The sequence below is a fragment of the Magnusiomyces paraingens genome (assembly GCF_902498895.1).
Source record: "Magnusiomyces paraingens strain CBS 517.90 genome assembly, contig: contig2, whole genome shotgun sequence".
Classification (NCBI taxonomy): Eukaryota; Fungi; Ascomycota; class Dipodascomycetes; order Dipodascales; family Dipodascaceae; genus Magnusiomyces; species Magnusiomyces paraingens.
The window spans coordinates 725808-1278894 of NW_022474068.1; the positions used below are offsets into that span (position 1 = coordinate 725808).

A 553087-nucleotide genomic window follows, 5' to 3' on the forward strand; every position below is an offset into this window, starting at 1 on the left:
AGACCTTTTTATATGTATTTGCCTTGGTGGGTGTCAACTTTTTTTTTTGACCCAAAAGAGTCACCTTGTTAAAAAACAAACAAACAAACAAACAAACTCCCTTTCAATTTAATATCCACATATCCACACATCCCTTTCAGTGCTTATCTCTTTAAACTACACCCGGGCTCTTTCTTGCCTCATTATCCTCCGATAGCCGCCATCCCCCCTGTAAGCCATCCCCCTTTCCAACCGCAATGATCCTCGGACTCGGATCCGACATTGCTCACATCCCTCGGTTTATCGCCATCGCCTCCGGGCCCCGGGCTGCTCGCATGGCTTCTCGCGTATTACACCCGTCTCATGAGGCTCCCAAGTTTCACGCGCTGCTTCAAACACCAACCGCAGCAAACGGTGCAGGCACCGGTATCGAACTCGCTGCAAAGTATCTCGCAACATGCTGGGCCGTCAAGGAAGCCCTTTATAAGACTCTTGATCCTATTGATCAAGCCCACTGTCGTTTCAACAAATGGCACCGGGAATCGGTACTCCCAGTGAATCTGAAACAAGACTCTTTACCAAACGTTGACCGGTTCCGTAAACCAACAATCATAAATAACAGGTATTCTGAAAAACACCCTAAAGAAAGATTCCATCTAACAATCAGTCATGATGGTGAGTATGTCTTTGCAACAGTCATCCGTGAACAAGTGTCTATCTGATTGTGTATTTCAACATCTAAGCTAATAATATAAAACAACAAAAAAAATTCCCAAATATGTGTAGTAGTAGTAGATATATATAAAATATAATATGTCGTAGTAGTAGTAGCATATACCCAATTTACTCCCATTCAACAGTGGCAGGAGGCTTGGAGGTGATGTCATAAGTGACACGAGCAACACCCTGGACCTCGTTGACAATTCTCTTAGAAACGTTCTTAAGGAACTTGGCGTCAAAAACGTACCAGTCAGCAGTCATAAAGTCAGTTGTCTCAATGGCTCTAAGAGCAATGACTTGCTCGTAAGTTCTCTTGTCACCCATAACACCAACAGAGCGGACAGGGAGCAGACAAGCAAAAGCCTGAGAAATCTCCTCGTAAATGCCAGCCTTACGAATCTCCTCAATGAAAATGTGGTCGGCTTTGCGGGCAATGTCAAGTTGAGACTCAGTAATCTCACCCAAAACACGAATGGCAAGACCGGGGCCAGGGAAGGGGTGGCGCCAGACAAGGTCGTGGGGGACTCCCAAAATCTCACCAAGACGACGGACTTCATCCTTAAACAGCTCACGGAGAGGCTCAATAAGCTTGAGCTTCATGTTCTCCAATAATCCACCGACATTGTGGTGAGTCTTGATAGTCTGAGAAGGACCCTTGAAAGAGATGGACTCAATAACATCAGGGTAAAGAGTACCCTGCAAAAGGAACTCAATCTCATCACCACTCTTGGGGGTGATCTTGGCAGCCTCATCTTCGAAAACTTCAATAAAGGTATTGCCAATGATCTTGCGCTTCTTCTCTGGGTCAGTGACACCCTTGAGCTTAGAAAGGAAAAGCTTGCCAGCATCAACAACAGTCAAGTTGATGCCCAGGCCAGCGTCCAAGGTCTTCTTGACACCCTCGGTCTCGTATAATCTCATCAAACCATTGTCAACGTAAATGGCATGGTATCTGTCACCAATAGCTTGCTTCATAATAGCAGAAGCAACAGTGGAGTCAACACCACCAGAAACAGCGCCAATCACCTCAGCAGTGGGTCCAACAAGAGCCTTGATACGCTCAATCTCGGTACCAATGAAGTTCTCCATGGACCACTTCTGTTCGGCCTTGCAAATGCCAACAGCAAAGTTTTTCAGCAGTTGGGTACCCTTGGAGGTGTGTGTAACTTCAGGGTGGAATTGAATGCCGTAAATCTGGTCCTTCTCGTGGGCAACAGCAGCAAAGGGAGAGTTGGTGGTGGTAGCAATGACCTTGTAGCCAGTGGGCAGAGCAGAGAGCTTGTCACCGTGAGACATCCAGACCTCAAAATTGTCAATGTCGGCAAAAAGAGGAGAAGAGGAATCCTCAACGTGGATAGTGGCATGGCCGTATTCACGGTGCTCAGAAGCATGAACACCCTTGCCATTGATCCAGGCAAGCTCTTGCATGCCGTAGCAAATGCCGAGAATAGGGACATTGAGGTTGAAAATCTCCTGGTCAACGTGAGGAGCATCCTTGTCGTACACAGAGTAGGGGCCACCAGAAAGGATGATACCCTTGGGCTTCCAGGTCAGCTCAGAAATCTTCTGAGTGCAAGGAAGCATCTCAGCGTAGACGTTGAATTCACGAAGACGACGCGTGATGAGATGCGAGTACTGGGAACCAAAGTCGAGCACCAAGATGGTATCGAAAACGGCAGAGACTTCAACAGGCTTGGTCATTTCTAAAAATTTGTAGATGAAGGGGGGAGGAGAGATGAAGAAAGGGTGGTGGTGGTGGAGATGTTGATGGCAAGAAGAAAAAAAAAAGAGAGAAAAAGTTCTTGATAAGAAGGGAAAAAAAAAAAAAAATCAACACGTTGAGGATCTGCCTCAATCAGTCATCGCAGCGGCGCACCTCCCAAAATTAAAAAAAAAAAAAAAATTAAGCAGTAAAAATTTTCGAGGGTTAGGGTGTAACGCCGCATTTACCCGAAAAAGAAATGTGTTACAATAACCGAGATCTTTGAATAATCCTTTTAAATAATGACTGATCAGTGTTGAATTCTCTGTTAATTAACAATTAGATTAAAACTAAATCTTCCAATTATTCAACTTCAACAAGATCTTCAATAGACGATGAACTATTCCGATTCATTCGTTTTGAGGTTTGGGGACTTAAAAAATCATCAACAACAATCACTGAGCCATCATCCTCAATAGACTTCATCTCATCGTCTTCATCATCGTCTTCATCATCATCATCCTCCTCCTCCTCCTCTTCATCACTTTCTGGTAACGACAGTGGCGGTGATGGTTCCTTAAGTTTTTTAATTCTTGGGCGGCCTTTTGGTTTATGCTTAATAGATTCCTTTTTAAAATTATAACCCTTTTGTAAACCGTTCTGAGAAGAAGTCTTTACAGAAATAGAGCTTGAGCTAAGCGGTTCTTTCGGAGGCGATCTGTAAATAGTTTTCTTTGCAACCTTGTTAGGAAACTGTGTGGCAGAGTGCACAACAGGCTGACCAGCAGAATTATTAATAGGCCTAGTAACAGACTTGGTGATAGCCTTGGCTACTGACTGCGTTACAGCCTTAGTGAAAGACTGGGTAACAGCCTTAGTAGCTGGTTGTGTGCCAATTTGAGTTATAGATTTCCCAGCTGATACCGTCAATCCCATCACTTTAGATTTAAAATCTTCATTAGGCTGAACTGTTTCCTCTTCAGTATCACTTATCTCATGCAAATCAACATTATCACTTTCATCTATACTGCTGTTGTTGTTGCTGCTAGAGCTTTCCTCGCTTTCTGAGTTACTCTTTTCAATAACTTCATCGACCAAAACAATATCATCTTCTTCGTCTCCATTTTTATCCTTATCTTCATCTTCTTTTGTTGTTTCTGCTTGAGCTCTACTGCTTCTCGTCACCCTGTCAACTGCTTCTACCTTTCTTCTTTTCGCCCGTTTAAGATGAGGGAAGGTTATTACTACACCATTATTGGTGGTATTATGGTTGCTCTTGACATAACAGGTTCTAATCACCTTGACGATAAAACTATTGTTTCTGTAAGTACTTTCATACAAACTTTTCGACACATGCCCTGTTAACAAGTGCTGATTATAATACATTGAATCACTTTCATTATCATTAACCCATGGCTCTAAGGGTGCTGTTTTGCCAATAGGGGGAGTCTGACAATCCAAAATAATGCTCTGGAACAATTCTTTTGGGTTCAAAACCAACTTAAATCGCATATTTTCTCGTTTATTCTTTACCGAACCCCCTGAATAATAAACCAAAACTGGGCTTTTGGGCCACTTGATGGACTTTTTGGATTGATGGTCCTCTTCTCCTTCTCCTTCATCAAGAGGTTTAGTGATGCTAATATTACGAGTGCTTTGAATATATGCCATCACCAAGGAACGTTTATATCTTCTAACGACACTTTCAAGAGTATCATAATGCATGGAATCAATAAACTCCTCAAGAGTCAATGTTGGCTCTTCTATTTGTAGCTTGAGAGGCGACAGAGCTGAATCCAGCCCAAGTCCTCGAATTATTTTTTTCAAAACCTCTCGAAAAGCATAGATCATTTCCTTACTAGGTTTGGAATATGGACTATTTGGTGAGTACAGTGTTTTTAAATCGTCATCAGATTCAAAGGTACAATACTTTTGGCAAAAATTTAACATTTCTTGCGGCAAAAATAAATTCGTCGGCCTCAAAAGTGACAATGGAGGATATTGAGTGTGTCGCTTTTCAAATTCAGGTGGAAGCTGATCATTGTAAGAGCCAATTTTGCGAGAATAAACACTGGAAAAGTACGGGACCCATAAATTTGCTTCATGATTGCTGAGCTTATTGTATTCTTCAAGTAAAGTTGGGAACCAGAAGTTTAAAAATGGTAAAAATGCATCATTCACTTTCCCATGCAGAGAAATCTCGGAATTAAAAACCTCATGTAAGAGAAAATGTACTGAAAAAATTTCATAAACCGATTGAAATTCCTCAAACAAATTCCTACTGAAATAAAACTTTTTGTCATCTTGAAACGATTGGTTATTAATAGTTCCATCTTGTCTAATTTTAAGTTTGTAGAACCTTCCATATTCCTGAGAAAACACCCTCAACATTGATACTTTCTCTGATTGCAACGCTTCTTCGTCCAACTGCTGAGTATTTTGATACTCTTCCGAAAGAAATGTCTTGACTGAACTTTGAATGTCGATATGAGAAATACAAATATCGTACATGTCTAAAATACTTGCCGTATATCGATACTCAGTGCTAGTTGGTATATATCCTGGTAAAGCCTCCCATTCACTTAGCATGTCATTCATCGCAAATAGATCCTTGACAGCCTCGCGAAGCAGTTTTGTTAAAGCACTGAAGCTCTTCACTATTTTCTCTCTTTTTTCCAATACTTCAGGAAATAGTGATGGCAAATCATGTGTTTTATTATCACCATTTTTTACCTGTATGTAGCTAGAATCTTTGCGATAAATCTTGTAAGACTGGCTAGCTGGGTCTAATAAAATCCAAATAACAGATAAATGATCGTTTTGATCGATAGGTATGAGCATAGAAAAAACGCCAGAATCAGAGCTTTTTCGTGTTGTAAGTGCACGATACCATTCTGTTTCAGATAAATTTTGTTCAAAAGCGTTGGATGAGGAGTCTTGCAATAGTGCATCAAATGGAACGTAAAGTACACAGTTGGTTTTCTGTGGGTTAATCTTCGGCAAAATCTGATTATCATATGCTGCAATCATCAGACTGTCTTCTTCAGAATTAATTCTGCTAGATAATAGATAGTACATAAAAGCACCATCGTTGTCTGGAATATTAGATGCTTTAATCAACGCGTCTTTAAATGTTCTAGTGTCGGAGATATCAGGAAGCTCTTCTACCAACAACTTCACATTTGAAGTTGATACATCGTCAAAACCAATTAGACCATTAGTAGTTCCTGAATTTTTATTATGAGCAAAAAAAGATGGAGGTGTTGTTCTTGTTTCAGTATTTTTGCGAGGTGACTCTAAGTCAGAGTTGTATCCTGCACTATCATCGTCGTTTTCATTAGTGCCAATGCTTTTTCTTTTTAAAGTAAGCAACGGAGATACAGCTTCCATTGTTGTATGAAAATCCAAATGTTTAGATATAGGAGAAGACCATTTAAAAAAATCTTTTAGTTTATTAACGAACATAGGCTATTCATTATTATCTTGTGAAATATTTAATATGTTGTTGAAGTGACGCGTAGTTAAAAATTCAATATCTGAATGGCAGAGAAGAAAAAAAAAAAAAAGACCGAAATTGAAACGAAACAGGAAACTGTGATTGATTATGTAATCACTTGATTTTTGTCTTTTTAAAACATCACCGTTTTTCCTTATAAGGATGTACAATGTACATAGCTTGCGCGCTCAACAAACAAAAATAATATTAAGTTCAACAACTAAGATTTAATTAATTTAATTAAAAGTTTTACTAAATTTTGTTCTACTTAATAAAATACTATCACAACTGTACAAAAAAAAATTTGAAATATTAAAAAAAAAAATGAAAAGAAAAAGCAAGCAAAGAAAGAAAAAACAACAAAATTATGCAAACTCAAACGAATCGCTTCCCTCAGTAATTGCTTTAAGTAAAGCCTCGCGGAGATTCTCATATGAATCGTACATTGGCAAATCAATCTGGTTAAAACATGTGTGTGATGAGGGCAAACGATCCTTTGATCCAAACGCTCGGTGAATGCTAAACTTCGAAACACCGTGCATTCCAACAAGTTCCTTAAAACCATTGAGAGGAACCTTACTGGTACCAGTAACAAATTGCAATAACTTAGCACGCTCCTCAGGATCCATGGAACGAACAGTTCTCCAAAACCACTTGATTTGAGGAGAAGAAGGAGAGTAGTTTTGATACTCAGTGTTATTTCGCCAATCATCAATGTCAATGTCAGGCAAACCTGAAATTAAAAGTTCAAGCTCTTGTTCATCAAAGATAGAAACAATATCCTTAGGAATAATATCGTGGAATCCCTCCAAAAAGTGATTAAGCTGCTCAGAAACGCTTTCAATAAGACGGTATTCACAGATCAATCGGACATATTCAGCCTTATTCTCTTCAGTGACTGGAATGTTGCGACCATCAGGCTTCAAGTCAATAATATTGGTCTCACCGTAATCATCAGCTTCAATGGAAAACGTTTCAGTGATAATATCAGTAATATCGTTTTCCAACATCCAGACAAGAGACTTGTAATAGTCCGGATCAAGGTTCTCCATGTCCTTAAGTGAAACATGCTTGCCCAAAATGCGCTTATACATGGCTCTGCTGAAATGACAGTCAAGAAGTTTGTTGTCACAGATGGCCTTGCCAATAATTCTTCCAATAAACTTGAAATAATACAAGTGATTATCGTTAATGGAAGAGGTTCTGTTAGGATGGAATGTAGTGCGGTCAGATGCCACGGGCTGAAACAAGGCATAATCAGGATTGAACATTTGTCGTGACATGACTTGATACCATTCTCTAGTCAAACCACCAGCATCAACACCTTCCTCGCCTTTAAATTTAATGACAAGCCGAGCATGTTTAATTTCTTCCGCACTTCTAAAATGAAGAGCACGGTAAGAATCTAAGAAAGTGGTGTCGCGCTGAACATTAAGATTGAGCTGTGTGGTAAAAACGCTTCCATTGTCATAAAGACGCTTGGTAAAATATCTGCGCTTATTGTCAAACTCAAGTGACTTGGGGTTCTTGACAAGAATAGAGAAAGATCCATTCATAAGTTTGGTGTTGGCTCTAACAAGCTGATTGAGGATCTTTCTATGTTGGTCAGTAAATGCAAAGAAAAGAGTTTCCAATGGTGCATTGGAAATATCAATCTTGGAAGAAGGCTTGAATTGAGTGTTTGTACCGGTTGCGTTAGACTCACGGACAGAAATCTTCTTCACAGCACTGTGCTTGCAAACAACCATCAAAGATTCGATCAATGGCAAGAGGGCAGTGGCAACGTACAAAAGAGAAGAATTCTTTTGAATTAAAGTGAGGGATTCACTAAGAGCTGCCCACAAAGGACCAAAGTTCATACTCTTGTAAACAGTATTGATGTAATCATCATCTGTAGCATCAGCGTCCTTGTTGGAACTATCTTTTTCCTTGTCTTTATCCTTGGAGTGATCCAACAAATAGTCGAGGGCTGCAAGAGCGCGGAGAAGTCGAGCCTGGTCAGAAGATCCAGAAGAAAATGGTGCAAGAATAGGGCCTGGAACTTCATCGCCAGTTTTGGTCTCCTCAACAGCTTTGTTAAGTTTTCCAAGACTCTCAATAATACGAGGGCCAAAAGAAACAGCCAGATTGACAAGCTCCTTAGCAAACAAGTCCTTGACACCATTGATGCTAGACAAATTCTTCATAACTGTAAGCATCTGCTCAAAAGTTCTGCTACTGCATTCCTTCAAAACTAAAGTGCTGGAAATAAGCCTGTAGTTCTTCTCGGGAATGTATGGGGGATTGTGAACTTTGCGAGGCTTAGTAGACTTGGTGTCTTTTGTTTCAGTAGTTTTAGTCTTCAAAGGTTCCGCAGATCCAGATTCAGGCGCTGCAGAAAGATCAGGTTCAGTACTTATAGATGGCTCAGGATTGTCGTTAGCAGTAGAAGTGGCAGCACCATCATCAGATTCCTGTTTGTCTGAATCAGTAATCTTCTTGTCTTCATCAATAGTTCTCAACAAAATCGGCACAACTTTTGTGATTTCAACAAGAACAATCGTTAGCTGTTCGAGAGTGATTGGATTTTCGTAAATAGCAGGGCGACCAAGAAGAGTAATCAAAATGTTAATTGGGTACTTATGCTCTTTCGCAAGTTCTCGGTCTTTTGATCGACCTTTTCCTTTACGATTCGGGCGCCGAGTAAGAGGAACATCATGCTCAGAAACAAAGAAGTATCGTACTGGTCCACCCTTGTGCGAAATAAACTCCAAAACTTCAAGGGCTTGTTTGGCAACTGTACTAGGTGTAATTTCTTGCGCTAAAACATTGTAGCCAATGGGAACACGTCCAGGCGTACCAGCACCAGTAGGAGTGCCTGACTTACTGGTAGTTTGAGCATAACGAGCACGGTTAGAGGTTTGTAAAAAGCCTCTATCCAGAGTAGCCTTATCAATAGATGCATCAAGCAAAATATGAAGAACGGTGTTGATGATATCGAGGCGATTAGCCTTGTTTTCAGTGCAAAGATTGTAGAGCAGCTCATTTAGTGTATCGAAAGGGTGAGTTTGAGGCAAATACAAGGTTCTCAAAAGAGCGGCAACACCTTGCTTATCAATCAAATTCTGGGAAGCAGCACTAATAGTTTTCTTTTTAGGTTTTTTGTCGTCAACAGCACTAGTTCTAGAAGAGTTAAAAATGTTAGCACCCAAAATCCGATTACTGAATGTTGAATTTTGATCATTGAATATGCGGTTGAATATGTTTTGTGTGAATGGATTTTCGGAAGGAACAAAGTTTGTCTGAAGTTCAGGGCGATTGAATCCTTGATTCCGGAACATGCGGGCTTCGGCTGCTAACTCTGGTGGCAATGAGTCAAGAGTTTCATCATCTTGTTCAAGTAAAATAGTACGACGGAACTCAGGATCAAGCGTAGCAAAAAATGTAGCTCTATCAAACGCATCACCTGTATCATTTGAAATAACAGCAGGCGGTTCGTTGACCTCTTCATTCATAAGCTCACGGCGAACATTTTGTGGAAGAGCATTAAGGAAAGTAGAAACCAACTCTCCAACACGAGTATCACCTTCACTGGCACTTTCTTGCATACTTCGCAGATGTTGAGTCAAAACTTCTTCACGCATATCAGCAGGGATGGCTTCTAAGAAAGTATGGTCAATACCCAAACCAGATATATCGATCTCGTGCCCACCAATCTCCATCATATATCTATCACCAGGTGCTTCATCAGTTTGGTTCGAAGAACCATCCGCTCTGTCTTCTTCTTCGGAGGCATCTTTCATGTCAACACTTGAAGTTTCCAATTTGTCATCAGTAGAAGACGCAAGTTGTCGTTCACGCTCTTCGCGTTCAGCTTTTTCCTGTTCTTCACGCTGAATTCTTTCGAGCTCTTGACGTTCCTCACGTTCTTTGCGCTCACGCTCCTCTCGTTCCTTAGCCTCCTTTATTTCTTGCTCTCGTTTGGCCTTTTCTCTGTAAGCAAACGTAATTTCTTCCTCTTTCTTCTTGACCTTAAAGCTGAGAGCATTTAAATCAGCATATTTCTTAATAGAAAAGTCGCCAATAGTGTTAATGAAATGGCCGAGAAATCGATAAACAACAGTGTTTTTATCAAAAACCCAAAACAAATTGGCAGCTTCTCCCCATCTGAAATTAGTTCGTTTGGCAGCAATCTCCAAAACCTTGTTGTCGTTACCAGAAAAAAAATCGGCGTCAGCTCTTAAAGGATTTCCATTTCTCATCAAAAAAGACAAGTGATTCTGCAATTCATGATGAACATTGCGAGAATTTAAAAATCCATCAGAGTTGCCTCCAAAAAGCAAGCTCATGCCATTGCGTTGACGATGCACTCCTAAAAAAATCGGTTAGGCTAGTAAAAAAAAAATAAAAAAATAAAAAAAACTTACTAAATGGGTTAGTGAATTGGCTGTCGCTATCTCCAGAAAATGGAATGATTCTGTCATTACTATCAAAAATGTCGTCAAGATCAACATCATCCATAGGGCCTTCTTCAACCCAAGACCCATCACCATCATCGAGGCCGGTAAAATCTCGTTGTTGAATAAGGGTCTCAAGTCTCTCAATTTCGTCATCACTTTCATCACCTTCTTCAAAGGACTCCCAGCCGCTGTCATTATCATAACCTGAACCGGGCGCCTCCTCAGATTCCGCTCTTCTTCCACGACCAGAATGGTTAGTTGGGTTGTTGTTTGCGGAGCTATTAGATGCAAATGGAGTGCGATCATTGCTATCAGTAGTCTGTGGGTCACTGTTTGCGTCGTTCATGGTAAGCTCATCCAAAACCAAAACGTCATCATCATCATTGTAATTTTCGTGGTTATGGTTGTGCCCAACGAGAAGTTCCACCCGGCGATCTCCATCATCAACAATGATTTCTTCGCCATCTACTTCATCATCTTCGTCAGCACTGCTTCCGATATCTACATCGCTGTCATCCATGTCTTGATCGAACATTTCGTCATCATCATGAACACCACTAGCGTCGGATCCAACATCTGATTGAGCATCATCATCGATGTAGTCCATTTCCTCCACATCCTCCTCAATTTGACTATCATGATCACTTTCATCGACAATAATCTCGTCACCATCATCAGACAAGTCATCACCTGCCTCGTACATTGAAAGAGCTGAGTTTCTGAAAATTGCAGGCATTTCGTCTTCAATTTCACTGTCAGAAGAGACTTCACAAAAGGAAGCAAACAGGTCTTCTTCTTCTGGCTTTTCTGGTGCACTTCCATCGTCAAAAACATCAATTACTAGCCTTGCCAACTTGTTAAGGCACTTTACAAGAAGCTTGAGAGGCTTTCTGCAATGAGGATAATTAAGATCAATCTCAGCAAGAGAATTAGTCATGACAGTTTGAAGATCTTTATCAAAAGCAACTTTGCAAATAGCAAGACCGTCCTCGATGGAAACAGTATGAGCAGAAAAGTTTGATGACACAAGATTACGACCCGGACCACTTGAAAACATACGGTTGCACAAATCAGCAAGAGCAAAAATCTTGCTATATCTCCAAAGCAATGTGTCGTTGGCAGACTGACTGGCATCACGGAAAGCTTTTGCTATCGTGTCAAAAGTAAATTTTCTGACAAATTGCAAAGTAGGCTCGCCTTGAGTCTCGTCAACAGATTCACTGTATTTTTCATCTGTAGCTGAAATTAGAGTCAAAATGCAAAGGTTTGCAAAAGATGAAACCGTGCTCCATTCATAGTATGGAACACTGCTACTAGACTCAAGAACTCCAATAGGAATGAGCTCATGTAAGAAAAAATTAAGAGCCGTATGGCGAGGCTTAAAAGGAACTGAACCAGGTGTGATGGTTGAACCGCTTGCAGTGCTATTCAGAGAAGTGGTAGAAGCATTCAAAGGCTTTTTCGAAAAATTAATAAACTCAAGTTTGCAAACACTGTATGAAGAAACAAGCTCTGCAATAGCTTGAAGCAAAAAGCAACCATAGTGGAAGTAAGGATTGTCACTACTCTTCTTATTTTCCTTACCCTTTTCGGGCTTGGGATGCTCTTTAATCCAGGATTGGAGTGCTTCAGGCGTTTTAACAGGAAGTGTAAAAAGATTTTCACGGCCAATAGATAAAAGTTCATGTAGTAAAATGTTGATAACACCAGAAGGATTTTCTAATGTAAGAGACTTAGACGCAGGGGTAGAGGAAATACCAGGAACATTCGAAAGAGTAGGCTTAAGAGCTTTGTCATCGCTAGCCGATTCTGGTTTTGATTTGGGAGCAGCAGAAGGCTCAACGTCTTCCATGGAAACATCAGACTCAACGTCCTTAGTCTCGCTAGATGTTTTAGTACTTGTGGTAATTCCAAGAGACTCATTTTCCGCAATAGCTTTGTCAAGAGTAACTGTAAGCTCATCATAGGATTTTTCCAGCTTAGTATAAGCTTTTTCAACAACTTCTTGAAGAGTAATAAACTGTGCCTTTTGTAAATTGTTGAGATCTGTAATTACACAATTTTCAGCAAGCGCTTCAAGGAAAATCTGTGGCGAACGAGCAGCATACATAACCTTGCTTTGGAAAAATAGTTCAAGCTGAGATTTGTGTCTCATAAGATCATTTTTAATGTTGGTGACCATAATGTTCTTAACAATCTCAGGAGTCTCAACCGCATTGCGAAGTATAGAAAGAAGAGCGGTTCTAAGTTGCTCCTTCATACTTTTGAAAAATCTGGAGTTGAAAGGAACAATAAGTTTGTTTTCAGCTTCACCTTCTTTAGGGGGTGTAGAAAATCTTTTTATTTGCTGAAGAAGCTTAGGAAGAACAGGAGATTGAACAAGCAAAGAGGCACACTCATGATCTCTTGTGAAAAATACCAAAAGTCGAGCAATAGAGATAATAGTGAACTCATCCTTGTAGGCATCAACGCTGATAAGGACATTAAAAACTCGCTTGTAAATTTCCTTAGGAAGAGTATCAGTCTTGGGAATGGCGTCAGTCATGGCAGAAAGAGAGCGTGGAACATATTTGATTTTGTCGACAGCATCAGGGATTTCTTTAACAGCAAAAATAGTTTCCAAAATCAAAAGAACATAAGGGAACCAATCACGCTTTACGGCATCAGGGGTTTCCAAAATATCAACAAAATTATCAAGCAACTCTAAAAGGTTAGGGAGGCAGGCAAAAAGAACATCTGCATCAAACAAAAGAATGCCAAGAAGATGGCAGAAGTTTGCAAGAGGCTTCTCATCTTCATCACTTGAAGGATCAATGGAAATAATCATGAGCATAAGTTCTTTGATGGCAGAGGTTTTAATTTGGGGAGGAGAAGACTTGTTAGATTTTGAGCGATTAGACGACGTTATTAATTGGTAAATAAAATCGCAAGCGGCGGAAACAGTTTTGGGATGTATGCGAATGATTCCAAGAACCTTATCAACTGCATTCTTCTGCACGGACTCACACATCTGCTTCAAGTCGGAGGGGTACATTAAAAGTGTACCATCTTCCTTTGTTGGAACGGTGAGTCTTCCATCGCCGTTGTCAAATTTGGCTTCTTTAAGTTTTGCAATGAGCTCATCAATATCTAAGTCGAACTCCATTGCAACGTCTGACACGTGGTTTAGAGTAGCCGCCATAAATTCGGAAACAGGTTCTTTATCATCTTCATCAATATGAAAGTTTTCCATAATTGTTTTGTACATGGTTTCGGAAGGCGGTGCTTCTTTCCAAGAAATATAATAAGGAGCAGTTCTTTGGCTGTCAGAAGGATAGCTTTCATTTGCAGTGTGGAAAAGATTAGAAAGAAGTAAAATGATAGGAATGGTGATGAAGTAAGGCTTTTCCTCAAGAGTGTTAGATTCCCAAATCTTGCTGATACAATCAAAAATTGTTAAAGAGACCTCCAAAAAGAAAAGCTGGGGGTCAAAGTAGTTAGGGAAATCTGAATCTGAAGTTCCCCAAGATCTTTCGCTATCCACCAGTTGACTTGGTTTCCAATTCGTCATCATGCTAAAATGCAAAATAATTTGAATAAAGGCACCAGAATAAGCCGAATTCTTTTCAGAAAGCAAAGGCTCTTTAAATAATGTTTGTGCAATATCAGACAAAAGCAAAATTCCACCGTTCTGCTTAAAGAAAATAAGGCTTCCAAGAAGAAGTTTAGATGTAGCATTAGAGCTACTGTTTATCAACAAAACATCTTTCAGACTTCTTAGAGCAAAACAGGCAAACCATGCAGAGATAGAGCCATAAGACTGTCTTTCTTTATATAAAGAAAATTGATCACAGTAAGATTTAGTGATGGTGTCAAGAAGTTTGTATGCAGACTTGTCGGATGCAGGAGAGGGAAGGATGGATGATAAAAAGAAAGAAATAGTCCCTAAACATTCATTTATCAAAGTGCTAGATGATGAAAGAACAAATCTAGATGCTTTGATGATACGATACTTCTCTGAACGAACATAGTCCTCCGGAAGTTTACTCTCAGCTTCTTTAAGCTTCTTGTATTCGCTTGAATCTTGATAACTGCGGAAATAGGAATTAAGAACAGGGTCATAAGGAAGAGACATGGTAGCATCAGAAACTTCTAAAGAAATAAAATTTCGGACACGAGCAGACTCCCATGTTATATGCTGATGAAGAGCTCCAATTCTGCTGATGAGATCTTTATAATCAAAATCTAATGTGGTATCGGGCTCCTTTTTCTTATCACTTTTTTCACAAGCAATGGCTTTGAGCACAGCACTGATACGGTAGCCAGTACCATAATTGGTAAACGCAGTGAACAAAAAGCATTGGAAAATGTTTTCCACTGGACCAATCGATTTGATGAAATCAACGAAAGCCTCTTCTTGAATTGTATCATCTGTAAGGTTTGTCAGGAGCTGGGCTTTAGCCTCAGCCTTATCGATGATAGAGGCCATTTTTGAAAGAAGAGCGTTCGTGATGTAAGAAGTATCGATATCTAAATCAAAAAGTTGCTTTACAGTTTTATTGAGAGATGTAGCCGGACCGTTAAATGCAAAATCAAATGAAAGTGCTGGGCTTTCAAAAATATCAAGGATCCGTTCCACACCACGTTGCTTGATAAACTCAACGCGAGAAAAGTGATTCTTTAGAAGGTGTTCAATGAAATAAATAGTTGAAGTCAAAAAGAAATAACGTTTTGCTAATGGGATGTCCTCTTCAAGACCTTCGCTGGTTGTGTCGAGCTCATAGAAAAACTGTAGGCGCGAGTCATGAGTATTTAGTTTAGCAATAATAATATCAATCAACTTAATCGCTTCACGAATGACGACTGGACGAAGTGTGGCATGCTCAGTACATATTTGATCTAAACAAATACCAAGATGTTTTAAGCTATCCTTTTCACCAAGATTTTTAGAAATCAGCTTAAAATACTCATTAAATATATCTCTTTCTTTAATGAGAGTTAAACCATTTTCATTGTGGGCAATTGAGCTAAGAAACTTTGCAACAGGACCATGAAGACCTGAAGAAAACTCCAATAAATTAGGAATCTCGGCCAAGATTTTGTCAATAGACTGATTTTCAACCATGATGCCAAACGTAGAAGATTCATTTTCCAATAAGCTTCCAATAATTCCAAGAGTAAGAGAAATGATGCGGAACCCAAAAGCCTTAGGGTTAGAAATAATTTTGGGAGCAAAAGTTAAAAACGGGGAATCCAAAACTTGTTGGATTCTTTCAGCGGTCCGTGCTTGAGAAGTAATGGAAACAATAAAGTGAAGAATCACCTTGAGCCACTGGATTGTGTGGTAGTTAACATTATAATCAACAGCGCATAACGTTGGAGGTGAGCCAGATTGAGAAGGATCAAGAGCAGACTCAACAGTTTCTTCAAGAATCTTCATTAAAATTTGACCTCCATTTTCTTGCTGCAAAAAGGTATTCAAGTATCCGGGAATATACTCTGAAATAATGCGCATCAACCCATCAAGAGCATTGGAACGCAAACGTGGACCAGCCTTTTCTTCTTTGACAAGTTCCCAAAATAAAGGAACCATGCCTCCTCCAGCTGTTGAAGCTGCAGCATTAGGTTGCACAGTCATCATCAGTTGTGTGGATAACGAAATCATACCATCGGTGAAAAAGTAGTACTCGTCGTCCAGCTTTTTCCCACTTCTAGTATCTTTTAGGATATTGCGCATAACATGCATCAGAGTTCCATAACTAACATTAGAAGAAAGATTGATTGTAATTTCAGGAACAGCTGCAGGTTGGCAGCAAAGAGCACAAAAAGAATCAATAGCTGCATTTCTGACATGTATGTCAAATGGGTTTTCTGGGACCAAAATTTCGGCCAACTGCTTAATGAGATTTGGATGATCGTTCATGATTTTAGATTCGTAAATGTTCTCATTGACATTAACGATAGCAGTAGAAATAACAGTGAGTGCGTTGCACTGCATTTGAATCATGAGAGAACGTAGTCTAGCACCTTCTTCAGTATTTGCGGTGGATTTTGCAATTTGGGCTTTAATGACAACGTCAAGCCAATAGTTTTTAGGAACAACCTTAAAAGCATCGGCAATGACTAAATCAAAAGGGCGTTCAACTGCATCCTTAGTTGAAATGGTATACTCAGTAAGACCTTCTTTATTTATCGACGCACGAGACTCCTGTGATTTAAATTTTAAAGATGATGAAGATGTTGCTTTACGGATCTTATGATGAGTAGGTGCGTGTGTGCGAGATGCATCATTTTGAGATGTTTGAGATGACTTAAAAATGTTAGATGGTTTGGCTGTGGTTAGCTGTGACTCAGAATTATAGTATTGTAATGAAAAGCCACTAGGAACATCAGTATTGTTGAAGTAGGAGAGAATAGTGTCATCGGCTGAGGAAGAACTATCACCTGTTCGAGAAGTAACGCAAACTGCAAATTTCAACAATCTCAAAATATCAGAATGCTGCAATATATTTCGAGAACCTTTTGAATGAACATTACGTTCTGCTAGACGACCAGAAAGTTTGAGAGCTGCGCTAGTGACTTCTGGAGAAATTGATAAAGTAAGATTGTTGACATAAGTCTCGCTGTTGTAAACACCTCTGTTGGAAGACTTATCCAAAAGAAAAGTCGAAAAGTTAAGGATCGAAGTAACAAGACGCTCATCTTCAGGTGAAAAAAGTTTTGGTGAAATTTCATCTTGATCCAAGCCATACCTTTTAACTAGCTTCTCAAGAATGGTATCCATATGATTGAGAACTGGAATCCAGTGACACAAATCACCTCGTGGACGATTCCATCCACTGCAAAATGCATCAATGTGTTCTGGAAGCTCATTTTCAGGCATTTTCAATAGCGAGTTAACCAAATTTTTCAAATCGGGTGGCTAAATAAATGTTAGAGTGAAAATCCAGAGATTCAATATAAAAAAGCATACCATTTCAGCCAACCGACGAGCAATGTTCGCTGATTTTTTAATTTGCATTGTGTGCAAAAAGAAGACAATTTAATCCGAGCGAGTAAAAATATAAAAATACTACTAAAGGTTTCGGTATTTCAAATATGTAGCAGTTTTCATGTAAAACTATAGGTAGTTCTAAGTTTTGTTGTGGTATTTTTAATTTTTGGTAGGCTTAAGAAAGGAGTGGGGGTTGTACGATTTTTTAGTGGCAAATTTTAAATGAAAGAAAAGGTATGGAAAAACCACTTTGAACCCGCAAAAGATATTTAGAAAAAAAATATGTGAATACTGTTGATCTCTAAAAAACAATTATTATTAATTTTAGTATTGATAAACTTCAAATCCAAATATTTCAAGTACTCTGGTTGATAATTAAAGACATACTTGTCGTAGCTAACTGTAAGCGAATTCTTTCCAGGTTTTTCTTGGGGGAAAAAAATTTAGTAAAACAAAAATTCAAGAAATCTGACTAGATTAATCAGAAAACAAAAGGAATTCAAGGCTTATGAAAATATTGGTGAATATAAGAAAGAAGGATTGGATGAACGATAAAGAAGATGAATGGAAAAAAAATAAAAAAATAAAAAAAGAGGCGTAAAAAAATTGGTGGTGTTGAAAGAAGTTTTCTATGTAATGCACAAAGTGTAATATTACTCGCTGGTGCCACCCAATTTAAGACTTGTGTCTAATAGCCTACGGTCGGTAATTACCATTAATTAGTTTAAACTTGTGTCTCCCCTCACACATTTATTTCACCCTTACTGATAAAGATGACTTTAAAAAAAGTAGATATTAGTTGTCTAAACCTAACAATTTTATTTTGTGAATGGTTAAAGATTGTGTAGGATTGCTAACTCCCAATGTATTTACAGCAGCAATATTTTATATTAATTATTTACAAGGAAATGTATTCCTGATCATCCATCCATTTTCTCAAGACTTCTGGGATCTTAACACGCTTGTTCTCGGGTTCATAAAAAGTTTCCAAGATAGCGACAATCACGCGAGGAACAGCCATTGCAGTTCCGTTCAGAGTTTGAACAAAAACAAGTTTTCCTTCCTCATTGCGGTATTTGGTATGCATGCGACGAGATTGGAAGTCTGTGCAATTTGAAGATGAAGTAACCTCGCCCCAGTCACGTCTACCAGGCATCCAAGCTTCAATATCGTACTTTTTGTATGCAGGAGCACCCAGTTCATCAGGAGACATATTTAACACCCGGGCTGTAATTCCAAGCTCAAATATAATTTCTTTTTGGAGTGCCAAAATATCTTCAAGAACCTTTACAGATCGTGATTTGGTATCAGTCCAAGCAAAAAGCTCAACCTTTGTAAACTCATGGACGCGATATAAACCCTTGGTGTCACGACCTCTAGCACCAGCTTCAGCTCGGTAACTTCTGCTAACGCCAACATGTTTTTTGACGCCAGCATTAGGGCCTTCCTTAGGGAATTCAATAACAGCATTGGAATATAATCCTGCAAGTGGGATTTCAGCAGTGCCTGTTAAGCAAAGATCAGAGTCCTCGAGGTTGTAAATCTGTTGCTCACCGTTCGTATCTCTAGGTCTAAATCCGCAAGCATGAGCCATCTCTTGTCGAACAATGGAGGGAGGAATAACTGGGGAGTAACCACGTCTTCGAGCTTTGGAAAGTGCGTAGTTCACCAATGCTTGTTCAAGAAGAGCACCATTTCCCGTCAAGTAGTACCAAGAAGAACCAGACACACGAGAAGCGGCATCAAGTTCAATTAAACCTAATTCCTTTCCGACTGTAACATGATCTGTATCTTTGGCCATCACTGGGCGTGCTCCGTCATTGTCGTTAAGCATGTCAACAACTTCTGGTTCTGGAATGAAAGAGTCTGGACTAATGAGATTAGGAACCATGTCGCCATTGATCATTAAGGTCGTCTCGTACTCTTGAACCTTTTCATATAACTGTTTTGCCTCTACTTTGAGCTGCTTCAGTTCCTCCAAATATTTTTGCATAGCCTCCTGTTTTTGCTTTGAGTTAAGTTTCTCAAAGTCAGCAACAGGAGCCGGTCCTTCATTTTGAGATTTCTTTTTCCCTTTCTTCTTTTTAGGAGGCATAAAGGCGGCCTCTATAGAGCTTCGTCGAGCCTGGAAATTGTTCAAATCATTCTTGGCTTTTGTATAAAGAGGATAAATTTCTTTTATGCCCTCAACATAATGAGGAGAAAAGTTTCTAAGTTTGGCAGACTCGGCATAGCTTTCGGCATTTGCAGTAATGAATTTAAAGTCAAACTGGGGTTTCTTTAATGAAGAAGAAGACCTAATTTTTGCACCAAGAGATTCATCAACTTCAAGTAATTCCTTAGGAAATGAGCTGTAACTAGATGTTAAGGAGGCTAAAAGTTTAAGAGATCTGCTTCCTGCTCTTAATGGTGTAGTTCTTGAAAGCATGTTTGATTCTCAAGATTCAATTATTTAGTGAGATATTTTAGAAATTTTTACTGGGTTTAATTTTTAAACTTGCTAAAGGGGCTTGAAAAACCTCTATAATTCATATACAATAAAATTAGCTCTCATAAGGGAAAAATGGATCGTCGATTACATGAAAGAGAAAATTTTTTCAAAAAAAAAAAATAACCCGACATTGACTTCAGGGCCAAGCAACCGTAACAAACAAGAAATTTTTATTAAAGGGCCACGGAAACAAACTTTAAAAGCAGGAAAAAAAGCATTTATGATACATTAAAGACAAAGAACGTTTTTGAAGACTTTTTTATTTTTTATATATTCTCATTCCATTCGTACTTTTGTTGGGGTTTCTGCTTAGAAGCGGAGCTGGGTGAAGAACCAGGTGTTCTTGCCAGCCTGGTGCTTCTCCTCGAAGGCCTTCTTGATGGTAGTCTTGGCCTCCTCACGTTGAGAAGCACCCTCATCAAAGGTCTCCTCGCTGATGACAGTCTTCAAGTTGTCAAGCTCAAAAGTGTAACGAGTGGGCATGATATGGTTGTAATTGACAAGCTTAATAAAAGGCTTGATCTCGTTTCTCTTGGCAGCCTGCTTCTCGTTGTGAGACTTGTTGACCTTCTGGGGGTGCTTCTCAATACCAGCAACAAGGGCATATCCAAAAGGATGAGACTTCGAGCCATCATCTTGAGACTTGATGATGACGACCTTCTTACCGGCGTATCTGCCGCGGACGATGATAGCTAAAAAAAAGTTAGTTGGATATTAAAATTAAAATACAAATCCTGTACAGTTCAAAATTTCAACAAAAGCGCCAAAAGAAAACCAGCAGTGAGGTTTAATGAGGGTTTAACAATATATCTATAGGAATCAAAAAATATTGGGTATCATTCATATCAGTTTTAACATTATGATATCTTATGTTTATTATTCTTTTTCAAGGTGAAAATTTTTTCATGAGCGATCAACAAGAACATTTTGCGCTTTGCTGGAGACTTCTGTTCAAAAAATTGAAAAATCGTTACAAGGTTAAACAAGTGAGATATCAAGACGTACCAACTTTGCCTGGCTTCAAGAACTTGGATCCCATTGTTGTCTATATTAGATGTATGATGTCGTCTTAGAGGGCGGTCGGTGGTGGTCGATGATGCCTAAGGGGTGTAAAAAAGGGAGTAGGAAAAAGGAAAAGACTAGGAAAAAAGAGAGGGTCACTCAGGAGTGTAAGCTTGGGCCACCCAAGGTACCTCTGTGGTCATCCAAATTGGTGGGAGTCCTTACTAAGAAATTTTTTTCTAGCATTTTGCTACAATATTGTGCAACAAAAATTATAAATTTTATTCTGTAACATATTATATAATCATACAAGAATGTTAAGAACACGCTAAAGTTTAAGAAAGACCCGACTCAATTTGGACTCATATTTTCACCATGCTGATATATTTAAATATTTGTGACAGATATTTCCATAAAAAGATATTATGTAATATTACGTAAACATTATTAAATATAACTAGTACCAGCCGCATCAATCTGGCATGCGGGCTTTCGCCACAATTGGAGCCATGGTCGTAATCGGGTACTGAGAAGAATCCAAATTCAAGAAACAAGATAATTATAAACGGTTTAAAAATGTGATTGCTGAAAAGGCATTTTATTAATTAAAGCATTCAAATATATATATATATATATATATATATATTAATATATCAATACAGCAGTGAACGTTTATGGATTTAGAAAATTAAAAATTAATAAGGGTAGTCAACTTTTAAATGTTCAATTCCTCAAAATGCTCAATTGACAATTTGAAAGCATCTTTCTACTGATATTTTATAAAATCCAGTCAAAGAAATGATCATTTCATGATTGATATCCAAGTTTTTTATATAAAAAAATTATGTCATTCACCGCCATTAGCTTTGTATTATCATGTTAAATCTCCAAGTTTCAATGTTTTGCGAGGGTTAAGGCATAGGGAAGAAAAGGGAGGGGTCAACACTTTGCAGGCGCTTCCTAAAGTAGGCAAAAGTAAACAAACATGAAAAACAAAACATTTGCAGTAAACATTAGCTCACAATAAAAATAACAACAACTATAGAATGTTTTTACAAGGCATTTGTCGTTTTTTTTTAATCTAATAATCTACTAATTTACAGATTTAAATCTTTTTTTTTTTATTTTCAATATACTTACTTGATTGATATTAAAATCATTACAATAAACCTATTTAACCAAGTTCCAGGAAATTAGGCCTGTCATAGTTTTACGTTTTGTTACCAATCAGTTCATCATTCCAATCGTTTGTTTACTACTATCTCCTAAGAAGAATTTCCATAGTAACATCACAATTGTTTATATTTTGTGGGCTTGTCTTTGGTTCAATTAACTGAAAAAGTAAACTTGATCATCAGCAGTGTTGTCCACGGTTATATCGTTCTTAAATAATAACAAATATAGAGACTCTCTTCCGCACCGACCTAATCGTAAGCTTGTTCCATTTTCATCAACTTTTGCTCGTACGACACCCGAAGAGAGCAATTCTTCGTTAAAAGCCCAGACAACTATTACCCAGTTTGCATTGGCTATGCGAAATTTGCCGAATCCAAACAGCAACAAAGAACCATCTATTCCCATGTGGGACTCATCTGATCCCACTAGAAACCCTCCTCCAATGCCTCTTCAGCCAGATTCTCCTAATCTTAACCCTGTCAGCCATGGGTCAGGACCTGTTTCTGGAAGCCCTTTCAAACTCAGTTCAAGTCCAATAATTCGCCAGCCGTTTCACAGTCGTAATACTTTCATGTCCATTAATGAAGAGCGTTTACAGGAGATTTTAGAAAACTCTCGCGATTTAAAGACACAGTTGGACATTATCAAGGAAGGTATTGACGACCCAGAGTCTCATAATAAAAGAAAAAGTAGCCATCACCATCATGAAAATACAAGGGCTCTTACTTCTCTTTTGGAAGATACAAAATTGGCTTCGGAACGTGCTTCGGAGTCTATTCGTGAAAGCTTGCCATTAATTTTGTCAACAATTCAGACTGAAAAGGAACGTCAACATATGTTTCCTTCAATTATGAATTCAATTTTGGAACAATCTCACGAAATTTCAAGACGCACTCAGTCTCAAGAAGCACAAATTGCTAGGCTTCTGGCTTCCTCTAAGTCTCAGGAAGCTGAATTTCGGAGAGACGGCGGCTTAGTTACCAATAACGATCTTGACCGCATTATGGCCAGAAAAAACAATACTGTACTAGATCAACTTTCTGAATTCATTGATGTTATTGGTGCACAACAAAAACAAACACTCGGATTGATTCACAGTTTGAAAGAGAGAGGGGATGTTGCTAGTGGTGATTACGAAAAAGTGTTATCAGTCATTGGGAAAGAATCTGAAGCAATTATTACGGATATCACTAAGGCTATTAAACAATCTCAAGATATTAGCCTTCAAAGTATCAACAGCATTCCGAAGCGGATATCGGAACTTGAAGACAGCTTCACCAGTGTATTAGATAAAGCCGTGCTCAGCATTTCTTCTAAGGCTACAGGAGACAACAATTATATGATACCTGAAATTTCAATAAAACTTAACGAAGTATCTACAGCGGTTGAAAAGGCGAATGAAGAAAATATACAAGCTCACTACAATACTGTTGGTGGCCTCTATGATCGTTTAGAAGAATTGATTATAAGAGAGCAGACTGAACAATTAGCCAGTACATCTGCTGTTACTGAAACACAATACAAAGATCTTCAGGGTTCCATCAACACGCGAGGTGAAACACTAGAGAAGAAGCTCACCATTGGACTTTCGGTCCTTGAAGAGAAGCTTCACACTTTACTTCAAGATTTTGAAAAATCTTCCAAGGATCAAGAATCTAGATATTTAGAACAAGGATCGTATATTCGCGAGCTTGTTGATGGAGCGCTCAAGTGCACTGCAGGAAATATTTCTACTCAGCAAAGTGAACTCTTATCAGAAATTTCCGGACTAGATGATAAACTAAGAGCTGTTTCTGAAGCTACAACCAAGGCGATTGAAAACAGTAGCAGCCAGCTTGTTGAAGTGCTTTCCAAAGGTTTGGAGGATATGACGAAGGGTGGTGGAAGTAGCCAGGAAAGCAAATTAAAGGCAGAAATTGCCGAACTGAGCAGCCAATTTGCAGCATTTTCGAAACAAGTACAGGAACATTTCAATAAAAATTCTGATATGGAAGCACGCATGTCGGAGACTGTAAACAAGGAACTGGCTACTATGACGCAGAAGATGGATGAGATGGAAGCCAAGCGGGCTTTAGAGCTTGAGAAGGTACAATTAACCAAAATTGCCAAACTAGAACAAGAGCTCAAGGCCGCGATGCAGCAGGCTGCCGCGGCCGAGGCCCGTGCACAAGCAGTTGAAGATAATATTACTCACCAAAAACAAGCACATCAGTTGGAACTTCAGAGTCTCAAGTTTATGAGCTGGGATGTGGAAAAGTATGAAGCCAAAATCAGTGATCTGGAGAAGGAGACGAGCGCTTTGCGAGAAGAGAAGGCAAGAATACAAGCGGAACTTGCTGGAGTAAATAGTACTTATGAGCTCCGAGTAGAAGAACTTGCTGGTCTGGAATTGCGAGTGGAGGCATTTGAACGTCGATTGGGTCAAGCCCTTTTAAATCGATCCAAGGCAATTTTGGGATCAGCAGCCATGACTGTGATCAATAGCAATAGTGGGCTTGCACATACCGGTTCTACAGTGGCCACAACTGCAGCAGCGGCAGCAGTGCACAACAGCGGTGGCAATGGGTACCATCACCATTCTCGACCACGGGATTCGCAGGCATCGGCGTACTTTTATACCAACAATGGGGGAAGTCGGTGCAGCAGCAGTTCCAGCAATGTTGATTCTCTGCCACAATTGCAGCAGCAGCAGCAGCAGCCAGAGATGACAGAAGGTAAGGGGCTATTTATGGATAGTGACAGTGACGATGGTGGCAAGGAAAATGAATTTGTTGCAGGTCCGCCATTGATGATGAAGAAGCAGCGGGGTAGCAATGTGGGCGTAGTACGGGGTCCTTTTGGCGTGACGCCTGTAAAACACCGGAGTATTAGCTTGTTTACACCGGGAGAGCTTTCTGATTAATTTAGCTTTAATAATTTATTAATTGTTGTTATAATATATTTTTTTTTCTGTTTAAAAAAAATGTCAATTTCAAAAGTCAGCAATGTTGAAGGTTTTATAGTTGCTCATGAAGAAAAATAGAATTTGGGGTTGATTCGGCGGCAAATTTCTCCACAAGGGGTTCTGCTAATGTGATGGTTTATGGGCGCTATTTTATGTTTATGTATTTAGAGGTAGCTTTTTCTTGCTCAGTATTTTTGTGTTATATTGCACCATAATTATGAGGTGAGAAATTCTCACGCAAATTTTTTTTCTCCCCCAACCTTTTATCTTGCTATCAGATAATTACCATACTTAATCGAACAACACTATTCCATAAAGACCATTTTTATGGCACATTGATCTAAAGTTGTTCAAAAATTGTTACTAGATTCAACTCAATAAACAAATACAAATACAATGACAGGCCGTTCATATTCATCCTATGATGCCGGCACCGACAGCTACGTATCTCCACCTTTTGATGGTTCGCGTGCCATAGCAAATTCAACCTTTTCAACTAGCGGTGGCACTGTTGGTAGCAACGGTGTCGGGATAAGTGCCGGCCCAGGCCCTATCAATGCGTCTGGATATCGTCCATACTATTCCCCGGCTACTTTTGAGTCGCCTCTTAAGGTGCGTGAGCCTTCATTTAGCAACTACACTGGCGCCACCATTGTGTCATCAGCAACTAATAGTGGTGTGGGAAATAGCACTAGTGGTGGTCTTGTTTCTGGAATCTCTGGGGGGTCTGGTTCTGGAAACAGTGGTTCGTCAGCTGCCTCAGCACTTTCATCCTTCACACGCAGCATTGCTGGATCCCGTTCAAGTCCTGGTGGCGGGCCGATTGCGACGGGCCGTATTGAGAAAGGCGATTACGATTATTTGGATATGGGCTCCGCAAATGATACTGTTACTGAACTTCTCAAGTCGATGATTCGACTGTATGGCAAAATTTTTATTTCGCAACCCTGGCGCGTGGGCCGGTTACTTTTGCAGGTCGGTGATTGGGCTGAAACCGAAGATCCGACTTTTTTTGAAGTTGACGAGAACGAAGAAGAAGAGGCTGAAGAGGGTGCTGGTAATGTTTCTGGGGATGAAGATTTATATGACAACAATAAGAAATCCCGATATGGTAGCCGTCACGGGGGCAGCTCACTTGAATTCCGTAACAGTAGCGCATCTCGACGACGGGAAAATGATGGCTACGAGTTGGATGATGCTGAAGAAGAAATTGATGATGAGATGAGTTACTTTACATCTGTTGGAGAAGACTTGTCAACTCGAAATGTACGCACACACTCACCGCGTGGTCCTGCTGGGTCCCGTTCTCGTGGTAAAGGTCCTAGTGGAATTCGTAGTCCGGATGATACTAAATCGCGTCGAAACTCGGTCAAGAGTGAGACTAAGGATGTTTCAGTTACAGCTGCACAAATTTCGCGACGCGAGCGACGACGGCAGTTTGCACGGTACGTGAACCGTGTGCAGCCTTTGAGTACAGACTTTACAGACCTTATTTCTGCAATCCATGGTCGTGACGGTCTGCGCGGAATTTGGAGAGCTGTAAATACATCATTTATCATGGACGCTCTGCAAGTGACGATTGAGGCCTGGCTTTCTGGGTTCTACGCATCATTGACTGGCGTTCCTGATCCCCACTTTTTGGATGTGGCATACTCTCCTACCCCAGGAGTGTCACTGCTGACAGTTGTTGCAGCTGCTACTACTACGGCTGTGATTCTTGCTCCTTTAAGCATCATTCGCACACGACTCGTGACAACGACACTAGGGACTGACCCACGATCTGTGCGGACATCGATTGCGCAGCTGGACTCGTGGACGTGTCCCTTGCCGGTGATTTTGCCTACAATTTTGTATGCCAGTGCCACGTCACTTGTACGCAAATCTGCTGGATACGTGATCCATGTTGTTCTTGGTGTTGACAAGATTGTATCGCCTGTACTGCATGGGGCTTTAAGCTTGACCGGGACAATGCTTGAAGTGTGTGTAAAGTTACCTTTGGAGACGATGGTGCGCCGCTCGCATATGGACTACCTGACGGAGGGCAATACTTTTGGCATTCTGACTACCGGCGGATTGACTGGATCTTCTAGCGGAACAGGAGATGGCGATAGTGGCGCGGTGAGCGATTCTAGTGTGGTAAGCAACAGATCGTCTGCTAATTCGACGCGCAAGAGAACACGGACTGTTACAGGAACTGGACTTGCTCGTCGAAGACAGCCACGGAAGCTGGCTCCCCGGGATCTGATTGTGAAACCTGTGCAGTATGAGGGTGTCCTGGGGACTTTGTGGTCAGTTGTGACTGGCCGGGTCGGAGTTGAAACGCTGTACCGGGGCTGGAGAGTGTCTGTGCTTGGTGTGATTAGTGAATGGGGTGTAGAGACGCTAGACAGCCAGGAGCTGGGTGATGGCACCAAGGAGCGCTTTTAGTTTGATTTTGGAAGTTTTTATTTTTTGTGGTTTTAATTTTTTTGTTTGTATATATGGAAATGGGGCAAAACATCGATTTTTTTTAAACCTTTTTTTCTCAATTTTTTTTTTACTTCTACGTTTACACAGTTTCCACATAAATCAGGATTCTTTTTTAATAATTCATAAAAGAAAAATGGTGTTACAAGAGCCAATGATTTTTAAAGAGTATCTACAACCGGCTTCATGGATTGAGGGGCCGCCTCCAGGGTCATCCTCAGGCTCGTCAACAGACATGGGGCCGTCATCTTCATCGTCGTCTCCGTCACCACTATCGCGAACTTGCAAGCCGCAGCCTCGGCTGTTTGGGCATGGTACTATACCTGAGCTTGAAACTTTTGAAGGTGTGAGTTATGTCAAGAACCAACAACTGGGTGGATTCCGGGCGACACAGCTACTAGCGCTGACGCATCCTGTACTCAGCGGACGGCGCAAACGACGGGCACGGAGGTTATTTCTGCAAGCAACATTTGGAAATGCACCTGTAGGAGGTATAGTGAGTGCACAGGATGTTGCGAGCGCGCACGACCGGGTAGCCCTTATGGAACAGGATCATGGACCGGTGCAAGAGTCCGAGCAGGAGAAGAAGAAGCGTATTAAGAAACCGAAACCATGCAACGACAGTGGTCGAAGGTTTGGTGTTCTTAGTGATTACAGTCAGGGTGTGGTCGATAATTTGTTATCGATAAGCAAGGGCCAAGAAACTGATAATGTCCAATCTAAGGTGGCATTAGTAGAAAAGGGCAGCACAAGAACTAACAGGAATACATCGGGAAGCAGAAAATTGGTCACATTTGCCGTTGAAAAGAACCCGAAGGAGGAGGATGAAGAGGCGATAGTGATTTTAGAGGAGTCCGGTGTGCCGGAAAATACCCTAGGCGCCTCAACTGGAGAGAGTGTTGTCAGCCAAACTCCGTCAGCAACAGCAGTGACATCACCACCACTACCACTAAGAAATTCAAATTCAAATTCAATTTCAACTTCAACTTCAACTACAACAGCATTAGCACCAAAAAGGTTTACGTTGGCCTTACAAACTGGACCCAACAATAGCACATTTTGGATTGGCAGTGTCAACGAATTCAGTCGAAAATCAAGTTTTAGTACAGGGAATGATGGTGATGATAGTGGCAGCGGGAATGGTGGTGGGGAGAATGGGTCGCCGGTACTGATCCCAGTGCCTGTGACTTCAACAGGCAGTGGAGGTGGAGGAAGCAGCAACACAACCAGCGCAAGCAACAGCCTACGAGAAAGTCTGAAGTTTTCCTACCCAAGATCGACTTCGATCTCAACAACGGACACGTCTCCAACACTGCCAATTAGTTTTTTTGGAGGGAAGAAGAATGTTGGGACTGTTAGCGGGAGTAGTACAAGCTCTGGTGGTGGTGGGACCCTTGCTAGCCTCTTTGGCAAACCCAATCGCAACCGTGGATCAACGACGGCAGCAGCCGCCGCACGCAAGGCTGGAGGTACTGAAGCTGTTAGTGGCAACGATAATGGTGGGGCTGGCAGCCGTGCCATGTCTTTGGAAGTCAACAATATGATGCTAGTCATGTCTGGCAAGGCTGGGGTCGACAAGCCATGGAAACCACTGGGAGCGTCTCTTGAGGATTTGTTTTTCCCCAAACGGTACCGGAGACGTGGGAGCAAGGACAGCATTAGTTCGGGTAGTAGTAGTCTGACTAATATAAGAGTTCCAACAAATGAAGAAGGGGGAGAGGAAGGTGGAACCAATAACGAGGGAGGAAGCAGTAGTAAGGAAGAGGATGGGTTGGCAGAAGTTGAGGAAGAGGATGAAGAAGAAGAGGCTCAAGCTGATGGCGAAGCTGATGATACTGATACCGATACAAATTTAAAACTACAGTCAATTGAGCATAAGCCATTAAAACATTTTGGGGAAAAATCAGCGGAAAGCGAGAAGAAGTCAAAGAAACTCCGTGACAATGGGTTCTATTTGTTCCCATTATCTGGAGTTTACTCTGAGATGCCATGGCTGAATGTATTGCATACCAAAGTTTCGAATGATTTGACTGAAAGGTACAAGAGCCCTGATGGTTTCCTTTTGGGGACACAGCAAGTACCTGAGCAAGAAAAGTTGGTTATGATTTTAAACGAAGAGGACTTGGATTATTTAACAAATGTTGAAACTACCACAGAGCTTTTGATACACCGTACAGATTTTTTCCAAGATACTCGGGATGTCACTCCCAACAGCTTTGGAAGTCCCCAAACATATGGACAACAGTGGTTGCGAGAATGGCAGCGAGTTCGGGGGATGCCTCAAGAGCAGGCTGAGGAGATGTTTGCACTTTATATGCGCGAGACATACTTGGAAGTAAGGGAAGATTTGATGAGGAAGGCTGAGTTAAGACAAGAAATGGAGATGAAATATGAAGCTGAGCAGAAACGATATTTGAGAACGAAGAAACAGGAGATTAGACTGAGGACTGGAGAGAGCCACAATGTTGAGATCAAGAAAAAGAAACGACCAGTGAATTACAGTGCTGCCACTGGCCATGGCCATAAGAACAGAACCAGTTATGAGACTTAAGACGTTTCTGTGATGGTGTTCTGAAAAAAAAAAAAAAATTGAGGCATCGGACAGCGAAAACGGTATGACAGGGGTGTGTGCTGTTTAAGACGGGCAAAGTGGGGGGATGACTGAAAAGCTCCGCTTAAACTATGCGGCGGTTCCTTAACGACCCGACAAAAACACACTGGTCGTGTCAAAAAATTAATCTCAGTTGAGATAAATTGATATGTCATAGTAGCTTTAGAACAACAGTTGTTTGAATAAATGTATAAATACTAGACGGAATTCCTCCTTTTTTTTATTCCCCAGATTTTGTAAAATTTTTTTTCATTAAATTTCTTTTGGATTTTTATATAAACACACAAAATTCCCATCAAAAAAATTTCAAAACAAACAATGCTCCATAGCGCCAGTTCTTCCCTCCGAATGCTCTACGACTTCACGGTGCAAGGCCGTTACACTGACCAGGACGAGCTGGGTGAAATTCTGGGGTGGTACTTGCAGGCCCGTTTTGGCGATGCGCACGCGACCTCTGCGTTAGCCATTGTCGAAAGCACCATCCATAGCAGCAGAAAGGGAAGCTTGCAGGCTCTCCATAATACACACCAATCGCAACAGCTGTTTGCCCGTCTATTGGATGCTGATCAACACATGACGGTGGCCTCGCGCAAACAGGCCGTCTACCATCATGTCCATCACGTCATGGGGCTCCCAGAGTCGGTACCCGTGCCAATTGAGGCACTCGAGTACTGGCACAAGTACCGTGGCACGTCGCGCGGTACTGCTCTTAGTTTATTCATTGCCGGAGTTCATCGCAAGGCCCATGATAGCAATGATGAGTGGTGAAAAGTGGGTAAGAAAAAAAAAGCAGCAACAAAAACAAGAAATGATGAATACGTAATGTGATAAATAATAATATTTTTCTGATTTGATCAGGTTTAAAATGAAATAATTTTTTTTCTTCTTCTTTTCATTATACCTAATCGTCAAGAATGGGTTCAATTTCAGGTGTATTGGTTATTGGAGTGTCATTAAGCTTGGTAGTTGTAGTAGTAGTTGGAATAGTAGTAGGAGCTGTAGTACTGGGAGTGATAGTACCGTTACTGCTGCCGTTACTAGTGCCATTGGCAGATTGGTATTTCTGGTCAGCTTTGTTCAGTAAATACTGACCGAGAGCACGCAAAGGATCCTGTGGTCTAGATAACCGTTAGTATTATTATTCTGATCAGATCTAGATCTCATTAATCCTAATTATTGTTAATTTTCTCACAACACTCACTTTTCACGTGCAAGGTATCGCATGCCTTCTAGTAATGCTGGTGTGACTTCCTGGTTCAGCCATCGCCGAGTGTATGCTCCATCTTTGCTGTCACCGATATCGTTATTGCCCAGTTGTGGTCGTAATAGTGCCGTGTTGAGTTGGTACGCTGATGGTTGTTGTTGTAGTAGTTGTTGTTGTTGTAGTAGTTGTTGTTGTTGTAGTAGTTGTTGTTGTTGTTGTTGCTGCTGCTGTTGCTGTTGCTGCTGTGATTCAACAGAATTAATTGAAGTGGCTTCTTGATTAGCTGATACTAAGACAGGCTTTTCAGTTTCAGGCTCTTGGTGAGATTCAGTCTGGGTGTCCATTTGTGATTTTCTTAAGAAATGGAAAAGTTTTATTTGGTTGATGTGTATTTTTTTTCAAGGGTCTTTAAAGAGAAAAGTTTTGAGCAGTGAAGAAACAAGAAAAAAAAAATAAATAAAAATAAATAAAGGTCCACACGTGAAAAATTACTCATCAGGTCTTGGATATACTTAGGACCCAAATATACACAAACACATATCAAAACGGTATGTACTTATGCGGGTCTCAGAAGTTGGGCAAATTGGTGTTTTTAAGCGTCAAAATCAAAATGTATTTTGGAAATTTAAACAAAAGGTTTTTAATGATTTCAAAAGAAAAATAAAAAAAATTACTCCAATTACTTCAATTACTCTAATTTCCATGATTTCAATCATTTTATTTATGGGCTTATGATCCTTTTCATTGGCACGTGCGTGTTTTTTGTTTATTCATAATTTTGCACCTGTACGCGTCTAACCATTTTGTCTCCCTAAAAAAAAAAAAAAAAAACAAACCAGCCAGCCAGCCAGCCAGCCAGCCTTAAAAAAAAAAAACAAACTCTGTTCCCACATCGCCTAACTAAAACAACCCCAAACACGCTTTTCGGAAACCTTTTTTTTTTTTATTACTCCAAACTCTTTCCGTTTAACTTTTTTGATAGTTTCCTTCCATCAAAGTGGATCTCTTTCAAGAATTTTTTGACTCTATTGATCTCCGATCACCCACAGAAAGGAGAATAATGGCCCCCAACTCTTTTGATATGGACGTATGTTTTTTTTTTTTTTTGAAATTTCTTGTATATCCCCTCCCTAAATTATATCAGTCAGTCTCTAACATCAACATCTATCATCACTGCTATTTCTAGCTCGACGTCCTGGATCGTCACGAACAAGAAACAATCTTACCCGCTTTTAACTCAGATGTGGCTTGGGAAATTGGCTCTATTATCCGCCGTCGAGCACAGAGTCACGCGGCACCCATTGCCATCAACATTACCTCCATTTCAGGTCACCTTTTTTTCCACGCGCTTTCCAAGCCCGGTACCAATCTTGACAACCAGGAATGGGTCGAACGTAAGCGTCGTACCGTCATTCGATTTGGCCGCTCATCTTTCTACATGGGCTGCAAGCTGCGCCGTCAAAACAAATCGCTAGAACAGGCCTTTTTTATCGATGAAAAGGACTACGCCACTCATGGCGGCGGGTTCCCCATTCGCGTCCGTGGAACTGAGGGCATTGTTGCTGTTATTTCAGTCTCGGGTCTTCGTCAAGATCTTGATCACAACCTGATTTACGAGTCACTCAAAGAGTTTCTTCAAAATTACCAACGTCAGCAACAACAGCAGCAACCTCAACCTCAACCGCAGCAGCAGCAACAAATCCCCCAGCAACAGCAACAGCAACAGCAGCCTCCAATTCAACAAGTCTCCCAGCAAATTCCTCCTCCTCAAAACAAACAGCAGATTTCTCCGCAACAACAGCAACAACCCATCCATCAGGTTCAGTCCATGCCCCAGACTTCTCATCAAGGCTATAACCACCACCAGATTCCTCAGTAGTAATATAATAACTTTATAAACACAAAAATGAAAAAAAAAGACACTAATAATAATAAACATTCCTATTTACAAACTCATACAGATTAAAGGGATATATATAAAAAAAAGAGAAAACCATTATATACAGATGCAGTCATTAAATAAAAGAAAAAGATTTTTTTTTCTTTTTTATTTGAGTTTCATTTAGTAACGACGATCAAAGTTGCGTTTGCTGTTGTTATCGCGGCGATCATTATTTTTGTAGTTGCGCGAAGCAAACCGAGAAGTGTTTTCATTATAATCGCCACTGCGGTAACCTCCACGACCACTGTTGTTGCCTCCACGGCCACGCGAATCCCAGAATCCAGCACGCTGTGAGCCACCGTTATTGAATCGCCAAGCTTCCTTAACTCTGGGACTCCACTCGTGATCCTTAATGTTAAACAGCTGAGTAAATTGATTATGGGCGTCCAAATAGTCGCGGCCATTGACACCAAAGTCCTTGCGCATGTATGCATATGAATTTAACAGACCCTCAACCAACTTAATTGTCTCTTCAGCATCGGCATCAACAAAGTCGAAAGCAGTCTTAAGACGGGACTGGTGCTCAGCAACAGGGTTGCTTCCCTCTTCTTCACCCTCCTCGGCAACAGAGTGCTTAAATACACGAACATCCTTCATCTTGATCTTGCGGTTTTCCAGCAGCTTCAAGTATTGTTTCTCATACTTGGTGATAATAAGTGAGGCATTACCGTGGTGGCCAATTCTACCAGTACGACCAATACGGTGCACGTAGGAAGCAACATCACGAGGAGATCCCATTTGAAAAACATGGCTGACGCTGGGGAAATCCATACCACGAGCAACAACATCTGTTGTGATCAAAATAGTGGGTGTTTTAAGACGTCTAAACTCATCAGCAGCACGCTGGCGGGCAGCCTGAGTCATCTGACCGTGAAGAGTGTACACACGGGGTTTGAGTTCTTTAGCAAGATCCTCGTCAAGCTTAAAAGCAGCTCTCAGAACTTGAGCAAAGTGATCCACGGAAGGAACAGTGGGCATAAAGATAATGCTCTTAAAAATCTTGTCATCCTTCATGTCGTCACCCTCGTGCTTCTCAGAATTCTCGGCAATAACACCCTTAAGAGCGTCCGAAACTTCAAGATATGTAGCAGGATAAACCTCGTTCCATGAATCACAGATAATAGCCTTTTGCTCAACAAGAGTGTGGGCTTCGGGTTCATCAGCAGAAACAGTATCAACAACCTTGGCATTGCGACCCAGCTCCATGCGAGCAAAGTCACGCACACGGCGGTCAATAGTAGCAGAGAATAAAAGAGTCTGGTACTGACCGTCCTTAGCGAAATTACTTAGCGCGCTATCAATATCTTGGAGCTGTTCAGAAAAGCCAATGTCCAAAAGACGGTCGGCTTCATCGAGAACCTTAATTTTAATGTTTTTAAAGTGATCGCCAACACCAGGCTCTTGGAGCACGTCGTAAAGTCTACCAGGAGTTGCAACAATAATGTCGGCAACCTTGGATCCACCAAAAGCGTGTCTAAGCTGAGGAGCACGGGACACACCACCAACAAGACACACTGTAAGAATATCTCTCATGGGACCGTAGGCGGTAATAGCAGAAATCTCATCAGCAATTTGCTGAGCAAGTTCTCTGGTGGGTGAAACAATAATAGCCTTGACACCCTGGTGAGTCTCTTTGTCAAAGGTACCTTCCTTCTTGGCCTTGATTGTGGTAATGATGTCGTCCAAAACAAGCTGGATCGCAGGAATAGAAAAGGCGGCAGTCTTACCAGTACCAGTCTTTGCACGCACAACCACAGAGTCACCTCTAAGGATGGGCACAATGGTTTGAGACTGGACTTCAGTCAAAGACAAATACTTGCGGTTTTCTGTCAATGAGTTGACAAGAACTTGGGACAGAATCTTGTGTTTAGACAAGAGTTCGGTCTTGACCTTGGAAAAGTCGCCAGTGTCTTCTTCCACCTCGCCACCGGCAGCAGCAGCATCCTGCTTAGCAAGTTCGATAAGGCTCACACCATCAAGCTCTCTAACACGCTCGTAGTCCTCCTTTCCGAGAAGGCCGTCTCCCTCAGGACCGCCGCGACGCGAAGTATTACGCGACGCATCAAAGTCCGATTGGCCGTTGCCACGTCTGTTAGATCCGTTTTTGCTCTGGTTGCCACCGCGGCCACCACGACCGGAGCCGCGGAAATTGTTATTGTTATTGTTTTTGTAGTTTTTATAGCCTCCATATCCGCCACGGTCACTTCTGTCAGAATAGTCAAAAGAACGGTTGCGAGAGTTACCACCACGATCATCGTACTGACACGCATTAAAGGTGGAAAAAAGTCGCTGCGCGCTGGCAATCGAGTTAAATCTGAGAAGGGGAGCTGAAGCCACCGACTGTCTCAAAGGAATGAGTCCTCTCTTGGAGGCTTGGGAAACCAATCTAAGCATTTTTTCTGATAGAAATCTTGAAAATTTTGTGTTTGGATTCTTTTCCGAAATATGGTTTTCAGGAAAATTGGGTCGGAACAAACAAAATTTTTTTTATCTGACGGAGGATTTCCTTTGAAAAATTTAGAGAAAATCAAAAAAATTTTCGGTTTAGTAGGGTCTAATTGTAATGTAACACAAATAAGACTTGAGACTCAAGACTTAAAATGTAACAAAACATAATATTAAAATTTGTAGATTTTATAATTTTTTACAACTTAAACTTAAACAAGGACATGTTTTTAAAGCACTACCAGACAGGAAACCACAAAAAAAAAAACACGGACATGCACCAAACTTTTTAAACATCACAACAACAACAATAACATCAACGTCATCATCAATAATCTACTTGTTTTCAGGGAAAAATCAGACCCAGCGATTTAATACCAATGACTTATCATTTAAAAGTGGCTGAGTCTATTATAATATAAATTTTTTTATACGATGGACTCTTTGCCGCACGACTTTCAGAGATCCGGCACGCTCATAGCGTCTCTTAACACGCGCGCTATCCAAACAGCTCAGGAGCTTGATGTAATAATCTTGCAGTTGCTCCAGGACCAAGAATACGACCCTGTGGATACATCTACCGACATTAACAATAATGTTAGATCTTTATGTGACTCAGAAGCTGGCGACTTTGATGATTCCATACATGACCCACTCCCTAAACTTTTATCGCTATACAGTGACCTTCGGTTTCTTCGCTCCAACTCTTACGCTGAGTCGGTTCGTATGAATTCTGCAATTGAAAGCTCTCAGTTACACATTGCCTCTGAGATTCATCGAATACAAACTTATCTTAAAAGCGACGCCGCCAAAGATCTTATTCGACGGATAGAATATCTACACAAAGATGACACTAGCGACATAACCAAAGACTTGGAAAAACTTAAAATATACAACAAATCACCACTCCAGGCATTCCAGATTTTAAACGAAGCTGAACAATCGTCCGAAGAAGAAGATCAAAGCGACGAAGAACTTACCAATTTAATAGATAAAAGACTACACGATATGGAATCTTCTGATGACGATGATTTTTCCGAATTCTTTAAGTTTCTTGATGACGAAGAGCCTAATACCAAAAAAGAAGAAGAGAAAAATGAGAAAGAAGAAAGATCTAAAAAAACAAGTGAAACTTTAAACATCAAAACAGAAGCTCAATCAAATAATGAGGAAAATCCAGAAAAGGAACATGGTAACTACACGCGCAGTTTTCAGCTTTTGAACCTTCCAAGAGGCAGACGACGTACTCGAGCGAGCCAAGCAGCAGCTAAGGACTTTGAAGTTGATGTCAAGTTCATTGAAAGTGAAGAAAACCAGGCCTTTTTAAAACGTCAAGTGGCTGTAATTGAGAAGCTTCTTGATTTAGGTGTTACCAAAGAGCCCGACAATCTTCTTCCTCGACTCATGGAAAAAGGAAATATCCCAGCCGAAGACGCTCTATCTCAATTAGAAAAAGTCAAAGTCATTGAGGATCTTTTTTTCCTTGGATTAATTGGATTTGATAAAGAAAAACCACCAAAACCATCAAATTTACCAGCACACTTTACCAAGGCTTTTAAAGGACGTGGGAAAACATCTAAAGCCAAAACTAAAGATACTCCAGTAGAACAAGAATTACTAAACGAGTCATCACAAGAACTACCAAGACAAAAAATGGATAAACCTTCTGACGAACAGTTACAAGAGTCATCACATGAACAAGAAAATAAAGACCACAGCCTGATTAATACTACTCAACAATTCCGAGATAAAGAATCTGATGACCTTCCGGAGGTTTCTGATTCTTCAATAAAAAATTCACCTACAACACTAAATCAAACTACAACAAATTTTGATGCTTTCAATTCTCCTATACAGTCCCAGCATAACCAAGGACTTATCGATGTTACTAACCAGCCCGAAAACATGGAATTACAACTTCATGATTTTTCTCAAGGTATTTTTTTTATTCTCACATTATATATTTTGTTCAACCACTAACATTTTAGATTCGCAATTTGATCAACAAGTTGGTGATAGTCTTAACGTTGTCGCTTCTTACCTGCCTAAAAAACATAGCCATACAGATGCAGCAGCTATAGATAAATCACCTACTCTTGTTAATTATAACAATCACTTAAAATATTTTGAAGATTCTCATCATCACCCCTATCCTCCCAAAGATTCTAATAATACAAATATTTATGGTCATGAATCTACTGAAGACCCTAATAGCTCTAATCGTCACCATTCTCACAGTCATGAGCAAACTGGATCACCAGAATCTTCTGCCATTACTCATCGGGAGGCTGATCTGTTAGCACCAAACGATTATTCACTTGGCGTTACTGAATCCGAAAGCACAACTGCAAACTATGCGGATCCCACTATCAAAGATACAGAAATGGATAACTTGTCGAAATCTATGGGTAGCCCTTTTATCGTTGTCAATAGTCCTGTTACTGGAGAATATTCACAAGTCACCTCTTACGACGCTCAATTACCTCTTTTCTCTACAGTCAACAATAAAGATCAACCATTCCAACCTTCTTTTCCCGCAAATACACCATTAGTGGATTCACATTCTTTTGAAGATGTAATTGATCCGATGCTAGAAGCTGAAGGTACTAGTTTTGTTAACAAGTCTGATAAGGATCTGAAACAAGAAATTGTTGAGCAGCCTGGAGACGGAGATACCACTGAATCTGAACATAACGAGCACCAAGGGGTTTCCCCACCCTTAGAAGATAATCACGATATGGGCCTTCTTCAGACAAGCTTTTCAGAGCATTCGCATGATAATGGAAGTCACTTGGAAACTTACGCTAAACCGTATTTTCCTTTCGAAAGTGCTGTTTTGGAATACACTGAAGAGAACGACCAAAACTATCGGCCAGTTGTGAATAAGATAGATAATTTAAAAGTTGATCGAGAGCTTCACCACACAAGTGCTCCAGATTCCAATAAATTCTCTAATGACAAAGATAATAGTGATTCCAATAAAACTGAGACTATGGTTGGCGGGGAGGATAATGATGATCAAACCATAGAATCCTCAGTGTACCCTGAAAAAGTAACAACGGAAGTCAATGATTTGCCCCAGGCTATTGATTTAAATTATTCATTAAGCAAGCCTATTTCAGATCCTATTTCAGATCCTTCTCCTGACGATTTTGGTAATGCTTCTGAAAACAAACAGATTAATTTTGAAGCTGAAACCAGACTTTTTGAGACAGGGAATCTTTCCAAAGAAACAGCTGAGCCATCCCAAGATCTTGGACTCAATGATACTCCTGCCCAAAGTTTAAGAATTGTTTCTAACAGTGAAGCTTTTGAACTGCGTAAAGATTTAGACGACTTTGACAATGCTGAAAACTTGATTCCAGTTAACCGCGAGGAATTAGAAGCAATTGCTAAAATTTCTGCCGAATCTATGGATGATGTTAAGCTAGCTGATACTGCTTCTGAAACCAAATCTGAGGTTGAAAGAATTTATAGTCCTGATCCTATTGAAGCTAATGAGCTTATTGCTTCAGAAGAACCTAAAGAAAACACTAATGTTTCGCCTGTTAATAATTCCATTATCTTGGAAAATGTAAGGGCTGATGAACCCTTCGAATCTGTGGTGGAAGTAAAAGAAAACTCTTACAGTATAATTGAAGTCTCTGAAGTTTCTGAACATGTGGAGCCTTCTGATGCAGCTAGAGACCCCGATGTTTCTACTGCTAAGCCCATTGAAGTCACTCTACCATCAACCTCTGGATTGAAAACGCCTGTTTCAAAAGCACCAATGAACTCTACGTCTTTTCCAAATTCGCCTTCTATTTATTCTGAATTATCGGAATTATCTGATATCTCTTACTCGATTGATTTCAGCCCAATAATTAACGATTCAGAATTAAAAGCAACAGCGTCTATTCTTACTAAAGTTTCTGATACCGCTAATGATGCCGAGGATTTATCAGTTGTCAATACAACAAATGCTATTCTACCTACTGATTCTTCTTCTCCTACACTTAACAGCTCCAATCGTTCTTTGATTGAGTTATCTAGACCAAACATTAGTGTAGCTGAAACTCCAGGTCCAATAAGTCGAAAATCAAAATTAAGAATATCCACACTTGCAGAAAATTTTGAAGAAGTTGAAACTAATAATAAAAAGGCAGTCCAACAGTCTACATTTATTGAAGAAACCAAAAAGCATCAAGATGGTATTGCTTCTAATGTTCCGCAAGATTCTCCTTTAAAATCCCAAGCTGCAATTTTACAGGGTAACACTTCTGATAAATTGCATCCATCTTTGACTTTAGAGGAAAATATATCTTTATCTGATTTTGAAGCATATAACGATTCCCAACCTTTAGAGGCAGCTATAACTATTTTACCTGACTTTCAATCATCTCCTAAAACTTCTACTCTTGAGAATCAGTCTAAGTCAGATGAAAACAATTTTAACTTTTCTGGCGTGGGCCAGGGCTTAAATCTAAAAGCCAATGTGCCAGTCGTTATTTCTACTAGTGTCACTGTTACCCAATCTAATAGTGACGATATTAAATTATCAACTGACCAACAAGAAACTTCTCCCATTACTGAGAAAATTCCAGAAAAAGATCTAACTGCATCATTGAAAATCTCACCCAAAAAAGTTTCACTTGAAAAGGAACCTGAGTTTTCTACATCAGCTTCTGTTCTTCCATGTTTTGAGCAAACTTTGACTGTTTCAAAAGAAAAAAATCAACATACTGAAGAAGATTCTGCTAAATCTTCTAAAGCAGTTAGTTCTATTTCTGTTAATATTTTTAGTAATTTACTCAATGGTGAAAATGATACTATTGAATCTAAAAACGAAGATTCTGAGAACGGCAAATCCTCTAACAAGGTTTTGTCTTCAGATCAAACTTTGGGTGTTAACATTGATACAGCTCCTGTAACTAAGTCTTTTGAAGCTGAAGTTAATCCACAAGATAAACTCCCAAAGCCTGAGCCTGTTGATAGAGAAAATGCTGAAACTGACAGGGAGGAAGAGGAGGAAGAGGCAACAAAAGTTGGTGTGGGGAATACTGCTGAAGGTGGTGACAACACAATTGAAAAAAGTTTTATTTTAAACAGCATTCTTGATAATCCTGGTCAACAAGCTGATCATATTGATACTTCTGCAGTGAAGACAGAAATTGCGGATACAAACAAGGTTGAATCTGTTGTTTTAAAAGAAAAACCGGAAAGCAAAGGTGATTTAGCACAAGAAGTACCAGTAGTTTTGGAAGAACAAAGAAAGTCAAAAGGGTCAGAAGTGCCAGAAGTGCCAGAAGTGCCAGAAGTGCCAGAAGTGCCAGAGGTGCCAGAGAAATCAAAAGAGTCAAATGATTTAAAGGTAAAGGACAATGAAGCACCAGAGGCATCCAGTGCACCAAAAACCCCAAAAACCCCAAAAACTCCAAAAACTCCAAAAACCTTAAAAACTCTAAAATCCTCCAAAATCCCCAAAACTCCAAAAACTCCAAAGGCACTAAAAGCTTCAGAAGGGACAGAAGCATCTGAGACACCTGAAGTTCCAGAAACTACTAAGATATTAGAGCCATTAGAGGCAATTGGGGCCTCTAAAGAGTCTGAAACACCTGGAGCACTTGAAGAACTTGAAGCATCTAAAATTTCTGTCATATTTCAAACCCATGAAGAATCGGAAGCACTTGAGCCAACCAAAGCTTTCGAAGCTTCTAAACAGTCGGAAGCAACTATAGCAACTATAGCAACAACTGAAGCACTCGAAGTTCCTGAAGTACCCGAAGTACCTGAAGCACCCGAAGCACCCGAAGCACCCGAAGCACCCGAAGCACCCGAAGCACCCGAAATATCAAAAGCATCTAAAGTACCTGAAACCCGGCTTTCTGGTAAAAAACGCAAAGCTCAAGACATTTCACAAAATTTAAATTCACCTAAAAAAGGACGACCCACTCGACAAAAAAATTCCGGTGAGTCGGAATCCTCAGAGCAATCTTTACAAAAAGAAGATACTTTATCAGGTCCAGAAAACCAAGAAGTAAAAAAGAGCACTACAGACTTAGGAGAATCACCAAGAGGTGGTCGAGGCGGTCGCGGTGGTAGAGGTGGTCGAGGCGGTCGTGGTGGTCGTGGTGGTCGAGGTGGTCGAGGAGGTCGAGGTCGAGGACGACCTCCCAAAACAGTTCCAGAAAGTCTTCCTAATGTTCAGCAAAAATCAAAAGAAACTGGGGAAACCAAAGACGATGAGCCAGTTTTTGGATTAAACGCTGAAATTGATCCAAATTTATTAAAGTCGTCACCGCCTGGAAACGACACTATTGTATCACCGGCTGCAGCACCTACCATTGCTACAAATGGTTCACTGCCAAATTTTATTCCAGTACAACCGACACCGTTTCCAGAAACTATGAATTCGTTGTCTCTGCCTTTTTTTGAAAATTCACTGAAAGTCGAGAATCCGCCTAGTTATATTTCTACATTAACCACTGGCGTTACTTCTGCAATTCCTGCTGCTGCTGCTGCTGCTGCTGCCACAGTACAGGTTCCTGTTTCAATTGAGAATTCAAAAGCTGTTTTACCAAAAAATACTGATAACTCAAAAACTGAGAAAACACAAACTTTAGAAAAAAATGCTACACAAACTATCGAACAGGAGAAAAAAGAAACGCCAGTCAAACAAACTACTGGTCGTGGTCGGGGACGTAAACGCAAGGTTTCTGAATTACCCGGTGAGGCGGGTGGTGATACCAAAACTGTTTTTAAGTCTAAAGAAGAAGGGTCGAATGCTTCTGAATCCAAAAATGAGTCAGCACATGAGGCCAATTCTGGGTCTTTTCCTGCTGTGTCTGATAAAAAGCTGGTACCTGATGAAGGAACTGGCTATAGAATCCTTCGCTCAAATACCTCACCAGCATCTGAGAACAAGACAGAGGTAAAAGCTGAGGCTAGCACTTTTCCAGCTGAGTCTAAGTCTGAGCCTGGCAAGGAATCCCAAAAGCTTTCTGAAAAGAAGCCTGTTCGGGGGAGAAAGAGGAAAAATCCTGAAGAAGCTGATACTGAAACTAATTCTACCTCTAAAAAACAAACAACTCGCAATCCACGTTCTAATGTTAAAGCCAAAGAAGGTATCAAGTCTGCTTCGGCATCTCCCCAACCTGAATCTGTCGAATTACCTGCATTTGAATCATTACCTGCCAAGTCTGCGAGAATTATTATAAAGTCTTTTGCTGATAATAATGGGAAGAGATCACCTTCTAAATTTGGACCTAAACCTGGCCCTAGATCCACTTTTAAGTCTACAATATCAACAGCTAAATCCACAGCTAAATCGAATCCTACAACTGTACCCAAACCTACATCCAAACCTCCTGCTAAACCTACTGTTAAATCTACACTCAAGATTTCAGTGAAATCTGTAAAGGCAGATGAATCCACAGTTAAGTCTAAAGCACCACCAAAACGTAAGAGGCTTTATTGTATTTGCAACAGAGACAGCTCTATTGGTGACATGGTACAATGTGATAATAAAAAAGACTGCAAGTATCAGTGGATGCACCAAGCCTGCTTGGACCCAAGTGATCGAGATTTTCAAGGTCGCTGGTACTGTCCAGCTTGTCGCAAATCGCCTTCTGAACCCCATGTTTTCAAAGATTCTCAAGCTTCTGCCTCAAATAAACCTAAGCCCCGAAAAGACACACCTCAGCCAACAGAAGCACAGGATTCCGAGAATACATTGCATTCGAATTTATTAGCTTTTGGAAAGCTACCACGCAAACAACCGACTTATAGGTCGAAAAAGAAAAAGGTTGATTAATTATTATTTTTTTGTTCTATTAGTTTTTTTTATCTGTACAATAAATTTCAAATGTTTTTTTTAAAAAAAAAAAATTAAACCTACAACCAAATTTCTTCATCAAAAAAGTAAAGCCAGGAGAAACTTGCCCATGAGCCGATAACGCCGATTGAGCAGTAAACACTAATTGACATAAGATAGGCAAATTCAAATTTACCAGAAAACACGCGTTCCAAAACAAATCCTGAGAGCATTAATGGAACAAAGCCAACCATGTAAATAAGAACTGCTCTGTCGAGTAAAAAGATGTGTCTTTGGACTTTTCGTGTTTGAACGAGATTTTTAAAGGAAAGATGAAACATGACAAACCAGACAAAAGTATATCCTGTTTTTAAAAGAGATTCGCCAGAAGTAAAAATAAGGGGGAAGAGAGAAATATAACCGGCGACCGTAAGAGGAACAAAAGTGGAAAGGATACGGGAATCCCGTAGAGCAACAAATGAGAGGGGGAAAATGACGAGCAGAATTGCCTTTTCATGGACGTGCCAGCCGAATAAGAAAGAAGCATAGCCACAGAGAGCCACCGAAGCCAAGAAGCGATGGCGAGTTGGCCAGAGGAAAAGAGGAATAAGAGTTAAAATCATGTAAAAAAGAGTGAGGTAAAATGTGAGTTTAGGGGTAATTTCTGGCAAAACACTAAAATTGACGTCACCGACAATACCACGGGTGGATCCGGCAATACTAGTGCCCTTGATAAACCCAAGAATGCGGTCTGTGAATGAGTAAACAGCCCAAATATTGGGTGCCCAGTAAGCATGGGTAAGGCCACGCGAGAAAGGGAAGAGACGTGACAGAAGAGCAGGTATTTTGCCATAGTAGACAAATGGAGCAAAAGCTAAAAAGAAAGGAGTAATTACAGCAGCACCCAGACGGACAGTGTTTGACCAATTGATTCCTTTAATAGGCCAGACGGGGGAATAAAGTGCTGATGAGCTGTTTGATATCCGAGATAGTGGTTTAGGAGAGTCGAGAACGTAAATGCGTAGCAAGTATACAAAGTATGCAGGAGCGATGTAAAGGTAAATATGTTTAAAGCATAGAAGAATAGCAAAAAGGGCTCCAGAAAGAAGTGGTTTGTTATTTAAAGCAGCGACGAGAGAAAATATTAAAATGCCATACATGAAGCCATTGTACTGGAAATGTATGTGATCGATGATGAGCAGCCCAGGTGAAAGGGCGATTGAGGCAGCTACAGAAAATGCCTGAAGCTTGCGGTATCTTTTAAGAGAGGTAGCAGCCTGGGAATCAGTGGACTCAGAGTCGCTGTTTGAATCGCTGTGTTTTGGCGAGAGAATAGCATAAGAAGTAGCTTCGTCGTCAGGTTGTTCCCCAGCAGTGTCGATATAGTATTGTAGTGCGAGGAAAAGCACAATTTCCGTGATAATGACGGTTGTGCGTTGAAATACAATTGTGGGCCAGCCGTAAGTCCCTTGTTCAACAATATCGAGAGCACCATCGTCTTTGACTACTTTGGGAACAAACCAAGTGAGGTAGTACTCAAAATACGCGAAGAAGGGAGGGTAGTCGAGTGTCCATTGGGAGGTTGCTTCTGTGTACCAATCCCGTAAAGGAAGATTTGCTGTAATGGCAAGCCAATTTCTGTGGACTTCAAAATCCGTAGAATGGTATGCGCAAAAAAGTAGGATTTTGAGAAAGGCTCCTGCGATGAAGATATTTGTGAGAGTTAGTGGTCGTTGTTGTTGCTGGGTAGCGTGGCTTGCTAATGCAGCCGCAGCGGCTTGTGCTGAAGGAGGTTTTCGAGCCCGTGCTTCTAGGCTTGGAGATAGAGACACAGGAGATTGATTTTTAGCCGAACCGCCAGCGGTTTTGCGGTTCCTCAGAGCCGGTTTAGGGTCATTGACCATGGTTTACTTATATATGGGGTGGTATTATTTGTCTTGATAGGTTTGAAAATGTTGATTTGCCAAGCCTAATAATAATTTTTGTGTTTTATTTTGGAGGTTTAAAAAAAAAAATCAAGGACACGTTTATTACAAGAGTTTGGGATGTGTAATATATATATTTTGTAACAAAATCATATTGGAATTGTTGAAAAGTGCCGATGAGACCCGAACCCTGAGGTCACGTGAAAATACCGAAAGTAGAAACTTTGTTGTTGGCTTGTTTCGTGCAAGGTCCCTGAGTCTTTTTTATTTTTTTATTTTTTTTATTTTTATTTTTATTTTTAACCTTTTTAACATTCTGAAGCGCTAAGTCTGCGGGGCTAGTCGTATAACGAAAAAAAAACAATTTCCTAAATAGGAATATTGTCAATATTTAGAAACTGTCGCTGCTGCGACAACGTAAACAAAAAAAAAGTAAACAAAACAAGCGCAAAACCCGGGACCAAAAGGTGTGCAATAACCAGAGGAAAACAGTAACAAAACATAAATAAACACTCCTGAAAGTTTTTTTTTTTTAATTGGATTCTATATACTTACCAATTTCTTTTCTTCTTAAATATTTGCACCAAAGTCGAAATATCTATTTTTTTTTTAATTGTTATTTTCATCAACCATTTTCTTATTTCTTATTAATATTAATATCTACTTCTCTTTTTTTCATATCATACTTTTGTTTATCTAAACTTATTGATCTAATTAATAAATTCTCCCCAGACCAAATATGGCACAAGCTGAAGACCAGCTGGAGCTATTTTCCTTTGCAAACAACTTCTGGGGCCCTGATGACCATGGCGTGCCAGTTCTCTTGAACCACGTCTCTGACGTCAAAATGACCTCAGAAGAATTACACACCTTTTATCGCGAGCGTGCTACGATTGAGGACGAGTACGCGCGAAAGCTTCTTGCCTTGTCCCGCAAGGCCTTAGGCACGCACGAAATCGGAACTCTCAAGCAGGCCTTGAACACGATCCGCATTGTCACTGAAAATGCCGGCAAGTCACACGCTGCTGCTGCTGCGCAGTTTCGAGCCGAACTTGATGAACCACTCATGGCTTTTGCTAGTTCTCTTCGGTCACGTACAAAAACTACAACCGCTTTGGCCGAAAAACTTACCAAGGCGAAGCAGACTCAAAATGCGACTGTTGAACGCCATAGAGAACGTTTCGAATCTGAGTGCAACAAAATTAACTCGTATTTTGCGCAACAAAACTTGCTTATGGGCAAGGAACTTGAGCGCAACAACCAAAAGCTTGATAAGGCCCATGTTAATGTTGAAATATTCAAGCGCGATTATCAAAACTCATTACGCGTTCTTGCCGAGTCAACCGACCGCTGGGCTAAGGATTGGAAAGACTGCTGTGACAAGTTCCAAGACTCTGAAGAGGAGCGTGTCAACTTCTTAAAGTCTAGTTTGTGGGCCTACACCAATATTGTATCGACTGTTTGCGTCAGCGATGACGAAGGTTGTGAAAGTATCCGCGTGGCCCTTGAAAGTACCGATGTTTTTGCCGACAATGAGCTTTTTGTGCGTAACAATGCGACAGGATCTGAGATTTTGGACCCTCCAGAGTTTATCAACTATCTTAATGGATTTAGCCAGGATTCTACGAGCAGAACTTACAAGTCGGCTCGTTTCCCTAGAATTTCTCAAGCTAACTATCCACAAGAGTTTTTCAATCCTGATGCATCGGTTTCTAATCAGCAGCAACAGTTGGGTGGATCTACAGGGTCTGCAAATGGGTCTGATTATCTAAATTCTGGGAGTGTTTCATACGGCCGTCAATCAACACTTGTAGGTCAAAATCAGCAGCAGCAGCAACAACAACAACAACAGCAACAGCAACAGCAACAGCAACAGCAACAACAGCAGCAGCAGCAGAAGCAACCTCGCAAAGAAAACTCTTTTTCATTAACTGATATCCCTCATTTGGGCCCGCCTACCAACGATGACTATATTGAGTCACAACGCAGTTCGCCTGTTCAAAGAGTTATGTCCCGCCAAGAGTCCATGTACTCAAACCCCACATCTGTTTCCGATAATGAGCACGACTTGAACGGCAAGGGCCATTACCATCATCAACCCCATCCTGATGACGTTCGAGACCAAAACTTGCAACAACCCCAGATGGCTCTTCCAAGCGATAGACGTTCACCCTCGCGTCAAAATGTGTATCAAGAAGAACCTGAAATTAAAAGAGAGAGTCCAAGCTACGGAACACCTACACGAATGCATTACCAAGATGCTGAGGAATCTACGACTCCTAGAGCTCCAGTGTTGAACGAGCCTCAAGAACAACAACAGCAACAGCAACAGCAACAGCAACAGCAACAGCAACAGCAACAGCAAAAACAGTCTGTTGAATTGCAATCGCCACCCCAGGAATCTCACCACAATTCAGAGCCTGAGGAACCCAAACCTCGCACCTGGTCATCTCCTTTCCGCAGCCGAGCCAAGAAGGAGGTCCGGAAAGGATGGAATGCTGGGGGTAGCTCGCCTACGTCTTCGGTTGCGTCAGCGCCTTCCGACACATCGCCTGTACGCAACCCATACTTGAACAATAGCAACTCAAATGTTGGGACATCTCAGCCTGCGGCACGAATTAGTCCTGCTCCTAGTAATGGGTCGCTCAGCACTGGCGGTGGTAGTGGCAATGTTTCGCCACAAAGACGCCCCCAGGAATTGTATGGGACGAATCGCAATAACTCGACTATTTCCAACGGTAATAATGGCAGCAACAATGATGGGGGCAGTGCTATTGATGCAGCTAAGCCATCGATGGTTCTTTCAATGGGTGACAATATGTTTGATCTTGGGGTAAACCCCACGCGTAATCTTGCTGAACAGAGGTCCAAGTCTGCATCACCAGTGAAGAGCTTTGCACGCGATGATCCGATGATTTTGGCACTGGAGAAACTTAAGGTGACTGGAGGTGGGCCTCCTCCTCGGTCTACTTCTGGGTCTTCTTCGGCAGCGGACGGACAAAGTGGAACTTTGCGTCATCAGCAAAGCTCTGCGCTTGGTAAGCCCCAGCCAGCATTCACGTCAAACGAGATGCAAGCTGCATCCAACAAGTACTCGAACCAAACGCGCGAGATGTTTGACGAAAGTGGGCGCACGGGACCTGGCGGGATGCCTCGGGCCAACAGCGGGAGAAACTCTGGTGGTGGTGGTAGTGGCGGTGGCGGCAGTAACTTGCGCAATGACCGTAGTGCTCCGCCGCCCATGGATCGTCGTGCAGTATCCCCAGGGCCTGGTCAAATGTCTGGGTCTGGGTCTGGGTCTGGTAGTAGAAATAGCATTGGGTACCAGCCGCAGGGCATTCACTCAATGCAGCGGCCTCACACAATGTACGAGCCTGATTTCCAGCAAGCTGCTGCGGCGGCCAATTCTGCACTTGCACATGGAGGTAACTACGAGGGCCATTATCAACAACAAGCCAATACTTACCAGCGATCGCAGTCGGCATCGCCGGTGAAGCGGATGGCAAGTAACGAGTATTACACTAGTGGAGGGTATAACAGTAGTGGCAATGGGAACAGCAATGGTGGATATAACCGAGCTCCTTCACCGAACCCAATGATGATGCAGAACAGAGCTCCTTCTCCTAATCCTATGATGATGCAAAACCGTGCTCCTTCTCCCAATCCTATGATGATGCAGAACCGTGCTTCTTCTCCCAATCCCATGATGATACAGAATAGAGCTCCTTCTCCTAATCCTATGATGATGCAAAATAGAGCTCCTTCTCCTAATCCCATGATAATGCAACAGCAACAACAGCAGCAACAGCAGCAACAGCAAAGTACCCGTGGCAACTCGCAACGATCGCACAATTCTGTGGCTTCGTCACAGGCTCCGTTATTTGATGGGAACGATTATCACAGCAAGTATCCGTCAATGGGAAACCCTAGCAAGAACCGGCCCATTTCGCCAACACCGTTCCGTCAGGCCAATGGTAGCAATGGATTTACAGGCGTTAGTGATCATCGTTATTCTCAGCAGCAACAGGATCAGTATAGACCTCGAAGCAAGTCTGCAGTGGATATGCGGATGGATTATGGTATGAACCAGGGACCTGCCAGTCAGCCACAACAACAACCACAGCAATCGCGAGGCCGGCCGCTGGGCGGGGGTCCGCGCGGGACCTGGCCAACGGTGGCACTTGATGGACGGCCTGCTATATTCTACGCGCGAGCCAAATACGATTACAGAACGACGATGGAAGAGGAAGTAAGTTTCCGGAGCGGAGATGTGTTGCTGATTGTGAAGACATTGGAAGATGGTTGGTGGGAAGCTGAAGTGCTTGGATCTGGTATGGGTCTTGCTCCTAGTAACTTTTTGACCAGAGACGTTTGAGAATAATAGTGTGTGTTGATGGCCTTTTTTTTGTTTTTTTTTCTTGTAGCCTCTTTAAGATTTTTGTTTACTTTATTATTTTTTTTTTGTGTGTGTGTGTGGTATAATTGTGAAATTTGGTTTTTTTTTTTTTTTTTTTAAATCTTTTTTTAATGCATTTTTATTACTGAAGAAAGTTATAATTTTCAAGACCAAGAAAGCCTTGTTCACGGATTTGCGTCAGGAGATTATTTTTTAATCTTCGGCCTTGTTCTTGCTGGAGATCGAAAAGAATGCAGAGGTTAGAAAGGACTGTGGGCGAAATGACTCCTGTGAGAGCCATATTATCCAAAAGTGAGATGCCTTCAAGAAGATCGCCTTGGTTAATTTTGACGACACTCAGATTATTTGTGAGAGCAACATAGAATGGTGAATATGATCCCATGAGAGATACTGGGCGTGTAGTTTTGGTGTTTTCTTTTCCTTCTTCTTTTCCTTCTTCTTTTCCTTCTTCTTTTCCTTCTTCTTTTCCTTCTACTTTTTTTTCAGTAGACTTTTCAGGTGAAGGAAATTTGCTGAGCTCTAAAGCTAAAGCCTTTTCTGCGGCATCCCAGTCTGCATCAGCAATTGAGCATATTGCAAGGCCAAGGGCTTTGGAGTGTTGAGTTTCTGGGGTATCAGAAGGCATTTTGGCAAACCATTGGCGGGCAGAGATAGAATCTCCGATTTGTAAGTAAACCATAGCGAGAGTGAAAATTAGACGGGTATTAAAACGGGTGATTTCTTGGGCATTAATTTGATTAAAAGTTTTATCTTCTTCCTTTTCTTCCTTTTCCTCTTCTTTTTGTTTTGAGACTGAGATGCCTTCATAAAGTGATTGTAATAAAGAAATAGTGGATTTGGTATCTCTCATGCCAATGAGCATTGCTGCTGAATACAACCCCAGGTTTCTAATTCTTGATTTCCATTTGAGAGATTGGATTTTTGCGTTTCTAATTATGGAATCGATTCGTTCCAGTTCCTTTTCTACGTTATCTCCACCATTGGCTGCAATTTCAGCTCGTGTTTGAGAAAGCCGTTTGATATAAAGTTGTGCACTTTGCAGAGCACTGCGAGCCTCACGCGTAAATGCGTAGAATTGAGTGACACCTTGAGGAGTATCGCCTGCACCTTGGATTCGCACGGCCAGCACACGGAGGGCCCAGGGGACAAGCGACTCACCCGAAGGCATTGAGCGGTAAGTTTTAGAGCCGAGGTCGTTAAGATGTCGAGCCTCGTCACGCGCAATGCCGCCAAGTCCGGCCATTAGTAGAGATGCAAGACGTATGGTCCATAGACGGAAGACGGTTGCAATGTATTCGCGGGCCTTTACGGCAGAGTCCGGGTCATCGTCAGTAACTGTAAGAGCAGGTGAAGGAGTTTCAGAAGCGAGGGCGAGGAGTTGGATACGGCATTGTTCTGCAGCGTGACGGTAGAAACGGTACCGGAAAAGTAAGAGGGGGGTTGTTGCAATGTCTGCAGGTGGAGAGATTGGGAAAGGATGGGGAGGGTTTTGGATAGGAAGAGTGAGGAAGCAAGTAGGTTTGAGAAGATGCGAGACGTCTGGGAGAATCTCTGAAGACGGGATGTTTTCAGTTGCGGAGGTCATGGTCGGGTCGGGTCGGGGGAGTTTTTCTATTTTTATTTTTTTTATTTGGTCGGGTCGTTAAGGCCGGTTTGTGGATGGGGTATTTGTGGAGTTAATACTGTTTCTCAATGTTTAGGGCATTAGTGTTAGGGTATGGTCATGTGAACGTGTTTAGGGTTATTTGGGGTTTGTGTGGTTAAGTTACCCTGAAATCTGAGCTGGCCTTTAACAAAAAAACAATTTTTTTTTTTTTTGTAAGGGGAGAGGGGTGAGAGAAAAAAGTATAAATAGAGGGCTTCCCCCCTTAGAATCCCCTTTTTTTTTCCCCAATCTCTTTGCCTTTTGGCTTAGATCAAGTGTAGTATCTGTTCTTTTCAGTGTAACAACTGAAACGGCACTTTTGGTGCCATTATTGTTTGTTACTTTTATTTTTGCAACTTTTTAGTCTGTGTGATTTCCTCTGGGCTTGCCTATGATTTCTCCTGGCGCTTGTGTGTCGCTGCCATTGCACTTTCCCGGCAGCTGACGCCTTTTTTTTAAGTTTGTATGCTGGTTTTCAGAATGCAATGCTTAACAATTGTTAATTTTAAATTTAATTTAAATTTATTTCATTTTAATTTAAATTTATTTTAAGTTGTGTATTACAAAAACTTTTGTAATTAATTTGTGAGGCTTTTTATTTATTTATTGAAACTTTGTGGAATTTTTCAGGGATTGAAATTTTGTAAAGAAAAAAAAAATAAAAAGTCACACCAAAAGTTTATTTTCAAGAAAAAGAAATAAAAAAGTCGCACTACCAGCCACCTTTTAAAATAAAAAAAAGGCAACAAACTGCTGCTGACACATTAAAAAGTTGTAGTGGAAAAAAAAATTAAATTTAAAATTTAAAATAAAATAAAAATAAAAATTAAATAAAAATATCAAAAAAAAAAACCCACTTCTTTCTCCATCATCATCATTATCATCAATTTTTTTTTTTTACTGAAAACTCCTCCACCAGTTTTTGTTTATTCATAAATATTTACACACAAATCAGCTACTCTAAACTATGGCTGCTTCTGACCATCGCAACCCTTCAAAGATTGCGTCGTCTCTTTCAGCTGCTGCTGCCGCCGCTGCTGCTGGACCATCATCTAATCTCAATACTAAATCAATCATCAACACTGCCACCACCAACAACCATTCATTAAACACATCCAACCAGCAACCTCACCATGTACCATATATCAAGGCCTTTTTTTCAACAGCTCTCAATCCACGGTTCCGTCCGTCAATGGAAGACACGTGCCGCATCATCAACAACTTTATGGACTCACCTGGGTCTGTCTACTGTGCTGTATTTGACGGGCATGCAGGCAACTACGCAGCGTTATATTGCTCAGAACTATTGCACAAAACCATCGAACAGTTTCTAATATTGTTTGGCTCTGGCTGGGATTTTGCAGACATTATGGCAGATGTTTTTGAACACGTTGACAAACAGCTCATGACAGCACCAGCATACGACTCCAAAAGTGGATGCACAGCAGCCGTCGCCCTCGTATCAGCAATATCACCGACCCACAACAAGCATGACGAATCTCTTGGTGGGGTCATGGCTAACTGGCCATGCTCACCACCTCCTCCATTTCTTTCGCATCTTCCACCTCCACCTTCTCCAGCATCGTCATTGTCTTTGTCGTCTTCGCCTTCGTTGTCGTCGTCATCATCATCATCATTATCATCATTATCGACATCTTCATCCCCTAGCATTTTTTCGCATCCAAATGTTTGTTCCCCGCCGTTCTGCACAGGCACGTTTTCGCCTGTATCCCCACAACCTGCATTGTCATCATCATCATCATCAGCATTATTAACACCGTCGGCCATCGCAGCCCCGCCTTTGCCAATTGCTGCTACAGTAGGAATCTCTAATAACAACAGCAACGGTCACAGCACTAGTAATCACCCGGTCCAACGTAAAACCCGACGCTCATACTCTAGCATATCGCCAGCGTCACCATCCATGCTCCACCACGCTTTAGCAGCAGCAGCAGCAGCAGCAGCAACCACTACCACTACCACTACCACTAATAACAGCCACAGTTCCTCAGCATTACAGCCACAGCCACAACCTAATGTCGCCATTGCACCGGCAATGATGGCAACAAACCTTGTGGGCGCAACCCAGACTTCTACTACTACTACCCATGCATTACAACCTTTATCTTCTGCGCGCTATTTGTACACGTGCAATGTCGGTGACAGTCGGATTGTTCTTTGTTCACGCGGAACTGCACGGGCACTAAGTTACGAGCACCGAGCCACAGACGACGCTGAGGCCAAGCGTGTGACTGCAGTTCCGAATCCTCAAGGTACGGGGAATTTCACTGTACGTCACGGGCGCGTGAATGGCAACTTGACAGTCACTCGGGCGTTGGGAGATCAACCACTAAAGCCTGCGGTGTGTGCGCGACCATATGTGACACAAACCGAGCTAGACCCTGAGGCTGACGAGTTTGCGATTCTGGCAAGCGACGGGCTGTGGGATGTGTGCTCGAGCCAACAGGCAGTAGACGAGGTGCGCTACATTGAGGATCCATTCGAGGCATCAGCGAAGCTTGTACGGTATGCATTGAATAACAACTCGCGCGATAACATTACGTGTTTGGTAGTTAGGTTCCGGCCAGCACCTGCAAAGGAGCAGCAGAAGACAAGAAGTGGTGGGACCTGGGCTGATGCTGCCACAAGTGTAGACGACGACAACGACGACAACGACGACAACGACGCCAAGGTTTCATTGGATTCACGGATTGTATGCAAAGATACAATTGGAATCAAGGTATTGCCGTCATCATCGGTCTCCAAGAACGCTCATTTAACCGGGCTGACGGCTGGACTGAATTCCGGGCTTGTTCCTCAGGGGATTGTGGCTGCTTCAGTTATTGCTGAGGCTGGTGGTGGATCACAGCAGCTGCTGCAGCAGCAGCAGCAGCAGCAGCCACAATTGAGTGGCCAGGAGGTAGTGAGTGACGAGCCGCTGGTTTTGTCTCCTCCGGAGTCGTTCCACATGCACGGCTATTTCCCTGGGGGGGCCTCAACAGTGGTTGCAAATGAGTTGTCTACTTCACGCAGCCGCCGATGTTCGAATACAGGTGCTGGCGGTGGGGAAAGCGGAGCAATTACGCCTACAATTGGTGGTGTGCATGGCATGTCGCGGACCGTGTCTCGGCAGTCACTTGCTGCAGCGCTAGGTGCGCTTGCTGGGGGTGAGCCTGTGGGGGCAATTGATGTTGCACGAGCAGGGTCATCCTGCACGTTAATGCAGATGAATGCGAGTGGAGTCATTGATGATAGTGATGGAGAAGATGAGGAGGGAGACGAAGAAGAAAATGATGATGAAGAAGATGAAGATGAAGATGTCGTTATGGATGGCGATGATGAGGATGAAGATACAGATAGTTTACCGTTTGGGGCGTTGACTGAAGAAGAAAATGATGATGAGACAGGGCATGTTAAGCCTAGTCAGCAGCGACGGCGGCGGACTCGAGCGATCCGTTTTGGGAGAGAAGAAAAGAAGAAGAAGAAGATGGATATGGAGAATGAGGAAGCTATGGTGGAAGATTATGGTGAAGATGAAGATGGAGATGGTGATAGAAATAGAGATGGAGATGAGGATTTGAGAGGATTAAGTATGGGAGCAATGCGAAGCATTCGCAGCAGCCGGAGCAGCAGTCAAAGCACGGTGACTGCGGTGAGCATTGGGTCAGTGGCTGCATCTACGGCAGCTGCAGCTGCTGCGAGAAGTGGCAGTAACAGCAGCGGAGGTGGGAGTGGGAGTGGTCGGTGCAGTCGAAGCGGTAGCAATGGAGGGTTGTCTCACCGAAGGACATCTTTTATTTCTGTAGATGCCCCGGCTATGCCGATGTTTGGTGCACGTGCAGGGTCTGACGAAAATGCAGGAGTTGGTGTTGGAACTGGAGCTGGGGGTCCTTCGCCGCGGTCGTTTTATACGCGACATGTACGGGCGGCCAGTGTTGCAGCACTTGGAGGCAGCGGCACTGGTGGTATTGGGAATGAAGGATTGGCCGGACTACAGTTTGGGACGAGTGTTGGAAGACAGCAACAACAACAACAGCAGCAGCAGCAAGGAGGAGGAGGAGGAGGAGGTTCTTTAATGATGCCCAAGAGAGTAGGAACAAATGCTGCTGGGGCTCCAATTGGATTGGGAGTACATTCTGGACATTCTGGACATTCTGGACATTCTGGACATTCTGGTCTAGGGACTGGGTTTGTGGAAGGATCAGTTGGCATACCTACAGCGCCACTTAAGTCTGGGTTTATGAAGCGATACACTCATCGGACAGAATTTTTAAAACCCGGGAGTGTTTCTGGGACTAGCATTAGTGGAAATGGAGTTCCTATGGCTAGTGGTGGAGTTAGAGTTGGAGTTGGGCTTGGGTCATCATCAGTGTCATCAGTATCGTCATCTTTATCATCGTCATCATCGTCCTCATTATCATCGTTTTCATCTGGGTTATCTGAAAGCATGGGAGCTGGAGCATCATCGTCATCATTGTCTGAGGATGGAGTTGGAGGAGTCGGAATAGGAGGAATAGGTGGAAGAGGTGGAAGAGGTGGAGGTGAAGGAAGAACTGTGGGGATGTTATCATCATCTATTTCATCTATTTCATCTATTGAAGCACATTTTTCACCTAGTAGTGCAACGGCACTTGATAGGTATGGTAGGTTTAAAAGGGCAATGGATTTAGATTTTGATTTGAGTGGTGATTCTGAGTGTGCTATTATGGAAGATGAAGAAGAAGATGATGACGATGATGAAGATGAAGATGAAGATAATGAAGATGATAAAATGGAAGATGGAGAACTTGATAGTGGACTTATGCATAGATAGAAAAAGATAGATAGATCTGGGGTAATAATAAATTTTAAAAAAAATTAAAAAAAATTAAAAAAAATTAAAAAAAATTAAAAATAAAAATAAATAAATAAAATGATAAAATAATAAAATAATAAATTTCTGTACAAGTGATATATTTTTATTTATTTTATATATAAAATCATTAAAATCATTATTCATTAATATAATAAACTAGCAAAAGACAATTAAGAATTGTTAATTTAATTATTTATTTGCCCTGGGCCTCCTTTTGAAGGAACTTGGCAATAGTCTGGAGCTGAATGTTTGTAGTACCTTCATAAATGGCACCAATCTTAGCATCTCTGTAAAACTTTTCAAGGTTTTCCTCACGGGTGAAACCAACACCACCCATCCACTCGACAGCTCTAGAAGCAACGAGTTCAGCGACTTGAGAAGCCTTAAGCTTAGCCATGGCAGCTTCCTTAACAAAGGGGAGACCATTTTCCTTCATTCTAGAGGCGTTATAAAGGAGCAGACGGGCAGCTTCAATTTCAACAGCAGCTTGAGCCATTTGGAATTGCATACCTTGGAAGTCACCAATGTATTGGCCGAATTGCTTACGGTCGTTAAAGGCATAAGAAGTGGCACGTTCAAAAGCACCCATGGCAAGACCAGTCATTTGGGCAGCAATACCGATACGGCCTTCGTTAAGACATTCAATGGCAATCTTGTAACCCTTGCCAAGTTCACCAAGAATGTTTTCCTTGGGGACAACAACGTCGTCAAAGTTAAGGACACAAGTAGAGGAAGCACGGATACCGAGCTTCTTTTCCTTCTTGGCAATGGAGAAACCAGGGAATTCCTTTTCAACAACAAAACAGGTGATACCCTTGTAGCCTTGTTCAGGGGCAACGTTAGCGAAAACAAGGTAGATACCAGCCTCCTTAGCGTTAGTGATCCACATCTTAGAGCCGTTAAGAACATAGTCACCATCAGCATTCTTAGTAGCACGGGTCTTAAGGGCAAAAGCATCAGAACCAGAAACGGGTTCAGAGAGACAGAAGGAACCAACACGTTCAGAGTTTAAGATAGGCATATACTTATCTTTAAGTTCCTTAGAACCCCAAGAACGAACACAGGTAGAGACGAGGGTATTGTGGACGTCATTGCAGACAGAGACGGAGGGGTCAACACGGGCGAGTTCTTCAACCACAAGAATAGCCGAGGTAAAAGAAGCACCAGCACCACCATATTCTTCAGGAGTTTCGACACCCATGAGACCGTTATCAAACATTCCTTGGATAACAGCGGGGTCCATATCTTCCTTTTCATCCATTTCACGGACACGAGGGGCTACAACATCGGCGGCAAATTTGGCAACGGTATCCTTGAACATGAGTTCATCTTCAGAGAATTGAAAGATGGAAGTTTGGGAAGCATTGGCGACAGCACGAGCAGCGTGGAAGTTACGGGTAGAGTTTGCGACAGTGCGGGGGGTAGCCGAGCGGGCAGCGGCTCTAAGGGCCGATCTTGCGAGGACGGAGGACATTGTGAGATTGATGAAAAGGTGGGGTGGGTTGATAGTGTGTGTGGGGAAGAAGAAAAAAAAAAAATAAAATAGAAAAAAAGATTTAAAAAAAAAAAGTAAAATAAAATAAAAAAATTCAGAATTGAGATGATTTTTGTCTGCTTTTATAGAATTCTGAGGGAAGAAATAAAAGTGAAAGTGAAAGTGAGGAGGCCATAAGCGAACTGCGGACAGCGGACTGCGGACAGTGGACGGCAAGTTTTTATTTTATTTTATTTTATTAGAAGGATTTTTTTTTTTATTTTTTGTATAGATAGACTAAAGTGGTTGGTTGGTTAGTTTGGTTTAGTTGATTTGTTGGCTGGTGTGAATTTTTTTTTTTATTTTTATTTTTTATTTTGTCTGATGGGCCGTTGTGGCGAATTTAATTTTTTTTTTAATTTAATTTAATTTAATTGAATTTATTTATTTATTTATTAAAAAAAAAAAAAAAAAAAGTCCCGGCAAAAGTCCGGTGATTTTTTATTGATGTTTAATGTTTAATGTTTGATGTTTGATGTTTGATGTTTGATGGTTTGCAGAAATATAAATAAATTTGTGTGTTTGTGTTTGTGTGGAGTAATAATAATAATAATAATAAAAATAATTAAATAAAATAAAAGTGCAATTGCAAGTTTCCCCAGGAAATTGAAAAAAAATTAAAATAAAAAATTAAAATTTAAAAAAAAAAAAAGAAAAGCCGCTCGGTTGGACCTCGGAAGTTGTTAAATTCTTGTGTATGTAAGTATTTAGTCATTATTAGTAATTTATTTTAAAATGATAAAAAAAATATAAAATTCTCAATTAACAAAATTTTAATACTTAATTTAATAATTAATTTAATAATTACAATATTTATATTCTTTTACTTTTTGAAATTAATAATAATAATAAATCAAATTTTAAATTTGATTCTCTTTAAATTCTCTTTAAAATAATAAATAAAATAATAAATAAAATAATAAATAAAATAATAAATAAAATAATAAATAAAATAATAAATAAAATAATAAATAAAATAAAATAAAATAAAAGACCGTTTGTCCGACTCCGGATTTTTTTTTTTTTTTCTTCTCCGCCTTTTTTTTTTTTTTTTTTCCCCTTCCATAAGCCGCCATTTGCCGATTTAATAAAATATTGCTAGACTAAATTGCATCTCCGTGAAACTCCCCGTATATATATAAAATACATATATAAAATACATATATAAAATACATATATAAAATACATATATAAAATACATATATATATATATATATATATACACTCAAATTAAATAAAAAAACAAAATAAATTTTACTTTTAAAGTATTTCATTTTCATTTTCTTCTTTTCCCCTCCTTTACTTTCTCTATCTATATATCTATATCTATCATTCTTTTTGACTGACTGACTTCTTCTTCTTCTTAGTAACTCTTCTGACTAAAAAAATCTCTCTTTCTCTATCTATTTCTCTCATCTATACACAAACATGCCGGGTCGCCGTATATCAAAAAAAATAAATAAATAAAAAATAATACTAGCCGCACCATGGAAAAACTCCGGCGAAACAATAATTTAATAGGGTCCTAAACATACAAAATATCATATGAAATCATAGAAAATCATTAAAACCATTTAAATTCAAATTCTTTCAATATATTCAATTCTTTCAACTCATTCAAACCTTAGACAACCGGCTTGCTACAAACTCCGCATGCCGACGTCGATGCACAGGATGAACACCTTTATACCTCTCCTTCCCATCTCCTACAACTGCCCTTTCAATTCTTCCTTTAAGCTTTTCTCCTATAAACCTAGCCACTGCCTTAGCCACCAACTCTGGCTCTTCAAATGGTACACTATGTGTAGCCTTTTCTCCTAAATCTTCATACGAAACTACCCCATATCGTCCAAACTTTAAATCACTCTCATATAATGGAAACATCTGACGTCCAATATCTGCAAGAAATAATCGTGTAGGGACTCGAGAATTTTCCCGTATTGCATCCAAACAATCTCGAGGACACATTCGTTTTAATTCCCTTTCATCGTCATCTTCTTCAGGTACATTCAAAAATGTAGCAATCTCTTGTGTCACGGGACATGTCAATGTCACCCCTCCTGAATTCTTTAACTCTGCTGAATCTATCGGATACGTCACCGTAGGAAGATCTCGAAGTCCATACTGAATATAATTATTAAATGACTCCTCACACCATGGTGCATAAAATCGGTTCCTTCTTAATGATTTCCATGCCTCTTCCCTACTTGACCATCGGTCTCTCCGCTTTAACGATGGAATAAATGGAGACCCAGCCTCAACTATAGACGGCTTACCAATCACTGCATCAATTCCAACTGCAACTTCAAACATTTGTGTATTAATTGTAGATGCCCCAAGACTATGTAAATAAGTAAGCAAGCAAGTACATAAAAGAAAAGCTCTGTTAGTAAATTTTTCTTTTTTTTCTTCTTCCCCACGTACAAATTGGAGAAAATATAATAAATAAATAAATAAATACTCACATGGTATTCCCTCCAAACGAATGTCCAACCCCAATCAACGGCATCTGTACACTCGGATGCCCTGTCACTCCAAGATAATAATGTGCAACCACAACGTCCCGCCATCCGTCCGTCCACATGATATCATTCCCCAATGTATACTCATTTGCAATTGCTGATGCTCCTTGGTTAACCGGCTCCATTGCCAAAATATATTGGATCTGGATTTTGTGTTTATTTTTAAGCTCTCCTACAAGATACTTAAACATAGGTTCATAACATTCTTTAGGGAACCCATTACCATTTACAAAAAATATAGAAGCCCTTTGGGAACCCTCTTCTAAAGGGAAAGATGTAGATGGACGATAGATTTTAAAAGCAAGTTTTAACCGGTCACTGGACTTACGTGTCGATAAAATGGTGGACCGAGGGAACATGGCCGGAATTAAAAGTTCTTCCGATAACAATTCAATGGTTTGTTTAAGTTTTGGGGTATTCATTTTGGGTTTTTTTTTATTTTTTTTTTTTTTTTTTTTAGAGAGAAAGAGAGATATTTAAAACTGTAGATCTTTGATAAATGAAATGGAGGGAGGAAAAAAAAAATAAATAAATAAATGAAAAAAAAAATAAATTTAAAAAAATTGAAATCTTTTTGGTCTCCTCGAGGGAAAAGGTCCGCTTATTTAACACTCAAAAAGTGGGGGGAGGGGGGGGTTGATTGGTAAGGGAAAAAAAAAAATATATTTAAAATTTTAAAATTTTAAAATTTTATAAAATAAAAACGTCAACAGAATTTAATCAATTTCTAACCGAGGATCCTTTAAACTTTTAATTTTTTTTTTTTTAAAATATTTATTATGCTTGCTAAATAATCCTCTTATATAATATATAAATATATATATATAAACTCATTTTCAATATAGATATACACTTATTTCTTATTTATTTTTCATTTATTTTTCATTTATTTTTCATTTATATTGCATTTTATTATATATATAAATATTATTACATACATCATAAACTCACCTTTCAATAATGAGACCGCCGCGGACTCCGATCACGATCACCACGGTACCGACTGCCCCGGTCATGTCGACCTCGGTCCCCATCTCTTTCCCTATCTCTATCTCTATCCCTATCTCTATCTCTATCTCTATCCCATTCACGTCCTCCTCCACCACTACCACTACCACTACCACCTCCACGTTCTCTCTCTAAATCTCTATCCCATTCACGTCCTCCTCCTCCTCCTCCATCTTTACCTCCACCAGACGATTGTTGCTTTGACCGGTACCCACGGTCACGATCTCTCTCCCGATCACGATCACGATCCCTATAGAAATCACCCCGACCTGACCGCCGCTCAGACCGACCGCCACCACCACCACCACCACTACCACTACCACCACCACCATTGTACTCCTCTTCAAGATCACGAAACAAAGCGTCCCGAGTATAGTGCCGACCACCAAGACCTCCACCCAACCGTCGTGGTAACCATCGCTTAACTGTTCGACCCCGTTCAACATCTACCAAAATCTTGCGACCTTTAATAACTTTGCCCTTTGATTCACTTCGAGCGACTTTTTAGTAAAAGAAAAAAAAAAAAAAAAAACCAGTTAGTTAGTTCCCAATTGAAAAAAAAAAAATCAACATCAATATCAACAACTCTTCTTACCTTTGCTATCACTCTCCCGCTCATACACAATAAATGCATACCCTCGAGACTTCCCTGTCTCAGTCTCACGAACAACTCGAATCTTCTCAATCGGACCGTACCGATTAAACTCCCGTTCAAGATCAGATTCAGTCACAGAGTAGTCCAGCCGCGCAACAAATATCGTCTTGAACGGGTCTCCACGAACCTGTGGATCTTTCTGTGGATTCCCTATAAAACAATTCCCACATTAGTCAATCTTTCTTTCTTTCACACACATCTCCTCTCCTTTTTTTTTTTTTTTTTTTTTTTTAAACTTACACTTTCGAACAGCCTGTTTTAGTTCCTTGACATGTTCAGCTTGCTTCTCTTGCTTCTCCCGCTGCTGCTTCACATACCAACTCTCCGTAGGTGTATATGTCGTAGACTCTTTCTCAGCCTTGAGAAGATCCAAGTACTGACTGACCCCAGAAATCTTTGGGTTCGATCGTTGTTGCGGTGCCACGTCCACCGGTCGCACATATGGCAGCGGTGGTCTTGGTGTAAACAAATTTGCCACGTAAGGAGGCAATCGGCTCACGTCTGTCTAGAAAGAAAGAGAAAGAAAAAAATGAAGGTTAGTTTTTTTAATGATATTTGAAAAAAAAAAAGAATAACTTTTATTTAAAAAAGCTTGAGAACTTACCATTTTAAATGCTTGAAGACTTTTAAAATAAAAAAAAAAAAATTGATGGATGGTGGCTAGCAAACAATTGTAGAAGAGAGAGAGAAAAAAAAAAGTGCTGAAAAAAAAAATTAACTTTTGGTTGAAAGAAAATTTAGTCACGTGGTTACGCGTATAAATGAAAATATAAAATAAAATAATTAAAAAAAAAAAAAAAAAAAAAAAAAAAGAAAAAAACAACTCTCAACTTTTTTCATATTGAAATACCAAAAACTATCAAATACTTAATGATGATGAAGAAGATTTATTAATTATTAAAGAAAAAAAAACAATAACCATTTATTATATAATATATACAATATAATTATGGAGTTTCTCTCACTTTCAAAAATCTCAATCATGATTGTTTTTATCTCACTAATTTTACTCTGAACATTCTTCAATTGACTGCCTTCCTTTTTGGTGTTCTCATTTATTTTAACTTTTTTTTTTTGTATTATACGTGCTCTATCTACCAATAAGACTTGAAATAAAATAAGATAAAATAAAATAAAAAAACAATTAAACATTGTATTCGAAGTATATATTATTGAAATAAAACACCATTAATAAAATTGTTATTATTATTTTTTTTTGTTTCTTTAAACTTAGTTTAATATGGACTCTTTTCTTATCAATATTACATAATTATGTTAAAACAGTGCTGAACACATAATTATGTAACCCCAAAAATAATCGCGTTTTCTTTGTTCTATTTACAACCAGTTTTCACTTAACCAAACAACTAAAAACAGCTTTAAAAGAATCCACCCCCTCCAGACTTTTAACAATATTGTTAATGGTAAGTTTGAAGTGATAATATCAAGAATTTCTGTTTTAACAAAAAGTTTACAGGCCTATCAATCTTCTCTTGGCCGCCGTTTGGGTGATAGGAATTTCACCAGAATGCACGAGCTTTCCGAGGCTGAAAAATGTGAAATATATCGTGAGACAATGCGCAATAAAAGGCTGGAAGCAGCTTTTTTATCCACAGATCCTCTTCTACTTATAGATGATGGACCTCAAAAAAAAAAAAAGCCCAGAGTCTGTTACGCTTCATCCAATGTCAGTTCTTCTACTACCAGAAAGATGAATCCAAAAAATAAAAAAACAGATCCATGTTTCCAAGTTTTTATAGGTCCAGAAGATCCGAACTTTCATAAAAATCGCCAATCATTTTCTAATTTATTAAATGATTTAAAAAAAGGTTGTTATATGGACGAGTTGGTTAATAATTCTAAAGAAAAGGATCAAGATGACTCTAAGCCCTATAAAAATCCTAAAAACAAAAATACCAATGAACGGGTTGAAAAAAGTTTTGTGTGTCAAAATCACAACAGTATAATAGGCCTGCATAAAGGCTTATCAAGGGGTGATTCATTAGAATATATCTTTGATAGTATTAATCGTGTACCATCTTTTGATGGCTTTAAAGAAAGATTCAAACATCATTTTGAAAAGCTTAGTATCAAAATTCAAAAAGCTAGTGGATATAATGGCTGTGGTCCCAATAATTATGGAACTGGGGTCACTAGATTTCTTGTGTGTCCTAAGAATTGTTCCTGTACAATTAAGGAGTCAAATACACAAGAGAAATGTCCAATTTGTGATACAACTTACAATAAAAATGTGGAAGGCATTTTATTATCAATTAGAGAGCTATTTAGGGAAAAATTTAAAAACCCCAAAACAGCTGAAATGGAATGGATTAATGTCAATCGGTTTATCAAAGACCTGTCGCAAAAGGACCAGAAAAATGTGCCTGAACATATTGCTCATATGATGAAAGCTGGATATTTTCAAAAGGAAAACAGCTCAGATAAGGAAAAGATTATTGATATACCAATGGTTGTTGTTATGAATGAAGCCCCCGTTTCGGCCAGTAATGACTTAGGATTTAATGTAATTAGTGCTTTTAATCTTGCAGAGAATGGCATGAAAATCAATTCCAAAGAGAATCTAACTCCCATTTATGTTTATCCTAAAGCAAGGCCTCATTCTACGTCCGATAATAACACCACAGGCATAGAGGAAAATCAATATTATTGTGATATCCGTGACGGTCAAAATATGAACAAAAGTTTGGATCTGGATGACGAAAATGAAACGTTTCGATCAAATGGTGTATTTAACCCATTAATTGCTGAGTTTATGTCATTGTCTAGATTTGGATTTAAAGTGTATGACGGGTATAATAAGGAAGAGATTACAGTCAGAGCACTTTGGCTTTACTCGGTTGGCGATATACTCACTATTTCTGATCTTATGGGTGGCAGGTACCCTGAAAACTTAAGATGCTGTCTTCGATGCAATGTTTTTAAATCACCTTTGACTTTTCCAGCAAATCCGTCAGTGAAAGAAGGGAGAGGAATTTTTAACTTTTCACAGCAAACACATGGAACTTTAAAATCTAGAAATGATGGAATTTTTCTAAATTACTATATGAATTTGGATGAAGCTGATGGAAAATATATTTCTAATGACTATTACCACTCAGTAATCGAGCCAAATTTTAAGTTAAATGGGGAAATTTCAAACAAAAAATATGCATCTAAAAAACAGTGTAATGATCTTTGTGAAAATGAAAACGTTACACATTCTACATTCTATGGGTTTAAAATCCGTTCACCAATGTTTGAATATAAATATTTCAGTTTGCCTTGGTCGCTTCCGCCCGATATCATGCATGTCCAGTTTATAAATATCTTAAAACTAATGCTCTCAATTATTTTGGACCCAAATAGTGAAGCAGTACATGGGTCAAAGAATATTGATTTGTCTCAATTTCGATTTAATTCTGAACAGCGCAAAGCTTACTACAAGTTTTTAAAGCATCTAAACTATAATACTCCGCAAGAATTTAAAGACAATATGTTTGATATCAATATTTTGTCTAGTAAAACTTTTGGATTGCGATCGGCCGCTCAAAGAGAAGCACTGTTAAAAGTCTTTTATGTTCTTAAAGACGTAATCCCAAAAGAGAAAGATGGAAAACTAGATCATCTTCTTGATATATATTCTCAAATGTCTGTTTTAATGTCATACAACAACTCAACAGATTTATGTGATGATGTGGATATAAACGATCTCGAACAAAGTTGGGAAATGGTTATTAATGCTTTTGAGCTGATAGTAACTAATTTCTATACTGAAAATACTTTTATAGGGACACTACCGTTACATACAATGCTTCACTCCGCTGGATATCTAAAACGCTCAGGTACACTTAGAAAGTTTAGCTCCTATGCGACAGAACGGCTTGTAAAAACAGTTAAAAGTGCTCAACAAAATAGCCGACATCCAATTTCCTCACTTTGCAACTATATGATTAAAGTGTATCTCATAAAAGTTGTCTTCGCCTCTTTTGAACTTTCAAAAACACTAATGCCTGCAACAAAACTTTCTAGCGAAATAGTGGAATACAGCACCAGGGAAAATAACAGCAATCTGCAGTTTTTAGCAAGGCAGCTAGTCTTAAATTATGGTGAATACACCTTTGGTACAGATCTGGCTGTTGTTACTAAGAAAGGGTTAACACTACTACCCGACAAAGGCCATGGTATTGAGATTGAGTTAGAAAAGCCAGAAACATATTACTATAGATGGTTTACAAGAATTAAACACAACACGTCAAATTATACTATGGATGCCAAGAAACCATTTACAGATACCGATTGGGACACAGCAAAGCCACGAAAAATCCGAAATATAGTCAGAATTGTGCCTTCAAAAACGGGAAGTTCGTCGATATCTAGCTATGCCAAGCTAATTGCTTGTTATTCGATTCGTCGACCAACCGTGAAAAAAGCCAATTACTTTGCAATAGTCGACATTATTGAAGATTTAAAGTCTGTTACGCCGACCATTGATCTATTGACGTTTGGAACTGATGTGATATTGGGAAAATATTGGATTGGTAAACCAAAGGTAAAAAGAAGAGTGGTTCCAGTTGAACAGATTAACAACCCTGTTTTCGTGCTTCCATACATTAATTTTGAAGTAGCGAAGGGTGAATTCCAGGACCGGTTTTATATTGTGGATCCCTACACATTCTGTGAGTTTACAAAAGACTCCCAAAAGAAAGTGGAGCTTAGTATTTATAGAGATCACAGAAACGTGAACAAGGAAGAGCTGAAATACTTAAGAGAACAGCTTGGAGATCGAGCTGACGAATATATATATCGATGGGTAAACGGCTCAATTTAATTTAAATTTTTATTTGAATAAATATTTGTATAGCACGATATATGGTTAATAGTAAAAAAGAAAAAAAAAATAAATAACAAGTTTCCGGTCTGAAATTGTTAAAAAGGTCTGAACTAACAAAACTTGTACTCAAATTAATTCCAAACAATACATACTATCAAACTTTTAAAATTACTAACAAAAAAAAACGAAAAAAAACTTTACCATTGCCCATGAGTTGGATTCTGAGCAAATCCAAATGCGTTTGTAGCATTAACTCTGGCTCTCATCAGCGTCATCATTCCATTATTAAAAGCTGCATTGGTCACATCAGCCTCCCCTTTTGCTGCAATTTTTTGCTTTGTTGACTCAAAATCTTTTTGTGACATTGGATGTCTGAATTTCCGAACAACATGAGTCACATTGTGATCGTTTAATGGACTTAATTCACAGGCCTCGCATAAACCAAAGTCGGTGCATACTTCACAAAGATACATGTTGCCCACAATGTGTTTATTTTTCCCTCGACAGTTAACGCCATCACAAACAAAGTTATGCTTGGGTAAAATAATCTGATCCGCTTGTAATTTAAGAGATGTAAAGTCATCAATTTTATAAAAATAATGGGTTTTGCGATGCTTTAAAACCTCTGCGGAATTCTTAAAACATGGCTCGCACACACCGTAATCCAAACACGGCTTGCACATGTAAAAGCTGGTGGTGATTGGTTTTTGACACACATCGCAGTCTGCTTGATGAGCAGGATACCGTTGTCCGGTCTGAGCATCGAGAACGTATCGTACAAAGTTGTGTTCATAAGTGTGACGGCGGGAGGCTTCAGAATCATAGCAGGGATAACAGAACGAGAGATTGGGACAGTTTTGGCATTTCAGCTGGTCTCCGGTGATAGGTAAGTGGCAAGCAACACAAGTTTCGTTTCTTGAATAAGCTGGAGGAAGAGGAGCACCGTGTAGAACCATTTTTTTTGTAAGTTAAGGATGATTATCAAAAAAGAATTATAAATGGGGAATAAAACTTTGGGATTAAAACATGTTTAAAAGCTTTTCTTTTTTAATTATGTGGAGGGGCTCAGTATCGGTGGCTGAGATTGAGGTTAGGGTCCGTCCATTATGAAGATATGGCTAAGCCAGGTTTCAAGCAGGGGAGGGGCTTAGGCTAAAAAGAATGATTGAAATGACCAGTCAACTTTTATGAAATTTTTTTTTTTTGTTTTGTTTTCTATGAATGAATTTGAACTAAATGTCTGAATATGAAATATAACTTTGAGCGATATTATATAATTCTAAAATCATGATTTTAGAATTAAAGAAACTAATCAGTTTCTTCAATCCATAATGGCTTGGCGCATTTGTAATTTGAAAAAAAAAAAAAAAAAAAGACTACATAACTTTGATAAGCAGATTATTCAGCTTATCAGAGTTTTTATTGTTATGAGAACAAAAAATTCAGTTATTAAGATTACCCATGCCCATTATTTTGTTGCAAACTCTCTAAATTCTAAGACTGTAGTTCTTATTATAATTCTACAAACGTTATTCATTTGATTCTCTTAATGACTGAAAATAAATCTTTGGATACTGAGCTTGCCATCCATAATCTGCAATGAATCATACCTATTAACTATAATCAAATTCACATTATATATTCCATTAAAATGATGAAGACTTCTTGAAAAAAATCATCATTAATTTATTTCTTAGAAAATCAATAGTTGAATTCCTTTACAATATTCTTAATTTCATGGTGTTGATGAAATATCTATATTAGGCTACGAATTACTTAAGAAGAAAGAAAAAAGTGCGAATCGTGTAGAACGAGTATATTTAGGAGTTACTACTTAAGATAAGATACTGTATCCTCTTGTCTCGAATCAAATGATTTGTAAAAGAAGAGGAAAGCTTTTATTTGGAGGGGACGCAGAGCTTCTTATCTAGGCAAATAGATACTCATAATTCAGGGAATCTATTATGACGATGGCTAGACTTTATTATAATAAAGTCATAATCATGAAACGATGAACATTTGGAATGTATGAATTGAATAAGAGCTTCTCTTAATATGTGTAATAAAACTTGATATAGTTGTATTATTGTGGAGTATTAAAACAACAGTTTAAAGTATAAAAAAAGTATAATCAAATGTGAATTACTAGCTTATTAAAAGATTCGATAGATTAAAAACAAACAAACAAACAAAAAATAGAAAAATAATTCAGGCATGCGTGAGTTTTTTTTTAAAACTGTGCTAACAAAAAGCATGCCCATTGGACCATAACATTGTTAAATGTTGAAGTTATTTAAAATTGCAACTTTTTTTCTTATCAAAAAAAAAAAAAAAAATTCAAATTCAAACCAACCTAAATGCGTTTGTCGTATTAATTTTGGATCTCATCAACGCTACCATTGCTTTTTGGGAAGCATCACTGTATACACCAAGTCCTTCTCTTGTTGCAATTTTTTGCTTTGTTGACTCAAAATCTTTTTGTGACATTGGATGTCTGAATTTCCGAACAACATGAGTCACATTGTGATCGTTTAATGGACTTAATTCACAGGCCTCGCATAAACCAAAGTCGGTGCATACTTCACAAAGATACATGTTGCCCACAATGTGTTTATTTTTCCCTCGACAGTTAACGCCATCACAAACAAAGTTATGCTTGGGTAAAATAATCTGATCCGCTTGTAATTTAAGAGATGTAAAGTCATCAATTTTATAAAAATAATGGGTTTTGCGATGCTTTAAAACCTCTGCGGAATTCTTAAAACATGGCTCGCACACACCGTAATCCAAACACGGCTTGCACATGTAAAAGCTGGTGGTGATTGGTTTTTGACACACATCGCAGTCTGCTTGATGAGCAGGATACCGTTGTCCGGTCTGAGCATCGAGAACGTATCGTACAAAGTTGTGTTCATAAGTGTGACGGCGGGAGGCTTCAGAATCATAGCAGGGATAACAGAACGAGAGATTGGGACAGTTTTGGCATTTCAGCTGGTCTCCGGTGATAGGTAAGTGGCAAGCAGCACAAGTTTCGTTTCTTGAATAAGTTGGAGGAAGAGGAGCACCGTGTAGAACCATTTTTTTTTTTTTGTAAGTTAAGGATGATTATCAAAAAAGAATTATAAATGGTGAATAAAACTTAGGGATCAAAACAGATTTAAATACTTTTGAAAAGAAAAAAGTTATTGCACATTATTGAAAAGATTATGTGGGGAGGCTCAGTATCTGCATGCATACTTTGATTGAGGTTAGGGGTGGGTCTACTCATTAAGAAGATATATATGGCTGAGTAGGGGTTTTAACCACAGCCCACAAGAGTCTGTAAGGGGGAGGAGGCTTGTGGATTATTGTTTGTTACAATCTAATTTGACACTGAATGTCTGAATATTAAACTTAACTGTTAGTTAAAGAAACTGATTTTTGAAAAATTCGTATGGCTTGGCATATGTTGCCAATTTGAAAATAAATATGAAACTCTGATAAGCTAATGAGAACCAAAAATTCGGTTCTCGCTTTGATTTATGCCCATATTTTTTTTTTTTTTTTAAGTGTAGCTTTTAAATCCTACAAAAAAAAAAAAATTCAGTTCATCCATCGTAATGACCAGAAATAAATCTTTAGATACTGCAGCTATCAAAAATAATTGAGTTATGCGTGATTTTTTTAAAAAAAACTGTTCAAACAAAACAACTAGTCGATTGAACCATATCACTGTAAAGTGATTGGAGTTTTTGAAAGCCACCTTTTCTTATCAATGAAAATTCGCATTCAAAAATCAAAAAAAAAAAACTCTTTTTTGAAAAAAATTCTGTCTATGCGAATACTTTTTTGATATAAATCTTTTGCTTTGCTAGATTCATTTAACCATAAAATAGAAGATTTTGTCAAAGAACCATGACAAAAGCGTAGCTTAATATTGATATGACAAAAATAATCTAATTTTGCTTACGTCTTTTGCTTGGAAGTCCATTACTCTCGACGTCAGGATCTGTATCCGATTCATTCTGTAAAGATTTGTTGCGAACAATGTCATAAGCATCGTCTAGAGAAACATCCTGAGGGCTTTTCAATTGCCTAATAAGATGAACATTGACTTCAAGACAAAATATATGAAAAACAACATTGGTACAAAACAATGACCACCACCATAGGTACGGCGCAGGGTCCATGAAAGATTTGTTTTCCCAAATCTGTACCAGCTTGGTTTTTTCTCTTATCAAATCACTGTACTGATATTTGGATGCCAGATAATCTTTTAAGATATTAAACCCTGTTTCTCCCAAATCTCCATAAGTTGCAAATAACTCATTGTTATCTGGCAGTAGATATAACTGGGCTTTCCTTTTTAATTGTTCATTTAGCATAACCTTTTCAGGAATAAGCTCTAGCGGGCTTTTGTTAAAAATGCTCAATACTTGGTGACTTATTTCAGCCAGAAGTTTTGATGAGGATTTAGGTGTCTGGAATATTTCATAAATGTCAATCGCGTTGACTGCATTGATTATTTTACTTTGAAGGTCTTTAGGATCCACCTGTGTAAAAACTTCAGTTCCAGAAACAATAGGAGTCGGGGGTTCAACCCCCATGATATCGCCTTCTTCCTCATCTTCGGTAAATATGTTGTCCCCCCGTGCATTGAAATCAAAACTACTTTTGGAATCCTCGGAATCATTGTCAGAATCCGTCCCTCGATCTCGCAGTGAATAGTTAAAATCAAACATTTGTTCTATGCTCATAAATTTGGGCTTTTCGTATGGCATGTTTAAGATGTTGGATCTAGTACCAGGCTTCATATTGAACTTGTGGTATCGATGGTTGGTAGACGCTCAGAGATGGTGTTTTATGATTAAGATAATGAAACTGATAGACTCGAATAATCCCGTCCAGTAACTTGCTTTTCTTAAAAATTTTCTTTTCATGAAAATGTAACCTGTGCCAACAACGTGATTTTTTTTTTGTCTTTTTAACCAATGGAAAAAGCAACATATTCACAAATGTAGACAATACGATACAATAACTTTGGTCTTTTGAAACGTTTAACAGTTAAATTGAAGTTAATTCCATGTTTTACATTAATTGACAAATATTTTACATATTTAACGGTAGAAATCCGGGCGACGAATGTTAAGACCATACTCCGAAAGAGCACTACCCAAATCCTCCATTGTCAACACCAGCTTACTTTGATTGTTTGCATTCGATGGCGCTGTAGAAGCCGTGGCAGCTTGTGCAGCCTGGGCCGCTTGTGCAGCTTGCGCAGCCGCCAATTGCGCAGCAGCAGCAGCCTGAGCGGCCGCATGTTGCTGTTGCTCCTGGCCCGATTCGGCGGCAACTGCAGCTGCGGCAGCAGCGTCGCTACCTGCCATATTGGCCATCTGAACTGCCTGAGCTGCCGCCACGGTTCCGGCCATGTTTTGCATGAGCGCGCGTGCACGCGCTTGGGGGTTGTTTGCTGCGGAAACCGAGGACGAAGACCGGATACGCGAGTACTGATACGCGTCTGCGGCAATGCCAGCAATAAATTTCTGGGTGGCCAATGCCAAAAGACGCTTGATTCTGCGATCGGCTGTTTCGAACCCTGACCGCGCAAGGTAGTAGTCTGTGACAGCATCAGGGATAATCGGTGCATAGTCGTCAAGCTCTTCAAGAAATTCAATTAAAGTTTTGTCCTTGCGGGTGATGTTTGGCAGTTCTGGCAAGATAGTTGCTGGTTTCTTTGCTGCGGACCCTTCGTCGTCGTCATCGTCATCATCATCACGACTGTGTTTGCGACTAGTGCCGGGAGCATCGGGCATTTCCAAGTCTTTGGATGAGGTGGCGGCGGCGCCGGCGTCGTCGTCTTCTTCCTTGATGCTCATGCTCATGTCGATATCATCCTCATCAATCTTGACATTTTCGAGAGAATCCGAAGCATTATCGGCGGTACTAGTCGCTGCTGAAGATGGAGCGGAAGCAGAGGTTGGAGCAGTTGTAGTGGGAGCAGGAGTAGGAGCAGTAGGAGCAGTTGTAGTAGGAGCAGTAGCACTAGCAGCAGTAGATACCGTAGCAGTAGCAGTAGCAGTAGCAGTAGCAGGAGTAGTGGTAGTTACAGTGGCTGGAGTAGTAGCAGTTGAAGCAAGAGCAGTAGCAGGAGCTGGAACAGGAGCAGTAGTAGTAGTTGCAATAGTAGTAGGAGCAGTAGTAGTAGGAGCAGTAGAAGCAGGAGAGGTAGTAGTAGGAGCAGGAGCAGTAGGAGCAGGAGCAGGAGCAGTAGTACTAGGAGCAGTAGTAGTTACCGTAGCAGGAGTAGTGGAGGTTGCAGTGGCAATAGCAGGAACAGTAGCAGTAGCAGGAGCAGTAGCAGGAGCAGTAGCAGTAGCAGTAGCAGTAGCAGGAGCAGGAGCAGTAGCAGGAGCAGGAGCAGTAGCAGGAGCAGTAGCAGTAGCAGTAGCAGTAGCAGGAGCAGGAGCAGGAGCAGGATCAGGAGCAGGAGCAGGATCAGGAGCAGGAGCAGGATCAGGAGCAGGAGCAGGAGCAGGAGCAGGAGCAGTAGCAGTAGCAATAGTAGTAGCAATAGTAGTAGCAATAGTAGTAGCAATATTAGTTGCAGGAGCAGGAGCAGGAGCGGGAGCAGTAGTAGTTGCGGGAGCAGTAGTAGTTGCAGTTGCAGTAGCAGGAGCAGGAGCAGGAGCAGTAGTTGTTTTTGGCGCTTCGGTTGAAGTTGTTTCTTGAGGTACTGACGCGTTCAAAGGCGCGGACCCAGGCTCTAACTTGACTGACGCGTTTGAGGGTTCCAACCCAGGTTCTGACTTTACTGACGCGTTTGAGTTTTCAGACCCAGACCCAGACCCAGGCTCTGACTTGATTGTAATTGCTGGTGCTGGTGCTTGTGATGTGCTTGTCACTACGGGTTTATTGTCTGTAGGATTTGGTACCGTTGATGCCTTTGATACTGTTGGAGCAGCTGGAGCAGCTGGACTGGTTGTTGCAGGAATTTTGGGGACATTTGCAGTGGTATTAGCAGCAGTAGTTGTATTAGAGGAAGTTGCTGGAGCTGTTGCTGGTGAAGTTCCCGTAGTCGATGCTGTGGTTGTGGAAGTAATAGATTGAGCTGGGATTGGAGCTGACGTCACAGCATCGGGTCCTGAGGTAGCTGGGGAAAGTGTGGTCACAGGTCCTGTAGGTTTATTAATATTTGTGGAAGTATTATTAAAAGTAGTTGTATTGGTATTGTTATTAGAACCCGATGGATTACTAACAGCCAATTGTTCTGGACTCGTTTTTATTGATGATGATGATGACACGGTGGCAGGTGCTGCGGTGCTTGGCACGGGATCGGGGCCTTTGCTGACGGAACTGGCCGGGCTTTGGGTTGTTGTTGTTGTTGTTGTTGTTGTTGTTGTTGTTGTGGATTTAGTGGAAGTGGCCGGTTGTGGAGAAGGCTGGGCTGTAGTTGTGGTGGTACTAGGAGAAGTAGCAGGGCTTGCAGCAGCAGCAGCAGTAGTAGTATTAGCAGTATTGGCAGAAGCAGTTGACGATAGCACAGTCTGGCCAGTCTGCTGCTGAGGAGGTTGTTGCTGTTCGGAGCTCATGGAAGGTATGTCGGGTTCCGAGTTTGTTTTTTGTTTTTAATTTTTTTTTTGTTTATTGATTAAGAAGCTTTTTCAGAGTCTGAAATTTTTTGTTGGTGGATGTGATGATGGTGGTGGTGCTACCACTTTTTTTTTTTTTTTTTTAGGTTGGTGATCGAGACCTGAGTCTGGTCACGTTATTTTACATAATCTATTATTACGTAATTTAAAGTCCGAAGTTCCTGAAAGCCCGTCCGTTTAACGTTGGAAGTCTCTGCCACCTCTCGCTTACAAATTCAGCCGGCCAAAAGACCTTTTTTTTTTTTTTTTTTTCGGGGTTTCTTTATTATATAGCTATATATATATATAAAATTTACCCTTTAGAAACAAGTCATAAAAGACCTACATTTTTATTGCTCTCAGCAATATTATTTCCCTTCCTCCTCCCGCCTTCCTCCTCCCTTCTTCTTTCTTCTTTCTCATTTCTATATAAATGGCCTTTTCGCCTCTCAATCTTTCGCGCTTGTCTTCAACATCCCAAGTTGCTTCCCGTCGTCTTGCGCATCTCGCATCTACAAATAATTCTCTTACAAATCACTCTCTAATTAATAGACTCTCTTCTACAATGGCCCCAGTCCAACCCGAACACTATAAATACCTTGTCATTGGAGGTGGCTCCGGTGGCGTTGCAAGCGCTAGAAGAGCCTCCAAACATGGTGCCAAAACCCTTCTCATTGAAGGCAAGGCTCTCGGTGGCACCTGCGTTAACGTCGGTTGCGTCCCGAAAAAGGTTATGTGGTCTGCCGCCACCATGGCCAAGTCGTTGGCCGAGGCTCCCAATTATGGCTTTGATGTCCCTGCCTCTGCCCCCAAGTCATTCCACTGGCCTGAATTTAAGACCAAGCGTGATGCTTACATTGAGCGCCTCAATGGCATCTATGCCCGCAACCTCGAGCGCGAAGGCGTTGATTACATTTTTGGCTGGGCAAAGTTTATCAACAAAACTACCGTCGAGGTTGCCCTCAATGAGCCAGATGCTGAAGGCAAGTCTGTAAAACAATATACTGCTGATCATATTCTCATTGCCTCTGGTGGCTCTGCAATTATCCCTCCTCATATTCCTGGCTCTGAGCTGGGTATCACATCTGATGGCTTCTTCAAGCTGGAGACCCAACCTCGTCGTGTTGCTATTGTTGGTGCCGGCTACATTGGTGTTGAACTTGCTGGTGTTTTCAAGGCTCTTGGAACTGAGACCCACCTGTTTATTCGTGGTGATAAGGTTCTACGTGCTTTTGACCCAATGATTCAAGACACAATTACAGAGATTTATGAAAAACATGGAATCCAAATCCACAAGGGCATCTCGAATCTTTCCAAAGTTGAAAAGGCTGAGGATGGTTCTCTCAATGTGTTTTACAAGGACCCAGAAACTGAAAAGGAAAATTCAGTCAATGTCGACTCTTTGATTTGGACCGTCGGCCGCAGACCTTGGAAGGATCACCTTAACCTCGAAGTTACTGGTGTCGAGGTCAATGAGAAAAATGGTACCATCAAGGTGGATGAATTCCAAAACACTTCTGTCCCCAACATTTACAGTGTGGGCGACGTGGTAGGTCCTGTTGATCTGACTCCTGTGGCAATTGCAGCTGGCCGCAAGTTGTCTAACCGGCTGTTTGGTGGTCCCGAGTTTAAGGACCAGAAGCAAGATTATGTCAATGTCCCCAGTGTTGTGTTTGCACACCCAGAGGTTGGATCCATTGGTCTCTCAGAGCCTGCAGCCCGTAAGGAGTATGGCGACGAGAATGTCAAGGTTTACAAGTCACGTTTCATCTCCATGTACTACGCACCATTGGACCAGGAACAAAAGGACCCCACAGTTTACAAAGTTGTGGTGGCTGGCCCAGAAGAAAAAGTGGTGGGCATTCACATTGTTGGTGACTCGTCGAGTGAAATTCTTCAAGGCTTTGGTGTGGCTGTCAAGATGGGAGCCACCAAAGCTGATCTTGATAGCGTTGTTGCGATCCACCCCACATCTGCCGAGGAACTTGTTACTCTTGTTTAGAATGATTTAGTTATATAAATTGAAATTGAAATTGAAATTGAAATTGAAATTAATATTAAATATAAATTGTTTTTTGATGAGTTTGAATCTGAAGAGCTATGGTGGGGTCTATAAAGAAAAGACCCTTTTCCGATTTTAATACAATTAAATGAACCATATTCTTATCAACCTCCACCAACAATTTAGGACCCAATCGTTCCTCATAGGAATATAATCCCACACCAATATTCCCACGATACTTGGTTGACTTGGGTGATGTTTCTGAAGCCATTTCCACTGCATAATCGAAAATCCCTTGGGTTGTAGGCGATAGTGGTAACAATTCTAAGTTCTCCACTTGTCGAACTACTGCAAAAACATGTCCATTTTTTAGTCCATCAACACGTTCTACAAGATTACAAATCTTGAAAATATCACCGTCAACACGCACATAGCTCTCCGAATTAATTGGTGGTAAGATCTGCGGCAGTGCTACACTCTTGAGCAACCGTAAAACTGGTGAATTATCGCCATCCATGGCATTAAATTGGGTCTTTACAAACTCTTCTAGTCCCTCATCCACATTTGTTTCTTCTTCATCTTCTTCTTGTTCTTCTTCTTGTTCTTCTCCTTCTTTATCATTTAAAAAATATTCTCGTACAATCTGGTCACGGTCAGCTGCCACTTTTGGAGGATGTGCAATGCGCTCCAAAAACTGGGCCATGCACTCCTCTTCTGCATGAACCCATTGAGAGCCTCCAGGTAAGTACATAAGCGCCATATCGTATACCAAGGCATCTTCACCCATAATTGCGGGTTCTGCATGAGAAAGATCAAACACCATGTAGTCTCTTAGGGGTCCACAGGCGTGAGCAATTTTCGGTAGATGGTGCAGGGCGTCAAGTCGGAAGTGACTAGGTTGATCTGCAGCCTCGACAAACCGGTTGTATTGTTTTTCAAGAATTGCAAGGACCGTTGAGCATACAGGAAGAAATGTAACGGGACATGAACTGAGCGCTAGACATTTGAGAAACACGGAAATGCTTGATATAACCTCGACCACGGGGTTACTATTGGGGAACCAGTAGGGAAGAATAGGAATGATATGGGAGAAAAAGGAACGCTGGTGTGGGGTGAAAGAGGCTTTTGGAGAAAAATCATTGCCTAAAATAAGATGTGAAGTTTGACTATTGATTGTCTGGCGCAGTTGTTCCAAACTGTCCTTGTCAATGGGGAACTGACCCATGTACTCTGGGTCCAAGAAGCGTAGCTCACGACATAACATTTTAAAGATTCTGCTGAGATCTGGGGGGAACGAGTCACTCAAATCCAATGGGGGAGGTGCATGCGAGCCCAGTAATGCAGAGGTCATTTTGAAGCCATAAGCACGGTTCAATTCGTCCCAGTGCTTTTTATTGGAACTAGGGAATTGTGCGATTTTTTGGAGCAAAGCTTTAATTTTGGGCTCTACCTTTTTCATGTAAAACTTGCTATCAATTGGGGTTCCTCCTGCTTCCAAGGGTAAAGTCAAATGAGAGCTAGTTGGTGAATGGCCCAAGAGGAGGTTGATATCGCTGCTGGCATGAGTCCAATGGACTTTGACCAGTTTTCTCACAGTTGAATCGACATTGTCATGGACGTAAAACCCATTTTGGGACATTTCCTGAAACACGCGGACCAGGGGGTCAAGAATACCGGCATTACTACGGGCCAGGAAGTTGTAATTTTCAAAATACTCGTCGATTGTTTCCGAGTCTTTATTGTAATCGATTGCCATAGCACATTGGTTAAGGTCCGGGATTAGCATGACTGGGATTAAAAATTTGCGCTGCAAGCGTTCTGGATAGGGGAGGTTGTTGATGACTAGATAAACAATGTTGAAGAATCCGGCAGTGGTATTTACTGGGAAAAGCCATCCTTGGTCGTCAAGGAACACAGTGACAGAAAGTTCGAGGGCTTCTGATCCAGGTAGAAACAAGCCAAGAGATTTACGGAGACGAGCCATGTGCTGAGAGTAAAAATGGGAGCAGATAGAGTCAGCAGGGAGTCGGCTATAGTCAAGATGCTTATATTCTTCACATGAATCTCTGGTGAGCTTATCGGTGAGGAGCCGCATGATGGGTAGTTGTGGGGGGAGAAGTAAGGTTTTAAGAATATCTCTTTTGCTTGGAGAATGGTATTCGAAGCGACGAATCTCTGGGCCCAGATAGGGGAGGGAATGTGAGGAGAAGCCATTGACTGTGAATGGTTCGAGGGCCTTTTTAGGAGCATGTTTGTGTAGGCTGACAGATTCGCGAAGGTTTGTGAGGTATACGCGATAGTCGTTCTGAGGTAAGGTGTGTGGGGTTAGTTTATGGAGGGGAAGGGTATTAGAAATGAATAATAATAATAAACATACGGGAGTATCTAAAGGTATTTGATCAGCCATTATATTATGGGAAAAAAGACAGAATATATGAAAGGAGAAGGTTTTTGTGAGTGTCTTTTTTTTTTAAGGTGAATCTTTGTTTGCAAGTATTTTACAAAGACGACTATGGTGATAGTGATGGTGGTGGTGGTGGGGAATTGTTGTAATCATTGTGGTACGATTTAAATAGAAGGAAAATAATTAAATAAAAATAATAAATAAAAAAAATAAAAACCACGCAAAACAATCCAAAAAAAAAAAATTACCTGGGAAACCTCTCACTTGAAATAAATAAAAAAAATTAATCAAAAATTGGAATTGACCAGATTAAAGGAATTTTTTTTTTAAAAGGATTGTAAATAGTTTGATGGGGAAATTTCAAAATTGGCAGACAAAAATAAATGAGGAGGAGGAGGAGAATTCAAAAAAAAAAAAATTATTATTATTTTTTTTTTTTTATATTTCAAGGCATAATGAGATAATAATAATATAAATAAAATAATATTATTATTAATTATATAAACATTACATAACATATTTACATGACCCAATCAAAACCCACGTTATTCTTGTTATATATATATATATATATATATGCACTTGGTTTACTCCTAACCTACACTTAAAAAAAAAAAAACCAAATCTCAGTGAATGGCTGGTCTCTCAGCAAAAGTTTTATTTCCCTTTTTCCCTTTTGTTTTTCTTCTTCCCTTTCCCTCCCCTTTTTTTTTTTTATACGTATTGTTGTTTTAATACATAATACATATAACCAACAAATCAACCAACAAATAAACAATGTCTAGTTCTATTTTCAGAGTTCTCAGAAACGTCAAGCGCGTCGGATTTAAGAATGCCCTCAAGCAGATGAACGGTATTGGTGATATCAAGTCAGGCCGTCTTGTAGGCGTTGATGCTTACGGCAACAAGTTTTTCGAAAACGATACAGAAGACGAAATTCACAGTATGTTATCAACAAACATAACTATCAAAAAAATTTTATTTATTTATTTTATTTATTTTTTTTTTTTTTTTTTTGAATTAATAAATAAATTGATAAATGAATGAATTACTAATTTTCCCAATTTAGTGCGAACACGATGGGTCGAGTACAAGGATTACTACGGCAATATGAGCACAGTCGAGGCTGGCTGGCACTTTTGGCTTGGTTACGGTGTCGACACTCCTCCTAACCAAACTTCAGAAGCTCACAAGACCATTCGTGCTTATCCAGAGCCCCCAACACTTATTCATGGCACTGGCAGTCCCGGTGCATACGTTCCTTACAACACTGTGAAGCCAAAGATTAAGAGCTGGGAGCCAGTTGTTGAGGCTAGAAAATAAAAGATATCCTGTGGATTAGGAAATTTTAGAGACTAGATGAACCGTGACGTGACGAGACAAGCATTTGAATTTTTTATTATTATTATTATTACCAGACAAATACCAATAACATAAAGACGACCTTAATGAGAATTTTTTTTAAAAAAAAAATTGAAATACCTTTGCGTAGAATTTCATCAAACTAGAATTTGGATTATTTTTTTTATTTTTTTTTTTTTTAGTATGGAGAAGAAGGATTCCCAGGGAAACAAAAAACTCACTAAGAATTTAGAAAACTACATTGACATTTAGATGATTTATTTTCTTTGAATCCTAGAATGTTAACTAATTTACTATTAAAGTAAAGAAGATTGACAAGACTTTGATTTTTATGAAAAGAGAGTTAGAGAAAAAGGTTATAAGAATGACAATTTGGGGGAGTTTAGTAATTGAGCCATTGATTTAAAATGATAAGAATGAAGATTGAATTTTAATAGAACAATGGCAATCAAGATCTTCCAAATGCTTTTTGTTAATTTTTAAAGGATTGATTCATTTTGAGAGTGGGAGGGGGGTGGGAAAGTTTGTAAATAAATTGTCAATGGAAGTATTTCTAAGAGTAGAAAAGGGGATCAATGTAGATGGTGAAATTGTAGTATACGAGACTGATATTCTTGAAAATTTTCAGGTGACAGTTTTAGAAAAAAAAAAAAAAGAACTGGAGATGGATGAGATGTAACATGCAGGGGATATATATAGTTTTACTGGGGTAAGAAGAATATTGAAGGTGCGATTTAAGATTTTGAAAGATTTTGGAATTGAGAGAATGAAGTATTTGTTGTTTGAAAAAAAAAAAACCAAATTGGAAGTTTATTTTTTGATCAATTAATTAATTAATAGATTAATTGATTGATTGATTTTAAAAGAGATGAAAATAAAAAAATATCAATTAGGGCTTTGACGGCAGACAGTTTAGAATGTTTTGTATAATAGTTATATATATTGAGGGTTATATTGTATGTATTTTATTATTATTATTATTATTTTAGGCTGTAACAGGAAGGTTAACGCCGTATGTATGTATGTGTGAGTGTAAGCGGTAAATATTGTACTAAAACATTTAATAGAAAAAAAAAAAAAAAAGCTTGATGGGTCATGAAAAATAAAAAATTAAAAAATTAAATTTTTAGCCTTAAAGAAAGGCATTTTGTCCCAACAAAAAAAATGTAGAGCAAACAACAGGGTTTTTTTCTTTTTTCTTTTGTTTTTTGTTTTTTTCTTAAAAGAATGATTTTACAGAGGGATTTTATTTTTTTTAAATATAAAAAATATAAAAGAAAATTGTAAAAGAAAGAATTTAATGAAAAAAAAAATAGATTTAAAAGAGTTAAAAGATTCTTATTATTTGATAAAGAAGGGGGAAAAAAAAATAATTCAATTCTTTTTTTTTTTTTATTATTTATTTATGGGACTCATATTTTTTCTTTAAACAAAAATGAACATTTTATTATTATTATTATTTTTTTTTTATTATTAACATTTTATCACTATTGAGTGAAAAAAAAAAAAACTTGAATCTGGGGAATTCAATTTAATGAGAAAAAAAAAAAATAAAAAAAAGTCGCATTTTTTTTATTTGTTTTTTTATTTTTATATATTCTGCATGCGGCGGGCCGATGGTTTTTCTTTAATTTTTTTTTTTTTTTTTTTTTTAAAAGCCGAGAACATCGCTTTTGCAAAAACCCCGATTACGCGATTACACGAAAGCGAGTCATAGAAGAATAGAAGAAAATTCAAACAAGGCCAATTCTAATTTGAATTATTATTATTATTATTATTATATTTAAAGAAGAAGTTAAAATAAAGAATTAAAATGTTTGTATATAGCTTTTAAAAAATCAATTGTATAAAAAAAAAAAAAGAAAGAAAGAAAGAAAGAGATTTTTTTTTTTCCAATATCAAAAAAATAAAATAAATATAAAAAATAACAATCTTGTCAAAAATCAAATCCATCTTCGATTTTGTGTTGTATAACCCACCGCTCGAATCCCCCCCCAAAAAAAAAAAAAGGTCCCGCAAAAGTCAACAAAAAAAAAATACTCTCACATTTCCTTTTAATTTATTTTATATCAAATAGTTGGGTCCCATAATATTATTATTTATTTATTTTATATAAATATATATATCTATATATCTATATATACAAAAAAAAAAAGACAAAAAGTACAAAAGTATAAATACCCTCGAGTATACCCAATCTTTTTTTTTCTTTTTCTTTTTTTCAAAAAAAAAAAATTTTTTTTTCACCAAATCATCAAACTAAACCTTTCTTCCCCCTCCCCCTCTTCTCATTCTTACCAACCCAACAATGTCAAACTCAAGCATTCCATCTAAAGGTTCGTCCTACATATCGGCACCAAACTTCGACGCCTTCAAACTCCCAGTTGGTCTTGCATTACCTCAAGGTCCTCCCCCAGGCACTCTATTTGCATCTTGGTTTTCATTTTTTATGGACATTCGTGTTCCTATCGCCATTGCCGGTATTTATGCAACTCTCGTTCACATTGCCAACCATTTCCGACGTACCAATAAGGAACCTTTAGCCTTTACTAAAACAAAGGCATTCAAATGGCTTGTCCTGGCTCATAACATGGGACTTTGCATTTATTCAGCTTGGACTTGTGCTGGTATGTCGGCTGCAATCTACCGTACTGTTTTCGAACTCTCAAAAGCTGCAATCGGCGCTTCCACAGATCCTGATACCCTCGCCCAATATGTCGCAGGTAATGCTACTCTGCTTGGCTCATCCTCAGGCCGTACCAGCGGCAGTTTCTGGCGTAGTCTGTGTGATATTAATGATGGTATTTGGGAACAAGGTCTTTCTTATTACGGCTTTTTTTTCTATCTTTCCAAATTTTATGAAGTCTTTGATACTGTTATTATTCTTGCTAAGGGCCGCCAGTCTTCACTTCTTCAAACTTATCATCATGCAGGTGCCATGTTATCAATGTGGGCCGGAATTCGTTTTGCTTCACCTCCCATTTGGATTTTTGTTGTTTTTAACTCATTGATCCACACTATTATGTACTTTTACTACACTCTTTCTGCACTTAAGGTTAGTGTTCCACGTCTGCTTAAGCGTGCCTTGACTACTGCCCAGATTTGTCAATTTGTTTTTGGTGGTTCCTTTGCCGTGCTTCACATGTTTGTGTACTACTTTAATCCTTCCACTGGCAAATATTGCCCATGTCTCGAAACACCTGGCCAACTTTTCGCTTTGGTATTCAATGTGGTTTACTTGGCTCCATTGACATATTTGTTTGTCAACTTTTGGATCGAATCTTATGTTCGTGGTTGGAAACGTGCTGATTTGGCCAAGAAGCAGAACAAGGTCATTGAAAAGAGTGTTTCTTCTTCTTCTTCAACTACTTCTTTGGACGCTTCTTCGGGTTCATCGACTTCTGTGCCACCGCCCAGTATTACCAGCCGATCCCGCAAAGATTAAGTTACTTTGTGGTAACCCGGTGGTTATCTTTTTTATTATTTGGGGGGGGAGGTAATTACCTCCCAAATATATATATATATATATATATACACTCTTAAAAGTTTTGCTTATATAATGACAACGATGTAATCTACACCTTACATACAAACACTAATGATTATGATAATATAAAATATGATAAGATTTGATCACGTTTAAGTCACGTGGGTAGTATACACGTCATAGCCCTGTCTTGTCTTTTTTCCCCCAGAATTTTTTTTTTTTTTTTTTTTTCTTTTTTCTTTTTTCTTTTTTCTTTTTTCTTTTCAAAGTCACTGAAAGTTTGCTGAAAACCCTCAAAACCGCCATTCCCAGAATTTTTTATTTTTATTTTTTATTTTTAATTTTGTCAAAGACTTTCATTCTTTTCTTCTTCTTCTTCTTATTTATTTATTTATTTATTTATTTTTTTTTAAGAAAAATTCAAATAGTCAATTGCTAAAAAAATCTTTTATTCTATTCTACTCTCGGTCCTTTTCTTAAAAGACTTAATAGTCCCATACCCTTCTTATCGCTTCTGCTGCCATTTAGGTCTGCTGCTGCTACTACTGCTGCTGCTGTTGCTGCCGTTCCTTAATTTTTTTTTTTTTTAACCGCTTGTGTATATACATATAAAATATATATATATATACACAAACACAAACTTTTTAAATACAAACCTTCAAGTACTTGGAATTATCTTCATTCCTATTCCTATTTCTATTCCTATTCCTATCCAAACCCTTATCTTTTCATCTATCCACCGCAAAAGTGTCCTTCCAACCCTCTCAGGAGCCTTCCTCTCCTCCTTCCCCATCTTTTTCTTTTTCTTTTCCTACTTCTACTTCTACTTCCTCTCCTCCACCTCTCTTTGCCCCTGCCTCTTCATCCTCCTTCCAGCCACTGGAAATTGACGACTCAAACGTCCACCCGGTCCCTCGCCAAAAATCACCTCGTCTTGACCCGGCCCGTTTCTCGTCTCCCTTCCGTCCTAAATCCCCTTCACCTCTTCACAAATCACACACTCGTTCTTTTTCTTCTTCTTCTTCATCCTCTAACTCCTCAGCTTCTTTCCCTTCACCCTCTTCTTCAATGACAAAAGTCCACGGACTCACGGGCAAACCTTTGCTCTACTTCACCACCGTATTTGTCTCGCTCGGCGTATTTCTCTTTGGCTATGACCAAGGCGTCATGTCCGGCATCATCACTTCCCCATACTTCCTAGATTATTTCAACCAACCTTCCCGTGCTGAAATTGGTACCATGGTCGCTATTCTAGAAGTCGGTGCTCTCATCTCTTCCCTTGTTGTTGGCCGTGTCGGTGACATCATTGGCCGCCGTAAGTCAATTTTCTGGGGGTCCCTCGTCTTCGTCATTGGCGGTGCAATCCAGTCTTTCACTACCGGCCTTGCCTCCATGATTGTTGGTCGTTTCATCTCTGGTATCGGCGTCGGCTTTCTCTCAACAATTGTCCCCGTATATCAGTCAGAAATCTCCCCACCACACAACCGCGGCAAGCTCGCGTGTATCGAGTTTACAGGAAATATTGTGGGTTACTCATCTTCAGTCTGGGTCGACTATGCGGCTTCCTTCATCGAAAGTGACGTTTCCTGGAGACTCCCGCTCTTTATCCAATGCATAATGGGGTCCCTTCTGCTACTCGGCTCCCTCGTCATTGTTGAGACCCCGCGCTGGTTGCTGGACCATGACCACGACGATGCTGGACTTCGTGTCATTGCCGATTTGCATGGTGGTGGAGATGTTCACCACCCACGCGCACGCCAGGAGTTTCGTGAAATCAAAGACTCCGTACTGCTTGCACGACTCGAAGGTGAGCGCTCCTACACACAAATGTGGAGGCGCTATAAAAAACGCGTTCTCATTGCAATGTCGTCTCAAATGTTTGCCCAGCTTAACGGCATCAATGTCATCTCTTACTATGCCCCACTCGTTTTTGAGCAGGCTGGCTGGGTCGGTCGTCAGGCAATTCTTATGACTGGCATTAACTCGCTTGTTTATATTCTCTCTACCATTCCTCCATGGTACGTGTCCGACCGCTGGGGCCGCCGCTTTATTCTCATGTCTGGTGCTCTTGTCATGGCCGTGGCTCTTTCTTTGATTTCTTATTTCATGTACCTGTCTCTATCATACACTCCACAGGCTGTCGTGATTCTAGTCATCATTTATAATGCATTTTTCGGCTATTCTTGGGGGCCCATTCCTTGGCTTTATCCTCCTGAAATCTTGCCTCTTAACGTACGCGCTAAGGGCGCTTCTTTGTCCACAGCATCCAACTGGGCCTTTAACTTTATTGTGGGTGAAGCCACACCGGTGCTACAAGAAGTTATTACCTGGAGACTCTACTTGATCCATGCATTTTCATGTGTCTGCTCCTTCATCTGCGTCTATTTCATGTATCCAGAAACCATGGGTGTCAATCTCGAAGATATGGGCTCTCTTTTTGGTGACAAGTCTGTATATTCCTCGGCTGCTTCCATTTCTTCCTCAATCAATTCCGGCATTAACGGATACCATCACCTGCCGTCAGCAGATCATCAACAACCATCAACAGATACCACAACTCTTTTGGGTACTCAGGCAGGTGCTAGCCCAAGTTTGGGTCCTGCCCTCTCGCGCACAGATTCACCAGTACTGCAACCCTCGGCAGCAGCCCTGGCGCGCGCAGGGGACCCTCGCTCACGCAGCAATTCTGCAGGGTATTACAGTCCTTTAGGACCAGGTGCTGGTACTGCACAACCTCCATTTTCTGGAATCAATCCGAGTGACGTGGCACAGGCTTTGGGCGGCGGGTCTGCAGTTGTAGACAATGAAGAGGAAGAAGACGAAAGACAAGGAGAAGAAGATGATGATGAAGAATCAAGACAAGGAGAAGAGAATCAAGACAATTCTAAGTCGCAAAATAAACCGGCAAGTGTTGCTGGCGTATTTGGAAGACTGTTTAAGAAACAAGGCGGAACACCTGATTTAGAAGCCTCTGGAGCGTCATCATCAAACAAACCTCTACTGAGTTCACACCAAGATTAAAAAAAAAAAAAAAAAAATAAGATAAAAAAATAAGATAAAAAAATTAAAAAAAAAACGGAAATAAAAGAAGAAAAAGAAAATCCATTGACTATGTATTCTAATTTGGGAAATAATATACTTGTAATCTGTAAATGCTTTAAATGCTGTAAATGATTTAAATACTGTAAATGATTTAAATGCTGTAAATGATGTAAATGCTTTCAATTGACTCCCCGCTTGAGCAGAGATTTGGATACTGCCGTTACAGAAGTGTTTGTTCTGTTACGGTCAATAAGCCAAGCGCACTTGGCCCCCCACTTTGACCCGCGCAATGACACCATATGTTTTTTAATTTGTGCTGCCACTTGCAATTGTTGTGTGGGAGTACCACTTTGTAAAATGTATTGAACCAAATAATTTCCATGTGCATCCGATGCAATATCAATCAATGGAATCCTTGGACGTCCATTACCTTGGGCTGTAGTCACCTTATCAAGAAACCTTTGAATCACAGTCTTGTCGCCCATTTTAAGTAGCTTCTCAACAACTTTGGATGCGTACTGGTCAGTGCTGTACATGGGTGACTTGTCAAGTACCAATGTAACCACACGCTCCCGTACAGGTTCCGCCGCACATTCCACCATATGTTGAATTACCCAGTTCCCCCATTGCCCACATATCACTGTATCTATTTTGGCCACAATCTCCTCCACACATGGTGTCTTATCTTCTTCTGTACAGTTCTCAAATATATTTTGAACCACAAGACTCCCTGTCTCTTCCAAGGCAACACGTTCCCACATTCCTTGTAGTTCCTCATTCACACGGGCCATGAACCTAGGTGCTGGACCCGCCCAACGTAGCTCAAATAGTTTCTGCCATACATGACATGCATATCGGTGTACCATTGTTTCTGCCACTTTTTCAACAAGCTCTGCAACAACGGTATGTTTCATTTCTTCACCCACACAATCCAATGCCTTTTGCACAACATGACATCCAAACGGGTCTTTGGATAGCGTACACACATTCCCTCGTATCGACAATGTTAGAGCCTCAATCTGTGGTTTGTTACTGTACTCAAGGCAACGCTGAATCAAAAAGTTACCAAACCGGTTCACCATTAGGTTGTACGATTGTTCTGAAATACATTCGATAATTAGGTTGCGTTGTTCTGTATTGGAGATTTTTAGCTTTTGCTGGAGGAAAATTGACGCCTGTTGGTCGTTATCGTGTACAATCCGATTGACAATAATCTGTAAAGTTAGTCGTTAGTCAAGAAATGATCTTTTTTTTTTTTTGGCAATTTTCATTTCAACTTACTCCCCAATCGCAAGTCGCAGATTTTTCCAAGAGCCGCCTGTAGTTAATGGGCTCGTTAATTGGAATATTGTAGTAAATCTAAAGGCGATTCCAATGTTAGTCCCTTCCATTTTTAAAAATATCTTTTTATACTCCCAAAGACAAACGTCATTAACTCCATTCTCAATTTCATAGTCTCCTCCTCCACTGGCTCCAGGAAACCCTCGGGGCCCATTCTTTTTGCCAGTAATGCTATTGTGGCAGTTAATGTTGCTGTTAATGTTGATGTTAATGTTGCTATTGCTATTGTTGTTATTACTGCTGTTACTATTGCTATTGCTACCAACACCGATATTGGCCTTGTACCCGTAATATGCTTCCATCCCGTACCCACAAGCAACTGGCGATCCTTGAGCTTGAATCCCTCCCCCACCATGGTAATGCAACTGGTTACCCATAAACCCTTCATTGCTATTTGGAATCCCAGACCCAAGGCTAGGCCAGCATCCAGAGTAACTGCTTTCCAAGTATCCCGGTAGTGCAACATTCCCATTGCCGCTTGCACTACCAGTTGCCTGCATTCCTTCATTACCATCACGTCCTCCTCCTGCAATAGGCCCTGCCAAGGTTGTTGCAACCATCGCTGAAGCAGTCCACAGATCCCCAGCCCCAGCTCCTGGCCCAATTCCTCCACCTCTTCTCGCAACAAGCCACGGCTCGCACCGGGCCTCACTTCTTAGGCTTTCCATATCCATTAGGTTGCCGCCGTTCCCAATTTCCTCAATTAGGTTGGCGCCACTGCTTAGGGCATTCCCGTTTCGCCCAGGAATATTAATGGGCGGCATCGTGGTTGTCGTCGTCGTCGTCGTCGCAACAGCTGCTGCAGCTGCTGCGGCGGCGGTTTCTTCTTCTTCCTGCGGCTGTTTTCCACCACCACATCCTTCCCCAGGTTCTAGTCCCGCAGAGCCCACCATGCCTTGATTATATCCTGCACCAATAACCACTCCTTGGGGTATCTGGTCTTTACACACCTTCATTCCAATTCCTCCAATTGCTCCCATTCCTCCCATTCCTATTCCCACTCCCATATTCATTCTCATTCCATTATTTATCCTTTGCAGCTGCTGTAAACCATTTCCATTTCCATTTCCATTACCATTACCATTTCCATTTCCATCACTAACAATCGTTACTGATGCTGCTGCAGCCGCTGCCATCTCGTGTGCCCGCGGTGCATACACGTCCGAAGCCCACATAGTCGCCGTCGCTGTCACGTTGGAAGTCGTGGTTGTGGGGTCCGCCGTCGTCACCGGGTCCGGGAACGCAGCAGCCGGTGGTGCGTGAGCCATTGGTCTTTGTTGTTGTTGCTGCTGTTGCGGAACTAGATGAGCGTGTGGTGCTTGAGTAAGCACCGGTGGGACAGATACGACAGGTGCTCGCATAGATGTAGGATGAGGAGGAGGAGGAGGAGGTAGATGATTTCCGTAAAGTAACGGCGGTGGAGGGGCTGTTGGACTAGGATAGTGCTGGAACATAGGAGCATTGAATAACCCATTGCCATTAGTACCTTGGAAAATATCATGGAACCTTCCTTGGCCACCAAAGCCAGTCATAGATGGGCCTCCATAGGGCGAGTACCCTCTAGTTGGGACTTCAAACCCCAAGTCTGTAGTATTAGTACCATAGTTAGGCATCATTCTAATTGTTGTCATCATTTCCGTGTCTCGTTTGTTTTCCATTTCATCAATCTTACTTTTTGCTTTAGCCAATTCTCTTTTCAACTCTTCAATTTGTTCTTGCGCATTCTTGACATCTTTTTTTTTATTGTCACCGTCATCATTTTCTTCTTCTGTTTCTTTTTCTTTTTCTTTTCCTTCTCCTTCTTTATTGTCCTGTCCATCATTCCCAGCCACTACAGTTTCCACAGAAAATGCGCTCGATGGTGCAACAACGCGAGACCTTTCAACGTCATTCTGTCCTCCAAGTGGTAACGAAAAAGGGAACGGGATTTCAGAAGAAGAAGCTGAAGCAAATGACGAAGACAGAGAATAGGGAAAAGATGAATTAGCCATTGGAGGAGGTGTTTGTGAGAATGCATTTATTCTAGACCCATCCATTGTCATTACTTTTGTATTAGCATTTAAATTGATATTGTCATTAGAATTGGCATTTGCCGCAGCTGTAGCAGCTGCAGCAGCTTCTGCAAACGTTTTTTTCGAGTCAGTCAATGAAACAATGGGTGCCCAAATATTTGCCCTCATGGAGGGGTTGAGCGGCAACAAAGTCTTTAGAAGAGGGGTTGTTGATGAAGATGGAATTGCATATTTTGTGGCAGAAGCAGCAGCTGCTGCAGCATAAGTAGTAGCAGTAGTAGTAGTAGTAGCAGTAGAAGTTGTTGTAGTCTTAGTAGCAGTCATTGCAGTTGCTTGATGATATGCCAACTTAGCCGAGGTGGTTGAGGTTGCTGTAGCTGCTGTAGTTGCTGCTGTTAGAGAGGGTTTCAGTAGACAAGATTTGGGCAAATTCCTCCACAATATAAGACCCCCCCTCTTAGTTGTTGGTGCAGCAAAAACATTTTCAACTTGCTGATTTTGCAATTTCATTGCATGTGCTGATGCCTGTGCTGGTGTTGGTGCTGCACATCCAGTCAGGAGCCCCAAATGCTCATCATTACCTTCAACCACTGGGAAATCTGCCGCCTTCTCTGGCTGGTGCTGCAGCAACTCCACAGAAAGCCCTTGAATTGCACCTTTTGTAACCCCAAATAGTGGTGGTAGTGGTGATGATGATGATGACAATAATGATGAAACCCTAGGCAATGCCGTGTTTGGGACTCGTGCGGTTGTCGTAGTCAACGGAAGCCCCCCTGCTGGATTAAAACTGCCATCACAATTACCACCACCACAATCACCACAATCACCACCACAACAACAACCACAACTACCAACACGGCAATTGACGCCTTTGTCCCCTTGATTCATCAAATGCGTGGCCTCTTGAGTAAGCGAACAAGGAGAGGGGGCCAGTGACATGTCAGAAAAGGCAAACATGAGATTGGATGAAGTAAAGCTGGGTAGGAGTTGGTTGTGATCTTGATTATTAATTTCTTCTTCTTTATCTTCATATTCATCTTCATCATCATCTTCAACTTCAACTTGATCTTGATTGGTTTTATCTGGATCGTCTTCTTCATAATTATTGTCAAGATCCAGTTGGTGATTGTTATTTGTGGAAAAGGCTTGGGACAATAATGAGGAAGAGGAAGAGGAAGATGATGAAGAGGGTGGTAATAGGGATGAAAGAGATGGCGGAGATAATGAATCAAGAACAAGAGACTGAGCAAGACCATCCAAAATAGAATCACTATGTGTAGATGATAAGACTTGGTTTATTTGAGCACCAGACGACTCTGCGTTGGTTGAATGGTGCTGCTGCAACAGGTCCATTTATTTGATATATTGTAGTTTGTATACAGTATTTTTTTTTCTTTTTATCGGCGAGAACCTTTTTGAATCTATTTATATTTATTGTATACGGTTAGATTAATAGATTAAGGTAAAGAGTAAGAAAAGAAAAGAAAAGAAATAAAATAGAACTAAAAAAAAAAAGAGAAAAAGTACAGAATATTTATGTCTTGAAATTATTTAAAAAAAAATCTTTCTTCCTTTCTTTCTTGTTAAATTACACGACCAAAAAGACGTTTCTCATGACGGGGGAGCTGTTGCAGACAAGAAACTTTGAGGAGTCAAGCCGCATAACCCCCAAAATAGATAATTTTTGATTTCCATGGAAATTTTTCAGTCATCATTATCACGACAACTTCCAGGGCTGTTAATATTGTTTTCATGTTTCTAATTTTTTTTTTTTTTTTCAAAAAAATCCCTTCAATATTTACATTAAACAAAAAAAAAATAAACTATAATAAAATAAAATAAAAAAAAGAAACAAGTATTATAAATCTACTAAGAATAATCATAATACTTTAACAATGTATCAAAAGTAAATCTATTTGGACCCACTAAGAACCTTGTCAAAGGCAGGAATGAGGGATTGGGCAAGGGCAAAACTAAAGACAAGCTTGGGGCCAGTGGTCAAAAGCTTGGGGACAAGACCCTTGAAGAAAGCCGAGAAGCCCTCATTCTTGGCCATGTTCTTAAGAATAGTAAATCCAGACTCTGGGTTCTCAAAGTTCTTGTTCTGGATACGGGTCTTGATAACATCGAGAGGAGCAGAAACAATGAGAGAAGCAGAAGCACCAAAGATAGAAGCAACAAAGTTTTGAGTCCAGGTAGCAGCAGAGTAATCTTGGAGCTTGAAGATGTACTCTTTGGCAAAAGCGTTACCACCAAAGAGAGCAAAACTGCCTGGGGCATTACGGGCAGCAGTCCAGCCCCAACCACGGTAGAGAGCAAAGCCTTCATCTGCAATAATTTTAAGGAAACCACGGCCCTTGAAAGCTTCAGGGTTAGTCTGACGCTTAATCTTAAGAACGTCAAGGGGGAGTAGGACAATTTCACCAATGCCAATCAAACTACCAGCGGTGGCAGACATGAGGGCCTTACCAGTTTTCTTGCCAAAGTTATCTTCAAAAAAGGGCTTAAAGTTTGCATTGAGAAACTCATTGGCAAAGGGTTGACCACCGTACTTGTAAACACGCTGCAGAATCTTGTAACCAGCGGCATAGCCGAGACCGGGGAAAAGAGACACCAGACGTTTGCCAATTGGAGCTGTAGCGGAGTCTCTGAAGACGACCTTGTTAAGTTCAGAGAGGGAAGCGACGCGAGTATTATTACTCATGAGACGCTTAGCAGTGGTGTCAACCTGGGAGAATGATGGATGGTTAGTAAGATTATTGAAACAGAGAGAAATAAAAATAATAAAAAATAAAATAAAAAGAACATACAGGATGGAAGACAGCAAGCTCGCAAATACCGGCAGTGGCTAATGAGATGAGTTAGATTGATTGATTGTGTGTATGAATGGTTGATTGATGGAGTAAATTGATCGGGGGATGGTATTTTGTAATAATATAGATTAAATAATGAATAATGATAATATAAACTACATACCTGAACCCAAAACACGGGCAATACCAGACTGCTTCTTATCACCAGAGGTTGGAGGAGACATTATTGACTAGGAGATATATAAAAGATATTGACAGAGCGGAAGCTGTTGATTGCAGACTTGAGCTGGTAGAAGGATGGTTGGGTGAGTTGTGGTGGTGGTGGTGGTGATAGTGAAAAAAAATAAAATAAAATAAAAAAAAAAAAAAAAAGAGAGGGAAGTGAATAAAATAAATAAATAAATAAATAAAAAATTTTTTCCAATGGGCTTTCTGGAAATTTAAATTTTGGTGGTTGTGTAGTGGTGGTTGGATGGTTTCTTTTTTCTTTTTTTTTTTTTTTTAAATATTAAAAATTAAAATAAATTAAAAAAAAAAAAAATTGTTAAATTTGTTGTCTACCCGCCAAACGCCGGGGCTTTTATATAATAATCGCCCATCAGAAACACCACCATTGCATGTCATCTTCATCTATCTTCTTTCTTCCTTACTGCTGCTGTTGTTGTTGTTGTTGTTGTAAAATTACAAAGTGCTTGGTTTTTTTTTTTTTGTAGTTTATTATGGCGGCTGTCCGAAACTCCCCGCCTTGTTAATATTGAAAATTTAAAAATAAAAAAGCTCCAATTTTTTTTTTTTTTGAAAAGTTGTGCGGGGGAAAAAAAAAAAATAAAAAATAATTTCATTTGAATGTGCAAAGATGAAAAAAAAATTATTTATTTATTTATTTATTTAGTATATATATATATATATATGTAGGTGTGTAGGTGTGTGTGGTAATAAGGAAGAGAGTTTCATTTGTATATATTTGAAACAATGTTTGTAGTACAGGGGGGTTTTTATTTTTTTTTTATTTGTTTAATAGAAATAGAAATAGAAATAGAAATAAAAAAAAAATATAAAATCATTGAAGTTTTATCATCACCAACAAGACTCGGAATGTCACCGATAAGAGCCCGGTCGGAGGAGTATTAAGAAAAGACCGACGCGGGGAAAAAGAAACTTCAAACCAAAAAAAAAAAAAATAAATAAATAAATAAATAAGCTTAAATGGACCAGTTTGATCATCAACTATATAGAACCACTTAAATAAAAGTAGTAATAGAGAAAGGGTCATAAATAGATAAATAGACAGACATATAGATTATCTCTAGAATAATAATAATAATAATAATAATAAAAATAAAAAAAAAAGAACCCCCGCATTAAACTGTCAAAATAAAAGTCTCTTGTAAAAGCACCGGCGATGAACCGGTGGAACCCAAACGAGTGGAGAGAAATTCTTCAATAACGATGATGCCATATATTTTAATAACAAAACACTTAATAAAAAAATAGAAAAAAATAAAAAAATATGATTTTAAATAACCGGTACTTGGAACCGAAAAGAAAAAAAAATAGGTGAGGAGAAGTAAAAAGATGACGGACGGGCTGAGACCCGGAGATGTTCAAATTAAATTAAATATATAATAAAAAAAAAAAAACCTACCAACGGTCACCCGAAAAATGTGGGGTATCATATATAACTTCCTATTTAAGAAGTATTTGGTTCATGAACCAAAAATAACGGTTTTGGTTTTTTTTGGAGGAGGAGGAGAAGGAGAAGGAGAAGGCTACACACACAAACACACACACACACACACACCATTGGAAAATTTTAAGTATCAACACATGACCAATCCAGCAAACTCACCCATAATAATATAATGACTACAAGCGTCCCTAGGAACCTCATTGCAATCATCGGCACCACAGGAGTCGGCAAATCACAGTTTAGCATTGAGCTGGCCAAGGCTCTTAATGGCGAAATCATTAACGGTGATTCCATGCAAGTATACCGGGGGTTGGACGCCATCACAAACAAGCATCCAATACCAGAACGCGAAAATATACCTCATCATCTTCTAGGCCATGTTCCATGGGCTGATGAGTATAGCGTACAACAGTTTGAACGTGAAGCTTTGCAAGTTATTGATGATGTATATGCTCGAGGCAAGTTGCCGATTCTTGTAGGAGGAACTCATTATTATAATCAAGCAGTAATTTTTAAAAATTCGACATTGACGGAAAGTCCAGGGACTGGGAATTATGATGAAAGGGAACTTACAGAGGAACAATTAAAGGTATTAGATGGACCTACTCGGGGTATTATAGATGAACTTAAGATCCATGACCCTCTGGTTGCACAAAAGTTTCATCCAAATGATGGTAGAAGATTACGTAGAGCACTTGAAGTGTTTTACACAACAGGGAAAAAGACATCTGATTTGTATTTACAACAAAAAAATGAAAACGAAGGAAATGGAAATGGAGATGGAGAAAAAGAAGTAGCTCTTGATGCTCGGTTTCGGACTCTTGTTTTTTGGATTTGGTCTGAACAAACGCAACTCAACAAGCGGCTAGACGATCGAGTAGATGCAATGCTTAACAATTCATTATATTCTGAGATTGATGAGATGTATGAAGAATATTTAAAAAGGGGTGGTGATGAAGAAACACCAGACTTGACTAAGGGTGTATGGCAGGTGATTGGATTCCGTCAATTTCTTCCTTGGCTAAGTTCTGGGAAAGTATCTAGCGGGGTGCTTTCTGAGTGTGTGGAAGAAATGAAGCGTGCTACTCGCAAGTATTCCAAACAACAGACCAAGTTTATGAAAAATACATTAATGCCCAAGATCAATACAGTGATTGAAAGGAACAAGAAAGAATATTCAAATGATCATAATCATGATCATAATTATAACAACCATAATAGTATTGTAGCTACAATACTAGATGCTACTGATTTATCACAGTGGAGTGACAAGGTGGCAGCTACAGGGATTAAAATAGCTCATGAGTTTGTGACCAATCAAGTGGATAATTGTATTTTGGTGGATGAGAGTGATAATGCTTTACGGGAATTACTAGTAACACCAAAACAGTTTGACGAGAGTCAATGGCAAACTTTTACATGCAATGTATGTGAGAATTCTGAAGGTCAAAAGTATGTGGCTGTGGGTGAGGCGCAGTGGGGACAACATTTAAAGAGCCGCAAACATAAGGGGACTCTTTCAAGAGTGGCTAAGATGAAACGGAATGCAGAGGAGATGGCTAAGCGAGGAATTGTAAAGAAAAAGCAAAAAAAGGAACTTGAAAATTAAATATTGAATAAATTATTGAAGATTGAAAAAAAAAAAAAAAAAAAGTCTCCTTCTTTATTTTTTTATTTTTTTTGTATATTGTGAAAGAAACTCTGGAAATCTTTAGAATTGTTTCTTTAAAAAAAGATTTTTTTTTTTTTTTTTTTGAGTGTGAAATGCGCCGCATGTGGCTGTGACTTGTGGGGATCCCGTGATGTTATTTAATTTAATTACATTAATTACATTTATTTATTTATGACTGCTGAGCCGCTATTTTTTTGAGCCCTAAGAAAGAGAGAGATTTTATTTTATTTTATTTTATATTTTAAAAAATAAAAAAAAATAAAAAAATAAAAGAGTGCGCAATCTATGTTTGTTAAATAAAAAAATTAAATAGAAAATGTCTTTAGAATTAAAATAAATACTATAGATATATATATTTATTTATTACTATATTAATATTAATATTTATACTATATAGAAGATTGATCATCACCAAATAAACCACCATCAGATAAAACGACTTGACTCTTTTAAAGCGCTGTTGCGGCTCATCTCAACATTACCAAAGCACTGCACAATTACGTGACTTGAAGCTTTCATCAAATAGAAAAAATAAATAAAAATAAAAATAAAAAAAAATGGCTTAGCTTTTTTTAATTTTTTTTAATTTTTTCCATGATCATCTATTTTTTTTTTTTTTTATTTTTTAATTTATTATATTTTTTTAAAAGTTGAAGTTTTTCAATTGACTGAAGCAAATTTGTAGTTGTTGCTTGTGTGAGGCTGTGCTAAATAAAAACCGTTTTTACTTTCTAATCACCCACCTTTTCAATCAACTATAAAAACCTCGCAAGATCCTCTACTTTAAAAAGACTCTTTTTTTTCTTTCTTACTTTCTTTCTTACTTCTCTCTCCTACAGCAATCAAACATTTTTTTTATATTTATATAATCCCCTACCCCAGAAAAAAAAAAACTAATCTCACAACAAACAATGTCAAGCTCAGATTATTACGGTAACAATGGCGGCGGCTACGGCGGCAACAACAATTATAATAACAACAATGGATACAACCAAGGTGGTGGTGCCTCCTACGGTGGCAATCCCGACTATAACAACAATGGATACAACCAAGGTGGTGACCCCTATGGCGGAAACAACAACCAGGACTATGGCAACCGCGGTTACGACCAAAATAACTATGACCCTAACTCAGCTCCTGGTGCTTACGGTGGCGCCACATATGGTCAAGAAGGTGTTGGTCCCGATGGTGCTCAAAACGGAGAGCGCGGGTTCATGGGTGGTGTTGCTGGTGCCGCAGCTGGTGGTTATGCCGGCCACAAACTTGGTGGTGGTGGTCTAGCGACATTTGGTGGTATGATTGCAGGTGCAATTGCAGGGTCCAAACTTCAGGATAAGGCAAAGGAACATCATAAGAAGGAGAAATTGGAAAAGAAACATAAGAATAATGCACCACCAGGTTATGCTTACGGTGCTCCACCTCCTCCTGGTGGCGGCTACGGCGGCAGAGATATTAATGATAACTCTGGATATAACGGCGGTTATGGTGGTGCACCTGATGGTGGCTATGGAGGAAACAATAATTACGGTGGCGGAGCAGGAGCAGCCTATGGTGGTAACCCGGATTACAAGAATGGCGGGTCTTACAATGACAATAGTCGGTGGTAAAAAAAAAAAAGAATGAATAAATAAATAAAAAAAAATCTTCTTTTTTTTTATTCATTTATTATGATTTGCTGAACAAAATTAATTTCTTTGTGTTTTTTTTTTTCTTAATCATGACAACTTTGGGTCCTGCAGGCACTGACTCGTTTCTTCATATTACGCTAAACTTCCTTCCTTTTTTTTGATGTATACACACCACTTTTAATATGATTATTTTTTATTTTTTTATTCAATTGAGTTTGATTTTAATATATATTTTGCCTTTTTTTTTTCTTTGGTTTGCTGAAGAGCTATTTTTTTTTTCTAATCGCAATTTTAATTTGTTTTTTTTGTTTTTTAACTTTGCAAAAGAAAGTGGTTGCAATGAGCCAGGTGATGATATCATTGATCACCATTGATCATCAGTAAAACTCAGTATTGTGATAATGTAATATTGGATACGGTTAGGGTTTCAAATGTATGAGCAATTTTTTGTTTTTTTTTTTTTTTCAAATTCAATTTTAATTTTAATTTTTAAAATTTCTGAGATCTTCAAATAGCCATAAAACTAAGTCTTTATATCAAGTTTATGAAGAACAGATCGCAACCAATTAAACTAATATCCATTTCAATGTTATTTTCTTTCTTCTTCTAGTAAAGAACATTCAACTAAAATTTCTTTAATAATAATTGTTTCTAGCACTCCACATTTACAGTTTACAGTTGTATATATATATCCCTTTTTTTTTCTTTTTAGTTCCAAAAATGTTCTTTGTTTGTTTGTTTGTTATTCAAGGGTTATAGAATTATATAACATCAGCATCTGTGCTATCCTTCTTGTCCATACTTTACATCTTTTTATTTTAATAATAATAAACTTTTTAATTTTGACTTCAACATTGCATCTCCAACAGCCCGAAAATAAGTCCTGATGCCAGCTTACGAAGAACAGGAAAGGGGGGGTTAAAAATAACCAAACCTTCCCAACTTATCTCCACTTGTCTTTATCAACGCTGTAATTGTATTTCTTAATCCCTTTAAGCAGAGATAAAGCTTACAGTCTCTGGTAAGCCAGTTAAACTGTTTAAGAGAGTCGAAATGTCCATCTCTAAAAATGTCCGTTTCAAAAATGTGCCAAAATCTTTTGATAATATATGTTTGTTTGTTTTTATTCAAGGGTTATAGAATTATATAACATCAGCATCTGCGCTATCCTTCTTGTCCATACTATATATCTTTTCATTTTCATAATAAACTTTTAATTTTGCCTTCAACATTGCATCTCCAACAGCTTTGATAATATAAAGATTTCTTCTCATTATCTTTATATAGGCATGGTCGGTCATTTTTTTTAATAATCCATTTATTTACAGTGGTCTCTTGGCCCAGTTGGTTAAGGCATCGTGCTAATAAACAAGCAACTTCCTTGTGATACGCGAGGATCGGCGGTTCGATCCCGCCAGAGACCATTATCTTTTTAGCATCTGTTTTCTATTTTCAATGTTGAATTTTTTTGTTAAATTTCAAGGACTGAAAAAAAAAATTATATGAAATTTTTTTTTCCTTTAAAGGAAGTCCCTTCCCCCCCTAACCCTGAGTTTAATATATCACGTGTATACGTAGTGTACCTTAAATTTGTTACGTAACCTAGTTTTTTTTTTTTCTTATTTTTATTTTATTTTTTACGTCAGCACTGCATCGTAAGCCCATCGTGGCGTGCTCATGTCCCTCTTTGTTTCCTTTTTCCCTCCCCCGTCTTTGTTTTTTTTTTTAAAAAAAAATATGCCGAAAAAGCCAAGTTTGTGGTTTAAAAAAACGGTCTCCACCCCATAAACTTAAACATACAAACACACATACACACGACATATCATAGCAGGCCCAGAGGCCTGTCATATCACTCTAGCCGAGGCTTAGTTATAAAGTAGTAGAGTAGCGTGGCCTTTCACTGGTGGGTGTATATATAGAAATATATACATATGAAAGGACAAAACTAATTTTTTTTTTTTTTTTGGTCTTTTTGAAATTTAAAATGTTTCAAGAAATTGTAGGTAAATTTAGAGAAGAAGTGATTAATGGAAAAGAAGAATTTTTTTTTTTTATTTTGAAATAAAACCCCAGTTGAATTTGATTTGAAATTAAAAAGTTGAAAAAAAAATAAAAAAAAAAAAAGTATTATTAATGTCCGAAGATCCGAACAACGAAAAAAAATAAATAAAAAATAAATAAAAACTCCAGTGTTACTCAGACGTTATCTTTGATTAAAAGCAGAATGAAATCGACAAGAAAAATAAAATAAAATTAAAATAAAATAAAATTAATTCAATTTAAATGAAACCCTTCTTTTTTTTTTATCTTATCACAAGAACTTATGTCTTCTATTTCCATTCAACCCCCTGAGATTATTATTTTAATTTTTTTTTTTTGCAAAATACGTGATAATGAGTTTTAAAGTAAATATTAGAGTGATTTAGCTAGTATAAAAGACTTTTTTTTTAAAAAAAAAAAAAAAAAAGACTTGTTTTATGCGTAATCTAATTTAGACTAGAATAGTAAATGCCGGATGACAGTGACTTGGGGAATGGAGACTAAATGTCTTGTTTTTTTTTATTTTATTTTTTTATTTTTTTCTCTTTTCTCTGAAATATTTAGTGTTCATTTGAAAGGTCCATATTTTACAGATAATATAAATAATCAAAAAGTTTATGATCTAAATCAATGACTTTAGTTAAGGATACGTTTGTTTTATATAAAGATCAATTAAAATAAATGTGAAAGGTACAAGCAATATATATATTTTCTTTCTTTCTTTTCTCGTGCACTCTTGAATAAACAAATAAACAAATAAACAAATAAACAAATAAACAAATAAATAAATAAATAAATAAAATCCCCACCACCAGTGTACTTGTTGGGTTATTAAGGCACAAGAGTGGAGAAAGAGGCTGGATGAATTGTCAGAATTCAGTCTTTAATATATATATATATATATGGGCTGTTTGTAGAAGAAAAAAATTAAGACTAGGAAATTTTTTTTTTTTTCATAAATAAATTATGTGTGTAAAAACGATGCGGGTATTTGTTAAAATTTATTTATTTATTTTTTTCTTTTTCATGGAGAATAAACAAAAACAAAAAAATTCTTTAGTCCTGGAATGTGTCTTTGTATTTTCTTTAAAGAACTTAGGTCTTAATGATGAAACACTATTAATTATTTAGAATATTGAAAAAAAAATATAAATAAATAAATAAATAAATAAATGAATCAATGAATCAATGAATAAATTAACTCAATTATTGGCAAGTTTTCATTTTTTTTTCACAGTGGCAGATATTTGGTTATAACATCTTTACCTGTCATGGAAGTTGGTCCAAAACTTTCATCATCATCATCATCATCATCATTATCATCATTATCATTTCCAAGGTACAATATATACAAATAACATTCTTCGTTTCTGTGGTAAATAGACCAAATATGTTTAATTAAAAGATGATGAGAGTCCAAATAAAAAAAAATAAAATTAATAAATAAATAAAATAAAGTCAGTAGAAAGAAATTGTTAAAATGTTTGATGGTTGTTTACATTCTGAAAAAAAAAAAAATTATGGGAGGATTGTAAACAAATGAATAAACAAGATTAGAAACTAGTCTACTTAGATATTAGCTTAAAAAAAATTTTTTTTTGAGATCTAGATAGTGAAATCTTTTAAAGCCCAGAGTTTTTTAAACATTAGATTTTGAAAAGAAGGACAAGAAGAATAGAAAAAGAGATTATATAAATAGGTCTACTTAAAAAAAAAAAAAATTCTGGTTATCGCCAAAAATTAAAAAAAAAAACATGATTTTTTAAGACTAACACAATATGATTTGGCTGTGCATGATACTGATAAACGAGAATGATAGTAAAAACGAATGCTTGATTTACTTTGTTTTTTGATCTTTAGTTAACTTAATGTTAAATCATAATCATTGATTTAAATTAAAAAAAAACAAAAAAGTATCTCTCTAATACTAAGCCTTCTATTCCTATGTAAGGTCGACGTAATTTTTTTTTTAATAAACGTAACTTCTATTTAAACCAACGTCGTTGTTTAGTTAAAACCCTTTTTTTTTTTTTTGACAGAATCAAAAAAAGAGCAAATTTTTTAGTTTTTTTTTATTTTTTTAAATGATAATGAATGATCTTCAACAGGAGAATAACAAAAAAAAAGAAAAAAATATGTGAAACAATCACAGGTGGTCTTAATTTTATTTTATTTTTTATAGAAGTTTGGACAAATATGTCATTCACACGATCAAAGACTTTTTCTTTACTTCATGTAGCAAAAAAATAAAAAGAAAGAAAGAAAGAAAAAAAAACAGAAACCCCTCAGTTTCTTTCTTTCTTTCTTTTTAATTTTTTTTTTTAATTTCAAATCAAAATGATAAAAAAACCGGACATTCCGTTTCAATGTTGGTCTGGTTATTATAATTTATTTTAGTATTTCGGGATAAAAGTATCTACTCAAGTACTAAACATTCCGTTATCTTATGTATTTTTTTTTTTAAATATGCACTGGAATGTATCATCATCAATAACAAATAATAAATTCAAATACATTTTCTTTAAATCTTTAGTTTCCATTCCACAATTATTATTATTATTATTATTATTATTATCATTATTATATGGTCATTAATACAAGGTCATGTACAAAAAAAAAAGTATAAAAATAAAAATAAGAATCTTCTCCAGTCCATTCTTTTAAATCGTCATCATTATTCGTAGTCGTAAAATTAATAACCAATCATCCATCTGTTTTTTTTTTTTTTTTTTTTTTTTTGATTTAATCAGTATTCTGCTTCTTCTTGCGTCCAAATAACTTGCGCTTCTTCTTAGGCTCGGCGGCATTCGGATTATAAGTCTTAAAGGGAGCATTGTTATCACCAGAAGATGCTCCATAAGATGACATTGGGTCTCCACTGTTTCCTACACCAGCAGCAGCATATGGGTTTGAATCAAAGTGTGGGTACGTAACATTACTTGAAAAGTTTGGTCTTGGGTTCCATCCAAATCTCGATGTTTCCATTTCCTCACGTAGTCTCTCATCACCTGTGCACAAGTATTCAAAGCCGCGGATTGTATCAAGAGGGCGCTCATTGCGGGGGCGTGTAGGATTAGAACGGTCTGGGGCCTCGATAGCATTACCGAAAATATCACGCATTACTAGGTCTGGAGAAACGGTGGCCATATTTCCTTGAGTATTTGCAGACATTTGGAAAGGTTCTTCATCATGAATGGCAGTCAAGACAGGATCGTGGACATCTTGGGAGCGGGTTTTGATATGGTGTTTGTTTGTTCCTGGGTCGACGGAAGGGTCCAGGCGGCCGACCTGGATGGGGTCGTCATTATTTTTGTTGCCTCGTCGGAATAAGCCCATATTTGGTTGATTAGAAGAAAAAAAAAGAAGGAAAAGTTAAGAAAAGTTTATATTTAAAAAATTTGTGAAAATTGAAATGGAAATGAAAATGAAAATGAAAAAAAAAATAGGTGTAAAAGTAATAAAAAGTGAAAATATAAATAGAAGAAGAAAAGGAAAGAGGAAAAGGGAAGGGAAAAAAAGATAAAAAAAAAATAAAAAATAAAAAGTTCGGACTTAATGGGAGTTTTATAAAGCAAATAAATAATAGATGTAACTATTTATTTATATATTTATTTACAAATAAAAAATATATATATATATATAATAAATAAATAATAAAAAGGTCCGAAATGAGTGGGAAAATAAATAAATAATTTAATTTAATTTAGTTCTATATATTATGTAATAAATTAAATTCTTTTTTTTTTTTTATTTTTTTATTTTTTTTAAAAAAAAAAGATGACGCAGACAGGCAGACACACAGACATACACACAGAGAGAAGTAAAAAAAAAGAAAGAAAAAAATTTTTTTTTTTTTTTTTGGTTGACTGGGATGGCTACTGCTGCTAATGTGCTGCGGCAGCCATAATAAAAAGAAGAAAAAGAAAAGCAGCAGTAGTAGTAGTGGTAGTAATAGTGGTAGTAATAGTGCACTCGGAAGGACAGGAAAGAGTAGGGCGGATAAAAGAATATTATTAACAAGCATTATATAATCATTAAATAATATTGGGAATATATATATACAGTTCTTATTTTTTATTTTATTTTTTAGTAAATTGTAATAGTTGTAATAGTTGTAATAGTTGTAATAGTTGTAATAGTTGTAATAATTATAATGAAGTTATTTTTAGAATAACAGTTTTATTTTATTTTATTTTATTTTATTTTTTTCAGATTTTGTTTAATAATAATTGTGTTTGTCACAGATCAATTTTTTTTTTTTAAAGTTGTTGTTGTTACAGATTTTATAAAAATTTAAAATTTGTCACATATTTAGTCACCTGATTAAATAGAAAATACATTTATACTTTTGTCACACATTCAGCCTCACCACTAAATCAACACAAATAACAATAAAGAGAGCCCTTTCATTTATTTAAAATAAAAAATAAAAAAATATAAATGACATCTTCTTCCTTTCATTTTTCTCCATCTTTTTTTTTTTTTTTTTTAAATCTACAATATCTTGAAAAAAATACAATAATAACCCTTTTTTATCATAATTTTTCACACTTATATATATATATAAACTATAATAATGTTTAAAAGAGATCACCATAACACAGATTCTCAATTTGTAATAGTCGAAAAAGACCCCCTCTCTGGTCAAATCACCGAAGACCACCGCACAAGTCATAAAATTCTTTCTGGAACATCTTCATTATCTTCTTCTCCTAGAGCACAATCACCTGTAAGAGCTCTTCTTTCAGCTCAAAAATCATCGTCATCTTTAGATAACAATAATAACAATAGTAATAATAACAATCATACTAATCAACAATACATTTCTTCTCCACAATCTTCAACATTATACTCTTTAAATTCTCCAGCTGCAACCTCTTCAGCTCACAACCTGGGTTCAAAACTTCGTGAAAAACTTACAAAAAACTTGAGACCAACATCTTATCTATTAAACAACTCTTCTTCTTCAAATATAACTTCTACAACTAACTTATCATCTCCATCAACTCCAGCGTCTCCATCACCAGCAATTAGCATTCCTATTCATTCTCCAAATATGGCCCTTACAACTACTTTTTCAGCATCTTCTCTTTCTTCATCTTCATCTTCACCTTCTTCATCTTCCAATCCGCCACTTACTCCATCATCTCCTGGCTCTTATTCTTCTTCTTCCATGTCATTACCAAAACATTCTATTCTATCGTCGAATAATCATCATAACTCAAACACAGCCACCAGTACGTCACCAAGTAAATACTCCGCCCTTTTCCATTTAGCATCATCATCATCATCATCATCATCATCAGCCGCAGCAGCAGTAGGAGCAACCTCTGCCACGTCGTCCTACTCTTTGACTTCGTCATCCTCGCCATCTTCGCCATCACCTATGATTACGATTTCATCTCCAAGATCAACTTTGGGTCCTGAATTAAACGAGCCTAATAAAGCTTTGTTGGAATTATTGGCAGTGGTGGACCCCACAAATGAACGTTTGAATCGTAAGTTATTTGTTGAAAGTTCCCAAAAAAATAAATAAAATAATTTCTTCAGCCACTCTATTGAAAAAAAAAAAAAAAGAAAGAAAGAAAAGCAGTCATTGCAGCTGCACTTTTCAATGTGATGCTGTTTCAACTAGTTTTAAGGATTTGAACCTTTTTTTTTTTCTTCTTCTTCTTCTTCCTATTAAATACTCCTTTCTTAAACACTAACAACTCTTTTTTTTTTTTCTTCTATCTCCCCCCTTAAAGGCTCATCAAACGGCTCTGGTGATTCTAAATCATCTCAAATTCCTGATAAACTCGACCCAAGGAAAACTCAACTGGCCTCTAGTATCATGTCTTCTTTCCCTTCTTCTCAGTCAAGGCGTGCAGCTCCTTCAGTCACTGCAGTTAATCTCCCTTCTGTTGCTACTACTACTACTACTACTCCATCTCAGCCGCTACAACAACAACAACAACAACATCCAGGAGTTCAACAGCAAAACCAACCAATGACATCTCTGCCAGTTTCTTTCCCTCCTGAACTGCCTCCAAGACCATTGAGCTCGCAAAATATAACTCTCTCAGCAGACTATAACTACTACTCTGACAATAATTATAATAATAATAATAACTCTTCAAATGGCAATTTTGGCAATATCAATGCCATGGACGACAACAACAACAACGACGACGACGACGACGACAACCAGTCTTATGTATCTGACGCAGACTCATTCACCATTGGAGACGAAAAGCGGCTGTCAGTTATGGTCATGAGCCCTGGAAGTAACACATCATCTTTCAATGGCTATAATAATAATAATAATCAGCCTTCAACTTACGAATATTCACCGCAGCAACAGCAACAACAACAACAACAACAACAGTTCAACGCCCCAGCCTTGACTTCTAGCCCTGTAGAGGTCCACCTTCCACAAAGCCCGACTTGGCACCACCCAGCCGGCAATAACGGACCCGATCTCATTGCTTCATCGAGAGCTCACGGCACTTTGTCTCCAACCTATAATCCTTCTTCCACGCTTACCACTAGTGGCATAAATACTGGAAATCGCTCTGTTTCGGCAGAAAGTACCGCCAGTACCGCCTCTAATTTGACTTCAGTTAGTACCGTTAGCAATATCTCACAAGGAACATATCTCATGGATTTTGGAGCTGCTGGCGACCAGCAACAATCTTTCCCAAGTACTCCCCATTTGGTTATTAACAAAAGTCGCGAAAGTGTTGTGAGTTCAACCTCTGACTCGGTTCCACATCCAATTCTTAATGTTCCCAAGACTCGCCAACAACAGCAGCAGCAAGCATCCCAAGATGGGAGTACTAATAATAACAACAACACAAGCCATCCTGATCTTCCTAAAATAGATACGTCCACCCAGACGGATAACCAGGACATGTGGAACTTGTATCCAACAGACACTCCAATCACCCCAAACCAAAACCATTACAACCATTCCAGTGTACCTCCAGGTAGTGAGTCATCGGCATCAGTCTACAGTCCAGAACTGACTCAACAACAGAACCATTACCGATCTGTGGAATCCACACAAGATGGTGCTGCTCATCAGCATTTTTACCAGCAACTGCAAAGTACGTTTCCTTCTAGTACGGCGCACATAAATGACGTTGAAAATAAAATGGCCGCCTTGACTACTGCAGAACCCACAGGTACTTATTCCCACAGTAGCAGTAGCAGTAACAGTAACAGCAACAGCATTACTTCTCAATCTGTTTCAGATACATTACAGCAACACCAACAACAACAACAACTTTATTCTAAAACAACTGTACCGCTCTCACTCATGCCCCGGTCCCCCGCACTGGATGCTACCGTCTCATCTGCAACTGTTAATACTCATACTTCTGTATCAAACACAGGCCTCCCTTCGCCTATTCGTGAAACTTCCAGACAACAGCCCTTGTATTTTGACCCGGCATCTCTCTCAGCTTCTGACTTGACTGCTCAAGGTTCCAACAATAGTTCTATATCTCTTGCATCGTCCGGGTACTCGTACGGAATGACACCTAACGCCTCCAAGTTAAATGTTCAACAGTTTCAGCCAACAAACAATATCTTTCATCCTTCTTCTCAACAACAACAACAACAACAACAACAACGTCAAATGCAAATGCCATCGGATGATCTCATTGCGCAGTACAATCAAGAACTCGAAGTTCAAGAGTATCAGCGTCTTAATGCTAAAACCCACCAACAAGCGCTGGGAAAACAGTTTGATTTGGAAATTCCTGCAATCAAGGTCAATGACATGACTCATGAGTCTCTTTCATCCCCACATGAACCACCACAATTGCAGTATTCAGATAGTCTCAGGGAAGCTGCTATTACCACTCCTTCAGGACCTTCCTCTCGGTCATCTTCATCTCCACCTCCATCTGCAGGGAAAGAAAACAGCAGCAGCGGCAAACACGGGCGACACTTGTTGGGGATTTTTAAAGGCCACAAGAAGAAAACAAGCAATACGCCACCAGCATCCAACGCTCACTCTCGAGACTCATCTGTCGAACCTCCCAAGAACCGTAAAACTAGCCCCTATGAAGGCCTCATTGTGCAACCTTCTCAAGAACAGGTCAACGAATGGGAGCGCGAAGCTGAAAACTTGGTTCTGCGACTCCCTGGCAGTGACTCGCTCCAACCGCTACCACCATTCCCAAGCAACTCCAATGGGCTGTATGGGTCCCCAGTTCACGCCGACAGCGATGGATCTTTATCTTCAGATCGAGACTTGTTAAGTCCTAATGCAGCAAATAGCCATCATCATCATCACCATGGAACAGGAGGAAATAGCGCGGCGAAAAAACTTTCACGATTCAGTGCGCTCATTACAGGAAATGCATCAGGTAATAGAAACAGATCAAGCAGTACATCGTCTGTTTTTTCAAACGTCTCGGATGTATCTGTGCATGAAGATGCAAATGTACATCTAAGCCCAAGCAAGGCTGCAGGTGCTACAGAAACAAACAACACCTTGTCTTCTAACATGATGCTTCACCACGATGCCAATGTGAGTTCGTCATCAGTAAATTTGACATTTTCCAAAGACACAGATGTCACGCTACACCGTGCCATTGACCTACATGAGGCTGGCCGGCTCACAGAGGCTGCCGAGCTTTTTCGGGAGCTAGCAGACCCGGACCATACCAACCATCCCCTTGCCCAAGTGCTCTACGGACTCTCGTTGCGGCATGGATGGGGTGTCGAGGTCAATGAAACTCTTGCGTTTCAGTACCTACGGCTTGCAGGCAAAAACTCGGCAATGCTACACCAGATTATTGCGGAAACAGGGTTGTCGTCACAAGATGGAACAACATCAGCAGTCACTGCAGTGGCTGCAGGTGCAACAGCCGATTCTCTGCCAGTTACCCCTGTTTCGGGACAATACCCAAGCGACCAAGAAAATAATAATAACAATAATAATAATCTCACATCAACAGTCATTGGATCAAGAGCCCGAAGCCGCGCATTATCTTCGGCCGCAGTGGCTGCTGCAGCACCCGCAGCTACTGCAGCCGAGCTTCAATCGCATGCGCTTAAAGCGCAACCCAATTCCACGGCTGGTCTCGATGCATTATTACCATCTGCCATAGTTCCTCCTTCTTCTTCTTTTTCTACATCTTCAAAAGGCCTAGCAGCAGGGGCTCCAGCGGCGGCAGCAGCAGCAGCAGCAACAACAACAACAACAACTGCCAATGCGACTGCGACTGCGACTACGGCAACTACAACTTCTACGGGTGGTTTTGCACGCGGAGAATTGACGTTGGCTACATACGAGTTAGCCAATTGTTTCCGCAACGGATGGGGGTGCGACAAAGACCCTGCAGCAGCATTGACATACTACGAAGCTGCAGCACATCTGGGTGATCCGGACGCAATGTATGAGGCTGCGTGGTGTTATCTGAATGGGTTTGGAACCAAGGGTAAGAAGAAGGATAAGTATAAGGCTGCACAGTATTATCGTATGGCAGAAAGTAAGGGGAAACATGAGGTGGGCAACTCGTGGATCTGGAAGGAAAAGTATGACCCAAAGTGATTTATTTGTTGTTTGTTGTTGTATTTAATGGGTGGATTATAAAAAGGAAAGTCTATATAAAAATGACGCCGCACAAGGGTCCTTTTTGGCCTTTTTTTTTTTAAAAAAAAAGAAACTTTAAATGCCATAATGTCTTTTTTTATATATTTGTATATTCATTCATGCATGCATTAATTAATTCATTTTTCATTCTATCTAAAAAAAAAAAAATAATAATAATAAAAATTAATCATAATACTTCATCCTCCTCACTTGCACACAGGCGATCGTATCCCCGATGATCCGCGTCCAAACTCCAGTTGAAGCTCTTGAGTCTCATCGCTATCATTATCGTCATCGTCATCGTCATCGTCGTCGCTATCGCTCAAGCAAAACCCAGCACCAACCCCACATACAGGACTCGCGGGCCCAGGTGTTGTATAGTTATACGCAGACCCGTCGCACTTGTATGCGTCCACCATTTGCCGGTGGTACTGGACTTCGCCCACTGCCACTGACCGGCTTCGCGCATGTGCCCCGTATCCTGGGCCGTGGCTGCGACCTGTTCGTTGACTGTCACCGCTTAAGTTCTTATTATTGCCGTTTTCCCCTTCTTCTTTTTCTCTATTACTCCCTGGTTTGCTGGTGCGGCTACTGGCTGGCGTAATGTTGGCTGACCGTCGTGGTACATTAATTACCAATGACCCGGATGACGAGTTGGCACTGCTGCTACTTCCAGCACTCACTGTACTATCGTGACTTGTGGTCATATGAAGCGAGTACCCGCTACCACTACTCGGCAATACAGATAATCCGCTATCTCCAGTAGCTGAGTATGCCAGCGGCATCATGCCTCCAGGTGTTGTGGGCACCCCACTGGGCGTAATTGGTGTTGAGATGCTAACCCCAGGAGGTTGACGGTACGTATGATGAGCCACAATATGTTCCATATCGTCATAAGCAAACCCAGGGGACATTGGCATTAGTCCACCACTACCAACACCGCCGCCAAGCATCTCCGAAGCAAGATTCGATGGCAATGGTAGCACCTCGCTCCCGCCGCTACTGGTGCTCAGCCGGCTCACAGTGCTACTAATACTATCTGCCCGGCGCGCGTTAAAGCTGGCTGGTGATGATGGGTTAAATCCTGCAGTAGCTGCAGTCTTGGATGGGTGGGGTGACAATCGTGGAGCAGTCACCGGTGCAAACTTAGAGTTAGTCGAAAACCGGGCTCCTGTAGGCGTCGAGACACCCGATCCAACCACGCTGCCAGACCCTGTTGGTGTCACCGGTCCAGGCGTAGATACAAGCCGTGAGATGGTGGCATAAGTTGGGGTGGGGATCGGCGGTAGCGAGTTTTTCTTAGAAAGCGAAGGAGCAGAACTGTTTGCAGATAATGGAACACTTGCCGGTGTGCTGCTCTTTCTGCGCTCCACCACCAATGTCAAACCGCCGCCGCCTTCATCAGAAGACGAGGAAGATACTGAGTTGATGGATGCAGCTGAAGAGCTCGTGAGGGTGGGTCGAGACCCGTTGTTGCGTAAGTGTGCTGGTGTTAAAGCGTTAATCTTCATTGGGGTGGTATTTGTAATATTTGTTATTTCAGGAACACTCGATAGCGGTTGCATATCACTAGATGTGCTTAAACGATGTTGGTAAGATGACGAGGTAGACTTCTTGCGTAAAAACAACTCCGAGTCATCTCCAAACCCTCGCTCATCATCTCCAAATAACCCGCTATCGCCATCATCCACATCCAACTGAGGCAATTGGTGACTGCTCGAGCCCTTGAGCCCGCTCAGTGTGCTATAGCTGGCTGTGCTAGCGGCGCTAACTGCGCTCTCCGTGCTGCACATGCTGCCATCATGGCCTGCAGGCACGGGGCCCAGCCCCGTTGTAGTTATTGTCGATGGGCCGGAAATACTGGCCGAGCCGGCAACCGGCGTCGCCAGCCCACTCGAGCTAAAAGTGTTACTAGGGGAATGGAACGGTATGCTTACACTGTCTCCCCTAATGCTATTGTAGGATGTGCCTAGCTTATCGTCATAGTCATATCCGTCCGAGTATCCAGTTGCTCCATAGTAATCTCCATAGTCCCCCAATGGATACGAATGCTTTGGAATTAAAGGTTTGCCACGGCTATTGGTTGGGCTACAAGCACTACTACTGTCATCCGATTCACTTCCTGTGCTGGAGGTATCCGTCAAAACACTGTGAAGCTTGAGGTTATGACGGCTGGATGGAAGTCTTGGTGGAGCAGCAGGGAACGACGACTGTGGTGACACAACAAAGTTGACTCCGTCGGTGCCGCTGCCGTCATCACAGCTGCTTGCACTTTCTTCGTCGCTGTCTCCAGAAAGAAGCTGACCTCCTCTAAATGGTGAAAAAGAAGGAATGGTGAGCCGTGGTGTGGCTGACTTCTGGCGTGTATCTATTGCGCCAATATCTGATGGTATGGCTCCCATGACTGGGGTGATTGGCGACTGCATTGTTGGCGATAAGCTTCCTGGCGATCGCAATGAATACGAAAGATGGCTCGGGTCCCCAGATGAGGCAGCGGCAGCGGCTGCTGCTGCTGCTGCTGCTGCAGAAGCTGCAGAGACTCCGGATCCAATTCCAGCAGTGTTGTTGCTATTTGTGCGACTAATTATTGCACCAGTCAGAGACTTTTCTCTGTTATGACCATGAATCTGGTATTCTCTAGGATTGGAGGTTTGCCAAGTTAAGGGTGGACCACCAGATTGCAAACTAGAAAGCGACGACAAACTGGAGAAGCTTGAGCTTGTGCTGCGGCGTGAACTCAAGATAGCCTGATCAATAAGTTGAAGAGAGTTGTCGTTAATAGTAGCAGCAGCGGGGCCTACAGCAGCCATGGCGGCTGCGGCATTGGGAGCGCTGTTCCCGGTATTTTTCCTAGAATTGAATCGGGACGATGAGGTTGTCGAGTAATCCGACTCGTGGCCACTGCTTGTTGAGGAGAGAATGGTAGATGACTCAAAGTACTTTTTATTGCGGGCTTTTACGTCGCTTCTGCTGGGGCCCTGTTTTGGGGACTTTAAGCCAATGGTGGATGCAGAGGGTGATCTATGTGTTGTGTCTCTGGAAACGGAACGCGAGGGAGCTCCGGATGGGTTTGCCGAGGAAGAAGAAGAGGACCCCTTACGTCTGAGACCGGCAAAGTGAAGCGCAGAAGAACCTAATCGCGACAAGCCACGGGATATGCCGCGCTTAATGCGACTTCCGATTCCAGATACAGCCCGTTGGACATCTTCATTGGTGACAACAATGCGCTGATCATCTGTGGTGTCTGTCAAAAAGTGTTCAAGGCGTGGAAGATCCATGCCTTCCATCATCCAAGGATGGTGCTTGATGCCATTTAAATCGATGCGTTTTGTAGGATCTTTTTCAAGAATCTTACGTAAAAGGTCCTTGACTGAAGTAAGTGCTGGGTTTGGAACAACGGGGGGTCTCTCAATATCTTCAGTGTTACCGTCACTTTGAGGAGACTGTTGTCCCTCTTGTTCATCCTCCAAGTCGTCCAAAGAATCATTTGAAAGATCGGCATTGTAAAAGATTGAATGAAAGTTGCGCTTCTTTTTAGGGACTGGGAATTCCGAGACTTCGTCTGGGAAAACCAAGGGATCATTTGCAATCACATCAAAAAGCTCAAACTCGTTTTCAGCGCTAAATGGGAGTTTGCCATAGATTAAGCAAAAAAGAGTGACACCAAAAGCCCAGATATCAATTTTAGCAGTGATAGGGGGTCGTGGGCCCCCATCAGGGGATGATGTTGCACATAGCTCGGGTGCGAAAAAAGCCGGTGTTCCCGCGGTTTTTGCCAACTCAAATTCATCGCTCGTGTTAGCATCGAGGTTGGTTGCATAGGACACACCAAAGTCAGATATTTTAACAGTATCATTTTTGTCACGCAAGAGGTTTGCAGGTTTTATGTCGCGATGAATGATGCCTTGGAAATGCAGGTATTCAAGGCCAGAAATGACGTCTCGAGCAACGTCACGGGCTTGGTCTTGGGTAAGCGCAGGATTCCCATCAGCGTCTTGCCAATGAACTTCACCTCGTTCCAAGTACTCGAGAACCAGGTAGATTTTAGAAGACGAGTCGTCAAGAACTTCCAGTAGGTTGACAATGTTTGGGTGGTGGCATTTTTTCATAATGGCAATTTCCCGGCGGACTTTATCTTCATGACTAAGACCTGGGCGAACACGACCAAGTTTTGGTTTGCCAAGCCTGTCAACAATTTTAATAGCCTATATATTATTTCAGAGTGGTTAGAAAAGGGAGAGAGAGAGAGAGGGGGGGGGGGAAGGGAAATGATTTTAAAATGATTAAAAATAAATGTTTCATACATACCACCAATTCATTTGTTTCAGTGTCGAGAGCAAGCTTGACTTTGCCATGCTGGCCACGACCTAACTCTTTAATAATTTCGTACTTGTTAAGTAGTTTTCTTCCTGAGACGGGGTTGACATCGATGACGACATAGTTTGTTTCCTTGACTGAAGAAGAAGTTGGTGAGGGGGGCATGGATGGGGAGGAGGCCGAGCTAGAAGTGGAAGAAGGTCTGCGAAGCTCGCTAAGTGGGGTTCTAGTGGAGCTTGGAGAACGAATCTGTGCAGAGAGAGCTGAGGAGGAAGATGAAGTAGAAGAGGAAGGATGTTGGAGATATTTAGGGACAGGAGATTCTAGTTTGATTGGTGGTTCTAAAAGAGATGTTGAAGATGGTGGTTGTTGATGTTGTTGTTGTTGTAAACAATGTTTTTGGAGCAACGACTCAGAAGTTTGTATTGAAGAAGATTGAGGGGATCTAAGAGAAGCGGTTGTGTATTTTGATTTATGAGATGTTGTTGAGGTGGAAGATGCAGCACTATCATGCGAAGAGGAAGAAGAAGAAGCTTGGATATTATTTGAAGAAGATGATGTTGAAGATTTTTGTAGATCGGGTTTATTAGAAGCAGGCAATGTAGGAGTATTATTGTTGTTATTATGACTGTGATGGTGTTGGTGTAAATAGGAGAGTTTATGCATGAAACTAAGAGAAGATGATGATGAAGAAGAAGCGATATCAGGCGAAAAAATGGAAGATTTGCTCGATTGAGAGTGAAGAGACTTGTGAGAAGGCTGATGGTGAGAAGAAGAAGAAGTAGAAGAAGAAGAAATGATGGAAGATGGTGTCGAAGTGCCATTTGTGTTTGGGACTCCGCCACCACCTCGAGCTGATCGATATCTTGGGATTGGAGAGGCAGTAACTGGAGATTCAGGGACAGAATCTGGAGGTGAAACTGAGTAAGTTGATGCAGAAGAGGAGCAAGAATTGGTTGAGATATGGTGACGGTGGTTATGGTTTGTAGAGGGAAGATCAACTGTGGTGATTGTAGCTGTGGATGCCAATGGTGAAGAAGTGGATGTTGATAGAGGGGAAGAAGAGAATAGCTGGCTGGTTCCGTGACGAGCGGAGACCTTGGTTAGAGGTATTCTTGGAGAGTCATGGAGGTCTGTTTTTGGTAGAGACATTTGTATAATATGTGATGTTTGTGTATAATTGTGATGAGGGTTGAGAGGATAATGAATTGGAATCAGACAGCTATAAAGAATCTCTTGTCATACTACTGCACAATGGCTGAAGTTTTTTGTTGAAAAAAAAAAGAGAAAAAAAAAAGCTTCCAATGGAAGTTTATTTGAGGGATTATTATGATTGAAAACTTGTGATTGTTGTTATATTTTAGTATATAAAGGATTTTATTGTTGTTATTTGTGATTAGTATTTGTGGTGGTGGTGATATTTTTTATATATGGTGGTGGCTTAATTTGTTTGGAGGTTTAAAAAAAAAAAAAAAAAAAAAAACAAAGGGGTCTATCAAATTTTGGAAATGACATAACTGGTGAGTCAGCTTTTTCAGTTAAAGACGTCATAAATCGATGTTGAAAAGACGGGAGGACTGCTGTTTTGGGAATTTTAAATTTTTTTTAAATTTTTATTTTAAATTTTTATTTTATTTAATATATGGAAATAGAAATTCAAAGGTCATCATCATTGCCACAAGCTAATTAGCTATAAAGAATAAAATAAAAATAAAAAAAAAAAAACTTTAAAATTAATGTGTGTATATGTGATTATGATGATGATGATGATGGAGATGCCTAGTAGTAGCAAAGGAAATAAGCAGCAACCATGTATATAAAGTTTGTATGCTAAAAAAATAAAAATTGCAAGATAACAAGTTATTTCAATAAATATTTGTGTTTTTTTTTACTACTACTCAAAGTTTATAAAAGTATCGATATAAATATTTAGAATTAGCATCATCAACAACTATTCTTTAAAATTGGCAAACTTTGATGGGGGGGTTTTGCCATTTTATGCATGCACCATTCAAGTAACAAATTGTTTCGATCTGTGCGCCTCAGGTTTGGTTCAGTTAAATAAAAAAAAAAAAATTTTTTTTTGCACTGTACAGTAAATAAATGTCATATGTCACGTGATAAATTAATAAGTTTATTAAACGTTAAGGTCAACTAAGAACAGTAGCTAAATTTTATCACGTGATGACTCCGTGGCCAAGCTGGCTAAGGCGCACGACTGTTAATCGTGAGATCGTGAGTTCAATCCTCACCGGGGTCGATTTATTTTTCTTTTTCTTTTTATTCTTTAAAGAATAAATTTGGAAAGAAAAGAATGTGTGGATGAAAACCTCTCTTTTTTTCATGTAAAAGTCAACAACTTCATTAAAAAAAAATTAATCTACAACAGTTAAATAGCTCTCATAAATAAATTACCATTAAATCACGTGATTAAAGAGTGCTTATCTGTACCTACTATTCAATCTATTTGCACGTGTCAACGGTTGGTTCAATGAGATGACCAAGTGTCTTCATTTGCTTATTTTTCAAATCAATTTTTTTCAAAAAAAAAAAAAAAAGTCTATCTTTCATTTATAAAAAAAAAGTATTAAAAGTCAATTCTAAACTTCTTGCTTAAGCAGAAGAAAGAGCCTCGGGCTGACCAGAAAGAAGAGTGAACACAGGAGCATTGAGCTTCTCACGACCCTTGAGGAAATCAAGTTCCAACAAAAACAGATACTCGGACACAACACCTCCCAACTTAGTCACCAGCTCGCCTGCAGCCTGCGCAGAGCCACCAGTAGCAATGATATCATCCACAATCACAACATTCTCGCCCTTAGACACAGCATCTGCTTGCATCTCAAACTCATCAGTAGCATACTCCTTGGTGTAGGTCACAGACACGGTCTCACCAGGAAGCTTACCACGCTTGCGGACAGGCACAAATGCAACACCAAGCTGGAGAGCCAACGCAGGACCAAAAATAAAGCCACGAGCATCCAGACCAACAACAACATCAACCTTAATGTTTTTCTGGGTAAGGTGAAGCTTAAATCCGTCAATAAGTTGCTGGAAGGCCTTGGGATCACGGAAAATGGGCATAATGTCTTCGAAAAGAACTCCAGGGCTGGGGAAATCAGGGTATTGGCGGAGCTTGCCACGAAGAGTGGTCTGGATTTCAGAAAGAGATTGAGAAGACATTTTGATTCAGTTTTGTCTATTTATTGATTGATAATTTGAGTTGGTTAGAAGAATAAAAAAATTTTTTTTTTTCAAAAAAAAAAAAAAAAAACAAGAAAAATTAAGTGGTTTGGCAAGAAGAAAGAGTGCCTATCGGTGGTTGTTGCTTTGTAAAAAATCTTTTCCAGCTGCCTTTTAAATAAAATTTTCTGAGCCGCGCATTTTTCTTTCTTTTTTTTTTTTTTTTTTTTTTTTCACACCGCCATAACAAAAGTAAACATACATCACAACCTAAACAAAACAAAGCATATCTTTCACCACCTTAATATATACCCATATCCATAAAAATGGTCCAGTACCCACAAGACCTCTCATATTTCGACAGCGAACTAAACCGACTGCTCTTGAATGGAAACATTGAAGATGCCATCTACATGCTTAAATCTTCCATCTTACATAATGCTCCAACCTCAGTCACTCTTCCAACTACCCCACAGCTTCGTTTCTTGCTCTCTTATGCTATTCTACCTGCATGTCTAGTGCCAGCTCCTGGAAGAACCTCTCAAATCTCTCAAAAATCTATGTCGCAGCAGGTCGTCAGTGTCTTGAGCACAATCATGCAACTCATCGGTATTCTTCCTTCATCAGATCCTACAAATGCACTGCTTGTTGATACCACAAAATTGGCCCCGGATCGTTTGACCCACTCATCATCTTCCATCGACCGAAGCTTCGATCCTATATTCGTGTTTTATGCCATGCTTGATCTTCACTTTGAAGGAAGTCTACCCCCCACTTGGCAAGTTGTTGACCCCACATCTGGCGAGCTTCTCGACTCACGCAAACCAGGTGTCATTCGCAAAAATATAAACGGCATCACTGGACCTGGCCGCCGCAAATCTTCACAGGCTGGAAGTTTAGGCTCAGGCCCAGGACCTTTTGAAATTGAAACAATTGGTGGACGTTTACAGACCAGATCAGCTTCACGAAGGGCCAAAAAGGATATCGATCAGTTATTTTCCCAACACGCTTCCTTGATTGCCAATGATAACAACAACATCAACAGATCAAATGGGGCAACCTCTTCTGATTTTGCATTAAGCGAACCTAGTTTTAACTCGTCCTATCCTGGTGATGATCATAATGACATGAGTGAAAATGATGAAGACGATGATGAAGATCTTGATCTTGAACTTCTTAACTTTGACTCCGACGAGGATGTCGATATGACCCTGTACAAGTATACCCCTAAATTCCCCGCCTCGGAGGTTGGTGTGGGCGAAGCACCGGGAGATTTACACTATGCAATCAATTCTCTCAAGTTTGACGATTTGCTCTTCACCTGGCCCACTCTCAAGCTCAACTGCGGGTTTTTAGGATGGATTCTCCAATACGACACACACTCGACTATTAGCCGAAACTTACGATTCACCGTTCTACGACCCATTCTTGATCTGGTGCTTTCCATTCTAGAACATAACCTTGAAACCACTGCTGCATTTGATTCTCAATCCATCTTCTATAAGTGGATCAGTGCAGAAAGCTCTCCTCGTCGTATTGCTACCCTTTTAATTGCAAACTTTCACAACGTCTCACCAGAAACATTACTGACCTTCCGGGCATATCTCCCCCATGAAGAAGTTGTCGAGTACGAGCGACGACAACGTGAACGTGCTCAAGATGAAGGGCTTGTTATTGGGGGTACTGGATCTACTGATGGAGAGGAAAATGCCAATAGTGCAGTGTGGGGTGCTGCAGTAAATAATTCAGGTCCTCCAGAAAGTACACCACCACAAAGACCTCCCAACGAAAGGCTAGTGTTCAGAAGCTCTTTCATGGCCCGCGCCCGTCTAGCAACACTTATTTCCCGCGGATATCGCAGCGACAAGGATCGAATTATATACTATGAGTTTGCGGCTCGTCGTATGATTGAACATCTGACTCCATCTACATTATATTCACAACTCACAGCCCCTGGGTTCCCGCTTGAGATTGTGCGCGAAGTAGCACGCATCATGTTTAACCGACTAGACGTTCTAGACCCTTCCACACGGATTGGGCTAGCGCATGTTTTGCGCAGTATTCCGGATGTTATGCTTGAGAAGGATATATACTTGACTGTTCAAATGTACTTGATGGTACTCAAAGCTGTCATTTTCCGGCGTACTGAAGACCCAGCTAATAGCGAGGCTTTAGTAGATGCTATTTCCACAACTCCCAAAAGACGCAAAGCCAAAGTCAAGAAATTAGACATCGAAGAGGTAGAGCCCGAATATGAGGAGCTTGTGCAAGCTGCAGCCATGGGTAAGGCTAGTCGTCGCCGATGTCTACCAGCGCCAGCTCCCCAGAAGTTTTTATCAATGCTGAATGGGCTTGAGTCGGAGATTGCGATGTTGATTGCATAGTCGGTAGAGTAATATATTATGTAAGAAATCACACGAAATGTAACAAATCACATGATACCTTATCGTCGTTATCTTGTCGATAATAAACGGCTAAGCCTGTCAGCTCTGCCAGCTCTTTCAGCTCTGTCAGCTCTGTCAGCTCTGTCAGCTCAGCTCTGTCCTACCATGCCCTGCGCTGCCAACATCTAAAAGCCCACGTTTTCTAAAGCGTCAACCTCCCGCCACCACCCATCTATCACCATCTTCATCACTATCTTCATTACAATTTTCATCACCAACTTCGTTACCATTAAACCACAAAACATCAACAACCAGTGATTAGAAGAACAAAAAACGATTCGTAAAAAACCTTTGTCTTTTCGCCCAATGTCTGTTCCCGATTCTTCGTCGCCTCCGCGACCACAGTCGGCGTCGTTGGCTCCATTTATCCCCCTGGCCCAGGACGACTCGTGTTTACGAGCTGCCCCGGCGTTAGCTCTTGATCACCACGCTCCTGCAACCAAGAAGCAAAAGCAACGCAAGTCTTATGATACACTTTCTCAGTCTATGTTTGTGACTCCCACTTATGAAGACTCTTTTTCTCTTCAACATCATCAACAACAACAACAACCTGTCATTTCTTCGGCATCCTCACTCAGTCCACAGTCCCAAGGTGGACCTCCATCGTCAAAATCTCAGCGAATCTCGTCTTATGCATCTTTGCGCAGGCTTTCTGTTGCTCTGGCGGCTGCCACTGGGCCTGGAACCGGGGCATCTGCATCGACCCAGTCGATGCTTCCGTCTGCAGACACGCCTCTGTCCCAGTCTCTCATGTTTGAATCTGATGCCACAGCATCGTCGTCTCGTAAGGTTTCACCTGTTTCTTCTTCTACGACTTCTCCTGCGACTTCTCCAGCTCTTAAGGCTGCTGCTGGAAGTAGTAGTGGTGTAGTCAATTCTACCGACAACAACAACAACAACAACAACTTATCAATGGCTGCAACATCCGATAAACCCCTCCAGCCAAACTCTAAACCTGTATCAAATATCAATAACAGTTCTATTGATCAAGAAACTTGTTCGCCATCTTTTAAGCCTCTAGACAATTCCTCTCAGGTGCCTCTCATTTTTACAGACCAACAGCAGCTACAATCCATGGGGCTGTCTGACTCAAGCCCCTCCTCTACTACCTTACAGGCTGCTGCAGATAATAACAACACTAACAACAACAACAACACTAACAATAACAATAACGCCACCACGGAACCTTCAACCACTGCGCGTTCCGCTCCCACTCGTGCTTCCTGGGCGTTTCCTTGGGGTCGTGCTTCAAGTGTTGTCACAGTCAAAGACGAGCAAGGCCAACTTGTATCTTCCTTCGAGCAGCAGCAGCAGCAGCAGCAGCCATCTTCCGATCCCGTGCCGGTTTCTTCTCTTCCGTCGTCCGTGACAGTACTGCCCGCAGCTACAGCCGCAATGGCAATTCCTCGCAGCTCATCTTCTGCCATTGCTGCTGCTGCTACTTCTTCTTCTTCTTCTTCCCCAGCTACCTCTAAATCCCTTTCAATCTCTCATCGTCAACTAAGCACCGCTGCTGCTACAGAAATGTCTGCTATATCTCGCACAGGATCACCTGCAAGCCGCCGCCGATCATCATGGTGGTTCTGGGGACACGGTACCATCGAGAACACTCCTGAGGATGGACTTACTCCGGACTCGGCTTCAGTTACATCGTCCTCAGCAACTGCAGATGGACTGCTTTCTTCATCTCTTGTCCCGGCAATTGCAATCAACCCTGCCGTGTCATCGTCTGTCACTTCTACTACTCTAACAACAACAACTATTTCAACAACCACTACAACCACTACCACAACAACAACAACGTTCCAACAGCAGCAGCAACAGCAGCAGCAACAACAACAGCATTTGATAAACACACCAAATGGCAAGCTCCGACCATTGTCTCAAACGTCGGCATTTACACTTGTTCCAGAGAACCCTCGCATACATTCTCTGGACGATGCCGTTGACCCCAATGCAGTTGCAGTTGCAGTTGCAGCAACGGCAACTGCAACTGCCGCTTCAATGACTTCTTCTAATGCAACTATTCACATCCAAGAAACCCACACTGATTCGGAATCTTTCACAGGGTCCATCTACTCGACATTTACTCGCATATGGCCTTTTAATGCCGGACAGCAGTCCCAATCCACACTGCCTGCGCTCACTGAAAAAAGTCCCGCAGAGGACCCAATTGAGCCACTTTCAGCTGCAACAACGGCTGCTCATGCGGCTACTTTATCTTCATCATCAGCTCAACATAGCCCCTTGTTGCAATCACCGCTAACCGCATCGTCTTCAGCACCTGGCAGTGTTCCGGCTTCATGTGAGACTCTTGATAAGCCTGTTTCTTTAGCTGCCGCTCAGCTTTTGTTAATCAAAAATGAAGCAGCAGCACCCTCTGCAACTGCGGGATCTTCTCCGAGTTCTTCACGACCAGTATCTTCAGCTTCTTCCGTGAGACACCTTAGCACTGCTCAATGCGCATCTAACAAACCGTCAAATAAACCTGACAATGGCTCGTCTGATACGGAATCTTCATCTGATGCTCAACCCAAATTGCCGTCTCAGCAGACCCAAAGGCGCAAATCCTCTTGGGCCTTTTGGTCTAAGCAGTTAGACGAAAGTACTCAAGAAGACGGTGTGGATCAGTCGTCGGGAGAAATTGCAATTTCGGGCACAGACTCTGCTCAACACCCAGTCAAGGTAGATTCTCCACCTGCAAATCTCGAGATTGAACAGCAACAAACTGAACCGGAGACGAAGAAATCTAAAAAGTCTAAGAAGACACCATCTTCTCAATCAGAGCGTTCTGAATCTTCTCAAAAACCCACAACTTCTTCATCTAAGCCTGCCGTCAATACCACACCGGCCCCTGCACCTCCTCCATCGAAAAAGTCGCGGTCTTCCAATAAACGCCCGAATCTTGTTCTGCCCTCTATTGAAGATTCGTTCCCACCTTACTCATCTACGCAAATCATCAAGTCATCCATTAAGCGCATGCTCTCATCCGCACTTGTCAAAAAAATTCCGGTGCCGGCGCCGGTTCAACTCCAGATGCGCGATCATCCACATCTTTACCGCACGACCCCCCAGCCAATAAAGAAAGTCGTCGTCATTGGCGTTCATGGATTCTTCCCCATGCGCATGCTACGCTCATTTATCGGCGAACCAACAGGCACATCGGTAAAGTTTACGACCATGGCTGGACAAGCTTTTGAGCGCTGGGCTGAGGATCATGGATGTGGCGACGACGTGGAGATTGAGAAAATCGCATTAGAAGGTGACGGTAAGGTGCTAGAGCGCGTTGAAAACCTCTACGACCTTATGCTCAACTGGCTTGACCATATAACTGCAGCTGATGTTGTTCTCTTTGCTGCACATTCCCAGGGCACCCCAGTCTCGGCACATTTGCTTGCCCGATTGGTAGAAGAAGGCCATATTGGCCCTAATACCAAGATTGGCTTGCTCGGTATGGCTGGAATCTCACTTGGCCCATACTATGGTCTTGACCAGAGCATTGTGGTGCGTGCCTATTCCTCCATTGAGAGCGATTCCCTGCGTGAGCTTTTCGAGTTTCAAAACCCAGCCTCGGTTCAATCGCGCAAATACGCGGCTGCGCTGCGCACTATTGTGGCCCATGGAGCTAAGATTCTCTTTATTGGCTCTATCAACGACCAGCTGGTCCCGCTGTATTCTTCCACATGCATTCATGTTGCGCACCCCCATGTGCTGCGTGCCGTGTATGTGGACGGCGGTGAAGATGTTGCACCGGAATTCATCTCCAATTTGATTGCACTTGCGCTTCGTCTCAAGAACCAGGGTGCCTCCGAGCACGGTTTGCTCAAACAAATCTCCGGGTCTCTGTCTGGATCTTTACGTGGCGGTGGTCACTCGCGCATCTACGATGAGCCCCGCGTTTATGACCTGGCCATCCAGCATCTCCTTGAAACATCAAACGCTCCGGCAAATACGCCAGTCAAAATTGATGATACCTTTGAGGTCCCCCGTTTTAATAATAACCCATATTTGCTCCCCTGGGCTCTCCACGGAATGCTTTCTGAGGCCGCATGCCGCCCAGATCTTCAGTCTGCCGTTACTGAGCTTATTTCAGAGTTCACCACGTGGAAACCAGAGTCCAAACCTCTTAAAGATATCAAGTACAGACTCAGCGCAATCCAGTCAAAGCTCTAAGTGTGCCATAGCGTGTCTGCACTTTTTTTTTTAATTTTCTTTAATTGACAACTTTACTTAAATCTCGTCATTCTCATATTCATCATTTGTCATTATTTTCATCATTGTCTTTTAAAAAACGCATTCTTCTATAAATGTAAAAAAAATGGAAAAAAAAAATTGAAATTAAAAAAAATGTCAGAGAGAAATCAATCCCCCCTTTTTCATCGCTTAGACGATGCAATTCGCGTCTTGATTGGACTTCCAAACGCTATTCGCTGTGTCGGACCCGGCCGTGCACCAGCTATCGAAGTCCCTCCAAGCCGTGCAGTTACCCGAGACGATGTTACTGCTGGTTTTGAAGCTGTAGATGTACCATGTACCGGTTCCTTGCGTGTTTCTCGCAAAGTAGTACCAGCAGAAGTAGCCACGACCGGTTTCGAAGGTTCCGGCGCTTGCTTGGCTTGGTGTGGTTTTGTAGAAGAGAGACTACTGCCAGTACCAGGTTTTTTGGACGACTGAAAAATGTTGGCAGAAGCTGCCTTGGCCAGTCCTAGCGCATACAGCCCGCCACCTGTACGTAGCCGCCCCACCACGCTGGCCGCTGCACTCCCAATCGTCCCCAAACTGGCTCCGAGTGCAGATCCGCCGGCAGATGTCGTTCCTGAGGCAGTGCCTGCGCCGGCAGTGCCAGCTGCTGTGACCCCAGACCCATAGTCAACCGACGTCATGTGTAACCCGTCTTCATCCACCTCGATTTCTGATGTTGCCCGGCTTGCTGTGCTCAGCTGAACGCCAACCGAAGGTTGTCGGCGCAACTGTACGCGTTGACGTTTTTTGGGTCGTTGAGTAACCCCACCGCCTACAGCACCAGCATCTGTCAAACTACTTTCATCTTCTATTAAATGTGGCTCGAAGCTTGTCATATGCGTTGCCAGCATCGCTGTTCTTGAATTGACACTAGCAGCACCCACACGTTTCTCACGCGCCGCATCTAAGGGCGAAGCTCCCAGGGAATCTCGGTATTCTGCAGATTCATCATTTTCTTCTGAAGTTTCTTCTGCGTTTGCTTCTGCTTCTAAAGATTTTTCCATGCTCTCGGTATCTTCGTCGCTGTTTTTGCGCTTCAAAAACGATGAAAATCGTGGTATTTTGATAGACCCGGGCGGCTCACCTCCTCGTAAATTGGAACTAGAAAAAACTAATGGCGAATCGAGAAGCCCAGCAGCAGGATTCAAAGGATTCACACGCCGCCGGTCTTGTGCCGCAGCAGCCCGCGCCTGCGCAGTCCCCAAAGACCGCTGGACCACCGGCGACGTGTAAACCCCGCGAGTTCTTGCTGGCTGGGTCAGCTCTTCGCTTTTTCCGCCACGCGTATGATCTACCTGACCTTCCAAACCTTTAATTTTCTTGCGCATTGTTTCTTGTTTCTTTTCATACACTGCCTTCAGTTTTTCCTTTTCCTGTACCAGCTTCTCGTTACTAATCTTGGATTGGGTAATTGCGATTTCTTGCCTATTGATACGCGCTCGGAGCTCGGCAATGGCAGATCGTAACGATCGCTCAGATGAGCCTGAACTTCCAGGAGCCCCCAGACTCTTTGTTGGGCTTGTGGGATGCTGTCGTGTTGGACTCATATATCTCGACTTGGAAGGCGACATGGCCCTTGCATGCTGAATTTCCATGTCCCGCACAGTTTGTTCCAGCTGCTTGATTTTCTCATAGGCCAAGTTGAGCTCCTTGCTCATCTTCTCTACCGCAAGTTGTCGCTCCTCATCTGCATCTTCTGCAATTTCTCTTTGCTTTTCGAGCTCTTCCTCAAGTTGTGTCACCAAATCTGTTACTACATGCGTTTCATGGCGACTCTTGTTGGCAACGCTTGAATAGTCGCGTCGCATATCTTCAATCTCAGCCAAGTGTACGCCGTTAAGTTGTCGCATGCTCTCCTGACTTTTCTTTTCTAATGCAATGAGCTCATTTTGGTGTGTTTCTTGCAGCTTGTCAAGTTCTTCCTTGACTTGTTGCTCCATTTCTTTTTTAGCCTGTTGCATGTACTCCTTCATCTGCTCCTCTGTGATCATTTCTTCTATTTGCGCTTTTAACTCTTCGTTTTCATCATCTCGGATTTTAATTTGGTTCTTTAATGCTTCGACCTGGTTTCTCATAGCAGTAACTTCAATGTCTTTGATTTCTTCATTCTTGACTGATCGTTCCCGTAGTTGTCGCACCTCTGCTAAAAGCTTTTCTTTTCGCACTTTGTAATCTCTCTTGGCTTCTTTAAGCTTCAACGAATTCTCTCGTCGCTCAGCCTTTAACAGTTCATGGTAATACTCTAGCGGAATGTTCGACTCTTCTGGAATATTTTCTTTATTCAGTTCCAATAATGTTTCAAAACTGGATTCCTCAATGGTACCTGAAGAAATATCTGAAGCATCTGATGGCTCTTTTTTACTAGAATCATCGGTATTCTCGTCGGGTATAACCTCCACTACATCGGAACTTTTGTTTCGCTTAGACTTGCGCAGTAGTAGCTTTTCGCTTTCATCGGACTTTCTCAGTTTCCCGCGAAGCTTGGAAGAAATATCTTGTAATGTTTCATTCTCAGCTGAAAACGAATAGTACTCTGTCTTGTCGCTTGTTGTTGATGCTGTACTGCTTCGTCGAGTCTTTTTCTAAACACAATGTTAGTGATGTTTTATTTAGAAAACAATTACCCAAACCAACCACCCCTCCTTCAAACATACTTTTGACAATTCATTCGAATCACTTTTCCGTAACGAAGACTTTTTCTTACTCTTTTTAATCTTTGAAGACATGATGATTTAAAGAAAGGGGTCTAAGAGTATTCTGGTAACCAGTTACTCTGGGTGTGGTTATATTTTTTTTTCTGTGTGTGTCTGGGTTAAAGAAAAAATAAATCGGCCCTGTTGCTCTGGTTTGTTTACTTTCACCGGTTTATGCACGGCTGAACGTATTACAATAATTTACTTGTTACAAAACATTGTTACAAACACTGGGACTTGTTTTACGTGTCACTGCCTGCGTATTTTCTTTCTCATCTACGCAGCTCCACCAATTCCTTCGTGTCTCCCTTAACCATCACATCATGAAGTTCCTATATTTGACTCAATTGATATTGGGATATCTCCTATTCCTTTTCTCTTCTCCAGCAATTGCTGGTAACTCAAAGCTGGTCCAATCGCTGATTGATAGCGAGGGTGCTGACGGGCCCATCCATCTCACCGACAGAACATTTGCAAAGATTGTTAATGGTCCTCGTGAATACGATATCCTTGTTCTTTTGACAGCATCCGGGCCCCAGTACGGATGCACTTTCTGCAGAATGTTTGAACCCCATTTTAATCATGTTGCCAAGTCCTGGTACAAGTCTCACAAGAAGCTTGGTGATGGTCTTATCTTTGCAACAGCTGATATTTCAAAGAACTCGCAAATTTTCAAAGAGGTAAGTTCCAAATAAATGTCCTCCCTAAACTCCGCTTTCTAACACTCTGTATAGCTTAAACTTACACAAGCTCCAAATGTCTGGATATATAGAAAAACTGAAGATGTCGGAAACTACAAATCCGGCTATACCGCATACGAATACCCTCACATTGAAGAGCAAGCAGATGGTCTTGCCGAATACATTCGCCACGAGCTCGGCTACCGTGTCCAACTTGAAAAGCCCTTCCGTTGGGACAAGGTCGTTATTCCTGCTGCCATTATTTCGGTTGCAATTCCTCTTATCAATATCTTTTGGAAGCAGATTCTTTTTTTCTTCAAGTCAAACAAGGTATGGATCGCTCTTACCCTGGTGTCGGTCCTTCTTTTTACTTCAGGCCATATGTTCAACACTATCCGCAAAGTCCCTTACATTGCTGGTGATGGTAAGGGTGGCGTCACTTACTTTGTTCCTGGCCATCAAAATCAAATTGGCATTGAGACCCAAATCATTGCCGGTGCTTATGCTATTATGGCCTTTTCCACAATATTGCTTGTTACAAAGGTCCCTGTTTTAAAGAATGATCAGGCTCAAAACATTGCCGTCGTTCTCTTTACTCTCATCACATTTCTTGGAATGTCTTTTGTGATTTCCAAATTTCAAATCAAGAACGGTGGATACCCTTACAGTCTTTTGAAATTATAAAGTAAATATATATTGTACACTAAATCAAAAATTACAACTGTATTTTTTTTCTTCTTCTTATTAACAAAAAAAAAATTATCTCGTATAAAAAATCAAGCACAGGTCCATTCTGCAAAAACACTCCAAGCATTACCAGAATCAGAAATGATAAGACCACGCCAAGTACCAGGCTCAGTACACTTTGCCGTGCCTTCAAATAACCCAGAACCATCAGGGAATTGTTCTGTACGTTGAAGCTTAAGAATTTTCCCGTTAGGAGCCTGAAGTGCCATTTTAACCCGTTGGGTTCCTGAAGTGCTTTGTAAGGTTTGTTGCTGAGCTAATACATTGTTAAAGCTCATGGTAGAGGCACGTTTGGAACCATGCATCGTCAAATTACTTGAGTTACTTGCTGAGCTCTGCAGACGTGTCAAATCCATACTGCGGCCTTTTCTATGACCTGATGGTGTGGAAGCTCTGCTCTTGCTTGGGCTTTGATACTCCACTCTTGAAACATGCTGCCTCATGGAGAATACATACGTGTTTCCACAAATGAGATCCCGGCACTGCGGCTCATTGATGTATATATCGTGCTTATCTGAGTGAGGCGTGGGGTGGCGGATCACAAAGTTGAAGGCGGGGTTTTCACCAGTGTGAACAATCGGGAACGAAAATGCAAGAGATAGAACATTCTTTTTGACGGATTGAAGAATTCCACGGGCACCAATGTAAATACTAAGTGCACCCTGACGATGGGTTTGTGGAAGAATGGCTTTAACACGATAATATCTCTCATCAGAACCATCTTCCCAAAAAACCTGAGCCAATGCAGGTTTTGTTTCTCGCTGTTCCATGGTATTCCCCAAAACCAATGTACCCGCTGAGCCTGCAGGGAAGTTGCCGGCAACAACCTCGGCAAGAATCTCAGCTTCGGGTGGGACTGCAAATTCAATTTCAGCAGCCTCGAGTCCTTCCAAGCGTGTAAGTGAAGTTGAAAAGTTGATTGGTTCAATGTTAAAGGTAAATGCCGAAGGACCAGCCAAGGGAAGGGCAATTGCATTTTCATGCGATAAAAGGGGAACAATATGCTCTTGGGCAAGATTGAAGGGCACATGGGTATAAATCAAATCCTTAGGTCTGGTAAGGAAATAAAAGTATTCAGGGAGCTGCTCTTCACAGCGAGTGTAAATGTGACGAGTGGGGAAAGATGGGTTAGCAATACTGGCATCAACCATGCGCCAGCAGCCATTAATGACAACGGCATTCCAATAATGATTAGGTCGAGGGATACCAGGATGAAGCCAAATTTCGCCAATGCCTTTAAGATAACCTGGAATCACCTCACAGTAGATATCAAGAGCGTCGCACATTTGTTTAAAGGTGTGAGCTATATCAATTGATGATGCACGGCGAGTTTGCATAACTCTTGATAAAGCATTCATACTAATACTTGATCCTAGATATTCCGAAGATCCTCCTTGAAATTCTCCGCGGTATCTCTCATGCCCATAGTCGCCATCATCATTATCTCCCAAGGCAGACTCCCATCTCAACTTTGCAGAACAGAAATCAAAGGCAGCTCGAGTCTGGTCTAAAGGATCGGTAAATCTAGAAGCAATGTATCCGCGAGCAAGATCTCCAGGAACAATATATGGCCAAGACCCAATACTAAAGATCTTATTGTCGACTGGACCAAAGTCTCTAGAATTAAGAATCGGTCCTAATGGACCATCACCATGGATGATGCCTCCATCAACAGTCTCGTTTCCGGTTTTTTGAAGAGCCTTAATTGGCTCGAGAGACCGACTGCCATCGCACTGAGGGCGCATTTTCCTATTTTCTCGTTCGGTTTTGGTAAGAGTGTTTGTTCGATGAACATTACGGTAAATTTCAATCCAACGAGTGGTATCATGAACACCTGCTTTGGAAGAGGTACGAGATAATGGATCCATTTCAATATTTTGTCGGCTGATACCCGCAGGATTACCACCTGAATGAAAGTCAAGAGATGAAAAGGCATTTCTGCCAGCCAACGTGGTTTTGCTGGATACTTTGCGCAAGGTATTTTTCAAAGAAAGACTTGATGCAGAGCGAGTGGATTTGATGGATTGTGCGCTGCTATTTAGTTTTTTAGGAGAAACATCAAAATAACTTCCTGCTGATTCATCACCAGTCAAGTTACTACAAGCGGATTTTCTCCCAGAAAATCCAAGAGATGAGTTTCTGCCGTTATAATTTTCCTTGTTTTCTGAACGATTTTTACCACCAAAAAACTTTTTGAGAAACCCGGTAGACTTTTTAAGCTGAGCAGTAGTGGATAGTTTGCCATTGCCCTTTTGATTAACTGGGGAAGTATTTGTAGGGAGAGCAACGGGAACTTCACTGTGATCTGCCATATTATTGGTGCTATCGAATAGTCCTGGTCCGGCTTCCATTCGATAGTAAGCTTCTTTGCGTTGCTTTAATTGACTGCCAAGGGACCCAGCAGATGATGTACTGAATGTTGTAGGGTTTGTACTGGAACTAGCGATGGAAAGAGAAGCTGTATTGACTGTTGAAACGCTTTTGTAGGTGTCATTTCTAGCAACTTGATCAGGAGAGGTTCGTCGGACAGGAGAAATTCTACTTGAAGTTTCGATGGATTTAGCAGGAGAAGAGTTGTAAGAATGAGGATCAAAAGGCGCCTCGTCTGAATCAGAGTCAACTGTATTTTCATTTTGTTTGGGCCTTAAGGTTGTTGGTGTGCGAGGATGGGGTGGATTAACTTTAGTGGGAGGAGTATTCGGCCTAGGAGAAGTACTTTTAGGTTCATCATCTGGAAGAATCATAGAACTTCGAACAGGCTTTCTTTTGGGACTTCTAGATGGAGAAGGTGAAGTTGAAGCTCTAGGTTGATTAGGCTTGGACTCAGAACGGGGTCGAGAAGGAGTAGGTGATGGTGAGGGAGATGTAGAGTGATAACTAGCCTGGTTTTTTAATGGACTAGAAGGTTGTCTAAGATTTTGTCCAACCCTTTTAGTAGGTGAAGAAGCGACAGAAGAAGCAAGCTCAAGGTTATCCAAGCTGTTTAAAACATCGTCCATTGCATTTCGCAAGGGTGAAGGAGTACGGTCATGGTATTTCCCTGATCTTTCCTGGAGGGAGTTTGCGGAAACGAGCGAATGTTCCTGTTGCATTGGTTCAGCATAATATTTGCCACCAAAGTTTTCGTTTTGGTATTCTTCGAAATAAGACTCATTGGGTTGTTGTTGCTCAACATATTGGCGAGCATGGTCATCATATTCCCCCCGAACAGTCCTGTGAGGAGGGGGCATCGGGGACTGTCCAACATAGTTGTTGGAAGCTTTGATAGTTCTGTTGAAATCATTTTGGTCGTCATAATCATAATCTTCGTCTACATAACTTTCGCTGTAAGGAGAATATTGATCTGTATGTTGGGGTTCTTCAGCATATTGACGATATACCACTTGTTCTTTTGGCTGTTGATAGTATTGTTGTTCAGGGGGTTGTTGGTAAGCCGGTTGGTAGTACTCTTGTTGAACAATCACATTATTTTGTTTGTAGATAGCCTTTTCATCTTGATATTGGTAGCGAGAAGCGCGTTGTTGAAACTGATCTTCAGGTTGAATGCTTCGTACTGACCTGTCTTCATAAACCTCATAAGTCGTTGTTGGCCTTGCTTGTTGATATCTACCATCTGAAATAGAAACAATGTCTTGTGTATTAGGGTTGTAATCGTAAGTTTGTTTGTTGTTATTGTTATTGTTATTGTACTGATACACAGGTTCATAATCATAAACTTGGTCCTCAGGGTGATAGCTTTGAGAACTATGTCTAATATATTGCGGTTGTTCGATATAATTCATGTTCATTGTAGAATGCACTGAACGTGATCCAGTTGAATGTGCTCGTAAAACTGGTGACGGTTGCTGTTCAAAAGCCCGAATACCTGATGAATCTTCAGGATTGCTAAATCAGAGGTTAGAAGTTTTGAAACGGTTGAAAAAAAGAAAGGTAAGGATATACACACATACACATATTCCACAAAGTTACAAGGGAAAGATCCAACAAGTTTGTTTCTTTTTAAGCGGCCATTCCACCAGTTACCATCTCCTGTATTGATAACTTCAATATGATCACCTTCAATAAACCCCAGATCCTCTAAATTAAAAGTGAAAAAAAAAGTTAAAACTCAAGAAAATTCAAAGTTCTGACTAAAACTTACTTTTTTCTTCGCCAGACCAAGAATATATGGCTCGGACCCAACATGGTAGTTTTATTGGTAATGGAAGAGACGTCATGCGAGCTTGACAAAACTGTTGATAAGGTTGATTTTTTGAATAATGCAAATATTTAATGATGGGAGTAAAAATAATGAAAAAGCAAGTGTTAAAAGAAGTAGTAGGGGATGGATGAAAAAAAAAAAAAAAAAAAAAGAAGGAAGAGGGAGACCCAGCGGTTGTAGTTTTTTCGGTTTCAATATTTTGTTTTTGTTTTTGTTGTTGTTTTTATTATATTTTTGTTAACCTTTACTTGCAAAGAAAAAACAAAAATAAACAAAGCAGCATTTCCTTTTTTGGAATTTTTCTAAACAAATGTCACGTGTTTAAATGATTTAAAATTTATTTATTTTTTTTTTTTTTTGACGCGATTTTGTATGAGACCAAGTAAAAGAAAATGATTAAAAAACGCGTATGTTTCAAATAAGTATTATTTGTCATATTAAAAGTATTTCATAGGATCTTCGTTATAGTTGAAGGCTGGTTAGCGTCCGATCGTTATTGAAGTTTAAAATGCTTTTGTTGATACACTTTTTTAAATTCAATTTTTTTGGCCAATGTAACAAATAAATAAATCATCATAAGCTTAATAAACAAATTAAGGATTCTGCTTGAATAAAAGTCTAAATACAAATTGGTAAAGGTTGAGTAATCACTCAAAAGCTATATAGCTAACAATATATTGTTACAAAATCAATTTTTTTTTAATAAAGAAAGTGCTGATCAGCATTATTATCTACGCATGTTGACTTTCTTCATTCAGTTTATTTCTTATTTTAAAAGAAGTTCATTTAGCCTTTAATTTCGGATAAGGAAACATTATTTACTTTTTTTCTCCGTTGCCTCTGACTTATTCTTTGGCAAATTAGGATTTTCTTCTCGGTTTCTTTGTTATTTTTTTTTTTAGATTATTTGACTTCTTTGAAAAATTAAATTTAGCAGAATCAGGGTTGTTGAATGCAAAATATAATTTTTTTTTTTTTTAAAAAAAAAAAAAGATGAATTGACCAATTCAAGGTTAAAAGTTCATCTGCTTCGCCCCGAAAGATGAACAGCCACCCAACCACATTTCTACAGACCCAACAAAAGTATTCTTTTTTACTTTTGATTTGTGGAAATGATATAAACAATATCAAGCCGCATACAGTGGCACAATCACTATTATATGTAAAAAGACTTCAATGCAAAGTTTTAAAAAAAAGAAACCCGTATGTTTTAATAATATATATATGTGAATAAAACAGTTCAAACTGCATTTCATTGATAATTGTTTTAAAGTGCGCACTCTTAAAATCAAAAGATAAAAAAAAATGTAACAGTTCTTTAAATGTTTACATATTAAAGTTGATTTGAAACTCGCTCATTTTTGTTTGAATTTTGAATTTGTTTTGCAGGCTTCATTCAAGTTAATTTAAATATATATATATATATATATATATATATATATATATATGTATTGTAAAATCTTTCAAATGAAAGAGGAAAGAAAAGCAGTTAAATTTTCATGCTTTAAGTTTTTTTTTTTTTTTCAAAAAAAAAATTTCCCTATTCTCCTTCTGTTAAACAGTTTGGGGAAAATTTTGTGACATGAATGTTCTTTTATAGAATTTAAATTTTTCTTTAGTTCAAAAAGAGAATAATCAAGTTCTTAGATGATGATTTCCTTGGATATGTCAAGTTTTTGCATTTTTATTATAATTAAAAGTAAAGTCTGTAAATACTGATTCAAAGTTTAATGTCACAATATAATAAAGCTAATAAAGCTAATAAAATCAAGGTTTGATTATTTCAATATACCTAATTAGTTGACCAAACTAACATGTTTAAAATAATCGGTTGACTTTCTATAAAAAAAAAAAAGAACACCATTTTTTTTTCTTCTTTTCATAAAAATCTCGTCATTTGAATTAAGACTTAAGAATCCGGATAATGCTCCCGGGAAAAGGCATCAAGTTCATTAGATCAAAAAAAGGGGGTAAAAGAAAAAAGCTTTGACCTTTTTAATTCTTTGTAGGAGAAACTGTTTTTGAAATCTTGCAGTAAATGTTTTGGTATTTGGTATATAAAAAATGTAAGTAGAAAAGTGATGGTTCTTTTAAAGAATAAAGGCCTTTGACTTAAAATAGAAAAAAAAGAGTATAATAAGCTTAAACTGCATTGTTAGAGAAATTTGGATGCTTAAATATTGGCGAGAATGAAAAAAAGATAAAAGATTATAACAAAAAAAATTCTATGGCATATTATTTCTTTAAGGATGTTATATTGAAAAATCATAGCGGTATTTAATATTCGACAGAAGAAGAATAACAATATGTCATATTCGATCCAAAAGAGACCCTGATAATCTTAACGATGATGGTATCTACATTTCCCTTTGTTCTTTCAAAATTAATGTTGATCATTTTTTTTCCCTGTAAAAATAAACAATGTAAAATGTAAAAAAAAAAAAAGTAGTATAATTGATAATTTTGTATCAGTGTGTATGTTTATCGAGATTGATGGATTTTTACAAATCAAGGTTTTTTTTTTTTTTGATTAAGTGATTTTTCCATTGAAAAATAATTGACAAAATAATAACCGGAATTAGTGGAGTAAAAAAGAAATTGACATATTAGTGAAAGTCAATCAGTTAATTACATCAAAGAATAACGAGCCGTCAACTTTATGTGCTTTTTATTTTCTTGGCCACTTATTAAGGAATATTATAATTGATATATTAAACATAATTATCTAGAGAAAAAAAAAAAAAAGTCCTAACCGAGCATGTCACTGTCGATTCAAAAATACGTTTTTGTTTGAATTTTTAAAAAGATTCATCGGTCTGAAATACATGGACTTTTGTATTCTGATAATAAATGGTTTAGTAAGTCATAATTTGACACAGGTATTATACTTTAGAGATTGTGTAAAAAGATTTCATCGGATATGGGTTCAGGTTCAAATTCAGGCCTTTTAGTTAAGAGATATTTTTTATCTTAGTTTTGAGTATAAACGTATGGTTATGGTTAATTTCCCTTATCCCATGTACATAGTGATCACTCTAATAAGAAATTTTATCCGTTGTCGGTTATTATGAAATCCCAACTTTATAGAACAAAGAAGTGTTTGTTGTATTGGTATTCTTGCCTGTATTTAAGGCTTATTAGATTGAAATGAGGATAACGTGAAAGCTAGTGGATTGAAAATATAAAGAGCATTTGTTTAAAAAAAATTGTACCTTTTTCAGGTGCACAATATGTTACTGGTATAATCTTGTTTTTTTTTTTTTTGTTTGTTTCCAATATTAAGGTACATCCAGAAAAAAAGCAGCTCAAAGACAAGAAAAAAAAAACATCAAACTTTCATTTCTAAGGGGTGAATATACTTAAGAAAAAAGTACAAGGTCTTAAAAGAAATTATCTTTTAAGTGCGTTGATATGTAGTATATTATCATTTATATTAATTGGTGTATTTTTTTTTCTTTAAAAGATAACTAAAAAAGAAAATTGTTAAACTTTTTTTTTTTGACCTTATTAAAATATTATTAAAATATAAATATTGTGATTTTTTCATTCAAGTTATTATTTTTGAAAAAGTTTTTGGTGGTGAATGGTATTATGTCACGTGAATTTTATAAAAATGAAATTTTGGACAAACTCCGCTAAAGGTTGACCATCAAGATAAAAAAAAAATCTATGATGACAGGGAAAACAATAAAATAAAATAAAATAAAATAAAATAAAATAAAATAAAATAAAATAAAATAAAATAAAATAAAATAAAATAAAATAAAATAAAATAAAATAAAATAAAATAAAATAAAATAAAATAAAATAAAATAAAATAAAATAAAATAAAATAAAATAAAATAAAATAAAATAAAATAAAATAAAATAAAATAAAATAAAATAAAATAAAATAAAATAAAATAAAATAAAATAAAATAAAATAAAATAAATAAAATAAAATAAAATAAAATAAAAAAAAATAAAATAAAATAAAATAAAATAAAATAAAATAAAATAAAATAAAATAAAATAAAATAAAATAAAATAAAATAAAATAAAATAAAATAAAATAAAATAAAATAAAATAAAATAAAATAAAATAAAATAAAATAAAATAAAATAAAAAAAAATAAAATAAAATAAAATAAAATAAAATAAAATAAAATAAAATAAAATAAAATAAAATAAAATAAAATAAAATAAAATAAAATAAAATAAAATAAAATAAAATAAAATAAAATAAAATAAAATAAAATAAAATAAAATAAAATAAAATAAAATAAAATAAAATAAAATAAAATAAAATAAAATAAAATAAAATAAAATAAAGAAAGAAAGGGTATCTGTATAGTTCTATTTTTGGAAACGACCACGTTGACCCAAAAGACAAAAAGAATATGGAATTCTTTTTATTGTATATTTTATATATTAGTTATTAAATATATGAATATGAATTTAAATATATGAATTAAAATAATAAAGAAATCTTTCATGTATTTTGTTAATTAATTTATTGTCAAATTGTAAATCCTTTTTCTTAGCAAAATAAAAATAAAAATAAAAAGTCAGGTCAGAAAGAGAGAAAGAGAAAGATTATTCTGGCAAGACTGATAAAAAAAAAAGCGTGATAGGGAAGATAATCCATTGTACTGGAAAAAACAACGAGTGAATGAAAAGGAAAAGAAAAAGAAATTAAAAAAAAAAAAAAAAAAAAAAAAGTAATAGTCGTTAATGTTAGAAAACCCAAACTTCCTAAAGTGATCAAAGGATTTAAATAATAAAGCTTTGAACATATGATGAAGCAGGTGGGGGAGGGGGAAATGAAAAAAAAAAAAAAAAACAAATGAAAAGGTAATTCTTGGAATATTTGAAAATTCATTGTTGTTAAAGTTAATATATTAAGGCTTTTGTGGTATTTAAGATAGTCAGAGATAACAGAGCTAAGCTTGGGAAACTTGGGAAACTTGGGAAACTTGGGAAACGCCACATAAAATATCTACTTTTAGTATTTTTGGTATCAGCATTCACTAAATAAAGACTTTTATTTTATTTTATTTTATTTTATTTTAAAAAAAAGTTGTCATTGTTAAGAATTAAAAAAAAAAAACTAAATCTAAATATACAAATAATGGAGAAATGATAACCCAAGTAAATGATCAAAGATTTGTGGCTAATTTTAAATTTTTAAAATTTTAAAATTTAAATTTTTAATCAAAATAACCCATATTGGCGGCAATTGATGGACAGGAAAATAAAAGTAAAGCAACTAATCAGTTATAACTAAGCTTTACCCAGGGGTTTGGTGATATTCTTAAGAGGTGTGTAACATGAAATTTTTTAATCAAAAAATAAAATAAAATAAAAGCATAGCAATCATTAAGTTAAAAGGTATTTATATTATATATATTATATCTTAATACTTCAATCCAAAAAATAACAGCTTCTTGAGTTGCTATATTTTTTGCAAGTTATATTTTTCATGATGTATGCTTCTAAAAGATTGCGTTGGATTTCTTTATTTCCATCTTTAATGTTAATGTTAATGTTAATATTAATATAAAATCTGGGTATTTTGTATCTCTAATAATAATAATATTCACAAGCTGATCTGTCAAGTGGATAATAGAAAATGATGCTATGTCCTATTTGGCGATAAGCTTTCTTTAATATTAAAAAAAAAAACTTGTGAATCTAAAAAAAATTACTCCGAAACTGCTCGGCCGGCAACTTTGGTGAAAATTAGTGGCGTTGGTGGGTTTTTTATATGAAATGGCAAGAACTGAAGCTCACTAAACTCCGTTTTAACTTACCACCACCAACCAACACCAGAAATACGACACAATGTTTAAGCAGCATTTCAAAGCTTCTTTCATCTTTCGCGCCAGAAAATAATCAAAAAAAATCAATTTACTAATTTACTAATTTACTAATTTTTTTTTTTTTTTTTGTATTTTCCGCTTTTTAAGCTAAAAAAGCGACAGGAATGCGTGTCTCGGGTATTTAAAAATGCTTTTATATAATATAAAAAAAAAAAAAATTCATAATGCAGATAAACCTTATCTTACGCCTAGCCAACATTTAGTTCATAAAAGCTTCTTTTTCTTTTTCTTTTTCTTTTTCTTCTTTCTCTTTTCCAATTGAATGTATCATATGCTCCTATTTAATTAACTTTATAATAAGAGCATTGGTTTCATTTTGTCCTTCAAGAGTGATATTCAAAGTCGTGATGAAAAGTAGCAATCATAGCCTCATGCATCACCTCGAAAAAAGAAGTGGGTTTTAAGGGTGCCCCACTAAAACCACTGTGAATGTCCCAAAAAACAAAAATGAAAAAAAAAAAAAAAAAAACCGCAGCTTTATTGCCATTATTGACCACAATAAAACTGGTTGTTTGAATATTATTATCAAGAATTTGATTTATAATAGTGAAAGAAATTGGTACCATGAAGCGTTTCTATTCTTTTGTCTTTCTTTATATTATTTTGTAGCATAAAAAAATAGTCTCATGTCTCAACCTTGGTTCTTTGAATAGGTAGAAATAGCTTAGACGGCTCATAAACCTAAAGTGTGTGTGACAAATTGTCAATCAGCGGACCTATAAATTTCTTGAAAAGCTAAGCTTGCCTCGACGAAGGTACATTACTATAAATTGGTGTTATAGGTGAAGCCTGCTGCCGTTCTGTTGCATAGTATAAGAGCCGCCACGCACCCGAATGTTTTAGTGGCGTCTCTCGAGAGGACCGGTGCTTTGATATAGTGCATGGTTGGGTTAGGGTCCCGAAATAGGCGTTGCAAACAGTAAAGCTTTGTCTAAAGAGAAATCTAAAGAGAAATAATACTTCAAATTCTTATTCAATTTATATATTCTGTTATATCCAACTTAAGTAACTATCTATTCATCTATCTATCTATCTTCATCAGCATCTATTGGTATAGCCTGATTCATAGGCCCTACGGCACTGATGGGTCATAATGACCCCCCAGCTTATTTTTTTTTTTTTCAGATCATATCGTTATATCTATTCTAGTCGAGGTCTGTCTCCTGTATAGCATCTATTTATAACTATAATTTAAATATATATTCATTCATGAGCTTTGAATTTTACCAACATTTTCAAAGTTTAAAATGAAGAATGACCAACCACATATATAAGATTTAATCTATGTAGACGCTTTAGGAAAGAATTTTCCGGACTAAACTGGGAATTAACCGAATAACAATTCACGCCTGCCTAGTTGACTTTTAGCAGTCTGCCTGAATAAAAGGAAAAAGAGGGGGGGTGCCAAAGATAAAATAACTTTGGAAAAAAAAAAGAAAAAAAAAATTCAAAGGCGGAGTTGATTCCAATTACTAAAGAAACAAGCTAGGTCTTGCAATCATTCATGATCATATATGGATTATAGGAGAATCGACCAGAAGTTTTAAAAAAAAAATTTTAAATAAAGCGTAAGCCTTAATAATAAGGGGGAAGGGTCAATATCTTCGAGGTTTGAAACAAGAAAATATAATTAATTGCTCTTTTTTTTTTTCTCTCTCTCTCTCTCCAATACAATGGTGATATAAAAGAACCAAGTCCAAGTTGCCATGAAAGACGATCAAGTGGTTACTAAAAAATGTTATATATCCCCCACTAATGTTTCATTCATATAACCTGTTTTTTTTTTTGGAATCCTTTCATTTGGTTGTCACCATATTCATAACTATTTATTAACCAAGTTCATTCAAGGACCTATGTTTTTTCATTGATAATCATCAAACCAGGGGTGTTTTAGTCTTCTTATTTTCCTTCTTCTTCTTCTCCTTGATTATGTGTATTTGCTAGATCAACTCTTCATTTTGCTATTTTCGAATAAGAAAAAAGAAACCTCTCAAAAACATCTTGCTGGATTCAATGGAGAAGTTCTTTTGTTTGTTTAGCCTCTTGGTAAAATAAAATCCTCAGTTGTTTATAAACAAAATATTTACTCTTTCTTTGTACACTAATTTTGATTTAAAAAAAAAAAAAAAAAAAAAAAAAAAAGGTAATCATAAAAATTAAAATACTTTAATCTAACACAACAATTTCGGTACCACGATTTACCGTAAATGACCTAACTTAATCAATTGAAATATTATATGAATTGCAATCAAATCAATCCAAATAAACACCATGTGCATCATAATGATAATCACCCCGATTTGCCTATTTCTTATGAATACCCGCTGATAATAAAAAAAAATTAAAGAAGGGCTACTTGTAAGTCTCAAGGCGGGTAAATTGTATAAGCTTAAAATAATATATGTATTGTTTTTTTTATATATATTTTTAAAAAAAAAAAAAAAAAAAAAAAACGGGCAAGCTCCCAATTAAACCACCACTTTTCAAAGCTGACATTCAATTCGGCTACACTTTGTAAGTCTTATCGTAATATAATTAGGGCTAACATGTATGTAAAAGTATGTGAAATAGTTGCATCAAAGTGCAGAAACTTTGAATGAGAGCAAATGCACATCACTCTCTTAAAATATGGAGAATAATAATTAAGGCAGCAATCTTTTCAAACTTTTTTTTTAACCCGCCCTTCGCATTATTTTGTTTTTTTTTTTTTTTATGAGCTTAAGTCGGATATTTTCCTAATCCTGTTAAATGTACATATACGATTCAAGAGTGCCGGAAAATATTTGCTATTTTCTTTTGGTTGGCCCAGTATCATAACCATTTATTTATATTAAGAACCCAAATCTTGGAAATACATAATAATAATAATAATAATAATAATAATAATAATAATAATAATAATAATAATAATAATAATCCCATCTAGCAATGTTTGCACTATTAGTTTGGGATTGTTCCTGTTTTTAAAGTTGTGCATATTGCTATATTTTTTTCGTCCCTTCAAGTTTGATTGATTCTGTACTTAAACTGTAAATTCCTAGATATGACAATGACAACAGCTGTTAGACCTTGACTCTTTTGGATGATGTTGTATTTCTAATGAATTAAATAACTATTTTATTTTTTTTTAATATAAAAATATCAGTTATACTTGCTCAATAAAAATAAAATCTTTGCTCTTTGCTAACCACCTCCATAATTTCATAATATATATATTATGTAGACGGAAAGTTTATGATAATCACTGTAGTAGCAGCCAACCTATCTAGTCGCTACAACATTCATAATAATATATTGATTTCAGTTATTAGTTATTTATAATACAAAACATAAAATCTACAAAGGTACTAAATAAAACATATTCTTAAAGTGTCATGATTTAAGACTTCTAGTGTGAAATAAAACTGCGATCGTGAATCAGAATAGAAATAAAGGGAAGCGAAAAGGTACGTAAAAACCATTTTTAATTACTGCTTTTATTTACTTGAATAATGTAAAAAAAAATGATTGAAATTACCGTTTAGACTTTAATCAGCTTTTTTTTTTCTTTTTTTTTTTAGTTTCGTAGCCCTTTCTTAATATTTATTAATAAAATGTTACTCAGATAAATATATTGGATCGCATCTCTATTTTAGCTGTTTACGTTTCTTTTTCTGAATCAAAAGGTCATTCATATTGGAAATTTGATGAAAAGATCAGCGTTTTTTTATTATTAACTTTTTATATAGTAGATTTAATTTGATTTGAAAATAAAAAAAAAAAAAAATTAATTCACGATCCTACGTACACAATCTTTTTTTTTTTTTTTTTTTTGAATTTTGAATTTTGAATTTTGAAAAAAAAAAAAAAAAAAAAAAAAAAAAAGACTCTTCTGATTTCTAACTTTTGAATGAATTACAGCGCTTGAAAGAGAATCAAAAAGAAAAAAACTGTTTTCTTTTTTCATAAACTCATGAAAAAAAAAAAAGAAAAATCTTGTGTGTTATTTAAAATAAAAATGTTGGTTAGTTTTTTTTTTTTTTTTTTTTTTTTTTTTCTCAATGTTTTATTTCTTAATAATTTCCTGTAAAATCGAATTGTAATTTAATGTTGGGCTGGACATGCCTAATGAATCTTGTCGTTGAAAAAAAAAAAAAAATTTTTTTTTCCTATGTGCTCCTAAAAGCTGTACCGGAGACCTGGCAAAAGTGTATATGAATTAGCCCTAACCTATATAGACCCTTTTTTATTTTTATTTTTTTTGTCTCTTAACAAAAGTATACTGTGTCAATAGTCAAACCTGCATAACTGTTTTTTTTTTTTTTTTTTCATAAAAAATATATTATTTCCCATAGTTAACGAGTTAAAAAACATTTTTGCAAGTATGTTTCAAATTATGCCTAGTCACTTTTATTTTTAATAGATATATTTTATATTCATGGTCTATCCGGAAACATAAGTTTTCCGGAATTCAAGTCGATTGAAATGAATGACAAAGAAGAGAAGGTAAAAGAGTTATCAGCCCCCGATTGGATATTGGATTCAAGTGTTTTTTTAAAGCTTGTGACAACAATAATCATGAACCGAGTAAAAAAAAAAAAAAAGAAAATGGTCCGTAAGAAACTTAAAAACTGTGCAGAAAGTTTAAATTTTTAGATCTCACTTGAAAATGAAAATGAAAATGAAAATGAATCCTTTAAGAGTTGGCCGGCTCATCTACTCGTCAGTTGCAGGGTATCTCCGGGGTTTTTTTTTTTTTTTTTTTTTTTTTTTTTTAAATAACTATATATTTATTTTGCAATCATTTTATTTATTTATTTTTTTTTTTTACTTTTTTTAAATGATTTTGTTTAACTGCAAAAATGTTCATTTTAAGTAATTTTATTCCATATCGTTTTACTAACTTTTACCAATCAATGTGTGCATTTCTTAAGTTAACATCATTTATTTAAGACATTTCGGTTATAACGGTTTATATAACTAGCAGAGCGAAAAGCTAAAAAAAAAGATATTAAATAATACCAATACTTAAGTTTGATTTATCCTTGATGTGCATTAAAAAAAACCTGGAGGCTTTAAGCAGATTATCGATGGGACCTTTTTTTAAGAATATGCAAGGCGGTCAGAGTGCAATTTTTACGTTTTTTTTTTTTTTTTGATAAAGATCTTTCTTTATTATTTTATATTTTAATCCTATGCTAAGGGTTACTTTGCATTGCTTGATCATCATTATAATAAATATACTTCCTAACTTGTCATTATTATTCCGGTAAACACTGTGGTGGCCTTTATTTTTTTTTTTTTTTGTGATTTCGGTAGAAAGACTTCAAATATATGGAGGCCAGAGAGGTTAGAAGGAAAAAGAGGATTGATTGTCAGACTTGGTTAAACATTGATGTAGCTGCATAACTTGGAAAATAATAAATGATGAAAAAAAAAAAAATTATGACAGATCATAATAATTGATAATTGAAAGAATGGAGTCCGTTTTGAGAAAATATCCTATTAACATTTTTTTTATCAGTACTAATTAGTTTAATTAAGCGAAAAACGGTTTTCTTGTTTTCAATCACGTAATCATTTACCATGAGCAACTGACAATTTGATAGATCTTTATGACTTATAAATATGCGCCCTGATTGAATATTTCTTTTTTTTTTTATATATATAAATATATATATTAACTTTTAATATATTTTCTTTTCAACTATTTTAATACTTTACAACTGAAGGATCTGAAGCCTTGCGCACAGGTTTGTTGGTTGGGTGCTAAAAAATTTTTTTAATTACTAAACTGGGAAAAAGTATCCCGTTCAACGGTGAACGACAACAAGCAAGTTTAACTACCTTACTAAAAAAAAAAAAAAAAAAAAACGGTTTGTTGGTTAAACGGCAGACAAAAAAAAAAAAGAAAAAGGTGGACCCCTTGATTAAAAAGTCAAGGTTCCGTTACATCCGTACCGACATTTTGCCTTATGAAAAGAGATTATTTAGAAATCCAATTTTTTGCTTATATGAAAGAAAGAAAGAAAGAAAGAAAGAAAAAAAAAAATCTCTATTTACTTTAAAAAGAGAGTGAAATCAAAGACAAGTTGCTGTTTTTTTTTTTTTTGCATCATATTTTTTTTTTTTTTGAGGGCACCTATAACCAAATCCAAGATAGGAAAAAAAAAAAAAAAAAAAGTCCCCCTCCCCTCCTTAGCTGGCTTAGTGAAAATCACAAATGCATGAGAACTTTAAAAATGTATATGAAATATACAAGGAAAATAGATGAAAGCGATCTCCTTTCCCATTCACTTGTTTTTGTTGTTTGCTGGTAAATAATATTTGTTAAAATGGAGAGAGAAATCTTGTGGTATTCAGTCAGCTTTTCTTTTTTTTTTTTTTCTTTTTATGGTTATAACTGATTATGGACATTTAATATACGCCTTGATACGCCCACAAAACCTGGCTGAGATAAAAAAAAAAAAAAAAAAAAAGGATTTTTGATGGCGAACATATGATGACGATTCATATTTTAAAAAAGTGACTCTGAAATTCACTATTATATATTATTATTTCCTAGGAACTTACAAGTTTAAGTTCACAATGATTATTCAACAGTTAGTTGGCAAATTTCGCGCTTTTTTTTTTTTTTTTTTTTTTTGGTGTGTATATTCTTCATAGGTTTATTAAGAGGATTCTTTTTTTAGCACCGTCGAAAACAAAACAAAAAAAATGAGATTAAGTTTAGAGTGACTGACGATAAAAAAAAATTATAAAAATTATCAAAATTATAAAAATTAAAAAAATTAAAAAAAAAAAAAAAAAAAAAAAAACGCTAGAAACTGAATTTTTTTTTTTTTTTTTTCGTCAAAAGTACTAAAATCGCTGATTTGGCAAAGACTCGATTTTTGTTTAAACGGTTTTTATGGGGAAGTGGATAGCGTTGTGGAATTCATTTTCCTTTTAAGAACCTCCCCCACAAGAATATATATATATTTTTGTGGGGGTTATTTAGTATTTCTATACTGAATTTACTAACTAACACTTTTTTTTTTTTTTTTTAACTGAAATTCAATGCTGCGCAATTTGGCAAGCAAAAAAAAATAATTTTTTATTTTATTTAATTGAGCATTCTGCTTGAATTTTTTTTTTTTTTTTGTAAAAAATGAACATAATATTAGTGTATTATTTTTTTAGGTACTCAAGTGAAAAATTTTTTTTTTAAAAAAAAATCAAAAAATCGATTATCTATTAAACTCAATATTAAGTTTAGTTTTTGTCTATGAATATGATCTACGTAACAAAATTTACTTTAGATTCAGAATTAAATGCAAATAAATTGGTGTTTAAAAAAAAAAAATAAAAAAATTAAGTTATTTTTTTTTTTCTATTTTAAAGCCTGAACTTGAGGTCTTATTTCAGTTAGTATTACATTTAGAAAAATACATAAAACTTATGCCTTGTGAATAAAAACTTCCGTACAAAAAAGGTACTTGTGTTTCGCATAAGGTCTAAGTTTTAAGTTGTTAAGACACCATTAGGTGCGCATACTCGAACGAGATCCCGTTGAAAAGAGTAATCTGGAGGGGGGGGGGGAAAAAAAAAAGTTAATATATTTAAGGATTTCTAACAGTCTTGGAATACTAGGGAAAAAAAAAAGTTGAATCTTATGCTGAAACTTTTATTTCATAATTTGACTAGTTTAAAATGTAAATTCTTTTGAAAAGAAAAAAAAAAATTCAGATGATAATAGTCAATAAAAAAATAAATACAAATCATAGCTAAGTAAGTTTAGATGATAATCGGAGGGGGTTTCAACAAAGCATGTATGAATCTACTCCCGAAGAAGAATAAGAATTAGAAGAAGAAGAAAAAAAAAAATAAATAAAAAACAGGTGTTTCTAATTAATTTTTCAAACTGACGCAGCTACAAAACAAACAAAAATATTGAGTTAACCATGCTTCAAGGTGATTGTTTCTATATATGCAAATTACTTATCTTGCCTTTTTCAGAATGATTCCATCAAGCATGAGCCAGGAAACATTTTTTTTTTTAAAAAAAAAAAAAAAAAGACCTGCAACTCTCAAAAAAAAAAATAAAATAAAAAATTAAAAATATTTTATCTCAAAAAAAATACGAAATGCTTGATTCTCAGGGCTTTAGCGATTTTTTTTTTTTTTTTTTGCATTGCTTAGTTTTTTTTTGGCATTATTTTTTTTTTTTACAACTATTGACGTATTAATTTGGCTACCTAGAGAGGCAATATAAGTACGGTAGTAGCATTATCCCAGCTCTTTATTTTACCATTGGACTTGCACAAAAATGGAAAAAGATCCGAAGAAGATGAAGAAGAAGAAGAAGAAGAAGAAGAAGAAGAAGAAGACGGGGCCTTATTAAAGTCGTCAAATTTTAAAGTTAAACCGGTCGTATAGAATCATTTTTGGCTCCTATATTGGAGAGAAGGAGACGTGATATGAAGGGGGATTTTTTTAAAAAAAAAAAAAAAAAAACAAGATTTAGATTTAGATTTAGGTTTTTTATTGATTTTGGGCGGTCTTTTTTTTTTGTTTTGAAATATGCAAACGTTTTTATTTTAAGTAAAAAAGCCTATTAAATTCTTTTAATTTTAATTAATATACCAAAGTCACGTTAACCTTTAGAAAAAAAAAAAGAAAGGAAAAAAAAAACAAACAAACAAACAATAGCGAGAAATATCCGATTTGACTTCTAATTTTGATGGTTTAAGACGGATTGACTAGCCGATCATGGCGGGGTAAAAGGTCATCTTTTTGTTTGTAATAATACCATGATTCAAGTTAAAATTAAAAAATTAAAAAAATAAAAAAATAAAAAAAAAAGCCCATGACGATAAGAATTCACTGAAAAAGAAAATCAAATGTCTGGGTAACCTTTGAAAAGTCATTGCCGTTGGTAACAAAAAAAAAATAAGAGGGAAATAAGTCTAATACTTGATTTTCATTATTATCATATCTTCGAATTGTATATCGCTTTGTAAGTAAAAAAAAATAAAAGAACAAGATGAAAAAGCTTTGTGAGGTGATTTTTTTTTTCAAACATAGGTTCTTCGGAGTCCCAAACGGCATGGAGGTTTGAAAAAAAAAACAGTTTTTCAAGGTTTTAGCACAGTAATTTCGTACTTGAAAATGACACAGATCTTAGAATCAAATGTAGTAATAATGATAAATATTATCCAGCATTGCATTGAGAAACGTTTGAAACAATATATATATTCAATTAACTTCTTAAACCAATTTTTTCTTCATTTTTATATTCAGATTTGAAATAGAACTGCTATACTATGCTATAATAATATGGTGATTTGTAAAACCACCAATCAATGAAAAACAACTAGTTTTTGTATGACAAGAAACCTTTCTCTTAAAACTCGAAAAAAAAGGTTCATTTTTTCCCCACCACCAGTACCACCCCCCCATCATGCTCCAATTTTTTTTTTTTTTTAAAAGAGTTTATAACCATATAATATACTTTAGTTGCAGTATATATTTATTTTGTTCTAAAAGTATGAATTTCGACTGAAAAGGACGTTTTCGTACGAAACAGTTAATTACGACATAGCAAGAAACTTTTGGTCCTAAGGCGGTTATGCTATTGATAAACATGTAATCGTACTATACCATACTTGCAATACGACTTACAGGTGCTTGGATGATAGGAGGTATACTTGCATTCACTTCTAAATTTTCTACTTTTGCTTCTGTTTCTGCTTCTATCTTCTATTTCTGCAGTGTGATGTGTTTCTCGGAACGCTATTATCGTTGTTTTTGAGAAGTTGTGTTCAATGTTTGCGTAAGGGTGGCCGGGGGGGTTTTTTTTTTCTTTCTTAATAGAGGGGGAGATTAGCTTTTAACATGAGTACAACTACAACTACAACTACAGCTACGACCACAACCACAACCACAGTTACAGCTCACTTCACAATCGTCAGCCGTCTTGTCGGGACCTGCCCCGCAGCCTTCTAAGTATATATTAAACAGTTAGAGCCTCGGTTGTATATTAGGATTAAATTTAGAATATTTGTTGGTTGAAGATTTTTCATGACCACTATTGATCACCAATATCATGATATTTTATTAATGATCCACTATACTAGGAGAGAATTATTATGGCAAATTAGGAAACTAGTGATGACAAAAAGAAGGTGTAAAAAAAGAAAAAAAAAGTAAGACTTAAAAGATAAAGCAAACCAATTAATAATGATTGGCATTGATATATTTCCAGGTCTAACTACATATTCAGCATTGAGGTTTCCCCATGTATCTTTCTCTTTCAAATTTGATTTTTTTGATTTTTTTGATTTTTATTTTCATTGGTTTGGTAATATCCTTTAAATAGCACCCCCCTTTTTTGAACGCACGAGAGGGACCTGCATTGACAATGGAAACCTCCCCCCTCTCATAAGAGAATTGTCTTGGATAGTGCAGCTAGCGGGATGTCATCATGAACCAGGGAAAATATATATATATATATATATATATGGGGAATGAGGATCGATTTTATTTATTTTTATTTTTTTTATTTTGAGGAAATTTGATCAACATGAGTAGTAGAGTACAGCATGTTCACAATTAAATATAACGTATCTTAAGAGCAATTTTTTTTTTTTTTGCCAAAATGGTGGTTTCGAGAGTGTAGACTAAAAAAAAAGAATTATATAAAAAAATTAAAAAAAAAAAAAAATTCTAAGCACATAGACATTGGATATACTAATAAGCACAGTGGTTTGAAAGAGAAATTCCAGACGATTGGGGAGTAGCATGTACTACCATATTTTGTTGTAAGCTCCGGGAAACGTTGATAACGCTGTCATTTTACATGTGGGCAAAAGAGAAATAGTGATGATGATAATTGTTTCTACTTTGCACATTGAGATCACATTGATGAACAAGAGGTTTTATATCGGATTAGTTGGAAGGAGAAGAATATGAATAAGAAAAAAAAAAAAAAAAAAGCAATTGTCCAAAGAAAGCAGTTGTAAGCATCATATTCAGTGCACCATTTTTCTTTAAAAATATGGAAAATATCACACTCGTTTCCTTTTCATTAAAAAAAAAAAAAGCTCTTTTTGACATCACATACATCACATACACTGCTATTGAGCTTTTCTTGAACCTTTTTTTTTTTTTTTTATCGCTTTCTAGAATACCCCATTCGACGGAAACGGATGAAAAAAAACAAAAAAAAAAGTCAAATTAACGCAAGTGAATTTCTAAACTTGTGCAGGTACATGCGGGGCCACCTTCAAGGAATAAAAACAACAAAAAAAATAAAAAAAAATAAAAAAAAAATAAAAAAAAAATAAAAAAATCAGCCTGCGTGGTGTTGATTTTTGAGTAGTTGCAGTGGCCACTAGTGGTGAGAAATAAGTGAAAAAAATAAAATAAAATAAATAAAAAATCATGCGGGACCGGAAATTGAAAAAAAAAGAAGAGAATTGATGGGTGGTGCGCACTGGTAATGTCTAAAAATCAAAACTACAAACACCATAAATCTCTTTCATATGTTTTTTTTTTTTTTTATAATTGTTAATCTTTGATTTTTTGATTTCTAAAAAAATGCAGAATGCATTATTTTGAAATTTTGCAATTTTGTAAATTTGTAATTAAATTAATAGTGATTTTACAGGAATAATAAATATCCGATACAGACCTTGGTATTTCGATATGTGCGCAGCATCTTCTTAAGCAATAATGCAAACTGCAAGATTGAAGGGGTCTTTATAACAAAGAACTCGAAATTATAGACACTTTTCAGGTCTTTATTTGACAAAAAAAAAAAAAAGAAAAAGACAAGTTTATAAATTTTTAGTAATTGAAATCATAGCATAGTGAAAATATTTTCTTTTTTTTTCTCCTCTTTGTTTCATCATATTCTTTGATAAATGATTACATTCACTGATTTTGAGAATATTAAAAGCCCAGAGGATTCATTCATTCATTTAAAAATAAAAAAGTAAAGCGTTCGCACCAATATCCAATAGAGTGGAAGTCTTGGTTTGATTGTCTCCACCAAGGCGCTCAATAACTATTATAGTCAGAGACTGTGAGCCGCACGGTTCATGTTCTCTTTTCTTTTCTTTCGTTAGTTTTGTTAATTATATTATAATTATATCATAACCAACGCTACCCTTCTTTTTTATTTTATTTTTTTTTTTTTTGTAATTGCCTAACATTTAAGTGACTTGTTTGTCAATTGATTGTACCATTTATAGTACGGGTTGTTTCAATCCGTGCATCCTGAATAGCCCGGAATATTGGTTCTGATGTCAATTTTCAAAGAACAGGGAAAACTAGGGTGCCGGTACTAAACCTACTCAACCCGTTTCTAGCTGTTTTCACAACCGCCCGTTTATTTCTTAAATCTCTTCCAATAGAGATATGGCCCCAAATTGTATATACAGGTTAATTAGACTAAACGGAATGGTCGGCTTTCTTGTTCGCCGGGGTATCCCGGAGATTCAGTAAAGGTGTGCACTCTTGTACTTTCTCTTTAGGAAAGAGCGGCAAGTAGGAGTCAAACTCATTGTTTTTTCGCGATCAAACGAGGGTGATTTTCTGTTACATCAAGGAGTTTTTTTTCCTAATTAATATGATAGCGTTGAAGTTGAAGTTGATGCTATATAATTTTATAATACTTTTATAATAAAAAATAAACAAAGAAACAAATAGTAGTGGAGTATCAAAAAAAAAAAAAAAAGCTTTGCATTTTAAGTCACAGGTCTCAATTGATCCAAAAAAGGGCAGTCAGATTTATCATTAGGTCTAAGTGCGTTCAAAAGGGTCGGATTTGGAAGCCTTTCCACGGCTGTTGTTACTTAATTAGGGCCGGTAATGAACGGCCATTTAAGACAAGAAACTGCGTGATAAAGCCGAAAAAAAAGTCCTCTAAATTGGAAGAGAGACATTAATGCTGAATGAAAAAAAAAAAAAAAAAATCATGCATGGCCATGGAAAAGTATGTTGGTAAAAAAAAAAAACCGTTTTTTTATTTTTATTTTTTTTGTTATTTTGATATTGGCATTATGTTGCGCCAATATCGATGAGATTTTAACAAATTGAAGAGTTTTGAGTAAGAATGCGAAATTTTATTATTAATAATATTATTATAATTTTTTGATGACAAGTTGATCAAAAATTACCACTCAATGATTTGTCCAAAAGATTTTACTCAATTATCAAAGCTTTTATTTTATTGCCACCAAAACGAAAGAGAGCGTTATTTTGAAAAATTTCCCTCATATGGCTGATGATCAATCATGATCAACATCACCACAATCAAAAAAAAAAAAATAAGTTTAGGATTTGAGTAATAAATTTTTTTTTTACCTTGTTGTTAGTAAGCATACGGCGTTTAACGACATACATAACAATACTTTATTTCATGTAAAGCCAAAGAAACAAACGCTTACAGTTAAACTAATTATTTCCTAAGAATTCCGGAATGCCTTAAAGGAAATGGCCTTTGAATAAGAAATAAATCAACTCGTTCGGTCTATGAAGAAACAAATAAAATAAAAAAAAAATATATATATATTTTTTTTTTGATTTTAGTTTTGGTTTGCAATAAAGTCATTCGTTTTGTTTTTTTAGTGCGCAAAATATTTATTATTTGAAGAATTTGACAAAAAAAAAGCTAATTGATTTACCAATATAAACGTCATCATTGATTGGCATGACAGTAATAGCCAATTTAAATAATTGGAATGTCTAAGATTTCTTATGTAATTAGTAAACTTTGAAATTTTCAATTAACTGTTAATTTATTTTCTCTTAATCAATTGCAAAAAAAAAAAAAAAAAATATCGACGACTCTTGATTATTAACATAAATATGGGGTCAAGGGGAGAAAAACAAAAAAGGGTTCGGATCTTGCAAAAAGAGAAAGAAAGAAAGTCGTGAAGATAGTTCTTGGTTAATGCAACAGACCAGTGCCAACCAGCCTTAAGAAGAAGATATTTCCTTTCATATATATATAGCATAAATATCCCTGGCTAGCATGAATCTCGCAACGTAAAGACTTGCCTGAATAACCTGGAGAAAAGAAAAAAAAAACATGATATTTAAACTTTTTTTTTTAAAAAAAGGAAAAGAATAAGTAAAAGGGGTCGAACGAAGAAAGAAATAAAGTAGAAACTAAAGCATATACTCTGATCTATACTATATTTGATCATCAAATATATTCAACGGGTGAGTTTAGTCTCATGCTAATAGTTTTTATTTTTAACCAGAAGATCTCCTTTTTCTTGACTAACACAGCAGCAGCAGCAGCAGCAGCAGCAGCAGCAGCAGCAACAGTATCGCTAACTTATCTCCATTCAATAGAGATAATCCGAAAAGTCCCCCTAAGCCCGGAAAATCATGCTCTCGAAATGCCCGGAAAATCTATTTTGCAACGACTCTTTTTCACCTACTCATTTACTTTATTTTTTTTTTTTTCGCTTGTCCTGTCAGTCTATTTTTTTTTTGATATAGTTTAAGGGGGGAGGAGGAGAAAAAGTTTGAATCAATTAAAAGTTTTTTTCCCTTTCTTTTCGCAATTAGTTTGGTTACTTTATTTGAAGCTTTTTCCAAAAGTGATTTAGCTTAGAATGTCAAATGATAGTGTAATGATGAAACTCAGTGTTTCTCTCTACTTGTGCGCGCGCCACAGCAAAAACTTGAAATGATAGATTAATTGTTATGAACTTATTATTCCATGTAAGGTTCTTCTTGTTATATTTTAGAAACAATACACAAAAAGTAGAAACAGAATTGACAAAAAAAAAAAAAAGAGATTAAGAGTATAGTGCATGTAAGAAGAAGTAAGTAAAAAAAAATTTCATATCAGTAACTCTTTTTTTTTTTTTTTTTTTATGAACAACTTTTTTTCATAGAGGTTTTCTTGCATCTTTTCTAAAGTAAAAATGATTTTTGTCAATAGTTGAAACAGAGTGGATGAACCCTAGTTGGAAAGAGAATTGATATATGAGGAGAAGTAGAAGGAAAAGAAGACATGCTGGCTGGTTGAACATGGAAGTTAAGTGTATGAAACAAGAAGTTGGGAAAGTTTAACCCTCTTTTTTCTTTTTCTTTTGCTGCTATCAAAGCTTGCTTAAAAGTATGATGAAATTAAAAAATGAAAAAAAAAAAAAAATGCTACGGAGTTTTTAAAAAGGCAAAAAAAAAAAAAAATTAGATTGATTGCTATTATTTAACAAAAAAAAAAGGAAAAAAGGAAGAGAGCAAAGTCAAAAGACGACGTTGTTTTTTCTAAATATGGGCATGAAGATACTTCGAGAAAAGAGAAAGGAGGATTAAAAGGGGAAGGGTTTTGAAATTTTCATTTAATATCTTCCTTTTTTATTAAAAAAAAAAAGGAAAGACGAGGAGTTTGGGTTCTGTAACTGGGACCACTCAATGGTCTTCAATGTCCAAATTATCATCATCATCATCATCACCTTGTCTTGACTTGTCTTGTCTTGTCTTGTTTATTCTACAATGAAAAATTGCAAGAAAAAGCAAAGCCTATTGCGTATGCTAGGTAATCAGAAAGAGCTAAATCTTAAGACTAAAGCCTGTGTGCATATTAACTAAATAAAATAAAATTCGATATAACAATGAAATTTGTTTTTAAGGCTCCTACTTTCCATTTTTAGAGTATTAATTAATATATGAAGTGTGTTTTGAAGGCTAACAGAGGCTGTGAAAAACTTAAAATTAAAAAAAATTTTAAAAAAAATTTTAAAAAAATCTAAAAAAATTTCAACTATGTCATAGTAAAATCAAATCAAACCCTAAACCTAATAACCGTTTTATTATATTTTTTTTTCCGCACAGAGACGCGCCATTCTATTCAAAAATTGAATTGCTTTATTTTTTTTTTTTTTTTCTTTTTCTTTTATCCATTTGTTCATCATCAACACCTGTTCCCATTTTTCCTAAATAATTGAAAATTTTCATGAAACTAGCCTACAATAGAATTTTATCCGACGGTTTAAAAAGAATCCCTCATTGTTCATTTAAAAATCAGGAGTTTGTAGTAGAATGCATATTCTGTTAGTTTTTATACTTATCAAGGCGCATTTTTTTTTTTCGTCTCTCTATCTTGCCTTTAGAAGAAGAAGAATTGTTTTTTTTTTTTTTAATTCTAGTTAAAGTTTTTTTTTTTACTTTTTTTCTTCCAATTCCATTCTTTGATCGTCATGAATCTTTATTTTTTCAGTCAATTAGTATTACCGACTGTTCTGCTTGTCAATAATATCATTTTTATAAAAATATTTTTTGATTCAATGAACTGTTTCTTTTTTTTTTTTTTTTCTTTTCAAAAATAAAAAGTTGAGTTAACACACATAGTAAAAGAAGTTTGTTTTTTATTTTATTTTTTAACACAAGTTTAGTTTATGCGTAATGTAATGTTGACGGACGGTGCAGACACGCGCGCTACCTGCGAGGTAAATGTTGGTATGCGCACAGATAATGGTTAAAACTTTGCTAACCGTAACCATTATTAGAAGAAATAAAATGGAAGTATTTTAAAAGTCATAGTAGACCAATTGTTTATTTTGAGTAAGTCAAGCATGGAAAAAAAAAAAAAGGCAGTCTTTTTGCAACTAAAAAAGTATAGGTTGCTACTACTGTAGCTAAAATGCGAGGGTTCTAGATCTACTACCACGATCAAGTACATGCTGCAATTTCAATGACAATTATAACGAAGACGAGGACAAAAACGCATCAACAAAATAGTGGAGAGTTGATAAAAGATTACATGATCTTTTTTTTTTTATTCTTAGATTTTTACCTTTTTTTTTATTTTTTTGAGGATGTATTAGCTCAGAGAAAGTTTTTTTTTTTTTATTTCTTCAGCGTTTATGAGTTTATCCATACGAGCAAGTCATTGTAAATTTTTTTTCACAAGCCCATTAAAAATGAAAGCTAAATAAGCATTGAAAATAAAAGAGTTTTGAAATTTAAGGTAAATGGTAGTCTCTGTTGAAAAATCTAGATTCGAGATAGGTTGATTGTTTTATCTTTTCTTTTTCAGATTATTCAAAATGAAGTAAAAAGAAAAAAAAAAAAAAAAGAGAAAGAGAAAGGTAAAAGAAAGAAAAAAAAAAGGTATTTATTTTTTTTCTCATAATATCAAAATGGTTGTCGGAAGACAGAGACTCGTTATGACTTGGGATTGTCGAGTGCAAAAGAAAAAGTTGTGATTGTGCACTTTTGTCACGTGAATAACGGTTTTTTTTTTTTGGTTGTTGTTGTTATGGGACTGGGTGCCCGACACGCAACCACTACTGGTAGCAGGCAAAAGCAGTATTAAGCAGCATAATATTGAAGCCAGGAATTGCGACAATATCACTGGTCCAATATTCCTGGATCAATGTTTCTCTTGATTTTTTTTTTTTTTTTTTTTTTTTTAAATGCAACAACAAAAAAATAGAGAGTGAAAAAAAAAACCCTGAAAGTGACCGACGACTTTTTTTTTTCTTTTGTATTATTGGAAAAAATAATCGTATATTTTGATTTCTGAACTTTTTTTTTTTTTTTTTTTTTTTTTTTTTTTGGCTGCTGATAACGAGGGAGATAAAGAAGAGTATTTTAAACTATTTATGAAGAAGATAAAAATAATGGCATAAGCCTAAAAAAAAAATATTAAAAATTCTTTAAGGTGCAATTTAAAAATCGATACAAACTATTATATAACCTTAGTATTCAAAATGGACGTAACAAAGCGAGAAAATGAAGGGGAAATGATTCAAGTACTATACTGTTTTAATTTATTTTTTTTTTCTTTCTTCATTTATTTATCCTTTTTGTATCAAGTGTTATCTTTTTATTCATTGATTATATTACGTTTCTTTTTTTTCTTTTCTTTTCTTTTCTTTTGTTTAAAGTTGATGATCTTTTCTTTTCTTACTTTCTTATATATAGGACCCCTTCTTTTTTTTTCAATTTGATAAATGATCGACATCATCTGAGCAATATATAGTTGGAAGCGGTGTCTTGAGTTTCGGAGTTTATAAAGAAAAAAAAAATTCAAATAATGTAGAGAAAAGATTTTAAGCATTTAAGGAAAATAGGAGAAACAGCATAACCCAGAATATTGAATTAAAAGTTAATGTTGGAAAAAAAAAATTAAAATATAATATAATATAATATAATGAAATGAAATGAAATGGTAAACTATCCGGTTATTGAAATTGATAAAAAAAAAAAGTCAAAGGGACCAAGTGTTTTAAGACAAAAAAAATATGAATAAATGAATACTACGATTTATTAAAAACATTTAGTTTAAAATGCTTTCATTTTTAGTTTGTTAATATTCTAATTTAAAATATAATGGCAAAAATTCCACTTCATTTTAAAGCTTGTTTTTTTTTTTAATGAAAGAAAAAAATATATATATATATGCAGCAAAAGTTGGACCTAAGTTCACATGGGTAAATGTTTTGAAGAAGCGGGTTTTCATACAGAAATGAAAGAAAGCTTTTAATCATAATCTTATTTTTTTTTAAAAAAAAAAAAAAAGAATAATCTAGGTTATTTATTTTTTTTTACTTTTTTTTTCTTGTAATCATTAAAGTATTTTATCTTCCTGTGATTTCCCCAAAAAAAAAAATTAAAGTTATTTGACTTCTGTCCTTGTTTGTTTTCTTTTTGTTTTTAGTTTTTAGTTTTTTTTTTTTTACACAGTCAATATATATACTATTCACACTGGTAAAAAATACCAGAAGAACGGGGTAAGGCAGGGCCAGCTGTGCAATGACCGATGATGATGGTGATGATATTGTAAACAGTTATGCCGGTGATTAATGTGGTGATGATGAATGCATATTACAACTTTTTTTTTTAATATTAATAAAGGCTGATTGATATTCCTAGGTGATAAAATCCGGCAATTAGCCTTAAAAGAAAGAGAAAGAAGAAAATTATTTAACAAACAAACAAACAAAATAATAATAATAATAATAATAATAATAATAATAATAATAATAATAATAATAATAATAATAATAATAATAAATAATAATAATAATCAAATGGATATATTTCCTGATTGTCTTGTTATTTACAAATACATATTTCTGTAAAAAAAAAAAAAAAAAAAAAAACTCCCCCAAAGAGAATTAGTTATTTATAGACTGATTTTGTTTGTTAGTTGAAATAACATCACGATAGGCATCTCTTTTTTATTTTATTTTTATCTTATTTTTTTTCAATAGCTAATAGACTACTACACTCAGCCTGGCATGGTGGAGAAGAACTTATTTCAATGCTTTAGCCCCATAATGATGTATCCCTCTTTTTTTTTCATCCTTGTATTTTCTTCATCATTTTTCTTTTCAATTCTATTTTTTTTTTATATATATATCATCCAATTCACCTGATTATTCTTAAAAAAAAATTAAAAATAAATAATTGAATATCATCATCGAGTGATTTTTTATTCAGATTGCTATATACAATTATATTATCTTTATTTCATTTTTGCAAGAGTTGCAAAAAAAAAAGACTTCGATCCATGATATTATGACTCTCTTTTTTACTTTTTTTTTTTAAAGAAAAACAAAGAAATAAAACAAAATGAATTGTTTTATATATATAGATATTGATTAAAAATTACATAAAGAAATTTCGACTTATAACCGATTATTATGTTTAATAGCTGAAATTCTTTTAGCGAGACAAGAGTAGTATTTGTCTTTTTTTTTTTTGTTTTTTTTCAAAATAGATAAGATACCAAATCAAATCAAATCAAATAAAAAAAATAAAATAAAATAAACCTCCTCTCTGAGTTTCTAAAACTAAGGGGGTGAAAAAAAAAAATAAAAAAAAAAGCAGAAGATCGGATTTATCGTACTAAGGATTCATGTTATCTGAATGGCGGCGGCAAATTCCAATGATTTGTTGAGTGCATGAATATCGAGTAAAGATGAAATGTAAATAATCTCATTGATGGAAATATGATAATATATATGACTTAAGAGAAAAGCATTATGAAAAGGAATAAATAAATAAATAAAAATTTTTTTTTTTTTTTGAAAAAGAGGAATGAGAGAAAGTAAAGTTTTTTTTTTTTTTTTAGAAAGGGAAGGATCATGGACAAAAGGAACAAATTTACATGTATTAAGTGCTATGTACGATAGTTGCTTTTAAAAGATCAAAGACAAAAGGTTTAAAGTAATGAATTTAAAAAAGAAATAACAGGCAATAGAGTAAATTGGGTTATTGGTAATGGATTGAAAATATTAGTTAATGTATGTGTTGTATGTATATATTTCTTTTCAATTCTTTTCTTTTTAAGAATTTAACACTATGGGAAAAGAATATAAAAAAAATAAAAAAAGAGAAATTGAGAAATATAAAGTAATTTTGATATTGTTTTTTTTTTTTTTTATTATTTTTTTTTGTTTTTTCAAAGAAATGAATTTTTTTTTCCGAGTATCATTAATGATTATTGATAAAAAATAACTTGCTATTCATTTCTTATTTGAATTCTAATCATTATTATTTTTAAATTGTATTTAGTACTAAGTATTTGAAAAGAAGAGGAATATGAGGAAAGAAGATGAAGAAAAAGAAGAAACAAAAAACTTTGATTTTTCATATAACGTACGTAGTATTGGCATGATGATGAGGAATGAATTGGGAGAGTGTTGTATGGAAACCTTCAAGAAAGTGCATAAAAATATAATGGGACTTGTGACTTTAGGTTTAATGGTTATTATATATATATATATAAGGTTGGTTGACAGTATGACTTAAGAGCTAAGCCCTTTTGTTTTTTTTTTTTATTTTTAATATATATTTTAAATACAAGCTGCATATATGATGAGTGGGCAGATTAATTAACGTTTAAGAAAGAGAGAAAAAAAAAAAAAAAAAAAAATTTTTTTTTTTTTTTTTTGTAAGAGTCATAATATTTAAATAAATATATTCACGTGATCTCATGACTTTGATTTTTTTTTTTTGTGACTGGTAAATTGATGATGTATATATTATAAGTACAATAATTTGGAAAAAAAAAAAACCTTACCGCGGCAAAACCGACCGCCTTTCTTCTTTTTTTTTCTTCTTCGCCTCTCTCCTCTAGCGAGATCCATGCGGAGTTAACGTCGACATATTTAGTTTTTTTTTTTAAAAAAAATTAAAAAAAATTGGTTTTCATATATATAGATATTAAATAAAAAAATGAAAGAAATAAAGAGGGAAAAAAAAAAAAAAAAAAAAGGCAACTGATTTTGAAGTGGAGATTTTATATTTACTGGGCTTTTCTATTTCTATTTCTATTTTTTTAGTAGTAGTATTAGTAGTATTGGATATATATTAATGATGTAAGAAAAAAAAAAAGAAATAAAGAAAGAACGAGAGAAAGGCGTTTAATTTCTTTTGTTAGATTGAATGAAGAGATGATATATATATATATATATATATATATATTAAAGCTCAGATATCAGTCAATCATCTATATCTATAGTTTTACATATCGATAGTTAATTTTTTCAAAAAAAAAAAAAAAAAAACAACTTCATATATATATATTTCAAAAATAATAATATTTTTTATGATAGATTTTCAATATATAGATAAATATATATATATATATAGTTTTATTACTGATGTTTGTAAGTTAACAATAGAACGACGCCCTTTTTTTTTTTTTTTTCCAGCTTGACTACTACTGGCGGCTCCCTAACCGCAGGCCTTTTTTTTTTTCTGTTTTAATTAACTCTAACTTGATTGTGTTAAAATAAAATAAAATAATATAAAAATAAAAATAAAGTTCAATAAATGTTAATTATTAATAACACAAAGTTATAGATTATTTACGTTGTTGTTTTTTGTTGTGTGCACTGCGAGGTATTCTAACATGCACACACACAAGCCTTTTGGTGGAAAGTACGGATGTGCGGTACACACACTGGCACAATGGAGGAGGAGGAGGAGGAGGGGAGTAAAAAAAAATAAAAAAAACAAAAATAAATAAAAATAAATAAAAAAAAAGGAGCCATTCTGTCTTTGGTGGCGACAGTTATTATTATTATTATTATTATTATTATTATTATTATTATTATTATTATTATTATTATTATTATTATTATTATTATTATTTTTATACTAATAATATATTTATATATATATATACACACATAATAATATTTATTATTATAGACTCATAGTATATATATACCCGGGAACTTCCCCTTCTTAAAAAGATTTTTTTTTTCTTTCCCTTCTATTCTATTTTTTTTTTTATTTATATATAAAAATTTCCATCTTTCATTAAAATTCTCAATTTTTTTTGTTTTTTGTTTTTGTTTTTTGTTTTTTTTCTATATTCTTCATTCATATCATATATATATATATATTGATTTATATATATATATATTCGTCATCATTATAAAACATTCTGTAGAGATATATTCTTATATATATATATATCTTCAACCAATAATCTCCAACAAAACAAACAAACAAAATCATACAAACATTCACTCCAGTCTATTCAAACAAACAAACAACGCTGGAACATCAATATCTCTTTCAATATCTTTTTTTTCCAGATTGCTATTCATTTCTTATAAATGTTATTATAAAATTCCCATTTTCTCGATTCTTCTATCAGCTCTTTTTTTTTTTCTTCTTCTTCTTCTTCTCATTCCACAATCAACCACACACAACCTCACTACCCATTAAATATCTGATTTTTTTTTCTTTCAGCAAAACCTTTATTATCTCTTAAGATATCTCTTAGATATCTCTTCTTCTATTTTATTTGCCTCGCTTCGATCTCGATTTTTTTTCACGTTGTCGTCAATATCTCAGGACTTGTTTGGCCACATCTATTATAGGCTCACAGTATCTCTTCCCCAGTACATTGTTTTTTGTTTCATCCCTTGTTTGGTCTTCCTTGTCTGGGTTTCTAATACTACTACTACTACCACCACCACCACCACCACCAATTACAAAAAGTCATTTCTATTCTCTCCTCCTTTGAACTTGATCAAAAATAAAATGTCAAATATTCCATCTTCCTCTTCTGCTCCTTCTACTTCATCCTCACAGGGTCCAGCCTCTTCTACACAGGCCCCCCCATCAGGTTCAGCCGCTGCAGGACAGCAAGCTACATCTTCAACAACAACAACAACCACAACAACTTCTTCTTCTTCTTCTTCCTCCTCTTCTTCTATAGCTTCTAATGCTACTGCTGTCTCAGACTTGGGATCTTCCTCAACGGCTTCCGTCGTTGTCATCGGAGGCCCAACAACCACCTCAGGTCCTGTTCCTACTGCTGCCACCCCACAGACTGCTGGAGATTCTAGAAGAATCAGTTTGGCTTCTCTTTCATCCGTCTACACAAATGCAAGCTCAATCTCCACAAATTCATCATCATCATCATCATCTTCTTCTTCTTCTTCTTCTTCTTCAAACTTAGCACCATCAATGGAGCGTCTTGTTTATCCACAGATGATGCCTTCCTATGCTAATCCTTCTTCCACGTCTGTGGCATCTTCAGCTACTCTGATTGAACTATCACATTCAAATTCTTCCATTTCTTCCATTCATCATCACTTCCCCACAGCTCCTTCTATATATGGTTCTCCAAAGTTTTCAGCAGATGATGAAACAACTCACTTAAACTCAAATCTTTTACAACAGCAACAAAATAGACAGGAGTCACAGCAACAGCAACAACAACAGCAAACTCCTACCTTTGAGACTCCTGTGTCTTCTCCACAACCTTTTTCAAATTTGGAATCTACTTCAGTCACTCCTACAGCTACAATGATGAGATTAACACCTCCATCATCTCTTAGACCATCTATCCCTAATCAAAAACCAAACCAATATCAATACCCTTCACCTATTTACTTTTCTCGGGCTTCCACTCCTTCTCCTATGCAGCCCTCATCTCATCATCAATCACATAAACTTAACAAAAAAACAGTAGGCCATCACAACCATTTCCGCAACAACCTTAACGCATTTAGATCACGCCGTCATATTAATAACAAAAAGAAGGGTTCTCTTATTTACTCTTCTCCTAAACCTCATTTAGACTCTCAAAGCCCTGTTGCTGTTGTTGTTACACCCCTTACTAATGACACAAACCTTAACCAGCATAATCATAATCATAATAATAATAATGATAATGATAATAATAATAATAATAATAATAATAATAATAATAATAATAATAATAATAATAATAATAATAATAATAATAATGATAACACTCGTTCTACTACAGATATTACTACTACCACCACAATTAATAATTCTAATACTAATCATGCCTCTTCAACAATTAATACCCCTGTTGCATTATTCCCTAACTTTACTGCTCCTCAAATTACTGCATCTTCCTCGTTGGCCGGGCCCATGGAAATCTCTGCTATTACTACCAATACTACTACTTCTGCTTCCTCCTCTGTCACATCCTCTCCTTCCTCCTCTAATCTTTCCATAACATCTTCTGGAACTGCCACCCCTACTGCTCCACAACAATTACTTTACGACTTGCACAATATTCCAGTAGAAATGCTTCCTCCAGTTAATATCAATTCTCTCCGTGAGATTGAGCTTCAGGAAATTATCAAAAACCCTCAACTTAGACATGACATTGTCTTTGACCCCCAGCTTCAATTTCGTCCCAATCTCGACGGTGAACGTGGAAAGCGCAAAAAGGCTTCTACGGAATATTATTGGAACTCAGTCGTTGCTGAGTGCGAGTCACTTGCCGTTGCATCATCTCCAGAAGAAGTTTCAGTTATTGTCAACAGCCCCCAGTGCAAACTGCCATATCTTTTCATTACACTTCGTGATATTCTCAACTCTCTTCTTCCAGCACATGACCACCAAACTGTCGATGAGGTTCTTGACCTCGAGCTTTTAATGCAGCAGCTCCGCAAAAGTACTCTCGACTTTTCTGCTCTCGCAAACTGGCTGGCAGGAATCTTTAAAGCACATTGCGCCCCCATGCGCGACTATTGGGTCGACCAAATGGTGGCCCGTGTCGAGCAAGGTGTTGAAAACAGATCCCCCCGTCGCATTGTCGAGGGTTTACGCATGATGTTTGCTATCCTGGAGGCCATGAAACTTGACGTTGCTAACCATCAGATTCGTACCCTTCGATCGGTTATGGTGGAAAGCGCTATTGATTTTGAGCAGGATTACTATACTCAAATGGTTGAGAAGAACAAGTTTGACTTGCAAGACTCATTACAATGGTACACTAACAATCTCAACAAGTACCTGAGCTCAAAGGCTCGCCTAGCATCACCGGCTTCTGATGGCATTCTACGACGATCACCGGAAACTTATCGCTCGGCATTTGTCTATGGCACTACGATGCTCATGTCTTGTGCCTCTGACGAAGCTGTGACTGAATTCCCCTCAACGTTTGGGTTTGATTTCGCACGACTGGCTGGATTCCGCGCAGAGGTACGTCAAATTGTGTGTCTTCATTTGAGCATATCTCTGTTTCGTGAGCTGTTAATGTTGCAGCTTAACAAAAAGCAGGGTCTTACCAATATGATGCGTCGCCGGATGTTTAATCAAGCCACTACTGTTGGCGAGGTTGACAAGATGAAGCAACAAGTCTTGGCGATTGTTACAGACTCGTACGGCAATGCCAAGTGGACTAAAAACACTTCGATTTTGGCCCTTGAGATTGCCCGTTGCGTCGAAGTGGCCTGCACTCAGTCTACTGCTGAACGGGCTGCTCTGGCCACCATGATTCCTCCTGAAGATGTCATTGATATGGCAAGCAACTGGCTGTTTAAGCATCTACAGCCCAAGTCAATGGTGTACAAGCTGGTAGAGACCAAGGTTATCAATGCACTTGTTGAGGTTTGCTCCAAGTCGATGAGTACCTTTTCGACTCTGGACCAGGTCCCATCATTGACCAATCCAGAACTGTTTATTGTTCGACCTGGTGGAGGTTCAGCTGCTTCAACTATACCTCAAGGAAACATCAATGCACCAGCATCAATGTCGCCTGAGGTTTGTGGCCGCAAGGAGATTTTGGAGATGGGCTCCAAGGCACTAGTGTTGCTGCACTTTCACTGGGGCGTTTTTTCCAAGTTTTACGTGCACTATGCATCATTGGGTGAAAATGATGATTTACGGTCGCAGTACTCGTCAAGCTCACTTTCAGAAGACAGTAGCAGTGGTGGAGACGTGCCGCGCACCAAGCACAACAATGCCAACGCGTCAGCTGTGCTGGCAAACAAAAAGTCTGCAGACAATGAAATCACGCAGTCTTTATGAATATTTTTCTCTTTTTTTTTTATTTGAAATGAATGATTTAAAATTTATTTGATATGACTTTTTTTTTATGTTTTTTTATGTTTTTTTTTTTTTTTTCTTTTTGGTATAAAAACTTATGTATGTATGTATTTTGGGTCTTAATATTTTATATTATAATTATATATAACGATATTTTAAAGAAAAAAAAATCTTGTTATTTTATTCAATTGAATCTTTATTTTTTAATATATTTTTTTTTTAATTACCAAAAATGGAGTAGATAGTTTTGTCAAGACATTAAAAAAAAAAAATGAATCTTACTCATGTATGGGCACAGTGTAAAATTTGAAAAAAAAAAATACTATAGTACCAAGTAACTAACTAAATTTTACAATATATATATTTGGGTACACATAACGTTTTTAATTTTTTTTTTTTTCAAGTAGCTACACGAGCAATTTGATCTGCGACTCAGGGGCAAGGAGTTTTACCAGCAGAGCGGAAGAAGTTTTTTTTTTTTTTTATTTTATTTTATATCAAAGTTAAGTTTGATAGTTGTATACTTTTATGATGTTAATAGATATAATTGGAAAATAAAAAGGAAAATAAAAAGGAAAATAAAAAGGAAAAGAAAAAGGGGGGAAAGGTTAAAAAGAAAGAATTGAAGATCCACTTCTACGATAGGTTTTTATTTTATTTTATTATTTTTTTTTAAGTCTAAAACTAGATCATTTTCTTCTTGACTACCCTCAATTTTTCTAGATATCCACACTTCTAATAACTGGGTTACATATACCAAGGATAACAAAAAAAAAAGGTAAAAAAAAAAAAATTTGTTCCGATTGCTTGCTTGCTTGCTTGATGCAAATTTGAAATTATTTATTTATTTTAGTAAACTTATGAATATCAGGGGCAAGAGCAAGACGAGAGGGGGGAAAAAAAAGTAGTATTGTAGTAATATTTTTTTTTTTTTTTTTTGAGACCTGTCATTTTGTAGAATTTATATATATAAGTATATATACTTATATATTATTATATATTATTATAATTTTATTAAAATGTTTATATTTTTTATACAAGTTTTTCTAAATAAAAAAAAAACAAGAGACTTTTAGATTTTCTCAGTGTTAATTTAAAAAAAAAAGTAAAAGTATAGAATATTATGAATATTCTTATATTCTATCTAAAGGGGTTTTATTTTATTTTATTTTTTATTTAAATCAATTACTGGACAGTCCATTTTAACAGAGAAAATGAAAAAAAAACAACAAAAATGGAGATAGGTTTATAATAAGTATATATACATATGGAAATATTATCTGGACTATCTAATATAAATGCTACTAACCAGTATATACAAAATAGGAATAGTAAAGTAAAAACTTATTATAATTATTATAGGTACATACTTCTCTTGTGGATGATGATGATGATGATGTTGTTGTTGTTGTCGTTGTCTATGCCACCAAATTTGTTAACAATTTTTTTTTTTTTTCGTTTTTTGATTAAAATCAGGTATTTATCACTTAAGTAGATCATGATGGATGATAGATAATATTGTGGCAAAAAAAAAAAAAAAAAAAAGCATTGACAGTAGTTATAGATCCAATCTGAAAAGCTTTTTATCAAGAAGTTGTAGGAGTAAGGAAGTAAATTAAAGGAAATAAAAAAAAAAAAAAAGAGAAAAAAGTTTCCATCCTTCTTTTCTTCTTTTGTATGACCTCCTTTTGCAAAGAAAAAAAAAAAAAAAGCCTCCATCTCCCCCCCTTTTTTTTTTTTTTTTTTCTCTCTCTCTCTCTCTCTATCTCTATCTTTCTCTTATGGCCCGCCCCCTTGGCCCTCGTTCTTCCACCCCCCCTCTCCATTGTTGTTTGTTCCTGATCTAAATTAACATAAAGATCGTCAAGACACTAAGAGAGAAACGGGGAAGGGGGGTTTTTTTTATGTCGAGGAGACATATATGATATGTGTAGAGAATACAAATGGTTATTTAGGGTAATAATGTATTATATATGTTTAGAAACAATTACAAGAGGTACATTTTTTTTTTTTTAAGAATGATTCGTTACTGTTTACAATAAAGCAGAAGAGAAAAATAAAAGACATAGAGACAAAGAAATAAAGAAAGAATAATGATTGTGAGAAATGTAAAAAAAAAAATACCTCCAGTGTTTTTTTATAGTTATAACTAAGTTAGTTAAGAAATAAAACCGTTTTAATTTAGATTTGATTTTGGGTTTATTTAGAGACAGTCATTTATTAATAACAGATTATATTATATATATATTCCAACATGACAAAACACTAAAAGTAAGAAAAAAAAAACAACTTTATGGGTTTTAAGGTGGAGTTTATACTCTACAAGTCAAATGAGAATGTAAAAAAAATTATTTTATTTCATTTTTTCTTGATGAAAGTTTACAAATATTTCAAGATGAATTTATATATATAAAATCATTGTCAATATTGAAAAAAAAAGAGAGTATTTTATTTTATTTTTTTTTTTAATTTGAGGGTTTGTTAGATGTTGCGTGATTAAAAAACAAAAAAATTTATATATATAAAAAGTAGAATATGAAACAACAAAAAAAAAAAAGAGAACATGACTTTTATTATTATTATTATTTATTTAATTTTTTTTTCTCATCAATCAAGGGTATCGTTCATATATTCTAAATAATAATATATAATTTTAATAAAAAATATAAATGAAACAATTGGTGCTTTGTTTTGTGATATTGAAAAGTTTTTATTTTAATATTGTTGAAAGAAAAAAACAAAATTACGTAATAAATTTATGGGGGAAGGAAAAATGAATTATATTTTTTTTAAAAAAAAACAAAAAAAACAAAAAAAACAAAAAAATTACTAGTTACCCAATTTAAGGCAAATGCGGCTTAAATTAAAATAAGAAATTTATCACGAGACCATAAAATCCCTAGCCCATATAAATCATGTGATTGAACCGTTTAAATATATAAATTAGAAAAAAATAAAAAAAAAAAAAAATTCTCTCGCGTGTTGGTCGTAAACAATAACAACAACAACAACAACAAAAATTAACAAAACGCGACTTTTTTTTTTTATTTACATTTTGCAATTTTTATTTACATTTTTTTTTTTTTCTAACAACAAATACATACAAACCAATCAATAAAAAAAACTCGTCACGCGGGGAGCTTCCTAAGTCTCTTTTATTTCTTTTTTTCTTCTTGCTTTACAGCCTAATTTTTTTTTTTTTTTTTGTCTAATCTATCTACAAGATATATTGAAGAAAAGAAAAAAAAAGAAAGAAAGAAGAAAGAAGAAGAAGAAGAATAAGAAGAAGACTGATCAAAAAGTGTCTTCTCTTTGATTCTTTTCAAAATAAATACCTCTCTAATTCCTTTAATTTTCTCATAGGATAGACTGCTATATACCCAATAGACATCGACTTTCAACCAAGAGTTCACCTCCAATTGATTTAAGGATCTCTTATCTATCTTGTTAAAAATTACATTGCATAATACCCTCTCTAGCTACTACTACTACTACTACTACTACTACTACTACTACTACTACTACTACTACTACTACTACTACTACCACTCCTATAACAATGGTCTACCAACATCCTTCCGGTGCAAACAACGCTCTTTTACCATTTGCTCACAATGAATCTCGCCCACCAAACGAACTAGCTCTAAGCACTGTTGTTCCTCCTGCATCAACTTCTACCGTAAACATCAACCATCCTACGACAACCGCCACTAATAATATTATTACGACTTCAGAATCTTATTTTGGCCCGCCTTACTCTGTTTCTGGCTCATATACACGCAGCGGTGCATTGGGTCTTGGACTTAGTATGGGAATTGGTGGGTACTCTTCTTTAACTTCTGATTCACTGGACGGTCCTAGTCTACCAAGCTCTAGTATTGTGGACTCAGAAGACGGTAAAGGCATTTACTTTTTTGAAGAAAAACGAATGGCTGGAGGTAATATCCCAGGATATATGGAGTTTACCAGCGGTAATTCCATGTATAAAATGGAATACCATGGAATTTCAGGCACATCAAATGATACCCCAAAGAGTTTTGCACGACACCGTGAAAGATTTAGTGATAATATGCTGGATGATAATGATGAGGAAGAAGAAGAAGAAGATGGGGACAATGAAAGTTTTTGTCAAGAAGAAAATGATCAAGAAAATAGTGAAAAGTTAGGAAACGGTGGTGGCAAAAGACGTCGCAATTTTGGTACCCCTAGCGCTAAACGATTTCACGATATGACTTGTGACTTGCCTCCTAGTTCGCCACCGCCACCTGTCGACATGGATGAAGACGATGAAGTCAATGATTTTGGAGAGTTTAACTTGACTAAAGATACAAACGCACAGCGTCATGTCTTTGAAACTGAAGCTGATTCTTCTTTAATTATGGATCCCCATATTAACAACAGTACATATACTCCACCAAGCATCTCTTCCTCTTCTTCTTCATCTTCGCGCAAACACGAAAAGAGCACACTTAAAAGCGCAGCATCATTTTTTTCTAGCAGGAGAATACCTGCTCCGATGTCGTCTAATGGCGCATACAGTGCAAATAGCATCAGCATTGTTTCGCCTATTAAAAGCAAATCCGCTTACCGTTCGGCTTTTAAAAACCCTAAGGACAAGCAATCTATTTTATCTTTGCCGTTGTTATCTTCATCATCGTCGGCAGCATCATCCTCGTTTCCCTTGCATCATGCACACTCTGTAGAACACCATTATTACCAGCATCTTCCTCATCACGGACCTGAACCATGGGGGTACGCTCAGGCCCGAGAAATTATTAAAACTGCATGTAACGACAATGACCGGTCAATCCACCTCGACGATATGGGACTCACCGATGTACCACCAGAGATTGCGGATCTCAAGCATATGGTATGGACCGATAAAAACATGCAGACCATATGCTCAGATCTTCATTTGTATTTGGCCAACAATCAACTTACACGCGTCCCGCCGCCACTGTTGGCCTTGGACAATCTCACAGTGCTCTCCCTACGGGGAAACCAATTGACCGACTTGCCACCGGCTGTGGCTCGTTTTGGTAGGCTTCAGAATTTGTCGATCGGTATTAACTGCCTCAAGTACCTGCCAAGCGAACTGTTATTGCTCAAAAACCTGACGGTCCTTGCACCACATCCTAATCCTTATCAGCAGATCCCCGCGGAACATCGTGAGCTTGCAGAATCCATCAAACAGAAAAAGACTACAGGTGGCAGTGTGTCAACAACTGATGGCGATGGTTATTATTTCATTCAAAAAGAAGATACCTCTATTTCTCGACCTAAAGAATATACCGAAGGTGCTATACGATACTGGGTTGAGCCTCATGTTGATTTAAAAAAATACGGGAACCTTATTGCCTTTGCACGACCAGTTCCTAAAGAACATCAATTCCCTGAAGCCACTGAAAAGGCTATAGCATCTCAACCAGTCCATTTACCTTCACCTTTACCCTCTCCAAGTTCATCCTTCTCCGGAACTGATGCTCTGAAAACACCTATTACAGACACATTTGCTAGTACCACAAAACAACATGCCGCCGTCATTGCGTCTACCGATATACATCTACCATCACCGGCACGCACAATCAGCGATAAATCTCAAGAGACAATATCAACTCTTAGCATTGGGGAAGAAGCTGCGCGGTGTAATGCGCTGAAAACAGGCCTACCTCCGCATGTTCTTGTGGGCCCACCACATCTTAGCGATTACTGTGCACGCGTGGTTGCAGCACATGTACGACCTGAGAGCGCAGAACTTGATACATTATGCGATGCACGCACACAACCGGTTGTGCGCGGGCTTGTAGATGAGGCTGCCATTGCAGCACAGCGAGGAGCTAGGTGTGGGCAGTGCTATGGCGAATTGGCGGCGGAGTCAGCGGGCACAATGGGGGCTGGAGTCGGACATGCGTTTGAATGGTGGGACGGCATCAAGGGTCACCATGGACTGGTATTTGTGCGCGAATTTTGTAGCACTCGATGTGTTGTGGAGTGGGCCCAGGGAGTGAATTCGCAGCTGCCCGAGTGTCTTGATCTGTGGGCATCTTCTAATGTCCGTACTTTTAACTATTAAACGAAGTTTTTGTATTTTTTTTTTTTTTTTTGCTCAAATTTGTTATTTTTCATTTTTCATTTACTACTATTATTTTTCTACTATTTTTTCCCTTTTAGTTTATTATCATTGCATTTTATATATTTAACTTATTATTCTTATATATATTAATAAATAAAATAAAAAAAAATTACTTGTTTCACAGTAAAGAGGTGATATCCGGAGTCACGACCATCTTGCGAGTCACTTGGCCAATAAGAAAAGCCTGCTCTGCCGCTTGATCAAACACAACCACATCTTGAAGAAAGTTAGCGAGTGTACCTTGCGATACCTCCATGACCACAGGACCCATGGTCATTGTTAGTCGACCCGACTTGTGCACACGCAGCTTCCCCACCATTCCTTCAGGATACTGTCGACGTAAATCCTCGACGTTAGCGGAGGAAGCCGAAGAAGAAGAAGAAGAAGAAGAAGCAGCAGCAGCGGCTGCCGCGGCAGCTGCGCGGGACGCGTCCGATACAGAAGTACCAGGAGCGGAAGATGCAGAAGAAGCTTTTGCAGAACCACTAGAAGCGGGGGCATCGGGCATCTCCGCATCTTCACCATTCTTTGAAGGCGCGGCAAACATGGGCGCCACAACAGGCATTTGGAAAAAGTAGAGCTTATGTTCAATTTCTATGCGCTTGGCTTCAGCATTTGCTTCAGCAGTTGTTGATCCTTCTTCACTTCCTTCTTCTCCTGAAGTTTCTGGAGCAGGTGTATTTGATGATTCACGAGCAGCATCAGCAGCAGCCGCCGCAGCAGCCGCCGCCGCAGAAGAGCCCATAAACTCGTTAAGAATGGCTTTGTGATCTCGCGAAACACGTTTCAGTTCTGTCATTTCTTCAGGTGAAATGTAAGAAGCAGCACGCGTCGCAGGAATAAATGGTGTAGCCGACCGTGACCGAGCCTTGACTTCTTGGAGCCTTTGTTTGCGGGCAAGCATGGCCTGTAATCCGGTAGGTTTTTTGTCTTTATCTTCCAGCTTGACAGCCCCATCTTCGCCCATAATCACATCGCCAGATTCGTCCACTTTGGGAGACTCTGAGCGCGATGATTCACTACCACTATCATTATCTGCCAAATTAAGATTAGCCGATGGGTCCACAAGTACCTCGATATCATCTGCGTCAAACTCTCGCGCGTCGAACCTCACCACACCAGCTTCCTTATCTGCACCGCTGGATGCAGATTCACGCTCGCTATCACGAGCTGGACGAATAGGAAAGAATTCGTCAATATCAATACCGAGTGACCGGGTCATGTTGAATGCATTTTGGTCTGGATCATTTTCATCCTCATCCTCGTTTTCATCTTCGAGTTTACCTGGAGTTCCATCAGCCTTAAGTACGCTAGGAGAAGCTGACATGTAACGACCAGCCTGTGCAGGGTCCAAAGCTCCACCTCGGATCTCCATTGCAGGAGAAAACCGTCGTCCACGGAATTCGGCTGCATCCAGAGACGCAAATGCACCTACGGCTTGAGTTTGCATTGGCTCAAACCGTCCACGCCGACCACCACGGCCGCCACCACGGCTACCACCGCGACCTCCATTGGCACCTCCACGTGCACCTCCACGAGCACCTCCGCGAGCACCACCACGGCCGCCGGGTCCTGTGGCTGTGGGTGGAGGTGTAGGGGCTGATGTTTTGGATAATGCTGGGGCTGTTCGTTCACGTTCTTCTCGCGACCGACGAGCCACAATTTTAGGCATAAAGCCAGCTTTGCGAGCGGGACCACTGGAAGCAGAAGAAGAAGCAGTAGAAGAAGAAGTAGCCCCAGGGGTTACAGAGGCAGAGCCTGATACTGCTGGGGTATTATTATTATTATTATTATTATTATTATCAGAGGAAGAGCCCGTGAGTACATCTGATGGGGCAGGGGTATTAGCTGTAGAGCTTGCGGAGCCTGCCGAGGATGGTCTTACAGGAGTTCCACCAGGAGTGGAACGAGCGAGAGATGAAAGACGAGAAGTTCTTGGTGGAGGGGGTTTAGGAGGCATTGTGGTATATAAATAAGAGTTGATGCAAGAGCTGGTTGTTAAGATATTTCAGCTTTGAAATCAATTTTATATATATATATATATATTTTTTTTTTTTTTTTTGGTAATGATGATCTCTAAAGGCTTTGAGTATAATTTTTTTTCAAGAGTGCTTACATAATTTAATTTTTTATAAAAAAACGACATTACAAGTTTGTTACATTAAACATTGTAATAAACTTTAGCCACAAAGTGTGGCTTGTATTCATGTTAATTCACGTGATGTACTTTAAATTTTACTTTTAATTTTCCTTCACCACCACCATCACCACTACCACTACTATTTTTTTTTTTTTATTTCTTCCTACATTTCCAAATTTTCCCCCTCCCTCTCCCCCCTAAAAATATCAAAAATTTTCCCTTCTTTTTTTTTATTTTTTAATAAATAAATAATCCTCTTTAAATTTTAATTGAAAAAAAAAAAATTCCAATTCTATAATATCCAAAAGAATCTCGTACAACTGTTGTTCTAATAAATCTTTCTTAATTGACTTTTTTTTTTTTATTATTATTATTACTACTGCTATTACTTGCCACTATTGTTGTTGTTGTTGTTGTTATTGATATTATTACACCACGCCTGTGCGATCCTTTTTTATTTGGCGTGTTTCTCAAAGCCTTTGTGAATACAATTTTTTTTTTGCCTCCTTTCTCCAGACTTTTTGGTAACAAAAAAAAATCCTAAGCATTTTAAAAAAAAAAAAAATAATAATAATAATAAAAAAATTATACACCACCACCACCACTACTACAACCAAAAACTACTCTTCAAATTTTATAGCATTGATAACAGCAACAACAATTCTAACACCGCCACCACAAACTTTGACCTATCCTATATTGCTCAAACTAGATATTAAACTATCTTCATTTTTATTTTCATTTTCTTTTTCATTTTCATCATCATTATCATCATCTTCATTATCATCTCCATCTCCATCATCTAACCTACTATAATACCACCTACTACCATGACTGATAACGACAGCACAAACCCCAAGCAGACATGGAAGTTCTCACAGTGCTTTGGCGATAAGAGTGACATTGAAAATATCACGGAGGCAGACGTCATCTCAACAGTTGAATTTGACCATACAGGCGACTACCTGGCCACCGGAGATAGAGGCGGCCGCGTGGTACTATTTGAACGCAACCAGACCAAAAAGGGATGCGAATACAAATTCCACACGGAGTTCCAATCCCATGATGCAGAGTTTGATTATCTAAAATCACTTGAGATTGAAGAGAAAATCAATAAGATCAAGTGGTGCAAGCGTCAGAACCAAGCACATTTTTTGCTTTCCACAAATGACAAGACCATTAAGCTTTGGAAGATTTATGAAAAGAACCTCAAGGTCGTTGTGGAAAATAATCTTTCAGATATGGCTGCAGCCAATGGTGGATCCCTGCCTCTTAACTTGAGCAACCTCGGAGGAATCCCTGGATTTAATCCTGCAAACTCGCTTTTACCTAATAATGGACAAAACTCTGCTGCGGCGGCCGCGGCGGCTGCGGCAGCAGCGGCAGCAGCAGCAGGAGCATCGTCGGTTACAAATAATGGCACCAATCCAAACACTTTTAACAATGGGCCCGCTGGCGGGGCTGCTGGAGGTCGCTCCACTGGCGGACTCTTGTCTCTGAACAATCTCCGGCTCCCGCGGCTGTCTCTGCACGAGACAATTATAGCTGCAACTCCTCGCCGAATCTATGCCAATGCTCATACTTACCACATCAATTCGATAAGTGTTAATTCAGATGGTGAGACTTTTATTAGTGCTGATGATTTGAGAATAAACTTATGGAATCTAGGGATTGCAGACCAGAGTTTCAATATTGTGGACATTAAGCCGGCCAATATGGAAGAGCTGACGGAGGTGATTACTGCTGCAGAGTTTCATCCCACTAGCTGCAACCTGTTTATGTACTCGTCATCCAAGGGCACAATCAAGCTTGCGGATATGCGAGAAAATGCGCTATGCGACCACCATGCCAAAATTTATGAGGAATGGATGGATCCTGCGCAACACTCGTTTTTTACTGAAATTACGTCAAGCATTTCTGACGTGCGGTTTTCCTTTGATGGGCGGTATATTGTTTCTCGCGATTACATGACTGTAAAGATTTGGGATGTGAATATGGAGAGGGAGCCTGTCAAGACGATTAGCATTCATGAGCATATTCGTGACAAGCTGTGTGATACTTATGAGAATGATGCGATTTTTGATAAGTTTGAGGTTGTATTTTCTGGGGATGGCAAGTCTGTTATGACGGGATCTTACAATAACAATTTTATGATTTACCCGAATGCAGTGGATCCGAATGCTGAGGAGACGGAGATTGTGTTACAAGCTGATAAGAGTGCATTTAAGGCCAAGAAGGTTGGGATGCCCATGTCGATGAACAATGGTGGAATGATGAAGAATGGGGGTCGCAATAGTAATGGTCGTGGTCAAAGTCCTGGTCGGGGCACTATGAATATGATGCGCCGAGACTTGGATTATGAGACGATTGACTTTAAAAAGAATATATTGCACTTGAGTTGGCATCCACGCGAAAACTCTATAGCGATAGCTGCGACAAACAATTTGTTTGTATTTTCGACCTTGTAATAGTGGAGGGGGTTTCATATATACTATTAATTAATTAATAATAATAATAATAATAATCAACATCATTATAATTCTACGAATCGTAATAATTTATATATATATATATATAATAACTTTGTTAAGATGTGTATGTTTATATATATATAGTATATATGCTTACAAGGAAGATTTTAAAGTAGTTCAAAATATGGTTCAAAAACTCAAAAAATTTTTCTTTTTTTTTTGTGTGTGTTTGTTTGTTTAAAGGATAGTTTAGAATAAGAATCAAAGATACATTAAAGCGATAATATTGTTATAATTAAAAAAAATAAGATTTTTCTAGTCAGACTCTCTCTTGTGGTTGAAGTAATCGTTCCAGAAAAGAGTCTTGTCACCATTACCCCAGAAGAAACGGGTGGTTCTAACATTCTGGTAGTCAAACTCTGGGGGGAGTTCAGAGTCAGGGAGACGGGGGTGAGCAGCCAAGTGTTCAAAATGTTCCTTCTCAATGATATAAGTGTGAATAGCAGTGGCAGCAATGACGGGGACAACGACAAAGAGAGAGATCTTTCCCCAGAACTTAGCAGTAGCCTCAGAGTGGTGAGCAGTTTCCTCCTCAAGCTTGATAAACTCGGCACCGGCAGCAGCATCAGGCTTGTAAGTGAATGCTGAGCGGACCTCAGACTCGTGGCCGTGCTTGACGGAGGTGAAGTTGCGACGGAGAGTAGGAGCAATGGCTCTACGAGTGAAAGCGCGGGAAAGCATTGTTTGATATATGATGAGGAGAGTTGTGGTGATGATGATGATATATTAAAAAAAAAAAAAAAAAAAAAAAAAGAGAGAGAGAATGGATAAGAAGGAAAAGGGGTTTGGTATATAGAAAAAAAAAAAAATTGTGTGTGTGTGTGTGTGGATAAAGCAAAAATTTTATTGGGTCACTGGCTATTGGCAGTAACAGATGGGTGGGTAAATGGTGTTGATGGTGGTGGTGGTGGTGCCATTTTTTTTAATATTATTTTAAAAAAAAAAATGCAAAATTAATCACGTGAAAATCACGTGAAAATCTGACCATTTTTTTTTATTATTGTTGTTGCGCCAACTGAAAACCACAGTTTTTTTTTTTTTTTTATTTTTTCAAAAAATCTCAGCTGTTTTGTAAATCTCAATCTCAATCACAATCACAATCACAATCAATTCAAACCAAAATAATAATAATAAAAAAAAATATGTCTAACCTTAGCAAAGACCCGGCTCCGGCCATCGATGTCAATAATCTTACTTATATCTTCCCTAACGGTACAACAGGTATCTACCCAACATCACTCAAACTTCCTCGCGGTTCACGTACTCTACTCATTGGCGCAAATGGTGCAGGCAAATCTACACTCCTTCGTGTTCTGGCAGGCAAAACTCTGGCGCGACAAGGTGCCGTGCGTATCTATGGCCGTGACCCATTCCGCACCCACGGCTCAGCTGCACGGTCTGATGACGGTATTGATTTTGCACTAACATACTTGGGCACTGAGTGGGCTACTAACCCAATTGTTCGCTATGACCTAGGTGTTGTCGAGTTACTCGAATCCATGGGTGGCGGCACATCTGGAGCATATGCTGATCGACGTAAGCTGCTTGTGGATATCCTTGACATTGATTTGCGCTGGCGCATGCATCGTGCTAGTGACGGTGAGCGTCGTAGAGTTCAACTTGCTATGGGGTTGATGCGTCCTTGGACTGTGTTACTGTTAGATGAAGTTACTGTGGATTTGGATGTACTTGTACGTGCGCGGTTATTAGATTTCTTACGCACTGAAACAGAGACCCGTGATTGTGCTGTTATTTACGCAACCCATATTTTTGATGGTCTCGGTGAATGGCCCACCCATGCTGTCCATATGCATGCTGGTGCTATAACTCATTTTGGTGAATATGTTGTTGAGCTTGAAGAAAAGAAGGATGGTTCTGTTTCTAAAGTTTCAGTGGCTGGTGTTGCTCTTGACCATTTTGAGACAAACCGTATTGTACGTCATGGATCAACTGGTGAAACTGAAATTGTACCAGCAACTACAATTACAGCAGATGATGTGGCTGGAGCACTTGTAATTCCAAAGAATAGTGTATTGCTGGAATTGGCACTACAATGGCTGCGGCATGACTTGACAGAACGTGGGGAGCGAAGTGAACATTTGTCATGGGCTGAAATTCGTGAGAGGGTACTTGGACCAGAGAAGTCTTCATGATATATTATTATTATTATTATTATTATTATTATTATTATTATTATTATTATTATTATTATTATTATTATTATTATTATTATTATTATTATTATTATAGAAGATGGCTTAGTAAGCATATTACATTGTAAAATTAGCCGCATTAAATATCACGTGCGTAGAGAATTATTTTTTTGTAATGTCATAAAAAAAACAATTTTTTGTTAGAAGCGGTGCTTCTATTGTTGTTGTTGTAACAAGAGTGGCAAAAAAAAAAAATAAATATATAAAAGATCGCTGATTTGATTTCTGACATCATTTGTTTTTTTTTTTTTTTTTTTTTTGTTTATGAAAAATTTCTGTTGTTATTATTTATTTTTTTTTTTTTTTTTTAAATACACACACACATAAAAAAAAAAATAACGAAAACCCTTTACAATCAATAAAATCTTTAAAACCTTTACAACCACCACCAAAAAAAAAAAAAAATAAAACTCACATTTAAATCCATTTCAGTCCATTTCAGTACATTTCAATCTATTCCATTCTATCTTATTCTATTCTATATCATTCAACTTCTGATCATGTTTGGCCCTTGGCCTTCTCAATAATCTCTCTTAAATTTTTTTTTTTTATTTTATTTACTTCCATCTTCTTCTTTCGATCTATATTAACCATCTTTCTCTGGAATGTCAGCTAACCAAGACCACGCGTCGCTCGTTAATCAGCCATCATTGTCATCTTCTCCATCCTTTAATAAAATCAATAATAAACGCTCAAAGCGTACATCTATTTATTCTTCTATCCCTACATCTTCTTCTCTTGAGCGGCTGACCCCAGGACCTCCTCCTCTTCCTCCTCCGGGACTCGAGGGTGTTCCAACTGCTCCAGCTGCTTTGCTCAAGAAAAAACATCATCACTACAACTATTATACTAATAATAATTATAACAATAATAATAATAATAACAACAACAATAACAACCCCCATCATCATTATCATCATCATCATCATAGCATTTCCTCTTCATCTTCTTCTGATTTTTTTGATGAGTCTGGGTTTCAGCAAAAGTTTCGTAACCAAAACATACGCTACTCTTACAAGCCCCGATACCGTAATAATGCTGCCAATAATAATAATATTAACAATGGAAATAACAACAATAATAATGGCAACTATAAGAAAATTAATAACCACCATCTGCATCACTACCATTATAATAAACCACTCGACCTTGAAGACAATGACTACAACCAAGTCGAAGATGTTGCAGTTAACCAAGACTCCTTTGCTCTTTCTTCAACAAGCTTAACATCCCAGAATGACGCCCTGATACCCGCGCCATCATCCTGCGAAATGGATGACGAGCCATTGCATGTAATCGTGGGCACATCTGCTAACAATGAGCTTAACTCTAATACTGCAGAAACAGAAACAGCAACAGCAACAGCAACAACAACAATAACAACAACAGCACCATCAACCAGCAATATTTCAAACCGTATCTCAAATCCATCTGATACTATCTCCCTTAATAATGAATCGGAAGACGTTTTTCGTCAACCTAGATTTCGTGACAGCCGTAGATCAACAACAAGTACTACTCGCGTTAACGGAAACTATAAAAACAAGTATTATCGCAACAAACAAAACGGGTCTTACAAGCAAGAGCAGGCAACAATAACCACCACTACTATTACAACTGAAATCACCCAACCTGAACTGTCTCCACCTTCTCCATTCTCCATTTCGCCATCACCTTCTCGGTCTCCTGACCTTTATGTTTCTGGTGATGAGCAGATGGACACAGTTTTCCTGGATTCAAAAACTTCATCGTTTTCCTCCTCATGCCAAAAAAACCAAGGCTCTTTTACTACTGAAACACAACAACAACAACAACAACAACAGCGACTTTCACGTAGTCAAGCTTCCATCAAGAGTTCTCGAGAACGTGATTTATCAACAACTCCACCGCCACCTAAATCTTTGACTGAAGACTCTAAAGATACCAAACTTTCTGGCTCTACTGCAACTACACTTGTTTTGGAAAAGGCCGCGGCGACAGTTTCAAACACTTTACTCACTGACAATAAGAGACGCCTTAACAGCAACAACAATAAGCCTAAGCAAAAACAAAATACTAAAACAAATAGACCTGGTGGCGCCGTCATTGTTGACTCTTCGTCCTTTTCACGTAGACATACAACAAAAGCTCCAGCAAACAATAGACACAGCAGCTACCATCCTGGAAGTGGCAATAACAGTAGTAGTAGTAGCAGCAGTACTGGTAACACTGATAATATCAGCAACGGTAGCATATCTTCATCAACAACTGTACATGGTCATGCTCATCGTTTCTCTTTGTCTTATATTGATTCTCCGGCTGGAGCTCCAGAGTACCCTGACGATGGAACTACTTATTATCCTGTTCCAGGGCCTGGCCCCCTTGATTACCTTGCGGGATACGGCGCGTGGCCAACTGGTGCTCCAGTCCCTCCACCCCCAGGCTTGGCCATGATGCCTCCTCCTCCAATGTCGGGTCACCAATATGTGGGCGGGCCTACAGGTCCTGCATCAGGTCAACCACACCCCCACGCACCACCCCCACCACCACATCATCTTCAGAGCCAGGTCCCGCCTCCTCATCTTGCAGGTGGCCCTGGTCCTATGCCTCCAATGGGCTTCCCTGAAGACGGTGGCGAATACATGTATGCAGCAGCTGCTGCATTTTATGGTATGATGGCCCCTCCACCACCACCACCTCCTCACCAGTTACCCATGAACCCTCTCAATCATATGGGTGGGCATCCTCAATTCCCAGTTGTGCCTGTGCCCATGTACTTTGGCTATGATGAAGATGCAGATGACGATTTTGAAGGTATTAAGGATCGTGAAGGTGTTATTAATGCTGAAGATGATACCGTGGCTGCTACGATTTCGGAAAAGCCCGAGAGCGCTACTACCGAAGTGGGTTTAGATGGCGATGAAATTTCGGGTAATGAAATGTATGCACATTTACAACCACCACCACAACAGCTCCCACATATGAATCATATTGCCCATCATCCATCGCACATGTTTGGACCACCACCTGGGGCTCTCATGGGGCCACCACCACCTATGCATCACCATCATCCTCACCACCCCCACCATCCACCTCCTCTTCCTCACCATATGCCCATGTTTTTTGGTGGACTCGGTCCCACACCTCCACAACAACAACAACAACAGCAAGAGGGAATTGAAGAAAATGGAGAGAGCGAAGCTGTTCAAATGCCTTCTCAAGGGTTTTACTAAAAGAATAAAAAAAAAAGAAGAAAAAAGAAAATTTATGGAAAAAAAAGAAGAAAAATATATAAGAAAAAACGACTGAAAAAAAAAAGAATATTTTTTTTTTAAAAAAACAAAAAAACAGAAACAAAAAAAAAAAAAAGAAAAAAAAATCTTTAAAATAATTCAAACTATTTCATACAACTTAAATTCGTTCCTTTTATTTCTCACAAGTTTCTCCAAGTTTCTTTTTTTTTTGTTTTTATTCTTGCTGTTGCTGCTCGCTATTTATATATCACTATTTTTTCTTTTTTTTTCAAACACTCTCACATATATATATGCACCTTCGTTCTGTATTTTCAAATTATAATAAATAATGAATAATTATAAAAAAAAAAGAAAGAATACGGCTTGCTTGCTGTTCATGTAGAAATGAACCATAAAATGAATGAATGAATGAATAGCATTGAATATTTTGATTAAGCATATGTTTAGATGGAAGAAGCCAGACACTTGATTAGGAATTTTTTTTTTTTTTGGCTCCATCGATATCTCTGTCAATAAAGATTTTCACACTAGCCACACAATGATACTTACATTCACTTAGAGATAAATTGGTTTAAGGTCATTTTAAAAAACCCATTAATGAATTATTAAATTCAATTTATGTATAAATTCCTAAGGAACACCTTTATATGATAAATGATAAATGATTAATGTTGAATAAATGTTATTAATTTTATTTAAAAAAAATTTTTTTTTTGGCCTATACTTTTCAAAATCAACGCTGGGGTAAAATAGAAACAGAGGCTTGATAAGAGGCTCTATATCTTTCAACAACTCTTTGGATGCCATCCAAACCACGCTTCAGTGTTTCAATATCAGGACCATAAGACAAACGAATATAATGAAACATTGGTGAATCGTGAATTTCACGTCGAGCAAGAGGATTTAAATCAAAAAAGACACCAGGAACAACAATGACTTTTTCTTTAAGACATTCCTGGAAAAATCCCAAGGCTGTTTTAATTTTCCCTGGTAAGCTTGTCAAATCAAGCCACAAGTAAAATGTACTATCAGGAATTGACTTCATCTTAATTCCAATTTCTTCAAGACGTTGGATACAATAATCTCTCTTCATTTTGAAATGGGTTTGTAAAGCCTTCATTTCAGTAAGAACACGACCTGGCTCCAGCAATTGAACAGCTGCCTTTTGAAAGGGAACATTGGATCCACCATCAAGATAGGAACCAGCAGAAGCAAGAGCATTGATATATTCTTTAGGTCCAAGAATCCAGCAAATACGCCAACCAGGAAGACGGAAAGCTTTAGTGAGACCATCAAGAATAAGAACAGGATCAACATTCACATTCTGAACAAATTCTGCAGACGAGACAGCAGTACCGTCACAATTGGTCTTGTAGTTATATCTTGAGTAAAACTCATCCATAATAAGTAAACAGTGCTCACGACACATGTCATGGAGCTTTTTAAGGTCATCTTTTTCAATGCTATGACCAGTGGGATTTCTAGGATTCGAGGTAAGAAGAGCAGTGACACCACGTTTAAGTTCGTTACGAATTGTTTCCAAATGGACCTTGTAGCTATCACTTTCATCAAGAGGAACTGGAATAGGTGCAAAATTCTTGAAAAGTGCAAGCATTTCAGAATACGCAGTGTAATCGGGGAAAAAGAAAGACAGGTAGCAGTCACGCAAAATAGCAGCAATACGAATCAAACCAGCTCTACCTCCGGGGACTATACAAACGTTTTCCCAACTAAAAAAAAAAAATATACGTTAGAAATGAATGTAAAGGGTGCGGCTGAAGTTGATCCCAGCAAAAAAAAAAAAAAATAGCCTCTAATTCAAGATTACTTATCAAAGCATTGTAAAGCTCCTTGAGCCATGTTTAAGATAAGTTTACTGGGAATTCAATGATTTAAATAAAAAAAAATTACTCACGTATACTGACTGGATTTACCTTGACGATAACTGACATTGTAAAGGTTTGCAACTGCCTCACGCAAATCTCTTCTACCAGCAGTAGGTGCGTATTCCCGAGTATTCACGCTGATATCAATATTCTCTGGCTTGGGAGGGCATCCTTCAATTTCCCCAACTTCGGGGGCACCTTGACCCAGATTTGACCAGGCTGAATGATTATTGACATGTTAGAATATTTTTATACTCAATATATATATATATATATATATCACAATTACTTACTAGGGTCCTCATAGGTAAAACCAACTTCGGAAGCACGTTCAGTTGTCCAGATGACACCAGTAGACGATTGAGCAACATCAAGGCCTGGGTATTTGTGTGGAGGCTCTTTGTAGACATCAGGCAGACTGAGAGGGGTGCTCATACCACTCTCACTCTGAAACATTGGAGGCCCGTTACTAGGCCTTGAAACAGATGTCCGAGTATTTGATTTGAACCAACGGTTATTGTCTAAAGACATTGATATGATATATAAATTTTCTTTAATAAAAAAAAAAAATAAAGAAAAAAAAGAAAAAGAAAAAACTAAAAAGAATAGATTTATCGAAAAAGGTGGGGTTGGGTGGGGTTGAGTAAGAAGAAGAAGAAGAATACTAAATATGAGAGCAAGGGGAACTCCGAGCTTTTTATACTTTTTGGGAAATTTTTAACTTAAAGCTTAGAAGAGTCACCATCATATATATATATATATATATATATATATAATATATACACAATAAAAAGTTTTAGCTTGCTTAGGCCATACCAAAAAAAAAAAAAAAAAAAAAAAAAAGTTTGAAAACTTTCTAAACATTGAGCTTGCAGCCTTGCGTCCCGATTTTTTTTTTAAAAAAAAACAAAAAATACAATACCCGTGGCCTTTCAAATCTTTAACGACCCGACCGGTACATTTTTTTTCACTTTTTCAATGCATTTAGAGCCAAGTGATAGTAAATATGTCCGGTGTGTATAAGTTTTTTTTTTTTCATATTAAAAATTTTTGCGTGAGTTTTTTTTTTCTTTTTCTTATCCGAGTTTTTTTTATTTATTTTTCCCATTTAAAACCCGGAACAGAGCACCGTGATTTTTCGGGGCGGGCTGCATACGAAAAATAAAAATAAAAATAAATAAAATAAAAATAAAGTCTTAATTATTATCTAATTATTACATAATATTTACATAATTAGAAAATTACTTAACATTTGTTAGTCAGCATACATAATAAAAAAAATACCTGAAAATTCCACTTAGAAGGGTAATACTGTGTACGCGCGCGACTTTTTTTTTTTCCTGTTGAAAGATTTTACATCCTTGATCTAAAATTCTAGAGATCAAAGTCAAAATGCTTCAAGCTTCTTCCCGGAGAATCCTAGCACAGAAAAACATAGCATTTTGCTCAAATATTCAACGGCGTTATGCTTCAGTAAACACTGATTCTAAAAAGTTACTGGACTCTGCCCCTTTCCATGATGTGGTTGTCATTGGTGGCGGCCATGCTGGTGCTGAGGCCTGTGCTGCAGCAGCTCGTCTCGGAGCAAAGACTCTTCTTGTCACTCCTAAGCTTTCAAATTTAGGTGTCTGTTCCTGCAACCCAAGTTTTGGCGGCATAGGAAAAGGTATTTTGATTAAAGAAGTAGATGCTCTCGATGGCGTGGCTGGCCGCATCGTCGACAAGGCAGGAATTCATTTCCAAGTTCTCAACCGTTCCCGTGGCCCTGCTGTCTGGGGCCCCCGTGCACAAATTGACCGCAAAATCTATCAAAGGGAAATGGAACTCGAACTTAAAAACTATCCTAATCTCCAAATCAAAGAGGATGCTGTAGCTGATATTTTGATTGATCACGAAGCTACTTCGCCCAATGCTACTCATGGTAAAGTTAGTGGTGTGGTCCTTGAATCTGGTCAAATTATCTCAACAAACAACGTCGTCATCACAACTGGTACCTTTCTTTCAGGTGAACTTCATATCGGACTAGAAGTTTTCCCTGGTGGCCGTGTCGGTGAAAAGGCTACCTTTGGTCTTTCTCACACTCTTAAAACCGCCGGTTTCCAAATGGGTCGCCTTAAAACCGGAACCCCACCTCGTTTAGCAAGAGAATCCATAAACTTTGAGGGAATGATGGTTCAATACCCAGATAACCCAGCAACTCCCTTTTCTTATCTTAATGATACTATTTCACTTGCTGATGACCAGGTCAACTGCTACATGACTCGTACAAACCCCTCTTCACACAAAATTCTCATGGATAATTTTGATAAGTCCGTCCACATCCGTGAAACTGTTAAAGGTCCTCGCTACTGTCCTTCTATTGAAAGTAAAATTAAAAGATTTTCTCATAAGGACAATCATCAAATTTGGCTTGAACCTGAAGGTCTTGACACAAATATAATTTACCCCAATGGCATATCTATTTCAATGCCACCTGACATCCAACTTCAGTTTTTACAGACAATTAAAGGCCTTGAAAATGTAAACATGCTTCAACCAGGTTATGGCGTGGAATACGATTATGTCGACCCTCGTGAACTTCGACCTTCATTAGAAACAAAGCGCGTCACAGGTTTATTCCTTGCTGGCCAGATTAATGGTACAACTGGTTACGAAGAAGCTGCCTCTCAAGGTATTATTGCCGGTATTAATGCAGGCCGTGCTGCTCTTGGAAAGTTACCATTTATAATCAAACGCAGTCAGGGCTACATTGGTGTGTTGATTGACGATCTTGTCACTATGGGAGTTGAAGAGCCTTACAGAATGTTTACGTCACGCTCAGAGTTTCGATTTATTTTGCGATCTGATAATGCAGACCTGCGTTTAACTCAAATTGGCCGTGACCTTGGAGTTGTTAGCGATAAACGCTGGAATCGTTATCTTAAGGACACTTCTGAGTACGATAAAATTAAATCTATACTTTCTTCTGTTTCACTATCTTCTGCTGAATGGGCCCGCCGTTTACCAAACTACAAAATTGCGAACGATTCGCAACGTCGTTCTGCATATGATATTTTACGTCTTAAAGAAGTTTCACCTTCAGATCTTGCACTCCACATTCCTAATGGTGCTCTTGCACAATTTTCTTCTCGCGTTCTTCAAAAAGCTGATATTGATGCAAAATACGCACCTTATATTAAGCGCGAAGCTAACCTCATTCGAGCATTTGAATCTGATGAAAACCTTGCTATCCCTGAAAACTTTGACTATTCTGTACTGGGTAGTCTTTCCAATGAATCTAGAGCTCTACTTGAAAAGGTTAGGCCCGAAACTCTTGGTCAAGCCCGTCGTATCCAAGGTGTCACTCCAACTGCTTGTCTAGATATTTTCCGATATGTCAAGTCTTTAAATTCTGTTTAAGCCTTCCCCCCCCCCTCTTTTTTTTTCAATTTTTGTTTTTTAGCTGTTACTGTAAATAGTCTATTTATTGCATTTTTATTCATAACTTCATTATTCATATCATAGTTAAACACTTGCCTTTTTTGTGTGTTTTATTGTTACTGCGTCTACCAAGTCGTCGACAAGTTCTTGTGGAAAAAATTGTTGCGCAATAAGATCCACTGGAACAGTTTCATTAAGGCCGTTAGTTGCAGTTAAAGCTGAATTATTTCTGGAAGTTGCAGATAGCACTCTTTGCCGTTTCATTAAAGCAAGTACGTCATCAACATCAATTCTTTTACGACCTGCATGTTTAGAATATGCTGCTAGATCTAAGCCCATTTGTTTAAAAAACAAATCCTGTGCATCTACCAAGGCATCCATGGCATCTGGGGAAAGCTTTCGGCGCGATAACACAAAAGAACCGGCAAAATCTTTAATTGTTACTTTCGACACGGTCGGAGCTGTCCTCTTTTCCAGCTTATTTTTAATCCATGGTTTTTGAAAAACAAAAGATCCAGATGTAACTGGTGACAGCGCTTGCTCATTCCTAGGTTTTTCTTGATCAAAATCAACTTGGCGTCTATAAATTTCTTCGTCCTCTAAAGTATAATCTGGAAAAGGATCTTTGGATTTTGATAATGAATGGTCTTTCACTATACTCTCGTCGTTTTGATCAGTAAAGTCATTAGATGCTTCATAAAAATCAAAGCCTCCAATCGAGTTGTCGTCATCATCATCATTAACTTCCATGTCGTTTATATCACGCTTTCTAAGTTGAACTTTTGATCCATCTATAATATCCTCGTCGCTAGAATATTTTTTTTCACCTGAGTTAGGGTTTAGGGAAGATATACTAGATTCAAAACTAGTTGAAATATTTTCATTTATGATGGGAGAATTCTGGTTTTTGTTAGCATTAGTATCCTCGTTTAATTCAATTGGGGCAGAGGTTGGTTCTAATAAATCAATATTTATCACAAAAGATTCATTTAATGATCTCTTTTTGTCATCTCGGTCCAAAATAACTTCAGATCCTTCTCCTTCAAGCTCTATGGACGACTGGGAATTATCCATCGGAATGTCCACATTATTAATTTGAATTTTAAATGGCTCATTAAGACTGAGCTTTCGAGATTTTAACGGCTTTGAAGTATATTCAGACAAATTTGTCATCTTATCTTTAAACATATCTTCATTTCTTTCAAAACTTTCATCATCTTCTTCTATTTGAGTTGTGTTGAATTCAGGAAAAATTTCACTAAGACGTCTATCCGTAAGACTCAATCGATCTTGTGCTTTACGAGCAATTTCAACTTCTCTATCACTTCTTCCAAAAGATGAACGCAATCGATGTGCTTCATGAGTGGGTGTTGTATTAATTTTAATAACAAAATTAGATTTAGGTTGTGATAGTCTAGGTTCATCAATATTGTTACTAGTTATTTTATGGTTATAATCAGAATTTTTAACTTCAAGCTCATGGGTGGTATTTTTTATGTTAGTAGTAGATCTCCTTTTAGAAGTATTTATGGTTTCTAAGCTTTTTTGACGTTTTGCCGAATCCTGTCGTGATGGTTCCTCCTTGCTCTGTCTTTTATTATCTATAAAAAATTCAACTTCATCTGTATTGATTTCTTTTCCACTTATAGCAAGCTTCTGTAAATACTGCTGTTCTAATGTTTGATCATCCAAACTATTTGGTAGTTTCTTTGGAAGTATTTTGGAATGTTCAATAGTTTTTCGGCGTTCATTTTTTTGTTTATCGACACTTGAAAATACTTTGTCTTGGTTTTCTTCTTTAAATTCAATAACAAGCTGTCTACTTAACTGACGTAAAATTCCTATCAGCCCATTGTCAAGGTCAGAATGAACACTATTGTTTTGGGCATCAATTGAGTTCAGAGTTTCAAAAATCGTGCTGCGTCGTCCTAAAGAAGCACTTCGAAATTTTCTAATAAAAGGAGTGGTCACTATAGGATAATTTGACTTCGGGGTTGTATTCATTTGATATGGATTTGTGATACGTTTTGAAGGGGTAGCTCTATTATCTTTCAATCTAGAAGATGACACATTTGAGTTCTCACTAGAAGCACTGGTTTTAGAGGAATTAAATTTTGATTCTAAATTTAATGACATTAATCTTGATATTATGCTTATTATTTCATTAGCTGAATGATCTTGAAAATCCTTAAGATTAGGTGTTCCATGGACTGGAAATTTTCGTTTTTAAAGTTGGATAAAGAATATTGGTGGAAACGCGTAATGACTATTCTAAATCTTTTAAAACATTTTGTTAGTAAAACATACTTGTCACTGTAAATAAAATATGCTTAACTAAAAAAAAAAAAAAACTGTGCGGCTAGTACTCATAAAAATTATCACGTGAATTTAACCCGAGTGTTTTTCGTTAAAAACCACATGACTGACATTTCTTAGGAAAAAGTTCCACCCACTTTTATCCCCGCTTCTTTTCTCTGTAAAACTATTCGACCAAATCTAATTAATAATTTAAGAATACGGTAAAATGTCAAACATCGGTCAGGATTTTGCTCATGCCCTCCCTTCTCAGGGTAGATGGAAAGAAGATATTTCACGATGGCTGGCCGAGGATGTTCCATCTTTTGATATTGGTGGCTACGTTGTGGGCGAAGACATAAAGAGTGCTACATTGTGGTGCAAGCAATCTGTAAGTAGCTATTGGATTAAATGCTATTCAATCATAATATATTTATTTTTGACCATATTTTAGGGTGTTCTTGCAGGTGTTCCATTTGCTCAAGAAGTCTTTAATCAAGTAGGTGTTACTGCTGAGTGGAAAGTTAAAGAAGGTGAGTATATTAAGGCTGATGGATCAAATAAGGTTGCTGTCGCTATTATTACTGGACCTGTTCGTAAACTTTTACTGGCAGAACGCACTGCTCTCAATATTCTTGCTCGTGCTAGTGGTGTTGCCACTCAATCTTATGAAATTGTCACTCTTGCCAAAGAAGCTGGATTTTCCGGTGTTATTGCTGGTACGCGTAAGACAACACCAGGCTTACGTGCTGTGGAGAAATATGCAATGATTGTCGGGGGTGCTGATCCTCATCGTTATGATCTGTCTTCTATGGTGATGTTGAAAGACAACCATGTCTGGTCGACTGGCTCGATAACCAACGCTGTCAAGGCAGCTCGCAGAGTTGCTGGCTTCGCAACTAAAATTGAAGTTGAAGTTGGATCTGAAGATGAAGCTGATGAAGCTATTGCAGCTGGTGCCGACGTTATTATGTTAGACAATTTTAAAGGGACCGAACTTCAGGCTGCTGCATTGTCCATTAAGGAAAGATGGGCTGGTAAAAAGCACTTTCTTTTGGAATGTTCTGGTGGTCTTACTAAAAGTAACATCAAGGAATATTTGACAAATGAAATTGACATTTACTCTACTTCTTCTATTCATCAAGGTGTTTCTACTATTGATTTCTCTCTTAAAATTAATGTTTAAATATATTCTTCTAGTTATTTTGATTTAGAATAAATGTTGATAAAACCTTACTCAAAAAGTTGGAAATTTTTTTATTTTATTTTATTTTATTTATTTGTTGACATACTCCTAACCATATTATGATGTAAATGAAGTAAAATCTAAAGATTTTAATAGTTGAAAATCATCTCCTTCTTGAGCTTCCATTGTAAATTGGCCATTGGAATCTCGCTTATCTATTGACTCTCCACCCTCGCTAATTCCACCCAATCCACCAAATCCGGATCCTCCAGCTGTGAGTTGATCCAAAAAAGATTGTCCAACTTCAACATCTTTATTATCAATGGATTCACCTCTTTGGTGACCTTTGTTGTTCGCTTGTGCAGGCTGATTATGTGTCGATTTATTAAGATCATTAATAACTTTGTCTCTGAGAGTGTTGATTTGTTCCAATCTGTACTGCCAGTTTGATCGATATTCTCCAGCATTGTTCCATACTGTAGCAAACTTAGAAGAGATTAGCGCTAAATTACGGACAAATCCGGCAAGAGATTCTTCTGATACAATTTTCAGATGACAAGCTGCAAAGTTTGCTGGGACTCCAGGCTTGCAATAGGCTCTGACCTTATAATAAACCTTTGTTTTGACAGCATGCTCTTCGCCCGGACGAGGTCGAGATGGCTGAAGCCTTGGTGACACGGGGGTTTCATCTGATCTTGTGAAAACCTTGTGCTTAGAGAAATTCACTGATACAGGAGTAATAACAATGTTAATAAAGTTGAACTGACTTTTAATGATGTCGAATTTGAATGGGAGCTCAGATTCATCAAAATAGATATTGACAAAATCATTACCGATATGTCTTTTTTTGCTTGAACAGCTGGTGTCTAAAGGATTAGCTGGTGCCGGCATTAGTGTAGTAATATGAAATATCATTTGTGTAACTTTGTCAGCCCAAACATAAGCATATTCTCCATCGATGTCATTTGTTGTGTCCAATCCTCCTGTATAAACTTTTTTGTTGTCCTTTAGTCGAACAAGTTTTCCAAGACTTTCTAAAAATCGACGATAGCTTGGGGATCCAACAGAATTACTGAGAATTACTTTCTCTTCTTGTTGGTTAGGACCAATGTATAAAATACCTATTTTATGAAAATCAACCACGGGAGTTCTATCAAAAGAGCTAATAGCACGCGAAGTAGTTGCGTCGTTAGGTAGTTGTAGAGGTTTGAGAGATGTGGTTACATCTGTTGGATACATAACTTGAAGAAAAAAGTAATTCGGAGTGAAAGCAATGGGTATATCATCGGCTATTCTATCTATGTTGAGATTTTTGTCATTTCTTTTTAATACAGCCTCCTCCAGCCAGCTGGGAATTATTTTCTCGTCTGGTTTTAAAGTAAGCATAGTTGTTCCAGTTGGTCTCCTTATCACGATGTACGTGTCACCCGTTTGTTCATCTGTATCAATCGAAACAATGCTATTACCATAAATCCATTGTTTAGCCTTTCTGTTTGATGATTCTTCTAATGATGGTAATGAAATTGTTGTTTGAATTGTGAGATCAAGGTCGGAATAAGTAAATCGAGATATTAGATCAATGTATGCCATCCCTTGAGGATCAATATCCTTTTTGGTTCCCGCAGCTAAAATAAGATTACGAATTATAAATTTAGCAAGGTATTTTCTGTTGGTGATTCTAAGAGTCAAAAACCATGTCGCAACAACGTTATAGGCAAGTGACAATAAGTACACAGAAAGTTGCTTATTATTTGTTATAGTTGGTGCTAAAACAGGACCACCAATTGGACTAGAAACAGGACTTAGCGATCTTGGATCACTGTTGTTTGCTGATTCAGCTTGCTGAGACAGTGTGTAAGCATCTCGAATATATTGGAAAGCCATGCCAAAAACTCTTTTGTATTCATCCTGGGTAAAATTATCGACAAGTGTTGGGAGACGAGAAAGTGATAATAAAAACTCTAATATATGTGGACTGGTGTTGGTATTTGAAATTTTTGATTGAAATTTTGTGAATATCTGCCCAAGATATTTTTTTATTGGAAGAGGAAGTTCGTGACAGCAAACAACCAATGCATGAATGCATGAAACAGCTGTTTGCTCCCAAGATGATAAACCACTAACCAAGCATTTCACAATTTCTTCGCCATCTTGCTTTGTGAACATATCATGATATCCAATTAACGATGAAATAGTTCGAACTAAAGAAATTAATAGGTCAAATTTGGTAATATCTTTAGGATATGTAACACTAGGAAGTTTGTTGTTTATGAGCTGATCACAAACAATTTTCCGAAGCCGGTGGATGTCACTACCTGAAGTTCTAAACAGTTCTAAATTTGAGAGCTGAGGACCAAAATGGGCCCACACAAATGAATATATTTCCCAATGAGCCCCATTCTCAATAATTCCAATTATTTCATTAAACCACAAAGAAATGTCAATCTCATATTCATTAGCTTTAAGTCGTTGGATTTCAAAAGTTTCATCACTATGACGCTTCAATGTAGAAGAAGGCTTGTTTAAATGAAATTCTGAAATATATGAAGGAGTTTCTGGGTACCACCACATCATTGTTGACTTTTCTGCTTTAGGATTCAAAATAGTGTTTCGGCCAACACTAGCAGACAAACCATCCATGTTAGTTGGTGTGCTTAAGTAAATATATCCTTCCGTTGTAGATCTGATGCGACAGAGAAGCCGAGCTACTTCAAGGAAAGAAGCAGGGTCATTGCTTAATAAAGATTTCTGGCAAATGGTAATAAGATTGTAATAAACTCTCCGAGATTTTATAGATGAATATTGAAAGACAGAAAGAAATGCTTTGCAAAATCCAACTGCAACTATAGGCCGATAGCTTTCAAGTAACTCCTGAGATTGCAGAGTAGAAATTTCACCACGAATATTATCAGATACAGTAGGAAATTGTGGAGATGCATTATTATTTGGAACACTGTTTGCACTTGTCATTGACATTTTTTCATTTGCATAGGATGAACCAAGTGACGTTATGCTTTTCCTTCGAGTCTGACTGGTATCATCTGTTGAAAAAGAAAAAACATTTAAAAGAAATTTTGAAGCAATATCCATAGATTCCGGTGAAGCTTCTTCGGCAAGATCCACAAACTTATCAACTAAAGAACTAAATACAGTAATGTCTCCTTCAAAGTCAGATACTTTAAATATGTTCTCTATCAAAGTATGCTGAGTTTCTGTGTCGCAAATATCTCTAGCAATTTTAAAGATATCGCATAATAGATCAAGTGCTAATATTCTAATTTCAGAGCTCCATGAACGATCAAAATAAAAGCCATTTAACAATATTCTAATATTATTTCTCCAGTGTTCAGTAAACGGATGACAACAGCTGAATTCACGAAAGTGGTTGATAACTAAAACGGCACAGCGACCATTTATAAGATCAACCATATCAGCCAAAAAATTGACGATTATTTCTCTGGGACCCTTAAACCTGTTAGTTTCAAAAATATCGGCTAGGTAATCAAAAATTTCTTTGAATTTGTCATAAGCCCGGTTTTGTCGTGTCATTTTCGATTCTGATCTATTCAATAGGCTTTCTCTATCAGTGAAACTTTGCCTGTCAGAATAATTTGATTGTGGGAAAATATTGCGTTGCATTGGTCTACTATGAGCAACTGAATAAAAAATTTCAAATGGAGAAAGTTTTGGGGAAGTCCAAATCTCGAAGGTAAAAACCTTATCACGTAAAGAATCGTTTGACATTAAATCAAATAAGCATGTAATTACCTCCAAATTTTGTCTCATACTTTCAGCATCTATCGATGCTCGGTATGCAATCAAGACTTCATAAAGAGGAAATTCAAATTCACGACTTGTTTGAACAGACAATTCCACAATATGCCGAAGAGCAATGGTGGCACCTTGACGGGTATTCATAGTAGTTTTTACTGTACGGTTTTCGACAAATTGAACAAAATGATTGAACATATTGATAGCAAGTGGTCCATTATATATTGCTTCAATAATTTTCCAAGCTCTTTCTCGGCTTAAATTGATTGTAGTAGCACAGGCAATAATACCACATAATGTCTCTGATAAACCTAGGAGTGATTTCAACGGGATGTAAGAGCTCTCCTGAATTGTCAAAACTAAATCCAGACAGACCAAAATATCCTGTTCACTAGATGTTGACTGGCACGTTTTGTTGACACGATCAAGCAAATCTATTGTATTGCTGGTGGAAAATAAAAAAGGGTTATTTTGATAAATCATTATTGTGAACCGCACAAATTGATGAAAATTTTCTTCTGTAGATGCACCCCAAAGCTTGGTGCTATCGGTGTTGACTTTTTCTCGAATCTTTTGAGTTTCTTCTGAAAGAATGCGAAACCAACTATCTAAAACCTTCGGTAATGATTCCTTCGATTTAAAAAAGTCTTCAACCACAGTACCGTTATGTGTTAAATACATCATTGCTTCAAGTTGGAGTTCAAAGTCTTGAAGGTTGCATGAATTAACAATATCGTTATAAAAGCTAGAGTTAATTAGTCTGACATCGGTATCATCTGGAGTTTGTCTAATACAAGCAATCATTAGTTTAAGACCAGCCCTTCTGCACTCTGGTGAATTAGTTAATGAAAGCATATCTCGTGCACTTTCCCAAATTTCTTGTATAGAAGAAACAGAGTAATCTGTGATTGATTTACTGATTTCTTCAGCGGCAGTTATACGGTCAGGGGCATTGTTTAAAGGCCCAAGTTTTTCAAGAACATTGTGAAATGACCGATCGGGAGCACCTCCAACAATGTTTGGTCGCTCTTGAATTTGGGGACCAGTTTGTGACAAGCCATTCCTGACTTGCCTTGCAAATTTTATTACATTTCCAAGAACTGAGCTGGAATTACTTTCGTTTGTATGTAGATTGGCATTTGTTTTAAACGATCTTGACATAGCTACTATCGAAATTCTTTCCTAAAAATGTTAAATTTATATCCTTAATTTCAAAAGTAATACAGTTTAAAGCGTACTTAGTGGCGGCTTCTTGGTCAAGTTAATTATTTTTAAAGATAATAATTAATTAAATTAAATTAAATGAAAGTGGCAAAAATGGCCCCGCGCCAAAGGGCTTCAAAAAAATTAAAATAAATAAAAAAGCAGCTGGTTTTATAGTTGCAAATATTTGTAATAGTATACAGTGGAGTTAAGCAGAGATTTTATCATTAATGAGATCTTGGTGTGAAATTTTCAATGAACAGAAATATTAGGTGGTCTATCTAACATTTTTCGAAAAGTAAGGTAAAAGTTAAACATTTGTATTTCCCTAAGAGTAGATTGTATTTTGATGGGTTAGGGGTTTCCCCAATTCATGCATCAGTTAAATCATAACAACAGTGGTTTTCATATAAGATAGTATTACGCTTTAACAAATTGATGATGCTACTTTAACCTAACATTAACAAACTACCCTCAGTACTTTGGATTTTGGTTTTACAAATACGTTAAGAGAAATTTTAATTAAAAAAAATTAAAGCTAGAATTTGCTGTTTTATTTTCATTTTCAAATTATTTAAAGAATTACCATGGAACAAGTGGAAAAAGATTACAGATCTGGTACGTGACATTAATTACGTTGTAGTAAGATCAGTTTTTCTTTTCAATGAATATATTAAAATAGTTTCATTCCATTAAAAATATCTAATATTAATACCATGAATACATTTTGACATTCAGGGATTAGGAGGATGGAGGCCTTAGGATTTTCAGATATTGGAAATCTAGCAATGTGGTCTGTTTCTTCTTATAAAATTGGATTTGGCGTCGATGCATTACGAGCAGATGATGCATCGAAGCTGTGGCAAAGTGACGGACCACAGCCTCATTATGTTGATATCCATTTTTCAAAAAAGGTTTCCATTGTGAGAGTCAGTTTATTTTTCTGCTTTGGATTAGACGAATCTTACACTCCATCAAAAATCCGGATTCTTTCTGGAGATGGATATCACACATTACTCGAGGTAACAACAGTAGATTTTGCAGAACCTTCCGGCTGGTCGCACATTACTTTTGATTCAGTAAGATCAGAGTATGTTTCTTTTTTAAAAACATTTAAAGCACTCATATAAAATAGGCATCATTCTAATTCTGTTTAGCGGTATCATGAAATCCTTTTTAATAAGAGTGGAAGTTCTCACAAATCATCAAAATGGAAAGGATACCCGAATACGATCAATAAAGGTTTTTTCACCATCAAAGTAAGTGACCAAATGAAATTAAAATTCCTTGAGCACTTCTAACATCTATTCAAAAGACAAAACATTGCACTTGAAGACCAAGAAATTGGTTTTACATCCGTAAAAATGTTATCAGAATCAGTTATTAGATAGCCGCTTATATAATCTAAAGATTCCTGATCCATTAGTTGTATTCATAAAGTAATAAAAAGTTATCATCTCGATCGAATATATGAAATAAAGGATTAATTTTTGGTGCTTTTAAAAGTATATTTTAATTAATTACGTAATTAATTATAATTAAGGTAATTACCTTTAATTATAACTAAACAAAATTTTTAAAAAAGTTACATAAACTTAGTTTACATACAAACTAAAATTATTTCTTTATTTACGTAATTAATTATAATTAAGTTTTTATGTTGATGTATATGTTATGTATATATGTAAAATCCTGACTATTCAAAATAAATGTAACATATTACTTCATATTTACGTAAGGCTTTTAGTTTGTTACAATTTTTTACTGTTAATTTTTTTTTCCCACGCGTTCATTTTTTGTTTTATTTTTCAAAAATTTTTAAATCTCGAGTAGCCAGTTCAAATCAATTGTCTTTATCACAACAAAATACTTATAATCACCATAGCCGATTGAATATCACAACTGGATTTTCAATTATTTGACATGTCTATTAGCACATCAGAACTTGCATTTATATTTGATCAGTCTTTGGATCATAAGAAAGCCAAAGAAGGTACGTTAAATGATAATGGAATAACGTATTCCTGTACATTGCTGTAATACCAATTGGTTTTGAATCAATAAAAACATATACTAATAATACTATTATTAGCCGAGTTAACCTTAAGGCAAAAGGAAACGGAACCCGGGTTTTCAATTGCTATCTTATATGTTGTTGCCAATAATGAGATAAATATTTCAACCAGACTTGCGGCAGCCCTTTATTTCAAAAATCTTATTAAACGAAAATGGACTGTAAGTTATCCTATATTTTTATTAGTGGTTTTTAATTCTTTTAATTAATACATTTAATATTTAGGATGAAGACGGAAATTATCTTTTACCTTTAAAGGATGTAAACGAAATCAAATCTGCCATTGTAGATTTCATGATTCAGCTACCTCAAAACTTACAAGTTCAAATTGGCGAGTCGATTAGTGCCATTGCTGAGAGCGATTTTCCTAATCGCTGGGAAGATTTAATTCTTGTGAGTAAATTTATATTGTGTAATTGGAAGTTATTAACGTGTCTTAGAATCTGGTCTCAAAACTGACAGAAAATGCCGAAACCAATAATGGAGTCCTTCTTGTTGCACATTCGATTTTCAAACGTTGGAGGCCTCTATTTAGATCGGACGACCTTTTTATTGAGATAAAACTTGTTTTAAGCCAGTTTACAGTTCCATTTTACAGTTTACTAGAACTGGTTGACAAAAAAATTGAAGAAAACAAAAACAACAAATTGGAACTTGTTAATCAACTCAAGTCTTTAGATCTCTTGATGAAGATTTTTTATGATCTCAACTGTCAAGATCTTCCTGAATTTTTTGAAAACAATATCGTTTCGTTATTTGAAATTGTTTTTAAATATCTCACATACTCAAATTCTATTGTATCTTCTGATGATGAGGATGAAGCTGGCCCGTTAGAAAAAATGAAAGCATCTATTTGCGAAATACTTAAACTTTACACGGTTAAATATGAAGAGGAATTTCAAAATTTACTCCCCAAGTTTGTTGAAGCAACATGGACTTTATTGACAACAACTGGAACTCAACCCAAATATGATCTTCTTATTAGTAAGGCCCTTTCTTTCTTGACATCAGTCGCAGCAAACCCACGCCATTCTTCTATGTTTTCATCTGATGAAATTCTTCAGAACATTATTAGAAGTATTATTTTGCCAAATGTCACCCTGCAAGAATCAGATGAAGAAATGTTTGAAGACGATCCAATTGAATTTACTCGAAGAGATTTAGAAGGATCTGATAGTGATACAAAACGGAGAGCTGCAACTGACTTCCTTCGTGAGCTTAATGGAAAAAATGAGTCTCAGGTTACTAATGCCGTTATGACATATGTTAATGAATTTTTAAACAATTATAACACTAACCGTGAAGAATGGAAACGCAAAGATACTGCAATTTACCTCTTTTCCGCAATCGCTGTCAAAGGTGCAATTACAAGCTCGGGTGTGACCAATACAAACTCATTGATTGACGTTGTTGGGTTTTTCAATCAAAATATTCAGAACGATTTAATTGATCCAAGTGTTAATCCAATTCTCAAAGTTGACGCAATAAAGTACATTCACACATTTCGAAATCAAATTTCAAAAGAGCAACTTATTAGTTCCTTTGTTCAACTCTCAAATTTCTTACTTTCTGAGGAATACGTCGTGTATACATATGCCGCCATTACAATTGAAAAAATACTAATTATGCGAAACCCCGAGGACCAAAAAACATTCATGTTTGGAAAAACTGACATTGCACCGGCTGCTAAAGATCTTCTTTCTAATTTATTTAAACTCATTTTAAGAGGTACAACACCCGAAAAGCTTGCTGAGAACGAATTTTTAATGAAATGTGTGTTTAGAATTCTTATTACTGCTAAAGAATCCACGTCTTCTTATTCATTAGAACTTTTATCTCAAGTCATTGTAATTTTAGAAGAGATAAGCAAGAATCCCTCGAACCCACACTTTTCCCATTACACTTTTGAAGTCATTGGTGCTATTATCAAATATTCGGCACCCCTGATTGGAGCTTCTGCAATCGAAAGTTTAGTTTTTGCTCCATTTATGAGACTTCTATCCCAAGATATATCTGAATATGTCCCTTATACCTTTCAGCTTCTAGCACAGCTTCTTAATTTTTACCCTGAATCGCAAAGTCTTAGCCAGAACTATATTCATCTCATTAAGCCTCTTTTGTCACCTGCAGTTTGGGAATTAAGAGGTAATATTCCTGGCTTAGTAAGTTTATTACAGGCTATCCTTTGTCATGGTAGTAAAGATGTTATTGAAAGTGGAAATTTGGAAGCATTTTTAGGTGTATTTCAAAAGCTTATTGCATCTAAAGCAAACGAAGTCTATGCTTTTACATTACTTCAGTATATTATTTACAACATACCACCGAGCTACTTGGACCCTTATCTGAAACAAATTGGTATTCTTATAATGACGAGACTTAGCAAGTCAGTAACCGATAAACTTATTTCCCATATTGCTCTTACTGTATACTTCGTTGCAGCGGCAGAAAAGGAAGGTCTTGGGCCAGATTATATTATTAAAATGTTTGATATTGTTCAACCTAACGTTTTTGGATCAATTTTTGCCAAATTCATTTTGCCAACAACTACCAAAATACATCTCGTAAGAGACAGAAGAATTGCTGCTATAGGGCTGACAAAAATTATTACAGAATGCCAGGCTTTTATTACAGGGAGCTACAACAATATCTGGCCTAGTAGTTTGATTGTTTTAATTGATCTTCTCAAGACCGATCTTGCAGCACCTATGGATGAATCACCTGTTCTGGATATTAATTCAGACGAAAATCTTGCATTTGGGTCTACTTATTCTCAGTTAACCACTGCAGTCATTCCACCAATTAACCCTGCACCAAGTGTGACTAGTGACCCAAAAAGATTTTTCTTTTCCCAAGTAAAGAGATTTGATTCTTTGGTTAATGGGCAAATAACTGTTATGATTTCCAATCTTCCTAACAACGTTAGAACCGACCTTGCATCGATAGGTTTTGTTTAAATATTTCATATAGAAGCCTAATTGTTTTTCACAAGCATAATAAAAATATAAGTATTAACTTAATTATATATTTAAAAATATGTAAGCTTAGTACTAGTACAGTAAATACAAATAGAAAGCTTCACATATATGAGATATATGATTAATATATCTTTACCATATATGGAAATTGTTTTTTCAAAATGCAAGGGATTTTCAAAAGTTGTTGGGTAAGCATACAAATTATGAGGACAATTTGAATATCACATATTTACTTAATATTGAATATTAAAATAGTCTTAACAATAGTATAAGCAATTGTAGAGATTTAAATTAAACTTTTCTAAAAAAAATTATTACTTGACCGAAAAGAAGTTAAACCATTTTTTTCACAAACCAAATATGATTTTGTATATTTTCTTCTTTACATTTCACAAAAAAAAAAAAAAAAAGGGTTTTTTCTAAGCAGCCCTATTATGTTTATGTAATCTCTTAACCCGGTTCTTTCCTTTTTTTTTTTTGAACTGTACAGCTCTAGAGCCTAGATGTGAGCGTAGAGAGCCATCATTTTTTGAAAAAAAACAAAAAAACAAAAAACAAAATGTCAACACTAAGTCAATAGCAGTTACGAATAGCAGTAGCACAGGTAAATACTTAATTGCAAATTATAGTAGCAGGGGTATAACTTGTCCTCAAATATAATATAAATAAAACATGAATACTGGATAATTATAAGTAGACCTATATTTAAATGACCCCCACATGATCTTTCCCCACCTCCCTCTCTACCTATTCAAAGTGTTTTTTGAGTGACTGGGATAACCCTTGCATTTAATAGCTAAAAAACCTTAACACTAATGGGTAACTCTCATCCGATAATAATCAATTTCAACTTCAACTTTAACTTCAACTTCAACTCAAAGTAAAAGTAAAAGTAGACTAAAAATAGTATATTTAAAATTTCAAAAAACAAGAAAAAATAGGACAACGGTCAAATTAAACATATATATATATATATATATATATATATATATAAGGCCTGATATTTTCAAAAGTAATTTTTTAATTTTTTTTTATTTTAAAAAAGACTTGAAACCTTGAAATGAATGCTTATCGGCTACTTCTACCCCTCAATTTTTTTACTTTTTTTTTCACTTAGTTAGTATTCAAATAAATCCACTAATAAATATCAACTGAAATTAAAGCATCGATCTTAAAAGTTATAACAACATGGAAGATTAAATGATATCATAATTATGATATCATTTCATTATTATTATAATAATAATGAATAAATGCTACTAATGTCTATATTTTTTTCTACTGGTTAATAAATTTATCCATTTTTCAAGAGTAAAAATATATTAATTAAAATATTTTATAATGTGAGTTTTGAATATTATTAATATTTATAATTTTTCAGATATACTTTGTTAGCAAATTCAGTTCCAGTAAGTTTACTGATGATTCTAGCATGGCTTTCAGTTTTTTAATTCATATATAGGCTCTGAATTCAACAACAACAAAAGCTTAGAGAGTTACTGTATAATTATATATACGTATATATATAATTATAACACTTACTAAGTATAGTAGAAGACCACTTTTATTAATAGAGGGGAGATTTAATCCGGAAGTTTTTCCGAAGAAAATTTTTTAGAGAAAGATTTTTCCAAAGAGAAAACCTCCGGGAGTTTTTTTTTTTTTTTTTTTTTTTGAAATTTGTTTTTAGTGTTAAAAGATGAATTTGTTACGATCTCTCATTTTTTTTATTTTGTACGATACAACATGTTGTCAAGAATATTTTAGATATGCTAAGTTAAAAATTAAACCATTGAATAAAGTGTATACTTTATTCAATGGTTTAATACCTATGTAGGTACCTTCGGAACTACTTGTATGTATCGTACAATAAGTAACTTTAAAAAAGCCCAGTTTTCACCTCGTCAAGTTTGATAAATACTGGAAAAGTTTTGGCCTAAGATTACGTACATTATCATAGCATTTGACTGTTAATAAATGAAATATGTCATTTTTTATGTATGCATTATGATTAATCATGATTAAAAAAAAACCAAATTCTCCCAATTTAGAATGAACAAAGAATTTTGGTGCACTAATCATTAAAATACTTTTGCTTTAGATGATATTGCTTTATTGGTCAACAACCCTGGCAATACATGATCCATAGGAGGAAAAAAAATGAAATATGGCCTAGATATATAAATATTTTTTAAATATTATTAATTGAAGTCATTAATAATTTATTTACAAAAAAAAATCGAACTTTCAGTTATAATTGAAAGTTTTTATTAAAAACAATTGGTTCATCACATTTGTTTAAGACCCCCACGGGCAAAGTTTACAAAAAACGAACAAAAAATAGGAAGGATTTACAGTAATAAGATCAGACCTTTTTCATTTGATTTGTGCACGGATTTAATCGGATATAATTTTTTTGTCACTTTTTACCAAGCTTTTTTTGAATCTTAGCTTATATCTTAGCAACTTTTACTTACCACAAACTTTAATCATCATATTTATCTTGCTATTAATTTTTTTCTCAAGTCGTTCAAAACACAAGTTTTAGCTAGCAAAGTGTTTATTTTCAAATGAATCTTGTTTTCTCTTTTATTTTTGTAATGGAATCCCTAAGCAAAGTTTGCAAGGCGTTGGATTTACCAATTCTTTTTACTTGTCCCAACAGTTTTATTTTTCGAGTTACTTCAAGAACAAGAAATAATTTAGAGATTTTTTAAAAAAAATATCAAAAAAGAAAACATAATTCGGCAAAAACGGAATCTTTTATTTTACAATACTGTTAGAATTAATGCTTGAGTTGTACGGCAAGGGATAGTGACGCCGCATGACACGGAAAAAGTTCCTTTTGTTTAAAAACATTCAAAATGATTACATAAAAGTAACATGGGGCCATTTTGAAAAGATCCAAAAATTCAAGGAAATATTAACAAATTAATTGTCATTTCAATAGAAAATTTTATAAAAAAATACTTGATAAATCAGATTAAAAAATTCAACAATATATATTAAAATCAATAATTCCAGAGTTATAATATTTTGGTGTTACAAAAAAATAGAAGTGGTAGGCTTATTCTGAGTTTCTTTTGGTACAATTATTCAATTATTTTACAAATAGTATGAATTAAATGAACAAAAAACATATTAAATAAATTAAGTACACCATAGTTGAAATAAATCTACTAGCTTGAAATAAGTTTGGTAATATTCAATTACACAGTAAACTTTTCTATGAAAATTAAGCTTAAACAAAAAAATTGGCATAAACAAAAAGATGAGGGTTCTAAAATTAATGAATTCAAAGAAAAACAATAGACACCTGAAGTATATGATAATTATCACATTATTTATTAAAATCATACAGTAGAATTTTTTTCCCCAATGCTCTTCAAAAAGTTTTTTTGTATTTCTTTCGGTGTGTACTAATCAAAGGTATCCACTGGCCGTCGGCTAAGATATGAAGACTGTCCCCGCAAATTTGTTTTAAAAAAAGAAAATTTGTTAAAAAAACAAATAATTTACAGACTTCCTGCCAGTCAGCTCGAATCGACCATTTGTAGACCACCCAAAACTGTATTCTTTGTGGAGTAAGCGGTGGGGAATTAAAACTTGGTCCCCAAACATTTTGTGGAGTATAACAAAAAAGGAAAAAAAAAGACTATCTAAATAGAACATTTAAAAGTTATACATTCAATAGTTCTTTTTTATTAAAATAAATATTTAACTTACTAAATAATATAAAATCTGCTTGATTTCCTCTTTTTAATTTTTTTATTTTTTTATTTCTATATTCATTTAATTCTTTTCTACTTTATCCTCAATATTCACTATTCATTATTCAACTTTTGAAAAATTAAAAATGGGAAAATACGACTACCAAGGAAATCCTCCCAAATTAAATCTTAAATCTATATGGAAATATGTTTCGAGAAGACCTATTACATTAGTACCAGACTCTATTCCTGCTGGAGTTTTGCTTTCAGATGGAACCTTTGCCAGCCGATGGACACTTATTTTCAATCCATTTTTCACTCTTGGTTTAATGACAATGAAAAATTGGTTGTTTTTTATTATTGCATTTCTAACTTGGACATGGGATGCTTTCGATTTTTTTTCTGTTTCTCTCACAACAACTGAAATTGCTGCTGCTCTAGATAGACCTGTTAAAGACATTACTTGGGGCATCACTTTGGTCCTAATGTTTCGTGCAGCTGGTGGTGTTCTGTTTGGAATCCCCGCCGATAAGTATGGACGAAAATGGCCTTTTGTTGTTAACTGTATTTGCTTTATTGCTCTTCAACTTGGTACTGGCTTTGTTCAAACATATAAGCAGTTTTTAGCTGTTCGTGCCCTCCTAGGAGTCGCTATGGGTGGTATTTATGGCAACGTTGCTGCGACTGCTTTAGATGATTGTCCTCCTGAATGCAGAGGTATCATCTCTGGTATGTTTCAGCTAGGTTATTCATTTGGCTATCTTTTGTGTGTAGTTTTCAACCAAATAATTACTTATAATAGTCCTCACGGTTGGAGAGCTTTGTTTTGGTTTGGATCTGGTCCCACTCTCCTACTTATTATTTTCAGATTGTGTCTTCCTGAAACAGATACATTTATTGCCCAACAGAAGCTCAAGCGTGAAAATGCTGGTCTTAGATTTATTCATCAAGCTAAAGCTGCATCGAAGATTTACTGGCCTAACTTTATCTATTTGGTTTTGTTCTTGGCAGGTATGAATTTTATGTCTCACGGCTCTCAAGATTTGTATCCTACTTTTCTCAAGGTTCAGCTTGGGTTTAGTAACAATGCCACTACTGTTACAAATTGTGTTGCCAATCTTGGTGCTATAGCCGGATCGTTCTTTATGGGTCACGTTTCTCAGTTTTTGGGAAGAAGATTGACTATTATTTTTTGCTGCATTTTAGGAGGAGCCTTGTGCTATCCTTGGGTCTATATTAGAGGCACGGGAATTAATGCGGCTGTTTTCTTTTTTCAATTTGCTGTTCAGGGTGGTTGGGCTACTGTTCCAATTTATGCTTCCGAGCTTTCTGCTCCTGAATTTAGGGCTGCGATTGTGGGAACAGCATACCAGCTTGGTAACTTGGCATCATCAGCCAGTAGCACCATTGAAGCTAAAATTGGTGCTCAATTTCCTTTGAAAGACGATAACGGCAACTATATCAAAGGAAAGTACGACTATGGGAAAGTTATGGCTATTTTATTGGGAGCAGTTTTTGCCTATGTTCTTTTAGTGGTTTTCATGGGTCCAGAAAGAAAAAATGTTGACTTTGTCAGCGATGACAGTAATGCAGTGGGCATTACTCCAGCTCCCAATAAAGAAGATTTCGAAAAGGGTGACTTCGATTCGCATATTGAGAAAGAAGAAAACACTCATATTGAAAAGGAAGAAAACACTCATATTGAATCTTCTACAGAAGACAAAAATTCTTAAACCTTTATGTAGCCATGTTTGTTTTGATTTTGATAAAAGTTTATTAAATATTTGAAAATGGTAATGTTAATAATGCACCAATATTTTCTAATTAAGTTACTTTAACCATATATAATGCTTTAATTCTATCCGCTCATAAACAGACTGCTTGTAAACCTCTTCCAGCAGTCAGCCCAATCCAGGATCCATCACGACTCCAGGTTACCCCATTGATTTCATGGTTATGAGTGTAGGCCGCAATAATGGAATAGTTTTCCTTATTATTTCCAGAATTCAAAACAGAGCCATTACTAGATGTTGATGATCCTGCCCCTCCAGATGTATGGTTTAATGGAGTAGCAGAAATAGGGAATTGTACAGTTGTGCTGGCATCCCAAACAATAGCTTGGCAATCATCAGATCCAGATACAATGACGTGCCTAAAACTTTTTATTGTAGGGGCATTACCGGATTCAGATATGTTTGAAGAGCCAGGACTAGAACCACCAGGTCGGGGAACAGCTGAGGGGGGTGCCCATCTTATTGTATTGATGGATCGCTGATGTCCGTTCAAAGAAGCAACTGGACCACCAGGCATGCGAATATCAAGGAGGTGAACATCGTTTGCATCTGAAGCTAAAATCGCAAGACTATTAGAATCCCTGGGATTTGCTTCGATTTTCAATAACGGCACTGGGTTTGAAGGATCATAAATAATTGTGGAATGATCTAAAGCGCGCTGGTCAAACATTCTTACTGATCCATCGGCACCAACAGAACCAAATATATTAGTAGAGTTATAGACAAAAGCAACGTCATAGACTTCACTATCGTGAGCGATAAGTTGTGTTCTTGCTGTTGAAGAGGCTATATCCCAAATAGTGCATGTAGTGTCAATAGAACTAGTGATCACAATTGAAGGATCCACAGAATTCCAATCAAAATTTGTAATAGGGGGCATGTAACTTGATTTTGCTTTATTGACTAAAGCACAGCGTTGTGAAAGTTGTCTGGTATCAGTATTATAATTCCAAAGCCTTAGACAATCACCAGTAGTAATAAGAGGCATTGATGACGACGAGGCCACATAAGATGAAGGCGCCCATGCAAGTCGTGTGCAAGGATAAGGTACTGAAAACTCTACTGGAGGAAAAAAATCAAGTGATTTGGGAAGAACAAGTCCCGTACTAGGTTGAACAGAAGGTGATGCTTGCACTATTTGAATTTTATTAGTGATATCTTCCGAATAAGTACTGACGGCAATGATATTTAAATCTGTAGGTCCACAATGAGCCCAATCTACCGAATATAGGGGCCAATGTGATTCGAAATGCCCTTTAAAAGACGTAGATTGATTTAAATTAATAGGGGGCAACTGTGGCGGCTGGTTCTGTAGTGTTTGTGACAACTGTTGTTGCTGTGTTGACTGAGAATATTGATAGGGATACTGGGAATAGCCAGGAGATGAAGATGCTGATTTTGTTCCATTTGTGGGAATAGTTTGATTATGTTGAGATTGTGATGACTGTTGTGTTTGGTTTTCTGAAGGGTAAACCTGGGGTGGGCCATATGAAGATGAAAAAGAATTTCCACCTCCAAAATGTAATTGATCTTCATTAGTTTGGTTCTGTGAAGAGGTATTCATTGGCCTTTGTCTTTGTCTTTGTCTTTGTCTTTGTCTTTGGTATTGATTTTGATTTTGATTTTGATTTTGATGAGGTTGAAAAATCTGATGTGAATGCAAAGGAATGTGGTCTGGGGGTTGAGCTTGTTTTTGATATTGAGTTGAAGACGGTAAAACTTGCTGCTGATGTGATCGATGAAGAGACAATTGCAACGTTTGCTGATTTATAAATTGATGATTCTGCTTTTCCTGCTCTTGTTGTTGATAGTGGCGATTCAATTCTTCGGTTTGCCTATATTGAGAAAAGTTTGAAAAAGAACAACGTTTCGGGTTTTGCATTACACTAAATTAATTAATGGAGAGGTTGTATTAAATTCTTATTTCCTCTTTAACTATTATTCACTTTTCTACTCGAGTTCTTGAATTTGGGTTTCATTAAAGGAACTAAGACAGATTGAGAAGTACTACTATAACAGTAAATATTAATCAAAACTTACAAATCATTACTAATGAACGCGTACTTGATTATTTTATAATTTCTTAGATGTTGATTATTCATTTATTTTTTTTTCCATACCACCATTAATTTCATATTTAATATTGATTAATAGATATATTTTTCACCATGGTTGGACCAAGAGGTAATAGCTCCCCTTATAACAAACGCATTGGAAATGTTGGCAGGGTTGTTAAACAATCATATGGCTATCCTTCAATGAGCTCTCAACAACATGCGGCGATTGCTACCTCATATCAGAACCAAGTCCAGCAGCAACCTTCGTCCAATAATTCACCACACCCACATTCAGATGCTGCAGCCTCTAGTACCGGAGGAAAATATGGTGATGATATAGAAGAATTAGGAGGATCCCGTGATTTTATTGATGTTGTTTCTTTCCGTGATACAGCAATGGTCCGCTATATTCGATACCATGAATGGATGGAATTAATATTAGGAACTGCTGTTGATACTAAACAGTACGTTAATGGTGCTAAGTCAACGACTGACATTGAAGCTCGCGCAAAATCTACATACCTCGATAAAGTTTCTCGTGATGATGAATCAATTTTTGAAAAAACAGAAGAAACCAGAAAAGCAAAAACCGCTTTTTTTCGTAAGGCAACAGATACTTTAAAAGATGAGTTTGGATCTTTATCAACTGTAACACTTGGGGATAAAAAACGTACCACAACAGAGAAATCGCTTGAAAAGGAACTTCGTGAAGACTATGGAATTGTGATTGTTGAAAACGCTCGTGTTAGGCCAGTCCGAGCGGATATGGACATCCCTGAAACCTTAACAAAAGAATCAGTTGAAGCTAAATACTCCGATGCCACTTCTAAATCATCAGAAAACCCTTCGAATTCTGGGGAAATAGCAAATGAATCTTCAGCAATTGCTGCTTCTGTTCCTTTAAGTGATATACCTACTACACTTCCTTTGGATCCAAGCCAACAAGATATATCGGAAAACGTTCCAGAAAATATTCCTACCTCTGTGACAACAGTAACTGAATCTGTAAACAGTGGTACGATTCCTGCTTCAAACATTTTGTTACCATCTAAAGACACAATTATACCTCCAGCTAGTGGAACGGAACCAAGTTTGAGTTCAGCAATAGACACAAACTCCGCTTCCTTAGAATCTAATTTGACAAAAAATGACACGGAAAATATTCCGCAACCAAAACTTAATGAAGTTGGAGAAGCTGCATCAAATATAACTAACGAGCCACCGAATTCAACTGATACAGAAATGCCCGATGTAATCACAAACCCTTAACATAAATATGAATCTTATCAAGTTTATATATGAAAAAAAATAGACGATATTTTGTTTATTGAGAAAACACACATTTTACAATTGTCACAAGTACAGCTATATAGCTTATCATTAAAAAAATCAAACATTTTAAAGCTAGTGTTTTTTCTTACGCAATTTTCTTTCGCGTTCATATTTATTCTTTTCGGTACCTTCTTCAGTGGCAACTGTCCGAATAAGCTTATCAAGTTTTTCATGATACTCCTTATCCTGTTGTTTGCGTTCTCTAAGCTTTTCTCTGGCAATGAAATGCGAGTCCTTGCGTAATTCACGAAGTGCACCTTTACGTTCCTTCTTAACCGCAGCAAGCAATTTCTTGTGTTCCCTTCGAGTAACATCAGGGTCGTAGGATTTTTTATCAACTGAATAATTCTCTTCAAACTTAGGTATCTTTGTAGCAATAGGAACAGGTTTATGAGATTGAAGTGCTAAGGGAACTCTTGACTTTTGAGAAAATTTTAATCGCTTAGTAAGTTTTTCAAAAGTAGCAGAATGATCTTTAACAAGAGTCAAAAACGGAGAAAAAATTTCAATAAATGCCGTATCATCAGTCCAAAGTGACATATAAGAATCTAAAACTAGTAGAGTTTTAACAAAAAGGTGATTATAAACATTTTGTAAATCTTCTTTAGATGATTTCTCCAAAACATTAAGATGTCTTAACATAAGTGGTGACTCATATTTTTTGAAATCAATATTGATTTCAGCTGGAAATCTTGACTCAACAACGCCCAAAAAAATGTCGTGAGGAATCTCATTAGAAGATGGCTCGGATGGACAAAGAATGTATAATGCTCGAGCCAAAAAAATAGGAATTTCGGGTATGTATCTTTTTGCTAAGCGCTGATATGTTAAGGCAGTGGATGCAACATAAAGACCAGCCTGAATATCACTGGGTGAAAGAAGCCTGATTTGCGATAAATGAAGGCCTAATAATAAAGATGCAGGTGTGACAATTTGATTAAAATGATCTGAAGTAGAAAATATAATAGCAATTAGAGTGAAAAGAAAAAGATGAGAAGGATTTTCTGTGACTTGCTTATTTTTGCTTTTTGAAATTGCTGACTGTAAACGAGCTTCGGCTTTGTTAAGTTGTTCGCGAAAAAATTCAGCTAGTGACTCCGAATGTTTTTCCGCCAGTCTCCTTAAAATATTAATAAGCTTATCAAGAACCGGTGCAACATCTTCTTCAGGGGTTTCAGGAACAAGATCAGCGCTTGCTATTAAATACTCAGCAAAAATGTTGGTGAAAGAAGATATTTTCTCTTTGTTATTTGGATGAAGACGAGGGTCGTATAAAGTTAAAATTCGTTCAACTATCACAGGTTGTTCTTTTGCTGGGTGGCAAGAAAAAATATCCAATAATTCGGCGACATTTTCAGGCATTTCAAATGTATACGCAACTTTGGCGTTCTTTTCAGAAATAGTTTTTGAAATCTTTGCTTCCCTAGAATTTTTGTTTATTTTTTTTTTGTTTTTGGAAATATTTTCGTCAACATCACTGTCAAATTCCTGAAATTCATCATCAATAACCATGTTTCCAGCTAAATCATCATCATCAAACTCAGTTCGATCATGATCATTATCTTGACTTTCATTTTTTTTTCTTTTCTGAAGGTCTAAAACCGGCTTTAACCCGAACTCTGTTGCATCATTGATGTCATCATTGTCGTCAACATTAGTACCATTTTGCACATTTCCATCTTCATCGTCATCAATATCGCTTTGCTCTTCATCGCTATTAAATTCTCCATTCATTCGAGCAAGTCTTTGGGCTTCTAATTTTTTTAATTTTTCAGCCTTTTCTTCCGCAATCTCCTGTTCAGTCTTGGTTCTGTCAGCTGCTTGTGCTCTTCGTTCAAATGCAAGTTCCCGAACCCGCCGTTCATAATCTTCATCGTCATTTCCCTCATTATTCTTTTGATCAGCAGCAAACTCAGTGGTAGGAATGAGTTTCTTTTCTTTGGTAAAACTGCCAGCATCTCGTAGTTCACCTAACAATGCTTCCACATTTTGCTTTTGATCCATCACATCAATGACCATTTCATCTTTTTCTTTAGCCATTTGACGCTCAAACTTATAAAATTTTGATTTTGCAATCACTTCTTTCATAACTTCTTGTTTACTTTTTTTTTTGAGTGGACCTTCATCATTTTCGTTTTCCTCTTCGCCATCTAATTTGATACCAGCTTCACGAGCCATCATCTTTCTCTTTCTGCGCATCTCTCGAATTTCACGGGTTTCATCATCATCACCAGACTGATCTGAACCATCAATATCATTTTCCTCAAAATCATCGTTATATGATAAAGACTGGCCATAATGTGTAAGCTGAAAGTCTTCCTCGTCAGAGTCTTCAAGATTAAACAAAGAAGATTTTGATGCTCGAATCTATAGTAAAAAAAACTTGATTAGATAAAAACCATTATGATATTAATAATAATATAACGATAAATGCTCACCTGCTTTTCTTTGGCAAATCTCTCAAGCATTTTCATTTCGGGGTTCATGGTTGGGTCATTTTCACCGAAACGATTATCAGCAATTCCACCGACCTTGCCCTTTTCTTCTTTTTCTTTAAGCAACGTTTTTCTTCTTGCATCTTCACCAGCTTGCTTGCTCACACCTGGTCTACCAACAGATCCGTCGACTTTTCGACCAAGTACATCAATTTTGGGTTTCGATCTTTTAATATCAAAAGGACTAAATGCGTCACGGATGCCTTTCAGAACACGACCCTTCTGATCTCGATCTTTAGAATTTTCATTTCGGGCAGCCTTATTTTTCCCTTTAGCATTAGTTTGGCCTATAAAACCATTCGCCTTGAGTTGATTTTTCAAAGCTTTTAACTGTGAACCACCCATTGTAATACTTGTTAAGGTATATCTAAAAAAAAAAAAAATCGAACATAGATTTACAAAATAAATTTTTTCAAAAAAATTACATAATCAAAACCTAACCTCAAAGCATTTGCATTTTTTTTTAAAAAAATTTCAAAATTCTCTACCATATTATGATTACATAATCATGTAAATTATAATTTAAATAAATTATTTTAATTAACTATTAATTATTAATTATCAATAGTTTAACAAAATGATCCAAGCGAACTTCCATTGGGAAAAAACAGACCGTTGGTTCTACAGCGCTAAATTACCATATTGGTATTGATACCAACAATATTGTTAAAGGCAAAAGGTCTCTTGAGTCCACAAAAAAAGGAGATATTAGTTTAGCATCCCAGTTTAGAAAAAAAAAGTTTGAATCTGGTTTGTCAGGTGAAGTTCAAAAGAAAATTAAAAGGGTTTATAAAGAGAAGGAGAAGGAGAAGATGGAATCTCATTTATATTTTCATTATTTCACAAAAATTGTTTGCATCAAATAGAAAAAGATTTTGATAATACTGGTAATCAAAAATTTATCAAAGAGTCATTAAAAATGAACCTTCCAATGCACCTTTAAAATGATTTGATTTAACTTTCAAAGGCTTATGTATAGAAACCTCATTAACCAATCTTTTACAAAAAAAGGGTTTGTCACTAACTACAAAAATTTAAAGAAATCGCTTTGAATTTTTGTTAACCTCTAGAGTTTATTGTAAGTATGTTGAACAGTATTGATAATAATTTATTTATATAAGCCCAAACAGGTTCTGGTAGAACTTTCGCATACTCTTTACCTATTTCACAAAGACTTTTAAGGCAACTCTTTAGTGAATTGCAATACAAGATTTGGAATTTTTGAAATTATCATTTCTCTAACAAGAAAACTTGCTGCCCAGATTTAATCTTGGCTCGGAAGTTTCTATTTGATTTGGGCCATAAGCCCCTAGTGGCAGAATACCAATTAGTTCGTTACAACGAAATATATCATTGAAATATGAGTGAAGTTTTAACCTGATGATTTCAGTCGCAATATGTTTCTCAACGTAGAACAAATCGAAAAATTAACACAACGTTTAACAAAATCTATAGTGGTTTTTAAAACTAGCAATTTAGGGTTCAAATATTGGCAACAATTTTGCAGAATATCATGATTAGTTTATGCTTTTGAATCATGTGATTGAGCTAAACGCTAAACCTTTAAGCTTTTAAAATCACGTGATTTATATAGATTTTTTCACATTTTTTGCAGAACCCCCAGTAAATAACTTTTTTTTTTTTTGACAGTCATTGATCAAAATCTTTATAAGCATATCACTGTATTATGCTTGGATATTATGCTTTTGTCTCACCGTACATTGAAAATTCTTGAACAAGAACCTATTTGGCATACGTGTCTGGTGTCATTTAAAAGATCGATTCACTTTACTCCATGTTTTTTTCAAATCCAAAACGATGCTCTCCAGTGTGTTCAAAACTCTTTGAAAGATAAAAGTTTGTTAAATTTAAATTGGGACAGAAAAAAAGAGCAATTCATTTTTGCCGATTCAGAGATTTGCTCCACGCAACCGTCTGCCAAAACTCAAAATGACGACATAAATACTTTAAAGAGGCGTAAAAGATCACTTAAATATACAGAAAGGTTTGCAAGAAGCCTAAATAATGAAATTATATCTCAAGATAATAATGAGCGTCTTAATATATTTCTTTCATCTATAAACATGGGTAATATTTTTCATGCCACTAATCTTTTTAAAGAGATGATTGAAAATGACTTGTGGCTTAAAGATCCTAAAGTACCCGAAGACTGCTTACTTCTTTTGGTTTTTACTTATGCCAATATGAAGCTGGAGCCGAGAATTACCAAAATTAAAGAAATATTTTTAGAAAAAATTCCATATCTGCTCTCGTTATACATGAAGAGTGTGAAGGGTAATTTAAATTCACATCCCCCTTATAGAACAATGGCTTATATTTACCATTGTGTTTGTCAGATAACAGATACCGAAGAGAAGATTAACATCATAACCAAATTTAAATATATATGGACTCATACTTTTAAACTTTCTATGAGTCCATTATTTCAACATCATGATATATTGACTGAATCAGATTTACAATTTCTTAGATTGGTAAGTAATATAGCCTTTTATTTTAATAAATTCTAATTATGTTAATTAACTATAGGCATTAGAGATAAAAGACATAAATGATGTAAGATTATTAGAACAAATTGATGTTGACATCACAAAAGATCTTCTACCATGGACTACTCAAGTGTCGATTTCTCTTGACCAAGCTCTAAATACCAGTTCATTTGATATTAAGACTATTTTCGGCAACGAAATTTACGAAAAAAGTTTGCGAAATGGAATTCCAAATTATTTATTTTTATATGACTGTTTATACCAAAAGTTGATTGAATCTGGGGCTGATCCCTTATCTATTTACACCAACCCTCTGCTTTTAAAATTTGAGAGGACTTTTGATAATTTTAACCGCAACCGTCAATATAGAATGGAGACTTTACTTCAAAACTCCATGGCGCAACAAAAACAACTAAATGAAGTAGGCGAAATTAAGGATGCATCTAAATTTAAATTATTGAATAATGCTACAAATTTTGTCTTTTCCCATGGAAATTCGAATCCTTTTGCACAACAACTTTTTATTGATTGGACTTCTTCTTTAGAAAAAAATTTAAATATTATCCTGAATGATAAAAATGTAAAGACAAAATCAGCTACGTATGATTCTAATAAGTCTCAAAGTGATAACATTTTGGAACTACCAGGATATTCTTTTACATCTCTTAAGAAAGAACTTAAACGATTCCACTATATATTTTCTGTGTTGGATGCTAGGAATTTAGCGAGTATTTTAGCATTAGAAATGACGAATTTCACACTTACATCCATTTCAACCAATTCTCATGAGAACAGTTCTTCAACATCTACTCAATCTCTTACAAGTGTTGCCAAGAGTATTGGAGAGTCCATTGAGCGTGCTTTTAGACAAAAACAGATACAAGAAGTTTCTAAGAAGCTAGATACAAAGTCAAATGATTCTGCAAATTCTCAAATTGCTGAAATCTTTTACCGATATTCTTCCCTTTCTCCCGAAACAAAAAAAAGAGTATTTCGAAAATCGTTAACAATGTCACCTGCTGATCGCATCTCATTGGGTGCCACCTTTGTAACTCTTGCATTAAGATTTTGTGATTTCTCTGTAAAACATCCTAATTCAGGGAAAATAGTTCGAAAGCCTGCATTTTGGCATACATACAAGTTTCATAAAACGAAAATGATTGGTGTTATTAAAATTAACGAGTTTTTGGTACTAGAATTTTCTAGAAATCCACCTTCTAATAGCTCTAATTTATTTTCCACATCTATGCTTTCTAAAGCCCCCCCAATGCTTGTTAAACCTCGTCCTTGGACTTCCGGTCTTTCGGGGGGTTATTGGTTTTCACAACTTTCATTTTTAAGTGCAAGTGCAGGTGATGCACCTGAACAATATTCTTACATCAATACAGCAATGAAATATAATTATATGGACAGTTATCTTTCAGCATTTAACGTATTAGGTGAATGCGCATGGGCCATCAATCCAAATATATTGGATGTAATTTTACAGATTTGGAAGTTAGGAATTTCATTTCTTGAAATTCCAGGGCGTCTTGACTTGAAAGAAAATAAAAATATTGAGATGAAAAAACTCTCTAAAGATGATTTCAACCAGTTGTGTGAACGAATATCCTTAGAATATATTGTTAATACAGCAGAGTTATTTGGCAAAAATGGTGATCGATTTTATTTCTCATACAAAATAGATTTTAGAGGCCGGGTTTATCCTCAAACAAACTCTTCATTTTGGCATATGGGTCCTGATCATGTTCGCTCTTTATTCATGTTTTGGTATGGAAAACCTCTCGGTAAAAATGGTCTATATTGGCTAAAAATCCATATTGCAACTTTATTTGGGCTTACAAAATTACGTCATGAGGATCGCATTAAATTTGTTGATGATAATTGGGAAAACATTGTACAATCAGTTCAAAACCCTCTAGATCTTCAAAAAATTAAAACAAATTCTCTTTGGTGGACAAAAGCTGATAAACCTTTTCAAATGCTTGCTGCTTGTTTTGACCTGGTATCTGCTGTAAATTCTGGAAATCCTGAGTCTTATATTTCAAGAATATGTGTAGCACAAGATGGAACATGCAACGGGCTTCAACATTATTCTGCTCTTGGCAGAGATGTTCAAGGGGCTGTGGAAGTTAATGTCATCCCGCAACATAGAATTGACTCTAAAACTACCCCAGAAAATACCTATCCTAGAGACATTTATGGAAAAGTTAAGGAAATTGTTGATGATCTTATTGAAAAAGATACCAAGCTAACTGGAAATGACAAGACTGTCCAAGAAACTAAAGTATTAGCTGAAGAGATTTTTGGAAAGGTTACTCGCAAAGTTGTGAAGAGACCTGTGATGACAAGTGTATATGGCGTTACAAAATATGGAATAGTTCAGCAGGTGCTTGAAGAACTTAAAAAAAATCCGGTTTTAAATGAACATAATTTAAACAGTTATTCTCGTTATATCGGGGATAAAATAACTGAGGCTTACTCTCAACTTTTTTTCAATGCTCAAAAAATACAATCATGGCTGGAAGAATGTGCGGACAGAATATGTGAATCGATCCGCTGGGACAATTTCGAAAACAATGACTTTAAGAGCTCTAATCACAGCTCTAATCATAAATCTGGATTTAATAAAGATTTTTTGAAAAAGTTTTTAACTTCAGTTATTTGGACCACACCACTTGGTCTTCCTGTTGTACAACCATATCGTCAACCTAGTTCTTTATTAGTGAGAACAGGTATTCAAACTCTTTCAATTGTCAACCCTTTTGAAGTGAGCTCTGTTAAAAAAATGAAACAAGTAAATGGTATTGCACCAAACTTCATTCATTCTTTGGATTCAACACACATGTTAATGACAGCACAAGCTATGTCAGGTTCAAGAGACAAAAGCCAAAATCAAATAAAATCATTTGCTGCCGTACATGATTCATTTTGGACACATGCTGCTGATGTCGACGAAATGAACAATGTCATACGTGAAAAATTTGTTGATCTTCACTCGGAAGATTTAATTCAAAACTTATACAATGAATTTTGCATTAGGTATGATGGATATTTACAGCTATGTTATATACTAGCAGACAGTAATGCTGGAAAAGAAATAACCAAAAATAGAACCCAAAACAGCAATTTTACAGTAGATAAAACTGGTTCTCGACTAAATAATGAGCAGCTTTCAAAACTTGAATTGGAAATTGATTACGCAAAAACTACCTTAGCCAATCTCAAAACAAAAGAAGTCGATTTGAAGAATTCAATTAAAATTGAAAAGGATCCTGAAATCAAAAAACAACTGAAATATACTCGAAAGGAACATGAGAAAAATATCAAGGATATCAAATTAAAGATCAAGGATTCAATACACGTACTAAAATTACAAAAAGATATTTTGTCTCGAGAAATAAATGTTCAAATACCTAAAGGTAAGCAGGAAGATGGGCTTCTTTTTCATGAAATGAATCAAGAATATTTCTTATGGTATAAACAAAAAGTCAAAGGACCAGAACTTAATAATGATGAAAGTTCTGAGAAAGTTGTTACCCCTTGGGAAATCATTCAGAAATATAAAGAACCTGTCTATCGATATCCCAATATCAAGTTTCCATATGGTGATAAATACAGTAGAAAAAAAATTATTTCTACAAATGAGCAACACTCAGAATCCATCGGTGACTGTGAGGTGGATAAAGAGGAATTCAATGAGCCTCTTAATTTCCACAGCCCCGATTATGATACAAAAAAATGGATCCGTGTGCTTGTTCCACTACATATACCAAAAATCCCGGAAAGGGGGAATTTTGATATTAATGATGTAAAATATAGCGAGTATTTTTTTAATTAAATGAATCATATGGTTTTAGTTTTCAATATTTTATTAGATCTATTAACAAACTGTCTAGACAGTTTGTTATTACAATTTAAAATAGCTGAAATATTTGGTTAAAATTTAAAATTATATAAAAAAAGCCTAATTAATGATACTATGTGCTTTTCCAATCTTCAAAAGAAGTCTTTGTAATAAATGAAGAACGGAAGTATCTTTTTCCGCTATTGGAATTGCTCGAACAAAAAGAGGATACAAAGTGATTAACGCGCATGTTTCCTTGTCTCTATCATTAGCAGGTATAAATATCGGATTACTGCTTACACCTTCATCAACAACGAGTTTAAGCACAAATAACAACTCTCTGCGCTGAACTTTGGGCATAGGGGCGTGTCCACGAAGGGGATGATCTGTGATATATAAATATAAAACCATGGCTAAACGTAATGTAAGGAGCCGATTTGCTAAGTCACGAACTTCTCTAGGAACAACTATATCGCAGCTTGGAGTTCTGGCAGTTTTAGCAATAACACTTAAACAAGTAAATGCTAGGTTTTGTCTCGGTTTATAAGATAATTGGTCAGTAGACCCAAAAAATGTGTTGCCAAGCAACCATCGAACTTGTTTTGCAGCAAGTGAAGAAACGGTGATATTGCTATTAGAAGTTTCGCTCGAAAAAGAGCACAAAATTGGTTCCAATCTAGGGATGTGATAGATAAGCGAATAAAAAAACAAGGATTGAAGAAGTGTACTCCAAAAGTCAATAGGAGCAGAAATTGATGAATCTTGCTGAAGAGATGGGTTAAAGAACAAAGAGATCAAGGAGTTATAGATAGATAAATCAAACTCTTCATATTTTAATGCTTCGGCTTTTGATAAAGTTGCTTTGTCATCAACACCATACTTTCCAGGAGAAATAACTGCAACAGTACATTTCGCAAACCAATTCCAAATTTTTGATATCTCAATATCTTTATTTGAATTATCTAAAGTAGCAATATAAGGTAAAGACGCCTTGACAATTTCCAAAAACCTGATGTCTGCAAGCTCCCAAAGTTGGTAGTTCTTAGTTCCGCTATTTTTTGTAGGTATTGAAACAAAAGGTGGCCCAAGCTTTGCTTGTACAATGGTATGTAAAGAAATGGTAAGTTTGCACATTGTTCCTTGTCGAATTAGTTGAATGATAAAAGGATTTACCTTTTTCAGGATATTATGCAAAATTTCTAGACAGTTCTGAGAAAGTGAAATAAAAGTTGGAGTTTTGTAAGAAGATTTTTGCATTTTTGAATCATGTTCTAAATCAGACTTCACAAATGCCTGTATAATCAAATCTGAATATAGTAAAATAAGTAAGTTTGCTGTATGAATATTTGTGGAAACATCAATGAGTTGGAGCTGTTTTAAAGCTTCAGCTTGTAATGGTGAAAGATTTTCTCTGTCTGAATAGAATGGAGCCAAAATAGGATACGTTAGACATGACTTCAAAAGTTCAGTAGTTTTGGTAACTCTTTCTTCAGTAAACTGATTATCAGGTGTTAAAGATCGGACATTAGAAAAAATTTCAGCAAGAGATTTATAGCATTCTTGAGCGGCATTAGCATTCGTTCTATTGTCAACAACTGACTGAGAAGTCCAAAATTCCCAAGTGTTAGCAAGTGAAACTGGACTCATTGCTAATTCATTTTTTATAAAACCGCTTAACACCAAATTGAACGATTTGTAGACAGAGTTCATAACAGTAAGGTTACCAGAAGAGGAAAAGGTTTGAAAATAAGATAGCATTCTTTTCCAAAATTGATCAAAAAGCTTTTCATCTTTAATAAACAAATGAAGAAAAGTGAAATAAATATTTCCAATACTTGAAAAAATCAAAGACATTGATTCGCCCCATTGTGTTATTTCCTCGGGTGAAAGCTGCTTCTTAGTTATATCGAAAGGGTTATTTTCCATAACCTTTTCCAAAACTATAGACTGGCAAGCTTTCCAAACACGTGGGGGAAGTTGAGAACCAGTGGCATCAAATATCCTAAATAGGATTTGAATAGCTCCATTTCGGACCTGTGGTCTGGGGTCATAAGAAATTGCTGCCAGCCTTAATAAAGATATCATCCATATAGAATTCGCTGTATCAGGATCGTTAATAGTCCCGGTTGATGAAAGCTCTGAAAGTTGTTTAGTATTAGAAATTTCAATTTTCAAATCCTGAGATATTTTTTCTCCCAAAGATTTTCGAAGATAATCAGAAATAATCCAAAAAAAAGACAATGAAGTGAAAGAAATATTTAAATCACCCTCTTGGTGACAAAAGTTATAAAGAGTATCAATTAAGCGAATGATACAATTTGCCGGTAAAGACTCCAGAAAATCATTACAAATAAGTTGTAAAGATTCAAAGCCAGATTTTAGCAATTGAATAGATCTGTCAATTAGATATCGTTTGTTTTGAGACTCTAAATCACGGGGACCTTCAGATAACCAGTTAAAAACAGTATCAATAATATCAAAAACAATATTCCAGGCTTGAGTCAAAGACCCGCCACAGTTATCTAAAAGCTTGTTTAAATAATCTATTCCGGCAACATGAATTTTAGCTTCTGTTGAATATATAGAAATGGAAACATCGGATGGCAATTTTAGAGAAACAATACTCTTCACTTTTTCTAAAAGAGAATTGAAAACAATTGACTGAGCAGAAATAACTTTGGCGCTAAGTAGCCCTTCAGATTTCTCCAGAGCTAAATATTCTAAGCTGTTTTGGCGAATAATTTCATTATGAACTTGTGAAGCTCTAATTCTTGAACTTGGTGCTACTATTCTGGAAATTTCAACTGAAATTAAAAACTTCGAAATAATACCCCATGAAGCTAAGTCTTGAGATTCCATTGAAATGAACCGGTTACAATTTCTGTAGCAAAGTGATCCTAATAAATCAAGTAAAAAGGCTGGATCACATTCCGCTGCATTTCCAATTCCTGCAAGGTTATGATATTTATTGTTTCTATCGATAGGAAGTCCAACAACACGAGAAGAAACACCAGCTATCGACGATACCATATCGTCAAATGCGAAAGAAGGGTAATCTTTAGTTGAATCAATTAACCGACGAATAGAGTTTTCGACAGTGACAAAATCAGAGCCCATTCCCGAAAAAGGGGGAGGAGAATTTTCAATATTATATTCATACTGTATCTTTGAAGATGATGAACCACGTCGTCGATCATTAAGAAAGCTTCCATAGACAAGAAAATCGACATACTGAATTGTCTCAAAAATTATGTTCCACCCAGAGCCTAAAGTTGGACCCAATGCAATGCCTAGGTTTAATAATGCTCTAAAAGACAAAATATTTCGAGAAGTTAGTTTTGGTCGATTGATAATATTTGCTGAGGTTTGAGATGAAGAGGGCTGAGCAATCTGAGTATTTCCAGAACCAAACGTAGAAGAACGGCTATTTTCCCTAGTCATTGTAGGACTTAAAGAACCAACTAATCCTTCCATGCTTAAAATTCCGTGTTTAGCAGATGATTGTTTTTCATCTATCTCTGGCAAAGAAACACTATAGCGGCCAAGCAAAGTCAAATAAGCATCCCTCGGTTGAAGAATCAATAATACTCCCGATGCATGAGTAAATTTTTGAGCAGAGCGAACAAGAGTGTGATACATTTCTGAATCCATAGTAGCACGAAAAAAAGTGTCGAAAGATGAAAGAAGTTCAGGCCAAATAGACTCTAATAATGAACTGACAAGAGAAAGGTGCTCCGTCAATCCATCACCTTTGCTTTTGTTGCTAGTACTGGTTCTTCTTGGGGAAGAAGATCGTGATCTATTTTTAAGTAATTCCTGGTTTAATTCGGTTTGTGAAGGTGACTTAGTAAGTGTAGGATGTTTATGATGTTTTTTCCTACTAGCAGTAGTTTCCGAAGTAGCAGATAAAACTGCTCTGGCGACCCCTTCAGAAATAGAGTTAACGCAAGAAAGTGCCATGTAGTACAAGTAACTTGGTGGTAGATTTGGTGGTTCTGTTTTATCCAAAAGATCTATACATGAAGACCGAACAAGAGAAGTTTTAGAAGACAGTCCAACCATTTGTGAGAGATCAGTTATAGGTCCTGGTGAATTATTGGAAGAATCCGATGAGCTATTATTTTGACGGGACAAATCTGGTATATCCATTGGTGTAGAAGTATTTCCTAATCCAATGACGTTGGGTTTTTCGCTAGACATTTTATCTAATGCCGCTACCCATCCTTTAATTATAGGTCTGCGCCCATCTTTGGCATCAAACTCTAAATATATGTTTTCAATCAAAGAAAATTCCAATGATACACCTTGAAATACCTCCATGCATAAAACACGCTTCCAATATGGAGCAGAGTCTTGATCAAGCATATGAATAAGCATAGACAAAATTACTTCACATTCAACGTTAAGAACGGGAAGCAAGCGTCGAATTATCAGATATAAAATTCTGGTTACACGAACAGTTACTGGGAAATCACTTTTTTCGGAAAAAGTCCGGAGAAGAAGAGGGACAGCACGAGTACGTATGACATAACGAAACTCAGAATGTGAAGAAAATATCTCACTATGAGAAGTGAGAATACTTTCAATTAACTCAAGACTAACAGTCTCTGGTAAATGACCAAATTTTAAAAATACAGGTTTTTGTCTCTCAATGAGGCTGCAAATATCAAAAAAAACTCGTAGTGCGTCATAAGCTGCTGGGCTAACTAATACTTTATCATTGTTTTCAATTGGGACTTCAAATGTTTTGGGTAAAGGAGAAGTTGCTGAGTCTTCTTTGGCGACTTTGTCAAAAACTGAAATTATAAGTTGTTGCAGAGTTGCCAACGCTGTATTTACAACAACAGGTATTTTATTTCCACCTTGAAGAATGTAACATATGAGAAGAAGCTCAGCAATTAAATCATTCGAAAGATAATCGCCATAGTTTTGTATCAAAGAAGGGAGCGATTGTAAAATTTTCAAATGTATTTCCACACCAAGATGTGTAGCTTCTTTAAGCGCTTCTAAAACCTCCACTAATCTGTTTGGTGGCAATCCTTCAAAATTGATAAGAGTATGAAGACATTGAACTGCAGTCGCGCTATATTTTGCATTTCTTGTAGAACAGGCAATAAGAAAAGGTGAGATAAAATCTGGATATTTTGAAAGACCTATTCATTGTTAGTAATTTCAATGGATGATTCGTGTAATGCTAAAATTACCTTTCAAAAACGCAGCTTCATCAGTGTTTGAAGCATATTTTTTCAAAATTGCATGACTGTTTTCTGCAGCCTGAAATTTTCATCATTAGTTAATTGTACACTTAAAAAAAAATTATCATACCTGGCGTAGCTCATTATTTCGGCGCTTGGTTTGAGAAATGAGATTACTCAATTCAGTTGAAATTTGATGAACCGTAGACATAACTTTAAAATATGGTGTAACTTTCCATTGATATCAGATTTTGTCAATTGAAAATGTAGAGTTAAAAGTGTTTAAAAATTATTAAAAAAAAATATTGAATATTGAATAAATATGCTTAGATGAAGGAACAAAAAGTACTATTTGGAAGCTAATAACTCTGTCTTAGTTAAATAATAATAATAAATGCAATGTTGAGAATCGCTCGACGTGTCTCTTACAAAAACAGATTATATCACATGATATATAACATATGACCTAGAATACTAAGTGTTGAGCATTAAAATTGCCAGCCACTCAGGCGGCTCCATTTGAAACGAGAAAAGTTGTGACACTCACCACCAAAAAAATTTTTTCTGAAGCTTATTATTTTTCCTTTCCCTTCTCTTGACAACAGTATCGCCCATAAACTCGCCTTCACATATCTCGATAGATAAAAATGCTATCAAAACAAGCACTAGCTTTGAGGCTTTCAACGGCTTCAAAGCTTGCTCTTAAAACGCCTATCAACTCTTCTGCTCGCCAACTCTCATCCTTATCCACCCCTTCTTCTTCCCCCGTTTCTCAGTATGGCAGCTCCAACTCTTCTGCAATCACCCAGCACCGACGTCGTAACTCTTTTTCATTATCTATGAAGCTGGCTCATACTGGTGATGCCCTTCGTCATAACTCGTCTTCAGCCCCTCCTGCTTCTTCTAATAAAAAGATTCTCCCAACATCAACTAGATTTTTTGAGAAGAACTCGGTTCCAAAGGAAATGTCTGAAGAAGGTATGTTTTGATTTGTGTTTTTTTTTAATCTCCATTTACTAATTTTAACATTTTTTTATTCAGATATTGCTCTCGATATGTTTTTTTCAGGCTATAGACCACTTTTTGTTTTTGATCACTTTCGTCAGAATGCCCAGCGGGCCACTACTGAAGAAGAAAACCAAGAATACTTGCCATGGGATGTTTCTGTTTCTGGGTTATCGATTAATCCAGAAATGAAAAACATTCCACGCAAAATTGTTCGCAACCTTGTTCCTTACAACCTCCCTCCCACAGAAAAGGAGGCTGATGAAATTGAGGCTGTCCGTCAAGAAAGAATGGAACGTCGCATTGAAAGTATGAAACTTGAACGTCAACGCCTTTTGGGTTCTACCGGTGGTCTTCTAGATGACGACGTCAAAGTTATCAGTGTGGAGATCAAATCTAATAATGGAGAAAACAAAATTTTTGGTGATGATACTGAGGTTTCTCTTTATGTTGATGGAGAGCTTTCATCTGACCCTGAGGTACTTAGATATCTCGATAGATTTAAGGGTGTTTTGCAAGGTGCTGAGGAAGCCTTTTCCGCCTCTTCAGTTGAACTGGAGGAAACACCATATATCACTGAATCCCCGGCTTCTAAATCATATGGCCGAATCATCTACGCGACTAGCGTGAAAAGAAAGAGAAAACTTAAAATGAACAAGCACAAGTTGAGAAAGAGACGGAAATTGCAGCGCGCTCAAATGAGAAGACTCAAGCGATAAAAATGAACATTGCTAATACCAATAATTAATATCATGGAAGAGGATTTTGTTTTGCTTTTTTTAACGTCATTAACTGTGTATTGGAAGACTTAAATTGTTATTGAATTACTACCAATATGCTTTTTTGTGTAATAACCTAATAAAAATAACCTCAAAGCAGTTTTTCTTTCATTTTTCCCCATTTTTTGTAAATAGTTTTTAAAATATATTTAGTAAATTACTTGAGTCACTTTTTCTTTTAAAACAATTCATACAAATCGCCCTCCCTTAAAAACTGACATTACTGGTAACCCATGTTCAATAATAGGCATTGTATCATGGGGGAATGACGAGGAATTTCAATTGCCCCTTTCTTTGTGTAGCTTGCCATTTGAGTTTAAGTATATAAATTAGGTAAGCTTGTATTACAACTTATTTTGTAACAAGCTGAAGTATTTTTAAAAAAATTAACATCTCACTAGCTTAGCTAAGCTAATTAATATTATGTCTTTTAAAACATGGCTTGTGCCCAAGATCAGCTTGACATCATCTATTTCAATCACTACCACCATTTGGACGGCATACTAAGATAACCCAAGAAGAAATCAAGATCAAGGTGAGAGGGGAAACGAATTGAGCCGAAAGGAAAGTTTAATTTCATCATATATTAACTATTCCCTTAGTTCAATACCTTCTTATTATAATTAAATCACCTAAAAAAACGCCGGAAATATTAAATCAATTACCCAACTGACCCTTAGATATATATTTTTTAAAAAAAAATAAAAAGCATAGCTTTTTAAGTAATTGAAAATGCCTAAGTTAAGTTTAGAAACCCGTCCAGAAAAGCCGGCTGCTTTGAGGCGTCCAAAACAATTACTTGCGTACTCTATTGATAAATCAGGAGAACAGCACATTGACGATTACCGATCTCTTCGTTATTTTTATTATCCCGATACTTCATTAGCGGGACGTCCACAGCTTTCTTCAGGTTTTTCAAATTTTGTTAAACGCGATGAAAGTGTACCAAAACATTTAAATGAACTCTTACGTGCCCTGACCCATTATGAGAAAGTGCATAATGATGGCAAAAAAGTAAAGGTTGATATTATAACATACCGTGGGGTTATGACAAAATTACTCGTCCTTGCACAAGTTTTGAAAAACAGATTTGGAGATGAAGATGTAACAATAAATGCTACGTATTTTGATGGATCTTTGTTAATGGAGTTGGATGCGACAGTTGAACAAGAGAAAAATCTAAGTCGTCAAGTTAATAAAAACGATCAAGATAAAGAACGAGATCAACAAATGACATATTGGGGATATAAATTCGAGTCATTAGCAACTTTAACAAAGCCATGGACTCAGTGCACACGGGAGGAGATTGAGAGTCGTGATAAAATAGTTGTAGACAATATTTCTGAATATTGTTGTTTGGTACGAACTGGCGTTGGAAAAGTTAAAATGATTCTTGGTGCAGAAGTTGATGCAATTTATGACTATAACCCATATGATAAATTTGATCTGTCTGGAGAAAATAATAAACCTTCTGAACAACTCTTTAATGAAGATGACAAAGAAAAAGATATTCTTCCACATTATGTCGAGCTCAAAACAACAAAGGTTATTCTTAATCCAAGAGTGGCATCGACGTTTTTATTGAAACTTCTTCGCACATGGGCGCAATGTTTCCTCATAGGTGTCCCAAAAGTAGTATACGGATTTCGAGACGATAATGGATATCTAAAATCTGTCGAAGAGTATGACACAGAAGATTTACCAAAGCTTATTGCATCCGCTCAATACGTGGAAGATAACAAGAAATGGAACGGAAATGAGTGTATCGCATTTTACGCCGCTGCAGTTGAATGGATAAAAAATAATATTCCTAAAGAAGAAGGCCAAGTCTGGAGAATTCAGTATCGGAAAGGAGATAAAGATCTTAAGCTTGTCAGAGTTTCAGATTTCGAGGAAGAGCAAAGACTTGTGGAAGCTATAGTGGAAAAAGATTTTAAAAATTGGAGACAGTCTTTGGGTGATCAATAATAAAATAGCGAATAAATAATTTTTTTTTAATTTTAGTATAAAAGTACGTTAGTATAATAAAAGATAGACGATTTGAAATATATATTAAAGGTCTTGATGGTTTGTAAAAAGACTATAGAAAAATTTCCGTTCTTCTAATATACCAAAATAATTTTTAAAATATCATATTTCAAAAATAGTACATCTTTTTTAGAAAATGGTTGATACATTGATCTAACTATGGTGTAAATTTGGTCATAAAATAATACAGTTAATAAAATAAGTGTTGGTTGGCACATTTCTGTATTAAATGGATTAGAGAATGTCTATTTGTTGGGAGTTAAAACAGATAATTCAGTCGCATCATCTGCATCAACCATCGCTTCTTCATCATATAACGCATTTTGGATTTGATCATAATCATCGTTCTTTTTTGATAACGATAATGTTTGTCTAATCTTTGGTTGGACACCTTGATACTTAAAAAACTGATGCAAAAGTTTAATAATAATAGGAAGTTTAAATAAAACCAAAAAAAATAGGGACAATGGCTCAGTTATTTCGTATAATTTATGTTTGTAGATAGCCTTGGATGTCAAGGAAGCAAAAAGAAGTACTATTGAAGCTAACTCTACTGCAATTAGATTTAAACTTAACCCGTTAGCTTCTCCCATGACAAAATTTACAGAGATCTGAGGCATATATTTAAACCACTCGCATACTTCTGCAACCGCTTCCAGAAAGTAAACAAAATCTAACCATTTGAGACCACAAAATCCGTACTCTGAGTCGGGGTAATTTTTCATTGATAAAGCTATGATTAGAATGCCGCATCCACCAAGAAAATAACACAATATCTGAGAAAAAACTGAAAAATCCTGAGCCATAACCTCCTGTGTTTCTCGGTATCTTTTTTTAAGTTGATACATGCCACATATTAAACCCCAAAAAACGAATGAATGTAAGGAAAAAAAAAACTCTATTAATGAAGAGCCTGGTGGGTAAAGTGCAGGGTATCCTTCGAGTGTAATAAAAAGCGACTCTGGTATTGGGGAAGTGGGAAATCGTTCCGCATACTGATGTCGTGTAAAAGAATGCCATCGAAGAAATGATATGTGGAACAGTTTTAGGATAGGTGCAATTGATGCCCATATAACAAAATCAAACGAAAGACCTCGAATAGAGTGTCGTTTATGATTATGCCAAATTTGACAATAGCAGGCAATAATCTGAAAAATGATATGTCAGAGAATCAGTAAAAATTAAAATTAAAAAAGTATCCATACCCGACAACAATTATATAAAAAATAAAACATAATTAAATAACTACATAACTTATCACCAGAGATTGATAAAACACTAGGATTCAAGAAGTTATGTGAAAAAAATATTAAAAGGGGTTCACCAGGTTGTGAATTTATTTGACGTGTAATTTTTATTGCGTCAGCAGAAACTTTAGGAACAATCGCTCCGACAACGGGATTTTTAATGGACTGAGTTCAAGTTCTGTTTAAAATACAATGGGTTAGGGTTGATTACAACAGAATCAAAATGTTCTTTGTAGCGCATCATCAATTTTGATAATTTTTTAAAAGGAATCATTTACGTTTTTCAAATACATGCTTCTAGACTTATACATGTCGAAGAAAAAGTGATAGAAACATATTTAAAAAGTTACTATATAGTCTCTATTTTTTTTCTTGCAGTTAATTTATTGATAATAAGAATATTATAATATTCTTATTATTTAATATTAAATTATTTGAGATGATTTGACATAAATTGGGATCCTTAAAGTAGGGTAAGAGTGTAATAGAAGTATATATAATAAAGCTTTTAATAGTATGCATTGTGAATCTAATAGCTGGACTGTTATACAATATTTAATCTTCATAAATTCGCAAGTTAAAGGATGGGGCTTTTAACAATAATACGAAAACAGAGGCTTAAAGATCGAGAAATGAGAATTCTCATGTTGTACGTTATTTTTATGTAAATTCAACTCACAGAAGTTTTAACCATTATTAGGGGACTCGACAACGCAGGTAAAACAACAATAGTTAAAGCTCTTTTAGGAGAAGATGTAAAAACCATTAGTCCCACTTTAGGCTTTAATATTCGAACATTAGAGCATGGGAAGTATGTCATTCATTTAACCATTTAAAATTCAGATTTGAAAATTGACAAACGTATAGATATAAAGTAAACATTTGGGACGCTGGAGGACAGCGTACTCTTAGACCGTTTTGGAAAAATTACTATGAAGATACAGACGGTTTAATATGGGTTGTTGATGCTACAGCATTAGATAGACTAGAAGACTGTCGAGTTGAACTTCAAAAAGTCTTGACTGAGGATCGACTAGCAGGTGCTTGCTTGTTGATAATGGTAAATAAACTTGACGCAATAGGTGATGAAATTTTAAAGAAAAAAGTGGTTCAACAAGTTGAAAAGGTCTTAATGCTAGGTAAAGTTGACTCTACTCATTCTTGGAAAGTTATTGGTTGTAGCGCTTACGATGGAACCAATCTTCAAGAAGGGTTGGATTGGGTTGTTGATGAAATTAAAAGTCGACTATTTCTTTTGGATGATTGACCCAACTTGTGTAAGGTATTTAGTTTACATAATCTTTTTGGAGCATGCAAGCTTGTTCTGCTTTGAAATTTTCACCACCAAAAAAAATAATAAATAATAAATAAAACAATAACAATATCATCGCGTTTATTTATAAATAATTATTTATCAATTATTACACTTGCTCGAAAGACTATATCAAAACATTCACACCATGTCACGATATGAATTTGATGATGACAATGATGATGATAATGATGACCTTTTTGAAGATGCTTTAGATTCAACTCCGGTACCTAATATCCTACAGCAACAACTCAAGCCTGAAGAAGAGGAGGATGACGAAGACGATGACGAAGAGGAGGATGACGAAGACGATGAGGACGAAGACGATGAAGAAGAGGAAGACGATGATGAAGAAGATGAGGAAGAAGATCAAGGTCATCGAACCGCTCAAAAAACACGTCCCCAGCCTTTTGGAACTTCAGTTGGCTATAAAACTCGACCATTACAAAACATGGCTATGAATACCGAAATAGAAGAAGAGTCAGACGAAGACGAAGATGATGAAAAAAGTACTTCAACCCAATTAAATGTTTCCCAACAATTTCAACAATCATCGTATTACAATTCATCAAAAAAAACAGTTCCTAGCTCCGAAGCTTCAGTGAACGGCCAAGTAGCTGATAAACGTGTTAGATTTTCAACTGGAACAAGCGGAGTTACGGTGAGCAATAATGACGATGATGAAGTAGAAAGTGTTGAAGATGATGACGAAGATGAAGAAATACAACCTCAACAATCTATATATCCATTTCCTTCTTCCGGTAAAACAAAACCTGGAAACAAAGCAACACCTTCTAAACGACCTGCACCAACAACAGAAGTTTCCCGAATCCAGGAAAAAGCAGAAATAGTTGATGAAAAAAACAATCTACTTGAGACTGATGACGGGCTTATACATCCAGCAAAAAAGATAAAACCTGAATCACAAATAGAAGAAACGTCATTGGCACCAAACGACATAGTCGAACATACATCAAATCACAAACTAAAGGAAGAAGATGACATCAATATTTTTCATTCCGAAAGCCATACTACCGTAAATGAATTAGAATCTAATGATTTCGAAACTGGTAATGATGAAGAAAAGGGGAAACCAGAAGAAAGTCCTATACAAGATCAACAATACCGATCACCGTCTCCACCAAAATTTGTCAGCTTTAAGATGAGATATCCTATTACAATGTCTGATGCAATAAGGAATTGTACAACTTATGATATTGTTCCATATGTTGCAGCTATTCATGCGTGTCCTGTACACTGTGTTGACTTTTCTTGGGGATTAAAATGGATGTTTACTGGAGGTGAAGATGGCTTCATAAGAAGATACAATTTTTTTGATTCTGTTAATGGAAAGCTTCCTTTGACTGTGGCACAAAAACACCCATTTGTTGATAGCATTACTAAATCAGCAGTAATTGTATCTTATTGGGAAAACGAGCAACCAGTTACACGAAAAGAAGCCAAATTTGGTAAAGATGGCTTTTATGAGCCAAAAGTTTCTCCAGTATATGCATTAGCAGTTCAATCTGAATCAATATGGATGCTTGCAGGCCTAAAATCTGGGGGTATTACTCTTCAAAGTGTTCGACAAAGCGAAGGTGAAATTCAAGCTTATTATGATAAACATAAAAATGCTGTTTCAGTCTTAAAACTTGATGATGATGAACGTACAGCTTTAAGTGGCTCATGGGACAAAACCGTGATTGAATGGGATTTGGAAACATGCAAACCCACAAGAACATTTTTGGGTTCATCAGGCCAAATTAGTAGCATAGATTGGCAGCCTTTGGGTGGGTCGCTGATACCAAGAGAAATGGCAGAAGCATCATTAACACAAAGAACCACTAATATCAAGAAAGAAACAAAGAATGATAGTGATGACGAAATGGATGATGACGACGATGATAAATCTCTTGGTTCATTGTTTGGAGATGATGATGAAGATGGTGATGTCGAGATGGAAGATAATGAAGAAGAAAAAGAAGATAATGAACCCATTTCAAAACAACCACCTCCAGAAACTAAAAATAGGCACAGCCGCTCTGTGTTTTTGACTTCATCAATGGATGGAAACATTGATATATGGGATCGGCGACAAGAAAAACGGGTTGCCAGAATCCATGTTACTGACGGCGTTCCTCCCTGGGCCACTAGTGCTTGCTGGTCTACTGATGGCGATAGAATCTACGTTGGTCGTCGTAATAGTTGTGTTGAAGAATATCATATAGCATCCAGCCTGACTCCAAGCCGAACATTTAGATTTCCTTCAATTTCCGGGGCTGTCACTGCACTAACACCTATGCCATCTGGACGACATTTACTCTGTGGTTCTTACGACAATATTCGCCTTTATGATCTTTATTCTAGTATTGAAGGAGATATGCCAGGACTAAGCTCTCTAAATGATGACCTGAAAGTCGGTGGTATTGCTAAGGCTGCAACACCATTTTACATTATTCCGGGTCACCATGGTGGTGTTGTTTCAAGCATATATGTTGATCCTAGCTGTCAGTACATGGTAACGACTAGCGGAGACCGGGGATGGTCTGGATCATCGACAGATGTTGCGTTGATTTACGACATTTCAGGAATTCCGTGATTCAAGCACCGGATTTATGTAATTTAAATGACTAATATATTTGTCATATTCATGACTAATTTATGTAATTTTTTTTCTCATACAGGTCAGTCAACTGCTTATCTTTTTCAGACTACACAACCTTTAAGTCCTCTTTCTTTCTAAATTATCAATTTTTTATCAACCTGTGATTTTACAAGGACGTTGCCATTTATTTTCAGAGATTTAATTTAAAGAAAGTAAATTGAATTTTGATTTTTGTGATATTCACTTTAGTCACCTGAAATTATAATGGCAAGAGCTTCCCCAAACTCTTTCGACACTACAGAAATTAATACGGCTATTAAATCCAATTTCCCCACACTCGAAAATACAGCCACAACTACCAAAAACATTAATACTGCTAATATTCAAATGAGTACTTCTACAAATGAATGCTCATCTTTTCAAGATGAGAAGGAAGAAGATTTCCTTTATGAATCTTGGAATAGACCTAGCAAAAAAACATTGGAAAACTCTTCTCTTTCTGATGGAAGCTTAGCAAACTCATTTTCGCAAACGTCCAGCCCCAAATCACCATCGGTGGAATATTGGAATAAAACATATTTATCTTCATTTTCTGCAGTAAAAAGACGATCTCGTCGTCGATCCAGTCTTTGCTACTCGGAGACTTTAGATGACCTACCTCCAGAGCCAGTAGCAACTCCATCTATTCATTCAAGTTCAAAAACTGATAAATTAAATAAAGAATCAGCTCAACAGACTTACCCTAAATCACAGGCGCCCTTTTCAGAGAATCACAACAATACTTTTAATAAGTCCAAGTCTTTTAAAAATCGTCCATCGTTTATTCTTTGTGGTTCTTGTGACACCAAAATTAGAACAAGAAAAATTAGTAATGGATCTGATATGATATCACGCACTACAAATTTTAACAGCGATCTTTTCGATAGATCCTCTTTATATGGTTCTTTATCCTCGTCTTTGTCTTTGAATTTACCTTTACCTTTACCTTTGTCTTCGTCTTCGTCTTCGTCTTCGTTTTCCACTTTCTCTAGTTTATCGCCGTATATAGGACCGTCATCTCCTGTGTCATCTTCACAATCCCCACTTTTGTCTCCTAATACTTTATCTCCATCTTCAAGTATACGATCGTCACCTATTAATGGATTAAGCAAATCATCTTCCAAAATTTTATCATCACGAATTCATGGAGGGAATCATCACCACAATAAAGAATCCCTTCTTGGATCATATGAAGAGAGTTTACTATCTGGTCGAATGTCAACTCCATGTTCTCCACCAGTTCCATTTTATATGAAACTTGGTGTTTTTGGTCAGCAACTGACTGATACATCTCTTAAAGAGTCACTTAAATTCCCAAAGCATATAACAACACAATTCAATGCTGTTTTCTATGATTATGATTTACATGAAACTGGTATTCCTGGAAAAGGTAGTCCATATGTTGGCTCAGTAGATCTTGAGCAATTTTATGTAAACCAATATCTCAAAAGTGGAAAAGTATTGCGGGACGATATATTAACCAAAACTCTATGCCAGAAACAAAATCCAACTGTTTCAAATAATAATTCAACATTAACAAAAATTCAGAAAAAAAATAAAGAGAGATCTCAGCTTCCATTTCCGGGTTATAGAATTCCACCAACTGGTAAAATTCAAATTATCATTTCTAATCCACAAAAAACAGCAGTAAAACTTTTTCTAGTCCCATATGATGTGTCAACTCTTGAGTACAAACAAAAAACCTTCATCAGGCATAAAGTCTTTATTCGGTCTTCTTTGCCATCATCGCAACTAAAAACTTCTAACCTTGGGTCTACTCGTACATCTAATCACGAAGAGAAAATGAGTTTGCTACAAACCGTTCATTTACAAATAGCACGCCCGTCCAAAAACAAATATTACCTTTATGGTGATTTGCGTGTCATTTTTCATAATAGGGAAGAGTCAAATTTCCCTGAAAAAGAATCTAAGCCTTTAGGTTTGATGCTTGCAGTTAAAGATTCTTCATTATCAAAAATTGAAACAGTTACTAGTGGAAACAATCCTTTGAGATACAACTTAGAAGAGGTTTTTATGCAACATGTTAACAAGGCAGTGGAAAAAGATCAAAATGATTTCGACGAAAAATTGAATAACAAACCTTGGGAGTCCATTACTGTTTTTGATGAAGAAGAAGACCAAGATATTGAAGAAATTGATATTAGTACTGAAATGATACATTGCGATTGCTGCAATAAACCTATACCTACTAATTCATCAGAATATTCTGTTTCTGATAAGACGGCGGACGGAGTAAAGAACATAAGAGGCATACCTCAAACACCTATTAAGGAAACTTTAGCAGCCAATGGTAAATCTACTATTGATGGAGCGGATCAAAAGTACAATGATTTAACCAATTTTAGAAAGCTGGACACACGAGAGGACCTTGATGAAAAGTTGATGTCTGATATGAAGGCAGCTTCTAAACGAAGTTATTCTCATGCGCCTGGGATGCTTTAACGTAAAAAAATTGGTAGAATATATTATTATTAATTAATTAATTATTAATTAAATATATATATTTTAAACATAATATTATTTAGAAAAAAAGTATTACAACAAATCCCCCATCATTAAATAGGCAAATGTCATAAAAGCCGCAGCAATCCTTTATAGGATAAACATATACCTTATATGTTAAGTCTCAGAAAATAGATATATAGGTTAAATCTCAGAAAATATAGATATATTTATATAGGTTATTAATTAAATCTGAAAATATAGAGTAAATCTCAAAATATTATCCTGGATATATTTGGATATAAATCTTAGAATATATTCATATAATATATATTTTCAAAAAATAACAAACAGGACCCCCATGCATTGATAATATACCAGCTCAAGACAGGTAAAGATAAAAATTGGAAAAGTATTTCTATAACCATCAATAACATAATAAAATTTTAAACTTATAATTTATGCTCACTATGTATTCAAATTAATATTTAATTACATATGAATACCATTTGAATTAACATAAATACACATATTGAACAAAATTCTTAAATAATTAAAACAAACATTTCACATTTCACATTTCACATTTCACTTAATAATGAAATCAAAGTTACAAATGATCATATTTATGATCAACAATAACTTACAAACCAATAAACCAAGAATCTGACTTAATAATGAAATTATAAAAATCAAATCACGTTCAAAATAACAAAATTCTCTATTCACATACTCATTAATAATGCCTAAACCATTAAAGCAAACATGTCATAAAAAAAAACCAATTATATTTAAAAAAACAAAATATCCTATTTACATACCAATTGGTATGACATTGCAATGTCTTCAATTTTTTTTTTGTTAAGGTATACAAAAATAAAATAAAAAAATTAAAAAAAAATCAAAACATTTTATAAAACAGACAACATTGACAATATATCAAATATATATATATATATATATATATATATATATATATATATATTTAATAAAATTGCCTCTAGGGGCAATGAACTGGAATCTCTGTTTACATATATTGCAGGATTTAATAAAATTTATATAATAAGGTAATGATTATCAATATTATCAAAAAAATAGTTTGAAAAACAATCGATATATATGTACATCAATGAAATTATAAAAAAAAAATTACAACGTACTCATTTTTCATTATATTCTGACATTAACATTGACATTGACATTGACATTGACATTAAATATCAAAAATAAACCATAACCAATATTACAATCATTTAATTAAATTACTTTAAATGTAACAATACAATATTAAAATTACATTTGATTTTTGATTTCAATCTACAAAACAAAAATTCAACTGAATAATAATATTTGAAATTAATATTATATTATAATATAATTAGATATATTACAAATTATATCTCAAAATAACAAAAACATTGATATTCTTTGCAATACAGAAAAAACACAAAACAAAATTTCTTCCACAATAATCAAGTGCATCAGAAATATATATTTAAAATTTTCTGTATTTGTATTTTACAATCAATAATAATATTTATTTATAATACTCTCAGAAAATACTTCCCAACAGAATTAAAAATGTAGATAATGTAATTTTTCAAGAAATTGACAATGATATTTAAACCATTATTGTACTACGGATATAAATTTAACTAATGATAACATCACAAGATCCTGTCACAAAGATTACAAGATCCCGTTACAAAGATTACAACTCTCCATCAAAACATGTTTTGCAATGACAATCAATAAAATACAAGGTAAATTATTGTCACGCCTTGACATATATTTCACTAATCATTCTTTTGTTCATTTTCAAGCATATTTCGCATTTTCGCAAATCACAAATCTCAATCAACTTGATTTTCTCCCAAAAAATCACTATACTATTTTCCCAAATATCATGTATGAAACTGTCACCAAACATTTCAGTATATCTTCTTCGCCCGAGTTTAATTTCACTCAATCCAATAAATTAGATAAATCTAAGTTATATCAAAATCAAGAATGTCAACCCCCAATGCATCCAATTATATGTAATAATAATATCAATCTTATTTACACTAATTCCAATAATCGTTGCATTAAAGACATAGATGATAAATCTATTAATGACTACAATGATGAATCTAATAGCAATTACTTTGAATTAAATGAACAAAAACTAAAATTTTTAAATAATATAAATTTAAAAATTATTTAATAAATTACATTAACTTTTATATAATTATATAATTCTATTTCTTATAAATTTCATTTAATTAATTTTTAAATATTATAATCAGTATATATATGACTATATTACATTACAATTAAATATGACATAATCCATTTGACATAATCCATTTGTCATAAAACATTTTCATAATCCATAAACCATTTCAGCGAACGCTAGCGGTAACGCTAGTATATATATATAACAAAGAATGAATTAATTTGAATTATTATTGCCATAAAAAATGTCATTTATCACCCTTGTCTTTGTAAATTCACCTTCGGAATCAATAATTAGCCAACAAAATACTGAGTTCTTGTCCGTCAATACATACATATTATTGACCTTTTTTTTTTTTTTTTTTTTTTTGATTAATTTATATGCAGGCAGTATTTTTGAAAAGTATGTTTAAAGAATTGTGTATCCTCCATCAACAATTAAATCACTTCCAGTCATAAAAGAACTAGCATCTGAAGCCAAAAAAACCATAGGCCAAGCCAACTCTTCTGGATCAGCTAACCGACCCATAGGAGTTCTCTTTTTCCACTCTTCACCTATAGACACAACAGATGGGACCAATTTTTTTTGATTATTGTGAAGCTCGGCCTTTTCTCTTTCATCTCGTTCCAAAATTTCTTTTGTCATAGGTGTCAATATATATCCAGGAGACAAACTATTAACACGGATATTGTGGTTAACCCATTCTGATGCTAATGATTTGGAAAGATGAATGACACCAGCCTTTGTCATATTATAAGGTGCCTGGGGCTGAGGATAATTTACAATTGATCCCGACATAGAAGCTGTCAATACTATGGAAGCCGGATAATGACGGATTTCATAAAAGCGAGATTTAATAACTTGCTTGGCAAATTCTCTAGCAACTAACATTGATCCCAAAAGATTAATATCCATTACTCTTGTAATATTTTCTTGTGGATAATCAATTGCTGATATATTTTCACAAATTCCTGCCATATTAATTAGTGAACATGATGAATAGTTAGATTCTTCTTTATATAAGCCTTTTTTATCCTTTTCAAAGATTTCTTCCATTAAGTCTTCAACTTTAGAGCTTTCAGTAATATCACATTGAAAGCTTGCAATTCTAAATCCACCAGGATTTGAAGTTTTCCAACAAAGATCCTTTAATTCTTTTTCCAACTTTTGTAGTTTTGATTTTGACCCAGGTCCATTATCCACAAGAGCCACTCTGGAAGCGCCAGAATAGACAACTGCGCGACTAACTGCTTTTCCCAAGCCCCCTGTTGCACCAATTAAGATAACCAATCTATTGGCCAAGGAAAAGGGGTTCTTAATACCGTTGTTCATAATCCAAATAAAAAATGACTAAAAGTTGCCACCGATTCTATATCGGGGGAAAAAACTAAAATTTAGAAAGATAGTTTTTATAAAAAGAGGGGAAAGAGCTTTTTATATTTATTAAAAAAAGTTTAACACTTTATAAAAAAAGTTGAAAAAAATACTACTAAACACAGAGTTCATTATTTTAATATTCATTGCGCATTTAAAGAAAGTAAAAGTGTATTAGGAAAATAGCACAAAAGACAAAAGATAATATTTAAGTATTTCGTCAACCTGTGTTGTTCTATCATAAAGTGAATATATAATTATATAGCATAAGTTCTAATGATAAGAAAGTTGACAAGAAGCCCAAGCAATTTAACATTGCCACCTTGAGATTACCATGAATTGCACAATAATTGAGAACTACAATAATTCTGTCAATTTACTTAAAAATTAAAATTGGTTATATCATGAAAGAACTTATTTTTTTTCTTTGAATAGCAACATTAAACCTAGTGTGAAGTTTTTTTATTCCACTATGCGCAAATCTTGATAATCAATACCATCATTAAGTACTTGGGAATTGTGGAATTGATCTTTATGTTCTTCAAAAAGATCCTTTAAACTTTGAACATAAATACGGTGATAATCAGCAATCTGTTCTGAAGTTGGGGCTTCTATATGTGGAATTTCAATTGGCTTTCCCACAACAATGTTGATAGGTCTTCGGTAAGGAATGATTCCAAAATCATAATTAAAAATTCCTCGAGCATGCATCAATGGAAGAGTGAACCCCAAAGTATTTTTTAAGTAAGTTTGAATATTGAAAAGCCATGAGTTTGGATCGTTTTGAACTTGGTCATATAGATTATTTTCTCCAAAGGCAATAATAGGAATTACGCTAGTTCCTGGAATTCTCATGGCAAGCTTAATAAATCCCTGACGTTTGTTAAGCACGAGATCCATGTAACCAGGCCTGGCCAATAGACTTTCCTGAGCACCACCCAATAAAATGCAAATTGATTGCCCTCGTTTCAATAGGTTTAAACAACTTCTTTTCGAAACGCATGCAAGACCTAATGATAAAAGATATTCCCTATATAAAGGGAGTTGAAACTGGTTAACTAAAGTAAGCGTAGTCACTGGAACGCCAGGAAATAATTTAGACCAGTGTGCGCCTAAAGTTGTTAGTCTTTTATTTCAAAGTCTTTGAGAGTGCAAAAAATAATTTACTTACCTTCTGTTGCAATTCCTCCAACTGCTCCCATACCAATAATCCCATGAGGATGATAACCAAATATGTATTGTTTGCCGGTGCGTGTATTTTGACAAGGCTCACGTTTGATGCTGATAACAGCCCAAAGCCAGCGAAAAATGTCTATGAAAAACCTTCGCACACCCAGAAGTCTATGACTGTTTCTCCCTATATCATCTTCATCAAACTTACTCGATGAAGCAAGGATATTTGCTGTATGTGGTCTGTTAATAGTTTCAAGATAAAGATGGTCACCATTCTCGTCTCGAATAGTCACATGAGAACATTGGTTGTTATCTTCTTCATCATCGAGATACGCTGTATTATCGTCATTTTTGTCGACAGATGACAGGCAATTGTGGTTATTCGCTACCAGCTCAGCTTGTTGAAGTTGAGGTTCCTGACGAAAGCTCATATCTTCATCCTGTGAAAAACTGACATCATCTTGATCTAACTGACGAGAATAATCCTGTTCTTCTTTGTTTATGACAAAAGCAGGTTCAAGCTCACAAGTTTTGTGAAGAACAATTGGAAAATAGTTTGCAAAATATTTCCAGACAGGACTTGCTCTTAATAATATAGAAGATCTATCTGGAGCAGACCCGTTTTCAGAGCCTTTGTCAATAAAAAAGTATATCTAGTTTAACAAAAAAAAGTTAGTTTCAAACTTGAGTTTTTGGAAACCGCTCTGAAGTTTGCTCAGGCATTAAAATATACGAGCAATTAATAAAACCTTACCAAATATACTGAAACTACTGGCCAAAGCGGGGGGAATGCGCAGCACAATAAAAATAGTGAAAGGATTACTGGAATAGAGTATACATGCCAGGCTACAGCTAGTACTTCCAAAGTTTTATTTATTGGTGGTGAAGAAAAAGATGATGATGAAGGCAAAGGAGAAGAAACCGTGGGTTGAGAATCAACTTGATTTTTAGAAAATGGAAAGTTTTTCTGCTTACGCAAAGTTTCAGGGTCTGGTGAAGTGTTGTCAGAATTTAAAATGGTGGAAGTAGTGTCAAATTGGGACTCAGGCGAGTTATTGATGAAAACTGCTGTTGATATTCCCACAGGTTCATCACCTGGTAATGATTGGGTCATTTGAAATAAAGAAAAAAGTCAATACTTATGATATGAAGAAAGTTTATTATAATTATCAACTCAAGGCATTGTTTTATGAGGTTGATATGCCTTGTTTTTCTGTAATGTGGGTTTACATAGTGTGTCATATATTACATAAGACATGATTTAACAAAAGAGAAAAATTCTGTAAATTATTTATGCATATCCAAGCGAAGCCAATCTTTGGTATGCGATTTAGCAATGACAAAAGAAGATCTTGAAGAAGAGATTGAGGCCATTGAAGCTATTTACCCTGGAGCTTTGCAACAAAAGGGATCAATATACCAGCTTGATGTCCCAGACTTAAATATTTCTATCCAGCTCTCTTTTCCGTCTTCATATCCTACAGAACCACCTCATATTCTTTCGGTGTTGCAAGGCCCTGATAAATCATTAATTGATAGTATAATTCAAAACATTTTCATCCCCGAACAAGTTTGTCTTTTTGATTTGATTGAATCAATTAGAGAAACGTTTGAAGATATACAAAACGAAGACAGCTTTGAAGAAGAAGAAGAAACAAAAGAAAATGTGTCATCTATTGGCGTTAAGTTGTCAAAAGAAGATCTTGCTAAAGAAATTTTTTCTCACTGGGTAGCCGGATCTTCTATAGTGGATCGAAAATCAGTATTTATAGGTTTCGCTTGTAAAGTAAAATCGGCTCAAGAAGTTGAAGATATGGTCAGTCTTTTAAAACAAGATAAACATATTGCACGGGCTACACATAATATGATAGCGTACAGAATCAAAGGACAAAATGGTGTTGTCATACAAGACAATGACGAAGATGGTGAAACTGCCGCAGGGGGGAGGCTACAACATTTACTAGAGGTATTTTAAACATTTTATTTTTATTATCTATTGAAGTATTAACTTTTTCTTAGTTAATTAATGTATGGGACGTCTGTGTTTGTGTTTCAAGATGGTATGGTGGTATTCATCTTGGCCCTGATAGGTAAGTGAAAAGTAAGGTACAATTACTATATTCTAACACCATTAAAGGTTTAAACATATCAACTCGGCTGCTCGTGACGTTTTAGTCCAGGGTGGATTTATCACTGAAGACAATAAGAAAAAGTCAAAGCGATAGTACGTGTCTTAATGGTATAAATTGGACAAGTTTTTTTTAGGGTATCAGTCCTTATTACTTCTTTTGTCATAACCGTACTTTCTTTTTTTCTTCTTATCTGATGAACTGCTTTTAGCTGATGAAGCGCCTCCAGATATACTCTTAAGTCCTCGAAGAACTTGAAAATCACGTCGTTTGGCATATCGCTCTTGATCTTCTATCGATTGTGAACCTTCTCTCTTTTTGTTGTTTTTATTTGTTCTATCCAAAAGATTGTCGATGTCAAAGTCTTCGTCCTTATTCCGTAAATCTTCTTCAACTGCTTCTTTACTTTCATCCTGTGCCTAAAATATATAATTAGATTATTACCAAACAATGAAAAAAATATAACAAAATAACTCACTGTTTTTTCAAAATTTCCAAAAGCTCTTCTACCTTGTTGAGAACTATTTGTTTTCTTTGAGTCCTGTCCATAAATATCTTCGAAACTTGCTGTTTCTAACACAATTTTCTTGGGAGTATTAGTAGTTTCTTGGCTTTTGATTCCTATCGACGAAAAGCTGTTTTTTGGTATTTTACGAAGTGTCCATCTAGAAGAATCTTCTAATTGTCGCTTTTTTAATTTTTCATCTTCTTCTTTTTTGAGTGCTTCGCCTTGTCTCATGAACTTGTCTTAATGGTTAATAAAACGGTTTGTCTTTTTGGTTTAACCAGTATCACCGACTTACCTTCATTGCCATGAGTGCACTAGACATTTTAGGTTTACTTTCTGGTGCCATCTTTGTATCTATTATAAGTTTTTTTCTGGTTAAGTAATATATCTTTTTGTTACTTAAATATTCTTCTATTATTTTGACACAGACTTTCGAGATTTCAAGATGGTCGATGAATTTAAGAAAGTGTGGTTGTGGGTTTTAATTCAACGTAGATGGATGGAAAGGCTGAACACCATCAAAAAAATGAAAACTCTATCACCAAAAAAAATTTTTCTTTACCCCAAAAAAATTTTTTTTCTAACCTTCAAGCTCAAATAAAGAAGAATTTTTAACAACCATAGCTTACAATTATGAAACTTGATTATAAGGTATGACTTTTATTGGATTTATTGAAAATATTTTTTCTGACTTTGTAAATAATAATAGCTTTCCAATATATTTGGTACTGTTTATCGACAGGGAAATATCTTTTTTACTCCCGAAGGCACTGCTCTATTAAGTCCTGTTGGAAATCGTGTCAGTTTTTTTGACCTTGCCAAGTGAGTTTATTAGTTGAACATTCTTTATTTATTAATTCATTCATTCTGACTATTGTTTCCTTAGTAACAAATCATTTACATTTCCTTATGAACACCGCAAAAACATTCAATGCGTAGCTCTAAATCCACAAGCTACGCTCTTATTATCAGTCGACGTTGACGGCCGAGCTATTCTCGTCAACTTTGTTCGCCGTACAGTGATTCATCATTTTAATTTAAAAGAAAATGTTCATGACCTTAAGTTTTCACCCGATGGAAAATTCTTCGCTGTTGCAGCTGGTCGTGAAGTTCAAGTTTGGAAAACACCTGATCAAACTGAAGAAAAGCAATTTGCACCCTTTGTTCGACACAGAATATACACTGGACATTACGCCGAAGTAACTACAATCACTTGGTCTGATGATTCGCGGTTTTTCCTTGCCGGCTCTAAAGATCTTACTACTCGCATTTATTCGTTAAACTCGGAAGATAGTTCTGCTGCTGGAGTACTTGCAGGACATAAGGATTCCGTTATTGCATCTTTTTTTTCTGAGGATCAAGAGACAATTTTCACAGTTTCAAAAGATGGAGCTATTTTTGAATGGAAGTATTTGGGTGAAAGTGATTTTGAAGATGGTGAAAAAGAAGAAGAAGAGGAAGAGGATAGTGACGAGGAAGAAGAAGAAGAAGATCCTACCCGCCGATGGCGAATTGTTAATAAAAACTTTTTCAACCAAAATAACACGCATGTTACAACTTGTGATTTTCATCCTGCATCTAATCTTTTAGTTGTTGGATTTTCTAGTGGCTTGTTTGCATTGTACGAACTCCCAGATTTCACTATGATTCAAACACTTAGTATTTCACAAAATGCAATCGATTATGTCACCATCAACAAAACAGGAGAGTGGTTGGCTTTTGGGTCATCTAAACTTGGCCAACTTTTAGTATGGGAATGGCAATCTGAGTCCTACGTCATTAAGCAGCAGGGTCATTTTGACTCTTTAAATTCTATTGTTTATTCGCCTGATGGATCTAAGATTGTCACCGCTTCTGATGACGGGAAAATCAAAGTTTGGGATGCATACAGTGGATTCAGTATTGTCACATTTACTGAACACACTTCAGGAATCACTGCACTTGAGTTTTCCAAGCGAGGAAATGTTTTGTTTTCAGCTTCGCTTGATGGTTCTATCCGAGCATGGGATTTGATTAGATACCGAAATTTCAGAACCTTTACAGCACCTACAAGAATACAATTTTCAAGTTTAGCAGTTGACCCAAGTGGTGAAGTGGTTTGTGCTGGATCATTAGATGATTTCGATATTCATTTATGGTCTGTTCAGACGGGTCAGCTTTTAGACCGTTTACAGGGCCATGATGGTCCAGTTTCAGCACTTTCTTTTGGTAATGAGGGTGGTTTATTAGCAAGTACCAGTTGGGACAAAACTGTTCGTGTTTGGAGTATTTTTGGAAGACATACCCATGTTGAGCCTTGGACTATGACATCTGATGTTCTATCTGTTGCTATGCGTCCTGATTCCAAACAAGTCGCAGTTTCTACTTTAGACGGCAACTTGTCTTTTTGGGATATTGAGCAGGGTAAACAGGTTGGTGAAGTAGATGGCAAGTTTGATGTTTCTGGAGGAAGATATACAACTGATAAGTTCACTTCTGAGCACTCCAAGAGATCAAAGTATTTTACCACATTATGCTACAGTTCTGATGGTACAACTATTTTAGCTGGAGGCAATAGCAAACATATTTGTCTTTATGATGTTTCAAATGAGGTGCTGTTACGAAAGTACGTTGTGTCAAAAAATATGGCATTGGAGGGTACACTTGACATGCTTAACAGTAAAAATATGACTGAAGCTGGTCCTTTAGATCTGATCGACACTACTGGTGAGGCTTCTGATTTGGAAGACAGATTAGATATTTCTCTTCCAGGTGCAAGCCGGGGTGACTTATCAGCACGCAAAATGAGACCTGAGATTCGGGTTGCCAGTATTAGATTTTCGCCAACAGGTCAATCATTTGGTGCTGCCTCTACTGAAGGGTTGCTCTTGTACTCCCAGGATGATTCCCTTTTATTTGATCCTTTAGATCTTGATATTGATGTGACCGTTAAGACAACAATAAGCACTCTTGAAGAGAAGAAATACTTGACAGCACTTATCATGTCATTCAGACTAAACGAGCGAGCAGTTATTCAGCGTGTTTACGAGAACATTCCAGTTGGAGAAATTAATTTGATTGCAAACGAGTTTCCTCGAGTTTACCTTGAACGATTTTTCAAGTTTTTGGCAGGCGTTATTGAAGACTCGCCTCATGTGGAATATCATCTTATTTGGATTAAGGCATTAATTAATGCCCATGGCTCTTTCATGATGACTAAAAAGCATGTGTTTGCCAGTGTGATTAGATCTATCAGTAAATATGTTCGCCGGATCAACAAGGATATTAACAAATTATCCAGTGACAACATATACACCGTTCAATTTTTGATGGGGAAGAATAGAAGATATGTTGATGATCTGCCACAAAATTTTGGATTACCAAAGTCATCTGAAAAAGATGATTCTGATGCTGATATGAAAGATTCAGACTCGGAGAAAGAAAATGAAAGTGAAGAAGAAAATGAAGAAAATAATAGCGATGATGAAGAAGGTTGGTTTGGGCCTGAGTCAAAGAATGATATTGCCTTTTCTTCGTTCCCTGATGATGATGACGAGGACGAAGATGATGAATAAGAGCATTAATCTTAAGGATAATTAAAATTTCTATTTACAATGGGGAGGAAATAAATCTATAGACTTGATAAATAAATAAAAGTGTGTTAGTAATATTTAAACTTTATGGGTTTGATTTTGTTAGTGTAAGGGGTTTATTGTTTTCAGCTTTGGATTGATTTTCTGTATGCTGTACTGACGAAGTACCAATTTCAGTGTGAACAACCTTGAGTTCATCTTGTTGTTCACCATCTAAATTTTTGTGTTCTACCCCCTCTAAATCATTATTTTCATTTTCATTTTCATTTTCATGTTCATGTTCATGTTCATATTCTTCAGCTTCCTCTACCTCTATCTCTTCGTTTATGTTATCTTCAGAGTTTCCATTAAGAAGGGATTCTCTCATAGCAGCTTCTCTTGCTGCATACTTCTTTTTTGATTTACTTTTCTTTTTCCTAGCCTTGTTTTTTTTGTACTCTGCAATTATAGCTGTTCGTGATTCGCCTGGAGGTGCAGAAAGCTCTTCAATTTTAAGAGCCAAAATTTCCCGAGCCTTTTTCCGATTTTGTTCCCGGGATCGAGAAAATTGAGAAGAAACAACAATTCCTGTAGGAATGTGCTTTAGCTGGACTTTACTATTTGTTTTATTGATCTTGAATAATAGGGGGTTAATAAAAAAAAATTTAATTTAAACGCCTTAATTACAACCAAAACTCACTTTTTGACCTCCCTTACCACTAATGACTAATTAGTATTTAAAATTTTGAAGAAAAAACATAATCATACATACCCTCCTTTGATGAAAACTTCTTCTATATCATCTTCATCGATTTTTGGTCTTGGTGGGAACTGCGTTTTTTTTAAGAGACAAGAAGAAGTCAAACTTAGACATCTGGAAGATATTATTTGCTGAAGAGGAAATCGAACCTGCTTTAAACAAAAAACTTTCAACAATGTATTTGTGCTCATCTGAAGACTTATTTTATCCTGTGTTGACCAAAAGATGAAAGACCATTTGGACTGACAACTTAAAATTTAGTATATTTTATCACGTGACTTGATACGAAAAAAAAAAGTGTGACAACCGTTAAATTATTTTTTTTATATTATTTTTATTTTACTTATTATAATAATAATAACATCTTATAACATCAAGGTTATGGTATGGATAACCAATTAATTATAAGTATGTGGTCCAGATGGTTTTGGCTATGTTAGATCCGAGCATATGTAACCCTATCCACTCTCGTCACTCGGCTCTGCTAGTTTTTTTATTCTGAGAGATAAAATACCATCAGCATCAAAATCATCTTTTTGTTCCTACTATATGACTTTCCGTTTCCACAATAAACTCTTAATTTAACTTCAACATTGCATCTCTAGCAGCTGGATAATAAGTCTTGATACCAATCTACAAGGAACAATATCAAACTCCAATACATACCCAACTTATTTCAACTTCCTTTCATAGAAGCGTTGATTTAATTTCTTAACCATTCAAAACAGAAATAAACCTTACAATTTCTTGCAAGCCAATTAGACTGCATAAGAAAGTCGGCATGTCCTTAACTGAATAAAATTGATTCAATTCTATTCTCCCTTCTTCCAGAAAAAGACACTCAACCAAAACATGTTTAATTGTTCCCAGCTCGCCACACTTATAGTTATTACAATCTTCTAAATACCAAATTGTCGAACCCATGTGCCAAAGTTTCAATGGCTTGTGGGAAACTGAATGATAGTGCTCAAGATCCTTCAACAATATTCTTCATTGTCACATCTATGGTCATTTTAGAAAGCTTGTCAGAAATTTCAATTACACTGTGAGATACAGAACTTCTATGGTGTTCATTTTTCTTTATTTTATTTTATTTTATTTTTATTCAAGGGTACACAGGAATCGTGGTTTGTTTGTTTGTTTGTTTTTATTCAAGGGTTATAGAATTATATAACATCAGCATCTGCGCTTTCCTTCTTGTTCATACTATATATCTTTTCATTTTCATAATAAACTTTTAATTTTGGCTTCAACATTGCATCTCCAACAGCCCGAAAATAAGTCCTGATGCCAGCTTACAAGGAACAGGGGGTTAAAAATAACCAAACCTTCCCAACTTATCTCCACTTGTCTTCATCAACGCTGTAATTGTATTTCTTAATCCCTCCAAGCAGAGATAAAGCTTACAATCTCTTGTAAGCCAGTTAAACTGTTTAAGAGAGTCGACATGTCCATCTCTGGAGATATCCGTTTGAGTCCTTTTTTTTCCTCTTTAACAGGAATCGTGGTGGCAACCTGAGATCCTGAGCTTAATCGTAATATCTGTTAAAAATGGTATTAAAACTCTAAAATTTTAGGGGAGCACTGGAGTTAGCCCAGTGGTCAATGCTCTACTTTATAGCATTGATAGCAACCAAACTCAAGCCGCTAACGTGATTGTGGGTTCGATTCTCTGCAATCACACTAAAAATTGACTCTCCCTGAACCACCGGCTAGCTGGCCAATACATTACGTTGACCCAAGCCCGACCACAGCAAGTTTTGGCTGGTTTTGTTGAGTGTATAAGTTTTCGCGTTTTCTCTAAACATTCCAGCATAATCGTGCCACTAGGCGCATGTGGACTAGACCAATCCAGATATGAATCCGTCCCGGAAATAACCAGAACACCCAACCGACCTTAATAAGGATAATTGTCGTAATGTGACAAAAAACGTTTTTTTATCATTTTTACAAAAGAAAAAATAGCAAGGTTTAAATACTTTTTCACATTATATTGTGATCAGGTCACTATTGAAAAATAATAATTTCAAAAACAATATACAACACAGTCAAAATTTTCACTTGGAGCTGCACTATTGAAAAGGAGGTTTTATAAATAAATATAAATATATACGCCCACATTCAATGCGTCTGTTGGTTTATGATATTAAAATCATCTATCTCCCTTGTTTGTTTAAAATATTTTTTAAATACCCATAGCATTGGAAAAATGAAAAGAACGAAACAACAAAAAAACGGACACTTACCTTTCCACATCAAACTTTGTTTTATTTAACTTCATTTATTTCTTTATTTAGCTTTAAGTGAATTAATATTTATTTATTTCTATTTAATTATTGTGGTCTCACTGAGATGCCGGGGAGACAACCCTCAAACACGATCCTTCCTAATCACAGCCAGAAAAAGACTAAAAGAAACTATAATCTCATCGAAGAGAAAGAATTGGATCACATTCCTAGCCAAAGCTGCCGGCAACGACATCTATAAAGCCCGAAATTACACATTCCGACCACCGAATCGCACAACACTCCCTGCGATGAGGAACCCACTCACAAACAGTATCACAAAAACAGTTGAGGAAAGATTTGACGTGCTCGCTGCTACATTTTTCCCTCAAGTCCCCCCACTCACTACCCACACAAGACCACTCATCACTGACGAAGACCATATTGAACTCATGTCAGCAGCGGATGTACGCCGCGCTGTACTCGAGTTCAACCCAAACAAGGCCCCAGGCCCGGATGGAATCTTCTCTAAAACAATCCAAGCCCTCTACAAATCTGACAACCCCCTTTTCCGTGACCGCCTGAATTCCCTCTTCCAGGCATGCCAGCACAAAGGCTACCACCCAACAGAATGGAAAACAAGCCACACAGTGATCATCCCGAAACCACACAAAAAAGACAAAGCCTCACTCAAATCTTACAGACCAATTGCTCTCTTAAACACCATGGGAAAAATGCTTGAAAGGGTCTTCTGCAATTCCATCACCGCCTTCATCGACAGAAGCAGCATACTAAACGAATACCAATTTGGCTGCCGTAAAGGGTACTCTGCCCCAGACGCATTGCTCAAGCTGATCAACGACATCAAATCCAAGCAAGAAACCAACCCCAAGACCAGAACCTCAGCAATAATGGTAGATATTAAAGGAGCATTTGACAATGTTGACCATAAGCATCTGTTAGAGACCCTTGATAAGAAAAATTTCCCACAAGGCACCATCGAATGGATAAGCAGCTTCATCACTAACCGCAGCACTGCTATCATCACGGATGGCATTGTTGACAAAACCAGACCAACAACCAAAGGAATACCACAGGGATCCCCGCTCTCCCCCATTCTCTTCAACATTTACACAACAGGACTATATCATAGACTCTCTGAAATACCGGGTATCAAATTCGCAGGATTTGTAGATGACGTCACAATTTATTGTCACGACTCCCAAGCCAGAGCCACCAACTCACTAGGGCTAGCCCTCAAAGCCTGCGTTGAATGGGCAACCAAGGCGCACACCGAGATCGACCTAGGGGACAAACTAAACTTCATTCACTTTGGCAACAAGACCGCAAACCCGCCAAGACTCCCTGTACCCTGCCAACAAACGCTTCGTGAACCGCAAGACGAGGCCAAAGTACTAGGAGTCATACTAGACCGCAAGCTCAACTTTAAACCCCACATATCACTCAAAAAAGAACAAGCCATCCAAGCCATTAATTTCATCACCCGTCTGGGAGGTACAACGGATGGCCTCACGGGATTCGCTTTCAAGCTCCTCTACAACTCATGTATAGTACCCATTATCTCCTATGGGTGGGGTATGGGGTAACAAACCCAACACCGTCAAAAAATGGGCAACTCCATCCAACTAACCCAAAACATCGCACTACGGAGAATGCTTGGTGCATACCGCACCACCCCAATCTACATACTTCACAGAGAAGCAGGTGTCCTCCCTCTGCACATTAAACTCGAAGATCTGGCGAGAAGGGCGGCACACCGCCTCTCGGACCCCACAAGAACACACAGGGACAACCCCACCAAAGCTCAACTCCTAAGCGGAAGCGTAGCTGCTGAAGCCAACAGCAGACTAAACAGCATCAACCGCATCATCAGCGTCAACCGACCTAGAATCAGCCCAGCCCAGGCATCCAAGCGCAGGGCCCTCATCCAGTGGCAACATGAACACGCCATTGCAACTACCAAGGCATCTAATAGCCCCCACCAACCATGGTACAAGGGAACTTACCCGAACAACAAAGTAGAAACTAACAACAACAAACTACAACTCAGAAGAGCCATGGAAGGCCCCAGACACATTCTGTCAGGAGCCATCCAACTCAAGACAGGACATGGTAGATTCGCCAAGTACATTGCAGAACGCACCAAGAACGAAGAAAACATACAAAACAAGTGCCCGCTCTGTGAAGCGGAACCGGAAACCCCCAAACACATACTCACAGCATGCCCATGCTATGACTTCATCCCAACTTCCCTTCGCATCGGGAACCCCTTTCACCTTTTCACGAACGACCTTTATGACATAATCTCACAAGTCGTCCAGACTGCAAAACTTGACACCCAAGACAGATTTTATTAAACGCCGAGTTGCCGTTGGGATTTCCTCCACGTTTAATAACTCTATCTTGGCCAAAGTTCTGGCAGACCAAAAACCAACTCCAAAACCACTCGCAAGCAACCACGCGCCTTCACAGCTGGCATAATAAATTAGGGAAAATTAAAGATATTAAATTTTTTTGTAATATATTTTGTAGTACAGTAGAAACAAGGCAGAAATAAATAGATTATGTAAAAAAAAAAAAAAAAAAAATATTTTACTTTCAAGAAGCTGATTAAGGAAAAAAAAAACGGGTTTCTCTCGATCTGGATTTCTTTTTTTCTTTTTTTTCTTCTTTCTTTCTTTTTGCCATCTTATTTATTTCTTTTGTTATCCATACGACAAAAAATGTCAAGTCACCCTAGTGCTCAGCAAGATACACTTAAATCTTTAAGGGATGTTTTAGGTTTATTAAAATCTGACAAGGAACTTTCAGAACTTGAACCAGGTTATATCTCTAATGACCTGTTAGGTTACATCAGAGAGAGTGGCTCTGCAAGTTTATTTCGGTGCGTGGCGTTATTAAGCTTTACATTTATTGTTCTACTAACCACAAACTGTGAATTATATTTAAAATAGAAAGGCAGTAGCTGGTTCCACCGAAGTTTGGTCTTTATTAACTGAATGCTACAAATTAGGCCAAACTCGTCTTTTAGAATATCCCAATATTATTCGAACTTTCAACGGTATTGCATTACTTGGACGAAACCTAGTTAGTGTTGACAATGTGGCATTTTTTGCCTGGGACTCTGGAGCTGTAAACTCAATGTTTGATTTGCTTCAGTATCTTATTGTTGACACACAACAAGAAGGAAATTTATCGATTAAGGGAGTCATGACTAGTGATTGCAGCGAAAACTCGTTGTTTTATGAAAAATTTGTAATGTCATGCATCCAGTTTTTTGCAAATCTAAGTGTACAAGCTAGTCAAGACAAGACCCTTTCTAGCAACGTTTTAAGTCTTTTTATTTATAATATACCCACGGAAACTTTTGCTTCGTTACTGAATTCGTTTACTTCTGAAAACAGCTTGCCTATATTGATTCTGTTGGAAGGTCTTATTAGAAATACACCGGTAAATGCTTTACGATTATATGAAGAACCAAATGGTCAATTATTTATCAAGTTTATTGCTAAGCATGCAGATGCCTGGGTTAGCAACAAGAACGACATGTGCACCAATCTTGCAGTTGAAATCATGATGCATCTTTTGTCTTTTGGACTAATGCCTAATTTCTTGGAGAAGTTTTTTTTAAATCCGGATTTTATAGAACCCGAAAAGACTTTTGATTTTGTTACATTACTAATAATTAGCATTCCTTCAGCGTTAGAATCTTGGACTGGAGGTGATTCTGAGAACTTTGCAAATGATTTAGGGAAGCAAAAAAGTTTCTTTGATACTGCATTTTTCATTTTTAAGTCAATCAAAGAAGAGGCCAAACCATTAATTGAAACGTACAGCACACGAGATCGAAGTAAGGACAATAAACAGTATTTGAATGGCATTTGGGAGACATTGGTTCTTTTTTTGGATTTATTTGATAATTTCCTCTCTTCAGTTTTCCGTCAATATGAAAAAAATACAAGGGAAACTAGTACCAATTCAGGTAATCTGTTTAGTTATATTATTGAAGATACCGACTTTTTAGAAAGCATTATTGGGTTACTTCACGCAGCCGAATCAAATCTACCGAAAAAGAGTAAACTTTCTGAATTACAGCGTAATGATACCAATTATGGAGATGATGAGTTGAATCAATCTGTGAAAACAAAAGAGTTACTGTATGACAGTTCTGAGTTCCCGTTAATAAAGAGTAAGATCATTTTCTTGTTAGGGATTTTAACAAAAGACAATACTTTTGTACAGAATGAGATTCGACGGTTGCATGCGTTAGAACTGATTTTGTCTAATATGATTATTGATCAAAACAATCCTTACATTAAAGAACATTCAATTTTAACACTGTCATATGTGTTGAAAAACAATCAGGAAAATCAAGATTTTATTTCCAAATTGGAGGCGCAGGAAGTTGTCACCACTAAGGAAATTGAAGATGCAGGGTTAGAAGTGAAGCTTGTTGATGGTAAAGTTAGGCTTAACAAGAAGGATTAATGTTTGCATAATAGAATGTAATTTTTTTTTAAAAAAAAAAAAAAAAATTAAAGTAAATATTTTTAAAAATATAAAAAATGAAAAAATATCGTCACGAACAGGATTCGAACCTGCGCAGGTAAAACCCAATGCCTAAACTACTAGTGTATAGCAGGGCATCGCCTTAACCACTCGGCCATCGTAACAATGAAAATTGATAGTATATTATACCTAAACTTGCTATATAAAGATAATTAAAGTTGTGATTATGTAATATTAATTAAAATTTATTTTGTTACTTGAATAAAAACAAACAAACAAATTTATTTTGTTAGGAGATAAGTTGGGAAGGTTTGGTTATTTTTAACCCCCTGTTCCTTGTAAGCTGGCATCAGGACTTATTTTCGGGCTGTTGGAGATGCAATGTTGAAGCCAAAATTAAAAGTTTATTATGAAAATGAAAAGATATATAGTATGGACAAGAAGGATAGCGCAGATGCTGATGTTATATAGTTCTATAACCCTTGAATAAAAACAAACATCTACTTTAAAAAAAAAAAAAAGGTATATCTTTTATGTAAATAACCCTTTAATAAAAAAGAAAAAAATTTTTCAAATAATACATTTTAAAGAGTTTCATTTTTTTAAATAAACATCCAATGAAAAGCTTCCACATAACTAGTTAATTCAATGAATTTATTTTTTTCATTATAATTACAATCAAATATTTGATGGATTAATGAAGTTTATATATATACATATATTCGTTACCAGACTATTATATATATATATATATATACAATTAATAAATACAAAAAAAAAAAAATCCTTCCGATATCAATTCCGGTAATTGACGGTGAATTACTTATAAAGAATTGAAAGGCGGGGTGGGAAATTTTTTTTTTTTTTTTTTGGTCTCCACAAATCTCTTTCTTTTGTCTCCCCCCGCCAAAAAAATAAATAAATAAATAAAAATAAAAAATTCCCATTAAAGTCTTAACTTGATAATAAATTTTTATTTTTTTTAATTATTATTATTATATATATATATATATATATTGACAATGGTGATGATAACAAAGTAATTACTTTGTAATCGGCTTGTTCTAATGGTTGGTCCGATGAGACTCTTACATGTTTCTAAGAGATGAGCGATTAGGGTTCCTGCTTGTTATTAATTTTTTTTTTTTTTTTATATACAAATAATTGGTTTGCTGTAACTGATTAGATAGGCAGCCCAACAACTAAAACGCGATAACCGGCTGTCTTGCGCTGCTCCCCTCATTTTAAGCCGACCTCCCCTCACACGCTAATAATTTATATATAAATATAAATAAAAAGCTCTTTTTTTTTCTTTCGCCATATAAAAAGTCCTCCAAATTCTCTCTCTTTAATTTTTTTTTTAATCTTTCCTTGTTTCCTTACTCTTTTCAATTTCTCATTTTTATTTTTATTTTTTTTGTTTGTTTGTTTGCTAACCCCTCCTCTTCCTATCTCTAACTCTATCTAAATATTATCATATATATCAATAATGGCGTCGTCTCTACGAACAGCTGCATCCCTTGTGCTAATTACTCCATCCTCCCATGTCCTTTTTATGCTACGTCCAGCTTCTGGCTCCTTCCCCTCTACCCACGTATTCCCCGGTGGAGTGGTAGAACCTTCCGACCCTAGCTTGTCATACACTGCGTTTCGCGAAACATATGAAGAAACAGGCCTACTTCTTGGGCCTCGAGATATTACCAAGCCAGTAGTCCATGCTGTTGGAGAATATCCATCTTACGATAGCGCCTTTAAACATGTTTTTGGACTAGAAACACCACCCAAGTCTGATGCCTCGGAACCAGATAAATCTACAGGAACTTGGAAATCATGGTGGACCCCAGAAAATGAAAAGTCTAAGTTGGACCTCGACCGCTTTTCCAACTGGACTACCCCAGAACATCTCCCCAAACGCTTTGCCACCCAGTTTTACCTTTACAGAGTCCCACAAGCCTTCCAATTCCCTGAACTGCCACCCTTGTCAAGTGCTCCTGTAAGCATAGAAGAGCGCGCAAAAGAACCAGGGAATGGTGTGCTGGGCACTGCACGAGAAGTGGAAAAACTTGAATGGCTGACACCTTGGGAAGCCTTAACACAGTTCCAAAAGGGCAAGATTAAGCTTATGCCACCACAATATTACCTCATGAACCTGCTATTTGAAGAAGGCATCGATAAGGCAATTGAAAAGGTTCATGACCGTGTCATTACTCCTAAGATTGTCGAAAAACTGCCAGATGGTAAAGTAAAGATGGATTGGGGCCGTGGAGAGTTTGGACTTATCAAGTTTGGCAAAAAGAATGTGGTTGACGAAATTGAAATACTTCGAACCAAGCTTTAACCAATTTGGAAAACACCTTTTAAACATGGCATATAGATTACTTTTCTTTTCTCTCTCTTTTTCCCTCTTTTTTTTTTTTTTTTTTTGTGTTTTTCTGCAGACATATTACCATTACATACTAATAATAGCTAAGAAAAAAGGTCATTCAAAATCGAGTTCCCCCCGTTATTCCGAGAAGCCTCAAAGGTAAGTGCCAGTCCTGTTCGATAAGTCACAGTAATGCGGTACTTTGTAATGTCATGCGGATTTACAGTCCTTGGGTTTTGGTCGCTTCTGTACACTGGTACAGCCAAAACTCCAGTAACTACCAAGTCATTATAATCCATATCTTGTGAGTGAATCTCATGTTGTGCAGAAAGCATTTCATGCACAGGGAAAACATACTCCTGGCGCAATGAAAATACCTTCTTGTGGGCAACAAGCCTCATTAGTGAAATTGCCCCAAGCGGCGTTGCCACTAATATGGCATTGATACCTGGAAGTAACACAGAGATGGACAATCGGTCATACATGGAGAGACTTGACATGAGATACGTTTCCCTCTTAAATACATCGCCCTGGGCAGCATTGCACCATAACGACTCAGCGCGACATAGATGCAAGCTCTTTTTACTCGTTAAAATCACAAACTTGTTATCGAAAGGAGGTTTGCGTAGTAGCTCTTGAGAAAATGGAGAAGCAAGATCTCCCGCAGTACGTTTCATCACGTACCAGTCCCTGTGTTGCTTTCGGTGAACATCGAAATAAGTGTCCAAGTGCCCTTGATGTCCAGAGCCTGCTTCCCCAGAATTGTCTTCCCACCAAGATACTTGTCTAAACCCACCCCAACTTGGAGCGCTTGATAACGTTGTAGTCGTAAAAGTCGTCGGTTCCTCTCTCGATGTCCTTCTAGACCAGCTATGGGGACTTACAGGCCGGCTAACCCGTGAAGAAGACTGAGGAGCCGTTGTTGCTGTAGAAGTAGTATTTGTTGTTGTTGGTGGTGTTGGCAATACTTGCGATGGAGAAGTATTTTGTGGAGACCTATTATTGTCTAGTGGAAGTCCAGTAGTCGGTGTTATTTCACTGGTATTGCGGATATACCGTTCAAACGGAGTAACAACTCGAAGAATGGCAGAGTTTAAAAATGTAACATTTCGTGGACGTCTAACACGCTCAGCTGCTGGATCATCCTCATCTTCTTCACCTGCCCATTCGTCCTCATTATCACTTTCACATTTATCCCAAGTGTCGGCAAACTTTTGAATAGCTTTAGTATAAATGACAAAGTAAGATAATCGCATGGCAAAATCAATAAACTCCTGTGACAATGGAATCACATCACTATTAACTCCAAGCGCATGGCTCCCAGGACTATTAGTATTTTCACCATCTTCCTTTTTGATCTTCCGATTCAGACCTGGAATGGCATACTGCTTATGAATGGAAGATGACTGTTGCTTAAAAATATTGGCGTCATTGTACCACTGATTTCCAGAAAGTTCATACAGACTCCCAACTTGCAAAAAATCACGCTCTGATGCCCCCTTTATTGTCCAGCCATCTTGTTTTAATTGATCAATGCTCATCCATCTGCCACCTTCAAATGGAATATGTAGGTATAAAGGATCAATATCTTCTGTAGGGAAATCCGTACGCCAATGTTCCAATAATGATACTTGAGGTTGCTCTTCTTCAACTGGTGGTGCTTGTTCAAAGTCATCGTCTGTAAAATCTTCTTCTTCTTCTTGCATAGCTGGGAGAGTCGGGCTCTCTGATATAAATTCCATCAAGTCACTTAATGATATAGCTGAATTGTTTCTCTGGGTACGGCGACCCACGTTTCCAGTATAAAGACTTGTTTGTCTAGGTCTCTGCGCAGGTTGTGTATGGCTATGAAAATGTGCAGGATGTTGCTGTGATGGTGTTTGGTACTGTTGCTTTTCCCTAGCAACTTCGCGCGAAATTATATTTGCGTCAATTAAGTTAATCATATCCATTTTTTCTTGAACCAAATTAGAAAACACTTCAAGTCGCTCATTCATGAAAAACTCCCACATGGCAACATGTCCTGAAATGGATGTGGCCATGACGTAAAAGGCATCCTTGTAGTAAAGTCCTCGTGAGACATCTTCAGGCTCGGTATCTATAAACTCCACATCAGGAATATTATGTGGCAAAAACGGTGAGATTGCCAATGGAGCAGTCTTAATTGTTTTTCTTCTTCTTCTTCTTCTTCTTCTTCTTCTTCTTCTTCTTCTTCTTCTTCTTCTTCTTCTTCTTCTTCTTCTTTGTCTTTGTCTTTTTCTTTTTCTTTGGGATTAAAAATTCGGTCTAGCGAGTAGATGTAAACGCGACCTTCGTTGCATGAAACAGCGAGCAGGTTAAACCGCTTATGGATAGCCAACCCCCATGCTGATTTGGGGAGCTGATAAATTACCGAAGGTTTCAGTTTCTTTAAAATGATCATGTCTCGACTCAAGGGTGTTTGTTTTTTCTTACGGAAAAAAAGCAGACTTGCCTTAAATTTTTCATAGAGATCATAAGTATCCCAAACCAAGGCGCGGCCATTATCGCATGCCGCCACAAGAACCTCGCGCTCATTATCGCGCAAAAAGCCTAGTGTCATGTGGGTGATATTGTGGGGTTGGCCTGGTATATTTGCAGCCTCGCGCATAAGGTCTGTTGTTTCTGCGGGCCGAGTATCAAACTGGAAAACAGGAACCGGCTCAAGAACTCCCGTGGGTCCGTCCCAGCCATGGACTTTTATACTAGAACGGTCTGCTATAAAAACCATTGGGTAAAGGTTGGATGCTGAGGCAATGTTGTTCATGAAAGGTGGATGACTATCTGTTGATAATTTCTGAGCACCTTTAAACACTAACGATAATGAACTGTTGTATGCAAAAGCAGGCTGGACCTCGATTTTAATGTCCTCCTTGTGGTATATGTCCTTGAGATCGTCAATCAAAGTTCGTAAACTGAGCGGATCAATTTTAGAAAAACAGAAATTGATACGCTCAGTGGTTTCTCCTTCGCTACTGTTTGAGTGGCGTTGAATAATTTCGTTGAGCGGCCGTCCCAAAAAACTTTCTGAGCGAATTCCCACGTTGTAAGAGAAGTGGTCGAGCTCTTCTGACATGGCCAGAGGCCCTGTAAAAGCACTAAATTCGGACGCGTCAAGCTGTGGAGACTCAGGATCAGAATCCGAGTAGTAGTAAGTATATGAATCATTGAAATCACTGGTTCCAGCCCATGTCGGTTCCTGGGGATCCGGAGCAGGCTGTTGTGTGTGGTGCTGGATAGTTGCGCTCATTGCTTACAGGTGATGTTGTCTTTAGAAGTCATTTGGTTTTAGTTTTAGTTTTAGTTTTATAATTTTGGTAGAAAAGCTGCAAAAACAAAAAAAAAAAAAAAAAATCCAAAGCGGCTGCTTATCTGTTGGTTTCTCTCAACTCTCCCACGTGACAACAAGCCTTCTACTGGCACGTCCGCGCGAACCCCCGGGAAAAAAAAGTGGCTTTCACCAAACGTTTTTTTTTTCTGCTTCTTTTCAATCCCTCCCCTCTTTCTCTATCTCGTTCCGCTCTTCAAACAAACCCTTCTTCTAAGACCTTTCAAATGTCTCACCGGCTTGTCCGCCTGGCTTCCAAGACCCTTAAAACCACGTTTGTGGGGCTCCAGAATTCGGTACTTGGCGTCGACCAGTTTCGCGGCATCCAGTTTGGCGAAATCCACCGCCGTTGGACTGATCCACGACTTGTAACAACTTATCCAACCCCAACCTACGATGCAACCCGGTACGGTCCCATTGCACCACAGCCGCCAGAGGATGTCCACGGGTACTATGCAGTCGAAAGCTCCGTAGCACTTCCCTTTGAAGAATTTAAAATTCAAGATGAGTTTAAGCTTTTGAACCTTACAATTACTCGTCCCACAACGGCGGCAGGGAACGAAAAAAAGCTACCAGTGGCTGTGTTTATTCATGGCGGATCTAACGCAACAGGTTCCGCAGCAAACCCACTATATGATCCTTCCAAACTTGTTGCGAGGTCAATAGAAATTGGCGAGCCCATCATTGTCGTGAGTCTGCAGTACCGGCTAGGTGCATTAGGGTTTCTTTACATTAATGGGCAGGGCAATTGGGGGCTCAAGGACCAGCGTGTTGGGTTGGAATGGGTGAATCGATTTATTTCCGAATTTGGCGGAGATACTGAAAACATTTCTGTTTATGGGTTGTCTGCAGGTGCTTGCGACGTGTATTACCAAACGCTTATTTCGGCCATGGCACCTAAAGACCAAAAGCCTCTGTTCCACCGGGTCGGCATGATGAGCGGTGTGGGAAACACAATGCGGTTACTTTCGATAGAGCGTCAGAAAAAAAACACCTTGGAAATGTACAAGCACTTGATCGGGCCTTCTAAAGATGAAAAGTCTGTAGATTTAGAGCTGCTGGAAAAGTTACCTGTGGAAAAGATTGTTGAATACGGGCTTGACCATAATGGGATCATCAAAGTTTGGTTTGGAACCGCTGATGGAGATTTATTCCCCACAGATATGGATCTTATCCCAGATACCGCAACCGCGTTCCCGGAATCAGTTCTGGTCAGTGATACCAAAGATGAAGGGTTGCTCATTAAGGAGTTTGTCGATACAATTGACAAGGACAAGCTGCACTCGACACTTAAAAGTTTAGATCCTGTAGGCCCCAAAATTGCAGCAACTTATGGCATCAGCAACGATATGCACGATGGAGTCATGAGTTTTTACGCGGATCACTTGTTTAGCTACCCGATCCACCAGTTTGCCGAGTACTTGTCAAACAATACGAAATCAGCAGTGTACCGCACCTGCTTCGATACCTTGAACCCGTTCAATGAAATATTTGGTGCCCAGCACGGTGTAGATATCTTGTACCTGTGCGGAACCTATGTCGGGCTTCATCCAAATACTCACACAAAAGCGCGTGCCGTGTCACAACAACTCCAGGATACATGGATTCGGTTTTTTAATACGGGTCGTGCGTGGCAAGATGCCACTAAAGTATGCCATTTTAAACAAGACTATACAAAGGAGTATTTAGATGTTGCAGGGTTAGAGAAAACACGTCGGCTCGGACACTTTGAGGTCCATGACAAGGTCGGCTACAAGGGCATGGCCCATGCTCTTGGAAACATTTTCAAGTTATAATTATAGATTTGACATTTTATTTGCAAAGAAAATATTGATAAAAAAAACACCCCTCTCCTTTCAACTACGAGTATAAGACCGTCGTCGCTCTTCAACCTCAAGTTTCATTCTATTTTCCATTTCTTTGCGCAATTGAGTCAAAGTCCGTAGACGTTTTTCCACAATCCTACGACGCATCGCAACACCCAGCCACACACGAATTGTTAGGGCACAGCCTGACGACAAAACAAGCTGGGACAGAGGGAGAGTTCCAAACAGATACTGGAGCGCAATTCCAGGCCAGCGAACACGGGCAGTAATGTGAGAAACAGGAGGGTGCAGAGAAGCGAAATAACACCGACATGCACGGGTCCATAGCGTGGCGCGCACCAGGTACTGTATGACAAATGGGAGACTTGCGAGAACGACACAACCTTCAAATACAAGGTACAATGGGAGGCCAAGGAAAGTTGGAGAACAAGTTTTGTTTTCTTCGTCTTCGTCTTCTTGGGAAAAAAGTGAATGGGAATCAGAAAGTTTGGGAGAAAGAGCAGACGCAGGGACCTCGCATGAAGGAGTGGTAACAATCTCCTCGCCAATTTGGAAAACACGAACACCCAATATAGCAAACAGAAACAGACACAGTAACTTTGCCGTCGAACATAGCGTGTATGTGTTTTCCCATAGAGGACGTAGGGTACAGCCATAGGTTGTACGCGGTGCCAAGGAATCAAAAGAGTCCCCCACGCACGACCACATCTCGGCCACAGTTTCGGCTACAAGCTCATCAAAACGAGACGACAAGCCGTGCGTGAGCATGATACGGGCCCGTGGAATTGTGCGGTCTGCACAAAGAATCCTTGTACCAGCAGCATCAACCACGACGCAATGGGTCCCCGAGAAGTAAATGGTGAACGCTGGGCGTGGCCATTGCTCTAAGTCCAAGGCACGGTCAAGTTGCGACCAAAGGTCTGTAGAGTTGTGCAGTTGAGAAGTCGATTGCCAATGAATAGTGGTGGTAGTGGTGATGGTATGAGGTTGCACTAATCTTGTGGAAGAATTTGTATCTGGTGCTGGGAGCAGCGCAGATGCAAACAGTGTGTATGCAGCGCGGTCCATTGCCGGGACTGAAACTCGGAACGTTGTTGAAAGTACACGAATTCGAGTGCCCGAGGATTTTGCCGCGTAATTGTAGGCAAACGCAGCGGCGGCCAGGGTTGTTAGAGATAGTGCAGTGAGGAGAGCGAGTTTTGCAAGCAGGAGTGGGTTACGAAGGTTGCGCCGGGTTCGTGTCCAAACCCTCGAGGGAAGCGACCTTTTGCAAGGGTGGTGGGCACCGTAGGTAATTGCAATATCTGCGTCTGCGAACGGGTGTGAGACTAGGGAAAAAAAGGATCCCAGAGTTCTCAAAAGGTGCATTTGGAGAGAGGCAAGAAGGGAAACAAGAAGTACTTGAGAGGTGTGGTAAAAATATTCCTCAAATATTCAACTTTTTTTTTTTTTTTTTTTTTTTTCTAGGAGGGGGTTTCATTTCAAGGCAAGTCTTTCACCATTTATACAACAAATCCATCAATATTAAGCATGATTTGCATAAACTACGTTTTTTTCTTTTTTTATTTTTTTGTAAAAATACATTCATCTAAAATATTTGCATGAATTCAAGGTGTTTTTCTATTTTTATAGCTTGGCCTAAACTTTGGCTCCTATTTCAGTTTCTGTGTTTTTTCCACTTCTCGGCGAACAAGTTCTGCGGCTTCCGCCATCATGTCGTCGCCCACACGCCACATGCGTAAAACGACTCCTGGAGGTAACCGAGCACGCGCGCTGTGCACACGTGCCTTCCAGCTTTCAATTCGTCGGTCGAGCAGATCATAAAAGTCGTCTTGGGCAGAAGACATTACCACAGGGTTAGTCACGCTTGTGCTACGCCTAGAAATGGGTGTCGGAGGTGCCAGAGAAGAAGACGATGATGATTGCGATGATGATATAGGAAGGTTTCTGTGGGAAGGTCCTGCAAATGTTGCACTTCGAGTTCCCCGTGAAAGTGGAGGAGGTGGAGGAAGGTTGCTAGAGTCAATGATACCACGGGATTTGCTGTTGACGACAAGATTTGTGTCTGGACGTTTAGGCAACGGTGGCGGGACATCTCCAGCAGGTTTGGAAATAGTAGATTTGGAATCATCAAGTTTAAGGTCTAGAGCAGGTTTTTTGGCATCAGAGTGGAGTTTATTTTCGGTCCGAAGTTTCTCAGGTTTGGGAGGGATTTTAGGTGGTTTTCTAGGGGCTCGGAGAGTTGATGCTGGAGCCGAAGCCAAAATAGGTTCAGAGGATGCAGGAGTTGAGGTTTGAACTGAGTCTTCAAGATCAATCAAAGGTGGAGTGGGGGCCTTGGATCTAGGAGGCAAAGGTGGTGGTACATCTTGGCATTGAAGTACTTCTTTTTCTTTTTCTTTTTCTTTTTCTTCTTCTTTAGAAATAACATCGTGTTTTTTAAATCTCGGTGGATCGTATCGGTCAATTTCTGAAGGTCTTGGAACAAAATTTCTTTTAAAGAGTTCAACGTCACTGTCACGTTTGGCAATGTGGGTTGTGTCATCTTCAGGAAGCGTTATATCGCGGATAAAGATGCCCATGATTTGGTCCGGGAAGTGGGAGGTGACATCAATGTACGCTTCAAGATCGCCTTCACCAGAGTCGCCAATCAAAATAAACCGGCGGTGGGGGAAATCGCTTAGAATCTTATGCAGGTTCTGCTTCTTTTTTTCAGCGGCAGCTTCAAAAATCCCGCCAATAAAGCCTGTGTAAGTTTTAAGATGGAAAGAACCTTGAGGGAAGCCCGAAGAGTTGATAAATTCCTTGATTGTTGGGAACAGTTGCCAGGGAGAGTTGGAGACATAGTGGAACGAAGCGCCAAGTTGACTTAAGCGCTGGTAGCACTCAAGGACTCCTGGGATTTGAATTTTCTTGTAGTCGTAAACAAAGACGTTTCTAAAAATGTCACGTTTGCCGCCGAGAATGCCTGTAATCTTGATGGTATCGTCAATATCGGAGATGACACTGACACCTGTTGGTGGGTATACTGGGACATCAATTTCAGCATGCTTGATGCCGCCAGAAATAACACGTGCGTAGACTGGTTGGAAGTCTAGCCGGATACGGGTGGTAAAGCGGCCGGCATTGTTTGTTGTTGTAGAATGGTCGTTGGAGACCTGTCCAGAGGCGGAGTATGCCTCAATTTCAATTTCGCGATTAGGGACGGAACGTGCGAGAAATGGTCTCATACGGACATCGAGGGGATCACTGAGGCGATGGTTGGACGATAGTTTAGTGTAGTCTACTGAAGAAGATATTGATTCGGATTCCGTGCGGACGGTTTCCAGATCGTTAGTCAGGTTATCTAGAGTTGCTGAGGAAGATAACGAGGAATTGAGTGAAGATGTTGACGAATGGTCTTGGGATTCGTAAAATCTAAAGTTTGCAGCAGATGAAGTTGCTGGCTGTGTACGAACGCCTGCGATTTTGCGTGCGGTGGACATGAGGATTTTAGTTCTATTGTTTTGGAGAGGTGGTAAGGACACGCAGCCTCTGACATCGAGCTCGAAATCGCCATCTTCAGTTTGACGGCAGTATGACGGGTAAATAAGCAGAGATTCATCTTCAGAGGGTTCTATATATTTTGAAGAGGAAGATGAAGATGATGAAGATGATGATAAAACACCTCCAGGGAGCTCACGCGATGTGGCGTGACCTGCAGAAATGATGCGTGATATTTGGCGAGAAAAGGAGGCATTTGCGTGTTTGGTGGCAAAGTTATTGACTACAGATTCAGCTCGTGATTTCCAACCTGAAAGCGAGGAAGGTTTATTTGATGACGAAGGTAGTGAGGGTTCTTCATATTGGTCTGGAGGATAGTCTTGTGAAGGTATTGAAGAGGGTTCTGAGGTTAGTGCAGAAGTCACCGATTGATTACGAGAGCGAGGTGGAGGAGGAGGGGGGGGAGGAGGAGGGGTAGCAGCGTTTTGGGAACGTCTTGGCGGCGGCGGTACAGGTGGTGCTGCTTGCTGAGCAGATGGTACAGGGGAAGAAGAGTCCCGGTGCAGAGTGTCCTGGTCAAAATCACGCGAATTAGTAGCTTCGACGTAGTGGTTGAGAGACATTTGAGAGTTTGCAAAAGCGGTGGGTGTACGGAAAATTCGGCGGAGGGAACGAGCACGGCGGGGGGTTGAAGACTGTGATGAAGGTGGTGGTGAAGGTGGTGGTGGTGAAGGTGAAGGCTGTTGTGAAGGCTGTTGTGAAAGTGGTAGGTGAGGGTGGTGGGTTGTATGGGCAGGTGGTATAAAATGGTGCGTGGTAGATGACGGTGCGTGATGGTGGGGATGGTTTTGAATGGAAGAAGACAAAGATATATAGGACCCAGGTTCAAGAGCTGGTGACGATGAAGATGATGGTGATGGTGAGGGTGACGATGACGGAGCTTTAGAAGATGGTATTTTAGAAGATGGTGCTTTGAAAGATGGTGCTTTGAAAGATGGTGCTTTCCGAGCAGCTGCTGCGATTTGGGATGCTGGTGGCGGGAGGATTCCAGTACGTCTTAGTCGAGAAAAAACAGCGTTGAAGCGCCAAAACCAATGGACGGGTGTTGGATTTGAGCTATGGAAAAACCGAAGATGAGAGTTATTGTTATAGTAAAGCAAGACCGGGACCCGGGACTTGAATGATTTGCTTGAGACTTTGACAAGCATTTGTTTAAGGTTGAAGAATAGTAAAAAAAAAAAAAAAAAAAGAAAGTTGATTGAAAGAAGGTGTTTTTTATTATTATTGAGAGAAATTATTTAAAAGAAATAAAAGATTTAGATTTTCAAGTCAATTTAAAATAAAATAAAATATAAAAAAAAGAAGCCAGTCTTTTTATTTTATTTTAAACCAAAATTAATTGATTGATTTTATTTGATTTGATTCGATGAATTTTAAAACTAAAAAAAAAAAAAAAAAAAAAAGAGAAATAAATAAACAGCAGCTCTTTTTTGCTTATGAAAAAAAAAATCCGCGCTTTTTAGATTCCAAAAAACTTCTCCTTGATGTTAGAAATGTTTGATTTTGATTTGATTGAAAAGTGAAGACAAAATGAATGCCCTTCAGAAGAACCTCAGAGGCTTTAAGGCACACGCACGTGGGTAACTTTACCAGCAATGGTATGTGTCTGTGTGAGTGTGTCTGTGGAGATGGAATCAAGTAAAGTAAAATGTAAAGTGGGAAGCAAAGCAAAGCAAAGAAAAGCAAATCTACTCAATTAACAACAATTAAGAAAATTAAAAGACCGGGACTCAAAACTCGGGACTCGGAACTTTTAAAAAAAAAATATACAAATTATTAATAAAAAAAAAAAGTCACACACAAATCGCTTTTACAAAATAACAAGTTTAAATCATTAAGAAAGAAAGAAAGGGGGGGAAAAAATGAAAAAAAAAATGCTCTAGTGAGTGAATGAAACTCCCCTCCTGTCTCACTCATCCGCAGACGACCGGCGCCGCATAAAACTCAAAAACGACTTCTTCTTCTTCAACTTATCTCCATCTCTCTCCCTACTACCACTCCTATCCTTACTACTCGTATTAGAAGGAACTGACAATAACCCATGTCCTATACCACTACCAGGGCTTCCTCCACGAGATAAAGACAATGTGTTGGAAATAGACCGTGACAAAGAATGGCCACTGCGGGACCGTATCCGAGATCTATTGTCCGACACAATTGGAACAACAGGATCATATCCTTCAGGTGCTTCTTGATCACTATTATCATCATCATCATTATCACCATTGCTAGATCCATTTTTGCGCGGAGTCACCTTCATGCTATATGTTTCCGAAACAGTAGTATTGGTGCCGCTCATACTAACGCCGTTTGTCATTTCCTTAGATTGAGCTTGTTCGGTTGAAACTTTATTTTTATTATTATTATCATCATCAAACAATGATTTGTAGTTCTGACGCATATCCTTCTCATCGTCAATAAACTCGTTAACGTTAATGTCGGGTCTTGACGTTAGATACGTCATGAAGTTATAATCGCCAAGAGTTGTGTTAGCACTGCTGCGCCTCCGCAGCCCAAATCCAATCACTGTGTCTTCTTCTACATCACCAGCCTTATCATCAATCTCCTTTTCACCTTCGCCAGTGATGGTGATTACTGGGGCTTGACAAGTATCCTTCTCTGGGGATTTGATTTCAACCCCAACTGTTTCTTCATTTGTTGTAGTCACAGTCAAAAGAGGGGTGGCTTCAGGAGCTTTCACAGTAGTTGTAGAGGTTGCTTTTGCTGCACCTGTTTCTCCAGTTGCTGTTGCTGTGGCTGCTGCTGCTGCGGATTCCATTGCAGCTGCCTTTCTCTTCTTTTGCTCATTAAATGTTGTTTCAAACAACGGACTCAATTCACCCAACCGAACAATGGGAGTCTCGACCAAATGTGGATTCTTATCAAGCATTTCCTGCACAAGCACAATGACCGGCACAGGCGAGTGGTTAATTAAAAAGTTGGACAGTGTATTCTTTTTAGAAACGTAGCGCATGACATTATGGTACTGCTTGATGGAAGTGCCCACAACCACAATTGCTGGCTGGTAAAGCAACATTGCTTGGCGCACAATATGCTTAACACTACCAACAGATAGTTCCACAATGACATTAATTTTCTTGACACTAGAGTCAACCACCGTGTGGACAATAGAAGTCAGGAGTTCTTCGGCATGTGTGCGGTAAAAGGTTTCCGGATCTTTGGGATTGGACTCCTTTTCAACCTTGAGGCAAAGCAACTCGTCACCATCCTCCATCAGGTGGTCTACTAGCCACTGAAGGGCTTTACGGGATGCAGACACCGAAGAAAGAGCACATAAAAACGTGCGAGAACCATAAGTTTCTTGAAAATCCTCATGTTTAGAAGATAGAGAAAAAGACTGTAATTGTTGCTCGTCTGCAGGCGCATCCCCATTAGCAGAATTGGAAGTGGAGCCATGTGCTGCGGCTGCAGCCATCAAGGCGGTTGAGAACGAAGGTCTAGAAAACCAGTTGTACGATTGTGGAGGATTATAATATTCGACATTGATGGTATCAAAGGCAACTCTTCTAAAAAATGGAGTGTCTTCTAAAGCCTCTTCTTCTCTATCCTCGTCCGTTTCGTCGCCATCATCATCATCATCTTCAATTGCACTTTCATCTGCAACAGCAGCTGCGGCTTTAGTTTCGTCAGAAACCCCCGAGGGACTGTTTTTGGATGATGACCTGCGGCTGGAATTGGACCACGTTTTGCTGAGCTTGCGTGAGGGGTCCGAGCTATTTGCGCGCGACATGCTACTGGAACGGCTATTTGCAGCCGAGATGCGACGACGGGATGAGTTGCGTGACCGGTCAAGGCCTGCTCCGGCACCATCTGGGGAGTGCATTTCTGTGTCTTCTGAGCGACGGCGAAATAAAAGGGAATTGGATGCTGTATTAGAAAGAGTTCGTTCATAGGTGGATTGACGAGAAACTTTAGGATTTGGAGTAGGAGGTTGTTGAGGAAGAGGTGGGACTGTTGTGGAAGTTGAAGGAAGTTGGCCGGGAGGATTTGATTCGACGGTGGTAGAGTCTAGCATAGACCCGACGGATGCGACGGGAGTAGCTAGTGCAGCCGAGGCCGATGTGGCTGGAGGAATAGGTGTTGAAGAAGAGGAAGAAGAGGAAGAAGCTGGGGTTGCGGGTACAGCAGTAAGGGTAGCTGTGGTAGTAATTAGGGGGTCTACATTTGGAGATGAATATTCTGGAGATCCGGTTGAGTCAATGATTGCACTTGAAGAATCAGAAGGTTGATGTTGTTGTTGGTGCTGGAGCTGTTTGCGGAGCTTTTCAATATTTGGTTCGAGAAAAGACACCGACATGGTATAAGTAATTGTGATTATTTAGATGAGAGTGGGTTTTTTTTTTATATTTTTTTTTTTAATAATAGTATTTTATATAGATGTCAAGTTTTTTTTTTTAGTTTTATTTTTATAGAAATTTATTGATTATAAAATATAAAAAAAAATAAAAATAAAAGGTCAAAGTAGCATTTTTGTAATTTAATTAAAATTCTGGAATCTTTTTTTTTTTTTTTTTGGAAGGACAGGGTGGAGTATTTATATTGTTTTTTTTTTTTTAATAAATGTGTCGAGTGCAGAAAGTCGGTTTCCCAGATGAGTTAATTAGGCTGTGAATAGAAAATTAATTATTAGCCCACACATTTTGTTTGTCCATATAAGTATATAATAAATATGAATATATTTAATGAACATATGAACATATGAATTTTATATGAATTTTATATAATAATAATTTAAATCTTATTATTTTTATTATTTTTATTGTGTGGCAGCGGCAGCGGCAGCGGCATCATCAGCCTTATGTTATGTAAATGCTGACTCATATTTTCTGTGGGGCTTGGCGACAACGTACCATAACAACCACCACCTGAAGAACAAAAAAAAACAAAAAAACAAAAAAACAAAAAAAAAATCTACGCAGCACCCACAAAAGCGGCTGCCTGCACGTGCCACCACAGTTAAAGTCACACTTTAAATCAAAGATAAAAACGAGGTAACTTAAGAGTTTTTGTTGATTTTTTTGTTATATATATTTCTATTATTTTTATTATTAAAACCTACAAATTATTATAAAAATAAAATGCGGGGAAAAAGTTTTAAAGAGAATTTTTTTTTTTGTTAAAACTCACTTTGAAAAATAGAACCTATTATTATTTTAAGATAAAAAAAAAATAAAATAAAATTTAAATAAAATTAAATTAAAAAGAATAAAGTAGTTTTCTTTTATCAAAAGAGGGGAAATTTTGTATGTCAAAGGAGGGGCTCTCAGGGGTGGCTTTTTTTTTTTTTTATTTTTTATTTTCTAAAATATATCAAAGTTATTCTAAATAAAATAATTAACTTACCAGGTAATTAATTTAATTATTCTTTTTGAATTTATTTTTTTATTATTTTGTTTTGAATTTCTCCACAAAAAAAAAAAAAAAAATCTACACAGAAATGCTGAAAATCCTCATTTTAAATAATAATTATATTAAATAAACAGGCCATTTATCTAATCAAAATAAAAAAAAATAAAATCTTTGTTTTGTTTAAAAAAAAAAAGCACGTTTTATTATTATTATTATTATTTTTTTTTTGTACTTCTCTAATTTTAAAATCTCCCATTGATGAAATAATCGGATTCAATCACTTCATTATTTTTACTTTTTAATTTATTTTTATTTTCTTTTTTTGTAATAAGGTCTTTCTGGTATTTTGTATATATATAATAATATAGTGTCTTAGTAATAATATTTAGATAACACAATTTTTTTTTTTTAGTATTGAACATTATTATTATTATTATTATTATTATTATTGGTAACAAACATCAATTCCGGATTTCTGGCTTTTTTTTTTATTTTTGAAGGGAAATTTTCCCGGTTGGCTTGCTTCTTCTTTTTCTTCTTCTTTTTCTTATCATCATCTTGGAAAATAAAAAAATTAAATTAAATAAAAAAAATGGTTCATTGACTCGAGACACTTTGAGTCTTGGCTATATACATGTATATATATATATTTTTTTAGGGCTTCAGTCGCTAAGTTTGCCGTGGAAACATACCAAGAAAAGCCCATTCTTTAGAGAACAATAGTATTTGGTATTTGTGTGGTAGTAGTAGTATTGGTAGTAGTAGACACCTCTTTTATTTTATTTTATTTTTTTGGAGGAATTTTTCCGTAGTCATATCACTCAATGCTAATAATAATAAAAAATGAGATTAATGGAACTTCAATCTTGATCACCATTTAATAATAATAATCAAACCAATAAAAAAAAAGGAATAATTCTAAACTTTTAAACTCGTGTCATTGCCTAGACACTTGAAAATGTAAAGTCTGCCACTTTATAGTAATTCTACAAAAAAAAAAAGAAAAATCTTATTATCCTTCGGAAATGCCCTCTCTCTCTCTCATAAAATCTAATAACTTACCAATCCAAGTAACTCTTTTTTCACAAAACACTCGTACCCGTAACCATGGTGATAATCGCCACAAAACATAGCCACTCCTATGGCTCTCTTCTACTTCCTCCTAATTTCTCTGTTCCAAACACCAAATTCTACCATCTCCTGTTCTATTCTTCTTCTTCTTTTTTTTTCTATTTTCTAAAATAAAGAATAATAAAAAAAAATTATATATATATATATATATATATAAATATATAATATAGTAATAATCATCCCATTTAATCATTACAACTTCTCTCAAATACCCAATTTAAAACTCATTTAGTCCAATGCATCATCATCATCATCATCATCACTAACTACCATTAAATGGCATGCGAATCTCCAAAGGGGTCCTCCTCATCTTCATCAGCAGGTCTACGGCTCTTACCCTTGCTACTATGACCCCCGCCACTGCTAGAGCTACCGCCACCTCCACCTCCCTCTTTCAAATTCATCCGAGCCATTCTATCGCTCTCCACCTTCCAGTCATCTTCCTCATAATCACTATCCGCAGACCCATCTGAATCTGAATCATAATCTGCTGGTCGACTCATCTTATCATATTCCTGCAGTGCCCCAACAAGCTCATCATTGGCATGAATCAGCGGGCCAATAAATTCCTCACTTTCAATCGAGTGAATGTATCTCAAAACATGCTTACGCAATGCACGGCACTTGTTAAAGCATTCCGTTGCCTTCGGATTCTGAGTCGAAAGCTCCTTCTCCCAATTGATCAACTGCAATGCATTATTCAGGTTGGTTGCTGCAGATCCAGACTCAGCAAGAACTTTTTGAATCTTAGGCCGCTCAGTCGTCAAATTGATTTTTCTCACAGTTTGCTTCTTAGACTGAGAATGGTGGGATGTGGTATGAGAAACAGGTTTAGGCTTTGAAGAGCTCGGTGGAATCGGAGGTGCCCGCAAAGATGAAGAAGACGACCCATAGCTTCTATCATCATCATTATCATCGTTATCATCGTTATTATTATTATTATTATTATAATCATTGTCCTTCCCATTTCTATCATAAGTCTCTCCACGTCTTCTTGCATCCCGCTCCTCTTCCTCATCTCCATAATCCTCCTCAAGATCCCGAGGATCGTTTGATAGATACTTAGGTTGTGGTCGTGGTTTGCGCACTCTCATGGGAACTTGCTTGTGTAAAGCCACTAGCCGCTCACATTCGCGCCGTCCACGCAAATCTTGTGCCCACACAGCAAACATGCCTTGTGCTCGCACCTTGACTTTCTTTGGAGTTGACTGATCAGTCACGAGCAACCGCAGCCGTTCTAGCAGGTACTCATCACAGTACAGTGGGGTCAATGATTTGCCGCCATTTTGAATCAGTGCATCAAGTAACTATTAAAAAATTTTATATTGTCAGTTTCAATTTTTTTTTTATTTTTTTTTTCGTTTTTTATGCATTAAATTGAATTTTAATACTTACAATAAGAGCTCGAAGTTGCTCATGAACATTGCCGTATTTTAATTTTTTGCGAATAGCACGTGCAGCCTCCGTTGGTCTATTAAAGCAAATAATAAATAGTGGTGTTTGCGCGCGGTTAGATAAGGAGGGGAAACAAACACAGTTTTAATATACTAACCCAGTAGACTGAATGCTAATAATTTCAACAAGCTCAACAATCTCTGCAACATCATCTTCAGGGTAATTCTGAGATGTTAAGCGGTCAATCGTTGCTGTAACGGCCGTGTAAGGTTTATCAGATAAAAAGCCCATTGTTTGGGGGTAATAGTGGTGGTGATGATAGTATATAAGTTTTTAAGTTTTATGGTGGTGGTGGTGGTGGTAAAGAAAAAAAAGGGGGGAAATTGGAATGGCGCAATTTTATATGAAACAAAAAACCAAATTTTCAAAAAGAAAGAAATTAAAATGAAAATAAAAATAAAAAAATAAAAAAATTCAATAAATAGGAGAACTTTATCTAAACTCACTTCCTTAGAAATGGTTATAGATTTATTTCAAACTTCAAAAATCTATAAAAGATGATGATAGCAAGAAGAAAAAGAAGAGGGAAAAGGAATGTGGAAAACGTAGTAGCCACCAAAACAAAAACACAAAAAATTTTTGATAGAAGCCAAGTTAATCTTTGTTTGCGAGAGTTAAATAGACTGGTATTACAAAAACAAGTAAACTAAGCCGGGTAATGTTAGTATCAATTCAAAAGAACCTTGAAGTCTTTTCTTCTATTCAAACAGTTGAAATACACCAGTCTTTCAATCAAAAATCAAAAATCAAAAATCAAATATCAAATATCAAATATAAATTATATAGAACTTAAACTATGTTTCAATGTTTAATATTTTTTTTCTTTTATTTAACATTATTAATTTTTTTTTTAAATAAATTTACAAATAACTTAAAGAATGAAAAAAAAATGAAAACGTCCCCGATCCAGACAATTGTACACTTAAATGTCATTATCGTTAAGAGTTAATCTTTACCCCTTTTTTTTTTTTTTTTTTTTTTACAAGATTTGACGAGCAATACCGGCACCTCCCAAAGTCGAACTAGTCATAAACTCTTGGCCCTTAATTGCTGCCAAACCGTAACATAAACTCGCCAACGTAAACATGATTGCAATCGCCAGTAACGATGTGACCATAGCAGCACACGACACATACTGAATAGCTGCCATTCTAAATATACATTTGAAATAATCTTTTGTTAGAAAAGTGTGTATTTCTAGTCACGTTCACATCAAAATCATGACAAAAAAAGAAAATATGCCAGTTATATAGCATATAAAATTTTGACAAAAAAAAAATACTTACAAAAGGTAGAAACCAGCTCGAGGCAAGTTTTGGTTAAAGCCTTTTATAAAATTGATGAATCGATCTGTCAGGGGACAAATCTTTAAAAGGAAAGGAATTTCCACAAATATGACCACAAGACCTTGAACTCTAGATTAAATTATTAGTATACCCCAGATCAATAATTAATAATAACCAAAAAAAAAAAAAAACATTGTTTTGTTGTAGCAATCACTTACATGGCCACAATTGAAAAGGCAATGACCCAGTTGACATGGAAAATATTGGCAATCCCCAGCGCAATGCACAAGATAATATTGATAATGGCAATCCTCAATCACATCCACAAGCCGGTTAGAACAAATGTTTTGATAAAAAAAAAACACGGGTTTAACGCGATATTTGACAAAGATTAAACTTACCATTGGCCATAGATACTATAATACACGTGTTAAAACTGTAATATATATATATATATATAGAAAAATAACCTAACAACACAAATCACCATTTTTTTTTCCAAAATACTTACCTGAAATTTCGCGTCTGTAGTTCTTCTTTAAGAGTCATTGTTGCTGAATACTAATGTCTTGACGTGTTTTTAACAGAAAATACAAGAATAGTGGTAGAGAAGGAGGACAAAATTAAAAAGGGGATCGCTGGTGGGGAAGCCACTAACTACAGCGACTACGCAGTGTGTTATTGTGGCACGTATGCCACAGGGTTAGGTTTTGATTACAACCTGGTTTGATTTGAATTTTCAAACCTCGATTTGGAAATGAGAATGGGTTTATAAATTTGAAACTTTGGAAAATTAGAACAAACTTTTTGTTTTTTTTATTTATTAAAAATTTATTATTATTTTCATTATTATTATTATTATTAAGTCATTACATGGTTGGTCATTAAAAGTCAGAGAGATCTTCATCAGGAAGCGTCTCAATCATAACTGTGCTCTTCTTCTTAGGAGAAGGCTTAGGAGCTGTGGCATTAGCAGAACTAGTGGAAGGCTTAGTCACAGGCTTGAGCAAAGTCTTCAGCTCAGAAACCAAAGCCTCCACCTTGTCTGCATAATTCACAGCCCTGCCAGTCAGCTGGGCCTTGAATCGCTTGCACTCAGGATCTTCAATTCTCAATCCGTCCAGCTGCTCGTACAACTTCTCGAGCTCCATCTGGGCACGTTGCAAGACATTCAATCGTGAGTTCATGCGATTGTATTCCTCACTATCTGATAGTTCCTCAGAGGAGACTGATCCGGAAGCCTTGTGGATGCGGTCATAAACATCCACATTGTGCTGGATCTTCTTGTTGATTGTTTCCAAAGTGGATTTAAAGTTCTTGACTGGCTGTTCAGCAACTTTAACTGGAGATTCAGTCTCAACAAGTTTAGTTTCAGCTGGGGTTGTCTCAACTGACTTGGTTTCGACTGGTGCAGCAAAAGGAACAGCTTCCTCTTCTTCCGTCAGATCTTCATCCTCTTCTTCACTGACGTCATCTTCATTTTCAGTCTCAGAGTCCTGAGCAAGGGAGTGCATTATAACATCTTCCTGCCTCTCTACTTCCTCAGGCTGTTGCTGAACTTGTTCTTGTTCTTGTTCTTGCTCTTCTTCTTCACTTTCAAATTGATCATAAGGAAAGCCAAAGAACTGGTCAAAGAAAGATGCAGGAACACGGTTGTTTGTGCGTTGGCAAGCAAACGGCGATGCTTGAATGCGAGTGTTAGGTGACTTGCGAACCTGCTGTGTCTTCTTCTTCTGTTGTTGCTCAAAGTAAATTTTGCGAGCACGCTCTTGTTGTCTTTGAAGAGCAATGGAGCGTTGGCGAGCTTCAACCTCAGCGCGGGCTCTAGCTTGAGCTTGAGCTTGAGCTTCAGCCTTGGCACGGGCCTCAGCTCTAGCTTGGGCTTCTGCACGAGCTCTGGACTCAGCTGCAGCAGCCTGTTGCTGGCGGTAGTAGTATTGTTCTCGTGCCAACTGCTGTTGTCTTGCGTACTGTTGTCTAGCATACTCAGCCTCGTAGGGGTCCTGGAAGAAGGGCGACGACGAGCACTGGCGTCTAGGATTGTAGTAGCTGTAAGGAGAAACGAACTGCATTATTAAATAGTTGTTTGTTTGATTAATTGGTTGATAGATGATTGTTTGAAATGATTGTTTGAAATAATTGTTTTTGATGATGATGAGAAAGAAGAAAGGAAAAAAAAAAAATTTCAACTTGGTGGACCTTTGGTCTTCCTTATATAGGCAAGGAAAGACCTTGATATCGAAGGTAGTTCATGAAGATTGTGGAGTATTCGAGAACACGGAAAATTCCACAAAGTTGTGGCAACTTCTAGAACGTTCTTTGTGGTTCTGGCATAAGGCTGACTAAAAGTTGAACGTTGCAGAACATTTCTGTCAAGTCTGAGCTCAGGGGGAAAAAAAAAAAATTGAAATAGTCTATATGATTCTATTCTTACTAAGCAATTTTGCAACAGATTATTGCAACAGAATATGCTCAAGCAACAAGCTCAGACGGTGCAACCGAATTTTTCAATCTGCACAAACAACATGGAAAAAACAACATTACCTTGATCTGTCGAAATACACCGAACCCACAACATATTCGGACTCCGCAACAATTCCTAAAGATCAAAGCTCCGATCGAGGATCTTCTTGTAACATAAGATTGTAACAGACAAGCCTCAAAAAAAAATAAAATAGAAAGAAATTTTACAGTACGGCCAGCGCACATGTCAGCATGTTCAAACTTAGTCACAATCAGGAAAAAAAAAAAAAAGGACCGCGCGCTTAATCTCTCTATCTCGTCCTTTCCACTCCTCCTCCCTCTTTTTTTTTTTTATTTTTATTTTTTTATCACTAATTTGATCTCCATCAAACATCAAATCAAATAGATTTTTTTTAAACCAGATTGGAACCAAAATCATGGCTCAAGAAGAAGAACTACCATATCCTACTGTTAAATCTGTGCTTTCCATTCAATCACATGTTGTACATGGATACGTGGGAAACCGCACATCGACATTTCCTCTCCAAGTTTTGGGGTGGGACGCAGATGTACTCAACACGGTGCAACTATCAAATCATACAGGCTACGGAAAGATCTTTGGACAAAAGCTGAGTGCTGAAGAGATCTGGACACAGTACGAAGGGTTGCGCAACATTGGCATGCATCTGGAGTATGATGCAGTTTTAACAGGGTATGTTCCCACAGCAGATGGTACAAGAACCGTTGGAAAAATTGCTGCAGATATTGTTAAATCACAAGAAAAAGAAAAAGAAGAGAAGACTCAGGGGGGGAATGGAGAAAAAAAAAAGAGCCAGGCAATTTGGATCCTGGACCCTGTAATTGGAGACAATGGGCGGTATTATGTGGAACAGGACGTGATCCCCGTGTACCGCGAGATTTTACGTAACGGAGGTGTGACAGCCGTAACTCCCAATCAATTTGAAGCCGAGGTACTAACAGGGATTACAATCAAGACGCGTGGGGATGTGATACGGGTGCTTGATGTATTTCACCGGGAGTACCGAGTGCCACATGTTATTTTAACATCGATGAAACTGGATGCAGAAGCAGATACGATTTGGAGTGTGGGGTCTTCATTAGAGTCTTGTGGAGTGGAGGGTAGCGTAGAAGTTCCCCACGTTTTTTACTACGAGTATCCGTCGCTCAAGGCGTACATTACAGGTACGGGGGACTTGTTTGCGGCGTTGCTTGTTGACCGATTGCACAAGTACTTGGAACTGGCTCGGGGGGATGCCAATGGGTTTGCAAAAGTTATTGCAGGGGCAGCAGAAGCAGCAGAAGCAGAAGCAGAAGCAGAAGCAGAAGCAGAAGCAGAAGCAGAAGCAGAGGGGGAACCAGGTAAAGAAGATGCGCGGTATATTCCGTTGGCGTTTGCACTAGGCGAGGTTCTTGGAGTTGTACAAGCTGTGATTCGACGGACTTTGGCAAACCCTGCGTTGAAGACGGTACAAGCGGGAGTATATGGAAATATTGAGTCGATGAAGAATGGGGAGCTTAAGTTGATCCAGTCGCGTGATTTGATACCCGGAACAGCGATTCCCTATCAGGTACGAAAGTTTGAAGTGTAGTTATGGGAAAAACTTATATAAGTTTTACCAAGGGGGAGAGAGTTTTCAATATTAGTAAAACGGTTTTAGAAAGAGAGAGAGAGAGAGAGAGAGAGAGAGAGAGAAAAAAAAAACCCTTTTTATTAAGAGGTAACATAATATATAGACACATTGCATAATGGGAAATTTTTTTTAAATGACAAAAAAAAAATAAATTTAGTGGTAGAATATTTATGTCCTATATTTTTGGTGTCAATAGGGAGGTTTAAAAGAGAGAGAAAAGGACCAGTTGATTTTTATGGCAATCCTCTTTTTTTTTTTTTTTTGATAAAACTATTCTGACAATCTTTTTTTATTTTTATTTTTATTTTTAAGATGGTGACATTTCATTCATCCACTTTTTTTTATTTTTATTTTTAATTTTTATTATTGAAAAAAAAAAAAGAACCTGAAGTTGGTGATAATTGTATAACTATATATTATGTACATTAAAATCCAAACAATCCATTGCTACTTTGGATGGGTGGCCAGAAAAGTACATATAAAAATAATAAGCCATAATGAGAGGTTAATGTTTCAGTCTGCCGCACATTATTTGTTTGACTTTGAAACTGTTTTTTTTTTTTTTTTTTCTTTAAAGCTTTTTCTTTTTTTTCTCTTTTTTATAAGTCCATTTTTTTTTTTTTTTTGTATGTAATACAGACTTTAATTATCTTTTCTTTAGGAATGAAAAGATTTGCGATGTTTTTTTTTTTTTTTTAATTTTTTATTTTGGACGGGTCGTAAAAAAAAAAAATAAAAATAAATAAAAAAATAAAAAAATAAAAAATAAAAAATAAAACACGCCTTGGGAAAAATAAATTGTACATATAAAAATAATAAAAAAATTATCCATTTATATTTATTTAAACCAGCCAGCCGCAGAAGACAACAAGCCATGATGACCAGCCTTCCTTCCAAGCATTTTTTTTTTCCCCTCTACACTATCCAATTCTCCATGTAAAGAGAACAAAAAAAAGAAAAAAAAAATACTTTAAATATTTATATATAAAATTCATTATAACGAAGTCAAGCCGCTAGAAAAAAAATTGATGACCCTTCTGAAAGAAGAAGATGAGAATAAGTTAGTAAGTAAGTAAGTAAGTAAAAACAAGAAGATCTAAGCAGGCTTAGTGTTATAAGCCATTCTTCTTCTTCTTCTTCTTATTCTTATTATTCTCCCTCCCCCACCAGAATTTTTGATTGTTTGTTCTTTGAAAATCAACTTTTAATCTTCTCTCTCTCCTTCTCTTCAATCAAAGCGACTGAAGCATTTCGTCACAAAGAACTTCTTATTTGCTATTTTTTTTCTCTCTCTCTCTCTATTATTCGATATATATTGTATATTTGTATTGTAAATATATATATTCGATATACCTAAATGGTCAATATCGTTATACCGGTGCGCCTGACTATTTAGGTCTACACCATTTGGGTATATACTTTAAATAAATTACTTTTTTTTTTTTTTTTTTTTACTACATCGGTAGGACATATATAATTGAAAAATATATATATTTTTTTTTATATTTAACCAAATCCATTTCCCCCGTATTTCTGTTTTTATTTTATTTTATTTTATTATTTTTCCCTTTTTTTTATTTTTTTTCTCTCTCTTCTTTTCACCATCTTATTCACTCGTTTTTTAAAAAAAAAAATGTCTCCATCGCTCTCAAAAGATTCGCAATTCTCTCCTCAAAATCTACTACCAAACTATTCTTCAAACACAGCGCTTGCTCCATCCAGAACAAGCACCGCATCATCTACAACTTCTCTTTCAACATCTTTATTTTCTGCATCTTCCTCATGCTCCAGCCTAGCATCCAGCCAATATTCATGCGACAGTATTGATGAAAATGAAAATATCTATAATAATAAACAACAGACTTATAACCCCTCAATAAACAGTACTAATAATAGCCAGCAACAAATTTCTTCTGCATCCGCCTTGAAACCCTTTGTTTCTTCTTCCTCTTCTTCTTTCACTACTTCTTCTTTTTCTTCAACAGATAATATTTTCAATCCAATCTATAACAATATGAACAAACCACAAAGTTCCAATTCCATTGATGACAAACTAGTACAAAGGGGGTTGACTAAAATTCGCGCGGACTCTCGCAACAATGCGCCCACTTGCTATTCTACATCTTGCAGTACAGTATCACGAGCTGCAGAACAAGTACCACTGCCTGAAGAAGAAAAAGAAGAAGAAAAAGTTGTACCTACTATTACTAGTAATAATGGCGACTGTGCGGCAGCGGCCACCGGAGCACAGGCCTTGCCCGTGGTCCAGACCCTCTCACTCGCCCACGCTTGCACACAAGTGGGTGGTGACAAAAGTGATATTTATAGTATCAGTACACCTGTTGCTTCCACACTGGTAGATGAAGAAGAAGAAGAAAAAGAAGAAGAAGAAGAAGATCAAATCCGAAAACATGACCATCTCGCAAAACCCTGTTCCGTGCTACTCTCTCAAAGACACCGTAGTAATAGCCCACCTCCTCAGCTTGCTGATTTAAATCTTTCTAGAAATGAAGCCCACTGCGGTCTAGCACAATGGCCTTCACTTGAGGCCCGTCTCTCCAGACTTGTAAGAGCCCACATCAACTCCAAATCACGCAGAACGGTAGACGTCCACACTCTTTTGCTTTGGGCCCGTGATCTCTATGTCCAGCTATACGGACAACCCGGTAGCCATCGGGGCCGTAAGCGACAGCCATCACCAGATTGTGACTCGTATCACCGGTGCTACAATTACAATGTGTACAATTATTATGGATCGACAAACAATGAAGCATCAGGGCATGACGTCAAGCGCATGATACCTCCAGCGGCGTTGGGATCGCTACGTAAGAGCTCTACCATTCCACGCACTCTGGTGTACCTGAGCGATAGTGCATTGTCGGTGCCTTACGTGCGGCGGGCCAGTGCACCAGTAGGTAGCGAAGCGGGACCTCGAGGAGGGGTTGATGATCATTCAGAAGACAATGATGGCACCAAGAATGAAAATTTACGTTATGATAATGACGAGGACTTGAATGCATACCATAATAATAATGACCTTAGCTCGCACCACCCACACCAGCATAAAATTGAGGCGTCGCGGTATAAGGGGTATGTTTTTTTTGATATAGTAGAGGAGGAAGAGGATGATGATGATGATGATGATGAGGACGATGAAACAGAGCTTTTTGAATGCGATGATCTTGAGAGAGTACCGAGCATTACAGAAGCCATGATTATGGAGTTTGCAGCAGCCAATCGAATCATCCTTTCATGAAGAGAGAGAGAGAAAAAAAAAAACAAACAAACCAGTTTGGTCGTTACAATTCCAAATGTATATTTAGCATACCTTCATTCATTCATTTATTCTTTCATACAATTTTTTTTTCTCTCCCCCCCAAAAATATACGAGTTTTTATAATTATTTAATTCATTAATCCATTAATCCATTAATTCACTAATTCATTAATTATTGTAAATAATAGTTTTTATGTATCGGTCTAAGGATGCATTAAAGATACCTTGGCCATTCGGAGAGATAATTCCATCCAATTCTTTCCTCCTCCTTCTCCTTCTCCAACTCTTTGGAATATCTGGTTGGTTGGTCTACAAATTTCATGCAAAAGACGCCATCGGTGGATCGGTTTAGTCGGACAGACTGTATGAAGTAAAAAAAAAAAAAAATAAATGCCCAAGGTCTACACTGGTGATAATTATTATTAAATTAAATTAATAAATCCATATATGTACCTGTTTAAAAAAAAAAAAAAAAAAGGAGAAGACCTGAAAATATGAAAATGCACGTGCTTTTTTTTTTTTTTTTTTTTTTTTTTTACTTTCACACCCTCTCCCTCTCTCTCCCCGATTTTCCTCCCAAAAAGAAACTAGAATTAACGCTTCTTGCCCAAAGTAAATCAACACAAAAAAATTTCACCTCTTTTTATTTTTTTAGATCACTAGCAAAAAAATTTTCAAATATATTGGTGAAACAATGCCAGCTTATAGGTGTAAATACCCTTGATATTTTTTTTTTTAAAAAAAAAAAACAGAAAAAAAAAAGAAATCAACATTTTATATATAATTGGAAAAGCAATTGAACTTTAGATCTCCCAAAATCTTTGATCTGAGATTTTTTTTTTTAACAGAAAAAAGGTTTAACTCTGCATGCGACACACATATACCCGCAAGACATTGACAACAACCCTTCTTTAAAGAAAATAAACAAACAAGATTTAAAGGGTTTGGACTATCCCTTACATAGATTAAACATTTGAATCAATAAGGACTTAAACAGAAAGTTTTTATTTTTTCATTTTTTTTTTTTTTTTTTTAAAGTTGGGGAAACTTTTATTTGTCATAGTTTTTTTTCTGTCACAAAAAAATGTTAAATCTTTGAATTCCCTAAATGTAACAAAGCCGCACGCGGCTTATTCTATGTTCTAAATAAAATCCTCTATTCCCTCTATCAAGCATCTTTGAAAAACTTATCATACCCAATCATGGTAAACCGGTAATGAACATCACCCTTTTGCATGCGCTGCCAGGCCTGGCTCAAATTCTCCTCATTCATCTCTAGCGTCTCAACCCAAGGCTTGATGTTATGTTTGCTGGCAAAGTCAAGCATATACTCAATCTCCTCCACAGACCCTAGCAGCGAGCCTTGCACGGAAATGCCGCGCACAAGCAGGTCTACAGGACGCAAGTTTAAGCGCTCAGATAAAGGCGGGAAAGTAATAAATGTAAATTTGCCGCGGGCCTTGAGCAATGGGAACAGGTGATCCACAGCTGATTCTGAGAAACTGGAGCCCGTGTTTACAATCAAATCGAGCGAGTGCTTATGGGCAGCCACAGCTTCCTCATCGTTGGTTGCAAGATAATGATCAGCCCCAAGCTTTTCAGCATCTGCTTCCTTAGACTTTGATCGCGAAATGGCAGTAACCTCGCACCCAAGCGCTTTGGCAAATAAAATGGTCATGTGTCCAATACCTCCAATACCAACTACTCCTACACGGTCTCCTTTCTTGACACCGGCTTGTAACAGCGGAGCAAACCCAGTGATACCACCGCACAGCAATGGTGCTGCATGTTGGGTGTCGATATTATCTGGGATCTTAAAAACCAAGGACGAGTTAACACGTACATGGGACGCATTGCCGCCAATTGTACCTTGCTTTGATTCGATTGTTTGCGCAAAGTATGTGCCCACCGAGTTGTCGCAGTAGTTTTCCATACCAGCCTTGCATGCGCCGCACGTGTGGTCACAGTCGCACTGTGCGCCCACGCCAACCCGATCTCCCAGCTTGAGCGAAGCTTTTGCTTTAGGTCCGATCTTGATAATGGTGCCAATGATTTCGTGGCCAACTGCTACGGGTGCATATGGCCGCCCCCAGTTACCACTCACGGCATGAACGTCGGAACCACAAACACCACAAGCTTCGATCTTGATGTCAACGTCAAAGTCGCGGAACTCCTGGGGGGTGTATTCAAAGACTTTAGGATGGAGATAATCGTCAAAATCAATGACACCGAGAGCGGTGAAAGTTTCAGGGTATACCATGTTGATTTACTTTTTTTTTTTTTAATTGAAGAAACAGAAAAAGAGAGAAAGAAAGAGAGAAAAAAAGTAGAGATTATATGGAAATTGAATTTTTTATGAAATAAATTAATAAATAAAAAAAACAATAGTACTATTCAATTCCTTTTATACTTTTTTTCTTCCGCCTCTACGGGTATTTCGTCTCTTATCAAAATACAATGCTTGCTTTATTAAATATTTTTTTTATTATCGGCGGCAACCTATTGATGCTTTGTTGTAGGTATTATAGGTACTCTATTGAAGAAACACCAGTAGCTCTGTTCGAGCACATACACACTGACACACATATACATCGCGATGCATATCTGCATACTTAGAGACCCACGTTGAAAAGATCTTGGATATGAAAAAGCAGGCCAACTATCAAACGCATATCTGCATCTCGGTTCCCAATCTGGTATCTTAACCCTGAACTTAATTGGAGGGTTCCGGCTGGCATATCCTTTTCAAAGTATTGATAAGAATGTTTCCAAGACCGTTTTTTTTTTATCCTGGAGATATTTTTATAATCTTAAACCTTTAAATACCACTTTGATCCTATTCTTTATTTTTATATTTTTATATTTTTGTATTTTTTTTTTTTTTTTTTTTTTTGCAGTCATACTTACATGTATATCACTCACTCACCGGAATTTTTTTTTTTTTTTTTTTCAAATAGTGGGATGTTTAATAATCAAAAACAAGTCAACCATAGTAACCAGAATTAAGTTACTATGATTAGATTTTAGAATTTTAGTAGGTTTTTTTTTCTTCTCTTTCCAGTTTTCAAATCAATCGAAAAGAAAATGTAATCCCTGGGTAATGAAGAAGAAGAAGAAGAAGAAGAAGAAGAAGTTGTTGTTGTTGTGTGTATAAACAATCTGAGGGTTGTCGGAATGTTATCCGAGATAATGGTGAGGTCATATCATTTTTATTTTTCAAAAAAAAAAAAATAAAAAAAAAAACGTTCAAAGCCAGAGACAACAGCCGTTAAAATTCATTTAAAAATAATGACTTTATTTGCATTTGCATTTGCATTTGCATGGTTTTGAAATATATTCTTCGCCACAGATTAAATGCAGGTCTGTAATACCCAGCCTTCCATTATTTCCATACTCGGGTTCCTCGGATTATTCAAAGGGCTTTTATCTGAAATTTTTTTTTTTTTTCAGTTAGACTTTAAACTTGCTGCATACGCTTTCCAACTTTGGTGTTTTTATATTTTTTTAAAAAAAAAAAATTCAAAATAAAGACAGAAAAGACGGGTTCATGGAACCACAGTCAACCTTAATATTAATATTAAAATCAAAATCAAAATTAAAATAAACATATCTATTTCTTGAAACAGTGAAGAGTGGGTGATAGGAAGGAGAAGAAGAAAAGAAAGTTCAAATGACTGCCAACATATTGTGGTTTAATAATGCTCTAACTTTTCAACTTTGGCCAATTGATGCCGCATTTAGCACAACAAAGAGCTCATTTAATTCCAAATAGAAAAAATAACCACCAATCTTTTACAAATATGATGAGTCTGTTAACACAGTTTGACGGTTTCATAAGACTTGTACCTGTCTGCTTAAGTTAACACTAACCAACTTTTATTTTATTTTATTTATTTATTATTAACAGAATGTTTCGTATACATATTCATGAGGCCCACCAGATTTATGAATTTGGTTAGCGTTGTTTATGCTGCTGACCTGGCCAAAACAACCCAGCAAGCCAAAGGGAATTGACTCCCGGTGGTTTGAGACCCGATATCTTTAAATTCAATTGAACCAAGTTAATGTCGATCTTGGTTTAAGAAAGAAAGAAAGAAAGAAAGCAAAACATTATTGCAATTGTTTTTATAAAAAAAAAAAAAAAGAAAAAGAAAAGGAGGAAGAAAAAGGAAATTTCCTTTTTTTAAAAGTACCTTCTTTTAATAGATAGAAGATGCCTTTTTTTTTATTTTTATTTTTAATCTTCTACTTAAGATGGCTAGTTCTTTGTTTAAAACCGTCTAAATAAAATAAAAAATAAATTCCCATATTAAAAACAAACAAACAACACAACAAACCATTTATTTTTAAACCTCTGAACTATTTACTAAAGAATTAAAATAAATTATTGAGATTTCTTCCTTTACAATCTTTTCCTTCTACTTTTCCCTTCCTTTCAACGATATCCGAAAACTTCTTGAAAAAACCTGAAATTTAATAATATTCGTCTTTAAAGTTTCCTCCAGTTTTTCCCATAATTCATAATAATAATTGCACACAAAAAAAAAAAAAATTTTTTTTTTTTTTTTTTTTGGTAACTCAAATCTCCCGTTCCAAAACAAATCTACACCCCACACACTCAAATGGCCGATCCATCTGAGTTCCCCACAGACCCGGGTCTCGCCACTGCAGTCGCATCAGCAGGTATCACTGAGCGCCGTACCCAGACTTCAAAACAACAACAACAACAACAACAACAACAATCAAACCCTGATACTTCTGTTCCACAACAACCCCCCTCAACTACCTCTTTACCAACAGGCGTGTCCTTTTACACTCCAGATGACCCAGAAACTTATCCATCCTCAGTAGCATCTTCCTACGCAAACAGTCCGAAAATCTCAATCACTCACGACGAAGACCGCAGCCCAGATGAACCTGAAGACTTGGGCCCATATCCCCTCCCAATTTATAACCACAAAAATAACAGTACTAGCAGCAGCAGCAATAGTATCAGCAGCAAGTACTCATCTTCTCGAGGGTCTTTAGTTAATCTACTGCGCCAATTCCTCACCTCAGGCTCCAGCAACAATGGCAGTGGTAGTGGCGGCCATAGAAACAATGCTCCCAAACTTTTCGCAACAGCAACTCCTGCAAAAATTGGATCCACAATCATCCTCATCTTGTTGTGTTTATGGTTTTTTGTCTCAGTGGGCAATGGCGGTAATGCCTCGCGTCCTGCTCACATTATTAATCCCACAAAAAATGCAATTTTCACAGATGACCCTCTTATATACCCGGACCTTACATTCCTAAGTGTCGGGTCCAAAAAAAGCCTTGGAGGTAAGAAAAGCGGCCCTAATAAAGCCCCAGGTGATTATGCTCCAGACTCTAGCGACTCAAACGTCCCTGCAGCAGCCAAAGGTTCCAAAAATGACTTGCAGCCAAAGGATCAAGATAAACCAGAATCTTCCATTGCAGAATCTAAGCTTCAAGCCATCCCCTCTCTCGTTTTCAAGCCCGAAAATCCCCTGGCCCATCTCTTTGATTCTAAAAAACGTTATCCTCCCGTTGTTCTTGTAACTGTCATTAACCCTGACAAGTACCGTAGTGATTATCTTGAAAAAATTATTGCAAACCGCAAAAACTATGCCAAAAAGTTTGGCTACGGCTTGTACGTGCGCTTGGCATCCGACTTTAAGGAATCACAGTGGAGCAACTCGCCAAACCAAAACCCGTCTTGGGCAAAAATTGCTGCAACCCGTGCAGCTCTCCACGCATTCCCCTTATCGCATCACTTTTGGTACGTCGACCAAACCGTAGTGCTCACGGACTTTGATCGCTCCGTTGAAACGCGTCTGATAGAACCAGCTGCTTTACGCGGGCTTATGCTTCGCGGCATCCACGTGCTTAAGAATTTTGAAGTTATCAAAACATACAAGAATACGGGAGCTGATAGTATCAAACTTATCTTAACACAGGATGGCTATGGCGTCGTGACATCCTCCTTCCTCCTGGCCAATGTCAATAATGACGGCCGGTTGTTTGCCTCTTCTCTGTTGGACTACTGGGGTGATCTTGCATATGTTTCGTACAACCAATTCGAGGATCGTGCAGACCAAAATGCGCTTAACCACTTTTTGTTGTGGCACCCGTCGTATCTTTCAAAAACGGCAATTGTGTCGACACACGCCCTTTCAGCGTACTCAGAACTGAAAGGGTCTTCAGCCATTCGCGATATCAAGCTGATAACTAAAACAAAGGACGAAAATGGTAACGAGCAACAAGTTTCGGTGCAAGCACCAGTCAACAAAGAAATGGAGGCTGAATATAAATACTTTAAAGGTGATCTTTCAGTGTTTTTGACCAAGTGTGAGAAGACATCTTCTCTCAATTGTCTTCAGGAAATGTCTGACTATTACAAGGCTTAAATAGTAATAATACAACTTGATTTACTATAAAAAAATATTTCTTAAATATTTCAAATTTCGATTCTAATAATTTAATATTAATTATAGAAATAATAATCTTTTTAAATTTTTTTGTTTGTTTGTTTGTTTATTTGTTTATAAATATTTATTTAAACGTTCCTACTGGGCTGTTTTCAGTTTCTCATCAAGAGCTTTCAGGGCTAGGGCTCTACGCCGATCAGCCTCAATTTCGGCTGCAGAACGAGGCCCTGCTGCAGAAGAGGGTCCCGCACCATTTCCTCCCGCAGACGCCGCAGTATTGCCTGTCGTTCGAATAGATGCACGCAGATTGCCTTGCTCGACCTCGTCTTGAGCAAATGGCGTGCAAATTTTGATTGCTACAAGCGTGCGGAACACCACGGTGGCCAGGCTTTGGATCAGATCGCGGAGTAGCGCGGGGTAAAAGAAATTAGCGAGAGAAAAGACCTCGCTAGCATCACCACGAATGCGAATCTTACCTGGGGCACTTTTAATTGAGACCCCAGAGTCATTGCTGGTGGCTGCAGTAGTTGTTGGCAATACAGGATCCACATATGTATAACGCAGGAAACGCAGGTAGATCCAAGACGCGAAGAACCCAGCCCAGACTTGGGAAATAAAGGGCAAATCGCGGAAGTAAACAATACCAATCAGGGTGTAGAGAACAAGAGTTGGGAACACAAGATGCTTGACCTTGATGGTGAAAAGACCACGGAACAACACAATGGAGTGCTCAGGAACAAGTTGTTTCAGAGCTACTAAAAAGGCCAACTGGAACGCAATGCCACCATTGATGGGCTGTAGCAGGTAAAACTCTTTGCCAACAGGTGTTGATGTGTTTGAGTTATCAGCATTTTTCTCAGCTACAGTGGCAGAGACTAACGCGTATTCGAAAATGGCAGTGGCCCAAGCAGCCACATTGCTACTGACACCCACAATCAACAGAAAACGGGCGAGCTCTTTTGAGTTCCATACACGCTCACAGTACCGGCCACCGTAGAGCAAGGTAGCACCAGTAGCCAAGAAACCGAGGATTGTTGTTTCCACGTAGGTGGTAGTGATGAGGACCCAAGGATAAAAAACAGAAAGGCCAGGGACCAATGTCAAGAAGGGGATTGAGATATCTGCATAAACTGGTTTTGAGGGTTTAGGAACGGGCCTACTGTCTGTTTCTGGTTGGACTTGAGGGCCCTCGGCAATGGCCAAGAGGCGGTTGTAAATATTTAAGCGGAAGAGACATACGACTAGGGAAAAAAGAACTAGCAGCAGAAGAGTCACTTTTGTGACAGGAGGGATCATAAGCCCGCGCATGTTTATTTATTTATTTTTTTTTAAAAAAATGAAATAGAGGGGGAGGTGACGATGTAAATATAAATGAGAGAAGTTTTATAAAAAGTGGTAGTGCGTGTTTGTTTTGTGTTGATTCAAGGGATATTTTTATTTTTTTATTTTTTTTTTTTCTAAATGGTGGGCTGGCAAAAACTTGGGGAAAACGGTAGGGTCATTGAAGGTCAGCTGACTGAAGCTCCGATAGAACCAAAGGTAGTAAGAAAACAAGCAAGTGAAGTTGAGATGGATGATTTCAAAAAAGGATTGAATATGAAATGAATGAAAATATTTGTAAAAGAAAAATGGGGAAAAAAATTGCTCTTTTAATTTATTATATGAATGATTTGATCTACAGTTATTTGCGTACATTTTATACACATTGACACGTTTACTTTGAACTCGGGAAAACTTAAACGTCAGCAAAATAGAAAAAAGACACGGGACACATCGACTAAAAATGATCCAAGTTATTCGGCATCTTTATTGAAACTTTGAAACCAATGTCTTGGTTAGACAGATCAATTTGAAGCTCCGTACATATTTACTTTTTGTTGTCAAGTGCTTCTGTCGGTTCAAACATCTAAATATATATATGTTTTTTGTTTTTTATATTCCATTAATGTAAACAACAACCACAAATTTATCAAAACAATAATATTCTTTCAATAATCATCACCACCATACAAATGTCCCGGCTCTGCAAAAAGTCAAAGATCCGGAAAACAGTCAAGGAAGCTGCTGGCGGCATTCCAGTAACTGAAAAAGCAAGCACTCTGGTAATTAAGAATTAAAATTTTTTTTCATCATTTCTAACTTCTTTTCTTAGATCTACCTCGACTACGTTTTATTTCTTCAGAAAATCCTTCAGGAAGCTGATATGGAAGCTGCGCGTATGGGCGATAAAACCATCACTAGCCGCCACATTGAATCGTGTCTTGAGAAATCTCTTAAATCGTTTCGTGGATAATCATTACCATATATATACAAAAAATTAATATCAATTACAAAGAAAAAACAAAGTATCATTTCCGCTTTAAAAGCTTGACCATATCTATGGCGCCTTGTGAGTTATGTTTATTGTAAACAAACAATCCTTGTAACTGAGCAGTGCTAATAGTAGTGCCCAGATCCAAAACAGATTGCAAGAAATGCTCGCACTTCTCAGTTTCTCCCTCGTAGAACCGCAAAAACATGGCCCGCACTTGGTCTTCCGTCGCATTATCAATCAGTGCCTTATAATCAACGCGTCCTGGTCGGATCAATGCAGGATCAAGTCGCTCAGGGTGGTTTGTTGTCATGAAAATTAGTCTTTCATCAGCACTAGCAACGCCATCCAAAGCATTCAGCAAACCAGAAAATGTCACGCCAGAAAGGTATCCCTGGTCTTCACCAGTCTGCTTGCGCTCATTAAAAGCAGCATCAATATCCTCCAACAACAAAATACTACGCTCAGGAACATGGTTCATCAAATGATTCAGTCGGTCGTCCGTCAAAGTTGCCTCAGATAAGTTCAAAATGCAAATATTATAGTCCAGCTCACCGCAAAGCGCCTGGATAACACTTGACTTTCCGCTTCCTGGAGGGCCATACAACAAGTATCCACGGCGGTAGGGTATCCCGCGGTCATGGTACCATTTGCTCGACTCCAAAAAGTCGCGCACATCTTCAACAAGCTTCTCTTTAAGCCCCTTGGCCAAAATAACTGAATCCAAACTGCGTTTCCGACGCGGCTGACCAAACGGACGCCACTCGGGACCAAATGACGTGTAAATAACAGTCTTGCCCTCCCGCTGCTTAATTGCTCGTTGCTGAGCCTCGTTCAAAAGCTCAGGTAGCAAATGTCTGTCACGATAAAGAGTCGTCAGTGTGATGGTCTCAAATGGAGTCCCGCTTGTCAAATCCATTAATCGTCCGGATCGTTCACGTGCAACAAGCATAAACGCGCCCTTGTACCGAATTAAATGCTTACCAGGACCAGGAACCAAGTTAAATGTCGTCGTCATCGAGCCATTATCATGCTGCTTGACGGTAGTATTAATACTAAGATGACGCGATGATCTCTTAGGGTATTGTGACATCCATTCCAAAAACCAAGTATAAGACTTGTCCTTGGATGCAATCTCAAGATCCACCAGCATTTGTCGGTACACAAAATTGCTTCCCTTTAAGACCGCCTGTCGTAAGATTGCCAGTCCAGCTCCAAGACCCATCAGACCAAACCCCTGTAGACAACGTTAGTTTAGTTAAATGATATATACATTAAACTTACCGCAGCAAAATACGGATTTGAGCTAAGGATCTTGACAAGAGTCGAATCCTCACCCAATGTGTTGACCAAAAGCTCATTAAGAGCATCATTGGGGTTACTTGATTGTGCAGCAGTTGGTTTTTGAGAAAGATTCTCGGGAACCTTTTCTATAGGACTAGGGACCTCAACGACATCCGGAACACTTAGGCTCGGATCATTTTCTGCTTTGCTAAACCAGGCCATTTTTTTTTTCTTTATATATTATGCCAACTCTTTGTTCCCCGAATTTTTTTTTTTTTTGGAGTATTGCTGTTGGAGTACAATTTACGAAGGATCCGGTGAAAAATCTTAGTCAGAATTTGCGTAACCAAAGTCGGTGCCACCCCGTCATTAAAAAACACAAACCCTCCTCCACTTCTCCCATCATCATTACCACCACCATCATCATTTCCCTCTTACAAAAACAATCACACAATCCATTACAATTCATATCCACACACCCCCATAACACATCATAATGAGCGCTTCAAACGCCTCGCCAGTACCTTCGGCACCCCAATCGTTTATAGTCAAGGGTGGCGTTTCCGCTCCTCGTCTTATTGATGATATTCTTCACATAATTACTGGCTCCCGTTACCTTGACAATGATCCCATCACAGCTGCATCAAATCTTGACCTTCGTCGCCAAAACCCTTGGAGCATGGCTGTTGGAGGAGATCCTCGTCTCCCAGAATATTTTACTACTTCTTCTTTTATTGAGTTTTACTCATTACTTTTTTCTCCAGATGATTCTGTCTTCCTCCATCTTCATGCTGAAATCGATCTTGGTGCTGCGCCCCCAGAAAACGAGCTCATGGATTTCCACCTATGTAAATCCTCAGATGATGCTGTTGACCCAGACCAGGAGATTTACAATTACAAGTGTTCAATCACTGCTACCCATCTTAAGCTTATTTTTCATAGACCTGTTTTTACTGAAGAAGACTGGGAAACCTTTCATACAAGCGCCATTGGGGAACGATACAACAAATTCAAGCATCTCTCAACCAATCCTTCCAATACATCGCCTCCATCCCCCCTAAACTGTCTTCATACTCTTTACAAAATTATTTCAAAACCTCTTTTTGACCCTGTTTCATCCCCAATTTATAGAGAACATTTTTCCGTCAATGTTCGTGCCACTCCAGAGTTTCTCATTAAGCACCTTCATTTTACTCTCAAAGATGACGACTTGAAACTTTACCCACCAGATATTTTCGATGTCAATTCCTCTCCAGAACTTAAAGAAATTCATCGTGATTACGTCCGCAAGCTTCATGAGGTTGTCATTTATGCAAACACATTTTTCCCCAGCAATTCACAGTCAGCAATGGCACAATCATTCACTCTTAAAAACTCCCTTCCTATCCTCCGAAGGCTTCTCTTCGACACTGATCCACGCTTGCCTGATTTATCCTATCTTAAAAATCAATCTTTTTACGGAAACAAGTCATATTCCTCGTCATCTAAGCTCCCTTCAAAATTTGATCTTCAAATGTATACCATGCTTGGTGCTACCTACGATTTATCAAACTCGGCAATTTCGAAACGCTACGATCTTCAGGCATTCCAGGATCCAGAAAACAAACCATATTATTTTGAAGCTCTCTTGGGTATTGCAAAGTCCCGTCAAAGTGAAATTCTAGAAACCAAGGCTACGGAACTCTTGTCCTTAGGCGAAACCTCTGCCAGCACTTTGGCTCAAGCTTATGGCCAATATTTACTGAACTTTGATAAAACAATAACTGAATTACCTCTTGATGAGGGCTATCTTATTGACTGCTACAAGCATCGTTCCAAAGAAAATCCCGGAGAGGAACCAGCTCTGAGGAATGCTCTTCTCACTATTGCCAACCACCGAAATAATGCTCGCCTATTATCATTTTTGGAAAGCAAGTCAATGACACTTGCTGATGCCTACCATGAGCTTGGACTTTCAAAAGATAGCAATGAAGAGTACATCCATTTGGCCTACGAAACCAAGATGCAAGAAGCTAGACCTGAAGAGGCCAAACTAGCCAAGCTGGCCTTGAAAACTATTGCTATTGACCGCAAGAGCAAGATGCTGTTAAATCTTTACGAAGCTGCTGTCAAGCATGATCCTGATCATGGAGGAATTGATCAAAATATGACTCTTTTTGAAGCTATTGCCATTTTAGGGGTGCCGCAGGAGCTTGTTGACGAGGCTCGAACAAATAGTGCATCCCACAACCTCATTGTACAACACTTTGAAGCAAACTCTGGAAACGACTCTGATAGAATACTTGAGCAGCGCCAGGCTTTGCGTGTATTATCCAAGCATCTTAAAAGCAAAAAGATTGAAAGCTACCTTAGTGGGGCTCCAGACTCAGACTTTATCCGTAATAGTTTGTGGCCTGTGGGTCTCGAAAACATTGGTAATACTTGTTATCTGAATTCTTTATTGCAATTTTACTTCACCATCACTCCTCTTCGCAATGCAGTCATTGAGTTTTGCGATAACTCTACTAATCAAATTGACCTCAACTACGCCAAGGAGAAACGTGTGGGTGGCAGAGTCGTCACCAAGGGTGAAATTGTCCGTTCGCGCGAATTTGTCTGTTACCTTGGTGAACTCTTTAAGCAACTCATTCATACACCGCTAGCTTCCATTGCACCTAAAAAGGAGCTTGCCTATCTGGCTCTCGTCCAGTCGCAGATTGATCCTCGCATGGAGGAATACGAGTCTCTTGTCAAGACAACTGAAATTGATCCTAATGCAAAGCTTACTACGTCAGTTCAGGGATCTTCTGTAGATTCAACTATCCCTAACATTAGTAAGACTATAAGTCGCTCGGATCCCATCTTTGAAGAAGACGAAAAGCTTCTTTCCGATGACGACGAGAGTATAATCCGCGAGTCGGAAAAGGGTGGTACAGTAATTGTGCATGATATGGATGACAGTTCATCTGTGAAATCCTTTTTTATGGTTGATGCACCTCCTAAACCTTTGGTTGATGAGGATGTGGTTATGGTTGATGCTGCTTCAGTAAGCTCCCCTGAAAGTCCCAAGCGCAATCGTGAAGCTCTTTCTCCTAAGTTTGACTCAAGCTCGCGTAAACGTGATCGCAAAAGCATTGATTCGTTTTCTATTTCTACAGATAATGAATATAGTTCTTCTGATAGAAAGGAGTCGATAGTCACTGTTAGAAGCATTGACCCGCCAAAAACTTCGGAACAAAAGCGCCAGATGGACGACGCGATGGCTATCGGTGGACAACAGGATGTTACTGAGTGCATTGAGAATGTTCTTTTTCAAATTGAGGGTGCATTTGATGCTCTTGGCTACGATGAGGATGGAGAACAACTCGATATGGTCAAGGAGCTCTTTTATGGTGCTACTAAGCAGCTGATTGAAGACCCAGAAACGGGCAAAGTTGGTGAGAGCAAAACAGAGCGGTTTTCTATGCTCATTGTCAATGTAGAAGACAAGCCGCAAAACATGTACGAGGTCATTGATACATACTTTGATGATTCATTTGTTGAACTCGGCAAAAAGCAAGTGATTCGCCATATTACAGCAACCAAGCTCCCACCAATTCTTCAAGTTCAGATTCAACGTGTGCAGTTTGACAAGGTTACTCAGCGCGCCTACAAGTCTAAAGCACCAATCAGACTACTTGATACGATATATCTCGACCGTTACATGGACTCGGATGAGCCAGCCATGGTACAAAAGCGCAAGGAGGTAGTACAATGGAAAACACGTATTGCTAAGCTGCGCAAGGAGGAGGACGAAATGAATGATTTAGTGGTAAGTTTAACAAAAAAAAAGACAAAATTTGCAGCATAATAATAACAACCTTTCTGACTATTTTTAGGGTAATGGAATCACCATTACAGAAGCACTTGAGTCTGCAAAAACCTTTTTGGCTGCACAGAATGCTGCTGCAGCTGAGGGTAAGGAGGCATTGGCCAAGGTGTCGCCTCAGACTATTGAGTTTCTTGAGAAGCATGTTGCACAGCTCAAGTTCAAACTTGAGTCTTTACGAGCTGAGATTGCTGATCTAGAGGACAAGTTGGTGCACCAGTTTGACGATATGCATCACGTAGGCTACAAGCTACACTCTGTCTTTATTCACCGTGGCCAGGCGACGTTTGGCCATTATTGGGTCCATATTCATGACTTCCGGTCCAATATTTATCGCATGTACAACGATAAGACTGTAGCAGAAGTGCCTGCGGATGAAGTTTTGGGCATCCCCCCTCCTGGGTCCACAACGCTCAAGGATGCCGATGCCACGGCATATTATGTGACCTATGTTCGCGAAGACTCGTTGGATCTTGTTGATGCAGTTGTGCGTGACATTGTTGAAGTGGACGAGGATGCTGACAAGGAAGAGCCCAGAAATTCGAATGACGACGATGACGACGAGGTTTTGATTGTTGGTGAAAAAAAGGCCGATGATGACGTGGCTGGATTCTCCACAGCGGCTGCAGCAGTTTCCAATGCGTTGGCAGAAGAGTCGGGTGACAATGGTGATGAGCAGAACACTAATGTTACAGCTGCTAGTGCCAGCTCCACTACAACAACCACCACCACATTAGCTACAATCAGTACTACAAACGAGCCTACAATTATCAAAAGCCCTCAACCTCCTAAATTATCGTTTGCTGAGATTGTGGCTGGCAAAAAGCCTCCTCCTCCTGTGCCCAGCAGAAGCAACAAGAAAAAGGAGGAAGAAGAAAAAGAAAAAGAAGATATTAAGAATAAAGAGGATTTGATTTCGCTTTAGAAGAAAAAAAAGTTTCATTAGTAAATAACGTCTTTTTTCTTTCTTTCTTTTTTTTTTTTTAACAATCCATTTCAAATTTGCTATGATTAAAGCAAAAGTTTTTTTTTTTTAATTTGCTCGCAACAGACGGTCAATGTGTACAATAATTAATAGCTAATATAATGAAAAAAAATAAAATAAACAAATAATTGTATTTTCAAAAGTACACAAAGAAGCAAAAGAATGAAACCGAAAAAAAAGTTATATTTTTTTTTATTATTCGACATTTTTATTATTTTTTTTAAGAATTTTTTGGTTTTTTTTTTTTTTTCTTTCTTTCTTCCATAAGACCGATAATCGAGTTTATGGGCGATTGAAGGAGGGGTAATTTGAAGTCAACGTAGAGTTATTGGTAAGTCAAACAAAAATAAAAAAAAAAAGAAAGAAGAAGATTTTTGCATTCATATTTACAATATGGAATCCAGCTTCGCGTAGACATTTAACCTAAAAACGAAAAGAGTAACAGTTAGTATAGGGGAAATCAAAAAAATCTAACCAGAAACTTACACTGCGGCTATGATTTCAATCTGTAATTCGCGGGATGTGTCGGCGGAAAGTTCCTGAGCAACCTCCTGCGTCAAGTTAGCGCCGGCGCCGCCGGCACCAGCGCCCTGTCTAGCCAAGAAGGGCCACTCGGCGTAGTCGTTAAGAATCTCGTCAGCACGGTTGAAAGCTTGATCACGGGCATCATATGACAGGTTTGTGAGAACGTTTTCAAGAACGTTTGCGGCGTATGCGCCAGCAACAAGAGCAATGGAGCGTAAAAAGCGGAAGGAAATATTGTCTGGAAACAAGACGGTGTTGGGCATAACAATGGTGCGGGCTGTCAAGAAGTTGATGACGCGGCGTTTGATCTCGTCCTTGGTAGACGTGTCTGCAACAGGATGCGTGGCCATGTCAAAGAGGAAGAAGTTGCGCTTTTCCGTTCGGAGCACTCCCTTGTCGACAAGGCCCTTGGCCAGCCGCTCTCGGACTTGCTTAAGTTGGTATGTGATTTTAGTCAGGTTCCATGTTTCGCCCGAGAGATAGTCAATCCAGGTCGACACACTGAGTGGCTCGCTGAACTTCATGATTTTGATTGTTTCGTCCAAAAGAGCTTCGCCCGTAATTTTGTCGTCAATGACCTCAATATAGCGGTCTGAAAGGGGGAACCGGCGCCGGCTAGGGTCGTTCACCATAGCAATCTTACCTCGGAACGCCAACTCCATAATAATGCAGCCACGAAGAGCATATGAAATATTGTCGTTCCAAAATGACAAGTATCCCTAAAAATGCCTTGGTTAGATTGTGTGTATGTATGTATGTGTATGTTTTTCATCAAATTGCCTATTTTAATCGGTTTGGCCAGATACACATTTATGATATAATAATACGCACCTGCTTGTCTTTTAAGCCCAGTAGTAGGACCTCTTCCATGAGAGTCAGTTTAGGCTGCTTGGAATCCTCAACAATGTTTCGCATGTCGTCTGGATCGTAGGCAATTTTGCGGCCGTCTTCTGTATCATAGCCGTTCCGCGTGATGTTGACCGAAGTCCCGGCTTCATTGAACTCTGACGACGAGGCTGGTTCCTCGTTGCTCTGGCCAAATGTGGAGGAAGAAGAGCCTCCAACTCTCCGTCGCTGCAATCCCGAGGACATGATGATTAGTTTGCTGGCACCGTTGTGTCTATGGTGGGTATAAATGTGTGTGTGAGAAAATAGTAGAGAGTTTTTAGGTGGATTATGGTGGTAAGTTTATGGGCTGGTTATGTTTAGAGTATGTTTTTTGTTTTTGTTTTTGTTTTTTAATTTATTTATTTTAATTTATTATTATTTTAATATATTTACTATTATTATTATTTTAATTTTTTGGCAGTCTGTTTGGGCACAAGAGCAAAAAGGGGGTGGTGTTGTGTGTATGTGTCTTGTTGATAAAGAAATCAAAAAAAAAAAAAAAAAATGGCGGATTATTATTTAATAATTATTTTATTATTATTATTTTATTATTATTATTTTATTATTATTATTGTTGTTGTTGTTGTTGTTATTCTAGGCAGGTGGTGGTGACAAGTATGCATGTGGCAGTGGTGGATGGGAAAGCCGTCCGTCGTAATTGAAAGCGTGTTAATTAAAAATCATAAAGGTGCTGATTTTGTTACAATAATAAAAATAATAATGTAATATATAATTCTTATTACAAATTTATTGTTACAAAAGCTATTACAAAAAAATTAAAATTGCAACAAATTGTAATATATATATATGTAATATATGACATAATTTCATTTATATATATATATATATATATAGAAATATTCACAATCAGTTAATAAATGAATACTCAACTTCATGACTTTTGATCAAGTATACTAAATAATTTAAAATCAAAAAAATAAAAATAAAAAAAATAATCACTTGATTCTTTCAAAAAAAAAAAAATATGTTTAAATTAGAATTTCTTAAATAGTTTGATTAACATTTATTTTTTTAAAAAAAAAAGGAATATAATCTTTTTTTTTCTTTTTCTGCGTTTCTATTAGGGTCAAAAACATTAAGTTAATTTTAAGATTTTTCATTTTTTTTATTCAATTTATGTTCAATAAATAGTAAGTAATACCCATAACGGAATTATGTATATTCTTATTTATCTAATTATAATTTTTTTTTTTTAAAAAAAGCATTGTTTTTTAAAGTACTACTTGAGCAATCATTTATATGTCCATTTCCGTACAATAATTTCTTCATTTTCCTCCTCCTCGTTTTGGACTAGACATTGCCTATTATGTCTAAACACCATCTTAATCTTTTATTAATTTCAATTAATTAAGAAAAAAAATATAAAAGAAGAAGAAAATTTTTTTTGGTAACTTTAAACCTGACTTTTACAAGTCTCATAAATACCCACACTCCTTCTATGTACGTTAAAATACGCGATAGAACCTTACGCCGGTCATAAAATTCAAATATGAGTTTAAAAAAAGCACCCATATACTCATAAAAAAACAAAGAAGAGAGCCAACAAAGTGTATATTTACATACACAAGATAACATACGGTAAATTTTAAAATTAGTTTTAAAAGACGATGTGAGGAATAGAGAGAGAGAAAGAAATTGGAAATATAATAAAATGTGAAAAAACAAAGAATTCAAAAAGTTCTAATATGTTGTTGACGACGGATACTGCGAGTGTGTAGCAGTGGGAATAAACCCCGAGGTTGTTGCCCCCATCGAAACAGTATTCACAAGACTCACTGGAGGAAGTACAGCAGACATACCAGTAGGAGGAGGTGCCGAAGTGGTGGGCATACCTGCCGTCCCTGTAATGCCTACCGTTGCAGGCATAGTCACTGCAGAAGTAGCAATTTGAGCTGGCACCGCGGACATAAAACTTGTTGATGGAGAATGAGCAGTTTCTTGGAAATATTGCATTTGATAAACTGGTGTTCCTCCAGCTGCTGTTGTAGTTGTCGTTGCTCCGGAAACAATCCCATGAGGCGGCGCAAGAGTCGGTGATCTTGAGTGCGAAGGATCTGTGGCGGCTGAAATAGGACTCATTTGTTGTGGTGGCTGCTGCTGCTGCTGTTGTTGTTGTTGATGTTGTTGTTGATGTTGTTGTTGATGTTGTTGTTGATGTTGTTGTTGATGTTGTTGTTGATGTTGTTGATGTTGTTGATGTTGTTGAGGTTGTTGAGGTTGTTGAGGTTGTTGAGGTTGTTGAGGTTGTTGTTGATGATGGTGTTGCTGATGATGCTGATGATGCTGATAATGATTCTGTTGTTGCTGCCCCGAATACCCCGCTATGTGCTGTGGAGGCCCGTTACTGTTTGCATATGGAGACTGATGACCGCCCACCATTGGTTGCCCAAACTGCGATGGAGCAACTGCTGACGTCGGGCTACCCTGGTAGTAATAATTGGAGTATCCCATTCCATGGTGTGAAATGGCATGCAGGGGCTGCTGAGAAGGTTGTGACATAGAACCAGGGCTGGCTGCATGAACTGGTTGCTGCTGCGGAGATGGCATCATTGTTTTCACAGCGCTAGCACCAGCTGGAGTAGCAACTATATATCCTGGCTGTGTCACTCCTCGGTAATGCTCACTAGGGGTCCCAGAAATTGGTGTGATGACTGTTGGAGTGCCAGTACCATAAGGAGATGAATAGTACTGTGGGCCAGAAATGGGAACATAAGCTCCTTCTGAAGGAACAATTGCTTTGATTTGGTTTGTTGGCGATTGATGTGTATTAATAGGACCTGGCTGAAATTGATGAAGAGGAGGTGGTTGCTGCTGTTGTCCATGCTTTTTCATGTCATCTTCAAGTTGTCTTTTCCTCATTTGCTCTTCTCGTTCTCTTTGTCGCTGTTGGTTTTCTTCTTTCTTTCTAGCAGCTGCTGACATTATCAGGGCAGTACGTGCATAATTGTTGGGCAGGTAAAGAAGCGTTTTGATATCTGTAACAAATAATGGGTATAGTTTGTCAATGATTTTTTCTTTGCATGCAAACTTGACTGCCCGCTCATATGGTATCCAAACACCTTTAAAATGCATTGCACCTACTTTCACAACGTGCCTATATTTCTCTGCTTTTAAAATCCCATCTCGTCGACCACGAGACATTCCAGAAACGTTTAAAAGTTTAGTCCCATTAATCATATTGTTGTCTTCACGTCTAGCAACACATACCCCCTTGACGTCAACCTGAAAACAAAGTGTGCCTTCATCTTCCCATAAAGTGGTGGTAATACGAGGCTTAATACCAGGAGGTGGATTTTTTAAAGATAGGGCAGAAGGAGAAATATCTGGATTTTGTTGAAGTACTTCTTCTTCATTGATTACATTTGGAGACGTTGGTAGCAGTGGTGGAGGTAAAATGGGGGGTAGTGTTGTTGAGGAAATTGGAGTCATTCCCATTTGTTGATTAGGAAAAGGAATCATAGGAACGTTATTTGGGTCGGAAACATTTGAGGGTCCTGAAGAAGATTGCGGTCTAGATCCTTGAGGAGTTGTAGATGGATTACCTATAAAATTAGGGGGTTGTTGTTGCTGCCGCTCTTGGGGGGATTTAGGTTTTGTGAGAGGTGATCCCGAAGGAATAATAATTTGTGCACCATGCTCACGCTCAAAAGATCTTCCTGCATCGTCTAAAGTAGAAACCTTAAGATGATATTCTTGTGGAGATGGTTCTGGATTAGATATTGTACTATTTAGAGCGCTTATTGATGCTGGAGATGAGGTAGCGATATATTGATTTTTTTCCTCAAGCGAGATGGTAGTAGTTGCATGAGGAGGTGGACCCATGGTATACTGTTGAGATATTGCTTGAGGAATTTGAGTATAAGAGCTACTAGTGGTTCCTATTTCTGTTATACGGTGTTCAGGAGGAGGACCATTAGAATGTGGAGGAGCCCAGTGAGGTTCCGACTTGTAGATCATAGTATTGTTTATAAGACTAGGGTCGGTTGGCGGATGCTGTTGCTGTGGGTTGTATATTTCATTTTTTGACTGATGATTTAGTTCTTGCTGAGAGTCTCTGTTATCAAAATGAGAATGAGGTGGTGGTGGAAGGGGGTGAGAATGAGAAGGTTGCTGAGGCTGATTGCTGTACATTTTCTCTATCAGGGATACTTTTAATTATGGTTTTGTTCTTTTATTTTTTTTTTCTTATGATGCAGGGAAATGGAATGAGGAGGATCTCTTTGGGTTCTTATTCACAGATAGTTTTTTTTGATATAAGCATTTTTTTTTAGAAAAATTCCATTTTCTAAAAAGGATTCAAGATTAAACGCTCTTTCATAAAAGAACTTACTAAAAATGTTTTTTTTTTTAATTTTTTACAGCTTTATCAAAAAAAAAAAATTAAAATGTGAAAAAATTAAGAAATTATTTATTTTTTTGGGGTATAACTGTAAAGAAATATATGAAATCTTAAATGTAAGTGTAGAAGATAGAAGCAAATGTGATTGGTTGTAGTCAGGATGAAAGAAACACACAGAGTATTATGATTATAAGTGAATATCAGTATTTTCTATGTAAAATCAGTACTGATATATATTTTAAAGGAATAAATTAAATGAAAAATAAAAAAAAAAATAGAGACTTTAATAACTAAAAATGAATAAAAACTAAAAAGGAAAAGAAAAAAAGAGAAAAAAAGAACATCAACTAAAACAAACAACAAGCACAGCAAATATAAAATTGTATTAAACGAAAAAAAGTAAAAAGAAGGAATGAAAAAAAGAAGAAAAAAAGGGGGGGAAAGGAAAAATATATAAAAAGAAAAAATGAAAAAAGGAAAAAAAAAACTATTTAAAAGATGATAACATTGAAAAGAATAACATAATTTTTATATACATTAAAATTTGTAACCGAATTTTTGTTATTTTTTTTTACTGTAGCAGATACTCCATGCTTTTTTTTTTAATTTATTTATTTTTAAAAAAAGTTTTTAGTTTCTCTTTTGAAAAAAAGGATCCGAGAAGATTGCCTCATATAAACTTTTATTTAGAAAAAAAAAAGAAGAAGAAGAAGAAGAAGAAGAAGAGTGTGCGCGCAGGCATTCTGTTGGCCACACAAGAGAAAAATGGATGTATCACTTAACGAGGGAAAAGTAAACTTCTGAAGACAAATCTGTAACCAGTCAACAACACTAACACGTCCACAAGCTTCAACCATGTCTGAAAACCTTAAGTATTCTAAGACGCCCAAGTAAATATATGCTAAGCTTTACTGACGAGATAAATTGTATGTGTTTCCTTTTTTGAATACAGGCTTTTGAGGAGAAGTGGGTGGGGACCGAAGAAAAAAAATCATTTCAAATAACTCACTTGTATAGTTTTCTTTTTTTTTTTTTTTTGATCTGAATTCATAGAACCTTTGTTACTTTCCTTTGGCCCTACAGCCTTAAATGACAAATTCCCTATTTTTATCAGTAGTTTGAAACTAGTTGAATAAAATAAGGGGGGCAGTGTATTCAACAAAAATGAAGATATTTTTTTTATTATAGAAATATTTTTTTATTAATTCAGTATTTAAAAAAAATAAAAACCTCTTTTCTTGATTTTATCTTCATTATGGATAAGATGATTGCTAGCCAACTTCATTTGACCCGGGAAGCGATTTTTAAGAAAAGAATGATTGTAAAAAGATAAATCGCAATTGTTACTTCTTGTGTCATTTTTAATAAAAAAAAACTTAGGATAAAAGGTCTGTCTATTTTACCATTTTTAGATAAACCCTTTTTTTTTGATTCTTTTCTTTTAAAAGTTTTTTTTTGCCAAATTTTCAAATTGGTTCTAGGATTGTTTTTTTTTTCTCATATATCTCCTGGTCACTTTATTGTACAAAAAGTAAGGCCTGATAAAGTTACAAATTGTGTTTTCATAATCTCCCTTTTAATATTTTAAGTAATAATAAAATAAATTAATGAATTCTTTTATTGAAATCGTTCTTATGATTTATAATAAATAAATAAGGTCAATAATCATTATAATTATTCTTTATAATAATTATAATAATTATAATAATTATCATATAATGGTTGCAAAGGTATTTTATAAAAACATTTTTCTAAAGAATCTTTATTAATTAAAACTTATTTAAACTTGAAATAATATATTTCTTAAGCTTATCTTCAAAATATTACTCAATTATTTTTCTTTTAACTTTTTAATGTTGGTTTGAGTTCCATCCAAACCAGCGAAAATAAAGTTTTCAAATGTTTTTTAAGGAAAATACTTTGATAAACCGGTCAGCAACAAATCAAGTTTTTTTTTTTTTTGTTTTTTTAATCATGAAAAAAACTGGAATAACATCAGTTGCAGTTTTTTATATATTACTCATGAGCAATGTTGCATTTTTAATGAATCCTTAAAAAATCTAGGATGAAGGTTATTAATCGACCTTTTACTTTTCTTTTTTTGTTGCTTTTGAGCAGAACACAAAACTAGAGTAAAATGAAACAGAAATTCCAAAAACTATCAAAGGGATGGATCAAAAACAAAACTTTGATCTTGTTTATTCTTAAAGAGTATCTGAAATCTGGATGGAAATAGGTTCTAAACACAAAGACTAGCTTAAAAAATGAATCGTTAAACAATCCGTTATGATATGCCGTATTTTATATTATAAAACCTTTAAATTAAATGACCATTAATTCATGAGTATTTTTTTTCTTGCTCTTTTTTATCAGTGCCTTTTAAAAAATCCAACTAAAATATTTAGAGAAGAAAAAAAAATGGTGCCGCTTATTCATTCATGATTTGTTGATATTTCTTTTTTTTTTACCCTTTTTGTCTTTATTTAATAAAATTTCCTTGATTTTGGGGGGGGAAATATAACCCTAATCGTCTAATAGTCTTTTTTTGATGATATTGGATATTGGTAATTTTTAATCGTGAAGGTATGTTTTTTTGGCACTACGATCTAACAAAAAAAGACTTAACTAAACGGCTTTTTTTATTTTATTTTATTTTTCAGTGTTTAATTCTCTTTATTTATATTGTATTTTTAGTTATTTCAACAGACTAATCAAATGAGAGACATTGTGTGTACTTACATAAATCATAGCTTGTCAGTCATTTTTTTAAAAAATGTAATTTTTCCTCTTTTCTTTCTCTCTCCTCCTTTACTCATCTTCCATATATATTGCTTAAATATTTAACTCGGAAACAATGAAATTCTTATTTTTGCTCTTATTCTTGTCTGCAAACTTACATGAACCAGCCCACAATAAACGTAAATGCTTAATACGCACTAATCCCAGTTCTGTTATGATATGAGTAGTTTTTTTCTTTTTTTTCTGGAGATGTTAAGGTGTGTTACTTATCCAGATAATTGGCCCAAAACAATGTATGCGGGCACTCTGCTTGTATTTCTCTTACTAAGAAGCCTCTTTTTAGTTCCTCAGCCGTGTATCGTTAAGCCGCACTGAAATCTGAGTTGTATCCTATTTTTGAGAAAAATTCTAACTGAAAACTAGATGGAATCTTGCATTCATGATTGAATAAAATGAATATTCACTTTTTTTTCAATTGATGTACTCAAAATGTTTTTTTGTATTCCAATTTATTATAAAAATGAGAAAAAAACTATATTTATGATTTTTTAAAAAAATCTTGGAATTTATCTTCAATTTCATCCAACAAGCACAAAGTGGGCAAGATTTAAAACATCCAAATCACTCTAGATAGCATAATCCAGCATGTAAGTTAGAGATTATTTTTTTGATTAAAATATGGGCTAATGTATAAAAACTAAACAAAATTATTTTGAATTACTCAGAAATTTGTAACTAATTGTGGGGATAAGCTAGGTAGTGTTTATTTAGAAATGGGTGAAAAAGACAAAATATTGTATAGTTGGCAAAGAGTTTCAATATCTTTGACGAATTGGAATTCATTTTTTTTTTTAGTTTTTAGGCAGTCTGTCTCAAAAAAAACAATACTTATTTACAGCTATATTATTTCTGGTATGATAAGGATTTAAAATCACTCCATAATTTTTATAGAACCATTTAAGAAACTGTTTTATCTTCTTCAATACTTTAAAAAGTTATTTGCTATTAGAATCTTTTAATAAAAGTTAAAAAAAATTGTGAGATAAAGATCAAGTTTTTTTTAAAGAAATCTGAAATATTTTATATTGTGTCTTTTGAAGTTCCATTATTTTACTGTTTTCAATCATGTGGCTAGATAATTAGTTGTTTTGTCTCATGAAATATGATTGAACAAAACAAAAAAAAGACTCGTCTAACCCAAATTTCATATATTTTTTTAACGATTTTATATCTTTTATTTAGTTTAGCTGGAAATTTCAAATTTTGCAAAAAAATGCTAAAAGAGATTTTCATTATAGTGGCTATTGTTATGTTTGAAAAGTCAAATAACGGTCAATATGCCAAAATTTCAAGTTTAAAAGAACTTCTAGAAAAATATTACTTCTTATTTTTTGTTCAACTTTAAAGATTTTTAGTTCTAAATCACTTAAACATGGAGGATCAAAACAATAAGTGAAATAGATACTTGGCTTTTTTCTATATTTTAACTAGTTAAACTTATACTTCGGCAAAAGAAACTACTTGTCAGTCGTCTTTTTGTTCGTGCTTTTTTTCTCAATTTGAGATTGCAGACCTAATAAAGACTCCAAGTGAGACATTTTTCTTCAAGAGGCAACTTTGAACCGGTGTATTTAATTTTTTAACTAAATAAAAATGAATCACCTGTAAAAAGAGCTTTTACTGAAAAAATTAGGGGTGAAAAAGGTTTAAATGAGATTAGCCGTCCCTCTTTACCAAACATCGTAATGACAGGGATCTTTGAGAATGTAGTAGTATACTATTGACACTGGATTATAAAAAAATGCTTTGTGATAAAACTTCTAGCTATGGGCTTTTTTTTGTCAACTGGTGGAACTAATAACAGCATGAACAAAAACTGTTTTTTTAACAAAAAGCTTAAAAGAGTCTACACTCAGGGAAAATAATATATTTTCAATCTCCCTAGGGTTTAACGGGGATAGCAAGAATAACATAAGTCTGTTTCAGATGATTAAATAAAAGGATTATTATTTTTCTTTTAGAGAGACTTTTTTTTTTCTTGAATTGTGGAGATAACTTATTGGAAAAGACAAATGGACAATCATTTGATAAAAAAAAATAGGCTTACTCATTCATAAAAAATTTTTTCAAAATATAATGTCGAATTAAATAAAGAAAAATCTTTGCAATTATGCAAGTTATCATATTTACACATATATTCGCGTACCAAGACATGATGCTTAAGTTTGGTATCTTAGAAACACAAATATTCAAGGCAGACACTGTTAAGGAAATGAAAATGAAAAAAAACTAAAGGATCCAAATTCAAGGGAAAATGTTTAGTAAATAGTCGACAACAAATAGGCATGCATCATAGAATACAATGGAAGGGGCTGGTAAGAAACCCAAGAATGAACTACGGAATATGAAATTAAAGTCTTTGTGTTTCTGTAAAACCGGATGACGCTAATCAAAAAGAAAAAAAAAGTTAATGAAATCTTTTAAGCACAAGAAACTACCCTTGTTAGTTAACCCTAAGATGATTGAATTTTTAATTCACATCGTTATTAAATTAGCTATTTATAATATCTATCATATTTTTAGATTCTCTAAAGAGATAGCATTGGAGCGGGTACAAGCAACTGACACCGAAAAAAGTGCCTAGATGATGTTTGTGTGGAAATCGAGTAGCTTGGTCGGCCTACCTGAAGTTTTCATCTCAGACCATGGACTTCAATTCGCAGGTGTTTTGACAAAGCGTGAAAAAGTAATAGGATGTCACGGGAGGTGGTGAACCTATCAATCAAAACATATTAGAAGAAATACTTGAAGAACAAGCGGGGTTGAGTTGATGAATTGCTGAAAGTGAAAGCATGATTCAATAATACGGTCCACATTGTTACTGAATTTTCCCTAGATATGGTGATAGGAGGGCACAGGGTGTTTTCGGTCTTTAATAATACTGTACGACCTTTTTCTCTCTTCCACACAATTTTTTTCAACCGGACTAAATTAGATTGGCTAGTTTTGTTTTTGTTTTTTTTTTTTAATTCTAGAAAAAAAAACTTTAAGAAATACTGGTTTTGTATTATGAAACAAAAAAAAAGTTATTAATAAATTAGAAGTAATAATGTACCCTACAAAACAAAGTTATACAGCAGACATAAAAAAGTTTGAATAAAAATTTAATTGAAAAGAAGTTTGATCGTAAGCTTATTACAAAAAAGAAATATTATAAAAAAAAAAAAAAAGAGAGACCTGCAAAGGTTCTGTAACATCTAAAAATTACCTAAGTCACTTTTATTTTCTTCCAACAACGGACAATGGAAGATTTGGATTTTGCTTTGGCTTAGGCTTAGGCTTAGGCTTAGGCTTTGGCTTTTGTTTCTTCCAAAAGTAGAGTTAAAGGGTTTCTGTTTTTTCCAAAAGTTATAACAGGAAAAAGGAAAAAAACAGAAAAAAAAAGAAAAGCGATTGAGGCAGCAATATTGATGAGGAGCAAATGCAACGCGACATACAAAGTAACCACTAGAAGTGGGACGCGTTAGTACATTCAATTTTAAAAATGATCGATTCGACTTACATTGAATAAAAAAATAAGAAAAAAAGGTGTGTGGCTATTGGTTTCACCTTTAGTTTCTTGATAATATTTTTATGTTTTACAATAGTAGACGAAAAGAAAGATGAGCCAATATAGATAAGTTTTGTTTTAAAGATTTAAAATAAAGACTATAAATAAATAATATATATAAAAGAAGGATTCGGCTGTATAAAAATACAAATGAGAAAAAAATGGCACCATAAAGGGCTTTTTCAACAACAGTACCAAATCACAGTTTAATTTCATGCAAACACACGGGAGAGTCATCTTCTCAATTGGGATAATACATTCCGGTAACATAGTACAGTCTTATTGAAGTTTACTTTGAACATCTATTTTTTGCAAAATTATTGTGATGGAATTTTGAGAATAGTTTGAATTCAATGTTAATTTAATCCTATTGATTTATTTTTTCAACCCTTTTTTTTCTTCTTTTAAATAATTACAATAAAGATTTAATGGATTTATTTACTTCAGATAAATAAAAGAAAAACTTTGATGCACTGTTTCAAATCACTAATAATTTTTTTTCTATACTTCAATCTAGGTTTTTCCGCATATTTGAATAATAATCCCTTTATTTTCTTTTTTTTGATCCTTCTTTCTCTAATTCCGCTATTCAAGTAAACTTACCGTAGCTTATAAAATATTAATAATGACGAAATGGATTATATGCCTTTCCCTTCCTTCATCTTCGTTTATTTATTATTCAAGGCAGCAACACCTTTTTAATATTATTATATTATTACAATTATGAAGTCTCAAAACCTCCATTGTTGCTTGTTTATGAATACACAAATAATTATTTTTTTTCAAAAAAAAGCTCTTCTTTTCTTACTGATCTACTTAGTTTGTTTGTTTTTTCTCATTAACCTGAAATTCTCTCGATTATACTGTGTAACAACTTTATTCTAAGAAAAAAAACAAATTATATGTCGCTTGTTAAGGAGGATGTTTAAACCTTTCACTCTTTTCCTGTATCTAGTATTTAATATGTTCTAAAATAGATTCCTATTAAACTATCATTTGCTATATTCTGGAACACAGTAAAGTCTTTCTCGCTTGTACAAGAGAAAAAAATTGAAAACTTGTGTACTTCGTTACTAAGCTTGTAACCACAAAAAAAATTAAAAAATATTATCTCAACAATATATTTGAGTTTGATATTTTATGTTTAATTATAACAAAATTTTAGAAAATACAAAGAAAAATTAAAATCAAGGCTGTAGTGGATCTTGAACATATTATTATAATACATATACTTTGCTTTATGAATATTGATTGATCTTAACTCATTATTTGAAAAATATTAAGGCAGACCTGCAAAGTCTCTGGTCTACACATTTTTAGTATTTTATCTTTGATGTTACTGGCAAGCTTTCTCACTTTTGGATAACAGGGCGGACGGCATTTTTTTGAGCAAAATGGCAAAATGGCAAAATGGAAAAATGGAAAAATGGAAAAATGGAAAAATGGCAAAATGGAAAAATGACAAATAGGAAAAAGAGATTTCTGATTATGCGCCTAGTCAAGAGGATAAATTTTTATGAAGGGCCATCTATCACTCATTTGGTGATTGTCATTGGTTTTAAAGGTATCGATAGTGGAGAAAAGAAAGCAGATTAAGAAACTTGGGATGATTAAAAAAAGAAGAAATTTGAGATAGACAGAAACATACACCAAAAAAACACACACACACTTAAGATTTTTCTTCTTATTTACCAACTTATTGTCAAAAATTCAAAAAAAAAAATGAATGAATGAAAAATTAAAAATCCAACTTTTTAAAAAATGACTGCACTGACGCAGGTAGCCGGCACACATCATTCAATGTATACGCAATTTAATGTTGTCTTTAATAATTAAATGAATCGATTTTTTTTTTCAAAGGCATTTGATATGTGATATTTTTGTGGAAATAGAAAAAGGACATAACTTACAAAGACTTAAAATATTAAAAACAAAAAAAAATTTTTTTTCCAGAAACAACTGCTGAAAGTGGCACATGTGAGAATACGTTATTTCCCAAGATATATATACATGAGCAGAGGGGCTGAAAATGAGAAAGAAAAAAAAAACAAAAAGGGCAAATCAAAAAGTAAGCTTCCAGACGGTTGTGTTTAGCTAAAAGATAGTTGAACTGGTAGTATATATCATTTGTATAGGGAGAAGTTGATGATTGGTCAATAATCCAAGTGGTTGGGATTTTTTTATGGTAAGCTTGTCAGCTTGTCAGCTTGTCTATTTTCTATTTAATCAAAGAATATCAAAAAAAAAAAAAAAAATTTTATTTTTTTAAAGAAAACATGAGTTAGTTGATTGATTAATTAATCTATGATAAAACTAAATAGTAATATTTTAATAGATTGATAAAATGATTGTATAAATATCATATTGAGATATTTTGGTAAAAGAATTTTTAAACAAAAAAAAAAAAAAGAAACCCCTCCTTGACAATATCATTCATCCTCCCCCACATGTTACCGCGCTCGCTTAATTTCACCAGTCCTCGGTTACAAGAAAGATCAACCAACAAGTAAAATATTCTTTTAATTTTGACACATTGTTTAGTTTTCATTAAAAAAAATCATTGCTGAATCATTATGAATGTGTTTAAAAAAGAAACAAATGAAAATAAAAAAAAACAGAATAATATTAAAGCAGGATATAAGCGAAAAGGAAATTTCTCACCCTCATGTTCTAATAATTACAAACACTTCTAGATCTTCTGTTAAATTCTCATAACAAGGAAAAAGGAACCCTATTTTCTTTGTTTGCAAAATGGATAAAAAAATAAAAAATGAAATAAAAAAGAAAAGAAAAACTCATTTGCATTATAATACCAGGTATATCTTAGGTACCTGAATAGAAAATGGGATTTCACGCTTCATCTATTGGTTAATCAATACAATATTGTTTTAAAGCAGCAGCAAATGTTAATAGTTTCATCACAATGTTGGCTAATATTTTTTTTATTTTAGTTGACAAGGGCCTTTTTATTTTTTACATTTATTTTTTTTTAATTATTATAATTATTTCTCTTTTTTTTTTGCTTATTTTTGTATGCACTTTTAAAACTGACAGATTTACGATATTCTTTCATCATGAATATTATTTTGTTTTTTCATGGATTTCAACAAAGAACCTTGGTTTCTTATTATTTTTTATTTTTTATTTTTTCTTGTGCCCACTTGTTGCTCCCATACATAAAATATAAACACTTATATACTTTTATTTTTTTTTATTTTTTTTTATTTTTTTTTGGAGAATAAACAGAAAGGCGGTTTATCAAATAACACCAATTAAAGAATAGAAGAAGAAGATTACCTGACAAAGACTGAATTGAGAAAAAAAGTATATTCACTTCAATTAGTTTTTTTTTCTTTTTTTGGAATGTCTGATATTGACTGTAATTTGATGCAATTTAGCTTGCTTTTTAATTTCTTGAAAAAAAAAAACTACAATCCCATTATTTTGGACCTTTTTTTTCTTACGATTCTCACTTTCTCCCCCTTTTTTTTATTATATTTATTCATCTTCTTCTTTTTCTATTATTCACTTGTGTAAACATTAGAATCCCCTCATTCTTCCTTTTTTTTCTTCATCTTCTGGAATACAGCTGCTGCTTCTGGACACCGACATCATTTTAAGATCTGTTTCTTGTTATTTTTTTTCCTTGGTAATTTAAAGCCTAGTTATTATGGAGAAACAAGAAAATTTTTATATTAAAAAAAAGAAATAACGCATCTTGTTTCTTTAGGGAATATTCCATCTTTATCTTAATCTTCCATTTTGTTTCTCTATCTGCCAGCTGGTTACAATCAAACAAAAAAGAGGTGCTTATTGGGAGAGGAAAAAAAAGAAAACAACATGGTTAGAATTCATCATTGAAAAATTACCATTCCATGTGAAAAAAAGAGTAAAAAAATTCATTGTCAAATCGCTACTACTACACTCACCTACAAATTTATATATGAAAATCTCCTTCTCGTCTTTAATTACTCATAATTTCCTTATTCCCTTACTTGCGCATTCCGTAGCGGACCTTGTTGAATCCCCCACGAGACTCGCGGTCGACTCTATCAGTTTCGTAATCGCGTTGGCCTTCCAGCATTTCAATTGCATTTTGCAAATCATCAAGTCTAAAACAAAAAAAAAAAAATAAAAAACAGAAAAAAAAAGTTAGTGTCCCATTGTTTGAAAGTCCCATATAATTTTAAAAAAAATACGATTTTGAAGTATTTTCAATATCCTGGTTGAGCTCGTCTTGCTTCTTACGCAATTCATTGCGCCATGATTCAAACCGGTCTTCATGAAACGCAACAATGACAGCAAACTTGTCATTCATTTTGCGCTGGCGTTCACGGAAAATGGGGTCATTTTCCAGCTGCCCATCTTCCAAAAACTCTTTGCCATACTTGGAGATTTGCACCAAAGTTTGTAATCCACCCTCAGAATCAATCATGCGTGCAGCTTCTGATATTCCTGCTTCTACAAGAGCAGATCTAGCGTGTTCAATTCGCCGCAACATGCAATTCTTGCGATACCGCTGATAATGTTTTTCAACTGTCGAGTCAATCAAGTCCAACATATACTTTTCCATAAGCACTCTGCGCAACTTCACAAAGTCGCAGTGGTCCTCATTTTCAACCTCTGCAATCCCCCAGCGGTAAGGTCTTGCTCGAATAGGTCGTCCATGATTATCGTGGCCCACAATAGTTTCTGATGCAATGACTGCGTAAGGAGTGTCGCGGATATCGGGGTCCATATCAGGGGTAACATCCTGGGGGCAATAAATCTCAATCCCCGACGAAGCAATGGTATCACGAACCTAAGACAAGAGTTAGTTTAAAAGGTGCACACTACATACACTCACACCACATTTCAAATTCCGCCATGTCTCACAGATTGTTTGAAAAAATCTCTATCCTTGAGAGTAAACGAATCAGCTTTTGCAAGCACAGGGATCAAATTGACGCGTGTGCTAAGCTCTTGCATGATTTTAATGTCTAGCGGCAAGAGCCCCTTTCCAGATGGCCGAATAAAATAAAGGCAAACGTGGACACGGGTATCAACTTTTTTACGGCGGTCTGGCTGCTCTTCTTGGAGCATGTAGAGCTTGTGCTGGTTGTCAATGTAGTTGATGATTGGCACCCAACAGTGGGTATTGTTGGTAAAGTCACCAAACCCAGGTGTATCAATGACGGTGAACTTGACGGGGAATCCATTTTCAATGTAAATGGCCTCACGCACTTCAATTCGGGTTGTTTTCGGGGTATTACTGTCAAGAGGTTGATGCTGAGAGATGCTACTCGTATCCTCAAACTTGTCTCCAAAAAGAGTATTGACAAGGGTTGTTTTTCCTTTAAAAGGTTAATAACAATAGTTTATATTCAAAATTTTAAAAATATAAAATTAAAAATAAAAGTCATACCAAGTCCAGATTCTCCAGCAACCATAAGTGTGAAAACTTCACCTCGTTTTGCCACAATGTTGCGTCTAAATCTTGTCAGTATACCCATAAATAGTCATAAATCAATACCAACTCAAGTCTTCTAAACATACCTCTGGTCAGGAATTGTTGAAATCAATCCATCAAACACATGTTTGCCTGCATTATAATCCAAGTGTGCAAGCTTAGGTGCTGCCATTGTAGTATGCGATGAAATTTTAGTTGCTCGCAACGGCGACACCAGTCCGTCCACATTCCCATTTACAAGACCATTAATCGTGTCGTTTCCATTCCCCAATAACCCCATCACTTTTTTGTTTCCGTCAATACCCTGGGTAACTGCTGTACTTGTTGTAATGGCAGTCCCTCGCATCGAAACAATTCCCGGTTGTGAGCCCATTGAAGAAGACCCATTGGCGCCCACATGGACCTTGGTGCCATTAATCTCATCGGGACCAGTGCTACCACTGACTTTCCCACTGGAAGTGACGCGGCCTCTGTAGCGTTCAATGCCGTTTTGTGCTCCTCCACTAGCTCCATTGACCTGTTGCTGCTGCTGCTGTTGCTGCTGCTGCTGTTGAGGTCGCATATGTGGTGGAGGTGCTAGGGGTGATGCAGCTACAGATCCAGAAAGTCCTGCAGATGGCAACGGCGAGTCGAGTGAGATTTGAAACTCACCCCGTGTAGTGGAGTCATCAAACCCGCGGATTGCAGGAATATGTGGGAGATATCCTGGAGTCCCAGGTCCAGAAAGCGCTGCACCAGCTGCACCAGCTGCACCAGCTGCACCAGCCATTTTTGGAGATGAATGTGACTGGGAACGGGGGCGGGATGGTGATCTTCGGTGAGATGAGGCAAAGTCAGAGGATACGACGGGAGTTGGAGAGGAAAGCGAAGCGGCGACAACGACAGCGGCGGTAGCAGCGCCGAGGGCTGGGCTTGAGTCCATGGCAAAGAAAGCGGTTGCATTATTTGTTGATGATGATGGAGGGGGTTGGTGGCGTTGGCCCAAGTTATGTTGGCGGGTGGAGGGGGGTTGGCTAGTAGGATCAAAGTAGCGGCTGTATTTGTAGTTGTTGTTATCCATTGTAGATGGGGAGGTGGTTAAAGAGAAAGAAAAGAAGAATGATGATGATGAAGAAGAAGGAGAAAAATAGAAGGAAAGAAATCAAGGAAAGAGAAGTGAATGGAATGAGAAAAAAAAAAGAGAATTGATGGTTTAGGAAGAGTCGTTACAAGAGAAATGTTTTGATTTTGTGGATTGTATATCTGGTGAGAGTTTTGACAAAAAAAAAAAAGGAGATTTATAAGTCTCTTATTTTGTAATTACCAATTGTGTTATCTGAGAATGATAAATAGTTATATAGTGGAAATTTTTAAAGAAAAATAAATAATAAATAAAAAAATAAAAAAAAGAAGATTTTTCTTTTCTATGGTATTTCTACGACATGATTTTATCCCAAAAAGGAAATTAGATTATCGGAGTGAGCCGCTGCACGGAAACTGAAAAAAAAAAGTGTGATTTCTTGCATTTTTTTTTTTATTTCAATAGATATGCCAAATATTCCAAATAAAAAAAAATAAAAAAAAAAAAAAACTTAAACAAAGTTATGGGAGTTAAAATTGGAAGAAGAATCCCATTAAGCTTATAAGACTGAGAGGAGAAGGAGGATGATCATAACGATTATAGTTCTGTTAGATAATTTGAAGTAATAATGATAATGAAAAAAAAAATATCAGAAACGCCTGAATGAAGAATTAAAAGGTTGTAAAAGTATATATTGAAAAAAAAAAAAATTAAAAATAAAATGAAATTAAAAATTAGATATTTAAAATGGAGACAGACATCTATTAATAAACAAATAAACAAAACAAATTGGTAATATTGTTTTTTTTTTTAATCAGGCAAAAAGATAATGTTAAATAGATTTAATTAATATATTTCCCTTTAATTGAAGATAACCTTATTGATTATTATTATTTTTTTTATTTTCTATGATAGGGGAGGGGGGTGAAAAAAAAAAACAAAAAAAAAAGGAAAATAATTACATTTTAGAAGATATATACAAAAAGATAGACATTTTCAATCAGTTTAAACTGGAAGCAAATAAACAAAAAAAAAAGGAAGAAAAGGAAAAGGAAGAATACTATTCTTACTTAGACTCTTGCTTCTGCTCCAATTCAGCCTTCTTAGAAAGATTGAGCTTGGGTGGAGAGCGGAAAATATCGCCCTTGATTTTCATTGACTGCATCATTTCTTCTGCCTTTTCAGAAGCAACAGGAAGTGAGTCTTCGAGAGAGCCTATAAAATTAGTTAGTTAGTATTGTTTTATTTTATCTCTCTTTCTTTTTTTCTTTTTTTTTCATCTTAACTTACTCTCAAAAACAGTTCCGGCAAAGTAAACACGGGCAGGGATCTTGGATGCATCAAAAGTAAAAGCTGCATAATCAACAACATCGTGTTCAACAACCTGAGGTTCCTTGCTATGGGGGGACATACGGGCAAGTCGTTGACGGGTATCAATTTTATAAATAATTTGAATTTCACGCATGGGTTTACCAGGAAGTAATAAAGGTTGGACAGAAACAATTTTTGGGGTCGAATTGAACTTGACAAGTTTCCAATTAAGCTTGACATCTTTGGGGACTGACTCAAGACGGCTCTTGAGAGATTCATAAACCCACAGACTGAGACGGTCACGGACTAAATCGAGACGGCGTCTGTAAAAAAAAAAAATTTAATGATTAAATTGGGAAAAGAAAAAAAAAAAAGGTTTAAATATTGATCTTTGAACTTACTCGGCAAAAGCGTGGTTGGTATCGACATAAGTTTCGAGAGCCAAGTTTTTCCATTCCACAAAGCGCGGCGAAATTTTGGACTTTAAACGGAACTGGGCAATACTAATTTTGATAATAGTTGTTAGATTCTTTATTTTTTTTTTGTCTTTTTTAAAAGTAAAAAATCACCACTTACAAGACTGTATTTTTGACCAGCATGATTGCCTTTCTAATGATTGATTTGAGTGCCAGTTTGGGGTTTTTATAAAAGGGTGGGACATTTTTTGGTGATGGAGGAATGTAGACATCTAAATAAAAAAGAAAAAAAGAAGAAAGAAAGGAAATTAGTCTCTTTAATATATATATATATATATGATTCAAAGATCGTACCTGTGGGAATTCCAAAATACTTAATGTCCATGGTCTGTGTGCTTTGAGTTTTGTTAGAAGCATAACGAACCATCATTGAGGCGGTAGCTGTCTGCTTAGCCTGGAGAGCAGCTGTAAGGACCGGTCGAACACCAATGATCCTGCTAGTGGATCCCACAAGAGGCTTCAAGTACATTGTTTTTTTTTTTTTTTTGTATTTTAAAGGGAAGGGGAGTGATGGGATTATTGGTGGTGATGATGATTTTTTTTTTTTTTTTTTTTTTTTTTAAATGGAGGTTTTGCATACACGCAAAAAATTTCAATCCCGTGGTTGGCCGAGGGAGAACCGTTGAAAAAAAAAAAAATTTAATAAATTATAAATTAATAAAATAAATTAATAATAAATTAAATTAATAATACAGAGACTTTCATCAATCAAAGGTTACCCGGAAGTATGTCATAATACATTACATTTTTATGTTACAAATGAATGTTGTAACAATTGACTTAAAGACACTACCTTTTTTTTTTATTTTTTATTCCCTTCATGGCGATAAGGCACACGTCTTTAAATTGAGTCCAAAAAAAAAAAAAAAATTAAAATCGCCACTTTTTTATGAAATTCAATCATTCAAAAAAAACCTACAAATAAAATAATCACCATGTTATATCATTTTATTTTTTAAATTAATATAATGAATCATAATTATTATAATCCTATTTTCCATTCAAATTATTATTATTAGTACTATTAATGAGAAAAAAAGAAAAAGAAAAAGAAAAAAAAAAGAACTACTACACTTGAATTTGGAAAAGTGTATATCCGAAAAAAAGGGTATCCCCATCTTCAGTCTTCTTCTTTAAATTTTTTTTTTCTTTCTTCACAATATGCCAATTCTCATCTTCTTTTTTTTTTTAATTAGATAGCGACGCTAGTTGAAGAGCCAATGTCGTTAGTGACTTCATCAATCTTTTCTCTGAGGTGGGCAGAGGTAGAAGAAAAGGCAGCAGCAGGGGCTTCAGAGTAGGTAGAAGCAGCAGATGAGACAGGAACGGGCTTGCCAGTGATACCAAGGAACTTGACCGAGACAGGGCGGAGAAAGTTCAAGTAGATGTACTTGGAACCGGCATACTGGGGGAGGCCAATGTAGAGGAAGAAGACAGTCTTAAAGACCCAGTAGAAGGGGATCCAGTAGAGAATGGTCTTGCTCCAAAACTCAATGACAGAAAAGGCAGCAAAGACGACCCAATAAGTCAGGTACTGAGTATCATCTTCAGTAGTTCTTGATTCAAGGGCAACAAGAGAGTAGTATCCGGGGATGACAAGAGAGGCAAAGTTTGCCAAAAGCTGGCCAATTCTAGATAAAAAGAAAAAAAAAATCGTATTGGGTTAGTTCATCATGATAAATGTGATAGATTAGAATATGGATTAAAAACTTACCCGCCGAGATTTAAAAAGATGAGGAAAAAGTAGACAAAGACAAAACCAAGAGTGCCATAAGACTTGGGGACACCAGTTTTGGCTTCGAGCTTCTTCAATGCAGGGTACTTGTCAAGTTCCTAGAGAAAGAAAGAAGAATGTATGTTAGTTTTAACGTATTTCTTGGTAAGCCATCATTAATAGTAATTGATAAAAGGTAGAAAAAAGATTGATATGAAAGTGATATAAAAACGATATTGAAATATGATTGTATCAAAAAAAAAAAAAAAAATGAATGGAATATTTATTAATTTGATGATAATTTGAATTAAAGGTGGCTTTTTTTTTTTAAAAAAAAAAAAAACAACTCATAAACACACGCACCTTATCAATACTGTTGATAAAGGCAAACGCCTTGTCCTGGATGTTGCTAGCGAATTCAGCTGACATTTTTAAAAAATTAAAAGAAACTGTTGAAGTTGATAAATTATTTGTTTGTTTTTTATATTATATATTTAAAAAAAAAAACAAATCCCAAACTAAAAGTGAGTGGTGATTTTTTTAATTTTAATTAATCTGGTTTGGTTTTTTTTTTTCCAACGGTTGTGTGTAGTAAATAAAAAAGGGAAAGAAGGTAGAAGAAAGAAGAAAAAAAAATAAAATAAAAAAAAAATAAAAAAAAAAAAAGGGAGAAATAAAAAATAAAAAAAAAAAAGGGGAGTGGCCGGCAAGCAGCAGTAGCAGCAGTAGCAGCAGCAGCAATTGAGGGTGACGCAACAAAATCAAAAAATTAAAAAAATAAAAATAATCATGATAATATACAAATTTAAGACTTAGTTCTTAGATATTAATATTTAAAACTAATTATTATAAACGGCAAAATATTTTTGCAATCATCAGCCAATTGAACATTTTCAATAATTTCAACAATTTTAACAATTTCAATTCCTCCTTTTTTTTTTTTTTTGCTAATCTTTAAAAAATCAGAATATACATATAAAAAAAAGCAATTGAGAAATAATAAAGAAATAAAAAAAAAGAAAGAAATGAACATTTTCTAAGGTTTTTTCGTTGTTATTATTGAAAGTTTTTGCTATTTATTCATTGAGATTTTTTTTTTTTTTTTTGGTTTATTTGCTTGCTTTTTTTTTCTCTCTCTCTCTTTCTTTTTCTTTTGTCTGTCTATTTAAAATTTAAAAAAAAATATCACCAGATTTAATTCTTTAAATTTTTTTTATTCAATGTTTATTTAGAATATATATTTAATATAAAATCTTTTTTTTTTATTTTTGATTTATTTTATTTATTTGAATTATGTTTTTACCCAGAAGAAGAAAAAAAAGAAAAGAAAAAAAGACCCCTTCATTAAATTACATAATGATTATTAATTATCTAAATTAGTGTCACGCCACCCCTTTCCTTTTTTTGCCAATTTCTTAATTTTAACTTTAACTACAATTAAAAACAGTCAATTTTAATTAATTCTAATTAATTAATTAACCACTGTTAATTCCTAGCTTTATTTAAACCCTTAGGAAACAGGGAAACAAGGGGTGGGAAAAAAAATTAGATTCCTGTCTCGTACCATATACCATTTACAATTTAAAATTTTAAAATTTTACTATTTACCATTTACTATTTACCATTTACAATTTACAATATACCATACCATTTCTAATTTACAATTTACCGAAAAATCTCATTTCCTCCACCATAATTGCTTTCCCAAAATACCCAATTCAGTCAAAATATTAGCCCATTAATATTTCAATAATCGCTCAATCATTTCCTTATAAAGAATTTTTTGTTTTTTTTTTTAAAAAAAAATTTTTTTTTTCTTCTTTAATTAAAAATTAAATATATATAATGTACAATTTTTTTTATATAAAAATTCAAAAAACAAACACAAAAAGTAAATAATAATAAAAAAAATAAAGACTCCAATTCTAAAAAAAAAAAATTTTTTTCCCCAATTTTTTTTTTATTTACTCAGGATTGTAAGCATATTTACTCTTAGCACGAATCTTTGCACCAAAAAAGTAAAAGAGAAATGGAATGCCGCAGCATCCAAGCGACACAAATGCCAACAGGGAAGAAGCCCATTGATAACCCATGGCGTGATACATTTGGACTGTTCCAAGAATGACTGTAGCACCACCAAAAGATCTAACACTGGTCTTTGCAGCCAAAGCCGAGGCTGCAAAATGCTGGTATGAATCAACAATGTAATTGTTTGCAGAATTATAAATAATGAGGAAACCAATACCACAGGGGAAACCAGCCAAAACAGGGCCGACCCAAATAAGACTGGGGTAACTTGTCCAGGCAAAGATAAACAAACCAATGGGCATGAGCCAAGATCCAAACATCATAGGAATGAGACGGATTTCTGGGGGAGGCATTTCACCACGGTCTGTATAAACTTTTGCTCTTCGAATGTAGTCGTTATTGATCCAGGGGGCAATTGCAGTACCAACAATGGATCCAACAGCAATTGGAATAAAAGTGAGACCAGTTTTACCAGTTGACCAACCCTTGCCTTCTCCAAAGACAATTGGGTAAGCAAAGAAGAAAATGTACAAAAGACAGTAAAGAATAGTCATGTAAATAGTCATGAGAAACACAATAAGTTCACAAAACAGTTGAAAGGGACGGATAAGGGCAATGACCATAGTCTTTCCGAGCTGCATGGGGAGCATCATTTTGCGGGTTCTATAAGAGTCATCGCCAGTTTCTTTAATGAGTTTTTTGCAACGACGCTTGAGGAGAGTTGCATGGTGAGTTTCAGGGATTGCCACCAAGACATAGGCATAAACACATCCGGAAAAAATGAGAAGAACATAGTAAATCCAGCGCCATCCTGCATATTGGCCAATGTAACCACCAATGAGGGGGCCTGTGACGGGACCTAAAAAGGGCATTGCAGAGAAAATAGCCATTGCGATACCACGCTCGTTAGCTCTCCACATATCTGATAAAGAACCTCCAATGAGGGTCATTGGGGCAGAAAATGTGATACCACCTAATAGACGAAAGACAAGGAGGGTACCAATGTTTTTAGCCACAGCGCATGGGACAATAAAAATGACAGCAACAAAGAGGGTAGTATTATAAATGATTTGTCTACCCCATTCTTCAGAAAAGGGAGCAAAGACTAGTGGGCCAACACCAAAACCAAGGACGAGAAGAGTGACGGTAAGAATGACAACTTCCATAGAAACACCAAAGCGTTCCATGGGGCCTTCCATGTCACCAGTGACGACAGCTGAAGAAAATGCAACTACAAAACAAATGAGGCCAAGATTAGCAGTTTGAAACCATTTTTTGGAGTTTGACCAGTTGAGGGGGCAGTCTGGGTCATCTTCAACCCATTCTACAATGCGGTATCCAGTTTCAGCGTCAATAGTATATTTCCAAGGGTCCTTTTCATTGACTTCGAGATGCTTGGGGTCAATGTGGGTGACAATTTTAGAAAGTTGTTCTTCATATTCTGGGTCTTCAAATGCAACATCAATTTCAGAACTAAAAATGAGTTTGTTAGAATTGAAAAAAAATAAAAATAAAAATAAAAAATAAACTTACTGGATGCTATCATGATCACCAAAATGGTTAATGCTACGGGTTTTTTTAATATTTAAGTCCTCATCGTGGGAATCTTTTTCATAAGGATGGATTCCTTCTTCAGATGAGGATGCCGTAAGGTTTCTCTCGAGGTCAATGTCGTTAGCATTTCGCGGGGGTTGCGGCTGGATAGAGTTACTATTATTGGATGTATTGTTTTCCATTGGATGGATGATGGTTCTAATTGTTGTAGTAGTAGTAGTAGTAGTAGTAGTAGTAGTATTTGGGTACTTGGTTTGTTTTATATATATATATATTTATATATTTTTAAAGGGAAGTTATGATTTGTATGCGGGAAAGGTTAATTCAAGTCTTAAATTGAAGGTAAGTGAGGTACTTTATGAAAGAAGTAAGTGCGTGGGGGTTTTTTAATGGAGAAGAAGAAAAGTAAAAAAAAAAAAAACAAAAAAAAGGAGAGGATATAGATGGGAATTGGAACCTATATATAGTTTTTAAAAAGAAATAAAATAAAATAATAAAAAGAAGAAGAGAAAGAAGAAGATAAAATCTAGAAATTACAAATAAAAAAAAAAATTTCTCTCAGATGGTTTTTTTTTTTTTCTTCCATGGGAATGTTTTAAGGTCGGAGATTATAGTTAAGGCGCACACGGGTTTGCGGGAAATGCCATATATAAAAAAATACATTTAATATATTTAAATTATTTAAATTATTTAATAATTTAATAATTAGTATAATATATTTGTTAGTTATTTACTTAAGTAGATTAAAGAAAAAAAAAGAAGAACAAGAAGAAGATCAGCCCAATTTAGGGTCGGAACAAAGTGAGCGGATTTCCTAATTGGGTAAGATAGAAATCCCGACGCCGACTTTTGACACAACACATCCGTCAATAACTACAACAACAACAACAACAACAACAATTTAAAGAGAGGGGTGGGGGAAAAAAAGGGAAGAAAAAAAAAGGTTTTTGATGGTCAAAAGGAAGGAATTTTTATTTTTTTTATTTTTTTTATTTTTTTATTTTCGTTCAATTTTTTTCTTTTAAAATCAATCAAACAAACGGCTTAAGACTTCCGCACACAAAAAAACCGTTTTTTTTTTTACTTGTAGAAGTATTGGTAGTAGAATATATATATATAGATAGATAGAGATTGATTGATTGATAGATAAAACAAACTTTGGAGATTTGTGGGGACATTTTATTAATTTACTACAATTATTTTAACTTAATTTAATTTAACTTAATTTTTATCAGTTAAAAGTTTTGTAGTTTTTTTTTCTTTTATTTTCTACTATATATATATATATATTTTTTTTACAATTTTATATAATTGTTTCTTTTTCTTTTTTTTTCTTTAATCAATTGATTTAGTCGGCAACCCGAGGAAATTTAAAATAAAATAAAAAATTTTTTGAGATAAAAAAAAAAAAAAAGAAATTGCCAAGACCTTAAAAACTTTTACTTTTACTTTTACTATTGTTGATATAATATATATATAGATGGTTTTATTAAATAAATAAATAAATAAAAAAGTTTTTTTGTAGATATTGTAGTAGTAAAAGATATGTTATTTTGTTATCTCTTGAAAAATCAAAAAAAAGAAATGGTCTTTTGTCAAAAATATTCATTTTATTTGTATTTGTTTTTTCATTTTCACAATCTAATGAGGTTCTTTTTTTTTTCGATCTGCCATTGTAGTTTTCAAAAAAAAAAAAAAAAAAATTAAAAATTCTCATTTTTTTTTGTTTTGAAAAAGTTTTTTAAATATATAAATCTCAAAAATCTCAAAAATCATCATTTCAATTAATAAAAAAAAAAAAAAAAAAAAGAGAGAGAAAGAAAAAAAAAAAAAGAAAAGATTTGGTTAATTTAACTAAACATCAATTTAGTGTTAAATATATAAATAAATAAAAAACATTAACCAAATTAAAATACTTACGCAATTACAACCTGTCAATGTCAATGTCAAGTATCCCCCACACATACATATACACACAAACACAAATATATATATATATAGTTATATATAGTTATAATAAAACTCTCTCAGCCGTCCTTTGCCAATAATCACATCCATCTGTTCTACTGGCGCACAAAAATAAAAAAAAAAAAAAATTAAAAATAAAAACAGCGCATCTCCTTTAAATTTTTTTTTTCTACTACTTACACACTCAGGTACTTACCAATTACCAACTACAACAATAATAATAACCATAACAATAATAACAATAACAATATCAATATCAATAACTGCTGACACTATTGACGGTATTGACGTTGCTGACGTTGCTGCGCCCCGGATCACAACACCGGTCTGTCCGGGTACTTTGCTTCCCTTCCTTACTTTTAAAAAAAAAAGAAAATTTAAAAAAAAAAATAATAATAATAATAATTACTTCCGTCCATTTGGCCCTGAATAAACGCACCCACGAGATCGGCTCTGGTTGCTTTTAATTTTTTTTTTTTTTTTTTTTTTTTTAATTTTATTATATTTTCATAATAATTAATAATTCTCGCTCTTTCTTTCTTTCACTCGGAACCTCCCCTCTAATACCGCTCATTCTTGCTCTTAAACTCACTCGCTCACCCACTTACTCACTCACCCACTTATTATTTACTCTATCATACACTCTCACACACCCCCACCTTTTGAAATAAACGGACGGACCTTACAAGTCAGACACCGCCTCGGAGCGCCCACTCTCGGCACACTTCTTGAAGGCCGATTCTCCGAGTATTTCTTAAATAGGAAACTCCGTGGTTTCCATTTTTTTTTTATTCTTTTTTTTTTTTTTTTTGAGGCACTTCCTTTCCTTCCTTTTTTTTTTTTTTTTTTTTCTTACCCGTTTTTAATATTCCCATCTTACAAATCTTTCTTCTTATAATAATAATTTCTTATATAAAACAAAAATAGAAAAAAAAAGAAAAACAAATCATTAATATATCTTCTTTTTTTTTATTCTTTTTTTCTTTCTTTCTTTTTTTTTTTTACTTTAAAAAAAAATTACAATTAAATTTCCTTTTCTAGTAATAATTTCATCAATGATTTTTTTTTTAATCTAATTAATTATTAAATTTTCTTATATATATATATATATATACATTCACCCCACACAGTAGTTCTCAGGGTATTATATATACATTTTCACTTATTCTTTACCACACGTAAAAAAAAAAATTTAAATAAATTAAATAAATTAAAAAAAAAAAAGTCTCAGAATTGATTGATTAAAATGCCCATGTACCCCTGAAGATGTAACTAGTTTTTTTTTTGTAACTTTAACTATAACTATAAATAAATTTAAATCTTTAACTCATTATTTACCAAAAAAAAAAAAGGTATTAGTACCAAAAGGAAATGTAACCGCAAAACCCCCCACACACACACTCACACACAGGTTGACTTCCCGTCGGAAACCCTCAATGACAGACAAATCACGTTGCTTCCAAATCAAATTATTAATTAAATTAACATTAACATACAAGGTAACCAACCTTTTTTTTTTAAAAAAAAAAGTTATTTATTTATATTTATTTATTTATACATCTATCCAAAAAAACATTATACATTTAACTCTTGTTATATTAACCCCATTAGTCTAACCATCTACCGATATTTTCTACCGAGTATACACATCTATCTATCTACCTACCGACTTATCTACCGAATTACTTACCGCAACTCCATTACAGCAATCAAAAACTCCTCAAATGACAAGGTAATCATCCCGGTCCGTGACACATCCCGTACCCTAAAAACCTCAGTCATCCGCTTTAGGTTAATACACGATTGCACAAACATATCAAACGACATCACACTCTGCCGGCTCTTATTAACATGTGCATACTGACGAAATAGATTCTCAATGAACCGCGGACTTAGCGTATACCCAAACTCCTGTAACGCCGTCTCATACTCAGAAAATGATATCGTGTCACTCTTGTCCGTATCAAACCGTGCAAAAATCTTCCGCCATTCTGCAAGATACCGCCAAAGATAATCAAATTCTTGAAAATCAATCGCATTATCATGGTCTCGATCAAACATCTTCACCATCAGCCGCACAGTGTCTGCATTAAATTTGGTGTAGTCGCCATTGATCAATGCGCTTTGTAATTCATCCTCCGTCAGTCTCCCATTCTTATCCTTATCCACACCATTGAAAATCTTCCGTAGCTTCTCACTATTGCTCATGCTATTGCTTCGCGTTGGCCCCGCAGTCAATGGCCGCTGAATCTGTCCATATTGCGCATTACCTCCACCCATTGAATTGTAGCCCATCCCAGGGAACCCAGGTTGCTGTTGTTGTTGTGGCTGCATCTGCATCTGTTGAGGCTGCATCTGCTGTTGTTGAACAGGAGGCCCATAGTATGATTGCTGTGGAGGGGGTTGTGGACTCACATATCCATACCCATATGGTTGTTGTTGCTGTTGCTGCTGCTGCTGCTGCTGCTGTGGTTGCTGCTGTTGGTATCCTCCATATCCTGTTGGTTGCGGAGCCATTGCTTGTTGAGGTTGTTGTTGTTGGTATCCTCCATACCCCGTTGGCTGTGGAGCCATTGCTTGTTGAGGTTGTTGCTGGTATCCTCCATAACCTGTAGGCTGTGGAGCCAGTTGTTGTTGTTGTGGTTGATAATATGGTTGTTGCTGTTGTTGCTGCTGTTGCTGCTGCTGCTGTTGATATCGTTTCATATCATCGTGGAGCGGGAAAGCCTACAATAAATATTTTGTTTTTGTTAGTATCAAATATAAGTAATAATATCAATATTCAACACGTCACCACTACTACTTACAGGCAAGTCACCCATTCTTCAAGTCTTTGTTTTGTTTTTTTTTTTTTGTTCTAGAGAGATTTTTCTGGTTGTAACTAGAAAGAAATCAAATCACTAAAGAAGGTGTGTTTTTGCAATGTTTATATATATATATATATATATATATATATATATTGATATAAAAATTTATCGATCGATGAAGAAAAAGAAAAAAAAAAAAAAAATTTGGTGGCAGTGCGAAGAAGAGAATAATTGGCTTCACCTAAAAATAAATAAAAAAAATTAAACAAACAAAAAAAAAAAAGTTGGCTGTGTTGGGTGGTGGTTTGTGGAAGTTGTGGCATCTCATAATAATAATAACAACAAACAACAAAAATAAATATATACACTTCAAACTTAGCCCTCACAAAAAAAAAATAATAATTTAATTATCGATTTCTTTTTTTTATTTTTCAGGGGTATTGCAAATAAAAAAATAAAAAAAATAAAAAATTTGAAATTACCCGGCCGATGAGTAGTCTTGACTCACAAGCCTCATTCCCATATATATATATTTAAAACCCATCCCACCCAAAAAACCTATCCAATACACAAACCATCCTTTAAAAAAAAAAAAAAAAAAAAATACCCACAATGACAAAACCTGATCTGCCCTACATCACTACATACCCTTCAAGCGAAATCCGCACACAAATCCTCCAAACAGGTGTAGATCTATACAATAATCTTGTCCACACTTGGCTTCTTATTCTTACAAAATACCGCACCCTACTTACCCCATCCCCAGCACTCCGCACCTTTCTTGAATCATACCTTGTCCAGTCAGCTGCTGTAATTGCAACCCTCGAATCTCATGCAACTGCCCTTGAAAAACTTTCTGAATCTGATGCCCAATTGCGCTCAGCTGTTCTCGCATTACTAGTAGCACACCCCCTCGATGATCCTACAAAACTAGTCTTCCTCGAGGCTTTGGAATACCCTGCACTACTTGCGTTTATACGCACTTATGGACCCTCTAACCTATCTCTTGTGCGCAAGTCCTTAAAAACACTTTATACCATACGTGGTGGAAGACCCTTTGTTAACTCTCTGACTGCTGCTTTTCTTGCAGACCCGCCAACTAGCCTTGATGCTCGGCTCCTGGCCACAGCAATCTTACCTGCATCTCCATTACTGGCTAAAGACTGGGTCTCAGCAAAGTGGTTTTTCGCCTTGGAAAACTTATATTCTGATTCACAAAAGGATGAAACTAAACGTGCAATAATTGAAACTGCAGCTGCTTCCCTGCTCTTACCACTCTCTGTCCTAGACTCAAATGCTAAAATTAGAGTCCTCACAGATGTCATCAATAAGGCTTCTTCAGGCCAACACTACCATCTACTGGCCGCAATGCTTAGTCACACAAACTTTGCAGGGCTTGTTGGTGTCCCCTCCCTTACAGTAACTCTTGAAACTGCACGTCTACGGCTCCCCAAGGAGCACTCCCCAGCATTAGACAAGGGCAAATCTGTGAATAAAAAGCGTGGTGGACACAATGCCCAGAATGCCCAGAATTCCCAGAGTTCCCAGAGTTCCCAGAGTTCCCAGAGTTCCCAGAGTTCCCAGAGTTCCCAGAGTTCCCAGAGTTCACAAAATTCACAAAATTCAAGTAATACGGCTCCTACAAAACAAGAAAGAGAAGCAATCGAAGGGATCCGCGATTTGTTCCCACAACTCTCAGAAGCTGCTGTTTTACAAGTGTTGCGCAAAAATAATGGTTCGGCAGAAGAAACAACTGCTTATTTACTAGAAACCCCAGACGAACTTGATCAATTGGCAGCTCAACTTGATTCAACTTTATCTCAACCTCAGGTATCTACTACAAGTTCTTCTCAATTACAAACGATTCCTACAGCTCCTACAGCTCCTGTAGCTAGTCAATCCAAATCTCGCAACGTGTTTAAAGACGATTTGGCCAAGCTTGCGACCCAAAAGGCAGAAAAAAAGAATCTGATTTTCGGCAAAAAGGAATTCCAAATGGGCCGCGCAGATACCTCTACACTAGAGTCAACCCTGCTGCGAATTTATCAAGCAGATGAGGACGAGCACGACGATACTTATGATGATGCAGAGGAAACATCAGCAGGACCAGCTAATGGGAACAGTGCACGTGCTGTAGAACCTGTAGCAGGAGATGATGGAGCCAGTGCCCAGATTGTGGCTAGTCGGCGCAACAAACATAAAGATAAGCAGGTGTCTAAAGCCAAGGATGAGGTTTCAGAAAAGGAAGAGAATATGAAAAAGAAGACGGAGAAGACTGAGAGTGAAGAGGGATCTTCATCGGCACCAGATTCCAAAAACATATCAACTGATGCTGTAGAAAAGATTTTATGGGAACGGTATGAACGAGGGCCTGGTGAATTTTCAGTTTCAGCACGGAGGACGCGTGCGCGGGCCGAACTTCGGTCAGCGACTGGATGGTCGAATGAGCAAATTGAAGGATGGGCGCGGATGCTTGAACGACTTCCGAAGCGTAAGGAGATGCTTGCAGAAAGGTATATGTTTAAGGGTAATGCACTGACGATAGCTCCGAGTTCATATCGGGCACGCAACACCAAGTATGAGGAAGATGGGGGAGAAGAAGATGGAGAAGATGGAGAAGGTGGAAGTAAAAATGGGCAAAGATCAAAATCAAGACAGCAGCAGCAGCAGCAGCAGCAGCAGCAATCTTCGTTGCGGAAACAAAATGGTCAAGGTCAAGGTGGAGGAGCAGCAAGCAGCAGTAACAGTAACAAGACTCCGGAACAGGTACGTCGTGAGCAAGCTCGCAAGGAGAAAAACAAGGCACGGACTGGCAACCATAATCGGAAATCAGGACATGCGCGCAAAATGGATCGTGCTGGGGCGTTTTCTTAAGTTTAGTTTGATAATGATGATGATGATGATGATGATAATTTTGGGTTAATTTAATTAAAGGAGAGATTTGACATTATTGTTAGATTGTTGTTAGAAATTGAAAAAAAAAATTGAAAAAAAATTAAAATCATTTATAATTTATCTTCATTGTTGTTGCTCCTTTATTTAATGGACGTTTCAGATTTTAAAAACTGAAAAGTTTCTTTTTTAAATTTGGGTATTTCAAGAAAAAATAATAAAAAAATATAAATAAAAATAAAAAAAAAATCAGGTTTTTTTTTTTTTTTTTTTTTTGTTTCTTTTTTTTTTTACTATAAAAAAAAATGACGGTGCCTTAGAATTTTTTTTTTATTTTTTTCTTTTAAGGAACCAGCCACATGCAAAGGGGCAGAAACAAGTCAAAATTTAAATAAAAAATAAAAAATAAAAAATAAAAGCCTTGTGTGATTTTTGTTTTTTTTTTCTCTCTCCCCTTACCAGCGGTACGTTCCTTAATGTCTCAAACATGTCCAGGAAAAAAAAAATAAAAATAAAAATAAAAAAAATAAAAATAAAAGGGGTGAATATAATCAATAATAGATTTTTTTATTATAAAAATCATTATAATGATGATAATAAAAATAATAATAAAATAATAATAAAAAATAAAAAAAAATAATAATAATAAAAATACACAAAAGCGTTTCATAATAATAATATAAAAAAAACAAGCCTTTCAAAGTCTTTTTTCTTTGCTTTTTTTTTGTTTTTTTTTTTAAATTTCATTCATTCATACACCAGCAGCTTGTAACAACACATCAATCCCAGTTTTACTTCGTTGTTGCTGTTGAGATTGTTCTTGTTCTTGTTCTTCTTTCTCTTGCTGTTGTTGAGACCTATTGTTTGAAGATGAAGATGAAGAAGAAGAAGAAGAAGAAGGAGGCAACGGTGGCAGCGCATTTTCCATTCTTGAAGACTTGGAAAGCGACGCAGATGCCGAAGATAACGTTGACGAAGACGAAAATATAGACATGGGTTGAGCCTCATGAAAACTAGTCCCATGATAATGTCCACCATGATGATGACTATGATTATGACCACCTCCAGTAATTCCTCCATCCATAATCGTCCCCAAACTACTACTGCTAGTATTGGTTTTTTCAAATGGTAACGGTGGTAATGGCTTCGAAAGCATCTTGCGACCAGGCTTACTGTGCTTAGTACTACTACTACTACCACCACCACCACCACCACCACCATTGACAGTAGCCGAAGAAGACAACGACGTAGTTGACCCTACTCCAGCTCCTGCAGGAGGAATAGCCGGAGGTCTTGTATCAGCCATGGGTAAATTGTGAGAGTCAAATCGTTGTGGTTGCTTAGATGGTAATGGAGGCAGAGTATGTTCTTGGCTATTCAGCAAAGATGAAAAAGATGGAAGACGCGTACCCATGCTGCTGCTGCTGCTTCTGCTGCTTCTGCTGCTGTTATTTCCATTGCTGCCATAATACCCGTTAAAATCAGATCCCGACATTGGTGTGTCGCCGTCTCCATCTCCAGTCATGTGCACATCCTCCGAAATGCGTACAAGCGGCATCGAGCTGCGGTCGCAGGTGCCACCACGCATCTCGTCGCTCGACGAAAGCCGTGTCCGAGTCATATTATTGGACGACAGCGAAGTCGAGTTGGATGGGCCCCATGTGCGGGGCCGCTCCTCACTATTGCCAGTTGGCGGGACATCGCACAGAACTGAAGAAAGCCAAGAACTACGGGTAGAAGATGATCCAGTCAGCGGGGTTGTCACATTGGACGACTGGTGTTGGGACGACGACGTAGAAAAAGACCGCTGGCCATTGCTGCTGCTGCCCATGTCCAGCGAAGGGGATGAAAACAAATGGTGCTGGCTGCTGGGGGTTAAAGGGACTGAGTGTTGTTGTTGTTGTTGAGAGTGATTCGGGGGGAACCCAGTTGGGGTTGTTGGTAGAGGGGGCAGCGGGGGGTAAGCTTGAGATTGTGGATATGATGAGCGTGATCCAGGTAGGCTATCAAACGGTCCAATAGAAGGAGTATTGCGGTTGCTACTACTGGTGCTATATGGTAGAGGTGTGGTGTTAATGCTACCAGCGCCGCCAGCACCTCCACCGCCAAACACAGTGGAGCTTGAGCTTGTTGTAGAATTGAGTGGTGGATACGATGAGCGGTTAAACGTAGATGGTGTATTTGGAATGCTATTGTTATTGTTATTATTGTTACTGCTATTAGCATAATTTAAGTTTGAAGCATTAGAGTCATTAAAACTTCCTAGGGAAGGTGTAGGTCCATCCACCATATGGTCCGAGGACACGTATGTTGGTGAAAAGGCCACTTGTTGTGGTATAGGTTGGAATGTTTGCTGCTGTTGTTGTTGTTGTTGTTGTTGAGCAATGGCAGCTGAAAGAGCACCATTTGAAGAACCACCCATCATGGCATTCATGGGCGATAATGGTGGTGAACTAGTTGCATTAGGACGGTCCAAATTCAAAGCAATAGGATGAGGTCTGTTTTTAGGTTTGAAAGAGTTTGGTTGGAAATTATGAGTCGCTGGAGATGGAGGAGGTAATTGTTGTTGAGACGATCCATCAGGGTTTGTAGGATTATGCTCAATAATGATACCTTGGCTTGTGTTATTTGGATGGTTGGTATAAATTACAGAAGGAGATGGGGATGGTTGCTGTGAATCTCCTGGAAGAGGAGGTAATGGTGGTTGGTGATTTTGAAAAGAAATTTGTTGTTGTTGTTGTTGTTGTTGTTGCTGTTGAAATTCCAGGGGTTGTTGATAATATTGAGCAGCGTTTGCATCGTATGCATAATTTGGATATGCCGTAGGAACAGCTTGTAATGGTTGTTGCTGCTGTTGTTGTGGGGGTTGTTGTTGCTGGGTCCCAGTAGGTACCGATGGAGGTACAGGTGGAAGGGGGGCCGAAGATGAACCAGAAGGAGGAGCCGGTACTCTATTTGAATGAGGTAGAGGAGAAGGCGGAGTTGCATTAAGAATGTGTTGTTCATTTGCATGGACTGTTTGAATATGCTGGCGTAAATTGTCGAGACGAGAAAAGTATCGGTTGCAATGGCACCTAAAAGGCCGCTCACCCGTGTGTTTTCGAATATGGCGTGCGAGGTGCTCAGACCTACTAAAGGCCATTTTACAGTCACCGTAACCCTGACATTGAAAGACTTTCGGGTACTTTGTTTTTGCTTTTTTAGCGGCAGCAGCAGCAGCAGCGGCGGCAGCAGCAGCAGAAGATGAGGAAGATGACGACGAAGCCACCACAGCCAAGTCTGCCGAAGAAGAGGAAGATGAAGCTACTGGAGGTTGTGACGAAGGGCCAGGTGGATATGATGAGTTATGAAGTTGTTGCATATGTTGTTGTTGTTGGTGGAGTTGTTGCAGCTGTTGTTGTTGTTGTTGTTGTTGCTGTTGAAGTAAAATTTGTTGTTGTTGTTGTTGTTGAAGCTGAAGCTGTTGTTGTTGTTGCTGCTGTTGCTGTTGCTGTTGCTGTTGTTGTTGTTGAAGCTGTTGTTGAAGCTGCTGCTGATGTTGATGTTGATGTTGATGTTGTTGATGTTGTTGGTGTTGTTGGTGTTGTTGGTGTTGTTGATGTTGTTGATGTTGCTGATGTTGTGGATACTGGGCATAGGCTCCGGGTGCCGGGTATAACGGCGGGACATGGCCCGGGCCGGCGCTCTCGGAGGAACGGTTGGTCATGGCTGGTTATGTGGGAAGAGGAAGAGTATATACATATATGTATATAACTTTTAAGTGTTTGTGTGTGTGTGTGTGTGTAGGTATAAAAAAAAAAAAAAAAAAGTGTTTTTTTGACGAGTAGTGTGGATTTAGGGGTATATATATATATATATATATTAAGACGAGGGTTTTTGTTTTTGTTTTTGTTTGTGTTTATTATATTTGTTTATATTGCTGTTTATTAGGAAGTTATTAGTGTATGTACTGGTTTGTGGATGTGGTGATATTATAAAACAAGATTTACTGGGGAAAAAAAAAAAAAAAAAAAAAAAAGATTTTCACAAGATCTTTCTTCTTCTTCTTCTTCTTCTTCTTCTTCTTCTTTTTTTTTTTTTTTGGTTAGATAGTGTAAATAAGGTTGAATGTTTTAATGAATCTTCCAAAACCAAATAAATAATTGAGATTTTAAAAGAGATGGTGTTGAAGATGATGATGATGATGATAATAAGGGGTATATATAAGTTTGTTTATATATATAATAATAATTAAATAATAATAATATTGAATTAGATGGTAGTAATAATAGATTTATTAAAATATTATATTATTATAATTAAATATCTGTATTATAAAACAAATACAAATGTTTAAAAAAATTTTATTATTGAAAAGTCAATAAGAAAGAAAAAAAAAAGGAAGAAAGAAAGAATTTTTTATTTATTTTTTTAAAAAAAAACAAAAAAAAAAAAAAAAAAAAAAAGGGGGAGGGGAGAGGGTAAAAAAAAAAAAAAATTATTAAAAATTAAAAATCAAAAAAAAAAAAAAAAAGCAGGGACAGTGCTGGTTTTTATATATACAATTAATGTTAATAAAAATAAGCTATAATAATATTCTTATGGGCTTATTTTGCACTGTTGACAAGTTTATTGACATGATATATATATATATATATATAAAATTTATTATATATATATTACAATTTACATGCACTTATTCAAAAAAAAAAAAAAACGCAACAACAACAAACAACAAACAAATAAAAGAGATTTTTTTTATTTTTATTTGTTATATATATTAGATATCAAAAGAATAAAATTGTATTATAATTATTATTAAATTATATATATATATATATATCTTTATTTAATCAACATTGATTATTATTAATTTCTAATTTTTTTTTTCATCTTTATATCAATAGTATATATATAACATACACCTTCCTTAATATATTCATTCATTCTTTATTTCTTCCTTCCTTCTACTCTCCCCTCTCGTTTTCCCCTTTAAAAGACCCTAACCCGCGCCACGCTTAATCGGTGTGGGTGCGTTTGTGCAGAATGCATGTCTGTCCACTTTCGGTCTGCACCGTGTGGCTGATTTTTATTTTATTTTTTTTATTTTCTCTCTCTCTCTCTCTCTCTTTTCTATCTATGCTGTGAAAAAAAAAAAAAAAAATTGCCAGAAACAGTGCAAGTATAATTTAAGAATTGAAGTTCAATGCTTGAGAAAGTTCAATGGTAGAAGAAAAAAAAAAAAAGTTCATATTTGTTTTAATCTATATATATATGATATAATAATAATAATTATTTATTATTTACTTATCTATTACAATTAATGTTGTTGTTGTTACTAAAAAAAAAAATAAAACTATTTCGAAACGCCAGGGCTACCATCACCACTGCCTCACTTAAGGACCAGGGTGTGTTTGTGCTTAAATAAAAAAAAAAAATGTGTAGTGCGTGTTTGATGATGATGATGATGTTGATTGATGTTGTTGCCAATAATTTTAGTGTTCGACATACACTCACATCACACTATTTTTTTAAGCTGGCTAAAAAGAATTTCTCTAAGATAAAAAAAAGAAAGAAAGAAATAAATAAAAAATTAGAGAAAGAAGAGAAATAGAAAAAGAAAGAAATAACATAAATGTTAATTGTTAAAAAATTTAAAATATTAAAATATTAAAATGTTGATTTTTAAAAAAGTTTTAAAATGTTGAAATGTTGAAGGAGTAGAGAAGAATTTATTTATTTATTTTTTTTTCTCCCCCTGGAAGGTGCCTCAAAAATAATATAAAGAAAAAAGAAAAAAGAAAATAAAAAAAAAAAAGTAAGGCGTTGTTATGACAACAATACAATTCCTAACCCAAATCCCATGCCCTTTTTCTCTTTCTTTCTCTCCTTTTTCCCCCTCTCTCTTTATAAAAAAAAAAAAAAAAAAAAAAAAAAGAAACGACTAGTCTATTACCAATATTTATTTTAAATATTTATTTTAAATATTTATTTTATTTTCTTCCCAAATACTCAACTTCAAAATCACTACCTAAAACTTCAAAAAGGCCACGCACGGCCTGGAAAAGCAAACATGCCCCTGCGTCGTGCCCTTACCCTACCAATTTTTTATACAACTAATCCAACTGAGTTCCTCTTGTTGTTGTTGTTGTTATTTATTTTATAGGACTTTAATGATGATATTTTATTGATTTAAAAATTTAAATCAAATTAACTTACAAGTCATCAAATATGAATATTATCGGGTCTCGGAACATGCCCCGAATAAACTAAAAGCAAAGTCTTCGATCAGGCTTAACCAAATATATACAAATACCCATTACTTAGAACAAAATAAAAATAAAAATAAAAATAAAAATAAAAGTAAAATGAAAAAAAAAAAAAAAAATTGATACAAACCCTCCAGAATCAAGCAATTGAAAACCATTAAAAGTTTATCTTACTCGTAAAGTTTTATAACATGCTTGGGCGGGTGCGTGCCACCGGTCTGCCTGCTGATGGACATGTGCCCTGTTTGTCTTGTCTCGAGTGTGCGGTGACTTTAAAAAAATAAAAAATTAAAAAAGAATTATCTCTTTTCTTTCTTTTCTGTGCTGGTTGTTGGTGGGTTTTCAGTTCCCGCAGTTAAGCTTTTATATATATATATATATATATATATATATATATATATATATATATTGTAGCAAAGGGGACTTGAAACATGGCCAACCCGCAGAAGAAACTTTTTAAAGAAGTTTTAAAAGTCTGACAGCCCAGTGGAGAAACTGTAATTTTTATTTTTTTTACTTTTTATTTTCAATATTTAAAAAGTTTTGTATATATATTTATAATGTGGATGAAAAAAAAATTGACGATAGTTAATCAGAGGGCAGTTAATGATAATGATGATGTTAGTTAAAATTCTAAAGCTCGTACTTTTTTTTTATTTTTTATTTTTTATTTCTTTAAAAAGACTAGACTCTCTCTTTCCAACATTTCATGGCCATCCATCCACTATACTTAACTAAATTTTAACTATTAATTCAAACTATACTTATATAAAAAAAAATACTACCACAAATACTAATATAGAAATACTACAATCAAAATACGACAAATGATATATATATATATATACCTTTTGAATACAAATATCCACAATTCTTCTCTCTCTCTCTCATCCAAAAAATAAAAAAAAAATGGTTAAAATATTCTTTAATAAACTCTTCCTAATAAATTAATGGCTACCGTGCAGAAACCTGCAGGGGCAAAAAATGAAAAAAAAATAATAATTAACAACAACAACAACATTTCCAGCAATGTTAACAATAACAACAACTATATATTCATCATCATCATCATCATCATCATACTCTACAAAAGCTTCAAAATAATAATCAAAATGGTTGGTGATTCCTTAAAATTAAATTAAATGAGAAGCCCTTTTTTTTTTCTCCGGCGGGAATAAATGCACTTGCCCCCAAACATTGCAAATTAAAATAAAAAAAATAAAAAAAATAAAAAAAAATAAAAAAAATAAAATAAAAAATGAAATGAAATGAATAAAAGAAGAAAAAAAGTTAAAAACAATTAAAAGAACATATCATTTTGGATAATTGATAATTGACATGAAAACTTTGAAATCAAACATACTTTTTATGAAAATATTATTTAAATTATTATTTATGTCAATAATTATCTCGATTTCTATCTTGTATATTGAAAGTTTCCCTTATAAACAAAACAAAAAAAAAAAAACCTCTCAAGGCGCTCTCTTTCTTTTGATAAATATATAAAAAAAAATTATCTTTATATAAGACTTATAAATATTGTCTCGAATAAAATCCAATTTTTTTTTATTTTATTATAATATAAATTTTCATATATATCTAACTCCGCTTATGTATCCCAACTTTTTTCTCAATCTATATATTTGGGTAAATATATACTTTGATTCTACTTCTTCTCCACCTTAACATAATAGGCAACAAATACAGAAAAAAAAAAGACTATTTCTAAAAGAAACAAATTCCCGAGCTTGGTAATATCTCTAGTATTTGTACTTAGATATCAAAAAAAAAAAAAAAAAAGAAACCAAAGATGACGATGTTTGAATAAAATTAAAAAAAAAATTAACAATTTTATAAAATTATTATTATTATTATTATTATTATTATTATTATTATTATTATTACACTAGGTCAAAGTGGATATAGATATTAGACATCTTTAGATAGATGACAAGCCCTGATATTATACTAACTTTTATGAGAAGATCAACTGATGTTAAGTTAATATGTTAAAAATAAAAAAAATAAAAAAATAAAAAAAAAAATTCTTTGGCTAACCCCGTTAGATCGGTTTTTTTTTTTTTTTTTTTTTTTGTTGTTGCTCCATAGAACAGTGAAAAATAAAATAAATAATTAAAAAAAACTGATGGTCATATAAAAAGATATGATGGTCTTTATTTTCAACATAAATAATTACTTTAATATAGATAACTAATATTATATCCAAATAAATACTTCATTTCTATAATCCAAAGAATTGGTCTCCACGCTTAATGGAGTTTTATTTTATTTTATTTCTTTTTTTTTCAAAAATCAGCTTTTTTTTTTCATCTATCTATCTATTTATCTATCTATCTACCTATCAATCAAGACAAAAAGCCCTGAAAAACTAAAAAAAAAAAGAATTCAATAAAGAAAGAAGAAATAAGTAATATTTACAAAATGTTTATTATTAAAATAAGATAGATAAATAAAACTCAAAAAGGTTATTAAAAAAAAATTGTGAAAAAGAAAAAGAAAAAAAATAAAAAAAATAAAAACGATAATATCTGAGACACTTCCGAAAAGGAAAACGACGTAATTTTTTTATAAAAAAAAAAAAAGTATCTACAATCAAAATTTAAATGCTTCTTATAAAAAAAAATAAAAATAAAATAAAATAAAATGTGACATATTTCAGCAGAAAAATGATAAATCTATTTTAACTTTTATCATTATTGTATATTTATCAGTAAGAAAAAAAAATAAATAATTTCACACATGTGAAAAAAAAAGAACTCACTTCCCCATAGAAATTATTTTATTTAATATTCAAACTTCCAATTAAAGAAAAAAAAATTAATAATATTAAAAGTTAAATCTCAACTATGGAATATTCTGAAAAAGAAACAAAAAAAATTATTATTATACTAATAGTTATAAAACAAATTTAACATTAATTTAAAATATAAATTAATGAATTTTTTGTCTTGTGTCAAAATGTTTGTTTGGTTTTATTCAAGGGTTATGTCTTGTGTCTGTTTGTTTGTTTGTTTTTTTTCAAGGGTTATAGAACTATATAACATCAGCATCTGCGCTATCCTTCTTGTCCATACTATATATCTTTTCATTTTCATAATAAACTTTTAATTTTGCCTTCAACATTGCATCTCCAACAGCCCGAAAATAAGTCCTGATGCCAGCTTACGAGGAACAGGGGGTTAAAAATAACCAAACCTTCCCAACTTATCTCCACTTGTCTTCATCAACGCTGTATTTGTATTTCTTAATCCCTCCAAGCAGAGATAAAGCTTACAATCTCTTGTAAGCCAGTTAAACTGTTTAAGAGAGTCGACATGTCCATCTCTGGAGATATCCGTTTGAGTCCTTTTCTTTCCTCTTCAAGCAAAGGACACTCAACTAAAATGTGATGAACTGTTTCCAGCTCTCCACATTTGCAGTTGTAACTATCCTTTTCAATCCCAAACTTTTTAAACCATGCGCCAAAGTTGCCATGGCCTGTGCGAAACTGAGTAATATTACTCAAGATCCTTCGACTATCTTTCTTCATGATCACTCCCGTAACCATTTTGGAAAGATTATCAGTACATTTCGACTCCACTGTGATATTATGATACCACAGATCCTTACTACTGTTCCAATACATTTCTTGCCATTCTTCCATTGCTTGTTTCTTCAAAATCCCAATTGTCTGATTTTGTTGTTGTTTCAGTGTAAGAGGTTCAACCCTCTTGCATTTTGGTTTTTCACCCTTTTTAATCATGTAGTCTCTATCATCTTTCGCCAACATGTAAAGCGTGGTTAGCTTTGCAATTGGAGATTTCTCAATCAATGTTAACAAATGACCATTAATAGGATTAGTTTTGCTAATATTTAGGTGTAAACGAATAGCTTTTCGTGCCACCATAAATTTTAGCCTAATACTATATGGCATAATACCAGCTTCCTTTTGTAATACCGCAATAGGAGTTGTGCGATAAGCACCAACAATTGTCTTGTGTCAAAAAAAAAAAAAAAAAAAAAAAAAAAAAAAAAAAAAGTTAAAATATTTATTTCATGTATTATATATACAACATAAATTTATATTTTTAACAACACAACTAAAATCGGCAATAGTTTAGTGGCTAGAATTTCCGCCTGTCATTAATAGCACGCGGGGGACCGGGGTTCAATTCCCCGTTGCCGAGTATTTTTTTATTTTATTTTTTAAAACATATATATATATTTTTTTTTATTTTTTTTTAAAAAATAATTTTTTTTTTTTTTTCATCTCAACCAAAATCAAAATTAAAAATTATTTATCAAATTATTGCTACTTAACCATCCATCTACTCTACATCTCCCCCTCCCATAAAAAAAAAAACAAAAGCAATGGCTTCCCAGCGCGCTGTCAATATTATTAAATCAACTGGTACGTTTCTTCTTTTTTTTTTTTCTTCTTCTTCTTCTTCTTTTTATATTCATTGTTCTCTAATCTCTTTTCTCTTTAGTCGCCAGACTTTACCCTAAGGAACTTGCAGAAAATGCTTGGGACAATACTGGCTTGCTACTCGAATGTCCACCCCAAACATCAACCATTACTACTACCCCAGAAAAAATCAAAGTCCTTCTTGCAATTGATCTAACCAGAGCTGTTGCTTCAGAAGCCATTGACTCTAATGTTTCTTTTATCGTCGCATATCGTAAGTAGCTCCCCTTCTTGATTTTTATTTTATTTTATTTTATTTTATTTCATTTCATTTATTTTTTTTCCCTTCCCTCCTCTAATCTAAACTTTCAGACCCTTTCATCTTCCGTGGAATCAAAGCAATCTCTCTAAACGACCCCCAACATCTCTCTCTCGTCCGACTTGTCCAAGCTGGAATTTCAGTCTACTGCCCTCATACTGCCATAGATGCAGCCACCGGTGGTGTCAACGACTGGCTTGCCGACGGCGTTTCTGGTGGCCCTGCCTATGAATCCCAACGTACCGTATGTACACCTCCAGGATCCCAAAACGTCGAGGGTCACGAAGATGCAGGTATGGGTCGTCGTGTAGAGCTCAAGACCCCAATCACTTTTGGTGAACTTGTTACCCGTGTTAAAAAGCATTTGGGCTTAGATCATGTCCAAGTCGCTCGTGCTACGTCCCTAGCCTCTGACTCTCAACTTATTTCTTCAGTCGCACTTTGTGCTGGCTCCGGAGCTTCTGTTCTCCGTGGTATCAAAGCTGACGTCCATCTTACCGGTGAACTAGGTCACCATGAACTCCTTCATCTTACAGAAACTGGCACCTCGGCAATCATCTGTGGCCACTCAAATACAGAGCGCGGGTTCCTCACAGTTTTGCAAAAACAATTGACAGACGCACTTAAGCAGGACTATGATGGGCCTAGCGAGGTTGCCATTAGCAAGACTGACAAGGATCCTTTGGAGTTTGCGTAAATGGTAATTATGTGTATTATACTAATATATATATATATCAAGGGTTACATATTTTTTTTTTTCATTTTTCATTTTTCATTTTTCATTTTTCAAATTTCAAATTTCAATTTTTTTTTTCTTTTTTAAAATACGTCAACCATCGGTGTATCTTCTTCCAATTGAGCAACCATTTCAATCTGTCTCTCAACGTCTTTCTCTTCTTTTACTTCTTCCTTCACCTCACTTATTGGAGTTTCTTCTGCTTTAAATTCTTTCTTTTCCTCAACCTTCTCATCAGTCTTTTCCTCAACCTTTTCATCAACCTTTTCATCAACCTTTTCATCAACCTTGTCATCAATCTTTTCCTCTTCCTTTTCTTCCTCGTCCTCTAATGCAAATGGTTGCAATGCCCTCAGATACCGCACAAGCCCCTCTTGTGACGTTTCCGCGCTCGAGTCCCGAGCAAGCAGCTTCTTGGTTCGCGTCGTTGGTTTCAGATGCACTTGCCGTTGGTACTCCAGCCAGTTCAGCAGCTGCTCCATCTCCCTTTTCGTCAGCTTCATGTAATATAGCTGCCCGTGCGCATTCCCAAACACTTCTTCATCATATAGTTGCCCCCCGCTGCTTGTCACTCTTTTCCGTTTGTTCCCAGATCCTGTAGACCCTGTCGTTGGTGCAACTGCTCCTGGAGCTGCTACTCCAGTAACCGCTGCTCCATTTTTACTCCCCTCTGTATCCTCAACCTCCTCTTCAGCTCGCATTTGTTTCGGCAAGTACTGCGGCAGCCCAAAAGAATGGGCCACGCTCGAGCTCCGCTCCACTATCAACCAGTACCCCCAGTCAGTCATGTCCCGCGACTTTTGCTGAAAGTGCCAATACGTGTTGCCAAAGTAGTCCATTCCTAGCGGCTGCGTTCGCGTCAAAAACCGTCGCTGAGCGAAAAAATGTGTTTCCCGTGCCCGAAACTGCTTTGCATTGCGAGTCTGACGCAGAACTGCTTCCTTTTGCGCAAGCTCTGCAAGCTGCACCTTCTTAGGCTTTTCCGAATGGTTCTCCACATTTGGCCGTAGATCCTTACGTTGCTCCTTGATCTTTTGCAACTGCCGGTCAAATGTTGCTTCCGCCTTCTCAATGTCTGAGTTTAAGGTCTTTTGTGCCAACTTCATCGCGTCACCAATGCTCGCAACACTGGACCGAATTGTCTCTGTTTGACTCGCCAAAATAATAAACTTGCTAAGCAGCACCAGATGCCGGTACTCTCGATCCAGCTCGGGACTACCCAGCGTCTCCTTCGGAACTGGATCAATCGGCGCATTCATAACTGTCTCTGTTTCTCCATCTGCGGCCGCCGAATTTGCACCCAGCTGCTGATCTTCAGCCGGTGTAATTAAACAGGGACTAAACGCAGATTGATACAAAAACTCATCCAACAGCGCAAAGATCTTGGGTAAATTGTTTTGCGTTTTCTCGACAGCCTTTTTGTAATCACGCTGTAGCTTGTACGGTACAATTTGCACCGAGTCGTAATACAAAATCTTAAACAGCATCAAAACAATTGACTTGTACAAGCGGTCGTCCCACTCGCCTCCAGCATTATTGAGAGCTTGAAAGTATCGCGCAGGAATGTGCTCGATTTTTTCAAAGCGAATGATAAAGTCGCGTACAGCCAACCGTGCCCACACAATCTTTGGAGGCAGATGTGATTCAATCGGCCGGAAATGGGGTGGCTTAACTGCGTAGAGAAGTTTGCGTTTTTCCTTCTTAGGTTCCTCGGGATTGGAGGATGCCACAGTGGTAGCTGCACCTGTAACAGCAGCCGTAATTGGAGATCCAAAGGTTGCAGCTGCAGCTGCATTGGTATTAGATGAGACCCCGTTGGCAACAGGAGTCTTGGAATTCTTGTTTGTTGATGTAGTCATGGGTTTATTAACTGTTTTAATTCCGGTCACAGGTGTTGCCGTAGATTTAGATGTTTTAGAAGAAGTAGCAGATTTTGCTGTTGTTGTTGTTGTTGTTGTTGTTGCTGCTGCTGTGGTGGTAGTGTTGGTGGTGTTGGTGGTAGTGGTGGCGACTGCTGGGTTGCTCATGGGCTTGAGGGTAAATGTTAGCTTTCCATTCTTGATTGAAATTCCGGGTGATGTTTTGGAAGTTGATGCCGATAAAGACGTTGCAGAAGAAGAGCCTTTGGGTTTGGGCTTAGGGGTAGAAACAGTCTTTTCAGTTATCTTACGCTTCGGAGTTACTCCAGATGCTTTTGAAGGCGCGTCATTTCCAGATGCAATTGTTTCTGCTGTTTTTGCTGACCCGGCAGGTGTTGTGCCGGATCCCTCCTTTTTTGTATTGGCTGTTGATGTTGTTGTTGTTGTTGTTGATGATGTTGACGTTTTGGTTTGACGCTTTTTGGCAGTTTTTTCGGCTGCTACTTTTTGGCGCTTAGCTGGTCGTTTTGGTTCCTCAAAAAGAAGTTAGCAAAAGTTCATTCAAAACTTATCAAAAAGCATCAACTCACTTGTTGAATCAACTCAATGTATTCATCCTTACGAGGTGTCGAGTTGCCAGTCCGGGACCGTGTGATGCGGATTCCCGTAGGCACTTTGGTGACTTCTTGAACTTCCTGGAGAGATCCATCTGGAGCAACAGAATCCACCTTTTCATTCTAGATTCATTTGTTAGTTTGAAACCCTGGTTGAATTTGCCACCGCAAAACATACCTCTCGTTTCTCTAATAATTCTGAAACGTCCTTTTCATCGCTTGAACCATTTACAACGGGCTCATTAGACTTAGGGGTCTCGTCAACTTGAGACGGTGCCTCACCATTCTCTGATTCCTTGGACTTATTGGTCTCTTTCAGCTCCTCCCTAGCTGTCGGCTGTTCCATAGACATTGCAAACAATCACGCTGAGATTACTATTTAGCAACGTTCCTAGCGTTTGGTTGGCTTTTTTTTTGTTGTTTTGGTTTCTTTTTTTGGTTTGGTTTGGGTAAAAAATTTTTTATTTGGGTCTGGCAAAAGAAATAAAAAAAAAAAACAAATAATCCCATATTGGGAATAAAACCGTTTTTTTTTTTTTAAATATTTTAAATATTTTAAATATTTTAAAATTTTAACATTTTAACATTTCCCTAAATATTTATTTAAATATATTATAATCGCACCCTACAATACTGACTTGCCACTGAGATACTTGACAGCATGTTCAATGTGATCCTTAGCAAAAGACGAAACAAAGTAGTACGAGTGGTCATACCCGTCGTGAAGTCTAAGGTTAACTTTACCCTCATAAGAAGTGCCCTTGGACGCTTCAACAAGATTTTCAGGAAGCAGCTGTTTTTGCTGGTAAAACCCGTCACCCTTTCCCACATCAATCAAAATATCTGGAGTGGGCCCAGAATAATTTCCAATGAGCTCAGTGGCATCGTGTTGTTTCCACAGGTCCTTGTTATCCTCTCCAAAGTATCCAGTAAAGGCCTTAACACCCCATGGAGCATTGATGGGGTTGGAAATGGGAGCAAACGCAGAAACAGACTTGTATTTGCCAGGGTTCTTGAGGAAAAGAGTAAGCGCACCATGACCACCCATTGAGTGACCGGAGAGTGACACCCGGGACCCGTCAAGCTTGCTGCCAAACTCGGGGTCAGTAAACACCAGCTCCGGTAGCTCCTCAGTAATGTAATCGTACATCTTGTAGTGACCAGCCCAAGGCTCCTGTGTTGCGTTGACGTAAAACCCAGCAGCGCTACCAAAGTCCCATGAGTCGTGCTCGCCGGGAAGTTCGAGGCCGCGTGGCGATGTGTCTGGGAAGATAATGGCCAGACCGTAGTGGGCGGCCCACGCGTGCAAAAAGCCCTTTTCGGAGGCATTCTGGGGGGTACATGTCAGGCCGGAGAGATAAATAAGAACAGGAACCTTTTCGTTGGCAGCTTGAGGAGGAACAAACACGTTGGCATCAATTGAGGCCTTTAGAGTTGGAGAAGTGTGAGTAAGCTTGTAAAGCTTTCCACCAAAAGTGGTAACAACGGCATTGATAGTGAAGGCAGAAGAAGACATTTTAAGAAAGAGAAGCAATTAATGTTTTCAAAATGAATCCTTTTAAAAATGGGTTTATTTCAAACTATTTATACAGAATATTGGATATTTTAAGAGTATTTATATATATAAGAAGAGGAATGTGGTGGCGGGGAAGAAAAGAAAGGATGGAGTTTCTCTCTTCAAAATGCGTCGGGTCGCACTGGCATAGGCGCGGCTGGATGATGTAATCCGGCGGATGTCTCCAATTCTTAAGCTTTTCTCGAGATTTCCCACATTCAGCTGTTTGAGTTGTGAATAGTTCCTAGCCGCCGCTTCTGGTCAGATGAAGAAGACGATGAAGATCCAGATGAAGACCCGGAAGAGTCAAGATTTGGGGCGGAAAGTGCTGCCTGACGTGCATCGATTGCAAAGAGGGTCCAAAAGTATAGTATCAGTCCACTGTACAGGTTTTTGAAAAACCGCTGCATTCGAATCTGAAATGGAACAGAGTCCACAATCTTGCCATTATGAACAAATTTTTTAGGTGCACTGGAGCTCATTTTATACTGTTGATAAGTCAAACAAAGAACAGAAGCTTGTGGGATAAAGTTGGAGATGTTGGAGATGTTGGCGATATTAGGCAGTTTTTTTTTGTCCTTTTAAAAAAAAACGACACTCATGAAAGGTTAAATTAAATGTCACGTGTTCATCACATGATCATAACTAAGAAGCAACGTAGAGTAAAAAAAGCCGCTTCTCCGCCATCAAATTGCCTTTTACTTCTTCTTCTTCTTCTTCTTCTTTTTTCTCATCCAAAAATCCCCAAAAAAAGCTTTGTATAACTTATCTAGGAAAAAAAGAATCAGCTTTATCAATAAAGCTTTTATACCTGTTTTGGCCGCTTTAACGGCTTATTCTTTTTTGTGCTTGTGTTGTTTGCCTTAAGTTACACCGAACTAAAGTTGGTGGGCTCTAAACCGTTGATCCCTTCTTTTACCGTTCAAAATGTCAAACATCCGTCCCATGCTTTATAAAGAGCTTCTTAGAGAAGAATATCCTATTGTTCGAGAATCATCAGGTATAAATTTAATTTTGTTTCTTTTTTTATCTTTCGATTGTCCTATTCCTTTATCGGCGTTGTCCATCCTGTTCTTCCCTACTAACCCCAGATTTTGTTTTAACCAGGCGAATCCCCCCACGTTCGCGTCAATTCCGCAGTCGCCATCACCGATAGTAATAAAATTATTGTTTCTGGTGGCTTTGACAGATTCACTGATGATAGTATGTGGAAATTTCTTTATACCCTTTTGTTTTCAATGCTAACTCTCTAAAGCCTATTCTGATATTTATATACTAGATCTCAATACAAACACATGGTCAAACCCTAAAATCCCAAAATCTCTTGAAGACAAAATGAGTACGTCAATTTTACACTATAAATCCAGCTTTCTATTTTTTTTTTTGTCTATTTTCAAGATCTTTATTAAATCTAACTCAATCTTCCCGTTTTTTCCCCCACATTTAGACCTCTACGGACATACGGCTGTGGCCCGTGGTGACGTTATCATCTTCTTTGGAGGCGAACGCGATAGGGCAGATGGCTCTGGTTCCATCATCAACCAAGATCTTATTTATTACGATGTTGTATCCAACATGTGGTCAGCTCCTTCCCAATCTCTTCGTCGTCTTCATCTTGAGCCTGAAGAAGATAATGACTTGGACTTTGATTCTGATCACGAAGATAATAATTCCACCGAGTCTAAGCCAATTCCCGTTTTACGGCATGCTTGCTGTCTATCTGAAAATGGTGAATCCATATTTATCAGTGGAGGCCAATTCAAGCAAGATGAAGATTCTAATAATTCAGGTACTCTTGGTGTTACTTCACAGCTTTGCCGGTTTGATATTGAAACGGAAAAGTGGGTTATCTTACGCGACTTTGTGGCGCGCTATGACCACACAATCACAGCTAGCAACCGCAAAATATGGGCTTTTGGCGGTCTCACTCCAGAAATCAACCGGTCTATAGATGTCGTTTGGTACGATCTAGATACTGACGCTGTTGGGTCAATCAACATTATCGATGATCCAATGGCTCTTTCATACCCCACGCCTTCAGCAGCCAATCATGCATATACCCCAGGCTACCAAGGCACAATTTTAGACGTTTCTCTCCCAGGACCAGCAACGCCAAACTATCCTCTCAGCATCACCGCCATCGACTTGTCTACCTTTAAAAAACGTTCAATTGTACACAGCTCATTTGTGTTTCAAGACTGTATTTGGACAAACATTTTCTCGAGAGGACCAGCCTTTATCGTTTTAGGCCGCCCAGGAAACCTAGAAGACAATGATCAACATATGACCCATGTGTTTTACTGGGACCTGCGTGACTTTGGGTTTCTAGATCCAGTTGCTCAGACAAAACCGGACGAGTTTGAAGGTACTTTAAGCTATGACTTTCTCAGAATGTTTAGAGAAGGAACCCTGACAGACTTTGAACTGTTTGCCGTTCAAGGTAACGAACGTCCTCCACTTTTCCATGATACTATAGATTCTAATATAGATATCAAACCACAGCAGCAAATTCAGTTGACACAAACTGTATCCACTCCTACAGCAGCTTCAACCTACGATCACCTCCCAAATAACTCACTCCTTGACAGAAACTCACCTGCTCCTTCTCTTAGGGCAATAGATGGTGTTATGGGTGATAATGATTCTGCTGTTGACTTTTCCATGACCTCATCTGTCCATAAAACTACCAGCAGTCAATTACCTACACCCAATAATGCGATCGGTCAAGATAATAATAGCACTAAATCAACTGGCAGCAGTAATGAAAGCTTCCCGCCATCTCCTGAGCCTTTACACAAATCAAGCAGTATGTTGCGAAATTCCACTGTTGGTAATAATACAACCACCAAGGATAACGTTCCCATATTCACATTATCAAGGCCTATCAGAGTCCATTCGCTAGTTCTATATACTCGATGGCCACATTTTCGTCGGATCATGGTAAACCAAATGAGCGAGTTCCACTCACGTAAAATGTACCTTCCAGAGCCAGAACAATGGGTTCGTAAACTGGTAGAGTTTATGTATTCCGATTCCCTGGAAGGCTTTAGTCTAGACGACGTTTCTGGGCTGCTAGTCTTGGCAAATTTGTATGAGTTGCCGCGCTTGAGAAGACTTTGCCTTGAGCATATTTCCAAAAACAGCGTTACATGCAACAATGCCGTGATTGTTTACTGGCGATCATATACCGCTAATGAGTCAGACTTACAAAAGACTGCAGCTGCATACTGCTTGCGGCATTGGGGTGAGGTGGTGCGAACCGAGGAGTTCCAAGAGCTTCCGCGCGATATTATGATTATGCTTTGCCAGGAAGCCATGAGTCCCTCGGCCATTATCCAAAAAAACACTGATCAGGAGCAACTTGAGCTGGAACGACAGCATCAGCAGCAACAGGAGCGACGCCGTGTGGAGCGCCAGTTTTACCAAAAGCAGCAACGCCAGCGTCGGCGCCAGCGAAATGAGCAAGATGAAAATGGACGATCAAGCAGAAACTTGTCGGGGGAAAATCGGCGTACGGGGTCACCTGCAGTACAAGGAGCAATAAGTAGGGCAGCCCAGCAGTTTTCTTCGGAGATGGACAACTCTACTGTTAATGCTGGTATTGCTGCCAGCGCTGTTACTGTTTCTTCTTCGAGTATTGGTACCGCTGGGGTTTCCGCAACACCAGCAGTAGCTACAACGGTCACCGCTTCACCATCGCATGTATGGACATCGTCACTTCCCAACTCCAGCTCTGGAGATCCAGGAGACATTTCGCGTGATGGGTTTTCAGAATATCAACCCCCTAGTAGCGAGAATGGGAGTAGCCTAAGTAGCAGCCATGAGAATGATTCGGACAATAATAATGACAACATGGGAAGTGCAGAAGGTAGGCCAAGCAACGCATCTACACCACGCGCCCGTAGACAGTTCAACTTGCCGACATCTTACTCGCGCCCAAGCTACAATGCTAACGGACATCGATGGGAAGAAATTCTTCAAGCATCGCGGGCTAGTTCTGCAACACCTCAAAGCACTGAAACCAGGGAAGGTTGGGATGGTGTTTACGATGATCTTGCAGATGATATGGATCTGATGTAGTTAAGGTAGGGTAATTTTTTAAAAGTTTTTTTTTCATGTAGACTTACAAATAGGTAGACTATTTATTTTTCAAGTAAAGCACTTGAAATATTAACACAATCAGTCAAAATCATAACAATTTTAGAAAATATTGTCATGTCAGTAGTCAATGTATGTTGGATTATTTTTTTTCATCTTTATGTGGTTTAATCATTCTAATATAAGGTTTAGAGGCCAAAAATTTCAGAAGAAAATCAGATTCTTTTTGTCAAGAATTTGCCATTCAACGCCACCTCAGATGATCTGTATAATCTCTTTGGACAGTTTGGTAGTATCCGGTAAGTTTTTATTACCATCTGTTAACTACAATTGTTTCGAAACTAACATGGTTTAGTCAAATACGCGTGGGGAACGCATCAAACACCAAGGGCACTGCATTTGTAGTGTACGATCACATTTCAGACGCCAAAAGCGCGTACAACAAGCTTGCAGGCTTTAACTACCAGAACCGGTATCTGGTGGTGCTGTTCCACTCAGTTAACCGCATGAAAAAGGTTCAGTATGATCTGGAAACAAGACGAGCGAACTTGGAGCAGCTGAAGGAAAAAGAGGGCATTGAGTGAAAGGTTTGTTTCTTGTGATTGAAGCAAAATGGCTTACCCAGCTCCTTTCCATTTGACTTGGAGATTTTTAATGACCGAAATGACCGTGATGATAAACTTTAATGTAATGTAATGTAATATATGTTTGTAACAAATTATGCAATGTAATACTTTTTTGGGGGAGATTTGTTGTTGTTGTTGTTGTTGCTGTTGCTGTTGTGATTTTATTATTTTGGTTGACCCTTTTGTACATATACCTCCTTTTTTCCTTCCATAGCCCAAAATAAAACCAAACTCCCATATAACCCACACAGATCTTTCTTTAAAATGGCTTCCTCAAGCTCACTGGGTTTAAACCAGCATGACCAAGATAGCCAAAGGGTACGGAAAGCTAAATCTCATTTATATATACACACACAACTGCTAACACCATTCCCTTGTCTTTCCTTATAAATACACAGTCTTTTTACTTTCTTAAGCGCGATGCAAAACAACCCCTCCATTCGTCCACTAGTACACAATACTACCATGACCTTCAGCGCGAATCTAAGATCGTCCCTGGACTAGGAATACCATTTGTTAGCTTACTGGGCGGTAATGAGCCGGTAGATAGTATTCGAGCAAGGTGGCAGTATTATAACCAATCGTGGAATCGTCATCAAAGGCGCGTTCAGGTATGTTTATTTATTTATTTTTATTTTTTTCAGTGTGAAAAATATATATATAATTTTTTTTTATTTTTTTAACAATATTTTAGGAAATTCTACATACTGCAAACGAACGCGCCGTAAATGAAATCAAAGATTTTGTTTTGGAACCTTGGGACGAGTAAGTGGAACCTTGGACTACACATGACTTTGAATCTAATACCTGATTTTTTGTTTTTTGTTTTTAGTCACCCAGATGCTAGAATATCCACTGCAATTGTTTTACCAGGCTCCAACATTGCAAATCACATTAAACTATTTGATCGGATGAAGGCAGTTTTGCACCAAACTCCTCATGTTTACGTTGCATCACTAGGCTCCAAAGACATGTGCAATCTGAAAACTGCCATTGCCTTTTTAATCAAAAATCTAACAGAAAATGAAGAGGTTAACGGCACAGATGATACCGAAGAAGGCTTGCATTACGACAAAAGACTACGCTACGATTTTGATATTTTAGCCGAATGGTGTCGCACCAAAGTACGCAAGGACGAAGGTCTTAACTCGCTGCATGATATGCGAATTGTCATTTCGATTGACGATGCACACTCATTTGACATTGGCATTTTAACGAGCTTAATTAAACAGCTCCAGTCTTACATTACTCGCATTCCTCTTAAACTTGTCTTGTCGGTGGCCACATCTATTTACGTTTTCCAAGAAAACATGCGACGCTCTTGCATTCGACTGATTCACGGAATTAGTATCAATGCACACTTGACAGGGTGCCTGGAGGAAGTTATGCTTGATACTCTTTTGGAGGCCAATGACCCCACAGACTTGCTTATTGGCCCTAATGCTTTCCGTAACATTGTGCGACGCCAGCGCGAAAGTCTCGAGTCAATTGACTCGTTTGTGTCTTCGCTCAAGTACACATACATGACTTACTTTTACTCCAACCCTCTGTCTATTATCCCATCGCTGCTGGCGCATGACTCTACACTTTCATACCACACCCCCTTCATCACTAAATACCATTACAGTGCTGTGAGGCTGTTGCCATCATTTAAGGTATATATTGAAGACAACTTAAAGGATTTGCCTGAAGAAATGGTGTCCATTTTGGATGATGATGAAAAGCTTTTCCCACATATTCGACACGGCGTGAGCGCGTTTTTGCAATACAAGGCACGTCTACTGTATGGTATCAATATTCTTGAGGCACTGCAGCAATATGTTTATTTTGACAAAAATTCCAGCCCGTCAACTCCGCGTGCTCCTGTTTCCCGCATCGATCTATACTCAGCAGCACTTATGGGTGAAATCCTAAAGTCCAAGTTTTACCGTAACTTTAAGATCTATTTACCCAAGAGCACAGTTCCAGCTTTATCAGAACTTCTGCGCATGCTTAAGCCAGACCGCCCAGATGATTTATGGCCATGCTACATTAACCCAATGCCCAAGCCCTTTATGGATTTATACTACCGAATACTTGAGCAATATAATACCACAATTGGACAATTTTTGCAGCTCGATAATAACTTTTCTATCATCTCGGGGTCCACTCAGACACAGGATCAAGCTGTTGCGTTTGTTAATCTGTTTCGTAGCATTTGCAACATGTTTTTCGAGACCCTCGAAGAAGAAGTGTTTGTCGGAGGCTCCTACAAGGCGTTTTTCTTGCACGAATTGTTTATTGTTGATACGCCATCGCTCCAGGATAATGTGTTTATGCCAACATACCGTGCAGCTATCGAGATGGCTTTATCCAATCCCAACCACTACTGGGGTGAAATTGCAGTTATTGCGGCCCGGGAACGACAAAAGGTTTTGTTTAAAGAGTACATGGCCAAGAAGCAGAAGAACGGTGTGGCCAATGGCCATGAGATTGTTGATCCGAGCTTGCTTGAGAACAATGACGAAACTGAGAATGGTGTAACAGCTGCTGAAGAACCAAAATCGTTAGAAGAGTCATTGGAGTCTTCTTCTTCTTCCACGGCGTTGACCAAGCAGCCAAGTGAAAACGAATGGTCGGCTTCAGCAATGGCATATGACCCACATTTGTGTATTCTCTATACATTGTATCGTGAGTCGTCGTTGTTTATCAACATTTATGATTATTATACAGCCTTTTCGTCTGTAATCAAACAGCCTCAAGACGAAAATGACCCAACATTTGAGCGACGTTCGCTCGCATGGTTTTTACAAGGTGTGGCCGAGTTGAAACTACTGGGTATTTTGCGTGATAGTAAGCGCAAGTTTGAATGTGTTGAAAAACTAGTCTGGCGTGGACTTTAAAATACAAAAAGTACATTTGCAATCTTAGATCTTTTTTTTTCTTTGGATTTTTTTTTTTTTTTGATTTTTTAATTTTTTTAGAGGAAAAATATACAATTCACAATTTTTTTTTCTTTATACATCATTTACAAACATCCCCTCTATTAATCAATCTCTCTCTTTCTCCTTTTTTTATTTTATTTTATTATCTTCCCACTGTTTATTTAGTTTTTTTGGGGTTGTAAGAAGAAATCTTAATGTCCACTTTGCTCAAAAACAAAATAGCAGTAAAGAGAGCTGCAAAAACACCCGAAACAGCCAAAGGCTTCTTGTAAGCAGCCTGAGTAGTGTAGGTGTATGTAACAAAAATAGAAGTTCGCTTGTAGCTGTCAATGAGGTTCTTGTAAACAAGTTGGACAGTGGGTCTCCCGGAAAAGTCGAGGTAACTCTTGGTGATGTAAGTTGTTTCAGGGAGGAAAGGCTGAAGAGCGGCAACATCAATATCGGTAGCGCCTTCGGGAAGAATAAGGTTGACAATGACCTCGTCATAAGACATCTCTCCGGGACCCTCAAGAAGAGGAACACGCAGCAAGTATTTATCGGGACCAAGAGTCTTGACGTACTCGGCAAGATCGACGGACCAGCCAATGGTGAAATTGTAGTTCCAGCCACCAAAGAGAGGATAGCGAGGTCTCAGGACAAGAGATGTGTGATCTTCTTGTTGAGAGAAACTACTGGTAGAAACATTACCAACGAGATCCGTGTAGAAAGGCTCGCGAGCTTTTTCAGGGAGATGGATTTCAATCCCCTTGTAAGAAGCGACATTGAGGTTATAGGAGGTAGCACGCTGCATGTACCCAAGACGCGAAAAGCCCTCCTTCAATTTGGTACCAAAGTGATGAAACTGGTAAGTCTCGACAAAAGAGGCAGTGGAGCCCCAGTGGGAGATCCAAATATCACGCTGGAGCTGAACAGTCTTAACGACAGCACGGGGGTACTCATATTGGACAATAAAGCTGTTGGAAGTGTAGGGTGGGACATTGTCAAAGGGTCCATAGACCAAGACACCTTCGTTGACAGTAGGCTCAAGGGTGTAATTTCCTGAGAATGATTCCTGGGCATCCTCGTAGTTGATGTCCTGAGGGCCTAGACCAATGGTAAGAATCTTAAGGTTTTGGCGAACCGAGGGATAAGCGCTGACAGTGAAGCGGGAGTTTTCATAAGCAAGAAGCTGGGGGTCGGATTGCTCACCAAACTCAGGAGATGGAAAGATAGAATTTATGTAAGCAATGCCAATTTGAATGGATGCTTCTTCTTTAGGCTCAATAGGCTCAGTGAAGGTAAGGGTATAATAATTGACATTTTCCTTGTCATTTGTTTCCTCTGCTGGAACAGCGTGTATTATGCGAGAGCCATCTGAAGTCTTTAAGCGAGCTTCAAAGACAGCAATGTTGGCAAAGTGTTCGGGCTCAAAAGCAAAGTAATAAACAGATTCACTTTTAGGGCCTGTGTTTTTGATGCTAAGAGCGACTGTTTCGCGAACATAAGATCCGGAGAGGTCGAGTTTACGTGAAAGAACCAGATTCTCAAAGACGGCAGGTGGTGTGAAGGCCAGTACGGAACTGGCCAGGCAGTTGATGGCCGTGAGGGTCACCAGGGAAAGGCTACTGAAGAGTTTCATGATGATGTGGAAGGCTTCAAACACACCAGGTGGAGCCAATTGATGGTGGATGAGGGAGTGGTGGTGGTAGTGGTTGGTATTTGTAAAAGAGTGGTGGTTTAGGTTGAAAAAAACGTACACACTTTTACATACATACACACACACAAAAAGGGGACACGCATTCGGAACGTTGACGTGTATTACGAGGCAAGCTGTATTTGTGTGTCTGTGTATATATATATGGTTCGGGCGGGTAACTAGAAGAAAAGTGAACCTTAACAGATTAGGAAATGTACGGCTGAATATTTATGTCCTCGCGAGATAAAAATAGTTAACAACTGAGTATTATTATATACATCTATATATGTATATAGAATATAACGAAATAACAAAAAGCCGTTGAAGATGGTAAAATGATTGAATCAACTTTGCAATTGAAAAAATGAAAAAAAAGGAGAAGTATTTAGGATTAAGTTTTTTTTTGTTTGTTTTCATTTGTATTTTTAATCAAAATGACCCGGTGATCCTGAGCGGGGCATGACAATATAAATATTCATAAAACTCCCATCACAATGGAGAATCTTCGGAGTAAGTTTTTCAACGGCCGCTTATTATGTATATATATATATATATATATATATATATTAAGATAAAAATGACTTAAAGTTGGGTAGTTGGATGACAAATACAAACCACCTAGTAGTAATCCTTTCAAACGAGAGTTATTTTTTTTTTCTTCTTTCTTTCTTTCTTTCTTTCTTTCTATCTGTTTTCTTTCTATCTGAGTCACCACAATGGGTTGTTTGTTTTAGAGGACGATAGAGAGAGAGAGAGAGAGAGAGAGAGAGAGAGAGAGAGAGAGAGAGAGAGAGAGAGAGAGAGCCAACTAATAATAATAAAAAAATTGTTGTGTGTGGTGAGCGTCAAAAAAAAAAGTGTGGGGGAACTTTTTTTTTTTTTGGCAGTCTTCGAAAAAGGAAAAAAAAAAAAAGATGTCATATTAAATTTTGATATTGAATATATTGGCATTGGTTAAATAAATAAATAATAATAATAAAATACAGATTTAAGTTGACATATATATAAATACCTAAGAGAAACCTCGTCAATGTTTTTTTTTTTTTTTTTTTTTTTTTTTTGAATTTTCTATTATTATTATCTTCATTCAAAATCTCTTCAAAAGTCTCTTTTTTTATTTTATTTTATTTTATTTATTCATTTATCTATTTATTTATTTATTTGATTTGTCTTTTTTTTTTATAAATTAATATCATCACCGTTCCCCGCTTTTTTTTTTCTTTTTTTCTGTTTCCCCCACACTTAAACTTTTATAATAATAATAATAATAATAATAATAATAATACTCACTAGCCGATAAATACTACCAAATGGACACCCAAAATAATCCAATACCCCAGACTTATTTAAATCAAAATGCAGATAATTCTGCAACAAATTCTAACAATGCACACTCGGAAAAGTCCCCCGGATATATGCTTCCTCAAATACCACTTGCCGAAACTATCACGGCTACAACCGCAGCAGCAACAATAACAACAAACACCCACAATGCAGAAAAAGATACTGAAGAATTCCCAGAAGGTGGACGAGGTTGGCTTGTTGTCGCTGGTACTTTTGTTCTTATGGGAGCTTCCTTTGGTATGGCTAGCATCTACGGCCAATACCAACGTCATTATCTTGAAGTCTTCCCAACTACAAAACAAAGTGTTCTCATTCTTATTGGCTCTCTCCAACCTTTTCTCATTTATTTTTTTGCCATCCCATCTACTATCTTTATTAAACGTGTTGGACCTCATGTTGCAGTTGCAACCTCTGGCTTCATTCTAGTCTTTTCTCTGATGATGACATCTCTATGTAGTAAAGTCTGGCAGTATGCATTGGCTCAAGGCGTTCTTTTTGGTATGGGTTCATCAATCTCCGTATTTGTGTCTTATACTATGCCTCAACAGTGGTTTAAAAAAAAAAGAGCCACAGCCATAGGAATTGTTGCCTCAGGATCTTCAGTCGGCGGTCTTCTCTGGCCACTTGCTTTATACAATCTGACTGAACAGGTTGGCTTCGATTGGGCAAATAGAATCATGGGATTTATATTCATTCCTTTAATGGCTTTTGCAACTTTTGCTGTAAAATCTAGGGAACACTTAATTGGCCAAAATAATAATAATAATAATAATAATAATAATAATAATAATAATAATAATAATATTCAACAAGAAGAAACACAAGAGGAAGAAACTTTTTTTGTCGAATACACAGAGTCCAATGAAGAACATAGCATACGCTTGCAAGAAGAAGAAGTAGAAGATTTGCAACATGAGGGTGATTTTAAATCACATTCAGACCATGTGGAAAACATGGAAACTCAAGATAATTTTAGTTCAAATAGCAGCAGCACTTGTTCAGTAAGAGAAAAACACTGGCTTCAACAAAATGTCTTTCACAGTGGATTTCTTGTAGATTGGTCTGTTCTTAAAGACTACCACTACTCTCTCATCGTTTTCGGGAATTTCATAGGATTCTTTGGTCTTTTCAACCCTTTATTTTTTATTGTCACATATTCTGAAATCCTTGAAATTGACCCCAATATCAAAACATACATCATGACCATTACAAACTCTGGCTCTGTTCTCGGCCGTATTCTACCAGGTATAATTGGAGACAAAATTGGTCGCCTCAACATGCTCATCATGGCTGTACTGAGCTCAAGTCTCGTGGTTTTATGCTTATGGCTACCAAGCAGAAATACAGCCACTGTGTTCGCTGCCGGCTTTTGTTACGGTATGACAAGTGGTGCTTTAGTCAGTTTGGCCCCTGCAGCTCTTGGTCAACTTTTTGGGTATCACGGCTTACAATCCCGTCTTAGTATATTTTTCTTGGCGTGCTCTTTTGGATCTTTACTGGGTCCTGTCATTGGTTCTTCATTTTTGCCAAATGCAAAAGACTCCTATGTGGATGGTAAAGGCTCATTGCAAGGATATAATAAGTTAATCATTTTTACTGGTGTAGTGCTTCTGGCAAGTGCTGCCACCCTAACGTTTGTCAGGTTTTCTATTAATCGTAAACTTTTTGCTTTTGTGTAAATTATAAAGAAATAAATAAATAAAAAATTGATTTTTTTAAAAAAAAACATTCTATTTTATATTATTGATAATATTATATGTTTAACAATTTTTTTTTTGTTTTGAACTGTATCAATTATTTAAACATTTAGTATAGATTTAAAGTAATCTACAAAAAAAACTACAGATGTCTGATTTTATTTTAAAAATAAAAAAATTATTAATTTCTTACTAATCAGATAAATAGATTTAATTTATAATTTCAAAATTAATTTATTGTTCAACAGAATCAGCTGCCTTGATGGCCAAGTTGGTAAGGCGCGTCACTAGTAATGACGAGATCGTCGGTTCGAATCCGGCTCGAGGCAAATTTTTGGTGCTATATTTTTGGTTTTTTTTAGTTTTTTATTAAAAAAAATATATAGTATTTAATAGTCTATTAATTTATTATTTTAATTTTTTTAAATGTTTTAATCATTTCCAATTCATTTTGTTGTGTAAAAAGTTAACAATATATACAAAAGCTAACAGTACTGGAACTTCAATTAAAGGGCCCACTGTTGCAGCTAAGGCTTGGTTACTATTATGACCAAAAGTGGCGACAGCAATAGCTATTGCCAACTCAAAGTTATTACTTGATGCTGTGAAGCTTTGAGTTATTGACAGTTTATATCCAAACCCAAGTTTGAGAGTAATAGCCAATGTTGAAAAAAAAACTAAAATAAAGTAACACACCATAGGGGCAGCCACTCTGAGAACCGAAACAATTTGCTGAACTACACGCTTGCCTTGAGATGCGAAAAGAATCAAAATGGTAAAAAGAAGACCAATTAAAGAAAGTGAGCCCATCCACCTCATAAGCACATTATCATATTTGTGAGCACCAATTAACGGTCTCAACCCGAACCGAGTTATAATACCCCCACCAAGGGGAATCCCCAAAAAAACACCCACACTTTTGGCAATTTGAGAATATGAAAGTATCACATCAGTATTTGATTTACTGATGATTTTAATCATAAAAATGGCGTAAGGAGCATACAAAATCATTTGAAGAATAGAGTTGATGGAAACTAAAATGGCACAGTATTGACTATCACCTCCTGATAATCCATTCCAAATTAAAACCATTGCTATACACCGGGCAAGACCCACAAAAATAAGACCTTCTCTAAGATCACTTCTATCTGGTAGAAATGCCCAAGCCAATCCAAGCTGTATTAAAATTAGTTTTTTGTATACTAAAATGAAAAAAAAAACGAAGAAGTTTACTCACCATAATAAATGGGCATATTATCCAGTTAGCAAGTACACTGAATCCCAGTTGCTTCCACACTTGTTTTTGAGCGAAAACATGATGAAGAACTTCAAATTCTACTTTACATAGAATAGGATATATCATTACAATTAATCCGATTGCTTTAATTTTTTGTTTTATTTGTTTGTTAGATTAGATGAATATATAAAAAAAAGTAAAGAGTAAGAGCCTCACCTATAGGAATAGACACACTAACAAACTGGCCTTTTTCAAGAGAATGACTTATATTGGGAACAAAATTACCAAGTATAATTCCCACTGCCATGGCTAAAAATATCCAAATATATAAGAATCTATCTAAAAATCCTAAGCTTTTAAACACAGAATGGTTTTCAAACCGTTGAAGGCTATTTGTGTCATTATTTTGTTCTTCCAAGCTTTCATTTTTGCCTTTCTCTAATTCAGAATCAGAAATCTTTATTTTTAATTCATCATCATTATTATTATGAATATTAGATAAAGTTCTAGATTCTTTATTGAACTCAAAAGAAGATTCTGCTTGGTTTGAATTGCTGTGGTTCATAATAGCTAGTTGAGGTAAACGTAGGTAAAGTATAGTAATGAAAACTGGAGATAAGTATAAAAGAAACTACATCACAGAAAACTACTTTTTTATATATGTTTTTTCAAAAAAATAAAGGAAAAAAATTTTCCTTTGATTATGGGATTTTGTCATACTTTTTTTTTTAATCTTTTGGATTAGATCTAGATAATAAATCTAGAATAATAAGTTAACAAAAAAAAATCTGATTTATTTGTTGTCGTCAGAAGCATCACGTGTTCTGGAGTTCTTCTAGATTGGAATTCTGGAATTTGTTTATTTTAGTATTGAAAAAAAAATAATTTCTTTTTCGTAAAGCAATGATAGTTAAGAAAAAAAAAACTTATACAGCCAGATAGTAAGTTTCATTTCCAGTAGCTGAATAATCACCTCTTTAAAACATCAGTTTTGTTGGATATAAGAAGTCATTATGGTGATAAATATATATTGAAAGGGCTGGAAGGCCCCAGATACACCACACACTAAATCTAGATTTAAAAATGTGATACTCGTCCTCATATCCGTTTAAAAGACCTAGAGGCTAGCCCCAAGTTCTCGCCTTACCATATTGCATAATTTATTATCCTTTATTGTGTAATTGTAAAATTGTGTTAAAGAAGAAATTTCAAGAGGCTATTTAGGAAGAAAAAAAAACATAAATATCCAGCAAATCCTCGAGAGAGAGAGAGAGAGACCAATAAAAAGTTTTACATCAATCAACTTTTATAAAAAAAAATTATGGCAGCTGAAGTTTCTAACTGGCTTCAATCAAGCCCCGAGTCATTATCTAAACCTACTGAAAGCGACTACATCGAACCCCATGCTCTTGTTGACTCTCTTGAAACAGCCCCTGATAGTATTGCCATTATCGATCTGCGCAAAAATGATTTTGTTGATGGGAAAATAAAAGGTGCATTTAACATTCCTGCTCAAAGTATTAACAATAGTGTTGACGATCTATATGACTTGTTTGAAAAGGCAGATAAAGAGGTTCTAGTTATTCACTGTGCTAGTTCACGAAATAGAGCTACACGTGTGTGGGGATGGTTCGAAGATTATAAAAGGTCTAAGGGTTCAGGTCCACAAGTTGTAATCCTTAAAGGTGGTTTTAATGCTTTTAAAGACTTGGAAAATTCAAACGAATGGATTAGCTCTTAAAATATTTGAAAAAAACAAAGATATTTTTATCCACCATGAGCATGAAGCTATTCATAATTCTTATTCAATGAAAAAATACATATAATTACATTCTTTATCCTTAATTTTTTTAATAAAATTTTAAATTTTCCTAAATTTTCCATCCATTTAAATTCTTACTTTTTGTTGATTTTTTTTTCTTATTTAGTTCAACTCCATTCTATCCTTTTAGTTTTTTTTTTTTTTTTACAATTTTAATCTTTGGATTGAGGTGCAGGTGCATAGTTGCTCCTCTTATCTAATTCCTTTTGATGCCGGGCGTTGAGAACCAGCGGCGCAAGACTGCGCACACTCTCTGCAGTCTTTAAGAATTCGTGCTTCAATAATTGCGAAGCTGTCGCACGCTCATCAACATCCACTTGCAAGGCCCAGTTCAAAAACTCAGTAAAAATCTCCGTTAATGCTTCGGGCTCCTTGAGCTTAGGCGTGCCATTGGTCACAATAAGATAAAGTGCACGATGCTGTGTTTCGTTCAGGTATGGTGGTTCACCTTCAATCATCTCAATCGCCATGATACCCAAACTCCAAATATCAATCTTAGGACCGTATGCAGTGCGGCGAACCATTTCTGGAGCCATCCAATAAGGCGTCCCCACAATTGTTGTACGTTTCGCATTGTACTCATTAAGTTGTGCACAAAAGCCAAAATCAGTAAGTTTAATGTCACCTCTCATAGAAAGGAGAATGTTGTCAGACTTGATATCACGGTGAATTACACCCTTGGAATGTAAATGTACAAGTCCCTGCAACACCTCGCGACACACCGCACCAATCTGTCCCTCTGTCATGACATTGTATGTAACCACATCGGTAAGATTTCCACCCTCCATGTACTCCATAACAACCCACAGATCACCATGAAGCAGATAAGAGTCAATGAAGTTGACAATGTTGCGGTGAGAACTTTCCTTCATGACGATGATTTCATTAATAATAAGTTCTTTCTTAGGTTGTTCTTCCAAATTCATCTGTTTGATAGCAACACATTCGTTTGTCTTAACATGGTGTGCTGTGTAAACACCACCTGTACCACCTTGTCCAATCTTATGCAGATCCTTGTACAGAGCTGTTGGATCGTCGGGGTTGCATAGACGCGCAAGCTTAGCAATAACTTCGGCATCCTTACGTCTCCGTGCATCTCGGCGTCGCGTAATAGCTGCTTCTTTTGCACTTGCTGCCGCACTCTGGTTTGCAGCAAGCTGTGCCATCTGCTCAGATTTAGATAGCTCAACAGGAGGTGCTTGTGCTTGAGCCTGTTGTGCCTGTGCTTGAGCCTGTTGCTGCTGCTGTTGCTGTTGTAGCTCAAGACGACGATTTTGTTGTTGAATGAGCTCTTGTTGTTGCTGCATGTGCCATTGGTGCTGCTGTTGAAGCCGCATTTGCAACTGTTGCTGCGTCTGAGGTCCTTGTAGACTAGATCCAGGTTGCACTTGAGGGTACTGCTGTGCAACCTGTGGTTGTTGTAGGATCCGTGCACCACCAGCATTTATCTGGTTATTAGAAGGCACATGTTTAAGATGCTGTTGTTGCAGAGGGCTGAAAAATGCAGGGTCCAATCCACCGCCTGGCTGTTGCTGCCGTTGAGCTGCTGTTATATCTCTGTTTTTATCAAAATTGGAACGAACAGATGGAACACCTAATGGAGGCGCAGGTGGTGGACGTGGTGGTGGCGATATGGGATGCGTTTGATGGTTTGTCGTAGGAGGCTGATGTGATGCTGGAGCAGTAGTGGATGCTAAAGGTGTCTGGATTGTTGAAGACTTCTTTTGAGATATAACGCTAGAAGGCGTAGAAACAGAAGACGTTGATGTCAAAGCAGACGCTTTGACAACATCAATGCGCATGCTGACGGTGGATGCAGACGAGTTGGAAAATGTAGTTGACGTAGCAGTAGCTTCTCTTGGGGATATCACTACACCTGCAGTAGTGGTGGCTGTACCAATTGCTGCAGATGAGGGCCCAAAAGACGGTGTACTTGGTGCCGAAGTGATGGCAGCGAGTGCAGCCGCCGTGTTTGTCGCAGATATTGGCGAATGGGGCGGCTGGGCCTCAATCTTGGAATCAATGGTTTCAGCAAAAGGCGTGGTTGAACCAATTGCTTGTGGCCCAGGGGACTGGGGACTTCCTGGAGGCCTTGGTGCAGGCCGGGTCGGGATAAACTTTCGCTCGGGTATCGGTTGTGGAGAAGAAATAAGAGCATCCTTGAGATTTTCTGGCTTTCTGCGGAGTGATTGTGCACGCTCCTTGAAACTTCCAGAGCCCTTTTTGAGCCCATCAAGGATGCTATTTGAACGAGATCGCGACTCATGTCCATTAGTGGTTGTTGCTGTACCTATGGGGACTGTAGGGGTAGCGATGTTATTTGTCGAAGGACTCGAAACAAAAGTCGGGGAATTGTGGCTTCCGCTACTTGGTGTTTTAGGAACTGATGGAGCTTGTCTTTGTGCAGAAAAGTAATCTGAAGAGCCATTTAAAGTATGTACTGGAGACGAAAGAACAGAAGATGCAGCTGTGCTCGTGCCTGTCGTAGTCCCTGGAGTTGGTTGGACAGACTCAAGTTTGAGAGTGGGATTTGCAACTTTTGCCTTATCAAACTTTTTCCAAACGTTTTGCTCCTGGTCATCCGATTGGTTGTTAAGAAAAGCCATGACATCTCGAACTGCCTGAGGGTGCTGCTCGGCTTCTTTTTTCGAAATGCCACTATCGGTAAGCATTTTGATCCATTCTTGGGGGATGCCTGTAAATTCAGAGTTATCCTTGTCATATCCCACATGTGTCACAATCTTCATATCGTATGGTTGCGAGATTTTAAAGGTACCAGATTTATCAGAACTAGCACTGATGCGGCGAGACGAGCTACTACTTTGGTCACTAGAACTGCTACCGCTGCGCATACTGCTAAACATGTTTGAAAACACGCCCTTCATTGTCTTTGATCTTGCTCGACCACCACTTCGGCGCTTATTATTTTCGTTAGAAGAAGAAAAAGTGAGCGAACGATCGGAAGGGGAAAGAATGGGATTGCTGTTGTTAATGGGATGCGTGGGATTTGATTTGCGGGCTTGCACGGGGTCTATGGGAGTGCTTGGAGCTGTAGTGAAAGAGGAAGTAGACAGGTCAATAGCACTTGAAGAAGATATTGGGGCTGCATCAAGCAACTTTGTTGATATTTCATCAGTCGACTTATTTGATTGTTGCTTTCCCATAGACCAATGATGCGAAGAGGATGAGGATGATTTGGAAGAAGAGGCGGATGATGCAGATGCGATGGCCGAGGCCGAGGCCGAGGCCGAGGGAGTAGTGCTTTGAAAATTTAAGCTGCTACGTGAAACATCCTGGTCTTGTGGGAGTTGCGGGGTAGCCGGAATTACATCAGTCGCAGAACCAGCAAAAGCTGGAGCTAAGTGGGTTGAAGGATGCCTGCTAGAACCAGTGTGTTGACTATTACGTGCATTGTCAAAACTAAAAGATGCTGACGAGTTTAATGACGAAATAGAAAGAGACGAAATATGAGAGATAGGATCAGTGCTTTTGACTGGAATTGATGGAGTAGAAGTTTCGGAAGCAGGGTAGTTGGCGGAATGTTCACCAAAAGAATTTTCTCTGACTGAATAGCTAGTAGATGAGGAAGTTTTAGAAGATGTGTATGTAGGAGAAGAGCGTGGGTTCTGATTATCCTTCGATAAGCGGTAATTGTTAGAATAGTGAGCAAACTGCTGAGGGGTCTGTGAATGATAATGAAATGACGGTGTCATTGGCTCCTCTATTGCGTTGGAAATTGGTAACGGAAAGTCTTGAGCAGTTGGAGAGGGTACGGTTGTTCTGACCGAGGCAGGAGAGGTAATATATTGAATCGAAGATGGTGGGGGAGCTGTGGGAGTCGATGTGAGGTTGTTGTTTTGTTGGTATGGCTGCTGAACTTGGGGAAAAGGTTTGGGAGAAGTAATTTTTGCGGATCCATTGGTAGGGTATCTATGATTGTTAATCACTTTTTCAAGAGACGAATGAGAGCTTTGAGTGGGATCAAAGTAGGTTAGCGTGTGAGTGTTATTGTCCAAGTCTTGAGTAGTGTCCACAATTGACGCACTGGTTGCTGGGAGCTGACCAAAAGAATGGGAAGTGTCGATAAGAGGAGAAGATTCGTATTCCTCATAGATACTATTGTGATCCTCATATGTGTGGTCATTTGGGTCATTTTCCTCAGACGAAGAGGATGGATCTGTATCTATGATAGTTGTTTGAGAGCGGTTTGGATTTGCAAATTTGCTCTGAGGAGGGCTCTTGTACATATAGGCGTTCATATTGGAAAAGTTAATACCTTCTTGTAATCCTAAAACACGTTAGTAAATAAGTAAATAAGTAAATAAGTAAAAAAGTAAAAAAGTAAAAAAGTAAAAAAGTAAAAAAGTGAAAAGAGAGTGTGATATTCAAAAGAATTTAAAGGTTTAAAAACTTTCTGTTGTCTTTCGCATCATGTTTGGTAGAGCAGGGGCTAGTATCAGCCTCTCGTTGCACATGGTGTTTCCAAAGGGGGAAGAGAGCAGGAAAAAAAAAAGAAAAAAAAGAGGAGAACTTTCATGTAACATTGAAAACAAGCCAGTTTCATATTAAAAAATGCAATTGTAGATATAAAAACGAAAAGAGAAAAATCAGAACTCATAATTCCATACCTGAAGAATTTCCAGTTAGGTTGAAACTACTGCTAGAGCGAGAGCTGCTGCAGTTGCTGTCACTGTTTCTAGCTGTTTGGTTACTACTGCTGTTGTTGGCTTTGTTTTCCATGACTTTTTTTTAAAAAAAAATGATCTAAAATGGTTTTCTCAAGACATCAGCATGAGAGCAAGTCAGAAATGAGAAACTAATGTTTATTTAAAAGAGCGACTGAGTTAATGAAAAAGGTTTAGATCAAAAAAGGGGGTCAGATGAAAGATAGATCTATGGGTATATATCTGGTGCGTATGTATCTGAGTGTTTTGGGAAATATTAAATGTCTAAGTATATAGATAAAACCAATATTCTTTTCTAAAGACCTTGATTTAAAAGATCTGGCAAACAAAATGAGTGCTATTGCTGGATTACTGGTGCCCCGGTGCTATGAGCTTGTCAGTGGGGAAGTATATTAGATTGGCTGTGGTTGGTGGTGGTGGTGGTGGTGGTAGTGATGAAGAAGTAGTTTTTTTTTTTTTGGTGGTAGTGGTGGTGGAGAAAAGGGTTTCTGAAAATGTTGTAATGTTACTGTGACTTTGACTTTGACTTTAACTGCAACACTGCAAATCTGCGACAAGTAGTCTTTGAAAATCTCAAAAAAAAAATTCAAGAGCCCTTAAATAAAGTGTTTTGGATATTTTGGATAAAAATTATCAAGAAATAAAAATATTAATAAAAAAAAAAAAAGGATATCAAAATTTGAAAGTTTACTTTCTTAAAAATAAAAATCAACAAATAAAAGTCTTACTTGTTGATATTGATGTAATACTGTTTTTTTTTCTTTGAATTCCAAAGCCTACGTTTAATATTATATCGACGCTAATGTACATTCATTAGCATAAAATTCGCTATCTACAGGCCCTTTTTCTAATATATTTGGTGGTACCAGCCAGAAATATTATTATATTTTTTTAATATTATTTTACTCTCATTGTCAATATCCATAGGGAAAGGAGAAGCCGTCAAATATGTACGATAACCCTTACGAAAGAGCTCATAGAGTAAATCTCCCGGCCTCCAGTAAAAGTATACAAGCTCTCAAGGCATAATAGCCCAAGATGGCAAGTCTCAGTATCAAAAAGACCCTTTAACACATAAACACTGTTACGTTTGAACGATTCTTTGTGATAATTCTTATAATAACCCTTTTTTTTACTTCTTTTTTTCTTGTAAAACTTGGATATTCACTTCTATTCTGGCCCAGCCACAACCAGCCATTTTCTTAATCTGGAAATATCCCTGCCATTTAATACCATCTTTGATTTCTTGCACCTTGACTGCTTTCTGTTGACTTTATTTTTTTTTTTTTTTGGGGCGGCTTCTTTTGTTTTTTTTTTTTCTTTATAAATTTACTAAGGGCCCCACCCAAAGAGGGAATGTTTCTTGTCTCTTTTGGGCTCAAGACGGAAAGGCTTCTGCAGGTACTGTTGCTAACGCTACTTTTCTGGTGGCACTGACTGCGGAGGCAGCAGCAGCCAGGTAGCAGCCAGGTAGCAGCCAACAATAATAACACTGCTACCAAGTCTATGTGAATTCATATTCCGTCTTTCTGGGTCCAACAAGGAGCTTGATAAAACACGATGCCTAACAGTGCATGCATACTAAAAAAAAAAAAAAAGCTATCACGTAGGCTTAAAAAGTTTTATGAAAGTAAAACATGTTTTTAATATGAGTACTATTTTTGCAACCTTTGAGTTTCTTTAAAGATTTGTTGCAATTTATCATGTTACAACTTTAACCAAAACGGAAAACCCCTAACCTGCTTTCCCATAAATATATGCCTTTTTTTTAACATACAATGCGCTTAGTCATCAAAGCATGTCATGGCTCGGCTTTTCCATTTTCCGCAGTTTATTTTAGAGACTTCAAATTATTTTTTTTTGATTTTTTATTTCTGAAAAATGTAAAGTAACCAATTTGAATTCCTCTTAATGCTATTTTCCATATATTTAAACTATTTTTGAGTATAACTTATGTCTGATGTTTAATCATATTAAAAACGTGAGGGGGTTTTTTTTTCCGTTACTATAAAACTAGCTAGTTAGGCCAATCCTCATGAGTTGAAAGAGAAATCAATGAAGCATGAAGATCTCTAGTAATCTGTAAAAAAAAACTCGATTTTTTTCGATCATCTTACTTTCATGCTAATTAGAATCTGATAATAATGCCTTATATATTTTTAAAAAAAAGGCCTTAATTTGAAGTTTTTTTTAGCTTATGCATTTTTTTATTGTGCTCTTTTTTTTAAAAAAAATGTATATATATATAAAAGCCGATTGACTCATTCAAAATGTGTTTACTTTGTCTTTTTTTAAAAAAAAATAAAAAAAACTTGCTAATAGCTATTTCAATAATTCACAATAATTTACAATAATCTTCAATAATCTTCAATAACCATCAATAATGGCTAACGAAATTTCGTTTGATATTACTGATGTGGATGCTAAAGTGGAACAATTTACGTGTACCCCTCAAAAGTTCAACCCAAAGTATTCAGCTCAAGACTCTTCAAAACGTGTTTCGACGTCATCGCATCATCATCGTCAATCCTCCAACTTAACTGAGGCAACACAACTACAAACACTTATAAAAAGCAGTTTTGATTTAGATTGCTCAGTGATTGGTTACTCTCCTATTCAAGAAAGTTTTGGGTTTTCAGCATTCAAAAATGTGTATCTTAACTGGGTGGCGCGTGTGAGAATGAACCGTCGCACTAAAAAACTCCCACAATCTGTTCTTGCTGCAAATAGACAGACTAAAATTAATCAAAAGTACCGTATAGATTATAGTGATGCAGCCTATGACTTGACATCATTGAGTTTGGCGGGAAAATTCCCACCAAGCCCTAGTGAGCATGGCTACGAAACTCCAAAGTTTGCAGAGCGTCATGTATTCATTAATCCTAAAGTAGGAACATCTTTTTTACTGCCGAGCGGGAATTTCACTTTGCTTGACGGAATAGAAGTTGATGAAGTTGAGGATACTTTGCACCATGTATTTCTAGCTATGGTAAACCCTAAAAAACATGGCGTTGCAGATATAATTAAAGACCAGGATGATATTTCTATTGAAGACATTTTCGATTTGCCATTTTACACGCTTGTTGGTCTTGAACAACGAGTTGTTGCTGGACTTATTGCTTTATATCGTGTTTATGGTCGCGATATGGATAGACTAAGCAACTGCAGGTGGGGGAATGCTACCGGGAAAATTGCACAGCTATTTCGCAATGAAGTTGAAGCACAGGGCCTTGAAGAGTTTTTAAAAGGCTCTGCAGTTAACTCTAGTGCTTTGGAAATGTCTCCAATTCAGAAGTTAAGATCTTTATATGGTCAAGGATTAAACTAGAATTACGGAATCAATTATTTCATTATGTAAATGCGTATACTGAATATAGTGTTTTTTATTTTAATTAAAGTGAATTTATTTGGCGCGGATAAAACGTGATTTTTAAACATTCGGTTAACATATTTTATTTTAAAACGGATATTTTCCCGATTCTTCCATGTCAGTATTATAATACACCTTTAAGAAACTAAAGTGCTATTTAGCTTCAACTTTGATTCTGTATCGAGAATAGGATTGGGTCTCTGAAATAAACTTGAAATACATGGATTCTACATGTAGGTTTCATGAGAATTCAAATATATCACCTCTTTTTTATACAATGGTACTTTTCTATAGCCCTTGAATAAAAAACAAACAAAAAATACCGTTATTACCCTCTTAATGCCATGCCACCGGGTTATATTATGTGCAGATAATTATTGAACCCAGAATGGTGGATTTTGTAGATTACACAATGAAGCCAAGTATGATTATCATATTTTCAGTTTTTCTTGTTTTATTTTCACCCCGGACTGGTTTAAAAGAATGATAATTTCCTCTAGATAAACAATTTATTATTATTATTCTTCTTCTCATTTTTTTATGAACTGTTGACAATTATTTTTCATTTTTCATTTTTTATTATGTCTTCATTTAGTTCTAAAAAAAAAAGGTTTTCAGCCCTTCTTACAATTCTTTTGGCAATTATTTTATTCTCCATTCTGCTTTCGGGATTTTTTGATCAGCTTACAATTTATACTCAATATTCATTTAAAAATGATGAAGCCTCTTATCCAGCTTCAATTGAAACAGTGAAATCAGCTTTTGCCCAAGGCTATGCTCAAAACACAGAAAACATTTTTTTTATGGTTAAAGAAACAGCAGACTTTGCTCCAAACACAAGTGCTCATCTAAAAACCACATTAACTCGCGTTCCAAATTTTTCGGTTTACACTGAAGGATTTGTTTCGGTCCACAATCTCAATTATCAATCTATTGACCTTCTTGTTAACCAATCTGAGGTATTAAAGTGTTCAAAAATATCTCCCGAGGAAATTTATATTCCCACCATGCTTGAGCATGCATTCGGAACCGCACCATCATCAGTCGACTGGTTCATTCTGATGGACAGCAGTCATAAATATATTTTTGTGGAAAGCCTGGCGAAATATTTGACGACGTTAGATCCATCACAGCCATTGTTTTTGGGTACTTTGACAGGAGGTGTTTTGTCACGGGCAGCAATCAAACAAAGCCTGGGAAAATCAAGTAATCAATATAATAATTATGACGATAATTTAGAGGTCGAGCCACGCGGGACGTGTAGAGGCAACTTGGCCGTGCTTGAAAAACTTCAGGAAATCAAAAATACCCAGAAGATTGGCCTAGAATCTGGATTTCAAGAAATGACCATGAATAAGGACGTTGGTTCTGGGCCCAAAACATGGTGCACTCCAGTTTACATTGTTGGCCATCAAACATCCACTGAGATTAAGGCTTTATGGGCTTTAGAAAATTCTGTTAAAGAGAATTTTGTTTGTGGCTCACATATATATAATGCCTTTGTTGCCAATCATATTGCTACACGCATATCTGCTTGGGACAATTTTGCCGGAGACATTGTTCTTTCTCAGAAAAATTACTACCGTGCACTAGTCGATCCCCAGTTCAGCAAATATTTTAGGGCTCGTCTCAAGCGCAACGCTTTTCCCATGGATGATGCGCAGTCGCCAACAGGATTCGTGGAACTTGTTGAAGAGCAGAGCCTGGAGAGTATGTCTGTAGGGCTTGCGCGGCCGTGGAGTAACGAGATCCAATGCAAAAACGCGTGCGACAGATGGGCTCGTTGTTATTCATGGAGATATTTGCCACAGTCTCAAACATACGGACTAGGAACCTCGGTTCGTCTTGGAGAAGCAGTGAGTGAATTATCTGACGCTTCAACAAAATTGCAAACCATTGAAGGTGGACTATTTAAATTGAATGATGTCATAGTGTCTGGATATCAGATGGAGAGAATTGAAGCTTCACTAAAAAATTTAAAGTGTGACTCTACGATATAACGAACAACAGTTTTTTTTTCTTTTTACGAATGATTATGACCTCCTTTTTGTAATTTTAAAATAGATATACAATTCAAATCGCTTTAGCTCCTTTTTTAATTCCAAGCCCATAGAATAAAGACAATTTCAGGGGAAATAATAATGATTATAACGGAAGAATTTGAGTAATATTGTCTGGGGTATGAACAAATTTATGATAGTATTTGTATTCAACTTTTTTTTTGAGTTGATTCAATTTTAAGCTGGACGCTCCACACTCAAACAAGGTTATTTAAAGTTTTTCTTTTTCCCGGTACCGAGGTGATAATAAGCACCAGAGATTTGGGGCCGCCCAAATAAATTTTAAGAGAAACAAAAGAAAAAAAATCATACGAGGATGAGCATTCAAAAAAAACTTCATATTGGGAGTATTCTGCATTCCAATGAGGGTGGGGATTTTTAAAATTAAAAAAAAAAAAATAAATAAATAAACGACAAAAAAAGACTGAAATTTTTGAAAATCACATCGTAATTCAAAAGGAAACGAATGTCAAGATGAAAAATTGCCAACTTTAAGCGGATACTATAAAAAGAAAGGGGGGAAATATACCAGTAAAGCGTGAGGTTCTTTTTTAATTAAGAATACTGCATCATGTATAGTCAACTTGATATCAATTCATTGTTTAGAAAACAATATGAAGAAGATACCTTTTTACCATCTCCAAACTTGAACAGCCTTGTCGTAAAAACTACATGTAACAACGGTCTTCTCGTCAAGCCACGCACCGCCATAAACCATACTCTCATGGCCTTGTGTCAGCGAAGCCACGATGTTTGCTGGCTCTGTGGTGCTTGCAATTTCCTCCGTACTCAGTCGGTCCACAATCCGCGCACCGCCATACATACAGCATACAAGCATTCGACTTTCAGGGGCCACAGGGCTCGGAAGCAGCTTCCACACGCCACCTCCAAGATTAATGGACGCAGTAGGTCCGCGTGGGGGGATGGGCAGCATGGGATCTGTGATACGCAGGTCTACAAGCGCTAGCGTATCATCGTAGCCGCCTGTCCAAAGCTGGTAATCAGGGGTTGGTATGAAGGAATGAATGGATGTAACACCAGCTGAATGAATCCGTTGCGATGACCATACAGGGGCCACAATGTCATCGCCGTAGCCATTGTCACTCTCATTATTATCGCTGTCTGAGGAAGATGCCATGCGGAGATCGTGGGCAGCCAATACTGCATCGTCACCACCAGAAAAAAGAACGTTCTCAGAACCGTTTAAAAATGAAGCGGTCCAAGCTTCAAGTGAATGTGCTCCAGTTAGTCTATGACGTACCTTGATACCAGAGTTTGTCAGTACGCATACAACAATAGAACCATCAGTCAATGTAGCAGCCAATGTGTTGTACGGTGATACGGGTGCAAAGCATAGGGAAAGTACAAGTACCGAGCGGTCTTCATTTTCTGTAATTACGTCTGCGGATTTTGTGTGTTCAGGTAAATCGAATTTGCGTTCGTTTTTAGTTTCACCGTTGTTGGCATGTTGCAACAACTCTGCGTGAACTGTTTCTGCCCACGCGCGAAGCCCTGCAAACCGCCAAATCACTATTTCACCAGTCGACTGAGCAGTAAGCAATATGTTATGGTCTGTTGGATGCAATTTTGCATCAAGAATCGAGGAATCGGGTGTTGCGAGCTCGGCAACACGAATAAGCGACTCCTTGTCGTCGTCAGAGGTGACTCGGAGCCAAAACTCCAAAGTGCCATGACGCTTGCGAGACTCTTCTTCAAGCTTGTATGTACCAAAAATAATAAGAGATGAAAATTCGGGGTGTACTACAATAGAACATGGTGGAAGGTTTGTTTCTGCGCGAATCAGAACTTTACCTTGAGCGTACTCTTGGTCGGGCATTTTTAAGCAGGTTTGTATATGATGTGTTTGTCGTGTATGGAATCAAAAAAAAAAAAAATCTTTATTGAGCCGCACTGAAGAAAACATTTTAAGACAAATGCACGTGACTATTGTTTACATTACGGTGAGCTGGCCACCCAAGAAGCGTTTTTTTGTTTTGCTTTAACCTCCCTTTTCCTCCCTCCCCTTTTTTTTATATATATATATATACGCTGATCCGCTCATAAGTAAACAAACAAATTATCTTCATTCAATAACACATCATGTCTACTCAAAATACAAAGGCTTTTAGAGACGCTTTCGCTCTTTTTGACAAGCGAGGAACTGGTCGTATTCCATCAGAGGCTCTCGGCGATCTGCTACGTGCTGTCGGTCAGAATCCCACTCTCGGTGAAATTGACGAGCTTGAGCGTTCTATTTCCGGTGACTGTAAGTTTCTTGAGCAATCATTTTCTTTTCTTTCATCTAACTTAAAAAATAGTCGACTTTGAGACCTTTGTCAAGATTGTCAACAGACCAGATGGCTTCAAGTCGCTGGGTGAACCCGAGGACTACATCCGTGGTTTCCAAGTCTTTGACAAGGACCAAACTGGTTATATTGGCGTTGGAGAGCTGCGGTACATTCTGACATCGCTTGGAGAGAAGCTCTCGGATGCTGAGATGGATGAACTTCTTAAGGGTGTCAATGTTACTCGTGATGGTAACGTCAACTACGTCGAGTTTGTCAAGTCCATTCTTGCTCAGTAAATTGGCTGGTTACTTATATGTTTTTTTTTTCCTCCTTGTGTTTTATATTTATATTTCTTTGGTTTCTATTATTATTTTTTCAGTGTTACTTTTCAATAAACTCTTTTTTTAAAAAAAAATTTAATTAAGAATGGGAAGAAAATTTCCCACAATCATCATGGGGATGCCAAAAACATCACGTTTTAATGTCCACGTCGATGACGTTTTAATGTGTTTGCCCTGCGGCGTCAACAAGGTGCATTCGGTCATGTTGGCTCCACGCGAGTCACCAAAAGCCATCTTTGAAAACATTTCAAAATATTCCAACACAGATTTGTCGTCCATAAGCTCAACTATAAATGTGTGTTCGTTAAGCAACCGCTCTCGCGGCCACCCAGTTAGCATGCAAAACTCTTTGCCTACAGCTGCAACTTGACCTGTTCGTCGCCACACAACTGTTGGAGTACCTGAATAAGAAATGAACTTTTCATACTCCAACAACGTTCGTTGGAAACACTGCTCCATGAAAATCAGGTCATCCTCTTTTAACGTATTGGTGCATGCAATAAACGAGGGCCGGTAAGAAGCCATGCACCGTGCAATGCGCATTTGCTGCTCGCGGGTGAACCGTGTCCGTATATACAGTGTCAGTTGGTGGTATGCCGGTGTATAAGAGTACGGTTGCCGCACATTTGCATAAATGTCGGCTGGTTCCGAGTATTTGCGGAAAATCATGCCCTCATCGGATGGCGCTATACTGCCATTGGGTCCGTTTGATGAGGAGCTTTGTTGTGGTTGTAACATTGGCAAGGATAGAGGAGGTGATTCCACATCAGAACTTGCTACTGGTGTGTTATAAGGCGTTATAGGCTTTGTAGATATCGTAAATGATAAAAACCGTTTGGGTCCGGGCAATGCTTCCTGCTGCTCTGCCCAGAATGGATTGGCCGTGATTTTCTTGTCATTTTTGGCCTGCTTGAGCCGGTCAATCAGGTCCAAAATCTCAGGCAAGTTCTGTACAGTGTCATTACTGCTGACACCATTTGTGGATGAAATTGATGATGGCACAGAATATGTTAGTCCCAAGGCATACTGGCTAAGATTGTTTAGATGGAAAACCCCCGAAGTTTGTGGATTAAAGGAGTAACTACCTCCGCCACCGTTGCTACTCCCCCCACCATAACTGTTGGAATTTCCATGGCTATAATGATTACCATGAGAAGCCCCTCCAACTCCAGGGTGACTACTGGTGCTACCGGCACTACCTGGATTGGTTGGGGTACCATAAATATCATTGTTTTGTTTACCCAAGGATGGTGAATCATCACCAGTGCTAGAAAGTGATGGGGAGTATGCTGAGGAGGCCCCTGGAACGCCTGTAGCCGCATTAGAGGGCACAACAGAGACTGAGCCGAGGTCTGAGCCATATGGGGTATTGTTAATGATGTTACTTATGATTGAGTACTCCATGTTAACAGCCATAGACTGGAAGTTGTGGCGAGACGGGCGTAAGTTGTAGAGCCATGTGTTAGGATCGTTGAGATTGACAATAGGTGTCGGCTGTTGCGGGTTGTTAGATCTTTGGGCATTGTTAGTCGGTCCACTGTTGTTGTAATTATTACTATTATTACTGTTATTATTATTATCATTATCATTATTGTTAATGTTGTCGTTGTTATTAGAATTATTAGACAAATCATGACTAGCAGCAGCATCTGCAAGACCTGCTAACGACGACGTGTTAATTCCAGATCCTGGAGTATTGGTGGAGCCTGGTGTGGATGTTGGCATTAAAAGCATTGTGTCTGCTGGGTTATCGCCCAGGATTTGTGTAGACTGCTGCGGCTGTTGCGCTTGAGAAGTTTGTAAAGACGAGTGTTGGGATTGGGATAGTTGTGGTTGCTGCTGCAGCTGCTGTTGCTGTTGCTGTTGTTGCTCCATTGGTGCCAGAAGCGAGTTAAATGGAGACGTTGATGCTGTATTGATGCTAAGCCCAAGACTTGATGATGCATTTTGTTGTCCAACTGGGCTTCCTGATTGCTGCTTGTTCTGATCAGAGTTTGAGTCGAGAGCTGGTTGTGAGATCTTAGGGTCTGTAAAAGATATAGGTTTGAGAAGAGAAATATCACCAAAAGATGAAGATGGCTCGGATGAAGATGAAAGTGATATACCTGAAAGGGGATTATTGTGGGTATTGTTAATGTTGGTATTTGGGACGTTTTCCGGGTCGGCCCTGCCTGTTCCGGTCTTGAGCAGTCGTGGTATAGATTCGGACAAATCTGTCTTTGGCACATCTGTGGACTTTGATTGTGACTGTTGCAATGGTTGCTGTTCCTGCTGTTGCTGTTGCTGTTGCTGTTGCTGTTGCTGTTGCTGTTGCTGTTGCTGTTGCTGTTGCTGTTGCTGTTGCTGTTGCTGTTGCTGTTGCTGTTGCTGTTGCTGTTGCTGTTGCTGTTGCTGTTGCTGTTGCTGTTGCTGTTGCTGTTGCTGTTGCTGTTGCTGTTGCTGTTGCTGTTGCTGTTGCTGCTGTGGTTGTGGTTGTGGTTGTGGTTGTGGCTGTTGCTGTTGCTGTTGCTGTTGCTGTTGCTGTTGCTGTTGCGTAATATCTGATTTTCTATTCTTTACAGGTCGAGTGTCTGAAGAACCTGAAGCAGAACCTGAGGATGTTGCAGCAACAGCAGCCTTGCGCTTACCAGTAACAGGTTTGGCATTGTACCGCGGGTCAAATTTTAAAGATTCTTCAGAGTTGGCAACAGCCTCAGGAACGTCAGCCAGATATTTGGCCTTTTTTCGAACGCCATCACGACAGGTATCAGCTAGGCCGCGAGCTACACAACGCTCGCAAGGTCGGCTGTTGTCGCAGGTGAGATGTGTACGCTGGCAGTGAATGCATGCACGCGTAGCTTTTCGTCGTTTGGGCTTTCCTGTACGCGGACTGATAACGATTGGTGTTGCATCAGTCACAGACAGAGAACATGAGCCTGGAATGACACCGGCAGAACCATTAAGGTCGCTCGGTTCTGTAGCCAGCGAATGTTGCTGCTGCTCACTCTTAACAATTGCGCGAGCCGCAACCATAGCGCTGCCGGAGCCCTGTGGCGGCGGTAAGTGCGAATGTGGATGCATGTGAGATGAAGATGCGGGCGGCGGCATAAAGGTCTGAGCAAAGCAGGTGTCGGTTTATGAAGAGAAGACATGAGGGACCGGGTCTTAAGAAATGACCGGGACGCGCTTTTTGTATGTTTAAATGAGTGTATGGTGGGGGTAATTTGGGCAGGGCGGACGAAAAAGACCCGGAAAGAGTGAGCTGGCGGGATGGGTTTAACGAAGGTGGTAGTGAAAGTGGAAGTGGAGATGTGGGATGTGGAGATGCAGTTTTTGTCACGTGGTTTGGCCTCAATGTACATTTTCTCTTTGAAAAAATTTTCCCACAAAATTGCTAGCGGCCCCTCAGAAGTTTTGTTTTTCTTTTACCACCACCACAACAACAACCACCAGCGGTTATCCCACACATACACACACAAACAAAATGCTCGCTGGTCTTCGCACGGCCACTGCTGGCCCGATTGTGAGTTAACATAAAGTTTGACCATTTGATTACTAATAATGACTCAGCTATACAGATGTTACAATTTTAGTTACAGACTTTGTTACAATCTCTGTTACTCCCCATTCTCAACTAGCTGTTTCACCACCACCACTTCTTCCCCCCGATCTCTTCTCGTTGTTTCTACCAACCGTTGCTTCAGCACAATTCCTCCCAGAAAACCCACAATGGCCGACTCTATCGATCTCCTGTCTAAGGCTCTTGCCCAGAAACTCACTCTCACCGCTGAGTCCTCTTCCGATGACTTTGTCCGCGAACTAGGCTCCAAGTTCCCCGCTCTTTCTAAGGAAGAAACTGCCGAACAGTTCCAGTGGCTCACTCTTTCAGCACGCTTCCCTGAATCTCTCCCCGAGCTTAACGAGACTCTGAAGCACCGCACCTACCTGCTCAACACCCTTGAGCCCTCTCTCGCCGATGCCGTTGTATACTCCCGTGTCAGTCCCATTGTTTCCAAGTGGTCCGAGGACGAAATCAAGGCATCCCGCCACATTGTCAGATGGGTTGATCTCATCCAAAACTCTCTCAAAGTCGCTGACGACCTTAAGATCAAAGTTGATCTTGACCTGTCTGCTCCCAGAGAAATCAAGCCCAAGGTTGAGAAGAAAAAGACCGATGCTCCCGCTGTTGATGCTGCCGACAAGAAGGCCGACAAGAAGGCTGATAAGAAGAAGGCTGACAAAAAGGATGCTGCTGTTGCTGCTACCGCCACTGCCGCTGGTGAGGCTCCCAAGAAGACTGAGAAGAAGAAGAAGGAGAAGAAGCCCCAGCCCGCTAAGGTCGAGGTTCCTGTTACCCCTGCAATGATTGATCTGCGTGTGGGCCACATCCAAAAGGCCATTAAGCACCCCGACGCTGATGCTCTCTACGTTTCTACCATTGATATGGGTGATGAGGAAGGTCCCCGCACTGTCTGCAGTGGTCTTGTCAAGTACTTCCCTCTTGAGGCCATGCAGGACCGCTACGTTGTTGTCGTTGCTAACCTGAAGCCCGTCACCATGCGTGGCATCAAGTCCAGTGCCATGGTTCTTTGCGCTTCCAACGAAGACACTGTTGAGTTTGTCAACCCTCCTGCTGGTTCTAAGCCCGGTGACAAGATCTTCTTTGAGACCTTTGATGGCACCCCTGAGGCTGTTCTCAACCCCAAGAAGAAGATTTGGGAGCAGATCCAGCCTGGCTTCAGCACTACTCAAGACCTTTCCGTCATTTACCGCAAGGAGGGTGAGTCTGACAAGCGTCTCGTCAACAAGGCCGGCGAGTTATGCAAGGTCAATTCTCTTGTTGCTGCCAATGTCCGATAAATTGTGTTCTTTCTTTCCCATTTCTTTCTTTTATTTTTGTTTGTTTGCATGTGTGTATAGTAATAGCATGAAGATAGCGTTTTTCTCTTTTGTCAGACATTGAAAAATTTTTTATGAAAACCTTGCATTTGGCTATGGTTGGTGCGGCTACACGTCAAAATCATGCGGGTCCGTTAACGCATATCTTGATGAATCACTACCCAGCAATTACAATTTTTTTTTTATGCTTACTCTTGTCTTGGTCTTTTATATATATATATTTAAATAAATAGCTAAACTATTTTCACAAACAACAATCAGTCTAGATAGCAATAATAATTTATTCCTTTTTTTTTCAGAAAAATAGACAATGAAGATCACTAGCTCGACTGTCCCCGAAGACTATGGTCATGGATCCATGGTGGTTGTCCCTCAAGATGCTGACGACATGTGGACACTCTACAACCACATCCACCCCGGAGACGTAGTTGAAGGTACTACCACCCGCAAGGTCATTCGCAAGAGTGATAACAGTACCTACCGCAAAACCATCCGCGCTGTTCTGCGTGTCACAAAAACGGACTATGATGCTCGGTCCGCATCGCTGCAAATTGCCGGCACGTTTGAAAACGAAATTGAGGATGTCTCTCCTGGTGCAGCCCACACCCTCGATGTCCAGGTTAACCGACAGCTCAAGATCACTAAGGATGAATGGAACAAGCTTGAAGTCGATGATCTTAACGATGCCTGTGATATGGATAAGCGTGCAGAACTCGGCGCTATTATCATGGAAGATGGTGTGGCCCATGTCTGCATAGTTACCAGTAACATGACTATTCTTAAGGCCAAGGTTGAAGTGAGCATTCCTAAAAAGACAGCCTACGAATCCTCAATCAAGAAAATTGGCCGAGCACATGAGCGTTTCTTCAAGCAGCTCTACACTGTCTTTTCACAATCTTTACCTCTTGATACCCTGAAGGCGCTGCTTATTGCGTCACCAGCATTTTATGCCACAGAGTTTAAAAACTATCTGTTTGAAGAAGCTGCTCTCAAATCAGATAAGCGCATCCTTCGCTTCAAGGACAAGACTGTTATTGCCCATGCATCTTCAGGGTACCTTCAAAGTCTCAAGGAAGTCATGAAGGACCCTAATGTTGTCAGCCATCTTTCTTCTGCAAAATACGGTCATCAGCTCCAAATGCTGGAAAACTTTTACACCATTATGAACCGCGACGACATGCGTGCATGGTACGGTCCCAAGCACGTGGCAAAGGCCGTTGAGATGGGTGCTGTCGACTCGTTGATGGTTTCAGATTCTCTGTTTCGCAGTGACGATGTTGCCGAGCGCAAGGAGTACATTGCAATGGTTGAAGAAGTTAAGAATTCAGGCGGTTCCGTTGAAATATTTTCGTCTCTCCACGATGCTGGCCAACAACTTGATGATATTTCCGGCATTGCTGCTATTCTCAAGTTTCCTCTACCAGAACTACAGGATATCGAGAGTGAAGACGAAGATGAAGATTAAACGATGGAGGGTTTTTTATAATGCATTATTTACAATTTTTTAATAATATTAATAACAAAAGTGACTTTTTTTAAGACTCTAAAACTGGCTCTGAGGAAGCTTTTCTGGGAATCCAGTTGAGATACCACACGTCGTTGCCACGCATGTAGCGTAAACCGTCTTGCACTAAGCCGGCTGCAATGCCAAACCCAAAAAATGATCGTACGGTATTTAAAGTCTGAACCTTACTTAGGCGACCTAAAAAGATGTTAGATTCAATCGTTTTAAAAAAAAACTTGCCACTTACTGTAAAAGGAATAACCTGCACCAAGTCCAACAGCAGCCACAGTTGTCGACAGCAAATCAATCCGTCCACGAACATGGTCCAAGTATGCTTCTGTTCCAAAATATGCGACAGCCGCTGCTGCATACTTGGATCCAGTTCGAGTACCCGTAATAATGGCCTCCTTGAGCACTACGTAGTTCTTGCGCTTGTGGTAAAAATACCATCCACCTTTGGTTCGCGGCAGTCGGTGCGCATTTTGCGCAAGGTACCGCAGACCACCCATCTTAAACCCACTATAAAACCCAGACAAAAATCCATAACCTCCTGCTGTCACACCTGTTAGTACAAGGCGCGGGCCAGGCGCTATTCCAAGACGCTGTGTATGACTGAAGGCAAGATACTCGGCTTGAGCCTCCTCTCTTTCCTTTTTCAATCGGGCCTCTTCCAGATCTTCAGCAGTAGCCGGTTCAGGAATGGGAGCGACATCTGAAAGAGCTTCAGTAAGAAGCGCATTTTCGGGTTGTTTGGGTGTTTCTATGGGCGACGGGGCCTCTTCGGACTTGCTGAACCAGCCCATGGTTTATGTGATTTTGAATATTATTATTTGTGTGCTTGTGATTTGAGCATTAGTCTAGATTGGTTTAATGTATCAGTGGTTTTTTTTCCCACTTTATCTTAATTAACAGGTTAGGGTTTATCCACATTGTTAAGCTAAACAGCTCTCATAACTACTCATTTATGATATCTCCCACGTAGTAAAGTTATTATTTGGAGCATTACAAAAAATTATCTCGTTTACGTTCTCCTTCCTCGTTATCTCTCAATTAAAAACAAAATCCAACAATGAGTTCACTTAGTCGTAAGGCCTACATGCGTATTTACGCTATGGTTGCCATCGAATGTCTCGGTGCAGTCCAGTATGGCTATCACATGGTGGGTTTCATCTCTCTCTACCCTTTTTTCTCATGCCGGTATTAACTAATCCTCTTTTTAGGCGGAACTTAATGCCCCGGAAGCATACATTTCTTGTCGTGCACTGCCACCCGGTGAACATGCTGATGTTGACTGCATTCCTATGACCGCTGAGGACATTGGAAGTGTTACCAGTCTTATCTCCATTGGTGGTCTCATCACCGCATTGCTGGCAGGTAACGCGGCCGGAATTTTGGGTCGTCGCAAGTTCTCCATCATCACATGCATCCCCTTCATCATTGGGTCTGTTTTAACCGGTGCCGCCACCAAGGTTTGGCACATGCAAATTGGCCGATTTATCTCAGGACTTGGTGCCGGTGCCGCCATTGTAGTTATTCCTCTTTATCTTTCTGAAATTGGACCCGCAAACCTCCGTGGCCAGCTCGGCTTTATGAACCAGGTTTCAATCAATGTCGGAATTTTAATTGCACAGGTTCTCGGCATCTTCTTTTCTACTTTTGCTCGTTGGCGTCTCATTCTCTTTTTTGGAGCTGTGCTGGGTCTTCTCTACGGTTCGCTTCTTGTATCTTTTTTGGTTGAGACTCCCAAGTGGTACGTTTCGGTCGGGAAGTATCAATTGGCCCGAACAACCTTGCAGTTTCTCCGCGACTCAGACAACGTAGACAAAGAGTTTAATTCTCTTGCTTCCATTTCCAAAGAAGAAGATACTCCAGTCGCCACCACAGAAGAAAACCGGGCTTTGTTGACTGCCACTGAGTCTACCCCGGAAACCTCACTTATTCCAGCGTCAAGTACCCCTGTCAAGTCTAATAATGTTTCTGTGCATACGTTTGTTTTCTCGAAAATCTATCGTAAGGAACTCATTGTTGTTGTCGGCGTTCTCACAGCACAACAATTCTGTGGTATCAACTCAATCATCTTTTATGGTGTTTCTGTTCTTGCAAAGCTTTTCCCGGAACTTACAACCACAATCAACTGTGTTATTTCCGTCCTCAACACTGTTGTTACCATGTATTCATCCACTCTCGTAGATAAATACGGCCGCAAACAATTGCTTCTCTGCTCCATCAGCGGTATGGCTGTTTTTTCCGCACTTCTTGGCTTTGGGATTAATAACTCGCACTCTATTCTCTCAGCTCTTTCGGCAACTCTCTTTGTTGTCTTTTTTGCAATTGGCCTTGGACCCGTGCCCTTTATGCTTGTTTCGGAGCTAGTCCCCCATAATGCTGTCGGTGCGGCGCAGAGTGTGGGAACCACTGCAAACTGGCTCTCTACCTTTGTTATCGGTTACTTCTTCCCCATACTGCAGGCAAAATTGGGTGGTTCGACTTACTACATCTTTACCTTCTTCTGCTTTGCCTCAATCACGTTTATTTGGGCACTAGTCCCTTGGTCTACTGTCAGCATTGAAGATAAGCCTGACGAGACTAATGAGTAGGGTATTATCTTTTTTAATTTATTTATTTATTTATTTCAGTATTCATGTATGGGTGTTTTATGTTTTTAATAATTTCAAGGTAAATTTGGGAAAAGTTCATTGAATAGACCAAGAAAACTATTTTCAGCCGTTCAAACGGCTGTAACAATGAAATAACTTGAAATGACTGTTGTTTCTTAATTAGGAAATGAGTTTGTGTGTATATTTCAGAATTAAGTATATCTTATAATATATTGACTCATTACAACTTTTAAATTTTTGTAAAATAAAATTTTAAGATGTAACAAAAGACCATCAACATCTCGATTGCAAATTTTAAGTCACGTGAACAATTAAAGCTCAACTTGTTACATTAAATTCTTTAATTTTCCTGCAAAATACGAAAAACTTTTCATAGTTGTAACAGACTTTTACACCACTCAACCTTTTTGCTTGGTCTCCCCCCTCCCTTCTCTTTTTTTTTTTTTTTCCCTTCTTTTTTTCTCTTTTGGCTCTCATAGTACCACGACGTCTATCCATCGACAACACAGACACAATGCCTACCAGATTCTCTAAGACCAGAAAGCACAGAGGCCACGTCTCCGGTGTGTATTTCTTTCGACTTTGATGCAGAAGCTGATTTGAAGAACCCATATTTTGAAATGATACCCGTTTGATGATGAAAAAATCACAACTTTTGATTCTTGATCAGTGGACGCTTTTTTTTGTTTTTGAAGAATTAAATTTTGCTAACATTGTATTCTAGCCGGTTACGGTCGTATTGGCAAGCACCGCAAGAATCCCGGTGGTCGTGGTATGGCCGGTGGTCAGCACCACCACAGAACCAACCTCGACAAGTACCACCCTGGTTACTTTGGTAAGGTCGGTATGAGATACTTCCACAAGCAGCAGAACCACTTCTGGAGACCCGTCATTAACGTCGAGCGTCTGTGGACTCTTGTTCCTGAGGAGAAGAGAGAGAAGTACCTTAAGGAGTCTTCCTCGAGCGCTGCCCCCGTCATTGACACTCTTGCTCTTGGTTACGGCAAGGTTCTTGGCAAGGGTGCTCTTCCCAAGGTCCCCATCATTGTCAAGGCCCGCTTTGTCTCTGCTGAGGCTGAGCAGAAGATCAAGGAGGCCGGTGGCGTCGTTGAGCTCGTTGCCTAAACACATGAAATATACACGAATAAAAAATATATCATGATAGTAATGTAATGAACTTGCCAAAAAAAATTAAAAAAAAAGAGAATCGTCTGTGTAGGAGGATGCCAAAAAAAAAAATTGTTTTAAAAATCAAGGCCCTTTTAGGAAATACGATTTCTAACAAGTTAGCCACAGTGCCATATGTGTGTAAAAAATAAATTAAATCAAATTCCTTATCAACATTTTTCTTTCTCTTACCATTACCTCAATCCTGATTGAACCATGAGCACCCAACAACAACAAACTTTTGAAGAGCCTCTTTGGACTCCAGAGAATGCGGTCCCAGAGATTGTTCGTCAACGGATCGAATTGATTCGTAATTCTGCCTTTATTGAGAAGCTGAACAGCTCGTCAACACCTTCAACTAAGGGTATTTCCAACCTTCTAATATTCTTACACATTCTTCAACAACTCAAGAAGACTCGGCGTACCGGCTGGCTCAATTTCGATGTTGAGGATCCCGAATCTATTGCTGACCACATGTACCGCATGGGCATCATTTCCATGCTTTCCAACAATAAAGACCTTGACACGGGTCGCTGCGTGTGCATCGCATTGGTCCACGACATGGCAGAGAGTCTTGTGGGTGACATCACACCTAAGGATCCCGTGCCTAAGGAGGAAAAGCATCGTCGGGAGCTTGCAGCTATGGAATACCTGACGAAGGGTCTGATTGAACCTTTCAATCCTTCTGCTGCCCAAGAAATTCTTGACCTGTGGAACGAGTATGAGAATGTGGCATCTCCAGAGGCCCGTTTTGTTAAAGATGTTGATAAATTTGAGCTCCTTGTGCAAACACTCGAGTTTGAGCAGCAGCATGAGGGTAAGAAGGATCTTGCCCAGTTCTTAGATACTAGACAACAAATCAAGACTCCAGAGGTCAGCGAATGGGCTGACACCCTCCTCGGTGTTAGAGAGGACTACTGGGTCAAAGTAAAGAAGGATTTGTCCTGATAGATTAATATAAAGATATATACATATACACATGGTTTAAATATTGTCATATCCAAAAACCAAGGTTGCAATTGTATGGCGTGCAATAAGAGCACCGAGTCCCACTCCAAGTTGGAGCGACAGCAGAACAGTGGTTAGTTTATCTTCTCGCATAGGGCCACCCAACACAAGGGCCAGGTTTATCAGTGTCATATTTGAAACTGCTACCAGTTTTCCATCCTCCTCGTAAACACCCAGCAGTTTCAATTTCCCCAGAGTTCTTAATACAAATGCAACAACAGGGTGTGGCGGTTTCGTAAAATGAGCTTTGGAAGGTTCCAACAGGCCTGTTTTTTCATTAAAGTGCGGCATTCTGTGTCTCGGGCATTCAACAATTTTAAAAAGCTGCGGTACTGAGTATGCAAAATTAAAGATTTGCGGGAGGAAAAATAAGAGTATTGTTTTCGAAAAGTGACCCAAAATTCCCACAACGGCGTATACCATTCCTGCAAGATAGCAGTATGTATCGCCTACAAAGGCTTGTGCAGGCCACCAATTGTAGTATAAAAGGGAGCACGTTACTCCGAGAAAGGGAAGCACCAAGTAGAGCGAAAGAAGATGGGACTCAGTGGCTAAGTTATGAGGGCGAGCCAGATATAAAATGTCATTTGCGAGAATAGAAAGACCAATAACTAGACTCTGGCTCACTTCAAGGCCATTGACGCCGGCATAAATGTTTATTGAGTTAGGGCAAAAAATGGCTACAGCTGCCATGTATAAATAGTAAAGAAACCCAAGATCAATTGACTTGTTGCCAAAAAGAGGTTGGATGAAGTGTGGGATGACAATACGAGTGACTCCAAAGTCCACGTAATAAACAATCATAAGGGGGATGGCAGCAATGGCAGGCAGAAAGAACTTATTTCTCCACCGGATATCAAAAAGGTCATCGGCAACTCCGAGAATAAACATGCTCTGGAGTGAGAGCAATGCACTGAGATAACTTGCCAGTTTGTTATGCGGGAACTTTGTAAGTGTGCGCCCAATTGTACCTGGATCGCCTGGGTCAACGGTAATTTCCAGACCTTCATCACGGTTGCCAGCACCGGATGTTTCTGTAACCAGGTATTGGTAGAACATGAAGGGAATAAAGAAGAATAGACAGAACATGTATACGAGGCCAACAACTGCACCCATTGTTTCTGGAAGAACCTTCTTCTCTTTTTTGAGCAGATCCTTGCCACTAAGGCCTACCTTTATGAAGAGCGGGCCCATTTTGGGAATCATGTGGAAGGTGGCTACGGCACCAAGTACCGAGAATCCAAAACAGGAAATTATTGGTTGACTCTGTGGGTTAAAGACCAGTGCCAGACCGACCGCCGTGCCAGCAGCAGAAAGCACGGTTGGTTTTGTTAATGCCATTGTAGTCTTGGGATGTAAATTGCAGAGAGAACACGTCTTGGATATCTAGGGGTTTTATTAGATTTCAGGAATAACAAAAAAAAAATATGATGAAACAGGTAAATAGATTTCATAAAAAAGGGGGAACGCAGTGTGGGTTAGGGGATTATCAAAACAAAAAACCATCGTCAACACACTGCCAGTTTTTTTCCTTTCTACAAACTATAAAACCTTCAAACATGTCACAATTCCAACCATTTATCGCCGGGCATGAAGAACTGATTCATGACCTTAACTATGATTTTTACGGCAAGCGGATAGTCACTTGTTCATCTGATCAATATATCAAAGTTTTTGATAAGAAGAATACCCCATTACTTTCTGCACCAAACACAACCGAAAACGGCGAGGAGAACAGTGAGCCTGAGTGGAAACTTTGCGACTCTTGGAAAGCACATGACTCATCCATTGTCAAGGTTGTATGGGCAAATCCTGAGTTTGGCCAGGTGATTGCATCGTGCTCGTATGATGCAACGGTACGCGTTTTTGAGGAGGACCCGCGCGAGCCCTTTGAGTCAGGACGACGATGGAAGAAATGCGCAACCATTACAGATTTCCATGGGGCCGTGTATGATATTGCTTTTGCACCGAGTCACATGGGTCTGAAGCTTGCGAGCATAGATTCGGAGGGAATTTTCCATATCCATGAGGCACCCAACCCCAATAACTTACGTTTCTGGACCCCGTTGATGCCTGAAGAGGCTCTTGTGACCAAACAGGCATCCAAAAACAGACAATCGTCCTTTTCGCTATCTTGGTGCCCATCTATGTTTTTCAAAGAGTACATTGCTGTGTCTGCACAAGACTCAGCTTATATCTACCACAGAAGCCCTGGAATGGGATCTTTCAAGCGTGTAGCTGAGCTACCTGACTGCAAGAGTATGATTCGCAGTATTTCATGGGCTCCATCCATGGGCCGAGGATTTCAACTGATTGCGACTGGTTCGAATGATGGTCAAATTAGAATATATCGGGTGATTAAGACTAAGAGCCAATCTGGACAATCAAGCCAGCAACAACAAGTTTCTCAGTCCGTCCCACAACAGGGCCAGCAGGGTCAGCCAGGACAACCAGCTCAGCACTTTGACTCAATGGATATTGACAGTGGGTTGGATAGCATGGCTTCGAGCACACAAGGTACAATTACGGGAAGCACTGGAGGATCTTCGGACTCACCAGTTACTGCGACTCTTGCTGCGGCTTTCCAAGGTCATGACGCAGAAATTTGGCGTGTGTCTTGGAACGTTACGGGAACAATTCTAGCAAGTGCCGGAAGCGATGGTAACATCAAGTTTTGGAAGTCTTCGTACAACCACAAATTCCAGTGTATGGCTGTTGTTTCAGCTGAACAGCGTGGAGGAAATAACGCGTTTGATATGGATGGGAATATAGATGGTTATGCTGCTTCATAGATGTAAAGAGGAAGAAGAAAAAAAAAATTAAAGGGCCAGCCGTATGTGAAAAAAATTTTTTTATCACCAGTCAATTTTTTTTTTTGACTTGGTTGTTTTTTCCAAACTACTCACACAACAATGAGACTTCTCGTATCAGATCAAGATTCTGGCAGTATCAAGGGTAGGTGGATTGTATGATTATGGTAGCTTTTATTCTAACTATATAGAAATTGTTTTCCCTTTTGATACTAATACTTCAGACAAGACGGCTCCTCAGCCTACAAGTTCTCTTGTTTACGACAAACGGGGATTTACCAAACACATTCAAGCCTTGATTCGTGTTGGTAAGAACAAGCAATGGGTTAGTTCTGATAGATAGATATATATTTTTGAGGATCTTTAATTCTAACAAGATTTAGATTATTTCTGCGAGAAAAGATGGTTCTGTAGGACTTTACAAAGTTTCGGAGCCTGCGAAACGTAGTCCTGAGGAACAGGCTAAGGAAGAAGAGGCCAAAAAGGAGGATACCAAGAAGAACGACAAGAACAAGCCTGCATTTGCAACTAAGATTGGTGAGGATGGTAGGTTCCCGTTGATTTACGAATGGCCGGCACACACAGCAACTAATCCTTTACCCGAGGATGCGCCCAAGCACGCCCGCGGAGACAGCATTGTGGGGCTTGCAGAAGAATACCCTGGTGGAATTGTCATGACCCTTTCAAAGGAGGGCAAGCTTGTTGCATACGACTTACTTGCGGCTTCAATGTCTCAAAAACAGGATTCAGCAAATGATGAGGAGAAGAATAAAGAATCTACTTTTTCGTCCAAGACGGTGTTGGCAACACAGAATTTGCCTGGGAAGGAGTATACATGCCTTGCAGTTCACCCATCACGACCCGGTATCATTGCTGTTGCCGGAAATGAGGTGGAAGTGAAAGTTTACGGTGCTGATTGGGAAAATGAGGATAAAGAGAAAGAGGTACTGACACCACTGTGGCAGCCCCGGAATGTGAAACGGGACGAGCTTGGATTGAAGATCCCTATTTGGGTGGAGTCCGTTTTTTTCCTTGAGGAGCCGAGCAACACATCTCCAATTGGGACATCGTGGGGATACCTTGATGAAGATGATGAAGAAGAAAAGAAAAAGAAGTTTACATTTACCACAAAGCTTGCGACAGTGACGCACCACGGTGAAGTGCGGATATACCACCCTGAGAAGAGTCCCCGACCAGTTACCAGATTGCGTTTGACGCAGCGTGATGGAGATTTCTTGAGCATAGCTGGGGTCGGCAAGCTGCATTATAACAAGGAGGATACTGTAGAGAAAGGAAATGAAGACGATGATAACGAGGATATTTACTCTGCCACACCCTTGTCTTTACTAGTGACAGATCGCAAGACATCTACATATGTGGTCAATATTGAAGACAATACAAGACTTAAGATGGTGGGCAAGCTTCATGGTGCGACAGGATCTATTGGAGCGCTAGCACAGTACACCCAACCTGCGGCCACAGATGGTGAAGGAGTTGAGAGCTACGAGAATGGGGCACAGCAATATGTTGTGACGGGAAGCTTGGACAGGTTTGTACGGGTTTATGATCCAGACACGCGTCGCCAGGCAGCTAAGGTGTATGTGGGGACACGGCCCACGGGGGTGATAGTTTTGGATGGCTTTGAAAAGGATGGCGGGTATGATGGCGAGACCGAAGAGAGGGTGAAGCGACAGCGGGAGGAAGCCGAGGACGAGGCATTGTGGAGCAAGCTTGACAAGGCTGAGGATGAGGAGCCGAGCAAGCCAGTCAAGAAGTCACGAACTGAGTAGATTAAATTTGATAGACTATTTACAAAAAAAAAAAAAGATAGGTAAAGTATAAAGAGGAGAAAAAGGCAAATTTACAAGATTATTTGAATCTGATTGTAGAATCCAGAGGAATGGCACCTTGAGCCTGGAGCTTCTTGAGTTGTTGATCTCTTTCCCAATCGTTTGCTCTTTTAGTTCTAAAGTAGTCGACCTATGTAACAGTTAGTCAAATAGCAGAATATAAAGAAGAAAATCAAGCAAAACGTACCCAACTGGCGATGCAATCTTTATTAAAGTCTGCCTCTTCAGAGCCACACAATTGCTGCGACTTTGCGGCGTTTTCTGGCTTGCGAACGTCAATGATATTGGCCTTGTCGAGACACGCAAAGTACTTGTCGCGAGCGTCCCAGCACAACTTTCTGCCAGACTTTTTGAGAACGGAGTCTTGGTTGGGGTGTTCAGTGGTCATTTTAGTGGTAGTGAGTGTGATGATGGTGTATGACGATTGAAATGAGAAGGACAAAAATGGCGGCTGCCAGACTTTTTTTTTTTTTTTTTTTTTTTGATCTCTCGGAGCGGAGTTTGGCAGGCGATTTTGAAAATTGGGTACAACTATGGCATATTGTAATAGAAAATTTGTAACAAAAAGGGATGTAACAGATTGTTTAATGTCTTCGATTATCTGGGAAAAGAGTTCATGTCAAAAACTCCATTTTATTTTATTTTTTTAAAATTTACAATTAATCTTGTTATAATTCTTTTCATTTTCTTATATACATATTTATATATATATATAAATTTTTATTAAATCTTTATTTTAATTTTCAATTAATTTCCAATTAATTTCCGGATTAACTTACAACCTGACCATTTTTTTTTTCAGCATGAATTTTACCAAATCTAAAACGAGAGCTAATGTAAATCAGACTGGATTAGCAAAACGGACAGGGTTTACGTCTATAAACCGGCCACACTCTGTAGTACCTGTGGTACAACAACAGGAACAAAAACAACATTCTCAAGTACGCAGAAAACAGGGATTTATCAATGGAAAGAAAGCGACAGAAGAAGAACAAAACACTAAAGATGATCCATCATTTTCATTTTCCAGAAACGAGGATTTAAGCTGTTTTGATTTTTCATATTTCGAGCCCAGGAAAAGTGATACATATTCAGCGATTCCGAAACCAGTCTCCTTACTGGCATCATCGGTAGTACTATTAAAAAGGAATTAAAGAAAAATACAAAAAGCAAAAAAAAAAAGAAAGACAATGGTTAAGGAAAAGAAGGAATATTAACAGTATATTTATTTATTTATCTATTTTTTTAGGTTGAAACACTCGTAGATGAGAATGTCTTTTTGGCAGCATTAGACATTAAAAGAGCAAAAGAGCTTCAATATGAGGAAGGAAAGGAAAAAGAAGAAGAAGAAGATAACAAATCGTATGGAAAACTTAAAGGTGATAATAATGAAAATCATTTGAGTAATCAAACTGGTAATGCTACTGATACCAGTAGTACGCATATGACAAAAAACTTAGCCTCGAGGAATGAGTTTGAGAAAAGCCGTCGGTATGCTTTGGAGAATACAGATTGGGGAATGTTTGAGAGACAAGTTTATCTAGGATCTGATAAAGAGGTTAGTGATGATACATGTAATTTTATGGGAAAGTACAAAGAGGGATTTGAAGGCACAGAGGCTGAGGGGAGGATAGTACAAGCTGAACGAGATGGTTCCCAGGAGAGTTCTTTGAAAAGAATGAAGAATGGTAAAAAGAAGCATTGCAATGACGTTGAGACAGATGAAAAAATAATCTCTTCCGAAACTTTCAATTTTGATGCCATGCCATATTATGCTGGAAGGAAGAGAAAGGAATCTTCGACAATTAGCACCAAAGAGTGCGGTGATGTCAGAAAAAAAATCAAAAACAATATTGAAAAGAATAAGAAAAGTGAGTATTTCCTAAAATGGACCGAAAAAAAAGAAAAAACAATTAATATAAAAATACCCTGAGACTAGATATTGTGATTGAAAGATAAGGTGGAAATTAGTGTCTCAAAAAAAAAAAAAGTAAATAAAAGAGAAAACGTCATACCGAGGACTAACTTGGATCAGATTTGAGTGAGAAGCGTGTTAGTATAGAGGAATATCACCTGTCGGAGACCCAAGAGCGAAATAATGGCGAAAAACTTTTTGAACAGGCGCATGGTAGTGGTTTTGATGGAGGAGAACTGTCTGAGGAAAAAACGAGGCGAAGGAAGCAATTGATTAATTCTGATGAGGAAACCAAAGATGAGAAGAATGATTCAGCCACGGGGTTAGAATACCAAACAAGGTTTGAAGGTTCGCCAACCCCAAAAGGAAGAGGAAGAGAAAGAGGAAGAACAAAAAAAAGCTCAAGAGGAGGAATCGAACAGAATAGAAGCATAAGCATAAGCATAGACAGAGCTAAGCAGCGGGGCTGCGGTAGATGGTTAAGGATGAGGGACGAAATTGAAGAAGAAGAAGAAGAAGGTCAAGGGTTGGGGGGAAGGGGAGCACTGCTGCATGATGAGGGAGTAATTTCTGAAAGAGTGGCCGCTCAAACGGCTATTTTTCATGCGGAGAGGCTCCCACATTATGCAGACAGTTGTGAAATTACCGGCAATAATAATGCGGGTGAGTCTAATTATACTTTAGAGGAAGAAGAGGAAGAGGAGGAAGAAAAAGAAGAAGAAGAAGAAGAAGAAGAAGAAGAAGAAGAAGAAGAAGAAGAGGTCTATGGAGACAAGGAATTTGGAGATGAAAGTTCACCTTCGGCATTGATTTTGCGGCAACTTGGAAAAAGAGGTGGGGCTTTGCGGGGCAAAAACGAAGAAGAGAAGGAAGAAGAAGAAGTAGAAGTAGAAGTAGAAGAAGAAGAAAAAAAAAGAAAGACAAAGCGTGGAGGACAAGTTGGGATTATGAAAGGTGGGGATGTTTTAATGGGATTTTTTGGAGGAGGTAGTAGAAGAGGGGCTAATAGACTACAACAACAACAAAAACCGTCAAAAAATAAGAAAAAACAGTTATTGGTTGAAGATGAACTAAATGACTACAGTGATGATAATGATGATGATGATGAGAATTCCAAATGGCAGGAGTTTTTAGGATTACTTTAATGATGATACTTATATACATGAGTTTTATTTTGAAGCCATGGACTCAATCCATTGCTTAAAGTCTTGCCAGTCAACTTCTTTAAAATCGTCTGGGAGAGTGTAAGAACCGATAGGGATTCCACCTTTAAGGGCAACGACGGTAGGGATTTTATTAACCTAGAGCAAAGGAGAAAATCATAAACAGAGAAGAATAAAGAAGAAGAAAAAAAAAGAGTTTTATTTTTATTTTTAAGGTGAGACAAGAAAAAAATATAAAAAAAGAAAAGCTGATTTAAATAAAAAAAAGATAATCAAACAGTTTAATATTAATATTGCAGATGGCTATGCGGGAAAAGTAATTTTATTTTCGGCTAAGAGAAAAAAAGGAAAAACATGATGGGTATATTTTTGTTCACGGTGAATGTGGGTTGTTTTTTTATAATTATAATTATTATTATCATCATTATCATTATTATTATAATCATCAGATTATTAGAGATTGTGGGAATATTTCATAAATGGTACTGTTTAGGGTATAGGTCCATCATATTAAAAAAAAAATTAGAGTAATTTGAGTAATTAAAGTGACTTTTCATTATTTTTTGATTATTATTATTTTATTTTATTTTTTTTTTAAAATCATTCAATCAATGAATAATACTCACATTGTACTTATACATTAAATCTCTTGTTGTTGGTTCGTCGACTTCAATATCTACAGCAGAGATTTCTTTTTCAGTTTCATAAGAGACGATACGGATGAGTGCAGCTGTCAAGCGGTCTGACGCAACATCGCCACGAAGTGTGAAATTTGCAAGAAGAGGTGTAGGGAGAAGTGCAAGTGAGTCAAATTCATAATCATAACGGACTGGGAAATATATTCTATTATTTGGAGTAGCTGCTGCGGATGCTGCGGATGCGTGTATTGGTCTTGTGAAATGGTAAAGAGCAGTTGAAGTTGTTGCGGCCGACAGAAGCAATGCAGTATGTGGGCGGCAGAGTGTAGTAATAAAAAAACGTTTCATTGAAAGATGAAAAAAAAAAAAAGTAAAATGAATGAAATTTGAATAAAAAAAAAGAAATTTGAAATATTTATTAAAAGAATTGGTTAAATTAGATAAATATAAAAACCTGTAGATTTTCCTCAAATTGTTTTTTTTTTTATTTTAATTTATATATAAAATAAATAAAAAAGAGACATTCGTTTTATAAATATTTTGGTGGTTTTTATTTTTTTATTATTAAAATTACTCAGAATTTAATCAACATTAGAAATCTTAAAATCTTACTCATCACATTACCTTACTAAACAAATACACACACTCACACACAAAAAAAAAAAATTCATCGCCATATAAAAAGGCCTGAAAAATCCCTGGGCTTTTCAACAATATTATTATTAAAATATTATTAAATTAAATTAAATTATTATATTAATAATTAAATAATAATTTAAATTTGTCTCCCCTCTCTTTCAACTCCTCCTATTCTACTCCAAAATTATAATAATTATAATAATAATAAAACAAATAATAAAAAAAACCCACTCAATTTTTTTTTTCTTCTTCTTCTTTCTTTCTTTTCTTTCCACCATGCCTACAAATAATTCCACAAACCTCAACCACAACCTTTCCTCTCCATCAACAACCATCCAGCTTGGATCTACAGACGCTGTTGCTCTTTCTGCTTCTTCTTCTTCTCTCTCATCAACTTCCTCTTCAAACCTCTCTCTCGTTTCTCCATCCTCATCAACATCCTCTTTCTCAGACTTCTCTATGTCTCTCATCTCTCCGGCCCCTACCCCATCCCCAGACCACCTCAAGAAGCAGCAGGCTGCTGGATCTGCCTCTGCTCAGTCTGTCTCTAATTCGGCCCCAACAGGTGCCTTTCTGACCAACCTTGTTGGTGCTCCGGCTGCTCCGGTCCAAGCCGAACAATCTCCGCTTTCGTTTACGGCCGGTAACCTGTCATCAACCCTTAAGGCTCTCAACAGCTCAGGCCCCGCACAACGGGCTTCACAAGCTTTACCCCCACAACAACAACCACAACCACAACAACTGGCATCAGTCACACAAAAGCCTTCTGCAATCGCGTCAATCCAACTCGACAATACTCTCCCCATTGTTGTGTGCGAGTCACGCGCACGCATCCCACTCACAACTGGCGGCGAGATTTTCTTGCACGTTTACCGCAACAATGTGGACACAAAAGAACACATTGCATTTGTGTTTGGTGACCGTATCCGTTCAAAGTCTTTGTTTGCAGCACGACCAGGAGAGACCGAAGAGGACCGCATGGTGCGCGGAGCGTACGATGGAACTTTGTTCCCTGGTCGTCAAGCTTCCAAGATTGCAGATACAAACTCAAAGACTTGTCCTCATCACAACTCGAATACTACAACTCGTCATAAAGATACCCTGGTACGCATCCACTCTGAGTGCTACACTGGTGAAACTGCGTGGTCTGCCCGGTGCGACTGCGGTGAGCAGCTGGACGAGGCTGCTAGAGTCATGGCACAAGAAGGTGAAGGTGTCATTGTATATTTGCGTCAAGAAGGCCGGGGCATTGGTCTTGCAGAAAAGCTCAAGGCATACAATCTCCAGGATCTGGGAGCAGATACTGTAACTGCCAACTTGATGCTGCGGCACCCTGCGGATGCACGATCTTTTGGTCTTGCTACAGCCATTCTGTTGGATCTGGGGCTTCATGATGTGCGTCTCATGACTAACAACCCGGACAAGATTCGAGCAGTAGAGGGCAAAAACCATGAGATTCATGTTACAGAGCGTGTTCCCATGGTGCCATTATCGTGGCAGAACAAGGGAGGCTTTCAAAGCAAGGAAGTTGATCAGTATCTCAAGACTAAGATAGAGCGCATGGGTCATATGATTCATGAGTAAAAGGGAAGGACAAAATATGGTACACAAATTTGGAGTTTTTTTTTCATTTTTTTTTTTACATAACAAAGTTTATTTATTATCATTATTATCATCATTATTATTATTAGTTTGATTATTTGCAGCATTTTGAGTTTTTTTTTTATTTAAATTATATAAACAAATATAATAAAATAAATAAATTAGAAAAAAAAAATTGTTTTGAAAATTTAAATTTTATTTGAAAAAAAAAAAACTTGAATGAAATAAAATTACCCCGGAAATTCATATGCGGCAGGACTGAAAAATAAAAAAATAAAACCGAGGCCAAGTTATGTCATTATTACTCATCATTACCAATAACTAATAGGAATTTCAAATTCCAAATCTTTTAAGAGGGAGGGGTTTTCTCGTATTTCCAATGTCCAACCAGCTTGTATCTAATCGAGTTTTCAAAACCCCCCCCTAAAAAAAACGAAAAGTTCTTTCTTTCTTTTTAATTTTTAATTTTTATTTTTTATTTACCACTTAAAATATCTTTTTAACTATCTCCATCCTAGCAATCCATATATATACCAAAAAAAAAATGACCGAAGACGCTACTAAATACGCACCCCTTAAGAACGATCTTCTGCTTCGTGCTGCCAGAGGTACATAGTTAAGAATACCTTTATCAAATCTTCTTCATAACTAACTTTTTTTTTTTTTTTTTTCAGGCGAAAAGGTCGAGAGACCTCCTGTTTGGATCATGGTAAGTCCAACCAAAGTTGCTAGTTTTCAACCAACAACAACAACAACAAAAAACACAATAATCTAACGTCACATTTACAGAGACAAGCTGGGAGATATCTCCCTGAGTACCACGAAGTCAAGGCTGGCAGAGACTTTTTCGAAACATGCCGGGATCCTGAAATTGCTTCTGAAATCACCATCCAACCTGTTGACCATTACGATGGCCTCATTGATGCCGCAATCATCTTTTCAGATATCCTTGTCATTCCTCAGGCCATGGGTATGGCTGTCGAAATCCGCGAAAAAACTGGCCCCTTTTTCCCTGATCCCATGCGCGAGCCTTCTGACATTGACCGACTCTTGAGTTCGGACGTTGATGTTACCAAGGAACTTGCATGGGCCTTTGAGGCTATCTCAACCACCCGCCGTAAGCTCAATGGCCGTGTTCCTCTGCTTGGCTTTTGCGGTGGCCCTTTTACTCTTCTCGTTTATATGACTGAGGGTGGTTCTACCAAGCTTTACCGCTACATCCGCACATGGATCTACAAACACCCTGAGGCTGCTAAGCAGGTTCTCCAACGTATCACCGACGTTGCTGTCGAATTCTTGGCCCAGCAAGTCAAGGCTGGTGCTCAGATGCTCCAGGTCTTTGAGTCCTGGGCTGGTGAACTTGGGCCTGCTGAGTTTGCTGAGTTTTCTCTCCCCTATCTGCGCCAAATTGCTGAACGTCTCCCCCGTCGTCTACATGAGCTTGGTCTTGTGTCGGACCCAGAACGTAACCATGAGGTCCCAGTGACTATTTTTGCCAAAGGTGCTTGGTACGCTCTTGATGATCTGGCCAATACTGGTTACAATGCCATTTCTCTCGACTGGCTTTATGACCCTGCCCTAGCCGTCAAGACTGTGGCAGGACGTGCTACTCTCCAGGGCAATCTGGATCCTGGTGTCATTTATGGTTCTAAGGAAACTATCACTCGCAAGGTTGAAGAAATGATTGCTGGTTTTGGTGGAGGCAAGCAGAACTATATCATTAACCTTGGCCATGGCACCCAACCCTTTTTTGACCCTGAGATGGTTGGTTTCTTTCTTGAAGAGTGTCACCGTGTTGGAAGCCTTTAAATATATATTTGTTTGTTTGTTTGTTTTCATTTTGTACATAGTTAATCATGATAATTATAATAATAATTATATTCTTTCACATTTCTTTTAAAAACGTCCATGGACTTGATGGGTCCCATAAGGCAACAGCCCGCGGTCGACCAGTCGAGTCATTGACTCCTATACTATCCCATCCGTGTTGAGTTGCTAGATCTTGCATATGCTCAATCTGGGAAGCATCGCCGACCTCACATACCACGGCGCGCGCCTTGACTTCAAATACAGCGCGCTTAAATACGGCTGTGTAAAATTCTTTATCTCCCACCAGCGCTAGCCTGGGCTCGAACCGACGCACGCTCCGGGTGGTTGTTTCACCTGAAATCTGCGCATACTCATGCTGAGGAATATACGGCGGGTTTGCCGTGACCAGGTCCACGGGGCCCAGGCTCACAAAAGATGGATCATTATCAACCAGAACGTCGCCGTATTTTGCTGTGAAAGAGTTGAGAGCAGTTACTGAGGGGAACAAAGTAGAATTGTGGTGAAAGTTTTTGGCAACAAGCTTGAGGGCAGTTTCGGAGACATCTATTCCAACAAATGAGGACCCGCGAAGACTAGGAGCTTGTTCAATTTCTGCAGCCAAAAGTAGGGGGATGCACCCGGTGCCTGTGCATAAGTCTATAATTTTTAACTGGGCTTGCTTGAGAGTCAAAGATGCTGAGTGTCGGACAATAAGGTCTGCAAGACGCCCGGCCCATTCCTCGGTTTCCCAGCGTGGGATGAGCACGCCGGGCTGGCATAGAACGTCCAGCGCACGAATCGGTTGGGACCCTAGTAAATATTGAAGAGGGAAGCCTGCTCTGCGGAGCAGTACTGCGCGTTTCAGGCGTTTGCTACTGGCCGTGTTGTTGTTGTTATTATTGTTATTGGTGTTGTTGATATTTTTGTTTCTATTATAGGTAGTCTTACCACTGGCCTTGATATTACCGTACCTGGAAGTCTTACCACTACAGTCACCACTATTTTTATTAAGACTAATATTAATACTAAGATTACTACTACTACTACTACTACTACTACTACTACTACCACTACTAATATTATTATTACTATTACTACTACTGTTACTACTGATCACAAGACCGGGCAGCTCCGTACGTAACCAGCGAAGCTCGAGCCGGGCAGAGGCCAGATTACCGCCAGTGGCCGGTAGCAGAAGTGGAAGCAGCGGGTCTATTCTGTGGGCATAGGCAAGCAGGTGGGGTGATAATCGTGGCATGATGGATATACTTTATGTGGTTGGTTGGATGGATGAATTTGATGAATTTGATGGATTGGGTGAGATTTGGTGGTGGTGGTGGTGGTGGTGGTGGTTGTAGTGATTGTTGTTGTTGTAATGGTAAATGACTGTTATGTCTGTTGAGCTTTTTTTTTTTTTTTTAATAATTTAATAATAAAATGGTGGTAGTCTGTAAACCGGTTCTACTGCCATAACAGAGTGTACATTTTTCATGCTCCAACACCAGGCGGGAGTTTTCAAGATATAATAAATTATAAAAGTTTCCCAACAAGCCAAATTTTTTTTTATTTTTATTTTTATTTTATTTTTTCTTTTCTCATTCTCATTCTCATAATCATCATCAGTTACTCTTTTTCTTCTTCTTTTCCAAGTCTAATAAAGTCCTAAAAACCTTTTTCAAGCTTTTCTCTCGTTGCTTCTTCTAAAGCCAAAGCCTGCTTTTTTTTTTTTTTTTTTTTCACTCGCTACTAATAATAAAAACTAATAAAAACTAATAAAAACTAATAAAAACTAATAAAAAACACATGCTCTCACATCAACAACACCCGGCCACAACCACAACTACGGCCGCCTCTGACCGAGGCCCGCAAAATCATTGTTGTGTACCTACACCAAGTAATAGTTTAGATGTCTCACTCGGTTCTACCCGTCCTCAGTCGCTCCAACCTTCACCTCACTATCACCAACACCAACACCATCATAGCATTCCCGGTCTGAACCATCCACCACCATCAAACAACATGACACCAATGTCTCTTCCTCACAGTCCCTATCTAGCACCTCATATTTCACTTTCCATGACAGAACGTGTTCCAGTGTCTGCTGCTGCTGCTTCTGTTACTGCCATTTCTAATGAAAATTCATCTTCTCATGCTGTTTTGTCTGTACCTGGTGGTGGTGGTGATGGTGGAATTATCAACAACAACACCACCACCAACAATAACGCTCTAACTAATCCCGCAACAGGGGTACTTCCAAGCAATAATCCACTGGCTCGTAGACCCAGTATGGTACGCTTTTATTCCACTCCAACGCTTCCATGCATGAGTCCGACGCGGCAACAGTTCCGGTTAGCCAATGCTACGCCGCGCGAAATCAAGGTTGGTTTATTTATTTATTTTCACAAACTAGGGAATGAACCTTCTTTTTATTTTTCTTTTAGTTCCCACTAAACGCACGATTTCTTATGATTACACCTCATCTAACTCTATTTCTCTTATCGGTTTTTTTTTTTTTTTTTTTCTCATAGGAAACTGTCGTGTCCAGTAGACGTGTTGATGACGCTGGCAAAACCGTCAACCAATATCTTGTTTGTGGCCAGATTGGCTGCGGTACATTTGGCACTGTTTGGAAAGTCACTGATACTAATACATCCGAGCCCTACGTGAGTTTTTTTTTCTATAAATATATCTAATTTTTCTTTCTTTCTTACTGGGCACATTGATATATATACTATCTTTGCAGTATTTAAGCTTTTGCCAAATATTTCTGAAGAAATGACTAACCGGCGAGTTAAAATTAAAGGCTATGAAGGAATACTCCAAATCGAGCCTACGCAAACATCTTCGATCGGAGCTTCTCAGTCAACGCAGGCGTGCCGTCATGAGAGGCTCAAGTCGTCCACGAACACCTCTCGCAGGTGCTTCTTCAACATCTTCTTCATCAGTTTCCCCAGCAATCGACAATAATAGTCCATTTAACCTTATCCGCAGAGAGTTTGCCATTGCCAAAAAACTAGACCACCCTAATATCGTCTCTCTCATTGAAGTCCTCGATGACCCAACAAGTGACTCTCTATACCTTATTTTAGAATGGTGCGCAAATGGCCCAGTCATGTCCCACACAAAGACTCGTGACCATAACGACGATGAGCCCCCACTCGTACCCACCGCTTGTCTCTCTGAAGAACAATGCAGACTCTACTTCCGCGACATGATTCTGGGGATTGAATACCTACATTCCCAAGGAGTCATTCACCGCGACATCAAAGCAGATAATCTACTTCTTGACGAGGACGATGTTCTTAAAATTGCAGACTTTGGTGTCTCTGAACTTTTTGAACAGGATAACGATGTAATTACCAAAACAGCAGGCTCACCCTCTTACATGGCCCCAGAGCTTGCTGTCATTTCAAATGGAACCCTAATGCCGCTGGCGGCCACACGCGATATCCCTACAAACTCTCTTTCAGGCAGGTCTGCAGACATTTGGTCCATGGGTGTCACTCTTTACTATATGCTTTTTGGTGTCTTGCCCTTTTGCGCAGACAATGTCATGGACCTTTATACTCACATAGTCACGGAGGAAGTCGAGTTCCCACGAGATGATATCAACCCAGATCTTAAAGACCTGTTTGCACGCATTCTCTGTAAATCCCCTCAAAAACGCATTAAAATGGACGAGCTTCGTATCCATCCTTGGGTCACACGTCGCAACCAGGACGCCCTTGTGTCGAAAGAGGAAAATATCTCCGACAGCATCACCCAAGTCACTGAAGAAGACATTGTCTCAGCCATTGAGCGTGTCCGTAGTCTTGGTGTCGAGCCTGAACAAGCCATGGCCAAACTTCGCAGACTCCACGGCTGGCGTGGGCAACCTTCATCGTCTCGAAGCAGCTCCCGGTCACCCTCTTTGTCACCATACTTGGCTCCGCATGACGCGCTGGCGCGCGTGCCTTCGCCTACACAACCCCTCGACGACGTTAACCTATCTTTACAGAAGCTCACGCGTGCTCTCGAAGAAGTGGCACGTCGCAGTCATAGCAAGTCTCGAGGACCATCCTCAGTGGATTCCCAAGGAGGTCCAGGCAGCTCTTCTTACTACAAGTCTATTTCTCATGGAACCTCAAGTTCTCACAACTTTTATCAGAGCGCTAGTACCACTCCTGGCGGCAGTAGCATCTATCCTAGCAGAAATACAGGTACTACCATGAGTGCAAACGCAAGCTCAGTATCTGTGGCTGTAGTTGAAGGTCCGACTGAAGCAGACTCCACATTAAAGGAAGAAAATACTCTCACCATTATTGGCCGTCCACCCAGTGTGCCTAGCCCAACCTCTCTTACATCAACCACCCCACCGTCATCGTCCTTGAAGACTGCAGCCCCATCTGCATGTAATTTGGTTAATGAAGCTGCTTCTACTCGGATATCTTTATAAATTAATTGTTGCATAAAGGTTTTTTTTTACCTTTTTTTTCACCTTTTTTTTTTTTTTTGATATAAACCAAGAATATTTAGCAATATTTATTGAAGAACCTCGCGCAACGCCGCATGCGGCGAGTAATATTACTTATTTGGGAAATTACGTTTTTATCACATCAATCCTATTGTTACGACATGTTTCTTTTCTCATCTTTTACAAATTATTTAATATTGAATTCTTCTTTTTTTATTTTATTTTTATCTTCTTTCTGTATACAAATCACTTAATTTTTAAGCTCGATTTTTTATTGCTATTATATAAATTTGCTTTTTTTTTTTCCCTAATGAAAGACACTAGGCTTTCATCAGTTAACAACGTCCCGCACTTGGCTGTGGCTTCCAAGAATCCCTCTCGGGTCAAAGTCCAATCCAAGCATGTACAAAAATCACAAGAACGACGATTATCCGGGCTTTTTTTACTTTGTGGTCAAACCAAGTCTGTTCCTGCTCTTATTTCGGCTCCTTCTTTTCTTCACTCTTCCCCTCAGCTGTATACTCAATCCAAAAATGGACCCATTATCGACAATGTAGATCTTCTTTTAATAACAACAATAGTTGCACTAGCTGCAGTTTATGTAGTTGTTCGAAATGGGAATATTACAAACCAACAAGCATGTCTGGTATTAATGGGCGGTAACCCAATCAATCATGGTAATGGAACAAGTCGCCAGTATCATCATCAAATGAATGGGAACGGAGGAAATGGATCTGGAAATAACGGGTCAAGATCCAATGGTTCAAGAGACACTGGAAATGATCAAAATGGGGGAGGATTCCCTCCAGCTCCACCATGGATTGCTCCTCCACCGCCACCTCCACCTCCACCACCACCGCCTCCAAACCCGTCCAATATTTCTGGCCATGAGTCTGATGATTCTGAAGAAAAAAAGAAGAGACAGAAAAAGAAAAAAAAACCTTATGAGTCTGAAAGGCAAAGAAGGGTAGCAGCTGATGTAGCAAAAAATATAGAAATGTCGGAACATTTTGATACTTCTTTGATTGTTGATGGCGAAGGCCAACCTCGCAAATCAAGAACCCAAGATCAAAGATCTGTTGTAAGAGAGTACCAGCGACGTGTGCGCCAGCAAAAATTAAGAGAAATGGTACCGACAACGGAGCGACAACAACAACAACAACAGCAGCAGCGACAACAGTGGCAGCAGCGACAGCAGCGACAGCAGCATCAACAGCATCAACGACATCAATATCAATATCAACATCAACATCAACATCAACATCAACATCAACATCAACATCAACATCAACATCAACATCAACATCAACATCAACATCAACATCAACATCAACATCAACATCAACATCAGCATCAACAACACCAACACCAACACCAACACCAACAACGCCAACAACAGCACCAACAACAGCACCAACAGCGGCTAAATCGGCAACAGCGGCAACATTTGAATGCTCTTCAAAGACATCAGGACGGACATCATCAAAGTTTAAACAATTTAGAAAGAAGGTTCAGGCGAATGTCTGCCCTTGAAGAAGAAGAAGATAATGATGAAGTCGTTAATAGTGATTATAACAACCAAGAACCTTTAGAAGAAATGGTTGATGAGTATGAATTATATCAGCCACAAGAGAATGAGAATGAAAGCAACCAACAAACAGTGGAAACTCAAGAGAATGATGAAGCAAATGAAGCAAATGAAAAAAATGAAAAAAATGAGGAAAATAAGGATGAAGAAGAGAAAGGATTATTTAGTATTGGTGCTGCTGAAGCTCAAGCTTTGGCCGAACAAATTCGTGGGGAACTACAGGCCGATGATCAGATTGCAATGACGGAAAGCACGCAAGGGCTGGCAATCCAACGTGATGCTTCAATGGCAAGTTTTATGCATAACCAAGAGCAGCAGGCTGGGGGTCCACGGAGCCCCGCAACTGTTGGTGTTGTACTTTCTATTCCTTCATGGGATCGGGAAGCAGAATCCCGGCAGTCTCGAGATGAGTTGCTAAGGCAGCGACTTGCTGACCTGAGACGAGAGACTGAAAATGATGAATTGAGAAACCAAGCATTGACGCTTTATAGACGGTTTGATGAACAAAGCCCTGGACTTGAAAGAAACCAACAGGTTCATTTGTTGCATTGGTTTGGATATATGACTCCTTTACGACCGCAAAATCGCCATACACACTCTTTGACGCATGTTGTTGAGAATGCAGAAAATAGGGGGGAGACTTTGTTTAATAGAACAGAAACGTTGGAACACAGTCAATTGGTAAATTTATCTCAATCTCAATTTAAAGAACAACAACAAAATGAAAATGAAGAAGAAAATGAGAATGATGAAAATGAAAATGAAAATGAAAATGAGGAAGGTGGCAATAACAGTTCCCGTAGAAAAAGACAAAAACACTGCAAAGACGAAGATGAGGATTTGATTAATAAGAAAAAAGACGAAGACGACGAAGATGACGAAGATGATGACAAACAAAATAAGCAAGAAAATTATAAAAATAATGATCAAAAAATCAATTTAAAGAAAGGTAATAATAATATCTTGGCTTCAAATGTTCCACAGGAGTCCTCATCAGACAATTATTCTTTATCTTCACCACATGAGCAGTTTAAACAAGCAAATGAAATTTGGGGATTTTCATTGCCGCCTGGATTGAGTAAGGATTATCTAAATGAAAAGAAACCACGCAAAACCGAAAGGTTTTGGCAATACGTGAGATGTTATGATGATGATGAAGAGGATGGAAATGGGGATGGCAATGGAGATGGAGAAAATGGAGATGGCGATAGAGATAGAGATAAAGATGAAGAAGATGGAAATGATTCAAATGATGCAAAAAATGGAAAAAATGAGGAAAATGAAAAAGAAGGAGAAGAAGATGGAGATAGAGATGGAGAAACAAAAATTGAAGAAAATGTTAGCAACTCTATAATAAACAATAGCGGAGGTAAACACAAGAAGAGAATTGATGGGGAAGTAGGCCTCACAAGGGCTCATGCCCAGCGCCGAGGAAGGGTGGGTGGGTCTCGAAGATCATCGTTTTGTTCTTCCTTGGGGAAAGGATTGCCAAATTTCCGACGTCAGTGCCCATCTTGTGGGATGAATGAGGAGAAAGGCGGATATTTTGATGACAGTAGTGATGGTAGAGATACTTTAGTTGCAATTGGGTCTAGTGCAACCAAAGCGACTGAGTCATTATTTTCAACGTTATCAATATCCTCATCCAAAAAGGCATCTTTTGATTATCTTCACGGTCTTAATATGGTTCCGCACTCTGATGAACCCCGATTCCGAGTTGTTCAAAATTTATACTACTTTTACCACAAGCAACATCATCAAGTTCGGCATGCTGCGCGCGCTTACCTCAAACAAGCGTCGCGTAAAGACGACCAACACAACAAAATTAAGAATAAGAATAGGAGTAAGAAGAAGAAGAATAAGGATAAAGATAAGAAGAAGAAGGTGAATCAAAAAGTACATGAGAAATTTTCTAAGGAGGAATTGAGCGACTGCGAAACTATTGTCAATGAGTCCTTATCTTTTTTAACAGAATGGGATGTGCAGTTGTTGGAAGCTCCACTACCTAAAATCCCACCTTTTCGAGACACGTTTTCACGCATGAAGACTCGGCACATGACCGCAAAGCGGGCTCGCCGGGCCCAAATAAAGTCTACATATTTCAGGCATAACTATTTTAGTTTATTATGAGAAAAAGGTTTATGAATAATTAAATTTCATTGGGGTATTTTTATTTTATTTTTTTAATTTATTTCAACCAAATTTTATAAAATGAGAAATGGAAGGTTTTAGTAATAGTTATGTGAGGGGATGTAATTAATAAGAAACCCCCCCTCCCCCCTGTCTGACAAATGTACTTTGGAAAAGAGAGAGGAAAAATACAAACAAAATAAGATTCAATATCTCCACATAATCAGCTGGAGCATCTCCTGAGGACTTTCTCTAGTTTGATTTATAATTATAACTAGGGAAATTTCAAACTTTAACCAGTTCTTTTCTTCTCTTTTCTTTTATTTATAAAAACAGGCATGTAGAGCTGTAGAGATATCTTTTTTCTTTTTTTTTTTGTCAGTTCCAATAAATACAATACAACAACAAAAAACCAAAAAAAGATATAGGTCTAAGAATCAATTGAAATAAAAAAAAATTATAATCAATCATGTCTGTCAAATCTAGTGCCACTTTATTCACCACCACCGGACCCAATCCCATTGATTTGATCCATGTCAATTCTACAACGTTGCCAGACCCTGTTGGTGATCAATTATTGTTACGTGGATTGGTATCTTTTCTCAACCCAGCTGATTTTGCAACAATCCTAGGCACTTATGGAACCATTCCCAAGCCAACCACATTGTATTCCAAAGATCCTGCTGCCATTGTTGGAAACGATGGCCTTTTTGAGGTAGTTGCAGTTGGGAAAGACGCAGCGTCCAAGTTTAAAAAGGGCGATTGGGTCTTGCCCAACATTGCGGCGTTTGGAACTTGGAGAAGTTATGCTCTCGTGAAGGAAAGCTCAGTAACTTTGGCACCTAAAACAGATGATCCAATTGTTTCTGCAGCTATTTCCATTAATCCTACAACCGCATACCAAATGCTCAAGGCGTACGTTGATCTTAAGCCTGGGGACTGGGTGGTCCAAAACGCTGCAAACTCGGCCGTAGGTAAGGCCGTCATCCAACTAGCTCATATCTGGGGGATTAAAACACTCAATATTGTTCGTGATAGACCCAACATTGGTGAGCTTGAAAAAGAACTCAAAAGTATTGGAGCCACGGTTGTTATCACTGATAAGGATGTGGCTGATCCCAAGTTTGATTCTGAAAAGTTGCCAAAGCTCATAAACAATGGCAATGTGCGGCTCGGATTTGAGTGTGTTGGTGGAGAGGAAGGTGCCTATCCGTTGAAATGTTTGTCTCATGGTGGGACTCTTGTTATTTATGGGTCTATGACAGGTAAGCCGGTGTCACTTGCTGTTGGTGGACTTATTTTTAAAGACCTTACAATCAGGAGTTATTGGTTGACACCCCGACTTGAGTCGCAGCCTGAATTTAAAGAAGAAGCAGTAAAGGCTATTCTTGGGTATATCAAGTCAGGCAAATTCAAAACAACTTCGGTACAGAAGCACATTTTTAAAATCAATGGCACTGAAGCTGAACAGCTTGAAGCAGTTCGGGCTGCATTCAAGGCTTATTCCGCGGGTTTTGCTAATAAAAAGCAAACTATAGTGTTTGAGTAAAGGAATTTAATTTTTAAAAAAAAAAAATTAAATAAAAACAATCAACGAAGAGATGAAATAAAGACTTTAGGGAAATAAGCGACAAGCGTTTTTGAGAAATCTGCACCTAGGCGTATTGGGATAAGAAGGCCCCCCTCTAAAATATATATAATGATCAATGGTAAATTAAAGTAAGAGATAAGTATTGAATATTTAAGATAAAAAAAAATTTTTTTTCGTTTAAAAAAATAAACAAAAAAAAAGTTGAGGGTATCAAAAGATTACCAACATTAATTTTTCAACTTTTGAGTATCCACTAACGAGGCGGTCCATCTCCATCTCCATCTCCATCACCACCACCACCATCATCACCGCCACCACTAATGCCCACATGACCACGCGGCAACGTAGGCAAATAGGCTACCATCTCTTGTATAATTAATTATTAACGGTTAGGTTGAAATGGGAAAAAAAAAAAAAAAAAAAGTGGGAGAATGCAAACAAGTGAAGTAAAAAGAGATTTTTTTTTGTTGGCGCGATGTGATGTGACATTAAGAACTTGACCCGCATTGCGCGGTCACGTAAAGGGCATCCAGAATCTGGGATTGTTAATTTTTAGTCAAATAATAAGAATAGGATATATATAAAATTTGAAGCAACTGAAATGGATTTTATTTTTAAAGGTAACAATAATAATAATAATAATAATATTGAGAATTTTAAAAAAAAATTTAAAAAAATTTTTTTTTTTTTTTGAATAAAATAAATTTAAATTTGAAAATTAAATATTAAATATTGTTGTTAAATATATAACTACAAAAATAGATAATTAAAATAAATATAGTTGTTTTTAAAATTAATTTCATTGTTCTTACTTTGAAGAAGAAGAAAAAGAAAAAAAAAATTTTATATCTATATTACTAATTAGTAATCTTTGAATTCAATAAATTTCTTTTTTATTTTGATAAAAATTTTCACATCCACTTGTGGATATATAGTCTTTGTGTAATAGGATACTAATGTCACTAGTGACGATTAGCCTATAATCTTGTAAATTGTCAGCAAGTTTTACAGTTAAACTGTACATTCATTTAAAGCACTTTTTTTTTTATTTTATTTTATTTTTTTAAAGATCTGGATCCCAAGAATCAAAAATAGAAAATAAAAAAACGAGAAATTATATGTGTGTCAGAGTTTAACTGGCTTACATGACTTGACAGATTATTATTTTTGGTTAATAATAATCTCTAATACCAAACTTTTCCACTAAAGTAAGATCTTTGGGCGTCACTTTCCTGGAAACAGGAGAAAAATATAAAAAAAAAAATTATAAAAAAATTACAAAAAAAAAAAACCTCCCCTTCCAAGAAGCTAAGAATGACTGTCGTTAGAGAGATAGATACACACATACACAAATGTAAATACATTATATTTTTTTCATCTCATTATTATTCTTCTCTGGGGAACATATTGACTTATTGTACCAACATAAGATCGAAAAGAAAAAGGAGAAAGGGAGTATTATAATTATACCTATAAGTTTTAAAATACTTTTTAGTTACTTCGGTGTTTGAATTTTTCTTCTGTTTGGTAAATATTACAAAGTTCTTATATAGCTCATTACATATATATTGAAGATCCAAGCTCAGATCTATATATATTACTTTTAAAAAAAAAGTTTTTTGCTTTCTTGCTCAAGTATTCGTTTCTTCTTGCTTTGCTTTTAATTGAAGCTTGCTTATGCAACTATAGACATTTTATTATTATTATTATTATTATTATTATTATTTCCCAAGATAATTACATGATTTAGTGCGGTAACTGGTCAGTATTGCATTCTGTTTCGTCAGCTGTATTAACCTGCTGCTGCTGGTTATTGCTTTTTAACTTGTTCAGTAATTCTCATGAACTAAAAAAAAAAAAAAAATCATTAAGTCCCATCAATATATACTAGTAATTTTTTTTTATTTTTTTTTTTTTATAAATCTTCTTTATTGATAAGAAACAAAATCAAATATCTATTCTTTAGTTTCCATTTCTTTTTCATTTTTTTTTTCCAAAATACAGGAAGCACTCATCCATTACTTGTTACTCCAGCCGTATCTTGATTTTTGATTATTCAAAAAAAAAAAAAAAAAAATTTTTTTTTTCTTCTTCTTCTTCTTCTTCTTCTTCTTCCAATAATGGAATCAATAAATTAATTTCTCAAAATAATGATAGACTTTTGCATCAATTTTCCATGGAGAAGAAAGGAGAGGAATTGGTTTCTATTCTTTGCTTCCATAACCCCCCTTCCCCTTTCTTCTTTATGGTTTTATAAAAATAAATTAAATTAAAAGAAAACTACCCTGGTTTTATTTTTTTTTTTTTTATATTTCATTTTTGTATATTCGCATAAAATCAAATGAACCTAGTTTTGATAGCTTTTTTTCTTAAAAAGGAAGGGAAGATGGAGGAGGAATATGTTTTTAAAACAAAAAATGAACATTGGATTTGTATTTGTATTTTTTTTCTCAAAATGATTAACTCTTAAAAGAAATACCTTAAAAAAAATTTTTTTTTCTTTTCTTTTCTTCTCTTCTTTTCTCCCTTTTAGGATTTTGGAAGACTTTTTTGAAAAAATAAGAACAATGCGAGTATATTTCAATATTCTTTGTGACGTAGTAGGTAAGTAATTCATAAAAAATAAAAAAAATAAAAAGAAACCCAAATTTTAAATCTTTTTTTTTTTTCAACATTTGTAACTTGTAACCCTCAACTTTTGCTCAATATTCTTTTCCTTCTTTGCCACTCTACTCCAATACTATATTTTTCAAATATTGCGGATATTTGAAATATTGTAGATACTGCAGATATTATTACTAAATTCTTTATACCATTATTCTATCTTTTCTTTTTTTTTTATTTATTTTATTTTAATTAGCTTCATGTTTCCAAGAAATTTCATGTAATAATTGAAAATGCAAGCAACCTCTAATCCTTCTTCCAAACAAAATAATTAGATTCTTATAACGTATGGTGACAACCAAAAGAAAAAAGATATTCTCAGAGTAATGTTGGTTTGTTTTAAAGTAAAGAAATATATACCAAGCCTTCATGTTTTTTTTTTTGATACATCTAGATTAAACACTACGGCCTTTGTATATATTCTACAAATCTGTCCAGATACACAAATGTGCATATGCATATCAAGATATTTATTTATTTATTTTAAATAAAATAAAATAAAATAAAATAAAATAAAAAAAAAAAAAATACAAAAAACTTTCTGCATAGATGAAAAAGAAATTTATTCTTCAAGGTTAACAACCTTTTTGAGTAACATCATTGGAAATATTTAAGTAAAAAAAATCTAGAACACTTGAAGAAAGATATTTTTAAAAATAGATTCAAATTTTAAATTTTTTTTCTATCAATTTTGTATATATCTTATAAGAGTAATTTTCTTTTGTATTCTTTAAGTTAATAATATTGGTACAGTTTTATTTATATTTGGTTTGTTAAATGTCTTTATTTTTTTATTAAAAATAAATAAATAAATAAAAACCCCAAATGCTGGTCGGTCACGCACAATAGAAATGCCGAAGAGATGTCTTGAGAAACCTTATGTATGTAGCACGGGGGAGGAAGATGAGCAGAAAGGCATCATTCTCCATTTGTAAGTTAGAAGCTATTATTCTTTGGGTACTATATACTATGATGAAGATTTTTGAGACTCATTAAAGAATGAATATATATAAAAAAAGAACTGCTGTTAATTTAATTGGAATTAATAAAAGAAATCGTTTATGGTACTTTCTTCTGTTTCTGATTTATTGAATTATTGATAGATTTGTTTGTTTGTTTACTCTATTTTGATCTTATTATTGAATTAATAAAGTATCGGGAATACATTTCCTAGAAAATAACATATCTAGACTTCTTCACTCCCATTAGAGAAGGATACAGTAGAACTATGTATGACAAGGCTACAGAATCTCATAAAAGTTCTTGGGAAAAACAAGAACAAGAGTAAGAAATAAAAAATAAATAAATAAATAAATAAAGAAAACAATTGGTTAATTAGTTCTCACTTGTTACTTTTTTTTTACTTTATATAATGCAAAAGAAATAAAGACAAAAAAAAAATGTTTATAAAGTCAAAACGGCATCCAACTAAAAGATTTCTGCTCTGCTTTGGGGCCAGATGAAGAAATAAAGAAATAAAGAAATTAAGAAATTAAGAGAAATAAAGAAATAAATATAACAACGTCTCCTTTTTTCTCCATCATTTTTCATGGTTTTTTTTTTCTTCTTCTTCTTCCTCTAAGCAATGCGCCTCCCTCTTTCCTGTACAGAATGCATCTGCAGCTTGTGTTTGTTTGTTAGGAAATATCCAATAGTTAAACTTTTTTTTATTCCTCCCCTCTCTAATAAATCAGATCTTAGACTTCACCTTCTTCCTTTCTCACCCACTCATCTTGTAGTATAAGACTCTAGGTCCACTATTAAATATAAGTATAGTGCTTAATTTGTACATTTGCTCAAGGTTTAAAAATGCTTTTGGTTTTTTTTTTTTTTTTTTTTTTTTTTCCAGTTTTAAAACAATTCCAGATATAGTATTTTTTTTACTATGCAATGGCTGTTAGGGCTCGCTTTTACAATATTATTATTATTTTCCATAAATATACATTTCATTATGTTTAAATTCTTTTTTAAAAAAAAATAATTCAATTTATACAAAAAAAAAATAAATATATATATAAATGTCTAATTTCATTAAAAAAAAAACAAGAAAAAATAACTCCTTTTTTTCTTCTTCCCCCAATCTCTAATTTCTTTTTTTTACTTTAAACTTCAATATTGATATTGGTATTGTTGGGGATCTTGTGTGTGTTGTGGCTGAGCATGTGAAGAATGCTGAGAAGTTGAAGAGGACTGGGTGCCCGCAGCAAACTGCTGTTGTTGCTGGTATTGCGAAGAGGATTGAGAACCTTGAAAAGAATATGTTCGCGAGTTTCCAGGTGAAGATGCCGGAGGTGATGATGAAGATGATGATGACCCACTCTGAAATTGGTATGAAGAAGAGCCAGAATATTGATATGATTGTCCTGTAGAAGATTGTGATGAAGATGCTGTAACCGAACCAGAAGTGGATGGAGGCCTCGAAGTAGTGTAATAGGAAGAGGATGATGGTTGTGGGAATGGTGTGTTGGTCACTTGGAATTGACCCATCCCTGGGGCGTTAAAGTACCCACTAGCAGTTGCCGAGCTTTCACTTGGAGACGTGTTGGAACTACTGGTTGGAGAAATTCGCCGATGGGAACTACTGCTTCCACCATGGCTGCTGCTGCTATTGCTAGAAGACTTGTTTCTGCTACTGCTGCTGCTACTTCCATTATGACTGCTGCTGGAGGATTTGCTCCTGCTGCTCCCACTAGTACTGCTGCTGGTGTGACTACTGCTACCTCCACTATTTTTCGAAACATGGGATTTCCGTGTGCTTGAGGATGAAGATGATGAAGAAGAATGGGAATGGGAGGAAGGTACTGGACGGAATTGTAATGTCGGGGAGTTTGGCTGAGATGGGATAATAGGAACGGGGCGTACCCTTAGTCTGCCTGACTTGTTTTGAGCCATAAAAGTCTAAAATATTGTTAGTATAAATACATCCGGAAAGTAACTCGCTCGTCTTTGGTGGTTAATAAATTTCCTCTTTGTTCTGTAGTTTTTTTTTTTTTTTTTTTTTTTTTTTACGAGAATAATGCCACCACCACTCTCATCATTGCCACCAACACACTACTATTTCAAAGTATATATGATCCCCCTATTTTTTTTAAGTGAATTTTTAAGGTGCTAAGTTTTCAGCATAATTAGCTTATGTATATATATATATGGGTAATTCATGCACTTAAAAAAAAAGGGGGGGCAGATGAATTTGGTATTAAGAGAAGAAGGAAAAAAAAAAGAAATCATTTTTTCAAGAAATCTTCTACCAAAAAGGTGTCATTGGTTCAAGTTTTGGGTATCATCAAAATCTATCCAAAAAAAAATTAAGCCCTTTTATATAAAAGATTAATAATTCTTCGGCAACATTAGATGTCCACTTAATTTTTAAGTAGAAGGTATTTTAAATAAAATATATTAACCAAAGTAGAGCTTTTATTCCCATCATATTCTTGCTTGCGCTTTGCACACCAAAAATCTGCGGTTAACTTACCCTTAAATGAGTATCAAACTCTTTTCTTTCTCGGCCAGTCAGATAAGGCTCCCAAATTTGGCGTTGATTTAATGAATCGGTGTATTCATAAGGTGCGATAGTGCGGATTTCAACTATTCAAAAAAAAAAGGGTTAACGAGAGTTGAGAAATAGATAAATAAATAAATTCAAGGCTTTGTTGTAAATTTTTTTTTAAAAAAATAAAAAAAAATAAAAAAAATAATCAAAAAGAAAAGAGCTTGAGCTTTAACAGATCATATATATATATATGCAAATAACGCTTATATATTGCAAGCGTTACGCCCAAGCTCTCCAAAGGAAAAAAAAAAAAAACTAACAAAAAATCGTAACATTTAGTAAAACTTACACATAGGATCACCAACAACCGATGAACCGTAAGTTTCGATTTGATTAGAAAGGTTCACTTGAATATCAATCATCGATTGGTTGCTGAGGTACCATTCTTGCCATGTTTCGATAGGGTGCCTATTAAGATTGTAGGGTGGTAGAGGAATTGGAGAAGTATTCTGTTGCATTATGGTACTAATTGATGAAATAAGACAAGATCGAAGTAGAGAGGTTTTTTTTTTAAAAAAAAAAATAGTTGTTGGTCAAATAAAAAAAAAAGGCAGATTCTTTTCTTTTTTTTTTTTAGTATTTAAGTTGGTGAGTATAAAAAAGAAGAAGGAAAGGTTTTGTTGTGAAATGCCGATTAAGAATTATGATAGAAAGTGTTCGTAACTTTATAAAAAAATATATATATAATCTTAGAGGCAAAAAAGAAAAAGAAAAAAAAAACCGTGACCAAGATGTCTAAATATATATAGATAGATATGTGTTGTGTAATGTACACAGGTTTGAGCGTGAACTGTAGAAAATTTGGGTTTTTGAGTTTTAAATTTTTTGCAAGTTTGCAATAGAAAATAAAGTCAATGTATATATAAAGTCCTAATAAAGAAAGATATGCAAATCAATAATGTTTAATATATATAAGAATTTCAAAAGGAAATGCAAAAAAAAAAAAAATAATAATAATAATGGAAAAGTAGAAAGAAAGAAAATCAAAATCAAAATCAAAAAAAAAGAGAAAGAGAAAAATATTAAAGAATATTGAAAAAAAAAAAAAAGGGTCAGATGGGAGGGGAAAAGAGCAGAATCATTTTGATTTATATAAGAATCTCTAAACTTCTATTTATCATTCTTATTTGTCTTCTTAAAATGTTCTTTGGCAAAAAATAATAAAAATAATAAAAATAATAAAAATAATAAAAATAATAAAAATAATTATAATAATAACTAGCAAACTAATCGTTTTTAAAAAAAAAATATATATATATATTTATTTAAATAAAAATAAAAAATTAATATAAAAATTAAAAAGAAACTAAACAACCATCCCTGCAATAACAGACTTTTATGGTACGCGTGGCTTTCTGGACACAAATGCGCGTATGTGCAGTCAATAGTCGGGACCTATTTAATAATCAAAATATAAAATTTTCTATTTTTTTTTTTTTTTTTTTCTTTATTTCTTTCTTTTTTTTTTTTTTTTTTTCAATGTTGGGGATATAAGTCTAGATTATTAATAAGGGAGAATATATATAAGAAAGAAAATATTTGAATTTTTTTTTTTTTGATTATAAACAATCACAAAAACTTTATTCTGGGCTTTTTTTTTTTCTTTTCTTTCGAGAATATATATATTAAACTTAATCATCATTATATAAACTGTATTTACCCTTATTTTCAAAATATATCTACAACACACATTCTCTCAAATAAAAACTCGTATCGCTTAAAAGGTCTTTTCCAGAAATCAATAATAAAATATATATGAATATGAATATGAAAATATTATGGTAAAACCTTTAATTTTACCTCCTTTGTTTTTATCTTCATACTCTCGAAACAATCCTAATGTTAAAAGTCAATGTAGGCGCCTTTCTAATTTTGTCACCAGAATAAAAACTTTCATCATTACTGCTTCCCTTTTCGATTAAGAACAGTAATAGAACAATCATCTTGTCATGTACGATTCTATCATTGGAAATATATATATATATATATATATTAAAAAAAAAATAAAAAGGAACCAAATCTGCTTTATTCAATCTTCGGATTATTTTTTTTTTCATATACTATATATTTCATGGGCTCTTTTCCGTTCATAAAAATGTAATATTTTGTGCCCTGAAGAACATTAAATGGTATTGATTATTTATTTATTTATTTATTTTTTTAAAAAGGATCATCTTTTTTTTTCATTTTGTAAATAACAAGATATCCATTCTTTAGAAGAAAGAAAGAAAGAAAGATAAAAAACGAAACATTCCAAACTTCAAAAAAAAAAACAATTTGTGGCTCATCTTTTTAATATAGAGTGATGCCCAAATAATAATTGCTGAAACTTAACTATTCATTTTCTTTCGTTCAATGTCAACGTAAAATATTTTTCTCATCCGCTAGTTTTTTATTTATTTTTTATTTATTTTTTCTAAAAAGATCTTAAATGAGTTCACAAAAGAGCATATATCATCTAATAACATATAATAACTTTGGCCAGTAAATTAAGGAAATTCCCGAAAATACATGAAGATACTTTAGTTACTTCGTATTGAAGATAATTTCAAAATCTTTGAATTAAAAAAATTAAAATATATACATATATATACATATATATATTTTTATATACTCCAAAATCCCTAATGGAATTTTTTTCCCCCTACTTTCTTGCTTCTATTCAAAACCCAACAAAAGATTTTAAATAAGGCGTTTTTTTTAAAAATAGGGTGCCAACAGAGAAACATTTCTGATTGGAATATATGGACAAAGTACTTTGCGAAACGAAAAAAACATGAACCGCGATCCCGGAGTTTTTATTTATATTATTATATTATTATTATATTATTATATTATTATTATATTATTATTATATTCTTATTATATTATATTATTACCATAGTAGGATACCCACCATGCATTCTAAGAATTAACCAAATAATTAAAGGCTAAACGTATTTTTTATTGATCATATCGAAAGCGCCTCTTTTTCCCTTTATTTTCTTCTTCATATATGAAATTATATAAAAAAAAAAAAACTTTTGTTTTTTTTTCATCTTTTGTTTGTATTTTTTTTTTTTCCAGAAAAAAGTTTTACCTGAAAAAATTTCTTTCTTAGAGATCATTATTTTATTTGTTTTTACGATACTTTATGTGAACAACATTTACATTGCTTTTCTAAATTAATAGATTTAGTATTATTTTTTTTGACAAAAAAAAGGAACCAATTATCAATCCTATTTTAACTGGGTTTGTTCATAGGCCATTTTTAACTCCAACTAATTGAATTTTTTTTTTTTTTTTTTTTCAAAATTACAATCTATTTTGTCTGTAAGCTTACAGCATAAAATGCAAAAACTTTTAGGTTTATCGCTTTTCATTTTTTGCAGTAAAAGAAACAGGCAATTCCTGCGCAAGAAAAAGAAAAAAACATGACCTTGGCTTCTTTATGAGAATAAAGACATTGTTTTTTTTTTTTTTTTTTCTTCTTTAATTCTTTTTTCCTTCTTCTGTATTTATTTTTAATTTTTTTTTTTTTTCAGAAAAAAAAATTACTTCATTTCCAACATTTCGTATCCCTTTATTACTAAACTTCTAAGCTTGCGAAGATCCACACTCGTCTATATCGCCTCAAAGATCCCTTCAAATTTTAGCTTTATAATTAGGTTATTTCAAAGTTATAGGTTTATGTAGCAACATCATATCTGAACATAAAAATATTTTAAAAACTAAAAAAAAATATATATATATAATTTTCCCTTGCTTTTTTCCCAGTCTTTAACTTGCTATCCGGTTATTCCATATTTTATGTATTTATACGATTCTAATCAAAAAAATATCAGATCTTACATTTATTATAATATTTAAATATATATTAAATATTATATATTAAATATATATCTGATTATTAAAAGAAAAACAAATAAAGCAACATTTTAGATACTTATCGTTACTTTCTTAAATTTGGTCTCTAAAACGATGAAAGCAAAAACAAAAAAATTTTTTTTTTTTTTTCAGAAGACTTATATGTCAATCCTGCAATTTTATAGGTTCATTAAATGACATTGGAAAAATTTTTCACAATGCTTTCAAAAGTGCGCACAATCTCATACGAAAGCATGCAATTGCTTTTTTATTTATAATAGTTTTATAATCCCCCCCAGCAAACCAATAGTTACTGTGTTTTTGATATTTTTAACAGATTAAGCTTTTTTGATCTAGTTTTTGATACTTTAAACATTTGCATACCACCTTGACATTCGTTTCGATCTTTTGGCCGCATAGTCTTGTAATGCACGCAGATACAGTAACACAAGCAGCGGCTGCTCTATCGTTCTCATTTGCCCATTATTGCAACATGTTTTTTTTTTTTTTTTTTTTTTTCAAACATAAAGAAGTATTACACGAGAAATTGAAAAAAAAAACCCCCAAGTATTGCCGACTTGAATATAGTGTGTCATAACGCATTTCTGTTAGATCACAGAATAAAAAATAGCTTCATTTCAATATGGAATACTTTAAGCTTATGCTTAATTTATAATTTGATATCACAAATCATATCAAAAAATACAAAACAAAATACTTTTGATCTAATAAAAAAAAAAAAAGGGATAATCATTAAATATACGCAATAGATCTTAAAATTATTTCAAACATTTCTATAAAAATTACTTATTCCAGTTAAATTCAATTTTTATTAAATCTATATTTTGGGTCATGCTTTTGATCGATCGTGCAGTATGTATGTTTTATTGATGGTTAATACTTTAAATATAATATACTTTCTTGAAGGGGCTTTTCTTTTCTATATTTTGTTTTTATTTTCATTTTTATGACAATTTAATATCTTCATTTTAAGATCATGATATAGTAATAATATAATTCTTAAAAAAGTATTTTGGGAGATATCGAGCTACACAAAAAGATAGGGACAAGTATCCCATTCTCAATATGGGTAGGGGTTTTTTTAAAAAAATAAATTACTCCAGATAGTTTAATAGTTTAAGCGATAAGCATGATGGTTTATTTGTAAAAATGGCTATTACTGATGAAGAAAAAATAAACTCAAAGGTTTATTCAATAGTTATCAAGGTTTAATAATTAGAATTTGAAATCTTAATGGTAGCTTTCATCATGAATAACAAAAAAAAAACTTGGAAAATAATCTAACTTCAAACTATTATGTTTAATGTTTTTTTATTAACAATTACTAGAATGGTATAAATGAAAAAGAAAGTCCGATTTAATCTAGCTCAAAAATCAAAAATATCTTTAGTGATTTGTTTTGGGTTTTTACTTAGATAGGAATATCTTGATCAAAAAATTACATCGCAGAAATCAGCTGTCTGATATCTTTCCCAGTTATTTATGAGAAATCTTAAAAATTGATAAATTATATAACAAAATATATTTAAAAGCTTATCGATTTATTCCATTTAAAGAGAGTTTTGTGATTAGAAATGAATAATGTTTCTTTATTAAGTAATCACAAGTGTAAATGAATATGAGTTCAAAAGGAATATCTTTTAATAATTATTAAAGATCATTAGCGATATTAAAATGTCATTTTTTGTTTTGAATTATCAAATTTTTAATTAAAATTTTTTTTAATTAAATTAAATTAAATGGAAATTAGTCATGATGACTCTCGAGCCACATGGCATGTCTTGTTGATCTATTTTTTTTTTTGAAATATTTTAACATAAAGTGAAATTTGTCAAAACAGCTTCATACTTAAACATGAACCCTTTGTCATAATGATGGACGAATTGATTTTTCCGCATTTTTAGGTAATCATTTAACGTATTCATGTGAATTCATATATTGTTAAGCATTTTGGGCAGGCTGCGTCTCCTAGTTATTTTTATTTAATTTTTTTTTTTTTTTTTTTTTTTCAACACAGGTCACAAATCTTTCAATAGAAATAAAAACTTTTTTTTATTGAGTCTTCCGGTAACTGATTTGATTCAACCGTTCCGGATTGTTAAACACATATTTAATACGCATTATCCCCATTATATTTATATTTAAATGACCCACCGAAGGATGGTTTCTAATTTCTACAAGATTAGAACAAAGTCTTAAACCATTTATGGTTAACTAGCCGGTTATAGGTAAACCTTCTTCTCTCTGTCATAGCAATCGAATTCTTTTTTTTTTTTTTTGAAGCTTGATAATAAAGAAACTGTATAGATAAAAAGTGTTAAAGATTTTTTTTATCACAATTTAATAATAATTTAAAAAAAATAAATTTTAAGAAAATCAAGAGGCGGATGAGTCGGAGAAACTTTGAAAGCATATATATTCATATAAATATATATATATATATATATATATATATATTTTCAACTTAAGAAAATACCTTAAAATTTAGATATAACAAGGTTTACTTCTATTTGCTAAATCCGAGATAAAAAAACATTTTGTGTTTTCATAATAATTCTTGTTTAAATTACACAATGATTATGCCTACTAGACTTATTATAAAAAGAAAAAAAAATCATTACAATTGCTTAAATTTATTAACAACAAAAAATTGTTAAATTGTGAAATATCTTTGGCTTCTTTTTACATAATAGCCGTAATTTTTTTTTTACAGATTTGCAAGGCGGGGGAACAATAAAAGGTAAAGTTTTTCTATTATCAAATTGACAAAAAAAACTCAATTTCTCTAATCCCTTAAGCGCAAAAAAAAAAAAAAATAAATAAAAAAAAACAGCTTTTAGTTTTGTTTAAGTTTGCCAAATGATTTGTGACGTGACTTTGGGTGTCTTACTTTTAAAGTAAACAAGAAATGCGGTCGCAAGTTTCTATTGTGAAAAAAAAAAAACGAAAAACAATATTCGGAAAGTGACATAGTACGATTGAAAAATTTCAAAGACAGGGAGAACCAAGGCGGGATTATTTAACCTTATTTCAATAAAAAGTAAAATAAAAAGTACTTATTTTTTTCTGGTTTTTAAAATAAAAGGCATGTGGTGAAAAGATCTACTGACGCCCGTGAATAAATAATGTGAAAATGCAAAAAAAAAAAAAAAAAAAAAAAAAAAAACATTGTTAAAAGTTTGGTACAAATGGTAGTTTGCAAGTTTCCTATATATCGAAGGAAACAGAAAGCTTGTTAAACAAGGGTTGCAAAATATGTCAAAAAAAAAAAAAAATTTTTTTTCCTTCACCCTTTCCGCAAGTTAAGAAACTTTAAACTGATTTATGGGCGTGTCCCAATTTTATATAAAATAATAACTGAAAAGAAATAATTAAAAGTCGAGTTTATTCTTTTCAAATATCAATGAAAAACTTAGAAAAAAAATACAAGTTTTTAGAGATTTGTGTTTGTTTTTTTGTTTGAATCTTAATTATGTCTTTCCTATATGGAACTTATAATCTATGATCTATTTGTAGGGAGGAGACAATAAATGACTGAATCGATCTTAAAGAAACCGATTTGGTTGTTACTGTTTTTATTACAAAAAGGAATCTCACATTTTTATTTATTCAATCTTAACCGGTAAAGAAATGAAGATATCTTGGTAAGTTTTTATCGAAATCTTGGTATCGAGATGGGGAAATACAATAGTTAGCCGAAAGAGTGGGGGAATATTGATTTTAACTGAGATATGAAAGGTTACTTTAAAAAAAAAATTGATAACAACAAGAGAGGAAAAACAAGCATTTAAGCTCTGATTATATTTTCTAAGGCGTTCAAAAAACTTGAGGGTTAACTTAGAGTACTTGACTCAACATTCTTTTGATGCGTCGTCTAAGGAGTGCCGTGGTTTTGTAATGGCAATGGTGATTGTAATGGTGATGGTAGTGGTGGTGGTAATGGTGGTGAAGTAGTTTTGTATATATAAAGTGATTTAGCATAAAGAAAGGCTCAACAGACTTTAAAATATTTCAAAGTTTGAAATTCTAAAAAAGAAGAGGCGGTGATAAAAACCCCTCCCCCCCCCCCCTTCCAAGTTATATTTCAAACAAAGCTGTAATAACAATACTAAATATATATATATATATATATATATTTCTGACTGATGGTGATTATTGTTTGTTTGAATTCTTTCTGGTTGTTTATTGGAAATCTTGGCAGTTAGATTTAAACAAACAGCCCCGTCAAAGTTATTTATAAACACAATAGTAGTTTATCATATCCACGTGTACAAGACTTTGATGGGGCGCCGTCGTGGCCACGAACAATCTTTGGTACGTGTTAGTTGGTAGATCTCGGTGTTAATTTTGACAGATGTAAGAAAGAAGGAAAGAAAGAAGAAAAAATAAACAAAAAAAAAACCTGTTTAAAAACCCTAAAGAATTGAGTTTTTTTTTTTTATTTTAATTTTTTTTTTTTTTAAAAAAATGATATGAAGTTGCTCATATAAATGAAATGTCGGCGTTTAACTTAAAATCTAGAGAAGATAACGAGAGGAGGTGGGAGGTGAATCCCCAAATAATGTTTTGGAGCGTTTCTCATAAGCTTGAATACTTCCGCATAGTTAATTTTGACGTGTGAAAGATGCAAAGTATTTTAAAAGGTTTACTATTATTATATTATCATAAGTTAAAGAAGAAGAAGAAGAAGAAGAAGAAGAAGAAAAAAAAAAGCAATCCTTTGGGAGTATAATTTATTTGAGAAATGTCATATGTCAAATGTTATTATAATTAATTAATACTGATTGCGCATTAATTCTCCTTTACATTTATATTATAGTATGTTAAAACTTGATGAATTATGTCCACACTTTAAGGTGCATGTTTTGAACGTCACTAGTGATGATTACAGTATAGCCACAATTATTATAAATTATTGTTGACTGAAAACTGAAGTTATAATAATAATAATATCAGTAATATTAATATTAATAACATTGATAATACTAATAAGTTAGATTAACCGGCCTGGAACCTCAGTTGAATTCAGAATGATAATAATTTTTTTAATCTAAGCTAGCAAACTAAATCTCTTGTTCTAACTAGTAATCTTAACCGGTAAAAATACGCTTACATGAAGGTCAATAACTACCAGCTTGTTTTTGATTTTTTCAATGTATCACACAAAGTTAAGAAGAAGTTAGCAAGTTTCTCTAGATCCAGTAGTAGTAGCATTAAAAACAGCAGTAGCAGCAGCAGCAGCAGCAGCAGCAACAGTAGTAGTAGTACTAGTAGTAGTAGAAGAAGTAGTTGAAGAAGCAGCAGCAACTGCCCAGTAATTCGTTACAAGTACAAGTATTACCTCCATTTTCTTTTTTTCTTTTTTTCTTTTTTTCTTTTTTTCTTTTTTTCTTTTTTTTCTATTTCCATATTAAGAAATATCTTCATGTCGGCCGACTAGAAACTAAAAGAGAACACCTGTGACTCCTAAAATTTCCAAAGCATAAAAAGGGTCTCTTCTGGTTTGTACTTGTTCTCCCTATCACAGTAGTAGTGTAAATAGTAAGTGATAGTAAGACGAATAACATGCACGCTAATGCACACAATGGGGGGGGCTTTTTTTTTTTTATTATAAGCACAGCTGCTGAGTATCAAAAAATTTTCTAGGGCGTATTATAGTTCATCATCAAAATATATATTTATTTATACATATAGACATTACGCACATTTGGTTCGGTGTTTGCAAATCTCTTTTTTTTTTTTTTTAAAAAAACACGGGAACAACCTTGAAAATAATAACATAATTTTAAAAAAATTGCTTGACTGACTAGTGCATTGAATCTAGCGGGTTATGATATTACTAAACCCGGTCATGATATTAGCCAGGATCTAAATGTGACATTGAGGTTTTATTACGGTACCAAAACATATGTAAGTGTCAGTAGACGGCTCAAATGATCAACAAAAAAAAAAAAAAAAAAAAAAAGCCTGCAAACAATAAATATCAATATGAAATATCGTTTCTTAAATAAATAAAAAAAAAAAAAAAAAGATCTTATGAATTGTGGGGTGGAGACAAAATCATTGATCTTAGCACATATGGGCTGATTTTTCTCATGTATATTACCAGTATTTTTTATATAAAATATTCCATTAAAAAAAAAAAAAAAAACAGGAGAGATTTAAATCTATTGTAGGAAAAAAAAAAATAAAACTGACAAGACAAGTAGTTTAGAAAAAGGCAAGAAAGCCAGTTGGAGAAGAAAAGCAAAAGTTTAGAAATCGTTACTAGTTTTAAAATAATTGACAGTTTGGGATAGCTAAATCGAATATGGATAAGAATATTAACATCTATCGGGAGGAAATATAAATAGTTTGTTAAATCTATTAGGGCTTGTAAATCAATAGTGAGAAAGTCCCTAAATGGACATTAATTTTGGGGGGTTTTTTTTTTTTATAAACTTATTGTATTTAGTTAACCAAAATTGACAAAACAATGTTAATAGTCAAATATTGTTTTTTTTTTAAAAGAATAACTAGAAGTAAACAATGGCTACTAAGTATGTAACAAGAAAGCAAATATCATTACGTAACTTCTATTAATTAATAAATTTATAAATTTGACAAATGGACAAAAAAAAAAAAAAAAAAAATTTAAACTTGAAAAAATAATAAAAAAAATAAAAAAAATAAAAACATTTGGTTTAATATTGAAAACGGTTATTACTGAGATCAATTGAACCAAAAATTTATGTTTCTTTCTTTTTATTTCAAGACAAAGAAAGAAAAAAAAAATAAATAAAAAAAAAAATAAACTACAAATACAAATACAAATATGAACAAAGTCATGTGATCAATATAACATTCATGCACATTGTTATTTTAAAAAAAAAAAAAAATTGAAACAACTCGGCATTATGATCATTTATAATATTTGTTATCCGCACATATTTTGAAGTCTCTTTAAGAATTTCAATCAGTCTTTATAATCAATTTCCATGTTCTTTGTGTTATGAAAAAATACTACTATGAACTTGCTCTTTTTTTTTTTAATTCAAATTTCAGGAAAAAAAAAAAAAATCGCCTGATGAAAAAACTATAAAAGCCCTCGACAAAAAAAAAAAAAAAAAACCCTAGGTATTGAGGAACCTCAAAGATGGTTAAAAAACCACTTAATTTAAAGAAACCCGCTACTACCTGCTCCAAACGCAGGCGGAAGTTATTGATGCAAGTTGACGGATATATCTTAGACCATCAAGAATAAATGAAGGCCAAATGGGTAATATTTCCAGGCGCCACTAGTGCAAAATGAACTTGTATTCTACCTTGCACAATATTTCTTTTTAATAATACCAGGCATTGTATTAAATTTTTTTTTAATAATAATAATGATAATAAACAAAAGTCTGCATTAGAATTTAGCTATTTGTAAATGGTAGTTTTGCTGTCGTATTCAGATTCCCTTTCACGGGGTTCCTTAAAACTGATAAGAGCAAGCGCCATTTTGTTTTTATTTTTATTATTTTTTTTTTTTTTTTGAATGATTTTGGTAAAAGTTTTAAATGAACAAAAAAAAAAAAAAAAAATGGGTAGGCAGTTATGCCACGTGATTAAACATGGATAGGAATTATCCCGCTAGATTGGAAATGATTTCTCACAACAAACAACCAACAATACTATGACCATTGGAAACTAACCATCCAACAATGCTATGATTGCTCATAAAAATCAATAAAAAACTAACAATATATATATATATATATATATTTGAAATTATTCAAACTCAAGTAAATGGAATTTTTTTTTATTCAATCTATATTTTATTAAATAAATTTATCAAAAACTTAAAGTGAAGAGAAAAAAAAAAAAACCAAAACAATCAAGCATTTTTCAATGATAAATTTTTAACCACAGCTTGACTCAATAAACCGTTTCATTTTAAGTCATCTTCTCCTGACGCTACCCCTCAGTTATTTAAATGCGAGGTTTTTTTTTTTTTTTTTTTTTCTTAGAATCATCACAGTGACATTCCCAACCCAAAAGGTTTTTTTTTTTTTTTTTTTTTTTTTTTTAATAATTAGGTTTCAAGTACATGTCCATTTAAGTGATGAAGATCACTTAAATGGACTTTTACTTGAAAATATAGACTTTATTTACTACTACCGTTATCCAGGTTCACATATATATTTTTATAAATCTTTATGTTGTTTTTCTTTTCTTATCTGCATGTCGGAACAATGATTTCAAGATTTGAAACTTGTTTCATTCAATTAGTGCTTTATCGACAAAAACTGACTATCATTTAAAAAACCACTTGAATTTGTCATCGTATTTTCGCCGTATGTTTATCAGTTTCTAAGTATCAAGCATTTTGTAACTAATTTCAATCGTTGCACTAGCTTTCTTATAATCATCTTATAATAAGATCAATGTCATTGTAGTTCTATTTTTTTTTTTTTCTAGAAACTGACATGGTACTTATTTCAAACTTCTTTCTTTATATTCCGTAGAAAACAAAGCATTTTTACTATTAAAATTGCATACGTGACCATTTTTTAAAAGAAAAAAGAAAAAAGAAGCAGGATAGCCACTTGGACGTTTAATACTGCTCCCCCAAAATTCAAAGCCAGATTGCAAGACATCTGCGGCCGTTTAATTTTTAAAATTTTATTTTTAAAATAATTAGATTATTAGATTTTTTTTTTTTTTAACTTTAAATTTATTTGCACAGACTTTTGATATCTTGTGGCACAAATATGTAACTTCTTCTAGAGCGATCGTTAATTCTTAACTTAATTCTTAATTGTTAATTCCTTTTTAAAATGCATTTTATGCAAATACATGTATTTTTCTATGGTCAACCCCTACTTCCAAATATGTTCTAAAAAAGACTAAGTATCGATAATGATAATCAAAAGATCTATTATTGCAGTGGCTAAAATGTGCCAACAATTGGCTAAGATCATACATTAGCTTCACAGCGAGCTTGCACTTTAAACATACACTAATAAAAGTTTCTCGATAACGATGAAACCAAGTTCTTTGATTTTTTTCTTATAAATTACTTTAAAGTTCCTGCATAATCGTTCACCACAGCCATCAAACTTCCAAGTTTGGACATTTGCTTTTTCATAAGCAGTTTGTGAGAATTGTTTTTTTTTATTTGATTGATTGATTGATTGATTGATTGATTGATTATTCTTCAATTCTTTAAAAAATTTCCTATCATTATAAAACTACCTTCTCAGTTTAAAATCTGGACTACAATACCCTTTTTGATAGAAAAGATATAGATTGATAGTATGGATATCCTATATCATGGGTTCCATACAACACCTATAGTAAGGAATCAGATAAACGTTTGTACATATTCTTGGAAGTTCATGATAAAACTGTTGATTTCTCCAGATATTCAGGGACTTTTATCCTGGGGAAAATTACCAAGGAAACCAAAATTTATCCCGACGTCACCATTTAAATAACGTCTTGATTTTAAATCATTCATCTGTAGTAAAATTTGTGGAGGTTTTTTTTTAGTCCATAACGACATAGACTACATTTAAATACCAGGCTCGGCGTTAATACACAAATTTAGAAAAGTTTACTTTTCGAACCTATCTTGTCCTTGTTATATCATATAATTAACCTTACTTGAGTCATAGAATCAGCAATTTTTAACTTACATATGCAGTTTGATATAGGTACAAGGTATTTGAATGCTTGACCTTATGTAATTTTATTTTTTTTTTAATTTAAGATTACATGATGATGCTTAAAAATATCTATTTTTTTTATTCATCACCTATTCTAAACTGTTTTACACTTACCAACTTGATACAAAATGCTTAATTGTTAAACTAAGTGGAGTATTTAATTTTTTTTTTTTCTCTTTTCCACCCATCTCAGAAATACCTATCCCCTTCAAGCCACTATCCATTAATGTCTGTGAAGCTTGCTGTTTTAAAAAAGTTATCTAATAGGTTCAACTTAGTCTTTAAGAACTTAAGTCTAAGAAAAAAAAAATTTTTTTGGGATAGAATATTTACGCCCACTTTAGGACTAACCCATAACTTAGTACCAATTAAAAACTATTAATACACTCAAAACTCACGTTTTCATTACACAATGCCAAATAATTTATAATGAGCTTGTCTTTGAAGTAAGCAATTATCAAACAAACAATAAAGCATTTGTAAATATGTTCAGAGTCAAAAACAAAAAAAAAAAAACAGAGTTCAAATTAATTGATTTGAAAAGCAACTATTTATTTTTGGATCATTTGGCCTATGATTTTTATCAATGGTGACAAGTCAATGTGACCATTTAACAGGCTTATTCAATAGTCTGGTTTACCGACTCTTAGACATGCTACATAGATCCTCATGCTGTATTATTTTTTGATCATCTGCATTTTGAGCTTTTTTTCTTCGGAAAGTAGGATTTAAAGCCACTCATCTTTTCTTTTTTGCTGTTCGTACAAAAAACATTTATTTAATGGCAAGCTTTTGTGTCTATTTCTAAAATTTTGAAACTTTACAATAAAGAAAACTTGTGTTTGAAAGTACTTTTTCCTTTATTAATTAATTGATTTTTTTTCTTAAGTTGAATTAAGATAATAATTTTAAGCTCACAAAATGTGTCGATATTTTAAAGCTCGTGTTGATTTCAAAAATGAATAATGATTTTAAACCTATTTATAAAAGACGTATATCCTTCGTATTTATATAAAAGTTCTAAGTGTATTTTAATCATTATCACTTCCTTTCTTTTTTAACAACGACGAATAGATCTGATACTCAACTGATAAACTGATACTAAAGATTTTTTAAAAAGGGGTCCTTTTAATTTAAGTAAAAAATATAATAATCTCGGAATAGATTTTAGTCATTTCGTATATTATAGATGTACCTTAACTAATCATTATTTTTTATAAATCATTTAAAGTAACTATATTATTTCCATTCAATGATAATTTGGAATGAAACACAATTCTACTTATTATTGATATAAAAGAGACCAAAAAATAGAGGTTTGGGCACTATAATGAATGAATTAATTGTCAAAAATTCACCAAAATGTTATGATCATAAAATTATAATCCTTTTTTATTTGCAAAAATAAAGAAGGTTTATAAGAATTAGATCCATATGTCGATGTTAAAAAAAGAAATGAGGAGATAATAATTAAAATACACTTAGAACTTTCATATAAATACGAAAGATATACGTCTTTTATAAATAGGCTTGAACTCATTACTAAGGTAGAAACAATTAAATAAGCTCATTTCTTCATATGTTAAAATTGAAGATTATGATTCTTTTGATAAAAAAAAAGAGTGTAAGTTAGTAGTTACTTAAATTTTCATGTTTAAAAAAGTATTTCTTTTTCTAGTAAGAAAAGACAAAACGAACCCCTGATATTAAATTTATTATTTGCTTTTGCCTTTGTTTTTTCTTTTTCTTAAATACCTTATTTTTTATTTCTTTTTTTATATTTTATTTCAAATTTAGGACTCTTGATTATTACTTTGTATATCACTTAGATTTCAAACAATGTAAAATTTCTACTCATGATTCCATTCTAGTTAAATTACGACTTCCTTACCAAAAAAAAAAAAAAAAAAAAAAAAAAAAAAAACGGGAACAAAAAGAAACCACCACCAAATGAGAAAAAAAAACAAAGAAGGACTTTAGGAGTTTCTAATTTCTATCAAGTATTAATGTCCATCTAGCATAAATTATGAGTCTGGAAAGTTATCAATGATTAAATGAATTTTTTTTTTGAGAAAAGAGAAACTGTTTAAGAGGTAAAAAGTGGACTCTTTAAGTTGAACAATGTACCATTTATATTTGAACTTTTTAAAACTTACTAATCATCTGAAATATTAATGGTTTCATTTATAAAAATTTCACAAAGATATTTCTAAATTGAAAGAAGCTGTCTGTACATGATACCAGTTACCAGATTACAAAATAATACTGTTTTAATTATTGAAGTTCATAATTATGAAAAAATGAGTTCCCTAAATCTGTTTTCTTTCTCTCAGTATCCTTACTTCAACATTAAAGTCATGCTCAAATCATCAAGGGAAAGTATATATGCCTAGAAATTATTACGTTGACATTATTTTTTTCTCTTCAGTCGTCTAAGGTTTATTGAATGGCCTGAGCTCAGATTCTTAAATTTCCCATCTGTGATTTTTGCAGGGTTTTTACATAGCCTCTTTTTGTTCTTACTTTGACCCTCCTTCATTTTCATTTTCTCCATCACATCTCTTTTTATAGTATCATGTATCAAGTTACTTATGATTATGTTTCCTACTATCCCTGAGTCATATAGTTATTATAATAATAATAACATCTTATAACATCAAGGTTATGGTATGGATAACCAATTAATTATAAGTATGTGGTCCAGATGGTTTTGGCTATGTTAGATCCGAGCATATGTAACCCTATCCACTCTCGTCACTCGGCTCTGCTAGTTTTTTTATTCTGAGAGATAAAATACCATCAGCATCAAAATCATCTTTTTGTTCCTACTATATGACTTTCCGTTTCCACAATAAACTCTTAATTTAACTTCAACATTGCATCTCTAGCAGCTGGATAATAAGTCTTGATACCAATCTACAAGGAACAATATCAAACTCCAATACATACCCAACTTATTTCAACTTCCTTTCATAGAAGCGTTGATTTAATTTCTTAACCATTCAAAACAGAAATAAACCTTACAATTTCTTGCAAGCCAATTAGACTGCATAAGAAAGTCGGCATGTCCTTAACTGAATAAAATTGATTCAATTCTATTCTCCCTTCTTCCAGAAAAAGACACTCAACCAAAACATGTTTAATTGTTCCCAGCTCGCCACACTTATAGTTATTACAATCTTCTAAATACCAAATTGTCGAACCCATGTGCCAAAGTTTCAATGGCTTGTGGGAAACTGAATGATAGTGCTCAAGATCCTTCAACAATATTCTTCATTGTCACATCTATGGTCATTTTAGAAAGCTTGTCAGAAATTTCAATTACACTGTGAGATACAGAACTTCTATGGTGTTCATTTTTCTTTATTTTATTTTATTTTATTTTATTTTTATTCAAGGGTACACAGGAATCGTGGTTTGTTTGTTTGTTTGTTTGTTTGTTTTTATTCAAGGGTTATAGAATTATATAACATCAGCATCTGCGCTTTCCTTCTTGTTCATACTATATATCTTTTCATTTTCATAATAAACTTTTAATTTTGGCTTCAACATTGCATCTCCAACAGCCCGAAAATAAGTCCTGATGCCAGCTTACAAGGAACAGGGGGTTAAAAATAACCAAACCTTCCCAACTTATCTCCACTTGTCTTCATCAACGCTGTAATTGTATTTCTTAATCCCTCCAAGCAGAGATAAAGCTTACAATCTCTTGTAAGCCAGTTAAACTGTTTAAGAGAGTCGACATGTCCATCTCTGGAGATATCCGTTTGAGTCCTTTTTTTTCCTCTTTAACAGGAATCGTGGTGGCAACCTGAGATCCTGAGCTTAATCGTAATATCTGTTAAAAATGGTATTAAAACTCTAAAATTTTAGGGGAGCACTGGAGTTAGCCCAGTGGTCAATGCTCTACTTTATAGCATTGATAGCAACCAAACTCAAGCCGCTAACGTGATTGTGGGTTCGATTCTCTGCAATCACACTAAAAATTGACTCTCCCCTGAACCACCGGCTAGCTGGCCAATACATTACGTTGACCCAAGCCCGACCACAGCAAGTTTTGGCTGGTTTTGTTGAGTGTATAAGTTTTCGCGTTTTCTCTAAACATTCCAGCATAATCGTGCCACTAGGCGCATGTGGACTAGACCAATCCAGATATGAATCCGTCCCGGAAATAACCAGAACACCCAACCGACCTTAATAAGGATAATTGTCGTAATGTGACAAAAAAAAAACGTTTTTTTTATCATTTTTACAAAAGAAAAAATAGCAAGGTTTAAATACTTTTTCACATTATATTGTGATCAGGTCACTATTGAAAAATAATAATTTCAAAAACAATATACAACACAGTCAAAATTTTCACTTGGAGCTGCACTATTGAAAAGGAGGTTTTATAAATAAATATAAATATATACGCCCACATTCAATGCGTCTGTTGGTTTATGATATTAAAATCATCTATCTCCCTTGTTTGTTTAAAATATTTTTTAAATACCCATAGCATTGGAAAAATGAAAAGAACGAAACAACAAAAAAACGGACACTTACCTTTCCACATCAAACTTTGTTTTATTTAACTTCATTTATTTCTTTATTTAGCTTTAAGTGAATTAATATTTATTTATTTCTATTTAATTATTGTGGTCTCACTGAGATGCCGGGGAGACAACCCTCAAACACGATCCTTCCTAATCACAGCCAGAAAAAGACTAAAAGAAACTATAATCTCATCGAAGAGAAAGAATTGGATCACATTCCTAGCCAAAGCTGCCGGCAACGACATCTATAAAGCCCGAAATTACACATTCCGACCACCGAATCGCACAACACTCCCTGCGATGAGGAACCCACTCACAAACAGTATATCACAAAACAGTTGAGGAAAGATTTGACGTGCTCGCTGCTACATTTTTCCCTCAAGTCCCCCACTCACTACCCACACAAGACCACTCATCACTGACGAAGACCATATTGAACTCATGTCAGCAGCGGATGTACGCCGCGCTGTACTCGAGTTCAACCCAAACAAGGCCCCAGGCCCGGATGGAATCTTCTCTAAAACAATCCAAGCCCTCTACAAATCTGACAACCCCTTTTCCGTGACCGCCTGAATTCCCTCTTCCAGGCATGCCAGCACAAAGGCTACCACCCAACAGAATGGAAAACAAGCCACACAGTGATCATCCCGAAACCACACAAAAAAGACAAAGCCTCACTCAAATCTTACAGACCAATTGCTCTCTTAAACACCATGGGAAAAATGCTTGAAAGGGTCTTCTGCAATTCCATCACCGCCTTCATCGACAGAAGCAGCATACTAAACGAATACCAATTTGGCTGCCGTAAAGGGTACTCTGCCCCAGACGCATTGCTCAAGCTGATCAACGACATCAAATCCAAGCAAGAAACCAACCCCAAGACCAGAACCTCAGCAATAATGGTAGATATTAAAGGAGCATTTGACAATGTTGACCATAAGCATCTGTTAGAGACCCTTGATAAGAAAAATTTCCCACAAGGCACCATCGAATGGATAAGCAGCTTCATCACTAACCGCAGCACTGCTATCATCACGGATGGCATTGTTGACAAAACCAGACCAACAACCAAAGGAATACCACAGGGATCCCCGCTCTCCCCCATTCTCTTCAACATTTACACAACAGGACTATATCATAGACTCTCTGAAATACCGGGTATCAAATTCGCAGGATTTGTAGATGACGTCACAATTTATTGTCACGACTCCCAAGCCAGAGCCACCAACTCACTAGGGCTAGCCCTCAAAGCCTGCGTTGAATGGGCAACCAAGGCGCACACCGAGATCGACCTAGGGGACAAACTAAACTTCATTCACTTTGGCAACAAGACCGCAAACCCGCCAAGACTCCCTGTACCCTGCCAACAAACGCTTCGTGAACCGCAAGACGAGGCCAAAGTACTAGGAGTCATACTAGACCGCAAGCTCAACTTTAAACCCCACATATCACTCAAAAAAGAACAAGCCATCCAAGCCATTAATTTCATCACCCGTCTGGGAGGTACAACGGATGGCCTCACGGGATTCGCTTTCAAGCTCCTCTACAACTCATGTATAGTACCCATTATCTCCTATGGAGTGGGAGTATGGGGTAACAACCCCAACACCGTCAAAAAAATGGGCAACTCCATCCAACTAACCCAAAACATCGCACTACGGAGAATGCTTGGTGCATACCGCACCACCCCAATCTACATACTTCACAGAGAAGCAGGTGTCCTCCCTCTGCACATTAAACTCGAAGATCTGGCGAGAAGGGCGGCACACCGCCTCTCGGACCCCACAAGAACACACAGGGACAACCCCACCAAAGCTCAACTCCTAAGCGGAAGCGTAGCTGCTGAAGCCAACAGCAGACTAAACAGCATCAACCGCATCATCAGCGTCAACCGACCTAGAATCAGCCCAGCCCAGGCATCCAAGCGCAGGGCCCTCATCCAGTGGCAACATGAACACGCCATTGCAACTACCAAGGCATCTAATAGCCCCCACCAACCATGGTACAAGGGAACTTACCCGAACAACAAAGTAGAAACTAACAACAACAAACTACAACTCAGAAGAGCCATGGAAGGCCCCAGACACATTCTGTCAGGAGCCATCCAACTCAAGACAGGACATGGTAGATTCGCCAAGTACATTGCAGAACGCACCAAGAACGAAGAAAACATACAAAACAAGTGCCCGCTCTGTGAAGCGGAACCGGAAACCCCCAAACACATACTCACAGCATGCCCATGCTATGACTTCATCCCAACTTCCCTTCGCATCGGGAACCCCTTTCACCTTTTCACGAACGACCTTTATGACATAATCTCACAAGTCGTCCAGACTGCAAAACTTGACACCCAAGACAGATTTTATTAAACGCCGAGTTGCCGTTGGGATTTCCTCCACGTTTAATAACTCTATCTTGGCCAAAGTTCTGGCAGACCAAAAACCAACTCCAAAACCACTCGCAAGCAACCACGCGCCTTCACAGCTGGCATAATAAATTAGGGAAAATTAAAGATATTAAATTTTTTTGTAATATATTTTGTAGTACAGTAGAAACAAGGCAGAAATAAATAGATTATGTAAAAAAAAAAAAAAAAAATATTGTGGTCTCATATTCAAGATAATGAAAACTGCATGATTAGAATATTGTTCTTTAAGCTAATTATAATAAGAAGTGAGAAGAAAAAAATTTATATGAACAGTGAGCTTTTCTAGAATGCGTATTTTTCGTTGATATTTCGTGTTTTAACATTTAACCATGGTGCATCCATTTGTTTTCTCTTAAAATGAAAAAGAATCTCGAAAAAAAGACATTCGTGAATATTTACAAAGGATTACGGGTCAGACTAGAAATTATTATTCTTTATATTGATAAGTCCAAATAACGAAAAAAATAAATAAATAAAACACTAGATCTAAAGGAAAATACCAATTTTTTTTGCTATGTAAACTTAAACTATCCCCAACATTATTTCCAAATTGAAAATATTTGTTTTTCCTCTTTCCATTTTTAACTGGTTATAATAATTGTTCGTATACCAGTCACTTAAACAGAGAAAGTCTATGACTGGTTGTGATTATACACTCGTTACGCCTATGTTTATAGTAACAATGTCTTTTTTTTTTCTGTACGCCCTTTGCTTAAAAACAAGGACAATAAGTGGAAGCATCTAACAATTAAGGATAATATATGTATTTGTTGTATACAAGAGCTAGCCGCCTCTGTTTGACATTGTAATGCATTATCACTTATATGAATAATGCAAAGATGTCTTGCTTTTCAAGCAATTAACTGACAAAAAAAAACTAATAATAATTAGCTAGCTACTTTGAATATTCCGCCTGCATGATGATTTACTGCTGATTTAACCAGTTATATATCAGATCATTAACAAATTTAAATTTAACCTAGTTTGGATAGTACTATAGCGAAAAAGAAATGAGTGGGAAATTGGAAAGGATTTTGGTCGAGCTTTGTCGCTATTTTTTAAAAAAACTTCGGATTTACTTATTCGGAAAAATTTAATGCTTGCATATTGTGAGTCCAGGTTTCGTTGACAAGGTAACAAGGCTTTTATTTTTGCGAATAATTTTTTTTGGACTCAATTTGAAGCCTAAAATTTTTATTTAAAATATTTTAAATTAACTATTTAACTATTTAACTAGCTTAATTATTTTAATTAGTTTATTATTTTAATTATTTAACTATAAAAGCAACAATATTTAATTGTAGTTTAAATGTTCCAGATGTAAATTTGGCATTGAAAATCAAATACTTCTCTATTAGACAGTGATAAGCGAGCAGCAGCAATTGAAAGAAATTCTGGTAAAAAGGGTTTGAAGAAACCAAAGAAATGGAACGTCGGACATGTTCAACTCCATGGGGAAACGGATTTTAATTAAATGAAAGATTGCAGGCCGTCAAAATAGAAAAACTTTAAAATTAAATATCAGTAAAGTTTTACATAATATATTTTTTTAAAACTGAGAATTTACCTTCACCAGATTAAAATTATTGAACGAAAACGACACTTCTAAAGGTATAATTTGAGGTAGGACCATAATATTAAAATCATCAAATTATTTGCAAAAAAATGCAGTAAAAGTATCAAACACCATCCTATCCATTGCGATATTTTTGGTCCTAGTTTGAATCCACAAATTAAAGTTACTCAGGGAATAGGTGTAAGTCTTTCTAAGAAAGTCAAGGACACGGTAGTCATTTTGGTGTATTACAAGTGGCGTTGCGTTTCACCCGGAAACATAGTTGCATGATGGATTCCGTCTTGAACCATTTCTATAATTTGCAACAGCCCAAGTTTATGTTTTATCCATTTTTTTTTCAAGGAAACTTAAGTTCTTTCATTTTTTTTTTTTGTGATTTTGAACTTCCTTTAAGAAGAGCTATCTTAAAGAAAAAAAAAAAAAAAGAAATTCAAAAGCGGGAATTTTGCTTAAAAGGTGTGCGATACAATATCTGACGATTATTAGCATAGCATGAAAAAGAAATTTGAGCATCTAATGAAGAAAAAATAACAACTTTCTTTTTACTGCTCAAAAGAAATTTTGAATTGCTCATGATATGTAGTTTGAGGTTAATGCTGATGAGTTGAGGGGATATAGCTATGAGCATTGGCAGCTTTCATGCTTTTTAAAGCTACTACATTAAAATGTTTGGTCAAAAAGAAATTTTAATTGTGTAAGTACAAAAGTACAAGACGTTGAAAAAAATATTCCTATGTATCGCGGTTTTAGAGGTTGAAAAAAAGAGAAGAGAATATTCTCTATTTTTTTTTTACTTATTAATAAGTTTATGAATTGGCAAAAACTGGATTTCACTCAATCGGGGCTTTTTTGCACATAGACGAAGGTATGAAGATTTGAAATGCGACTTAGGCTTCGTCTGGAAGCCAGGATTGCGTAGAATACAGTTTGTCAAAAAATGGCCTGTAATGCATTTAGTTTTTGATATGATATAAATTTCTGTTAATTCAATGTTAAAAAAAAAACGATTTGTGGAAATGGTGGTGATGATGTGTCATTTATCATTTATTTTTTATTTTTTATTTTTTTTTGAAACTAGCATTCATTTGTTCGAAAGATAGTGCACTCAACAAAGTTTTAACCTGAAATAAGAAAAAACCATGGAGATGGGGATATATTTATTTTATTTTATTTTTTTTTTAATAATAGTGTTAAGCACAATATTTCACAGAATAATAATAAAGAAGAATAGCTACGATTAAAAAACAAAAATCCAATATGGAATTATCATCAGTTGAATAACTAGGGTTTAATAAATTCAATAGAAAACCTTTTACCAGAAAAAACTTAATATCTTAGAAACCAATAAACAACTGAAAACGTAGCCGAGCTTCAGTCCACAGTTTTGGGAATATTCATATTTCTTAATCTCCCCCCACGTTTTTATTTTTTCTACATTCCTAACATATATGTCATATAAGACTTTTCATAAGAAGAAGTTGTCTAGAAAGATGTGTAGATACCGGTAGTTTTCATCTTTTTCTCTTATTTCATAGGTATGCTTGTTTTCTTCATCCAAACAACCGGATTGGGAAAGATGGATGATTCAATGCACGAGTCTCTTATCAGCATCAACCAACCAAACTATCAGTTACAACGGTACCCACTCCCACACCCGTATCGTATCATACTTTTCAAGCCGAAGAGAGAAAAAAAAAAGAGTATGAGCTCAAAGCCTTATATCGGAGAAGTTTTACTTGTTTTGTTGAATGACAGAGGTCCTTTTGGAGTGATGCAGCATGCTTAGACAAAACCTCTAAGCAACAACAAACACGAAGCAGCCATGCAGCCTTAAGGATTTTCGGGTGTCTTTAAGATTAACATTGTTCTTATCTTGAATTTTTTTTTTTTTTTGAATTATTGGAGACTGCTTTTTTTTTTTCTTATCTTAAGATAACGAAATATAAAAAAAAAAAAAAAACAAAAATATTAAAAAAAATAAAGTGGGTTGTTCTTGCGATATCACGAAATTTCTCTTTGAAGAAAGAGAAAACATCGTCTAGTCAAATTGGTTCATAGTGTAAACACAAGTCATAAATATGATAAGCCACGAAAAAAAAACCTTCAATTCATCTAAGTTTGAAATATAAACAGTCATACTGCAAACATCAAAAGAAACTACAGCAACAATAACAACAAACTTTTTTTTTTTTTTTTTTTTTACTTCGTTCGGTTCCATTCTTTTATTTAGTTAATTTTTTTTTGGAAAGAATCCACCTCCTTCCCGTTTCACTAAGTCAAGTAGAAAGTCAAATAGTTTAAAAAAAACCTTAAACAAGTCTCATCGAAATGGTTGTGTGTAGTTGACTTTGTTTGAGTAAAGACATATTTTTCTTCATTCTCTCTAAAGTACAAAAAAAGTTATATAAAAAATACAAATAAAAAAAAAATCAAATCAAACAGTTTTTAAAAAAAAAGAAACTCCTCTTTTATATAAAAAAAATAAATCTAAAAGCATTTCTCATCTAATCGTAATTTTTTTTAAAAGAAAAATCACGAACGACTACTGAGCGTATGTTTAAATGGGCTTCGGGGCGAAGACCTGGATGTAGTATTATGCCTTGACACACCATTAGCAGCTGCAACAGCCTCGACGCTTGGTGGGGGGCCTCCATGGCTCATTTGGGCCAGCAAACTATCTGGCTGGAACATGACTGGGCCCTGTTGATCCTGGCGATTTAAAGATTGGGTAGTTTCTGGGATATATGGATTATTCTGGGGGCCAATGGAATCAATAAGGGTAGGGTGGTTATGGTGAGAAACATAGAGGGGGGCAGCAGCTAGCGCGGCTTGAGTTAGCTTGCGTTGCTGGTCCAAAAGAGTTTCATGACCATGGGGATGTTTACGGTCAAAGGAAGCAGACGAGGAAGAAGAAGATGAAGAAATGGTGGATGACGGGGAAAGAGAGTTTTGGGGAGAATTTGTATCTCTAAAGGGGTTGTGGTCTGAATTTGTTGTTGTTACCGTTATTGGAGTTCGAGAGTCTATTCTTGCAGGCGTCGAAGTTCCGGATGAAGACCCCTTAGATTCTTTAAGCTGCGCCTTGGCAGCTTTGTCGCAAGCTTGAGCTCGTAGAGTAAAGACAATGTTACGGAAGACGGCATAGTCCTGAGCGTTATCTGTTGCAAAGATATGAAGGGAATCCTTTTTATCAACAAAAATGTCACCACGTTGTTGGGACCGAATGGCCATGGTATAACGGGCTGGGGCTTTAGCGCCTGCGCTTACCTCGTAAACGTCAAATTCACAAAGGTGGGAAATAACACGCTTATCTTTAGCAGCAACATGGTCAATAGGACCTGATTTACGTGAGATGATGAGTCCGTAGTTAGTGACTGAGAGATAGCATTTTTTCCAAGACTTGGGGCCAACATTATATTGCATTTTTGCGTAGAAGGAGGGTCCTGAAGGGCCAGCTTGGAGGACGTCTCTTCGTGGAGTCAAAAATGCAAGAGAGCTCATATCGAGACGAGCATCGGAGGAATCTAGTTGAAGAAAGTTTGATGTAACACTTGGCCATGATTCGTAGACAAATCGAAGAAGTTCAGCAGAGCGAAGAGGTCTGCGGAGGCCAAGAGATGGACAGACTTCCCAGAGCATGTAATCATCAGGGTCTGAGGAGGGCAAAGAGAGGGATGGGACCAAGGATTTGAGTACTGAGGAAAAAGTTTGATCTAGTAATAGGGTTTCCACAAAGTTGGTAGTAGATAATAGCGAGCAATGAAACTTGATTGTTGCTTTGGGAGAGTTTGATTTTTGTGCGTGGGATGCGTGGATTTCGTCTAGAGTTGGGGCTGTGGTTGGCTTAGCAATGTGTAACGAGCGAGATACGGCCTCAAGGTGTTTTTTGGAGATTGCAATTTTTTCTTCAAGGTTTGAAGAAGAAGAAGAAGAAGAAGAAGGATGAGGGGAGGATAAGTGAAGTTTTTCTTGAGACTCTTCATTTTGAAGGCTTGCAAGAAAGGGGTTGAGTGGGTTAAAGACTGTGGATGGGGCATGTTTAGGACGTGATTTTGGTGGAGATGAAGGGGTGGTTTCACGGGAGATAGTGGTGCCATAGACTGCTTCTTGGGAGGCTACAGAGTCTTTATGATAAACCTTGCGATAACCAAGAGAGATAGGTTCTACATGGGCAGGAATAGGTGGAGTATCTTGATCAGGTTGAGAGGGATGGTGAAGTTGTTCTGAATGGTTGTTGTTGTTGTTGTTGTTGTTGTTGTTGTTGTTGTTGTTGTTGTTGTTGTTGTTGTTGTTGTTGTTGTTGTTGTTGTTGTTGTTGTTGTTGTTGTTGTTGTTGTTGTTGTTGTTGTTGTTGTTGTTGTTGTTGTTGTAGTTGTTGTTATCTTGTTGTTGATCTTGTGAAGCAGCAGTAGTAGAAGTAGAAGTAGAAGCTGAAGCAACAGCAGATGGTCTACGCTTTCCTCTGTAACGAGAAGGAGCACGACCAAGTTTTGAAAGAGCCGAGATGGCAGCTTGAGGGGAATCTTCTGGAGGAGGTGGAGGGTTTAATAACATGGTTTGGTATTTAGTTAAATATGAAAATATTGAAAAGTATTTTTTTTTTCTTAGAATTTTGAATGATAGTATAGAAGAAGAAAAAAAATAAAAAAATAAAAATTTTTTGAGATTTTCCATGGATTTTCAGGGATTTTTATTTATTTAGAGGGGCTGCTGCTGCTGCTGGTTACGTATTTTTTTTTTTTTTTTATGGAGGCAACGAAATAACGCGTAGACAAAAAAAAAAAAAAACGCGTGTTGTACAAATAAAGAATAAAAAAAGAAATGTTTCATAAAAAAAAAAAAAAAAAATTATTGCACAGCCGTGAATATGAATTATTTTTTGTAACAACAGTTGTTACAGAATATATGTAATACAAAATGTAACAGAAATTTGTCACATGCACTGACCTACCCCTGCATTCCTCAACTTTTCCAAAAAAAAAAAAAAAAAATTAAAACCTCCAAAATTATATTAAAAAAATAAAAATAAAATAAAAAAATAATTAAAAGTTAAAAGATTTTTTTTTTCTTTTATATATTCAATTCATTTTGAAAGAAAAAAAAAATCATTTAAAAATTTTCTAACTGCAAGTCATTCCTTAAAAATCCCCATCCACTCCTTTTCAAACTTTTTCCTTCATTTCTTTCATTTCCCAAGCTGTGCTTGCCATTTTTTTTTCTTTCTTTTCTAACTTTTGTTTGATTCAATATCTATATATACTAGAGCTGGCTCTAATATTTCATTTAAATTCATTCATTTATTCAATTTTAAATTTTAAATTTTTTTTAATATATACTCCAAAAATATATCCATTCATTATGTCCGTCCAACCTGAACTCGCTGCAATTAATTGGAATAACCTATTTGCTATAGAACAAACTCTCCTCGTCCAACAATCAACAGATTGCTCTCTCTTCTCTGACATCTTTTCTCATAACGCTGCAGATGCTGACCATGATAATGTCCCACCATCAACTCAATCCTATTCTCCAGCACAACTTAAACACATCATTGATTCTTCAGGGAACCTCCCATTTAATGATATCCCAGACCTCCCAAAATCATCACTCGATCCTCCTCAACTAAACCTTTGGGCTGCTCTTCTCTCAAATTATCGCAATGCTGCTCAGCGAATCCCACATTACGCAGTCTCAGCCATCCATAGTGGTATCCCCCCAGCCCTCCGTGGTGCAGCTTGGCAGGTAATGGCCGAATCTTCTTCCAATGCTGCTCTCGACTCTCTCTACGATAGCTTGGCCGAAGAATGGACCCCCTTTGTCAAAATCATTGGTCGAGACCTTAACAGAACTTTCCCAGAAATAAAAATGTTTCAAGAACGTGGAGGCCCAGGCCAAGTCAAGTTGGGTCGTGTTCTTCGTGCATATGCTGCTTACGATATCCAAGTGGGTTATTGTCAGGGGTTAACTTTCCTTACTGGCCCACTACTCCTTCACATGGATGACAGAGCTGCATTTTGCACTTTGATCCAACTCATGGAGGATTACAACCTTCGCTCAATGTTCACAGCTGATATGGCTGGCCTTCAACTCCGCCTCTACCAGTTTGAACGACTTTTTGAATCGGAACTTCCAGAACTCCATGCCCATTTCCTTGCTCTTGGGGTTTCCAACATCTACGCTTCACAGTGGTTCCTCTCCTTCTTTGCAGTCACATGTCCGCTCGCCATGCTGGTCCGCCTCTTTGACTTGGTTTTTGCCGAGGGGGCAATCCCGACCCTCATGCGCACAGCCTTGGCTCTTCTTTCGCGAAACTCGCCGATCCTTATGGCTTTTGATGCAGACGAGCAAATTCTCCAGCATGTTCTTGGGAGATCCGTCTGGGACGTCTTCCAAAACAATCCAGATACTCTGATTGCCGATGTTGTGACTTTCCCGACCTGCTCTATGAACCATCTCAAAACTCTTGAAACTGAGTTCAACTCAAATGGGAAACCTAGAATGACCAACGGCGAAAAGCCTTCTAAACAGACATCTTCTTCCACTACAAACCATAATGTTCCCCTTAACAAATTTTCGATGTTTTTTACTCAACAAGTACCAATGGCCTTCAAGTGGACTACTCCAGACTCAGCCTCGCCCACGAATGTAGAAGATCCTCAGGCAACTTCCTCAACAACAACAACTCCATCAACTTCAACCACGTCGTTACCATCCACAAACACTGCAACAACAACAACAACTTCGTCAATTGCTACGCATTCTAACGCAACACCAACGTCCTCCAGGGTTCCTTCTTCGTCATTGACTCCATTTTATCAAGCCAATAGACTCTCTGTAGCTTCCTTGGATTCTACAGATTCATCCTCATCAACATCCTCATCCAGCCGTATATACTCTGGTTCTAATACAGCTTCTTCAGTAAGTTCATTTACTATCTACGATGGTCCACCATCTCGGCCATCACTAATTGGACCCTCCAAGTCCGATGAAACCCTTGTTCTTCGTGAAAAAGTTGCTGCTTTATCCGCGGAGGTTGAAAAGCTGCGGTTTGAACTTACCCAACGTGAACGTATCAGCCAACCTTTGGAAGAAAAGTCTCAAGAAGTTAACAACGATGATGATGATAATGATGACGAAAAACATCCTTGTGAGACGTGTGAAAAATTACGAATGGAGCTTGCGCTGGCCAAAACAAACGAGGCTTTGGCTAACGCAGAAATTGAAGAATTGCGGCACGCATTACTGGCACGTAAACGTTCAGGAGCCCACGCCCCTTCTGCGTCGGTATCTGTGTGCAGTTCGTCTATAAACAACCCTAATGCTGCTACTAATATCAAAGATCCAAGTGAAAAACCTTTAGGTCCTGCAACTCGTGGATGGACTATTTGGTAAAAAGGAGTTTAATGGGGGGTTATATCAATATAGTGACTCTTTTTCTTTTTCATGACTAAATTTTTTTTTTTTCTTTTGTAAATTTATTTTTAAAACAATTATATTCTGGAGTATTTAAACATCAATGATACAATAACAATGACTAACAGATGCATGAACTATCTCAATTGCCGCCAGATGGTGATGAAAAAAACATAGAAATGGCCCGGGTGACTCACAAAGACCCGCCGATAGCCATGTTTTGAACTCGGGTATAAAGACCCACCAGTGTCCTCGTAAAATAAAAAAATTACTTTTGAACAACATCATTCCTCCTCCATTATATTAAACTTCTATTCAAAAAAAAAAAGAAAAAAAAAAAATAAATAAAATAATAAAATCTCTCCAATATGACTGCAGATTCAACTCCCTTTGGTAAACACTTTCGTCTCAAATACTTTGGCTTTGACCCGAATTATGTCCCGCTCAACCACGGGTCTTTTGGCGCTGCTCCCAACCCTGTAGCCCAGCGTCGGGCTACAGAAATAGTTGAACTAACACGCAATCCTGACAAATACTTACGCTTCACCATTGCAGACCGTTTAGACTCAGCCCTGGATTCCGTGGCTCCATACGTGGGACTAACAGAGAAAAACAAAAACGGGTTGGTGTTTGTATCCAACGCAACTGTGGGAGTCAACACTGTGTTACGCTCATTCCCATTTGCCTCAAGAGATGCCATCATCTACGCGTCCTCCACGTATGGCGCGTGTGCTAAAACCGTCCAGTTTGTGCAGTCCCGCGTTGGCCTTAAATCTTACAAAGTCAACATTGAGTATCCCTTTACAAACAAAGCCGTTGTAGACGCATACGCCGACGCAATCGATAAAGCAAAAAAAGAATCACCTGAAGGTACCGTCGTGGTTTTGTTTGATGCTGTCTCGTCCCAGCCTGGTTGTAAATTACCTTGGAAAGAGCTCACAGCCTTATGCAAAACCAAGTCTGCTCTTTCTCTAGTCGACGCTGCTCATGGTGTGGGGTTACTCACAGACATTGACCTTGATACTGTCCAGCCTGACTTTTTCGTCTCAAACCTTCACAAATGGTTTTTCTGTCCAGGTCCTAGTGCTCTTCTTTATGTCGCCAAACAACACCATCCTGTGATTCAAACTTTCCCAATCTCTCACTCATATGTACCAGAAACAAGCATTTCAGAGTACCCAGAAGAAACCCTTCTCCGTGATAAGTTCCGTTTCGTCGGTACCAGTGACTACACTACCTACATTTCCACTCTTGCAGCCATTGATTTCCGTGAAAACGTTTGTGGTGGTGAGAACAAAATCCAAGAATATACCTTTAAACTTGCACGCGAGGCTGCTGCCCTTTTCCAACGAGAATTTGCTACAGAATCTGTAACAGCTCTTGACGATTCTGACACAACAGCTACTGCCATGGTCAATGTGTATTTGCCTTCTCCCTCGGGTCCTCTCGACTCTGATGGGAAAATTGACCTTGGGTTTGCTGCTGACAATATCCAATATTCACTGCTCCACAAGAGTAACGTTTATTTCCCCATTGGTGTGCTTAATGGCAAATTATACACTCGTTTGAGTGCTCAAGTGTATCTCGAACTTGCGGATTTTGAAGCCGGTATCCAAGCTTTTAAGAAGCAATTTGCTGAACATGAATCTAAGTATTCTGGGAAATAAATCTGAAAGTTTTTTTTTTTAAAAAAAACTTACTTTAGAACGTTTTTTTTATAATCTCTTATTTTTTTTTGTCTCATTATAAACAAATAATTTATGCTTCATTATATACATTGATATTCCTCTTCCCAAAACTCATTTCTGACCCAAAAGCTCTTTAAACACAACTTCAATGGCCTGTGGATCCACACGGCCTTGAGTCTCACGCATCACCTGTCCAATAAGGAACTGAATCGATTTGGGCTTCTTACCACTCGTAATCTGCTCCACAATCTTGGGGAATTTAACCATAGTCTCTGTGCACACCTCACGCACCGCTGCTGCAACATCATCCTCAGTGCCAGCTCCAGCTTCAGCAGATCCATTAGTTGGAGCCCGTGCAAGTTCAAACTCCTCCACAATCTCGTCAATGCTACGAGTGGACGTTTCCCGCGGGTTCTGTAGCAAATGTTTGAGCACCAGCTTCCCGGACGCTGCCGTTAGTTCCTTGGACGACACTGCTGTAAGCAAATCGCCAAACTGTGCTGCCAGAGGAACTGTCTCACCTTCAACAACCGCTGAGCGGCCCAGCGTTTTGAGCTCTCCAAGAAGTGTATGCACAATCCAGTTAGCTGCAAGACGAGTCTCTGCACCACTTGCTACTAACCGAGCAAATACTGCCTCGTAGTACTCCACAACAGGCAATGTCCCAGCCTGACCAAGAACCCGCTGAGAAACTTCTCCAGGAACTTCTTCTTCTTCACCACCAGCCATCAATGTGCGCGCATCTCGTAGTGGCACGTTATACGGTGCAGCCAGCAACCGCTGCAAAATGGCATCCGGCAGCTCAGGCAGCCCTGCAGTAACGCGCTCCACTACATCGGGTTCCAGTTCCACTGGCAGAACCTCCGGATCTGGCATGTATCTATAATCCACACCATCCTCTTTGGATCTCAGTTTCCATGTACGTCGACCGTCCCATCCTCTAGTTTCACGTTCGATTTCTCGGCCTGCCTCCACATCTGCAACCTGTCGCGCAAACTCAGCCCGGATAGCATGCACGACTGCGGAAGTTGTCGACAAGTTTTTGATTTCACATCGCTCTCCAGAGTCCCAGGTATCCTTGTCTGCGCGTCGACTTACCGAAACATTGACATCCACACGCATTGCACCAGACTCAAGCTCACCTGTGCACACACCCAAGTGGGCAAGCAGCTGCTGCAATTTCCGAACAAATGCACCGGCAGCCTCAGGGGTTGGAATATCTGGCTCTGTCACCATTTCAATTAGACAGTGATTTGTTCGGTTTAAATCAATGTTGGATGTATCGTCAATATAAGTCGACTTGCCTGTATCTTGTTCGATTTGAATCTGCTTGATGCGCACCCGCACATCCTCTATAGAGTCTGCAGACCCTCGCTTCTTTCCATCTGAAAGATCTCGTTCATACAGCGTTAGAAGCCCGTCTGTCGCATACGGCTCAAAGTGTTGAGTGATTTGGTATCCGGCAGGTTGGTCGCCGTAAAAGTAGTGTTTACGGTCAAACGAGAATCTCGGCGCTACAGAGCACCCAAGTGCAACAGCAGCACGCAACGCAAGAAAAACATTATTGGGATTCAGCAAAGGTTGAGTACCTGGAAGAGCTGCATCGTAAAAGCTCACTTGCGAGTTGGGAGGTGCATGTAAAGACCCTGTGTTTTGCGCAGAAAAAAGCTTTTGCGGAGTCATGAGCTGAGCATGGATCTCCAGACCACACGTAAGCTTGTACTTTGACGGGTCGATCCTCGGGCTCTTTGAAGCAGCGCTTGCAAATTGCCGGATTTGTTGATATCGTAGCATGGTGGTGGTTGTATATGGTATGTTGAGAGTTGGTGGTGTATTAATGGGAAACAATTAGACCTATGGGGGAGGTTTATTTTTTGTGCTTTTATTTTTGGGTGAAAAAAAAAAAAAATTACAACTTTACAAACTTCTTCATCACCTTAAGAAAACTTCCATCTCTTGCCGCAGTTCTCGCAAGTACAAAACGTCGTCAGCGGTTCATCTGCTGAACGGGTCTGCATCTGGAAGTATGAAACCTTCTTTTGCTTGCACCGGCTACACGTAAACCGGTCAGTGATGGCTCTCTTTTGGACAGCGGCCTGCGCGTTAAACAGATTCTCTTTCTTAAACTGTTCAATGTCCTTCTTAATTTCGTCACTTGCCATCTCCTGCGGCGACATGCTGTATAGACGCTTGCCGCTAATCTCGCCTGTAACAACCCGCCGGCGCAGATTCGGGTTATTAACGTCTTTGAGATTTGACACAAGGGATCGGAACTTAGACCGGTATCCTGGCGTGGTTCCCCGCTCGCCAACAAATACGGCATCCTCGACTTCCTTGGCTACAGTAAGAATCTGTGAAGCAGGCTCTGTAGCGCCAATAACAAGCGCATTGTACGTAAGCTCCAGACACGAATTGCGCACCCGGTCGTCATAAACTGAAGTCTTAACACCGTCTGATGATGCAGTGCGAGCCTTGCTCGACGCAGAGGGGGCGGGCGAAGATGTAGGAGTATTTGCAGCAGGAGAGGTCGATGACGATCCCGAGGCCTGCGCGGTCCCGTTGGAAGCACCAGATCCGCTATGACCAGCCGAACCCGAGCTTGAACCCAAGTGAGAGTGTGTATGGGGGTGTTTGTGCTTAGCTGAGTTCTTTTGAGCGGTGACCTGGTCTTTCCATTTCTTGATTATGCGTTTCACCTGGTCCGCAATTTCTTTATCCGAGTGGGTCCGGTACTTGTTAACGGCAATACCAAGTTTGGTTTCCTATAAAGCCTTATTGTTAGTATAACTAAGTGATTTGAAGGTGGTTTAGGGGATGAAGATTTAGTCACTCACGCGCAAGAGCTTTTCGGTGGGCTTGACGCGCTCCTCAAACTGAGAAAGCAGCATTTTGATTTTGTCGGTAGATCCGCCCGCCTTTTCCAGATCATGCATCATGGATCGGATCTCCTGAATCTCCAGCGGTGCGCTTGACGATGAAGCCGTCATTATATTTGTAATACTTTTTTTTTTTTTTGAATAAATTTACAATTTTTTTTTTGTTGCTCTGGCGCGCGCGCAATAAAGAGAGGTGTTTTATTTACTATACGCGAAAAAAAACTATTAAAAAAAACCTCAGAGACAATTTTACGCTGTGCGATACTTTGATCTCTGGAGTTTATAAAAGCAAACGTCTGGATTCCAGAGATAGCAAAGGAGCTGATGAAACCACTGAGAGTGTTGAAGAAACGGTCAGGAACTGGACTGAAAGAACAATATGAGAGATATAAAAAGCGATGGTGGTGGTAAGGAATTTAATTTTCTTTAAAAAAAAAAAATTTCAAAAAAAATGTAATTATTACTAATCATTAAGTAATTTACGCGTACTTTTTTTTTCTTCTTCTTCTTCAAAATCTATCCTAACCAATTCGCTCTATATATATATATATATATATATATCAACTCAACAATCCCCATTCACTCATCAACCATGGTGTCAGAACCAATCCCTAGTCGTGTCATCTATGTAGGCTCTATTCCCTACGATCAGACTGAGGAACAAATTCTTGATATTTTTAAATCAGTTGGTCCTGTGGCCAGCTTCCGCTTAGTTTTTGATAAGGACAGCGGCAAATCCAAAGGCTTTGGCTTTGTTGAGTACCATGACACAGAAACAGCAGCATCCGCTGTCCGCAACCTCAACAATTACCAGATTGGCTCACGCAACCTCAAAGTCGACTTTAGCCATGAAACCTCTATTACAGCGCCCACGCTTGTTTCATACCCAGAAGTCAGCCTGCCACAGCTGCCACATGGCACTATGCCTGCCCCCGGTGTCACAGCTCATGATAGCGTCAATAAAACTCTCATGAAGCTAACACGAGACCAAATGCTGGATGTCATTCTTGATCTTAAAACTATGTCTCAAAAGAATCCTTTGCTCGCCTGTGAACTTTTCAGGGTGTCGCCACAGCTATCTTATATGGTTGTTCAGTCCATGCTCATGTTAGGTATCATTGACAACAATGCAATCTTGTCTCTGGTGGACCAAAATTTCCAGCAACAACAGCAACAAATACCACCATCGCTGCCATCACAGCCAGCAGCCTTTCAAAATATTTTACAAGGCATGCGGCCGTATGGTAGTACTCCGCCTCCCACTCAGCCTAGACTTCACACCCCACCACCAGCAACTCTCCCCGCACAGCCCAAACCACACACTCCGGAGCCCTCGCAACCAGCAGCAAGTCAGGCTCCAGAAATGCCATCGCAACAGATTGAACTGATCCGTAAAGTCATGCAATTAACAGATGATCAGGTTGCACAACTCTCCGAAGATCAACGCGACGCGCTTCTTGTTCTGCGTGAACAAGTGCGGAGCGGCAAGTTTCAAATATGATGACGTAATTTCTTATTAATAAATGCTATGTACTGGTCTTTATTTTTTATTTTTATTTTTTTAATTTTTTAATTTTTTTTTGATCTTTTCGCTTTTTAAAATTTTACCTTCATTACTCTCAATTTTTAAAGATGCAAAATATGTCTGACAAGGCACCTTCGCGTGTATTATTTGTAGGAAACATTCCATATGAATTGACCGATGAACAGGTTTACGATATTATGAAGTCTATGGGCCCGGTGTCTAAGTTCCGTTTAGTACACGACCAGAAGAACAATAACCGTTCCAAGGGCTACTGTTTTGTCGAGTTTGCCACGCTCGACGTGGCGGTTGCTGCATGCCAGGCCTTTAAGACGCTCCAAATTGGAACACGAACGCTGCGCGCAGATTTTACAAAAGAATTCACAGGTGTTTCAGTCATCCCTGGCGCGCCACCAGTGCCTTCAGGATATCAACAACAGCATCACCAACATCAACATCAACATCAACATCAACATCAACAGTTCCAACAGTATCAACAGCATCAACATCAACAGCAGCAGCAACAACAACAAGGATTTGGACAGAAGAAAGAACGATGGCTGAAAAAACCAATGGGATTTAATGACCATCAACAGTCTCCACCGCCAACACGAATAAACTTAGACGCTGACGACTCTATTTCCAAGATTTTAAGTCAGGTTAACCCACAACAACTTACTGAGTTTTTTCAAACTATCCCAGGACTTGTGAAATCGAATCCAGAACAGGTCGCCATGATTTTACAGTCCCAGCAGGCGTTAGCTTATGCTTCTTTACAAGCTCTATTACTTATGGGTCTCACAGACGAATCTGTTCTGAGTGCAGTCGCACCTGATCTCAATATGTCTCTTCAGGAAATTATTGCGCGTGTACGCAAAAATGGACAACCAAGTGAGGGGCAAGCCAATGGTGGACCAAATGAACGAAATGATCGCTCAGATAGATCTACCGACAGAGGACGTTCTACGCAAGATCCACGCCAGAACAGACGTAATGGGAACTCAAATACCATTAACAATATGAATAATAGACGGGACCCTCGAAAACAAGGACAACAACAGCAACAGATGAACAAACCACAAATACAGCAACAGGCGCTTGCTGCACCGCCTATGCAACAAGCTCCTAGGGGCGGGCCCCCGGGGTTAGATGCGAATAATGCGGCTCTCTTGTCGCAGGTAATGCAACTGACTGATGAACAGATCCGGTCGTTGCCAGAAGACCAGCGAAATATGATTCGTATGTTGAAGGCCAACTACCAGGGATGAATAGGTGAAAAAAAAGTTTTATATATTTGTGTATTTGTGTAGATATTATATGACCATATAAATCATGAATTAAAAGTTTAAGATTGAATCTGCTGGACCCACGTTTTTTGTAGTTGTTTCTGTAATAATTAACTCATTGCACAACCACCAAAACTTTTTTTTTTACTTCCTTTACATCAAAACACTTTCCCTGAAAAAAAAATTATACAATAGGAGCACAAAAAAAATGTTCGCTACCATTAGATCTGCTCGTCTTGCCATCCGCATGGCCTCCCGCGCCACTCTTCGTGTGCCTGTTGCCGCCATTGCCTCTCCTCGTCTGGCCACTCTTTCTACTGCTCGCACTTTCTCTGTCTCTGTTTCTGCGCGCTACTCTTCTCCCAGTGACCGGTCGCCCATTTCTGGCGATGAGATCTTTGGTTCCGATGATCCCAACTCTCCTATGACTAAGATCAAGAACAGCCCTGCAGTTCTTAAGGTCTTGGTTGATATTGGTGAGATGCTTCAAGCTAAGGGTTACGTTGTTCCTGGCGAGTCGGTTGGTATGTGGACTATGCTCAAAATGCTTAAGGACAAGGATTTCCAGGGAAAGCTGCGCGAGCGTAAGTAATCAAAAAAAAAAAAATTATTTAGTTGAATGAATCGTTCTAACACTGATTTAGTTAAGGAAACCATGGATGCTGAGGGAATCCAACTTACTGAAGCCGAGTATGTACCATACACTATTCTTTGATTATTATGTCTATTACTAACACTAACCACCAACACAGTCTCATGAAGTTCGCTCAGACCTTGGGTCTCAACACTAAGAACTAAACAGTGGAAGCTTTTGTATATAGTAGAATGTATTTTTTAAAGGGAATTTAATATTATTTTGACAAAAACAAAAATGAAGCTTAGTTTCAATAAAAATTACTATTGATTCAAAAATATTCTGCTTTTTTTTACAAGAAAAAAAAGCTGCTAAAAAATTATCTTTCGAGCGTGAGTCGAACACGCGGCCTCAGGATTACAATGCGCCATTACAGTCCCGCGCTCTACCAACTGAGCTATCGAAAGTTAGATACTTGTAAAAAGTTTTATTTAAAAAATATTTATCACAGATCAATAACTAAATGATATTTTTAAATATATTTTTGGCATTTAGAAAGATAGCACAGATGCTTATGTTATATAATTTTATAACCCTTGAATAAAACAAACAATTTGGTTTTTTTTTAAAGTATCTTTTTAACTTATTTTTAACGTTAATGTGCAGATCTGATTAATTTTTTTATTAATTTTTTTTTATTTTTTTTTCAATTAAAGTTTTCATTCAAGTAAAACGCGTTCAACTCATAAAGATTCCATCATCATGCCACCCCGCGCTCGCATAATGTCTTTAACAACAGAAATACACACCATCAGTTAGATCAATGGACTCAGATTTTATCATGCAAGCTTTATTGAATTATTATTTTGTTTTTGGAGTAAGAAATTTTGATTCCATATAAACCTGTTGGGGTCTGCTTTGCTTTTCCCACTGAGGTTTTCGTTTTTTTTTCTCCCTGCATTCCATTCCTTTCACCATACACACTAAACAATACACACTAAACAAAAAAAAAAATAGTCATGAACCACCCGGAAGACAACATTCACCCGCAAGCTCCACGCGACCCGGGGACTGACGTCGACTATCAGGCTCTTTACCGACCTTATTCTCAGGTTGTTCAGCTTGATCCGGCTGTTCCTGTCAACCTCGAGACCTTTGTTGAACCTGAAGAAAACGTTCCCTCATCAGTCCTCGAACGCCAGGCCACACACCATAGTACTGAAAACTTTGCTGCTGTCGCAGACAGCATTCAAGTCCCGGAACCGGCACAGACAGAAAAAACTGCCCAGCAGTCGCAAGCCCAAACATTTAGTCACGCACACGAGTACGCGCAAGCTCGTGCAAATCAGCAATTAGGGGCGGAACGCCGGACTTTGGGCCAGCCAGTAGCACCTATTGTGAATGTCGAAAACGAGTCGGGCATCTATACACGTGAACCAGTCACATTTTGGGGATATGTTGGAGTCGTGATTTGCTTTGTCACGTCTTATCTCTTTTGTCTTTTCGGGCTGTCGTTCCTGTTAACCTGTGCCTTTTTCTCGTCGCTTAAAAAGAAACACAAACACAAGAAAAAAAACAAGCGGCTCAACATTGTCCCGCCTCATTTTCCAAAGCTCGACAAAACAAACCGCAAGCTCAAACCCGACCTTGCCTACTATGCTGAGGCTCGTGGGTACAAGATGGAGGAATTGGAAGTCACAACTTCGGATGGGTTCATTGTCAAAGTTCAGCATTTGATCAATCCAAATGATACCCCTGCTGTGCGCGCATCCAGATACCCTGTTGTAATGCTTCACGGTCTATTACAAGCGGCCGCAGCCTATGCCACTTCAGGCGAACACTCGTTGGCCTTTTTCATGCTTGAATCGGGCTACGATGTCTGGCTCGCCAATAATCGCAATGGCTTCAAGCCTAAACATACAAACTATAAGTACCTTGATCTGCGCATGTGGTCCTGGCGCATCAGTGAAATGGGCACCCGCGATCTCCCAGCCATTATCAATTTTATTTGTGAGCAAACTGGCTCAGCCAAAGTTGCTTTAGTGGCTCACTCACAAGGTACAACACAAACCTTTTTAGCTCTTTCGCGTGGATACATGCCCGAGCTTGGTGACAAGATTTCTGCTTTTGTAGCTCTAGCCCCTGCAGTTTATGGCGGCAAGTTGCTCGATCGGTATTTTTTGCGCTGGGTACGCCATCTCAGTCTCAAGTCTTACCGCTTGTTTTTCGGTCACCATGGCTTTTTTTCAATAATGATGCAAATGCGACGCATTATTCCATACAGTTTCTTTGGTTACTGCGGAAAAATCATGTTTAGCTACCTCTTTGAATGGAACGATTATCTCTGGGACAGCCGCTACAATGGCCGCCAGTTTATCTTTTCTCCAGTGTATGTATCGTCAGAACTCATGTACTGGTGGGTCGGTAAAGGGGGGTTTGCCGACCGCGGATGCATATTTACTTCTGAAGATCCCACAATCCCTTGGTATGATGAGCACCTCCCACCAGTCTGCATTGTTGTTCCCGGCCTCGATGATCTTGTCAACCCACACAAGCTTGTCGACCGCTTTCACAATGTCGAGTGCCGCCTGGTGCAGCACGATATTGAAATCGTCAACGTTCCCGAGTATTCTCACGTTGACGTTCTTTGGGCCATTGATACTATTGAAAAAGTGGGTATGCCCATGAGTAGCTTTATTTGGCGAACAAGACACAAGCAGGAAGGTCGTGAGTGGATGACTCCGTCCTATGCCAATGTGCATGTTCCCAGTGAGACTTCTTAATTTTAGATGCTCAGCTGTTTATTACTGTATTTTTAGATTATTTTTTTGTTATATTTAATAGACTCTTCTTAGTTTGCATACAAATGGTTTTCTTGAATATATTGACACACTTCAGGTGAGTCCACAATGTCTAGCACCGTATCCCAATCACCATCGTGTGCAGCAGCGCGGACCCGTGTTGACGACACATCACTAAGACGCACTTTATAACTGCCGTCCTCGTCATCACCTACCGCTGCCGGATCCAGGATATCCACACGCTGTGCCCACCACTCTGGAAATGCAACAGACCCATCCGCCACAGCTGTTAGCCACCGCGCCTTAGTAGCCAAAGGTTCTGTTTCTCCTCGTGGAAGTGCCCAAACTTGAGCCATTTTAAAAAACCCGTTTAATTGTGGCACAATTGATGTGCCCTTGCCGTTTTCGCCAGGGTAGTACTTGGGATCCAAGAGCCGCACAAGTGTGTCAAAGCCCATGAGAAACACAATTCGGTCTGAAGAATCCTTGATTTCTTCATTTTCTTGAGTAAATCCATCGCATTTCCCCAATAGCGTAGACAAGTCCCGACATTTGTCCACAAACTTTGGCGATGCAGCTCGCACAATAGCCACAGCCCACTCGACTTTTGTGCGCGTGGTGGCAGAGTGAACCCTTTGGTCGCCAAAAAACCAGGTGCTAAAATTCTTAATCATGGCTTCACGGCGACGCTGATCGGTGATGCTGGCCGTGCCTTTGTCTGCGTTTAAGGCTGCGTAGCTTAGTACCACGTTAACTTGGACCGGCCCCAATTGCGTTGGCCCCAATTGCGCGTAATGAAGTGCTGCAAGACGGGCTAATGCGTAATGAGCCCTGTGGGGTGGATTAAACGATGCATCAAGAACAAATACAGGAGCCTTGGAAAAGAATGTACGAGTCTGTGTAACAATTTCCATAGTGCAATTGCTATAGGAGTTTTTTGAGTTTTGGTCTGGGTTAAAAAGAAAGTCCAGATGAAATGCTTATCGTGGAACCACTTTTTATTTAATTTTTTTTATAAAACCCCTATTTAGTCCCCGCAAATTTAGTAAGTGGAGAAGTTAATGTGCTTTTATTTTATTTTAAAAAATTATTCATGACATGTACATTTCGTTAACAACGTAATTAAAGATCTTCCTTGACAATGGGCTTCTTGACCTCCTCCTTGACACTTTCAGTCTTGGCTTCAGGCTCAGCCTTAACCTCTTCAGCGACCTTCTCATCAACCTTGATTTCTTCCTTAGCAGACTCCTTGACGTCATCGGTGTCAGCCTCAATTTCATCCTCAAGATCAGGCTCAGCACCATCGGGAGTCTCTTCCTTTTTCTTCTCCTCAAGTTCCTCCTTCTTCTCGGCTTCGGCTTCCTTGTTAATATCCTCAGGCTTGACTTCGACCTCAGCAATCTTGTCAGCAGCAGCAGAAGCGGCCTCTTCAACGTCTTTGTCTGTATTTTCTTTAGCTTCTTCCTCAGAAATCACATCGACGGGATCAATAGGGACAGGCTCTTCTTTAGGTTCTTCCTTAAGGACCACCTTTTCTTCGGCCTTTTCTTCAGCTTTCTCCTCGGTCTTTTCTTCAGCCTTCTTCTCGGCCTTTTCTTCAGCCTTTTCCTCGGCCTTCTTTTCGACCTTCTCTTCGGCCTTCTTTTCGACCTTCTCTTCGGCCTTCTTTTCGACCTTCTCTTCGGCCTTCTCTTCAGCCTCAGCCTCCCTTTTCTCAACCTTAGGCTCTTCCTTAGGAACTTCTTTCTCCTCAACCTTGGTTTCATCCTTGAGAGTTTTCTTCTCCTCGGACTTTGTTTCTTCTTCAGGGGTCTTTTCTTCGGCCTTAGGTTCTTCTTCGGGAATCTTCTCCTCGGTCTTAGGTTCTTCCTTTTTCTCAACCTTAGGTTCCTCTTCTTCCTCCTCATCATCCTCATCCTCATCGTCGTCCTCATCATCGTCTTCGTCTTCAACTTCATCTTTCTTCACAACCTTAGGCTCTTCTTTCTTTTCATCTTCACCAGGAACAAACTCCTTATAACCCTTGATGCCCTTAAGCTCTGTGATAAATGTAAGAGTAGCTTCAGGAGGAATAACACCACCAGCACCACTGCTGCCATAGCCAAGATGTGGTGGAATGACCAGCTTTCTCTTTTCACCAATGCACATGCCCAGAACGCCCTTGTCGAATCCGGGAACAGTCTGACCAAGACCAACTGCAAACTCCAGGGGAGTACGGCCAGGCTTGAGCGAAGAATCAAAAACAGTACCATCAGCAAGCTTGCCAGTGTAATCAACCTGAACAACATCGCCAACAGCAGCTTTGCGTTCACATGTAGTAGCACGTTTCAGGATTCCCACACGCAGCTTGGGGAGGTCTCCTTCACTACCAGCGGCAGCAGTCGAAGTAGCAAAGAATGCGAGAAATGCGGTGATTGCAGCAGAAGTAAACTTCATTGTGAAATATTAAACAAACCGAATTTTAAGAAACAGAGAACTGAAAAAATACCAATTGAGTCTTTTGGTGGCAAAGAGAAACTCGTATTTTTAAGTGGTATGTAAAGAATGGTAAAAGAAAGAAAACAAGAATCCAAATACGCCACGTAAATGCCAAAAATCAGCACTGCCGCCCACTAAATATCAACAATGACACCTATCACGTGCCGAACAAAGCATGACAAGTTATGAAGCTTTTCAGGTCAATTGAATGTCTCTGAAAGATTTCACTTTAAAAGATCGATCATAAATCTTTTAAAGACGGTTAAAAGTCTGATAAGAGAAATTATAATGGGCATGGCCTTTTTTTATGTGAGAAAAGTAAAAAAAAAAAAAAAAAACAAGTTTCTTCTTCTGTCATGCGGCGCTTGTTCTAATTCTTAAAGTATTAATTCAATTATATTTAGATATTTTAATTTTTTACATACACAAACTTGAGAAACGTTAAGTATTTATTATATTTTTATTTTTTCGTCAACGAAAACATCAAATTCTAATCATTAGTTCCCCCAAAAGTTATTGGTTTTTCTCTTAGCCACTAAAGGCTTCAAGTATAAAGCTAGCCCTGTCATGGCTGCCATAGTATAGATTAGTTTGTCGCGGCCAAACGACGGTGTCAGTACATCAAATAGCCCTGAGGGAGCAACCTTGGTGCCAAAAATATCTAAGCCATAGCCAATGACTATTGATGTAGACTCAAGCACCGTAGGTACTGTTAACAGTGTCGATACTCGGACCACTTGCCGTGTGTGCGATAGAACCTGTCGTGCAGGGTCGTATGGCAACAGACTGTCGTACCGCGAAATACCTTCTTCAGAGGCTTCGGCTGAAGTGGGGTCGCGGTCAACAGGTCGCCGCGCAGACAAGTAATTTCCGCGCTTAGGCAAACTCAGAATCTGGTTACGGGAGGTAGCTGCAATCACATCGCGAAGCGTGATACCGTAACGAGTTCTGGTGATTCCAAGTCCAGTAACACGCGCATGCTGCGTGGGAATGTAATAAGCTTGTGATTTGACAAAGGGATCCTCAAAGTTGTCAAAAGATGAATAAGGTGCACTCTCCAGTTTACCCTTTTTGTTTTTCTTTGCCATTGTACGCTGGTTGGAAATTTCAGATTCGTAAAGATCCCATACAACAACAATCTGGCCTAATGTCGGGTTTGTGGACCAATAAGTGTAGACAATCCAATTTTCGCCAACAACCAAATGAGTGTATTCATCAACAGCATATTTGTCAATACCGGTGCCAGTATTGTGATGCTTGGAGTGTAGAATACGACCAGAAGCGCTATCTAACAGATAAACGTAAAGAGAACCAGGTCCTGTAGCGGTGATAGCAAGCAAATTATTATGAAGATACTTGTATAAAACAGATCTATCACTCAATACCTGTCCAATGTTCACAGTGAAATCCAGTTCGTGGCGGGAAGCCACATTCTGTATAACATGATCTGAGGGGACATTAAATCTCCATATTTGAGAAATGGAGGTGCCATTAACAAAAAGTCCAACAAGGGCAGACTTATCTTCGAGGGTTTTAGTGATATAAATGGGAACAGGGCTAGAAAAAACTTGTCCATCAAGACCATAAAGTTTACCAGAAGTGGTAAGCAACACAGACGTTTCAGTCTTTTCTTCAGCAGTAACAGAATCAATGTCCTCTTCTTCAGTAGTTGTCTGGATACCAGGAAGATAAAGAGTCAAAATTCGACTAATAGAATCGTCACTTTCAAGCAAAACAGTTGCTTCTTCCAAAATGTTACCAGTCAGTCCATCAAGAGTAATGACTTTGTTAGTACTAGGGTCTACAACAGTAACCTTTTCCTCCAAGCTGGTCACCAAAAATTTAGGGCTACCATGAGCTCGGGGGGTCAAAAGGTCCTTAACCCAGACAGTTTCACCACTTTTAGTTGAATCCAAAGCCTGAATACGGCCAGTCTGAGAAATAGCAATGAAATACTTTTTAAATCCAAAATAAGCATCATTGGCAGAAGTGCCATCTGTACTAGAAGCACTGCTAAGCCAAGACCAAGAAAACAATGCATTGGGATTTTCGGCAATTTTCTTAATAAGCCAAAGCAAATCTCTGACATGTCTAGAAAGGCGTCGAACATAGGCAACATAAATATTTGAATGCTCTTCTAAAAGAGCCTCCTTAACATCCAAGCTCACTTTTCTGTCATCAGGATAATCAAGGATAAGAGCAGCGTCAAGGTGAGCTAAACTCTCATCTCGAGTCCATTTGAATTGATCAGATAGAGGCTTGACAATTCCGTTGGCATATTGGATAAACGAGGGTGTAATAAGAGTAATGGGCTGGTCAAATGGTTGTTTAGAAACAATATCACCAGTTTTAATATCAATAATTTCAATATTAGAGTCTTTGGTAATGGCGAACTTAGTGGCATCAATTTTTGAAAAAATGCCAACATTGTCAATAGTGTAAATAAGCTCCGAGGTTTCAATAGAGTATGCTTGAATTACGGTATTTGAAACAGTGATAACAACCTTTCCATTGAGGAAGAATACATCAGCTGGAGAAGATGATTTAAGTTCACCCTTAGAGTCAAGATGAACCGTTGGAGGTTTGATATCTTCACCAGAAGTTTTGTTTTCCTCTTCCCAAACAGTATGGCCATCGTCGGAATAAGCAACAACTTTACCAGGTCCCAGAACAAGAGGCGACGATGCAAATGGGTCCTTATGGGGTTTAACTTGGGATGAGTGTTCTTCAGTAAATTTATACTCCAAAAGAGAGCCGGCAGAAGTGTCTTCTAAAATGATGCCTGAAGCAGAAAGAGCCGCAAACTCAATTGGCTCATGCAAGAGTTCGGGAGTAAATTGGCCAAGTACTGCACCAGCAACAGAACCAATCTTGTAAAGAGCAGAGCTGGTAAGAGCATAAACACCATTAAAGTCTTTAACAAATGTGATATCAATGCAATTTCCGTTTACGGTGACTTCCCAAACAACCGAACCAGTCGTAACATCAAAAGAGGTAAGTTTGCATGTCTCTTCGGCTGAAAAGCCAACAACCAAAATACCTTTTTCATTTTCAGGAAGGTAATTTGACAATAACAAAGGCGTAGCAGGACCATTGGCTTCAAATGAAAAGAGTTTTCTCCAAAAAATTGATCCATCAGTAGTGTTGATTCGAGCAATGACATGATCGCTCTTGTGCTGCGAGTAGTAGAGTTCAGGTGCGGGAGAAGCTTTGAGAAGGCCCAGGGATTTTCTGTGCCAGTCTACAACTCCAGCTTCATCAGAAAACACAGCCAAAACCGGCTTAACGCAAAAAAGTGCCAGCAATGACTGCAAAAAGAGTATTAGAGTAACCATATGGTAAGTGGGAGAAATGAATCAGGTTGGGCAATACCTGTTGTTGATGTTGTTATATTTTTTTTCTTTTATTCAGTTGGTGGATGAGATTAATTAAAGGCTACGTGAAGGCGACGAACTTTTGTTACACATATCTGTAATATTTTTGTAATTTTTAAAACACGTGAATGCTGACAAAAAAACTGGGTTCATAATTATAACTTTCGTTGAAAATTATTCTTTGGGTGTAATACATTTTAAGCATCCATGACTATTAGTAAATATCACTTTACCTCTTTATTTATGGTAGGGATTCCTTTTAGCAAATTTAGAAAAAAAATTTTTTTTTCGAATTTACCCAAATATTTTTATTTTAAAATGCAATTAGCTATATTTGAGCTGGACTTACGATTATGTTCATAATGTCTATTGTCAATGCTTTAATCTTTAAAAGCAGACAGGATATGTTTAAAAACAAATTATGACCCGAATTGTGAGGCTTAAGGAAAAATTTCTTAAAACAGGCAAAAACAACTGAAAGTTCACAATAATTACTAATAAAAAAAATAATCCCCACTAAACATCTAACGGCGCTGATTAAAAATAAAATATTACAAAGATCAGCATCACGGTTAAAGACTAACACTAAACAAATTAAATAAAAAATGACTCTTTTACGTTATAAATACCATTTTTGTTTTGTTTAAAATTCTGAGTTGTTTGTTGAACGAAGACTATGAGCTATGTGCATTTATCGTTCCGTCAAACGGCAAAAGTTCGCCAATAGAACTACTATTAGTGGTCCTGTTTTATTTTCAATCGGGCCGTTGGAATTAACTACAACGGCTGCAAAGGTTCATGATTGTTGTATTGACCATTTATGGTCTTAACACCACGGAGTTAAAAAGAAAGAAAAGTTTTGCTTAACTAAAAAAATAAAGAAATATATAAATACCTCGAGTACTTCTTGCTCTTCTAATCTTTTTTTTTATTTATATTTATAAATATAAATATAATTATATTTAAATAAAAATTTATCCTCTATCAAATTATTGCTATTGACACATTGCCCTGGTACCAAATACCTAAAATGGAATTACAAAAAAATGAAGAACACAATTTTTCGGAGTCATTGTTCACAGATAATTCCTCTCAATCTAGCACAATAGAAACTTTACCTCAAGTGCCGCATCAGCCGCCTGAATTGCCATTAGGTCCATTCCAGCAACATGACCTTTTTTCTCCTCACGTCAAAGAGCTTCATATCCAAATATGGTTACATTCTCTACGAAACTTGGTTTTTATGAGTGTTTGTGTTTTGGCAATTCTTTCTGTATTTTGGGGATCAATGTATGGTCGCGGGGACCGAGTGCATAACCTAAATGTCTGGATAATCAACTACGATTCAAATCCAAATTCTTTTGTTGGTCCAATGTTTTTAAATTACATTGAATCTTTGGGCTATCCAAAAAATTATTTAGGATACCAAATAATAGATCCCTCTTCATATGATGGGGACTTAACGACCGTCGCTCATGATACAATTGAAGAAAAGGCGTGGGGATTTATCACGATTGCACCCAATGCATCTTCGTATCTTGTTGAAAACCTTCAATTTCCTCAACATGATTTTAATTCTAGCAATCTGATAACTTTTTGGTATCCAGAAGCTCGAATGGAAACAGTTTACCGAGACATTGTTGTACCCCAAATCAATAATATAAGCACCGCATTCACCTTTACTTTTCGCCAGTACTGGTTGGATCACATTAATTCTACACTTAATTTATCACAACGGACAACTATTGTTGAAACCAATGTCGATATTATAGCAAACCCTATAGATATTACTGTTATTAATCTGATACCATTTACAGGTAATATTTCTTCAGCTATCCTCACAACCGGCTTGATTTTCCTTATTATTGTCTCATTTTTTCAAATACCATTTTTTGCACCTGTTCACCAAATTATGCTAGGTAAAGTTAAGTTTTTGCAATACATGGTTTACCGACCTTTCATAAACTATGTTTCTGTTTTGTTCTTATCCTTAGCATTTTCATTAGTTTCCCTTGCATTCCAAGGGGATTTTACAGTAAAATTTGGCCGTGCTGGATTTGTTGTATATTGGATGATTAACTTTCTTGCCATGAATGCTCTTGGTGGGGCGTCGGAAAATGTGGGCACGATTATATTTAATGTCTACCCTCAAGCCATTGGATTTTGGCTAATATTTTGGGTTTGCTCCAACTCTTCTACTAGTTTTGCACCTCTTGAGCTTCTTCCAGAAGTTTATAAAGTTGGAAAAGCTCTACCTGTACATAATGCTCAAATGGCTATTCGAACAATTCTTTTTGGTACTAAGAATCAACTTGGTCTCAATGTTGGTGTTTTTTTTGGTTGGGTTGGAGTCAATTACTTGATCAGTTTCCCTTGCATGATATTTGTGAAAAAATATAAAACCTTTCAAGCGAAGAAAGTAGCAGCTGTCGCAACTGCAAATGCGATAGAGACTTCAAATTTGGAAAAATTTTAAAAATTAAAAAAGACTAATCATTGGAATTATTCTTAAAGATTGAGTTATTTAATTAAATATTTTATTCCGTTCAATATAGACTAATTTTTTACTTATTTAAAATAAAAAAATCAAATCTCTAAATTATTCTAAAGTAATTTAAAATAAGCAGATCTGCTTATTTTTTTTTTTTGCAATTTGTATTTTTTCAAAGTAAAAAATTTTTAAAACCAGAACAATTAAATTCATTGTGCTCTCCATTGCACTAAACTGCCCTTTTCTTTTGTAGGATCCTTTTTTTTATGAATTATAGAAATATATGAAATATATAACATCAACATCTGCGCTTTCCTTCTTGTCCATACTATATATCTTTTCATTTTCATAATAAACTTTTAATTTTGGCTTCAGCATTGCATCTCCAACAGCCCGAAAATAAGTCCTGATGCCAGCTTACAAGGAACAGGGGGTTAAAAATAACCAAACCTTCCCAAATTATCTCCACTTGTCTTCATCAACGCTGTAATTGTATTTCTTAATCCCTCCAAGCAGAGATAAAGCTTACAATCTCTTGTAAGCCAGTTAAACTGTTGAAGAGAGTCGACATGTCCATCTCTGGAGATATCCGTTTGAGTCCTTTTCTTTCCTCTTCAAGCAAAGGACACTCAACTAAAATGTGATGAACTGTTTCCAGCTCTCCACATTTGCAGTTGTAACTATCCTTTTCAATTCCAAACTTTTTAAACCATGCGCCAAAGTTGCCATAGCCTGTGCGAAACTGAGTAATATTACTCAAGATCCTTCGACTATCTTTCTTCATGATCACTCCCGTAACCATTTTGGAAAGATTATCAGTACATTTCGACTCCACTGTGATATTATGATACCACAGATCCTTACTACTGTTCCAATACATTTCTTGCCATTCTTCCATTGCTTGTTTCTTCAAAATTCCAATCGTCTGATTTTGTTGTTGTTTCAGTGTAAGAGGTTCAACTCTCTTGCATTTTCGTTTTTCACCCTTTTTAATCATGTAGTCTCTATCATCTTTCGCCAACATGTAAAGCGTGGTTAGCTTTGCAATTGGAGATTTCTCAATCAATGTTAACAAATGACCATTAATAGGATTAGTTTTGCTAATATTTAGGTGTAAACAAATAGCTTTTCGTGCCACCATAAATTTTAGCCTAATACTATATGGCATAATACCAGCTTCCTTTTGTAATACCGCAATAGGAGTTGTGCGATAAGCACCAACAATTCTTCTTAAAGCCATGTTCTGCATCACTTCCAACTTGTGGATTTCTCCTTTCAAGACTTTATGATGCCAAATTTCTAAGCCATATTCGACAATTGGTCTCACGCAAGCAATATACAGTGATCTGACTGCAGACCCCCGCATCCCTTTTTTGCACGCCACCAAGATGCCAAATAGCACCAACAGCTTTTCTTGCTTTATTGATTTTGTTCAAAATATGAGATTTAAAATCAAGCAGATTGTTCAAAGTAATTCCAAGCAATTTAACTTCCTTCTGGGGTTCACGAAGTTCTCCATTAAGTAAAGTAAGTTGCACTTTTCATCTTTAGGTTTCACATTTTTGTAAAATGAATGAAACCCAATTTATCACCCAAATCAATTTTGGTCATTCTTGATTTAGCCCAATTACAACATTTTTCTAATATGTTGCTTAAGCTTTGGTATTTTCTTCAATTTTACCTTCAACGGTAATAGTCACATCATCAATAAAGCCAAAAGGAGTTCCACCCCATTCTTTAATGGCATGATACATTGGTGTGGAATATATCAAAAAGTAGTGGTGAAATAGGTGAGCCTTGCGGAATTCCAGTACTAATTTTTGCACTGATCCTTTCTTCGGTCCATGAGCATACTAGTTCTCTTTCACTTACAAATTGGTAGGTCCAGTTTATAAGTGCTTTGGGTAGTTTCATATCCTCCATTGTGTCTGCCAATATATTTCTGTTAACATTATCAAAAGCTCCTTGAATATCAATGAGCATAGCTGAAATTTTTTCTTTACTAGTTTCAATTCTTTGGACAAGTTCCAAAACAGCATCAGTAGCACAATAACCTTGTCTTCCCCCATATTGCTCTGGTGGAAGTAAGTGTGATGTAAGCTTGGTCATTCTTTTGTATAATTTTTCCAGTACTTTAGATGGAATCTTAAGTAAGGAAATTGGTCGGTATGCTCTTGGCTTTGAATAGTCAGGTTTCTTAGGTTTAGGTATAACAACAATAATGCCATGTCTCCAGACTTTTGGGTGGTATCCAAACTTCACACAAGCTTGGAGAAGCTTGAAAAACCTTTCCTTAAAATCTTTATTCAGCCATGCCATCTTTAAAACTTTGCCCGTAATTCCATCGTCTCCTGGAGCTTTATCATTTGGGGTATCAGCCAATGCAGAGTCAACTTCATCAAACTCTAATTTTGGCCATCGAGAATCGTCATCAATTTCAAACTCTCTATCAAGACCATGATCAATTTCAGGTAGAAGTGCCTTCCATATTTCATGTCTTTTTTCGTCAACAGTAGTAGTGAGAGTTCCATCTTCTTTTCTAATCTGTGGTATAATGGTATCATTGCTTTTTGGGTTAATGTATTTCAAAATCTTCCAGATGTCATTTCCTTCTAAACTAGACAAATATTTATTCCATTGCTCAGTACTTGCTTCACGCAAACTGTGGTCAAAAATTTTTCTAGCTTTTTTCGCCTCTTCAATTTTTTGTCGTTTCAAAGCCAAAGAAGGTTGCCTTTGACGGGCTTCCCTTTTAGCTTCTAGCGCTTTTTCTAACTTCTCCCTTAATTCTTGATTCCAATAGCGTTTGGACTTTTTCATCACCTTAACTTCCTTCATCGACTTTGCCATTGCTCTTTTTATAACCTCCTCAAGAACTTTAGCTTGGTCATCAATTTGGTCAGTTGATTTTAGAGTTTTGTTATGCACATTAAAATCTTTAATGGCAGAAGAAAGCTCCTTGTCAAACTTTTCCCAATCTGCATTCTTAATATTCAGTCTCTTCACCGAAGTAAAATCTTCATCCCCGTTTTTACTCTGAGACATAGAGATGTCCCACTCCACAATTGAGTGATCACTTAGTGTATTTTCATCCACTCCACTAAATGAAATTCTATGAAGTAAATTCACTGAACCATAAACCAAATCAATATTGGTTCTATTGTTGTATGTTTTTTGATTTCTTGGAGTAATTAACATCATATCATTTTCATGTAACCACTCAACAACTTCATCTGCTTCTGTATTCGGACCTGCCTTTGATTCCCATTCCTTGTGATGTAAGTTATAATCACCTGCAATGACAATCTTTGAGTATTGTTCCTTGATCTCCCGTTTGAGAAACTCAAAAACCGGTGGCTCAGGGTATTTCTTGGATGGTTTCGGTTGATTATAGACATTGACAATTGTAATGTCTTTAACCAAAATGGTAACCATATCTCGATTTGTAAACTTTTCAATTTTAGTAGTTAATGCTCGTAAGTCAGAGTTAGACCTAATGTAAGTAATTGCTCTGCATTTATTTTTTTCTTTTCCAGTTTCTGTAAAGATTGGGATCCAATCTTTATGTTTAATGGGCCCATAGTTGTTAAAGTAAGGTTCTTGTAATAACAAGATATCAGGTTCTTTTTTATCTAAGATAGTTTCAGTAATAGATTTCGATTTATGACAATTGAGTTGGAATACTTTATAATTCATTGGATGTAATAGAATTGTTTTCGTTTTCTTCCTCATTGGATTCATCTAGTTCTTCAACATTTGTTTCTTTCATCGGTTCATCTTGTGAGTCGTCGGTGGAAACAGGATGGGCCTCATTATCCTTTTTGTCTGATTCATTTTTCAATAATCGTATTTTATTACGCATAGCTTGGAGTTCTTCAGGAGTTTTTTTCCTGTTAATAAAAGGTCTAACTTTAACTTTTGTGTACTGGATAATAAGATTATCAGCACACTTTGCATAGTCCTGGGCATTTCTAAATGAAACCAATGCTGTTTGGGTAAATTGGTTTCTGCTAATGATTTTGGGTTCGGTATTCAAAACAATATGGTAATCATTAAAATTGTAGAGAGTTTCTTTCAAGTCTTCAATCGATGCCGTATTAGGTATTTCCTGAAGTACAGCCTTGTACCAAGAATCTGTGTCAAGCACTGAATAAGTAGGGTCAACTTTGGGGATCCATTCTGCAGCTTTATCAGCAAAATCTTTGTCATTAAGTTGAACATATAAATGCCCTTTGACAGTATAGCCTATCTCCCGAGCCACCGGCTTTTGTGCAACCGCATCAATTTTCTTTCCAATCGCAGGGATATTAACTCTTTTCATGGTATCTGGAATTCTTATGCACACTCTAAAAGTGGGTTTGTCGTCATCAGCTTTAGTTTCACGGTGTTGTTTTTGAGCCTTCATAATGTCTTTCAACTTTGGAGTTGCTCCATTTGGAGTTTTAGGGGTCAAAGCAAAAGGCAAAGTGTCGACTTTTCTTACCGCGCTCTTGATTTCCTTTTTTGCGTAGCTAAGTTCTTTGGTAGTTAAATCAGCCTTAGTTGAAATAGTTCCAACTTTGTATTCCATATTATCAACTCTTTTTTCAAGATTGTTGGTCATTTCTTTGAATTCCTTGATTTCAGTGTCGATAATTCTTTTGTTTCTTGCTTTTTCTTGCGACAAATCTTGAAGAGTCATCTTAGCTATTTCATCAGCTTTATGTTTCACTTTATCGCAATGATCCTTATTATCCTTAACTTCCTTTTTGAGTTTTTCAAACATCACATGTTTAACTTCTGTGTGAACCTGATTATTTCTCAAAACATCGAGTTCTGAGCGAAGAGAATTCACTTGTCCTTCTGAAGCTTTAAGCTTTTCGGTCAAAGCAATGAGTTGTTTAGCTAACTCATTATTTTTAAGTTCAAGATTTTGAAATTTTATTTCCCAATCTTCAATTGTAATACTCAAGTCTTCTTTAACAATAGATAATTCAACCAGAAATACATCCTTAAGTTTTAAGATGTATTCCCAGGCTTCAGAATTATCACCAAATGGATTTGCATCCGGCATGAAAACATCCATGTCACGTGATGGTGTTGCGTCAATTTCAACATCACCACCATCTGGTGAAGAGTCAAAGGTAGGGTTCAAGGTTGGACCAACATTCACAATAGGGGTTTCAATGGGGGTTTCGTGGTTTGAAGAAGCTTTATGCTTATCGTTCGATTCAAGCTTTTTGTGGATAGTTTCAATTTTTTTATGGGAGTCTGGTTTTTCATTATTTTTTTGGATTTTTGTCGAGGCTTTGATGTGATGAGCTTCATGAGAGTGAGATCCTCTGGAATGAGAACTTTCTTTCTCCTTCAGTTCAACAGCAATAATTTTTTGCATATCATTAATATTAGTCTGTTCATTATTATTGTCGGTATAATTATTGTCGGCAGGAGGGTCGCCGCCACTAAACGTGGTTTGGTTGTTGTTGGGGGGGTCTGACATGTTTTAACTTGTACTCTGACTATTATGTTAAACCCAACAAGGTTTTTCCATTTTAAATATTAGCATTAAATTGTATTTTTGACAAGTGTCGTTATAACGTTAAATAGGCACTATGGCCGAGCGGTTAAGGCGAAAGATTAGAAATCTTTTGGGATTTCCCGCGCAGGTTCGAGTCCTGCTGGTGTCGTTTTTAATATTTTGTTTTTTTTGCTAAAGATTTTTCGAATATGATGTTTATTAGACTATTTTTTCTCATTAGCAAAAAAAATGATAACTTTTTTAATTTTTTTATGATAAAAATAATAGCTTTTTTTATTTGCATCTAGACTAAGTATATTAGAAATAAACACACTAATAAATACTCGTGATCTTGCCCGTATTCAGCAAATTAATAGATTTCTTAAATCTAAGACAAAGCGTTTATATCTTAGAATGGGTTCTCTTTATCTTTATGTTTTTCGCTCTTTTGTTAATCATGCCTCGAGCGGTATTTCTTTTCAAACCGTTTTGTTTTAGTTTTGTGGGGTGAGCGGTTTTTCCCCCAAAGGGAAATGTTGGCGATCCGGGATGACGGACGTGCGGCTTAATTCACTTAAAAGTCTGTTCCATAGTGTGACGACTATACCTTTGTGGTAAACATTAAACCTTTTTTCTTCCCCTGTTCACAAAAATGATTTTTATTTTACTTTTTCACCTAATACTCTTAAAAAAACATATAAATATACTGGCCATTTCTTAGAGATTTTTTTTTTGCTATTCTTTCTCTTTTTTTAAGGCTTTCTAATTTTCATAAACTTCAGTTATTGTCACATTGCTTTTTTTTTGATAAAAAATAAACACCCGAAATTATTTTGCTGGTTCATTATAATTCCAGTATTTTTTTTCTTCTTCATCATCATTATAATTACTACTATTACTATGAACTGTTCAGTAGATCGTTATCACTATACGCGTGATTTGCCAGATTTTCAAACTTTCATAACTACAGTTACTACTACAGATCTCAGCTTAAACTATAATTTTTCGGCATCATTAAAACCTACTGATAAAGAAAAAAGAGTAGCACATTTAATTTCTGCTGCAAAAATAACCATATCACATGCAAGAGAACTTACAGAATCATTAAGAAAAAATATATCGAAGCGAGGAGTTTCTTCCAGGCGAAGAAGAGACTTGCAGATGCACTTGCACTCAGTCAGTATTCAGCTTCTTTTGAGCGATTATATTGCAATATATTCAGGTTCAATTGATATACGTCTTATTCATGTTGAAGCTCAGCGCTATGAGGATGCTCAAAATGAAGGTTACACTCCAATTTTTTCGGCTCATGCAGCTCAAAACATTTGCAAAAGAACCAGGTTGGAGGCTTCTCAGATTTTAGAGTTCATGGACGGTTTATTTAGCTATACACATGCTTTTTCACATTACCAAATACCTGTTTTTGTCCTTCGCCAGCAAGATTTCCTATCGTTGCCAATGATAGTGGAAAATCAAGAATTTGAGGAATACCAGCAAGAATTAAATCAAAGAAACCGAATTTCAGCGTTGGGATCTGTTAGTATTACTGAGATTGAACTTGATGGTCTTGAAAATTACAATGATGAAGCTTATTTGGACCAAGGAACTATAACGTTTAACTCTTACGATGATGCAACAGCTGATGGCCAAAACGCCGATCTCCCCCCGGATTACCAAAATTCAACTAGATTACAAGCTCAAATTTCCGGATACGTTGAAATAAATGATGATGATGATGATGATGATGATGATGATGATGAGGAGGAGGAGGAGGAGGAGGATAAAGAGGAGGATAAAGAGGAGGATGGTTCTTCGTTCCAAAGTGTCAATATCTTGGAAGAAGAAGAATCAACGGAAAATGTTCAAAATATTAATGAGTCAGAAAGAAGGCCTATATTTCGCACCCAGAAGAGAGTTTATCAGCCAGGCAGTCCTGTGGGAAATGTATATTATTACAACAAGCCACTGTCTCCCTCATATAGTGTTAATGGTTATGATGATGATGATGACGACGTACTTTTGTTGATTTCATCCTCAACAAATATCTCGAGAAAACATAGCTTTACCGATATCAATATCAATACCAACTCCAACTCCAACGACCAATTTAATACCTCTCATTCTTTATCAGAGGAAGACAAAGAGGAAGAAAAGGAAGAAATAGGTTTTGAAGACGAAGTACCAATTGAAGGTACCACAATGACTGGTGACTTATTAAAGGGAGAATGTGCAGGCAAGGAATCCACACCTCCGGATTACACCGAACAAATGATAAAACTAAAAAACTCAAAGAGTCTAGCACAAACAGAGTATCCATTTCACAAAAAATACCAGTTTAAAAAGGGTGAATCAGAGGATCCTATTACTGGTGAAAATGTTTTAGAAATTGCTAGTAAAAATATTGATAGTGACGACATTAAACACACTATCATTCAAACAGTTAGAGAAATCCCGGAAAATAAACCTAGAGAGGGCTCAGATTTGCAAGAATCAGATTTGCATCAGCAATCGCCACAGTCAGCGTCATACGCCAGATCTTTGTCTCCTACTCCAAGCATATGGAAACGGTTTTTCAGAAAAAGGTGAAACTCTTAATGCTGAAAATAACGGGGCATTATTAAACGGTTGCATGAATTCCAACATCATATAGATAAGGAGCTGTAAAAAAATACTGTATGCAATTTAAAAAAATATAATTAACACCCACGGTGGGACTCGAACCCACAATCTTCAGATTAGAAGTCTAACGCCTTAACCATTGGGCTACGCGGGCCAATTGTTAAAAATTTATTAATTTATAAGTATAAATACCTATCAAAGTAAAATAGTTGCATTTTTATAAAAAGGGGAATTCCACTTAGGAGAAAGGGCTAGATGGTGTAAAGGATAACACGTTTGCTCGAAAGAGGAAGATACTGGGTTTGATTCCCAGAATACCCCCTTTTCCTGAGGATGTGTACGGGAGTATACACCTAGACTGAAAAACCATAGGCTACCCTGGTTACAGGAATGCCGACTCTTCCGTACAGTCTAAATAGCCTGCAGGTGATTGCGGGCCGTATCTCTGACGGAAGAGATTAAGAAATACACAGGCGTCCGTGAAGATAAGTGGAAATGGGTTGGGAAGGTTTTGGGACCGACAGACTGGTTCTCCCTGTTCCTCGTAAGCTGGCATCAGGGCCCATCTTCCGGGCTACCGGAGACGCACAGAACAGAAACCACCCGTACTAAAAAGGTACAAATGAAAACCGGCAAGTCACATAGTCAGACAATAAAAGGATAGCGCAGATGCTGATGTTATATAATTCTATAACCCTTGAATAAAAACAAACAAAAGGAATTCCACTTTTATTCCTTGTAATCAGACCTTTAAACTTATTTTCATGCTGATGAAAATGCAATTTTAAAGTCAAATAAAAAGTTTATTATGAAATGAAAAGATATATAGTATGAACAAGAAGGATATCGTAGATGCTGATGATATATAATTCTATAACCCTTGAAAAAAATAAACCAACAAACAAGAAAAATTCTATAAATGAGCTAGTTGAAGTATATTTAAACACACCATTTTTAACATTCAAATATTTATTTTTTTCTCAGAATTAGATTAGACAGGTGATTTCAAGCTGTGTTTTAAAAAAAAAATTAAAGAATTCAAAGAAATATGTAAGAAGTGAAATGGGTTGATCAGGTTTGGGATCTATGAGGATAAATTTTAGGGATGTTGAGAATGAAAATTAAAATTTTGTGAATATATATATATATAAAAAAATATGTTCAGATATATGTAAATTATATATATATATTTATATATTTATTTATTTTTAAATAGGTACAAAAACATATTTTATTTTCTGTTTTTTGGCTGTAAAAAGGTTGATTAAAAAATATTAAAAAACATTAAAATAATAATAAAAAAATTGTGGTATTAAATTTAATAAGATTATAAAGTTTTAAAGTTATTATGCTAAATAAAACATTAATTTTTATTCCATTAATATTTTTTATTTGTTTTTTTAAAGTAAGTTTTCTTTTTGACTTGAAAGTTTTAAAGTTTTGGAAAAGTTGGTCTTAGATTTTTTTGACGACTCTTTACCCATAAAACTGTCAGTATCCAACTTTTCACAAGAAACTAATGAACTGCTAATGATACCAGAAGATTCATTTTTTGAAGCGACAGAAGCCATATAGTTTGATTCAGAATCCGATTTGGAAGTTGAATCAACCGATGAAATATTGCAGTAACTTTTTTGGGAACTAATTTCATCATAATCTATATCGGCCTCTAAGGTCTCTTCAAAGTCAGCTTCAGTTTCATCGTTTGAGTAAATACTATCGCCTGAGTAAAAATGATCTAATATATTGCTGCTTTCAGAATCTGAAGCGAATATGTTGCTCAACCCATCTGAAACGATTGTTTCTTCATAAGAAGATGTGTAATATTGGTCATCATATTTTGAATATCCTCTCTCCTTGTTTAAATTATCTCTTGGAGTACGGGAGTATTTTTGCATAATTTCAAAACCTTTATTTTGTTCTCTCTTATTTGCATCATCCAACACTTTTGTTAGAGATTTGAAATTTGAAGTAAGTTTGCTTTCTTGAAAAAGACAGCAATGGAGTGTATCTTGCTTTATATCCAATGAAAAGATTGGATTTTTGTTAGAGTGCTTTAAATCTTCCTCTGTAAGCAAGACTAGAAAGTTGCTAGTAGAATAAGATACTTTGGAAATTTTATGTTCTTTGATTTGCTTAATAATAACATCAATAAGCAAATAGAGGGAAGAAGTATTAAATATAGTAAAATAATCTTTAGTGTTGGGGCCAACCAAAATGGTCTTTAATTCATGACTAGTCCAAGAGTAGTTTGCACGAATTCCAGTAGTGGAAAGATGTTTCTTGTTTTTTTTGCTTGTTTTTAAGGGTTGAGAAACAACTGGAACTAGATAGTAATCCCCAGAAAAAGACTGTTCCAAAGACTTAGCTGTGAGTTGTGGGACAAATTGTTTTTCTTCATTTGCAACAGATGTTTTTAAACTCTTTTTGGTTTCATTTTTAGAAGTTTTGATGGTATTTCCATTTTTGTTAAGCTTTTGGGAACGCTTTTGAAGAATTTTCCCACGGATCTTTCTAATTCCGTGATTGACAGAAATAACGGTGACTAAGGCAGCAGAAAGGAAAAGCATTATGTTAAGTTTTTTTAAAGTACTAATAGAAATTTAAAGTATCAAATAATATCGAGCTTATAGCTTGGTTATTTTAAGGCTATCGATAATTTTTTATTGTTGTTATTAAACAGCTTTTTTTTGATTTTGTAAAATGAAAAAGAAGAAAAAAAAGGAAATAGCTCTCAATTTATACCCCAAGGTTTTGTTACTGAAAAAGGTGAGCATAAATTTGAAATAATTGAAAAGACTTAAAGAATCAAATAGTATCTAAACCAAAATATTTTGAAATAAAATACTCAGAAATTTGAAGTTAGCATAAATTAAATATGGTCTACCAATCGTTTATGAATTATAAAATTTGAGGCTTCATTCTATTTTACTTAAAAGGATTTTAAGGTAAAATAAACGACTGTTTAAAAATAACTTTAGTAAAGTAGAATATTTTAATCAAAAATCATATTGATTGATTGCCTATAGCTTCATTTATGAAAAAATACCCCTATTTCGTTAGCATTAAAACAGAAACAGTGTATTTATGCTTAAAAACCATTTTAATGCATTAAATATATAAATCTTGTAAAATTAACATAAATTTATATTTCAATATATCAAAAGATAAAGTAATCACTTTATAATAATGCATTTTTCAATTAATTTAATATGTATCCACAGAGGCTTAGCTTAATAAATGTTAAATTATGCCATTTTTATCTGAATTTTTAATTTATAGAATAAAACAAGCGTAATCATAGCCAGTAGCATTGAAGTAGAAGTGTTAAATTTATGCACCTGAAGTTGATCAATTTTGAAGAAGAAAGTTTTTGTCAAAAATAAATGTTAGGAGTGTGTTAAACTAAATATGAATTCATTAAAATGTCAAATTTCAAATTTTTTATAAAATCACTGGTACCGTTAAATTCTCTTTCACTTTTTTTTTTCTTTTTTCTCTTTTGCGTTTTAAAAATTTTTAGTTACTTTTCAGATTAAAATACTCTATTCGGTTTACTAAGCACTTCCTTACTTATGAAATCTCCTCTTTTATAAAAACATTCTTTTTTTTATATTCCAATGTAATTATACATTTTATTACAAGTGCACTCTTAAAAATGAAGACCTAAAAACATATAATTCCCTTTTAGCTCTCATAAATACTTAATAATTGAGCATATAATTACTACTATAGTAGTACATATACAGTACATATTAGTACTAAGAAATTTCTGGCTATTTGAGTTTAGTAAGTCAGTAATGTTGAAAAAATGTCAACATCAATATTGGCATTAATGCCAGCACCAGTATAGGATATAAATATGAATATAGCATAGAATTGAAATGGAAAGGCATACAAATTAATCATAGGATTCCTGAAATTTAATCCTGCCAAAATATTCCATTAAACACTTCCCCACAAATTCTTAAAATTTCTGAATTATTTATTAAATACCATGATACTATGAAGTTTTTACAGATGTCTTTGCTTATTCCTTTCCTTACCTTACCTTAACTTTATATAATTATGTAATTTTTTTGTATCACTATTGTGATAAACATTTTTTGTATTTTTTGTATTTCTTGTATTTTGCAAGCCCCTTTGACCAACTTTAGTAGTTACAGCACGAGGTCTTTGCTTGTTAACTGCAAGTCCTTTATTCAAAATTTAATTTTAAAAGAATTTTAAATACCAAATACTCTTACCCCAGTAAAATCTTTAAAATATTATGTTTTGGCATTTTTTTATAGTTTAAAACTTCATTTTAATACCGTTAATGGTACTACTAAGAGTCAATTGACGGATTAATACTCATTATTTATATATATATATATATTTTTACTTATTATACCCTGAAAAATCAGTAATTTTATGCATCCTTTTTATTTTTTTTTAATTTTTGGCAGAAAGGTTTTGGATCGTGCTGCTTTACAATTTCAGACCATTATTATAAGTATGAGCAAATACTCCTTAGTGTAATCATTATAATTATAACATGAATATAAAGAGATATATTTTTCTTAATTTTTTATAACAAAATTTACAACAACAAACTAAACCGAACTAAACAAAATATCATCAATAATAAGAATACACAATAAAACAAATCATTATCAATCAAAAAATTTCACCAGCTATTTAATTCCAGGTGCAAGTAGCAACTTTGGGTGGAGGCGTAGGCAAAACAATGCTGAAAGGAATTTCGCTCGACACAGTTGTCATAGAAGAGTTCACAGATTTGACATAGATATTTTCAGCGTTTTTTTTCCCTTTGACCTGAGGGTTAAAAAACTCTTGTTTCACGAGGGAAATAGCATTATTTAGACTATCAACGTCTTCCTCAGAATTGTATTCCAAAATAATAGTGGAAGACTGAGAAACCCTCTTGTTAGAAAAGATAGAAATGGGCTGAGATTTGGAAATCAGATCATAATCATTGTAAGAATTAGGATTGTCTGAAATGTTTTGCTCAAGTTGAGGAGTTCTGGAAAAGTCTTGCATCATGCCTTTTCCACATTTCTTTACCTTGTATATGGAATTCACCACAATCTTCCCAAGGGACTGGAAACGACCCTTGCAAAAATCACTAGTGACAAGGCATCCATAAACAACCTCAGATTCATGAGAAATAGTGAAACTGGCCTTTTCAAACTTGAATAGCTTGAAATCTTTTCCATTAACCAAGAGAACACATTTAGGAGGAGAAGAGGTGACCTTGTTTACACACTTTTTTACAGTTGAAACAAGCTGGCAAAGATGCTCTAGAGAAGTGTTGCCCCACATTCGGGAAAGGGCTTTAGAAGCATAGACGTTGTTGACTAAAGGAGCTTCTTCCAACAGCTTAACATCCAACTTAAAATCGAAGCTGACCCTTTTACCTTTAGGATCAACAGCAGGAGTGGTTGGAACAAGGTAAAGATCAGAAGTAAACATAGTTCGAAGAGACTTTGCACTAAACTGAGGAATAGAAAGTTGCTCAGTTCCAAAGTCTTCCGCTTCTTTAAGCTTCTTGGATGACTTCTTTAGGGCTTTCTTGTTTGAAAGACTAAATGAGCAAGTGATTAAAAGCATTTGGAAGTTTAAGAAAAAAAATTATATTGCTTGAAGAAGAAGGAAAGTGAATGAATCTTATTGTTAATATAGCTTTCAAAGGTCACAATAATGATTGCAGAAAAAAATATTTTGTGTGTAGAGATAACAAAATAAAAATAAAAAAAGAGAAGAAATAAAAAAACAAACTAAACATCAAGGAAAAACAATTCTTTTATAGTCCATTTTTTAAATATTGTCTATGAGCAACAGATCCAGTTCATTTGTGTTCTGTAAAAAATAATATCATTAATTTAGGATATTCAATTTTATGTATCTATATTAAAAGCTATATATATTAATGCTTCCTAGTTCATATTTATGGATTAATGAAAAAAAGACTGATTATTAAAAGCATGAATTAAAGATGTCGTTTTAAGGCTATAGTATTTAAAAAATGAAATGGGAAACAGATATCAGATATTTTACATGGGTAGACAATGAATCTCAAGTTGGCATTAGCTTTACATTCTTTAAATTAGAAATACATTATTATAGATATTTTAAAAGAAGTAATAGCGATTTAAAATTCAAACCCACCCTTGTTCAGATAAGCTAGTTTTTCTGCATTCGAAAAATGATTCGGGAAGCCTGGTAATCCTCTTTGATACAATGCGGATATCTTTTCTTTCTGACAATTTGTCATGAGATGCTTCGGAGAAAAACATTAGCGGATATTTTTCTCTTAGTAAGGAACAAGGAATGAGATTATTATTTTTCACTTCCATATCGAAAATAAATAAGCATGGATTGCCTTTTATTGCTTCCCCTAAAGCAAAGTACTTTTTTGGAAACCCATGAAACAAAATAGGGAGTTCAGAAAGATATCCGCCAACCATTTTGAATTCCTTGTCAGTGAATTCAGTAGCATAAACATCAGTTCCAGTGAACTTGATTTGCTTAAGATTCTTTGGAATCATTTCCGGGTATTCGTTTCTAAGAAAATATGAATGAAATCTTGGCGAGGTGTTAAAAAAAGCAAAACCGTCTATTTCAAGGTATTCTAGCTCTTTAAATCTTGTCAAAGCCAAAACAAAAATCTCAATAAAAGAGAAAAATTGAATAGAAGAAAGTTCTTTTTCTAAAATTTTGTTTCCAAAAGAATCTTTAAAAGAGTCCACCAAGTTCTTGCTAGGCTGAACAAGAATGTCACAAATAGCCTGGAAGTAGTGACTGTAAATATTTTTTTGCAAGATATCAAACATCTTCAACAGCATGAACTCTGGTGTGAATACTTTTTTTTCTAACCAGTCATTGACAAGTTTCAACAAATCGTGGCTTTGTGACATTTTCTGTAAAACAACACCCAAACTTCTTACAAATGAAACATTTTCTTCAGTGCTTCGGATATCAAAATTCCGGTAATAGCTGGTGGTAACCAGACGAACTGATTTTATATGGGGTAAGTGGGTTTTAAGTAACTGACTGTAACCATTTAAAGCAGTACTTGGTGATATTTTTAGAGACAGTTTTGTGATTGAGTCAGGCAGTCTTGGGTATCCAACAGAACAACCATTAAGATCTAAAGACAAAATCTTTTTACTAAATCGCAATCTATCAATAATGGGAGATGATGGAGAGTCATTGATTGCTGAAGAAAAATGCGTAACATTAAACAAATCTATAACCGAATTGGAAAAGTCATGAGCGTCAATATTTCCAACAGATTCAAGATATACCATAAAAACAAATAATTTCTGCTTAATTAAATTAAAATTATCCACCATTTTTAAAAGTGCTGAAGTTTGGGACTCCTTCGTATACTTCACACGTTCTGACTCTTGACCCCTAGGGCTAATTATTTCATTTATTGGTCTCAGTCGCTTTTTTTCAAAATTAACCACAAGGCAAGTACTAAAAACATTTAATTTTTTCATTTTTCCTATATCCATCATAAACTCGCGGTGCTGGTTGTAGGAAATTTGGGTGTTGGGTCTAAAAAATAGTTCTTCAAGATTATAAAAATCTGACAGCTTAAAGTGGGTTGAGCAAGCAGGAGCAAACTTATACAAGAACGACTTTCTATCTAGGCCTAAAGAAAGAGACCTGAGTTTCTCCTTTGTTGGAAGATTTAGTAGCAAATTATTATTTTTGAGATGCTGAGTTTTGAATGATATGTTCATCGCTATATCAATAGATGTAAAGTCATCCAGTGCCTCTAGCAAAACTTTCAAATCATCGATTTGCCAGTTATCATCATCAGTGTATGAGAAATGGCTAATCTGGAGCGATGGATAAGCATGAGAAATAGACGAAAGTGCATGAGGTACAAGAGGTTCCAAAAGACAGAGAGGCATTTTAAAAAATATTTCCGAAACGCTGATATTCTGAAACCATCGATATTTATGAGGGCTACAGAAAACACGGAATGGAATGACTCGCTTATTGCCTTGGTCAACCTTGTATGGAACCAAACCATTAATGACAATACATGATTTCCAGGACTCGGCACCATAAATACACTTGAGATGGGGAAATGCCTGTGCAATATTTTTTAAATCGAAAACTGAACCAAAATACTTGACAAATTTTTGATGAAATGAAATAGAAAGCTTCTCAAATAAAAGAGGGCCAGAATTTGGGTCGTAAATGACAAAGGAACCAGTATTGCTCTGGTAAGATTTTGTTTGTTTTCCGTTCACCCAGAGTTCAATACTATCTTGACTTTCAACTAAACTAATAGCTTTATTATTGATTTCGCCCTCTTTTTGTTCCAAAGAACCTGTGGCAAATTCAAATATTTCATTGCTGCTCGAAGGCACGCGATAATTTGATGATTCAAATCGTTTACTATAAATTGCATCTTTTCCAAAAAACGCATCTGATGCCGTGCTAGAAGTTGCGGATGTTGATGAAATATTGGAAGAAGGTCTTTCTTGGATACTTGCTGGTTGTGGGGCAAAAAACTCATTGAGGGTGAGGATGTTAGGGTTTTGCAATGACCCAGAGAGCGCAGCGCTAACTGAACGAGAACGAGCATCATTAGAACCAGGTCTAGAAGAGAAAAGACCAGGAGGGATGAGAAAGGAATCTGAAGAAAAGGCAGGTGAGTTTGAATTTACAGAGCTAGGGGAACTTTCAGAAGAGGGGTGTCTTTTTGTGGCGTCACTATCTTCATGTTGCTGCTGTTTTCGAGAAAAAGCCTTGCGGATATTAGACTTTCCCATATTGATATTTAAAAGATTGATTCAAGGTATAATAATAAAATAACAAAATAAATTAAGAGAAACTGGTGCTGAAATTTACCAATTTATATCTAAATTCTTTTTCCAGGTGTTCAAAAAAGAATCTATTAGAAGGAAATGTGCAGTTAATAAGACAACGGGGTAAAGATTTACAGAATGGACAAAAAAAGAAAAAATTCCAAAATAGGAATTTTTAAAAAAAAAAAATTACATATAATGTGTTTATCGAATATTATGAATAAAAAAATTAAAAAAATTAAAATATTTAAAATATTTAAAAAAAATATCAATCTAATAAATCAAACTTTCAACGTCCATGGTATCAATTTCGTCATCATCATCATCTTCATCATCATTAAAACTGTAATATTCATTGGGATCCCCATCACTAAATACAGAGCTTCGAAATATTGTTGACGCATCATCAGTATCATCAGCCCTATCCAAATAAAGTAAAAACTCAGGATCTTCAAAAAGAAAAAAGGAGTCAACCGAAAAATCTTTCCGACGTGCTTCAATGTCCAATACAATGGCGATATCCTTAGGGGGAGAAGTACAAACAACCGTTGTATAATTTGCAGGAAGAGTTTGGGCAACTTCGTGAGCAAATTCATAGTTTCGATCCAAAATACAAGAGCAACAGTTTTGTGAGCCAAGAGGAACAGATTGATTGATAAACAATTGTTTGAGAGCATGATAGTCAAGCTCAACCTTCTCTCTATCCAGTTCAGAAGAATATGGAGCTTTTAAATAAGAGCCAAAATGTTCTTGAAAACGCAAAGAATTGGTAACATACTTCCAAATTGGTCGCTCCATATGCTTAGAAATACCATTTATACGTAGATACTCAAGAGAAAACATAGTGTGGACAATAGAATCAAAAATGCACTCAAACAAAGACGCCATGTACAAATGGTATTCACAAGGGCCAACAGGTTGTGACAAAAATTCCCTGTTCCACATATAAATATTAACCATCGGGTTAATGCACAATGAACTAATCATTTGATTATAATTGTCAATTTCCCTTTCAACCATCATGGGGCCATAAACTGAGTAAAACTTTTCGCGAATCATATCAATTCTTTGGCCATCCTCATAGCAACTTTCAACCAAAGGAATAAGATTTTCAGTCGACAAAAACTCCAAAAAGTTACAAATTCGTGCTAAAGTTGATTTGGTATCATAAATATTGTCAGGAGTATGATTCAGGTTAAGGCCAGAAAGAGGGCAACTTTCTTTGTGAAGACAAGGTTGAGTCCCAGGGCCGTCTCGAGAAGAATAATAAGGGGAGAATGTAGAAAACACATCATATTGAAAGTCAATGTTTAAAGTTAGTGTCTTAATATTTTGCACAAGAGGGGAGCTTAATAAAGGAATAAGCCCTGTAATAGAACGTGTACCTTCAAGACAGTGCAAACAAAGAGAAGTTAAATTTTCCGAAATGTTAGAAGCTAATTCAGAAAAGAAAACAAGGGAAGAATAGTCATTAGGAAGACTAAAATTGTCTAAAATCTTTAAAGACTTTAGCTTGGGTCCAAATTTTGCGTAATTGAAAATGTCAACAGAATCCGTAACAACTTCAGTAACACGAGGGAAAAATAGTTTTCCAGGGACAGTGGTAATTTCTGTCTCTTTTATAGGTTCAAAAGAACCAGAAATGGAAATATCATCAAGAGCAGAAGGACCTCTAAAAAAGAGACGGTCATTTGTTTCAGGACAAATTAAAGACAAGTTTCGCAGCAAATTGACCCAATTATTAACACTGTAAAGACGGTCATTTCCTAAAGATTTGGATAAGGGGTTAATGGATGTGACTAGGCGACGAAGATGTGGAAGTTCCAAAATTTGTGCCATGAATATCCAATGGGCCTTGTAGGTGATGCTTTTAAAAATAAGCCTCAAGGTTTCCAAATTTTTAAATTCCGAAATATCATAACCAGCAGACATGCTGTTGGAATCAATGTCAAAGAAAAATTCAACATCAAGAGTGCGTAAAACCAATTTTCCAGGAAGGTTGATAAGGTAGTAAGGCGATTCCAAAACAAGTTGAACTTCAAAACTTGGAATTAAAGTGGTAAATCCTTGAACCTCTGCGTCATCTAAAAGAGAGTAAACTAAAGCAGCGCCACTTTTCCCATGTGCAAAATCCGACAAATCAGAAGAAATAGAAAACACAGATTCAGCATATCCCGGTCTTTCTTCATCATTGCCCTCGATTGCTCTAGATGTTTCGAGCTGAGCAGGCTGAGGAGGATTAGACAACGCATTGTAGCCAACCTTGACGTACAGAAGTTTAGGATAGTAAATGTATAAATCTGAAAAATGTCGAATTTTATTCCATTCCTTGCCTTCAGAAACAGATGCAAACATGCATTCAAATTTAATGGCAATGACATGTTTACTGAAAAACCAAGAGTATCGGTCAGGGTTTAAAAAAACTCGAAAGGGAATGTAGCGAGCATTTCTTGCATTGACAAATTCAGGATTGGCAAATTGAGATGTGAAAAAGTTGCCATAGCGTTTAAAATAGTAATAACGGCGATAATAGCACGATACTTCAATCAAACTCTCAAGAGTTCTTCCAGGTCCGCAATATCTTCCTTGTGTGTTCCCGGAAACAACAATACAATTAGTCCAAGAGAACCGGCTATAAATTGGCCTCAGAGCATTGCAAGTTTGTGCCATATTGATGAGATCATGTCCTATCAAGTATTTGGAAATTTGGTGATGAATATCAGACGACAAGTCCCAAATGTTGAAAATGTCTAACATCCTTCTTTTTCCAAGCTTTTTACTAGAAAAAAAAGCAAGAGATGAAAAAGAAGATTGAGCAGAAAAGTACTCATCTTCAGATAAAATCATAGAAGAACTTGCATCCAGGTTATCATTGCTGTATGTATTGTCATCATTTTCAAAAATATTATTGTCTTGAAACTCCCCTAAAAAATTAACGCAAGGAATAATATCTTCCTCAAAACTAGAGCTTTCATAGTCTTCAAAACTGCTAGAAGTATCACTATTATAGCCATCATCGTCTGGATTGCAGATTGCAACATTACTAACAGCTGACAATCTTTCTCTTTCCTCCCTTTCCTCGTCATCATTATCATTATCATTATCATAATCAAAATCTTCTTCCACGTCACCGTCATAAACTTTCGAGTCATCAGTAAAACCGCTTGCAGAAGAAATCACTCGTGAAAGCTTGCTCCTGGGACGTGCCTCAACAACATGTCTGGTTCTATTGGCTTCACCTTCCTCAACATCCGAAATGCTACTAACCCCATCTGGTAAAATAATTTCAGCTCGAGACCCCTTGGTGGATGTTGGTCGCTTGGCTTGCTCAAGACGAACAAACCCACCGTTGTCTTCTGTATCACCCAAATCTGAAGCACCCGACACCTCCCACATATCATCGCATAACTGGTATTGTTGACAAGCAGCTGCTGGATTCTCTCTGTAGGATTGTAAATCTTCGGAGTGGCTAGGGGGTTGATGCATCTTACTAGGTAAAAAGTTTAATGGTTCTTCTTTATTGCTACCTTGTTCCAAAGAATCAGACTTCTTGTCATAATCTGTTTGCACTTTAACCACGCTTTCAATAGACTTTAAAATATCTTCATCAGTGCAAGGTTCAAGAATTAAAGAATCCACTATGTTGGGCCTTAATAAAAATGGCGAATTACTATTTTGTTTTTGTGGTATACTTTGTGTTGATTCCAAAGCAGCTGGAGAAATTCCATCGCAAAGCATCTTTTGTGGACCTACTGTGATTTCTCGTAAACGCGCGGCATATTTTTGTTGCTCTTCTTTAGATGGCATAATAATTTCTCGACGTTGATACTCCAACATAGGAACTGGGCTGTTAGGTATTAAAGAAGGAGGATCAGTAGCTGATGAGTTGATTCCATCATCAGAATCCTGAGAAGTGTTTAAAGCAAGACTTTCAATATCTGAAGAAAAGGAAAAAATACTGACACGTTTATTACGTTTATTGGAATTGTTATTGTTATTGGTATTAAGATTGGTATTGATAACACTGTTGCGTTTTAAATTTTTTTTACTGTTAAACGAAAACACACGACACAGCGAAAGACTTCTTTTGTGGTGGTGTGTGTTTCCTACAAGGGAAGAATCAACATGAGCGATAATGTTTTCTGCTCCAACTGTGGCAGGTGTGATGGGAATAAGTAAATCTGAAACCCCTTGATTATTGTATTTTGAGCGTTTACGGGACAGTATCCTCGACAAAATAGATTTTCGGCGAGAAATATTAGTTTCATTTGAAGAAGAACTAGCTCGATGTCTTTTTCTAGCAAAATCTAATTCTGATTTATTTAAACAGTGACTTGGCTGAGATAAAGGTGAAGAAAGAGGTATTTCTTCGACACTAACGATAATTTTTGGCGGATGACTAAAAACATCATGGTAATCATTCTCATGTTGGGGTTGAGGAACAAAAATTACATGACTGGCAGAATCAGATTCCGAAATGTCAGACGAAGATGAGTTTAAAGGAGGTGATGTGGAGTTAGATAAAAATGAGCTTCGTGATTTAAAAAGTTTTGAAAATGACTTCATAGCGTCTTTGTTAAAGATGGAAAACCCCCGTTAAAAAACTAAATTGGTAATTAAAGGTAACAATTATTGACAAACAAAAATGTGAAAAAAAAGAGAAGATTATTATCTTCTTTCTCAAAGTATTTATATAAGATCGGAAATCTCATATCTAAGTTACAGCATAAAAATATCTTATTAAATAAAACGTAGCACGAGGAATCAACATGATAGGGTTAAGATAACAAACCCGTTCAGATCCTCATTTTTACTTTCTGAAGCAGATAAAAGTCAATGGGGTATGTTTATTTTGGTAGACATTTTAATCCCGGTTTCTTTTTTTAGTTCTTTTAAGTAAATATCATTTAATAGATACTCGATCGGGATTTATGGATAACGAGATCGTTAACAATGATGGTGAGAAAATGTGAGAGAGATGTACTGAGATTGCGCGCATAAATGGTACATGGAACAAATAGTTGAAGTTTTTTTGTATTTCAATGCGTAGCTTGGTGGTAGTGATAGATAGTGATGTAAATAGGGCAAGGATAATTTTTTTAGATGTTTTTGGTGCTGTGTTTTCTGATGTGGCAAAAATAGTGAGTTTGAACAGATAACACAGACCTCCTAATATCCAGATTTGATTTTACCATTACGATCCATCCCCCCCTTATTAAAACTTCCCAAATCTTTTGAAAACCTTTCAAAAAAATATAAAAATTTACTCTTTTTTTATTTTTAGGCTTAGCTTATACATTACACATAACAATTTCAATTTTTTTTTTCTTTTCTTAGACAAATGTTGCTAAATTAGAGCTTATTGCCAGGCTTGGAGGCAAGCTCAATGGCAGCAGCAGAAATGGCAATAGTGTTACGATCAACAACACGAGTCTGGAAAATGACCTTGCTACCCTCCTTCCAGGCCTCAACCTTGACAGTCTCACCGGGGAAAACGTGGCCAGAAAAGCGGACTTTGACGTTCTTGAAAGGACCAAACTTGTCGTAAAGAATCTTTCCAGAAATGCCAAAGGTGGCCAGACCGTGGAGAATAGGCTGGGGGAAGTTACCAACAGCAGCAAAAGCAGGGTCAATGTGGAGAGGGTTATAGTCACCGCAAAGTCTGTAGTAAGCAGCCTTGTCAGCATCAATCTTGTAAGACTGGGTAAAGTCAGGGTTGCGAGCAGGAGGCTTGTTGGCAGCGGTGATAGCACCTCTGTCAGCACCTCTAGTAGGACCGCCCCAGCCACCAGAGCCACGGATAAAGGTGGTAGAAACATTGTAAAAGATATCCTCACCAGTGACCTTGTTCTTGGTGATGACCTCCGAGATGACAACAGCAGCCTTGCCCTTGTCAACAATCTCAAGAGGACGAGCAACATTAACGAGAGTGCCCTCAGTGGGAAGAGGCCACTTGCGAATCTCGAGATACTGCTCACCGTGAAGAAGCTTCATGGGGTTAAAGTTGGGGACAAGACGGTTAAAGTCGATATCAGTAGAGAAGGGAGGAATGACACCAAAGGTGGGGATGACTTGGAAGTTATCGGAACCCTCAAACGAGTACTTGAGATCAGTAGCATGAGCACCAACGCACAGGTTGTAAAGAATAACGTCTCTGTGGGTATATTTGAAGTCAGCGACATCCTCGTACTTGGTGTAATCCTTGGGGTCGACAGGGGTAAAATCACCCTTCTTGGGCTTAGCAGCAGCAAGAACTGGGCCCAAGATGGACTCTGAAGTTTCCTTAAAGGAAGAGACAGTAATGGCACGGCCATCATCAAAGTTGGAAATGTTCTTCCAATCCTTGGCAAGAGTCTCAATAGAGGGAGGAGGACCCTGGTAGAATTTGCCGCCAGAACGTTGCCATCTGGTGGCACCGACCCAGCCGGAGCCAGCCTCGTAAAGACCGCCAGAAACAGGAGCCTTTTCAGAGGCAAGGAGGGTAACGAGGGGAGCAATGTAGTCAGGCTTGAAAGATTCAAGCATTTCCTCGGTGAAAACACTCTTGGTCATGGCAGTGCCAGCATTGGGTGCAATAGTGTTGACAAAAATGTTGTACTTGGCACCCTCAAGAGCGAGAGCGCGACCAAAGCCGAGAATACCAGCCTTAGCAGAAGCATAGTTGGCTTGGCCAAAGTTACCGTAAATACCAGAGGTGGAGGTAGTGTTGACAATGCGGCCGTACTTTTGCTTGAGCAAAACGGGCCAAGCAGCCTTGGTGACGGCATAGGTACCGCGAAGATGGACCTGGTAAACAGCGTCCCATTGGTCATCAGTCATGTTGGCAAAAGACTTGTCTCTGAGAATACCAGCATTGTTGATAATAGCGTGGATAGTTCCAAAGGCCTTGAGGGCAGTCTCGACAACCTTGTGGCCTTCAACGACGTTAGACTTGTCACCGACAGCAATGCCACCAGCCTTCTTAATTTCATTGACGACAGGTTCAGGGTCGACAAAGTCGTTAACAACGACCTTAGCGCCGAGCTTTCCGAGAAGAAGAGCATAAGCACGGCCAATACCAGCACCAGCACCAGTAACAATGACAACTTGGCCATTGTAGTTAACAGGCTCTCCTTGGGGAGCAGGGCCAGTCTTGGTGGATTCCTCAGCAAGAGTGATGAAATCAGCAGGGCCGGTAGGATATGAGGGGTTTGAAAAGTCATTGATCTTATTCCAGGCCTTAAGAATGGCCGAGGGGGTGAAAGTCTCATCAGTCTTGAAAACATGGCCAGCAGAGCGCTCCCATCTGACCTTAGCATAAAAGCCAGCACCAAGCTCAAAGATGCCACCAGTTTCCTTAGAGGATTCGTGTGTCAGGTAGCCAACAAGAGGGACAATGTAATCGGGGGAAAGACGTTCAAGCATTTCCTTGGTCATGATGGTCTCGGTGAGACGGGAAGCAGCGAGAGGGGCAATGGCGTTAGCAAAGATATTGTACTTAAAGCCCTCCTTGGCAAGAGTTTCGGTGAAGCCGACGAGACCGAGCTTAGCGGCAGAGTAATTGGTTTGGCCAAAGTTTCCGTAAAGGCCAGCAGCAGAAGATGTGTTAATAATTCTGCCATACTTTTGCTTTCTGAAGTAAGGCCAGGCAGCACGAGCAACCTTGTAAGAACCGTAGGTGTGAACCTTGTAAATAAGGTCCCAATCTGAGTCCTTGAGGTTCTTGAAGGAAACGTCACGAAGAATACCGGCATTGTTGATGATAATGTGAACGGTGCCAAAGGCCTTGACAGCAGTCTCAATGATCTTGTCACCAAACTCGACAGAATCGTAATTGGCCACGGCCTTGCCACCAGCCTTGACAATTTCTTCAACGACAAGATCAGCAGCCTAATTTTATTTTTAAATAATAATAGTTAGAAAAAAATTGAAAGATTGAAAAATTGAAAAAAAAAAGGGCATTTTTGGTGAGTGGTATAAGTAAAAAAAAAAAAGCAATATTTCCGAAGAAACTTACCTTGGTGCTGTTACCTTCACCCTTGAAGGAACCACCGAGATCATTGACGACAACGGAGGCACCCTTAGAGGCAAAGAAGAGAGCATAAGCCTTGCCGAGGCCACCACCGGCACCGGTGACGACGACGACCTTTCCATCATATCGGAGTTCAGTCATTGTTGTGATTGATGTGTGTGTATGTATAAGTAAAATGTGGGGAAAATGGATGGAAAAAAAAAAATTAAAAACCAGTTGCAAGAATAAAGAAAATTTAGAAGAGATTAATAAAAAAAAAAGTATAAAACTGGAGAAGGGAGGGGGGGATATTGGGTTATTTAAATAGTGGTGGAAGATTTAGAATACTTTGAAGTTTTTTTTTTTTTTTTTTTAGCGGGACGCAATTAAAAGGGAAGAACAAGCATATGGGAGAGACCGAAACAAACTGTGGGGTGGGTGTTTAATATTGGTGGTGGTGGTGGTGGTGGTGAAAGGCTACTATTACTACTATTACTACTATTACTATTTACTACTATACAATATGTATGGACAACAATTATAGTATACTGCGTATATATTAATTAATTAAGCTGTGTGCTTATTCAAAATACTCAGTAACAGCCAAGTTATTAGCCTTGAAATCTTGGATTTCTACTATGTGACCGCTCTAAGTGCCGAGGTATCAATGCCTTCATAGTCAGGTGCTCGGCAAATCCAATATGCCCGGGCCGAGAAGTCTATATTATACGCAATCAGACTGTTATTTACACCGCCGCCCCCACATTTCATAAAGAGCCGAGAAACAAGTCTGGACCTAAAATGAAGTACAAATAAAAAATAAAAATAAAAATAAAAAGATGGGGTCTTTTTTTGATATTAATGTTATTAAATTATTAAAAGTTAGAGAATCTATTTATTCATTTAATTGTTTTTTTTTCAAATAATGTTAACTTTGATTTGATTGAAAAATTGTTTGAACCATCAATTGCTTTTCCATTGTGGCTTTGGTTTGCGGGCAGTCGGCAATGGAGAAACAACGGTAGAAGAGCAGAAGACTTTTGATATTTTTATTTATTTTTATTTATTTTTATTTATTTTTATTTATTTTAGATAGGATGAGCTCAATAATCGGCAACACCATCCCTGAGAGGTCCTCATAGAACTCTAAAGATTTTTAATGGGCTTCAGAATAACTTAAACAACCCCCACAATACATTGTTTTTTTATTTTTTTTTTTTTACAAATACTAGACCATATAGCTGACTAAAATATGTTTGGTTTAAAAGAAAAAAAATCAACATCAATATATAATACTAAGTTCTAGATTATATAGAAATGTTTTTTACAATATTCATCTTTTTTTTTCTGCTGTGTACTCTTCGAAAAGCCCCACTATTGAAATATCTGTTTTTATTTTATTTTAATTTTGGTTTTTTTTTTTTTTCAATATCGGTCTCCTTCCACCACTAAAGTTTGCCAAAAAAATGATGGAAAAAAAAAAAATATGCCATTTCATGTGATTATTGTGTAATAATACTCTTACCCTTTGTTACATTGAAATTTTTTTATGACAACTATTTTTAATTAATTAAATCTATTGCAATATTTGCTACAATACTGGTTTGTAATATAATAATAATAAAGTTGTCAAAACTTAAAGCCAAATACTTAATACCTAAACAACTTACTCATACCCATTATACTGTTTTCAACCCTTTAAAGTCATTCAACAGCTCCTTTCAGATCGAAAGCAAATCAACTTTCCTTGAATATTATATCGAAAATTATTGTCAAGATATTTAAAGCAAATTTTCTAAATAAATAAAACTATTTTAAAGTAATTTTGAAAATCTTTCATTAAAAAACTTCTGTTAGCTTGAAAACTTCACTTGATACCTTGGTTTAGAAGAAATCTGTAGATATTTATATATATACTTGCAATTTCAATTCATTCTAGAGACCCTGATTATTTACTATAGTAACATTTATAGCTATAAATGTTTTAATTCTTTTTATATCAATCAAACGTATGTGAGAAATATTTTGTTGTATTTTTAAGTTTAAACTGATACCCAATGACGTTAATCGTAGTCATTTTGCTTTTTTTTTTTTTTTTTTCCTTTGACAAGGCTTTATTTAGCTCTATTTTTGTTCAAGCCTTAGTTAACTAGGTAACGATCTAGAAATTACCTTGATGTTTATTTTGAAAAGTATAAAAATACACTATTTTTAATTGTTAAACAAAAAAGAAAAAAAAATATTCAATAATAAAAAGATTTGCCTCAGAAAAAGGTGGCAAATATTTTTCTTATATAATATTTTAAAAGTTACTATATCAATAATTTTTATTTTTAGATTTATTTTCTTAAAGTTATTATCAATATTAAAAAATAATGTAACTATTCTTGTGAATTCTTTCTAAATGCTAAATATAAATACCACATTTTTGAAATAGAACAAGTGTCTAAAATACCATACACTAAATACTAATCCTGAAGATTCCTTTTTATTTTCTTTTTAACTTTCAATATTAATCAATTTTCACCAACCCCTTAGACAACTTATGTGTAACTATGAATGTATATATATATATATATTCTTGCTATTAAAAAAACATGCCGTTTCGCTTAATGAAACTTATTTATTTAGTTTCCCCTTTAAAACATACAAATAATACTTCTACCATCACTATCATGACAGCCTCAAGTATCTAACAAATTTCATACATGGAATCTGAAAAATTTTACCAACTTTGTTTACTGGAATAATCACTTATTCAATTGGATAGTATAGCCAGCCTATTTGAATTATTTTATAAACATGACATCTTAGTAAAAAAAAAACTCTATTTACACAGTCAATGCTGTTATTAAAATGAAAAAAAAGGAATTTAATAAACTATTTTTAAATTTTAAATTTTATTCCATTTCATAACTTTATTTTTTTTTTATTTTTGTCCCTGACTTTTAATACCTGTCGAATATTTGCACTGCAGAGAGCTCTGTTATGCATGATAAGCTTATTCCAAACTCTTCACTTTTCACTCTTCACTCTAGATCTTTGTCACACTTTTTTTCTTTCCAATAACAAGTACTAAAATAGTTGTACAAGGTTGGTGTCCCCGGATGTTTTAATAAAATTAATTGTTAAAATATCATGCTTGTTGTGCATATTCCCCCGTTTTTTTTATTTTTTATTTTTTTTAATAATACACGTGAATTTTATTGTTAAAAAAACCATGGTTCCCGCGCCAGAAAAAATAGAAAAAAAACATATTCAAACACTTCCAGATTCATTTTTCACTGATTTTCATTTTAATTTTTTTGAAATTTTTTTTTAAATTTTTTGAAAAATGTAACATTTTAAAAAGTGACTAGAAATAATGGTGCATGTTTGTAGGACAAATAGATCAATTCGTTTTCATTAATTTTGCAATGCTTGATGTTAAAAAGAAATACTTTAACCTTTCATTTAAAGAACCAAATTCTAAAACTTTAAACCCATTTGAAAAAAAAAAATAGAAATCTATAATATTTATAAATAATATCCCGATTAATTATCATGTGTTTTAATAAAATTCTTTGACCTTATGACAATGGCCATTCAAGTCTTAGGTTTTATGGCGTTTAAACGGTTTACTTGACCGCCTTTAATTTTAAGATCCGATCTTATTAATTCTAAATAACAACTAGTTAAATAATTTAAATTCAAATTCAAACTTGCCTTAGTTTTATTCTTACATTTTATTAATTTTATTAATTTTTGAATATTTAAAAATTCTTTTTCCACTTGACTAAAGACTTAGTTTCTTTTCAACCGCCAAATATATTATAGAGCCGAAACCACATTTTTTGTCTGTGGATTCATAATCTGTGAATCAATATATATCAAACTTAAATTGTAAGGCTTGTAAATAAACAGGAACTAGATATATTATCATATAAAATTAATGGAGATAGGAAAGGTGCAAGTGTAATAAGGAAGGTCAATAATTAAGACGCATCTTTAAATGAAATAAGCATTCTTTCTCTATAAACAATTTCCACTATTTGATATGATAGTTCTTGTCCCTTAACTTCAAAGTGCACAGCGTTATTAAGGTACCAGCCCTCACGAGAAGTGATACTGGAACATTCGGGTGCTAGGCCACTATGTGCTATGCAACAGCATCAGGTCACAACTATAACACCTAGTTATGAGGACATTTTTCTGGTCAAGGCACCCCACTTCTCAATATCTTCCATTGATTGATTGTGACCCATTCGGCATTATCCACTATTTTTTATTCTTCCCTTTTTTGCCAATATTTCAATGATAAAAACAAGTGTACCAGAGTATTTTATCCCAAAAATCAAATTATATTTTTATTCTCATTCTATTTTAGCGGTAACAAATCTATACATTAGAAACAAAAATTTCAGCTATTTCTATATAAAGGTATTTAATTCTTTTAATTCTCTACGGAAATCTCACCTTTGATTTTTTTTAGGAATCACTTAAAACACCTTAAATATGAGAAAAAAAACCTGAAAAACTCCCTTGTCTCACGGTTCTTTTAAAACCTTTCAAGATATTGCGGTATAAACACTATTGAAAATCTTAAACTTAAACATTTGTTTGAACTTCCCCCCTTTTTTTTATTTTATTTTGAAAAAGCAAATTCAAAAAAAAAAAAAAAATTGTTGTCACCTTTAAAAATTTAATCTTGTAGACCTCTACGTTCAACTAGAATATATATATTTTATTTGATAGAACAATCCAGATAATTGTGGGCTAGTTTGTATTTCTGCAAGTTATAACAAAATAGTATCTTTTAGTTCTATTCTCAACTAATACTAACAAGTATTAAAAAATTAGTAACCATGTTTCCTGCATTGTTAATATTGAAAATAATCAATTCAATTGCAATTAGCACTGGGTGCATTTTTACAAATGCCGATTATCACACATTTTTTAAAAAAATTTTAAGATTGACTTTTCTTTTCAGCTAAATGGGCCGTCATATCAAATATCAATTTCTTCCATTTTAATCTTTAGCTCATTAAACAACCTTTTTAACGTACCCACTGAGCCGCCTCCGAGTCTATTCTTAAAAACAAACTATATGCACTGTTCATGTTTGTCTACAAATCTTCCTACCTGCCTACCACTTTGGTCATTTTGTTTTCACCACCATTAGTTAACTTAGGCGTCGCACTCATTAAATTCTCCTGTTTTGTTTTCTTGTCACAATGAATAACAAGATAATCTTACTATTAATAGAAGCCAGTGAAAATTAAAAAAAAAAATTCATCATCGTAAACTTAATTGACTATTTGTTAGCATCTTGTTGACTGCAAGTGTTCACTGAATATATTTTCCTTTTTTATATACGTTTTTTGGATAAAAAAATCTTTTCTCTTTTTTTTCGCCTATTTATTTATTTTCTCTCTTTTTTACCAAAAAAAAGCTTCCAAAAAATATTAATCAATTAGCAATTAGCACAATATCAATAATACTCACCACCAGTTTTTTGGTATAAGCTAGCTTTAACTTAATAAAATAACAGTACGATATAACGGTTAATAAGATTTTAATATAATAATAGTTAAAACATATTACTACTAAATGGCATCTTGTAAGTATCTATATACTGCTTTTTCTCTTTTTTTTTTTTTTTTTTTCTTCACTTCTTGTTCTCATTTTTCTTCTTTTCTGCTTTTTTTTTAATTTATTTACTTTTTCACATTAGTTTATGTTTTATATTATGATTATCTTTATTGTCACATTTTAAATACCTTTATTAAATAAAGATATAATGAGTTCTAACCATTCAGTCCCAATCACTTCCATTACTACGGAACCAGGGTCTGAGATCACAAACTCGGAACTGGCACCGTCAACCTTTATCACAACAACCCCAATATTTAGTACGACAGACGAGACTACATCTGAAAATAATACAGAGTCTACTCCTACAACACAACAGCCATCTTCTCAAACACCAACAACCTCCAATAGTGAACAGCAATCGTCTTCCCAGTCACAGCAGCAAATATCATCAAGCTCTCCAGAAGGAAGCGGAACGACTTCCAATGAGTCTACCAATTTATCGATTCAAACGACGATCGAACAAGAATCATCAACTAACTCTGAAAGCCAAAGTTCTCAGACAAACACATTAACTTCATCGCAAGATTCTTCATTAAGCACTGAGCAGAAATCGTCTGAAAATAGCGGTAGTACGTCACTTCAGTCAACTCAGAGTGAAGGATCCACGACTTTGGCCTCCATCACTAGTATATCATCCGAACCGTCGTCTTCTCAGCAACAATCAACATCATCACCTAGTTCTTCTCAAGAACAAAGCTCTGCATCAGGCTCTTCTCAGCAACAAGCTTCCATTTCATCTTTACCGGTATCTTCACAACAAGATTCGACCTCTGCATCATCAACTGAAACATCATCGAGTGGCGAACAATCGTCCTCTGTTCCGCAAACATCATCCCAATCTCAGGAAATATCCTCATCCTCTTCCTCAGTGCTTCCTTCATCAGGATCCTCAATCATAGAGTCATCTTCTTTTTCTTCTTCTCCATTATCTATCTCCTCTGCTACAGAACCTTCTTCTGCTTCTTCTTTTTCTCGTTCTGATACTTCTAATTCAGTAATCTCGGCCTTGCAGTCTTCGCAGCAGGGAAGTAGTAGTGCATCAGAAACAACTACAAGCAACATCTCTGATGCGTCATCTTCTACCAGTGATGGCGCCTCCCATTCTTCAGATTCTGGCACAGTATCATCGACGTCTCCCTCTCAAACACAATCTTCAAACTCTAATTCAGTACCCACCAATACAAGTTCAAACTCAAATCAGTCGGAATTATCGGCGTCTCCCTCTGCAATCTCCTTGTCAGAAGTAGTGGCCTCCTCAACCCAAACAAGCAGTAGCCCCGCCTCGTCAAATTCTAATAGTGCTTCCCAAACTAATAATAGCAACACAAGCAATAGATCAGCATCAGCGTCAAATTCTAATCAGTCAACCAACACTAATGCCAGCAATACACTATCATCGTCAGTCACAGACAGTGCAAGTGAAAGTAGTAGCTCCAATACCAGTTCTGGTGCTGTTTCAAGTTCTAGTATTGCTGAAAGTGCGAGCAGAAGTGAAAATATAAGTTCCGAAGGTAGCAGTAGCTCAAGTGCCAGTGATCGTCGGAGTAGTACTGAAAGTACTTCCGAAAGTGTTACCGAAAGTGTTACCGAAAGTGGAAGCTCTACTGACACTACATCAACACAAACACAAAATGAAAGTTCCTCTTCCAGCTCTGAAAGCTATACAGGGTCCACACCTGGCTCGTCATCTGGCTCGTCAAACAGAAATTCAAATTCAAATTCAGATTCCAGTAGTGAGTCAAATACATCTGAGTCTAATGCTAATGGGTCTTCTACGGTTTCCTCTGTAAGTGCTTTTACAACCTCTGAAACACCAAGTAGCGCAACAGACTCTTCGTCCTTTATAGATCCTTTGTCCACAGAACCAGAGTCAACATCTAACTCCGAAAGCAGTAGTGCAAGCAATTCTGATTTGTCTGTAATCACAGAAAGTACTACTCTTCGCACATCGAGACGCTCTTCGACTTCAGATGACAGCAGTGACTTAGACACAGCCATGGTTACAGAGAGTGACTCGTCAAGCTCAAGTTCACTAACGACATATCCCCCTGTGGTCTTGACCACCACATCAACCTCAATTGTTCTTGTGACTCGAAATGGAATTACAGCCACTTCAACATCTGTCACTCTTATCAAGTATACTGTTACACCAACTTTTGATATTTCAACTGTATCTGCTGAAGTTTGGGCCACAAACTCCATGATTCGTTCTGCTGCAAGTGCTGCTGCAAGTGCTGCTACAACTCACACTGATAATGGTGGGCCTTCTACGGGCACTATTGTTGGCTCTGTTGTTGGTTCTGTCGCCGGTGTAGCTTTGCTGGGTCTTGTACTTTTAGTTTTATTCAGCCGACACAAAAAGCGCAAACGTGACAGTATTAGCTCAAGCTCTACTCCGGAGGAATATGCTGGGTATGGTGGCATAGTTGGTGGCGGAGGTTCTGAAGGTCCCAATAATTCGGGACGTCTTGGTCGGCATCGAGGTCCTGGAAGAGCACCAGGCCAAAAGCCTTGGTGGAGCGCCCTTAACCCCTTTTCAAGTTCACTTCCTTCTCGACGAAGAAGCCTTGAGCCGTTGCAATCTGCTACAATACCTCAAATGACTGAACGTGCTCCGACTTTGGCAGAAATTAATGCAGCAGCCGCAGCAGCTGCCGGTGGTGTAGTGGGATCAAGTGCTGATGGAAGCACAATTCATGGTGGTGGTTTAGGAGGAACCTTTGGTGGGTCTGTTTCTGGTTCTTCCGCAGCTGATGACCGAAGTGCAGCTCTTTCGAGTGTTGCCGGCAGTAGTGGTACAGGAATGGGTGCAGGAGGCGCTTTGCTTGTTGCTCGTAACAATTCATCAAGTACCAAGCACCAGTCGCGATCTAGTGGTGGTGCTTCTTCACCATTGACTAAAACAACATACAGCGATGAAACCGACGAGTTATCGAGTGGAAACAATCGATCTTATTACAGAACTCCAAGACGGTTAAATGGAAACAGTATAACAAATAATGTTAGGTCTGAGCCAACTACCAGATACGACAGTTCAAGTAATAGTGTTATTGCTGCGGCCACAGCAGCCAGTGGTGCTGGTGTAGCTGGTGTGGCAGCAGTTCACAACATTCATGGCAACTCTCATATTGCTGATTTGGCCGTTCCCCCTGTCATCGGGTCGAGCACTTCGATCGGTAGCGGCACTGAGTATGGATCATACCCACACTTTGGAGACGATCCATTTGACACTCCGGTCTTGGATAACGAATCAGGTAACGGTGGTCAAGGATTGGCCGGTTTCTATGATGCTAATGAGAGTCCTTCTGATGCTTTACCTTTGGGCGCAAATTTTGACCGATGTTCTGCATCTCCAAGACTTACTACACCTGGTAATCCTAGTTCAGGTGAAGACATGATTTCTGGAGGGTATGGGAGCTCGGGCACCACTAGCCGAGAAATCCAACCCAATGGAACTAAGTCACAATATGGATCCGTTGCACTTGGTGCTTCTGTTGTCGGTGCCGCTCCCAATTCAAAGTCTTCACTACCATCTGCGGAACCAAAATTAACAAGAGCTCCTGAAATCCCTTATGGTTCAGACCTTCGATCAAACTCGCCGTCATCTTTTGAAAGCGGATCTGGGTTTCATACTGCACAGCAGCAACAGCAGCAGCAACAAAAGCTGCCCCTCAAATCTATGACTCATCAATACGAGCGCATGTATGGTACCGATAATTTAGATGGATTTCAACAGCAGGTTCAGCTTCCTCTAGGCTATTATCATACAGTCCCTGAAGAAGATGGTGAGCCTAATCCATCGCGTTCTATGCTACCAAGTTCCGAGGCCATTGATGCCATGGTTGTTGATCCGAAAAGTAGTAGCGGAAGCCTGAATCCTAATATTGGTGCCCGGCTGCATGTGGTTAATAGCAACAATAGTACAAGTCTGCAGGGCGGCATGGGTGGGGCCGGCGCCGTTTCTGTTGCGGGAACCGCTGTGGCGACGGCTGCAGTAATTTCCCCGGCAGCAGTTAAATGGTACAAAAAGTCGTCGTCTACTTTGCATAATGTGCAGCAACCACAAGTACTTCAATCACAACATTTTGATTCTACTTTGGAACCACCAGCACCGTATAAAGACTCGAGCAGCAAAGCCATCGCGGCACCCATCCCGCGATCTGACTCTGCAGGTTCTGCTGTCTCAAGCTTAGACTCGTACCCAGAGTACGCTAACTATACTAGTTACACTAACTATTTGGACACTCAGGTTCAAAGCCGGAATCATCAAGTGCAGCCTCCCAGAAGTGTGACTGTAAGTACAACTTCAATTTCAGCCTTCAATGCCCCTTCAAATGCTTCTCTTGTTTCGCGGGCCGCTCCAGATGTGTCTGCCATAGCCCCTCCTCCACCAGTTCCGTATTCTATTGGAACGGCCCATACAATGGAATCTACTATTCGACCCATTGTTTACTCTAAGCATGCCAATTCACCTTCTACTGGCTCTTCTGAAGTCGATTTTCCGCCGTCTATTCAGCCTCGAAGCCCGCGGAGACCGATTTATAACTTGCGCGATTCTACCAACAGCTCTTCATCATCTTCGTTTGGGGAAATGCCACCAACTGTTGCGCTTCTTGGAAGCAGCCCTACTGACGAATCTTCTCACAGTCATCAAAAAATTAGCAATGACGGGTCAGATTACGATGTTACTGATTCTCTCAGTGTGAGTAGCAAGCGCAGCAGCAGATGCAGCTTCCATGACCGCTTTATTACTGGTCGAAGCGGCAAATACGTTTATGACGACAGCTTGGGGGCTCTTGAGGCACCACCTGCAATCGTGCCTGGTGCACGCGGCTTTGGTACTCACCAACGCCAGGGCTCTGGTGGAAGTGTGTCAAGTGGAGGTACAGACAATACAGCGACTACCGGAACCGATACATGGGCTTTGGACACAACCCCTGAACAACGACAATATGATGAGTTTAGAACGCCGCCAATGTACTATTCTCGTGGTTCTGTGCACAACCGCTCACCATCGTCTCATATTTTACCATCTGGCGGATATCACAGTCCTTCAGATGCATCATCAGTTGCATCAGGTATTCAACTTTCTCAGCCCATGGTCACGGTTTCACCCGCTTCAAGCATGCACAGGTTGAATCACAGTACAGTGGATATTGCCGTTTCTGATAATAAGCGGTCCAGTTTTTACGACACCAGTGATCCTGACGATACTTTTACCGGACGGCGACCTTTCGGCGCTGGAGGAATTGTTATGGTCCCAGGGACTTCAAATACATCAGCAGGCTCATTTTACAGCAATCATGGCAGCGTTGTATCGTCAAGCCGGCCAGGTTCTGACGGCTTTGGTACCATGGTTTCATCTTCTCTGTCACCTTCAGCTCGTGCCAGCGAAACCGGCTCTCCATTTTTAGAAGTTGGGGCTAAACACCAACCTCAACGCCAGCCAGTGCCTGAGAGTGTGTCGCCAATGCCATTGCAAGCAACACATCACCATGTTGATGCTGACGACGAGTATATGAGCTATGGAAATATTACTACTATGACAGAACCTTCTTGGCTTGATTCTGTTTCAGGGTCCGATAATGATGTGGAGTCTGCGGCTGCTACTTCTGGACCAGAAGTAGCACCGTTGTTTCTTCAGCGAAAGAGCTCACAAGGATCATCAAAGTCTAATGACCAACTGCAAAAGGAGCCCAAAAACATCAGTCCTGGAAGATTTTCGTCATCTTTAGCCCAGTCTGTTTCTTCTGGAACTAATCCGCAACCTCATCATTACTATCCCTCTCACCGTACATATCAGCAACATCGCAGCACTGGTAGCAGTGAATCAAGCAGCTCGGGTACTAAGAAACATTCTCACACTGGAAATGTAAAAGACCTGAGTGATGGATCAAACGGTTTGAAAGCTTCTTATAGTTCTTATGAGTCTATGAATTCTCAGTGATTATGGGTTTTTTATAGGTATAGAATTTTAATATTTTTAATATTTTTAACATTTTTAAATTTATTGTTATTTTGGGGTTTTTTGGATTTTTTAAAAATTTACATAAATGTATATAGATCCATCTATCTACAATTAAAAATTATGATAATTAATTAACTTATAAGTTAAAGATAAAAAACTGTCACTGACATAAAATATAAACTTTAATATGTATATTCCTATTCAATAGTTTCACATATCTCAATATCTCAATAAAAAATTTAATAAAATGCAACATGGAAAAAAGTGGAGACTAATACTAAAAAAAAGAATAGAAAGAAAGAAATTAAAAGAGAAGGAAAAAGGAAAAGAAAAAAATAAAATAAAATGAAATAAAATAAAATGAAATAAAATAAAATAAAATAAAATAAAATATCATAGCTTTAATAGCACAGCTACTAAGCTTAAAAAAACAAATATCCTTAAAAATCGTGAAAATGTCGTAAAATCGTAAAATTGAAGGGGAACGTAAAGGTAAAGACCGTGAATGACAAACAGAAGAAGAAAACGGAGTGAAACGGAGACAAAATCAAATGCTTTGGAATTGTCGGTAATCAAAAACAAAACAAAAGACCAAAGTAGTCCTCCATTTCTTTCAGCCTCTGATGGTATCAATGGCACGGGTTTCCAAAATGTATTTACCGACTTTGTACTTTTCTGAGCTTTTGAATGATTCGACGTATATCCAGCCAACGTTCTTGCTACAGAAGCGGCAAGCAACATCACGAACTTGAAATTCACCGGTCATCATCGGCCTCGTTTCGAGAGGTCCAAAAGTTACATTGACACTAAAAAAACAATGAAGAAAAAAATAAGAAAAAAAAAGTATTGTCCACAGTCAATACTGAAATAAAGAAAAAAACTAGGTATGAAAATAAAAGTTGTTGTTTCTTACTGATAAGATACATTAAGAAACAAGTTAGATAAGAGACCAAATACTTACAGATATGTAATGAGGTAAGCTTTCCCTAATACTCCAGTAAAATCCTATTTTAATAAAGAAAAGAAAGAAAATTAATAGAAAGAAAACGGGGTATTAAGACCAAAGCTTTTGTTGTTAAAAAAAAAAAGAGAAAGCGTTTATATCTGCCCAGTGTATAGATTTTAGAGCTTGTAGCCCATTTTTGTTTCCTTTATTATCGAAAGCTAAAGTCATGGTGTTTTAACAAGATCAAATACTTACTCTAGATTCAACATCATGATCAAAAGCTAGGTGAGTGCGGCAATTTTTGCAGCAATAGATTTGAGATCCGCTGAGATATTTGTTAAACTGAACGCCCATAATGAATATGAATAATTATTAAAAAAAAAAAAAAGGGTAAATTAGAGAGTGTAGAGCTGGTTGGTGAGTCCCCAAAATTAAACTAGAAGAAAAAAATGAAAAAATGCAAAGTGATTAAAGAAAAAAAAAACAGAGGAAATACAAATAAACAATTAATGAAAAGTATAGAATATTAAGAGCTGAGTTTAGAAAAGAGAGGATTGAGAAGGTCGGAAAGGAGGACAAAGAAGCTGGATGAGTAAATATTAGTTGAGAAGGTGGAAAGCCGGATGGCGAACTCTCACATAATTTTTTGTAATACAAGGTTTTTTAGTTGTGATCTGATATTATGACAATATTTTGTAACTATTTTATTTTTGTAACATTTTATACTTTAGGATACTGTAATAGTCATAAGTCTTAACTTACATCTACGTGTTACACAAGGGCGTCTTTGTTTTAAAGCTAAAGAACCTAACCTCGCATCATAGCGATTTTACATTACAGCGCGCAGTCTACTTTTCCAAATCAACCAGTTTAAAATCCGATCAAAAGCCGAAATCGATTGGGGCAGCTGAAATTTATAAAATATAGTAAGCAAGTAAGCCGGCCACATAAATAAAAAAATGGGGAAGCATGCGCCCTGAGAAAAGTTTACCTAATCATGAAAGCGCAACTTGATGTTTTAGGCATTAAATCCACTATTATGTTTTGAAAAAAAAAAATGGATAGATTTTTATAAAATTTCAATATTCTTTTTTTTTTTTTTTTTGAAAAATCTACTAACTAAACATAGTTCCGCCATTCGAATTTAACAAATATCGGCTCATTTTAAACTTTAGGAGAAATTTTCACCATTGATTGTTTTCCTTGCTATGTAGGCATATTAAAATAGTCCAAAGACTCCTTACGTAGTTCTTCTTAAGTTCTAATAAAAAAAATACAAAATGGCCAAAGTATTTTGCCATCACATTTAATAATATTTAATGATTAATAAATAATCTCATACATGAGTTTACTTCAGATATTTATTTTAATAGCAACATTTAATTTGTGTTTTTATTCCTTTTTTTTTTTTTTTTGAAAATGTAAAGACTAATAACATGTTAATCTTGTGACTATATTTTGTTAAATTTTGAACGATAACAAATTTGTTTATTTGTAAAAAATGATAAAGTTAAATATTCAATTTTTTTAGTAGTTTATTGGGCTCAAAATATTTTGTTTCAACATTTAATGATTATTTTAATAAGCATTTATTATCAGTTTAGTGTGGAACTATTCACGGAAAATCGATAAGTTATTTCTGTTAAACAAATTTTATGAAATAAAAAACAATGTTCTTTAAAATCCTTGTCAGTAATAAATAAATATTTGCAAGATTTTCGTTAATATTGAATAATTTAAAATCTAGCCCTTTAAATATTAAAAATCATAAAGTAATACTGATTAACTATATGGGAATATCATTGTGAAAAATCTATTATATATAATATGAAAATATAACAAATATCTTTTTGCAATTAGGAAAGCGATTAACATTTTTAAACAAGAAAAAATATGTAAAAACAATTGATAAAATAAATCAGTCAATGAGAGAATTATACATATTTGATATATTAAAAGTTTTCTATATTGAAAGATTAATATAACTTACAATATTAAAATTTAAATCTGAAATACTTTTTTTATACACATCAAGATCTTATGTCATGGATCGTCTTAAAATTAAGTATAGTTCTAAGCCACTTCTGTAATATTTGAAATAAACCAAAAAGATGTTTGCTTTTTAATGTTTTTACCAAATTAATCAACTATTTTTCTCTATAAAACTATCAATATACATGATCAATGAGTTGGAATGATTTAATTTATTTGATATTAAAAGTATTAAACTAAAAAAAGATTCAATTAAGCCTTAACTTCATAATGTGTATTTAAAAATGCTTCTAAATACTAATAACAAGTTTTTCTCATAGTCCATTCCGGTTTTGAATATATTAATACAGAATTTTAAAAATTTTAAATTGATAGGTTCACTCATCTTTTTTTTAAGATAGAAAATTCTCTCCGGTCATCTTTGACCCGCGAACTTCTATCTGCTATTTCTTTAAAAATTTGAAGATTGAAATAAGCTAACTTTAAATTAAAATTTTTATTTAAAAGAATAAAATAAAAAAGGATTTGTTAAAAATTTTGAGCGTATTTATTTTCACCATTTTGAAAATTTACTCTATTTTTTTAATTGGTCAATCAGTTCTGTTAGGTTACAAAAAGCCATACTTGAAAGCGGTGGAAATTTTGTTGAAATACATGTGAAAAAAATTAAAATTTGAGACAATTACTTATTATTATTATCTTTGATTTATCAGCTGGTAAAATATGTTTTGGCAATTTTAGAATAGAGACAAAGATAAATATCAAAGCTCAAAAAGTACCTTCTCACATATTTTATGTATTTCCAAACCAAACAAACTTACTTTATTTAGGCAATTTTCATTTTTTTTTTTTGATTAGTCTATCATTATCCCTACCTTCCTGAAATATACCGATGAAACATAATTCTAAGGTTTGCATTTTGAATTTGAAAAAATAAGAATAGTGGAAGAAACGAAAAGTTAAAATAAATATATATGCAATAAGAAGACTAACAAATATTTTGATATAATAGAGATAACCATTTAAATCTGAATACCAGATTATCTGCACTAATTTTCATAATAAAATAATTAATGGAAATCATTCAACTTTATGGGTATTCCAGTTTTTTTATAAAATAATTTACCATGGTCAGATAAATTCACAGGTAAAAATTGTGTGAAGTTAATAGAATTTTTGACATATTTAACAACAGGTTTAATTTCAATGTTTGGTAAATATAGACTAATTCAATATTTTACGTATATGTAAACAGTTTGGGCAATTATGAAAAAATTTTTGACAATAGTTAATCTGGGGGTTTTTACGTCTTAATCAAAGCTAAGTGGTTATTTTAACAAGTTCTTTAAAAAATTGAACGAGCATAGTTATTAGCTTAGTTATCTCACAAAGAACTTTGGCTAACTAATAATGCTAAGATAAAGTCTCAAAGTAATTAATTAATCAGCATATAAGCTGATTGCATCCTTTCTGTTTCTTAAAAAAATAGTTTTTAATTTAAAATATATATATGGTCATCATCCCACAATTTCAGTTCCAGATGTTAATGGCAATTTACAATTATTAATACTTTTAATTTCAATAATATAATATAAAGAAGTCAACTTCGACTTCGGCATGGGAATTTATTGGATTAGTACTACGGGGGTCATTTTCTTTGTGAACAGAAAACATTAATTAATCGTCATGCAATGCAAGTATATAATTATAATTATATCTGGATACTTATTCCACTTATAAATATAATTATGTTGGCAGATTCAGAGGTTTGGGAATGAATACATAGGAGTTATAGATATAAATATAGGTTATAGTGCAAAGTGAGTGTTACGCTTATGGAAGGATGAAAAGTTTAGTAAGACCTAACAGTATCGCTATACCTATGAATATGTGTCTTCTCCAATATAGCTATTTCACTAACAACGTACGATATGAAATGTAAAATATGAAATTAATTATGATTGAACACGTAGGAGAAAGTAATAGATATTGTTTTTCCATAGACAAGTTTCACTGATTGCTAAGCGTATCTTTGAAACCCTAACCATTAAATACAGAAAGGTTAGGGTTTTGTTTATGTGAGAAGGCCCAAGAACATTGGGAAAATGCAAACGGTCTGAGCTATGCAACGTTGTGAACAGAACAGGTAGTCGCACCTATAAAATCAACTTATAGTGATGTACTCTCGTCGAGATGCACTACTTTTCAACATATCATACAAATTTATTTTAAAATCTTCTTTCTTGGTTTATGATTAATACAATTTAATACACTTAATAGAAAATATACTAAATGGGCACTCCAGCAATAGTAATTCTCATATTATGGCAGATGGCTTATTTTATTTTTTTGTCTTTAGTATAATTTATCTACAAAAATCTAAATTTTTTAACAGTTAATAGTAATAAAAAAAATAAGGAAGCTTTTAAAGCTTTAAGTATACACAACTGTGAATAATTTTAAAAAAAAAATTTCCATGAGAAAGTTTATAGATATATCTTAATTATTCACTTGGAAAATAAAAGGACGTGAAATAAGTATTATTTTTCTATAGCTTAAATAACTGAGGATAAATATACATGTTGCGGATGAGTCAGTTTGGTTACTTGCTTCTTAAGAAACGCATAAATAGACTAAAAGCACATGTCAATAAATACTTGAATAAATAAGCATTTGACGTTTTTCTTTAAATACAAAAGTTTTTTTTATGTTTTGTGATGATTTCTAATTTCGAGATAAAGATAACAGTCTAATATCATTACAGATATAGATATTAACTGAGATTCTAGTTATGGCAAAAATAACATACTTGAACATATCTTTAAAAAGGAAAACTGATAGCTTATTTTTATCTGTTTGTTTCTTTTCTTTTTCACTTCATTTTCATTTTCATTTTTAATTTAATTTATTTTTTTTTATTTTTTTTTATTTTTTTTATTTTTTTAATTTCTTTTTTTGTATACTTTGTTTTTCTTTAAACCAAATGATTGTTTTTTTAAAATATTTCTTTTTCATATCAATAACATTGGCGTATGCAGTGAAAAAAATGTACCTTTTTTGGTATGCTGAGTGTGAATTAGGAAGTTATCTTTAACTTCATTCCAATACAAAGAACTTTGAAACTGAACACATTTGAAAAGTTTTCCCTTGAATATAAAAATTGTAAAATTAAAAAATATGAATAAAGGGTTGTTCATCTTTCTTAGTTTTAAATTTTTGTTTTTCAGGTTTTGTTAAATCGCTAATAACTAGCATTGAAATTTAAATCTAGAGTTCTTTTAAAATAATTAGCGGGTGATTATATGTTTGTAAAAACTTGTTTTTTTGGAAACAGTTAAGTAACGCTTAAATATAAATTTAATAATAACATAATTTGAAATTTAGACTTTCTATTTTTAATTAATGTTAAAATAATAAAAACTTTAGAAAAAGATGAATCAAACCACTCTTTATTATTATTTTTTTTGTGATAAGTTAAATATTAAATATGAAAGAATTCAAACTCCCATTTTTTTAATTTAAAAATCCTCATGCCAGAAATAACAATTTGATTTAGCATACTAAAGTCACTATATAAAATAGTACATCAAATAGAACTTGCCTACATGGTTCCGTTTTTTTCATTTGGGCATAGGCTTACATTAGTTTAATTATTTAAACAATGGTCATCTCAATACATTCATATTACGTGATGTTGCACATTTACATAAAAAGCATTGCGAACTACTTGCTATTGAAAAAGCCAGATTCTTTCCTTCGTGTATGAGCATGTACGAGAGTGGATTACCCGGTTCTTGCAATTGACTGGTTGGTTAATAGGAAAGTGTTTAATTATTTTAAAACTAGTTTGCCGCACCCCAGAATCTTAACTTTGTAAGTTCTGAAGTTCTGAAGAAGAAATTTAGTCATTGAGAGTGATATCATGATAGAGTTTATGTTAAAAAAGTCTCTGTATGAATCTCTTCAATAGGGATGATGTGAATAAAGCCTATTGGCAAAATAAAGTATTGTATTGTACACTTTTCTTTGGCAACCCAAAATAAACTTTAATTCAAATACTTTCCTAATTTTTTTCTTTATCTTTCTTTTTTCCTTTCTTTTTTTTCAGTGATTTAATTCTCATTAGACCATAAATGCCTTTTTTTGCCAATAAATTTTACTGGTCATAATCTTTATATAAGAAGATCACGTCAGCACATACTTTTCATGACACCTCTCCAATTTTGTTTTGTATTAGTAAAGTCAGGACCAACGGCTTTTGTGATAACATTCAAAATTAATAGGAAATGCTGTCATATTGCAAAGGTGATAGCTTTGTCCCTGTCATGTTGAAATCAACAATTTTATTTTGCTAAACTGTTTTTTTTTTCAAACCAAGGTTATTGTTTAGCCGTACTGTATATCCGCTTAATTTAAATTAAAAATTCATGAGAATTTTGTTTCTTGTTTTTATTTTCAGTTTATTTAACATAAGCCAATATTTCAAAACTTCACATGAAAGATATCATTAGATACTGTACCCAAATTTATTTACGACCACCAGGGACTAGCGGCTTCACCTGCTCTTTTCTGGGCACAAAGATCATGACTTATGTGATACAATTCTAACAAGTTCCGACTTTTGCTCTTTATGGTTGGAGCTTATTTTCTGGTTACTCAAATTTATCATTCAAGTGAGTGGTAATTTAAACCTATCAAGGAAAAAAGATGGTCCGTGCATCAATTTTCGTTTAGCAACACCAGTAACCATCCAGTTTTGAATACATACCTGTGACCTTTTGTTTAATTTGAATTTATTTTTATAAAGAATATATGCAATTTCTGGCCAATCAGTTGGTAAAGAAAAAGAAAAATAGAAAAAAAGATCCTTAATAAAAGACAAACCAAAAAATTTTTGTTAGTGACTTCAAATTTTTTGGGCTGGCTGCAGCAATCTTGCGCCGATACCAACGCCAAAAAAGCGCCCTTTAGTCAATATCTAACAGAACTAATATTTACTTTTTTTTTGTTTTCTTTAGCGGGAAATAAATATTGAGAGGGGACTCTTCGGGAATGATAGTAAATATGTAGCATATAAATGCAAACTATCGGCCAGCCTTGGCTAGATTTAGGTTTTTAACTGTATTTTCCATCGATCTGATGTTAAATTTTTTTTTTTTCTACTAAAAAACCTTTTCTTTCCCCTCTCCTCTTTAACATCAATATATACACCCCTTTTTTTTTGATAACCTTTTTATTTTCTTTTCTTTCTAATTCTTTTTTTTTTAAAAAGTGCTTTTCATTCTTCGAAATACTTATAAAAAAAAAAAAAAAAGAGATAGTCAATGTGTGCTTGGTGACTGTTACTAGCACCATACTGTTGGTCTTTTTTTTTTAAAAAAAAAATAAAAAAATTAAAAAATATGCAGCAAACCTCCAAAACGCGGTCCTTTGACGGTAAGGTTTACTCACAAAAAAATAACCTTTTTCCCACCCCTCTTTTCTAACAACCATGACTTAGGATGTAACAACTGTAAAGATGGTAGGATCAAATGTGACCGGCAAAAACCTATCTGTAACGTTTGTCGAAGAAGAGGGCTTAATTGTGACTATTCGCTTCGTCTCAAGTGGGTTGACAATGAGGTCTTGGGGTCGACTTATAACCCCAACGAAGAATATAAACCACCAAGATTGAAACGTACAAAACGCAAACTAGATGGATCAAAAGACAACAAGGTAAAATCCAGCGGAGATTTACCTACAACAAGCGACTCTAATCAGTTTGAATTTTTCGAACACGCTTCAGAATCTGGTAGCAGTTCTTCAGCTTCAAAACACGCGAATGATGATAAAATTGGAAATAATGCCTTGGGTCTGAAGCCTCAAGGCTCGCATCGTGTCACTAAGAAATCGGCTTCTTATATCAAAAATACGCCTGCAATACCACAAGAGTCTTCTTCTATGATTCTTCAATTTCAACAAAAGCAACTTTTCAACTCAGTCACGGCTGATCGTAGCTCTATTGTTTCTAGCCATGGTATGAGTGGTAGCAGCAGCACTAGTAGCTCATCTAGTATTTCCAACAGCACAATTCCTGGTTCATATCCAATTACTAGTAAAAGTATTTCGGATAGTATCTCAAGTGCCAAATCGACCAAATCTTCGTCACTTTTTAACGTCATTGACTTTCAATCTAGCACAGCTACAATTCCGGTCTCAGCTGCAGTTGCTACCTCCATTGCCCGACCAATACGTTCATCAACAGCTGGCCCTCCAGCTATTAGCAACCAGCAGCAAAATCAGCAACAACCTATTAGTCAACCATTATCCTCGAGTTCACAGATATCTTCTCAAGTGCTGCAACCAATTTCTCAAGAACAGCAAGTTGTTCAACAATTTGGTACGGATGCACAGTCACAATCGATACCAATACCTCCTCAACATTATCATCAACCTCACTATCAACAGCAATTTCAACATCAACATCAACTTCAATATCAATCCCATCAGCATCAGCATCAGCATCAGCATCATTCTCAACATCAAAATCAAAATCAAAATCAAAATAAAAATAAAAATCAAAATCAAAATCAAAATCAAAATCAACATCATTACCAGCATTACAATCACCATAATATTCATAACCATCATCAATCACAATATCCTTCCTATTCTCAGTACTCTGAACCGGCTTCTTTATCGGACCCGGTTGCTTTCCCTGTGAGTACAACACCAAGTGTACCAGTAAGTGTGTTCCCCACAAACAACAATACTTTCTTATCTACAGGACCTCCACAAAACCCCCTGATGCCATCACTATTACCACCAGTTACTCGACCGCAACAACAACAACAACAACAACAAGCAACCATGCCAGGTTTTTCTGTGTCTCCAACACTTCCTCCTCCATTGCCGGGACCTTCTTCCTCTACCGAAATGCCGCCACCTTTACCTTTGCAAATGTTTCAAAATCCATCAAACGTTTCCAATCTTAGCCCTACAATGTCTAGTAACATCAGCCCCACTACCTCGGTCTCATCTGTCAATAGTCCAACCTATTTTCCTAATCCTGTTGGAATGATTAGTTCTGTGGGTCCAACAAGTCCTATGAATCGTGACAGCAACACTGAGACGCCTTTAGATAATCCAATAGGCACTCCTGCAACTAATCCTGCCACAAATTCTACCAGTGACATGTCGCATCCCAACAAAGCATATGCCCATTCTCGACAAGTTTACCAGACTGGATACCCAGAAGTATTACCGCCTTTGTTTTCGACTCCCTCAGGGCATGGACACCAAACACCAATTTCTGTTCAAACTAGACCTTTATTCACCTCAATTGCGGATAACGGACCCACCCAAAATACTACTACTAATAATAATAATAATAATAATAATAATAATGAAAATCCCGGCAACAATAGTAGCCACAACAATACTCTTTCTTCATTGACCAAAAATCTATATGGTATTGAGATTGTTGACGAAAATGCAACTTCTTCATCGGAATCACGATATGTGACTACCTCTCAAGCTGCAAGCAAAGCTTTTGATCCGAATTATCATTACATTCGATCTACTTCCCTAGTGCGGTACCCTCAGGTTAAGGCAGCATTGGGAATTACATCTGAAATCTCTAGTCAGCTGGCTGATCCTTCAGTTAATAACATATTTTATCATTATCTTGAGTTTACATGTCCCTCGTTAGATCCCTCACATCCGAATATAGACAACAATCTTTCAATCAAGTACTACTTGCCTATCGCTATAAATTCTCCGTCAGCGTTTCACGGATTGCTTGCCTTATCCTGCCTTCAACTCTGTGAAGTGAATTCGCACTATACACAGCTTGCCTTACAACATCGCACTCTTGCAATCCGTCATTTGTCACATATGATTCAACAAAACCAGGCCATCAACTCGCCCCATGTTTTGGCTGCAATTTTGTGTCAAATCACCTTGGATGTTATGGAAGTCAAGTCTACTGAATGGAGAAATCACTTGAACATCTCGCGACAAGCGGTTCACAATCTGATTTTCTCTGCAGTGTCTCAGATTGGCTTGCCGTTATGGTTTTTGGCAATGCGCATTGCAAAATATGATACTTTTGCATGCTTTATTGACTTCCATGAGCCCATTATCCCATGCCGTTCTTTAGACCAGATTTATGAATTTGAGGATCAATTGGATGCTATTTGGAGTGTTCCTTCTCGGTGGTCTCTCTTGTGTGCTCATCTTGCCTTTTGGGGAAATGTTCTGGCAACTGACGCTAAGTTTGTTAATGGAATATCAACGCTTTTAAATTCTCAAACCAGAAATAAAACGCCTACAGAAATCATTGTTATGGCACGCCAGGAAATGACGTATGTTTATCAAATGATTACACGAGAACGCCCATTTGTTGCAGTTACAACACATAACTCTCGAAAGGATATTGTTAACATTTGGAAGGTAGCTACCAGTCTGTTTTACGACATGTGTTTCTCATGGTCTATGGGACACTTTAGTCCAACGGTTTCTGAGTATAGCAATAATAATTACTGTACTAATGATACCCTTAATGACAGCACTAATGAAAATAATTATAATAACAATAATAATAATAATAATAATAATAATAATAATAACCAAAACAATGCCAACTATGCCAACATAAAGCGACCTGATCAGTTACCATATTTGCAGAGAGATCTCCAGGTTCTTGTGAATTTGCTCAGCACGTTTCCAGTTGACGATTTTCAAGGAACTGCATTATCATGGCCTCTTTTTGTGGGTGTTGTTTGTGCATTTGACAAGAGGGACCAAGATGTTCTTAAACATGTCACAGAGCAATTATGGAAAAATTTGCGCATCACAACCTTTCGTTATATTCTTGAAACTTCGCAGCATCTTTGGGAAGGTCATCATAAGGTCAAAGTGACAAACTATGAAACTGGAGAGGTTCGAGAAGTTGAAATGTTGGTTTCGGAGCTTAATGCAGCAGACTATTACAATTTTGTTAAAAGATATACAAACATTTTGTTTGCTTGAGAATTTAGATAATTTTAGATAGATTTTTTTTTTTTGGTTAGATTTTTTCTTTTAGATAAAAAAAAATAAATAAACGGAATTTTTGGGAATTGCCCTTGTATTTCATAGATTCATTATGAAAAAAAATTACAATAAAATTACTATAAAATAAAATAAAAGCATTTAAAGTAAATTTTAGTAGATGATGATAAAAAGGTTTTTTCGAGGATAACGTTTTATTGTCAAGGTTAGTAAGTACATCCAATCCTTTTTTGTTTTTTAATTAAAACAATAAGTAGGGTCTAATTTCCAGACTACTTTTAATATGGAGAAGAATTAAAATAAGTATACGATGGCTTACAAATTGATTTTTTTTAAAAAAAAAAAGTAATACACTGCTGTTCCGATACTCAATATAGCCGAATTTACATCCGAAATATCTCTAACAGGCATTTCTTTGGTTTAATTTGTTAATCTAGTATTGAATAAACAATCAGCCATAGTAATTTTTAAACTATTAAACTGTAAAGAAAAAAAAAAGAAGATAAATCAAAATAACATATTTGCATGAATTTCATTAAAGGTTTCTTGGGCAATATTGCAATATTGTGAGATATTTTTTGATGTATTTTAAAGTTAAGCGTGATTCGTAGAATCCATGCAAAAGTCTTTAAAATATTGGTGGCAATGAAGATTTAGATTGATAATCAAAAAAAAAAAAAAAAAAGTAAAAATAAAATAAAATAAAGGAATCCAATGTTACTTGTTCCGGACCCCTCCCAAAAATCTTTTTTTTCAAGTTTCGTTATGAAATATCAAAGTCTTACTTATTTGTCAAAGACATATATATATCAAAATACACCTGTCGCTTACAATATGTTTAATTAAATATAAACGAGAAAACAAAATTCAGGTGATTTTTCTGTTGATGAGATAGATTTAATAAGATAATGTCAGTCTGTTCGCTTATTCTAAATGATTAAGTGGTTTTTTTTAGAACAAAGTTTTTTTTTATTTTTCTTTATTTTTCTTTATATATTTTTTTTGCCACGCTTACTGTTTATATTTCTCTTCTAGTTTGGATTGTAGTATTTATTTAAAATAAAGCAAAGCAAGTATTAAATGCTGCAATTATCTCAAGTTATTAATTCTTTTCAAATTATTTCAATTCACCTTTTTGACACACCCCTGAAAAGAGATTTATTCGAAAAAAAAAATGAGACAGCCTGGTTTAATTAAAAACTGTCTAGGGCGGGGATCATATCTTTTGAAATGAATATTATTTCTAAAAAGAAGTTTTTTAAAGCCGTTCCAACTATTATCATTTAAAAAAAATTACAAACAAATATGTTCAAATTAAAGAGCTTTTTTTTTATTTTTTTTTTAGAAATATATAAGTAGATTGAGATATCATCAAAATGAAGTTTTTTTTTTCAATTTCTTTTCATTGTTATCCTTTTTGGATTACACTTATTACCTTGTTATCATTTATCATGGGCGCAGATTTTAGTAAATTGAAACTCATTGGTTGGATTCATTTTGCACTGTTAGTGCTCTCAATTCTTGCTGAAGCAGAAGCAAAGTCTCCCACTGGTGGATATAGCCCTGGTTATGTTAGTTGTCCTTCTGAAAACATTGTTCGACCTGCTGATGTATGTTTTTATTATTTAGTCCTTTTTGTTTTTTTTTTCTTTTTGTACTAATTTTTTGTTATTCTTATTTTTAAAGGACATTTCAGAAAGTGAACGAGCATATATTGAGGGCCGCATGGAAACTGCCCAAAAGGCTCTTAAAGACTTTGTTGCTCGTCAGAACCTCAAAGACATCAACGTTGATGACTTTTTCAGCTTGTCAGGTGGTCCTAATGAACGTCCCAACACCGCTGTTGGTGTTGGCTTGGCCGTATCTGGAGGTGGATACCGGTCCCTGATGATTGGCGGAGGTGTGATTTCAGCTCTTGACAACCGCGACCAACCGGGGATGCGCAGAGGTGTTCTTGCTGGGTTGTTACAAGGTATGACACATTTTTCGGCCTTGTCAAGTGGCAGTTGGTTGTTAGGATCCATGTATCTGAACGACTTTAAGACGATTGCTCAATTGCGCCAGTCAAACAGAATCTGGCATTTTGAAAATAACATGTTGTTACCCAATAATGGTAACAACTTCTTCTTGTCAGATGGACTTTTTTACAGCACTGCAGGAGCACAAATGGGGACCAAAGTGGCATCCGGGTACGGTGTGACAATGACTGATTTGTACGGACGTCTCATTTCTCGCATGTTTATTGATCGAGATGGAAACAACAACAACAACAACAATAATAATAATAATGGTGGTGGCTCGGCAGCCTTGACTTGGTCTGATATCACAACCATGGACTACTTTTACAATCATATTGCACCGTATCCCATCATGTCAGCAATTAGCCGAGTTAACGGTAGCAATGATGATGTTGGACCTAACTCGACACTTATAGAGATTACACCTCACGAGATTGGATCCTTTGACTCGTCTCTTCATTCTTTTGCTAAGCTCAAGTACTTGGGCACCAATTTGGAAAACAATAAGGTCAAACAGAATAATAACAACAATAATAACAATGGGGATCGCCGGTGTGTGGGTGGTTACGATAATGCCGGGTTAATGGTTGGAGCTTCTTCAAACATCTTCAACAAGGTATTACAACGTCTTTCTCAGTCTAATAATTTTTTTATTGCGGCAATGGGCACGTTTGCATCGATGGTATTTGATCCTACTAACTTGGATGTTGCTTTGTTTCAACCCAACCCGTTCTACAAGTACCAGAATCCGACATACAGGCCGACATCTGATTCTATATTCAAGCAGCAGTACTTGGGTCTTACCGATGGTGCCTTTGGTGGAGAGAACGTTCCTCTTTATCCGCTATTGTACAAGCCTCGTGGACTAGACTTGATTGTTACAGTTGATGTTTCTGGTGATACACCAATCCACTGGCCTGCAGGAGTCTCGCTTATTAACACATATGCACGAGTATCTGGAAACATCAAGAATTCGGAAGAGGGTACAGGAATCAATCCAGCGACAGGAGCGCACTATCAGCAGAAGCATTTTATGCCTCGCGTTCCTGATGAAAACTCGTTTGTGAATTTGGGTCTTTCTACTCGGCCGACCTTTTTTGGATGTTATGCCATGGACTATATGAGTGATGATGAGATGAAGCACCGAGACTTTAGTAAGGTTCCTCCTATTTTGCTATACATGCCCAACACACCCATGTCGTATATGAGCAATAAGGACACATTCCAGTTTACTTATGAGAAGGAGGAGACTGATAAGATGTTCCAGAATGGGTTTGATATGGCGGATCAGTCATTTTCAGGAGGAGATCCTAATTGGGGCAAGTGTGTTGCGTGTGCGACAATCCAGCGTGAACGTGAACGTCAGGGCAAGTTTGAGCCTACAGATGAGTGTGGGGCATGTTTTGACAAGTATTGCTGGAATGGGAACCTTGATCCACGCGACTACCAAAGCACCAAGTTGCACAACAATCCCACAGTGAATCATCGTTAAAGAAGAGGAAAAAATGAATAAAAGAAATTATTTTGGTTTAAAATTCAGTGTAACATTAATTTTATTTAATTAGGTATAGCATTTAGTGTATTATTAATATTATTTTTTTGGGGGGGTATTTTTAATTTAAATAAAAAAAAAAAAAAAACTTTAAAAATCCTTATTTACTACAATCATATCTTGCTGTTCATCACGAATACGTTCTTGTATCCAATTGGGAAGGGCCCGAATAAGAGCCGAGAAGCCGAGCGAAGAGGGGATACAAATTTGGGCCGATTTCCCCAAAAGGACTTGTTTGATGACTGCGTTTGCCACGTCTTCTGGTTCGAGCTGGTTAGCAAGAATATGATTAAGAGAATTGAAAACCTGGGTTAATGGAGTTTTTACCCACATTGGATGGACCACTGAGTTTCGGATACCTGGAGCACCGTACCTATGTTTGAGTTCCTGGGAAAGGCCTTCAGAAAAGACCAGGGCTGCGGCTTTTGATGCACAGTAATCAACCATTTGTGCTGGAGTTGTAAAAGAAGCAAGGGATGCAATGGTGAGGACATGGCCGTGATTAGTTTTAATCATATGTGGGAGAAAGGCCTTTGTGACTAGAAATGGAGCGACAGCATTTACATTGAAGGTAAGTTTTACAGTGCGTTCTGTAGAACCAAGAATAGTTTTCCCAATTCCTGTTCCTGCATTGTTGATGACAATAGTTACATGACCAATTTCTGAGCGGACGCGTTCAGCAGCAGCGTCAATTTCTGAGCCCGAGGTGAGGTCAACCTTATAGAAGACAACGTTTGGAGGAGGGGTATAAGTGAGTTCTTGAATATCCCAAACAATGACTTTTTTGAGACCTGCACGTGCAAGACCTTGAACAGTGAGAGCACCAATACCACTGGCACCTCCAGTGACGAGGGCAGTTTCTTTGCTTGGGATGAATTGCTCGGTGAGGTTTGTGTAGTTGTTTAGGGCAAAGTAGTTGAGCCAAGAGTTGAAGTATTTGACAACACCAAAGAGGGCTAACCAGTAGAGGGTAGAGCCAGTATGTTCATTTGTCAAGATATTGGATAAGAAAGAAGAGGATGTTTTATTGTGGTCAAGAAGGTAATTGCGAAGTAGGTAGAGAATGCCTGTGACAATTGGGTTGAATGCCGTTTTGTTGACAAAGGCTGCGGCATTGGCTACGGTAAGAACAGACATTTTTTTATTTATTTTTTTTTGTCAAGAATTGTGGGGGAAAGTACGGGTAAAGGAAAGAATATTTGGGGTAAAATAAAATAAAATAAAGAAATAAAGAAAGAAGTAAAGAAAAGAAATGAAAAGAAAAGAAAAGAAAAGGAAAATCCTGGGCAGAAAGAAATCTGGGCCTTTTTATACTTGTTTTACATCATTTGATAAATGGAATGATTTTAGAAATAAATGTGGGGGAAACCCGAGGAAAGGCATTGTATAATTGTTTGAAATAGGTGTGGGGTGAAAAAGAAAAGGGGGAAGAATAAATAGGAATATGATATATCATTATTATTATTATTATATTTATATAAAAAATGGAGGAAAGAAAAAAAAAAAAAGAAAAATTATAAAATAACTAATTAGTTACTTTAACTTTAAATTTAAATTAAAATTTTTAATTAATTTATTAATTAATTTTTTAATTTTTTAATTTTTTTTTTGATTTTAAAAAAATTAAATCTTTATATCACGTTATTATCATGTGATATTCATGTAATTATTAATTGCCCCAACAATTTTTTTTTTTTTTTTTTTAAAGGAACTTTTCCCTGTGTGCCACTTCCCCCATACATAGAAAAGCATTCTAGTATCAACTCAACAAAAAAAAAAAAAATCAGTTTAGTTTATTTGATCAAATAGCAATAAACAACAACATTGGACGGAATTTTTTTTTTTTTTCATGGGCTGATGATGTCGGATCTTAAAGATGCCTTGCATTGATTAATTAATTGATTGATTAAAAAAAAAATATATATATATATATATAAACCCCAGCTTTTGTTCCCTTTTTTTTTATTTTTTTTCTTCTTCTACCTAACTTTCTTCTTCTTTTTTAATACAAACACACCCAACAATGATTATGAACTTTTTTTTAAATACAAATTAAACTCCTCCCCTTTAATACAACTATACTTGTTTATGGATGTCACAAAAACTCAATCCGGCCTTATTATTCACTCTTTCAATGCTTTTCTAACTCTGGAAAGTCCATCCCCATTAACTTGCATCGGCCCGTAAGAGAGTCAAGTGGGGTGCTTTTTTTTTTTTTTTGGTTCTATTTTTTTTTTCTACAATTGAAAATCCTCTCTTTTTATATATATTCCTTTCCATCTTTGATTTTCTTGATTTTCATGAAAAAAAATTGACTCTCTTTTGATTTTACACATTTCAATCCAACAAAGAAAAAAAACCTTTTAATATTATACTTCATAAAATGCATTACCCTCCAAGCTACAATGCTCTTTCCCCAGCTGCTAACGGAGTTACCTTTTTGCTTGGTCATCCTAATCATGAACTCATGGATACTCTATTGCTTCAATATAATCGTCAACGGGGTTGGACATCGCCTAATACATTACCCACAAATAACACTTCTCAGCTTTCACAAGCTATTCAATCACCCAAACCAGCAATGATATCCCTTTGTAGTGCTGCCGTATACCATCCAGGTCAAGTCAACACCCCTCCAGCAAAAGTCCCTTTAGATTCAAGGACAATTACAAAACTGCCTTCACCAAAAACTCTCCAGCAACCACAAACTAATCTCTATGTCCATCTTGTTGAAATTGCAGCACGTGACGTCTACATGCTGGGACCGAGTAACTCGCCTGCCTTGGCCAACCTGCTATTCCATAAGCTATGCACTGCGTTTGAGGTGCCCGAGTATTACGGCTATCACTTTGACACACTTTACCATTTTCTCTCGGACCTATCATGGCTGTCTCCGGGACCCCATGGCCACGTTTTAATATTCAGCATCATTTCGGCCGATAACAGCTACGGTCGCGGGGGGCTTGATTCTGGAGTCAACTCTCAGGTGTCGACGCAGATTGCTATGCTGGACTTTGTTTGGCGCATGCTTGATACGGTGGCCCGAGAATGGGCTACCAGAGGTGTTACATTTCACACATTTGTCACGGACCGGAGCCCCTATGCTGCAGCCACCCGGGTGCGTTTGTGATTATTATTATTATGACGATGCGCGTATATTTGAGTACGGGGCGTTTGTTGGAAATTTGCATAATGTCTGGGCAAAATTGCGCGACAAGATTAGAAAAAAAAAATTTTTTTTGACGACGACAAACGATCATAATGGAAAGCTGCTCAGTTGAGTTTATAGAAGATCACGAAGACGACGACGACGACGACGGCGACAATACCAATGACAATAACAAAATAACAAAATAACAAAATGGATTCAAGTGAAAAATATTAAAAAAAAAAAAAAGACTTTAGTCAGTCGTATTTTTCAACCATCAATTGGGTCTCGGGTCTTGTATGGAAACACACGTGCATAAGTGAAAGAAATTTTTTTTTTATTTTATTTTTTTTTTTTTTGCATGTGAAAAATATAATTAGTTTTCCAGAGAGGTGGATGTTTTTGTTGTTGTTGTTGTTATGCTGCAGCTACTATTTCTCTCCAAATATAAAAAAAAAAAAAAAAAAAGATTTCCACAAAAGTCTGGCCATTTTTTGATTTTTTTTTTAAAAATAAAACTCCTTTTAAAACCATCCAGCACTTTTATCTTTCTCATTAATTTCACAATATTTCCTCCTCCCCTTTTTTTTTTTTTTCTTGAGCATACCAAAACCCCCCTTTTATATTAATATAAATAATATTATCTCTTTTTTTCTTTTAAAATAAAAAGATACTCTTGTAATTTTTTTCTTTTTTTTTTCTGGTTCAAAACAAAGAAATCACATATGACGATATCTACCATATTCATAGTACGGCATGCGCTCAGACTAGACTCAATCGATAAGTCATGGATCCAGACTTCTCCAACACCTTACGATAGCCCCCTAGCATCACCTCAAGGATTTGAGCAAGCTCGTAAAACAGGCGACGCCATTGCAGCCCTTGTTTTGGGCTCACACTTACAAGAAAAGGCTCTGGGATCTGTGGCTATCCATTCGTCTCCATTTCTACGCTGTGTTCAAACAGCCAACTGCATAGCATCGAGTCTAGGCGAGACAGCATCTTGTTCTTCTTCTTCTTCTTCTTCTTCTTTTTCAACACAGTCCTCCTCTCGATGCACCCTCCGATTAGATGCATTTTTAGGAGAATGGCAAACACCAGACTATTACTCGGATATAGTTCCTCCGCCGTCGGATGGCCACACGGAGTTGCAGGCAACTTCGCTAAGCTGGCTGGCCCAACAAGTGGGGCAATCTTCCTCCTCTTCCTCCTCCTCCAAAAAAATCGACTACACTTGGCCCTTATCGCGGTGCGGACGCGCCGGAGAGTATGGCGAAACTTGGGCAGCAATGCACGCACGAGTCACGTCTGGACTCGAACAACTACTAGCTGAATATTCCACCGATCCTAGTCTACAGAATATTGACACCCTTGTACTGGTGTCTCATGGAGCAGCCTGCAACCCATTGATTGGTGATCTGTTGCGGGCTCCAGTACTTTCAGTGGTCGGAGTGGCCAGTTACTGCGGGTTAAGCACGTGGTCACCTCGTCGGTTACGTGCAGCAGGAAACCCCCGATGGACGGTTGTCTCATCGGATGGAGATACTGAGACAGAGTCTGAAAGCAGCTCACTGGACGAGGATGATGATGATGATGAAGAAGAAGAAGAAGAATATGATGATGACATTTATGATGAAGACAGCTATATTAGACACCGACAAGCGAAACAGATTCAGAGCTTGAAAAATATGGAACCGGCCGAAGATTCTAAACAATGGAGAGTGGTTGCTACGTCGCCGGATTTGGCGGAACTTTTTGTATCGTGGGGTCCAGGAGCAGCTCCCATTCTGCGCGGGGTTGGCGGCATCTCAAGTAAGCATAGCAGCGTGAGAGGATCGTTAGGTACCAAGAGTACCTTGTCTTCGATAATGACTACAAACCCAGTGTCGACCTCTCGTGGGTTCCGGCCGTTACAAATGGGCAGCATAATAACGATTGGTGGTACAGGCCAGAATACTGTTATTACTGCTCCAACAACAACAACAACTACCTCTCCTAATTATGAGACACCTACAGTAGCACCTCCGGTTGTTGTTGTGAGGGTGGAAAACTCTATTGCGGATACAACGGCATTGCATAATAACCGCACAGGGTCTAGCGAGGCTTTTATTGTTGACCATAATCATCAACATGGAGATATATTACAACCCCGAGGAGGAGTAGGAGGAGAGCTGTTGGAGCGGCCACCTGGGCTATCTACATCTAACTCGACATCTTGTTCGAGTTTTGATGAGTTTGCAGAAAGTGGGCATAATGATTACGAAGGTGAGGAGGAGGAAGAAGAAGAAGAAGAAGAAGGAGAAGGAAATGAAAACAGTGATGGTGTGCCCCACGTTGCTACTACTATACGGAGTCACAAAGCCGAATCGGTCACATGTGGGGGATCCAACATAATCAGCAATAATAATTACAATAACGATAACAACAGCAAAGATACTCTAAAGAATGGATATTCATTTAACAGCTATCGAAGCAGCATGGATTCCGATAGAACTACAGATGGAAAGTTTGTTGTTGGCAATAATGTTATTGATGATTATGATGATGATTATAATAATAATAATAATAATAATAATAATAATAATAATAATAATGACGATTACTACTATTCAAACAGCACATTGAGTCACCATAATAATATTAATAATATTAATAATGATCAACAAGCACAACCAGATTATTACGATACCCCATTTTTCTATCGCCGCGGAAATGTTACAGATGGAGATGTGACGCCTGTGGCCAGGTCTTTGTCAAGGTCCTCCTCTCGGTCATCTCGATCACGGTACAAGGCACTAGCAGGTGTTTTTGGGTCCAGGAGACGCCAGAATAGTTCTGGTACTGCCGGGAATGTAACTCCAACTTTATCTTCGGCACGCAGCTCGTTTGAAACGAGTGGAAGTAATATAAGTCCAGGAGGGGTTGAAGAGAATGCTACAAACAATAATAATAATAATAATAATAATAATAATAATAATAATAATAATAATAATAATAATAATAATAATAATAATAATAATAATAATAATAATAATAATAATAATAATAATAATAATAATAATAATAATAATAATAATAAAAAGAGAGGGACGAATGAGAAGCGTGGAGGTAGTGTCAGTGGTAGCAGTAATGGATCATCTTCATCACCATTGACACTTAGTTTTGGTAAAATGGCATTGGAGAATAAAAAGGGTAGTGTTGGGGACTCAAAGATTGTTAATTCGAGTGTGTTTAGTACCAAAAACAATGATAACAAATCCCGCGGGATTATGTTCAAGCCAACTTTCCCCGTGTTACTCAAAAAACGCAAGCCTGTTGGTGTATCTTTAGATAATACTAAGGAGGAGGAGGAGGAGAAGCCTTCAGCACAGGTCAAGAAGGTTCAAGAGTCTTTAGAAAATTCGGCGCTGGCGTGCGATGAAGATGGAAAGGATGAGAATGGCCAAAGTTTTGGGCTTTATAGGTTTGGAAGTAATCAGCGGTTGGCCTCTTATTAGAGGATAAAAAAAAGTTGCATGAAAAAAAGAGGTTTATTTGTTTTTATTTTTTTTTTTTTTTACGTTAAGTTAGTTTTTTATTTTTTTATTTATTTATTATTTATTATTTATTATTTGTGGTTAAATTTCAAGTTTATTTTAATTTTTTATTTTTATTTTTATCTATTAAAATGCAAAAAAAAAAATATTTTATTTTATTTAATTTTATTTTATCTTGAAATTAATTTTTGTGAGATTTTATTATTGTTATCTTTAAAGGAAATTTGGGCGATATTTTGGCGATAGCGGATGACAAAATTGAGCGGATGATGAGTTTGTTTGTTTGTTAGTATGTTTGTTTCTATGTTTGGGGAGGGAGGGATGAGGGGAGTGTGATTTTGGGAGAGATGTCCAATGACAAGAAAAGGAAAGACCAATGAAAAAGCGAGAACGGGATGTTTCCGAATTCGGACTTTATCTGATTTGCCATGAATATTAAGTTACATAAATTATTATGTAATAGAAGAGAAAAGAAAAAGAATTAAGACCTAAAATAAAAAATAAATTTCTTTTGATTATTTATAATTGAGATTTTAAAAAAAAAATGATGAAAAGAAAGAAAGAAACTCAAACTTAATAGAGAGTGTAGATTTAACGTCAGGTTTCATTCAAATGATCTTTTGCATTAAATAAGAGAGAAAAAAGAAAGAAAGAAAGGGTACATCGGATGATGATAGTAATTACTATCATCATCATAATAATAATAACGAATTTAAAATCAAATGTCGATCCGAATTATTGATGATAATAATTGTTTATTAACAATGTTAACTGTCAATTGAATAGAATTGTATATTATAGATAAATATACTTTTTTTTTTTATTTGTTTGACAAACCCTCATTGTTGTATTTACACACTTTATAGATCTCATTGAGGCTTATCCGATCCGAGTAAAAAATCTGTTGTTTCCCATTGAAAAAAAAAAAAAAATTTCTTGATTTCCGAAAGATTTGTATTATTAACATATCAACAACTCGGTTCTCGGGATAGAAGGTGTGTGTGTATGTGTTTCTTGGAATTAATCAAGTTCCACATTTATTAATTCATTTAAAAAAAACAAAAAAAAATTATTGTATATATATTCTCATTTGTTTGTTTTTTCATATATTTATATATAATAAATTTAAAAGATTTCATTAATCTTCAAATGTTAAAATAAAATAAATTAAAATAAATTAAAATAAATTAAATTAAATTAAAATAAAATAAAAAGGCCTCAAAAAGAAAGGTCTAGACTTCCAATACCACACGAAATTTTCCATCCTCCTCCTCCTCCTCCTCTTCAGCAATAAAAAAAAATATGTGAGTCACGTGGACTTGTATCTCAACGGCAGCAAACTTCCCCCCTCCTCCTTCGATTCAGCCCTGCCTTGTTAATTAATTGATTATATAATATATTACTTAATAAATTAATTACTATATCTCTTTGCAAATCCCAGTATTTTTTTTTAATTAAGCAAGCAGCAGTTACAGCAGCGCTCACTACTCCAAAAAAAAAAATATAAATAAAAATATTTGTTGTTGCCGCCGCCCGCCGCAAAAAAAAAAAAAAAAAAAGTATATAAAGGATCGGAGGCCCCCCTCCTCCCCTCTTTTTTTACTATAATCGGCATCCATAAGATATACTTTGTTTTTAAATATATCAATATATATAACAACTCTTGTTTGTTTTATCACAATCTATTAATATTTTAAATATCTATTTCTAAAATACCCCATTTTTTTTATCAAAAAAAAAGAATAAACGAGAATCCTCCTCTCTAAATCACAAACACACACACACATACCAATGCTTTCCAGAACTGTTATCCGCACATCTCGCATGGCTCCTGTTGCCACCGCTGCCGCTCTGGCCTCTACTCCCCGCAGAATGTACCACGCCAAGGTCCTAGACCACTACAACAATCCCCGTAACGTGGGCTCCATGAACAAGAATGACACAGATGTTGGTACCGGTCTTGTTGGTGCACCAGCATGCGGTGATGTCATGAAACTCCAGATCCGTGTCGATGACAATGGTATCATTTCTGATGTCAAGTTTAAGACTTTTGGCTGTGGCTCAGCTATTGCCTCTTCCTCATATGTTACAGAACTCGTCCGTGGTATGTCACTCGATGAAGCTGGTAAGATTAAGAATACAACAATTGCAAAGGAACTCTCTCTGCCTCCTGTCAAGCTGCACTGCTCCATGCTTGCTGAAGACGCTATTAAGTCAGCAATTAAGGATTACAAGAAAAAGAACAACAGAACCACACCTACACTTGGCCCTGATGCTTCTCAAGCTGCCCACTCGGCTTAAGGAATTTCCTTAGTTTTTTTTTTAAAAAAAAATAAAGGAAATTATAGGGGATGCGAAACCTTTACTGGGTAAAGGTTTTTTTTTTTAATAGGAAGGAAGGGAGGGGATGAAGGATGATGAAGACAAGGTACTAGGTTAGAATTTTGAGCATGAACAATATTAAGGATCTTAACCTAGTCAACTTTATGATGGTCTTTTTCTCCTCCTCTTCTTTACACTGATCCCTTGACTGAAGGTCATTTCACATGGGACTATTAAAAAAAAATTGAAATACACTGGCTTTTTTACTAGCTTGTGATTTGTACTTTTAACTCTTCTTTTGTTTTGTTTTTTTATATCAACAACTACTATTGTGAAAAAAAAAAAAAGTTATTTCCCTCAACAATAATGTTTGTGTCGTTTTTTTGTTTTATTATTATTATATATATCTATGTTTTTTTTTTTGCTAATGAATGAATGAATGAATCTTTTATCTTTTATCTAATTAGTCTACTTGTGGCTTTGTTTTTTTTTGACCTCCTTTTATATAAACGATGGTTACTGAGATTTAAATCTGATATACTATATAGTTGTTGGATTTGTAAACTCTACCTTTGTATGGCTAGTTTTATATTTCTTTTCTGCTCCCTCGTACTTTATACTGCTATTGTGTCCTTGGCTTTTTATTTTAAGTCCGATAAAGCGTTTAAAAAAATTTTTTTTTTTTTTTTTTGCTTTTCCCTTTTAAAAATCAATCTTGTAGCATTCAATCTCTTCTTTCTCGTTTGGATTTACTAAAAAATTAAAAAAAAAAAATTTTTATTAAATTGGGTCTTGCGCCGGTTTACTCAAACATATTATTAAATTGGGTCTTATGATTGGCCATTGGAAAAAAAAAAAAGCTTTTTCTTCTTGATTATGCACCCCACCACCAAAATTATGAAAGAAAATTAATTATAATTATATATATAAGTGTATTTATATCCAGATACCGAGTGTACATGTAATATTTATATCTTCTAGTTCTAAGAACTCAAAGAATTGAAAGAAAAAAAAAAAAGGACTAGCTGTGATCTAATTAGAAATATATTTAGATTATAATCTAAATATATTTGTAGCTACATGTTGAATGTTCATGAACATAAAAAAAAATAAATCAAAGGAAAGAAGAGGATTTATTGTGTAAATAATGATGGTAATAGAAAAAAAAAATAAAAATAAATAAAAATAAAAGGAGAAGAAATAAATTAAAAAAAAAAATCACAAAAATCAATACTTTGTAATTTGTTCTGTCCTTGTTATATTACCTCTGGAAATTGGGGGGTTTTTTTTTTCTTTAATTCCAATTGATACTACAGAAATGGAGAAAATGCAGATAGGTAGTTTAAGGTCTTAAAATTGTTATCTAAAGATTTCTTAGTAATGGTTTATGTGGGGTATTTAGAACTTGTATATATACACTCATAATAGAATAAGCTTAGTGGATTTACAATTTTTTTTTTTTTTGTAGCAACAAATGGGATTTTAAGTATATAAGAGATAATTTTTTTTTTGGGGATTTTAAATTTTTAAAAATGAAAGAAACAAAATTCACTTTAATCCATCTCAAAACTTTATTTATTTATTTATTGTTTTTTTTTTCATTTCGTGAAACATTGAATTTAAAAGAAGTGGGCATTTTATCACTTGGAGGGTTTTTTTTTATATATATATATTCATTTATTTAAATAAAATAATTAAAATTGAGATCAACAAATATATATTAATTTAGAATTTTTTTTCTGAAATATTTGAAAATGATTTAAAAAGCAAATAAATTTCCAAAATAAAACTGTCTATCTTTCAATATAAGTTTTTAAAAAATATTAAAAAAAGTATAAATTGTTTGTTTGTTTTTATTCAAGGGTTATAGAACTATATAACATCAGCATCTGCGCTATCCTTCTTGTCCATACTATATATCTTTTCATTTTAATAATAAACTTTTAATTTTGGTTTCAACATTGCATCTCCAACAGCCTGAAAATAAGTCCTGATGCCAGCTTACGAAGAACAGGGGGTTAAAAATAACCAAACCTTCCCAACCTATCTCCACTTGTCTTCATCAACGCTGTAATTGTATTTCTTAATCCCTCCAAGCAGAGATAAAGCTTACAATCTCTTGTAAGCCAGTTAAACTGTTTAAGAGAGTCGACATGTCCATCTCTGGAGATATCCGTTTGAGTCCTTTTCTTCCCTCTTCAAGCAAAGGACACTCAACTAAAATGTGATGAACTGTTTCCAGCTCTCCACATTTGCAGTTGTAACTATCCTTTTCAATTCCAAACTTTTTAAACCATGCGCCAAAATTGCCATGGCCTGTGCGAAACTGAGTAATATTACTCAAGATCCTTCAAAAAAAGTATAAATTACGTAATCAACTACTATTTCTTTTAGTAGAACTCAAATAAATTTTGGAAATTCATTTTTTTTAAGAAAAATCTTGGGCGTCTGGTGTAGTTGGCTATCACGTTCGCTTAGCATGCGAAAGGTCCCCGGTTCAACTCCGGTGTCGTCCATTAACTTTTTGTATCTTAACAAGATATTTTTTATCCTTAATATTTTTGTTTTATTATTTTAACATCAAGCTATGAAAGAAAAAAAGAAGAGGGAGAGTTGTAATTTTTTTTTTTCAATTTAAAATGGAAATATTTCAAAAAGGAAGAAACACAAAGAATAAAAAAAAAAAAACTTGCAAAATAGGCTTTAAGATTTTATCACATTTTACACGGGTCAGCAAGTTACAAATGTGGCGCAAGACATTTGCGCTCAGACACAAGGTGATCACCTGTTGCAACTCATGTTGAACAATGAAAAAAAAAAAAATAAAAAAAAAAACCACATCCAAGCATGCGGACATTTCGCTTTAAGAGATCATGTGGTGTATGTCTTTTTATATATTATTTTTTATTGTGATATATTAGAATTACGAGAGTGAATTTAAACGGGTGGGTGTTTCATTCTTTCATTCTTTCTTTTTCTTAAAGAAAGATGCATCATCGGTTTTAGACTAAAGGTTCTGTAGAATTCTGGAGGAAGGAAAATAGTGAAATTTTCACTATATAGAAAAAAATATCATAAAAAGTAAAAGAATGGTCTACCAAGAATCAAAAAAAAAAAAAAAATGAAATGAAATCTTCCCAAATTGTAACCAGTGGTTATTATACACATTACATAAATATAAATCATTTTTACAACATTTCAGAAACCATGAAGATGATAACAATTGAAGAAAACAAAATCTTCATTATCATCATTTTGGAAAAAAAAATATATATGTATATATATCTTTTTTAAGATACAAAAAGTTAATGGACGACACCGGAGTTGAACCGGGGACCTTTCGCATGCTAAGCGAACGTGATAGCCAACTACACCAGACGCCCAAGATTTTTCTTGAAAAGAAAATGAATTTATGAAATTTATTTGAGTTCTACTAAGAGAAATAGTAGTTGATTACGTAATTTATACTTTTTTAATATTTTTTTTTTTTTTTTTTTAATTTTTCAAAATTTTTTTTTAATGAAGATGAAAATATTAAAAATTCTTATATTAGGATCCAGTATTAAAATTATTAAAAGTTACGGAAAAACTTTTATTCTCATCCTTTAATTTAATAAATTGTTTCAAGGCCTTATGTTTTTACGTTTATATCCAGAATCGATTGCCAGTTTTACAAGACTTTCAATCTAAAAATGCCCTAACCCTTTAAAAAAAACTTCAACATAAACACCACCCCAAAAATAAAATAAAATAAAATAAAAGAAAAAAAACAGCTAACAAACGCGTTTTTCTTCTTTAACTTTTTGATTCCCACTTTTCATTCTTCTGTCTGTTCAAGGAATACCCATTCTACTATTTTCAATTGTCACACGAATTAATCACCTGCACAATGAACAACGGTAGATCTAGAAGCTCGAGAGACCGTGACAAAGATCGCGACCGTGACCGAGATTACAGACACAGTAGTAGCAACGGTAATGGCACTAGAGATAGAGATAGATACCAGGATTCAAGGCGACGCAGAAACAGCCAGTCGGTATCACCACCTCCTTCATCTAAGAGAACCCGGCACGAAGATACCCGAGACCGCGATAGAGACCGTCGGAGGGGAGGCCGAGACCGAGACCGCGGCCGTGACCGTGACCGTGATCGTGATCGTGACCGTGATCGTGACCGTGACCGTGACCGTGATCGTGACCGTGACAGAAACAGAGACAGACAAAGAGACAAAGAGCAGGACCGTGCGCGACCAGAAAAAGATGCAGATCAAAGAAAACTTGAAAGACAATCACGAGTGGCCGAATTCCTAAAGTCCAAGGGACTTAAGGGAGCTTCTAACGGATCCGAAAGTACAGAAGCATCACCCTCACAGTCAACCCCACCACCACCATCATCATCATCATCATCATCATCAAAACCTTCAGGGGGAATAGATATGGCTGCAACACTTGCACGGATTCAAGCTCGCAAGGCTCAAGTTTTTCAGCAAATGGAAGAGGAAAAACAAGGTGGCGCTAAAGAGCGTCAGCGATCTACAACGCCTCTTACTGGGACTTTATCTCGACAAGAAACCCCATCATCACCTCCAACTGATTCACCTCAAGAACGAGGAATTGGTCTCAAAACAGAAATCCACCCTCTATTACTTGAGACCATGGGGAAAACAGCTCTTAATTCCGTCAAAATTCAAAGATCTGGAGGAACAACAGGCGATATTAAAGATAATCCATATCTCTCACACTTGTTGGATGACTTGGATGAGCTTGATCGTGAAGATGAAGCGGCAGCAAAAGGAGTACCTTCAAAAACAAAACAAACTACTATAGATGAAAAATCATCATATACAGACTCTTCACTTGCAGCACCCGTGGGACCTACTCGCAGACCAGCTATCCAACTAGGCCATTTTGTCGAACCTGGAACGTATATCCGTCAAGCCGAAGCCATGCGACATGCTTTCCTCGAAAAGCTTCGAGCTGAGCGCGAGGCTGAGGAAGCAGCTCGACGACTCAAAGAACAACAAGAAAACGCTGAACGCAAGCTCGATGCTAGTCTTAGTCGTCCTGTTGATGGTATTGCACGTGAACGTGAAATGAAACCACCTACACCACCGGAAATTGAATGGTGGGACCAGCAGCTTTACACATCAAATGAAGACCAGGTACACTTTATGGATACCATTGGTGAAACACCCAAAACCTCAACCGAGCAATCTTTCCCGGAAACAATCACCCATTATATCCACCACCCAGTACCAATTGTTCAAGACGGAACGCAAGTCCCGCAACCCGCATTGAGACTGCATTTGACTAAGCGCGAGACAAAACGTCTGCGAAAGAATGCGCGTGCAGAACGGCTCAAGGAACAACAAGACATGATTCGTCTAGGTCTTGCACCGGCCCCTCCACCAAAAGTCAAGCTTACCAACCTCATGTCAGTACTCACCAATGAAGCCATTGCGAACCCGACACTGGTAGAAGCCCGCGTGCGTGCAGAAGTGGCAGCACGACGGCGTACTCATGAGGCTAACAATGCAGAGCGTAAGCTTACGCGAGAACAACGCGCAGAAAAACTTGTTGCCAAAGAAGAACGTCATCGCACAGAGCACGGAACATACATGGCAGCTTTCCGTACTCGATGTCCGCTCACAGACCCGCGCCAGCGTTTCAAGGTCGCCAAAAACGCTCAACAGCTGCATCTTGGCGGCATTGCGGTGTCAGTACGTGTACGCAAACCTGACCCCAACGCTGCCAATGCGCTTCCTTTGAGTCCTACTGGTGGCTTTTCTGTCATTATTGTGCAGGGCTCGCAGACTGCTATCAACAAATACTCTCGTCTACTGTTGAACCGTATCAACTGGACAGAATCCGCCCCGCCACGCGAGGAGCCTGAAGAGGATGATGTTGAAATGGAGGACGATGGCGATGATGATGAAATCCAGCAGGACCAGGTAACAGGGGACGCCCAACCTTTGTCGAAACGCGCACGCAAAAAGCTTAAGGAGCAACAAAAGAAAGAACAAGAGCTTGTCTCTGTGAACCTCGACCTTAACGCATGCGAGGAAATCTGGACCGGCCCAGTATTGCCTATTAATGCAACTATCCCAGCCCCTCATTCTAAAAAGTCTAACGTCGTTACAGCTGATAGTACCAAGACCATGGCTGCGTCGCCACGTTTGCTCAAATGGTGTGGTATTAACGATATGGAGACTGAGTTGGATGCAAAGGACTTGCTTGCAAAGCATAATTGCGACAGCTTTTGGGTTCTTGCACATTCCCTTCAGTAGTAGAAATGTGTTATTTCATTTGGTTATTATATATAAATTGCCTTTAATACATTACACATATACTTTTATAGTCATCACGGTCCTGCTCCGGTGTGATCTCCGGGACCCACCCCACCAATGTTATTTGCTGCAGGTGTTCCTGCGCCATTCAACAAATCATGCGCACCTAAGCTACTTCCTCCAAACGTATTGAGTGACCCCTGCGGCACGCCGCCCAAGCTCCCTGGAACTCCCGTGCTTGTTTTGAGCAAGTATCTTGAAAAGACTGTTTTCAATCGGGTCACAATTTCTTCTGCAGACTCCTTTGTAGGTGCCTCAAGATCGTAGCGTTTAGTTCCATTATTCTTATTGACCACAATCTTAAAGTTTGTCGGTACCTTGCGACTAGTTTTGCACTTAACCATCTGCGATACATGGAAACTCGAAGTCTTCAAACTATCGTACCATGCAGGGTCTTCTGCAGGTACCAAATGGATGTAGTCACCGTCAATCGTCAACACACGCTCATGACGTGCAATAAACGACATGGGTTGTCGTCGCCATACCTTGTAACGGTAAAACCCTCCCGCTGCCCCATGCAAATCATTGGTAAACGAGGGACCAAGACCAGAAGATGGTCTTGACAACCGACCAAGAGTTGTAGACTTGGGAACAATTGATGCACGCAAACGTTGTCTTGCAGACGCTGCAAGTGCTGCTGACGTTGACGTATTAGTGTTGATGAGCCCGAGCGCCACAAGATCCTGTGCCGGTGCGATACTAGTTGTTGATGCATTGTTAGTGAGATTCGAGGCAACGCCACCAGCATCCTTATCCATTCCACCGTTTGAAGTCTTGTTTTCTCCTTCCTCAACAAGTGTTCCATTGTTGGCCACGCTGAACGAGGGTCTGCTGGACGATGTTGTGTTTTCGGACGAATTGCGGTGGTAAAAGGAAGTGACTGAAGATCTGCGTCCGTATAATGAATTTCGATTATTACTATTTGCATGGCCAGTACTATCTTCATCCACAGCACTGGAATCATGGCGCGAGTATTCTGGTGAAGTTGAGAGCGGCACGATATATTCGCCAGCAACAGCGCGTAAATCAGACGGACCTTCATGGTACCCATTGAGTATTGTAATCACACGCTTGGGGGTAATTTCAAAGTTGCTTGCCACAATTTGGCGCCGCTGATGGGCCACAATCTTGTCATTACTTGCAGCTTCCTTGGGTTGCCGTGGGGTTTTCTTTTTACTAGCACCAATAATGCTCGGACGTCGCTGTTCATTCTTGTTGAATACCATGACATCACTGAGCAACAGCCCGCCATTGCCCAGGCTTTCTTCGTCATCGTTATCACCCAAGAACCCATCGCCAAACTCGCTGTCGTCGTCGCTATCTTCAGACTCTGTCAAATTGATGCTGGAAAATGTAGAGTTCATGGGTAACACATGACGGCGACCAACTTGTTTGAGTACATACTGAGAACGATCCAGATTCTTATCAATACAAATTTGAAACAAAACTTCGCCGACTGTTACGCTCATATCAACCTCAGCAGTCCAATACAATGATGACACCATATCGTCATAAGGGTATTGGTAAATGTTTAAAACAGCTTTGTGAGTGGTATTAATCTCGTTCGAGTCTTCAGGGTTAGAAGGGGTGGTTTTAGCTGAGGTAGCTACAGAGGTAGATGAAGAAGTTGCTGAATTTTGAGATTCATTCTTTTTGCGGCGAACAGATGGTGTAGCCTTTTCGTTTTCAATAGCCTGGCTCGGGGTAGCTTCAACCAGCGCAAACTCATCAAAGGAAAATGCAGAAATAAGACGTGTTCGGTCAAGTGCAGGAAAATCTTCATCAGGCTCACCATCATCTTCAACGATTCTCAGCGTCCACTTGTTGGCATTACACATATTGGGTGGCAACTTAGGAGTACGGGCAACTTGGCCCGGTGATGGATTATTGTAGCAGTAAAGGGCAAAGCCAATGGCATTAGCAACATTGACATCACGTCGCACAACAACTTCCCAAGGAGTACGGGGCTGATCACTTGAAGGCATGTACATTTTAAGCTTAAGAGGACGAGCCTCACTTTTACCAGAAGCTTCAACGTAGACTTCAAGAGGATCGTCAAGAGTAGCACGTTTTTCATTGATTTGAGAAGTAAGTTTGCTGCAAGGTTCTGGTAGATTGGTTTCACTCTCATTGTACTTGGGAACCGGAGCTGTGAGATCTCTTTTGGGGAAAGGATTGACCTTTTTAGGGCTCTTTTTGTTTGATAAGGATGAAGATGATAGCGAATCTTCAGTACCTGCCTTATTCAAGTTGCGTGTTCTACCGCGAGGTAGTTCAGGAGGTGCATTAGGCGGTTGTAAAGTTTTAAGTTCTTGTCCAAACTCAATCTTCTTGTCGTCTGCACCGTTTTGCAACTGTTTAGCCAAATTGGCTGAAGATTCAGCTGCAAGTTTCGAGAGCTTGGAAAGCAATGCATCAGGTTTCCGGCCAGTACCCGAGGTAGCCGCAACAGCGGCAGCAGCCGCTGCTATTCCATTGGGAGTAATGGCATAACCCAAAGCATTTGTAAGCGCAATCCCAGAAGAGTTGAGTGCAGCAGCATCACTTTGATCAGCAGACTGAGATCCATTAGCTTCCAAAGGCAAGAGCCCTAGGCGTTGTTGGAGCTGGAGTTGATGCTGCTGCTGAAGTTGCAACTGTAACAATAACTGTTGTTTTTTCTTCTTGTGTTTCTTTTTCGGCGACGAGGGCGCGGAAGGAGCAGTCTGGGCTAAAGAATAAGCTGGTAATGATGCATTAGTCTGGGACCGAGATGCACGGCGCTGTAACTGGGCTTGTTGTTGTTGCACTGTTTGTCTTGTTCTCGCGATGAGAGCAGCCACCGCTGATGATGTAGGGATATTAGTGCCTACACTCATTTTGCGGATTTGAACTTGAGTAAAGCTTCCATTGGGTGACGAGTTGGAAGGTGTAGTTGGTGCAGATACTGGCTTAGATACTGATGGGGGTGGAGTTGTTGGACGCACCAATGGAGAAGAAGTCAAATCAGTGGCTTGAGTATCAATATTAGAAGTGGTTCCTAATGCAAGAGAAGAAAGAGAAGAAGTTGATACGGAAGCTGTAGAATAAATGGGTTTTGGAGGAATCCCTAAAGACATTTGGCGATGAAGAAGTCGTACTTTTGGCCTTTGCGAGTCACTAGCAGACCCGGATCGAGATCCGGATTCAGACTGTGGGTTAGAAAGTCCTGAGGCTGCGGTGGTACCATTTATTATAACAGTAGATTTTCCGAGGGCCAGCATATTGGAAGTGATACTACTGCGAGGCATGGGTGGTGTATGTCTTGCAGATGAAAGCTGTGAAGTAGCAGGAACTGATGAAGGTATAATTTCCTGAGAATCTGGAGTAAAGGATGCATTGCTTTGGGTTGGTGCAGAAGACGCAGAAGAGCCTGGGGTATTATGTGTACCATCGGTATGCTGGGAATGGTGGTGATGATGACGACTGGCCTTGTGGCGCATATAAATAATACGAAGCTGAGACTCAGTCAGCTCGCCATTTCTATAAAGGCTAAGTTCACTAGGAGTAAGCTGTTGTTGTAGACGTAAAAGTTTTTTACGAAGTCTGTGATGACGAACAATAAGCTGTTGCTGTTGTTCACTTAGAGTTACTCCAGGAGGAAGAGCAGCCATTAACTTTTTGTACTTGTTGGTATTTACCAAAGCAGTAGAAGTTTCTGGTGCCATTGAACTTGTCGTACTTGCAGTACTGATTTCACTGCTTGCACTAGTCTTGTGTTTCCGTGGGGTACTAGCAGCGGGAGGCGCAATATTTTCTTCTGTATCTGTTTTGGCGCCTTCGCGTGAGTCTGTTAAATCACCGCCATCTTCTGTTTCTGATGTATTTTTTGCGCCTTCAAATGTATCATCACCTTCGCTTGCTTCTTCAATTGCAGATCCGCTAAACCTACTTTGTGTGCCATTTTTGGTAACAGGAGGTCGTGTGGGGACAACAGATGATGCAGTTAAAAAAGATACAGCAGCTGCCGAGTGTGCACGTTTTTTCTTTTTAATGGTGGTGGTGTTACTTCCAACAGTTTTTGGATCTTTGGAGTTGCGTGTAATGTTTGTGAGTAAGGGAAGTGTATCTGTGGAACTATTGCTTTCTCTGTCCAGCGAGAAAAGGCCTCCAGGTTTTGTGGTAGTTGATGGAGATCCAATTAGAGCAGAGTCAGTATATGGGTATTGGGATGCTGCTACAGCATCAGGTGGGATAGTGGATGCACGGGGCTTGAGACCAGCTTGTGAAAGTGTATATGCTTGGGCGAGGTCAGTAGAAGTGTCTTTTATGGAAGTATTTGAGCTGACTGGGACGATAGTCACGTTTGGGAGTTTTTGACGATTGTTGGAGCTTGTGCTGCTACTGCTGTGGCCCTTTTTGCCTTTTTTTTTCCCTGTTGATGAAGAAGCACCTGTGGAGTTGCTCTTGGACTTTTTCTTACTGGATCGGACATCTTTGCGAGCATGTTGTGGAAGATCAAAAGATCCAATACCACTGAAAACACGCGTGGTCACTTCACGGTTTGCAAAAGATGCAGAAATGCCACCACCACGATTTAGTGCGCGTTTCCGGCGCTGGAGAGCCGACATATCACGCAACGTAGAAGTAGGAATAGGTGGAGAACTAGGAGAGACAAGTTGCATGATAGACTGCGAGGCCAGAATTGGTTCGCCAATATGAGGTTGCTGCTGAGCAGTAGATGAGTCTGTAGTTTCATTAGGTTTATTAGCATCGCTTACTAAAGTCGTGGCTGTGGAAGTTGTATTTGACTGGGCATCTACACCGACTGATTGCAAGCCAGCTCCGATTCCAAAACCGGTACCTAGACCGCCAATAGGGGCCGGAGCAGATGGGGATGGGCGAGTAAGAGGGTCAGAGCGTGTGTAGTAGATGTGAGTATTTGGGTTGATAATGCGGTTGCCAATGCCATCAGGAAAAGCCTGGAGATAGGAGGCACGGAGGTGGGCTATAACGTAGCTAAAACAGGAAAAGGTTAGATAAAAAAAAAACGGTCGATTAAAAAGGATTAATACATACTTTTGATCATGGAGAAGGGCCATGATTCAGGGTTGCTAGTGGATATAGATCCGAGCAGTGGAATAATAATATACAATGATCGTGAAGTGGTCTATGGGAGCAGAAGAGCACAAAAAAAAAAAAAAAAAAAAGGACCTGGGGAAGGGTCATGGCGAGATGAGCGGAGCAAAAGAGTAGTTTGAAAACGTTGTAAGGGTAATTTAAGTCCTTTTAAGCGTAAATTATGAAACGGTACCAATAAACAGCCGAGTTCCGAGTTCCGATTTAGCAACGTGAGATATTTCTCAGCGACCCGAGAAAAAAATGTAATTAAGTTTTGTTACAAAGTATATTTGTTACAACTATAAGCGTTATTTAAAAAAAATAAAATAAAAATAAAAATAAAATAAATTGTTGTTACAAAATTACCATTGCCAACCAATCAACAGCAGCCCTCCGCCAGCCAACCACGGCGTCACACAGATGTTCGCATCGCTGGCCAGCGCACCCGCGAAACCTCCCTCCTCCCAGAATCACCACCACCAACTTTGCACACACACAAACCCTCCTCCTCCCCCCTTTCATTGCACTTCGTCCACACACCCCACATCCTTCTCCATCACCACCTTATCCATCCTCCTTAAGTACAATGTCCGGCTCCAACTACGTCATTTTCGGCAAGGTCTTCAAGCCCCACCAGGTACGACCATTATTCAATTGATTTGTGCGGAACAGCGGTGAATTTCAAGACCAAGGGACTATATATGTGCAACTGTTAAAAAAGTGTGTTTGTGTGATGCCTTGCAACATTGGCCCTTGGTTTTGTAAATTTTTTTTTTCGTTCTATCAATATTGGGATTTAATATTCGGCATATTCTAACAAGTTTTTTTTTTCTTTTTTTAAAGCTCGCCATTGCCACCCTTGTCACCCTGACTGGCGGTATCCTTGTTGCCTCCAGCGGCAAGAAGGCTGCTCCTGCCACTCCCGCCATCCAGGCCGAGAGCCCCCAGGAGGCCGACTTCATCACGTATGTGTGACACCTTTGTTAATTGACTTAAATACCATACTAATGCCTAATTTAGTGAGTTCCTCAAGAGCGCCGAAGCCGAGGAGAAGAAATAAACAACTCAATAATGAATTTTATTTAAAAAAAACAAGTTATAATTGATTGATACACTATTTGATGATTTTTTTTTTTGGTCTATTTGAAATTTTCAACATTATGTAAACACAACAAAAACAAGTCGGCATTGTAGTATAGTGTAAATTAACCATCACAGAAATATTATCACCATTATCCATTAAAATTCTATTTTGTTTCTATTAATCAAGCCAACTATTTGTAAATGCATTATATTAAACCATTTTCTTTCTTCGTTCCCATTTTATTATTATTATTTTATTATCATCATTAAAAAATAAACACACGTTCTACCCAATCTATTTGAACACAGCCTTTTGTGAAAGAGGATCCTCAGCCAGCGCGTTTTCACGCTGCAGAACGCGGCGCTGCAGCGCAGCAGAGTCGCGGGCCTCAGCCTTAGCCTTGTCTTGAGCCTTGAGTTGGGCACGGACAGCATTTGGCGAAACGTACTCCTTATTTTCGTAAATGACTGGGCCACCAAAAGAGCCTTCGAGGATGGTGATGAGGGTCAGGACAAAACGGGGGCCAATTTCAACGAGACTGAGCTCAGTCTCGTCTTCACCAGCAGCACGCTTATCTGCGGCAGTGTCTGGGGTTTTTTCAGCGATTTGGTAGTTGCGGAACCAGATTTTGTTATCGACTATGCTAAGAGTAAGGACGTGATCAATGAAGGGCTTGGACTTGCGAGCCTTGGGTGGGACGCCAAAAGTATGGAGGAACATTTCTTTAAGGAGTTGATACTCTGGAGTAGTGTCGAAGGTCTTGTCAAAAGAGAGAATGGGACGCGAGCCCTTGAGACAGTTACCGGTAAAGTTGAGTTCATCCATGGTGTGCATGTTTTGGACGTGGAATTTGGCTGAAGGGCCGTTGGGGGCCTTAGACAGCCACATGTAAAGATCGAGATGCTTGCGTGCCTCAAAGTACAAAATATTGTTGCAGTTGTAGAGTTCAGCAACTTCATTGAGTTCTTGAAGCTGAGACTTGTGATCAAACTTGGCTTCCTTACGGCCATGGGGCATCATGCTTGCCAGATCGTTGACCAGGTGTCTGTGACGAAAGGTAGTCCCCCGCGAGCAGATGATGAGCACACGCTGGCGGTTCTTAAATTCAGAAGAGTTAGTATTATTGGACTCATCATTATTAGAAGAAGATCCTTTAGACAGAGACTTGTATATGGCAGACATTGTGAGGTATCTTTTATGTTTAGTTTAAACGGAAAAAAAAGGGTTATCAGTTGCAAGGTCTTGATATTTTGAGACTGAAAAAAAAAAAAAAAATTTAACGTGAAGAGAAAAATTTTTTGTGAAAAAATTCAGCCGTTCATATTACATAATTTTATTTCACGTGATATATTACTTGAGACCTATAACTTAGAAATTTAGTTTTTATTTTTATTATTTTTTTACACCTCTAATCTGCCCACTGAATTTTGAGAGTTTAAAAAAATATATATATATATATATATATATATATAGAGATGATCATATGAGGTGTATTTGAAAAAACCTTGAAACAAGCTATATTTATATAAACTTATTTATGCAAATCTCAATGTCTAATCCAATTTCATTGAAAATGGCCTTTTTTTTTGTATATATAGACATTCGTCGGAACTTACGCGGTGCTGTCGGCATTTTAGAGTGATACCCGAGACCGACTAAGCCTCCTGATCAGTATTAGTTTGTAACTATCTAATACTATGATTTGGTAACGAGATATTAGAAGGTTCTTTTATATAGACCTTCTCGCATTTTATTCGAAAACTAACCGCGTCTTTTTTTTTTCTTCCAAAGAACGTTTGTTGTCAAGAAATTATTCAACTACCCCCCCTTGCGAGCGAATGCTAGAACAAATAAACGGATCCAAAAAAAAAATAAAAATAAAAATAAAAATAAAAAAAAATCGCAATTAAACATTTTTTTTTTAAATCGCCGGAATTCCATTCATGGAAGCCCCGCGTTTCTTGAGACATTTAGGGGATATTGGCATAGCTAATATTTAATATATATATATATATATATATATAGAGGGAGATCATATTACACACACACACTAATTATTCAACTAGCCTAAAGGTGGCAAAGTTGTGATCATTTTTCAAGATAATTTTGAAGAACGCGCGCGTGGTTTTTTTTTTGTGTGGGCAAGCAGCTGCTTTAAAATTGTCGGGATCAAAATGGGCTGGTCTGCACACATTCACAACACACATGGGCGCACCTCGGGACCTAATTCTATAAAAGCCCTCCGGGTTTCCCTAAAAATTAAAAAAAAAATATTATATATATATATATAAACCACTTAGAAATTTTTTTTTTCTTTTCCTTTCTTTATAAAAAAAAAACAAGTCAATAACGATCAATCTTTTATCTGATTTTTATTAATATTTTTTTTTTCAGTATCCCATTTCTTCTTCCCTACACGAAGTATCATGTCTTCGTTAATGAATAAAATCTCATCGGGTAAGCTTTTCATTTTATTATCTCTACCTTTTAGATCCTTTCTAACATTGCCCATTTACCAGAGTTTGAATACCACCGAATCTCCTCTAAATATACAAAAAGACGACCTCTTAAGGCTCTCAAGAAAGAAGATCCACCTCCTCAACCTCATGGAACAAACTTTTCCACTCTATACCACCCAGGTGATGAACACTACTACAACTCACGATCCCAATCTTATAATGATAACGATGCAGTACCTGACGCGCATTCCTCAAATGCCCCCCACCGTAACTCAACACAAGCTTTCAGGGATGTTACAATCTATGAGGAACGAAATAGCTTTGATGAACCCGCATTCCATGGCCAGTCGTACCCAAGCGTAGTACCATTCCCTCAAATAGGTAGTAACACCACCAATGGTGCAACCTCGTCTTTCTCATCCTCGTCGTCCAATCACGGAGCTTTTACCTCAATGTCGTCAAGGAACTCATCCTCTACTTCGGTAGACCATCGTTCAGGTGCTTCTCCAAATTCTACGGGATCTATGACCTCCGCTGCCTCATCTAACTTTGGAGTTTCCAGACCCAGTCCACTCCGCAGTGCCACTGCAAGCCCCGATACTCCCACTGGCGACCTTTCGCACGGATCTGCCGCCCGTGCGCGTGCTTATACAGCTTACACTGGAGGACAAAAGTCTCAAGATTCTTGGTCGTATCGACCTTACGATTCAACAGCTCATGGCGTTGCTGCTTCCACCAATGTAGCAGAAACTTACACTCTACCACCTCCACCTCCTGCTTCACGCCGATCTACACCGTCGTCAAATTACGGATCTGCAAGTGTACAGCCGTCATTTTCTAGCGGTACAGGAATTAGTGCTTCTGCTGGCTCAGGCACATTCCATAATAACAATCCGTTTAAAATTGCACCTACCAACAACAACAACAACAACAACAACATGAACAATACTACTGCTACATCTCCAACTGCAATTACACCTTCTTCACAAAGAAATGATTATGATGATGAATACAACCGCCGTGGTGAAGCATTTAAGGAACGCTTAACAGCATCACATAAGCTTTCAAACTTTCACGACCAACTTACAAGTATTCCTGAACCCCGTTGGAGCATTGAGTCTGACGAAAGCTACCGGGATGGGTTTGAGCCATATGTGAACCACGGATCCTTCAACACTACTAATGGTATTGGGCGTCGCAACTCATTATGGACCAAGGTAAAGCGTACACAATCGCAAATCTTCTCGACAGCTGCAAACACAGCTTCCGGTGTTGCAAGCTCGACCATTTCTCTGGCTCGTCGCGGGTCGGCAGCTGCTGGATCTCGTGGCTCGTACCGCATGGCTCCAGACTCTTCTTCGCGCGAAGACTTTTACGACCAGGATGATCACTCATGGGGGGTAGGTGCTAACGGAGCACATTCCAGTGGAGGAAACAATCCTGCGACCGGGATGGGTCCTCGACGACCCCGGTTTTTATCGCTGGGCGGCAAGTCGTCATCCTCATCTAAGGGGATGGAATTTTCTGAAGGATCTTACTACGATGATCATGATAGAGGTCACAGCTCATTCAGAGATAGCGAGGATGGAGATGAAGGCAATCGGTATAACGATGGGTTTAAGGATGAACCTGTGGAAGATTTGTCGTATCGTTACAAGCAGGGATACGGTAGTACAGGGTACGGCAGTGAGAAACCGAAACGCCGCAACAGTTTGTTAGGAAGATAAAGAAGATGATGAAACAAAAAAGGAACAAAAAAAAACACCTTTTTATTTTATTATTTGTTATAGGAAAAAAAGAAAAATATCTTTATAAAGATAATATTATGTATTATATTTTAAAAAAAAAATAATAAAAAAAAAGTTGTTTGAATTAAATATTGTGGAAATAATTTAATTTTTAGCTGGAATGGACCTCTAAATAAAGAAGAAGAAGCTTAAAAAAAAAAAGAAAAAAAAACGCGTAAATTTTATAAATATAAATAACGCGTTTTTCTTAGTCAGCAGATACAATGGTCCGGAAATAAAATTCTTTTCTTGGAAAAAACCTTTAAAGGTTATTTTGAGATTTATTTTATTTTTTATTTTTTTTTGGCCAAAATTATCAAGATTTTATCCAAATTTTTAATCAATTGGCGATTAACTTGAAACTTCACTGCTTACAAGAACATTTATAGAAAGCCAATTAGTTATTCAATCATTTAATTTTCTTCTTTCGTCATAAGTTTTTTGTTTTTTTTTTTGAAATCTGTAATTTACAAAATTATAGATGAAAATCACCTATAGTGGAGAATTTACTCAAATATATAAAAAAAAAAACACTAAACTATTTTAAAAAAAATAGTAGTTTGGTGTTTTATTAAATAAAAACCATAACCATAATATCCATTTTAATAAGTTATATATAAATAATTTTAAATTTAAAATTAGATTTAAAATTAAAATTTTTCCTTCAATTTCTTTCTTTTTTTTCTCAATTACTTATTTTTTTTCTTTGTTTTTTTTCTTTTCTCTCTCTTCAAAAACTTAATTCTGTAACAATTAATGTCTTGCTTCAAGACCTTCTTCAATCAGTCCCCCTCTAATTTCCACCACGATGTGAGCTTCCAGCTCCAACTCGGTTCGTCCTCACTCCTACACCACGACCCGAATTGCTGCTATTACTACCACCTCCATTTCCAGGTCCAGTTCGTGAAGATGATGTTGTAGTCCCATTACTTCCAGGATTCCCAAGCGATCCCATAAAACTCGGCCGTGATCTTCGCATTCCTCCATTCCCATTTGTAGAGTTGGAAGAAAGAGACGAAGATGAAGAAAAATTGCCATTAATGTCATTTACAGAAGGCCCCATATCTCGGCCTTCTCTTATAACTCCACCATTGTTATTACCGTTATGCCCGTACATGCTTGTACGCCGATCGCGTGTGTTTGAAGATGACTGTTGCTGATGGTACTGAGACCCTTGCTGCGCTGATCCCCGTACGTCATCGCGGAAAACATTACCATTGGACACACTATTGTTACGTCGAATCGGTTTTTTGCGCATAACCTGAGAGCCCGCATTGTTGCTGCTCCCTGTTCCGTTATTTGCATTTGATTTGGTAGATCCGTGATGCTGTGGTTGCTGTTGGTGTTCATTGGCCCCACGCGGCGGAGATACTGAAATTGCTCTAGCAGGTGACCGTGGTGGAGAAAGTGAAGACATTACTGGTGATCGAGGAGACGACCGAGCACCCACAGTAGTAACATCGTTGCCACGTTTCAGGGCATTGGTTAGCTTCTTAATAGCACCATTACTATTGACCTTGATTTTATTAGTGTTGTTCTGGCCATTAGAAAGGTTTGTAAACTTGGCGCCTGTTGATCCATTCATCATCATTTTGCTAATAGTGGTAGACTTTGTAAGGCCTTTTGGCGGTTGCGTTGACCAAAGCCGTTGTTTGAGAGTATTCAGATCCTTATGCAGTTGTAGCAGCCGCTTCAAGTCACGCGCATTGACTTCAGACTTTCTGAGAGTGCTTACACTATTAACGCTGGGAATGTAGCCTTGCTTTTCCAATTGCCTGTAAAGACCTTCATATTGAGCATATAGCCGCCGGAATCGTGCCGCCATAGAAAACAAGCCGTCATCAGCGCTTTTAGAAACCTCCACAGAATGTATTGCAGGTTGTTGCTTCGTCCGCGCGGGAACACTGCCGGCTCCCAGCGCTTGTCGTTTGCGCGGGTACTCATCATTTTCATTATTAGTATTAGTGATGTTATCAGGAGTATCAGGGGTATCGGTGGAGTTGTTAGCATTAATTTCGTAAGATGTGGGGATTAGTTGTTTGGTTGTTATAGAGGTAGAGGTAGATGTTGCTATGGCTGTGGCTGTGGCTGCTGCTGCTGCTGCCGCCGCAGCAGCAGCAGCTTCTTGAGCTGCTCGGCGCTTGCGCGAACCAGATGTAATAGCCGATGAAGATGTGTTGGTAGCCGGGCGTGCTGAAACAGAGTCATCACTGTCTGTATTTACAGGAGATATGCTCTTATTTCGCTGGGCCTTTGAGTTAGCTAGTGGCGTGGTAGATGCAGAAGGCGCACTAGTGGTACCGACTGCTAATAGTGCTGGCGAAGATACAGGGGTTGAGACTACTGACGATGACAACACACCCTTTCGGTGGAGGTGGGATGGTGATGGGGGGCGCAAGTTGTTACTATTATTATTGCTACTACCACCACCGCTACCATTATTCAAATCTAAAGGACTACCCGATGCACTTGGGGGGGATGTCGAGTCAAGATGTGAGGATGAGGATGAAGAGAAGGTCCGTGCAGCAGTCCGTTTAGTCGTATTTTTGACTGTCTTTTGCAACATTGATGGCGACACACCAGAGATTCCAAGCCCAGTGGTGCTATGAACAGCTGTTGTGCCATTGATACCGGCTTTGAGGTGCTTATTGCGCGCAGCTGCGGCTGCAGCGCGCTCCTCTTTTTGGGCCGCCATTTCTGCCTCAACGCGTTCAATTTCTGCTTGCTCAGCAGCTTTGCGCTCGGCAGCATTGGCAGCATCCTCAGCCCTGTATTTAGCTTCAAGTGCCGCGTCTGCAGCAGCCTTTTCAGCGTGTCTAATTTTAGGGTCAATGAGTTTTTGTCGACATGGATGATCGGCAGGAAGTCCTAGTCGATCGTATGCCGCTGTGGTATTACGAATGACCTGTTCCCGTTGTGCTGGAGTGTAGTGCTTCCATTCCCAAACACGCAGGTCCTTGCATGTTGAGTCTTGTAATGAATAAATGTCGGTGGAAGTTGCTGTTGGCGAAGATCCGTCATCTATAGCAGCAGAAGCAGCTGAATCATTATGTGCGTATTGTTTCAAAAGATTTTCCAGCTCGGGCTGGGAAATTTTGGTTTTTTGTATTAAGGTTTCAAAGGATAAGGGACCCAAAGCAAGCAGGTGAATAAGTCTGTTGGGCGGGGAGGAGATGCTTTTCGATATTAGCGGCTTGGAGATTTCCAGACGTTTTGGTTTTGTATTGCGTAAAACAGAGGAAGTCGGTGATGCAGAAGAAGCGCGTGATGGTGACGCAGAGATGTTGAGCAGCGGAGTCCGAGCTCCGCTGTTGATTAATGTAGATGATAATGATGATGATGACGACGATGTGCTTGAAGCATTAATGGGATTAGTCAAGTTACTTGCAGATGTGGAGGTGGTATTAAATGATGATGATGATGATAATGATGACGATGCTGATGAGGCGGAAGGATTTGTGGCAGATGAGGCTCCAAAGGAAGATGATACCGGAACCGACAGCGCACCGGAAGCAGCAGCTGCTGCGTTATTGACAGCCACCATACGGGCATTGCCAGAAATTGGAATGAGGGTCGTGCGGTTGGCCTCTATTTCCTTACGAATTTGTTCAGTTTGCGACTTGATGGCCAATGTTGCGGCCGTGTCGACCCCGCGGACCATAAGCCGGTTGGTGATTTTGCCAACATTTGTATACTCGATTGGGGATGCTGAGGGGTCGTTGATTTCAGAGGTCGAGCTCGAGGTCTTGTAGAGGTTGATTGCTGTCGGCTGAGTGAGAATATCAATGTTATAAATAGATGAGTCAATATCCAGGCTCTATACGGAAAAGAAAATGTCATGATCATGATTGTTAGTTATATTTTTTTTTAAAAAAAAAAAGAGTAATGATATATCTTCATACCAATGATTCTGGATCTTTAACGTTTAACGTGACACTCTTGTTACCTTCGCGAAGCGCTTGGAAGAACTCTAGAGGGAGTTTGACGTAGAGAGCAAACGGTTGTTGAGGGCCCAATGTCGGCGGCGGCCGTGGCCCGAGAATGGCGGACTTTGGCAGGACAAGAATAGGGTCAGGAGAAGGAACAACAATTTCAGAGTGTGTAGACATGGCGCAAAAGCTAATGGCCGTGAAGACGGGAAGAAGAAAAGAATAGTAGCACGAGAAGGTTTTTAGTACTTATATGATTATCGAAATATTTTGAATAATAGTTGATGGAGGGGAAGAAAAAAAAAAAGAAAAAAGGGTAAATTGGATTTGGCAGAAAATGGCAGGCCAAAAAGAGCCCAAAAGAAGAATCAAACTTGATTAAGCACGCAGGAATTTAGAAGTTTTGGGAGGGGTCAATATATATGTGTTGTATGGAGTTATAAGGAAAAGGAGGAAGAAAGAAGAAGGTTTTTTATGAACAAGACTTTAATGGATTTTTTTTTTTTTAGAATTACTGTTATTATTATTAAAAAATTAAAATATTAAAAAATAAAAATATATTATGGGAGGGTTTTGCAGTGGGCCTGATGGGAAATGTTTAAATGTTATTATAATTATTATTATTTATTCATTTATATACTAAATGTTCAATGCAAGTACTAAATGGTTTACTTCCCGCCTTTCCAAAACCTCCACACACAGGAGAGTTTTTTTTTTTTGATGGGGCAGACACATATATTCTCAAACTTTAGTATAATTCAGTACGATACTCATTACCACCACCACTCAACACCATCCACTTTAGACCAAAACGACAAATCACCACCACTACCACCACTAATAAAAAACCCCCCGTACTATTATCATCAACCATCTCATTCAACATCAATTCCTATCCACACTCATAAAAAAAAAAAGCATTGATCTGGAGACTCATCACAGATCTTGTATATATATAACTTTTTCTCCCAGCATGGACCCCGCCGCCGCTACCGCCGCTGCTGCCGTAACAGCTGCAGAACAAGAACAGGCCACGCTGTCCGCCCAGGTCACTTCCCTCTCAACGCGCCTTATCGAGGCCATTGACCGGCAAGCTGACCTCGAGGATCAGATCCAGGTTTTGCGCAAAGAATTAGATGCTTCGCGTAGAATTAATATGGCTCATGAAGATCAGGTCCGTCAAGGACTCTTGGTACCACAGAAAGAATATATTGAACAGGTCCGTCTGCGCAACGTTGCTGATAAGGAATCTGAACGTCTCAAAGGTGAAATTGAAGAGCTCACAAGCAGTCTCTTTGATGAAGCAAATAAAATGGTCGCTTCTGCAAACCGTGAAACCTCTGTCTGGGGCCGGAAAAATCAACAGCTTCTCCAGCAACTCAAAGAACGCGACGTTCTTCTTGAAAACCTTCAAGAACAACTTTCAGCTCTCAAATCAGTCTTGGAAGACGTATCCGATGAACGCGATAGGCTCCTTAAACTCAATATCGTTAAAACAAACTTCCCTAACCAAAGTCTTGAGACTTTCCATGATGCCGTCGACGACAGTGCTACTTCTGCCACTCTCGACCCTAGTGTCTCCAATGAAGGTGTGCCTGCCGATCAACCAGGCTCCGCCATTGCTACTGCCAATTCTACGTCTACAACCGCCAATATTTTAGGGAGCTCACACATTGCATCATCTACCCCTCATGAAGTCCCTGAGGAGCTATATCATGGCTCTCTCAACAGCTTATGGCGACCTGTCGCTCGTAGTGACCTCCAAAACTTTCAAGACTTTTTTCTCATGGCACCTTCCCCTGCATCTCATACAGCCAGTGGCTCCTCAACTTATCACAACTCGGCAGATACAAGCATACTCTCTGGCAGATCTTCTCCTGCCACCTCAGATACTGCCACCCCTACCATTAGCCATTCAGAAACTTACTCATCTCTCAATATCTCCTCCATCACCTCTAGATTCCACAGTCTCACATCCAGTAACAGCGATAACTCATCTTCTGGTTTATCAAACTCGGCTTCTAACCCTAACGGCAATAGCTCATCTTCCTCAATTTCTTCTCTCAAGGATTACAGATTTTTTAAGCGTTCAATTAATGAAGATATCGAGCCTACTCTTCGTCTCGAATCTGCTCCTGGTTTGAATTGGCTTTCAAGGCGTAACATTATGGGCAGCATTTACGATGGAAGCATCAAAATCGAACCAATCGCAGTTATAAATGAAGGTTACAAACTCGTATTTAGCAGCGAGCCTTATGGACCGCCTGTGGGCCCCTCTCCTCTACCCACTGAAGCACCAGTCTCGCGAGTGGATTCTGAAGATTCTGACGACAATACTGCCTTTCATACTCCTATCCCCACAAACTCATCTCAACAATCTCTCCCACAAATGGTACAGCAACCTTATACCCCACCACAACAGCAAGAAACTAAATATGTCCCATTCTCCATCTGCGTCGGCTCTACCGGCGGCCAAAAAGTATTTGCTAGTCTGTCGTCTTCCCCTCCTAGCCAACCCCCACCAGTCGCTACTTTGGCCCCCTGCGCATTTTGCGGAGAAAAGCGGTCTTCATCTCTTCTTTATGCTAGACTTCATAACTTACGGTCTGAAAAGGACAAGGCTCCAAGTAGCTCTTCCAAAGAAGGCTCAAAGGACAGTGGCAGTGACTCAGTCTCAACTCACCTCGCACACATGTCTATGTTCTCAGCACTCTCCACGCCAAATATCTCGGCCCGTGAGCGCGAAAAATCAAGACTGGCATCGCTTGGCATTTCATACAAAGACGAAGATAAGAATTATTCAAACGGTGGACACAGTCATTCAAGTAGCACAGATACCACCAGCGATTCCAGAAGTGTTGATAATGACCCACGCGAACACTACGTCCCCTTGACTACCAGTCTTTCTGGCTCATCAACTCTTGCTAGTAACGGCATAACTCCAACATCAAGTGGGTATCCTCTATGCTACCACTGCTTGAATCGCGTGCGTTCTGTATGTGATTATGTGTCTTTCCTGCGAACACTGCGGATGGGCGTGTGGCGCACCGACGATGAAACCAGCCGGTCCAAGGCTTGGGAAGAGTGTTTGCGGCTCAAGGAGCGCATGTTTTGGGCCCGCCAGGGAGCCTCTTTTTTAAAGCTTGATTCGGGAAATGAATCAGTTCCTGTCAAGTTTACTGGGTCTGCGCGTCAGCAACACCAACATCAGCTGGATCAGGAAACAAGGAGGAAAATGCTTATAAATTTGCAAAAGGGTGGTGACTTTACTCGTAGGTCCAGTCTTTCCACTCCACCAAGTGTCAAAGATTTGAAGAACCCGGTTGAGCTCAAGGAGACAGTGCAAGAAGAGACCAAGGAAAGGGAGACAGAGACAGATAGTGCGACTCAAGAAAAGACCCTAAAGGAAGAGGGTGATGATGCGGCGGTGACAACAACCGATACTTCTAAACAGGAAGAGATTAAGGGGGAGGCGTTGGAAAATGAAGACGGTTCGGATGTTGAAGTCACTAAAGTTGCTGAAGCTGCATCAGATGGTTCCAAGGCATAACTTTTTTTTTTAGATTTTTATTTAAATGGATTAATTGAGAAAAATATATATAAAAAAAATTAACGTCAAGAGGATGATTTCTTAAATGGGAAAAAAATTACACTATGTAGGCCACATTAAGTCTCCAGTTAATGGTGCAAATAAGACCAACATCTTATGATGGCCAGAGCTTATACAATGTTAAAGAGTCGTTTTGAGATGCAAAACGCTCACCATAATATGCATATGGAAACAGGATGCAATAATATATATACATATATATATCTTTTTATGAAGGCGTTATTTTTGATTAATTGATTGATATAGAAAAGACCAATATTGTCAGGTTGGTCCATATATTGTTCCAAGTTAATTGAGAATATAGGTAATCATCAAGTGATGACTTTTAAGTTTGTAAATTTTTTAAGCAATTCTGGGTGGCTCAGAATTGTACCATCAAAAAAGGGCATTAGAGTGCAAGATAGTCTATATATCAAATGGTTTAAACTCATAGATAAGCTTTTTAACGTATATGTTAACGAATTTGACAGATGTAGTAGATAAAGTTTTTTTTCTTTTCAGGCACTGACAAAAAAGAACTTGACTTTGTGTAAAAAAACTACTTTTGATTCATTTTTGTTTTTAAAAAAAATTAATAAACTGATATTTTTGTTTTATGTTTAAATATTTAAATATACTTCATCTTAAACCTCAAAGCTTTCTCGAGCTTGAGTCTTTTTACCTTGCTGTTTTTCCTCCTCCTCATCCACAGGCTTCAAAAACAAGTATCCGCAAATGACACTAAACACAATGCTAAACATGCCCACCCGGTTCAAGTTAGCAAACGTCCCACGCATTGACACATCAATCGCTTCCCCAGTCACAATCTTGATTTGCGAATAGTATTGTGCCAAATTCACAATTTCTGGCAAGGCGCTTGCCCGCGCAGCAATAACCAAACTCTCAACAACGTGAGCTGCGGCTTCTGCACTCGGCGCAGCTGTTCCGTACCCCAACACCAACGTCACACCCATTACCCCAGGGACCACAAGCCCAATGACAATGAGCACTGTATAAATGGTTGCACCTACAATGTACAAATGTGAGAGATTATGTGGATTTAACATGTGGGCAGGAAATGAGGTCCTTGAAGATAGCATGCCGGTGCCAACCACAACATGTTTACGCACAAAAAGTGGAGTGAGAACAAACACAAATGAATTGACGAAAAACATTGATGCTGTAAAGGCAGTGTAAAGCGATACATAGACTCGGTTTGTTTTTAAGGTTGTATCTAGGCGCGCACCAGCAGCGTATACAAATTCAACAAGAGCTGTTGCAGCAGCCAAATCGTCAGCATTTTGGTTTGAAGATCCGCGCACCGCTGTTGCAAAATCATCAAGAAGTGGTTCCAAAATGGAAATTTTCCCTGAATCTTGGTTGAGCACAAATGAATGACACTCAAGAGTAGAGTAGTCGAGAGGGATTGCCATGGATGTGTTTGCAAGAAGCGAGGGATAAGCCATGTACTTAGACAAAAGGGCTTGATTTTGGGTAAGCCATGAGGTATTGTAATCGGCAGTGCAAAATCTGTTGTAGTAGAATACTAGAACCTCGCGGCGAGGCAAAATGTCTTGGAACTTTTCAATTGCTCCTGGGGTACGATCCAAAGCCAGGTTTTGCTCTTCTTCTTCTTCTTCTTCATCACCATCATCGCCATCATTGTCATTGTCGTCCTCATTTTGATTTTGATTATTTTTGTTTACTGCTCTCTTATCCATCAAAACCTCAAGTTCTGGAAACTGGACTTGGAATAAGTACTCTTCAGATAAAATTTTCCCGTCGCCCGCACCTGCAACCAATGCACTTAATGGTTGCTTCATACTGTAAGCATAAAGGACTACCAAAAATCCTACAAAAAAAGCAGTGCACCAAAAAAACTGGATGATGCGGGCAAATATAAAGCCATTAGACTTCTTAGGTGTGTTGATGGATTCATCTTTAATGTTCTTAGAAACTGTCATTGTATTGATAGATATATTGTAAATTTTTAAAACTGTTTTTATAATTTAAAAGAATATATATCTTGAATTTAAAAGGTTGTTCACTCTTTTTATACTTGATCAAAAATAATAAAAAAAAATCAATTTTAAGTCCATGATTTTAGCATTTTTGTGCTACTTAAGGGCATGATTTACGTCTGTGATTCCGCAAAATAATATCTATAAACCTTTTTTCTTTAACAAATTCACTCTCAAATAACATCAAAAGGATTAGAATGGGTGTTTGTAAATCTTTATGTCACCGGTTTTTTTTTTTTTTTGAACAACTGTAAACATTTGAATTTCATGCTGTCTTTTTCAAAAATTGTCAACCATTTTGTTTATATTTATGTTAATGATCCACTATAGCGCTTTAATTCAATGCATAAATGGAGAATGAAAAAGAAAAAAGTTCACTGTACTTAAAAGTATTTTAATGCTGTATGAACAAAATCATGAAATGTTTATTTTTTTAAAAAAAAGAAAATGCATTGATTTAGAAAATGCATGAAAAGAGAGGCATAAAAACCAGAAAAAAGTTGAATCTTTTATATACTCTATTTCATTTTTAATGTTTTTTTTTCACTTTCCAATAAACATTTAAAATTTTCTAAAATCAGCCACACTCAACTCACCACACTAATTTAATTCTTTGCTTTAATCACTAGTAATGACTTGTATATGTTTATAAACCAGAAAAAAACTTCAATGCTAAAAAAATTGTTTATAAAATATATCGACACCAGCAGGATTCGAACCTGCGAGGGAAATCCCAAAAGATGGCCTTGAACTTAGTGTATTCAAGTCTTTCGCCTTAACCGCTCGGCCATAGTGCCTAATGACTCATGACTCAATAAGTGTTAGAATCTTTTTAAATTTCGTAAAATTGAATTTCACAATTTCTAAAAGTTTGGTCAAATTAAAATTGCATTGGTTTAAATTTTATATTTTTTTACTACCTTTTAATAAAAATAAACAAATAATGGCAATTTGAAATTTTTTTTATAGTTTATTTCTAAGAATATACTGTAATGCAGCAGTGTTTCAATTTTTCATAATTTTTTTTTCCATTATACACAAGTTTATTTCATTTTTTATTAATACTTCAATTTTTAAAAAACCTTTTTCTACATAAACTCTCTTCTCCCTTTTAATAAGAGTCCTTGCCATTGACAACCACATCCTTAATCTTAAGAATCATTCTCGTCAGTTGAGTAGCCAGTAGCACCTGCTGTCTCTTGCCAATCAGTGGATCAATAACAAAGTTCTCCTTCATGTCGTTGTTGCCTGAACCCAAGGCATCCACACCCAGCCGCGAGTTCTTTTCAAGGACTTGTCTGGACTTGAGTTGAGAGAGAACTTCGATGGAATTCAGACCTGAGTTCTCAGCAAGAGCCATAGGCACTGTGTCGAGAGCAGCAGAAAAGGCGCGGAAAGCGTACTGGTCAATGCCAGTTCTCTTGTCAGCCTCTTCGGCAACAGCAATAGACGCAGAAATTTCGGCTGCACCACCACCGTAGACGACACGGTTGTCTCTGACAAGGTTGCGGACAACGCACAGCGAGTCGTGGACAGCACGCTTGGCCTCTTCGACAATCATCTGGTTACTACCGCGAATAAAGATGGTAACGACGCTAGGGTTTGCGCAGTCCTCAATAACAAGCATGCGGTCGCGGGTTGTGCCAAAGGTGAGTTCGCGAACTGAGCCAGCATGGCCAAGCTTTTCAGGGGCCAAGTCCTCGAATCTGGGGACAATGCGACCCTTGGTGGCGATGGCAATCTGTTCAATGTCTGGGCCACCGACCCATCTGACGGCGGGAAGCTTGTTTTGCAGAAGCAGATGGTTTGCTTCGTCATCAAAGCCCCATTGGCAAATGACGAGGTTGGCACCTGAGTTTTTAACGTAGTTGATCATCTCAATAAACTTTTCCTGTTCGTAGTTTTGAAGCTTCTTGAACTCCTCAACGTTGGTAATATCGAGTTTGTGCTTAGTCTTAGGTTTGGGGGGTTCAAAGGGAGAAGTCAAGATGGCAATTTTAACATCATTGATTTGTGTTGGCATTTGGGGGTGAGACATGTCCTTGTCGAGAACCACACCATGGACAAGCTTGGTATCTTGGAGGGAGCCGCCGCTCTTGCCGAGGACCTTAATGAGTTCAAAGTCAACGTCCTTGCGATCAAAGTCAGCTACAGAAAGAACTGCATCAACAGCAAGCTGAGCAAACTGGTCGTGAGATTTGGAGACGATTTTACTACCGAGAGATGTTTTGGCAGCTTTGAGGATAGTGGACTTATCATCACGGGAAACGGGGACTTGGTCAGCAATGGACTCAAGGTGAGAAACGACAAGCTTGGCGGCCTCGTCATAACCGTTGGCAATCTTGATGGGGTGGATGCCCTTGTCGAGGAGCTCAGAGGCCTGCTCAAGGAGCGCACCGGCCAGGACAACGACGCCGGTAGTGCCATCGCCAATCTCGTCGTCTTGAGACTTTGAAAGCTCGACAAGCAGCTTGGCAATTTGATTTTCAATTTGCATCTGACTGAGAATGGTAGCGCCATCATTAGTGATAGTGATATCGCCATCAGGAGAGATGAGAATCTTGTCGAGACCTCTTGGGCCGAGAGATGTTCGCACAATATCAGCGACTGTTCTAGCAGCCAAAATGTGATTCTGGAGAATATGTTAGTTGATGAATGGGTTTAAAGTTAGATCGAATGATCGTACCTTGATGGCTTCAATTCCATGAGCTCTAAAAAATGGTTAGTTAAGTTTTTTGTAATTTTTTTTTTGTTTCCATAAACATACCTCTTCTTTTGACCTTGACTGTAGAGTTGCACAAGTTGAGTGGTTAGTATATATGATATAATATATCAATGATAGGATTGTTATATGGCATACTCTCTGACAATGATGAAAGGTCTTCCCATTTCGTCCTGAGCCACAATGGCGTTGGACAGATCGGGCATGGGCATCTGCTGTGGCTGGGCCATGATGAAGTCTGTGTGTGATGATTTGGGAGGTAGTGGTGATGATGACGGTGGTGGCGGATTTGTTTTTCTAGGACGAGATCAAAAGGAGGCAAAAAAAAAATTAATTTTTGGTGGTTTTGGAAAGGTTTGGGATTTTAAAAACAGGGTAACTATGATAGCTTAGTCATATTTGAAAAATTTGTGACGTTTTTACAGTAAAAAAAAATTATTTTATAGAGTTTTTTGTTTTTGATTTCAATCAAATAGATTGACAAGCTCTTGTTCAATTCAAATCACCAACTGATACTCAAACTTTTATAAAAAAATAAAAAAAAAAATGGCAGCTGTTGGAAGTTTGATTTTCTGCGTTACCTGCGGCAACTTGCTGGACACAGCCGTTGGAAAAACTTCGCTCGATTGCAGTCAGTGCCACGCTTCTTACGACGCGAAACCGTTTGCCAATCTGTCTGTCGTTACCACATCAGCCGAAGACGCGTTCCCATCGACATTGAAGCTCCAGCGGTCTGTTGTCAAGACTCATCTGAGTAAGGAGCATTTGGAGGATGGTGCTATTGTGAGTATATTTGTTTATTACCATAGTTTATAACTATTTACTAACTCGAGCTCAGATCAAAGAGAAATGTCCGCAGTGCGGCAACGAAGAGATGCAATACCATACTCTGCAACTGCGCAGTGCCGACGAAGGTGTGAGTATTTTTTATTTTTTATTTTTTATTTTTTATTTTTTTTTTTTTTTTTGAAATTAATCTGATTGAGATTTACCTAACATTGTATATATATAGGCCACTGTTTTCTATACATGCACAAAGTGCAAGTATCGGTTCAGAACAAACAACTAAAGAGTTTGTATTCTGTTCTTTCTTTTTTGTTTCTTACGACTTGATGACGATGATTATTACATGCTTTTGCTTCTCCTTTTTTTTATTATAGAATTATTGGGAAATATACATTTATTATATAAATATAAATGAAAATGATAGACTTTATTGATCCTAATTGAAATAAAATCATTTCTTACCAATGAGCGGCTATTTTTTTTGTTCCTCAATAGTTCCAAAAAAAAGAAGAGCTTGAACAATAAAATGGGCACTTTTTTTTTGTAGTAACTTTTTTGGAGATTTTGCCGCCAGTCATTTGAAAGCCTTTAATGGAAAGTCTATAACAATTGACAGCATCCTAAATAGAAAGAAAGAAAAAAAAATAAAATAAAAAAGTGCAATGACTCAAAAGAAGTTGGAAACATCCGCCAGTCCAGACAGACAGAAAGAAAAAAAAAATTCACATAAATAGCAGCCATTTTTCCTGTCTTTTAGAAAAACTAAAAAAAAAAAAAAAATTTATATTCAACTTTCCATCTTGATAAAGATATTCTTCTTCCTAATAACTAATTTTTTCTCATCATCTTTTCAATCTAGCTTAATATAGTTTATTTCTTTATTTTTATTTTTTAAACTAACCTGTTATTAACTTTTGTAGTATCTAGCTTATTTTTATTTTTTTTTCACGTCATCTTGATCTTTTTAATCGTTTGCTAATTAGCTTATAAAACTACACTTTATTATAATTATGATTGACCAGGAAAAGGGGGTTTTCCAAAACAAAAAATATAGTGTGGACGATGAATTTGATGGCCCCGCTGTGGGGGATAACGGTGCCGTCAACCAGGATCGTGATGTTTGGGGGGAACAAGGTGAAAAACAAGATATCGACACCAAAGTGATAATGACTGATGGGGGGTCGGCCGAACTGGTGTATGAAGAAGAAAAGTTTAGCAATGTAGACGATGAAGATGACTATGATGATGAAGAGAAAAATAAAAAAAATCCGCAAGCTTTTGCTCACAATATTACTACAAGCAGCAGCAGCAGCAATACCTGCTCACAATCACTCGAAATTCTCCCAGGTGACTCTCGACGGACTCGCTTTGCAAAACGCTTTGCAAAGTTTAACCGCAAACTCGACTCGTTCGGTGTCGAATCCCGTGGTATTGGCCGTGTAATGCCCGAAGAGCGTGAGAATGGTGCTTCTGCTCCACGTAACATTCTCAAGCTTATTTTCTTGTGGATGGGTGCAGCATGTGGTCTTTCCTCAATGTCTGGTTTTTTCCTTGGACCTTTGGTCTTTGAACTTGGATTTAAGGACACCATGACTGCGGGCATTTTTGGCGCGCTTGTGGGCTGCTTTGTGGCTGCTTATGCTTCGACTTTTGGTCCACGATCTGGACTCCGTCAAATGGTTATTTCCCGCTTTATGTTTGGCTGGTGGCCTGCAAAGGGCATTGCCTTTTTGAATGTCATCACTCTTCTGGGCTGGTCTGTAGTCAATTCTGTGACTGGCGGCCAGATTCTTGCTGCTATTTCAAACTCAAAGATCCCGCTCGAGGTTGGTATTGTTATCATTACGGTGGTTTCTCTACTCGTTACAGTGTTTGGCATCCGCTATGTACAAATGTTTGAGGCTTATGCCTCTGTCCCTGTGGCGTGCTCCTTCCTACTTCTCTACATTTGCGCAGGTCCTCACTTTGATGTCTCATTGCCAACCGCAGCCACATTGACTCCGGCCACAGCTCGTGGCAACTGGCTCAGTTTCTTTAGTGTTTCTTTTGGTGTAACTGCTGCTTGGGCTGGTGTCACTTCCGACTACTTTATTGATTTCCCAGA

General features: G+C 37.0%; 183 protein-coding genes across 183 annotated transcripts in view; 93 read left to right on the plus strand and 90 right to left on the minus strand.

The window, feature by feature from the left end:
• Positions 1-236: 236 nt before the first annotated feature.
• On the plus strand, positions 237-701 carry SAPINGB_P001961 (uncharacterized protein; the record flags this gene model as incomplete). The annotated part of the gene is made up of 1 exon (XM_031996681.1): positions 237-701. The coding sequence occupies one exon, from the start codon at positions 237-239 to the stop codon at positions 699-701; it is 465 nt and encodes a 154-aa protein (XP_031852572.1).
• A 121-nt stretch (positions 702-822) lies between these two features.
• On the minus strand, positions 823-2400 carry SAPINGB_P001962 (uncharacterized protein; the record flags this gene model as incomplete). The annotated part of the gene is made up of 1 exon (XM_031996682.1): positions 823-2400. One exon carries the CDS (start codon positions 2398-2400, stop codon positions 823-825), a length of 1578 nt encoding a protein of 525 aa, XP_031852573.1.
• A 364-nt stretch (positions 2401-2764) lies between these two features.
• Positions 2765-5791, minus strand: SAPINGB_P001963 (uncharacterized protein; the record flags this gene model as incomplete). The annotated part of the gene is made up of 1 exon (XM_031996683.1): positions 2765-5791. One exon carries the CDS (start codon positions 5789-5791, stop codon positions 2765-2767), a length of 3027 nt encoding a protein of 1008 aa, XP_031852574.1.
• A 471-nt stretch (positions 5792-6262) lies between these two features.
• SAPINGB_P001964 (uncharacterized protein) lies at positions 6263-17336 on the minus strand (the record flags this gene model as incomplete). The annotated part of the gene is made up of 3 exons (XM_031996684.1): positions 6263-10248; positions 10304-17237; positions 17289-17336. The coding sequence occupies 3 exons, from the start codon at positions 17334-17336 to the stop codon at positions 6263-6265; spliced, it is 10968 nt and encodes a 3655-aa protein (XP_031852575.1).
• An 871-nt stretch (positions 17337-18207) lies between these two features.
• Positions 18208-19737, minus strand: SAPINGB_P001965 (uncharacterized protein; the record flags this gene model as incomplete). Its single annotated transcript, XM_031996685.1, has 1 exon — positions 18208-19737. The coding sequence occupies one exon, from the start codon at positions 19735-19737 to the stop codon at positions 18208-18210; it is 1530 nt and encodes a 509-aa protein (XP_031852576.1).
• A 372-nt stretch (positions 19738-20109) lies between these two features.
• Positions 20110-20839, minus strand: SAPINGB_P001966 (60S ribosomal protein eL27; the record flags this gene model as incomplete). Its single annotated transcript, XM_031996686.1, has 2 exons — positions 20110-20492; positions 20806-20839. 2 exons carry the CDS (start codon positions 20837-20839, stop codon positions 20110-20112), a joined length of 417 nt encoding a protein of 138 aa, XP_031852577.1.
• A 1542-nt stretch (positions 20840-22381) lies between these two features.
• Positions 22382-24880, plus strand: SAPINGB_P001967 (uncharacterized protein; the record flags this gene model as incomplete). The annotated part of the gene is made up of 1 exon (XM_031996687.1): positions 22382-24880. One exon carries the CDS (start codon positions 22382-22384, stop codon positions 24878-24880), a length of 2499 nt encoding a protein of 832 aa, XP_031852578.1.
• Positions 24881-25318: 438 nt separating this feature from the next.
• Positions 25319-27349, plus strand: SAPINGB_P001968 (uncharacterized protein; the record flags this gene model as incomplete). Its single annotated transcript, XM_031996688.1, has 1 exon — positions 25319-27349. One exon carries the CDS (start codon positions 25319-25321, stop codon positions 27347-27349), a length of 2031 nt encoding a protein of 676 aa, XP_031852579.1.
• Positions 27350-27524: 175 nt separating this feature from the next.
• Positions 27525-29939, plus strand: SAPINGB_P001969 (uncharacterized protein; the record flags this gene model as incomplete). The annotated part of the gene is made up of 1 exon (XM_031996689.1): positions 27525-29939. One exon carries the CDS (start codon positions 27525-27527, stop codon positions 29937-29939), a length of 2415 nt encoding a protein of 804 aa, XP_031852580.1.
• A 378-nt stretch (positions 29940-30317) lies between these two features.
• On the plus strand, positions 30318-30767 carry SAPINGB_P001970 (uncharacterized protein; the record flags this gene model as incomplete). The annotated part of the gene is made up of 1 exon (XM_031996690.1): positions 30318-30767. One exon carries the CDS (start codon positions 30318-30320, stop codon positions 30765-30767), a length of 450 nt encoding a protein of 149 aa, XP_031852581.1.
• Positions 30768-30900: 133 nt separating this feature from the next.
• SAPINGB_P001971 (uncharacterized protein) lies at positions 30901-31547 on the minus strand (the record flags this gene model as incomplete). Its single annotated transcript, XM_031996691.1, has 2 exons — positions 30901-31117; positions 31201-31547. The coding sequence occupies 2 exons, from the start codon at positions 31545-31547 to the stop codon at positions 30901-30903; spliced, it is 564 nt and encodes a 187-aa protein (XP_031852582.1).
• Positions 31548-32263: 716 nt separating this feature from the next.
• On the plus strand, positions 32264-33082 carry SAPINGB_P001972 (uncharacterized protein; the record flags this gene model as incomplete). The annotated part of the gene is made up of 2 exons (XM_031996692.1): positions 32264-32290; positions 32390-33082. 2 exons carry the CDS (start codon positions 32264-32266, stop codon positions 33080-33082), a joined length of 720 nt encoding a protein of 239 aa, XP_031852583.1.
• Positions 33083-33265: 183 nt separating this feature from the next.
• SAPINGB_P001973 (uncharacterized protein) lies at positions 33266-35539 on the minus strand (the record flags this gene model as incomplete). The annotated part of the gene is made up of 1 exon (XM_031996693.1): positions 33266-35539. The coding sequence occupies one exon, from the start codon at positions 35537-35539 to the stop codon at positions 33266-33268; it is 2274 nt and encodes a 757-aa protein (XP_031852584.1).
• A 486-nt stretch (positions 35540-36025) lies between these two features.
• SAPINGB_P001974 (uncharacterized protein) lies at positions 36026-43382 on the plus strand (the record flags this gene model as incomplete). The annotated part of the gene is made up of 2 exons (XM_031996694.1): positions 36026-37526; positions 37579-43382. 2 exons carry the CDS (start codon positions 36026-36028, stop codon positions 43380-43382), a joined length of 7305 nt encoding a protein of 2434 aa, XP_031852585.1.
• An 80-nt stretch (positions 43383-43462) lies between these two features.
• Positions 43463-45286, minus strand: SAPINGB_P001975 (uncharacterized protein; the record flags this gene model as incomplete). The annotated part of the gene is made up of 1 exon (XM_031996695.1): positions 43463-45286. One exon carries the CDS (start codon positions 45284-45286, stop codon positions 43463-43465), a length of 1824 nt encoding a protein of 607 aa, XP_031852586.1.
• A 760-nt stretch (positions 45287-46046) lies between these two features.
• SAPINGB_P001976 (uncharacterized protein) lies at positions 46047-49682 on the plus strand (the record flags this gene model as incomplete). Its single annotated transcript, XM_031996696.1, has 1 exon — positions 46047-49682. The coding sequence occupies one exon, from the start codon at positions 46047-46049 to the stop codon at positions 49680-49682; it is 3636 nt and encodes a 1211-aa protein (XP_031852587.1).
• A 163-nt stretch (positions 49683-49845) lies between these two features.
• On the minus strand, positions 49846-51309 carry SAPINGB_P001977 (uncharacterized protein; the record flags this gene model as incomplete). The annotated part of the gene is made up of 1 exon (XM_031996697.1): positions 49846-51309. One exon carries the CDS (start codon positions 51307-51309, stop codon positions 49846-49848), a length of 1464 nt encoding a protein of 487 aa, XP_031852588.1.
• Positions 51310-52336: 1027 nt separating this feature from the next.
• Positions 52337-56182, plus strand: SAPINGB_P001978 (uncharacterized protein; the record flags this gene model as incomplete). Its single annotated transcript, XM_031996698.1, has 1 exon — positions 52337-56182. One exon carries the CDS (start codon positions 52337-52339, stop codon positions 56180-56182), a length of 3846 nt encoding a protein of 1281 aa, XP_031852589.1.
• Positions 56183-56417: 235 nt separating this feature from the next.
• On the minus strand, positions 56418-57698 carry SAPINGB_P001979 (uncharacterized protein; the record flags this gene model as incomplete). Its single annotated transcript, XM_031996699.1, has 1 exon — positions 56418-57698. The coding sequence occupies one exon, from the start codon at positions 57696-57698 to the stop codon at positions 56418-56420; it is 1281 nt and encodes a 426-aa protein (XP_031852590.1).
• Positions 57699-59375: 1677 nt separating this feature from the next.
• SAPINGB_P001980 (uncharacterized protein) lies at positions 59376-60702 on the minus strand (the record flags this gene model as incomplete). The annotated part of the gene is made up of 2 exons (XM_031996700.1): positions 59376-60099; positions 60224-60702. The coding sequence occupies 2 exons, from the start codon at positions 60700-60702 to the stop codon at positions 59376-59378; spliced, it is 1203 nt and encodes a 400-aa protein (XP_031852591.1).
• Positions 60703-61234: 532 nt separating this feature from the next.
• On the minus strand, positions 61235-62550 carry SAPINGB_P001981 (uncharacterized protein; the record flags this gene model as incomplete). Its single annotated transcript, XM_031996701.1, has 4 exons — positions 61235-61788; positions 61884-62093; positions 62184-62448; positions 62548-62550. 4 exons carry the CDS (start codon positions 62548-62550, stop codon positions 61235-61237), a joined length of 1032 nt encoding a protein of 343 aa, XP_031852592.1.
• Positions 62551-64263: 1713 nt separating this feature from the next.
• Positions 64264-66771, plus strand: SAPINGB_P001982 (uncharacterized protein; the record flags this gene model as incomplete). Its single annotated transcript, XM_031996702.1, has 1 exon — positions 64264-66771. The coding sequence occupies one exon, from the start codon at positions 64264-64266 to the stop codon at positions 66769-66771; it is 2508 nt and encodes an 835-aa protein (XP_031852593.1).
• A 200-nt stretch (positions 66772-66971) lies between these two features.
• Positions 66972-67730, minus strand: SAPINGB_P001983 (uncharacterized protein; the record flags this gene model as incomplete). Its single annotated transcript, XM_031996703.1, has 1 exon — positions 66972-67730. One exon carries the CDS (start codon positions 67728-67730, stop codon positions 66972-66974), a length of 759 nt encoding a protein of 252 aa, XP_031852594.1.
• A 1387-nt stretch (positions 67731-69117) lies between these two features.
• Positions 69118-69852, minus strand: SAPINGB_P001984 (uncharacterized protein; the record flags this gene model as incomplete). Its single annotated transcript, XM_031996704.1, has 1 exon — positions 69118-69852. The coding sequence occupies one exon, from the start codon at positions 69850-69852 to the stop codon at positions 69118-69120; it is 735 nt and encodes a 244-aa protein (XP_031852595.1).
• An 857-nt stretch (positions 69853-70709) lies between these two features.
• SAPINGB_P001985 (uncharacterized protein) lies at positions 70710-71567 on the minus strand (the record flags this gene model as incomplete). Its single annotated transcript, XM_031996705.1, has 1 exon — positions 70710-71567. One exon carries the CDS (start codon positions 71565-71567, stop codon positions 70710-70712), a length of 858 nt encoding a protein of 285 aa, XP_031852596.1.
• Positions 71568-71870: 303 nt separating this feature from the next.
• On the minus strand, positions 71871-74345 carry SAPINGB_P001986 (uncharacterized protein; the record flags this gene model as incomplete). Its single annotated transcript, XM_031996706.1, has 1 exon — positions 71871-74345. One exon carries the CDS (start codon positions 74343-74345, stop codon positions 71871-71873), a length of 2475 nt encoding a protein of 824 aa, XP_031852597.1.
• A 472-nt stretch (positions 74346-74817) lies between these two features.
• Positions 74818-76386, plus strand: SAPINGB_P001987 (uncharacterized protein; the record flags this gene model as incomplete). Its single annotated transcript, XM_031996707.1, has 1 exon — positions 74818-76386. The coding sequence occupies one exon, from the start codon at positions 74818-74820 to the stop codon at positions 76384-76386; it is 1569 nt and encodes a 522-aa protein (XP_031852598.1).
• A 55-nt stretch (positions 76387-76441) lies between these two features.
• On the minus strand, positions 76442-78793 carry SAPINGB_P001988 (uncharacterized protein; the record flags this gene model as incomplete). Its single annotated transcript, XM_031996708.1, has 2 exons — positions 76442-78691; positions 78764-78793. The coding sequence occupies 2 exons, from the start codon at positions 78791-78793 to the stop codon at positions 76442-76444; spliced, it is 2280 nt and encodes a 759-aa protein (XP_031852599.1).
• Positions 78794-79567: 774 nt separating this feature from the next.
• Positions 79568-80113, plus strand: SAPINGB_P001989 (uncharacterized protein; the record flags this gene model as incomplete). The annotated part of the gene is made up of 2 exons (XM_031996709.1): positions 79568-79733; positions 79860-80113. 2 exons carry the CDS (start codon positions 79568-79570, stop codon positions 80111-80113), a joined length of 420 nt encoding a protein of 139 aa, XP_031852600.1.
• Positions 80114-82460: 2347 nt separating this feature from the next.
• Positions 82461-83597, plus strand: SAPINGB_P001990 (uncharacterized protein; the record flags this gene model as incomplete). Its single annotated transcript, XM_031996710.1, has 1 exon — positions 82461-83597. The coding sequence occupies one exon, from the start codon at positions 82461-82463 to the stop codon at positions 83595-83597; it is 1137 nt and encodes a 378-aa protein (XP_031852601.1).
• Positions 83598-84707: 1110 nt separating this feature from the next.
• Positions 84708-86660, plus strand: SAPINGB_P001991 (uncharacterized protein; the record flags this gene model as incomplete). The annotated part of the gene is made up of 1 exon (XM_031996711.1): positions 84708-86660. One exon carries the CDS (start codon positions 84708-84710, stop codon positions 86658-86660), a length of 1953 nt encoding a protein of 650 aa, XP_031852602.1.
• A 200-nt stretch (positions 86661-86860) lies between these two features.
• On the minus strand, positions 86861-91387 carry SAPINGB_P001992 (uncharacterized protein; the record flags this gene model as incomplete). Its single annotated transcript, XM_031996712.1, has 3 exons — positions 86861-87895; positions 87963-88040; positions 88109-91387. 3 exons carry the CDS (start codon positions 91385-91387, stop codon positions 86861-86863), a joined length of 4392 nt encoding a protein of 1463 aa, XP_031852603.1.
• A 559-nt stretch (positions 91388-91946) lies between these two features.
• Positions 91947-93071, minus strand: SAPINGB_P001993 (uncharacterized protein; the record flags this gene model as incomplete). The annotated part of the gene is made up of 3 exons (XM_031996713.1): positions 91947-92762; positions 92845-92882; positions 93011-93071. The coding sequence occupies 3 exons, from the start codon at positions 93069-93071 to the stop codon at positions 91947-91949; spliced, it is 915 nt and encodes a 304-aa protein (XP_031852604.1).
• A 1638-nt stretch (positions 93072-94709) lies between these two features.
• Positions 94710-96146, plus strand: SAPINGB_P001994 (uncharacterized protein; the record flags this gene model as incomplete). Its single annotated transcript, XM_031996714.1, has 1 exon — positions 94710-96146. One exon carries the CDS (start codon positions 94710-94712, stop codon positions 96144-96146), a length of 1437 nt encoding a protein of 478 aa, XP_031852605.1.
• A 974-nt stretch (positions 96147-97120) lies between these two features.
• SAPINGB_P001995 (uncharacterized protein) lies at positions 97121-97816 on the plus strand (the record flags this gene model as incomplete). The annotated part of the gene is made up of 1 exon (XM_031996715.1): positions 97121-97816. One exon carries the CDS (start codon positions 97121-97123, stop codon positions 97814-97816), a length of 696 nt encoding a protein of 231 aa, XP_031852606.1.
• Positions 97817-102619: 4803 nt separating this feature from the next.
• SAPINGB_P001996 (uncharacterized protein) lies at positions 102620-103213 on the minus strand (the record flags this gene model as incomplete). The annotated part of the gene is made up of 1 exon (XM_031996716.1): positions 102620-103213. One exon carries the CDS (start codon positions 103211-103213, stop codon positions 102620-102622), a length of 594 nt encoding a protein of 197 aa, XP_031852607.1.
• Positions 103214-104453: 1240 nt separating this feature from the next.
• SAPINGB_P001997 (uncharacterized protein) lies at positions 104454-109424 on the plus strand (the record flags this gene model as incomplete). Its single annotated transcript, XM_031996717.1, has 2 exons — positions 104454-105375; positions 105625-109424. 2 exons carry the CDS (start codon positions 104454-104456, stop codon positions 109422-109424), a joined length of 4722 nt encoding a protein of 1573 aa, XP_031852608.1.
• A 248-nt stretch (positions 109425-109672) lies between these two features.
• SAPINGB_P001998 (uncharacterized protein) lies at positions 109673-114935 on the minus strand (the record flags this gene model as incomplete). Its single annotated transcript, XM_031996718.1, has 2 exons — positions 109673-113671; positions 113775-114935. The coding sequence occupies 2 exons, from the start codon at positions 114933-114935 to the stop codon at positions 109673-109675; spliced, it is 5160 nt and encodes a 1719-aa protein (XP_031852609.1).
• A 1461-nt stretch (positions 114936-116396) lies between these two features.
• On the minus strand, positions 116397-116966 carry SAPINGB_P001999 (uncharacterized protein; the record flags this gene model as incomplete). Its single annotated transcript, XM_031996719.1, has 1 exon — positions 116397-116966. The coding sequence occupies one exon, from the start codon at positions 116964-116966 to the stop codon at positions 116397-116399; it is 570 nt and encodes a 189-aa protein (XP_031852610.1).
• Positions 116967-117292: 326 nt separating this feature from the next.
• On the plus strand, positions 117293-119350 carry SAPINGB_P002000 (uncharacterized protein; the record flags this gene model as incomplete). Its single annotated transcript, XM_031996720.1, has 1 exon — positions 117293-119350. The coding sequence occupies one exon, from the start codon at positions 117293-117295 to the stop codon at positions 119348-119350; it is 2058 nt and encodes a 685-aa protein (XP_031852611.1).
• Positions 119351-119716: 366 nt separating this feature from the next.
• SAPINGB_P002001 (uncharacterized protein) lies at positions 119717-123583 on the plus strand (the record flags this gene model as incomplete). The annotated part of the gene is made up of 1 exon (XM_031996721.1): positions 119717-123583. One exon carries the CDS (start codon positions 119717-119719, stop codon positions 123581-123583), a length of 3867 nt encoding a protein of 1288 aa, XP_031852612.1.
• Positions 123584-123786: 203 nt separating this feature from the next.
• Positions 123787-126378, minus strand: SAPINGB_P002002 (uncharacterized protein; the record flags this gene model as incomplete). The annotated part of the gene is made up of 2 exons (XM_031996722.1): positions 123787-126234; positions 126307-126378. 2 exons carry the CDS (start codon positions 126376-126378, stop codon positions 123787-123789), a joined length of 2520 nt encoding a protein of 839 aa, XP_031852613.1.
• Positions 126379-126668: 290 nt separating this feature from the next.
• Positions 126669-127709, plus strand: SAPINGB_P002003 (uncharacterized protein; the record flags this gene model as incomplete). The annotated part of the gene is made up of 2 exons (XM_031996723.1): positions 126669-127025; positions 127080-127709. 2 exons carry the CDS (start codon positions 126669-126671, stop codon positions 127707-127709), a joined length of 987 nt encoding a protein of 328 aa, XP_031852614.1.
• Positions 127710-127801: 92 nt separating this feature from the next.
• On the minus strand, positions 127802-131989 carry SAPINGB_P002004 (uncharacterized protein; the record flags this gene model as incomplete). Its single annotated transcript, XM_031996724.1, has 3 exons — positions 127802-131657; positions 131723-131849; positions 131914-131989. 3 exons carry the CDS (start codon positions 131987-131989, stop codon positions 127802-127804), a joined length of 4059 nt encoding a protein of 1352 aa, XP_031852615.1.
• Positions 131990-160832: 28843 nt separating this feature from the next.
• SAPINGB_P002005 (uncharacterized protein) lies at positions 160833-164090 on the plus strand (the record flags this gene model as incomplete). Its single annotated transcript, XM_031996725.1, has 1 exon — positions 160833-164090. One exon carries the CDS (start codon positions 160833-160835, stop codon positions 164088-164090), a length of 3258 nt encoding a protein of 1085 aa, XP_031852616.1.
• A 3577-nt stretch (positions 164091-167667) lies between these two features.
• SAPINGB_P002006 (uncharacterized protein) lies at positions 167668-170181 on the plus strand (the record flags this gene model as incomplete). The annotated part of the gene is made up of 1 exon (XM_031996726.1): positions 167668-170181. One exon carries the CDS (start codon positions 167668-167670, stop codon positions 170179-170181), a length of 2514 nt encoding a protein of 837 aa, XP_031852617.1.
• A 178-nt stretch (positions 170182-170359) lies between these two features.
• SAPINGB_P002007 (uncharacterized protein) lies at positions 170360-172201 on the minus strand (the record flags this gene model as incomplete). Its single annotated transcript, XM_031996727.1, has 1 exon — positions 170360-172201. The coding sequence occupies one exon, from the start codon at positions 172199-172201 to the stop codon at positions 170360-170362; it is 1842 nt and encodes a 613-aa protein (XP_031852618.1).
• Positions 172202-173211: 1010 nt separating this feature from the next.
• SAPINGB_P002008 (uncharacterized protein) lies at positions 173212-174849 on the plus strand (the record flags this gene model as incomplete). Its single annotated transcript, XM_031996728.1, has 1 exon — positions 173212-174849. One exon carries the CDS (start codon positions 173212-173214, stop codon positions 174847-174849), a length of 1638 nt encoding a protein of 545 aa, XP_031852619.1.
• Positions 174850-175167: 318 nt separating this feature from the next.
• Positions 175168-175593, minus strand: SAPINGB_P002009 (uncharacterized protein; the record flags this gene model as incomplete). Its single annotated transcript, XM_031996729.1, has 1 exon — positions 175168-175593. The coding sequence occupies one exon, from the start codon at positions 175591-175593 to the stop codon at positions 175168-175170; it is 426 nt and encodes a 141-aa protein (XP_031852620.1).
• Positions 175594-176054: 461 nt separating this feature from the next.
• Positions 176055-177065, plus strand: SAPINGB_P002010 (uncharacterized protein; the record flags this gene model as incomplete). Its single annotated transcript, XM_031996730.1, has 1 exon — positions 176055-177065. The coding sequence occupies one exon, from the start codon at positions 176055-176057 to the stop codon at positions 177063-177065; it is 1011 nt and encodes a 336-aa protein (XP_031852621.1).
• A 665-nt stretch (positions 177066-177730) lies between these two features.
• Positions 177731-180337, plus strand: SAPINGB_P002011 (uncharacterized protein; the record flags this gene model as incomplete). The annotated part of the gene is made up of 1 exon (XM_031996731.1): positions 177731-180337. One exon carries the CDS (start codon positions 177731-177733, stop codon positions 180335-180337), a length of 2607 nt encoding a protein of 868 aa, XP_031852622.1.
• Positions 180338-181091: 754 nt separating this feature from the next.
• On the minus strand, positions 181092-182775 carry SAPINGB_P002012 (uncharacterized protein; the record flags this gene model as incomplete). Its single annotated transcript, XM_031996732.1, has 3 exons — positions 181092-182088; positions 182274-182463; positions 182538-182775. The coding sequence occupies 3 exons, from the start codon at positions 182773-182775 to the stop codon at positions 181092-181094; spliced, it is 1425 nt and encodes a 474-aa protein (XP_031852623.1).
• An 861-nt stretch (positions 182776-183636) lies between these two features.
• SAPINGB_P002013 (uncharacterized protein) lies at positions 183637-185643 on the plus strand (the record flags this gene model as incomplete). The annotated part of the gene is made up of 1 exon (XM_031996733.1): positions 183637-185643. The coding sequence occupies one exon, from the start codon at positions 183637-183639 to the stop codon at positions 185641-185643; it is 2007 nt and encodes a 668-aa protein (XP_031852624.1).
• Positions 185644-185748: 105 nt separating this feature from the next.
• On the minus strand, positions 185749-187800 carry SAPINGB_P002014 (uncharacterized protein; the record flags this gene model as incomplete). Its single annotated transcript, XM_031996734.1, has 1 exon — positions 185749-187800. One exon carries the CDS (start codon positions 187798-187800, stop codon positions 185749-185751), a length of 2052 nt encoding a protein of 683 aa, XP_031852625.1.
• A 388-nt stretch (positions 187801-188188) lies between these two features.
• SAPINGB_P002015 (uncharacterized protein) lies at positions 188189-189145 on the plus strand (the record flags this gene model as incomplete). Its single annotated transcript, XM_031996735.1, has 2 exons — positions 188189-188350; positions 188414-189145. The coding sequence occupies 2 exons, from the start codon at positions 188189-188191 to the stop codon at positions 189143-189145; spliced, it is 894 nt and encodes a 297-aa protein (XP_031852626.1).
• A 117-nt stretch (positions 189146-189262) lies between these two features.
• On the minus strand, positions 189263-194077 carry SAPINGB_P002016 (uncharacterized protein; the record flags this gene model as incomplete). The annotated part of the gene is made up of 1 exon (XM_031996736.1): positions 189263-194077. The coding sequence occupies one exon, from the start codon at positions 194075-194077 to the stop codon at positions 189263-189265; it is 4815 nt and encodes a 1604-aa protein (XP_031852627.1).
• Positions 194078-194706: 629 nt separating this feature from the next.
• On the plus strand, positions 194707-195510 carry SAPINGB_P002017 (uncharacterized protein; the record flags this gene model as incomplete). Its single annotated transcript, XM_031996737.1, has 4 exons — positions 194707-194737; positions 194858-195209; positions 195277-195378; positions 195435-195510. The coding sequence occupies 4 exons, from the start codon at positions 194707-194709 to the stop codon at positions 195508-195510; spliced, it is 561 nt and encodes a 186-aa protein (XP_031852628.1).
• Positions 195511-196042: 532 nt separating this feature from the next.
• Positions 196043-199147, plus strand: SAPINGB_P002018 (uncharacterized protein; the record flags this gene model as incomplete). Its single annotated transcript, XM_031996738.1, has 4 exons — positions 196043-196112; positions 196212-196354; positions 196419-196586; positions 196634-199147. 4 exons carry the CDS (start codon positions 196043-196045, stop codon positions 199145-199147), a joined length of 2895 nt encoding a protein of 964 aa, XP_031852629.1.
• A 3877-nt stretch (positions 199148-203024) lies between these two features.
• Positions 203025-204611, plus strand: SAPINGB_P002019 (uncharacterized protein; the record flags this gene model as incomplete). Its single annotated transcript, XM_031996739.1, has 1 exon — positions 203025-204611. One exon carries the CDS (start codon positions 203025-203027, stop codon positions 204609-204611), a length of 1587 nt encoding a protein of 528 aa, XP_031852630.1.
• A 133-nt stretch (positions 204612-204744) lies between these two features.
• On the minus strand, positions 204745-206235 carry SAPINGB_P002020 (uncharacterized protein; the record flags this gene model as incomplete). Its single annotated transcript, XM_031996740.1, has 1 exon — positions 204745-206235. One exon carries the CDS (start codon positions 206233-206235, stop codon positions 204745-204747), a length of 1491 nt encoding a protein of 496 aa, XP_031852631.1.
• Positions 206236-206839: 604 nt separating this feature from the next.
• SAPINGB_P002021 (uncharacterized protein) lies at positions 206840-207997 on the plus strand (the record flags this gene model as incomplete). The annotated part of the gene is made up of 1 exon (XM_031996741.1): positions 206840-207997. One exon carries the CDS (start codon positions 206840-206842, stop codon positions 207995-207997), a length of 1158 nt encoding a protein of 385 aa, XP_031852632.1.
• Positions 207998-208132: 135 nt separating this feature from the next.
• On the minus strand, positions 208133-210900 carry SAPINGB_P002022 (uncharacterized protein; the record flags this gene model as incomplete). Its single annotated transcript, XM_031996742.1, has 2 exons — positions 208133-210427; positions 210499-210900. 2 exons carry the CDS (start codon positions 210898-210900, stop codon positions 208133-208135), a joined length of 2697 nt encoding a protein of 898 aa, XP_031852633.1.
• A 2087-nt stretch (positions 210901-212987) lies between these two features.
• On the plus strand, positions 212988-216906 carry SAPINGB_P002023 (uncharacterized protein; the record flags this gene model as incomplete). Its single annotated transcript, XM_031996743.1, has 2 exons — positions 212988-213050; positions 213106-216906. The coding sequence occupies 2 exons, from the start codon at positions 212988-212990 to the stop codon at positions 216904-216906; spliced, it is 3864 nt and encodes a 1287-aa protein (XP_031852634.1).
• A 126-nt stretch (positions 216907-217032) lies between these two features.
• SAPINGB_P002024 (uncharacterized protein) lies at positions 217033-222318 on the minus strand (the record flags this gene model as incomplete). Its single annotated transcript, XM_031996744.1, has 3 exons — positions 217033-222065; positions 222117-222186; positions 222238-222318. The coding sequence occupies 3 exons, from the start codon at positions 222316-222318 to the stop codon at positions 217033-217035; spliced, it is 5184 nt and encodes a 1727-aa protein (XP_031852635.1).
• A 436-nt stretch (positions 222319-222754) lies between these two features.
• On the plus strand, positions 222755-223831 carry SAPINGB_P002025 (mitochondrial 37S ribosomal protein mS38; the record flags this gene model as incomplete). The annotated part of the gene is made up of 2 exons (XM_031996745.1): positions 222755-223085; positions 223149-223831. 2 exons carry the CDS (start codon positions 222755-222757, stop codon positions 223829-223831), a joined length of 1014 nt encoding a protein of 337 aa, XP_031852636.1.
• A 792-nt stretch (positions 223832-224623) lies between these two features.
• On the plus strand, positions 224624-225859 carry SAPINGB_P002026 (uncharacterized protein; the record flags this gene model as incomplete). The annotated part of the gene is made up of 1 exon (XM_031996746.1): positions 224624-225859. One exon carries the CDS (start codon positions 224624-224626, stop codon positions 225857-225859), a length of 1236 nt encoding a protein of 411 aa, XP_031852637.1.
• Positions 225860-226164: 305 nt separating this feature from the next.
• Positions 226165-226644, minus strand: SAPINGB_P002027 (uncharacterized protein; the record flags this gene model as incomplete). Its single annotated transcript, XM_031996747.1, has 1 exon — positions 226165-226644. One exon carries the CDS (start codon positions 226642-226644, stop codon positions 226165-226167), a length of 480 nt encoding a protein of 159 aa, XP_031852638.1.
• Positions 226645-227750: 1106 nt separating this feature from the next.
• Positions 227751-228433, plus strand: SAPINGB_P002028 (uncharacterized protein; the record flags this gene model as incomplete). Its single annotated transcript, XM_031996748.1, has 3 exons — positions 227751-227815; positions 227867-227977; positions 228034-228433. 3 exons carry the CDS (start codon positions 227751-227753, stop codon positions 228431-228433), a joined length of 576 nt encoding a protein of 191 aa, XP_031852639.1.
• Positions 228434-228626: 193 nt separating this feature from the next.
• SAPINGB_P002029 (uncharacterized protein) lies at positions 228627-231077 on the plus strand (the record flags this gene model as incomplete). The annotated part of the gene is made up of 1 exon (XM_031996749.1): positions 228627-231077. One exon carries the CDS (start codon positions 228627-228629, stop codon positions 231075-231077), a length of 2451 nt encoding a protein of 816 aa, XP_031852640.1.
• A 270-nt stretch (positions 231078-231347) lies between these two features.
• SAPINGB_P002030 (uncharacterized protein) lies at positions 231348-233585 on the plus strand (the record flags this gene model as incomplete). The annotated part of the gene is made up of 1 exon (XM_031996750.1): positions 231348-233585. The coding sequence occupies one exon, from the start codon at positions 231348-231350 to the stop codon at positions 233583-233585; it is 2238 nt and encodes a 745-aa protein (XP_031852641.1).
• A 2626-nt stretch (positions 233586-236211) lies between these two features.
• SAPINGB_P002031 (uncharacterized protein) lies at positions 236212-237135 on the minus strand (the record flags this gene model as incomplete). The annotated part of the gene is made up of 1 exon (XM_031996751.1): positions 236212-237135. One exon carries the CDS (start codon positions 237133-237135, stop codon positions 236212-236214), a length of 924 nt encoding a protein of 307 aa, XP_031852642.1.
• A 504-nt stretch (positions 237136-237639) lies between these two features.
• Positions 237640-239464, minus strand: SAPINGB_P002032 (uncharacterized protein; the record flags this gene model as incomplete). The annotated part of the gene is made up of 4 exons (XM_031996752.1): positions 237640-238289; positions 238349-238489; positions 238559-239003; positions 239105-239464. 4 exons carry the CDS (start codon positions 239462-239464, stop codon positions 237640-237642), a joined length of 1596 nt encoding a protein of 531 aa, XP_031852643.1.
• A 222-nt stretch (positions 239465-239686) lies between these two features.
• On the plus strand, positions 239687-240575 carry SAPINGB_P002033 (uncharacterized protein; the record flags this gene model as incomplete). The annotated part of the gene is made up of 3 exons (XM_031996753.1): positions 239687-240316; positions 240370-240440; positions 240488-240575. The coding sequence occupies 3 exons, from the start codon at positions 239687-239689 to the stop codon at positions 240573-240575; spliced, it is 789 nt and encodes a 262-aa protein (XP_031852644.1).
• A 44-nt stretch (positions 240576-240619) lies between these two features.
• SAPINGB_P002034 (uncharacterized protein) lies at positions 240620-241333 on the minus strand (the record flags this gene model as incomplete). The annotated part of the gene is made up of 3 exons (XM_031996754.1): positions 240620-240898; positions 240958-241221; positions 241283-241333. The coding sequence occupies 3 exons, from the start codon at positions 241331-241333 to the stop codon at positions 240620-240622; spliced, it is 594 nt and encodes a 197-aa protein (XP_031852645.1).
• A 287-nt stretch (positions 241334-241620) lies between these two features.
• SAPINGB_P002035 (uncharacterized protein) lies at positions 241621-244541 on the plus strand (the record flags this gene model as incomplete). Its single annotated transcript, XM_031996755.1, has 3 exons — positions 241621-241638; positions 241697-241809; positions 241874-244541. 3 exons carry the CDS (start codon positions 241621-241623, stop codon positions 244539-244541), a joined length of 2799 nt encoding a protein of 932 aa, XP_031852646.1.
• Positions 244542-244644: 103 nt separating this feature from the next.
• On the minus strand, positions 244645-245412 carry SAPINGB_P002036 (uncharacterized protein; the record flags this gene model as incomplete). The annotated part of the gene is made up of 3 exons (XM_031996756.1): positions 244645-245172; positions 245239-245257; positions 245390-245412. 3 exons carry the CDS (start codon positions 245410-245412, stop codon positions 244645-244647), a joined length of 570 nt encoding a protein of 189 aa, XP_031852647.1.
• Positions 245413-247834: 2422 nt separating this feature from the next.
• On the plus strand, positions 247835-249130 carry SAPINGB_P002037 (uncharacterized protein; the record flags this gene model as incomplete). Its single annotated transcript, XM_031996757.1, has 1 exon — positions 247835-249130. One exon carries the CDS (start codon positions 247835-247837, stop codon positions 249128-249130), a length of 1296 nt encoding a protein of 431 aa, XP_031852648.1.
• Positions 249131-249151: 21 nt separating this feature from the next.
• SAPINGB_P002038 (uncharacterized protein) lies at positions 249152-249901 on the plus strand (the record flags this gene model as incomplete). The annotated part of the gene is made up of 1 exon (XM_031996758.1): positions 249152-249901. One exon carries the CDS (start codon positions 249152-249154, stop codon positions 249899-249901), a length of 750 nt encoding a protein of 249 aa, XP_031852649.1.
• Positions 249902-250267: 366 nt separating this feature from the next.
• SAPINGB_P002039 (uncharacterized protein) lies at positions 250268-252032 on the plus strand (the record flags this gene model as incomplete). Its single annotated transcript, XM_031996759.1, has 2 exons — positions 250268-250428; positions 250499-252032. 2 exons carry the CDS (start codon positions 250268-250270, stop codon positions 252030-252032), a joined length of 1695 nt encoding a protein of 564 aa, XP_031852650.1.
• Positions 252033-253542: 1510 nt separating this feature from the next.
• SAPINGB_P002040 (uncharacterized protein) lies at positions 253543-254391 on the plus strand (the record flags this gene model as incomplete). Its single annotated transcript, XM_031996760.1, has 1 exon — positions 253543-254391. The coding sequence occupies one exon, from the start codon at positions 253543-253545 to the stop codon at positions 254389-254391; it is 849 nt and encodes a 282-aa protein (XP_031852651.1).
• A 128-nt stretch (positions 254392-254519) lies between these two features.
• Positions 254520-257686, minus strand: SAPINGB_P002041 (uncharacterized protein; the record flags this gene model as incomplete). Its single annotated transcript, XM_031996761.1, has 2 exons — positions 254520-256516; positions 256729-257686. 2 exons carry the CDS (start codon positions 257684-257686, stop codon positions 254520-254522), a joined length of 2955 nt encoding a protein of 984 aa, XP_031852652.1.
• A 305-nt stretch (positions 257687-257991) lies between these two features.
• SAPINGB_P002042 (uncharacterized protein) lies at positions 257992-259560 on the plus strand (the record flags this gene model as incomplete). Its single annotated transcript, XM_031996762.1, has 1 exon — positions 257992-259560. One exon carries the CDS (start codon positions 257992-257994, stop codon positions 259558-259560), a length of 1569 nt encoding a protein of 522 aa, XP_031852653.1.
• A 60-nt stretch (positions 259561-259620) lies between these two features.
• Positions 259621-260958, minus strand: SAPINGB_P002043 (uncharacterized protein; the record flags this gene model as incomplete). Its single annotated transcript, XM_031996763.1, has 1 exon — positions 259621-260958. The coding sequence occupies one exon, from the start codon at positions 260956-260958 to the stop codon at positions 259621-259623; it is 1338 nt and encodes a 445-aa protein (XP_031852654.1).
• Positions 260959-261242: 284 nt separating this feature from the next.
• Positions 261243-264281, minus strand: SAPINGB_P002044 (uncharacterized protein; the record flags this gene model as incomplete). Its single annotated transcript, XM_031996764.1, has 1 exon — positions 261243-264281. The coding sequence occupies one exon, from the start codon at positions 264279-264281 to the stop codon at positions 261243-261245; it is 3039 nt and encodes a 1012-aa protein (XP_031852655.1).
• Positions 264282-265042: 761 nt separating this feature from the next.
• SAPINGB_P002045 (uncharacterized protein) lies at positions 265043-267451 on the minus strand (the record flags this gene model as incomplete). Its single annotated transcript, XM_031996765.1, has 1 exon — positions 265043-267451. One exon carries the CDS (start codon positions 267449-267451, stop codon positions 265043-265045), a length of 2409 nt encoding a protein of 802 aa, XP_031852656.1.
• Positions 267452-269906: 2455 nt separating this feature from the next.
• On the minus strand, positions 269907-271320 carry SAPINGB_P002046 (uncharacterized protein; the record flags this gene model as incomplete). Its single annotated transcript, XM_031996766.1, has 3 exons — positions 269907-270941; positions 271030-271105; positions 271187-271320. The coding sequence occupies 3 exons, from the start codon at positions 271318-271320 to the stop codon at positions 269907-269909; spliced, it is 1245 nt and encodes a 414-aa protein (XP_031852657.1).
• A 748-nt stretch (positions 271321-272068) lies between these two features.
• On the minus strand, positions 272069-272924 carry SAPINGB_P002047 (uncharacterized protein; the record flags this gene model as incomplete). Its single annotated transcript, XM_031996767.1, has 5 exons — positions 272069-272240; positions 272376-272504; positions 272594-272686; positions 272777-272791; positions 272887-272924. The coding sequence occupies 5 exons, from the start codon at positions 272922-272924 to the stop codon at positions 272069-272071; spliced, it is 447 nt and encodes a 148-aa protein (XP_031852658.1).
• Positions 272925-273259: 335 nt separating this feature from the next.
• On the minus strand, positions 273260-274447 carry SAPINGB_P002048 (uncharacterized protein; the record flags this gene model as incomplete). The annotated part of the gene is made up of 1 exon (XM_031996768.1): positions 273260-274447. The coding sequence occupies one exon, from the start codon at positions 274445-274447 to the stop codon at positions 273260-273262; it is 1188 nt and encodes a 395-aa protein (XP_031852659.1).
• An 828-nt stretch (positions 274448-275275) lies between these two features.
• On the plus strand, positions 275276-276448 carry SAPINGB_P002049 (uncharacterized protein; the record flags this gene model as incomplete). Its single annotated transcript, XM_031996769.1, has 1 exon — positions 275276-276448. One exon carries the CDS (start codon positions 275276-275278, stop codon positions 276446-276448), a length of 1173 nt encoding a protein of 390 aa, XP_031852660.1.
• A 2056-nt stretch (positions 276449-278504) lies between these two features.
• On the plus strand, positions 278505-279746 carry SAPINGB_P002050 (uncharacterized protein; the record flags this gene model as incomplete). Its single annotated transcript, XM_031996770.1, has 1 exon — positions 278505-279746. One exon carries the CDS (start codon positions 278505-278507, stop codon positions 279744-279746), a length of 1242 nt encoding a protein of 413 aa, XP_031852661.1.
• A 1188-nt stretch (positions 279747-280934) lies between these two features.
• Positions 280935-282026, minus strand: SAPINGB_P002051 (uncharacterized protein; the record flags this gene model as incomplete). Its single annotated transcript, XM_031996771.1, has 1 exon — positions 280935-282026. The coding sequence occupies one exon, from the start codon at positions 282024-282026 to the stop codon at positions 280935-280937; it is 1092 nt and encodes a 363-aa protein (XP_031852662.1).
• A 2362-nt stretch (positions 282027-284388) lies between these two features.
• On the plus strand, positions 284389-286176 carry SAPINGB_P002052 (uncharacterized protein; the record flags this gene model as incomplete). The annotated part of the gene is made up of 1 exon (XM_031996772.1): positions 284389-286176. One exon carries the CDS (start codon positions 284389-284391, stop codon positions 286174-286176), a length of 1788 nt encoding a protein of 595 aa, XP_031852663.1.
• Positions 286177-286335: 159 nt separating this feature from the next.
• SAPINGB_P002053 (uncharacterized protein) lies at positions 286336-287505 on the minus strand (the record flags this gene model as incomplete). The annotated part of the gene is made up of 1 exon (XM_031996773.1): positions 286336-287505. The coding sequence occupies one exon, from the start codon at positions 287503-287505 to the stop codon at positions 286336-286338; it is 1170 nt and encodes a 389-aa protein (XP_031852664.1).
• A 704-nt stretch (positions 287506-288209) lies between these two features.
• On the plus strand, positions 288210-288490 carry SAPINGB_P002054 (uncharacterized protein; the record flags this gene model as incomplete). The annotated part of the gene is made up of 2 exons (XM_031996774.1): positions 288210-288299; positions 288350-288490. The coding sequence occupies 2 exons, from the start codon at positions 288210-288212 to the stop codon at positions 288488-288490; spliced, it is 231 nt and encodes a 76-aa protein (XP_031852665.1).
• A 55-nt stretch (positions 288491-288545) lies between these two features.
• SAPINGB_P002055 (uncharacterized protein) lies at positions 288546-290014 on the minus strand (the record flags this gene model as incomplete). The annotated part of the gene is made up of 2 exons (XM_031996775.1): positions 288546-289745; positions 289793-290014. 2 exons carry the CDS (start codon positions 290012-290014, stop codon positions 288546-288548), a joined length of 1422 nt encoding a protein of 473 aa, XP_031852666.1.
• Positions 290015-290288: 274 nt separating this feature from the next.
• Positions 290289-294564, plus strand: SAPINGB_P002056 (uncharacterized protein; the record flags this gene model as incomplete). Its single annotated transcript, XM_031996776.1, has 2 exons — positions 290289-293582; positions 293650-294564. 2 exons carry the CDS (start codon positions 290289-290291, stop codon positions 294562-294564), a joined length of 4209 nt encoding a protein of 1402 aa, XP_031852667.1.
• Positions 294565-295010: 446 nt separating this feature from the next.
• SAPINGB_P002057 (uncharacterized protein) lies at positions 295011-296241 on the minus strand (the record flags this gene model as incomplete). The annotated part of the gene is made up of 3 exons (XM_031996777.1): positions 295011-295047; positions 295111-295868; positions 295981-296241. The coding sequence occupies 3 exons, from the start codon at positions 296239-296241 to the stop codon at positions 295011-295013; spliced, it is 1056 nt and encodes a 351-aa protein (XP_031852668.1).
• Positions 296242-297738: 1497 nt separating this feature from the next.
• SAPINGB_P002058 (uncharacterized protein) lies at positions 297739-300189 on the minus strand (the record flags this gene model as incomplete). Its single annotated transcript, XM_031996778.1, has 1 exon — positions 297739-300189. The coding sequence occupies one exon, from the start codon at positions 300187-300189 to the stop codon at positions 297739-297741; it is 2451 nt and encodes an 816-aa protein (XP_031852669.1).
• A 10548-nt stretch (positions 300190-310737) lies between these two features.
• Positions 310738-313255, minus strand: SAPINGB_P002059 (uncharacterized protein; the record flags this gene model as incomplete). Its single annotated transcript, XM_031996779.1, has 5 exons — positions 310738-310858; positions 310946-311547; positions 311622-312079; positions 312151-312215; positions 312282-313255. The coding sequence occupies 5 exons, from the start codon at positions 313253-313255 to the stop codon at positions 310738-310740; spliced, it is 2220 nt and encodes a 739-aa protein (XP_031852670.1).
• A 1066-nt stretch (positions 313256-314321) lies between these two features.
• Positions 314322-315511, minus strand: SAPINGB_P002060 (uncharacterized protein; the record flags this gene model as incomplete). The annotated part of the gene is made up of 5 exons (XM_031996780.1): positions 314322-314470; positions 314546-314889; positions 314968-315069; positions 315143-315254; positions 315337-315511. The coding sequence occupies 5 exons, from the start codon at positions 315509-315511 to the stop codon at positions 314322-314324; spliced, it is 882 nt and encodes a 293-aa protein (XP_031852671.1).
• Positions 315512-316234: 723 nt separating this feature from the next.
• On the minus strand, positions 316235-317185 carry SAPINGB_P002061 (uncharacterized protein; the record flags this gene model as incomplete). The annotated part of the gene is made up of 3 exons (XM_031996781.1): positions 316235-316673; positions 316757-316875; positions 317120-317185. The coding sequence occupies 3 exons, from the start codon at positions 317183-317185 to the stop codon at positions 316235-316237; spliced, it is 624 nt and encodes a 207-aa protein (XP_031852672.1).
• A 1535-nt stretch (positions 317186-318720) lies between these two features.
• SAPINGB_P002062 (uncharacterized protein) lies at positions 318721-320520 on the minus strand (the record flags this gene model as incomplete). Its single annotated transcript, XM_031996782.1, has 2 exons — positions 318721-320257; positions 320318-320520. The coding sequence occupies 2 exons, from the start codon at positions 320518-320520 to the stop codon at positions 318721-318723; spliced, it is 1740 nt and encodes a 579-aa protein (XP_031852673.1).
• Positions 320521-323992: 3472 nt separating this feature from the next.
• Positions 323993-325128, minus strand: SAPINGB_P002063 (uncharacterized protein; the record flags this gene model as incomplete). The annotated part of the gene is made up of 2 exons (XM_031996783.1): positions 323993-325033; positions 325114-325128. 2 exons carry the CDS (start codon positions 325126-325128, stop codon positions 323993-323995), a joined length of 1056 nt encoding a protein of 351 aa, XP_031852674.1.
• Positions 325129-325725: 597 nt separating this feature from the next.
• On the plus strand, positions 325726-327987 carry SAPINGB_P002064 (uncharacterized protein; the record flags this gene model as incomplete). Its single annotated transcript, XM_031996784.1, has 1 exon — positions 325726-327987. One exon carries the CDS (start codon positions 325726-325728, stop codon positions 327985-327987), a length of 2262 nt encoding a protein of 753 aa, XP_031852675.1.
• Positions 327988-328756: 769 nt separating this feature from the next.
• SAPINGB_P002065 (uncharacterized protein) lies at positions 328757-331711 on the minus strand (the record flags this gene model as incomplete). Its single annotated transcript, XM_031996785.1, has 1 exon — positions 328757-331711. The coding sequence occupies one exon, from the start codon at positions 331709-331711 to the stop codon at positions 328757-328759; it is 2955 nt and encodes a 984-aa protein (XP_031852676.1).
• Positions 331712-337518: 5807 nt separating this feature from the next.
• On the minus strand, positions 337519-338160 carry SAPINGB_P002066 (uncharacterized protein; the record flags this gene model as incomplete). The annotated part of the gene is made up of 1 exon (XM_031996786.1): positions 337519-338160. The coding sequence occupies one exon, from the start codon at positions 338158-338160 to the stop codon at positions 337519-337521; it is 642 nt and encodes a 213-aa protein (XP_031852677.1).
• A 464-nt stretch (positions 338161-338624) lies between these two features.
• On the plus strand, positions 338625-339677 carry SAPINGB_P002067 (uncharacterized protein; the record flags this gene model as incomplete). Its single annotated transcript, XM_031996787.1, has 3 exons — positions 338625-338664; positions 338744-338935; positions 339034-339677. The coding sequence occupies 3 exons, from the start codon at positions 338625-338627 to the stop codon at positions 339675-339677; spliced, it is 876 nt and encodes a 291-aa protein (XP_031852678.1).
• Positions 339678-339799: 122 nt separating this feature from the next.
• On the minus strand, positions 339800-342541 carry SAPINGB_P002068 (uncharacterized protein; the record flags this gene model as incomplete). Its single annotated transcript, XM_031996788.1, has 3 exons — positions 339800-342109; positions 342166-342312; positions 342368-342541. The coding sequence occupies 3 exons, from the start codon at positions 342539-342541 to the stop codon at positions 339800-339802; spliced, it is 2631 nt and encodes an 876-aa protein (XP_031852679.1).
• A 273-nt stretch (positions 342542-342814) lies between these two features.
• SAPINGB_P002069 (uncharacterized protein) lies at positions 342815-343705 on the minus strand (the record flags this gene model as incomplete). The annotated part of the gene is made up of 1 exon (XM_031996789.1): positions 342815-343705. One exon carries the CDS (start codon positions 343703-343705, stop codon positions 342815-342817), a length of 891 nt encoding a protein of 296 aa, XP_031852680.1.
• A 257-nt stretch (positions 343706-343962) lies between these two features.
• SAPINGB_P002070 (uncharacterized protein) lies at positions 343963-344226 on the minus strand (the record flags this gene model as incomplete). Its single annotated transcript, XM_031996790.1, has 1 exon — positions 343963-344226. The coding sequence occupies one exon, from the start codon at positions 344224-344226 to the stop codon at positions 343963-343965; it is 264 nt and encodes an 87-aa protein (XP_031852681.1).
• A 445-nt stretch (positions 344227-344671) lies between these two features.
• On the plus strand, positions 344672-347824 carry SAPINGB_P002071 (uncharacterized protein; the record flags this gene model as incomplete). The annotated part of the gene is made up of 4 exons (XM_031996791.1): positions 344672-344744; positions 344852-344947; positions 345000-345083; positions 345192-347824. 4 exons carry the CDS (start codon positions 344672-344674, stop codon positions 347822-347824), a joined length of 2886 nt encoding a protein of 961 aa, XP_031852682.1.
• A 135-nt stretch (positions 347825-347959) lies between these two features.
• On the plus strand, positions 347960-348426 carry SAPINGB_P002072 (uncharacterized protein; the record flags this gene model as incomplete). Its single annotated transcript, XM_031996792.1, has 3 exons — positions 347960-347974; positions 348035-348141; positions 348198-348426. The coding sequence occupies 3 exons, from the start codon at positions 347960-347962 to the stop codon at positions 348424-348426; spliced, it is 351 nt and encodes a 116-aa protein (XP_031852683.1).
• A 306-nt stretch (positions 348427-348732) lies between these two features.
• On the plus strand, positions 348733-351350 carry SAPINGB_P002073 (uncharacterized protein; the record flags this gene model as incomplete). The annotated part of the gene is made up of 4 exons (XM_031996793.1): positions 348733-348786; positions 348867-349079; positions 349163-349233; positions 349301-351350. 4 exons carry the CDS (start codon positions 348733-348735, stop codon positions 351348-351350), a joined length of 2388 nt encoding a protein of 795 aa, XP_031852684.1.
• A 199-nt stretch (positions 351351-351549) lies between these two features.
• SAPINGB_P002074 (uncharacterized protein) lies at positions 351550-353010 on the minus strand (the record flags this gene model as incomplete). Its single annotated transcript, XM_031996794.1, has 1 exon — positions 351550-353010. One exon carries the CDS (start codon positions 353008-353010, stop codon positions 351550-351552), a length of 1461 nt encoding a protein of 486 aa, XP_031852685.1.
• A 1367-nt stretch (positions 353011-354377) lies between these two features.
• SAPINGB_P002075 (uncharacterized protein) lies at positions 354378-356090 on the plus strand (the record flags this gene model as incomplete). The annotated part of the gene is made up of 1 exon (XM_031996795.1): positions 354378-356090. One exon carries the CDS (start codon positions 354378-354380, stop codon positions 356088-356090), a length of 1713 nt encoding a protein of 570 aa, XP_031852686.1.
• Positions 356091-356543: 453 nt separating this feature from the next.
• SAPINGB_P002076 (uncharacterized protein) lies at positions 356544-357348 on the minus strand (the record flags this gene model as incomplete). Its single annotated transcript, XM_031996796.1, has 2 exons — positions 356544-357284; positions 357346-357348. 2 exons carry the CDS (start codon positions 357346-357348, stop codon positions 356544-356546), a joined length of 744 nt encoding a protein of 247 aa, XP_031852687.1.
• Positions 357349-358666: 1318 nt separating this feature from the next.
• On the plus strand, positions 358667-359086 carry SAPINGB_P002077 (uncharacterized protein; the record flags this gene model as incomplete). The annotated part of the gene is made up of 1 exon (XM_031996797.1): positions 358667-359086. One exon carries the CDS (start codon positions 358667-358669, stop codon positions 359084-359086), a length of 420 nt encoding a protein of 139 aa, XP_031852688.1.
• Positions 359087-359319: 233 nt separating this feature from the next.
• On the minus strand, positions 359320-363907 carry SAPINGB_P002078 (uncharacterized protein; the record flags this gene model as incomplete). The annotated part of the gene is made up of 2 exons (XM_031996798.1): positions 359320-363455; positions 363796-363907. 2 exons carry the CDS (start codon positions 363905-363907, stop codon positions 359320-359322), a joined length of 4248 nt encoding a protein of 1415 aa, XP_031852689.1.
• Positions 363908-366235: 2328 nt separating this feature from the next.
• SAPINGB_P002079 (uncharacterized protein) lies at positions 366236-367180 on the plus strand (the record flags this gene model as incomplete). The annotated part of the gene is made up of 1 exon (XM_031996799.1): positions 366236-367180. The coding sequence occupies one exon, from the start codon at positions 366236-366238 to the stop codon at positions 367178-367180; it is 945 nt and encodes a 314-aa protein (XP_031852690.1).
• A 262-nt stretch (positions 367181-367442) lies between these two features.
• On the plus strand, positions 367443-369222 carry SAPINGB_P002080 (uncharacterized protein; the record flags this gene model as incomplete). Its single annotated transcript, XM_031996800.1, has 2 exons — positions 367443-367455; positions 367841-369222. 2 exons carry the CDS (start codon positions 367443-367445, stop codon positions 369220-369222), a joined length of 1395 nt encoding a protein of 464 aa, XP_031852691.1.
• A 691-nt stretch (positions 369223-369913) lies between these two features.
• On the minus strand, positions 369914-371119 carry SAPINGB_P002081 (uncharacterized protein; the record flags this gene model as incomplete). Its single annotated transcript, XM_031996801.1, has 1 exon — positions 369914-371119. The coding sequence occupies one exon, from the start codon at positions 371117-371119 to the stop codon at positions 369914-369916; it is 1206 nt and encodes a 401-aa protein (XP_031852692.1).
• A 263-nt stretch (positions 371120-371382) lies between these two features.
• SAPINGB_P002082 (uncharacterized protein) lies at positions 371383-371866 on the plus strand (the record flags this gene model as incomplete). Its single annotated transcript, XM_031996802.1, has 2 exons — positions 371383-371548; positions 371601-371866. The coding sequence occupies 2 exons, from the start codon at positions 371383-371385 to the stop codon at positions 371864-371866; spliced, it is 432 nt and encodes a 143-aa protein (XP_031852693.1).
• A 120-nt stretch (positions 371867-371986) lies between these two features.
• SAPINGB_P002083 (uncharacterized protein) lies at positions 371987-374971 on the minus strand (the record flags this gene model as incomplete). The annotated part of the gene is made up of 1 exon (XM_031996803.1): positions 371987-374971. One exon carries the CDS (start codon positions 374969-374971, stop codon positions 371987-371989), a length of 2985 nt encoding a protein of 994 aa, XP_031852694.1.
• Positions 374972-375374: 403 nt separating this feature from the next.
• Positions 375375-376750, plus strand: SAPINGB_P002084 (uncharacterized protein; the record flags this gene model as incomplete). The annotated part of the gene is made up of 2 exons (XM_031996804.1): positions 375375-375413; positions 375461-376750. The coding sequence occupies 2 exons, from the start codon at positions 375375-375377 to the stop codon at positions 376748-376750; spliced, it is 1329 nt and encodes a 442-aa protein (XP_031852695.1).
• A 349-nt stretch (positions 376751-377099) lies between these two features.
• SAPINGB_P002085 (uncharacterized protein) lies at positions 377100-378254 on the plus strand (the record flags this gene model as incomplete). Its single annotated transcript, XM_031996805.1, has 1 exon — positions 377100-378254. The coding sequence occupies one exon, from the start codon at positions 377100-377102 to the stop codon at positions 378252-378254; it is 1155 nt and encodes a 384-aa protein (XP_031852696.1).
• Positions 378255-378324: 70 nt separating this feature from the next.
• SAPINGB_P002086 (uncharacterized protein) lies at positions 378325-379096 on the minus strand (the record flags this gene model as incomplete). The annotated part of the gene is made up of 2 exons (XM_031996806.1): positions 378325-378491; positions 378541-379096. 2 exons carry the CDS (start codon positions 379094-379096, stop codon positions 378325-378327), a joined length of 723 nt encoding a protein of 240 aa, XP_031852697.1.
• Positions 379097-379362: 266 nt separating this feature from the next.
• SAPINGB_P002087 (uncharacterized protein) lies at positions 379363-380890 on the plus strand (the record flags this gene model as incomplete). The annotated part of the gene is made up of 2 exons (XM_031996807.1): positions 379363-379452; positions 379514-380890. The coding sequence occupies 2 exons, from the start codon at positions 379363-379365 to the stop codon at positions 380888-380890; spliced, it is 1467 nt and encodes a 488-aa protein (XP_031852698.1).
• Positions 380891-381425: 535 nt separating this feature from the next.
• SAPINGB_P002088 (60S ribosomal protein uL15) lies at positions 381426-382036 on the plus strand (the record flags this gene model as incomplete). The annotated part of the gene is made up of 2 exons (XM_031996808.1): positions 381426-381474; positions 381636-382036. 2 exons carry the CDS (start codon positions 381426-381428, stop codon positions 382034-382036), a joined length of 450 nt encoding a protein of 149 aa, XP_031852699.1.
• A 258-nt stretch (positions 382037-382294) lies between these two features.
• On the plus strand, positions 382295-383026 carry SAPINGB_P002089 (uncharacterized protein; the record flags this gene model as incomplete). Its single annotated transcript, XM_031996809.1, has 1 exon — positions 382295-383026. One exon carries the CDS (start codon positions 382295-382297, stop codon positions 383024-383026), a length of 732 nt encoding a protein of 243 aa, XP_031852700.1.
• Positions 383027-383062: 36 nt separating this feature from the next.
• Positions 383063-384427, minus strand: SAPINGB_P002090 (uncharacterized protein; the record flags this gene model as incomplete). The annotated part of the gene is made up of 1 exon (XM_031996810.1): positions 383063-384427. One exon carries the CDS (start codon positions 384425-384427, stop codon positions 383063-383065), a length of 1365 nt encoding a protein of 454 aa, XP_031852701.1.
• Positions 384428-384645: 218 nt separating this feature from the next.
• Positions 384646-385878, plus strand: SAPINGB_P002091 (uncharacterized protein; the record flags this gene model as incomplete). Its single annotated transcript, XM_031996811.1, has 1 exon — positions 384646-385878. The coding sequence occupies one exon, from the start codon at positions 384646-384648 to the stop codon at positions 385876-385878; it is 1233 nt and encodes a 410-aa protein (XP_031852702.1).
• Positions 385879-385998: 120 nt separating this feature from the next.
• On the plus strand, positions 385999-387686 carry SAPINGB_P002092 (uncharacterized protein; the record flags this gene model as incomplete). Its single annotated transcript, XM_031996812.1, has 3 exons — positions 385999-386041; positions 386088-386221; positions 386280-387686. The coding sequence occupies 3 exons, from the start codon at positions 385999-386001 to the stop codon at positions 387684-387686; spliced, it is 1584 nt and encodes a 527-aa protein (XP_031852703.1).
• Positions 387687-387765: 79 nt separating this feature from the next.
• SAPINGB_P002093 (uncharacterized protein) lies at positions 387766-388134 on the minus strand (the record flags this gene model as incomplete). The annotated part of the gene is made up of 2 exons (XM_031996813.1): positions 387766-387876; positions 387934-388134. The coding sequence occupies 2 exons, from the start codon at positions 388132-388134 to the stop codon at positions 387766-387768; spliced, it is 312 nt and encodes a 103-aa protein (XP_031852704.1).
• Positions 388135-388549: 415 nt separating this feature from the next.
• SAPINGB_P002094 (uncharacterized protein) lies at positions 388550-390806 on the plus strand (the record flags this gene model as incomplete). The annotated part of the gene is made up of 3 exons (XM_031996814.1): positions 388550-388687; positions 388996-389617; positions 389782-390806. The coding sequence occupies 3 exons, from the start codon at positions 388550-388552 to the stop codon at positions 390804-390806; spliced, it is 1785 nt and encodes a 594-aa protein (XP_031852705.1).
• A 24-nt stretch (positions 390807-390830) lies between these two features.
• Positions 390831-391810, minus strand: SAPINGB_P002095 (uncharacterized protein; the record flags this gene model as incomplete). The annotated part of the gene is made up of 2 exons (XM_031996815.1): positions 390831-390962; positions 391451-391810. 2 exons carry the CDS (start codon positions 391808-391810, stop codon positions 390831-390833), a joined length of 492 nt encoding a protein of 163 aa, XP_031852706.1.
• Positions 391811-392377: 567 nt separating this feature from the next.
• SAPINGB_P002096 (uncharacterized protein) lies at positions 392378-393685 on the plus strand (the record flags this gene model as incomplete). Its single annotated transcript, XM_031996816.1, has 1 exon — positions 392378-393685. One exon carries the CDS (start codon positions 392378-392380, stop codon positions 393683-393685), a length of 1308 nt encoding a protein of 435 aa, XP_031852707.1.
• Positions 393686-394247: 562 nt separating this feature from the next.
• On the plus strand, positions 394248-395512 carry SAPINGB_P002097 (uncharacterized protein; the record flags this gene model as incomplete). Its single annotated transcript, XM_031996817.1, has 3 exons — positions 394248-394311; positions 394378-394412; positions 394493-395512. 3 exons carry the CDS (start codon positions 394248-394250, stop codon positions 395510-395512), a joined length of 1119 nt encoding a protein of 372 aa, XP_031852708.1.
• A 76-nt stretch (positions 395513-395588) lies between these two features.
• Positions 395589-396770, minus strand: SAPINGB_P002098 (uncharacterized protein; the record flags this gene model as incomplete). Its single annotated transcript, XM_031996818.1, has 1 exon — positions 395589-396770. The coding sequence occupies one exon, from the start codon at positions 396768-396770 to the stop codon at positions 395589-395591; it is 1182 nt and encodes a 393-aa protein (XP_031852709.1).
• Positions 396771-397315: 545 nt separating this feature from the next.
• SAPINGB_P002099 (uncharacterized protein) lies at positions 397316-399947 on the plus strand (the record flags this gene model as incomplete). Its single annotated transcript, XM_031996819.1, has 3 exons — positions 397316-397891; positions 398041-398175; positions 398316-399947. 3 exons carry the CDS (start codon positions 397316-397318, stop codon positions 399945-399947), a joined length of 2343 nt encoding a protein of 780 aa, XP_031852710.1.
• Positions 399948-400275: 328 nt separating this feature from the next.
• SAPINGB_P002100 (uncharacterized protein) lies at positions 400276-403683 on the plus strand (the record flags this gene model as incomplete). Its single annotated transcript, XM_031996820.1, has 1 exon — positions 400276-403683. The coding sequence occupies one exon, from the start codon at positions 400276-400278 to the stop codon at positions 403681-403683; it is 3408 nt and encodes a 1135-aa protein (XP_031852711.1).
• A 469-nt stretch (positions 403684-404152) lies between these two features.
• On the plus strand, positions 404153-405232 carry SAPINGB_P002101 (uncharacterized protein; the record flags this gene model as incomplete). Its single annotated transcript, XM_031996821.1, has 1 exon — positions 404153-405232. One exon carries the CDS (start codon positions 404153-404155, stop codon positions 405230-405232), a length of 1080 nt encoding a protein of 359 aa, XP_031852712.1.
• A 4815-nt stretch (positions 405233-410047) lies between these two features.
• Positions 410048-411946, minus strand: SAPINGB_P002102 (uncharacterized protein; the record flags this gene model as incomplete). Its single annotated transcript, XM_031996822.1, has 3 exons — positions 410048-410836; positions 411411-411523; positions 411778-411946. 3 exons carry the CDS (start codon positions 411944-411946, stop codon positions 410048-410050), a joined length of 1071 nt encoding a protein of 356 aa, XP_031852713.1.
• An 18352-nt stretch (positions 411947-430298) lies between these two features.
• Positions 430299-431954, plus strand: SAPINGB_P002103 (uncharacterized protein; the record flags this gene model as incomplete). The annotated part of the gene is made up of 1 exon (XM_031996823.1): positions 430299-431954. The coding sequence occupies one exon, from the start codon at positions 430299-430301 to the stop codon at positions 431952-431954; it is 1656 nt and encodes a 551-aa protein (XP_031852714.1).
• A 4167-nt stretch (positions 431955-436121) lies between these two features.
• SAPINGB_P002104 (uncharacterized protein) lies at positions 436122-438143 on the minus strand (the record flags this gene model as incomplete). The annotated part of the gene is made up of 1 exon (XM_031996824.1): positions 436122-438143. The coding sequence occupies one exon, from the start codon at positions 438141-438143 to the stop codon at positions 436122-436124; it is 2022 nt and encodes a 673-aa protein (XP_031852715.1).
• An 804-nt stretch (positions 438144-438947) lies between these two features.
• SAPINGB_P002105 (uncharacterized protein) lies at positions 438948-440981 on the plus strand (the record flags this gene model as incomplete). The annotated part of the gene is made up of 1 exon (XM_031996825.1): positions 438948-440981. One exon carries the CDS (start codon positions 438948-438950, stop codon positions 440979-440981), a length of 2034 nt encoding a protein of 677 aa, XP_031852716.1.
• Positions 440982-441370: 389 nt separating this feature from the next.
• On the plus strand, positions 441371-442669 carry SAPINGB_P002106 (uncharacterized protein; the record flags this gene model as incomplete). Its single annotated transcript, XM_031996826.1, has 1 exon — positions 441371-442669. The coding sequence occupies one exon, from the start codon at positions 441371-441373 to the stop codon at positions 442667-442669; it is 1299 nt and encodes a 432-aa protein (XP_031852717.1).
• A 132-nt stretch (positions 442670-442801) lies between these two features.
• SAPINGB_P002107 (uncharacterized protein) lies at positions 442802-444484 on the minus strand (the record flags this gene model as incomplete). The annotated part of the gene is made up of 1 exon (XM_031996827.1): positions 442802-444484. The coding sequence occupies one exon, from the start codon at positions 444482-444484 to the stop codon at positions 442802-442804; it is 1683 nt and encodes a 560-aa protein (XP_031852718.1).
• Positions 444485-444627: 143 nt separating this feature from the next.
• On the minus strand, positions 444628-445677 carry SAPINGB_P002108 (uncharacterized protein; the record flags this gene model as incomplete). Its single annotated transcript, XM_031996828.1, has 2 exons — positions 444628-445452; positions 445525-445677. The coding sequence occupies 2 exons, from the start codon at positions 445675-445677 to the stop codon at positions 444628-444630; spliced, it is 978 nt and encodes a 325-aa protein (XP_031852719.1).
• Positions 445678-446158: 481 nt separating this feature from the next.
• SAPINGB_P002109 (uncharacterized protein) lies at positions 446159-447067 on the plus strand (the record flags this gene model as incomplete). Its single annotated transcript, XM_031996829.1, has 1 exon — positions 446159-447067. One exon carries the CDS (start codon positions 446159-446161, stop codon positions 447065-447067), a length of 909 nt encoding a protein of 302 aa, XP_031852720.1.
• Positions 447068-447207: 140 nt separating this feature from the next.
• On the plus strand, positions 447208-448356 carry SAPINGB_P002110 (uncharacterized protein; the record flags this gene model as incomplete). The annotated part of the gene is made up of 1 exon (XM_031996830.1): positions 447208-448356. The coding sequence occupies one exon, from the start codon at positions 447208-447210 to the stop codon at positions 448354-448356; it is 1149 nt and encodes a 382-aa protein (XP_031852721.1).
• A 226-nt stretch (positions 448357-448582) lies between these two features.
• Positions 448583-449172, plus strand: SAPINGB_P002111 (uncharacterized protein; the record flags this gene model as incomplete). Its single annotated transcript, XM_031996831.1, has 3 exons — positions 448583-448958; positions 449019-449064; positions 449127-449172. The coding sequence occupies 3 exons, from the start codon at positions 448583-448585 to the stop codon at positions 449170-449172; spliced, it is 468 nt and encodes a 155-aa protein (XP_031852722.1).
• A 795-nt stretch (positions 449173-449967) lies between these two features.
• Positions 449968-451731, plus strand: SAPINGB_P002112 (uncharacterized protein; the record flags this gene model as incomplete). Its single annotated transcript, XM_031996832.1, has 1 exon — positions 449968-451731. One exon carries the CDS (start codon positions 449968-449970, stop codon positions 451729-451731), a length of 1764 nt encoding a protein of 587 aa, XP_031852723.1.
• Positions 451732-451799: 68 nt separating this feature from the next.
• Positions 451800-452663, minus strand: SAPINGB_P002113 (uncharacterized protein; the record flags this gene model as incomplete). Its single annotated transcript, XM_031996833.1, has 1 exon — positions 451800-452663. One exon carries the CDS (start codon positions 452661-452663, stop codon positions 451800-451802), a length of 864 nt encoding a protein of 287 aa, XP_031852724.1.
• A 208-nt stretch (positions 452664-452871) lies between these two features.
• Positions 452872-454185, minus strand: SAPINGB_P002114 (uncharacterized protein; the record flags this gene model as incomplete). Its single annotated transcript, XM_031996834.1, has 1 exon — positions 452872-454185. The coding sequence occupies one exon, from the start codon at positions 454183-454185 to the stop codon at positions 452872-452874; it is 1314 nt and encodes a 437-aa protein (XP_031852725.1).
• Positions 454186-454724: 539 nt separating this feature from the next.
• Positions 454725-457562, minus strand: SAPINGB_P002115 (uncharacterized protein; the record flags this gene model as incomplete). The annotated part of the gene is made up of 1 exon (XM_031996835.1): positions 454725-457562. One exon carries the CDS (start codon positions 457560-457562, stop codon positions 454725-454727), a length of 2838 nt encoding a protein of 945 aa, XP_031852726.1.
• Positions 457563-458631: 1069 nt separating this feature from the next.
• On the plus strand, positions 458632-460077 carry SAPINGB_P002116 (uncharacterized protein; the record flags this gene model as incomplete). The annotated part of the gene is made up of 1 exon (XM_031996836.1): positions 458632-460077. The coding sequence occupies one exon, from the start codon at positions 458632-458634 to the stop codon at positions 460075-460077; it is 1446 nt and encodes a 481-aa protein (XP_031852727.1).
• A 514-nt stretch (positions 460078-460591) lies between these two features.
• Positions 460592-463527, minus strand: SAPINGB_P002117 (uncharacterized protein; the record flags this gene model as incomplete). The annotated part of the gene is made up of 2 exons (XM_031996837.1): positions 460592-461509; positions 461965-463527. The coding sequence occupies 2 exons, from the start codon at positions 463525-463527 to the stop codon at positions 460592-460594; spliced, it is 2481 nt and encodes an 826-aa protein (XP_031852728.1).
• Positions 463528-463777: 250 nt separating this feature from the next.
• Positions 463778-465571, minus strand: SAPINGB_P002118 (uncharacterized protein; the record flags this gene model as incomplete). The annotated part of the gene is made up of 1 exon (XM_031996838.1): positions 463778-465571. The coding sequence occupies one exon, from the start codon at positions 465569-465571 to the stop codon at positions 463778-463780; it is 1794 nt and encodes a 597-aa protein (XP_031852729.1).
• A 1179-nt stretch (positions 465572-466750) lies between these two features.
• SAPINGB_P002119 (uncharacterized protein) lies at positions 466751-468175 on the plus strand (the record flags this gene model as incomplete). Its single annotated transcript, XM_031996839.1, has 1 exon — positions 466751-468175. The coding sequence occupies one exon, from the start codon at positions 466751-466753 to the stop codon at positions 468173-468175; it is 1425 nt and encodes a 474-aa protein (XP_031852730.1).
• A 1433-nt stretch (positions 468176-469608) lies between these two features.
• SAPINGB_P002120 (uncharacterized protein) lies at positions 469609-470778 on the minus strand (the record flags this gene model as incomplete). Its single annotated transcript, XM_031996840.1, has 1 exon — positions 469609-470778. One exon carries the CDS (start codon positions 470776-470778, stop codon positions 469609-469611), a length of 1170 nt encoding a protein of 389 aa, XP_031852731.1.
• Positions 470779-472888: 2110 nt separating this feature from the next.
• On the minus strand, positions 472889-473821 carry SAPINGB_P002121 (uncharacterized protein; the record flags this gene model as incomplete). Its single annotated transcript, XM_031996841.1, has 1 exon — positions 472889-473821. The coding sequence occupies one exon, from the start codon at positions 473819-473821 to the stop codon at positions 472889-472891; it is 933 nt and encodes a 310-aa protein (XP_031852732.1).
• A 548-nt stretch (positions 473822-474369) lies between these two features.
• SAPINGB_P002122 (uncharacterized protein) lies at positions 474370-477006 on the minus strand (the record flags this gene model as incomplete). The annotated part of the gene is made up of 1 exon (XM_031996842.1): positions 474370-477006. The coding sequence occupies one exon, from the start codon at positions 477004-477006 to the stop codon at positions 474370-474372; it is 2637 nt and encodes an 878-aa protein (XP_031852733.1).
• A 309-nt stretch (positions 477007-477315) lies between these two features.
• Positions 477316-481608, minus strand: SAPINGB_P002123 (uncharacterized protein; the record flags this gene model as incomplete). The annotated part of the gene is made up of 1 exon (XM_031996843.1): positions 477316-481608. One exon carries the CDS (start codon positions 481606-481608, stop codon positions 477316-477318), a length of 4293 nt encoding a protein of 1430 aa, XP_031852734.1.
• Positions 481609-482394: 786 nt separating this feature from the next.
• SAPINGB_P002124 (uncharacterized protein) lies at positions 482395-485194 on the minus strand (the record flags this gene model as incomplete). Its single annotated transcript, XM_031996844.1, has 2 exons — positions 482395-484911; positions 485039-485194. The coding sequence occupies 2 exons, from the start codon at positions 485192-485194 to the stop codon at positions 482395-482397; spliced, it is 2673 nt and encodes an 890-aa protein (XP_031852735.1).
• Positions 485195-490621: 5427 nt separating this feature from the next.
• On the plus strand, positions 490622-496613 carry SAPINGB_P002125 (uncharacterized protein; the record flags this gene model as incomplete). Its single annotated transcript, XM_031996845.1, has 2 exons — positions 490622-490631; positions 490831-496613. The coding sequence occupies 2 exons, from the start codon at positions 490622-490624 to the stop codon at positions 496611-496613; spliced, it is 5793 nt and encodes a 1930-aa protein (XP_031852736.1).
• Positions 496614-497247: 634 nt separating this feature from the next.
• On the minus strand, positions 497248-497934 carry SAPINGB_P002126 (uncharacterized protein; the record flags this gene model as incomplete). The annotated part of the gene is made up of 3 exons (XM_031996846.1): positions 497248-497440; positions 497596-497639; positions 497836-497934. The coding sequence occupies 3 exons, from the start codon at positions 497932-497934 to the stop codon at positions 497248-497250; spliced, it is 336 nt and encodes a 111-aa protein (XP_031852737.1).
• A 7040-nt stretch (positions 497935-504974) lies between these two features.
• SAPINGB_P002127 (uncharacterized protein) lies at positions 504975-508584 on the plus strand (the record flags this gene model as incomplete). The annotated part of the gene is made up of 2 exons (XM_031996847.1): positions 504975-505008; positions 505073-508584. 2 exons carry the CDS (start codon positions 504975-504977, stop codon positions 508582-508584), a joined length of 3546 nt encoding a protein of 1181 aa, XP_031852738.1.
• Positions 508585-510056: 1472 nt separating this feature from the next.
• On the plus strand, positions 510057-512115 carry SAPINGB_P002128 (uncharacterized protein; the record flags this gene model as incomplete). The annotated part of the gene is made up of 2 exons (XM_031996848.1): positions 510057-510215; positions 510292-512115. The coding sequence occupies 2 exons, from the start codon at positions 510057-510059 to the stop codon at positions 512113-512115; spliced, it is 1983 nt and encodes a 660-aa protein (XP_031852739.1).
• A 150-nt stretch (positions 512116-512265) lies between these two features.
• Positions 512266-513312, minus strand: SAPINGB_P002129 (uncharacterized protein; the record flags this gene model as incomplete). The annotated part of the gene is made up of 1 exon (XM_031996849.1): positions 512266-513312. The coding sequence occupies one exon, from the start codon at positions 513310-513312 to the stop codon at positions 512266-512268; it is 1047 nt and encodes a 348-aa protein (XP_031852740.1).
• A 1246-nt stretch (positions 513313-514558) lies between these two features.
• Positions 514559-515305, plus strand: SAPINGB_P002130 (uncharacterized protein; the record flags this gene model as incomplete). The annotated part of the gene is made up of 1 exon (XM_031996850.1): positions 514559-515305. One exon carries the CDS (start codon positions 514559-514561, stop codon positions 515303-515305), a length of 747 nt encoding a protein of 248 aa, XP_031852741.1.
• Positions 515306-516048: 743 nt separating this feature from the next.
• On the plus strand, positions 516049-518820 carry SAPINGB_P002131 (uncharacterized protein; the record flags this gene model as incomplete). Its single annotated transcript, XM_031996851.1, has 2 exons — positions 516049-518175; positions 518602-518820. The coding sequence occupies 2 exons, from the start codon at positions 516049-516051 to the stop codon at positions 518818-518820; spliced, it is 2346 nt and encodes a 781-aa protein (XP_031852742.1).
• Positions 518821-520650: 1830 nt separating this feature from the next.
• SAPINGB_P002132 (uncharacterized protein) lies at positions 520651-521160 on the plus strand (the record flags this gene model as incomplete). Its single annotated transcript, XM_031996852.1, has 1 exon — positions 520651-521160. One exon carries the CDS (start codon positions 520651-520653, stop codon positions 521158-521160), a length of 510 nt encoding a protein of 169 aa, XP_031852743.1.
• Positions 521161-525070: 3910 nt separating this feature from the next.
• Positions 525071-527467, plus strand: SAPINGB_P002133 (uncharacterized protein; the record flags this gene model as incomplete). Its single annotated transcript, XM_031996853.1, has 1 exon — positions 525071-527467. One exon carries the CDS (start codon positions 525071-525073, stop codon positions 527465-527467), a length of 2397 nt encoding a protein of 798 aa, XP_031852744.1.
• A 74-nt stretch (positions 527468-527541) lies between these two features.
• Positions 527542-532587, minus strand: SAPINGB_P002134 (uncharacterized protein; the record flags this gene model as incomplete). The annotated part of the gene is made up of 2 exons (XM_031996854.1): positions 527542-532504; positions 532565-532587. The coding sequence occupies 2 exons, from the start codon at positions 532585-532587 to the stop codon at positions 527542-527544; spliced, it is 4986 nt and encodes a 1661-aa protein (XP_031852745.1).
• Positions 532588-533192: 605 nt separating this feature from the next.
• SAPINGB_P002135 (uncharacterized protein) lies at positions 533193-533666 on the plus strand (the record flags this gene model as incomplete). Its single annotated transcript, XM_031996855.1, has 3 exons — positions 533193-533243; positions 533450-533571; positions 533627-533666. 3 exons carry the CDS (start codon positions 533193-533195, stop codon positions 533664-533666), a joined length of 213 nt encoding a protein of 70 aa, XP_031852746.1.
• A 318-nt stretch (positions 533667-533984) lies between these two features.
• On the minus strand, positions 533985-534872 carry SAPINGB_P002136 (uncharacterized protein; the record flags this gene model as incomplete). The annotated part of the gene is made up of 1 exon (XM_031996856.1): positions 533985-534872. The coding sequence occupies one exon, from the start codon at positions 534870-534872 to the stop codon at positions 533985-533987; it is 888 nt and encodes a 295-aa protein (XP_031852747.1).
• A 1244-nt stretch (positions 534873-536116) lies between these two features.
• SAPINGB_P002137 (uncharacterized protein) lies at positions 536117-537876 on the plus strand (the record flags this gene model as incomplete). Its single annotated transcript, XM_031996857.1, has 2 exons — positions 536117-536147; positions 536210-537876. 2 exons carry the CDS (start codon positions 536117-536119, stop codon positions 537874-537876), a joined length of 1698 nt encoding a protein of 565 aa, XP_031852748.1.
• Positions 537877-538729: 853 nt separating this feature from the next.
• SAPINGB_P002138 (uncharacterized protein) lies at positions 538730-542045 on the minus strand (the record flags this gene model as incomplete). Its single annotated transcript, XM_031996858.1, has 2 exons — positions 538730-541753; positions 541839-542045. The coding sequence occupies 2 exons, from the start codon at positions 542043-542045 to the stop codon at positions 538730-538732; spliced, it is 3231 nt and encodes a 1076-aa protein (XP_031852749.1).
• Positions 542046-542838: 793 nt separating this feature from the next.
• SAPINGB_P002139 (uncharacterized protein) lies at positions 542839-545415 on the plus strand (the record flags this gene model as incomplete). Its single annotated transcript, XM_031996859.1, has 1 exon — positions 542839-545415. One exon carries the CDS (start codon positions 542839-542841, stop codon positions 545413-545415), a length of 2577 nt encoding a protein of 858 aa, XP_031852750.1.
• A 683-nt stretch (positions 545416-546098) lies between these two features.
• On the minus strand, positions 546099-547418 carry SAPINGB_P002140 (uncharacterized protein; the record flags this gene model as incomplete). Its single annotated transcript, XM_031996860.1, has 1 exon — positions 546099-547418. One exon carries the CDS (start codon positions 547416-547418, stop codon positions 546099-546101), a length of 1320 nt encoding a protein of 439 aa, XP_031852751.1.
• A 1168-nt stretch (positions 547419-548586) lies between these two features.
• On the minus strand, positions 548587-550427 carry SAPINGB_P002141 (uncharacterized protein; the record flags this gene model as incomplete). The annotated part of the gene is made up of 4 exons (XM_031996861.1): positions 548587-550107; positions 550162-550186; positions 550243-550260; positions 550336-550427. The coding sequence occupies 4 exons, from the start codon at positions 550425-550427 to the stop codon at positions 548587-548589; spliced, it is 1656 nt and encodes a 551-aa protein (XP_031852752.1).
• Positions 550428-550743: 316 nt separating this feature from the next.
• Positions 550744-551266, plus strand: SAPINGB_P002142 (uncharacterized protein; the record flags this gene model as incomplete). Its single annotated transcript, XM_031996862.1, has 3 exons — positions 550744-550980; positions 551036-551113; positions 551210-551266. The coding sequence occupies 3 exons, from the start codon at positions 550744-550746 to the stop codon at positions 551264-551266; spliced, it is 372 nt and encodes a 123-aa protein (XP_031852753.1).
• A 727-nt stretch (positions 551267-551993) lies between these two features.
• Positions 551994-553087, plus strand: part of SAPINGB_P002143 (uncharacterized protein) — a gene marked incomplete at both ends in the record, with an annotated part of 1911 nt that continues 817 nt past the window's right edge. Inside the window, one exon of the mRNA XM_031996863.1 lies at positions 551994-553087. This exon is cut by the window's right edge and continues 817 nt beyond it. Within this exon, the coding sequence (XP_031852754.1) occupies positions 551994-553087 (1094 nt within the window).